This window comes from Rana temporaria, chromosome 8 (genome assembly GCF_905171775.1).
Source record: "Rana temporaria chromosome 8, aRanTem1.1, whole genome shotgun sequence".
In the NCBI taxonomy this organism is placed as follows: Eukaryota; Metazoa; Chordata; class Amphibia; order Anura; family Ranidae; genus Rana; species Rana temporaria.
The window spans coordinates 180418962-180985903 of NC_053496.1; the positions used below are offsets into that span (position 1 = coordinate 180418962).

Genomic DNA, 566942 nt, shown 5'->3' on the forward strand with positions numbered 1-566942 from the left:
CGTTGACCTCCAATCCCTTCTGAGGGGAAATACGTTGGGTAGAGACAGCGGTGACGTCAGGACGCATGGTCCATGCTGCAGGTGGCCACGCTGAAAGTAAAAAGTTGTTATTGGTAATTCACTATGAGTCCTCCAATATGATTTCTTAGCCCTGTGGACAGGGAGCCCCTGACCATGCAGAGCTGTTTGAAGTGGTGGTGCTTATCCCATCGGTGGTGTTCTCATGTGTGCACTTGATCCTTTTGGATCTGGTAAGAGGCCATACAAATGTTGAAATGGGATCATCTTAGGGTGATATGGGATGTTTTACAAACAATTCTCACTTTAGGTCATTGCTGATTTATGAGCCGATTGTCAAGGGCAACAGCAATAGTGAGAGTGAACCTGATGGCCAGTTTGAGTTGATAATAGGATATGACACGTGCCAGGAGGTGTTGGGGGGATAACATATTTAGTAAGAAGGGTATTGACCTAATAGTGACTTGAGAGATAGACAGCGTAGTGAGAGTGAGAGAAGGCCTCCTACAAGTTTGGAACGGTAGTTTGGGGAAAGATCTCCCACGGTGTAGGAAGTGCCAGGGAAGTCCTTACTGGCTGCCTTATCTGCACATAAAGGAGGAACTAGATCAATTAATAATGGGAATAAGTGCTTAGTGGAAAAACCAAAACCTTGAAGCTTGATGTGAAAGCCTGAAATTAGCTTTGGTAGGAGTTAAAGAGAACAAAGGCTTGAATAAAGAGTTGGAATCTTCGACAATCTCACATGAACCAAAATGTCAAGGTCTGCATTAGAACTCAAGAGGGCATGGGCGCGGCGCCGTGAACGTTCTAAATGAGCTCCATACATCTCGATCCCTAAAACAGCTGTAAATAGCATTAAGGACGATCGGACAACTAACTGCTTACCCGTGATTTGGGAACGGACCATGCAGCGGATGACCGCGGGGAATAAATACAATCAGAAAAAATACTCCCGTTCTACCGAATAACCCGCGCCTTAAAAGCTCAGCAGCAGTCTCCTCAGACAAAAATGGCGCCGGGTGGAAGTGACGCAGCTGACGACGTGTCTCAGAAGAAACAACAAATTCTGCAACCTATGAAGGTGGGGAGTAAGAGTAACTCTTACCGTGCCAGTTTAATGACACAGCCGCAACCACAATGGTCCTCACCGCTAATTAATCAGACAACAGAGAGAATAGACAGCTCCCAATTGCAGAAGCAGTTTCAGTCTCCCCAAACTAAGATGGAGCTGATAGAAAAAGGAGTGGCGCGTGAGGAAGAGAAAAATATTGTAGCTGGCCCACATACTCCTGCTAATGTGCTCTCAATACAAGCTATGATCCATAAGGATCCCTTTTCTTCCCAATCCCAGGGAGAATTCTCCTCCCCACGGAGTGATAATCCGCAATCATCTCCCTTATCGGAAACCTCAGATAGGGCCTTATTATTTACAATAACCCCAACCTCCTCCACGGACAAGCAGATAGCGGAACTTACTGAACTAGCCTTCTGCCAAAATGTTTCTCTAACTCCTCAGCCACCTGCCCCCGTTGCCTCTTATTCCAGAAATACAGTACTTCTGGCTAGATTTTCTACTCTCTTGCAACAAGAATTGTCCAAAAGTAGACATGTGCATTCATTTTTGTTCGAATGCATTTTCATCTGAATTTCAGGTATTTTCGTTATCGTTTTAACAAACGATAACAAAAGCACAGAAAACGAAAACCGAAAGATCCGACATAAACAAATGCTCTATTTTCGTTTTCGTTACGGTCGAATGTGCCTAACCTTAACTCTATTAGTCCAATATTATTCTACATAAAGAGAAAAGATTCGACATTATAGAGACATGAAGAAGAGTTGACATAGAGAGAAAAGATTTGACATAAAGAGACATTAAGAGACATGAAGAGTCAAATTTCAGGAGTAACTAAATAGATTTATTTTTCGGACAAAAACGAAATTACGAAACAAAATATTTCATTGTGCACATGTCTAGTCCAAAGCCTGTTCAATCATTACATCAGACATGAAAGAGGACTTCTACAATATTGGAGTAAGATTGGACAATATAGAGTTAAAAATGGACGGTACTGTGAAAAAAGTTAACCAAAACTCCAGAATGATCACATCCTTACAAAATCAACTTGATCAAGCAAACGCCAAAATCGAAGATCTGGAGAATAGATCCAGACGATTTAATATTCGCATGCGGGGTCTCCCGGAAACAGTGATGAATTTGGAAGACTCAATAGAAACCTTAATGAAACAACTGATACCAGATATCTCTCCCCATAAATTGGATAGGGTGCACCGTGCCCTGACGACTCCCAGACCTGATGGCCTTCTAAATGGAAAGACAAGAGTCTGCGATGTTGCTGCAGTTATATGAGAATGTTTGTTAATAGTAAAACTGTCAAAATGAAGTGTGAAAGGGAAATGGTGAGTTATTCAATTTAAGGTCATCACAAAGGACAAGGGGGCACTCTTTACGTCTAGAGGAAAAGAGATTTCATCTCCAAATACGGAAAGATTTCTTCGCAGGAGGAGCTGTGAAAATGTGGAATAGACTCCCTCCAGAGGTGGTTCTGGCCAGTTCAGTAGATTGCTTTAAAAAAAGGCCTGGATTCTTTCCTAAATGTACATAATATAACTGGGTACTGACACTTATAGGTAAAGTTGATCCAGGGAATATCTGATTGGCTCTCGGGGGGATCAGGAAGGAATTTTTTCCCCTGCCGTAGCAAATTGGATCATGCTTTGCTGGAGTTTTTTGCCTTCCTCTGGATCAACTGTGGGTATAGGATTGTGTATACGGGATTGTATGATTTTTTTTTTTTTTCCCCCTTTTATTGGTCAAACTGGATGGACGTGTCTTTTTTACAACCAGACTAACTATGTATTACAACAAGGTGTAGCAAAAGCTGAGAGCTAGTTTTGTGATTTTATTGAATTTGATCTATTATACATATATTTCTCACCCCAAAATCAAATTAGGTGATTTAATACTATAAATCACCGACCACCACCGCCAATAAGTCACCTGAACTATATGCTCCACCTGTTTGGCAGAAGTTCCACCAAACACCTGCAAGGCCTCACATATTCGTGGTCCAGACCCAGTCTCTGGGAAAATCTGTTCTGCAGTGGGCCCTGAGATAGGGGCTTTAACATTAAAAAGGGCAGACCAAAGGCATAAAGTCGCCCCTCCAACAGAACTTACATGACCGGCCACCACCGCCACTAAGTCTCCTGAACTGGCTGCACCTCCTGTTTGGCAGAAGTTCAACCAAACACCTGCAAGGCCTCACATTATCGTGGACCAGACCCAGTCCCTGGGAAGCTCCGTTCTGCAGTGTGCCCCGGGTAAGGGTCCTTACCACTGAGGAAAGCAGACCAAAGGCATGAAGTCACCCCTTCAACAGAACTTCTGTCACCGGTCACTAAGTCTCCTGAACTAGATGCTCCTCCTGTTTTGCAGAAGTTCCACCAAACACCTGCGAGGTCTCACATATTCATGGTTCAGACCCAGTCCCTGGGAAGCTCCATTCTAAGTAAGGGTCCTTACCACTGAGAAGGGCAGACCAAAGGCATGAAGTCACCTCTCCAACAGAACCTCCACCACCGGCCACCACCACCACTAAGTCTCCTGTACTTGTTGCTCCTCCTTCTGCTTTGTAGAAGTTCCACCAAACACCTGCGAGGCCTTACATATTCATGGTTCAGACCCAGTCCCTGGGAAGCTCCATTCTGCAGTGGGCCCTAAGTAAGGGTCCTTACCACTGAGAATGGCAGACCAAAGGCATGAAGTCACCTCTCCAACAGAACCTCCACCACCGGCCACCACCACCACTAAGTCTCCTGTACTTGTTGCTCCTCCTTCTGCTTTGTAGAAGTTCCACCAAACACCTGCGAGGCCTTACATATTCGTGGTCCAGACCCTGGGAAGCTCCATTCTGCAGTGGGCCCCAAGTAAGGGTTCTTACCACTGAGGAAGGCAGACCAAAGGCATGAAGTCACCCCTTCAACAGAACTTCTGTCACCGGCCACCACCGCCACTAAGTCTCCTGAACTAGGCCTTACATATTCATGGTTCAGACCCAGTCCCTGGGAAGCTCCGTTCGACAGTGGGCCCCGAATAAGGGCCCACTGACGCGTATCACACAGTACAATTGTGTTTAATTACATGATGAAGCACAATTGATTGTACTGTGTGATACGCGTCTACAAGACTGTGTATTGGTGTCTTTTGATGTAATTTTGGTGATCGATAAATGGCAATTGGATATTCATCAATATGCAGCCATTTCTTCTTCACTTCACCTGATCGCTGTGGTAGCCTCTGATCTGCTACCCCGACCAGTCACCGTGAAGCCCGCCCCCCGTGTTTTACCTTTTATGTGAATGGAGAGGAAAGATACATTGTATCTTTCTCTTTCCTGGCAAAAAGGAGAAAGAAAAAAAAGTGTTTGCAAAAAAAAAACCTAGATCAATGTTTAATTGTAAGGGTCAAAGGTAAGAAACAAGATAATCGCACACCGGAGCTGCAAAATTGCTTGATGATAATCTTTATTGTCAAAAGCCAGACAGGTTACAGCGATTGTAGTTGACGCGTTTCACAAGAGTGTAGCTTGCTTTGTTCACAACATCGATATACTCTCCAGGCAGGCTATTCAACCACTTGCCGACCGCCGTACACACATATATACGTAGGCAGAATGGCTCGTACAGGAAAATGGGCGTACCTGTACGTCTCTTTGTATTTGCCACCTTTCGGGTGCGTGCACGCCCCCCGACGGCACACGCCCGCTGCATGCCGGGGCAGCATGCCCGCAGGTCCCATGAACATGATGTTTGCCAGGACCCGTGAGATACAAGGCATTTCCCTGTTCTACCTAGTCACATGACAGGGATCTACTGCTCCCTATCATCGGGAGCAGTGATTGCTGTCATGTCAGTGGTAGCCTACCCCCCCCCACAGTTAGAATCACTCCCTAGGACACACTTAACCCCTTGATCGCCCCTAGTGTTTAACCCCCCCTTCCCTGCCAGTGTCATTTATACAGTAATCAGTGGCTATTTATAGCACTCACCACTGTATAAATGACAGTGGTCCTAACATAGTGTCAAAAGTGTCCGATGTGTCCGCCATAATGTCGCAGTCACGATAAAAAAAATCGCAGATCGCCGCCATTACGAGTAAAAAAAAAAAAAAAAATGCCATAAATCTATTCCCTATTTTGTAGACACTATAACTTTTGCGCAAACCTATAAATATACGCTTATTGCGATTTTTTTTTATACCAAAAATAGAAGAATACGTATCGGCCTAAACTGAGGAAACATTTTTTTTTATATATTTTTGGGGGAAATTATAGCAAAAAGATTACAATTTTTTTTGTTTATAGCGCAAAAAATAAAAACCGCAGAGGTGATCAAATACCACCAAAAGAAATCATCTCTATTTGTGGGGAGAAAAGGACGTCAAATTTTGTTTGGGAGCCACGTCGCACGACCGCGCAATTGTCAGTTAAAGCGACGCAGTGCCGAATCGCAAAAAATGCTCTGGTCAGGAAGGGGGGCAAATCCTTCCGTGGCTGAAGTGGTTAAGGTGATCACCTGAATCAGGCTACACCCAAAACCACCTGCTCTGGAGAAGCAGCTGCAAACATAAAAATCTCAACTGATACATATAAAAAAACATTTCATTAAAAAACAACCACAAAAAACAGCAACAAAACATAGATAAAAACAAAAGAAAACAAGAATTAACCCAAAAGAATCCACCTGATAAACACACACATGTATATAAATGGTAAATAAGTAGTGGATAAAAAAAAGGATAAAAGGTCAATGTCATTATATTTTGGCCAGGATTTATTTTATTTTTTTAAACTTAGTATCAGCGTCGGTGTGTTTTAGGTAGGACAAAAAAAAAGCATAACACCCACTATTGTTTCTGGGCTTTATTTTTTTTTCAAATATATGTTTTATTGAGAAAGCACATGCGGAGAAATTCCAACATTACAGCAGAAACGTACATGAACTCAAAAAACAAGTACAGAGGAGTCGCTATACATTCCAGCCAGTACCGTAACATGACCCTGTACAGAATCTCACGCGAAAAGGGGGCACAACGACATGTACATTGCATTCTATTCAGGTATGGATAGCATCAGTGGGCAGGAACCTCCCCGTGCTTAATTTTTATCTTAAATAGGAGTTAAAGTGAAATCAGGTGAAGCATAGAGAGATCGAAGAGGAGGGAAGGGGGGGGGGAAAGAAGGGTGGGGAAGAGGAGGGGAGAACGGGTCTGGGCTTTATTTTAAAGGGGCAATAAAGGTTTGATTTAAAAATAAAATTAAAAATAACAAACATGTCATACTTACCTCCGCTGTACAGCTCGTTTTGCACAGAGTTGCCCCAATTCTCGTCTTCTGGGTTCCCTCTGCGGCTGTCTCGGGCTCCTCCCCCCATCAGCTAACCCCCCTGGGAAGCATTTTCCCAAGGGGGTTACCTTCTGTGCGCTCCCGAGTCCAGCATTTGCGTCCATACACACGAATGCCGGACTCGACCCCGGCCAATGGCTGCACTGCCATCAATCTATCCAATGAAGAGCCAAGAAGACCGGGCCGAAATCAAACGCGTTCTCGACGCGGGACTTTCGAGGGCTCAGGTAAGTAAACTGGGGGGGCTGGGAAACATCGGATGTTTTTTCACCTTAATGCATAGGATGCATTAAGGTGAAAAAAAAACATGAACCTTTACAACCCCTTTATTGTAGAAAAATTTTAAATAATGCATTTGGGTGGGAAAAAATACGAATGCAATCTATACACTGGGGGGAGAACCTCTGGGGGAATCTAGGATGGAAAAGGACCCGGGGGTTCCTAGTAGATCAGGGCTCAGCAATGGCATGCAATGTAAAGCTGCTGCAAGCAAAGCAAACAGATTATTAGCATTAAAAAGGGGATCAACTCCAGAGATAAAACGATAATTCTCCCGCTCTACAAGACTCTGGTCCGGCCGCACCTGGAGTATGCCGTCCAGTTCTGGGCACCAGTCCTCAGGAAGGATGTACTGGAAATGGAGCGAGTCCAAAGAAGGGCAACAAAGCTAATAAAGGGTCTGGAGGATATCAGTTATGAGGAAAGGTTGCGAGCTCTGAACTTATTCTCCCTGGAGAAGAGACGCTTGAGAGGGGATATGATTTCAATGTACACATACCGTACTGGTGACCCCACAATAGGGAGAAAACTTTTTCACAGAAGGGAGTTTAACAAGACACGTGGCCACTCATTAAAATTAGAAGAAAAGGAGGTTTAACCTTAAACTACGTAGAGGGTTCTTTACTGTAAGAGCGGCAAGGATGTGGAATTCCCTTCCACAGGCGGTGGTCTCAGCGGGGGAGGAGCATCGATAGTGTCAAGAAACTATTAGATAAGCACCTAAACGACCACAACATACAGGGATATACAATGTAATACAGACCTATAATCACATACATAGGTTGGACTTGATGGACTTGTGTCTTTTTTCAACCTCACCTACTATGTAACTATGTTCAATGTTAGCTCGTTATCTAAACCATGGTGTGATGTTTTGGGTAATATTTGTTTTTTCATTGTCCATGTGGTGACTGCCCTACTTTTGAAGTGTATAGTAATCCCTACTTCTGTTCAATAAACAGTCAATCCTTTGGTTCTACCTCAACATCTTGTCTGTGTCCGATTAAGGTCTCTGCCAACTTCAAACTCAGTGAGCAGATGTATGGGAAAAGAAAGCTGGTTAATGAGATTTGGACAGCCCTGGGTTTTCTTGAATGCTGTTGCCGGACAGTCTGCAATCCCTGATTAATCAAAGCATTGTCTATGTGCGAAATCCCATTGTTAATTAAGTCACCTATTGTTTCTGTCTGTTGGATAATTTGGCTATCTCTAGGAGGTACTTATGATGGAATTAACCTTGTGTCAACTCCATCTCGTTATCTAAACCATGGTGTGATGTTTTTGGTAACATTTGGTTTTATTGTCCATGTGGTGACTGCCCTGCTTTTGAAGTGTATAAAAACCCGTACTTCTGTTCAATAAACGGTCATTCCTTTGGTTTTACCCCAACATCTTGTGTGTGTCCGACGTTTGGGGTAAAAGAGATGGTATTGGGTCCCGGTCAGCTGGAGTGGTTTGGAGGGCAGGAGGCACGGTTTGGTGGAAACACCCAAGAGGGGTGCCAAGGAGTTCCGTCACAAAATAGAAGAAGACTCGGTCCATCAAACTCCTCGTATAAATCCTCCAGCTGTTCCATGGACTCAACAGTTCCACCTGGAAAAGCCATCGTACATTTGTCAATCAATCAGCAAGTGGGTTCTCTCTGATGTCTCCGCCTTATTTTCTATGTAATCCATTTCCCGAACTCTGAATGCAATGAGACCGCTCTGCGGTGTGTCTTCTCTGGTGTCTCAGAAGGCTTCCCTTATGTTTGAAAGATTTCCCGCACTCTGAACATGAATAAGGACTTTCTCCCGTGTGAAATCTCTGGTGCTTAAGAAGGTTTCCTTTCATAGTGAAACTTTTCCCGCAATCTGAACATGGAAAGGGACGCTCACCTGTGTGAATTCTCTGATGTTTAACAAGAGCTCCTACCCAAGCAAAAGATTTCCCGCACTCTGAACATGAATAAGGGCGCTCGCCAGTGTGAGTTCTCTGGTGTACAATAAGTCTTGGTTTTGTCAAGAAACCTTTACCGCACTCCGAACAAGGGAAAGGACGCTCGCCAGTGTGAATTTTCTGATGTTCAACAAAAGTTCCTTCCCGAGCAAAAGATTTCCCGCAATCTGAACATGAATAGGGACGCTCGCCTGTGTGAATTCTCTGATGTTCAACAAGAGCTCCTTCCTGAGCAAAAGATTTCCCGCACTCTGAGCATGAATAAGGGCGCTCGCCAGTGTGAGTTCTCTGGTGTACAATAAGTCTTTGTTTTGTCAAGAAACCTTTACCGCACTCCGAACAAGGGAAAGGACGTTCACCGGTGTGAATTTTCAGATGTCTACGAAGGTCATTTCTTTCAATGAAACTTTTCCCACACTCTGAACATAAATAAGGACGTTCACCAGTGTGTATTTTCTGATGTTTAAAAAGTGCTCCTTTATTTAGGAAACTTTTCCCGCACTCTGAACAAGAGAAAGGACTCTCACCCATATGGGTTATTTGATGAGAAACCAGGGCTGATTTCAGAGCAAAACTTTTCTCGCACTCTGGACATGGAAAAGGACGCTCACCTGTGTGAATTCTCTGGTGTACAATAAGATGTTGTTTCTTAATGAAACATTTCCCGCACTCTGAACATGGATAGGGACGCTCACCTGTGTGAATTCTCTGGTGCCAAAGAAGGACGTTGTTTCTAGTGAAACATTTCCCGCACTCTGAACATGGAAAGGGATGCTCACCAGAATGAATTCTCTGATGTTCAACAAGATATGTTTTGTGAGCAAAAGATTTCCCACACTCTGAGCATGAATAAGGACGCTCGCCAGTGTGAGTTCTCTGGTGTACAATAAGATATGCTTTTGTAAAGAAACATTTACCGCACTCCAAACAAGGGAAAGGACGTTCACCGGTGTGCATTTTCAGGTGTTCAGTAAGGCTTACTTTGTTAAGGAAACATTTCCCGCACTCTGAACAAGAGAATGGACGCTCACCCGTATGAATTCTTAGATGGGAAACCAGGGCTGATTTCCGAACAAAACTTTTCCCGCACTCTGAACAAGAGAATGGACGCTCACCCGTATGAATTCTTCGATGGAAAACCAGGGTTGATCTCTGAACAAAACTTTTCTCGCACTCTGGACATGAAAACGGACGCTCACCTGTGTGAAGTCTCTGGTGTACAATAAGTTGATCTTTCTGAAAGAAACATTTCCCACACTCTGAACATGAATAGGGACGCTCACCAGTGTGAGTTCTCTGGTGCACAAGAAGGATTTTGTTTGTAAAGAAACTTTTCCCGCACTCTGAACATGGATGAGGACGCTCACCCATGTGAATTCTCTGGTGCGCAAGAAGGTTTTTGTTTGTAGTGAAAGATTTCCTGCACTCTGGACATGGATAGGGACGCTCACCAGTGTGAATTCTCTGGTGCACAAGAAGGATTTTGTTTGTAGTGAAAGATTTCCCGCACTCTGGACATGCATAGGGACGCTCACCAGTGTGAATTCTCTGGTGCACAAGGAGGATTTTGTTTGTAGTGAAACATTTCCCGCACTCTGAACATGGAAAGGGACGCTCACCAGTGTGAATTTTCTGGTGCCTACGAAGGTTTGTGTTTTTAGTGAAAGATTTCCCGCACTCTGAACATGACAATGAACGCTCTCCTGTGTGAACCTTCTTATGGCTTGAAGAAGATGTCTGGGGATTGGATGGATCTGGTGATCTGTCAGCACTGTGAGAACTTGGAAGGACCTCTGATGTCATAATATGGGATTTATCAGAAGGTTCCTCAGGATTGGAAGGATCTGATGATCTAACCAACCAATCAGAGGTGACTTTGGGAGAATATTGTGGAATGTCGGTATCTTCTGCCTTACAATCTGGAGATATAATAAGATGTCCCTCCGATGGATTTATATTCCAGAAACACCGTCCATCTGCTGGAAAGCAATATTTAATAGAAGTCATATCTGTTCTCATACATCTTGTATTCAGAAGTCATATGTATACACTGGGCAAGATGGTCAGAGAGAGAAAACATACTACAAGGGGGAAAGGAATGTGACATGGGGTATATTTCAATCCATGTAACTGCATGCTTTATGCTTAGATAAGTAGAATGTGAACTTTCTTCATTTAGTGTTTATGACTTACTTGTGTCCTTATGTAGAGAAGATTCCTCCGGTTCTCTTTTCATAATCATCTCCCCCTCCTCCATAGACTGCTGATCTCCACTCACCAACCTCTCTTCTTCTTCCTCTTTAATCTCAACTTTGATGTCTTTCAGTTCTTCATTCTAAATTCCAGAGATGATAAAATATAACATCTGGAAACACTGCTGCCAATAATAAGAGAGACATCGAAGAATGTCCGCTTATAGAATAATTTTTGAGTTTTTTGCCCTGTCCCATATACCTGATCATTCTCTGTATAGTGGTGATCTTCCCATGTAGAATTGTGGGAATCCAGAGGACAACCCTCCTCCATAGACTGCTGATGTCTGGTCACCAACCTCTCTTCTTCTTCCTCTTTAACCTCAACTTTGATGCCTTTTCGTTTTTCACCCTAAACCCCAAAGATAAAAGAATACATTTGTAAAAAAGGAGCAAGAGATGACATATAGGAATGTTACCCCATACCGCAAATATATTTTTAGGTCTACATGCTCAGTCCCACCTACCTGATGATGGCGGGGGATGGTGTGGTCTTCCTGTGTGGAGTCCCCGGAATACAGAGGACGGGGACATCTCTCTGGTGGGTTCCCATTACTGGATCCATCTGTAGGAAACACACACACTGACTGAATACATTGTTTCTATGTGTTTATCAGATGATGGGGGATCTAGGTGGACCCTCCATACTGCTCTCTCCTTTACAATAATGTGCACCACCCTACAGTTTGGGCCCCACTGTTAGCTGGGAATACAGAGGATGGGGACATCTCTCTGGTGGGTTCCCATTACTGGATCCATCTGTAGGAAACACACACACACTGACTGAATACATTGTTTCTATGTGTTTATCAGATGATGGGGGATCTAGGTGGAGCCTCCGTACTGCTCTCTCCTTTACAATAATGTGCACCACCCTACAGTTTGGGCCCCACTGTTAGCTGGGAATACAGAGGACGGGGACATCTCTCTGGTGGGTTCCCATTACTGGATCCATCTGTAGGAAACACACACACTGACTGAATACATTGGGGTAGATTCACAAAGACTTACGACGGGCGTATCAGTAGATACGCCGTCGTAAGTCCGAATCCCCGCCGTCGCAACTTTAAGCGTATGCTCAAACTGAGATGCGCTTAAATGTTGCTAAGATACGACCGGCGTAAGTCTCCTACGCCGTCGTATCTTAACTGCATATTTACGCTGGCCGCTAGGGGCGTGTACGCCGATTTATGCCTAGAATATGTAAATCAGCTAGATACGCCTATTCACGAACGTACGCCCGCCCCGTTGCAGTAAAGATACGCCGTTTACGCAAGGGGTTTTCAGGTGTAAAGATAAACCACCAAAAACATGGCGCAGCCAATGTTAAGTATGGACGTCGGAACCGCGTCAAATTTTACGTTGTTTGCGTAACTCGTCCGTGAATGGGGCTGGCCGTAATTTACGTTCATGTCGAAAGCATGACGATTTGCCAACGTCATTTGGAGCATGCGCACTGGGATACGTCCACGGACGGCGCATGCGCCGTTCGTTAAAAACGTCAAATATGTGGGGTCACTAGTATTTTACATAGAACACGCCCCCAACCAGCCTATTTTGAATTAGGCGGGCTTACGCCGGCCCAGTTACACTGCGCCGCTGTAAGTTACAGCGCAAGTTCTTTGTGAATACAGGACCTGCTGCTCAAACTTACGGCGGCGTAGTGTATCTGAGATACGCTACGCCAGCCAAAATCTATGTGAATCTACCCCATTGTTTCTATGTGTTTATCAGATGATGGGGGATCTAGGTTAGGGTTGCCACCTCATCCCTTTAAACCTGAACTCATATGAATTACACAGGTTCTGAGGCTAATTTAATGCGGATGTAATGAGCCACCTGTTTACATTTCATTCTGGTGGTTCTGGTTCATTTGGAGGACCAAAGATTTTTGAGTGGGGGGAGTGTGTAGCGGGGTATCACCCTTATTGATGTGATATAAAAGACTACCATTGCTGATCGTGAAGGATCTCAGCTCCCTCCTGTGGCTGAGTTGGGTTAGAGCCACCTGTTGTTTACATTTCATTCTGGTACCACAGAGAATGTTGGGGAATTGAGTTCAGAAGGAGAAGAGACTCCATTTGCAGGGCCTGTAACGAACTACATTACCCAGAGAGCAGCTGTACAACCCCAAGATGCTTTGCCTTCCGCACCGCCTGCTGAGGGAGGTCATTTAAGGGAGAGGACGTGTTTGGCGCGCTCTCTCGGGACCGCCTCTTCAACCCAGGAGGACACTGTCTCCCTACACTGACAAAAAGCAGAATGTAAGATGGCCGCCAGATCAGGTCTATTTATAAGGTAGGGGGTATGTCAATGTGCTGAAATGTCTCAATTGGCTGTCCTGCACCCCCTGATGGATGTGTCATGGGTCAAAGTTCTTCTCAATGTAAAATGGTGGACCGCCGTGAACATTGTCAGATGTCCGCCTGTTTGGCAGACCGCGAACGAGCAAAGTTCGCCGTGAAACGACCGCCGGGCAAACCGCCAGGCCATCTCTATTCAGAAGGAGAAGAGACTCCATTTGCCCTGGCCTGTAACAAACTACATTACCCAGAGAGCAGCTGTGCAACCCCAAGATGCTTTGCCTTCCACACCGCCTGCTGAGGGAGGTAATTTAAGGGAGAGAACGTATTTGGCTCGCTCTCTCTGGACCGCCTCTTCAACCCAGAAGGACACTGTCAGGAGTGTCTCCACGGGGAGTAGGCTGCAGTTGAGGCCTACATACGCCCAGGCGGAGCGGCTTGAGAAGGAGGGGCGGAGCTTTTCCCGGAGTCATCGGACGAGATCCCAGTAACCCTGCGACCTGTCTGAGGACTGGAGACTGCTCACCGACCGGACGGTGTGCCGTAGAAGGACAAGGCCTGAACCGGTTGGGTGAGACGGGCACTTGCCTGAAAGTACTGATTGTCTTGCGGAAGGGCGGATTGTTGATATCCATCTTTGCGGTTTGACTATTCAGGAAACTTTTAACAGTTTACTATTACCCTTTTGGATTATAAATTGCTCTTTGCACGCCAACGTACAAGTGCACGGACTGTTAGCAGGAGACTGTATTGAAGTTTGGCCTGGGACACCAGGCCATCCTGATTAGTTATAGCTATAGTACCTAAGGGTTATCTATTTAGAGTTGTATATTCACTATATTCATTGCATTGCTCGTTGACCGAGTAATTAGTTCTATTACTTTATATGATATTGTAGAGAGACAGAGAGCTGGGTGAGGTTTGGCAAGAGGGCGTTTCAATGCATATGTTTTGTTGAAGGGGTCCCTCTTGCTGTGTGCTCACACAGGTCTATATGACATTGTAGCCTAACTCACACTTAAGCCTTAAAGAGGAGGTTCACCCTAAAAACGAATTTTTAGCATTAGAGCCAGCATAGTAAGGCATATACTTTCAGCAGGTTTTTTTTTCTTTTTTTTCTCCGTATTTACCTTTATATTCTAATTTTGTCCAGGGCTTCCGCGTTCTGATGACTCCGGGACTGGGCGTTCCTATCCCTGCCTCAGGGTTCCGATGACTGCGAAACTGGGCGTTCCTATGCTTCGGTTCGATGATTGACGGCTTGTGAAACAGGTGACCTGTCGCACAACGCGCGTCACCACATTTCTGGAAATAGCCGGGCTGCGAGTCGGCAGTATACGGCGCCTGCCGTGTAGAGCTGACTGCGCAGGCGCATTTTTTTGAGTTACAGAGGAGGTCTAGGGCTAGAATTATTGCTCTCGCTCTAACGATCGCGGTGATACCTCACTTGTGTGGTTTGAACACCGTTTTCATATGCGGGAGCTACTCGCGTATGCGTTCGCTTCTGTGCGCGAGCTCATCGGGACGGGGCTCTTTAAAAAAAATGTGTTTGGTTTTCTTATTTATTTTTATTTAGTTAATAATTTAAGCGGCGGAGGGCGCGGGAGAGGGGGGCCCTCTCCCGCCACCGATAACAGCGTTCTTGCGGCGAATCCGCCGCGGAGACCGCCGTTATCGTGTACACCACCGCCCACTGAAGAGATGGATATCTCGGTTGTGGCAGCAGCTGCTGCCGTTACCGAGATATCCATCTTTAAAAAGAGGACGTCTTTTTGACATGGGGCGACACGCCATGGGGCGGTGGTCAAGAGGTTAAGGCTATTATCCGATAAATCCAATAATCGAAACAATAATCGGCCAACTAATCGATTATGAAATCGTTAGTTGGGGCCCTGGATGAGGTAACAACCCAAATCTAGGTGGAGCCTCCGTACTGCTTTCTCCTTTACAATAAAGTCTCCTCTTACCCGGTGATGTGAGGGGCGGCTGATTCTCCATCATGACGTCCTTGTAGAGATCCTTGTGTCCTTCTAAATACTCCCACTCCTCCATGGAGAAATAGACAGTGATATCCTGACACCTCAGAAAAATCAGGAGATATAATTAGGATATACCAGGTCTATAAACCAGAGGCTCTGGATGTACAGTTGGATAAATAGTTCTATATATGCAGAATGTGCCCTTACTATAATACATAACAGACATCACAGTGACTATGGAGGGAGAGGACGGACATGACGGGGTTACTGGGTGTAAATATAAAATAATATCTTATTACCTCCTCTGCTGCCAGTTCCAGCAATGTCTCCTCTCTCTTTCCCCGCCCACTCTTTTACCAGGAACTTCCTGTTTATTCTCCAAAAACACTTCCTGTCTGTAGCCTACATCACTTCCTATTTGTTCCAAGTGACATCACCACCTTGTGTTGAAGATAAATACTGCATCCTACATTAGGTTTCCTCATTTTTCCCGCTGCTTTTCAGAAAATGTGTTTTATGTTCAGCCAGATATCTTTTATTGATTTTGATATCGCTGTTATTTCATTTTTTATTTGTTCTAGCGTTTTTTTGGATTTTTGTTGATTTTTTTTTTTCAATTTTTTCTGCATTTTATTTTTCTGCAGTCATTTAGTCTTCCAATAAGATGATCTTTTGATAGTATTAAAGGGGTTGTAAAGGAAACATTTTTTTTTTCATAATAAGCATCCTTTACCTGCAGACATTCCTCTTTTCACTTCCTCATTGTTCGTTTTTGCTCAGAAGTTGCTCTATTTCTTCTCTGTTCTGTTCACTTCCTGTTTGTCCGATTTTACTGACCACCGTGAAGGGAGGCTTCACTGCGGTGGTCAGTAACGTGCTCACCCCCTCCCAGTGGCATCTTAAGAGCATTATAGGCCCCCGGGCAATACAGTGCACTGGGGCCCTGTCTACACAATCGTGCACGAGAATTTACTGACAAAAATCATGAAATTTACTGGCAGAACCACATTTTTTTTTACTGACACTGCAAAAAAAGTACCTAAAATTACTAATTTCTTCATTGACATGAAGGTTAGGTTACTATAACCCAGCCTGCTCAGAGTTTCCTCTTACATCAGAGTCTGCAGGATTCCCCCTTACAGTGAAAGGGAACTCTTATGTAAAGGGGAACGCTGCAGATCATGATGTAAGGGGGAACTCTGATGTGGAGGGGGGCTCTGTTGACCAGAGACCACCTTATATCAGAGTTCACTGCTTTCTCTTTACATCAGAGTTCCCACTTACATCAGGGTCCTTGCACTGTAAGGGGGAATACTGCAGACTCTGATGTAAAGGGGAACACCAGGAACTCTGATGTGTGGGGCACTCTGGTGACCAAAGACCACCTTCCGTAGAGTAAATACACTAAGGTAAGGGGGGTCACTAATATTTTTGTATTCACTCCCCCCTTACATCAGCAACCACCCGCCCATTAGACTGGCCTGGCGGTGCTATCACTGACCTCCTCTCAGGTGCACCATGCAAGGTTCAGTCAGATGGCTCCAGCTTGGCTGCTCTGGTTTTATCCTACAGTCTCCTCATGTCTGACTTCTCCCGTGACCCCCATCCTGGCAGCGCTCCCACTCTTGACTCCTCTCCAGACTCTTCCTCAGAGACTGTAGACACGATACAGTTCTACAGTTCTGACCCGCCGCTCTCCACCATTTTTTCTCCTTCCATATTGTTTCGGTAACTGCGTTAACCCACTCTCTCACTGATGGGGGATTCTCTGCTTGCCATCTTTGAGCAATTCATTTTCTTGCGTAAAAGGGGCACCTCAGCACTGCTTTTATTGTACCGGCTACTCCACTTATTTCTTCCCCTAAACCCAAAATGCACATTCTGGGGTCCATCTCCAACTTTGTTTTATATGTCTGTAGCGCCCCCTTGCTTTCAGCATGGGCGCTACGCTAAAGTTAGTGGGGATGGGAGAGTTACTTTGCTCCCATTCGTGTTTTGTCTAAATTTGGGACTTCTGTCATCCCAGAAATGTCCACTGGGTCAGTCTGTGGTCGGGGGGGTGCAATACCACCCATTGCCGGCAGTTGGCGCCAGAGGGGTTCTGACAGAGTAAGTTTTCCCCAGCAGCCAATTGGAGGAGTTTTCCCTTGCGGGGCATGCTGGGGGAGAGTATATCTGTGACAGGGGTCATGTGTTAAAAAATCTTCGTGGGGTCCCCATTCCAGGTGCGGTATCCTATCCACCTTCAGGGTACGTGCATCCATGGACCCCGCCAGTTACATCTGGATCTCCTTCAACTTGTCGCCCAGGTACCGACCGACAGGTGATCAATCCCTCACTGTCCTGTTATCTTGTATGTACCCTCCCTATACATATTTATATATGTACCCACATCACCGAAATGTGTTTTTGTTCCTACTTATAATTTGTTCCAATCACACCAGCCGCCTTCTCCCCTACACCCCATACACATGGCTTACCCTTTTTGAACCTTAGCATTATCTATAATAAAATTTCTCTATCCCTCAGTGTCATGGCCCCATGACCACAAAAAATCTATCGTTCACTATTCTTCTTTCCCCATGTCCTCTTGCCCAATCTACTACTATTCATGTTATAATTGCACCCATATATATTTTTTTTTTTCACACATACTTATCATCATTTTCTATCATTTTTTAACATTTTTTATCATTTTCATTCATCATTTTTCATCATTTTTTTATCATCATTTTTTTATCAATCGTTATTATTTATTTTTCTACTATTTCTATTTTTATTTTTATTATATTTTTTTCTTCCACTTCTGTTCCGATTTTTTATACATCCTTTCCATTTATATATACTTTTTTCATTAATTCATCATCTTGTTCATTTCTTCATTTTTTAATTTTTAATCTAATCTTTTCGTCCTGTTCCGAGATCAGCCCGCCCAGCTCTTAGTTTTAAACCTACTGCAGTCTGTTCCCGACTAGCTCCGCCCACTCCCCCGTCATACAAAGTTTAGCCCCATGCTCCGTATCAGCAGCTTGAGAAAGGAATGCGGCAGCCCTGTCATTCGCGGCCAGCATTCAGAAACGCGTCGCTTTCCTGGTGACGTCATCCCTGCTCGTCCATCGGCACACACGGCTCACAGCGCCAGCAGAGGAATTCCCCTGCCCACCGCCGAAAATCACTGATTCCACCAGCGGCAGAAGGACAGATCCCCTGCATCCCAGAGCGCTGTACCCGGGACAAAGGGAAAAGACACCGCCAGATGATACCTACCTACCCTCCTGGAAAATTGACTCCACACGTTTTCGATTGACCACCAAAATGTGAGTGGCTTCTTTTTACTTGTGGTTTTTTTAACTTTAATTTTAAATTCATTTTTTAAACTGTTTTAAGTACTGCACCCAGAGGCGCCTCTCTCCTTGTTTGTCTGTTATCTTGATCCCTGGTGGTTTGTCCAGGCCCTTTTGGACTGCCAGCCTCTCAATGGCGCTCTGCAGACTGACTCCCCACCGAACACAGTACAGCTTGGGATCTTCAAAGGTGGGAACCCAGTCACTCACTGGGTCCCCGTCCATGTTCAGATGCTCCGGGCCAGCATGGCTCCAGAACCAGGAATGCCGCGTGGCACGCACACCCCAGCCAGGTAGGCCATAACGCCGGGGCGCCGTGATGTGGCCACCCTTAAGGTGGGTGCCACACTGGAAAAACCCAGAATCAATGGCGTCTGCCTCATAAATACCCCTCCCCAGCATGCACTGCGAGGTCAAACCCTCCTGATTGGCTGCTGGGAAAGAGCACCCAAACTTTGACTGCAGCACCGGGGCTGGAAAACACCCCATCACAGCAGAATGGGCTCACAGCACAGCCAAGCTGAGACAGAGACCCTGTTTTGCAACTAACAATCTGGTTCAGAGTTTAACTACACTCTGATCTACCCTTAAATCTAACTAGCACCGGTACTATAAAGTACACAGGCGCTACACAATATTTTAATCCACCTAATAAATCTTGGGCCAAACCCAAAAACTTCTAGAACGTGCCAGATATACCCCTATTCCAAGCTATCAAAAGCTTTAACCACATCTAAGGACATTACTGCTCTTGTGCCCCTGTTCTCTGTTGGCATTTGTAAATTAAGGAATACCCTCCTAATATTCATGCTAGTTGATCTACTTGGAGTAAATCCAGTTTGATCCTGGTGTATGAGTCTCGCAACAATTTTATTTAACCTACCCGCCATTATTTTAGCATCTGCGCAAAGAAGGGAAATAGGTCTATATGTTGTAGTCTCTAATGGGTCCTTCCCTTCCTTGTGCAATACTATTATTAAAGCTTCGGTCATTGAGGTGGTCAACTTCCCCTCTTCCATCGCCCAATTCAATACTTTAAGGCAGTGGTTCTAGTGCCATGAGCCCTTGATAAAATTTCCTAAGTTGTGGGGACCCCTAACAGTAAAATTATTTTCATAGCGTGGGTTGTCAGCACCCAAGGCAAGACTAGTAATTTGCGCCCCTAACCTGCCCCCCAGCCATACCGTGAACTGAATCGGTGGCTACGAAGAGACTGAGTGGGCGGCCGTGTGCTTCATGAACAGCCCAGCTGGGCGGTCTTGAAAGGCCGCAGGCTTCAGGAACAGCCCAGGATTCGGTGACCCCTGGCAAATCATCATTCGACCCCCGAAGGTGTCCCGACCCCCAGGTTGAGAACCACTGCTTTAAGGAGTTCTGGGAGTAACACTTTCCCATAGTATTTATACGTTTCTACAGGGAGCCCATCTGGTCCAGGGGACTTCTGATTAGCCATCTCAGTGACTGCCAATTGTACCTCTTCAAGCGTTATTGGGGCCTCCATTTGCTCTTTCCGTTTCCCTGCACCTCGGGGGAGCCCACGTCATCTTCCAGGAAGTCCTGTCTGTATACCTATGCTGTTTGTTGGGAGTCTCTCTATTGCTATAGCTTCTGGTCTCCAAGCCTGACCCCTGACCATTACACAAAGACATCTGAATGGAAAGACAAGAGTCTGCGATGTTGCTGCAGTTATATGAGAATGTTAATGGTGAAACTGCCAAAATGAAGTGTGAAAGGGAAATGGTGAAACAAGAGAAGCCGAGATCAGACATTGTATTAAAGGGGTTGTAAAGGTAATTTTTTTCCCTAAATAGCTTCCTTTACCCTACTGCAGTCCTCCTTCACTTACCTCATCCTTCCATTTTGCTTTTAAATGTCCTTATTTCTTCTGAGAAATCCTCACTTCCTGTTCTTCTGTCTGTAACTCCACACAGTAATGCAAGGCTTTCTCCCTGGTGTGGAGTGTCGTGCTCGCCCCCTCCCTTGGACTACAGGAGAGTCAGGACGCCCACTAACACACAGCTCCTTTCTCTATCTGCAACGAAGAGAGCGTCCTGACTCTCCCGTAGTCCATGTACAGAATGTCCTACATATTAAACTGGTACCCCTCACTTTGTCACCTCTGGGGCAGCTCTCATCTACATGGGCACATTTATTACTCACCATACAGGATTTGATAAGAGGCATGGATGAGCTCAGCTATGAGGAAAGATTTGAGTGAATCAATGTATTCTCTCTTGAGAAGAGGAGATTAAGGGGGGATCTGATCTCCATGGACAAATACATAAGTGGTCCATATAGTGAAATTGGTGTTGAGTTATTCAATTTAAGGTCATCACTGAGGACAAGGGGGCACTCTTTACGTCTAGAGGAAAAGAGATTTCCTGACAGACTCCATGGCAGCCTACGTGTGGGTTAACCCCGCCTCCTCTCCAATGCTATCGGACCCCATACCCATAAAAGTCAACTCACCCTTCAGTACTGTGTTCCGTTTGCTGCTTTCAGTCATTTTTTCTCAGGGTCAGGTGATCCTTATTTTTTATGCTCGGCTCTAATCTTAAAAAAAAAAAAAAAAAAGAGCTACCTTAGGCCCCATGCACACGAGACGCTGGTAAACTCGAGTTCAGAGGCATTTGGGCATTTTTTTCAACTGCCCCTGAACACATTTAATGTTATCCTATGTGTCCATGCACACATTCACGTTTTTTGGCGTTTTAAAGCAGTTGGATTTAGGTTCGTTTTTTCAGACGCAAAATTTTGGGTTCAGACGCAAACGTTTTTGCGTTTCAAAGCTTTGGGAGGGTCTACAATGTCTTTGTTATGAACGCTGATAGCCGCAAACGCGGTAAAACGCTGCTAAACGCGGCAAAATTTGCGGCAAAAACTGGCGTTTTAAACGCCGGTTTTTGCCTTTGAAAACTTGAGTTTACATGTGTTTGCATTTGCTTCCAATTCTGGAAAGTATAACTGTAAGCCTTTTTCCTTTTTTACACGCTTTGGCTACCTGTTCGTCCTACACTCTGGCAGATTTCTAAGGGAATCGAACCTCGACCAGAACGATTGAGGCCTGGATTGTCCAGTCCATCCAACAGACATGTAGTGCTAAGGACTTAGCTCCCCTGTAGATGGTAACGGCACACTCCACCTGAGGCATAGTGGTTTTGGAGCAGCTGCCCCGGCATGTGGCTCCAGTTGTTACCTGCGAAGCGGCCTCATGGGCCTCCATTTCTATATTTAAGCCTGCTTCGCTATCTTCTGTGATTTTTGGTTTGTAAATCCTGTCGGTTGACGGGTCAAATTAAATCTGTTTCTATTTCAGCATTCCCACCCGTGTGAACTGTCTAGTTATTTCCCACACGTAAGCTGCCATGGAGTCTGTCAGGAAAATGGAAAATTTATTATCGAATACTTACCGTAATTTTCCGTTCCTGATGGACTCCATGGCAGACGGAGTTCCCACCCTAAAAGAAAATAAAGTGTCCAAGAGTCGGCTAGTTACGGAACACAGTACTAAAGGGTAAGTTGACTTTTATGGGTATGGGGTCCTATAGCATTGGAGAGGAGGCGGGGGTTAACCCACACGTAGGCTGCCATGGAGTCCATCAGGAAAGGAAAATTACGGTAAGTATTCGATAATACATTTTCCATTTTCATCTCCAAATACGGAAAGATTTCTTCGCAGTAAGAGCTGTGAAAATGTGGAATAGACTCCCTCCAGAGGTGGTCTGGCCAGCTCAGTAGATTGTTTTAAAAAAAGGCCTGGATTCTTTCCTAAATGTACATAATATAACTGGGTACTGACATTTATAGGTAAAGTTGATCCAGGGAATATCTGATTGGCTCTCGGGGGATCAGGAAGGAATTTTTTCCCCTGCTGCAGCAAATTGGATCATGCTCTGCTGGAGTTTTTGCCTTCCTCTGGATCAACTGTGGGTATAGGATTGTGTATACGGGATTGTATGATTTTTTTTCTAGTTTTTTCCGCTTTTATTGGTTAAACTAGACGGACTTGTGTCTTTTTTTTTAACCAGACTAATGATGTATTACAACAAGGTGTAGCAAAAGCTGAGAGATAGATTTGTGATTATTTTGAATTTTAGATCTATTATACTTATATTTCTCACCCTAAGATCCAATTATGCAATTTAGTACTATAAATCACCGGCCAGCACCGCCAATAAGTCGCCTGAACTGGCTGCTCCTCCTGTTTGGCAGAAGTTTCATCAAACACCTGCAAGGCCTCACATATTCGTGGTCCAGACCCAGTCCCTGAGAAGCTCCATTCTGCAGTGGGCCCTGAGTAAGGGTCCTTACCACTGAGAAGGGCATACAAAAGGCATAAAGTCGCCCCTCCAACAGAACCTTCGTCCCCGGCCACCACCGCCACTAAGTCTCCTGAACTAGATGATCCTCTTTCTGCTTTACAGAAGTTCCACCAAACACCTTGGTGGCCTTACATATACATATCAAAAATACCTACCGTATTTATCGGCGTATACCGCGCACTATTTTGCCCTGAAAATCAGGGCAAAATCGTGGGTGCGCGATATACGCCGATACCCGCTTTCCCGCCATGAGTTTGAATACTGCGCCCGCATATAGCGAGCGCAGTACACTCGTGAATCTTCGGCCAGTCTCCGCGCCTCTCGTCCTGACGTCCTGAGCGTACAGGACGTCAGTGCGAGAGGCGCCCGAGCCTGCCCGAAGATTCACGAGTGTACTGCGCTCGCTATATGTGGGCGCAGTATTCAAAGTCGTGGCGGGAAACGAGCGGGAGGACGCCGCCGAAGGACGCCGGACCCGCCGAAGATGGACACCGGACCCGCCGAAGATGGACACCGGACCCGCCGAAGATGGACGCCCGACCCGCCGAAGATGGACGCCGACCCGCCGAAGATGGACGCCCGACCCGCCGAAGACGGACCCGCCGAAGAGGACACCCGAAGCCGCAGAAGGACGCCGGACCCGACGAGGCCGCAGATGGACGCCGCGCAAGACATCAAAACTGTAAGTACAAAAAAACTAAAAATCTTTTTTTCCCACAGGATTGGGGGCCACTTTGGGGGTGCGCGGTATACGCCAGAGCGCGTTATACCGCGATAAATACGGTATATCAATGTTTAATCTGCCAGAGTTAGTGTTTGGGTCAAGTAAGGGTCAAGGGTCGAAGGTAAGAAACAAAACAGTCACACACCGGAGATGAAAATTTCCTTGATGGTAATCTTTATTGCCAAAAGCCAGACAGGTTACAGGGATTGTAGTTGACGCGTTTCACAAGGGTGTAGCTTGCTTTGTTCACAACATCGATATACTCTCCAGGCAGGCTTTTTAACCTCTTGCCGACCGCCGCACACCGATATACGTCGGCAGGGTGGCTCGTACAGGAAAATGGGCGTACCTGTACATACGTGTGCCCAGCCGTGCCATTCTGCCGACGTATATGTGCAGGAGGCGCTCCTTATGTGGTTAAAATTATCTGATGGATAAAAAACCTATAGTAAAAAACGATCGTCTGTGGGTACGACCATCGGTTAAAAATCCATGCATGCTCAGAATCTAGTCGACGCATGTTTGGAAGCATTGAACTTTTTTTCAGCACGTCGTGTTTTACGTCACCGCGTTCTGACACGATCGTTTTTTTAACTGATGGTGTGTAGGCGCGAAGGACCATCAGTCAGCTTCATCGGATAACTGATGTCAAAATCCATCAGACCGTTTTCATCAGACTAGCCTTTCGTGTGTATGGGGCATTATCCTCCAGATGTTCTATGGACTCAACAGTTCCACCTGGAAAAGCCATCATAGATTTGTCAAAGGAATCAGCAAGTGGGTTCTCTCTGATGTCCCCGATATATTTTTTATGTAATCCATTTCCCGAACTCTGAATGCAATGAGACCGCTCTGTGTGGTGTCTTCTCTGGTGTTTCAGAAGGCTTCCCTTAAGTTTGAAAGATTTCCCGCACTCTGAACATGAATAAGGAGTTTCTCCCGTGTGAATTATCTGGTGTTGCACAAGGCTTCTTTCCATAGTGAAAGATTTCCCGCACTCTGAACATGAATAGGGACGCCCACCTGTGTGAATTCTCTGATGTTTAGCAAGGTATCCTCTATGAATGAAGGATTTCCCGCACTCTGAACACGAATAAGGACGCTCACCTGTGTGAATTCTCTGATGTTCAACAAGAGGTCCTTTCTGAGAAAAAGATTTCCCGCACTCTGAGCATGAATAAGGACGCTCACCTGTGTGAGTTCTCTGGTGTCTAATAAGACCGTGTTTTTTAGCGAAACCTTTACCGCACTCTGAACAAGGGAAAGGATGTTCACCGGTGTGAATTCTCAGGTGTTCAGTAAGGTTTACTTTTTGAAGGAAACATTTCCCGCACTCTGAGCAAGGGAAAGGACGCTCACCTGTGTGAATTTTCTGGTGTGCAATAAGTTGTTGTTTCCGAGTGAAACTTTTCCCACACTCTGAACATGAAAAAGGACGCTCACCCGTGTGAATTCTCAGATGTCTACGAAGGTGTTTTCTTTCAATGAAACTTTTCTCGCACTCTGAACATGAATAAGGACGTTCACCCGTGTGTATTCTCTGATGTATAAAAAGTGCTTGTTCTGTAAGGAGTCTTTTCCCGCAATCTGAGCAAGAAAAATTACGCTCACCTGTGTGAGTTCTCTGGTGTACAATAAGGTTTCCTTTGTTAACAAAACATTTCCCGCACTCTGAACAAGAGAAAGGACGCTCACCCGTATGAATTCTTTGATGAGAAACCAGGACAGATTTCCGAATGAAACTTTTCTTGCAATCTGGACATGAAAAGGGACGCTCACCCATGTGAATTTTCTGGTGCCTGCGAAGGTCTTTGTTTGTAGTGAAAAATTTTCCGCACTCTGAACAAAGGAAAGGACGCTCACCAGTGTGACTTCTCTGGTGTACAATAAGATCTTTTTTGCGTTTGAAACATTTCCCGCACTCTGAACATGACAATGAACGCTCTCCTGTGTGAACCCTCTTATGGCTTGAAGAAGATGTCTGGGGATTGGATGGATCTGGTGATCTGTCAGCACTGTGAGAACTTGGAAGGACATCTGATGTCATAGTATGGGATTTATCAGAAGGTTCCTGAGGATTGTAAGGATCTGATGATCTAACCAACCAATCAGAGGTGACTTTGGGAGAATATTGTGGAATGCCAGTATCTTCTGCCTTACAATCTGGAGATATAATAAGATGTCCCTCCGATGGATTTATATTCCAGAAACACCGTCCATCTGCTGGAAAGCAATATTTAATAGAAGTCATATCTGTTCTCATACATCTTGTATTCAGAAGTCATATGTATACACTGGGCAAGATGGTCAGAGAGAGAAAACATACTACAAGGGGGAAAGAAAATGTGAAAAAAAATAAAAATAAACCATTTAACCAACAAATGGCAGTTGGATTGCCGGAGTAATCATCTAGGTAAGGAAAACTCCAACTACGGCGCCCATGTTTGAGAGCCTCACAATAAGTACAACAGGGTCACATGGAGCCCTCAAGTTCTACATTGTCTCTGATACATCAATTGGATAAAGATAAGGAATTGTAGATAAATCCTTTACATGGTGTACAGTATCTCCTCCTCATTTGTTGGGAACATGACGTTATATTGAGGAATGGAGATGGACCCTTTATATAAAACATTTAGCTGTGGAGTAGATACATCGACGATGTTGTTATCCTCTAAGTCTCCTCAATTTTTTTCCTTACTGAACGCATTTGTTGGGAACATGACGTTATATTGAGGAATGGAGATGGACCTTTCATATGGTGTACAGTATCTCCTCCTCATTTGTTGGGAACATGACGTTATATTGAGGAATGGAGATGGGCCTTTCATATGGTGTACAGTATCTCCTCCTCATTTGTTGGGAACATGACGTTATATTGAGGAATGGAGATGGGCCTTTCATATGGTGTACAGTATCTCCTCCTCATTTGTTGGGAACATGACGTTATATTGAGGAATGGAGATGGACCTTTCATATGGTGTACAGTATCTCCTCCTCATTTGTTGGGAACATGACATTATATTGAGGAATGGAGATGGATCTTTCATATGGTGTACAGTATCTCCTACTTATGTGTTGGGAACATGACATTATATTGAGGAATGGAGATGTACCTTTCATATGGCCTTCTCCATGTCTGTGTGTCCACCTGCAAGGTGATTAATGTGGCCAGTCTCTGGGTGGAGACCAAACCTGATTTAAGCCAGCCAAGCCTACAATCTCAGTATCTCCTCCTCATTTGTTGGGAACATGACATTATATTGAGGAATGGAGATGGACCTTTCATAGTCTTCCACGGGAATTTGTTCTAGGAGACTGGAAAAGCTTCTGATATTTGTAAGAATCATTGTAGAATGTTGATCTGGGAAATTATCTGCTGTTTGGAACACAGAAGGAAGTCTTTTAACGTAAAGGGGTTGTAAAGGTACAATTTGTTTTCCTAAATAGCTTCCTTTACCTTAGTGCAGTCCTCCTTCACTTACCTCATCCTTCCATTTTGCTTTTAAATGTCCTTATTTCTTCAGAGAAATCCTCACTTCCTGTTCTTCTGTCTGTAACTCCACACAGTAATGCAAGGCTTTCTCTGTGGTGTGGAGGGTCCTGCTCGCCCCCTCCCCTGGACTACAGCAGAGTCAGGACGCCCACTAACACACAGCTCTTTTCTCTATCTGCAACGAAGAGGGCGTCCTGACTCTCCTGTAGTCCAAGGGAGGGGGCGAGCATGACACTCTACACCAGGGAGAAAGCCTTGCATTACTGTGTGGAGTTACAGACAGAAGAACAGGAAGTGAGGATTTCTCTGAAGAAATAAGGACATTTAAAAGCAAAATGGAAGGATGAGGTAAGTGAAGGAGGACTGCACTAAGGTAAAGGAAGATATTTAGGAAACAAAAATTGTACCTTTACAACCCCTTTAATGAATAATGGACATGCTTTATGTGGCTTTTCTGTCCTCCCTGGATCAACTGCCACTTTGGATTTTTTTTACTCAGTATATTCAATCCATGTAACTACATGCCTTATGCTTAGATAAGTAGAATGTGAACTTTCTTCATTTAGTGTTTATGACTTACTTGTGTCCTTATGTAGAGAAGATTCCTCCGGTTTAACTCCGATAATCATCTCCTCCTCCTCCATAGACTGCTGATCTCCACTCACCAACCTCTCTTCTTCTTCCTCTTTATCCTCAACTTTGATGTCTTTCCGTTCTTCAGTCTAAATTCCAGAGATGATAAAATATAACATCTGGAAACACTGCTGCCAATAATAAGAGATGACATAGAAGAATGTTCTCTTATAGAATTATTTTTGAGTCTTTTACCCAGTCCCATCTACCTGATCATTCTCTGTATGGTGGTGATCTTCCCATGTAGAATTCTGAGGACAACCCTCCTCCATAGACTGCTGATCTCCACTCACCAACGTCTCTTCTTCTTCCTCTTTAACCTCAACTTTAATGCCTTTTAGTTTTTCACCCTAAACCCCAAAGATATAAGAACACATTTGTAAAAAAAAGGAGCAAGAGATGACATATAGGAATGTTACCTCATACCGCAAATATATTTTTAAGTCTACATGCTCAGTCCCACCTACCTGATGATGGTGAGGGATGGAGTGACCTTCCTGTGTGGAATCCCGGGAATACAGAGGACGGGGACATCTCTCTGGTGGGTTCCCATTACTGGACCCATCTGTAGGAAACACACACACTGACTGAATACATTGTTTCTATGTGTTTATCAGATGATGGGGGATCTAGGTGGAGCCTCCGTACTGCTCTCTCCTTTACAATAAAGTCTCCTCTTACCCGGTGATGTGAGGGGCGGCTGATTCTCCATCATGACGTCCTTGTAGAGATCCTTGTGTCCTTCTAAATACTCCCACTCCTCCATGGAGAAATAGACAGTGATATCCTGACACCTCAGAAAAATCAAGAGCTATAATTAGGATTTATCCGGTCTATAATCCAGAGGCTCTGGATGGACAGTTGGATAAATGGTTCTATATATGCAGAATGTGCCCTTACTATAATAAATAGCAGGCATCACAGTGACTATGGAGGCAGAGGACGGACATGACGGGGGGGGGGGGGGTTACTGGGTGTAAGTATAAAATAATATCTTATTACCTCTTTTACGACTAGTTCCAGCAATGTCTGCTCTCTCCTTCCCTCCCACTCTTTTACCAGGAACTTCCTGGCTATGCTCCTACATCACTTCCTATCTGTAGCCTACATCACTTCCTGTCTGTAGCTTACATCACTTCCTGTTTGTGCCAAGTAACATCACCACCTTGTGTTGGAGATAAATACTGCAGCCATTTTGCTCGCTGCTTTCAGAAAAAAAAAAATATGGTCACCCAGACACTTTTTATATACTTTGATATAGCTTTTATTTCATTTTTATTATGTTCTAGCGTTTTTCTGGATTTTTGTTGGATTTTTTTTTAATTTCTTCTGCATTTTCTTTTTCCGAAGTCATTTAGTCTTCTAATAAGATGATCTTTTGAAAGTATGGATGAATTTGAATATTAATTTCAGTTAAATTAGGTGGTTAGGTTGAAATACAGACACACAGGACGACACCAGATGGAAATAAGTGCCTTGAGGTGATTTAGTTCACATTTGTAGCGCTATACAAGGTACTCACTCACTCAAAGTGGTCCGTCTCCTCGATAAGGGGTTCATCTGCTAACCATTACCATTTCCTCTTTCTCCCCTATAAATGTTTTGGATGTGACACTGCGCGTTGACCTCCAATCCCTTCTGAGGGGAAATACGTTGGTTGGAGACAGCGGTGACGTCAGGACGCACAGTCCATGCTGCAGGCGGCCACGCTGACACTATCGTGTGTGCTTTTAACCAAGAGTTTTCTCTGTAAGTGCAATTCCCTTTTTTATTAAAAGTTGTTATTGGTAATTCGCTACGAGTCCTCCTTTCTGATTTCATTACCCCGTGGACCGGGACCATGTGGAACTGCTGAGAGGTGGCTGTGTGGAGTGGTGGTGCTTATCCTAGCGGTGGTGTTCTTATGTGTGCACTTGATCCTTTTGGATCTGGTAAGAGGCCATCAAGGGCAACAGCAATAGTGAGAGTTAATCTGATGGTCAGTTTTAGTTGATAATAGGATGTGACACGTGCCAGAAGGTGTTGGGGGATAAAATGTTTAGTAAGAAGGGTATTGACTTAATAGTTGTAACGGCACCCCAAATGGGACAGGGGTTAAAGCCATTTATGACATTCCATTCTCGAACACAAGGCAGCTACCGACACTCCACAATACGGCGAACACGACCCATACGAATTCCCCCATTAACGAGACACACTGCTCTGTTTGAGGTTCAACAGGCATAGACCCTTTATTGAGAAATCCCGCTCTTATATACACTTTAGGATACTGCAGTAACCAAATGAACAATGACCCAACCCCACCCACAACATCACACAATGGTTACCTAATGAGCCCCAATACACATCTTTTAACAGACATCCTGACTCCGGGTCCTGACCTAATTTACATGAGCTAATTAACTACAGCTGATGACTCATACACCTGACCTTTAGGCTGTCTGTTAACTTACAATGCACATTATCACAGTAGCAGACTTAATTACCACAATAGACATTAGAATGCAATCACACCCCATCTCATCACAACAAGCTTTATAGTACACTACAGCCAACATACAATATATACAATGTATACCGCATTACATCTGACTAGCACCGACCATAGTGGGGTTCTCATTCACCCTGTGCCCCTATTAGAGACACAGGGTGATCTACACATAAGAGGCATTGGGGAAGCTGAAACAGGAGTATCTCATACTTTCCAAGAGCTTCTGGGTCCACGGGCCCTTCCATTACAATAGTGAATTGAGAGATAGACAGCATAGTGAAATGAGAGTGAGAGGAGGCCTCCTACAAGTTCGGAACGGTAGATTGGGGAAAGATCTCCCACAGTGTAGGAAGTGCCAGGAAAATCCTTACTGACCGCCTTATCTGCACATAAAGAAGGAGCTAGATCAATTAATAATGGAAATAAGCGCTTAATGGAAAACCCAAAATCTTGAAGCTTGATGTGAAAGCCTGAAATTAGCTTTGGTAGGAGTTAAACAAGAGAACAAAGGCTTGAATGAAGAGTTGGAATCTTCGACAATATCACATGAGCCAAAATGTCAAGGTCTGTATCAGAACCCAAGACCTCTGCTTTGTCTGACAGGAACTCAACAAGTTCTGCCTTATGTCTTGTTTTGCTTGAACCCTTTGCTCCTTAAATTAACTTCCTATTTCAGCCATGCCTTTGCACTTTCTGTTTGCCAGATTATTGCGATCTCTCCAGACAATATCTCGCTCTTGTCACTCTTGCTGATGTCTGTATCTTCGTTGGCTTGTCCCTTGACTATGGTTCTTCATAATCCCAACCTCCAACACCTTGTTACCGACCTTTGGCTTTTTCCTCAACTATGCTTCCACTCAATCCCAGCCTGCAACTACTTGCTACCGAACTTTGGATTGTTTACTGACTACACTTCTGCTGAAGTCCTACCTACTATATCTGCAACTGGACCCCAGCATGCTCACCACCTGGTGGGGCGCTGCTGGGGACCACCACCTGGTACCAACATACAGCAAAACCCAACCCCACCATCAGCTCTGGCGAATACCGGTTAGTACTTGGAACCTGCACCTCGGGGGAGCCCAGGAAGTCCTGTCTGTATACCTATGTTGTTTGGTGGAAGTCTCTCTATTGCTATAGCGTCCCCACCCACCAAGTCTCCTGAACTAGATGCTCCTCCTGTTTTGCAGAAGTTCCACCAAACACCTGCGAGGCCATACATAGTCATGGTCCAGACCCAGTCCCTGGGAAGCTCCATTCTGCAGTGGGCCAAAAGTAAGGGTCCTTACCACTGAGAAGGGCAGACCAAAGGCATAAAGTCACCCCTTCAACAGAACTTCTGTCATCGGCCACCACCACAAAGTCTCCTGAACTAGATGATCCTCTTTCTGCTTTGCAGAAGTTCCACCAAACACCTGCGAAGCTTCACATATTCATGGTCCAGACCCAGTCCCTGGGAAGCTCCATTCTGCAGTGGGCCCCGAGTAAGGGTCCTTACCACTGAGAAGGGCAGACCAAAGGTATGAAGTCACCCCTCCAACAGAACCTCCATCCCCGGCCACCACCGCCACTAAGTCTCCTGAACTGGCTGCTCCTCCTGTTTTGCAGAAGTTCTTGTAGACGCGTATCACACAGTACAATTGTGTTTAATTACATGATGAAGCATGATTGTACTGTGTGACACGCGTCTACAAGACTGTGTATTGGTGTCTTTTGATGTAAATTTGCTGATCAATAAACGCCAATTGGATTTTCATCAATATGCAGCCATTTCTTCTTCACTTCACCTGATCGCTGTGGTAGCCTCGGATCTGCTACCCCGACCAGTCACTGTGAAGCCCGCCCCCCGTGTTTTTTCCTTTATGTGAATGGAGAGGAAATATACATCGTATCTTTCTCTTTCCTTGCAGAAAGGAAAAAGAAAAAAAAAAGTGTTTGTAAAAAAAAAAAAAAAAAATACATAGATCAATGTTTAATCTGCCAGAGTTAGTGTAAGGGTCAAAGGTAAGAAACGAAATAATCGCACACCGGAGCTGCAAAATTGCTTGATGATAATCTTTATTGTCAAAAGCCAGACAGGTTACATTGATTGCAGTCGACGCGTTTCACAAGAGTGTAGCTTGCTTTGTTAACAACATCGATATACTCTCCAGGCAGGCTATTTAACCACTTGCCGACCACCGCACACACATATACGTCGGCAGAATGGCTCGCACACACACCGTTGCAGCGTGCCTGCAGGTCCCGATGTTTGCTGGTGGCCTGCGATCGTGAGATGGAGAGATGCCTATGTAAACCTGTCATCGGGAGCAGTGATCGCTGTCATGTCAGTGGTAGCCCACAATTAGAATCACTCCCTAGGACACAAATAACCCCTTGATCGCCCCCTAGTGTTTAACCCCTTCCCTGCCAGTGTCATTTATACAGTAATCAGTGGCTATTTATAGTTATAATAGTAATAGTTATTATAATGACAATGGTCCTAAAATAGTGTCAAAAGTGTCAGTGTCGTGTCACATGTAGCCCAGCCCCCACACAGTTAGAATCACTCCCTAGGACACACTTAAACCCTTCCCCGTGCCCCTAGTGGTTAACCCCTTCCCTGCCAGTGTAATTTACACAGTAATCAGTGCACTCACCACTGTATAAATGACAATGGTCCTAAAATAGGGTCAAAGGTGTCCGATGTGTCCGCCATAATGTCGCAGTCACGATAAAGAGCGCAGATCGCCGCCATTACTAGTAAAAAAAATAATAATTATAATATAAATGCCATAAAACTATCCCCTATTTTGTAGACGCTATAACTTTTGCGCAAACAAATCAATATACACTTATTGCGATTTTTTTAACCAAAAATATGTTGAATATCGGCATAAACAGAGGAAAATCTATATATTTTTTGGGGATATTTATTATAGCAAAAAAAAAAAATATATAGAATTTTTTTCAAAATTTACATTTTTTTTTGGTTCTAGCGCAAACAATAAACCCACAGAGGTGATCAAATACCACCAAAAGAAAGCTCTATTTGTTTGGGTGCCACGTCACAGCGGGTGCCAATGGCTGCACTGCTATCAATCTATCCAATGAAGAGCCGAGAAGACCGGGCCGAAATCGAGCGTGTTCTCGACGCAGGACTTTCGAGGGCTCAACTGGGGGGCTGGTAAACATCAGATGTTTTTTCACCTTAATGCATTGGATGCATTAAGGTGTAAAAACATGAACCTTTACAACCCCTTTAGAAAAAGGGGTAGAAAAATGTAAAATAATGCACTTGGGTTGCAAAAATACAAATGCAATCTATACACTGGGGGGGAGAACCTCTGGGGGAATCTAGGATGGAAAAGGACCCGGGGGTCCTAGTAGATCAGGGCTCAAAATTTCCTGAGCTACTAGCCAGGCCTCAAGGCATACTCGCCACCAGTTGCCCCGCCCAACCCCTACCATGTCCCACCCCCTAATCCCGCCCCTAGACACGCCCTCATAAATCTCATGAAATTACACTTAAATGTTTTATGTAGAATTAAAGGAACACTAAAAGGTACAATTTTTTTTTTTTTTAAATAACATACATGTTATACTTACCTCCACTGTGCAGATCGTTTTGCACAGAGTGACCCGGATCCGTGTCTTCTGGGGTCCCTCGGCGGCTGTCTCGGCTCCTCCTCGCAAAAGCTTTCCACGTTCATGCGAGCTCCCTCGCATGGTGGAAAGCTTTTGCGAGCGCGCTCCCGTGATACAGCAGCGGCCATAGCCGCAGACTGTATCACTCGGCCCCGCCCCCCGGCGCGCCGCGTCATCCGCTGTGATTGACAGCAACGCCAGCCAATGGCTGCGCTGCTATCAATCCGCCCAGCCTAGCCAATCAACGGCCAGGCTGGGAACCGAGCAGGATGACAAGCACGCGCCCGGGACTTTGGAACGGTGAGGTAAGTAAAACGGGGGCTCGGGGGGGGGCGGTGCTGTCAGATGTTTTTTTACCTTAATGCATAGGATGCATTAAGGTAAAAAAACTTTTACCTTTACAAACCCTTTAAGTTATACAAATAAATATTAACAACAACTTTATCCGTGCCCAAAAATGCAGCCTTCCCATGTCCCCATTTTCCAGCCAGAGTCCCTCCCCACCATCGCAGCCAGAGTCCCCCCACCACCACAATTGTAGCCAGAGTCCCCCATCCTACCTGTGCTGGGTAGGAGAGGAGTCGCCGCCGAATGGTTCAAACCGCGGGGAACATTACAGCTTTCAATTCAAAAGCGGTGTTCCCCGCTGCACGCGTCATATACAGCCCCTCCCCTCCTGTCCAGGAAACTTTGATAGACAGATCACCCATCCAATCCTGGGATGGGTGGATATGTCTATCAAAGTGCCCGGACAAGGGGGAGGGGCTGTATAAGACGCGCGCTGCGGGGAACACAGCTATTGAATTGAAAGCTGTAATGTTCCTCGCAGTTTGAACGCCACGGCGGCTCTGCTCTCCTTACTCGCCCCCCTATGCTCCTCGCCAGCCCTCAAAATTTACTCGCAAAATGCGAGCAGGCGAGTTAAATTATGAGGGCTGTAGTAGATGATAGGCTCAGCAATGCCAAGCTGCTGCTAACAAAGCAAACAGAATGTTGGCATTAAAAAGGGAATTAACTCCATAGATAAAATGATAATTCTTCCGCTCCACAAGACTCTGGTCCGGCCGCACCTGGAGTATGCCGTCCAGTTCTGGGCACCAGTCCTCAGGAAGGATGTACTGGAAATGGCACGAGTGCAAAGAAGGGCAAAAAAGCGAATAAAGGGTCTGGAGGATATTAGTTATGAGGAAAGGTTGCGAGCACTGAACTTATTAGAGAGGGGATATGATTTCAATGTACAAATACCGTACTGGTGACCCCACAATAGGCATAAAACTTTTTCGCAGAAGGGAGTTTAACAAGACACATGGCCACTCATTAAAATTAGAAGAAAAGAGGTTTAACCTTAAACTACGTAGAGGGTTCTTTACTGTAAGAGCGGCAAGGATGTGAAATTCCCTTCTACAGGCGGTGGTCTCAGTGAGGAGCATCGAAGGTTTAAAAAAAATATTAGATAAGCACCTGAACGACCACAACATACAGGGATATACAATGTAATATTGACCTATAATCACATACATAGGTTGGACTTGATGGACTTATGTGTTTTTTCAACCTCACCTACTATGTAACGGTGTTCAACGTTAGCTCGTTATCTAAACCACTTTGTGATGTTTTGGGTAATATTTGTTTTTCATTGTCCATGTGGTGACTGCCCTACTTTTGAAGTGTATAGAAATCCGTACTTCTGTTCAATAAACAGTCAATCCTTTGGTTCTACCTCAACATCTTGTCTGTGTCCGATTAAGGTCTCTGCCAACTTCAAACTCAGTGAGCAGATGTATGGGAAAAGAAAGCTGGTTAATGAGATTTGGACAGCCCTGGGCTTTCTTGAATGCTGTTGCCGGACAGTCTGGGATCCCTGATTAATCAAAGCATTGTCTATGTGCGAAATCCCATTGTTAATTAAGTCACCTATTGTTTCTGTCTGTTGGATAATTTAGCTATCTCTAGGAGGTACTTATGATGGAATTAACCTTGTGTCAACTCCAGCTCGTTATCTAAACCATGGTGTGATGTTTTGGGTAATATTTGGTTTTATTGTCCATGGGGTGACTGCCCTACTTTTGAAGTGTATAAAAACCCGTACTTCTGTTCAATAAACGGTCATTCCTTTGGTGTTACTGCAAAATCTTGTCTGTGTCCGACGTTTGGGGTAAAAGGGCTGGTATTGGGTCCCGGTCTGCTGGAGTGGTTTGGAGGGCAGGAGGCACGGTTTGGTGGAAGCACCTAAGAGGGGTGCCAAGGAGTTCCGTCACAAAATAGAAGAAGACTCGGTCCATCAAACTCCTCCTACAAATGAAATATCACTTCTGCCGGGATGTACCCCTCTAAAAAACTATTTATCCTCCAGATGTTCTATGGACTCAACAGTTCCACCTGGAAAAGTTATTGTACATTTGTCAATCAATCAGCAAGTGGGTTCTCTCTGATGTCCCCGATATATTTTCTATGTGATCCATTTCCCGAACTCTGAATGCAATGAGGCCGCTCTGTGGTGTGTCTTCTGTGGTGTTTCAGAAGGCTTCCCTTATGTTTGAAAGATTTCCCGCACTCTGAACATGAATAAGGACTTTCTCCTGTGTGAAATCTCTGGTGTTGCACAAGGTTTCCTTGCTGAGTGAAAGATTTCCCGCACTCTAAACATGAATAGGGATGCTCACCTGTGTTAATTCTCTGATGCTTAACAAGGGCTGCTTTATAAGAGAAAGATTCCCCGCACTGTGGACAGGCATAAGGGCGCTCACCTGTGTGAATTCTCCGATGTTTGGCAAGGTATCCTCTATGAAGGAAGGATTTTCCGCACTCTGAACACGAATAAGGACGCTCACCTGTGTGAATTCTCTGATGTTCAACAAGAGGTCCTTTCTGAGAAAAAGATTTCCCGCACTCTGAGCATGTATAAGGACGCTCGCCAGTGTGAGTTCTCTGGTGTCTAATAAGATCGTGTTTTTTAGAGAAACATTTACCGCACTCTGAACAAGGGAAAGGATGTTCACCAGAGTGAATTCTCAGGTGTTCAGTAAGTTTTACTTTTTGAAGGAAACATTTCCCGCACTCTGAGCAAGGGAAAGGACGCTCACCTGTGTGAATATTCTGGTGTGCAATAAGTTGTTGTTTCCGAGTGAAACTTTTCCCACATTCTGAACATGAAAAAGAACGCTCAACCGTGTGAATTCTCAGATGTCTACGAAGGTGTTTTCTTTCAATGAAACTTTTCTCACACTCTGAACATGAATAAGGACGTTCACCCGTGTGTATTCTCTGATGTATAAAAAGTGCTTGTTTTGTAAGGAGTCTTTTCCCGCACTCTGAGCAAGAAAAATTACGCTCACCTGTGTGAGTTCTGTGGTGTACAATAAGGGTTCTTTTGTTAACAAAACATTTCCCGCACTCTGAACAGGAGAAAGGACGCTCACCCGTATGAATTCTTTGATGAGAAACCAGGACTGATTTCCGAACGAAACTTTTCTTGCAATCTGGACATGAAAAAGGACGCTCACCCGTGTGAATTTGCTGGTGCCTGTGAAGGATTTTGTTTGTAGTGAAAGATTTTCCGCACTCTGAACAAAGGAAAGGACGCTCACCGGTGTGACTTCTCTGGTGTACAATAAGATCTTTTTTGCATTTGAAACATTTCCCGCACTCTGAACATGACAATGAACGCTCTCCTGTGTGAACCTTCTTATGGCTTGAAGAAGATGTCTGGGGATTGGATGGATCTGGTGATCGGTCAGCACTGTGAGAACTTGGAAGGACATCTGATGTCATAGTATGGGATTTATCAGAAGGTTCCTCAGGATTGGAAGGATCTGATGATCTAACCAACCAATCAGAGGTGACTTTGGGAGAATATTGTGGAATGTCGGTATCTTCTGCCTTACAATCTGGAGATATAATAAGATGTCCCTCCGATGGATTTATATTCCAGAAACACAGTCCATCTGCTGGAAAGCAATATTTAATAGAAGTCATATCTGTTCTCATACATTTTGTATTCAGAAGTCATATGTATACACTGGGCAAGATGGTCAGAGAGAGAAAACATACTACGAGGGGGAAAGGAATGTGACATGGGGTATATTTCAATCCATGTAACTGCATGCCTTATGCTTAGACAAGTAGAATGTGAACTTTCTTCATTTATTGTCTATGACTTACTTGTGTCCTTATGTAGAGAAGATTCCTCCGGTTCTCTTTTCATAATCATCTCCCCCTCCTCCATAGACTTCTGATCTCCACTCACCAACCTCTCTTCTTCTTCCTCTTTATGCTCAACTTTGATATCTTTCCGTTCTTCATTCTAAATTCCAGAGATGATAAAATATAACATCTGGAAACACTGCTGCCAATAATAAGAGATGACATAGAAGAATGTCCACTCATAGAATTATTTCTTCGTTTTTTGCCCCGTCCCATATACCTGATCATTCTCTGTATATTGGTGACCTTCCCATGGAGAATTCTGGGAATACAGAGGACAACCCTCCTCCATAGACGGCTGATCTCCACTCACCAACCTCTCTTCTTCTTCCTCTTTAACCTCAACTTTAATGCCTTTTAGTTTTTCACCCTAAACCCCAAGGATAAAAAAAAGACATTTGTAAAAAAGGAGCAAGAGATTACATATAGGAATGTTACCCCATACCGCAAATATATTTTTAGGTCTACATGCTCAGTCCCACCTACCTGATGATGGTGGGGGATGGTGTGACCTTCCTGTGTGGAATCCCGGGAATACAGAGGATGGGGACATCTCTCTGGTGGGTTCCCATTACTGGATCCATCTGTAGGAAACACACACACTGACTGAATACATTGTTTCTATGTGTTTATCAGATGATGGGGGATCTAGGTGGAGCCTCCGTACTGCTCTCTCCTTTACAATAAAGTCTCCTCTTACCCGGTGATGTGAGGGGCGGCTGATTCTCCATCATGACGTCCTTGTAGAGATACTTGTGTCCTTCTAAATACTCCCACTCCTCCTTGGAGAAATAGACAGTGACATAATGACACCTTAGAAATATCAGGAGATATAATTAGGATATATCCGGTCTATAAACCAGAGGCTCTGGATGGACAGTTGGCTAAATGGCTCTATATATGCAGAATGTGCCCTTACTATAATGCATAGCAGACATCACAGTAACTATGGAGGAAGAGGACGGACATGATGGGGGGGTTACTAAGTTTAAAAATAAAAATAATATCGTATTACCTCCTCTACGACTAGCTCCAGCAATGTCTGCTCTCTCCTTCCCTCCCACTCTTTTACCAGGAACTTCCTGGTTATGCTCCTACATCACTTCCTATCTGTAGCCTACATCACTTCCTGTCTGAAGCTTACATCACTTCCTGTCTGTAGCTTACATCACTTCCTGTTTGTGCCAAGTAACATCACCACCGTGTGTTGGAGATAAATACTGCAGCCTACGTTCGGTTTCATCATTTTGCTTGCTGCTTTACAGAAAATGTTTTTTATGGTCACCCAGACACTTTTTATATACTTTGATATAGCTTTTATTTCATTTTTATTATGTTCTAGCGTTTTTCTGGATTTTTGTTGAATTTCTTTTCATTTTTTCTGCATTTTCTTTTTCCGCAGTCAGTTAGTCTTCTGAATAGCGCCAGCCAGGGGACAGGGTGGAAAATCGGCTGCAGCCGTCCAAACGAACCTGTGTTAAAGTTTCCAAAAAAAAAAAAACACCAAATCCCTGCAGTAATATATTAAGCAGCCTGTATAATGTATTATTCCTGGGATTTGTAGTCCTCTGTAACTTCTGGTATTCTGCATTGCATTTTATATAATGTATTATTGCTGGGATTTGTAATCCTCTGTAACTGCTGGTATTCTGCATTGCGTTTTATATAATGTATTATTGCTGGGATTTGTTGTTCCTCTATAGCTGCTGGTATTCTGCATTGCGTTTTATATAATGTATTGCTGGGATTTGTTGTTCCTCTATAGCTGCTGGTATTCTCCATTGTGCTGTATAATGTATTATTGCTGGGATTTGTAGTTCCTCTATAACTGGTCAGTGGTAATCTGCATTGCGCAGTATAATCATTATACAGCGTAATGGAGAATACCAACAGTTACAGAGGAACAACAAATCCCAGCAATAATACATTATACAGCGCAATGCAGAATAACGCCATCTATGCTATCTTTCTCTGTAAAAGATAAATACGTTAAATGATCACTTTAAGCATCATAACCATTAAAGCTTAATGGAGCAGAGATATAATCTATGGTGTGCGTGCGTCTGGGGGAGGGGGGGGGGGGGCGGAAAAATGCACCTTCGCCTTAGTTGGCAAAAATCCTTGCACCGGCCCTGCACTGCGCGTTGACCTCCAATACTTTCTGAGGGGAAATACGTTGGGTGGAGACAGCGGTGACGTCAGGATGCACAGTCCATGCTGCAGGCAGCCACCCTGACACTATCGTGTGTGCTTTTAACCAAGAGTTTTCTCTGTAAGTGCAATTCCCTTTTTAATTAAAAGTTCTTATTGGTAATTCGCTACGAGTCCTCCTTTCTGATTTCATAACCCCGTAGACCGGGACCATGTGGAACTGCTGAGTGGTGACTGTGTGGAGTGGTGGTGCTTACCCCAGCGGTGGTGTTCTCATGTGTGCACTTGATCCTTTTGGATCTGGTAAGAGGCTATACTGTATGTTGCAATGGGATCATCTTAGGCCTCGTACACACGATAGGTTAACCTGAGGACAACCTGTCTGAAGGACCGTTTTCATCGGTCAAAACCGATGATGTGTGGGCCCCATAGGTTATTTAACCAAAGGTTAAAAAAAAAGCCAACTTCCTTTAAAATTAACCTATGGATTGGTAACCGATAGGTCAAAACCAATCGTTAGTAGGCACGACCATCGGTTAAAAATCCACGCATGCTCAGAATCAAGTTGATGCATGCTTGGAAGCATTGAACTTCGTTTTTTTCAGCACGTCGTTGTGTTTTACGTCACCGCGTTCTGACACAATCGGTTATTTAACCTACGGTGTGTAGGCGTGACGGACCAACAGTCAGCTTCATCGGTTAACCTATGACAACAGTCCTTCAGACCGTTGTCCTCTGGTTAACCTATCGTGTGTACAGGGCTTTAGGGTGATATGAGATGTTTTACAAACAATTATCACTTTAGGTCATTGCTGATTTATGAGTTGATTGTCAAGGGCAACAGCAATAGTGAGCGATAACCTGATGGTCAGTTTGAATCGATAATAGGATGTGACACGTGCCAGAAGGTGTCGGGGGATAAAATGTTTAGTAAGAAGGTTATTGACTTAATAGTGAATTGAGAGATAGACAGCGTAGTGAGATGAAAGTAAGAGGAGGCCTCCTACAAGTTTGGAAGTTTTGGTAGATTGGGGAAAGATCTCCCACAGTGTTGGAAGTGCCAGGGAAGTCCTTACTGGCCGCCTTATCTGCACATAAAGGAGGAACTAATAATGGAAATAAGCGCTTAATGGAAAACCCAAAATCTTGAAGCTTGATGTGAAAGCCTGAAATTAGCTTTGGTAGGAGTTAAACAAGAGAACAAAGGCTTGAATGAAGAGTTGGAATCTTCGACAATATCACATGAACCAAAATGTCAAGGTCTGTATCAGAACCCGAGACCTCCGCTTCGTCTGGCAGGAACTCAACAAGTTCAGCCTTATGTCTTGTTTCTCTTGAACCCTTTTCTCCTCAAATGAACTTCCTATTTCAGCCATGCCTTTGCACTGTTTGCCAGATTATTGTGATCTCTCCAGTCAATATCTTGCTCTTGTCACTCCTGCTGATGTCTGTATCTTCGCTAAAACTTGTTGGCTTCTTCCTTGACTGTGGTTCATGATGCAAACCTCCAACCACTTGTTACCAGAATTTGGCTTATTCATCGACTACGGTTCTTCATGATTCCAACCTCCAACACATTGTTACCAACCTTTGGCTTTTTCCTCAACTATGCTTACACTTGATCCCAGCCTGTAACTACTTGCTGCCAAACTTTGGATTGTTTACCGACTACACTTCTGCTGGAGTCCTACCTACTATATCTATATATGAGCCCACGTCATGTTACAGGAAGTCCTGTCTGTATTAGACCTCCCTTCCCAAAAATCAGCTTGTGCTGTAACAAATCACAGCACAGTGATTGGACAGAAGAGGCGGGATTTATGATTTCTCCAATCACAAGCAGAGGGCGGGATTGTGCTCCTCAAGGCATTCCCGGCCAGGGAATCAAATTGGCCCGGGGGGGGGGGGGGTGGGGGGTGTCTGTGTCAGTTTCATTCCAGGACGCTGTATTGTCCTGGAATGAATGTGCCTGGGACAGACCTGCAAAATGCGGGACTGTCCCAGGCAATCCGGGACACGTGGTCATCCTAGTCTGTATACCTATGCTGTTCGGTGGGAGTCTCTCTATTGCTTTAGCTTCTGGTCTTCAAACCTGACCCCTGACCAATTCTCCTTTAAAATTATTGTAAAGAGCAATGACAGCCAGGAATGTGCCCATGTACATGAGAGCTGCCCCAGAGGTGACAAAGTGAGGGGTACCAGTTTATGTGTTTATGGATCAAAACAGAGGCAAAGGATACGGCTTGTGACTCTTCTATGCCTTGCCACAGTATAAAGAGCATTTGGTATTACCCAGGTTTCTCACTAATGCAGGTTGAGAGTCTCCAGGATGCGTACTTCATACAGAAGACACTGCGGCCCAGATTCTCAGAAGAGATACGACGGCGTATCTCCAGATACGCTGTCGTATCTCTGAGTTGCGCCGTTGTATCTATGTGCCTGATTCTTAGAATCAGTTACGCATAGATATCCATTAGATCCGACAGGCGTAAGTCTCTTACGCCGTCGGATCGTAACTGCATTTTTTTTTTTTGACCGCTATGTGGCACTTCTGTCGAATTCCGCGTTGAGTATGCAAATTAGCTAGATACGCAAGTTCCCGAACGTACGCGCGGCCGACACAGTAAAGTTACGACGTTTACGTTAGGCTTTTCCCAGCGTAAAGTTACCCCTGCTATATGGTGGCGCAGCCAATGTTAAGTACGGCCGTCGTTCCCGCGTCGAAATTTGAAAAAGTTGCGTCGTTTGCGTAACTCGTCCGTGAATGGGGCTGGACGTAATTTACGTCCACGTCGAAACCAATGACGTCCTTGCGACGTCATTTGGAGCAATGCACACTGGGATATTTTACGGACGGCGCATGCGCAGTTCCTTCGGCGCGGGGACGTGCTTGATTTAAATTATACACACCCCCTACCCGCCGAATTTGAATTTTGCCGGGTGATTTACGCTACGCCGCCGCAACTTACGGAGCAAGTGCTTTGAGAATACAGCACTTGCTCGTGTGAGTTGCGGCAGCGTAACGTAAATCGGATACGTTACGCCGCCGCATAGATACGCCGATATACAAGAATCTGGGCCTGCATTTCCAGTTTTCTCCAGGACTGGCAAGTCCTGGTCTCTGGGCGCAGGAGCTCAGACAGTGTTTTCCTGCCGAGAAACCCGAGAGTGTGTATAGTTACCTGTCGCCAAGGAAACCCATGCATGCTCTAAATTACTTTGACGCATGTGCGGTAGCTTCCTAGGCATAGGTAGGGTGCAGCAAGATGGCGGTGACGGCATTGAATGTGAAGAGCACATGCTCGTTGTAAGTGAAGAGCACATGCGCGATGACGTCACCGCTTTCTTGCCATTCAAAAGAACTGTGGTTCTTTTAAATGGAGTGTCTGTACACTCAGGCGGTAAGAGATTCTTGCCAAGAATCTCGTCAGGAAAAACTATGTTTTCCCTGATGAGATTCTGGCCCGTGTGTACAGGGCTTTAGTGTTTGGGTCAAGTAAGGGTCAAAGGTAAGAAAATAAATGGTCGCACACTGGAGCTGCAAAATTGCTTTATGATAATCTTTATTGTCAAAAGCCAGACAGGGGTTTCGGGGATTGAAGTTGACGCGTTTCACAAGAGTGGAGTTTGCATTGTTCACAACATCGATATACTATCCAGGCAGGCGATTTAACCACTTGGGATCCGCGCTATGGAGGAAAGACGTCCACAGCGCGGCTCTCAAGTGCCGAGTGGACGTCTTTGGACGTCCTGTTGTTGACATTCCCTGTGCGCGGCTGGGGAAGCTAAGCTAAGCAGGACAATACTAAGCTAAGCAGGGCAATTACTTCTCCGCAGGATTTGGAACCCTTGCAAGAAGATCTGAACAAATTAATGGGGTGGGCAAACAACATGGCAAATTAGGTTTCATGTAGAAAAATGTAAAAAAATGCATTTAGGTGGCAAAAATATGAATGCAATCTATACACTGGGGGGGAGAACCTCTGGGGGAATCTAGGATGGAAAAGGACCTGGGGGTCCTAGTAGATGATAGGCTCAGCAATGCCAAGCTGCTGCTAACAAAGCAAACAGATTATTGGCATTAAAAAGGGAATTAAATCCAGAGATAAAACGATAATTCTCCCGCTCTACAAGACACTGGTCCGGCCGCACCTGGAGTATGCTGTCCAGTTCTGGGCACCAGTCTTCAGGAGGGATGTACTGGAAATAGAGAGAGTACAAAGCTAATAAAGGGTCTGGAGGATATTGGTTATGAGGAAAGGTTGTGAGCACTGAACTTATTCTCTCTGGAGAAGAGACGCTTGAGAGGGGGATATGATTTAATTGTACAAATACCGTACTGGTGACCCCACAATAGGGAGAAAACGTTTTTGCGAAAGGGAGTTTGACAAGACACGTGGCCACTCATTAAAATTAGAAGAAAAGAGGGTTAACCTTAAAATACGTAGAGGGTTCTTTACTGTAAGAGCGGCAAGGATGTGGAATTCCCTTCCAAAGGTGGTGGTCTCAGCGGGGGAGGAGCATCGATCGTTTCAAGAAACTATTAGATAAGCACCTGAACGACCACAACATACAGGGATATACAATGTAATACAGACATATAATCACACACATAGGTTGGACTTAATGGACTTGTGTCTTTTTCAACCTCACCTATGTAACTATGTTCAATGTTAGCTCGTTATCTAAACCACTGTGTGATGTTTTGGGTAATATTTGGATTTATTGTCCATGGGGTGACTGCCCTACTTTTGAAGTGTATAAAAACCCGTACTTCTGTTCAATAAACTGTCAATCCTTTGGTTCTACCTCAGCATCTTGTCTGTGTCCGATGATGGTCTCTGCTAACTTCAAACTCAGTGAGCAGATGTATGGGAAAAGAAAGCTGGTTAATGAGATTTGGACAGCCCTGGGTTTTCTTGAATACTGTTGCCGGACAGTCTGGGATCCCTAAATAATCAAAGCATTGTCTCTGTGTGAATTCCCATTGTTAATAAAGTCACCTATTGTTTCTGTCTGTTGAATAATTTGGCTAACTCTTGAAAGTACTTATGATGGAATTAGCCTTGTGTCAACTTTACCTTGTTATCTAACCACTGTGTGATGTTTTGGGTAATATTTGGTTTAATTGTCCATGTGGTGACTGCCCTACTTTTGAAGTGTATAAAAACCCGTACTTCTGTTCAATAAACGGTCATTCCTTTGGTTTTACCCCAACATCTTGTATGTGTCCGACGTTTGGGGTAAAAGGGCTGGTATTAGGTCCCGGTCAGCTAGAATGGTTTGGAGGGCAGGAGGCACAGTTTGGCGGAAACACCCAAGAGGGGTGCCAAGGAGTTCCGTCACAAAATAGAAGAAGACTCGGTCCATCAAACTCCTCCTATAAATGAAATATCACTTCTGCCGGGATGTACCCCTCTAACAAACTATTTCTTATCCTCCAGCTGTTCTATGGACCCAACAGTTCCACCTGGAAAAGTTATCGTACATTTGTCAATCAATCAGCAGGTGGGTTCTCTCTGATGTCTCCGCCTTATTTTCTATGTAATCCATTTCCCGAACTCTGAATGCAATGAGACCGCTCTGCGGTGTGTCTTCTCTGGTGTTTCAGAAGGCTTCCCTTACGTTGGAAAGATTTCCCGCACTCTGAACATGAATAAGGACTTTCTCCTGTGTGAATTCTCTGGTGTTGCACAAGGTTTCCTTTCATAGTGAAACATTTCCCGCACTCTGAACATGTATAAGGACTTTCTCCCGTGTGAAGTCTCTGGTGCACAAGAAGGATTTTGTTTATAGTGAAACTTTTCCCACAATCTGAACATGAATAAGGACGCTCACCTGTGTGAATTCTCTGATGTTCAACAAGAGCTCCTTCCTGAGCAAAAGATTTCCCGCACTCTGAGCATGAATAAGGGCGCTCGCCAGTGTGAGTTCTCTGGTGTACAATAAGTTTTGGTTTTGTGAAGAAACCTTTACCGCACTCCGAACAAGGGAAAGGGCGTTCACCGGTGTGAATTCTCAGATGTTTACGAAGGTCATTTCTTTCAATGAAACTTTTCCCACACTCTGAACATAAATAAGGACGTTCACCAGTGTGTATTTTCTGATGTTTAAAAAGTGCTTCTTTTTTTAGGAAACTTTTCCCACACTCTGAGCAAGAGAAAAGGCACTCACCTGTGTGAGTTCTCTGGTGGATAATAAAGGTTTCTTTTCTAACAAAACATTTCCCGCACTCTGAACAAGAGAAAGAATTCTCACCCCTATGAATTCTTTGATGAGAAACCAGGACTGCTTTCCGAGCAAAACTTTTCTCGCAATCTGGACATGAAAAGGGACGCTCACCCGTGTGAATTCTTTGATGGGAAACCAGGGCTTCTTTCTGAGTGAAACTTTTCTCGCAATCTGGACATGAAAACGGACGCTCATCTGTGTGAATTCTTTGATGAGAAACCAGGGTTTCTTTCCGAGCAAAACTTTTCCCGCACTCTGAACAAGAGAAAGGACACTCACCCGTATGAATTATTCGATGGGAGACCAGGGCTGCTTTCCTAACAAAACTCTTCTCGCAATCTGGACATGAAAACGGTCGCTCACCTGTGTGAAGTCTCTGGTGTACAATAAGTTGTTGTTTCTGAGTGAAACATTTCCCGCACTCTGAACATAAATAGGGACGCTCACCCGTGTGAAGTCTCTGGTGTACAATAAGTTGTTGTTTCTGAGTGAAACATTTCCCGCACTCTGAACATGGAAAGGGACGCTCACCAGTGTGAATTTTCTGGTGCCTACGAAGGTATTTGTTTTTAGTAAAGGATTTCCCGCACTCTGAACATGACAATGAACGCTCTCCTGTGTGAACCCTATTATGGCTTGAAGAAGATGTCTGGGGATTGGATGGATCTGGTGATCTGTCAGCACTGTGAGAACTTGGAAGGACATCTGATGTCATAGTATGGGATTCCTCAGAAGGTTCCTCAGGATTGGAAGGATCTGTGGATCTAACCAACCAATCAGATGTGACTTTGGGAGAATATTGTGGAATGTCGGTATCTTCTGCCTTACAATCTGGAGATATAATAAGATGTCCCTCCGATGGATTTATATTCCAGAAACACCGTCCATCTGCTGGAAAGCAATATTTAATAGAAGTCATATCTGTTCTCATACATCTTGTATTCAGAAGTCATATGTATACACTGGGCAAGATGGTCAGAGAGAGAAAACATACTACAAGGGGGAAAGGAATGTGACATGGGGTATATTTCAATCCATGTAACTGCATGCTTTATGCTTAGATAAGTAGAATGTGAACTTTCTTCATTTAGTGTTTATGACTTACTTGTGTCCTTATGTAGAGAGAATTCCTCCGGTTCTCTTTTCATAATCATCTCCCCCTCCTCCATAGACTGCTGATCTCCACTCACCAACCTCTCTTCTTCTTCCTCTTTAATCTCAACTTTGATGTCTTTCCGTTCTTCATTCTAAATTCCAGAGATGATAAAATATAACATCTGGAAACACTGCTGCCAATAATAAGAGATGACACAGAAGAATGTCCACTCATAGAATTATTTTTGAGCATTTTGCCCCGTCCCATATACCTGATCATTATCTGTATAGTGGTGATCTTTCCATGGAGAATTCTGGGAATACAGAGGACAACCCTCCTCCATAGACGGCTGATCTCCACTCACCAACCTCTCTTCTTCTTCCTCTTTAACCTCAACTTTAATGCCTTTTAGTTTTTCACCCTAAACCCCAAAGATGAAAGAATACATTTGTAAAAAGGAGCAAGAGATGACATGTAGGAATGTTACCCCATACCGCAAATATATTTTGAGGTCTATATGCTCAGTTCCACCTACCTGATGATGGTGAGGGATGGTGTGACCTTCCTGTGTGGAATCTCGGGAATACAGAGGACGGGGACATCTCTCTGGTGGGTTCCCATTACTGGATCCATCTGTAGGAAACACACACACTGACTGAATACATTGTTTCTATGTGTTTATCAGATGATGGGGGATCTAGGTGGAGCCTCCGTACTGCTCTCTCCTTTACAATAAAGTCTCCTCTTACCCGGTGATGTGAGGGGCGGCTGATTCTCCATCATGACGTCCTTGTAGAGATCCTTGTGTCCTTCTAAATACTCCCACTCCTCCATGGAGAAATAGACAGTGACATCCTGACACCTCAGAAAAATCAAGAGCTATAATTAGGATATATCCGGTCTATAATCCAGAGGCTCTGGATGGACAGTTGGATAAAGGGTTCTATATATGCAGAATGGGCCCTTACTATAATACATAGCAGACATCACAGTGACTATGGAGGAAGAGGACGTACATGACAGGGGTTACTGGGTGTAAGTATAAAATAAGATCTTATTACCTCTTTTACGACTAGTTCCAGCAATGTCTGCTCTCTCCTTCCCTCCCACTCTTTTACCAGGAACTTCCTAGTTATGCTCCTACATCACTTCCTATCTGTAGCCTACATCACTTCCTGTCTGTAGCTTACATCACTTCCTGTTTGTGCCAAGTAACATCACCACCTTGTGTTGGAGATAAATACTGCAGCCTACGTTCGGTTTCATCATTTTGCTTGCTGCTTTTCAGAAAATGTTTTTTTATGGTCACCCAGACACTTTTTATATACTTTGATATAGCTTGTATTTCATTTTTATTATGTTCTAGCGTTTTTCTGGATTTTTGTTGATTTTTTTTTAATTTTTTCTGCATTTTCTTTTTCCGCAGTCATTTAGTCTTCTAATTAGATGATCTTTTGATAGTATTAAAGGTTTGAATATTAATTCCAGTTGAATTGGGTGGTTAGGTTGAAATACAGACAAATGGAAGTGGTCCGTTTCCTCAATAAGGGGTTCATCTGCTTACCATTACCAGTTCCTCTTTCTCCCTTATAAATGTTTTGTATGTGACACTGCGCGTTGACCTCCAATCCTTTCTGAGGGGAAATACATTGGTTGGAGACAGCGGTGACGTCAGGACGCACAGTCCATGCTCCAGGCGGCCACCCTGACACTATCGTGTGTGCTTTTAACCAAGAGTTTTCTCTGTAAGTGCAATTCCCTTTTTAATTAAAAGTTCTTATTGGTAATTCGCTACGAGTCCTCCTTTCTGATTTCATTACCCCGTGGACCGGGACCATGTGGAACTGCTGAGTGGTGACTGTGTGGGGTGGTGGTGCTTATCCCAGCGGTGGTGTTCTCATGTGTGCACTTGATCCTTTTGGATCTGGTAAGAGGCTATACTGTATGTTGCAATGGGATCATCTTAGGCCTCGTACACACGATAGGTTAACCAGAGGACAACGGTCTGAAGGACCGTTTTCATCGGTCAAAACCGATCGTGTGTGGGCCCCATAGGTTATTTAACCAAAGGTTAAAGGAACACTAAAGGTTCGGGTTTTTTTTGTTCAATTGATTGCTGTAAGCTGGAGCATTTAAATATCACTTGCCTCGTTTTTCCTTTTGACCTCCAAAATACAGTAATCCAGGTTTGAAAATGCCATTTCCTGTCACTCCTCTTCTTGCTTTCCACCAGCATCTGAGCCGTTTTGCAAGGTGGAAAGCAGAATGTGCTCACCCCCTCCCTAAGACTACAGCCCTGCGTGAAGATGCTCTCGTATCCCTCACAGGCATGGAGGCTAAGCCTAATGGGAACTGTAGTTCCCATTAGGCCATGATGTAGCAAGAATGAATGCGCACCGCAAACCAGGAAGTCAGTGAGAATAACGATTCAGGAGTGACGGAGGTGAATAAAACAGCTCGATTTCAACAGGTATCAAACTAGTTATAATGCAAAACATTACTTTTTACTTTATCAGCTACTGTCAGACTTTAATTTAAGAGGAAAATATTTTTGTCTTTACAACCCCTTTTAAAAAAAAGCCAACTTCCTTTAAAATTAACCTATGGATTGGTAAGCGATAGGTCAAAACCGATCGTTAGTAGGCACGACCATCGGTTAAAAATCCACACATGCTCAGAATCAAGTTGACGCATGCTTGGAAGCATTGAACTTCATTTTTTTCAGCACGTCGTGTTTTACGTCACCGCGTTCTGACACAATCGGTTATTTAACCTACGGTGTGTAGGCGTGACGGACCAACAGTCAGCTTCATCGGTTAACCTATGACAACGGTCCTTCAGAGCTGCAAAATTACTTTATGATAATATTTATTGTCAAAAGCCAGACAGGGGTTACAGGGATTGAAGTTCACGCGTTTCACAAGAGTGTAGCTTGCTTTGTTCACAACATCGATATACTCTCCAGGCAGGCAATTTAAGGTGATCACCTGAATCAGGCTACACCCTAAACACACTTCTATAGAGAAGCAGCTCATGCAAACACAAAAATCTCAACTGATACGTATAAAAACCTTTCTCTGATTAAAAAAAAAAAAAAACACAAAAAAAAAGATAAAAACAAAACAAAAAAGAAAACAAGAATTAACAAAAAAAATCCACCTGATAAACAAACACACACGGCCCAGATCCACAAAGAACTGCCTATCTTTAGGCAGGCGTAGCATATCTCAGATACACTACGCCGCCGTAACTTAGAGCGTAGTTTCCTTATCCAGAAACAATTTGCGCCGTAAGTTACGGCAGCGTAGCGTAAATTTGCCGGCGTAAGCGTGCCTAAATCAAATGAGGAACAGGGGGGCGTGTTTTATGTAAACTAAGCATGACCCCACGTAAATGACGCTTTTTTCGAATGGCGCATGCTCAGTATCACGTCGAATTTTCAAATTAAATTACGCTCGCTCAATGCATAGATGACGTGAACGTAACTTACGCAAAGCCCTATTCGCGAACGATTTACGCAAACGACGGAAAATTCGACGCTATCCCGACGTCCATACCTAACATTGCGTACACCTCATAGAGGCAGGGGTAACGTTACGCCGAAAAAAGCCTTACGTAAACGACGTAAAAAAATGCGCCAGGCGGACGTACGTTTGAGAATCGGTGTATCTAGCTAATTTGCATACTCTATGCGAAAATCAACGGAAGCGCCACCTAGCGGCCAGTGTAAATATGCACCTAGGATCCGACGGCGTACTAAGACGTACGGATCGAGCCCACATTCAGTCGTATCTTTGTTTTGTGGATACAAAACAAAGATACCACGGCGCATCGTAGAACTTACGCGGCGTATCAATAGATACGCCGGCGTAAGTTCTTTGTGGATCTGGCCCACACGTGTATAAATAAGTAGTGGATAAAAAAAGGGTCTGGAGATCAATGTCAGTATATTTTGGGAAGGATTTTTTTTTGTTTTTTAAATCTTTATTTAAGGAATGCGGATTATACAGAAAAGGCAAACATGTCAAACAACCATATCCAGTAATAGGCAATGATAATAACTCGTCAAACAGGTCTATGTACAAGGGGTAGCAATCAAAGTTCCATTACAATGTTATAGTAATACAGTAGACTGTGGTCTAAAGACTCCACAACAGTACTATCCTGCAGGTCAAACGTAACAGTAGAGGGAACCTCCTAGCCCGACTGACTGTGGGGCCCTGCCATTTGAGGGAGATACAGTGGAACCTTGGTTTACGAGCAACGCGGTTAACGAGCGTGTTGAAAAACAAGCAACTTTTTTTGTTCAATTCTGACTCGGTTTGCGAGTGTTGTCTGGCTATACGAGCAGAAATCAACATAATGGGGCGTGCATGACCGCATTTGGCCAGAGGTGGCACTGACACTCGGAACGGTTCTGAGCCGTTCGCAAATACTCCGTTCACGAGATCAGACGAGCTGTCCCCGAGTATTTCCGAGGCTCTCGGACGCCCCCACCCCACCTCTGGTCACATGCAGTATTGCATGCTATAGAAGTCAATGCGGAACAAATTGTCTTTGTTTCCATTGACTTCTATGGGAAAACTGGCTTTGATATGTGAGTGCTTTGGATTACAAGCATTCTCCTGGAACGGATTATGCTCTTAATCCAAGGTTTTGGGTAATATTTGGTTTTATTGTCCATGTGGTGACTGCCCTGCTTTTAAAGTGTATAAAAACCCGTACTTCTGTTCAATAAACTGTCAATCCTTTGGTTCTACCTCAGCACCTTGTCTGTGTCTGATGATGGTCTCTGCCAACTTCAAACTCAGTGAGCAGATATATGTGAAAAGAAAGCTGGTTAATGAGATTTGGACAGCCCTGGCTTGAATACTGTTGCTGGACAGTCTGGGATCCCTGATTAATCAAAGCATTGTCTGGGTGTGAATTCCCATTGTTAATTGAGTCACCTATTGTTTCTGTCTGTTGGCTAATTCTTGGAGGTTTTTATGATGGGTTTAGCCTTGTGTCAACGTTAGCTCGTTATCTAACCATGGTGTGATGTTTTGGGTAATATTGGGTTTTATTATTGTTCATGTGGTGACTGCCCTACTTTTGAAGTGTATAAAAAACCTTATTTCTGTTCTATATACAAGATTTTAGTAATGAGAACGGTATCATTAGCAGTAATCAGCATGGATTCATGAAGAATTGTTCTTGCCAAACCAATCTATAACCTTCTATGAGAAGGTGAGTTGCCATCTAGATAAAGGAAGGCCCGTAGACGTAGTGTATCTAGATCAGGGATCCTCAAACTATGGCCCTCCAGCTGTTGTGGAACTAAACATCCCATGAGGCATTGTAAAACTCTCATAGACACGACTAGGCATGATGGGAATTGTAGTTCCTGAACAACTGGAGGGCCATAGTTTGAAGACCCCTGATCTAGATAAAGGAAGGCCCATAGACGTGGTGTATCTAGATAAAGGAAGGCCCATAGACGTGGTGTATCTAGATAAAGGAAGGCCCGTAGACGTGGTGCATCTAGATAAAGGAGGCCCATAGACGTGGTGTATCTAGATAAAAGAAGGCCCGTAGACGTGGTGTATCTTGATAAAGGAAGGCCCGTAGACGTGGTGTATCTGGATAAAGGAAGGCCCGTAGACGTGGTGTATCTAGATAAAGGAAGGCCCGTAGACGTGGTGTATCTGGATAAAAAAAGGCCCGTAGACGTAGTGTATCTGGACTTTGCAAAAGCATTTGACACAGTTCCCCATAAAGGTTTACTGTACAAAGTAAGGTCTGTTGGCATGGACCATAGGGTGAGTACATGGATTGAAAACTGGCTACAAGGACGAGTTCAGAGGGTGGTGATAAATGGGGAGTACTCAAAATGGTCAGGGGTGGGTAGTGGGGTCCCCCAGGGTTCTGTGCTGGGACCAATCCTATATATTTTGTTTATAGATGACCTGGAGGATGGGGGTAAACAGTTCAATCTCTGTATTTATGGACGATACTAAGCTAAGCAGGGCAATTACTTCTCCGCAGGATGTGGAAAACTTGCAAGAAGATCTGAACAAATGAATGGGATGGGCAACTACATGGCAAATGAGGTTTAATGTAGAAAAATGTAAAATAATGCATTTGGGTGACAAATATATGAATGCAATTTATACACTGGGGGGATAACCTCCTGGGGGAATCTAGGATGAAAAAGGACCTGGGGGTCCTACTAGATGATAGGCTTAGCAATCCCATTGCTGAGCCTAAGAAAGCAAACAGAATATTGGCATTAAAAAGGGGATCAACTCCAGAGATAAAACAATAACTTTCCCGCTCTAGAAGACTCTGGTCCGGCCGCACCTGGAGTATGCCGTCCAGTTCTGGGCACCAGTCCTCAGGAAGGATTTACTGGAAATGGAGGGAGTACAAAGAAGGGCAACAAAGCTAATAAAGGGTCTGGAGGATATTGGTTATGAGGAAAGGTTGCGAGCTCTGAACTTATTCTCTCTGGATAAGAGACGCTTGAGAGGGGATATGATTTCAATGTACAAATACCGTACTGGTGACCCCACAATAGGGAGAAAACGTTTTTGCGAAAGGGAGTTTGACAAGACACATGGCCACTCATTAAAATTAGAAGAAAAGAGGGTTAACCTTAAAATACGTAGAGGGTTCTTTACTGTAAGAGCGGCAAGGATGTGGAATTCCCTTCCAAAGGCGGTGGTCTCAGCGGGGGAGGAGCACCTTAACGACCACAACATACAGGGATATACAATGTAATACAGACATATAATAACACACATAGGATGGACTTAATGGACTTGTGTCTTTTTTCAACCTCACCTACTATGTAACTATGTTCAATGTTAGCTCGTTATCTAAACCACTGTGTGATGTTTTGGGTAATATTTGGTTTTATTGTCCATGGGGTGACTGCCCTACTTTTGAAGTGTATAGAAATCCGTACTTCTGTTCAATAAACGGTCAATCCTTTGGTTCTACCTCAACATCTTGTCTGTGTCCGATGATGGTCTCTGCTAACTTCAAACTCAGTGAGCAGATGTATGTGAAAAGAAAGCTGGTTAATGAGATTTGGACAGCCCTGGGTTTTCTTGAATGCTGTTGCCGGACAGTCTGGGATCCCTGATTAATCAAAGCATTGTCTATGTGTGAAATCCCATTGTTAAATAAGTCATCTATTGTTTCTGTCTGTTGGATAATTTGGCTATCTCTAGGAGGTACTTATGATGGAATTAACCTTGTGTCAACTCCATCTCGTTATCTAAACCACTGTGTGATGTTTTGGGTAAAATTTGGTTTTATTGTCCATGTGGTGACTGCCCTACTTTTGAAGTGTATAAAACCCGTACTTCTGTTTAATAAACTGTCAATCCTTTGGTTCTACTGCAAAATCTTGTCTGTGTCCGACATTTGGGGTAAAAGGGCTGATATTGGGTCCCGGTCTGCTGGAACGGTTTGGAGGGCAGGAGGCACGGTTTGGTGGAAACACCCAAGAGGGATGCCAAGGAGTTCCGTCACAAAATAGAAGAAGACTCGGTCCATCAAACTCCTCCTATAAATGAAATATCACTTCTGCCGGGATGTACCCCTCTAACAAACTATTTCTTATCCTCCAGCTGTTCCATGGACTCAACAGTTCCACCTGGAAAAGTTATCGTACATTTGTCAATCAATCAGCAAGAGATTTCTCTGTGATGTCTCCGCCTTCTTTTCTATGTAATTCATTTCCCAAACTCTGAATGCAATGAGGCCGCTCTGTGGTGTGTTTTCTGTGGTGTTTCAGAAGGCTTCCCTTATGTTTGAAAGATTTCCCGCACTCTGAACATAAATAAGGACTTTCTCCTGTGTGAAATCTCTGGTGTTGCACAAGGTTTCCTTTCATAGTGAAAGATTTCCCGCACTCTGAACATGAATAGGGACGCTCACCTGTGTTAATTCTCTGATGCTTAACAAGGGCTGCTTTATAAGAGAAAGATTCCCCGCACTGTGGACAGGCATAAGGGCGTTCACCTGTGTGAATTCTCCGATGTTTAGCAAGGTATCCTCTATGAAGGAAGGTTTTTCCGCACTCTGAACACCAATAAGGACGCTCACCTGTGTGAAGTCTCTGATGTTCAACAAAAGTTCCTTCCTGAGCAAAAGATTTCCCGCACTCTGAGCATGAATAAGGACGCTCGCCAGTGTGAGTTCTCTGGTGTATAAGAAGTCTTCGTTTTATAAAGTAACGTTTTCCGCACTCCGAACAAGGGAAAGGACGTTCACCAGTGTGAATTCTCAGGTGTGCAGTAAGGTTTACTTTTTTAAGGTAACATTTCCCGCAATCTGAGCAAGAGAAAGGACGTTCACCCGTGTGAATTTTCTGGTGTGCAACAAGTTGTCCTTTAAGAGTGAAACTTTTCCCACACTCTGAACATGAATAAGGACGTTCACCCGTGTGAATTCTCAGATGTATAAAAAGTGCTTGTTTTGTAGGGAGACTTTTCCCGCAATCTGAGCAAGAAAAAGGGCGCTCACCTGTGTGAGTTCTTTGGTGTATAATAAGGGCTCTTTTGTTGACAAAACATTTCCCGCACTCTGAACAAGAGAAAGAACGCTCACCCGTATGAATTCTTCGATGAGAAACCAGGGCTGATTTCCGAACAAAACTTTTCTTGCAATCTGGACATGAAAAAGGACGCTCACCCGTGTGAATTTTCTGGTGCCTGCGAAGGTAATTGTTTGTAGTGAAAGATTTTCCGCACTCTGAACAAAGGAAAGGACGCTCACCAGTGTGACTTCTCTGGTGTACAATAAGATCTTTTTTGCATTTGAAACATTTCCCGCACTGTGAACAAGAGAAAGAACGCTCACCCCTATGAATTGTTTGATGAGAAACCAGGACTGATTTCCGACCGAAACTTTTCTTGCAATCTGGACATGAAAAAGGACGCTCACCGGTGTGAATTTTCTGGTGCCTGCGAAGGTTTTTGTTTGTAGGGAAAGATTTTCCGCACTCTGAACAAAGGAAAGGACGCTCACCTGTGTGACTTCTCTGGTGTACAATAAGATCTTTTTTGCATTTGAAACATTTCCTGCACTCTGAACAAGAGAAAGGACGCTCACCCCTGTGAATTTTCTGGTGCCTGCGAAGGTTTCTGTTTGTAGTGAAAGATTTTCCGCACTCTGAACAAAGAAAAGGACGCCCACCAGTGTGACTTCTCTGGTGTACAATAAGATCTTTTTTGCATTTGAAACATTTCCCGCACTCTGAACATGACAATGAACTCTCTCCTGTGTGAACCTTCTTATGGCTTGAAGACGATATCTGGGGATCTGGTGATCTGTCAGCACTGTGAGAACTTGGATGGACCTCTGATGTCATAGTATGGGATTCCTCAGAAGGTTCCTCAGGATTAGAAGGATCTGATGATCTAACCAACCAATCAGAGGTGACTTTGGGAGAATATTGTGGAATGTCGGTATCTTCTGCCTTACAATCTGGAGATATAATAAGATGTCCCTCCGATGTATTTATATTCCAGAAACACCGTCCATCTGCTGGAAAGCAATATTTAATAGAAGTCATATCTGTTCTCATACATCTTGTATTCAGAAGTCATATGTATACACTGGGCAAGATGGTCAGAGAGAGAAAACATACTACAAGGGGGAAAAGGAATGCGAAAAAAAAAAAAAGAAACCATTTAACCAACAAATGGCAGTTGGATTGCCGGAGTAATCATCTAGGTAAGGAAAACTCCAACTACGGCGCCCATGTTTGAGAGCCTCACAATAAGTACAAGGGTCACATGGAGCCCTCAAGTTCTTCATTGTCTCTGATACATCAGTTGGATAAAGATAAGGAATTGTAGATAAATCCTTTACATGGTGTAGCGTATCTCCTCCTCATTTGTTGGGAACATGACATTATATTGGGAAATGGAGATGGACCTTTCATATGGTGTACCGTATCTCCTCCTCATTTGTTGGGAACATGACATTATATTGAGGAATGGAGATGGACCTTTCATATGGTGTACAGTATCTCCTCCTCATTTGTTGGGAACATGACGTTATATTGAGGAATGGAGATGGACCTTTCATATGGCCTTCTCCATGTCTGTCTGTCCACCTGCAAGGTGATTAATGTGGCCAGTCTCTGGGTGGAGACCAAACCTGATTTAAGCCAGCCAAGCCTGCAATATCAGTATCTCCTCCTCAGTTGTTGGGAACATGACGTTATACTGAGCAATGGAGATGGACCTTTCATATGGTGTACAGTATCTCCTCCTCATTTGTTGGGAACATGACGTTATATTGAGGAATTGAGATGGACCTTTCATATGGTGTACAGTATCTCCTCCTTATTTGTTGGGAACATGACGTTATATTGAGGAATGGAGATGGACCTTTCATATGGCCTTCTCCATGTCTGTCTGTCCACCTGCAAGGTGATTAATGTGGCCAGTCTCTGGGTGGAGACCAAACCTGATTTAAAGCGGATCTCCACTCTAAAGTGGAGTCCCGCTGATCGGGACCCTCCCCCCCTCCGGTGTCACATTTGACACCTTTCAGGGGGGAGGGGGGTGCAGATACCTGTCTACAGACAGGTATCTGCACCCACTTCCGGCCCTACGATACGGGCAAAGGACGGGTTTTTTTTTCCCCTTCCCGTCCGTCCCCCGTTGTATGCTGGGAACACTCGGCTCCCAGCACACAGCGGGAGCCAATCGGCGGGCGCAGCGCGACTCGCGCATGCGCCGTAGGGAACCGGGCAGTGAAGCCGGAGCGCTTCACTTCCTGGTTCCCTCACCGTGGATGGAGGGGGGAGCAGCAGGGTGACGAGCGATCGGCTCGTCATCTGCTGCGATCACCGCTGGACTCCAGGACAGGTAAGTGTCCTTATATTAAAAGTCAGCAGCTGCAGTATTTGTAGCTGCTGGCTTTTAATATATTTGTTTAGTGGCACATCCGCTTTAAGCCAGCCAAGCCTGCAATATCAGTATCTCCTCCTCAGTTGTTGGGAACATGACGTTATACTGAGCAATGGAGATGGACCTTTCATATGGTGTACAGTATCTCCTCCTCATTTGTTGGGAACATGACGTTATATTGAGGAATGGAGATGGACCTTTCATATGGTGTACAGTATGTCCTCCTCATTTGTTGGGAACATGACGTTATATTGAGGAATGGAGATGGACCTTTCATATGATGTACAGTATCTCCTCCTCATTTGTTGGGAACATGACGTTATACTGAGCAATGGAGATGGACCTTTCATATGGTGTACAGTATTTCCTCCTCATTTGTTATTATCCGCTGTTTGGAACACAGAAGGAAGTCTTTTAACCAGTGGTGGCTGGTGCCGTTGTATCTCTGAGTCTGAGGCGTCGTATCTTGGCGCCTGATTCAAAGAATCAGATACGCCAGAATTTCTCTAAGATACGACTAGTGTTGAGCAGAATATGCCATATTCGATTTCGCGATATATCTCGAATATATATTCGAATATTCGAGATATATTCGCTAAATTCGAATATTCGTGATATTTTATCGAAATTAAATGATTGCGATTTTTCGCTATTGCGAATGCGAAAATAATTGCGATTTTTTGATAACTGCGGTAGGAGCACTCTGATTGGCTCAGAATATTCGTGATATTTTATCGAAATATCGCAACATGCGAATGCGATATTTATTGCGCAATTTCGAGAAATGCTGGAGGAGCGCTCTGATTGGCTCAGAATATTCGTGATATTTTATCGAAATATCGCAACATGCGAATGCGATATTTATTGCGCAATTTCGACAAATGCTGTAGGAGCACTCTGATTGGCTCAGAATATTCGTGATATTTTACAATACAAAATAATTGCGAATATTCGGCAAATGCGGAAGGAGCACTCTGATTGGTTCAGAATATTCTTGATATTTTACAATACAAAATAATTGCGAATATTCGGCAAATGCAGAAGGAGCACTCTGATTGGCTCAGAATATTCTTGATATTTTACAATACAAAATAATTGCGAATATTCGGCAAATGCAGAAGGAGCACTCTGATTGGCTCAGAATATTCGTGATATTTTACAATAGAAAATAAAAAGTGTTTTGCATTGGTGGTGATTCTTTACTCTATCCATCTGTCACAGCCGTTTGTCAATCAAACACCTTGAAGATTGAACACGTTCATGCTGCATGCTTTGGACTTTTTTTCACTTCACATATCAAAGACATTTTTATGAAAGATTATTTTTCTATTATTGGGACTATATTTCTTTATATATTTGTTTCACTGTGTATTTCACAAGTTATTTGCGCTTGCTTATTTTAAAATTTGCCCACATGTCTTGTCACTAGACATATTTTTTATTCTTGTAGAGCGACTCCATTTTCTGTCTTGTATTAAATTATGTTGTATAACATTTTTGAGTTGCTGCTGTATTCTCCCCTTTTTTTAAGGTATGCGCAATTTTTTCCTTCTTACAAAAAAAAATAATATCAAACATACAAATATTCATAACAGAAACATACACAAAGCCCCCCCCCTTTTGCATCAGAGACAATCAGAGTTCTCCTACCACAGTTATCGAAAATTCGCAATCATTTTCGCATTCGCAATAGCGAAAAATCGCAATGTTTTTTTTTATATATTCGGCAACATAAAAGGATCGCCTCAGCTTAGCTACTCGGCCCAGGGTCTCTAATCATACCAGCAATGCTTTTAGACGTCGATAGGATGTGATCTGTTTTAAAAATCAAATTGAAAAAATGCGAATATTCGGAATTGCGAATATTCACCGCGAAATTCGAAATATAGCGCGATTTCTCGAATATGCCATATTCGAGCCGAATATTCGCAATGCGAATATTCGTGAGCAACACTAGATACGACCAGCGTAAGTCTCTTACGCCGTCGTATCTTAACTGCATATTTACGCTGGCCGCTAGGGGCGTGTACGCTGATTTACGCCTAGAAATATGTAAATCAGCTAGATACGCCTATTCACGAACGTACGCCCGGCCGTCGCAGTAGAGATACGCCGTTTACGTAAGGCTTTTTCCGGCGTAAAGTTACCCCTGCTCTATGAGGCGTAGACGAGGCGTACCAATGCTAGGTATGGATGTCGGTACAGCGTAAAATTTTTCACGTTTTACGTCGTTTGCGTAAGGGCTGGGCGTCATTTACTTTCACGTCAAAAGCATTGGCTTCTTGCGGGTTAATTTGGAGCATGCGCACTGGAATACTTTCACGGACGGCGCATGCGCCGTTTGCAAAAAGCGTAATTTACGTGGGGTCACAATAAATTTACATAACACACGCCCACATCTTCCACATTTGAATCAGGCGTATTTACGCTACGCCGCCGCAACTTTGGTTTGTGAATACTGCACTTGCCTGTCAAAGTTGCGGAGGCGTAACGTAAATAGGATACGTTACGCCCGCACAAAGATACGCGGTTCTGAATGAATGAATGAAAAACTTATAAAGCGCGGCGCATGCGAACTGAATCGCTTCTGGGCGCTAGTTGTTCCTGTCTCATGACATCAAAAGAGCAGAGTTTTGATCCGTCTTCTGAAAGTCAGGTGGTTTTCCTCCAACCGAATGCTGGTTGGTAAAGCGTTCCATAGTCTAGGACCCTGAAAAGGTTCTACGTGAATCCGGGCCATAGTATATTTCAATCCATTTCATCCAATTCAAACTGCATGCCTTAGATAAGTAGAATGTGAACTTTCTTCATCAGGTGTTTATGACTTACTTGTGTCCATATGTAGAGAGGATTCCTCCGGTTTAATTTCCATAATCATCTCCCCCTCCTCCATAGACTGCTGATCTCCACTCACCAACGTCTCTTCTTCTTCCTCTTTATGCTCAACTTTGATGTCTTTCCGTTCTTTATTCTAAATTCCAGAGATTATAAAACATAACATTTGAGACAATGCTTCCAATAATAAAAGGTTACGTAGAAGAATATCCTCTCATAGAATTATTGTTCTAGTTTTACCCAGTCCCATCTACCTGATTATTTTCTGTATAGTTCGGATGTTCCTGGCTGGAATTCTGGGAATCCAGAGGAAAACCCTCCTCCATAGACTGCTGATCTCCACTCACCAACCTCTTTTCTTCTTCCTCTTTACCCTCAACTTTGATGTCTTTCCGTTCTTCACCCTAAACCCCAAAGATGATAAAATATAACATCTGGAAACACTGCTGCCAATAATAAGAGATGACATAGAAGAATGTACATTCGTAGAATAATTTTTTAGTTTTTTTTCCCAGTCCCACCTACCTGATTATTCTCTGTATAGTGGTGACCTTCCTGTGTAGAATTGTGGGAATACAGAGGACAACCCTCCTCCATAGACGGCTGATCTCCACTCACCAACCTCTCTTCTTCTTCCTCCTTAATCTCATCGTTGATGTCTTTTAGTTCTTCACCCTAAACCCCAAACATGATAAAATACTTGTATAAAAAAGGAACTAGTCACAAAGAAAAATGTCCTCTCACAACTTAGAATACATTTTTTAATCTAAATGCTCAGCCCCACCTACCTCATGATGGGGAGGGATGGTGTGACCTCCCTGTGTGGAATCCTGGGAATACAGAGGACAACCCTCCTCCATAGACTGCTGAGCTCCACTCATCAACATCTCTTCTTCTTCCTCTTTAACCTCAACTTTAATGCCTTTTAGCTTTTCACCCTAAACCCCAAAGATAAAAAAATACATTTGTAAAAAAGGAGCAAGAGATGACATATAGGCAGAGCATTTTTTCCCTCAGAAAATAGGTGCAGGAACTCAACCATGACCCTGTTCAGATTTCAAAAACAGTAGAAAGGTCTTAAAGGGACATTAAGGATTGCATTACATACAGAGTGCAGAGTTCAGGGGGGTTACACACAGAGTGCAGAGCTGTTACTTGTAAACACAGAAACCAGACTTCTGTGTTTACAACTGAATGTGGTGAGCAGGCACCAAAGGGTCTGAGCCAGAGGTGGTGGAACTGAGTTCCCCCTGAAAAAAAGCCCTGCATATAGGAATGTTACCCCATACCGCAAATATATTTTTAGGTCTACATGCTCAGTCCCACCTACCTGATGATGGTGAGGGATGGTGTGACCTTCCTGTGTGGAATCCCAGGAATACATAGGACGGGGACATCTATCTGGTGGGTTCCCATTACTGGATCCATCTGTAGGAAACACACACACACTGACTGAATACATTGTTTCTATGTGTTTATCAGATGATGGGGGATCTAGGTGGAGCCTCCGTACTGCTCTCTCCTTTACAATAAAGTCTCCTCTTACCCGGGGATGTGAGGGACGGCTGATTCTCCATCATGACATGAAAAGCCTCCTCGACTTTAACTGGCACTATAATGGTACCCTCTTTCGTGGACTGGTCGCCTTCTGCCTTAAACTCAACTTTTATATCTATCAGATCGTCACCCTAAACCAAGAGAATGTTTGGCAAATATAAGGTTCAATGATACTAGACCACAAATAAATAAATACAAATTGTAGGGTTCAAACTGTCTTGCATTGTTGAGTCACGTTTATGTATTAGATGCTCCAACCAACCTGATAACAGCGTGAATAGTTGTGATCTTCCTGTATGGAATACAGAGGACGGGGACATCTCTCTGGTGGGTTCCCATTACTGGATCCATCTGTAGGAAACACACACACTGACTGAATACATTTTTTCTATGTGTTTATCAGATGATGGGGGATCTAGGTGGAGCCTCCGTACTGCTCTCTCCTTTACAATAATGTGCACCACCCTACAGTTTGGGCCCCTACTGTTAGCTGGGAATATAGAGGACGGGGACATCTCTCTGGTGGGTTCCCATTAATGGATCCATCTGTAGGAAACACACACACTGACTGAATACATTGGCTCGGATTCACGTAAGAGATACGATGGCGTATCTCCAGATACGCCGTTATATCTCTGAGTCGGAGGCGTCGTATCTTGGCACCTGATTCAAAGAATCAGATACGCCAGAATTTGTATAAGATACGACCAGCGTAAGTCTCCAAAGCCGTCGTATCTTAACTGCATATTTACGCTGGCCGCTAGGGGCGTGTACGCTGATTTACGCCTAGAAATATGTAAATCAGCTAAATACACCTATTCACGAACGTACGCCTGGCCGTCGCAGTAGAGATACGTCGTTTACGTTAGGCTTTTTCCGGCGTAAAGTTACCCCTGCTCTATGAGGCGTACCAATGTTAGGTATGGACATCGGAACAGCGTCAAATTTTTCACGTTTTACGTTGTTTGCGTAAGTCGTTCGCAAATAGGGCTGGGCGTCATTTACGTTGACGTCACAAGCATTGGCTCTTTGCGGGTTAATTTGGAGCATGCGCACTGGGATACTTTCACGGACGGCGCATGCGCCGTTCGTAAACAGCGTCATTTATGTGGGGTCACAATAAATTTACATAACACACGCCCACATCTTCCACATTTGAATTAGGCGGGCTTACGCCGGCCTATTTATGCTACGCCGCAACTTTGCTTTGTGAATACTGCACTTGCCTGTCAAAGTTGCGGAGGCGTAACGTAAATAGGATACGTTACGCCCGCACAAAGATGCGCTCTCAATACGTGAATCTGGCCCATTGTTTATATGTGTTTATCAGATGATGGGGGATCTAGGTAGAGCCTCCGTACTGCTCTCTCCTTTACAATAAAGTCTCCTCTTACCCGGTGATGTGAGGGGCGGCTGATTCTCCATCATGACGTCCTTGTATCCTTCTAAATACTTCCACTCCTACATGGAGAAATAGACAGTGATATCCTGACACCTCACAAAAATCAGGAGACATAATTAGGATATATCAGATCTATAAACCAGAGGCTTTGGTTGAACAGTTGGAGAAATGGTTCTATATTTAGGATGTATGCGGTCACTATAAACCATAATAGACATCACAGTGACTATGGAGGAAGAGGATGGACATGATGGGGGAGTTACTGGGTGTAAATATAAAATAAGATCTTATTACCTCCTCTACGGCTAGTTCCAGCAATGTCTCCTCTCTACTTCCCTCCCACTCTTTTACCAGGAACTTCCTGGTTATGCTCCAAAACACTTCCTGTCTGTAGCCTACATCACTTCCTGTCTGTAGCCTACATCGCTTCCTGTCTGTAGCCTACATCGCTTCCTGTTTGTGTGTTCCAAGTGACATCACCACCTTGTGTTGAAGATAAATACTGCAGTCTAAGTTAGGTTTCATCATTTCGTCCCTGCTTTGTGGTCCATTCCTCTATTATGTTCCATCCATCAGAAGATGTGTTTTATGTTCAGCCAGATACTCTTTTATATACATTTGATATAGCTGTTATTTCATTTTTATTATGTTTTAGCTTCTTTTTTTTGAGGGGGGGGGGGGTATTTAAAAACAAAATTCCGGATTTTCTCTTTCTGCAGTAAGCTAGTCTTCCGATAAGATGATCTTTTGATCGCATTAAAGGTTTGGATGAATTTGAATATTAATTTCAGTTGAATTGGGTGGTTAGGTTGAAATACAGACACGTGGATCGGGAGCCCCTGACCACGTGGAACTGCTGAGAGGCGGCTGTGTGGAGTGGTGCTTATCCCAGCGGTCAGTGGTGGCTGGTGCTCAAACAGACTGAAAAAAAACCCCCATCAATTGCAGCCACTGTGCCCATCGATTGCCACCACTGTGCCCATCAAACGCAGCTACTGTGCCCATCAATTGCCACCAGTTTGCCCCATCAATTGCCACCAGTTTGCCCTCTCAAATGATGCCAGTTCCTCCATTGAATACAGCCAGTTTCCCCATCAAATGCAGCCAGTTTGCCCCCTCAAATGATGCCAGTTTCCCCATGAAGTGCAGCCAGTTTCCCCATCAAATGCAGCCAGTTTTCCCCTCAAATGCAGCCAGTTTGCCCCCTCAAATGATGCCAGTTTCCCTATCAAATGCAGCCAGTTTCCCCATCAAATGCAGCCAGTTTCCCCATCAAATGCAGCCAGTTTCTCCATCAAATGTAGCCAGTTTTCCCCTCAAATGCAGCCAGTTTCCCCCTCAAATGCAGCCAGTTTCCCCCTCAAATTCAGCCAGTTTGCCCCCTCAAATGATGCCAGTTTCCCAATCAAATGCAGCCAGTTTCCCCCTTAAATGCAACCAGTTTGCCTATCAAATGCAGCCAGTTTCCCCATCAAATGCAGCCAGTTTCCCTATCAAATGCAGCCAGTTTGCCCCCTCAAATGCAGCCAGTTTGCCCCCTCAAATGCAGCCAGTTTCTCCATCAAATGCAGCCAGATTGCCCCCTCAAATGCAGCCAGTTTTCCCCTCAAATGCAGCCAGTTTGCCCCCTCAAATGCAGCGAGTTTGCCCCCTCAAATGCAGCGAGTTTACCTATCAAATGCAGCCAGTTTCCCCCTCAAATGCAGCCAGTTTCCTGATCAAATGCAGCCAGTTTCACCCTCAAATGCAACCAGTTTCTCCATGAAATACAGCCAGTTTGTCCCCTCAAATGCAGCCAGTTTTCCCCTCAAATACAGCCAGTTTTCCCCTCAAATACAGCCAGTTTTCCCCTCAAATACAGCCAGTTTGCCCATCAAATGCAGCCAGTTTGCCCATCAAATGCAGCCAGTTTGCCCATCAAATGCAGCCAGTTTCCCCTCAAATGCAGCCAGTTTCCCTATCAAATGCAGCCAGTTTCTCCATCAAATGCAGCCAGTTTTCCCCTCAAATGCAGCCAGTTTCCCCATCAAATGCAGCCAGTTTCTCCATCAAATGATGCCAGTTTCCCCCTCAAATGCAGCCAGTTTGCCCCCTCAAATGCAGCCATATTTCCCCTCAAATACAGCCAGTTTTCCCCTCAAATACAGTCAGTTTTCCCCTCAAATACAGCCAGTTTGCCCATCAAATGGAGCCAGTTTGCCCATCAAATGCAGCCAGTTTCCCCTCAAATGCAGCCAGTTTCCCTATCAAATGCAGCCAGTTTCTCCAAATGCAGCCAGTTTCCCCATCAAATGCAGCCAGTTTCCCTATCAAATGCAGCCAGTTTCCCCATCAAATGCAGCCAGTTTTCCCCTCAAATGCAGCCAGTTTCCCCTCAAATGCAGCCAGTTTCTCCATCAAATGCAGCCAGTTTTCCCCTCAAATGCAGCCAGTTTCTCCATCAAATGATGCCAGTTTCCCCTTCAAATGCAGCCACTCCCTCAGAGTCCTTGATGTCTTCTCCCGTCCTCAATGTCATCTCTTCTATGATTGGACGCCTGATAGGCGTCCAATCACAGCGCCTGTCACTTCAGCCAATCAGGTGACCCATAACCAGACCCAGTGCACCCGATTGGCTGAGAGGCGGGTCAGTGTTAGGGAAGCGATTCCCTAACACAGCATTGTTTACACAGGGAATGCTCAGCAGTGTGCCCACTGTTTAACCATTTGGAAGCTGATTAGAGCCCACAGCCTATGGCTCTAATCAGGCACTTCCAAAACACACCCACCGCTGTCATTCAGATGGCCGGCACTCAACAGCGGGCTGGACACCTGAACAGTGGGCGGCAGCGGCGACAATAGGTAGATTTATGCAATGACGGGTGCAGGAGAGAGGGGACGGCGCTCCTGTGCCCACTATAGATGCACCGCCACTGCCAGCGGTGGTGTTCTTATATGTGCACTCGATCCATTTGGATCTGGTAAGAGGACATCTTTTACTCTTGGTGGTTCGCAGTCTCCGCTCTAATTCATCCCAACGTGACTGCTCACCAGTGCGCAAAGTAAGGTCCATAAAATACATGGATGAGCGAGTTTGTGGTGGAGGACTGGACTTGGACGAGAAGGTCTGGCTTGCAGACTTTGCTCGAATTCATCCCAAAGGTGTTCTATCGGGTTGAGGTTCAGGCCAGTCAAGTTCCTTCACCCCAAACTCGATAATTAATGTCTTTATGGACCTTGCTTTGTGGACTGGTAATCCTTTTGTGCCATGTGACTGGCCTATAATGTCCACCTCCTAGAGAACCACTTACTAGTTTTCCTAATTGGATATTTTATATGGATGCTGCACTACAAGAAGACTCCTCACCAGCCCTTTATTAATACTTACTTGTGATATAATTTCCAATATACAGTAACATGGCAGTAGAGGTACCTGTGTATTGTGCGCACTAAAAAATGTTGCTTTGTTTGATTTCGGAATGCAATAGTTACAGTAGGTTGATAATTTGTTTATTTTAGTTTTTGTTGTATCAGTCCGATTCGTTTTTTTGGGATTTGTTTCATTTCTTTCGGGATTCGTTTCTTATATTCGTTATACTGGGTGGATTTGAAACGTTTTCAAACCCACCTAGTAAAACTTCATATGGATCCAAATTCATTGTGAAAAGTTATGGTTGTTTAGGAGCGGGTGACCGCTGCGTCCTTAATAGGGATGGGAGAACGGTTCAGCCTGAGCATAAGTTCGAACGACCACACTGCACTGCTCCACCGCAGTGCATTGAAAGCCCTGATTGGCTAAAGCAAAGAAAGCTTTGCCCAATTAGCACACATAGCACTGTCAAAGCCATGATTGAAAAAAGCGGTCCGTCGGACTGTTTTCACCGTTCATGCCTGCCAGAGGGCTTCTGTACGATGGTTGTACTAACCATCGTACAGAAGTCCGCGCGTAAACAATACGCGGGGCGTGTCCGCGTCGTCGACGTGGGCGGGCCTGCCATTTAAAGGCTTCCACGCATGCGTCGAAGTCATTCGACGCATGCGAGGGACGGCGGGCGCTCGGACATGTACGGTAGGTCTGTACTGACGACCGTACATGTCCGATCGGGCAGGATTCCAGCAGACGGTTTTAAAACACGTCCAGGAATATTTGTCTGCTGGGAAAAGGCCCGGCGGGCAAATGTTTGCTGGAATTCGGCCCGCTCGCGCCTACACACGACCGAACATGTATGCTGAAACTGACCCGCGGACCAGTTTCAGCATACATGTTTGGTCGTGTGTACGGGGCCTTAAATAAATAGATAAATAGATAGATAATAGATAGATAAATCCGAGCAAATGGGTTTCAGCGGATAGATCCTATGGTGTGTACACGCCAGCGGATCTGTTTCCGCGGATATTTCTCCCCTGGGATGGATTCCAGCAGATCGAATATTCGCTGACATGCAGAACAAATCCATCTGCTGGAGTCCATCCCAACGGATGGATCCGCTGGTCTGTATAGACTCACCGGATCCATCCGTCCGAAGGGATCCCCCGCATGCGTCGTAATGATTCGACGCATGCGTGGAATTCCTTATATGACAGCGTCGCGCACGTCGCCGCGTCATAATCGCGGCGACGGCGTGACACGTCATCGCCAGAGGATTTCGGCGCGGATTTCAATGCGATGGTGTGTACACTCCATCGCATGAAAATCCGCCGAAATCCTCGAGAGGATTTATCTGCGGAAACGGTCCGCTGGATCGTATTCGCGGATAAATTCTATCGTGTGTATGGGGCCTTAGAGATGTTTTTCCATCCGCAGAACCCTTGAAAGTAGTACGTGGCTATAGATACTATAATCCTCAGTGACCCCCGAGGAGTATGCTTCTCATGCCTCCGCAAATTTGCAGTGCATGGGCTCCCTCATGCTTCAAAGCCTTGCGAAAAGACCCAAGAATATGTCCCGTAGAAGAAGGATCACTATTGGTTGGCAACCCTCCTTGACCACCGTTACAGATTTCATCCCATCCCCACAATGCAATATCTTGAGGAGACCTTAAAGATGAGCTTATCTAATGCTTTTCCTGACTCACTAAGTGATGGGTTTCACAATTTTTTTAGTCCTCACTGCCCAGGGCTGTTGGCTTCCACATCCCATCAGCAGTGTCTGCATCACACAGTAGATGGTCATTTAGGGGTGAAAACAGAGATGGAGAGCTTTTCAGTCAACGATCCACTGGCTTACTGGGTCATGAGAATAGACCACTGGTCAGAACTTACCCAGTATGCAATTGAGCTGCATCCAGCGTGATTTTTAATTGGGCATTCAGTGCTGCTAGAAGTTTGTTACTGATCATAAAACGCATCTGTCCAAAGACTCCGTGGACCATCTGACATTTATCAAATGAATCAGTCCTGGATTACCAGCAGCTATGCCTTGATGCCGATGTCGTTGATTAAGTATTTTTGGGATGTGGCACCTCTGCAGGACTTCTAGGCTGCCTAGGCTGTTGGTGCAGTTTTCATAGGCACAATTAACACCCAAAGAAAGACCAATTTTCTTGTTCCCAGTGTGGCCTCATCATACAGACTGGCTCTGCAAGCTGTTGCTTACAAAATAAAGAAAGCTTGCAGGGAAAATTTCATTTTTGTTGGCTTTATAAATGCAATTATTGCTGCAGCAGCTTCTATACACAGAACAGACGTGCCACTTTACAGGTAGACTAATGGGACCCCCCAGGCACTATATTGAAAGGAATTTTTCATTTTTATGCTTTCACTTTAGGCATCAATAAATCACTGCTCATTTGAAAATTACGTTTTTTTACAAACTTTTGTTTTATTGATACAGTACCTGGACCCCCATAACCAATTTATGCCCAATTACCTGCATATAAGCCTTCAAAATGGTCACTTTTGTTTTTTCACAATCGGGTCTCATAGACTTCAATTGGGGTTCATTCTTCGGTTCCGAAATTTCACGGTTTGAAAGTTCTGGTGCAAACTGAATTGGGGGTCGTTCAGCCCATCCCTAGTCTTTAACAATCATAACTCATCTGCTGACAGCATGATTCCCCACCCGGGAACACCCATGCTTACCTGGCATTCAGCGAGTGACGGGACATGGGACTGGTTGTGTTTTTCGTACGGGTCGGCGTTCATCGTGATTGATTTTGGAGGGACATTTCTTTTGTGGGGGTTTTTGAATAAAGGACTTGTCAATAACTGTTTTTTTTCACTTTGCACATTTTTTGCTCATACTCATTCACAAGGGGTGGCTTGTTAAAGGGGGCTTACATAGTCTGATAAGTAACCCCCACAACCACTGTGGCAGGGTTGTGGGGAAGAGGCCATTGTTCTCATTAACTTTGGGACAAGATGCTTTGGGGGGAAAGCCCCCCTTCCCCAAAGCACCTCCCCTTGTTGAGGGCAAGTGGCCTAGTATGGTTCAGGAGGGGGGCGCTTGCTCACCCCCCTTTTCTGGCCTGCATTCTTGAATAAAGGGTCTGGTATAGAATTTGGGGAGGACCCCAGTACCTTTTTTCATAAATGGGGGCTTGGGTTTCCCCTTAAAATACATACCAGGGCAAAGGGTCTGGGATTGAGTTGAGCCATTTTTTTCCACACATTTTGGTTTTAGGGTTCTTTTCAAAATCCATACCAAACCTGACGAGCCTGGTACCCCCCCACCCGCTGACAGAAAATGAGTCATGGTTGTAAAGGATGCGGCTGTTGTCTGCTCCTTAACAACCACAGTTATTCACAATAAATTCAGATCATTATCAAACATATTTGAAAATGGAATCATCCGAATGAAACAAATTCATTACAACTTATGTTGGATTCATTGCCATTTGGAAATTGAGACACGTTCGAATACCCCTTGAAATTTTCTAAATTTTGTTACAACCAAAAACGTAAATGTATTTTATTGGGATTTTATGTGATAGATCAACACAAAGTGGCACATAATTGTGAAGCGGATGCAAAATGATAAATGGTTTTCATCTTTTGTTACAAATAAATATGTGAAAAGTGTGGTGTGCATTTGTATTCAGCCCCCTCTGATACCTCTAACTAAAATCTAGTGGAACCAATTGCCTTCAGAAGTCACCTAATTTGTAAATAAATAGCATCCACATGTGTGTTATTTAATCTCAGTATTAATACAGCTGTTCTGCGAAGCCCTCAGAGATTTGTTAGAGAACCTTAGGCCCCGTACAGACGAGCGGACAGTCCGATGAAAACGGTCCGCTGGACCGTTTTCATCGGACATGTCCGCTGGGAGATTTCGGTCTGATGGCTGTACACACCATCAAACCGAAATCCGTGCGGACAGAGAACGCGGTGACGTATACGACACCGACGTTCTCTATCGTGCGAGTTCAATGCTTCCACGCATGCGTCGAATCAATTCGACGCATGTGCAGGATTTCTGTCCGCTGGTTAGACGTACTGTCCGCTGGAAATCTGTCCGCTAGCCTGTACACTCGATCGGATCTGTCCGCTGACACTGGTCAGCGGACCAGTTTCAGCAGACATGTCCGGTCGTGTGTACGAGGCCTTAGTGAACAAACAGCATCATGAAGGCCATGGACTGTATATGGCATCTGTAGTGGCTCCATGTATACTTCCGCTGACACCTGTGCAGAACTGTAACTTCTGGACTCCCCATCTCATTAATAAAACACCAATGGGTGAATCTCTATGAACTGATCACATTCCAATCATCTAAGAATTCTGATCATTTCGAAAAAAAAAAAAAATTAGACCGAGAACAAAATATTGTAAAGTACAAAGCTTTCTTGTTTATTTTAAAAACTCATGAGAAATTAATAACATACAATAAAATGAAGCTTTAGTGGCGGTTCACACTGGGGCAGCACAAATTGCCGCGCGACTCTGCACGGCGATCTGCACGAGACTTCAGAGGCGACTTGCAAAATGACTTCTGTATTGAAGTCAATGCAAGTCGCCCCAAAGGAACCTTTTTCTAAGTCGGAGTGACTTGAGTCGCTCCTATTAGAACGGTTCCATAGTGCAGAACGGAGCGCGACTTGTGACTGAACGGAGTGACTAAGTCGCCCCTATGTGAACCGGCACTTAAGGGGTCTATTTATAAATGTTTTCACACAACTTACACAAAACAAATTTGTAAACATAATTGAAGCAAAACTAAACCTCTTATCGTTTTCAGCCAAGGAAGCCGCCATCTTGGCCTTTGATCTTCAACCAACTATGGTGCTGCCTATGTGATCAGTTATGACACCAGTTATGCCTGAGCTCACAAATGTGCTTCTGGAAGAATGGTCAAACTTTCCCATAGATACCCTCCTAAACCTCGTGGACAGCCTTCCAAGAAGAGTTGAAGCTGGTATAGCTGCAAAGGTTGGGCCAACTCAATATTAAACCCTACAGACTAAGACTGCGATGCCATTAAAGTTCATGTGCGTGTAAAGGCAGGTGTCCCAATACTTTTGGCAATATAGGCCCAGATTCACAGAGAGCAAGGCGCACATTACACTGCCGTAGAGTAACTGCCGTACGCTACGCCAACGCAGAGCAGAGAGGCAAGCATTGAATTCAGCAAGCCAGTGCTCCCAACGCTGTGCCAGCGTGGGTTTCGTAGGCGTACGCCGGCGTAGGTGGAAGTGGGCGTGACCCATGCAAATGAGGCGTGACCCCATGCAAATGATGGGCCAAGCGCCAGACAGGTACGTATCACGAACTGCGCATGCGCACACCCCCTGCGCCTGCTCACAACCACGCTGGCACAACTGCCTAAGCCACTCCGGATCACTGCGTACGCTGTGAACATAACATACGCCCAGCCAGACACATGTCCAACGCACAATACGCCGGCTTGTGTTCCCAGGTGCAGACCTGAGCATGTCTGTTGCTGGGTTGCACCTCCTTTATGGGGAATAACTTTACGCCGGACGTACAACTTACGCGCATCATGCGCCGGGCACACGCACGTTCGTGAATCGCCGTATTTCCCTAATTTGCATGTTTGAATGGCTAATCAATGGGAGCCATGCTCCCAGCCTAAATGTGCGCCCACTCTACGCCGGCGTAAGAAAGATACGTCGGCGGGGTGTAGCCTGTTTTTAGGCGCATATTAGTTTGTGGGTCTGGCGCACATTTGCACTTACGTCGGCGTAACTTGTTATACGTCGGCGTAAGTGCTTTGTGAATCTGGGCCATAGTGTGTATTTCTATACCCCTTGGTGGGAGTGGAGATGAGAGCACAAAGCCGTGTTCTCAGTCTGAGATGTTTCTCAGGGCTGCAGTTTATCTGAGCTCCACAAGGTGGTGATCTCACTTATACCAAGACAGGAAGTCTCTATAGAAGACAGGAAGTGTCTATGGAGGACAGGAAGAGAAAGCAGGCATCCCAATACAATTGGTAATATTGTGTATGTGAGCTTTTCTCCAACTGACCACAAATGGGGCAATTTTCATGGTGCTGTCGGTGTAAATATTGGACTAGCTCAGTACTATTTCATATGAGATCCGTGTTCCTATCATTTATTCCTTCTGGGTTTATACCGATCACACCGCACCCCTAAAAACTAAAACATTCTTACTACACCCCCAATGTACTGTGATGTGCTTTGTACACCACTTGGGACTATCTGACCCACTCCGTAGGAGAATCTGAGGCTCGTAGGGTAACATTTGTTCTCTTGGTATGTCCCATCATCAGAGTCTCCAAGAAATAGAAGAAGACAAGGGAAGACTCGCTCCGTCAAACTCCACATGGAAATTAAATATCACTTCTTCCGGGATGTACCCCTTTGAAGAACAATTTCCTGTCCTCCAGATGTTCTATGGGCTCAACAGTTCCACCTGGAAAAGTCATTGTACATTTGTCATAAGAATCAGCAGGTGGGTTCTCTATAAACCATTTCCTGCACTCTGAATGCAATGAGGCCGCTCTGCGGTGTGTCTTCTCTGGTGTTTCAGAAGGTTTCCCTTACGACTGAAAGATTTCCCGCACTCTGAACACAAATAGGGACGCTCACCCCTGTGAATTCTCCAGTGTTTTACAGGGACTACTTTATAAGAGTTCTCTGTTCAACAAGTTCTCCTTCCTGAGCGAAAGATCGGGACCTGTGTGAATTTTCTGGTGTGCTACAAGGTTTCTTTTATAAATGTAGGATTTCCCGCACTCTGAACATAGATAAGGGCGCTCACTTGTGTGAATTCTCTGATGTTCAACAAGTGCTTCTTCCCGAGCAAAAGATTTCCCGCACTCTGAACATGAAAAAGGACGCTCACCAGTGTGACTTCTCTGGTGTCGAATAAATCTTTCTTTTCTAAAGAAACCTTTCCCACACACCAAACAAGGGAAAGGACGCTCACTGGTGTGAATTTTCTGGTGTTTAGTAAGTTTTCCTTTTTTAAGGAAACTTTTCCCGCACTCTGAACAAGAAAAGGGATGCTCACCTGTGTGATTTCTCTGGTGTATAATAAGGGTTTCTTTTTTATGAAAACCTTTCCCGCATTCTAAACAAGAGAAAGGATGCTCACCCGTGTGAATTACCTGATGTCTAAGAAGGTTTATTTTTTCAATGAAACACTTCCCGCACTCTGAACATACATAAGGACGCTCACCTGTGTGATTTCTCTGGTGTATAATAAGGGATTCTTTTTTAATGAAACCTTTCCCGCAATCTGAACAAGAGAAAGGACGCTCACCGGTGTGAATTCTTTGATGGGAAACCAGGACTGCTTTCCGAATGAAACTTTTCTCACACTCTGGACATGGAAAAGGACGCTCACCTGTGTGAATTTTCTGGTGTACAATAAGTTGTTGTTTCTGAATGAAACGTTTCCCGCACTCTGAACATGAATAGGGACGCTCACCCGTGTGAATTCTTTGATGAGAAACCAGGACTGCTTTACGAGTGAAAGTTTTCTCGCACTCTGGACATGGAAAAGGACGCTCACCTGTGTGAATTTTCTGGTGTACAATAAGTTGTTGTTTCCGAGTGAAACATTTCCCACACTCTGAACAATGATAGGGACGCTCACCAGTGTGAATTTTCTGGTGCGAAAGAAGGTTTTTGTTTGTAGTGAAAGATTTTCCGCACTCTGAACAAAGGAAAGGACGCTCATCGGTGTGACTTCTCTGGTGTACAATAAGATCTTTTTTGCGTTTTAAACATTTCCCGCACTCTGAACATGAATGAGGACGCTCACCCGTGTGAATTCTCAGGTGCGAAAGAAGGTTTTTGTTTTTAGTGAAACATTTCCCGCACTCTGAACATGAGAATGAACGCTCTCCTGTGTGAACCTTCTTATGGCTTGAAGAAGATGTCTGGGGATTGGATGGATCTGGTGATTTGTCAGCACTGTGAGAACTTGGAAGGACATCTGATGTCATAGTATGGGATTTATCAGAAGGTTCCTCAGGATTGGAAGGATCTGATGATCTAACCAACCAATCAGAGGTGACTTTGGGAGAATATTGTGGAATGTCGGTATCTTCTGCCTTACAATCTGGAGATATAATAAGATGTCCCTCCGATGGATTTATATTCCAGAAACACCGTCCATCTGCTGGAAAGCAATATTTAATAGAAGTCATATCTGTTCTCATACATCTTGTATTCAGAAGTCATATGTATACACTGGGCAAGATGGTCAGAGAGAGAAAACAGTCCTAGGTCTCCCTGGCCAATAGGGACTTCCTGATTGGCCGGGAGGAGAATGAGGCCGAATAGTGAGAATTTATTCGCTAGTATCACACAACAGGGTGTGATCAGGGTCCAATGCTCTGCATCCTGTTTTGAAGCCTATTAGAGCCTCCGGCTCTAATCACATGCTTCAAAAAAATACACTCCACTATTGGAATCCATAGTCCGACGTCCCTGCATGTAGATCAGGGGGCCGGACAATGGATAAGGGGGGAGGTGCCCCTCATGGAGCTGCCACCACTTGTGTACAGTATCTCCTCCTCATTCGTTGGGAACATGACATTATATTGAGGAATGGAGATGGACCTTTCAAATGGCCTTCTCTGTGTCTCTGTCCACCTGCAAGGTGATTAATGTGGCCAGTCTCTGGGTGGAGACCAAACCTGATTTAAGCCAGCCAAGCCTGCAATCTCAGTATCTTCTCCTCATTTGTTGGGAACATGACGTTATATTGAGGAATGGAGATGGACCTTTTATATGGAACATTTAGCTGCGGAGTAGATACATCGATGATGTTGTTATGGTCACCTTTGTGTCCACAATTTTTTTTCCTTACTGAACGCATTTGTTGGGAACATGACGTTATATTGAGGAATGGAGATGGACCTTTCATATGGTGTACAGTATCTCCTCCTCATTTGTTGGGAACATGACATTATATTGAGGAATGGAGATGGACCTTTCATATGGTGTACAGTATCTCCTCCTCATTGGTTGGGAACATGACGTTATATTGAGGAATGGAGATGGACCTTTCATATGGTGTACAGTATCTCCTCCTCATTTATTGGGAACATGACGTTATATTGAGGAATGGAGATGGACCTTTCATAGTCTTCAACAGGAACTTGTTCTAGCAAACTGGAGGAGCTTCTATAGTTTGTAAGAATCAGTGTTGGATGTTGATCTGGGGAATTATTCCTTTAACCACTCCAGCCCCGGAATATTTGGCTGCTCAATCATCAAACTATTTATTGCGATACGTGATCTCGTGCATCGCGACCGCCAGTTGCGCGCATCAGGACCCCCACAGTGCAGCGGGTGCGTGCGCACGTCTGCTATCCCGCATAAAAGACCCAACGTACAGCTACGACGGCTCGTGGGATCATGCCAACCTGCCGCAGTATAATGACGGCAGCTGGTCGGCAAGCGTCATTATACTATTATATTATATGGACACAGTTTATTTGGCTTTTCTGTCCCCCTCTTGATCAACTGCCACTTTGGAAAAAAAATTTATTCACATGACTTATAGTATATTTCAATCGATATACCTGCATGCCTTATGCTTAGATAAGTAGAATGTGAACTTTCTTCATTTAGTGTTTATGACTTACTTGTGTCCTTATGTAGAGAAGATTCCTCCTGTTTACTTTCCATAATCATCTCCCCCTCCTCCATAGACTGCTGATCTCCACTCACCAACCTCTCTTCTTCTTCTTCTTCTTTATCCTCAACTTTGATGTCTTTCCGTTCTTCATTCTAAATTCCAGAGATTATAAAAACATAACATTTTGAGACAATGCTTCCAATAATAAAAGGTTACGTAGAAGAATATCCTCTCATAGAATTATTTTTCAAATTTTGCCCAGTCCCATCTACCTGATTATTTTCTGTATAGTTCGGATGTTCCTGGCTGGAATTCTGGGAATGCAGAGGACCTCTCTCCTCCATAGACTGCTGATCTCCACTCACCAACGTCTCTTCTTCTTCCTCTTTAATCTCAGCTTTGATGTCTTTCAGTTCTTCATTCTAAATTGTAGAGATGATAAAATATAACATCTGGAAACACCGCTGCCAATAATAAAAAATGACATAGAAGAATGTCCACTCATAATTTTTTTTTTTTGTTTTTTTCCCAGTCTCATCTACAGTACCTGATCTTTCTCTGTATATTGGTGACCTTCCCATGTAGAATTCTGGGAATTCAGAGGACAACCCTCCTCCATAGACTGCTGATCTCCACTCACCAACCTCTCTTCTTCTTCCTCTTTAACCTCAACCTTAATGCCTTTTAGTTTTTCACCCTAAACCCCAAAGATGAAAGAATACATTTGTAAAAAGGAGCAAGAGATGACATGTAGGAATGTTACCCCATACCGCAAATATATTTTTAGGTCTACATGCTCAGTTCCACCTACCTGATGATGGTGGGGGATGATGTGACCCTCCTGTGTGGAATCCCGGGAATACAGAGGACGGGGACATCTCTCTGGTGGGTTCCCATTACTGGATCCATCTGTAGGAAACACACACACTGACTGAATACATTGTTTCTATGTGTTTATCAGATGATGGGGGATCTAGGTGGACCCTCCGTACTGCTCTCTCCTTTACAATAAAGTCTCCTCTTACCCGGTGATGTGAGGGGCGGCTGATTCTCCATCATGACGTCCTTGTAGAGATCCTTGTGTCCCTCTAAATACTCCCACTCCTCCATGGAGAAATAGACAGTGACATCCTGACACCTTAGAAATATCAGGAGATATATTTAGGATGTATCTGGTCTATAAACCAGAGGCTCTGGATGGACAGTTGGATAAATGGTTCTATATTTAGGATGTATCCGATCTATAAACCAGAGGCTCTGGATGGACAGTTGGATAAATAGTTCTATATTTAGGATGTATCTGGTCAATAAACCAGAGGCTCTGGATGGACAGTTGGATAAATGGTTCTATATTTAGGATGTATCTGGTCTATAAACCAGAGGCTCTGGATGGACAGTTGGATAAATGATCCATATTTAGGTTGGAGACGTACTATAAACAGACATCACGGTGACTATGGAGGAAGAGGACGGACATGACGGGGGTTCCCGGGTATAAATAGAAAATAATATCTTATTACCTCTTATTACCAGTTCTAACGTCTCCTCTCTTCCTTCTTCAGAATGACCTCTGACCCGGAACTTCCTGTCTGTAATGCTTCAATTCTGTTCTTTGTTTGGTATCCTCTCGCTGCTCAGCGTTCCATGAACAATACGTGAGATCACCACCTTGTGGAAATGTTTAGAACTGCAGCCTATATATATATAAATGTAGCGGCCATTTCAGAGTGATATTGGCGTGAGAGATAGTTCAGTGCCATTAGACAGTTAGTGTGCTATTCTGATTCTATTGTCAGTATAGTTTAGTGTGAATCTAGTGATAGTTCAGTGTGAGTGTAGTGCAACAATTCATCTTTACATTCGTGTGAATGTCAGGATAGTTCAGTCAGTGTGAGTGTAGTGACCGCTTAACAGTGCGTTACTGCAAGTTTAACGCTGTATATTTCAGTGTGTTATCTTCCGTTTAATGCTGTACAGTTCAGTGCATTACTGCACGTTTAACGCTGTATATTTCAGTGCGTTACGTGCCATTTAATGCAGTACATTTCTGTGCGTTACTGCAGGTTTAACGCTGTATATTTTTTAGTACGTTTAACACAGTATATTTCAGTGCGTTATGTGCCATTTAATGCAGTACATTTCTGTGCGTTAAGGCACTGAAATATACTTAGTTAAGCGTGCACTAACGCACAGAAATGTACTGAAATGTACGTAACGCACTGAAATATATACGGCGTTAAATTTGCAGCAATGCACTGAATTGTAAAGCGTTAAACGGATGACAACACACTGAAATATACGGCGTTAAGCGTGCACTATCTTCTGTTTAACGCTGTATAATTCATTGCATTACTGCAAGTTTAATGCCGTATATTTCAATGTGTTATGTGCGTCACTGCATGTTTGACGTAGTATATTGCAGTGCATCCAGTGCAGTTTTACTGCAGTATATTATAGTGTATCAGTGTGTCTGTGTAGTAGTGAATACTCAAGTTAAAATGCACCAAACACCACTTTCCATTGATTAAAGTGCATCCAGGTACACATTTCCACATCTGTATTACATTGTGTTAATAAGCATCCCCCCCCCCCCCCCCCCCCCATCGTGTCTGGGAGGGACAACAAGGAAAGGCAGACGTCCCAATGGCACTGTGAGGGGGTCTGCAGTGTATGTGTCCATATGCAAAGATGGATGTAGTCAGTTCTCAGGAAGGGCATAAGTTTAGTGATTTTGCCCGTGCTATCCAGCCACAGCATGTAGAGAAGGTGGTGGACTGGGTTACTAAACCATCCTCATCCTCCGTCACCCAAGCAGAGACTGGTGCACAGTCCACTGAAGCTGCCAGATTGGCCAAACCTGCCTCCTTGTCCACAGCAATTGCTGCCATAGCCCCAGCATCAGGCATGGAGGAGTCAGCTAAGTTATTTGAACACAGCATCAGCCACTTGCTCCTTGACAATGCACAGCCATTACTGGATTCAGATGTTGATTCTTTGGTTGAGGAAGGCAGGAACACGAGTCTATAGAGAGGGGAGAACACTGATACACAAATTGACAGTCATGTTCCTCCAGCCGCGGCGAATTGCCAAGTTGTCTCCAGTGGTAATGAGGATGGAGGAGATGATGATGATGATGATGATGATGAGGTCACTGATGCGATTTGGGTGTCAGAAAGAGCAGAGGAGGAAAGTGGGGGTGAGGCACAACACCAACGAGGCAACCATCATGGAAGAGCAGAGAGCAGCCACCCTATTCCATCACATTGTGGAGCTGTTACCTCCCGGCCCACTTCCCACAGCTCAGCTGTTTGGGCCTAGTACATGTGCAGCTGATCGCACTGTTGCAATTTCCAAAGTTTGTCTCACTCTCAAGCACATCAAGTGTGGAAAAAACACCAGCTATTTGGGTACCACACGCTTGATAAGGCATATAACTTCCCACCACTCAGCCTGTTGGAAAAAGCACCTGAAAGCCACACAAAAGGGCCGCAAATCTGTTTCTTCCTCCTTACTCACCTCAGTCTGTCCCTACTATACCTCATAACCTCTCTGTAGCCTCCACTGGCAGGTATGATGGTATAGCGCAGGGTGTCCCAGGTCCTTGCAGCACATCTGCCAGCAGCACACCACCAGCTGTAGACTATAGTCGGAAAATTACTCTGCCCCATCTGTTGCAGCGGAAAAAAAATACAGTCCTTGCCACCCACATACCCAGCGTATAAATGCAAGCTTGTCAAAGCTGCTGGCTCTACAACTTCTGCCTTTCTATCTGGTGGAGTCTGCCCCCTTGCATGAATTTGCAGAATGTGCTGTACCACAATGGCAGGTTCCCAGTCATTATTTATTTTCACGTAAGGCCATTCCAGCTCTGTACCATTACATGGAAGGCAATGTTGTGGCATTGTTGGGCAAAGCAGTGAGCCACAAAGTCCATGTTACTGCTGACACGTGGTCCAGCAAGCATGGTCCAGGACACTATATTTAATTGACAGCACACTGGGTAACTCTGCTTGCAACTCTGAAGGATGCAGGACCGGGCTCAGTGCTGCAGATTTTAGTGCCCCCACCTTTCCATACAGCTAGTGGTGATGATGCAAGATTTTTCAGCTATACCCCCTCCTCCTCCGCCTCCATGCTCTCCTCTGCTGAATTGTCCTATGAACCACAAGTAAGCATTCAAGGGCTATACATTGAGTCAGGCTTAAAGGTGCAATGCAGTACTTCAGCTGGTGTGTCTAGGGCACAGGAACCACACCGGAGCAAAGATTCTTGTAGCTCTGCAGGGACAGGTCCAGAGGTGGTTTACGCCACACCAGCTGGAGCCAGGAATGGTGGTGTGTAATAATGCCACAGACTTCCTGTCCGTCCTTAGACAGGGAACGTTGACACATGTGCCATGCCTGGCACATGTCCTCAATTTGGTGGTGCAGCGTTTCCTAAATAGGTACCCAGGGTTGGAAGATCTGCTAAAGCAGGCCAGAAGAGTCTGTAGCCATTTCAGGCAGTCATACACATCCAGTGCTTGGTTGGCTGAAATTCAGCGGGTATTCCACCTGCCTGTAAACTGTCTGATGTGTGATATGTCCCCCAGGTGGAACTCGACTTTGGCAATGCTGCAGCGACTGCACATGCAGCAGAGGGCCGTCAACGAGCACCTATGTGAGTATGGCACAAAGACAGGCTCAGACCAGCTCAGCTTTTTTTCCTACGCCAATGGCTGCTCATAAAGGATGCATGCACTGTACTGTCACCATTTGAGGAGGCCACAAGTATGGTGAGCCGTGACAATGCATGTTGTGTTCCTGCTGGAACAGACTCTGCATGGCATTATGAACAGGACACTCGAGGCAGAACAGCGGGAGGAATTGAAGCATATCCTTTCCTCTCAAGGCTCACTTTATGCAGACACCATTGTTCCTAAAGGAGGGAGGAGGAATCTGGCAGTTTTGGAGGCATTGAAGCAGAGGAAGACATATGTCAAACAGTAAGAGATGGTTTTCCATCCGCAAAACCCTTGGGAGCAGTATGTGGCTAGGAGGAGGCAGTTCCAGATACTATAATCCTCAGTGACGCAGAGGAGTCTGCTTCTCATGCCTCCGCAAATTTGCAGTGAATGGGCACCCTCAAGCTTCAAAGCCTGCGAAAGAACCAAAGAATACGTGCAGTAAAAGAGAAGAATCACTATTGGTTAGCCACCCTCCTTGACCACCATTACAAGGGGAAAGTCTCAGAATTCATCCCGCCCCACAGAGAGGCCAGAAGATGAGAACAACTTAAAGAGGAGTTTATCTAATGCTTTTCCTGACTCTGGTAGGTTACAGTGTCATGGAAAACATTGTTTTTAGGCTTCTGTTGGTCAAGAAAGGAGTGGTGGAGAAGTGATGCATTTCACAATCTTTTTAGTCCTCACCGCCCAGGGCTGTCAGCTTTCATATCCCATCGGCAGAATCTACATCACACGGTGGACGATTACAGAGATGGAGAGCTTTCCAGTCGACAATCCACTGGCTTAATGGGTCATGAGAATAGACCACTGGCCAGAACTTGCTCAGTATGCAATTGATCTGCTAGACTGCCTTGCATCCAGCGTGCTTTGCGATTGGGCATTCAGTGCTGCTGGAGGTTTTGTTACTGATAATAGAACACATCTGTCCACAGACTCCGTAGACCGACTGACATTTATCAAATGAATCAGTCCTGGATTACCAGCAGCTATGAAGCCCCTTATGCCGATGTCAGTGATTAGGCCTTTTTGGGATGTGGAACCTCTGCAGGACTTCTAGGCTGCCTAGCATTGGTGGTGTTGATTTCATCTGGAATAATTTTGTTGGTGTAGGTTTCATAGGCACAATAAACGCCCAAGGAAAGACCAATTTTTCTTCACCTGTTTAGTAGGTGCATATCATTAAAATACCCATGTTTACCTGACTTTTTTCGTACGGGTTGGCATTTATTGTGATTCACATTGGAGGGACATTTTTTTTTTTTTTTTTTTTAAATAAAGGACTTGTCAACCTTTTTTTTCCATTTTGCATATTTTTTGCTCATACTCATTCACTCACAGATTCACTTACACATTCTTATAAGTAACCCCCACAACCACTGGGGCAGGGTTGTAGGGAAGAAGCCCTTGTTCTCATCAACTTGGGGGCAAGGCGCTTTGGTGGGGAGCCCCCATTTCATAAAAACACCTCCCCTTGTTGAGAGCATGTGGAGTAGTATGGTTCAGGAGGGTGGTCACTTTGTTTGCACCCCCTTTTCTGGCTTGCAATCTTGAATAAATGGTCTGGTATGGAGTTTTGGGAGGACCCCAGTATCTTTTTTTTCAAAAATGGGGGCGTGGGTTTCCCCTTAAAATACATACCAGAGCAAAGGGTCTGGTATGGAGTTTGGGGAGGACAACGTGCCATTTTTTTCACACAGTTTGGTGTTGGGGTTCTTCTCAAAATCCATACCAAACCTGACGAGCCTGGTGCCTTAACGACCACAGTTATTGACAATAAAATCAGATCATTATCAAACGTATTTGAAAATGGCGTCATCTGAATCAAACAAATTCATTACAACTTTTGTCGGATTCATTGCCATTTGGAAATTGAGACACATTCGAATCCACGAAAAATACATCATCGTCCGAAAAATGAAGCTCAACAAACCGAATCACACATATCTACGGTGTATACAATTTATTCTTGGCCAAGATTTTTACAATGTATATGGTTTAATTTTTTATTATTTATAAAGTCTAATATGTTTTCTTTTACATTTTTATTCGAACATGTCATATATTTTATTAGTTTCTTGTTTCTTTTCTTGAAACAGGGTTGATAGTCAAAGTCTGCTTTTCCTTCTTTTCGGTTTATAACCACGGATAATGACTATAAAATGAAAGCGCCTATCAATGCAATCACGAGCAAGATAGCCAAGATGGCAGCAACGGGAGTATTATGCAGTGCCTTGAAAAAGTATTCATACCCCTTTAAATTTTCTACATTTTGTTACAACCAAAAACGTAAATGTATTTTATTGGGATTTTATGTGATAGATCAACACAAAGTGGCATATAATTGTGAAGTGGAAGGAAAATGATAAATGGTTTTCAACTTTTTTTTTTTTTTTTTTTTTTTTTTCTTTCTTTTTTTTTTTTCCGAGAACTATCAGGATACTCAATCACTTTAGCGTTCAATTTGCAGTCTCCTTTGTTCACATCATGGTTGGAAATTTCTTTCTCTTTTTTTTCTTTTTTCTTTTTTTTTTTCCTTCTTTCCTGAATATGTGTCGATAAATAACAAAAGGGGATAAAGGAAAAAAAAAAAAAAAAAAAAAAAAATTCTTAAGTACATAAATAAATACATTAGTGTCCCCTGGCCGAACAAACCCTCCTCCCACCCTCAAGCCACCCCCATCCCTTGAACCCGCCCTCCCACCCTCCCCTTTCTCCGGAGTTCTGTCTCCTATTAAATCGCTCTTTGCCCGTTGACCTTCCTACACTATATCATCCTATCACTATACCTTGGTGCAAGTTTAAAATTAGCCCAATCCTGCCATTTCCGTTTAAATCCACATTCTCCTTCCTCTCCCATGTACCTGAGCTGTTCCGCGTAATATATATCGTTAATCCTACGAAACCAGCTCTTTACTGTCGGGCTCATAGGGTCCTTCCATTGTTTGGGGATCAGACTCTTTGCTGCATCTAGAACGTGTGGCAGTAAGGTTCTCATATACTGTTTAGTTGACATTTCTGTCCCATGGAACAAACAGACCCATGGATCAGGAGGTATTTTAATTCCGGTAATCTCCTCAATTATTAATAGTACATCCTGCCAGTATGTTTTAATTTTTGGGCAGGTCCACCATATATGTGACATAGTGCCCACTTCAAGACAGCCCCTCCAACAATATTTGGAAGTGTCGTCTTGGTAACGGTGTGCTATGGCCGGGGTTATATACCATCGTGCTAAACACTTAAAGTTCATTTCGATCAATGCACAATTGAATGAAGTTGAATGCGTCTTTTTTAATATTTTCCTGACCACTGTCTCGGTTTTCCCCGTTCCCAATTCCTCTTCCCATTTATTAATATAAGGAGGGAAACCGGGGTCTTTCAATCCCATTAGTGTTTTATAAATTGCGGATATCGCGCCCCTTCCCCCCGGTGCCAAACACATACGCTCCAAAGGGAGCAAGCATCTATCCGACCTCAGGGGGGAGGGGAGGGAATCCACAAAATGCGTCAGCTGGAGGTATCGCCACCTGTTCAACTCAAACAATTCTTTTTTTTTACTTAATTCCTGATAGGTAAGAATTTTGCCATCTTTTAATATGTCTTTTAATTGAACATCTGATTTTTTAATCCATTTACCAAACAGGTGCGTTTTCCCTGGTGCAAAGAAATTTGTGTCAAATAGAGGGATTAATGGGGAGTTATAACCCCATCTATGTTTTTTATGTGCCCTATCCCAAATAGATATAGATGCCAGTGTGATTTTGTGCATGTGCGGATTTATTTGTCTAAAATGTGGCGGTATCCAAATTTCTTTTCCTAACCGTGAGTTATTTGAACAGCTTTCTAATCTCACCCATCTTTTCTCTCTTTTATCTCTGACCCAATCAACCACCCGTGCCATGTGAATAGCCATATAATATGTGTAAATATCAGGTACTCCCAAACCACCATGTTCCTTATCTCTAATTAACACCTCCATACTAATGCGCATTTTTTTGTTCCGCCATATAAACCTATTTAATAACTGTTTTAGTATTTTGAAGTAAGCACCCGGTAGTGCGATTGGTAACATTTGAATTATGTATAATATCTTGGGGAGAGTAAACATCTTAAAACAGTTTATTCTCCCTAATAGGGATCTTTGTCTCAATGCAATTCTCTTTAAATCTTTTTTAATGTCATTTAATAATGGTATATAATTCTGTAGATAGATTAGGTCGGGGGAAGATGTAATATTAACTCCCAAATATTTTATCTCGGTATCTTTCCAAATAAATGGAAACTCTTGCTTATATCTCTGTACGTCCTGTGCTTTCACATTTATATTGAGGATTTCTGATTTTAGAGGATTGATTTTAAAATTAGATACGTCCCCAAACAATTTGAGGGTTTTTAATAGATTCGGGAGTGTTATGGTTGGGTTCGTTATGAATAATAAAATATCGTCGGCGAACGCTGCGAGTTTATGTTCCCCATCATTTGTTTGAATCCCCCTAATATCAGGGTTATTTCTAATCCCGGCCAGCAATGGTTCCAGGGTTAAAATAAATAAAAGGGGCGACAGGGGGCACCCCTGTCTAGTCCCATTAAACATTTCAAATGTCCCTGACAATGTCCCATTTACCTTAACTCTTGCCGTTGGGTGTTTATACAAAGCGCTTATCCACCCCATCATTTTTGGGCCGATCCCGATAAACTCCAATGTGTTCAATAGAAATCCCCAGTCTACCCTGTCGAAAGCCTTTTCGCAATCTATCGACAGGAGTAGACCTGGGGATTTACTATCTTTTATTATCTGTGTCAACAAAAGTGTTCTGATGCTATTGTCCCTGCCTTCCCTCCCGGGGACAAAGCCTACTTGATCAGTATGTACTAAATCTTTCATGATTGTTTTCATTCTCCCTGCTAAGATTTTGACGAACAATTTTACATCTGCATTTAAAAGCGAGATGGGTCTAAAACTAGAACATAAGGAGGGATCTTTGCCTATCTTAGGGATTACTGTAATTGCAGCCTCTAATGCCTCTTGACGAAAATCCCAATTTAAACCGATACCGTTTATATAAGAACACATCCTGGGGATCAGAATGTCACTGAACTTTTGGTAATATGCAATAGTTAACCCGTCGGGGCCTGGACTTTTCCCCTTTGGTGACTCCTTTAAGTTATTACGAATTTCCAATTCCGTTATGGGTTCTTCTAAAAAACTAATTTTGTCGTCTGATATTTTATTTAGACATGTGTTATTTAAAATTTTTTTTATATTAACGCTTCTCCTTTTGGTTTTTTCGGGGGTATTCCCTTGTGATATAGAATATAACTTCCCATAGTATTCTTGAAATACTCTTGCAATTTCTGATGATGTATGTACTTTGCTCCCTTTGCCTGTTTGAATACTTTCTATAAAATTACCTTTAAATTTATTTTGAAACCCTTTTGCTAGGTATTTACCCGATAAGTCACCCCATTGATAATTCTCTTTCTTACGTCTGTAAGAAGCCGCTCTATTTTCATATTCAATAAGATCTCTTAATTCCTCTCTTTTTAAGATAGCGGTGCGGCCCGCTTCATGCTCTCCTGTTAGTTTATGAGTCTGTTCGAGGTCCAAGATGGTTTTATATAACTCATCATATTTCTTCTTAGTTTCTTTTTTTTTTGCTGATCCTATTGCAATCAGTATGCCCCTGATATAGGCCTTGTGAGCCTCCCAAACTATTGATTCCGACACGTGTTCGGAGCAATTAGTTTTGAAATACCATTCTAATTCCTGTTTTATCCTTTTTACAGCCTCTTCATCCTGTATTAAATCCTCGTTAAGTCTCCATTTGGTATTACTTTTGGGAGCTCCCTCAATTTTTAAATTGATTGAAACTGGCGCATGGTCCGACAGGGTAGTTACCCCAATTCCCGAACTTGTCACTGTGTCCAATGAGCTATGATCCACTAAAAAAAAATCGATCCTAGAGTACGTCCCGTGCACAGCGGAGTAGAATGAGTAATCTCGTATTTTCGGATGCTGTATTCTCCAAACATCTACCAATTGGAGTTGATGTAATTTTTTTTTAAGTAATTTTCTTTGTGCATCTCCAGTCCGCAGTGCACGGGACGTACAATCGAGATCCAGATCCAGACAGAGGTTCATATCACCCGCCACAACAACCCTGCCTGTCCTGAAATCCATAAACATCTCGATGACCCCCTTAAGAAATCTCATGGAGTTCTTGTTTGGACAATAAATATTTGCAATAGAATAATCCACCTCGTTTATTTTTCCTCTAAGTAAAAGATATCGCCCCTCGGGATCTGCTTTTCTCTCTACCAGAACAAATCTAACTTCCCTGGCAAACCCTATAGCCACCCCCTTTGCCAATTTAGTCGGTGAGTCTCCATAGTACCATAATGGATATTCCTGTGAGCTTATTTTAAGATTTGACTCCTGCGAGATATGTGTCTCTTGTATGAGTACTATATCTGCTTTAAGATGTCTAATTTCTCTTAAAATATTACCCCTTTTTAGCGGTGAGTTTAATCCCCTTACATTATATGAGAGTATTTTTAAGGTTCCCATAATATCTACCAGATAGTCGCTTTCCCCCCGACCACTCCCGTTGCATTGTTATTATTATATTCGGTCACGGAAAAAAGAGTCATAAAACTCAACGTCTTATATAGGCTGAATTTCCAGTATGCATCAGGGCAAACCCACGACAGGCAGCTTATTTCTGAGACCGATAACCGGAGAAACTCCCCCCCACACCCTCTCCCACACCCCCCCACCTTCCCCCATTTACTCTGTACTATGGCCCCTCCCATCACCCAACCCTTCCCCCCCACCCTCCCTTCCCCTACCAATAGGGGCATTACGGCCTTAAATAGGCCCCTGGATCCGTGGCCAACCTACTCCACCCGGCCCACGGTTCTCGCCCCAGAGGTTGAGCTCTGTGAGTGTGACTACGTCCCGAAGCGCCACCGCCCTCCCCCCACTCCGAAGGATGGGGGTGGGTGAGTGAGTAGCCCCAGGACCCCAGGGCTCCCCGGGCTCCCACCAGCCGGCCCCCCCCTCCCCCCCCCCCAACCCCCCCCCCCCGCCCCCCAGCCCCCCAACATCATCTTCTCCGCTTTTGCTATTTATTTGGTGTGAATGTTTTCTTAATTATTTTCCTCTTTTATTTCCTGGGATAAGGCTCCATGTCTGATGGCCCGTTGTAGGTGGTAACTTCTCTTGAGGTTCATTCCAACCCGGTATCTCTATCAATGGGATGTCCAGTCTCTTGCAGAACTTAGTCATCTCTTCGGGGAACCTTAAGGTCGCGGATCTACCCTCCTTCTTCCCAATTAAACACGCTGGATAACCCCATGAATATTGGATACCATGTATTTTTAAATGTTCAAGTAGCGGTTTTAGTAGTCTCCTTCTAGAAAGGGTCTCGGTGGCAAGGTCCGGAAAGATCTGTAATTCAGTCTCGTTGAATGTTACCGGCCTAATGGTTTTAAGACGCTGCCAAATCTGTTCTTTATCTTGAAAATTGTGGAATCTTGCGATCACGTCTCTGGGAATTCCCGCTGCCAATTCCGCCGGTTTTCTAATCCGATGAATTCTTTCGAATTAGATTTTTTCCGTTTCTATTTTACCCAAGATGTGGCCGAATAATTTATCGAGTTTTACTTGGAGGTCTTCTCCTTCCAGGTCAGGTAAACCACGAATCCTCAAGTTCTTCCTTCGGTTCCGATTTTCTTGATCTTCCATTCGGTACCTCAAGTTCCTTTGTTCTATTTGTAATTCCTTCATTTGTCTTTTTAACTCTAACACCTCAGCAGCTTGACTGTCCAGTTTTTCTTCAGTTTCTTCTACTCTTCTCAGTAAATGACTCATGTCTTCGTGTACAATCGTTATCTCATTTTTTAACGAGACCTCCATTCGTGAGATTGATAATTCTAGTCGCGAAAACATCTCTAATAACTCTGTTTTTGATGGGGGTAAATCTTTATTGGTGGCACCGTGTGGTTCCACAGCATCCTCCTCAGACTCTCTGGTTGTCACTGTTTCAGAGTACCTTCTCCGTCCATTTTTTTGTTGACCTATCGATAGTCTGCTTTTGGCCCCGGATGTTTCACTAGGGCAGTCTTTGGAAGTGTCTTGTGTCATGTATTTTTTTATATTTCCAGGGCTGGCACTTATTTTTGGGGCGTTGGCCACAGCACCCCTAACTGGGCGGCCTCTCATTTCTTATGCTCTGTTAGTCACAAAAAAAAAAAAAAAAAACAAAAAAACAATCAAGAGACCCCCCAAATACTCTTGACACGGCCGGTTTGATCGACTCTGGGGGCTTTCAGTTCAAAACGGTTGAGCCACTATTGACCCCTCAGGCAGCTCAACAGATAAAGAGCGGATAAGTAGTGGGGCTGTTAATTCCCCTCCGTTGGTCCCCACACGCCCTTCCCCCCTGTAATTACTTAAAGTGTCAGACCACAATCCGCTACAGATTTTGCTTCAACCTCGCTCACTATAGTGCGCTATGTCCTGACACGCTAGTCACAGCTTAATCCCCTGAATTTGTAATCATTTATAGTAATTTGTAGTTACTTATAGTTGTATGCAGTTGCTATACAATTAGCTTAAGATTCGCTGATAGTTAGTAATTGTTGAGCATTTTCGTTAGTGACAGTCTTCAATCAGCATTCCGCTTCATCGCTTGGCATCGCTCACTGAAATGCGATTTTATGATTGACTGGTGGTTAGCGTTTAGATAGCATTTAAATAGCATTGGATTGGTGACAGTCTTCTATCAATCCTCCTTTATCAACAATCCGCTACAGCCACAGCTACAGCCGCGTTCACTAAGGTGCCTTTAAATAGTTAGCTGATAATTTAGCACTCAGATAACATTTCATTACATTACATTCAGGTTTAATCATTGATAGTCACTCTCTTCCTATCGGTTCACAGTCGGTGATCAGCTGCAGCTTCCCTCACTGAAGTACGCTGCACACAAATCCATATAAGCAGTAGATTTATAAGAAAAAGTCATATATTTGAGGTTATATAAGGCTGCTGAGAAGATTGTCATTTGTTATCAAAAATAGTCTAAGCTAATCAGACCATCTTACCATCGATAACAAAATGTTTTCATACTGGATAACCATCGGCAAAGAAAAGCAAAAGCAAAAGTAACTCACAGTTTGTTGCAGTCAATTACCGGAACATTTACAGGAGCTGGTTTTAACTATAGTTACCCATTGATGAACCTTTGAAAGAAGACGTCTGTAGTCTATAGTCTGTAGGACCCCTCCTGTACACCACTATCAGGGGCTACTAATAGCTAATCTTCTTGTCTCCTATCTCCTGCCTCATACGTATCTAAACGTCTCCCAGCCTTGGTGTTTGGGGACAATCAGCGCTCTGTGTGAGCTAGGTGAGGTTAGGAGAGCTGCGGGGGGTAGGGGGGAGGAAGGAAGGAAGGAAAGCCGCCACTTTCCACACACTATTCCCCACACTACCTGCTGTTACTAACTGTCAGCTATCAGCTATCAGCCGTCGGCATCACTATTGTGCTGCACTGCACGCTGACATGCCGACACGCTGACCTGCCGACTCGCTGACGACTCCCACGCACACACCGCTCACAACGCTGGGACAGACTGGGACAGACTGAGCAGACTGAGCATCCACACAGCCCTCGTAGCTCATGGATCGGCGCCTCCCAGAATCGAATGCCGTGTGTCCAGGAAACAGCATGGCGAAACTCCACCGCTCCATAAAAAGGTAGAGCAGCGGGCGGGGGGGAGCGGGGGGGAGCGGGGTGGAGGGTGCGGGGAGGACCGGCCTAGCACACGCCCGCGGGATCCATGGAGCCCACGGAGCTCCTCAAACTAGCAGCGCCTCCCAACGAGCGCACTCATCAGGCCCCTCCCTTTTCAACTTTTGTTACAAATGAATATGTGAAAAGTGTGGTGTGCATTTGTATTCAGCCCCCTCTGATACCTCTAACTAAAATCTAGTGGAACCAATTGCCTTCAGAAGTCACCTAATTAGTAAATAAATAGAACCCACCTGTGTGTTATTTAATCTCAGTATAAACACAGCTGTTCTGCGAAGCCCTCAGAGATTTGTTAGAGAACCTTAGTGAACAAACAGCATCATGAAGGCCAAGGACTGTATATGGCATCTGTAGTGGCTCCATGTATACTTCCGCTGACACCTGTGCAGAACTGTAACTTCTGGACTCTCCATCTCATTAATAAAACACCAATGGGTGAATCTCTATGAACTGATCACATTCCAATCATCTAAGAATTCTGATCATTTCGAAAAAAAAAAAAATTGGACCAAGAACAAAATATTGTAAAGTACAAAGCTTTCTTGTTTATTTTAAAAACTCATGAGAAATTAATAACATACAATAAAATTAAGCTTTAGCGGCGGTTCACACTGGGGCGGCACGACTTGCCGCGCGACTCTGCACGGCGATCTGCACACGACTTCAGAGGCGACTTGCAAAATGACTTCTCTATTGAAGTCAATGCAAGTCGCCCCAAAGTCGTACAAGAAACTTTTTCTAAGTCGGAGCGACTTGAGTCGCTCCTATTAGAACGGTTCCATAGTACAGAACGGAGCGCGACTTGTCAGGCGCCTAAGTCGCCCCTATGTGAACCGGCACTTAGGGGGTCTATTTATAAATGTTTTCACCCAACTTACAAAAAACACATTTTTAAACATAATTGAAGCAAAACTAAACTCTTCTATCGTTTTCAGCCAAGGAAGCCGCCATCTTGGCCTTTGAACTACCATGTTGCTGCTCAATGTGATCAATTATGACACCAGACATTTGATGGTTTAACATATGGTTGAGAGAACAACCAATGTGCCAGTTAGCATTTAATATGAATTAATTTACAAAGTTATTTACAACTCACAAATATCACCCTAAACATCCTCTTTGCTTCTCCCAAGACCTCCTTCTCTCTAACTCCCTTGTCATCTCCTCCCATGTTCCTCTCTAGGACTTCTCCCATCCTCTGGAACACTTTACCCCCAATTTTTCCCCCGGGGACTGTGATGCCATAAGGGGCGGGGTCACCAGGTGACATCAGCCGGTGACCACGCCTCATGCCTATATAAATCGTTGCGCACACAGCATAACAGCGGGAGAGAGCGTTGTGTCAACATCGGAAGAAGAGAACGGGGGAAGAAGACGACGGAGAAGATCGGGCCATCGGGCTAGTAAAAGAGCTGAAAGAAGATAGCGGAGGAGTCCGGCAAAAGGACACCGGAGAGCAGGAAAAGAACCGGAGAGTAGGAGAAGAGGCTGGAGAGAGCGGCGGGAGACAGAAGAGACCTCCGAAGTCGGAAGAAGACCCACGGAACTGCCTAATAAATAACTTTCAAAACCTGTCTAGTATGTTTTCTTATTGACACTCCCCCCCCAGGTGAATGGGTAGCGGTACGATGTACCCCATACTCATTTACATAAGGGGGCCCCCAGATCCCGGCCCCCCATCCTATTAAAGGGGGCTCTCGATTCTGATAAGCCCCCTGCCTGCAGACCCCCCGACAACCAACGGCCAGGGTTGTCGAGAAGAGGCCCTTGTCCTCATCAACATGGGGACAAGGTGCTTTGGGGTGTGGGGCTGCAGGGCGCCCACCCCCTATGTCGAAGGCATGTGACCTGGTACGGTTTGGGGGGGCGCTCGCTCGTCCTCACCCCCTTTCCTGACCGGCCGGGCTGCGTGATCGCATAAGGGTCTGGTATGGATTTTGGGGGAACCCCCACGCAGTTTTTTTGGCGTAGGGGTTCCCCTTTAAATCCGTACCAGACCTAAGAGCCTGATATGCTCTTGGAGGGGAAACCCATGCTGTTTTTTTATTTAAAATTTGGAGTGGAGTTCCCCTCATCATGATTCACACCAAACACAGTGCTTGGTATTGGCGGGGATCCAAGTCGGATCCCCGTACATTGAAAGTCGGACGTATGTCGGCTTCAAGTCATGTCGCTCATTGGGAAAGGAAAAAAATAATTTTTCCTTTCACGATGAGCCAGCCAGCACGGCGCTGGCTCCAGCGACGGGGCTCACAGGTGTCAGTCTCACCGATAACAGCGGCGAGATTGACACAATATCACAGTCACCTACTGTACTCCCCCCCCTTGCAGTTGAATAAAGACGTCACACAGGGGAGCTTGGTTATGGCCCATGCGCGAGATTTCCTACAGGGAAACAGTAAGGGCGGAAATGACGTCAGAAACGACATCAGAAAACAGCAGTACAAATGGCGCTGTCAATACCCGGAAACACTGAGAAGAAAAACATCATAAAAAAGGTATTTGCAGGCACTCTGAACACGAATAGGGACCTTCACCCGTGTGAATTCTCCAGTGTTTTACAAGGGCTCCTTTATAAGAGTTCCCTCTTCAACAAGTGCTCCTTCCTGAGCGAAAGATCCGGACCTGTGTGAATTTTCTGGTGTGTGACAAGGCTTCTTTTATGAATGAAAGATTTCCCGCACTCTACACATGGATAAGGACGCTCACCTGTGTGAATTCTCTGGTGTTCAACAAGTACACCTTCCTGAGCAAAAGCTTTCCCGCACTCTGAACATGGATAAGGACGCTCGCCAGTGTGATTTCTCTGGTGTACAATAAGTCTTTCTTTTTTAAAGAAACCTTTCTCGCACTCCGAACAAGGGAAAGGACGCTCACCTGTGTGAATTTTCTGGTGTTCAGTAAGGTTTCCCTTTTTAAGGAAACGTTTCCCGCACTCTGAGCAAGAGAAAGGACGCTCACCAGTGTGAATTCTTTGATGGGAAACCAGGACTGATTTACGAATGAAACTTTTCTCGCACTCTGAACATTGATAGGGACGCTCACATGTGTGGATTTTCTGGTGTACAATAAGTTGTTGTTTCTGAGTGAAACATTTCCCGCACTCTGAACATGAATAGGGACGCTCACCAGTGTGAATTCTCTGGTGTTCAACAAGTTCTCTTTTACGAGTAAAACTTTTCCCACACTCTGAACATGAGAAAGGACGCTCACCAGTGTGCATTATCTGATGTCCAAGAAGGTTTTTCTTTTCAATGAAACATTTCCCGCACTCTGAACATAAATACGGATGCTCACCTGTGTGAGTTCTCTGGTGTATAATAAGGGTTGCTTTTTCAAGGAAATCTTTTCTGCACTCTGAGCAAGAGAAAGGACGCTCACCGGTGTGAATTCTATCATGTACATTAAGTGCCTCTTTTTTATGGAAGCTTTTCCCGCACTCTGAAGAAGAAAACGGACGCTCACCTGTGTGAGTTCTCTGGTGTATAATAAGGGTTTCTTTTTTAAGGAAACCTTTCCCGCACTCTGAACAAGAGAAAGGACGCTCACCAGTGTGAATTCTTTGATGGGAAAGCAGGACTGATTTCCGAATGAAACTTTTCCCGCACTCTGAACATTGATAGGGACGCTCACCTGTGTGAATTTTCTGGTGTACATTAAGTTGTTGTTTCTGAGTGAAACATTTCCCGCACTCTGAACATGAATAGGGACGCTCACCAGTGTGAATTCTCTGATGTTTAAGAAGGTTTTCTTTTTTAAGGAACCCTTTCCCACACTCTAAACATGAGAAAGGACGTTCACCGGTGTGAATTTTCTGGTGCCTGCGAAGGTTTTTGTTTGTAGTGAAAGATTTTCCGCACTCTGAACAAAGGAAAGGACGCTCACCAGTGTGACTTCTCTGGTGTCCAATAAGATCTTTTTCACGTTTGAAACATTTCTCGCACTCTGAACATGAGAATGAACGCTCTCCTGTGTGAACCTTCTTATGGCTTGAAGAAGATGTCTGTGGATTTGATGGATCTGGTGATCTGTCAGCACTGTGAGAACTTGGATGGACCTCTGATGTCATAGTATGGGATTTATCAGAAGGTTCCTCAGTATTGGAAGGATCTGATGATCTAACCAACCAATCAGAGGTGACTTTGGGAGAATATTGTGGAATGTCGGTATCTTCTGCCTTACAATCTGGAGATATAATAAGATGTCCCTCCAATGGATTTATATTCCAGAAACACCGTCCATCTGCTGGAAAGCAATATTTAATAGAAGTCATATCTGTTCTCATACATCTTGTATTCAGAAGTCATATGTATACATTGGGCAAGATGGTCAGAGAGAGAAAACATACTACAAGGGGGAAAAGAAATGTAAAAAAAACAACAACAAATGAAACCATTTAACCAACAAATGGCAGTTGGATTGCCGGAGTAATCATCTAGGTAAGGAAAACGCCAACTACGGCGCCCATGTTTGAGAGCCTCATAATAAGTACAACAGGGTCACATGGAGCCCTCAAGTTCTACATTGTCTCTGATACATCAGTTGGATAAAGATAAGAAATTGTAGATAAATCCTTTACATGGTGTACAGTATCTCCTCCCCATTTGTTGGGAACATGACGTTATATTGAGGAATGGAGATGGACCTTTCATATGGTATACAGTATCTCCTCCTCATTTGTTGGGAACATGACGTTATATTGAGGAATGGAGATGGACCTTTCATAGTCTTCTACGGGAACGTGTTCTAGCAGATTGGAAGAGCTTCTATAGTTTGTAAGAATCATTGTAGAATGTTGATCTGGGGAATTATCTGCCTTTTGGAACAAAGAAGGAACTCTTTTAACTTAATGAATTATGGACGCACTTTATGTGGATTTTCTGTCCTTCCCTGGGTCAACTTTGGATTTTTTTACTCAGTGAACACATACACACATATATTATTTATGGTCATGGCCCTATGATCGAGAGGGAAGTGAATCACATAAACACGCGACAAGACTTACAACATAAATAGACCTGGAGTGTGCCTTGATGGTCTGGTCGGAATGCCCAGAAAAAGGGGGCATACAGGAGATAGATAATGGTAGTTGTGTGGAAGGATGTGTTTGAGAACTGCCTTGAAAAGGGAAGGGTGGGAGGGTATCGTGCACTGGAACCGACAGTGAGTGTGGCTGAGTGCTCTGTTTAAATAGTCTCCGGGCTCCTCCCATAAACTCAGGCCACCATTTTGGCCTTCTAATATATATATTTCAATCCATGTAATTACATGCTTTATGCTTAGATAAGTAGAATGTGAACTTTCTTCATTTAATGTTTATGACTTACTTGTGTCCTTATGTAGAGAAGATTCCTCCTGTTTATTTTCCATAATCATCTCCCCCTCCTCCATAGACTGCTGATTTCCACTCACCAACCTCTCTTCTTCTTCCTCTTTACCCTCAACTTTGATGTCTTTCCGTTCTTCATTCTAAATTCCAGAGATGATAAAATATAACATCTGGAAACACTGCTGCCAATAATAAGAGATGACACAGAAGAATGTCCTCATATAGAATTATTGTTTTGTTTTTCCAGGTCCCATCTACCTGATCATTCTCTGTATAGTGGTGATCTTCCCATGTAGAATTCTGGGAATACAGAGGACAACTCTCCTCCATAGACTGCTGATGTCTGGTCACCAACGTCTCTTCTTCTTCCTCTTTAACCTCAACCTTAACGCCTTTTATTTTTTCACCCTAAACCCCAAAAATAAAATAATACATTTGTACAAAGGAGCAAGAGATGGCATATAGGAATGTTACCCAATATCGCAAATATATTTTTACATCTACATGCTCAGTCCCACCTACCTGATGATGGTGAGAGATGGTGTGACCTTCCTGTGTGGAATCCCGGGAATACAGAGGATGGGGACATCTCTCTGGTGGGTTCCCATTACTGGATCCATCTGTAGGAAACACACACACTGACTGAATACATTGTTTCTATGTATTTATCAGATGATGGGGGATCTAGGTGGAGCCTCCGTACTGCTCTCTCCTTTACAATAAAGTCTCCTCTTACCCGGTGATGTGAGGGGCGGCTGATTCTCCATCATGACGTCCTTGTAGAGATCCTTGTGTCCTTCTAAATACTCCCACTCCTCCATGGAGAAATAGACAGTGACATCCTGACACCTTAGAATAATCAGGAGATATAATTAGGATGTATCCGGTCTATAAACCAGAGGCTCTGGATGGACAGTTGGATAAATGGCTCTATATTTAGGATGTATCCGGTCTATAAACCAGAGGCTCTGGATGGACAGTTGGATAAATGGCTCTATATTTAGGATGTATCTGGTCTATAAACCATAACAGACATCACAGTGACTATGGAGGAAGAGGACGGGCATGACGGGGGTTACTGGGTGTAAATAGAAAATAATATCTTATTACCTCCTCTGCTGCCAGTTCCAGGCAGGAATGTCTCCTCTCTACTTCCCTCCAATTCCGTTTTACTGGGAACGTTCTCCTATTTACTCTTCAAAAACACTTCTTGTCCATATATTATGTAACTTCCTGTCCGTACCTCACATCACTTCCTGGTAGTAGATACCTCACTTCCTGTCTGTGTGTTCCAAGAGAGATCACCACCTTGTGTTGAATATAAATACTGCAGTCTACTTTATGTTTCATCACATTCCCCGCAGCCTCCTGATCCATTCCTCTATCATGCTCCCATGCTTAAAGGGGTGGTTCACCCTAAAAACGACTTTTTCTTATTACACTGGCCCCCCACATTACAATACGATTAAGGCTATTATTATTTTTTTGATGCTGTACATACCTTTGTACAGCATATTCACTCGTGGCATCCGGGTTGTGAGTCCCGCGGGAGTGGGCGTTCCTAACATGTCTGTGATTGACGTTTTTACCAAAAACGAGCTCCCCCCCGTCGCGTAAGCCGCGTCACGATTGGCGAAAGGAGCCGAACGGCGATGCGCATGCGCAGTATAGCGCCGACTCGCCGTTCGGCTCCTTTCGCCAACCGTGACGCGGCTTACGCGACGGGGGGAGCTCGTTTTTGGTAAAAACGTCAATCACAGACATGTTAGGAACGCCCACTCCCGCGGGACTCGCAACCCGGATGCCACGGGTGAATATGCTGTACAAAGGTATGTACAGCATAAAAAAAAAATAATAATAGCCTTAATCGTATTGTAATGTGGGGGGCCAGTGTAATAAAAAAAAGTAGTTTTTAGGGTGAACCACCCCTTTAATAAAGAGCCACAGGTTTGCAGAGAAGGAAATGTTCTGGTGTTCAGTGCAGAGCAACAGGATCACAGTAGAAAAGAATGTGCAACTCTGATGTCTATAGACGTAATATCAGAAAATGTGTTTAATTTTCAGCCAACAGATATTTAAATGTCTCCGGCGTCGGATGAGTTGGCACTGCGGAGCACCTCTGATCAGAGCACAGATTAAATAGATTTGGGATGGTTTGGCAAAACGTTTATTATCTGTAATGCCGGAGTTTTCTGTGTTCAAAAGTGGAACCCAATTGGGGTTGATTTACTAAAACTAGAGAGTGCAAAATCTGGTGCAGCTCTGAAGAGAAACCAATCAGCTTCCAGGTTTTATTGTCAAAGCCTAATGGAACAAGCTGAAGTTAGAGTGCTGAGTGTAGGCCAAAATTTACCCCAGCCATTAAGGTCAGGGGAGCAGATTACACCATTGGCAGTTTCCCAGTTGTGGGAAATTGCACAAATGAAGTCCTTGGACTGACCCTTCTCATCAGGAACCTTTCCCTGTGCTAGTCACTTTCCTTAAAGCGGACGTTCACCCTAAAAACATGTATATACCATTCCATCCAGCATACTGCCGACATGTACAGTATGCTGGGTTTTTTTCGCTGTACATACCGCCGTATAGCTATTTCCCCCCCGGCTTCTGGGTAGTGGCTCCCGCAGGACTATGCGTTTCTATTCAGAGACTAAGTGACTGACGTGATGACAAAAGCTTCCCCCCGGCGCATAAAGTGCGTCACCAGTTTCCGAAAGAAGCCGAACTGCGAGTCAGCTCTATACGGCGCCTGCGCACCGACGTTCGGCTTCTTTCGGAAACTGGTGACGCACATTATGCGCCGGGGGGAAGCTTTTGTCATCACGTCAGTCACTTAGTCTCTGAATAGGAACACCCAGTCCCGCGGGAGCCACTACCCGGAAGCTGGGGGGGGGGGGGGAATAGCTATACGGTGGTATGTACAGCGAAAAAAAAAAAATCCAGCATACTGTACATGTCGGCAGTATGCTGGATGGAATGGTATACAGCCCTCAAAATTTACACTCGCCTGCTCGCATTTTGCGAGTAAATTTTGAGGGCTGGCGAGTGTGGGCTGCCTGGGAGCAGGGGGGGGCGAGCAAGGAGAGGAGCCGCCGCCGGCGTTTGGTTGTTCAAAGTGCAGGGAACATAACGGCTTTCAATTCAATAGCTGTGTTCCCCACTGCGCTGTCATATACAGCCCCTCCCCCTTGTCCGGGCACTTCGATAGACAGATCACCCATCCCAGGATTGGACGGGTGATCTGTCTATCAAAGTTTCCTGGACAAGGGGGGAGGGCTGTATATGACGGCTTGCGGCGGGGAACACAGCTATTAAATTGAAAGCTGTTATGTTCCCCACGCTTTGAACAACCAGGCGGCGGCTCCGGCTCCTCTCCTCTCACCCAGCACAGGTAGGCTGCTATGGGGACATTTTACTGCAATTGGGACATTTTACTGCAATTGGGACAGTGGCTGCATTGGTAGACATGGGCAGGCTGCATTTTTGGGCACGGATAAAGTTGTTGTTAATATTTATTTTTATAACCTAATTCTGCATAAAACATTTAAGTGTAATTTCATGAGATAATTTATGAGGGCATGTCTAGGGGCGGCACATGGTAGGGGTTGGGTGGGGCAACTGGTGGCGAGTACGCCTTGAGGCCTGGCTAGTAGCTCAGGACTTGAAATTTTGAGCCCTGTGGTATATACATGTTTTTAGGGTGAACCTCCGCTTTAAGGACTCATTTACACTTGCTTTGGCTTCAACACACTTTAAAACGCCTACCGCTTCTACATGTGATGTGTTTTTGATGCTTCAGTGGAGCTTCGATGATGCTTTAGTGGTGCTTGAAGCAAGTATGATCATAAACATCTATGGAGGCTTTGAAAACGCTTTGAAGCTCCACTAAAGCAACATGGGGTATCATTTTTGAAGTGAACCCGAAGCAATGAAAAAGCAAGGTGTAAACAGGACCATTTTATTTAGTGACAGGAGCTTTGACTGATGTTCAGAGAGCTTTACCTAAAGCGTGTCTGAAGCCTTGTTTTGAACCAAGTGTAAACCAGCCGTAACAAGTGTGGTCTCTGTCCTTTACCATCACTTGCTCCAGGTGCACCCGAAAGGTGTAGGTCCCATATTTTATACAGTCCCACACCAAGATGGCTGCCAAAGGTGAACAGAAGTTGAGGTGTTCAATCAGACAGATGTCACTTGTGACTGAGACACCCTGGGAGTCAATGAGGAAACAGCTCTGCTCTGTCTGTATGATGGCACAATGGCCCGGATTCAGGTACGACTTGCGCATTATTTGCGGAGGCACAGGGCAACGATTTTGCCCTACCCCCCCGCAAATAATTTGCGCTGCACTCGATTCACGGAGCAGTAGCTCCGTAAATTGCGAGGGCGCGCCGGCAAAATTGCCCGGCGTAAGCGCGCGCAATGTAAATGATCCCGCCGGGGGCGGGAATCATTTAAATTAGGCGCGCTCCCGCGCCGAGCGTACAGCGCATGCTCCGTCGGGAAACTTTCACGACGTGCATTGCGGCAAATGACGTCGCAAGGACGTCATTTGCTTCAAAGTGAACGTGAATGGCGTCCAGCGCCATTCACGATTCACTTACGCAAACCACGTAAAATTCGAACGTCGCGACGCGGGAACGCAGGGTATCCTTTAGCATTGGCTGCCCCTGCTTTTAGCATGGGCAGCCTTACGCTAAAGACGCCGTACGCAACCGACGTAACTTGCGTACGCAGGGGGCGCGCAACATTGTGAATCGGCGTAAGTATGCAATTTGCATACTATACGCTGACCACAATGGGAGCGCCCCCTAGCGGTCAACGCAAGAATGCAGCCTAAATTCTGCGTGGCATAAGAGCCTTATGCCACGCAGATTTTAGGCTGCAGTCGGCGTAACAAGTTCTCTGAATCAGGAGAACTCGTTACGCCGGCGCAAGTCAGCAATTGCGCTGCGTAACTATGGTTACGCAGGCGCAATTGCTTACTGAATCTGGGCCAATGACATCTACTGGACACGAAGGAAAACATAAACCTGCCTACACGTTTGCCAATACCAATTGGGCCTGCACCCTTAAAAAAAATAGTTTTACATTATTACAAGCAAGGAAACAATTAAAGGCCGTCTGCAGCCATACGCTCTCATCTCCTCCCTGACAACTTCTGTGTGAGGAGAGGAGAGCCGATCGCCTAGCAACCGGCTCTCTATTTACGTCACATGATTGGACACAGCCATCATGTGATCAGGAGGGCCAATCACAGTGCCCTCCCGCCGAGGGTTGCCACCTGTCCGGGATTCACCCTGGACAGTCCGGTTTTTACATCCTCTGCCCGGGTTTCTGACTGCCTGTCACCCGGACACCAGCCACCAGGGCACCCATCAAAAATTCGTATAACACCCCCATAAAAGTGTAATCAGAAATTAGGATCCATGACATGTATCAGAATGTCACCTATATTTACATATATGTAACTGTCTGGGTGGAAACAGCCCTAATTACAAGGGACTTGTTTCTCTCTGTGGAGGGATACAGAACCTCCTGGCCGCATAACCGATGCTCTGCTTCTAGTCCCGGCTACTGGAGCCCTGCCAGGACTGTTCACTGTTTACAGAGAGTGCTGTGAGGGAGTTTGGGCGGGAAGAGGAAGGAGCTGCACGGTGTGTGAGGGGACAGAGAGGGGAGGAGAGAAGATGGCTGCCCATTACCAAACTATTCATGTAAGTATTCCTCTCACAGTATGTTGTGTCAAGTGTATTTATGCACGTGTGTTGTGTATCTGAGTGCATGTATGTATCTCAGTGTGTGTGTGTATATACTGTATGTGTGTGTATGCATGTATATACCTCAGTGTGTGTGTGTGTATATACTGTATGTGTGTGTATGTATATAATTGAGCATATGTACTGTATATATGTGAGTGTGTGTATATATCTGAGTGTATACAGATGTGTGTGCGAGTGTATATATCTGAGTGTGTATATACTGTAGGTATGTATGTATGTTTCTTAGTGTATATATATATACACTATCTCAGTGTTTCTTTACAGTATGTGTGTATGCATGTATCGTATCTCAGTATATATTTAATATGTGCATGTACTGTATGTAATTACCGTATTTATCGCGGTATAACGCTCTCCCGCGTATAGTGGCCCCCAATCCTGTGGAAAAAAAGTTTTTTTGTACTTACAGTTTTGGTGTCTTGCGCGGCGTCCATCGGCGGCCTCGTTGGGTCCGGCGTCCTTCTGCGGCTTCGGGTGTCCTCTTCGGCGGGTCCGGCGTCCGTCTTCGGCGGGTCTGGTGTCCTCTTCGGCGGGTCGGGTGTCCTCTTCGGCGGGTCTGGCGTCCTTCTGCGGCGTCCTCCCCGCTCGTTTCCCGCCACGAGTTTGAATACTGCGCCGGCATATACCGAGCGCAGTACACTCGTGTATCTTCGTGCAGGCTCGGCAACTGTGGCGCTGACGTCCTGTACGCTCAGGACGTCAGTGCGAGAGGCGCAGAGACTGCCCGAAGATACACGAGTGTACTGCGCTCGGTATATGCCGGCGCAGTATTCAAACTCGTGGCGGGAAAGCGGGTATCGGCGTATATCGCGCACCCACGATTTTGCCCTGATTTTGAGGGCAAAATAGTGCGCGGTATACGTTGATAAATACGGTAAGCATATGTATATATCTCAGTATCTGTATACATTTGAGTATGTATGCATGTTATTAAAGCTGCTTTCACACTGGGGGCAGGGGCGGCGGTAAAGTCGTTTTTGCAGAGGTAGCTGCCAAAAAAGGGTTAAAACCTTGGCGGTTTAGTTTGAGCTGCCCATTCATTTCAATGGGCAGGAGCGGTGTACACACCGCTCCAAAGATGCCGCTTGCAGGAGTTTTTATAACGTCCCGCCAGCGCATTGCCTCGGGCTTTCACACTGAGACTGCAGGGGAGACGTTTTTCAGGTGCTATTTTTTTTTAGACCAAAAGCGCCTGAAAAACACCAGTGTGAAAGGGGTCTAACTGAACATATTTCTATATCTGACGTATGTAATTTACTATATATACAATATATATGGAATAGTGTGTTAATTGTTTTTAAGTGTATGTATATATGGGAAGAATTGTTAATTAACCACTTCCCTACCGCCTCATTGTGAAATGACGGCGGCAGGGACCCCTTCTCGATCCGGGTGGACGTCATATGACATCCTGCGTTCCCGGCGATCTAGGGCCGACGCCGACGCTCGTGGCCCGGCGCGGGTGCCCGGCGGCCGCGATTGCCGCCGGGTGCCCGCGATTGTCGGTAATCACGGCAGGAGTGTGGATGTGTGTGTGTAAACACACAGATCCACCTCCTGTCAGTGGTGAGGAGACCAATGTGTGTTCCCAGTACAGAGGAACACACATCGGTCTCCTCCCCTTGAGAGTCCCCTCCCCCCTACAGTTATAACACACCTTAGGGACACATATTAACCCCTTCAACGCCCCCTAGTGGTTAACCCCTTCCCTGCCAGTCACATTTACACAGTAATCAATGCATATTTATAGCACTAATCGCTGTATAAATGTGAATGGTCCCAAAAACGTGTCAAAAGTGTCCGATATGTTCGCCGCAATGTCACGGTGACAGTAAAAAAAAACGCGAATCGCCGCCAATACTAGTAAAAAAATTAATTAAATAAAAATGCCATAAATCTATCACCTATTTTGTAGACGCTATAACTTTTGCGCAAACCAATCAATATATGATTATTGCGATTTTTTTTACCAAAAATATGTAGAAGAATACGTATCGGCCTAAACTGAGGGAAGAAAAAGTTTTTTTTTTAAAAATTGTGACATTTATTAAATAAAAAAGTAAAAAATATTGTGTTTTTTTTTTTAAATTGTCGCTCTTCTTTTGTTTATAGCGCAAAAAATAAAAACCGCAGAGGTAGTCAAATACCACCAAAAGAAAGCTCTATTTGTGGGAACAAAATGATAAAAAAATTGTTTGGGTACAGTGTAGCACGACCGCGCAATTGTCATTCAAACTGCGACAGTGCTGAAAGCTGAAAATTGGCTTGGGCAGGAAGGTGCGTAAGTGCCTGGTATGGAAGTGGTTAAAGTTTAAGTTCAACTTCTGGAGAAAAAATTCCCATTTTATTGCAGGTAAAAAATGTGCAAATATATATATTTTTTTATAAGTAACCTCTGAATAAATGACGCAGCCTTGTGGGCACACACTGTCATTGGGGGAGATGCTGAACATGTTACATGCTACGGGTATAACATGTAACTTGTTCAGAAGGGTGAACTCAGCCATTTATTTTAGTGGCCAAGGGGTAGTAAAACCCGTGCTCAGGGAAGAGGGCTGTGCTGGGAGATGGAATTTGGTGGGGGAAGGATTTGTGCTAGAAGGAGGAATTCGGGCTTAGAGGAAGGAGAGGATTTTTTTTTAGAAGCCTTGTCCATCTCACTACCCCCCTGTCCACTCCCACTCCAAGGTCTTTAACAATCCTATTGTCTATATAGTGTATACTAAAAACAAATGTTGTGCGCCAGTAAAGTGTTCGGGTTTGGCTTGAAGAAAAGGTGGCAACCAGGGCTCAAGTCCTGCGGGAACGCGTGGGAACGGAGTCCCTGCACTTTTTTCACAGCAGGAACTCGGTTCCCTTTGCAGGACTAGAGCAGCCGAGCCGCCCGAGCCAATCCTTCAGTAAGCGGCGATGCCCAGCTCGAGTCACTGTCAGGGGCAGGCGAACCTTAGTAATCCTTTATGTTACTGGCCGCTTCCTGTATATGGATTAATCGGGTAGTGTGCGGGTATTCTGTCACTTCCTCGATGCCGCAATGTCTCCTGGGAGCTTTTGTCATTGTTCCCAGAAGACTTTGCGGAGATCTACCGCAAGTTATCGCGGGATTTAGAAAGAACTTGCTTAAAAAAAAAACATGCGTTTTAGTAATTATGCATATGAGGGTATAATTTTTTTTTTTTTGGTGGGGGAGTGGATCTTGGGTGGGAGTTCCCACACTTTTTTCCCCAGGACTTGACCCCTGGTGGCAACCCTAGATGCGCCGTGTCCGGGTGACACGAGCGCATCGGGATCGCGCCGCTGCACGGGCAGGGGTGCCCAATCTTTTGTGGAACGAGGGCCACTTTAGCGACTTGGTAACTGGTTGTGGGTCACAATGAGCTTAGCGGAGAGATGACAGGTCTGTGTCCACTCTGCATATGCAGAGCAGACACAGCCCACTCTACTCTATGGGCCCTCCGATATGAAATCGTCCAGACAGAAGAGGACAGATCCCCTAGGTGGGGAGCCCGTTTACATCTCCCGCAAATGGACGGTTCAATTGGGTTTACCTGAAAAACAGACAGGCAGACCCGATCTTATGAAAGGGGCCTAAGGCGTGTCACAATGATGCACTGCGGTTTTCCTGCACCTCAACTCAATCTTCACTTCTGAGGCCGGGTTCACACTTGTCCGACAAACGCTCCGACATTGGGAGATCATGTCGCATGACGTGTGAAAATCAATGTTTCCCTATGAGAGCCGTCTTAACTGGTCCGACACAAGTCGGTCCGACTTTGAAAACGCTCCCTGTACTACTTTGGTCTGACATTGATCCTACTTCAGCCCATTGAATATCATTGAAGTCGGACCAAAGTAGGATCCTTGGGCCAGATCCTCAAAAGGGTTACGCCGTCGTATCCCTGTTTCTAACTATGGAACTGATCCACAGAATCAGTTTTCCATAGTTAGGCAGAAGATCCGGCATGTGTAAGGGACTAACACTGCCGGATCTTAGTATGCAGTACCGCATCCGCCGCTAGGGGCATTTCGTGTCGAAATGCCGCCTCGGGTATGCAAATTAGCACTTACGGAGATCCACAAAGCTTTTCAGCTTCATTTTTTCTCCGTAAGTTTTAGTTTGCAAACGCAAAATTAGGGCTGCTTTTACAAAGTGTAAACTGTTTACACCATGTAAAAGCAGACCCTTCTGTCCAGCGACGCGTTTTTTTTTTTGTTTTGAATTTTTTTTTTCCCGCCGTATCTTTTTTTTTTTTCGACGCAACTTTATTGACCCGTCGCGATCCACAAAGCTCGGCGTGACGTAATTTCGCGCTATGCACGTCGGGAAAACGACGTCACGAGCAAGCGCAGTATGGCCGGCGCGGGAGCGCGCCTAATTTAAATGGGAATCGCCCCCAGTTGAAGAGGAACGCCTTGCGCCGGAAGGATTTAAGTTACACCGCTCAAAATTTCTAGGTAAGTGCTTTGTGGATCGGGCACTTAGGTAGAGATTTTGCGGCGGTGTAACTTAAATGCCAAAAATTACGTTGCGCCGGGTTTTTGAGGATCTGGCCCTTGTCCTTACCATCCGACTTTTGACATCCGACATGGTGATTACAGCAGCAGTAAAAATAATTTATCTCAGTCTGGGATTGTTTTGATTGGTCAAAGAACAAGTCAGACTATCACAAAGTCGGATCAAAGTAGTATGCTGTTCATGAAAGTCGGATGGATGTATGACCAATGTAGGACCAATGTCGCAGAGCAAAGTAGGATGAAAGTTGTACTGCTGTCGTGTAGTATAGTGTGAACCCAGCCTGACTCAGGATTCCTGCATGTAACACTGGCTGCTGTCTGTCCTCCAGGGCTGGTACTGCAGGTGGGACCTGCTGGCTGGTACTGCTAGTGGGTCCTGTTGACTGGTACTGCTGGCTGGTAATGCCAGTGCATACTGCTGGTGGGTCCTGCTGGCTGGTACTGCAAGTGGGTCCTGCTGGCAATGCCAGTGGGTACTGCAGGTGGGACCTACTGACTGGTACTGCTAGCGGTTCTTGCTGGCTGGTACTGCTGGTGGGTCTTGCTGACTGGTATTGCTGGTGGGTCTTGCTGACTGGTACTGCTGGTGGGTCCTGCTGACTGGTACGGCAGGTGGGTCTTGCTGGCTGGTACTGCCAGTGGGTACTGCAGGTGGGTCCTACTGACTGGTACTGCTAGTGGGTCTTGCTGGCTGGTACTGCTGGTGGGTCCTGCTGACTGGTACGGCAGGTGGGTCTTGCTGACTGGTACTGCTGGTGGGTCCTGCTGACTGGTACGGCAGGTGGGTCTTGCTGGATGGTACTGCCAGTGGGTACTGCAGGTGGGTCCTACTGACTGGTACTGCTAGTGGGTCTTGCTGGCTGGTACTGCTGGTGGGTCCTGCTGACTGGTATTGCTGGTGGGTCCTGCTGACTGGTACGGCAGGTGGGTCTTGCTGGCTGGTACTGCTGGTGGGTCCTGCTGACTTGTATTGCTGGCTGGTTTCCAACCAACCATTCCTAAGCATCATTGTGACATGAGCCAGCACTGGAAGAAGCATTCAGCTGCAGTAGAGAGCAGAGCCGATGCTTCCTATATCGCTCCAGTCACAGGCGGAGTACATTTGGTATTATTCCACCTATACAGGAAGCATCGGTTTTGCTCCCTCTAGTGCCAGCTCAGTTTGTTACACTGATGCTCGGGGATGGCGGGTCGGGACTTGCGATCTGTACTTGCCGACTCACCATCCCAAAGCAGGAAGTGGCGGGCCAAATCAGAGGGCGCTGTGGGCCAGCGGTTGAACACCCCTGCCGTAGGGTCTCTGCTGAAAAATATTTATTTAATGTTTGGGGGGTTATAGGTAATTTTATAGCAAAAAATACGGATTTAAACACAAAAAGTGCCAAAAAGGCCTGGTCTTCAAGTTGCTAATACATATTCAGGGGATGTAATAATACAGTATGTATGCAAAACTGAAACTACTCCATTTTACGTTCTATATGTTTATTTTAGGATTAATATTTTTTATTTACAAAGAACTAATTTTCTTTATTATCACACGCTAATTATATTTCATGTACAATACAAAAGATGAAAAAAATATAACGAAAAACAGCAACACATTGACAGCGTTTTAAAATGTAAATTTTTCACAAAAGTATGAAAGACAAACTGAAAATTGATGCATAAAATAATAAAGTAAATATGGTAACTCTTTAAATATACATTTGGATCTGCTTTAAAATGCATTAGCAATATATACACAGGACCCATTAATTAAATATCCGTCATGTTGTGTCGGTGTTATGAGGAACACCAAGGAACATGTCCCATTCTAGTAAATTTACACATCGGACGTCATCGTAAATTATTCTTGCTAGAAAATCCATGAGATAAAGAAACCAATCTCTCGATTAGTATCGTTAGGGATCGAAACTTCCTCTTCTCACCGGGGATTCCGCACTTGTGCCCGGTAAGTGCTCAGTGTATAGAGTAGAGCCCAGATCTGAGACCTCAGCCCTGACCAGCTGATCACAGCTTGGGCCCCGTACACACGACCAAGTTTCTCGTCAGAATTCAGCCAGAAACTCGATCGGAGCTGAATTCTGCCGAGAAACTCGGTCGTGTGTACACTTTCGGCCGAGGAAGCCAAATAGAGAACATGTTCTCTATTTCCTCGTTGTTCAATGAGGAAAGTTGGCTCGCCGAGATCCTCGGCGGCTTTACACAGAACTCGACGAGCAAAACGATGAGTTTTGCCCGTCGAGTTCCTCGGACGTGTGTACGGGGCCTCAGATTTATACCACAGATTGGAACTTTCACTGCCGAAGGATTCTACCACCAGGAATGATTGTACTAGGAGAGGACCTTCAGAACTCATCGGTTCCAATCTCTTTCGAAGTTTTACACTGCAATGCTGAAAAGTCCCCACCACACATTGTTCACTCAATAATAACCACATCCTGGATGAGACGTTCTTCTATGATCAGGGTCTACGTCCCTGTGACAGGAGTCACTTTGGGTGGGGGGTTTGTGCAACTCAGCTTACCTTGGAGAGCTCTGGAAACTTTGGCCCGGATTCAGAAAGGACATACGACGGCGTATCTCCAAATACGCCGTCGTAAGTCCGAATGTGAGGCGTTGTATCTATGCGCCTGATTCAAAGAATCAGATACGCCAGAATTTGTCCAAGATACGACTGACGTAAGTCTCTTACGCTGTCGTATCTTGGGCGCATATTTACGCTGGCCGCAAGGGGCGCTTCCATTGATCTACGTGTCGAATATGCAAATGACCGAGATACGCCGATTCGCGAACAAACTTGCGCCCGTCGCTGTAATCTACGCCGTTTACGTAAGGCGTACGTCCGGCATAAAGTTAAACCACCATACAGGAGGCGCAGCCCATGCAAAGGTATGGACGTCGGAACAGCCGTCGTATTTTACGTCGTTTACGTAAGTCGTATGTGAATGGGGCTGGGCGTAGGTTACGTTCACGTTGTTGCCATTGAGCCGTCGTATCTTAGGGCGTAAATTCAACGTGATTCTGAGCATGCGCGCATGCGCCGTTCATTCGGGAATTCATTTACACGGGGTCACAGGTAATTTTAATACAACACGCCCACTACCTTCCCAATTTGAATTAGGCGGGCTTACGCCGGCCCATTTACGTTACGCCACCGTAACTTAGGGAGCAAGTGCTTTGTGAATACTGTACTTGCCTCTCTATGTTACGTCGGCGTAGCGTATATGAAATGCGCTACGCCCGCACAGAGATACGCCGCTATCTGTGAATCTGGGCCTATGTGTCCAGCTTCCCCGGACCCTCTTATGTGTAATTCACCCTGTGTCTCTAATAGGGGCACAGGGTGACCGAGAAATACAGTGTGGTCTGTACTAATCGGACTCACGGTATAGCCACATTGGAATGTTGTGTGTGTATATATATATATATTGTATATTGTCTAATTTTGCAGATCCTCAAAGAAATTACGCCGGCGTATCTGTTGATACGCTGCGTAATTTAAAATTTTGCGCGTTGTATCTTTGTTTTGGTATTCACAAAATAAGATACGACGACATCTGTGTTAGATCCGACAGGCGTACGCCTTAGTACGCCGTCGGATCTTAGATGCAATTTTTCTGCACCCGCTAGGTGGCGTTCCCGTCGTATTCCGCGTCGAGTATGCAAATTAGCTATTTCCAACGATCCACGAACGTACGAGCGGCCGTCGCATTTTTTGACGCCGTTTCCGTTTGGCTTTTTCTGGCGTATAGTTAAAGCTGGTGGCATACTCAATGTTAAGTATGGCCGTCGTTCCCGCGTCTAATTTTGAAAATTTTACGTCGTTTGCGTAAGTCGTCCGTGAATGGGGCTGGACACCATTTATGTAAACGTCGAAAACAATGACGTCCTTGCGACGTCACTTGGAGCAATGCACCCTGGGAGTTTTTATGGATGGCGCATGCGCAGTTCGTTCGGCGCGGGGACGCGCTTCATTTAAATGAAACACGCCCCCTACTCGCCGCATTTGAATTCCGCGCCCTTACGCCGCGATATATACGCTACGCCGCCGTAACTTATGGCGCGGATTCGTTGAGGATTCAAACAAAATCAAAGTAAGTTACAGCGGCGTAGCGTATCTTACATACGCTGCGGCCGCCGCAAATGTATGAGGATCTGCCCCTCTCTCCCTTGTGTGTAGACGGGTGCAGTCTACTTTCTCCAATGCAAGCGGTGCTCACCTGCCTTGCAGCTAGAGAGAGAGTCAAAAGAAACATACGCTATATTACCAAAAGTATTGGGACGTCCTGCCTTTGCATACACATGAACTTTAATGGCGTCCCAGTCTTAGTCCGTAGGGTTCAATATTGAGTTGGCCCTGCCCTTCGCAGCTATAACAGCTTCAACTCTTCTGGGAAGGCCGTCCACAAGGTTTTGGGGTGTGTCTAAACTAAAACATTCCTCCTATACCCCCAATGTACTGTGATGTGCTTTGTACACCACTTGGGACTATCTGACCCCCTCCCTAGGAGAATCCGAGGCTCGTAGGGTAACATTTGTTCTCTTGGTATGTCCCATCATCAGAGTCTCCAAGAAATAGAAGAAGACAAGGGAAGACTCGCTCCGTCAAACCTAGAAATTAAATATCACTTCTCCTGGGATGTACCTCTTTGAAGGACAATTTCCTGTCCTTCAGATGTTCTATAGACTCAGTTCCACCTGAAAAAGTCATTGTACATTTGTCATAGGAATCAGCAGGTGGGTTCTCTCTGATGTCTCAGATTTTTTCTTTTTTATTGTAAACCATTTCCCGCACTCTGAATGCAATGAGGCCGCTCGGCGGTGTGTTTTCTCTGGTGTTTCGGGTTTCCAATAAGTTGTTGTTTATGATTGAAAAATTTCCCACGTTCTGAACATGACAAAAGACGCTCACCCTTGTGAATTCTCTGGTGTTGCACAAGGTGTCCTTTTCACAATGAAACATTTCCCGCACTCTGAACATGAACAGGGATGCTCACCAATGTGAATTCTCCGGTGTTTAACAAGGCCTCCTGTATAAGAGAAAGGTTTCCCGCACTCTGGACATGCATAAGGGCGTTCACCTGTGTGACTTCTCTGATGTTCAACGAGTGCTCCCCCCTGAGCAAAAGATCCGGACCCGAGTGAAGTCTCTGGTGTTGCACAAGGTGTTCTTTCGCATTGAAACATTTCCCGCACTCTGAACAGGAATTAGGACGCTCACCTGTGTGAATTTTCAGGTGTTTAACAAGGTCTCTTTTATGAATGTAGAATTTCTCGCACTCTGAACATGGATAAGGACGCTCACCTGTGTGAATTTTCTGATGTTTAACAAGTGCTCCTTCCTGAGTGAAAGATTTCCCGCACTCTGAACATGAATAAGGGAGCTCGCCAGTGTGATTTCTCTGGTGTACAATAAGTCTTTCTTTTTTAAAGAAACCTTTACCGCACTCCAAACAAGGGAAAGGACGCTCACCGTTGTGAATTTTCTGGTGTTCGGTAAGATTTCCTTTTTTAAGGAAACGTTTCCCGCACTCTGAGCAAGAGAAAGGACGTTCACCCGTGTGAATTTTCAGGTGTACAACAAGCTCTCCTTTACGGGTAAAACTTTTCCCACACTCTGAACATGAAAAAGGACGCTCACCCGTGTGAATTATCTGATGTCGAAGAAGGTTTTTTTTTTCAATGAAACACTTCCCGCACTCTGAACATACATAAGGATGCTCACCTGTGTGGGTTCTGTGGTGTATAATAAGGGTTGCTTTTTTAAGGAAACCTTTCCCGCACTCTGAACAAGAGAAAGGACGCTCACCGGTGTGAATTCTTTGATGGGAAATCAGGACTGATTTTCGAATGAAACTTTTCCCGCACTCTGAACATTGATAGGGACGCTCACCTGTGTGAATTTTCTGGTGTACAATAAGTTGCTGTTTCTGAGTGAAACATTTCCCGCACTCGGAACATGGATAGGGACGTTCACCCGTGTGAATTCTCTGGTGCCTAAGAAGGTTATTGTTTGCAGTGAAACATTTCCCGCACTCGGAACATGGATAGGGACGCTCACCCGTGTGAATTCTCTGGTGCATAAGAAGGTTTTTGTTTGCAGTGAAAGATTTCCCGCACTTTGAACATGAAAATGAACGCTCTCCTGTGTGAACCTTCTTATGGCTTGAAGAAGATGTCTGGGGATTGGATGGATCTGGTGATCTGTCAGCACTGTGAGAACTTGGATGGACCTCTGAAGTCATAGTATGGGATTTATCAGAAGGTTCCTCAGGATTGGAAGGATCTGATGATCTAACCAACCAATCAGAGGTGACTTTGGGAGAATATTGTGGAATGTCGGTATCTTCTGCCTTACAATCTGGAGATATAATAAGATGTCCCTCCGATGGATTTATATTCCAGAAACACCGTCCATCTGCTGGAAAGAAATATTTAATAGAAGTCATATCTGTTCTCATACATCTTGTATTCAGAAGTCATATGTATACACTGGGCAAGATGGTCAGAGAGCGAAAACATACTACAAGGGGAAAAGAAAATGTGAAAAACAATAAAAATAAACCATTTAACCAACAAATGGCAGTTGGATTGCCGGAGTAATCATCTAGGTAAGGAAAACTCCAACTACGGCGGCCCATGTTTGAGAGCCTCACAATAAGTACAACAGGGTCACATGGAGCCCTCAAGTCCAACATTGTCTCTGATACATCAGTTGGATAAAGATAAGGAATTGTAGATACATCCTTTAGATGGTGTACCGTATCTCCTCCTCATTTGTTGGGAACATGACGTTATATTGAGGAATGGAGATGGGCCTTTCATATGGTGTACAGTATCTCCTCCCCATTTGTTGGGAACATGACATTATATTGAGGAATGGAGATGGACCTTTCATATGGTGTACAGTATCTCCTCCTCATTGGTTGGGAACATGACATTATATTGAGGAATGGAGATGGACCTTTCATATGGTGTACAGTATATCCTCCTCATTGGTTGGGAACATGACGTTATATTGAGGAATGGAGATGGACCTTTCATATGGTGTACAGTATATCCTCCTCATTTGTTGGGAACATGATGTTATATTGAGGAATGGAGATGGACCCTTTATATGGAACATTTAGCTGTGGAGTAGATACATTGATGATGTAGTTATGGTCATCCTCTAAGTCTCTTCAATTTTTTTCCTTACTCAACACATTTGTTGGGAACATGACATTATATTGAGGAATGGAGATGGACCTTTGATATGGTGTACAGTATCTCCTTCTCATTTGTTGGGAACATGACATTATATTGAGGAATGGAGATGGACCTTTCATATGGTGTACAGTATCTCCTCCTCATTTGTTGGGAACATGACGTTATATTGAGGAATGGAGATGGACCTTTCATATGGTGTACAGTATCTCCTCCTCATTTGTTGGAAACATGACGTTATATTGAGGAATAGAGATGGACCTTTCATATGGCCTTCTCCATTTCTGTCTGTCCACCTGCAAGGTGATTTATGTGGCCAGTCTCTGAGTGGAGACCAAACCTGATTTAAGCCAGCCAAGCCTGAAATCTCAGTATCTCCTCCTCATTTGTTGGGAACATGACGTTATATTGAGGAATGGAGATGGTCCTTTCATACGGTGTACAGTATCTCCTCCTCATTTGTTGGGAACATGACGTTATATTGGGGAATGGACCTTTCATAGTCTTCTACGGGAACTTGTTCTAGCAAACCGAAAGAGCTTCTAATATTTGTAAGAATCATTGTAAAATGTTGATCTGGGAAATTATCTGCCTTTTAAAACAAAGAAGGAACTCTTTTAACTGAATGAATTATGGACAAACTTTAAGTGGCTTTTTTGTTCTCCCCTGGATCAACTATCACTTTATATATATATATATATATATATATATATATATATTATATATAACTATCACATATATTTCAATCCATGTAACTACATGCTTTATTCTTAGGTAAGTAGAATGTGGACCCTTTAGAAATAATGTCCGAATTTAGGGACTTCTTTGCTGACCTTTATTCCCCTATTCGAGCTATGTCCCTGCTGCGTTGGATGTCCTTTTGGCCGGCCCCCTCCCGAGGATATCGAACGCAGAACAGAAAGCTTTGGATGATAAGATCACCAATAAGGAAATAGCTGCAGTTATTTTTGACTCCCCTCCCCCCCCATAAGGCTCCGGGGCTGGATGGTTTCCCAGCTGACTTTTACAAAAGTTATGCCGAAGAGTTAGCCCCTAGACTTAATGCACTTTTGGACCAATGTTTGGAACTGAATAGGCTTCCAGCCTCTATGCTGGATGCGTACATGGTCTTACTGCTAAAACCAGGTAAAGACCCTCTAGACTGTTCATTTTACAGGCCTATTTATTTATTAAAATGCTTATTTGGAGCGCAGTCATTACCCGAAGGCCTCGATGCGCTGCTAAACATGGATCTGAAGATTTTGACGAAGGTCTTGGCCAATAGGCTTGTCGGGGTGATTTCTTCCCTGGTCAGTATTGATCAGATGGGATTCATGCCCAGAAAGTCTACGGATACCAATTTAAGAAGGTTATTTACTCATCTCCAACTTTCAGGGCCTGGTGCTGGTACCAGAATCGTTGTGTCGATCGACATTGAAAAGGCGTTCGACTCAATTGATTGGAAGTACATGCTCCGAGTGCTGGAAGAAATGGCGTTTGGCCGGGTCTTCAGGCAGTGGATAACATTGTTATATAGCAATCCCAGGGTGGCAATTTGGCTGGGCCAGTCTACCTCTCCCTTCTTTTCAGTGGGTAGGGGTACTAGGCAGGGATGCCCTTTATCCCCTTTTATCTTCGCACTTATGATGGAACCTTTAGCAGTGGCACTCAGATTGTCTGGTGAAGTCAAGGCCATTAGAGTGGGAACCATTAAGGAATGCCTGGCATTATATGTTTCTTGAAGACCCCGGTTCTTCGCTAGGGGAGGCTCTGAAAATTCTGAATGACTTTACCACTTTTTCGTGCCTGAAGGTGAATTGGAGTAAGTACTCCATTCTGCCTTTGGATGAGGGGGCTGGGGAGAAGGCTGACCACAGTCTGCCGTTAAAGTCGGTTTCCTCCATCACTTATTTAAGCCCGGCCCCCGCACACACGATCCGAAAATCGTACGAAAAATGCCGCTTTCGAAACGATCGTATGATAATCGGATTGTTAGTACAGAGCTTTCGAGAGCCGATCAGGACAGTTCATCTGATATTATTCTATCGGACCTGCACGGAATTTTTTTTTTCGTACGATGCCAGATCGTACGATTTTCGGTTAATCAGTATAGCTGTCGTTCGTAAATGCAGTCAACTGGTGTTTGCCCATAGATGGTTGACATCTGATGATGGGGATTCCGCCACAGTTGTGGATGCAGCTCACTTAGGATCATACGAGACCCTTCGCTTGGCCATTCATAGGGGTGCAAAATCAGACCTACCCCTCACACTGTCCATGAAGGCTACTATCAAAGCATGGGATAAGGCTGTTGAGTTAGCATGCCCGAGTTATTTGGGCTTCTCGCCACAGACACCGCTGTGGGGGAACCCTAAATGACCTCACTTCTACTCCTTCTCGGATCCCATGGTGTGGGTGGTCAAGGGAATAAAGCTACTAAAGGACATCACAAGGGATGGGGTACTACTGACTTTTGCTCAATTCAAGGCCAGACACGATCTCCCTAACTCATATTTTTTTAGGTTCATACAACTTCGCCATGCCTTCCAGGCTCAATTCCGGGAGCGGACGGTAGAGTCCATCCCGTTGGCTCTAGAAGATATGCTTATGGTGGAAGACCTTCCCAAAACAGAACTGTTTAAGAGGAGCCCTGTGGCGCTGACTAAATGTAGGAAGCGCTAGGATGGGGAAGTCCCTGACATAGAGGGGGGGAAGAATGGGATGAAATGTGGGATCACCCCTTCAAACACTTGGTTTCTGCAAGGGATAGACGAATACACTTCAGGCTTTCAGTTATCGATCCATCTGTCTCCTCGGAGTGCTGGAGATGCTTCTTTACACCGGCTGATGCTAAACACATCTTCTGGGGATGCCCTCAGATCAAGACCTTCTGGGAGGGGGTGGCCTCCTGCATAGAAGACATACTGAAGGTGCCTATCCCTGTATCAATTAGGGTATGTCTATTGGGCCTGGTAGAGGAGGTGGTTCCCTCCAGAGCTCTTAGAACGTTACTGAACATCCCTTTCTTCTATGGGAGGAAGGCTATCTTAAAGCGGGGGGTTCACCCAAAAAACAAGTATATAACATTACATTCAGTATACCTCAAACATGTACAGTATGCCGTTTTTTTTTTTTTTTTTGGGGGTGTACATACAGTATTATCGATATTTTCCTCCCGGCTTCTGGGTACTCGCTCCCGCGGGAGTGGGCGTTCTTGTGCAGTGCCGCAATGTCATCTGGGACTTCGCCCATATGATTGACGTGCCTGAGAAAAACTCCCCCCGGCTGATAAGGCACGTCACGACTTTCCGAAAGTAGCCAAACCGTGAGTCGGCTCTATACGGCGCCTGCGCAGTCAGCTCTACACGGCTCCTAGTCGGTGTGAAGGCGCCGTATAGAGGCGCACTGGCGCTGTGTCAGGGTCACTCTTTTTCAATGTTTGTATGTCTGTTTTAAAAATAGTTTAATAAAAATAATTTTGCAAAAAAAAAAAAAAAAAAAGATAAGTAGAATGTGAACTTTCTTAATTTAGTGTTTATGACTTACTTGTGTCGATATGTAGAGAGAATTCCTCCGGCTTACATTTCATAATCATCTCCCCCTCCTCCATAGACTGCTGATCTCCACTCACCAACCTCTCTTCTTCTTCTTCTTTATGCTCAACTTTGATGTCTTTCCGTTCTTCATTCTAAATTGTAGAGATAATGAAATTTAACACCTGGAAACACTGCTGCCAATAATAAGAGATGACACAGAAGAATGTCTTCTTATAGAATTATTTTTACGTTTTTCGCCCCGTCCCATCTACCTGATCATTCTCTGTATAGTGGTGATCTTCCCGTGTAGAATCCTGGGAATACAGAGGACCTCCCTCCTCCGTAGACTGCTGATCTCCACTCACCAACCTCTCTTCTTCTTCCTCTTTAACCTCAACTTTAATGCCTTTTAGTTTTGCACCCTAAACCCCAAAGATAAAAAAAACACATTTGTAAAAAGGAGCAAGAGATGACATATAGGAATGTTACCCCATTCCGCAAAATATATATTTAGGTCTACATGCTCAGTCCCACCTACCTGATGATGGTGAGGGATGGTGTGGCCTTCCTGTGTGGAATCCCGTAAATACAGAGGACGGGGACATCTCTCTGGTGGGTTCCCATTACTGGATCCATCTGTAGGAAACACACACACTGACTGAATACATTGTTTCTATGTGTTTATCAGATGATGGGGGATCTAGGTGGACCCTCCGTACTGCTCTCTCCTTTACAATAATGTGCACCACCCTACAGTTTGGGCCCCACTGTTAGCTGGGAATACAGAGGACGGGACATCTCTCTGGTGGGTTCCCATTACTGGACCCCTCTGTAGGAAACACACACACTGACTGAATACATTGTTTCTATGTGTTTATCAGATGATGGGGGATCTAGGTGGAGCCTCCGTACTGCTCTCTCCTTTACAATAAAGTCTCCTCTTACCCGGTGATGTGAGGGGCGGCTGATTCTCCATCATGACGTCCTTGTAGAGATCCTTGTGTCCTTCTAGATACTCCTACATGAAGAAATAGACAGTGACATCCTAACACCTCAGAAAAATCAGGACATATAATTAGGATATATCAGTTCTATAAACCAGAGGCTCTGGATGGGCAGTTGGATAAATCAGTGAGTGAGAAACTTATATAGCGCAGCCAATGCGAAATGAATCGCCTTAGGGCGCTTAGTATCCATTCCTTAAATGGTTAAATGGTTCTATATTTAGGATGTATCTGGTCTATAAACCAGAGGCTCTGGATGGACAGTTGGATAAATGGCTCTATATTTAGGATGTATCTGGTCTATAAACCAGAGGCTCTGGATGGACAGTTGAATAAATGGCTCTATATTTAGGTTAGAGACATACAGTAAACAGACATCACAGTGACTATGGAGGAAGAGGACGGACATGACGGGGGGGTTCCCGGGTATAAATAGAACATAAAATCTTATTACCTCCTCTGCCAGCTCTAACGTCTCCTCTCCTCCTCCTCCAGACTGACCTCTGACCCGGAACTTCCTGTCTGTTCTTTGTTTGGTATCCTCTCGCTGCTCGGCGTTCCTCGAACAATAAGTGAGATCACCACCTTGTGGAAATTTTTAAAACTGCAGCCTATATATTGTTTTTTATATAAATCGACAGCTTCTTTTTGGTGCATTCTTATTTGTTTGCATATTTTAATTATGAGTGAATACTTGACAAATGGAAAGTTATAATATAAAATATATATTAATGAATATGCGGCACTGAAATATATATATTTTTCTTACCCCCCCCCCCCTACCTAAATAATAAATATGTCTGTTCCTAGGGCTTAGGGTTGAGTTAGGATTAGCATAGCATTAGACCGCGTACACACGATCGGTCAAAACCAGTGAAAACTGACTGAAGGACCGTTTCATCGGTTAACCGATAAAGCTGAAGGATGGTCTGATGTGCCTACACACCATCGGTTAATAAAACAATCTTTTCAGAACGCGGTGACGTAAAACACACGACGTGCTGAAAAAAAACCGAAGTTCAATGCTTCCAAGCATGCGTCGACTTGATTCTGCGCATGCGTGGCTTTTTGACCGATGCTTGTGCATACTAGGGGTGTTGAATATAATCGATGCATCGCGATTCGGGGGCCCCCGATTCGGCATCGATGCATGTGGCCCCAATAATCGATGTCGGGTGACGTCATCCCGACTTGCCCCGCCCCTCTTTTGGGAGATCGCTCCGAGCGCGTCTAATAAAATACCCATTTTGCATTAAATGCCGCTATAATACACTATATGGCCACTGCTGCATGTACTTTTTAAAATACACAGTGTTTCATACTTATATTGCTGTCTGTATATTCCGGAATCCTCTCATGTTAGCTCCGGCCCGCCTCTCACCTCCTACGTCTCAGCCCCGCCCGCCTCTCTTCTCATCTGATAGCTATAGTACAGTTGGTGGGCGGGGCTGAGAACTCCCACTGAAGTCGGGAAAGAGGAGAACGAGTGGTGAGAGGCGGGCCGGACAGGACAGAGTCACATGTGCGGAAATACAGAGAGCAGCACACACAGAAACGAAGGTATGAGAAGCTGACTGTATATATTTTAAACAGCACATGCAGCAGTGGCCATTAAATGGTTTAGAACGGCATGTATTGCAAATAGGGGATTCTTAATTACAGCAGTATTCTTTCTCCTCCTCCATGTGCTCTATGTTGACATTTCTCTGGTGTCCTAAGTTCGCACATTCCATTGTGTTAACTCCTAGTGTGCTGGAATGTGCGAACTTGGGAAGCCAGGGAAATTTCAACACAGACAGTACAGGGAACTTGCTGTGAATTATAATCCCTCCAGACCTCCCAGCAGCCACATTTGTATATTCCTGTACCCTGTAGTGCACTAATCACTTTTTATAGTGGAGTTCCACCGCTTTTTAGTTTAGTAAAAGTCAGCAGCTACCAAAAGTGTAGCTGGTGACTTTTATTAAACCGACACTTGTGCCACGGTCCACCGATGCGACCGCACAGAGCCCCATACCTTTCCCCGCTCCTCTCCTCAATGCCATCATATCTACTGTGGGCACCTGGCCATGATAGCTTACGGCTTCATGGCCAGGCGCGCACTGTGATCTGCCATTGGCCAGCCAAACTTCTGGGACCTGTGTCCCAGAAGATCGCTGGCATGGAGGGGCCACCTAGGGCGACAGAAGGAGTCACCTAGGCAGCCAGGACAGGAAGTCCCACTAAAAAGAGGACCCCCCCCCCAAAAAAAATGATATGCCAAATATGGCATGTCAGGGGGCGAGGAGTGCTTAAAGGAGAAGTTCCACTTTTGGGTGGAACTCCACTTTAAGGGAGTGAGGTTATTTTTATTTAAAAGCAGAGTTCAGTAAAAAAAAACATATTAAAAGTCAGCAGCTACAAAAAAAAGTATCTTCTGACTTTTAATAAAAAGACACTCACCTGTCCCACAATCCAGCGATGTTGCCACCCGAACACTCCATTCTGTCCACGGCGCTGGCAATACTTCTGTGGGCATCCGGCTGTGACAGCTTGCAGCTTCACAGCCAGGTGTACATGTCTCACTGCGCTGTCCTGCATAGCTGGGCAATCTTCTGGAACCTGTGATTTGTCTCAGAAGATTGCGGGGAGGAAGTGCCACCTAGGCGGCCCAAGCGGAAGTGAGAGCTCGTCGGTAATCGTGATGCATCGCCGAATCGAATCGAATCGTTGACCAGATAATCGTAATCGAATCGAATCGTGAGACTGGTGAAGATGCGCACCCCTAGTGCATACTAACGATCGGTTTTGACCTATCGGTTAGGCGTCCATCGGTTCAATTTTAAAGCAAGTTCTCTTTTTTTTGACCGAAGGATAACTGACCGATGGGGCCCTTCAGTCCGTTTTCATCGGTTTTGACCGATCGTGTGTACGCGGCCTTAGGGGTTTGGGTTAGCATAGGCTGAGTTAGGATTAGCATAGGGTTAGGGGTTTGGGTTAGCATATTTGTTAGGGTTAGCATAGGCTGAGTTAGGATTAGCATAGGGTTAGGGGTTTGGGTTAGCATAGGTGTTAGGGTAAGCATAGGCTGAGTTAGGATTAGCATAGGGTTAGGGGTTTGGGTTAGCATAGGTGTTAGCGTTAGCATAGGCTGAGTTAGGATTAGCATAGGGTTTACGGTAAGCATAGGCGAGTTGAGTTAGGATTAGCATAGGCTTATGGTTGAGTTAGGATTAGTATAGGGTTATTGGTAGGATTAGCACAGGGCTAGGGTAGAGTTATGGTTAGCAGAGGGTTGGGTTTAGCATACTGTATGTTCATGGTTATGTAGGGTTAACAATTTACCTATTTCCTTCACTAGATTTGACTTTCTCCTCAAAATTTGGACACCTGCCTTGTTGAGGCAGGATACGAATTGTAGGGTTGCAGTATCACCATATGAACATTTACGCATACCGCTAAAGTAAATGTAGCGCCTGGTTACTTTCCAGAACCGGTGCTAGGTTAAATTTAGAGGGGGTCAGAGAGTTAGGTAACTCTGACCATGTTAATTTGTTCAAATTTAGCTCTTACCCAGCAGCCTATCAGGGGGAGTTTGCCTCGCTGTGCATGCTGGGGGAGGGTATTTATGGGACAGACGCCATTGATCTGGGTCTTCTTCGAGTGTGGCGCCCACCTTCAGGGTAGCCATACCATGGCACCCTGGCGAAATGGCCTTCCAGGCCGGGACCACGTTGGTCTGCAGCATCTGAGCTGTGGCTGGGCCCCAGTGAACGACTGGGTCCCCAAATCCAAAGAGCTCCCAAGCGTTAGTCCTGATAGAGGAAGCCGTTCTAGGGAAAGTCTGCCTGAGGAGTGCCAAGAGAGGCTGGCGATCCAAAAGGGTTTTGACCATCCACCGGGGATCGAGGTAACCGGGTACTGAGAGGCTGGACGTCAGTCGCCTATCAGTCGGTAACCTACCAAACTACCTGATCCAGGTGAGAAGTCGGCTAAGGAGGATTATCTCCGCTGTTTCAACCATAGGGAGGGTCTGTGGCAGAGACTTTTCCCCAAATTCCGAGTGACATTCTGGCTGCCAGGCTGGTGAGAGAGGCCTGTCCAGGTGTGGACATTCCATTACTTTCACCAAATACTCCTAGACGGCGGAGTAACACGAGGTAACATGCCACCCAAAACAAACCAGCAGCTCTTCCGGGGGTAGTGCTATATAAATGTATATGAAGAATTGATATGTGCACATGTAAACACGTAATACAAACGCAAGAACAATAGTTTGCAAAATGCATACATTTATTAATGCATATATATATCATAAAAAGACTACACAACAAGTGCATCTTACAAACATAATTGCAATGTGCATTATATAAAATAGAGTTTATTTTATAAACAAATGGTAAACTTAAAAAAAAAAAAACTGGAACATAAAGATCATGATATGAAGGAGGAGGAGGATGGTGTGACTCCTCTAGAGGGAGGGGGGGGGGGTTGGGCGTGTGGACGATATGATGGCATCTCATATGCCCCTCCCTGAAAACGGGGACGATTGAAACGTTGCGACTTGGCATGATATGAGTGGGTATGGGTTCGATCAATGGTCATATGAGGTTCCAGGTAACACGGTGTCGTCATACCTCCCAGAAAATTGATTGGGAATGGGGACCTCATGTGGTGGTTCTCTATTGGGTGCAGAACGTTGTTGGTAACAATTGATTACAGGCATGAGTTCCATGCGCATCTCACACTAGTACTTAGACATGTGCACAACAAAATTCGTAAAGATTCGTAATTTCTTAAGACGCAAGTTTTCATATTCGGACTCGTTCATATTTTCGTAACAGTTTTATTTTTGTTGATACTGAATGATTTTGCAATTCTGTCTAATTTATTTTCTTTGATTCTAAATTTGTAATTTTGTTAGATAATAATTTCCGTTTATTCGGTACACTACTTAATTTAGTAATTGTTACTTTTGTGAGATTGCCTTTTCCGTTGATTCATAGCATTGTTTTGTTTTAGTTGATTCGTGTCTACTACCGAGATTCGTACTTTCGTAAATTCATTTGCAAGCTCGTATTTTAGTTTTGTTTTCAACACGCGGCTATAGTCTCCTACCGTGCTTCGAATGCATTCGTACTTTCGTCAATACATTGCGGTCATTCGTAATGTATTTTAGTTTCGTCTTCAACGCGCGGCTATAACCTCCGCCCCTGTTCGCCATTTTGAGAGGGTGTATCTTGCTTAATTTCTAAAAAGTCCTGTACTTACTCCCAGTCCAATCCCTCACGAGACCTGTCTCCTCCTCAACTGAATCTAAAAAGATTCCGGAATGCATTGTGACTCAGGCACAAAAGAGATAAGCTGATTGGCTAAGATATTAAGTAAGATATGTGATGGAAGTACTAAAAAAATGTTGTGTTATGATTACTTTCCTCCTGAGCTACTCAAATGTTACATATGTATGTGTGAAAATATGATACAATGCTGTTAGTTTCCTTAAAAGACATTACCTGGGTTAAAATCTTGGCCAGGATTTAAGAGTGAAAAACAGTCTTCAAACCCCTCCTAAACAGCTGTCATCCCTCCTCCCTCTTCACTCCAAAGCCCCCTCCACTGAAGAAACAAAGATGGCCCCCAAAGACTTTGAAACATGTGCCACGATGCCAAGAACAGACATCACAGGGGCGTGTAATAAGGGACTATATATGGACTAAGCCAATGAAATGTGTTAACGTGTATGATGACATTCTGTTTGTAAAAGACCAATTGAAAAGTCCAGCCCCTTCTCTGTGGCTGAACGTTGGAAAGGTGAAGATGTAGACTGTTTCTCTCTAGGTCTGCATGTTTCACTATTATGATTTGGGTCAACGGCAGAATGGGTTTATTCTCTGGAATTGGGCCAGAGTACCACTACATCAGATACATCACTTACTACACTGCCATTCCGAACACACAAAGAAACAAATTTACGAACGAATGAAAATACGAACATACGAAATTACGAACATACATTTTAAGATACACTTTCTTATACTGTCCATTCAAAAGAACGATTCGAGAACACGAACAAACAAAATTACGAACATACAAAGAAACGAAATTACGAACACCTGAATGAAATACGAACATACGAAATTACCAACAGACAAAGGATTGAAAATACGGAATGCAAATCATTCGTTATAGATGTAATTTTCGTTCTTTTACTGTTTTGGTGTTTCGTATTTTCGTAAGTTTGTCCATTTGTGACTGTACACCCGGACTACATATCCCAGGGATCGATTGTGGGATTGGTATGGTATGGTCCTCAGAATGGCAATTGCTCCGCATGACTATTCACCTGGACTACATATCCCAGGGATCTTTGCTACCATCAGGAAGATTGCTGGGAAGAGCTATAAAAAAGCCCAGAGATCGATTGTGGGATTGGTATGGTATGGTCCTCAGAATGGCAATTGCTCCGCATGACTATTCACCTGGACTACATATCCCAGGGATCTTTGCTACCATCAGGAAGATTGCTGGGAAGAGCTATAAAAAAGCCCAGAGACCCGCCCCACGCTCTCTTCCTCCTGGGCCTTGTGTGTGACGGACCTCTGTACAGGGAGCAGTGGCGGCTGGTGCTCCAAATTTTTGGGGGAGCGCAAAAAAAAAAAAAACAATTGCAGCCTTATTGTGCCCATCAAATGCAGCCACTGTGCCATGCCATCAATTGTTGCCACTGTGCCATCAATTGTTGCCACTGTGCCATGCCTTCAAATGCAGCCACTGTGCCATGCAACGCAACCACTGTGCCATCATTTATCGCCACTGTGCCCATCAATTGTCACCACTGTGCCATGCCATCAAACGCAGCCACTGTGCCATCAATTGTCGCCACTGTGCCCATCAATTGTCACCACTGTGCCATGCCATCAAACGCAGCCACTGTGCCATCAATTGTCGCCACTGTGCCCATTAATTGTCACCACTGTGCCATGCCATCAAACGCAGCCACTGTGCCATCAATTGTCACCACTGTGCCATGCCAAACGCAGCCACTGTGCCATGCCAAACGCAGGCACTGTGCCATCAGAGTCTGCAGAGTTCCCCCCTTATGCCACATACATTAAAAACGGTCGTGTGTAGGCTCCAGAGCTCCAGAGCATTTTTCTCGACGAAAAATTTAGAACATGCTCTATTATTTCTCAACCTTTTTCATGTTGTGAAAAACGTCCGTGTGTAGGCTTTAACAACGGGGGGGGGGGGGGAACGCGCATGCTCAGAAGCAAGTTGTGAGAAGGGAAATGTGTATAATCAGCCCAAAGGGTGGCGCCATTCGAATGGAACTTCCCCTTAAACCACTAGCCAACCAGCCGCCGCAGTTTTACAGAGGCAGGTCGGCTCGGCTGCGCAAAATCACGTAATATAACATAATTACGCATTGCAGCCACTAGGGGCGCACGCGCCCCCTGCTCGCCCCTGGTACCGACGCGCGTGTCCGGCGGGCGCGATCACCACCGGCACCCGCGATTGCTCATAACAGAGCGAGAACTGGGAGCTGTGTGTGTAAACACAGGGGGAGAAATGACTGATCGTCTGTTCATACAGTGATCTGTCATTTCCCCAAGTCAGTCCACCCCCCTTCAGTTAGAACACACCTAGGGAACACAATTAACCCCTTCCTCGCCCCATAGTGTTAACCCCTTCACTGCCAGTGACATGTTTACAGTAATCAGTGCATTTTTTTTAGCACTGATTGCTATAAAAATGCCAATGGTCCCAAAAAATGTGTCAAAAGTGTCCGAAGTGTCCGCCATAAGGTCGCAGTACCGATAAAAATCGCAGATCGCCAGCATTACTAGTAAAAAAAAAATATTAATAAAAATGCCATAAAACTATCCCATATTTTGCAGACGCTATAACTTTTGCGCAAACCAATCAATAAACGCTTATTGCGATTTTTGTTTACGAAAAATACGCAGAAGAATACGTATCGGCCTAAACTGAGGGAAAAAACATTTTTTATATATATTTTTGGGGGATATTTATTATAGCAAAAAGTAAAAAATATTCATTTTTTTTTCAAAATTGTCGCTCTATTTTTGTTTATAGCGCAAAAAATAAAAACCGCAGAGGTGATCAAATACCACCAAAAGAAAGCTCTATTTGTGGGAAAAAAATGGGACGCCAATTTTGTTTGGGAGCCACGTCGCACGACCGCGCAATTGTCAGTTAAAGCGACGCAGTGCTGAATCGGAAAAAAGCGATCTGGTCTTTGGGAAGCCAAACAGTCCGGGGCAGAAGTGGTTAAGATCCGCCCATTGTGAAATGTGGCCACACCCACTATTTGATGGAGCATGTGTGTGTGAGGGAGGAGGGGATTTTGGCGGTCGTGGTTGAGTTCTTTCACCTATTTTCAGAGAAAAAAAAAGGCCCGATAAGAGCTTTTCTCCAACTGACCACCTATGGGGCAATTTTCATGGTGCTGTCGGTGTAAATATTGGACTAGCTCAGTACTATTTCATACGAGATCCGTGTTCCTATCATTTATTCCTTCTGGGTTTATACCCATCACACCGCAACCTTAAAAACTAAAACATTCTTACTACACCCCCAATGTACTGTGATGTGCTTTGTACACCACTTGGGACTATCTGACCCCCTCCCTAGGAGAATCTGAAGCCTCGTGACGAGAAAATCGTTCGTGTGTAGGGTTTTTCATCAAGAAAACTGGCAGGAATCTCAACGAGCAAAATAGAGAACCTGCTCTCTATTTTCTCGTCGGGATTCTCGGCAGTGTTTTCCCGACGAGAAACCCAAGCATGTGTATGCTTACCTGCCTCCATGGAAACCCGCGCATGCTCGATGAGACTTCGACGCATGCGCGGTAGCTTCCAAGGCATAGGTAGGGTGAAGCAAGATGGCGGCGACGTCACCGAATGTGACGAGCGCACGCTCGTCGTGGTCGATGAAGTCACCGCGTTCTTGCCATTCAAAAGAATGGCGGTTCTTTTGAATGGAGTGTGTGTACACTCGGCCGGCAAGAGATTCTTGCCAAGAATCTCGTCAGGAAAAACAATGGCCCGGATTCAGGTATGACTTGCGCATTATTTGCGGAGGCACAGGGCAACGATTTTGCCCTACGCCCCCGCAAATAATTTGCGCTGCCCTCGATTCACGGAGCAGTAGCTCCGTAAATTGCGAGGGCGCGCCGGCAAAATTGCCCGGCGTAAGTGCGCGCAATGTAAATGATCCTGCCGGGGGCGGAAATCATTTAAATTAGGCGCGCTCCCGCGCCGAGCGTACAGCGCATGCTCCGTCGGGAAACTTTCCCGACGTGCATTGCAGCAAATGACGTCATTTGCTTCAAAGTGAACGTGAATGGCGTCCAGCGCCATTCACGATTCACTTACGCAAACAAACGTAAAATTCGAACGTCGCGACGCGGGAACGCCGGGTATCCTATAGCATTGGCTGCGCCTGCTATTAGGATGTGTAACCTTACGCGAAACCCGACGTACGCAAACTACGTAATTTGCGTACGCAGGGCTCGCGCAACGTTGTGAATCGGTGTTAGTATGCAATTTGCATACTATACACAGATCACAACGGGAGCGCCCCCTAGTGGTCATCGCTAGAATGCAGCCTAAAATCTGCGTGGCATAAGAGCCTTATGCCATGCAGATTTTAGGCTGCAGTCGGCGTAACGAGTTCTCTGAATCAGAACTCGTTACGCCGGTGCAAGTCAGCAATTGCGCTGCGTAACTATGGTTACGCAGGCGCAATTTCTACCTGAATCTGGGCCAATGTTTTTTTTTTTCCAGACGAGATTCTGGGCCGTGTGTACAGGGCTTCATTCTGAGATGTGTCTCAAGGCTGCAGTTCTTCTGAGCTCCACAAGGTGGTGATCTCACTCATACCAAGACAGGAAGTCTTTATGGAAGATAGGAAGTCTCTATGGAAGACAGAAAATGTGAGCTTTTCTTCAACTGACCACCAATGGGGCAATTTTCATGGTGCTGTCGGTGTAAATATTGGACTAGCTCAGTACTATTTCATATGAGATCCGTGTTCCTATCATTTATTCCTTCTGGGTTTATACCGATCACACTGCACCCCAAAAAACTAAAACATTCTTACTACACCCCCAATGTACTGTGATGTGCTTTGTACACCACTTGGGACTATCTGACCCCCTCCCTAGGAGAATCCGAGGCTCGTAGGGTAACATTTGTTCTCTTGGTATGTCCCATCATCAGAGTCTCCAAGAAATAGAAGAAGACAAGGGAAGACTCGCTCCGTCAAACTCCACCTAGAAATGGAATATTCGTTTTGCCGGGATGTACCCCTTTGAAAAACAATTTTTTCTTTTTTGAATTTCTTTATTTTTATTTTAACAAAAGGAAAATGAACAGCCTCTTCCATAATTAACATACATCACCTTTATATAAGCGACCAACAACATATCATCAAATTCAATATCGTTTAACCTTGACGTTGAATCTGGGGGAAAATCAAGACAGGAAATATCTCCAGATGTTCCATGGACTCAACAGTCCCACCTGGAAAAGTCATCGTACATTTGTCATAAGAATCAGCAGGTGAGTTCTCTCTGATGTCTCCGATTTTTTTTTTGATCTGTAAACCATTTCCCGCACTCTGAATGCAATGAGCCTACTCTGCGGTGTGTCTTCTCTGGTGTTTCAGAAGGTTTCCTTTATGATTGAAAAATTTCCCGCACGCTGAACATGAAGAAGAAGGACGACGCTCGCCCGTGTGAATTTTCTGGTGTTGCACAAGGTGTCCTTTCACAATGAAAGATTTCCCGCACTCTGAACACGAAGAAGGACGACGCTCGCCCGTGTGAATTTTCTGGTCTTGCACAAGGTGTCCTTTCACAATGAAATATTTCCCGCACTCTGAACATGAACAGGGATGCTCATCAGTGTGAATTCTCCGGTGTTTAACAAAGTCTCCTGTATAAGAGAAAGATTTCCCGCACTCTGGACATGCATAAGGGCGTTTACTGGTGTGACTTCTCTGATGTTCAACGAGTGCTCCCCCCTGAGCGAAAGATCCGGACCTGAGTGAAGTCTCTGGTGTTTAACAAGGTTTTCTTTCGTAGTGAAACATTTCCCGCACTCTGAACATGGATAAGGACGCTCACCTGTGTGAAACCTGTGGTGTTTAACAAGGTTTTCTTTCGCAGTGAAACATTTCCCGCACTCTGAACATGAATAAGGACGCTCACCCGTGTGAAGTCTCTGGTGTTTAACAAGGCTTCTTTTATGAATGAAGGATTGCCCGCACTCTGAACACGGATAAGGACGCACACCTGTGTGAATTCTCTGATGTTCAATAAGTACTCCTTCCTCAGCGAAAGATTTCCCGCACTCTGAACATGAATAAGGACGCTCGCCTGTGTGATGTCTCTGGTGTACAATCAGTCTTTCTTTTTTAAAGAAACCTTTCTCGCACTCCGAACAAGGGAAAGGACGCTCACCTGTGTGAATTTTTTGGTGTTCGGTAAGATTTCCTTTTTTAAGGAAACGTTTCCCGCACACTGAGCAAGGGAAAGGACGCTCACCCGTGTGAATTTTAAGGTGTTCAACAAGCTCTCCTTTACGGGTAAAACTTTTCCCGCACTCTGAACATGAAAAAGGACGCTCACCCGTGTGAATAACCTGATGTCTAAGAAGGTTTTTTTTTTCAATGAAACATTTCCCGCACTCTAAACATAAATAAGGACGCTCACCTGTGTGAGTTCTGTGGTGTATAATAAGGGTTGCTTTTTTAGGGAAACCTTTCCCGCACTCTGAGCAAGAGAAAGGACGCTTACCTGTGTGAATGCTAAGATGTACTTTAAGTGCTTCTTTTTTAGGGAAACTTTTCCCGCACTCTGAACATGAGAAAGGGCGCTCACCCGTGTGAATTCTCTGGTGTACAATTAGGGTTCCTCTTTTAAGGAAACCTTTCCCGCACTCTGAACAAGAGAATGGACGCTCACCGGTGTGAATTCTCTGATGGGAAACCAGGGCTGCTTTCCGAATGAAACGTTTCTTGCACTCTGGACATGAAAAGGGACGCTCACCTGTGTGAATTCTCTGGTGTACAACAAGTTGTTGTTTCTGAGAGAAACATTTCCCGCACTCTGAACATGGATAGGGACGCTCACCCGTGTGAATTCTCTGGTGTCTAAGAAGGTTTTCTTTTTTAAGGAAACCTTTCCCGCACTCCGAACAAGAGAAAGGACGTTCACCCATGTGAATTTTCTGGTGCATACGGAGGTTTTTGTTTTCAGTGAAAGATTTCCCGCACTCTGAACATGAAAATGAACGCTCCCCTGTGTGAACCCTCTTATGGCTTGAAGAAGATGTCTGGGGATTGGATGGATCTGGTGATCTGTCAGCACTGTGAGAACTTGGAAGGACATCTGATGTCATAGTATGGGATTTCTCAGAAGGTTCCTCAGGATTGGAAGGATCTGATGATCTAACCAACCAATCCGAGGTGACTTTGGGAGAATATTGTGGAATGTCGGTATCTTCTGCCTTACAATCTGGAGATATAATAAGATGTCCCTCCGATGGATTTATATTCCAGAAACACCGTCCATCTGCTGGAAAGCAATATTTAATAGAAGTCATATCTGTTCTCATACATCTTGTATTCAGAAGTCATATGTATACACTGGGCAAGATGGTCAGAGAGCGAAAACATACTACAAGGGGGAAAGAAAATGCGAAAAACAAAAAATTAAACCATTTAACCAACAAATGGTAGTTGGATTTCCGGAGTAATCATCTAGGTAAGGAAAACTCCAACTATGGTGTTGAACTTTAGATGACCTCTCTGCTTCGTGACAAGTTTACTGGGTGAAAGTGTATCAGGATAGTTCATCTTAAAGCGGAGGTTCACCCGTACATGACTCTTTTTCCCCTTAGCTTCATGCTCGTTTTGTCTAGGGGAATCGGCTAGTTGTTTTAAAATAAGAGCTGTACTTACCGTTTACGAGATGCATCTTCTCTGCCGCTTCCGGGTATGGGCTGCGGGACTGGGCGTTCCTATTTTGATTGACAGTCTTCCGAGAGGCTTCCGATGGTCGCATCCATCGCGTCACGTTTCTCCGAAAGAAGCCGAACGACGGTGAGCAGGCGCAGTATAGAGCCGCACCGACGTTCGGCTTCTTTCGGCTACTAGTGACGCGATGGATGCGACCGTCGGAAGCCTCTCGGAAGACTGTCAATCAAGAAGGAACGCCCGCTCCCGAAGACCCATACCCGGAAGCGACGGAGAAGATGCATCTCGAAAACAACTAGCCGATTCCCCTAGACAAAACGAGCATTAATCTAAGGGGATTGTTTAAAAAAATTGTTTAATGGGTGAACTCCCGCTTTAAGTTCACTAATTGGAAAAGGAACATTTTGAAATATATCCTAAGATAAGAAAATCTTTGAGGACAAGTGATGAAACTTCTTACAACGGGTGGTTTAAAATAATTATGTGGAATATGGGAAAGTTATGTACAGTACATTAATTAAGTTTGACTGGGTCTACTTGTGCCCTCATTAAAACTGTTAAAATACATTGGATAAGAAGAACACTGATGTGTATGTATGTAATAATAATTAGTCGTGTGCATTCGTTTTCGTCTGAATGCGTTTTTGTCCGAATTTCGGGTATTTTCGTTATCGTTTTAACAGACGAATGCGCAGAATCCAAAATATCCGACAAAAAAATTAGGGCTGGTACTGATTCCAATTTCCGTGTTTGATTAATCGACTAATTTTGAATATAACGCACATACATTTTTCGGATCACCACCATATGTAGTCCCCACTGTAATATCCACAGACATCCCCCCCCCACTGTAATATCCACAGACATCTCCCCCCACTGTAATATCCACAGACATCTCCCCACTGTAATATCCACAGACATCCCCCCCCCCCACTGTAATATCCACAGACATCTCCCCCACTGTAATATCCACAGACATCTCCCTCCCACTGTAATATCCACAGACATCTCCCTCCCACTGTAATATCCACAGACACCCCCCCCCCCACTGTAATATCCACAGACATCTCCCCCCCCCCACTGTAATATCCACAGACATCTCCCCCTCACTGTAATATCCACAGACATCTCCCCCCACTGTAATATCCACAGACATCTCTCCCACTGTAATATCCACAGACATCTCCCTCCCACTGTAATATCCAGACATCTCCCCCCCCCCCCCACTGTAATATCCACAGACATCTCCCCCCCACTGTAATATCCACAGACATCTCCCCCCCACTGTAATATCCACAGACATCTCTCCCCTCTGTAATATCCACAGACATCTCCCCCCACTGTAATATCCACAGACATCTCCCCCCACTGTAATATCCACAGACATCTCCCCCCACTGTAATATCCACAGACATCTCCCCCCACTGTAATATCCACAGACATCTCCCCCCCACTGTAATATCCACAGACATCTCCCCCCCACTGTAATATCCACAGACATCTCCCCCCCACTGTAATATCCACAGACATCTCCCCCCACTATAATATCCACAGACATCTCCCCACTGTAATATCCACAGACATCTCCCCCCACTGTAATATCCACAGACATCTCCCCACTGTAATATCAACAGACACCTCGCCCACTGTAATATCCATAGACATCTCCCCCACTGTAATTTGCACATCTCCCCTACTGTAATATCCACAGACACCTCCCCCACTGTAATATCCACACCTCCCCCACTGTAATATCCACAGACATCTCCCCACTGTAATATCCACAATCTTCCCCCACTGTAATATCCACAGACATCTCCCCCACTGTAATATCCACAGACATCTCCCCCACTGTAATTTCCACATCTCCCCTACTGTAATATCCACAGACACCTCCCCCACTGTAATATCCACATCTCCCCCACTGTAATATCCACAGACATCTCCCCCACTGTAATATCCACAGACATCTCCCCCACTGTAATATGGTCCACATCTCCCCCACTGTATAGGAAGATTAGTGCTTGCTTAGTCTTCCCAGAGAAGCCGGCCGAACACGAGCATTAGAGGCTGGGTGATGACATCAGCGCGCTGCTCTAGGCTCACCTAGGCTGCCATCGGGTGGATCAAGATGGCCGCCGCTCCGGGAGCTAGGCCGAAGCCGCGGCCTTTCCTATAGCTGAGGCAGTAGCGGAGCTCCGTGGATCACATGGTGTGCCGATCCGCATATGTTGACCCGCTCGGATCACGGATCATTTACGATCCGTTGCCCCACTAGTACCGATCAAAAGAAGTTTGATCGATCAAAAAATATTTACGATTAATCGAGGAATTAATCTTTAATTTCCAGAGCACTAAATAAAATTGTTTATTTTAATTTTCGTTGCTACAACAGTTCGATATAGATAGGAGATTCGACATGACGCTGACAATAGCGATCTGTGTCTATCGAATCTGCGGTCGAATGTGCCTAACCTTAACTCTATTAGTCCAAGATTATTCTACATAGAGAGAAAAGATTCAACATAGAAACAGTGTTGGGGTAGACCATTCGACATGAACGGCGAAGATTCAAGGAATCAGCGAAAAACATACAAATGTTGAATCTGTCATTGAAGGCTTATGGTGTCTGTCGAAAGTTCTAAGAAGATTCGATAAGCAGCTTAAACTGTACGACGCCGCAACCGTACATTTCCGGTCAAATACTCGGCCCATAAGCTATAGAAGAATTCAAATGTTGGTTGAATTAGTAGTAATAATAATTTATAAATATAATTATTACTAGTCATACAACATTAGAATTCTTCTATAGCTTGTAGGGGGATCATTTGACTGGAAATGTACGATTGCGGCGTCGTACAGTTTAGCTGCTCCGTCGAATCTTCTTAGAACATTCGACAGACACCATAAGCCTTCAATGACAGATTCCACCTTAATTAATTCGGATTTTCGGACAAATGCATTTTTTAACGAAATAAAATAAATAAAAATTAATTTCAGAAACAAAATATTTCAGTGTGCACATGTCTAAAAATAATTAGACAGAATTGTATAATATAATACAGTACCTTTTAATGGAACCTATATATACATATATATATATACACATATAGGATTATATAGTAAGACATAACGCATAAGGTGGAGTTATTGAAAGTTCATTCTCCCAAAGACTTTTACGTGGTGTACAGTATCTCCTCCTCATTTGTTGGGAACATGACGTTATATAGAGGAATGGAAATGGACCTTTCATATGGTGTACAGTATCTCCTCCTCATTTGTTGGGAACATGACGTTATATTGAGGAATGGAGATGGACCTTTTATATGGTGTACAGTATCTCCTCCTCATTTGTTGGGAACATGACGTTATATAGAGGAATGGAAATGGACCTTTCATATGGTGTACAGTATCTCCTCCTCATTTGTTGGGAACATGACGTTATATTGGGGAATGGAGATGGACCTTTCATATGGTGTACAGTATCTCTTCCTCATTTGTTGGGAACATGACGTTATATTGAGGAATGGAGATGTGTGTTTTCAATAAACAGTTCAAGTTAAAGCTGTGTAACTAAGCTAGTCTCGTCTGGTTCTTAGTTACAATATATGTGCTGTATCATCTGATATCTGAAGGTCCAAACTGGAGGAATCGATATATGGTGAAAGAACTCAAGCGGAGTTTGGGAAGTTTTGTTACAGTGAACTTTCTTCATTTAGTGTTTATGACTTACTTGTGTCGATATGTAGAGAGAATTCCTCCTGTTTACTTTCCATAATCATCTCCCCCTCCTCCATAGACTGCTGATCTCCACTCACCAACCTCTCTTCTTCTTCCTCTTTATGCTCAACTTTGATGTCTTTCCGTTCTTCATCCTAAATTCCAGAAATGATAAAATATAACATCTGGAAACACTGCTGCCAATAATAAGAGATGACACAGAAGAATGTCCACTCATAGAATTATTTTTGAGTTTTTCGCCCAGTCCCATCTACAGTACCTGATCATTCTCTGTATAGTGGTGATCTTTCCATGTAGAATTCTGGGAATACAGAGGACAACCCTCCTCCATAGACTGCTGATCTCCACTCACCAACCTCTCTTCTTCTTCCTCTTTAACCTCAACTTTAATGCCTTTTAGTTTTGCACCCTAAACCCCAAAGATGAAAGAATACATTTGTAAAAAGGAGCAAGAGATGACATATAGGAATGTTAGCCCATACCGCAAATATATTTTTAGGTCTACATGCTCAGTCCCACCTACCTGATCATGCTGGGGGATGGTGTGATCTTCTTGTGTGGGGTCCCGGGAATACAAAGGATGGGGACATCTCTCTGGTGGGTTCCCATTACTGGATACATCTGTAGGAAACACACACACTGACTGAATACATTGTTTCTATGTGTTTATCAGATGATGGGGGATCTAGGTGGAGCCTTCGTACTGCTCTCTCCTTTACAATAAAGTCCCCTCTTACCCGGTGATGTGAGGGGCGGCTGATTCTCCATCATGACGTCCTTGTAGAGATCCTTGTGTCCTTCTAAATACTCCCACTCCTCCTTGCAGAAATAGACCGTGACCTCCTGGCACCCTACAAAAATCAGGAGATATATTTAGGATGTATCCGGTCTATAAATCAGAGGCTCTGGATGAACAGTTGGATAAATGGTTCTATATTTAGAATGTATCGGGACTATAAACCAGAGGCTCTGGATGGACAGTTGGATACATGGCTCTATATTTAGGATGTATCAGGTCTAGGGTTGCCACCTCATCCCTTTAAACCCAAACACATAAATGTTCTGAGGCTAATTTAATACAAATAAGGCACCAAGTAAGTTTAATTACCACCGTAATCAGCCACAGAACCTGTGTAATTAATACGTGTTTGAGGAGGTGGCAACCCTAATCCGGTCTATAAACCAAAGGGTCTGGGTGGACAGTTGGGTAAATGGTTCTATATTTAGGTTGGAGATGTACTATAAATAGACATCACAGTGACTATGGTGGAAGAGGACGGACATGACGGGGATAACTGGGTGTAAATATAAAATAATATGTTATTACCTCCTCTGCCAGCTCTAACATCTCCTCTCTCTCCTCCTTCTCCAAACTGACCTTTGACCTGGAACTTCCTGTCTGTAGTGTTTGGTATCATCTCGCTGCTCGGTGTACCCCGAACAATAAGTGAGATCACCACCTTGTGGAAGTTTTTGGAACTGCATCCTATATATTTTATTTTGTATAAAGCGACAGTCTCTTTTTGGTGCATTCTTAATTTTTTGCATATTTTGAGTCACCATCGTTGCTAAGAAGCAACGGCGCGCAAAGACCACTTCACCCGCAAGGTAGTACTTATGCCAATCTGGCTAGGCCAACCCCTCTTGGCCCCAAGATTCCTGAAGCACCCTGAGACTCACACGAGGGGGTGAGGGGGACCTAAGGAAAGTACCAGGCTGTTTATTTTCTTAAAATAGGATTTAGGGACCCGCGCTGGTGCATGCCGTAAAAAGTAAACGATAACCGGAAGTATCTTAATTTTAATGAGGTTAATTTTCCCTATCAAGGACAGGGGAAGATTTTTCCAGGCCAGGATTCTCTGCCTCAATATGGGATCAGCGGTGTCAGGTTTAGAGCTATCTAATCTTTCACATATGCTGTAATCTGGACTCCAAGATATGTTAACTTGGACTCCCATTTTAAGGGGAGGGAAGGATCTGCCGCCGCCCTTGCCCCAACATCCAACAACAAAATGGAGGACTTAGTCCAATTTACTCTCAAACTGAAGTAGGTCATAAATGTATCAAATATAGCAAATGCAGCCCGTAGGGCGCAAGACATTCCTTGATTGTTCAGACCTGAATCAGCTGTACCTCCGAAGAGGATCGTAGTGCTATTGCTAGGGGTTCCATCACAATGGCAAAGAGGATTGGTGACAACGGGCAGCCCTGTCGGGTGCCTCTATCTATGTGAAAAAAGGGAGAAACTTAGAATCCAAGTCTGTTTGCTGCCTGGGGAGAACTATATAACAGTGCCACCCATTTACAAAATCGTGGACATAAGCCCATTTTTCCCAGGACTGAATGTCAGTCGACACTAGAACCCTTGTGGACTGGTCAGCACACGGTAGTCGAAGGTGCATGAAAAGCCTATGGAGGTTTGTGTCTGTGGATTTTTCAGGCACAAATCCAGTCTGATCTACATTTATTAGGGAGGGAAGGATCTTGGCTAGTCTTGTGGCTTGAATTTTAGTAAGAATTTTAAGGTCAGCATTTAAAGTGCAATCTGTCTACACCAGGAGCAGACATTGGGGTCTTTGGCACTAATACCATATGGCCTCCAACATGGAGGGAGGGAGAACCTGATGGTCCAGACTGTATGCAAAAAGCGTACATAGTATGGGAGTTACCTGTTTCCTAAAGGTCCGATACAACTCTATCAGGGAGCCCCTCCGGTCCCGGCACCTTTTGAGGGAGAAAGGAGCTAATAGCAGCCTCAGTTTCCAGCAGAGTAATCGTGGCTACTTATTGTAAGTGCGATTTTAAACCCTTTTTTATATTAAATTGTTTTACTGGATTACGCTATGTCAGCCTTCTTTCCTTCCTCACCTTGGTTATAATCACTATTGATCATCTGTAAACGGTGGGAGATCTATCGGATACCGGATATCTTGCTGCATAGACCCCTAGGCTGGGTAGAAAGCCACACGCCAACAGAAGATCTCTGGTTAGGATCTTCCCTTTTGGTAAGAGGCAGTTTGTTTGGAAGGTGGAGGATTTTCTTTCTATCTCTTCACTGTTCTATGGTTCCTTTTGGTTTGATGTCACTATTGTATCTGAAGGAGAACAGTATTTTCAGCCACCAGACCACCATCTGATGGGTCCTTTGTTTGAATATAAGACATTGATCGATTTTCTTCATCTTTTTTAACTGGGACTCATTGAAATATATTGCGAATAGGGCAACCTATTCGTTTCAAGTAATTTCAATCTAAACAATAGCACAATGTTTTCAAACTTGCCATTTTTGTCACTCTGCATGAAGAGAGACTCAGCCTTGTGTCTATATTCAGTATGGGCCAGGTCCGAGAAGTGTACTGATAGAAGTCGCCTGGCCTCCAAGAGCGAGGCAAAGGTTTCATCTGTTGAAGATGCAGCGTGTTCCTCCGCACACTTCTCATACCCCATTCTGAATTTCTGCCACCAAGCTATTATGATCCTTATGAGCCGTCTTGATGGCTGAAATACAGTCCCCCCTAAGCACTACTTTAGAAGCATCCAAGACCGTCGGAGACCCGGTAGAATCCCCGTTAACAGGCCAGTAAGCAGAAATAGCCTCCCTCAATTGTGTGGAGACCTGTTCTACCTGTAGCCATCCGCCAAGTGCCCCTACCAGCTTCACTAGGAACAGCCAGATCTACCGACAGTAGGGTATGATCAGAAACCCCCTCAGCCAAATAGGAAACATCCCCCACCATTGTCAGGAAAGCCAAGTTGACAAAAGCCAGATCTATTCTGGCTGAGGATGTATGGGTTCTGGAAAGGTGGGAGTAGCATTTACTCAAGGGGTTTTTCATATCTCCTGATCTCCGAGCCAAGTGGTCAATCCTGACCATTAATTACACCTTACTGGCAGTGATAGCCTTCAGTATGGGCTTGATGATTGCCCCTGCACCAACCTCAGGGGTAGAAGGAGGTTTAGCACTCACCAAGGGGCCCCCCGCCGGAGCTCTGTGTGGCTGCAGGAGAATCCATCCTTGTGAGATTTACAGTCAGCTCTACACGGCGTGCGCAGGCGCCGTATAGCGCCAACTCGCAGCTGGGCTATTTCCGGAAATCTGGTGACGCGCGTTGTGCGACAGGGGAACTGTTTCACAAGCCGTCAATCATCTAACCCAGGGATAGGAACGCCCAGTCCCGCAGTCATCAGAACCCTGAGGCAGGGATAGGGACGCCCAGTCCCGGAGTCATCAGAACCCTGAGGCAAGGATAGGAACGCCCAGTCCCGCAGTCATCAGAACCCTGAGGCAGGGATAGAATGCCCAGTCCCGCAGTCATCAGAACCCTGAGGCAGGGATAGGAACGTCCAGTCCCGCAGTCATCAGAACCCTGAGGCAAGGATTGGAACGCCCAGTCCCGCAGTCATCAGAACCCTGAGGCAGGGATAGGAACACCCAGTCCCGCAGTCATCAGAACCCTGAGGCAGGGATAGGAACACCCAGTCCCGCAGTCATCAGAACCCTGAGGCAGGGATAGGAACGGCCAGTCCCGCAGTCATCAGAACCCTGAGGCAGGGATAGGAACGCCTAGTCCCGCAGTCATCAGAACCCTGAGGCAGGGATAGGAACACCCAGTCCCGCAGTTATCAGAACCCTGAGGCAGGGATAGGAACGCCCAGTCCCGCAGTTATCAGAACCCTGAGGCAGGGATAGGAACGCCGAGTCCCGCAGTCATCAGAACCCTGAGGCAGGGATAGGAACGACGAGTCCCGCAGTCATCAGAACCCTGAGGCAGGGATAGGAACGCCCAGTCCCGGAGTCATCAGAACCCTGAGGCAGGGATAGGAACGCCCAGTCCCGCAGTCATCAGAACCCTGAGGCAGGGATAGGAACGCCCAGTCCGGCAGTCATCAGAACCCTGAGGCAGGGATAGGAACGCCCATTCCCGCAGTCATCAGAACCCTGAGGCAGGGATAGGAACGCCCAGTCCGGCAGTCATCAGAACCCTGAGGCAGGGATAGGAACGCCCAGTCCCGCAGTTATCAGAACCCTGAGGCAGGGATAGGAACGCCCAGTCCCGCAGTTATCAGAACCCTGAGGCAGGGATAGGAACGCCCAGTCCCGCAGTTATCAGAACCCTGAGGCAAAGATAGGAACGCCCAGTCCCGCAGTTATCAGAACCCTGAGGCAGGGATAGGAACGCCCAGTCCCGCAGTTATCAGAACCCTGAGGCATAGATAGGAACGCCCAGTCCCGCAGTTATCAGAACCCTGAGGCACGGATAGGAATGCCCAGTCCCGCAGTCATCAGAACCCTGAGGCAGGGATAGGAACACCCAGTCCCGCAGTCATCAGAACCCTGAGGCAGGGATAGGAACGCCCAGTCCCGCAGTCATCAGAACCCTGAGGCAGGGATAGGAACGCCCAGTCCCGCAGTCATCAGAACCCTGAGGCAGGGATAGGAACGCCTAGTCCCGGAGTCATCGGAACCCTGAGGCAGGGATAGAACGCCCAGTCCCGCAGTTATCAGAACCCTGAGGCAGGGATAGGAACGCCCAGTCCCGCCGTTATCAGAACCCTGAGGCAGGGATAGGAACGCCCAGTCCCGCAGTCATCAGAACCCTGAGGCAGGGATAGGAACGCCCAGTCCCGCAGTCATCAGGACCCTGAGGCAGGGATAGGAACGCCCAGTCCGGCAGTCATCAGAACCCTGAGGCAGGGATAGGAACGCCCAGTCCCGCAGTCATCAGGACCCTGAGGCAGGGATAGGAACGCCCAGTCCCACAGTCATCAGAACCCGGAAGCCCTGGACAAAATTTGAATATAACGGTATGTACAGAGAGAAAAAAAAAAAAAACCTGCATACTGTAAATGTCCTTAGTATGCTGGCTCTAATGTTAGAAATTTGTTTTTAGGGTGAACCCCCGCTTTAGAGTTTACAGAAATCTGAGATTGCAGGGAGATCCTCCTGCTTCAGACCAGCAGACTGGGATTATCCAAAGCAATAGCAAGGTGAGAAGAAAGAGAAAGAATCACACAGATCTAGTGCAATTTAAAAACTTTACATTTAATTATAAGTATAAAATCATTGGTCGCACTCAAAAAGGGCTTGAAAGTTGCAATTTTTTTATGGCTCTCAGCAACAGTCTTCTAACCCAAAGTCCACCAGGTCCTGGTTATGTGTTGTTCTGAACCAACATAAGCAGATTTCTCACCTTCCATTGTTGTTTTTTTTTTGTTTTTTTTAAAGAATATTAAAAAAAAAAGTCACAGTTACTTTGCTGAGTAACTAATTACTTTTTCAATGTAGTAACTGAGTCACTAACACAATTACTTTTTCGGAGAAGTAATTTGTAACTGTAACTAATTACTTTTTTTAAAGTAAGATGAGCAACACTGCTCAAATCCAGTACCACCAAGTACCCGGCCACCTAGTGGTAGAGGAGAAATTCACCATTGTGAATTCTCCGGTGTTTAACAAGGTCTTCTTTATAAATGAAAGATTTCCCACACTCTGGAATATGCATAAGGGTGCTCAGCTGTGTGACTTCTCTGATCAACGAGTGCTCCTTCCTGAGTGAAAGATCCTAACCTGTATGAATTCTCAGGTGTTGAACAAGGCCTTTTTTATGAATGAAGGATTTCCCGCACTCTGAACATAGATAAGGACGCTCACCTGTGTGAATTCTCTGATGTTCAGCAAGTGCTTCTTCCTGATTGAAACCTTTCCCGCACTCTGAACAAGAGAAAGGAGGATTGCCAGTGTGATTTCTCTGGTGTACAATAAATCTTTTTTTTTTTAAAGAAACCTTTCCCGCACTCCAAACAAGAGAAAGGACGCTCTCTGGTGTGAATTCTCTGGTGTTCAGTAAGATGTCCCTTTTCAATTAAAGATTTCCCGCACTCTGAACATGAATAAGGACGCTCACCTGTGTGAGTTCTGTGGTGTACAATAAGTCTTTCTTTTTTAAGGAAACATTTCCTGCACTCTGAACAAGAGAAAGGACACTCACCCGTGTGAATTCTTTGATGGGAAACCAGGGCTGCTTTCCGAAAGAAACCTTTCTCGCACGCTGGACATGAAAATGGACGCCCACCTGTGTGGATACTCTGGTGTGCAATAAGTTGGCGTTTCTGATAGAAACATTTCCCGCACTCCTAACACAGATGGGGATGCTCACCCGTGTGAATTCTCTGGTGCCTAAGAAGGTTTTTGTTTGCAGTGTAACATTTCCCGCACTCTGAACATGGATAGGAACGTTCACCGGTGTGAATTCTCTGGTGCATAAGAAGGCTTTTGTTTGTAGTGAAAGATTTCCCGCACTCTGGACATGGATAGGGACGCTCACCAGTGTGAATTATCTGGTGCATAAGGAGGATTTTGTTTGTAGTGAAAGATTTCCTGCACTCTAAACATAGATAGGGACGCGCAACAGTGTGAATTTTCTGGTGCCTAAGAAGGTTTTTGTTTTTAGTGAAAGATTTCCCGCACTCTGAACATGAGAATGAACGCTCTCCTGTGTGAACCTTCTTATGGCTTGAACAAGATGTCTGGGGATTGGATGGATCTGGTGATCTGTCAGCACTGTGAGAACTTGGATGGACATCTGAAGTCATAGTATGGGATTTATCAGAAGATTCCTCAGGATTGGAAGGATCTGATGATCTAACCAACCAATCAGAGGTGACTTTGGGAGAATATTGTGGAATGTCGGTGTCTTCTGCCTTACAATCTGGAGATATAATAAGATGTCCCTCCGATGGATTTATATTCCAGAAACACCGTCCATCTGCTGGAAAGCAATATTTAATAGAAGTCATATCTGTTCTCATACATCTTGTATTCAGAAGTCAGTAGGCTTAAAAGCCCATACATACAATCGGACTTTTCGACAACAACGGTCCGAAGGACGTGTTTTATGGGACAATCCGAGCGTCTGTACGCTCCATCGGACAATTGTTTTCGGTTTTTCAACGGACAAATGTTCACTGTGCATGCTCTCAAAACTTTCCGACAAAACAAATGTCAGATGGAGGATCATCCGATCGTGTGTACACAAGTCCATCGGACTAAAATCCAAAAGTACAAACACGCATGCTCAGAACCAATGCTAAACATCAGACAACGGTGCCGAGGCATCATTTTCTATGCTCGCATTGTTCTTACTTCTCAGTTGTATTGAATGCTGCTCTTTTGAGTGGGATCTGTAATTTGAACTCTGTAAATTATTTTGTTGGCACAATAAATCTTTTTTCTGATTAAAAAAAAAAAAACATCAGACAACAATAGCAGAAGTTGCCCATAGGGTGGCGGTAAAGAGCTGAAAAACCACGTGATTTGGTCAATGTTGGCCGAAAAAGTTCTGCCGTGTGTATGCAGAACAAGTTCACGGCCAACGCCCCTTCGGACAAAAATCCACGGAAACGTCCGATGGAAGTCCGATCGTGTGTATGAGGCTTAACATTCCATAGTTATATACACATGCATATATACATATTCGTAAATACATACCTATATGGACCTTTCATAGTCTTCCACAGGAACTTGTTCAAGCAGACTAAATGAGCTTCTATAGTTTGTAAGAATTATTGTAGAATGTTGACCTGGGGAACTATATGTCTTTTGGAACAAATAACTTACCGTATATACTCAAGTATAAGCTGACCCGAATATAAGCCGAGGCACCTAATTTTACCACAAAAAACTGGGAAAACGTATTGACTCGAGTATAAGCCTAGGGTGTCCATCTGCATGCCTCACTGTGTCCATGTGCATGTTTCACTGCGCCTCACTGTGTCCATGACTAGACTGACGTTTAACATGGGAGTCTATGGAAGGGGTGCCCAGGTTTGAAAAATCCGTACTCCCCAGCCGTAGGTCCCCCAGGCAACACATTTTGCACATTGTAGATGAGAAATGGGGCTACATGTGTGCCAAGTTCCGGGTCCAGGGAACCTACGACCGACCGCTACCGGGTCCCCAAAATGACCGGATAAATGACCGTTTAACATGGGAGTGTATGGAAGGGGTGCCCGGCTTTGGTACTCTACGGCCGTAGGTCCCCCGGACAACACACTTTGCACACTTGTAGAGGAAAAGTGGGGCTACATTAATGCCAGGGGTCCAGGGGAGCTATGGCCGGCCGGTACCGGATCCCCAAAATCCAGAAGATCAGGCGCAAAAAGGTGACTTGAGTATAAGCCAAGGGGGGCATTTTCAGCACAAAAAAATTGTGCTGAAAAACTCGGCTTATACTCGAGTATATACAGTATCTTTTTGTGGCTTTTCTGTCCTCCCCTGGATCAACTGTTATTTTGTTTTTTACTCAGTGGACATATGGTTTATTTCAGTCCATGTAACTACATTAAATAAAAAATGAGCTGCGCTCTTAAAGTAACATGTTAGCCGGATAAGCAAACATGAACCAAAATATGTGAATAAAAAGTGTGAAGATTATCACTGAACTTTTGCCTGCTTGGTCCGCTCCCCGTTGGAAGAATCCTTAAAGCTTTCAATGTCTATTGGAGGACTTTACATAAGTTATATGTTTTCCCTGTTTGGGACGGTTTTATTCATATATTTTGGTTTATGTTTGCTTATCCGGCTAACATGTTACTTTAAGAGCGCAGCTAATTTTTTATTTATTGTTTTCTGTGTGTATTTCACTTTGAGTTGCTGCCATCATTATTAGGTTTGTTTCCAGCGAAGTCTTCTTCTTACAGGCAACTACATGCCTTATGCTTAGATAAGTAGAATGTGAACTTTCTGCATTCAGTGTTTTATGACTTACTTGTGTCCTTATGTAGAGAAGATTCCTCCTGTTTACTTTCCATAATCATCTCCCCCTCCTCCATAGACTGCTGATCTCCACTCACCAACCTCTCTTCTTCTTCCTCTTTATCCTCAACCTTGATGTCTTTCCGTTCTTCACTCTAAATTCCAGAGATGATAAAATATAACATCTGGAAACACTGCTGCCAATAATAAGAGCTGACACAGAAGAATGTCCACTCATATAATTATTTTTTAGTTTTTCACTCTGTCCCATCTACCTGATCATTCTCTGTATAGTGGTGACCTTCCCATGTAGAATTCTGGGAATACAGAGGACAACCCACCTCCATAGACTGCTGATCTCCACTCACCAACCTCTCTTCTTCTTCCTCTTTAACCTCAACTTTGATGCCTTTTAGTTTTTCACCCTAAACCCCAAAGATGAAAGAATACATTTGTAAAAAGGAGCAAGAGATGACATATAGGAATGTTACCCCATACCGCAAATATATATTTAGGTCTACATGCTCAGTCCGACCTACCTGATGATGGTGAGGGATGGTGTGATCTTCCTGTGTGGAATCCCGGGAATACACAGGACAGGGACATCTCTCTGGTGGGTTCCCATTACTGGATCCATCTGTAGGAAACACACACACTGACTGAATACATTGTTTCTATGTGTTTATCAGATGATGGGGGATCTAGGTGGAGCCTCCGTACTGCTCTCTCCTTTACAATAAAGTCTCCTCTTACCCGGTGATGTGAGGGGCGGCTGATTCTCCATCATGACGTCCTTGTAGAGATCCTTATGTCCTTCTAAATACTCCCACTCCTCCATGGAGAAATAGACAATGGCAACCCGATACCTAAGAAAAATCAGGAGATATAATTAGGATGTATCTGGTGTATAAACCAGAGGCTCTGGATGGACAGTTGGATAAATGGCTCTATATTTAGGATGTATCCGGTCTATAAACCAGAGGCTCTGGATGGACAGTTGGATAAATGGCTCTATATTTAGGATGTATCCGGTCTATAAACCAGAGGCTCTGGATGGACAGTTGGATAAATGGTTCTATATTTAGGATGTATCTGGTCTATAAACCAGAGGCTCTGGATGGACAGTTGGATAAATGGTTCTATATTTAGGATGTATCTGGTCAATAAACCAGAGGCTCTGGATGCACAGTTGGATAAATGGTTCTATATTTAGGATGTATCCGGTCTATAAACCAGAGGCTCTGGATGGACAGTTGGATAAATGGTTCTATATTTAGGATGTATCTGGTCTATAAACCAGAGGCTCTGGATGGACAGTTGGATAAATGGTTCTATATAGGGTTGTCCCGATTCCACTTTATTAAGACCGAGTATAAGTACCGATACCTTTTTTTCAAGTACTCGTCGATACCGATTACCGATACTTTTTTTTAAATGTCATGTGACAGTTTCTCAAAGCACAATAAAGATTAGGTGGCACTGATAGGATTAGGTGGCACTGATCTGCAGAACTGATAGACGGCTGGGGGGCACTGGCAGGTGGCAATGACGGCTGGGGGGCACTGATAGGTGACATTTATGGGCACTGATGGGGAAGGCTGCCTGCAACGCCCATCCTGGTACTCCTTGCACTCGGCCGCATAACAGCGGTAGCGGCCATCTTGTTATACCCAGATCAAACTATATGAGCTGGGTGTAACAAGATGTCCGCTGCTGGCATACTGTGGCCGAGTGCAGGTGTACCAAGATGGGCGTCTCTGACGGCAACACGGAGTGTCACTTCCGCAACCGAATGCGACGGCTCCGGTCGCCTGGAACTCTGCACTCCCTGCCAGCTCGACGCGCCGTCCGCCACTCTGCCAGGTATCGGCTAAGGCATCGGGAGCATTTGTGCGAGTACAAGTACTCGCACAAATGCTCGGTATCGGTCCCGATACCGATACTAGTATCAGGGCAACCCTAGTTCTATATTTAGGATGTATCTGGTCTACAAACCAGAGGTTCTGGATGGACAGTTGGATAAATGGTTCTATATTTAGGATGTATCTGGTCTACAAACCAGAAGTCCTGAAAGACTGTTGTATAAATGGCACTATATGTGCATAATGTATCTGGACTATAAACCATAACAGACATCACAGTGACTATGGAGGGAGAGGACGGACATGACAGGGGGGGGGGGTTTACTGGTGTAAATATAACATATAATATTATTACCTTCTCTGCTGCCAGTTCCAGCAATGTCTCCTCTCTACCTCCTTCCCACTCTTTTACCTGGAACTTCCTATTTTTGCTCCAAAAAATACTTCCTGTCTGTAGCCATATCACTTCCTGTCTGCAGCTTACATCACTTCCTGTCTGCAGTTTACATCACTTCCTGTTTATTCCAAGTGACATCACCACCTTGTGTTGAAGATAAATACTGCAGTCTACATTGGGATTCATCCATTTGCCCTCAGCTTTGTGATCCTTTCCTCTTTTATGTTAAATCAATCAGAAAATATGTTTCATGTTTAGCCAACAGATACTTAGACGTCTTCACCATCAGATGAGTTGGTACTACAGAGTACCTTTAACCAAAGCACAGATAAAATACATTTGGGAAGGTTTGACAAAACTTTTATTATCTGCAATGCCGGAGTTTTCTGTGTACAACAGTGGGACCGAAACTATGGCCCAGATTCACAGAGAACGGGCGCACATTACGCTGCCGTAGCGCAAATCAATGTATGCTACGCCGACGCAGCGCAGAGAGGCAAGCATGGAATTCAGGAAGCCAGTGCTCCCAACGCTGCGTCGGCGTGGCGTAGGTTTCGAAGGAGCAGGCCGGCATAGGTGGAAGTGGGCTTGCCCCATGCAAACCCATGCAAATGAGGCGTGACACCATGCAAATGATGGTTTGAGAGCCAGGCAAGTACGTTTAACGAACTGCGCATGCGTCGTGACTTGGACGCATCCCCGTGCGCATGCTCACAACCACGTCGGAACAATTGCCTAAGATACGCCGGATCACTTTATACGCCATGAACGTAACCTACACACGTCCAACATTAAATACGCCGGCTTGTGTTCCCTGATGCAGACCTTTACATGTCTGCTGCTGAGTTACACCTCCTTTATGGGGCTTAACTTTACGCCGGACGTACAACTTACGTGCACCTCTCGTAGCCTGCGTCAGGCGCGTGCAGGTTCGTGAATCGCCGTATTTTCCTCATTTGCATATTTGAATGGCTAATCAATGGCAGCGCCACCATGCGTCCAGCGTAAATGTGCGCCCACCCTACGCCGGTGTAGGCAAGTTACGTCGGCGGGATGAAGCCTGTTTTTAGGCATATCTTACTTTGTGGGTCCGGCGCACAGATACGACGGCGCACATTTGCACTTACGTCGGCGTAACTTGATATACGTCGGCGTAAGTGCTTTGTGAATCCGGGCCTATATCTGCTGCTCCAGACCAAGAGGATGCTAACCAGATATTAAATAGCAAATATCCCTCAGGAGACAGAAGGCCCAAGACAGGATGAAAAGCCAACAGAAATATGATCATTGCATTAAATAACCACGTCTCACCAAACGGTGCATGGAAAAACAAATTGGTATTGGTTGAGCTTCCAAATGTCACCGGTGTGTTTGAACTGAATGTTCATTTTGTTGACAATGAAGAAAACCTTTCATATAACAAATATCGAGGATCAGGACAGTTGGTGGTGGGGTGTCAAGTGCCAGAGAAGATGGTGTGCAGTGAGATTGCCGCAGAAGATGCCTACTCCGATGTGTGGATTTCCTCTGCAGCCACGGCCCTGCCAAACCCTAACAACCAGTATGAGCATTGCTGACTTTGTTGGAAAATGTAGGTCACGGATTGTCATTGGTAACAGCAATGGTGAGGGTTTAGCTGACGGTCAGTTTGAGTTAATAGGATGTGGAACATGCCAGAAGGTGTCGGAGGGATAAAATGTTTAGTAAGAAGGGTATTGACTTAATAGTGAATTCAGAGATAGACAGCGTAGTGAGCAGTGGCAGTGCATCTCTCCAGCCACCCCCTATGAGAATAATGGATAGATTCATGCATTGCATGAATCTATCCATGGCCGCCGCCTTCTATTCAGGCATCTGTGTTTTTGAAGCACCTGAATAGAGCCATAGGCTCTAATAGGCTTCAACAAAGGTAAACTGCGAGCACCAAGCATTGTGCTCACAGTTCACCCACGTGTGTTAGAACAGCGAATTAATATTCTCTGTTTTAACACTGAACCGCCTCTCCACCGATCAGGAAGCATGGGTGTGTTACCCGTCACCTGATAGGCGTTCAATCACAGCGCCTGTCGTTTCAGCCAATCAGAAGGAGACGCATGGAGGACACAGCTCGCCGCCATCATCCGCTGCCCCACCAAAACCAAAATAGCGTAAGTGCCAGGCAGATGTCAAGTGGGCGGGGGGGGGGGGGGGGGGTCACAGTGTTAACTTTTGATGGAAACAGTGGTGGTATTTGAAGGGCACAGTGGCGGCATTTGATGGGCACAGTGGCGGCATTTGATGGGCACAGTGGCAGCATTTGATGGGCACAGTGGCAGCGTTTGATGGGCACAGTGGCTGTGTTTGATGGGCACAGTGGCTGCGATTTATGGGCACAGTGGCTGCATTTGATGGCACAGTGGCTGCGATTTATGGGCACAGTGGCTGCGTTTGATAGGCACAGTGGCAGCATTTGATGGGCACAGTGGCAGCATTTGATAGGCACAGTGGCAGCATTTCATGTGGCCTTGTTCTCTTGATCTTCCTGTCCTGGGGGAGTAAGCCAGATTTGCCCTGTGTTACACTGTGCCTCCTCCTTAAAAATCCCGAGGTTTGTGACCACCTCCCTTTCCCCTTTTTTTTCTAATGTTCCAGCAATCCTCCAAAAAAAATAGATACCATATTTTAACTTTATGTATTTTTAGATGATTCACCACCACTATACACGTTTATGGTTATTTCAACCAAACATGTGAAGTCTGGGCTCCTTACAAATGTCTCACTGTAAATGTTAATGGTGTACTTTAATATGTAGAATAAGGTGAACCAGCATATGACACTTATTACTGACCATACAGGATTTGAGAAACATGGAGGAGCTTTGCTACACCTCTAATCTCTCCTCATAGCTAAGTCATGGTGGCCCCTGAAGCCCAATGATGACCTCCAGAGTTAAGGACAACTGAGCTGACATCCTTCAGGGTAGAGTGGGTTACCAGGCATGGTGGGTGTAATGCAAGATGAGTCCAGGGTTGCAACCTCATCCCTTTAAACCCTAACACATATAAATTACACAGTTTCTGAGGTTAATTTAATGCAGATAAGGCACCAAGTGAGTTTAATTACCACCTTAATCAGCCACAGAACCTGTGTAATTCATATGTGTTCGGGTTTAAAGGGATGAGGTGGCAACACTAACAGGTGGGCGCTGTACACTTTCCACCCGGCCACTGCATATGTACAGCCGGGTGGGCACTCTCTCCTTCTGAGTGGACGTTCAGGAACGTCCCTCAAAAGGAGGGGGATCGCGCGCGCCCATGCAGCGGCGCGATCCTGATGCGCTTGTGTCACCCGGACATAAGGTGACCACATTTCCATAATACTATTCAGGGACACCCCCCTTCCCAAAAATCAGCTTGTGCTGTAACGAATCGAATCACAGCACAGTAATTGGACACAAGAGGCGGGATTTATGATTTCTCCAATCACAAGCAGGGGGCAGGGATTGTGCTCCTCCAGGGATTCCCGTCCAGGACAAGTACTGTCAGTGAGTAAAGCTGTGATGTGGCAGCCTTTTTTGCGGGCATAAGATTGGCCGGGGGGGGGGGTTGGCTGCGTCAGTTTCATTCCGGGACACTGTATTCTCCTGGAATGAAGGATGAAGGTGCCTGGGACAGACCTGCAAAATGCGGGACTGTCCCAAGGGCAATCCGGGACACGTGGTCACCCTACCCGGACACGGCGCATCTCAGATCGGCAGGAGGGCTTTGTGATTACATCACATGACGGTTGTGGATGGCCAAACAGAGAGTCGGTTGCTAGGCGATCGGCACTCCTCTCCTTACACATAAGTTGTCGGTGAGGAGAGCGGATCGCTGCAGCCGGCAGGGATCAGTGTGTATGACCTGATTTTTACACACTGATCACCAACCTAGTAACACACAATGTCCCCACACAGTAAAAACACCTGTCCCCCACACATATGTAACAGTAAAATCACATGTCCCAATGATCATCTGCACACATATGTCCGCGATCACCTGCGCACATCTGTACATGATCATTTGCGTACATCTGTCCGTGATCACAAACCAATTATTATACACTTAACAGGATTTTTTTTTTTTACCAAAGACATGTAGCAGAATACGTTTTGGCTTAAATTTATGACAAAACTCGATTTTATTAGATTTCTTTTAAAATAGAAAGAAGAAAATATATTTTTTTTCCAAATTTCCGCTCTTTTTTGCTTATGTCCCAAAAAATTTAAAACAGAGTCGGTAGCAAGATGGACGGTCCCTTAGTGGCGACAGCTTTCCTTCTACCTCCGACCACGACAGGTTCCCCGGTCCGCGGAATTGTTACTTCTAGTTGGACTACAAGCCCACAGTCCCAACCCTGCACTACTTCTGAATAGGCTCTCAGTCTAGCAGCCAAATGTCCTTAGGATAAGACCTTAGGTTTCTAGACTAGCAGCTCGGGGCAATACGACACACATCCCACCCAGACAGCCATCCAGGTGGCACAGAACCCCCGTCACCTGACTCCACCAAAATAAATAGGTTCTCCCAGCAGGCCAAGGGGCCCAAGAAAACCCCTGCCCATTGGCTGAAATACCCCATATACCCATAACCTGACCTTAGTTTGCCCTTCTCATATCCAGTACCACCAAGTACCCGGCCACCTAGTGGTAGAGGAGAAATTCACCAGTGTGAATTCTCCGGTGTTTAACAAGGTCTTCTTTATAAATGAAAGATTTCCCACACTCTGGACATGCATAAGGGCGCTCAGCTGTGTGACTTCTCTGATCAACGAGTGCTCCTTCCTGAGCGAAAGATCCTAACCTGTATGAATTTTCAGGTGTTGAACAAGGCCTTTTTTATGAATGAAGGATTTCCCACACTCTGAACATGGATAAGGACGCTCACCTGTGTGAATTCTCTGATGTTCAGCAAGTGCTCCTTCCTGAGTGAAACCTTTCCCGCACTCTGAGCATGAATAGGGAGGCTCGCCAGTGTGATTTCTCTGGTGTACAATAAGTCTTTCTTTTTTAAAGAAACCTTTCTCGCACTCCGAACAAGGTAAAGGACGCTCTCTGGTATGAATTCTCTGGTGTTCAGTAAGATTTCCTTTTTTAAGGAAACGTTTCCCGCACTCTGAGCAAGGGAAAGGACGCTCACCTGTGTGAATTTTCAGGTGTACAACAAGTTCTCCTTTACGAGAAAAACTTTTCCCACACTCTGAACATGAAAAAGGACGCTCACCCGTGTGAATTATCTGATGTCTAAGAAGGTCTTTTTTTTCAATGAAACTTTTCCCGCACTCTGAACATAAATAAGGACGCTCACCTGTGTGAGTTCTTTGGTGTACAATAAGGGTTTCTTTTTTAAGGAAACCTTTCCCGCACTCTGAACAAGAGAAAGGACGCTCACCCGTGTGAATTCTTTGATGGGAAACCAGGACTGCTTTCCGAATGAAACTTTTCTCGCACTCTGGACATGAAAATGGACGCTCACCTGTGTGAATTCTCTGGTGTGCAATAAGTTGTTGTTTCTGAGAGAAAAATTTCCCGCACTCTGAACAGAGATAGGGACGTTCACCCGTATGAATTCTCTGGTGCCTAAGAAGGTTTTTGTTTGCAGTGAAACATTTCCCGCACTCTGAACATGAATAGGGGCGCTCACCAGTGTGAATTCTCTGGTGCATAAGAAGGTTTTTGTTTGCAGTGAAAGATTTCCCGCACTCTGAACATGAATAGGGACGCTCACCAGAATGAATTCTCTGGTGCATAAGAAGGATTTTGTTTGTAGTGAAACATTTCCCGCACTCGGAACATGGAAAGGGACGCTCACCAGTGTGAATTTTCTGGTGCCTACGAAGGTTTTTGTTTTCAGTGAAACATTTCCCGCACTCTGAACATGACAATGAACGCTCTCCTGTGTGAACCTTCTTATGGCTTGAAGAAGATATCTGGGGATTGGATGGATCTGGTGATCTGTCAGCACTGTGAGAACTTGGAAGGACATCTGATGTCATAGTATGGGATTTATCAGAAGGTTCCTCAGGATTGGAAGGATCCGATGATCTAACCAACCAATCAGAGGTGACTTTGGGAGAATATTGTGGAATGTCGGTATCTTCTGCCTTACAATCTGGAGATATAATAAGATGTCCCTCCGATGTATTTATATTCCAGAAACACCGTCCATCTGCTGGAAAGAAATATTTAATAGAAGTCATATCTGTTCTCATACATCTTGTATTCAGAAGTCATATGTATACACTGGGCAAGATGGTCAGAGAGAGAAAACATACTACAAGGGGGAAAGAAAATGTGAAAAAAACTAATTAAACCATTTACCGCATATACTCGAGTATAAGCCGACCCGAATATAAGCCGAAGGCACCTTATTTTACTACAAAAAAACTGGGAAAACGTATTGACTTGAGTATAATGCCGCGTACACACGACTGTTATTCATGTCATGGAAAAAAACGAAGATTTTCTCGACGTGATTCCTCTCAAGCCTGCCTTGCCTACACACGATCGTGATAAAAAATGCTCGAGCAAAGCGCGGTGACGTACAACACGTACGACGGCACTATAAAGGGAAGTTCCATTCGAATGGCGCCACCCTTTAGGCCGATTATGAAAATTTCCCTTCTCATAACTTGCTTCTGAGCATGCACGTTTTTTTCCCCCGTCGTTAAAGTCTACACACGACCGTTTTTCACGATGAGAAAAGCAAAGAGAAAAAAAAATAGAGCAGGTTCTAAATTTTTACCAGGCATTTTTCTCGTCGTGAAAAATGCTCTGAAGCCTACACACAACCGTTTTTCACGACCAATTAAATTTTTTTTATTTTTCCCGTCGTGAAAACCGGTCGTGTGTACGCGGCATATGCCTAGGGTGAGAATGCAGCAGCTCCTGTAAGTGGAAAAGAGGGTCAACAATGCCCATTTGCAGCCTCACTGTGACCCGTTGCAGCTTCACTATGCCCGTTGCAGCCTCACTGTGCCCCCGTTGCAGCCTCACTGTGCCCCCATTGCAGCAAGTGACAATAAGTCACCAGTGCTAAAAACATGGAAAAAAAATGTGTGGAAGCAATTGGGGATCGTTATCAGCAATGTGGAAATAACGCCCAGTGCAGCTGCACATAAACCATAACTGGAGAGTATGGATGAAACAGTAAAAAAACAAACAAGATAGTCCAGCGCTCAATGGGTTATAAAAGCAGACAGCTTGCAACAGGACATGAAATATGCTGACAGTTTATTAGCTATAGATCATAAAACACCACTCCTGTGAGCAAGCAAATAAGCAATGGGGAAGGAATGAAATTTAATTGGTGACACGTAAGATTTTTAACCACTTAAGGACCGCCGCACGACGATCTACGTCGGCAGAATGGCACGGCTGGGCACATGGACATATATATGTCCCCTTTAAGAGCCCAGCCGTGAGTTGCGCGACCCGGTCCGAAGCTCCGTGACCGCGGCTCCAAACGCCGCCGGTGTCCTGCGATCGGTCACAGGAGCTGAAAAACGGGGAGAGGTGAGGGTAAACATACCTTCCCCATTCTTCACTGTGGCAATGTCAGTGATCGTCTGTTCCCTGATATAGGAAACGAGGATCACGGACGTCACACGTCCAGCCCCATCCCCCTACAGTTAGAAACACACATTAGGTCACACTTAACCCCTACAGCGCCCCCTAGTGGTTAACTCCTTCACTGCCATTGTCATTTTCAGTAAACATTGCATTTTTATAGTACTTTTCGCTGTGAAAATGATAATGGTCCCAAAAATGTGTCAAAATCGTCCGATGTGTCCACGATAATGTCGCAGTCACGAAAAAAATCGCTGATCGCCGCCATTAGTAGTAGAAAAATTAATTATTAATAAAAATGCCATAAAGCTATCCCCTATTTTGTAAACGCTATAAATTTTGCGCAAACCAATCGATAAACGCTTACGTATCGGCCTAAACTGAGAAAAAAAATATGTGTTTTTTTTTTAGATCATTTATAGCGCAAAAAATAAAAACCGCAGAGGTGATCAAATACCACCAAAAGAAAGCTCTATTTGTGGGGAAAAAGGACGCCAATTTTGTTTGGGAGCCACGTTGCACGACCGCGCAATTGTTAGTTAAAGCAACGCAGTGCCGAATCGCAAAAAGGGGCAAGGTCCTTAACCTGCTTAATGGTCCGGGTCTTAAGCGGTTAATTTATTCCTTCTCCATTCCTTATTTGCTTGCTCACCGGAGTGGTGTTTTATATTTATAGCTTATAAACTGTCAGGATATTTCCTGTTGCGAGCTGTCTGCTTTTATAACCCACTGAGTGCTGGACTGGGGATCTTGTCTTTTACTGTGCCCATTGTAGCCTCGCTGTGCCATACCTGATGAGCCTGTTATGCATTCAAGTCAGACGGCGGCCATCCATTCCAGTCAGTGTACAAAAGCCGCGCATCCTCCTCGTTCTCGTCCCTGATAGACGGAACACTCAGTTTCCCAGCAGTGAGTCAGTGTTCAGTCTTCCACCTATCATGGACATCCTCTTGTCTTCGTCCGTGGGACGAGGACGAGAGGACATCGGTGATAGGCGGAAAACTTAACACAGTTTCTGCTGGGAAACTGAGTGTTCCCCTATCATTGACGAGAACTAGGAAGAGGCACGGCTTTTGTACACTGACTGGAATGGATGGCCGCCGTCTGACTGCAATGCATAACAGGCTCATCAGGTATGGAGACAGACTCGAGTATAAGCCGAGGGGGACATTTTCAGCTCAATAAAAATGTGCTGAAAAACTCGGCTTATACTCGAGTATATACGGTAACCAACAAATGGCAGTTGGATTGCCAGAGTAATCATCTAGGTAAGGAAAACTCCAACTACAGCGGCCCATGTTTGAGAGCCTCACAATAAGTACAACAGGGTCACATGGAGCCCTCAAGTTCTACATTGTCTCTGATACATCAGTTGGATAAAGATAAAAAATTGTAGATAAAGTCTTTACATGGTGTACAGTATCTCCTCCTCATTTGTAGGGAACATGACGTTATATTGAGGAATGGAGATGACCTTTCATATGGTTTACAGTATCTCCTCCTCATTTGTTGGGAACATGACGTTATATTGAGGAATGGAGATGGACCTTTCATATGGTGTACAGTATCTCCTCCTCATTTGTTGGGCACATGACGTTATATTGAGGAATGGAGATGGACCTTTTTTATGGTTTACTATTGGAACTTGTTCTAGCAGACTGAAAGAGCTTCTATAGTTTGTAAGAATCATTGTAGAATGTTAATCTGGGGAATTATCTGTCTTTTGGAACAAAGAACTTAACTTTATGTGGCTTTTCTGTCCTCCCCTGGACCAACTGTCACTTTGGATTTTTTTTTTACTCAGTGGACATATGGTATATTTCAATCCATGTACCTACATGCCTTATGCTTAGATAAGTAGAATGCAAACTTTCTTCATTTAGTGTTTACGACTTACTTGTGTCCTTATGTAAAGAAGATTCCTCCGGTTTACTTTCCATAATCTTCTCCCCCTCCACCATAGACTGCTGATCTCCACTCACCAACCTCTCTTCTTCTTCCAATTTATGCTCAACTTTGATGTCTTTCAGTTTTTCATTCTAAATTTCAGAGATGATAAAATATAACATCTGGAAACACTGCTGGCAATAATAAGAGATGACATAGAAGAATGTCCTCTAATAGAATTATTTTTGAGTTTTTCACCCGGTCCCATCTACCTGATCATTCTCTGTATAGTGGTGACCTTCCCATGTAGGCTTCTGGGAATGGTTAGGACAACCCTCCTCCATAGACTGCTGATCTCCACTCACCAACCTCTCTTCTTCTTCCTCTTTAACCTCAACTTTAATGCCTTTTCGTTTTTCACCCTAAACCCCAAAGATGAAAGAATAAATTGGTAAAACAGAGCAAGAGATAACATATAGGAATGTTACCCCATACTGCAAATATATTTTTAGGTCCATGTGCTCAATCCCACCTACCTGATCATGTTGGGGGATGATTTGATCTTCCTGTATGGAATCCTGGGAATACAGAGGACGGGGACATCTCTCTGGTGGGTTCCCATTACTGGATCCATCTGTAGGAAACACACACACTGACTGAATACATTGGGGTAGATTCAGGTAGGGGCGCGCACTGCTATGGTGGCGCAGCGTACCGTTTTTACGCTACGCCTCCGTAAATTACTGGAGCTACGCTTCATTCACAAAGCATTTGCTCCGTAATTTGCGGCGGAGTTTCGTAAAAGGGGCCGGCGTAAGCGTGCGTAATTTAAATGATCCCGTAGGGGGCGTGGATCATTTAAATTAGGCGCGTTCCCGCGCCGAACGTACTGCGCATGCTCCGTCGGGAAAATTTCCCGACGTGCATTGCGGTAAATGACGTCGCAAGGACGTCATTTGCTTCGACGTGAACATAAATGGCGTCCAGCGCCATTCACGATCAACTTACGCACACAACGTAAATTTCGAAAATCGCGACGCGGGAACGACGTCTAAACTTACCATTGGCTGCGCCTCCTAATAGCAGGAGCAGCCTTACGACGAAAGCGACAAACGCAAACGACGTAAAACACGACCGCCGGGCGTGCGTACGTTTGTGAATCGGTGTGAGTATGCAATTTGCATACTCTACGCTGACAACTACGGAAACGCCACCTAGCGGCCAGCATCAGAATGCAGCCTAAGATACGACGGCATAAGAGCCTTATGCCAGTCGTATCTTAGGCTACAGTCGGCGTATCGAGCTTTCTGAATACAGAAAGTTGATACGCCGGCGCTACTTAGCAATTACGCTGCGTATCTATGGATACGCAGGCGTTATTGCTTGCTGAATCTATACCTCTGTTTCTATGTGTTTATCAGATGATGGGGGATCTAGGTGGAGCCTCCGTACTGCTCTCTCCTTTACAATAAAGTCTCCTCTTACCCAGTGATGTGAGGGGCGGCTGATTGTCCATCATGACGTTCTTGTAGAGAGGCTTGTGTCCTTCTAAATACTCCCACTCCTCCATGGAGAAATAGACAGTGACATCCTGACACCTCAAAAAAAAAAATCAGGAGATATAATTAGGATGTATCTGGTCTATGAACCAGAGGCTCTGGATGGACAGTTGGATAAATGGCTCTATATTTATGATGTATCTGGTCTACAAACCAGAGGCTCTGGATGGACAGTTGGATAAATGGCTCTATATTTAGGATGTATCTGGTCTTATAGGGATGCCACCTGTTTGGGATTCACCCGGTCCGCCTGGGTTTTGAATCAGTCCACCTGAAACACAGACACCTTATTCAGACAGGAATGTGGCTTGAAAACAGGGCCTGACAGGAGGGCAAGAGGGCACTATGTGTGTCACATTCCGATTATATTTGAAGTGCCCAAAGTTGTCCCATGTCTATTACAATCCTATAGTGGATACTAAAAAGTAAAAACAAAAAAATACTGTGCGCCGCTAATATGTTAGGGTTTGGCCGAAAGAAAAGTGGCAACCCTATCTAAAAACCAGAGGCTCTGGATGGACATTTGGATAAATGGCTCTATATGTGCATAATGTATCTGGACTATAAACCATAACAGACATCACAGCGACTATGGAGGAAGAGGACGGACATGATGGGGGGGGGGGGGTACTGGGTGTAAATAGAAAATAATATCTTATTACCTCCTCTGCTGCCAGTTCCAGCAATGTCTCCTCTCTACTTCCCGTCCACTCTTTTACCTGGAACTTCCTGTTTATGCTCCAAAAACACTTCCTGTTTGTAGGTTACATCACTTCCTGTCTGTAGCCTAGATCACTTCCTGTCTGCAGCCTACATCACTTGTTTATTCCAAGTGACATCACCACCTTGTGTTGAAGATAAATACTGCAGTCTACATTGGAATTCATCAATTTGCCCGCAGGTTTGTGATTCTTTCCTCTATTAGTCTATTATGTTCCATCAATCAATCAGAAAATGTTTCATGTCCAGCCAACAGATACTTAGACGTCTTCGCTGTCAGATGAGTTGGTACTACAGAGTACCTTTGATCAGAGCACAGATAAAAATACATTGGACATTGATCGTTTAAAAAGCATGTAAACAAATGCTTTTTACATGCTTTTTAAACAATCCATGTTTGTAAGTACAACTTTATTTGATTTTATTACATTTTTATACAGAATTATGCTATGGTCCGTTTCTTCTCTATATCTATGAACCGGGACTACATTACTTACGAGCATATAAGCTTTACCATCGGAAGTATATTCTCTAGGGTCCTTGCAATCCAGTGTTCCAACCTTCGGATGGAGTTTACTGTGCTTAATGCTGTATTTTCTGCTGTTCTGCTGTTTTTCTGGTAAGCGGCTTTCCATATGGTGGTGGTTGTCTCACGGAAGTCCAGTTCACATCGGTGCTGTTCGTCCTGTTTGTGGGCTCTGATGTCATTCATTCTGCACATTTGGGACTCTCTTTCATTTTAAAAAATTCAAACTATTCATTTAGAATTTGAAGTTATAGACTTTGGCCCAGAGAGCAGGGCGCACATTACGCCGCCGTAGATCACACAATGTACGCTACGCCAACGCAGCGTAGAGAGGCAAGCATTGCATTCAGCAAGCCAGTGCTCCCAACGCTGCGCCAGCGTGGCGTGGGTTTAGAAGGCGCACGTCGGCGTAGGTGGAAGTGGGCGTGAACCCATGCAAATGAGGCGTGACCCCATGCAAATGATGGGCCGAGCGCCAGACAGGTACGTATCACGAACTGGGCATGTGATGTGACGTGGACGCACCCCTATGCGCCTGCTCACAACCACGCCAGCAAAACTGCCTAAGCTACGCCGGATCAATGCGTACGCCGTGAACATAACGTACACCCAGCCAGACACACGTCCAACGCACAATACGCCGGCTTGTGTTCCCTGGTGCAGACCTGTGCATGTCTGTTGCCGGGTTGCACCTCCTTTATGGGGAATAACTTTACGCCGGACGTACAACTTACGCGCATCTCGCGTAGCATGCGCCGGGCACACACACGTTCGTGAATCGCCGTATTTCCCTCATTTGCATGTTTGAATGGCTAATCAATGGGAGCGGCAATATGCTCCCAGCCTAAATGTGCGCCCACTCTACGCCGGCATAAGCAAGATACGTCGGCGGGGTGTAGCCTGTTTTTAGGCGCATATTAGTTTGTGGGTCTGGCGCACATTTGCACTTATGTCGGCGTAACTTGTTATACGTCGGTGTAAGTGCTTTGTGAATCTGGGCCTTTATTCTTTACACACAACTAGCATTCGGTTGCCAGTCTTTTTTGTTGGCGCAGTTTTTATTTGTATATTGTTGTTTGTGTTTATCCCATTAAATTGCAGCCTCTGGTCTTTATTGACATATTTTTTCATATTTTGATAAGTTGTCTAGTGCAGTTTTCCTTTTTTGCATTATAAGGTGTTCAGTAAGCTGTTCTAAATGACTTTCCACTGCTCGGATGATGGTGGAAAGCTTACTGAGGAGAAACAGGAAGTGAGAAATTCAAACAAAGAAAAACATTTTTTTGAAGGGAAATCGAAGGAAAATGTAAGTGAACCAACAATGTACTAGCTTAAAGTGGATGTAAACCCACTCTCTGAAGAGGTAAGGAGGATTCTGGGAGGTCACATGACATCACTCTTATCTCTATTAATAAACTACTGAGTGCTGATCTATAAGGATATATATGCCTCCTGCATGTATCCTTACCTGTCAAATGTCTCCCCTCTGTCTATTATAAGAACTGAAAAACTGCAGATTCTGTGGGTGGATCTGTTGTCTGAAGCTCTGTGGGTGGAGTTGTGATGTCAGTAGACTCCCCGCCCTCCTCTACACTCCCCTTGCCAACATGCATTTTTTTCCTGTTTATTCCTTACACTAAATTCTACTGTGATCACTAACATCCAGTCAAAATCCAGAAAAGTAACCACATGACTTCAGAAAAGGAGTGCGGGTGGGAATTAAAAAATAATGCCCGTCTCCAGGCTAGTGTATGAGATATGTACATAACCTGTCACTCACAGCAAAGGGATGGAACGGACTAAGGTTTTTCTCTGTAAGTCCGTTTTATTTCACTGAACAATAGAAGAGGATTGCTCAGAGCTGGATTAACTCTGTGTGGGAAGACTGGGCACAGATGGTAGGAAATCTTATACTGTACATTGTGACATCAAAAAAATAACTACACATTTTCGGGTTTACAAAAAGACAAACCTTTACAACCCCTTTAAGGATGTAGCTGGTCAGAAAACAAGAGGCTCAGTAAAACTGTAAAAATTTCTCTATAGTTAGGATGAATCTGTCCTAAAACCAGCAGCTCTCAATAAAACATAGATAAATGGCTCTATATTTATGATGCATCCAGTCTATAAACCAGAGGTTCTGGATGGGCAGTTGGCTAATTGGCTCTATATTTAGGATGTATCTAGTCGATAAACCAGAGGTTCTGGATGGACAGTTGACTAATTGGCTCTATATTTAGGATGTATCTGGTCTATAAACCAGAGGCTCAGGTTTGCAAGATAAATGAAATACATCACAGGTGATATAATGCTCTCCCCAAGGTAATACATAAAACCTGGCCTGTTAGTGGGTCCTGAGGACAGGGTTGATGACCACTGATATACAGTGTTTGGTCTATAAACTAGAGGCTCTGGAGTAAAACTTAGATAAATGGCTCTATATTTATGATATTGTTTATTTTATGTCACCATTACCCTTTAGAACCCTCCTGAAGAAGCGGCATTGCCGCGAAACCGGTCGAGGTTTTCGACTCCACTCAATTGTCATAGTTGGTTGTATACCCAATCTTGAATTGTGGGGTCTGTCCCTAATTGTTTTTAATTTGTAACCTGTTTTATGTAAATACATTTTGTTTTTTACACCTACCTGGTTTCCTATCAGTGCCGTGAAAGTCCCAATCCCTCTCCCTCCCCCTTTTTTTGACCTATGCTTAAAGAATTGCCTGGGCCCCAAGCAGCCTATGGCTCTTTAAGCTATTAGGTCATACAATTTACATTTATGATATACTAATCTTGAGGCTCTGGAGTAAAACTTTAATAAATGGCTCTATATTAATGACATACAGTATCTGGTCTATAAACCAGAGGCTCTGGAGTAAAACTTTGATAACTGGCTCTATATGTATGATTTACTAAACTGTAGGCTCTGGAGTAAAACTTAGATAAAGGGCTCTATATTTATGATATACAGTGTCTGGTCTATAAACTAGAGGCTCTGAAGTAAAACTTTAATAAATGGCTCTATATTAGTGACATACAGTATATTTATGATATACAGTATATAGTCTATAAACTTGCGGCTCTGGAGTAAAACTTAGATAACTATCTCTATATTTATGATATACAGTATCTGGTCTATAAATTAGAGGCACTGGAGTAAAACGTTAGATAAATGACTATATATTTATGATATACAGCAGTAGTCATCAACCCTGTCCTCAGGGCCTACTAACAGACCAGGTTTGCAAGATAACTGAAATACATCACAGGTGATATAATCTGCTGCTCAATGATTGCAGTATTCTAGCCTGCATTTACCCAAGGTAATACATAACACATGGCCTGTTAGTGGGTCCTGAGGACATGGTTGATAACCACTGATAAACAGTATCTGGTCTATAAACTAGAGGCTCTGGAGTAAAACTTTAATAAATGGCTCCATATTTATGATATACAGTGTCTGGTCTATAAACTAGAGTCTCTGGAATAAAACTTAGATAAATGGCTCTATATTTATGATTTAGTAAACTAGAGGCTCTGGAGTAAAACTTTAATAAATGGCTCTATATTAATGACATACAGTATGTAGTCTATAAACTAGAGGCTCTGAAGTGAAACTCAGATAAATGGCTTCATATTTATGATATACTAATCTTGAGGCTCTGGAGTAAAACTAATAAATGTCTCTATATTTATGATTTACTAAACTATAGGCTCTGGAGTAAAACGTAGATAAATGGCTCTATATTTATGATTTACTAAACTATAGGCTCTGGAGTAAAACGTAGATAAATGGCTCTTTATTTATGACATACAGTATATTTATGATATACAGTATCTGGTCTATAAACTAGAGGCTCTGGAGTAAAACTTAGATGAATGGCTCCATATTTATGATATACTAATCTTGAGGCTCTGGAGTAAAACTTTAATAAATGGCTCTATATTAATGATTTACTAAACTATAGTCTCTGGAGTAAAACGTAGATAAATGGCTATATATTTATGATATGCAGTATCTGGTCTATAAACTAGAGGCTGTTGAGTAAAACTTTGATAACTGGCTCTATATTTATGATTTACTAAACTATAGTCTCTGGAGAAAAACCTAGATAAATGGCTCTATATTTATGATATGCAGTATCTGGTCTATAAACTAGAGGCTCTGGAGTAAAACTTAGATAAATGGCTCCATATTCATAATATACTAAACTAGAGGCTCTGGAGTAAAACTTTAATAAATGGCTCTATATTTATGATTTACTAAACTAGAGACTCTAGAGTAAAACTTAGATAAATGGCTCTATATTTATGATATACCGTATCTGGTCTATAAACTAGAGGATCTAGAGTAAAACTTAGATACATGGCTTTATATTTATGATATACAGTATCTGGTCTATAAACTAGAGGCTCTAACGTAAAACTTAGATAAATGGCTCTATATTTATGACTTACTAAACTAGAGGCTCTGGAGTAAAACTTTAATAAATGGCTCTATATTTATAATATACACAGTGTCTGGTCTATAAACTAGATGCTCTGGAGTAAAACTTAGATAACTGGCTCTATATTTATGATTTACTAAACTATAGGCTCTGAACTAAAACGTAGATAAATGGCTATTTATGACATACAGTAGCTGGTCTATAAACTACAGGCTCTGGAGAAAAACTTTAATAAATGGCTTTATATTAATGACATAGGGTATATTTATGAAATACAGTATCTGGTCTATAAACTAGAGGCTCTGGAGTAAAACTTAGATAAATGACTATATATTTATGATATACAGCAGTGGTCATCAACCCTGTCCTTAGGGCCTACTAACAGACCAGGTTTGCAAGATAACTGAAATATGTCACAGGTGATATAATCTGCTGCTCAATGATTGCAGTATTCTAGCCTGCATCTCCCCAAGGTAATACATAAAGCCTGGCCTGTTAGTGGGTCCTGAGGACAGGGTTGATGACCACTGATATACAGTGTCTGGTCTATAAACTAGAGGCTCTGGAGTAAAACTTAGATAAAGAGCTCTATATTTATGATATACTAATCTTGAGGCTCTGGAGTAAAACTTTAACAAATGGCTCTATATTAATGACATATAGTATTTGGTCTATAAACTAGAGGCTCTGGAGTAAAACTTTGATAACTGGCTCTATATTTATGATTTACTAAACTGTAGGTTTTGGAGTAAAACTTAGACAAAGGGCTCTATATTTATGTTATACAGTGTCTGGTCTATAAACTAGAGGCTCTGGAGTAAAACTTAGATAAATGGCTCCATATTTATGATATACTAAACTAGAGGCTCTGGAGTAAAACTTTAATAAATGGCTCTATATTAATGACATACAGTATATTTATGATATACAGTATATAGTCTATAAACTTGCGGCTCTGGAGTAAAACTTAGATAACTATCTCCATATTTATGATATACAGTATCTGGTCTATAAATTAGAGGCACTGGAGTAAAACATCAATTGTTTTATTAGCGATTATTAGTTCCTGCATTGTTCCCTAGATATATTTATGCTTAGTATTATGCCTAAAATGGTCCCTACTGCCCTGTGGGGACTATACAAAATACTCATATATCTATGCTTACTCGGTTTATACATATTTCGGTATATATAATTATTATCGAAACCTTATTTGACATATTCTCTCTGCGATTTTTATTTTTATTTTATGTAGTGTTATTTGTAATTTTACTCCACTACACAGTGATTTCTCCAACCTTATGTTTTTAGGAATTTTTAAAATTAAATTTTTAACTTTTTCTAATATTGATATTTTATATCAATTTTATATTGCATGAACCTGATTGCAATGTTAAGACGCTTTGAGGTTTATCCTCTCTATACATATTTAAATATTCATTCCTTTTTCCTCTTCCTATATATACTGAATTATTTATCAGTGTGTTTTATATATATTTGGTTTTATGCATTTTTTGCATTTGCTGTATTCTAACACACAGTCCTATATGCTAGGACCATGTCTTGACCTGCAAGAGTGAATGTGCACATAGTGACCATATTCAATAGTGAATGGCATCTGAAGGGTTAATGGAGTCTATGTTATGTCTCCGATTCCTTTACCTACCATCTATCACTTTGATTAACCTTCTTCCTGTCACTCATGGGTTAAAGCATATGCAGACTATTTATAATTTAAAGATATTGAATTGTTATTTTTACTATGACCTTTTGTATATGAATGCCTGCTAGTTTGCTTAATTGCTGAATTTGTGGTCCAGTGTCATGTACTTTCGATCACGCTGCAGCATTGTTGCGATCGTACGTGCAGGGTCCTTTATTAAGTGTTACGTGTCTATTATTGTTTCCCCATTATTTCGACTCGGCTGACGTCTGCTCCACCTTCCGTCCCTTGATACACCAATGGGAACGGAGGTGTGTGCGCACCGTATCCAATAGTCGTTGATCGGGAACTACATAGATACGTAATCTGCGCCGAGTAGCCACGCCCTCTGTTGAAGTACGGAAGTGACGAAACGCGTCAGGGCGTGGCTACGACGGCGTATCAAGGAAGTTGTGAAGAGTGCGTTCCACCGCTGTACCATCCCTATCAGACCAGGTGTCCTCGGCAGCGTGCATTCAGCACAAGCGCGACCCCCTGTGTGTGGAGGAGAGCGGTGAAGTTGACTCTTTATTCTTATGCTCATTTACAAGTTTATACATTGTACGTAGATAGGAAGCGGGGTGTGTTATTATACGGGATTTTATTTATTAAAGCGATATTACACTATTTTGGTGCCATTTGTTTTTTCTATAAACCCCTGGTTGGAGTTTTTTTTTTAAAAAATCCCTTGCTGCTTCTGGAATGAGGTTGGAGGTCCGATCAGGATGATTTATTTCAAGGCTCTTTTATATTGATCTTCTGGTGAGTGTAAACCCCAGAGGGGAAGTGTGTCTCACGTTCTGGTGAAGATTGGAAATCGGTGGAGGGTGTACTACCATTCCTTGAAAAACATTTCCGTTATTATCTTGAACTTTACCTGACTCACTGATCTATGGACTTTTTTCCAACATCTTATATCTATATGTTTATGCATAGCGCTGTTTTATCATTATATAACCTTTATCTATTGGTTTTATTTGATTGATTCTTTTTTAATACATAAAACCTGGCCTGTTAGTGGGTCCTAAGGACATGGTTGATGACCACTGATAAACAGTATCTGGTCTATAAACTAGAGGCTCTGGAGTAAAACTTTAATAAATGGCTCCATATTTATGATATACAGTGTCTGGTCTATAAACTAGAGTCTCTGGAATAAAACGTAGATAAATGGCTCTATATTTATGATTTAGTAAACTAGAGGCTCTGGAGTAAAACTTTATTAAATAGCTCTATATTACCACTTCATTACTGGGCACTTAAAGCCCCTTTCGTGCCCAGACCAATTTTCAGCTTTCAGCGCTGACGCATTTTGAATGACAATTGCGTGGTCATACAACACTGTACCCAAATTATATTTTTATAATTTTTTTCCCACAAATAGAGCTTTCTTTTGGTGGTATTTGATCATCTCTGCGATTTTTATTTTTTGCGCTATAAACAAAAAAAGACAGAAAATTTGGAAAAAAAACACAATATTTTTAACTTTTTGTTATAATAATATCCCATTTTTTTTTTAAATATTTTTTTCCTTGATTTAGGCCGATACATATTCTTCTACATATTTTTGTTAAAAAAATCGCAATAAGCGTATTTGATCGGTTTGCACAAAAGTTATAGCACCTACAAAATAGGGGATAAATTTAAGATTTATTTTTTATTTTTTTATCGAACACTTTTGACACAAATTTGGGACCATTCAAATTTATACAGCGATCAGTGCTATAAAAATGCACTAATTACTGTATAAATGTGACTGCAGGGAAGGGGTTAACACTAGGGGGTGAGGAAGGGGTTAAATGTATTCCCTGGGTGTGTTCTAACTGTGTGGGGGGAGGGGACTGACTGGGGGAGGTGACCGATGCTGTGTCCCTATGTACCAGAGACACAAATCGGTCTCCTCTCTCCCTGACAGGAAGTGGAGCTCTGTGTTTACACACAGAGCTTCACGTCCCTGCTGTCACCGCCGATCGCGTGTACTCGGCGGACATCGCGGCCGCCAGGTACACGCATTGGCTTCCCAGCGATGCGCCGGCACAGTGTTTACCCGCTGCGCGCCCCCCAGCGGCACGCGCGGGTAATGCACAGAAAAAGACGTCCACTTGAGAGCCGCGCTGTGGACGTCTTTTGTCTATAGCGCGGATCTCAAGTGGTTAATGACATACAGTATGTAGTCTATAAACTAGAGGCTCTGGAGTACAACTTAGATAAATGGCTCCATATTTATGATATTCTAATCTTGAGGCTCTGGAGTAAAACGAATAAATGGCTCTATATTTATGATTCACTAAACTATAGGCTCTGGGGTAAAACGTAGATACATGGCTCTTTATTTATGACATACAGTATATTTATGATATACAGTATCTGGTTTATAAACTAGAGGCTCTGAAGTAAAACTTTAATAAATGGCTCTATATTTATGATTCACTGAACTATAGGCTCTGGAGTAAAACTTAGATAAATGGCTCTATATTTATGATATACAGTATCTGGACTATAAACTAGAGGATCTGAAGTGAAACTTTAATAAATGGCTCTATATTTATTCTATACAGTATGTAGTCTATAAACTAGAGGCTCTGGAGTAAAACTTGGATAAGTGGCTCTGTATTAATAATATGCAGTGTCTGGTCTATAAACTAGAGGCTCTGGAGTAAAACTTAGATAAATGGCTCTATATTTATGATATACTAATCTTGAGGCTCTGAATTAAAACTTTAATAAATGGCTTTATATTAATGGCATACAGTGTCTGGTCTATAAACTAGAGGCTCTGGAGTAAAACTTTGATAACTGGCTCTATATTTATGATTTACTAAACTGTAGGCTCTGGAGTAAAACTTAGATAAAGGGCTCTATATTTATGATATACAGTGTCTGGTCTATAAACTAGAGGCTCTGGAGTAAAACTTAGATAAATGGCTCCATATTTATGATATACTAAACTAGAGGCTCTAAAGGAAAACTTTAATAAATGGCTCTATATTAATGACATACAGTATATTTATGATATACAGTATATAGTCTATAAACTTGCGGCTCTGAGGTAAAACTTAGATAACTATCTCTATATTTATGATATACAGTATCTGGTCTATAAATTAGAGGCACTGGAGTAAAACTTTAGATAAATGACTATATATTTATGATATACAGCAGTAGTCATCAACCCTGTCCTCAGGGCCCACTAACAGACCAGGTTTGCAAGATAACTGAAATACATCACAGGTGATATAATCTGCTGCTCAATGATTGCAGTATTCTAGCCCGCATTTACCCAAGGTAATAACACCTGGCATGTTAGTGGGTCCTGAGGACATGGTTGATGACCACTGATAAACAGTATCTGGTCTATAAACTAGAGGCTCTGGAGTAAAACTTTAATAAATGGCTCCATATTTATGATATACAGTGTCTGGTCTATAAACTAGAGTCTCTGGAATAAAACTTAGATAAATGGCTCCATATTTATGATATACTAATCTTGAGGCTCTGGAGTAAAACTAATAAATGGCTCTATATTTATGATTTACTAAACTATAGGCTCTGGAGTAAAACGTAGATAAATGACTCTTTATTTATGCCATACAGTATATTTATGATATGCAGTATCTGGTCTATAAACTAGAGGCTCTAGAGTAAAACTTAGATAACTGGCTCTATATTTATGATTGACTAAACTAGAGGCTCTGGAGTAAAACTTTAATAAATGGCTCTATAATTATTATATACACTACAGTGTCTAGTCAATAAACTAGAGGCTCTGGAGTAAAACTTAGATAAATGGCTCTATATTTATTCTATACAGTATGTAGTCTATAAACTAGAGGCTCTCGAGTAAAACTTAGATAAATGGCTCCATATTTATGATATACTAATCTTGAGTCTCTGGAGTAAAACTTTAATAAATGGTTCTATATTTATGATTTACTAAACTAGAGACTCTAGAGCAGTGTTTTTCAACTCCAGTCCTCGGGGGCACACCAACAGGTCATGTTTTCAGGATTTCCCTCAGATGAAACGGCTGTGGTAATTACTAAGGCAGTAAAACTGATCAAATCACCTGTGCAAAATAATGGAAAGCCTGAAAACATGACCTGTTGGTGTGCCTTGAGGACTGGAGTTGGGAAACACTGCTCTAGAGTAAAACTTAGATAAATGGCTCTATATTTATGATATACAGTATCTGGTCTATAAACTTGAGGATCTAGAGTAAAATGTAGATACATGGCTCTATATTTATGATATACAGTGTCTGGTCTATAAACTAGAGGCTCTAACGTAAAACTTAGATAAATGGCTCTATATTTATGACTTACTAAACTAGAGGCTCTGGAGTAAACTTTAATACATGGCTCTATATTTATAATATACAGCATTGGTCATCAACCCTGTCCCCAAGGCCCACTAACAGACCAGGTTTGCAAGATAACTGAAATACATCACAGGTGATATAATTTGCTGCTCAGTGATTGCAGTATTCTAGTCTGCATCTCCCCAAGGCTATACATAAAACCTGCCCTGTTAGTGGGTCCTGAGGACAGGGTTGATGACTACTGATATACAGGGTCTGGTCTATAAACTAGATGCTCTGGAGTAAAACTTAGATAACTGGCTCTATATTTATGATTTACTAAACTATAGGCTCTGGAGTAAAACGTAGATAAATGCCTCTTTATTTATGACATACAGTAGCTGGTCTATAAACTACAGTCTCTGGAGTAAAACTTTAATAAATGGCTCTTTTATATATACAGGATAAATGGCTCTATGCGTAAGAAGTACCCTGTCTATAAACCAGAGTTTTGGATAAATGGCTCTATATTTAGGATGTAGCTGATCTTTAAACCAATAGCTCTGGATGTACAGTTGGATAAATGGTTCTATATGTAGGATGTTTTTGGTCTGCAAACCAGAAGCTCTGGATGTACAGTTGTATAAATGGCTGTATGTTTAGGATGTACCTGGACTACTATTATTATTCAGGATCTATTTAGCATTAACAGTTGATGCAGCGCTTTACAACATGGGGCAAGACAGTACAGTTACAATAAAAATCAATACAGGAGGAATCGATAGAGCCTACAGTCTTGAAGGGAGGGTCAAGTAGAACAATAGTTGTTAGGTGTGTAGCGCCGGGTTACTTCCAAGGTAACCGGTGCTATTGAAATTTAGAGTATAATCAGAGTGTAAGTGACTCTGATTCCAATTGCAATCATTTAATTAGGGTCTCTGTTTCAGCTTGGCTGCGCTGTGGGCTCATTCTGTCATGCCAAGGTGTTTTCCCACCCTGGTGCGGTAGGTGGTAGCAGTGGAGTTGAGGTTTCGGTGTTCTCTCCCAGCGGCCAATCAGGAGGCTTGGGCCTCACTGGGCATGCTGGGAGAGGGTACTTATGGAGCAGACGTCATTTGGTAAGGGTCTTCTTCCGGTGTGGCACCCACCTTCAGGGTGGCCACATCGCGGCACTCCGGCGTTATGGCCTACCTGGCCGGAGTGTGCGTGCGATGCAGTGTTCCTGGTTTCGGGCCTAAGTTGGTCCGGAACATTTGAGCAGGACGGGGACCCAGTAGTTGACTGGGTTCCCACTTTTGAAGATCCCAAGCGAGTGTAGCTGTTCGGTGGGGAGTCCATCTGAGGAGCGCCAATGAGAGGCTGGCAGTCCAATAGGATTCCGACGAACCACCGGGGATCAAGGTGACCGGACACTGAAGGATTGACTCCTCTTTCAGTCGGTACCTGGGCGACGTTAAGAAGAAGATCCAGGCATAACTTTACCTAGGGGGGTTACCTCCGTATCTGCAATCAGAGAGGGCCTGTGGCAGAGGCGTCTCCCTGACATTCATCCAGGAGGGTCTGTGGCAGAGACTTCGTCCTGAAGAGGTTCGAGCGATACTTCGGCTGCTAGGTCAGTGGGAGAGGCCTATCTGGGTACTCTAAACCCATTTAGATAGGAGTGGTAAGAAAAGTGTTACGCATAGAAGCAGGACTGTTCCAAATACTACGCCTGAATCTGCTGTTCTCCATCTCTATCCCTTTCATCACCTGTTCACTGTTCGGGGGTGAGCGCTACAGGTGTGTGTAGGATAGGCTTCTCTGCAGAGAAATGTTTTCAGGGAATAGAGTAGGAGATAATCAGACAGATTCTGGAAAGATGTTCCATAGGACTGGAAAAGTGGAGCATGGGAAGAGGTGACAAGGGAGCTAGAGAGCAGGAGGTCTTTAGAGGAATGAAGAGAACGAATACAGTTGTATTCAAAATTATTCAACCCCCACTGAAATTGATTGTTTTGCCCAGTTTGACATTGCTTTTGATCATCCTGTCATCCTGCTTACAATTAAATCAAAGAGGCACGTGTAGGTCAGACAAATATAACATAACATTTATAATGAAATAACCACAAATGTCTTTTCTGTGCTCACATCATTATCAGTTTTATTCAACCCCCAATTGACATTCAATCTTAGTACTTAGTACAACATCCTTTTACAGTTATAACAGCTTTTAAACTTGAAGCATAGCTTGACACAAGTGTCTTGCAGCGATCTACGGGTATCTTTGCCCATTCGTCATGGGCAAAAGCCTCCAGTTCAGTCACATTCTTAGGCTTGCGCACTGCAACTGCTTTCTTTAAGTCCCACCAGAGGTTCTCAATCGGATTTAAGTCTGGTGACTGCGATGGCCACTCCAAAATGTTCCAGCCTTTAATCTGCAACCATGCTCTAGTGGACTTGGAGGTATGCTTGGGATCATTGTCCTGTTGAAAGGTCCAACGTCTCCCAAGCCTCAGGTTTGTGACAGACTGCATCACATTGTTATCCACTATCTCCTGGTACTGAAGAGAATTCATGGTACCTTGCACACGCTGAAGCTTCCCTGTACCTGCAGAAGCAAAACAGCCCCAAAGCATGATTGACCCCCCGCCATGCTTCACAGTAGGCAAGGTGTTCTTTTCATCATAGGCCTTGTTCTTCCTCCTCCAAACATAGCGTTGATCCATGGGCCCAAACACTTCTAATTTTGTTTCATCAGTCCACAGAACACAATCCCAAAACTTATGTGGTTTGTCCACATGATTTTTGCATACTGCAGTCGACTCTTCTTATTCTTTAGGGACAGCAAGGGGGTGCGCCTGGGAGTTCTGGCATGGAGGCCTTCATTACGCAGTGTGCACCGTATTGTCTGAGCAGAAACTTCAGTACCCACATCTGACAAATCTTTTGTCAGTTCCTCAGCAGTCACAAGGGGACTTTTCTCCACTCTACGCTTCAGGTAGCGCTCAGCAGTCGAAGTCAGCATCTTCTTTCTGCCACGACCAGGTAGCGTTTCAACAGTGCCCTTTGGCTTGAATTTGCGAATGATGCTTCCTATGGTGTCTCTTGGTATGTTTAACATCTTTGCAATCTTCTTATAGCCATTGCCCTTCCTGTGAAGAGTAATCACCTCTTCTCTTGTCTTCCCGGACCATTCTCTTGACTTCACCATGTTTGTAACCACACCAGTAAATGTCTAGAAGGAGCTGAGTATCACAGTCATTTTAAAGCTGCCTGATTGGTGCTTATTAGGCTTTATTGCTGCTCCCTGACATCCACAGGTGTTTTCAATACCTGATTGAAAACACTTCAATGAACCTCTGTTCTTCAGAGTGGTAGTCTTTAAGGGGTTGAATAATTGTGTAAATGAAGAATTCACAAAATAAACATTTACGACTGTATTACAAAACCAATTGATGTCATTTTAGTTGCATATGGTTCTTTAAGAAGTCCTTGTAGGATTTCATTCTGAATACAATTACAAATGTACACTAAATTCCCTAAAACCCTTTACAGCATTGGGGGGTTGAATAATTTTGAACACAACTGTAGGTTGTTATTTAGAGACTAGGCTAGTGATAAAGCTGGGGGCTAAGTTGTGAATGGCTTTGTAAGTAGTTGTTAGTATTTTGAATTTAATTTGTTGGGTGAGCGGAAACCAGTGGAGGGATTGACAGAGAGGAGTAGCAGACACTGAGCGATTGGTAAGGTGAATGAGTCTGGCAGCAGCTAGACATGTGCAGGATGAAAAAATTTGTTTTGTTTCGATTCGTTATTTAACTACATTTTTTTAGTTAAGTTCATTGCATTCATTACATTCGTTTTCGAAGCCAAAGCAAAAGCAACGTGTAAACAGGAGTGTTCATTAACCATTTTATTTAGTGACAGGAGCTTTGACTGGCGTTCAGAGAGCTTTAACAAAGCACCCGAATGAAGTTGGTCCCATGTTTATACATTCCCACACCAAGATGGCTGCTAAAGGTGACCAGAAGTTGCAGTGTTCAACCAGACAGACGTCACTTTTGAGACACCCTCAGAGTCAATCCCCCCCCCCCCCCACCGCTCGCCAGTGTTTCTCAGGCTTACCGTTTTTACCGGTAAAAAACGGTACGACTGGCTGGTCACAGAGGGGAACAGAGACCAAATCAGCTCCGATCACTTCTATGGCCTTGGAGGACCGGAAGCAACATCATGACGCCACTTCCGGTCAAGGGTGTAAGTAAATGTTTGATTTTTTAAGGCAAAAGATCAAAATATATATTTTTTTGATCTTTTGCTTTTAAAGGCAAAGGAGAGGTTTGGGGTCTTTTTGACACCAGATCTTTCTATAAAGAGGACCTGTCACCCTTATTTCTATTTCAAGGGATGATTACATTATTTGTAATGGGAATAAAAGTGATTAACCACTTCTGGACTGCCCACTGTATATATATATATGTCATTACTTTGATGTTATATACTGTGGTTATGGCAGCAGCTAGCTACCATAACTTTGGTATTTTTTTAAACAGTGCACGGTCCTCTTTCACATAAAAGTGAATTCGCCATGGGATCAGTTTTATGGGCAGCAGGAGAGATGCCCCCTCCTCCCACGGCTTCCTGGTCCTTTCCCCCGCTTCCCAGAGATGTCGGTAAAGGGTTTAACGATCCGATCCCCTGGAGCGATAGGTAGGAAGTCGCATTAGGGCAAGATGGCCCCCACTTGACTCTATGCCCTTGGAGGACCGGAGAGATGTCTGACATCACTCCCGAATAATGGCCTTAAAAAAGGACCAAACTTTTTTAGGACCTGTCATGCTTTTTCTATTACAAGGGATGTTGTAAGGGACACTCCTTGTAATAGGAATAAAAGTGATCAAAACTTTTTTTTTAATGGATCGTGTAAAAAAATATATAAGAAGTAAAATAAATAAGAAAACAAAAAAATTGTAAAGCTCCCTGTCCCGACGAGCTTGCATGCAGAAGCAAATGCAGAAGCAAGTCGCGCCCACATATGTAAACAGTGTTCAAACCACACGTGAGGTATCGCTGCGATTGTTAGAGTGAGAGCAATAATTCTAGCACTAGAACTCCTTTGTAGCTCTAAATAGGTAAGCTGAAAAAGTGTGGCCTATGGAGATTTTTAAGTACAGTAGTTTGTCGCCATTCTACAAGTGTGCGCAATTTTATAGCCCCCCAAAAAAATGTGTTTCAAAAACAGCTACACAAATACTGTGTGACATAAAATATTGCAATGATTGCCATTTTATTCCCTATGGTCTCTGCTAAAAAAATATATATATATATATATTTTATTTAATGTTTGGGGGTTATAGGTAATTTTCGAGAAAAAACTGATTTAAACACAAAAAGTACCAGAAAAGGCCTGGTCTTCAAGTGGCTAATACACGTTCTGGGGATGTAATAATACAGTATGTATGCGAAACTGAAACTACTTCATTTTACATTCTATATTTTTATTTTAGGATTAATATTTTTTATTTACAAAAGACTAATTTTCTTTATTATCGCACGCTAATTATATTTCATGTACAATACAAAAGATGATCAAATATAATGAAAAACAGCAACATGTTGACAGTGTTTTAAAATGTATATTTTTCATGAAAGTATGTCGGTGTTATGAGGCACACCAAGGAACATGTCCCATTCTAGTAAATTTACACATCTGACGTCATCGTAAATTATTCTTGCTAGAAAATCCATGAAATAAAGTAACCAATCTCCCGATTTGTATCATTAGGGATCAAAACTTCCTCTTCTCACCAGGGATTCCGCACTTGTGCCAGGTAAGTGCTCAGTGTATAGAGTAGAGCACAGATCTGAGTCTTCAGCCCTGACCAGCTAATCACAGCTCAGATTTATACCACAGATTGGAACTTTCACTTTCACTGCCAAAGGATTCTACCACCAGGAATGTTTGTACTAGGAGAGGACCTTTCAGAACTCATCAGATCCAATCTCTTTTGGAGTTTTACACTGCAATGCTGAAAAGTCCCCACCACACATTGTTCACTCAATAATAACCACATCCTGGATGAGACATTCTTCTATGATCAGGGTCTACGTCCCCACCACACATTGTTCACTCAGAATAATATCTCATCCAGGATGTGGTTATTATTATGATCAGGGTCTACGTGTGCTTTTCTCCAACTGACCACCAATCGGGCAATTTTCATGGTGCTGTCGGTGTAAATATTGGACAAGCTCAGTACTATTTCATATGAGATCCGTGTACCGTATTTTCCGGCGTATAATATGACCTTTTGTACTTCAAATTTTCCCTTTAAAAGTCTGGGGTCGTCTTATACGCCGGTACCTGTATGCCTGGCGGGCGTCCATTGTTCAAAAGCCGCGCCTCCTCCTGGTGCTGTTCCGTGATAGGCGGAACACTGTTTCACAGCAACGCCTCTGTTCAGTGTTCCGCCTATCACGGCGGTCTTCTCATCTTCGGCCTTGGACAAGAGGACATCCGTGATAGGCGGAACACTGAACACAGGCGCTGCTGGGAAAGTGAATGTTCCGCCTATCACGGAACAGCACGAGGAGAAGGCACGGATTTTAAACAATGTACACCCACAATCTGACTGAGACTGCATGTCAGGGATAAGGTAAGGGATCGTTCAGGTGGGGGATGTAATGGCACGGGAACAGTGAGGCATGTATTGGCACGGGAGCAGTGAGGCATGTAATGGCACAGTGAAGCAAGGGGGTCGTCTTATATGGCGAGTATATCCCAAAACCAAGCTTTTAGCTGGAAAATTAGGGGGTCGTCTTATACGCCGGCAAATACGGTACCTATAATTTATTCCTTATGGGTTTATACCGATCACACCGCACCCCTAAAAACTAAAACATTCATACTTATCCCCCAATGTACTGTGATGTGCTTTGTACACCACTTGGGACTATCTGACCCCCTCCCTAGGAGAATCCGAGGCTCGTAGGGTAACATCTGTTCTCTTGGTATGTCCCATCATCAGAGTCTCCAAGAAATAACGGAAAAAAAAGGGAAGACTCGCTCCATCAAACTCCACCTAGAAATGGAATATTCGTTTTGCCGGGGTTGTACCCCTTTGAAAAACAATTTTCTTATCCTCCAACATCTGGACTCAACAGTTCCACCTGGAAAAGCCATTGTACGTTTGTCAAAGGAATCAGCAGGTGGCTTCTCTCTGATGTCTCAGATTTTTTCGATCTGTAAACCTTTTCCCGCACTCTGAATGCAATCAGGACACTCTGTGATGTGCATTATCTGGTGTTTCAGAAGGTTTCCTTTATGATTGAAAAATTTCCCCCACTCTGAACATGAAGGACGCTCACCCGTGTGAATTCTCTGGTGTTGCACAAGGTGTCCTTTTACACTGAAACATTTCCCGCACTCTGAACATGAATAGGGACGCTCACCAGTGTGAATTCTCCTGTGTTTAACAAGGCCTCCTGTATAAGAGAAAGATTTCCCGCACTCTGGACATGCATAAGGGCGTTCACCTGTGTGAGTTCTCTGATGTTCAGAAAGTGCTCCTTCCTGAGCGTCAGATTCGGACCTGCGTGAAGTCTCTGGTGTTGCACAAGGTGTTCTTTCGCATTAAAACATTTCCCGCACTCTGAACATGAATTAGGACGCTCACCCGTGTGAATTTTCTGGTGATTAACAAGGTCTCTTTTATGAATGTAGGATTTCCCGCACTCTGAACATGGATAAGGACGCTCACCTGTGTGAATTTTCTGGTGTTTAACAAGGTCTCTTTTATGAATGTAGGATTTCCCGCACTCAGAACATGGATGAGGACGCTCACCTGTGTGAATTTTCTGATGTGCAAAAAGTGCTCCTTCCTGAGCAAAAGATTTCCCGCACTCTGAACATGAATAAGGACGCTCACCCGTGTGAATTCTCAGGTGTTCAGTAAGATTTCCTTTTCTAATGAAACATTTCCCACACTCTGAGCAAGAGAAAGGACGCTCACCTGTGTGAATTTTCAGATGTACAACAAGTTCCCCTTTAGAAGTAAAACTTTTCCCACACTTTGAACATGAAAAAGGACGCTCACCCGTGTGAGTTATCTGATGTCTAAGAAGGTGCTTTTTTTCAATGAAACATTTCCCGCACTCTGGACATAAATAAGGACGCTCACCTGTGTGATTTCTCTGGTGTATAATAAGGGTTGCTTTTTTAAGGAAACCTTTCCCGCACTCTGAACAAGAGAAAGGACGCTCACCGGTGTGAATTCTTTGATGGGAAACCAGAACTGCTTTCCGAATGAAACTTTTCTCGCACTCTGAACATTGATAGGGACGCTCACCTGTGTGAATTCTCTGGTGTACAATAAGCTGTTGTTTCTGAGTGAAACATTTCCCGCACTCTGAACATGAATAGGGACGCTCACCAGTGTGAATTCTCTGGTGTCTAAGAAGGTTTTTGTTTGTAGCGAAAGATTTCCCGCACTCATGACAATGACCATGACATGACAATGAACGCTCTTCTGTGTGAACCTTCTTATGGCTTAAACAAGATTTCTGGGGATTGGATGGATCTGGTGATCTGTCAGCACTGTGAGAACTTGGAAGGACATCTGAAGTCATAGTATGGGATTTATCAGAAGGTTCCTCAGGATTAGAAGGATCTGATGATATAACCAACCAATCAGAGGTGACTTTGGGAGAATATTGTGGAATGTCGGTATCTTCTGCCTTACAATCTGGAGATATAATAAGATGTCCCTCCGATGGATTTATATTCCAGAAACACCGTCCATCTGCTGGAAAGCAATATTTAATAGAAGTCATATCTGTTCTCATACATTTTGTATTCAAAAGTCATATGTATACACTGGGCAAGATGGTCAGAGAGAGAAAACATACTACAAGGGGGAAAAGAAATGTGAAAAAAAATGAATGAAACCATTTAACCAACAAATGGCAGTTGGATTGCTGGAGTAATCATCTAGGTAAGGAAAACTCTAACTACGGCGGCCCATGTTTGAGAGCCTCACAATCAGGGACGGATTTCCCACAAGGCCACCGAGGCCAGGCCTCGGGGCGGCAGTGGGTGAAGGGATGGCGTCGCTCCTGCGGCAACTTCTCGGCTTTCGCGGCGGCCCCCCCCACACTAACATAGCCCCCCCACGGGCGGCGGCAAAGTGTAATGTACTATTTTTCGCCGCCGCTGGAGGTCCACGGCCGGCGGAGACAATGTCTCCGCCGGCAGCCATTTTCCAGAAGACCACAGACTAGTTATAATCAAGAAGGGAGCCTGCCGAGTGGCTACAATAGAAATGGAGCTGCGGCACCACCCACCAGGTCACTGTCTGTCATCTGTGACCTGTTGTGGAAAGGGGTGGCGGGTGGGCGGTGCCGTCGCTCAATTCCTATTGTAGCCACTCGGCAGGCTTCCTTCTTGTTTATAACTCATCTGTGGTCTTCTGGAAAATGTTTGCCTCTAATTTGTTCCCCCCTCAGCCTTCAGTAATGGCGGCAGAGACACTGCTGCTGCCTGCTGGGATATAGGGCTCTAATGGGGGGGGGGGGGCACACCTGAGATGTAAGGAAGCACTCCGCTGGCTGGGGACAGTGACACCTGAGATGTAAGTAAGCACTCCACTGGGGACAGTGACACCTGAAATGTAAGGAAGCACTCCGCTGGGGACAGTGACACCTGAGATGTAAGGAAGCACTCCGCTGGGGACAGTGACACCTGAGATGTAAGGAAGCACTCCGCTGGGGACAGTGACACCTGAGATGTAAGGAGCACTCCGCTGGCTGAGGACAGTGACATCAGGGCTCCCACTCATTCTGCATTATGGTGAGTTGAACTATTTAATTTTATATTACATTGTAATAATAGATGAGTCTGTGATAGGGGATCTTTTATGGGGGGCTTTGTGATGGATGACCTTATATGGCGGCTTTTTGATGAGGGGAATCTGTGATGGGGGATCGGCGGCTGTCTCGGCTCCTCCTCGCAAGAACTAACCCCCTTCATGTGAGCTCTCTTGCATATGGGTTAGTTCTTGGGAGCGCGCTCCTGTGATACAGTCGGCAGCTATTGGCCCCTGTGTGTGTGTGTGGGGGGGGGGGGGATATCGGCATTGAAGGACCCGGCCTTGGGGTGGCACAGGGAGTAAATCCGGGCCTGCTCACAATAAGTACAACAGGGTCACATGGAGCCCTCAAGTTCTAGATTGTCTCTGATACATCAGTTGGATAAAAATAAGGAATTGTAGATAAAGCCTTTACATGGTGTACAGTATCTCCTCCTCATTTGTTGGGAACATGACGTTATATTGAGGAATGGAGATGGACCTTTCATATGGTGTACAGTATCTCCTCCTCATTTGTTGGGAACATGACGTTATATTGAGGGATGGAGATGGACCTTTCATATGGTGTACAGTATCTCCTCCTCATTTGTCGGGAACAGACAGGGCATGAAACATTACTGCAGATTTATAACGTTATATTGAGGAATGGAGATGGACCTTTCGTAGTCTTCCATGGGAACTTGTTCTAGCAGATTGAAAGAGCTTCTATAGTTTGAATAGTTGTAGAATATTGATCTGGGGAATTATCCGTCTTTTGGAACAAAGAAGGAAGTCTTTTAAGGACACACTTTATGTGGCTTTTCTGTCCTCCCCTGGATCAACTGCCACTTTGGATTTTTTTACTCAGTGGACATATGGTATATTTCAATCCATGTAACTACATGCTTTATGCTTAGATAAGTAGAATGTGAACTTTCTTCATTTAGTGTTTATGACTTACTTGTGTCCATATGTAGAGAGGATTCCTCCAGTTTACTTTCCATAATCTTCTCCCCCTCCTCCATAGACTGCTGATCTCCACTCACCAACCTCTCTTCTTCTTCCTCTTTACCCTCAACTTTGATGTCTTTCCGTTCTTCATTCTAAATTCCAGAGATGATAAAATATAACATCTGGAAACACTGCTGCCAATAATAAAATGTCCTCTTATAGAATTATTTTTGACTTTTTCGCCCAGTCCCATCTACAGTACCTGATCATTCTCTGTATAGTGGTGACCTTCCCATGTAGAATTCTGATAATACAGAGGACAACCCTCCTCCATAGACTGCTGATCTCCACTCACCAACCTCTCTTCTTCCTCTTCTTCTTTAACTTCAACTTTAAAGTCTTTTAGTTTTTCACCCTAAACCTCAAAAATTAAAGAATACATTTGTAAAAAGGAGCAAGAGATGACATATAGGAATGTTACCCCATACCGCTAATATATTTTTAGGTCTACATGCTCAGTACCACCTACCTGATGATGGTGGTCTTCCTGTGTGGAATTCTGGGAATACAGAGGACGAGGACATCTCTCTGGTGGGTTCCCATTACTGGATCCATCTGTAGGAAACACACACACTGACTGAATACATTGTTTCTATGTGTTTATCAGATAATGGGGGATCGAGGTGGAGCCTTCCGAAACTGCTATCTCTAAGGATAAGCTCTGGCGTGTTCGCACAGTTCACGTGCAGAGCCCGCCAGGAAGTCGGCACCCGCGCTGCGCTAATCACAGCCAGGCAGACATTTCCCGATCTCTGCAGCCGAGCATTGGACAATGTCTCCCTGGCTGTGATTAGCGCAGCGCGGGTGCCGACTTCCTGGTGGGCTCTGCACGTGTACTGTGCGAACATGCCAGAGCTCATCCTTAGCTATCTCCTTTATAATAAAGTCTCCTCTTACCCGGTGATGTGAGGGGCAGCTGATTGTCCATCATGACGTCCTTGTAGAGATCCTTGTGTCCTTCTAAATACTCCCACTCCTCCTTGGAGAAATAGACAGTGACATCCTGACAACCCAGAAAAATCAGGAGATATAATTAGGATGTATCCGGTCTATAAACTAGAGGCTCTGGATGGACAGTTGGATAAATGGTTCTATATTTAGGATGTATCCGGTCTATAAACCAGAGGCTCTGGATGGACAGTTGGATAAATGGCTCTATATTTATGTTGGAGATGTACTATAAACAGACATCACAGTGACTATGGAGGAAGAGGACGGACATGACGGGGGGGGGGGGGGTTCCCGGGTATAAATAGAATATAATATCTTATTACCTCTGCCAGCTCTAACGTCTCCTTTCCTCCTTCTCCAGACTGACCTCTGATCTGGAACTTCCTGTCTGTAGTTCTTTGTTTGGTATCATCTCGCTGCTCGGCGTTCCCCCGAAAAATAAGTGAGATCACCACCTTGTGAAAATGTTTAGTACTGCAGCCTGTTTTTGTTATAAATTGACAGCTTCTTTTTGGTGCATTCTTATTTTTTTGGGATATTTTACTCCTGAGTGTATACTTGACAAATGAGAAGTTATAATAAAAAATATAGATAAAATTATAAAATATATGTAAATGAATACTGAAATGGATAGTTTTTTTTTTTTATTTCCCTCCTAATTATATAATACATATGTCTGATCCTCTAATGGGTTATTCTGTTCATATTAATTGTGATATTAGGAATAATATTAGCTATAATAATATGGAGAGGCAAACCCCCAAAAAAAAGGCTTAAATGTATACATATGTTATTGTAGCACAGGGCGATCCGCCCTATAGGCTCACTATGCAAGCTGCTTACGGCCCCGCAAAGTTGCGGAGGGCCCCCCAACCAAAATTACTAGAGACCCCGCCTGGTGAGAAGTAATTTTCGGCCCCTCACCCCGGCTCTCAACTCGCTGGCTGCATGGCAGAAGAGGTAAGAAGTCAGCACCCCCCGTTTCACAATTTATTGTAAGATGTCATCTCCAATAGCAGAACACCCCCTCCCCCCACTTCTCAACTTTAATCTTTAATGTGACATGTCATTTTAAGCAGCCCCCCCCCCCGCTTCTCAACTTTAATGTGACATGTCATTTTCAGCAGCCCCCCCCCCCTCGCTTCTCAACTTTAATGTGACATGTCATTTTGCTTAGGGCCCCAGGGAGGTCAGGATCGGCACTGTTGTAGCACTACCCCCGGAGGAGCTGCTGGTTGTTTTGGGTGGCACATTTACCTCGTTGCTCTTTCCGAATTCCTAGGGGTGAATGGTGCATATAGCAGTAGTAAAGAAATGTCCGCAACAAGTGTTATTTCTGTGCTCTTTATTACCCAGCCGGGTAAAAGCAATGAACCGGTGATGAAAGGATAGAGTTTGAAAGAAAAAGGAGAACAGCAGATTCAGGCGTAGTATTTGGAACAGTCCTGCTCCCATATGTAACACTTTCTGTACCACTCCTGCCTGAGTGGGCTTAGCGTACCCGGACAGGCCTCTCTACCTGACCTGGCAGTCAGAGTATCACTCAAACCTTTTTAGGATAAAGTCTCTGCCACAGACCCTCCTGAGATGAACTTGGACTTGAGGAAAAGTCTCTGCCACAGACCCTCCTGTAATGGACTTCAGGGAGACACCTCTGCCACAGGCCCTCACTGATTGCAGATACGGAGGCGATCCTTCTTAGGTGAATTATGCCTGGATCTCCTTCTTAACATGGCCCAGGTACCGACTGACAGGTGATTAATCCTTCAGTGTCCGGCTACCTTGATCCCTGTTGGTTTGTCTCAATCCTTTTGGACCGCCAGCCTCTCAATGGCACTCCTCAGACAGACTCCCCACCTAACAGCTATACCGCTTGGGATCCTCAAAAGTGGGAACCCAGTCGATCACTAGGTCCCCGTCGCTGCTCAAATGTTCCGGAACAGGTAGGCCATAGCGCCGGGGCACCGTGATGTGGCCACCCTGAAGGTGGGTGCCACAATGGATGAAGAAGACCCCGACTCAATGGCGTCTGTCCCATAAGTACCCTCTCCCAGCATGCCCAGCGAGGACACTCCCTCCTAATTGGCTGCTGGTAAAGGACACCCAAGCCTTAACTCCACTGCTGTCACCTGTCGTCTTGGGGTGAGACAACACCCCAGCAACAACAGAATGAGCCCACAATACAGCTAAGCTGAAACGGAGACCCTACTTGAACAATGTAATTGGAATCAGAGTCATTAGCACTCTGATCACCCTCTAAATTTTAATAGCACCGGTACTTGGAAGTAACCAGGCGCTACATTTATTATCACTCACAGATTATATTTTTAGCGAAAGAATAAAAAACAAAACAAATGAAAAACAGCATTTTAATATTTATAATCATGAAAAATAGACTGAGGCACAAAGTAATAAGCTTCGTAATTGTTTATTTTAACTGTTCAGTGTACAGAGTGGAGCCCAGATCTGAGTCCTCAGCCCTGACCAGCTGATCACAGCTTATGGAACTTTCACTTTCACTGCCGGAAGTTTCTATGACCAGAAATTAATGTTCTAGGAGAGAATATGTAGAACTTATCAGATCCAGTCTCTTCTGGAGCTTCCCAACTCATTTACACAACATTCTCTCCGGCAGAACTTGTACCCTTCTCCGACAGCTCTCCTCCCACCATCCACAATACATTCTCCGACAGCTCTCCTCCACCATCCACACTACATTCTCCGACAGCTCTCCTCCACCATCCACACTACATTCTCCGACAGCTCTCCTCCACCATCCACACTACATTCTCCGACAGCTCCCCTCCACCATCCACACTACATTCTCCGGCAGCTCCCCTCCACCATCCACACTACATTTTCCGACAGCTCTCCTCCACCATCCACGATAAAATTCTCTGACAGATCTCCTCCACCATCCACACTACATTCTCCGACAGCTCTCCTCCACCATCCACACTACATTCTCCGACAGCTCTCCTCCCACCTGATTGGAAAACTATTAAAATTTTGTCTAAAAAATTATTATTATTATTATTATTATTATTTCGAATTTGTTACGATTGGAATTCCGAAATTCGGATGAATTGAAAAATCATCCAAATTTATATTCAGAACAAAATGAACCGCACATGTCTAAGCCATCGTGCATTTGTCAAAAGAAGCAGCAGGCTGGTTATCTCTGATGTCTCTGACTTTTTTATTTATAAAACATTTCCTGCATCCTGAATGCAGTGAGGTCGCTCCACAGTGTGAATTCTCTGGTGTTTAACAAGGCCTCTTATCTGAGTGAAAAATTTCCCGCACTCTCAACATGAATAAGGACATGTATCAATTCTTTGGTGTCTAAGAAGGTTCTCGTTTTTGGTGAAAGTTTTTTCACACTCGGAGCATGAACAGGGACGCTCACCCGTGTGAATTTTCTGGTGTTTAACAAGTCCTTCTTTGTGAATAAAACATTTCCCGCACTTAGAACATGAGTAAAGACACTCACCTGGGTGAGTTCTCTGGTGTATAATAAGGTCTCTTTTACGAATTAAGAATTTCCCACACTCTAAAACATGGATAAGGACGCTCACCTGTGTGAATTCTCTTAAGTTCAAAAAGTAATCCTTCAAAAGCAAAAGATTTCCCGCACCCTGAACATAACTAAGGATGTTCACCCGTGTGACTTTTCTGGTGATTAAGGAGATTGTATTTTCTAGTAAAACATTTCCCACACTCTGAACATGAATAAGGGCGTTCCCCCGTGTGTATTCTCTGATGTCTAATAAGTTTTCCTTTTTCAAGGAAACATTTCCCGCACTCTGAACAAGGGAAAGGACGCTCACCTGTGTGAATTTTCTGGTGTACAATAAGTATTCCTTTTTCATGGAAGCTTTGGCCACACTCTGTACAAGGGAAAGGACGCTCACCTGTGTGAGTTCTCTTGTGTAAAGTAAGTTGCCTTTTGCGAATGAAAGATTTCCCGCACTCTAAACATAAATGAGGACGATCACCCGTGTGAATTCTCCGATGTCTACGAAGGTCATTATTTGCACTGAAAGATTTCCCACACTCTGAACATGAATAAGGACGTTCACCTGTGTGAGTTCTCTGGTGTAAAGTAAGTTGCCTTTTGAGAATGAAACATTTCCCGCACTCTAAACATAAATGAGGATTTTGACCTGTATGACTTCTCTGATGTCTACGAAGGTCATTCTTTGCAATGAAAGATTTTCCGCACTCTGAACACGAACAAGTGCGCACACCTGTGTGAATTCTCTGGTGATTATCAAGGCTTGATTTCTCAGTAAAACATTTCCCGCACTCTGAACATAAATAAGGGCGCTCACCTGTGTGTTTTTTATGGTGTCTAAGAAGTACGCTTTTCTTAATGAAAGATTTCTCGCACTCTGAACATGAGTAAGGACGATCACCCGTGTGTATTCGCTGGTGTGTAATAAGATTGTCTTTTCTAGTGAAATATTTGCCACACTCTAAACATAGATAAGGACGTTCACCTGTGTGAATTCTCTGATGTCTAAGAAGATCTTTGTTTACAGTGAAAGATTTCCCGCACTCTGAACATGACAATGAACGCTTTCCTGTGTGAAACCTCTTATGGCTTAAAGAAGATTTCTGAGGATTGGATGGATCTGTTGATCTGTCAGCACTGTGAGAACTTGGATGGACATCTGAAGTCAAAGTATGGGATTCATCAGAAGGTTCCTCAGGATTAGAAGGACCCAATGAGCTTAGATGGACATCTGAAGTCATAGTATGGGATTTATCAGAAGATTCCTCAAGATTAGAAGGACCCAATGAGCTTAGATGGACATCTGATGTCATAGTATGGGATTTATTAGAATGTTCCTCAGGATTAGAAGGACCCAATGAGCTTAGATGGACATCTGAAGTCATAGTATGGGATTTATCAGAAGGTTCCTCATGATTAGAAGGATCTGATGATCTAACCAACCAATCAGAGGTGACTTTGGGAGAATCTGCTGGAAAGCAATATTTAATAGAAGTCATATCTGTTCTCATACATCTTGTATTCAGAGGTCATAGATATGTGTGTAGCTTTCAAAACATTCCCAGAGATCTGGCATTGATTTAGGTGCAATTATAACAGAGAATTACAAAACACCCAAATCATACTAAGCATCGGTATTTATGCATTGATGACAAGGTTATGGTGAAGAATGGGACTTTCCACCTTCTAGTCTTCAAAAGCATAACAAGAATATACCATTCATATAGTAAATATATCAATCAATCAACTAGACCTGTGCATAAGGAATCATGACATAAAAAAATCACAATATTTCATACGCAAACAAAAATTGATCAGTGGTGGACTTTCCCCAGGGTCAGATGTCTATGTCTGTATGTGCTTTCAAAGTTTTAATGAAACATACTGCACTATTGCCTTGTCTTGTTTGCCCCATATATGAGACTTGCAGCGCGGTTACTCCCAATGTGCAATCGTTCTGCAGGTTACAAGAGAGGATGGAGAAAAGTAGCTGAGATTCTGCACTAGAGGCCCCTGAGGATGTCTTATTGGAAGAAACACGTAGGATGGAGTCTTAGCACTGATGTCACACCACTGTATCGGGTTTCGTGCAGCGACTGTTCATGTAAGTTACAAATGCTATCTATGGATGTTCTTATTCTCTTTTAAAGTTTTAATAAAGCATGCTGCGCTATAGTTTTGTCTTGTTTGCCACATATGTAAAACTTACGGCATGGTTGTTGCCATTATGCAATCCTTCTGCGGGCTACAAGAGAAGATGGAGAAACATGGCAGAAATTTAGAGCTAGAGGGCCCTGAGGAAGTCCTATTGGTCAAAAGCTGTAGGGTAGAGTCTTAGTGCAGATGTCAGACGGCTGTATCAGGTTTCACGCAGTGTCTTTTCATGTGAGTTACCAATAATGTTTATGAATGTTCGTATGCTCCTTTAAAGTTTTAATAAAACATACTGCACCATGTTCCTGTCTTGTTGGGGAATTATCTGCCCTTTGGAAGAAGGAATTTTTAGCCTAATGCATTTTGAAAAAACAAAATGTGTTTTTTTTCTACTCCTCTGGATCTACTTCCGCTTTGGATCCAATGTGCAATCGTTCTGCATGTTGCAAGAGAGGATGGAGAAACGTGGCAGAGATTCAGCACTAGAGGCCCCTAAGGACGTCCTATTGGACGAAACATGTAGGATAGAGTCTTAGTGCAGATGTCACACTGCTGTATCTGGTCCCATTCAGTGCGCTTTTAAAGTTTTAATGAAACATGTCTTGTCTTGTTGGGGAATTATCTGCCTTTTGGTATAAAGAAGGAATTCTTTTAACCTAATGAGTTATTTACAAACATTATGTGGCGTTTTGTTTCTCTTCTCCTTCTCTGCATCTACTTCCGCTTTGGATTTCTTTTTTTACTCAATGGATATATGGTATATTTCAAAAAAAGGGGGGGTTTTGGGACTTTAAATGAGATGCGTTTTCAAACAAACAGTAGTATAAGTAAAATAGTCAACGTTTATAACCAGGCTCAAACATACCACCCAAACAGCGAGCCAAATTCAACTGTCTAACTGTATATGTTAAAAGCAGAGATTGGTTGCACGCATTTGCAAGTACATGAGTAAGCTGCAGAGCCCGCGCCAAGGCTCTCTGCGATCTGCAGTCCTAACTAAACTTTTGAAGTCTCCTCAATGGAGGCATGTAAAGACTAATGGGTAGATGGAGGACAGGTGACTAGGGGTGTGTCCCCGCCTCCAGCTATGCTTGGTATTGTGGTGAAGAGCACTGGAAAAAAAACGCATAATAGTATAAGGGTATCAGCAAAACGCATCTCCATCCCTATATGGTACAAAGAAAACTAGGGTTGGGACTTTAAATGAGGCGTATGAAAAACACACGCCTCCATCCCTATTGGATACAAAAAAAGGGGGGTTTTTGGGACTTTAAATGAGATGCGTTTTCAAACAAACAGTAGTATAAGTAAAATAGTCAACGTTTATAACCAGGCTCATACATACCACCCAAACAGCGAGCCAAATTCAACTGTCTAACTGTATGGTATATTTCAATCCATGTAACATTTTAAATACATGCTTTATTCTTAGAGAGTGAAAAAAGGGGGAGATAATTGCGCTAAACTCTATTGTGCACTTGTGTCAAATTGTGACCAAATGTGTGCAATTAACGAGCAAATCTACACTGGAGGTGTAGAATTGTCCTATAGGACCAGGGGATCCAGTCACCTGTTCCCACTGGACACTGATAAATGTGAACCCAGTAGTCAATGATGCTGGGATGTGTCAATCTTAACTGCAATTTGACAAAATCAAGGGGCTGTGACTACCAGACCCTCTCAGGCAGTGACTATTTTAAGCCCAAAACAGTGCAGTGATGTACCATATATCTTAAATATTAATATTATAGAAATAATATACACAAAAATTCCAAAAGCCGTATTGGCAATGTTGGCTGAGATTAATCACAAAATTAATATTCTGTAGAAAAGTCCATACAGTCCAAATTTGGAAATTAGATAATTAATAAGTCCATATGGTTGTAAACACCCGTGAAATTCCAGAAACTGAAAACCAATTGTGAATCCACCACCAGTTGTGCAGGCTGCTTACCAGAACTTCAGGTCCTGCCGGACCACTATCAACTTATGTCTTAACCCAGGTTATTTATGGCAGTAGTGTATCCTCCACTTGCACCGAAGCCAAGCCGTATCCAGCGAAGGGTATAGAAAACAAGACAGAGCTCCACATGGCATAAAATCCGGGTGATTTATTTTAAAATAACATAATATGAATAACAACTCACATTTTGTAGATAAAAAAACAGCAATTGGCCTGTAACGCCGGCCGGACGTATGCAGGAACAACAGCCACTCGCTTGGAGAGATGAGGGGGATGGCGTCCACACGTCACTCACTCCACCCGGGTGGAGTGAGTGACGTGTGGACGCCATCCCCCTCATCTCTCCAAGCGAGTGGCTGTTGTTCCTGCATACGTCCGGCCGGCGTTACAGGCCAATTGCTGTTTTTTTATCTACAAAATGTGAGTTGTTATTCATATTATGTTATTTTAAAATAAATCACCCGGATTTTATGCCATGTGGAGCTCTGTCTTGTTTTCTATACCCTTCGCTGGATACGGCTTGGCTTCGGTGCAAGTGGAGGATACACTACTGCCATAAATAACCTGGGTTAAGACATAAGTTGATAGTGGTCCGGCAGGACCTGAAGTTCTGGTAAGCAGCCTGCACAACTGGTGGTGGATTCACAATTGGTTTTCAGTTTCTGGAATTTCACGGGTGTTTACAACCATATGGACTTATTAATTATCTAATTTCCAAATTTGGACTGTATGGACTTTTCTACAGAATATTAATTTTGTGATTAATCTCAGCCAACATTGCCAATACGGCTTTTGGAATTTTTGTGTATATTATTTCTATAATATTAATATTTAAGATATATGGTACATCACTGCACTGTTTTGGGCTTAAAATAGTCACTGCCTGAGAGGGTCTGGTAGTCACAGCCCCTTGATTTTGTCAAATTGCAGTTAAGATTGACACATCCCAGCATCATTGACTACTGGGTTCACATTTATCAGTGTCCAGTGGGAACAGGTGACTGGATCCCCTGGTCCTATAGGACAATTCTACACCTCCAGTGTAGATTTGCTCGTTAATTGCACACATTTGGTCACAATTTGACACAAGTGCACAATAGAGTTTAGCGCAATTATCTCCCCCTTTTTTCACTTGTTCATAATTTGCTTATACACAATTTAATTGCTGCTTATCAATCTCAACCTTTCATCTTAGCGCAGTTGTTCCCAAAAAAAATGTTTTCCTTTATTCTTAGAGAGGTGGAATTAAATAGCGAACTGTTTTTGCATTTATTGTTTTTGACTTACTTACTGTCCATATGTAGAGAAGATTCCTCCTGTTTACTTTTCAGAATCATCTCCTCCTCCTCCATAGACTGCTGATCTCCACTCACCAACCTCTCTTCTTCTTCTTTAATCTCAACTTTTATGCCTTTCAGTTCTTCGGTCTAAATTTAAAAGGTGATAAAATATAACGTCTGGAAACACTGCTGCCAATAATAAGAGATTACACAGAAGAATGTCCTCTTATAGATTTATTTTTGAGTTATTTTTCTCCAGTCCCATTTACCCGATCATTCTCTGTATAGTGGTGATCATCCTGTGTAGAAATCTGGGAATACAGAGGACAACCCTCCTCCATAGACTGCTGATCTCCACTCACCAACGTCTCTTCTTCTTCCTGTTTAATCTCAACTTTGATGTCTTTCAATTCATCACCCTAAACCCCGAAGATGATAGAATACATGAAAAAGGAACACGAGATTACATAGAAGAATGTCATCTCATACTGTAGCTTAGAATTCTGTTCTGGTTGCTCAGTCCCACCTACCTGATGATGGTGGGGGATGGTTTGACCTTTCTGTGTTGAATCCCGGGAATACAGAGGACGGGGACATCTCTCTGGTGGGAGAAATCGGTATACAGTGAAAGAACTCAAGCAGAGTTTGGGAAGTTTTGTTACAGTGAACTTTCTTCATTTAGTGTTTATGACTTACTTGTGTCGATATGTAGAGAGAATTCCTCCTGTTTACTTTTCATAATCATCTCCCTCTCCTCCATAGACTGCTGATCTCCACTCACCAACCTCTCTTCTTCTTCCTCTTTATGCTCAACTTTGATGTCTTTCCGTTCTTCATTCTAAATTCCAGAGGTGATTAAATATAACATCTGGAAACACTGCTGCCAATAATAAGAGATTACATAGAAGAATGTCCTCTTATAGAATTTGTTTTGAGTTTTTCACCCAGTCCCGTCTACCTGATCATTCTCTGTATAGTGGTGATCTTCCCATGTAGAATTCTGGGAATACAGAGGACAACCCTCCTTCATAGACGGCTGATCTCCATTCACCAACGTCTCTTCTTCTTCCTCTTTAACCTCAACCTTAATGCCTTTTAGTTTTGCACCCTAAACCCCAAAAGATGAAGGAAAACATTTGTAAAAAGGAGCAAGCGATTACATATAGGAATGTTACCCCATACCGCAAATATATTTTTAGGTCTACATGCTCAGTCCCACCTACCTGATCATGCTGGGGGATGGTGTGATCTTCTTGTGTAGGGTCCCGGTAATACAGAGGATGGGGACATCTCTCTGGTGGGTTCCCATTACTGGATCTATCTGTAGGAAACACACACACTGACTGAATAAATTGTTTCTATGTGTTTATCAGATGATGGGGGATCTAGGTGGAGCCTCCGTACTGCTCTCTCCTTTACGATAAAGTCTCCTCTTACCCGGTGATGTGAGGGGCGGCTGATTCTCCATCATGACGTCCTTGTAGAGATCCTTGTGTCCTTCTAAATACTCCCACTCCTCCATGGAGAAATTGACAGTGACATCCTGACACCTTATAGGAACCTGACACACACAATGATACAGTCACCATCCAGACACATTCCTTGTCTGTTACTTAATAATGTACCAGAATTCCCGGCACACGCTCACCTCTCCTGTCAGCGGATCAACAAACTCGTTGGCGACTTCTAGAACCTTCTTGCAACTGGTTACCTTTGTTGTCCGGCAGTGAGGAGGAGGCACTGTGATAGGTGATAATCTGAGAAGACAGCTGCTGGTTGTTAGGAATTATATGGACTGTACTGGGATGAATAATGTCTGCACAGAGTTTTTCCAGAGCTGACTCCTCAGACAGCTATTCATACTATTTTGAAGGCCTTGTTAAACTCTTATACATTCCTTGAAGTAAAGAAAGGCAACATACATGTCATTACCACAGGAGTTTTTATAGCCTTAGCTGAATGACAGCAGTTTTTCCAATGGTTTACAGCTTCAGTCTTGAACTAGTTAACCCTCCATTCCCTTCACTTATACAAGTGTCGCTAGTCCTGCAAAAAACATATTTACTTAATCCCTTATCAGTGAGAGGCTAGGTTACCCATGGGCGCTGCGTTCCCTGTAACAGCAGAACACAACACTATGGAAAGTATAGGTATTGCCGCTCCTAATTGTGCGTTGCGTGCCATATAGTGAAGCACATGAAAAGCATGCTTCTTCACGGTCACTTAACGTGTTCGTTTTACGGTTACGTGAGGCACTGCATACATTGGTCTTTATTCTTACAGTAGAGAAGTCATTAATTATAACTTTTTGTGAATTGGGACATTTAAACTTGCTTTTTTAATTCCAATCTAAATTTAGTAGGAGTCGGAGTCGGTGCATTGTTTGCCGACTCCGACTCCAGGTACCCCAAATCTCCTCCGACTCCACAGCACTGCAATATAGGCCTGGGGGCATCTGTGCTGTGATTGGTGTTTAGGATCACATGACAGAGACAGGACAACTGGTTATGATGAGAAACCATAGAGAACCAACAATCTTAAACTAACATTCTGTGAGGTACAGAACTGCAGCATCACTTCCATCAAATCACAAAAATCATCCCTTATTCAATGTAGTGTAGTTTCATTCCCTCTGTTGCTTTCATTAGAACTTGTACTGCAGTTCAGTCTTCTTCCTCCCCATATCCTGATCCAGAGACATGGGCCCAGATTCTCAAAGGGCTTACGACGGCGCAACGCCATGTACGCCGTCGTAAGTCCTAATCTGTGCCGTCGTATCTATGCGACTGATTCTTAGAATCAGTTACGCATATATATCCATTAGAGCCGACAGGCTGTAAGGCTCTTACGCCGTCGGATCTTAAATGCAAATTTTTTTTTGTCCGATAGGTGTTGCCTCCGTCGTTTTCCCCGTCGAGTATGCAAATTAGCTAGATACGCAAATTCCCGAACGTACGCGCGGCCGACGCAGTAAAGTTACGACGTTTACGTTAGGCTTGTCCCGGCGTAAAGTTGCCCCTGCTATATGAGGCGCAACCAATGTTAAGTATGGCCGTCGTTCCCGCTTTGAAATTTATAAATTTACGTCGTTTGCGTAAGTCATCCGTGAATGGGGCGTCGAAACCAATGACGTCCTTACGACGTCATTTGGAGCAATGCACCCTGGGATATTTTACGGACGGCGCATGCACAGTACGTTCGGCGCGGGAACGCGCTTAATTTAAATGCTACACACCCCCTACCCGCCTAATTTGAATTAGGCGGGCTTGCGCCGGGTGATTTACGCTACGCCGCCGCAACTTTACAGGCAAGTTCTTTGTGAATAAAGCACTTGCCTGAAAAACTTGCGGCGGTGTAACGTAAATGAGATACGTTACGCCCGCCCTAAGTTACGCCATTCTACGAGAATCTGGGCCATGGTGTCCATTATCTCACAGTGATAAGAGCCAACAACCCCAGAGACAGCTTTATGGAGGATGGATAAATGGCTCTATATTTAGGATGTATCTGGTCTATAAACCAGAGGCTCTGGATGGACAGTTGGATAAATGGTTCTATATTTAGGATGTATCTGGTCTATAAACCAGAGGCTCTGGATGGACAGTTGGATAAATGGCTCTATATTTAGGATGTATCTGGTCTATAAACCAGAGGCTCTGGATGGACAGTTGGATAAATGGCTCTATATTTAGGATGTAACAGGTCTATAAACCAGAGGCTCTGGATGGACAGTTGGATAAGTGACTCTATATTTAGGATGTATCTGGTATATAAACCAGAGGCTCTGGATGGACAGTTGGATAAGTGACTCTATATTTAGGATGTATCTGGTATATAAACCAGAGGCTCTGGATGGACAGTTGGATAAGTGACTCTATATTTAGGATGTATCTGGTATATAAACCAGAGGCTCTGGATGTACAGTTGGATACATGGTTCTATATTTAGGATGTATCTGGTCTATAAACCAGAGGCTCTGTACAGTTAGCTAAATAGTTCTATACATTCTGAATTATCTGTTTTATAAACCATAAAAGATGTCACAGTGACTATGGAGGAAGAGGACGGACATGACGGGGGGGGGGGGTTTACTGGGAGTAAATATAAAATAATATCTTATTACCTCCTCTGCAGCCAGTTCCAGCAATGTCTTCTCTCTACTTCCTTTCAACTATTTCTTCCCAGGAACTCCCTATTTATACTCCTATATAACTTCCTGTCTGTATCTTACATCACTTCCTGTGTTTATCCTACATCACTTCCTGTCTGTGTGTTCCAAGTTAGATCGCCACCTTGTTGTGAATATAAATACTGCAGTCTACGATACATTTAATCATTTTCTGTGGCTTGAGCTCCATTCTTCTATTATTCATGATTATACGTAGATTATATCACAGATAAAATCCAGCCAATTAAAAAAAAAAAATTACAACGATTTTTGCTTAGGCTTTAATATTTATAAATGTAAAACTAAATCATGAAAACCAAAGTGAAAATTGAAATAAAGTATATAAAGCTCAATTCCAACCGTTTTAATACATGTGGAGGGATCTTTATTTTAGCCATGTGACTGGCATTTTCAATGGGGGCAGCTGTCCTTAAAGTAAGCCAGCTCTGGGTAGGAAACAAGAAGGGGGAAGAGAAGGAAGCGTCAGCTCAGTGCAGAGTTTTAGCAATCCATTTATTAGTAGGTTAAAAATGCACTTGCACAATGCAAGTGAGTATCCAGCTGGATGGAGGGTCAGTCCATCGATGTGGCACCATCCGCTCCATAGACGTCCTGTGGCCACCAGGATTTGAAACCAGCGTGGAACGGATGTGAAAGTGACGTCATCGGATGTACAGGATCAAATAGATAATACACGCAATAGAGGCTACGCCTTTGGAGTTACTGCTCCTTCATCCATGTCTTTGGTGATCTCTGATCTCCTTATAAACTGTTTCTTACATGATGAAGATCAGCGATGGAGTATATCTGAGGTGTATATCAGGGTGTGCTTCTTCCCCACATGTCCAGCAACATTCATATACAAGACATTTCCCACACTCAAGGGACTAATACACTTCGAAGGGTTGTGTGGGCCCCCTGATGTATAGGAAGACAGGACTTCAGTGAGGAACATTTCCCTCACTCAGGACAGGGAAGTGGGTTCTCCCCCGTGTGCAATCTCTGATGTCTGTAAAGATTGGACTTTACTGAAAAACATTTCCTGCATTCAGAACAGGAAAACGGTTTCTCCCTCAGGTGAGTACTTTGATGGTTGACAAGATCTAATTTCTTTTCAAAACATTTCCCGCACTCAAAACAGCAAAGTGGCTCCTCCCCTGTGTGAGATCTCTGATGTCTGTAAAGATGGGACTTCACTGAATAACGTTTCCCGCACTCAGAACAGCAATGCGGCTTGTCACCTGTGTGCAACCTCTGATGTCTGTAAAGAGAGGACTTGTCAGAAAAACATTTCCCGCACTCAGGACAGGAATAGGGCTTTTCCCCTGTGTGAGACCTCAGATGTGCGACAAGATGTGATTTTACTACAAAACATTTCCCACACTCAGAACAGGAATACGGTTTCTCTCCTGTGTGAGACCTTTGATGTTTGCCAAGATTTGATATATTTACGAAACATTTCCCGCACTCAGAACAAAAATACGGCTTCTCCCCTGTGTGACACCGTTGATGTTTGACAAGTTCTGATTTATTTACAAAACATTTTACGCATTCAGGGCAGGAATGTGGCTTGACTCCTGTGTGCAATCTCTGATGGCTGTTGAGATGAAATTTCTTTGAAAAACATTTCCCGCACTCAGGACAGGAAAACGGCTTCTCACCCGTGTGAGATATTTGATGTATGGAAAGTATAGACTTGCTTGAAAAACATTTCCCGCACTCAGTACAGGAAAACCTCTTATCTGTTGAAAGGATGACACCGTCCCTCACAGTCTGAGGTTCCTCAGGATAAGAGGAATACGATGGTCCGGCACCGTCCCTCACAGTGTGAGGTTCCTCAGGATAAGAGGAATACGATGGTCTGGCACCGTCCCGCACAGTCTGAGTTTTCTGAGGATAAGAGGAATACGATGGTCTGGCACCGTCCCTCACAGTATGAGGTTCCTCAGGATAAGAGGAATACGATGGTCCGGCACCGTCCCGCACAGTCTGAGGTTCCTCAGGATAAGAGGAATACGATGGTCCGGCACCGTCCCTCACAGTCTGAGGTTCCTCAGGATAAGAGGAATATGATGGTCCGGCACTGTCCCGCACAGTCTGAGGTTCCTCAGGATAAGAGGAATACAATGGTCCATCTACACTGTGTGGTGCCGGATGGACATTTAAGGTAGTCAGGTTTTCTCCTGGACTATACTGTGTGATGTTCTCATCTTCTACTTTACAGTCTGGAGACAAAGTGAGACAATCCTCTGAGGTTTTCCTCATCTCCCGTCCATCTACCAAAATAGAAATACAAAGATTATTACTAGACATGAGCAGATTGGTTCCCCTAAACCAGGGCTCCACCCACATCAGGCAGCTTTGTTTCTGAGGGTCTTACAATTCCCCCCTCAGGGTATCTATATCCTGGTGTGCTACCCTTGTGAATTGTGAGAATTGTATTTGTAATTGTCTGCATTTGTATGTTCCAGCTCCAGAATTGAGGACTGACCTGCTGTCAGGGTCTTCACCTCACATTCGAGGGACCAGAGTCATTAGGGAGGAGCTAAGAGGACCTGTCGCTGTGCCTGTTCCCCCACAACAGAGAGAGGGGATAGACTAGCTCCCAAGCCTGGTAGAGTTGCCTTCATAGACTGGGTTGAGAGAGAGAATTGCTGCATCTTCAGGGTCGGAGCTCAGAGACTGCATCCTGTATAAATATCTGAACAGAAGATTGCAGCGCACACATACAAAAATTTAATTTAGATCCTACAATGCTATTTAAAACACCTGAACATATTCAGCAAATAAGCAAAAATACGGGGATTTGGTCACACCATATGACCATATGGTGCTAAATCCCACTATTACGTCAAAGTACTCCATTATCAGTGGGTCCTACACTATTCATAGAATTAAAGATCCTGCTTCTCAACCATGGGAGAAATACACTTCTCTTTATGTGAGGACTAAAAGAACCTATTACACAGGTGGATACTAAATTAGGGGTAATGGCGGGGGATTGGGTGCTCCAGCCCAAGGGATCTGGTCAGGACCCATACAATAGACAAACAAAGACTTGGGGGGCACACTCTAAAAAAGGTACTTTGAAGCAGAAGTGGGCTTAAGCACCATATGGCCATATGGTGTGACTAAATCCCCATATTTTTGCTTATTTACTGAATATGTTCAGGTGGTTTAAATAGCCTTGAAGGATTTAAATGCAATTTTTGTATGTGTGCGTTGTAATCTTCTGTTCTGTTTGTATGGTCTTGTAGCTGCACCATCTTTAATGTAATGCATTTTTAGGGTGTGCCCCCCCCCCCCCCCCAAGTCTTTGTTTGTCTACTTTATAAATATCTGGGACCTCATTTCTGGGAGCTGCTGACCACCAAGACATTGGGACCTGATTAGTCCATTTAAGAGCTATGGGCTGAAGAGACATTTTGATGTTGCTTCCGCCCTGCAATGGTATGGAGCCGGGTAGGGGCCATCTTCCCTTCACTCTGCTCCATGCCAACCAAGGGAGCACACGCGATCTCCTCCAGCAGCTCCGGTAAGAGGCGGGAGGGGAAGGCCTTCTCCCGCTAACCGGTAAAAGTGATCTTATGGCGAATCCGCCGCTGAAACCACTTTTATCTGAAAGCGGAGCGCCCCCTTAAAAAGTGGATACCGGGGTTATGGCAGCTAGCTGCTGCCATGCCAACTATATTCCACTTCAAAGTGCCACCGTATAATGACGGCAGGCGGTCCGTAAGTGGTTAAAGTACACACCACAAACTTTACTCAGACAATTAAAGGTAATGACTCCAATTTTATTTTTCTTACTTGCGCCTCATATAGCAGGGGTAACTTTACGCCGGAAAAACGCCTTACGTAAACGGAGTAGCTTACTGCGACGGGCGCAAGTACGTTCGTGAATCGGCGTATCTAGCTCATTTACATATTCGACGCGGAAATCAACGGAAGCGCCCCTAGCAGCCAGCGTAAATATGCACCCAAGATACGACGGCGTAGGAGACTTACATCGGTCGTATCTTGGCAAAATTCAGGCGTATCTTGTTTCCTGAATACAGCGCATAGATACGAAGGCGCATCCTTGAACTTACGCCGCGTATCAACAGATACGTCGGCGTAAGTTGTCTGTGAATCTGGCCCAATGACTCTACGCACAAGAGGAGGTCAACACATGTTCGGTTTATTCAAGGTAAATCCCAAGCTTATTCACAATTGAAAACAATAGGAGGTAGACCGTTTGAAACTGGTCTGAACAAGAGTGAAAATCACACGATGCCAGTAGTGTTTACAAGTTTCTGCTGATAAGGTATGTATGTGCAAACACAATCGTATGACTAGGAGTCATGCATAGTTAGATGGGAAATAGAGAAACATACAGCATAAAAACATCATTAACCCTTCAGTCACCTGTGTGCAACTTCTGATGTCTGTAAAAAGAGGACTTGTCTGAAAAACATTTCCCGCACTCAGGACAGGAATAGGGCTTTTCCCCTGTGTGAGACCTCAGATGTGTGACAAGATGTGATTTTACTACAAAACATTTCCCACACTCAGGACAGCAATGCGGCTTCTCACCTGTGTGCAACCTCTGATGTCTGTAAAGAGAGGACTTGTCTGGAAAATATTTCTCACACTCAGGACAGGAATACGGCTTTTCCCCCGTGTGAGACCTCAGATGTGCGACAAGATGTGATTTTACTACAAAACATTTCCCACACTCAGAACAGGAATATGGTTTCTCTCCTGTGTGAGACCTTTGATGTTTTCCAAGATTTGATACATGTACAAAACATTTTCCGCACTCAGCACAGGAATACGGCTTCTCCCCTGTGTGACACCGTTGATGTTTGACAAGTTCTGATTTATTTACAAAACATTTTCCGCATTCAGTGCAGGAATGCAGCTTGACTCCCGTGTGCAATCTCTGATGGCCGTTGAGATGAAATTTCTTTGAAAAACATTTCCCACATTCAAGACAGTAAAAGGGCTTCTCACCTGTGTGAGATATCTGATGTATGGAAAGTATAGACTTGCTTGAAAAACATTTCCCACACTCAGTACAGGAAAACCTCTTATCTGTTGGAAGGACGACACCGTCCCTCACAGTCTGAGGTTCCTCAGGAAAAGAGGAATACGATGGTCCGGCACCGTCCCGCACAGTCTGAGGTTCCTCAGGAAAAGAGGAATACGATGGTCCGGCACCGTCCCGCACAGTCTGAGGTTCCTCAGCATAAGAGGAATACGATGGTCCGGCACCGTCCCGCACAGTCTGATGTTCCTCAGGATAAGAGGAATACGATGGTCCGGCACCGTCCCTCACAATCTGAGGTTCCTCAGGATAAGAGGAATACGATGGTCCATCTACACTGTGTGGTGTCGGATGGACATTTGAGGTAGTCGGGTTTTCTCCTGGACTATACTGTGTGATGTCCTCATCTTCTACTTTACAGTCTGGAGACAAAGTGAGACAATCCTCTGAGGTTTTCCTCATCTCCCGTCCATCTACTAAAATAAAAATACAAAGATTATTACTAGACATGAGCAGATTGGTTCCCCTAAACCAGGACTCCGCCCACATCAGGCAGCTTTGTTTCTGAGGATCTTACAATTCCCCCTCAAGGTAACTAGTATATGGGTCCTCTGATCTCCTACCAATTCAATCCTTTCCTATATTTTTTTGGGTAGAGCTACACTGCCTTATCCCGTTTGCATCATTAGGTAGATGGGGTGGAATTTAGGTTATTAACCAATGAGAAATCTCCTCTATAGGAGTGACAGTGAGGGGATTATAGGAGGAGTGTCCCGTCCGACTCTATCACTCATTGCCATCTTGCCAACACAAGAAGTCCTGCACTTCCTTATTTAGTCATGAATAACAACGGGTCTGAGCCCCACCAGAGGTCAGAGAGTGAGGAGGGGGAGAACAACCAAGACGAAGATTGGACTGATCCCGAAGACCACCATCATTGGGTTATTGATTCCTCCATCATTATCACTTTCTGTTTAAGTTTCCAAAGTTTGAGAATGTTATCACCATGTAAAAGTCTGTGCGCCAATCAAATCCTCAGATATAAGATGTCCAGCTGATAGAAAATGGGTGTAACAAAAAAAATATATTATGTTTATATATAGCAGTGTGTAGAGAGGAGAGAGAAAAGAAGTCAGGACTATGTAATGTATACCATATTGTATAAGATACAACAGTTAGGACTATATAGTATCAGGAGTATGTAATGTACAACATAGAGTATATAGTTGATGTGTCAGGATTATGTACTTTACAACATGGAGTATATAGTGAAGGCATTAGGACTACGTAAAGTGCAATATAAATTATATAGTGAATGTATTTACTATTAATGACCCACCTGTGCTGATCTCTGTAGGAGTGTCCTCCTCTATAAATATCCCCGTTATTCCATCCTCCTCCATAGACTGCTGATCATCCCTCACATACGTCTCTTCTTCTGCTTTCACCTCAACTTTTATATCTATCAGATCTTCACCCTAAACCAAGAGAAGGATAGAAACTTAAAATGTTATATTATGACATCACATATAAAAAAGATCCACACATCGTCTCACAATCCATGTCCCAGATGTTCCGTTCAACCAACCTTGTAATGGTGGGGGATGGTGTGATCTTCCTGTGTGGAATCCCAGGAATACAGAGGACCTCCCCCTCCCATAGACTGCTGATCTCCACTCATCGATATCTCTTCTTCTTCTTCTTTGATCTCAGCTTTGATGTCTTTCAGTTCCTCATTCTAAAGCCCCAAAGATGACAGAATATATGTGTAAAAAGGAACAAGAGCTTACATAAAGGAACGTCCTATTAGAATTATGTTCTAGTTGCTCAGTCCCACCTACCTGATGATGGTGAGGGACGGTGTGACCTTCCTGTGTGGAATCCCGGGAATACAGAGGACGGGGACATCTCTCTGGTGGGTTCCCATTACTGGATCCATCTGTAGGAAACACACACACTGACTGAATACATTGTTTCTATGTGTTTATCAGATGATGGGGGATGTAGGTGGACCCTCCGTACTGCTCTCCCCTTTACAATAAAGTCTCCTCTTACCCGGTGATGTGAGGGGCGGCTGATTCTCCATCATGACGTCCTTGTAGAGATCCTTGTGTCCTTCTAAATACTCCCACTCCTCCATGGAGAAATAGACAGTATCATCGTGACACCTTATAGGAACCTGACACACACACAATGATAAGTCACCATCCAGACACACCCCTTGTCTGTTACTGGCTAATGTCCCAGAATGGAGGAAACGGACGGGGGAGGGGGGGGTTGGTTACTGGGTGTAAATATAAAATACTATCTTATTACCTTCTCTGCTGCCAGTTCCAGCAATGTCTCCTCTTTACTTCCCTTCAATTTCTCTTTTTCCGAGAACTCATAATTGATATTCTTATATCACTTCCTGTCTGTAACCTACATCACTTCCTGTCTATGTGTTCCATGAGAGATCGCCACCTTGTGGTGAATATAAATACTGCAGTCTACGATACATTTAATTGCTGCTGCTGCCTTGGGCTCCATTACTCTAATATAATACATCCAAGGATACACATGTAGGGGTTGTCTAAGCTAAAATCCAGACAATTTTTTGCTTAGGTTTTAATATTTACAAATGTAAAACTAAATCATCAAAACCAAAATGAAAATTGAAATTCAATTCTTCAAGCTCAATTGCAACAGTTTTAATACATGTTGAAAGATCTTTATTTTAGTCATATGACTGGAATTGTCAAATCTCAGGCTTAAATGAAAATAACTGTCACTTTTTTTTTTTTTTTTTAATAAAAGGTCTATATCCTGGCGTTCTAGCCTTGTGAATTGAGCCCATTTTATTGTATATAAAAAATGTAGCAGAGGCTGTGAGATACTCCATCGGCTGGGTGTGTCCTGTTGCTCCCCCCCCCCCCCCCGGGTGTGCAGCTAAACTAAGTGCGGAGTGAGGACTATGCATCTGCTTGTGCCGGTGTCTTGTCGAGCTGGTTCCTCCATCAGATAGGTTACTGCCTCCACTGCGCAGGAAACCTCCGAGCCTCAACAGCCGATTGTCAGCTTAGACGAGCTTGCTCTCAATGCCTGATTATAAACTGCGCTCTATAGTATACACCGCTCTACAAAGCAAGGGGCGGATGTGATATTGAGCAGTGCTTTTTTGATTGGTTATCCACGCCGCTCTATACAGCAAGGGGCAGATGCGAGCGAGCGCCCGGATTTTGTCGAGCCCTGCCTTATAGGAACCTGACACACACAATGATACAGTCACCATCCAGACACATCCCTTGTCTGAAACTGGATAATGTCCCAGAATTCCCGGCACCGCTCACCTCTCCTGTCACCAGATCAAAGATCTCATTGCTGATTTCTAGAATCTTCTTGGCACTGGTTACCTCTGTTGTCAGGCAGTGGGTTGGAGGCACTGTGATTGGTGATGATGTAAGTAGTCATAATATTTTAAAGCCCTCCTTAATCTTGCTGAAAGAAATCCAAAGGTTCCCCTTAACCACCTCCATACCGGGCACTTTCACCCCCTTCCTGCCCAAGCCATTTTTCAGCTTTCAGCGCTGTCACAATTTGAATGACAATTGCGCGGTCATGCTACACTTTACCCAAATAAATTGTAATAAATTTTTTCCCAGAAATAGAGCTTTCTTTTGGTGGTATTTGATCACCTCTGCGATTTTTATTTTTTTCGCTATAAACAAAAGAAGAGTTACAATTTAAAAAAAAAAAATTTACATTTTTACTTTTTGCTATAATAAATATCCCCAAAAATATATAAAAAAACTTTTTTTCCTCAGTTTTGGCCGATACGTATTGTTCTACATGTTTTTGGTAAAAAAAAAAAATTTAAATAACGCAATAAGCGTATATTGATTGGTTTGCGCAAAAGTTATAGCGGCTACAAAATATTGGATAGATTTATAGCATTTTTATTTTTTGTATTCTTTTCACTAGTAATGGTGGCGATCAGCATTTTTTATCGCGACTGCGATATTGCGGTGGACACACCGGACACTTTTGACACTATTTTGGGACCATTCACATTTATACAGCGAACAGTGCTATAAATATGCACTGATTACTGTGTAAATGTGACTGTCAGGGAAGGGGTTAACACTAGGGGGCGATCAAGGGGTTAAATGTGTACCCTAATGAGTGATTCTAACTGTAGGGGGAGGGGACTGACTGGGGGAGGTGACTGATCTGTGTCCCTATGTACAAGGGACACAGCATCGGTCTCCTCTCCATGACAGGACGTGGATCTCTGTGTTTACACACAGAGATCCACAGTCCTGCTCAGTGACTGGGCAATCGCGGCCGCCAGGCACGCGCATCGGGCTCCCAGTAACGCAGCGGGTGCGTGCCCCCTAGTGGCTCTGCAAGACGAGGACGTCATATGACGTCCTCTCAGAACAACAGAGCTATCGTGCCAGCGTCAATTGATAGTAAAGTGGTTAAAGTATAACTGTAACCAAAACCTCCTTTCACACGCGCGGACTAATCTGTTTTTTAGACACACCCGATTAGACACTCTATTCTGCTCTATGGAGTGGTGCATGTAAATGGACATGTGTCTGTTTATGGCCGAATACATCCGATCCGATCTGCTATAAACAAATTGATGCCTTCTTCTAATACCAGCCAGACACTATAGTGTGGGCCTCCAGGCTAGATCCTCATTTGCATCCCCTTGAATTATTTCTAGCTCCTTTTCAAAGCAGGCCATCCAGCTTACCCTGAGCTGGGACCTTGTGGATTTCAGCTGACTTGCTTAAAAGGGAAAGCAGCCCTTCCAAGCTGGGATCTGCTCCTGCTGGGCAAGAACCTAATTGTTCTTAAATTCCGGAAATATTTATGCACCTTTCAGCCACCTACTGGGCATCCTCTCCCCAGGGATTGGGGGGGGGGAATTCAGGCCCAGGGTATATCTTATTACCTCCTCTGCTGCCAGTTCCAGCAATGTCTCCTCTCTACTTCTCTCTTTCTGGGAACTCCTTATTTATACTTCTATATCACTTCCTGTCTGTAATCTACATCACTTCCTGTCTGTAATCTACATCACTTACTGTCTGAAGTGACATCACTTCCTTTTAGCTTGTTCTAAGCAAGATCACCACCTTGTGTTGAATATAAATACTGCAGTCTACGTTACACTTCATCATTGTCTCCGCTGCCTCCTGGTCCATTTCTCCATTATGTTACACCCATGATTACACATGTAGATTATATCTCAGATAAAATACAGACATAAAAAGAATGAAAATCATTTTTTGCTTATTTTTTATTATTTTTTATTATACCCCCGATGTACTGTGATGAGCATTATACTACACCACTTGTTTCTAAATGAATTTTTTTGGTGTCTAACAAGTTCCACTGTGTGCTTTTTCTGGTTTCTCACAAGTTCCCTTTTCTCAAAGATTTCCCGCACTCTGAACATGAATAAAGACCCTCCCCTGTGTGAATTCTCTGGTGTATAACAAGGTCTCTTTTACGAACGAAGGATTTGACGCACTGTAAACATGGATAAGGACGCTCACCCGTGTGAATCCTCGAGCCATTCAAAAAGTGAAACATTTCCCGCACTCACCTGTGAGAATTTTCTGTTGTATAAGGAGATGTTCTTTCCTAACTAAACATTTCCCACACATTGAACATGAATAAGGACGCTCACCTGTGTGTATTCTCTGGTGTGTAATACATTTTTCTTTTTGAAGGAAACATTTGCCACACTCTCTCAACAAGGGAAATGACGCTCAGTAGTATGACGTTTTTCTGGTGTACAACAAGTTATTTATTTTGCGATTGAAACATTTCCCACACGCTGAACATAAAATGAGGATGCTCACTAGTGTAAATTCTCTGAATTCAGCGACGGTCTCTCTTTTCATTAAAAGGTTTCCCTTACTCTGAACATGAATACGGACGTTCACCCGTGTGAACTCTCTGGTGTTTAACAAGGTGTTCTTTTCGAGTGAAAGATTTCCCGCACTCTGAACAAGAATACGGACGCTCACCTGTGTGGAGCCTTTGGTGTTTAAAAAGTGAACCTTTTGTGATGAAAAATTTCCCGCACTCTGAACATGAATAAGGGCGCTCTCCTGTGTGAACTCTATGGTGTTGATCAAGGTTTATTTTATGAGTGAAAGATTTCCCGCACTCTGAACATGAATAAGGACGCTCACCAGTGTGAATTCTCTGGTGTTTCAAAAGTGATCCTTTTCTGGCGAAAGATTTCCCGCACTCTGAGCATGAATGAGGACGAATATCCGTGTGACTTTTCTGATGGGAAACTAGGGCTGATTTCTGAATGAAACTTTTCTCGCACTCTGAACATGAAAATGGACGCTCACCTGTGTGAATTCTCCGGTGTACAATAAGTTGTTCTTTATCACGAAAACATTTCCCACACTCTGAACACGAATAAAGATGCACACCTGTGTGGATGCTCTGGTGTCTTACAAGGTGTGCTGTCCGAGAGAAAGATTTCCCGCACTCTGAACACGAAAAAGGGCGCTCACCTGTGTGAATTCTCTGGTGTTCATTACGGTCTCGTTTCTGAGAGAAAGATTTCCCGCACTCTGAACACGAATAAGGACGCTCCCCCGTGTGAATTCTCTGGTGTACAGTAAACTGGAATTTTTTAGAGAAACATTTCCCGCACTCTAAACAAGGGAAAGGACGCACACCAGTGTGAATTTTCTGATGTGTAAGTAGGGCGATCCTTTCGTGGAAAGTTTTTCCGCACTCTGGACATGAAAAAGGACGTTCATCTGTGTGAATTCTCTGGTGTCTAACAAGGTGTTCTTTGCGAGTGAAAGATTTCCCGCACTCTGTACATGAATAAGGACGCTCCCGCGTGTGAAGTTTCTGGTGTTTAAAAAGTGATCCCATTGTGGTGAAAGATTTCCCGCACTCTGAACAACGGAAAGGACGCTCACCGGTGTGACTTCTCTGGTGTACAATAAAATCTTTTTTGCGATTGAAAGATTTCCCGCACTCTGAACATGACAATGAACGCTCTCCTGTGTGAACCTTCTTATGGCTTGAAGAAGATGTCTGGGGATTGGATGGATCTGGTGATCTGTCAGCACTGTGAGAACTTGGAAGGACATCTGAGGTCATAGTTTGTGATTTATCAGAAGGTTCCTCAGGATTGGAAGGATCTGATGATCTAACCAACCAATCAGAGGTGACTTTGGGAGAATATTGTGGAATGTCGGTATCTTCTGCCTTACAATCTGGAGATATAATAAGATGTCCCTCCGATGTATTTATATTCCAGAAACACCGTCCATCTGCTGGAAAGCAATATTTAATAGAAGTCATATCTGTTCTCATACATCTTGTATTCAGAAGTCATAGATCTGTGTGTAGCTTTCAAAACGTTCCCAGAGATCTGGCATTGGATTGGGTGCAATTATAACAGAGAACTACAAATACAAACCAGATCAATGATACAAAACACCCAAATCATACTAAGCAATAGTATTTATGTATTGATGACAAGGTTATGGTGAAGAATGGGACTTGTTCCCAACAAATGAGGAGATACTATACACTGTACACCATATGAAAGGTCCATCTCCATTCCTCAATATAACGTCATGTTCCCAACAAATGAGGGGGAGATACTGTACACCATATGAAAAGGTCCATGAGATGGACCTTTCATATGGTGTACAGCAGGGGTCTTGAATTAAAATTCAAGGAGGTCCGGTCACTAACATTTTCTTTGGGCCGAGGTCCAAATCTCAAGTCCCCATCACAGTGATCCTTTACATCGGGTGTCCCCCATCACAGCGCCCCTTTACATTAGGTGTCCCCATCACAGTGCCCCTTTACATCAGGAGTCCCCATCATAGCGCTCCTTTAAATCAGGTGTCCCCATCACAATGCTAATTTACATCAGGTGTCCCCATCACAGCGCTAATTTACATCAGGCATTCCTGTCAGAGTGCCTCCTTACATCAGCTGTCCCCATCAGAGTCCCCCTTAACATAAAATAAGGGTCACGCTGATGGGCACATTTTATGTTAAGGGGCAACCTAATGGGCACAACAAAACATGCCCCTTAACGTAAAATCTGCCTATGAGATTGCCCCTTAATTTAAAATGTGCCCATCAGTGTTTCTCTTAAAATAAAATATGCCCATCAGCATGCCCCTTAACATAAAAAAAGGGTCACGCTGATGGGCACATTTTATTTTAAGGAGTAGTCTGATGGGCACATTTTATTTTAAGGGGCACGCTAAGGGGCACATTTTTAATGTGCTCACTGATGCGCACATTTTATGTTAAGGGGCACTCTGTGTGTCCAGTGTGCCCCTTAACAAAATATGCCCATCAATGTGCACATTAAAAATATACCCAGGAGAGCCAGGACCCGAGAACCGCGAGTAGCAGTGGGGCGGGGCGCTCATGTGTCATCACACCCCTACTCGCAAATAGAGTCAGGACCAGGTGTTATCTCGCCAGAACACCGGGAACCGCGAGCAGCAGGGGAGGCGGGGCACGCACGTGACGTTGTACCCCTACGCGCGGCTGTGCAAGCTTTTCAACTCCGAGACCTGCGGTGAGGAGCAGGGGGTGGGCGCACACAGCGTCAATGGTTGCTGCGGAAACCCACGGTCCCAGCAAACAAACGGTTGCAGACATTTATGATTATACTGACAGTCCCGGAAGAAGCGTCACTCGGTCCGGACTCGGACCACAGGCCGCCATTTAGTGATGGCTGGTGTACAGTATCCCCTCCTCGTTTTTTGGGAACATGACGTTATATTGAGGGAATGGAGATGGACCTTTCATATGGTGTACAGTATCTCCCCCTCATTTGTTGGGAACATGACGTTATATTGAGGAATGGAGATGGACCTTTCATATGGTGTACAGTATCTCCTCCTCATTTGTTGGGAACATGACATTATATTGAGGAATGGAGATGGACCTTTCATATGATGTACAGTATCTCCTCCTCATTTGTTGGGAACATGACGTTATATTGAGGAATGGAGATGGACCTTTCATATGGTGTACAGTATCTCCTCCTCATATGTTGGGAACATGACATTATATTGAGGAATGGAGAGGGACCTTTCATATGGTGTACAGTATCTCCTCCTCATTTGTTGGGAACATGACGTTATATTGAGGAATGGGGATGGACCTTTCATATGGTGTACAGTATCTCCTCCTCATATGTTGGGAACATGACATTATATTGAGGAATGGAGAGGGACCTTTCATATGGTGTACAGTATCTCCTCCTCATTTGTTGGGAACATGACGTTATATTGAGGAATGGAGATGGACCTTTCATATGGTGTACAGTATCTCCTCCTCATTTGTTGGGAACATGACGTTATATTGAGGAATGGAGATGGACCTTTCATATGGTGTACAGTATCTCCTCCTCATTTGTTGGGAACATGACGTTATATTGAGGAATGGGGATGGACCTTTCATATGGTGTACAGTATCTCCTCCTCAGTTGTTGGGAACATGACGTTTGTTGGGAACACTTGGTAGTGTGAGAAATATATAGTTACATTTATCTGGCAAGGACTTTTAACCTAATGGACATGTGATATATTTCAATCCATATAACAATGTAAATACATAATTTATACTTAGAGAAATAAAATTAAAATGTGATCCGTTTCTGAATTTATCGTTTATGACTTACTTGTGTTCATATGTAGAGAAGATTTCTCCTGTTTACTTTTAATATTCTTCTCCCCCTCCTCCATAGACTGCTGATCTCCATTCACCAACCTCTCTTCTTCTTCCTCTTTATGCTCAGCTTTGGTGTCTTTCCGTTCTTCACCCTAAATTGTAGAGATGATAAAATATAACATCTGGAAACACTGCTGCCAATAAGAGATGACACAGAAGAATGTCCTCATATAGAATTATTTTTGCCCCGTCCCACCTACCTGATCATTCTCTGTATAGTTCTGATCTTCCCGTGTAGAATCCCGGGAATACAGAGGACAACCCTCCTCCATAGACTGCTGATGTCTGGTCACCAACGTCTCTTCTTCTTCCTCTTTAATCTCAGCTTTGATGTCTTTCACTTCTTCATCCTAAACCCCAAAGATGATAGAATACATTTATACAAAAAGATGATCAGATTACATAGAATATCATCTAATAGCTTACAATACATTTTAGGTCTACATGCTCAGTTCCACCTACCTGATGATGGTGGGGGATGGTGTGACCTTCCTGTGTGGAATCCCGGGAATACAGAGGACCTCCCCCTCCCATAGACTGCTGATCTCCACTCATCGACATCTCTTCTTCTTCCTCTTTATTCTCAGCTTTGATGTCTTTCCGTTCTTAATTCTAAATTCCAGAGATGATAAAATATAACATCTGGAAACACTGCTGTCAATAATAAGAAATTATGAATGTCCACTTGTAGAATTATTTTTGAGTTATTATTGCCCAGTCCCATCTACCTGATTATTATCTGTATAGTTGGTATCTTCCTGTGTAGAATTCTGGGAATGCAGAGGACAACCCTCCTCCATAGACTGCTGATCTCCACTCACCAACGTCTCTTCTTTCTCTTTAACCTCAACTTTGATGTCTTTCACTTCTTCACCCTAAACCCCAAAGATGATAGAATATATTTATTAAAAAAAAAGAAGACCAAGAGATTACATAGAATGTTCCATCATAGCTTAGAATTTTTTTTTATGGTCTACATGCTCAGTCCCATCTATCTGATCATGATGACGGATGGTGGAATACATAGGATGGGGACATCTCTCTGGGGGGTTCCCCATTACTGGATCCTTCCGTAGGAAACACACACACACACACTGACTGAATACTATGGCCCGCATTCACAGTCACTGGCGCATATTTATGCCGCCGTAGCGTATCTCCTTTACGCTATGCCGACGCAGCGCAGAGAGGCAAGCACTGAATTCACAAAGCACTCCCTCCCAAATCTGCGCTGGGTTTCCAAGGCGTAAGTCGGCATAAGTGGAAGTGGGCAATGCAAATGATGGGCCGAGCGCCAGACAAATACGAATCGCCAACTGCGCATGCGCCGTCCCGTGGACGCATCCCTGTGCGCATTCTCACAAATACGTCGGAACAACTGCCTAAGATACGTCGGATCACTGCCTGCGGTGTGAACGTAACCTACGCCTAGTCATATCCACGTCCTACGTAAACTACGTAAAATACGTCAGTTTGTGTTCCCTGGTGCAGCCCTTTGAGTGGATGCTGCTGAGTTACACCTCCTTTATGGGGCATAACTTTACGCCGGACGTATGACTTTACGCGCACTGCGTCAGACGGACGTTCGTGAATCGCCGTATCTCCCTCATTTGCATATGTGAATAGAAAATCAATGGGAGCGACAAATACGTCCAGCGTAAATATGCGCCCACTCTACGCTGGCGTAGGCAAGTTACGTCGGTCGGATGAAGCCTATTTTCAGGCGTATCTTGTTTTGTGGGTACGGCGGACAGATACGACGGCACATATTTGCACTTACGCGGCGTATCTCGAGATACGTCGGCGCAAGTGCTTTGTGAATCCTGGCCAGTGTTTCTATGTGTTTATCAGATGATGGGGGATCTAAGTGGACCCTCCGTACTGCTCTCTCCTTTACAATAAAGTCTCCTCTTACCCGGTGATGTGAGGGGCGGCTGATTCTCCATCATGACATCCTTGTAGAGATCCTTGTGTCCTTCTAAATACTCCCACTCCTCCATGGAGAAATAGACAGTGACATCCTGACGCCTTATAGGAACCTGACACACACAATGATACAGTCACCATCCAGACACATCCCTTGTCTGTTACTGGATAATGTCCCAGAATTCCCGGCACCTCTCACCTCTCCTGTGAGCACTACCCCAAGACAGCTTTATGAAAGTTGGATAAATGGTTCTATATTTAGGATGTATCCGGTCTATAAACCAGAGGCTCTGGATGGACAGTTGGGTAAATAGCTCTATATTTAGGATGGTCTATAAACCATAAAAGACATCACAGTGACTATGGAGGAAAAGGTCAGACATGACGGGGGGGGTTACTGGGTGGAAATAGAAAATAATATCTTATTACCTCCTCTCCAGCCAGTTCCAGCAATGTCTCCTCTCTACTTCCCTTCAACGTCTCTTTTTTCTGGGAACTCCCAATTTATACTCCTATATCACTTCCTGTCTGTGTACCTTACATCATTTCCTGTCTGTACCTAACATCACTTCCTGTCTGTGTGTTCCAAGTGAGATCGCCACCTTGTGTTAAATATAAATACTGCAGTTTACGTTATGTATCATCATTGTCCCCGCTGCCTCCTGCCTCCTCTCTTATGTTACATCCATGATTACAAATGTAGAATATATTTGAGTTACAATCCAGACCATAAAAAAAATTAAAAAATTGTTTTTGCCTATGTTTTGATATTTATAAATGTAAAACTAACTAATAAAAAACAACACCACATTCTCCGACAGCTCTCCTCCACCATCCACTCTACATTCTCAGACAGCTCTCCTCCACCATCCACACTACATTCTCCGATAGCTCTCCTCCACCATCCACACTACATTCTCCGACAGCTCTCCTCCAACCATCCACACTACATTCTCCGACAGATCTCCTCCACCATCCACACTACATTCTCCGACAGCTCTACTCCCACCATCCACTCTACATTCTCAGACAGCTCTCCTCCACCATCCACACTACATTCTCCGATAGCTCTCCTCCACCATCCACACTACATTCTCCGACAGATCTCCTCCACCATCCACACTACATTCTCCGACAGCTCTCCTCCACCATCCACACTACATTCTCCGACAGCTCTCCTCCACCATCCACACTACATTCTCCGACAGCTCTCCTCCACCATCCACACTACATTCTCCGATAGCTCTCCTCCACCATCCAAACTACATTCTTGAACAGCTCTCCTCCACCATCCACACTACATTCTCCGACAGCTCTCCTCCACCATCCACACTACATTCTCCGACAGCTCTCCTCCACCATCCACACTACAATCTCCGACAGCTCTCCTCCCACCATCCACACTACATTCTCCGACAGCTCTCCTCCCACCATCCACACTACATTCTCCGACAGCTCTCCTCCCACCATCCACACTACATTCTCCGACAGCTCTCCTCCACCATCCACACTACATTCTCCGACAGCTCTCCTCCCACCATCCACACTACATTCTCCGACATCTCTCCCCTCCATCCACACTACATTCTCCGACAGCTCTCCTCCACTATCCACACTACATTCTGCGACAGCTCTCCCTCTGCCATCCACACTACATTCTCCGACAGCTCTCCTCCACCATCCACACTACATTCTCCGACAGCTCTCCTCCACCATCCACACTACATTCTCCGACAGATCTCCTCTCCACCATCCACACTACATTCTCCGACAGCTCTCCTCCACTATCCACACTACATTCTGCGACAGCTCTCCCTGTGCCATCCACACTACATTCTCCGACAGCTCTCCTCCACCATCCACACTACATTCTCCGACAGCTCTCCTCCACCATCCACACTACATTCTCCGACAGCTCTCCCCCACCATCTACACTACATTCTCCAACTGCTCTCCTCCACCATCCATACTACATTCTCCGATAGCTCTCCTCCACCATCCACACTACATAATCCGACAGCTCTCCTCCCATCATCCACAATACATTCTCTGACAGCTCTCCTCCACAATTCACTCTACATTCTCTGACAGCTCTCCCCCGCCATCCACACTACATTCTCTGACAGCTCTCCTCCACCATCCACACTACATTCTCTGACAGCTCTCCTCCCATCATCCACACTACATTCTCCGACAGCTCTCCTCCACCATCCACACTACATTCTCCAACGGCTCTTCTCCCACCATCCACACTACATTCTCTGACAGCTCTCCTCCCACCATCCACACTACATTCTCCGACAGCTCTCCTCCACCATCCACACTACATTCTCCAACAGCTCTCCTCCATCATCCACACTACATTCTCCGACAGATCTCCCCCCACCATCCATACTTCATTCTCCGACAGCTCTCCTCCCATCATCCACACTACATTCTCCGACAGCTCTCCTATGCCTATGTTTTAATATTTATAAATGTAAAACTAAATAATAAAAAACAAAATAAAAAATAAAGAGATTGACAGTAATACTGTCTGTGATGAGGTGGAAGGACCCAGTTGGGGGACCCACTGTGGTCTATGTAGAGATAGACTTACCTCTATGCAGTGTGCTGTATAGTGGGGTGGGAGAGGTAATAATATCATGTCTACTATCTCTGTGCATGCACCAGTGTCATATAAACCAAATGCCGAGTTACGTAGATGTGGCAGAACAAGATGTTTTATCTGTACTGGCAACAGTGTCTTTTTAAGCAAAGGTGTCTCTGAAAACCTCCATAAATCTCTGGGGGCCAGAGCCAGAGGTTACCTAGGACAACTATAGCGCCGCCCTGGTGGGCAAGATTGTCTCTGCATTGAGTTTTAAAAATGCACTTGTGAGCAGGGCCAATTCGCCCATGCACACGGGGCCTCCTCCTCCAGTCTTTGCGTTGACTGCTTGGGACAAGGAGGAGCCACGTTCATGTGAATTTAACATTAAGGCAGTGCCCCCGAATTAGAAGTGAGCAGTACACCTGGTGTAACTGTATCGCCACTTGACGCTCTGTACTGTGAACCACATCCCATGATGCAGCACACCTTGTCCCTTGGAATGTGACATTTGAAGGGGACACCCCTATCACCAACATCTCAGTGATGAACTACAGGTTCCGCCACATAACAGTGCAACCCTCTTGCGCGTGCGTTTTGATTTGGTTATGTTTATTGTCTCTAATGCAAGAGTTTTTTGTGTACAACAGCGGAACAGAGACTATGAGTGCAGTTCCAGAACAAAGGGATGCTGGCCAGATTGTAGTTATGCAGAAGGAAGGCCTAAGACACGATTAAGAACCAGGAGAAACCTTATTCATGAAACTCACCTGCCTCTAGAGCTTAGGGAGAGAAAATTCAAATAACCAGCCTTGATATTTTTATCCAGCCTCAATATTTATCACTCTCCATCAAATCCTGGAAAGGAGTGACCATGGCATAAATAGTCTGAAGCCCTGGAGAACTGGGTTCTCTCTCCATAGGAGGGGGTTCCAAAACCTGAGGAACTTCTGCCCTAAGCCAGCCCATGGACTATGCAGCTGTTCTAGAGGCATCAGCGGTGCCAGGGCTTAGGGCCTGGATGGACCTTGTTAGAAGCTCATTGTAGTACCTCACCACAAGGGTTCAGGACTGTCTCAATCACTAGATTGTGTGCGGCGGAAGCTAAAAGGTGGCAGCTGTCCTACGGACTTGAGTAATGACTCTAAAATAATCCTTGTGTAGTGTTCTGGAGATTGCACTGGTTAACATCAGTTGTGCCTTATCATAAGGCACCCATATACCAAAGGAACCTGACTTATGGGGCTAGATTCAGAGAGAATTTACGCCGGCGTATCTATTGATACGCCGCGTAAATGCAAATCTGCGCCGGCGTATCTTCTTTCTGTATTCAGAAAGCAAAATACGCCAAAATTTGCCTAAGATCTGACTGGCGTAAGTCTCTAGCGCCGTCGTATCTTAGTTGCATATTTACGCTGGCCGCTAGGTGGCGCTTACGTCAATTTCAGCGTAGAATATGCAAATGAGCTGGATACGCCGATTCAGAAATGTACGTGCGCCCGGCGGAATTTTTTACGTCGTTTGCGAAAGGCTTTTTCCGGCGTAACGTTGCTCCTGCTATATGAGGAGCAACCAATGTTAAGTATGGACGTCGGACCAGCGTCGAATTTTGCATCGTTTACGTAAGTCGTTCTCGCGAATAGGGCTTTGCGTAAATTACGTCCACGTCTAAAGCATTGACGATTTGCGCCGTAATTTCGAGCATGCGCACTGGGATTCTTTCACGAACGGCGCATGCTAGAATACAGCAAGTCTGACCTGAAAGGTCAGACATCTGAGCCACCTAGGCTGGATAAATGACTAGTTAATTAGTTCATGTTAATTTATGTTTCTGGTTATAGTTTGTATTGTTAGGGTAATATGATCAGAAGGGGAGAACCTCTTTTTCAAGTGTATAAAATCCTGTATTCTTGTTCAAATAAACCTTTCCAGTTTTTCAGCCAAACAAGTCCTGCCTAGTCCATTACAGTCCCCAGCTGTATGGCCTTACAGTGCTCAGAAAGTTGCCTCATGGTCCACAGCTGTAAGGCCTTAGACTGCTCAGAAACCTGCATCATGGTCCCCAGCTGTAAGGTCTTAAACAGCTCAGAGACTTGCCTCATGTTCTTCAGCTGTGAGGCCTTACACTGCCTTACTGCTCAGACTTGCCTCATGGTCCCAAGCGTTGAGGCCTTAGGCCTCGTACACACGACCGAACATGTCTGCTGAAACTGGTCCGTCCGACCAGTTTCCGCGGACATGTTCGGTCGTGTGTACGGCCGACCGGACAATTTTCCGGTGGATCGGACAGGTTTCCAACGGACAAATGTTTCTTAGCATGCTAAGAAACACGTCCGCTGGAAGCCTGTCGGTCGGACATGTTCGGTCGTCTGTACGACTCACCGGACATGTCCGCTCGGCCGAAAGCCCTCGCATGCGTCAAAGTGATTCGACGCATGCGTGGAAGCATTGACCTTTCAGGGTCGCGCACGTCGCCGCGTCATCGTCGCGGCGATGGCGCGGCCACGTCACCGCGTTCGCTGTCCGCGGGAAATTTGGTCTGATGGTGTGTACAGCCATCAGACCAAAATCCGCCAGCGGACATGTTCAGTCGTGTGTACGGCCGACCAGACAATTTTCCGGCAGATCGGACAGTTTTCCAGCGGACAAATGTTTCTTAGCATGCTAAGAAACATGTCCGCTGGAAGCCTGACATGTTCGGTCGTCTGTACGTCTCACCGGACATGTCCGCTCGGCCGAAAGCCCTCGCATGCGTCGAAGTGATTCGACGCATGCGTGGAAGCATTGACCTTCCAGGGTCGCCCACGTCGCCGCGTCATCGTCGCGGCGATGGCGCGGCCACGTCACCGCGTTCGCTGTCCGCGGGAAATTTGGTCTGATGGTGTGTACAGCCATCAGACCAAAATCCGCCAGCGGACATGTCCGCTGAAAACGGTCCGTTTTCATCGGACATGTCCCGTCGTGTGTACGAGGCCTTAGACTGATAAGAAACCTGCCTTATGATCCCCAGCTTTGAGGTTTTAGACTGCTCAGAAATCTGCCTCATAGTCCCCAGCTGTGAGGTCTTGGGCCCCGTACACACGACCGAACATGTCTGCTGAAACTGGTCCGCGGACCAGTTTCAGCAGACATGTTCGGTCGTGTGTAGGGCCGAGCGGACAGGATTCCAGCGTACATTTGCCCGCCGGGCCTTTTTCGAGCGGGCAAATGTTTCTAAACATGTTTAGAAACATGCCCGCCGGAATCCTGTCCGTCGGACATGTTCGGTCGTCTGTACAGACCTACCGTACATGTCCGAGCGGCCGCCATCCCTCGCATGCGTCGAATGACTTTGACGCATGCGTGGAAGCATTGAACTGCCAGGGCCGCGCACGTCGCCGCGGCGTGGCCTCGTCGCCGCGTATCGAGTACGCGCGGATTTCTGTATGATGGTGTGTACAGCCATCATACAGAAATCTCCGGGCAGACATGTACGCTGAAAACGGTCCAGCGGACCGTTTTCATCGTACATGTTTGCCCGTGTGTACGGGGCCTTAGGCAGACCATACTTGGGTCAAATTTCAAAAGAATTCTCTTTCAAAAATCTTATTTCAGAATTTTCGTTCGTATTTCGCACCATTAGTGGGCAGCAGCAACAGCCGATATTCGTGCGGCCATCGAATTTGAGTAATCGGACATGTTGTAAATTTTTGGAAAATTTTCTAATCAATGATGGGAGAATCGTGTGAGAAATGTAATCGAAAAAGCAATGCGCACGTGCAACAAAAGAAAATTCACGGAAAGAAAAGAAGATTCCCAGCCACGAAAATTATTTTCTGTAGCATTATGAGGTGAAATTGAAGGCTTGGTTGGTCGAGTTCTGAAATTAATGGTGGCACCATCGGATCACAAAACGCACACATTTTCTGATTTTCAAAAGAAAATTATTTCGAAATTAGACCCTGTATGGCCAGCCTTAGACTGCTCAGAGAGTTGTCTCATGGTCCCCAGCTGTGAGGCCTTAGACTGCTCAGACCCTTGCCTGATGGTCCCCAGCAGTGAGCCCTTAGACTGCTCAGAACGTTGCCTCGGACCTTCTCTATCTAAACTCCGATGCAATTCATCGGAATTTACGATGGAATTACTCCAATGGGGTCACACGGTCGGGATTTCCGATGGAAAAGTCCTTCTGACTTTTTCCATCGGAAATTCCGATCAGGTGTATGGGGCATTAGACTGCTTAGAGACTTGCCTCATGATCTTCAGCTGTAAGGTCCATGACTGATCAGAAAACTATTGCTTGGGTGACTGGCGTCGTCGGTACTAAAAGGGAAGAACCAGTGAACACCAGTAGCTCGTACGAGATTAGCACCATAAGTACATGTACCAGATTGTTTTGGGGATGTAATATATACAGTATGTGAAACTGAAACTACTGGGGCAACGGACCTCCATTTTACTTTCTGAATTTTGCTTTCATAGGATTATAGGAATAATATTATTATAATCAATACACAACGGACCCATTTCTCTATAATCACACACCGATTTTATTTTTGTTAAAATATTTACAAAAAATAAAAATTTGAAAAAACATCAGTTTGACAGCATGTTAATGTTTATAATTGTGGAAAAAACATGAGAATAAAAAACAAACTGAAACTGACAGCTCTCCCCCATCATCCACACTACATTCTCCGACAGCTCCCCTCCACCATCCACACTACATTCTCAGACATCTCTCCTCCACCATCCACACTACATTCTCCGACATCTCTCCTCCCACCATCCACACTACATTCTCCGACAGCTCTCCCCCACCATCCACACTACATTCTCCGACAGCTCTCCTCCCACCATCCACACTACATTCTCCGACAGCTCTCCCCCACCATCCACACTACATTCTCCGACAGCTCTCCTCCACCATCCACACTACATTCTTCGACAGCTCTCCTCCACCATCCACACTACATTCTCCGACAGCTCTCCTCCACCATCCACACTACATTCTCCGACAGCTCTCCTCCACCATCCACACTACATTCTCCGACAGCTCTCCTCCCACCATCCACACTACATTCTCCGACAGATCTCCTCCCACCATCCACACTACATTCTCCGACAGCTCTCTTCCACCATCCACACTACATTCTCTGACAGATCTCCTCCACCATCCACACTACATTTTCCGACAGTTCTCCACCACCATCCACCCTACATTCTCCGACAGCTCTCCTCCACCATCCACACTACATTCTCCGACAGCTCTCCTCCACCATCCACACTACATTCTCTGACAGCTCTCCTCCACCATCCACACTACATTCTCCGATATCTCTCCTCCACCATCCACACTACATTCTCCGACAGATCTCCTCCACCATCCACACTACATCCTCCGACAGCTCTCCTCCCACCATCCACACTACATTCTCCGACAGCTCTCCTCCACCATCCACACTACATTCTCCGACAGATCTCCTCCACCATCCACACTACATTCTCCGACAGCTCTCCTCCCACCATCCACACTACATTCTCCGACAGCTCTCCTCCACCATCCACACTACATTCTCCGACAACTCTCCTCCCACCATCCACACTACATTGTCCGATAAATCTCCCCCACCATCCACACTACATTCTCCAACAGATCTCCTCTCACATCCACACTACATTATCTGACAGCTCTCCTCCACCATCCACACTATATTCTCTGACAGCTCTCCTCCACCATCCACACTACATTCTCCGACAGCTCTCCTCCATCCACACTACATTCTCCGACAACTCTCCTCCATCATCCACACTACATTCTCTGACAGCTCTCTTCCCACCATACACACTACATTCTCTGACAGCTCTCCTCCATCCACACTACATTCTCCGACAGATCTCCTTCCACCATCCACAGTACATTCTCCGACAGCCCTCGTCCATCCACACTACAATCTCCGACAGCTCTCCTCTACTATCCACACTACATTCTCCGACAGATCTCCTCCACCATCCACACTACATTCTCCGACAGCTCTCCTCCACCATCCACACTACATTCTCCGACAGCTCTCTTCCACCATCCACACTACATTCTCCGACAGCTCTCCTCCACCATCCACACTACATTCTCCGAAAGCTTTTCAAGGAAACCTTTGCCTCATGCTCAACAAGGGAAAGGATGCTCAAGTTTCTGGGGTTCAAAAAGTTGTTTATTGCACATGAAACATTTCCCACACTCTGATGTCAAAAGTAACCAAAAAAAAATAAAAAAAAAATAACGATTATATATTCAAAAACAGTGAATCAAACATAGTACATATGCTCCAATGGAAAAAAATCCAATGTTGGTCCACCAAACCGATGTTGAGATTTCAGCAGGACTTATAACGGGGAATATAAAAAGAAAAAGAAAGAAAAAGGCTTTCACATAGTGTATTACTGGAAAAACTGGCAAAATGTATTTAAAATTACGGCCAAAAAATAAAAACTATAAGATGAGCCAAAAACAAATGATGACATATAAAGATGTGCAAAATGGCAAGGATTAAAAAAATAGCAAAAATTTCAAACTCACATGAAATTTATTTGCAAACAAATAAAATGAATAAAGGGAAGCAGAGAGGGTAGTAGTGTGACAGGGCAGCTGGTGCTGGCGTACAAACCCGACGCGTTTCGTCTAATAAGACATCACCCCAGTTGATGTCTTATTAGACGAAGCGCGTCAGATTTGTACGCCAGCACCAGCTGCTCTGTCATGCTACTACCCTCTCTGCTTCCTTTTATTTGTTTGCAAACATTTTTCATGTGAGTTTGAAATTTTTGCTATTTTTGTAATCCTTGCCATTTTGCACATCTTTATACGTCATCATTTGTGGACTTTTTTGCTGTTTTTGGCTTGTCTTATAGTTTTTATTATTTAGCAGTATTTTTAAATACATTTTGCCAGTTTTTCCAGTAATACACTATGTGGAAGCCTTTTTCTTTTTATATGCCCCATTATAAGTCCTGCTGAAATCTTAACATCGGTTTGGTGGACCAACATTGGATTTTTTCCGTTGGAGCATTCACTAGCCTGTTGGCCAAAGAAGGAGACGTCTCACGGTTCCAGTTCGTGTTGCCTTATGGTGTGATTAAGCGTTGCCGATCCACCGCCGTATGGTGATCTGGATCCACCCGTGATGGTAAGAGTATTCAATTCTCCCCCTGCCCATTGGTGAAGGCACTCCCGGGTGACATCTTATCATCACACCACATCTATTGGGACTTCATACTAAGCCTTTTCTATATTGGGAACCAGACCCCTCTATTGGGCTATCCACCTGAGCATTTGTTCTGTATTCTCCAGCTTTGGATTTCAAATACAAAAGGACTCATTTGCCATCAGTGCTGGCTGTCCTAGGTCAATTCACACATTTTCTATGTTCACAGCATATGTACTATGTTTGATTCACTGTTTTTGAATATATAATCTTTTTTTTTTTTGGTTACTTTTGACATCACTGTCATAGGTATTGTGGGCCAGATCCACAAAAGGGATACGACGGCGTATCTGCTGATACGCCGTCGTATCCCTGTTTCTATCTATGCGACTGATCCACAGAATCAGTTCCACATAGATAGGCAGAAGATCCGACAGGTGTAATAGTTTTACACTGTCGGATCTTAAGGATGCAATTCTAGGCCGGCCGCTAGGTAGCGAGGCCGACGTAGAATATGCAAATGAAGACTTACGGCAATCCCCGAACGTCCCGTCGATCTAAATCTACGTAGTTTCCGTCGAGTTGCGTCGCGTAAAACTAGGGCTGAGTCCTATTTGACTAAGCCATGGTAAGTATGGCCGTCGTTCCTGCGTCGAAATTTAAACCTCAACGTCGTTTGCGTAAGACGTCCGTGAATGGCGCTGGACGCCATTTACATTAACGTCTAAGCAAATGACGTCGGTGCGACGTCTGTTAGCGCAATGCACGTCGGGTAATTTACCCGACGGAGCATGCGCAGTACGTCCGGCGCGGGAGCACGCCTAATTTAAATGGGACTCGCCCCATTCGATTGGGCCCGCCTTGCGCCGGACGGATTTAAGTTACACCGCTGAAAATTTCCAGGTAAGTGGATCGGGCACTAACTTGGGAATTTTGCGGCGGTGTAACTTAAATGGGAAAAGTTAAGTTACGCCCGGTTTTTGTGGATCTGGCCCTGTGTTCACCACATGCAACCTTTATATAGGTTATTCCTTCACCCATATTAGCGCTACACTTTATTTCTCTCACTTTGTTCTCAATTTTGTCTAATTGTAGTGTATAGCTGCTTTCTTATAGGTTCTCTCACTTGGCGCAATTTTTTGTACATTTTTTCTTTTTTTTCCCACACTCTGACCATAAAAAAATGACTCTCACTGCTAAATTCTCTGACATCTACGAAGGTCTCTCTTTTTATTGAAAGGCTTCCTTCACTGTGAAGATGAATAAGGACGTTCCCTCGTGTGAACTCTCTGGTGTCTAGCAAGGTCTCCTTTCTGAGTGAAAGATTTCCCGCACTCTGAGCATGAATGAGGACGTATATCCGTGTGACTTTTCTGATGGGAATCTAGGTTTGATTTCCGAATGAAACTTTTTTCACACTCTGAACATGAAAATGGACGCTCACCCGTGTGATTTCTCTGGTGTATATTAAGTTGTCCTTTATCACGAAAACATTTCCCACACTCTGAACATGAATAATGATACACATCTGTGTGGACGCTCTGGTGTCTTACAAGGTGTGCTGTCCGAGTGAAAGATTTCCCGCACACTGAACATGAATAAGGGCGTTCACCTGTGTGATTTCTCTGGTGTATATCACAGTCTTTTTTGTGACAGAAAGATTTCCCGCACTCTGAACACGAATAAGGACGCTCGCCTGTGTGAACTCTCTGGTGTATCAAAAGTGTTCCTTGGCCGGTGAAAGATTTCCCGCACTCTGAACACGAATAAGGGCGCTCACCTGTGTGAACTCTCTGGTGTATCAAAAGTGATCCTTGTCTGGTGTAAGATTTCCCGCACTCTGAACACGAATATGGGCGCTCACCTGTGTGAATTCTCTGATGTCTACAAAGATCTGTCTTTCCTTTGAAAGATTTCCCGCACTCTGAACATAAATGAGAACGTATATCTGTATGATATTTCTGATGGGAAACTAGGGCTGATTTCTGAATGAAAGTTTTCCCGCACTCTAAACATGAGAATGAACGCTCTCCTGCGGAAGATTTCTGGGGATTGGATGGATCTGGTGATCTACCAGCACTGTGAGAACTTGGATGGACATCTGAGGTCATAGTATGGGATTTATAAGAAGATTCTTCAGGATTGGAAGGATCTGATGATCTAACCAACCAACCACAGGTGACTTTGGGAGAATATTGTGGAATGTCGGTATCTTCTGCCTTACAATCTGGAGATATAATAAGATGTCCTTCCGAAGTATTTATATACCAGAAACACCGTCCATCTGCTGGAAAGCAATATTTAATAGAAGTCATATCTGTTCTTATACATCTTGTATTCAGAAGTCATAGATCTGTGTGTAGCTTTCAAAACGTTCCCAGAGATCTGGCATTGGATTGGGTGCAATAATAACAGAGAACTACAAATACAAACAATACAATACAAATACAAATGATACAAAACACCCAAATCATACTAAGCAATAGTATTTATGTATTGATGACAAGGTTATGGTGAAGAATGGGACTTTCCTCCACTTATTCTTTATAACATATCAAAGATATACTATTCATATGGTGTAGAGCAGTTGTGGGAAACTATACAATGTGCACAGCAGAGCCTGATGCCGCGTACAGACGGTCGTTTTTTGTGATAGAAAAAAACAACGTTTTATGTGATGAAAAAAAACCGACGTTTTTGAAACTTCATTTTAAAAAACGACGTAGCATACACACCATCGTTTTTTCAAAATGCTCTAGCAAAGCGCGGTTACGTTTAGCACGTACGACGGCACTCTGTTCCATTCAAGCTCGCTTCATAACTTGCTTCTGAGCATGCGTGGGTTTTAAATGTCGTTTTGCCCACACACTATCATTTTAAATGACACAAAAAAACGACGTTTTGAAAAACGACACAAAAAAATTGAAGCATGTTCGAATTTTTTTTTTGTCGTTTTTCAGAAGATGTAAACGACGTTTTCCCCACACACGGTCATTTTAAATGACGTTTTCAAAAAATGTCGTTTTTTTTTCATCACAAAAAACGACCGTGTGTACGCGGCATAAAACATTTTTAAAGTGAATCTATCAAACTTCCACCAGACCTGTGCAAGAGAAATCATGAAATATAAAAAAATCCCATACACCGAAAACAATGATCAATGGCAGACTTGCCCCAAGGTCAGGTTTTTTTGGGCGAGGGTACATGCTTTAATATACTCAGTAACTCTGTTAATCCATATAACAATGTAAATATATGATTTATACTTGGAGAAGTAAAATTAAAATGTGGACGGTTTTCATTTAATATTTATGACTTACTTGTGTCCTTATGTAGAGAAGATTCCTCCTGTTTACTTTCCATAATCATCTCCCCCTCCTCCATAGACTGCTGATCTCCACTCACCAACCTCTCTTCTTCTTCTTCTTTAACCTGAACTTTGATGTCTTTCCGTTCTTCACCCTAAACCCCAAATATTTATAAATAGGGAGATTACAATGATAAATGTCCTCTCATAAAAAGTTTTTTTTATTTTTTTCCCCAGTCCCATCTACCTGATCAGTCTCTTTATAACTGGGGGTTTTCTTGGGAAATTCCTGGGAATACAGAGGACCTCTCTCCTCCATAGACTGCTGATCTCCACTCACCAACCTCTCCTCTTCTTCTTCCTCTTTATGCTCGGCTTTGATGTCTTTCCGTTTTTCATTCTAAATTGTAGCGATGATAAAATATAACATCTGGAAACACTGCTGTCAATAATAAGAAATTACATAGAAGAATGTTCTCTTATAGAATTATTTTTGCCCCGTCCCATCTACCTGATTATTCTCTGTATAGTTGGCATTTTTCTGTGTAGAATCCCGGGAATACAGAGGACAACCCTCCTCCATAGGCTGCTGATCTCCACTCACCAACGTCTCTTCTTCTTCCTCCTTAACCTCAACTTTAATGTCTTTCACTTCTTCACCCTAAACCCCAAAGATGATAAAATACATTTATAAAAACAAAATTAAAAAAAGAACTAAGAGATTACATAGAATGTCCTCTCATAGCTCAGAATACATTTTTAGGTCTACATGCTAAGTCCCACCTACCTGATGATGGTAAGGGATGGTGTGACCTTCCTGTGTGGAATCCCGGGAATACAGAGGACGGGGACATCTCTCTGGTGGGTTCCCATTACTGGATCCATCTGTAGGAAACACACACACTGACTGAATACATTGTTTCTATGTGTTTAGCAGATGATGGGGGATCTAGGTGGACCCTCCGTACTGCTCTCTCCTTTACAATAAAGTCTCCTCTTACCCGGTGATGTGAGGGGCGGCTGATTCTCCATCATGACGTCCTTGTAGAGATCCTGGTGTTTCTCCCACTCCTCCATGGAGAAATAGACAGTGATATCCTGACACCTTATAGGAACCTGACACACACAATGATACAGTCACCATCCAGACACATCCCTTGTCTGTTACAGGATAATGTCCCAGAATTCCCGGCACCGCTCACCTCTCCTGTCAGCACTACCCCAAGATAGCTTTATGACAGTTAAATGGCTCTATATTTAGGATGTATCTGGTCTATAAACCAGAGGCTCTGGATGGACAGTTGGATAAATGGCTCTATATTTAGGATGTATCTGGTCTATAAACCAGAGGCTCTGGAATAAAACTTAGATTATGGCTCTTTAAATTTAGGCTAACTCTAAGCACATATTAACAATAGAGAATTTTGAGTTTATATACTGTATATTCTTTGCAGTAGCATTTGCTGGAGATAAAATACATCACAGTGACTGTGGAGGAAGAGGACGGACATGACGGGGGGGATTACTGGGTGTAAATATAAAATAAGATCTTATTACCTTCTCTGCTGCCAATCCCAGCAATGTCTCCTCTCTGCCTAAAACCGGGAACACCCTATTTATAAGTCTATATCACTTCCTGTCTTTACCTCCATCACTTCCTGTCTTTAACTGACATCACTTCCTGTCTCTATCTTACATCACTTCCTGTCTGTGTGATCCAAGTGAGATTGCCACCTTGTGTTGAATATAAATACTGCAGTATACGTTATGTTTCATCAGTGTCTCCGCTGCCTCCTGGTCCATTCCTCTATTATGTTACATCCATGATTACACATGTAGATTATATCTCAGATACAATCCAGACAATAATAAAATGAAAACTTTTTTTGCTCATGTTTGATTGTTAATAAATATTAAACGAAATAATGAAAACCAAACGAAAAAATTGAAATAAAATATACTGGAAACAAAAACAAAAAAATTCTACGCTGTCTTAGATGGTAAGCAGCTACAAACCCAATCGACAAGTGGAAAAAACAAACAGAACATATAAATGTAGCGCTAGAAATAATACCAAGTGATATGAACACTGTGTATAAATTAAATAAACATGTATCTGTGAATACATATGACAAATGAATATGAAGAAAACAATCTTTATATTGACGAAAAAATGTGGAGATAGTCCAATGAAGGTAAAAGTGGTGATGATCCCCTAGTCCAAACGTGACAATAAATGTGTAGAGAAGAGGAAGAAGCTGCCACCATCTGGAGAGAGGCTTACCGGAAGTGTTGAACCCTGAAGAACATACGTTCAAAAGGGTCAATCAAGCGTGATAAAAAATCCTGTAAGACCAATCATCAGCTGCAACTCTTATGCGACATCCAGCACTTCAAGGCGTGACGCCCAAGGTGAGTAGATGATAGATGCTTGTGAGGAATAACCCACCTCCTCTGCCGACAGATCCAGCAACGTCTTCTCTCTACATCTTATGGAATGTCCTGAGCACCTGCCATCACTGTAAAATAAAATGTACTGGGCTCAAATCTAACAGTTTTAACACATGTTGAAGAATATTTATTTTAGCCTTGTATTGATTTGTTGATTTTGTTGCTGGGACCACAAGACAGGGAATAAAGAGATTGACAGTAAGACTGTCTGTGGTGACGTGGGAAGAACCAGTTGGGGGACCCACTGTGGTCTATGTAGAGATAGACTTCCATGATTACACATGTAGATTACTGTATTTTTCGCTCCATAAGATGCACCTCCCCCCCCAAAAAAATGGGGGGGGGATATCTGGATGTCTTATGGAGTGAATACTGACCAGGTCTATCCCCCCCCCTAAATGCCAAGTTAAGTAGATGTGGTTGGGGTGACCACAGAGTAAGATGTGTTATCTCTACTAGCAACAGTGTCTTTTTAAGCAAAGGTCTCTCTGGAAACCTCCATAGATCTCAGTGTGCCAGAGCTTACCCAGGACCAGGGCCGGTGCTACCATTAGGCAAACTAGGCAGCCGCCTAGGGCACACTGTTGCCTAGGGGGCCCACCCACTGCTGTTCCTACTCTCTTCTCCCTGCAGCAAGCAACTAAGTCTCAGCAGGCAGCCGCCACTCCGTTTGCACATAGTGTCAGAGGCGCAGTGGCGGCAGAGGACTGTGTCTGTGTCCCGAATTCCCGAATGGTTGGAAGCAAACATTCATTGATGGGCATTGGTGAGGCTGCATTTGATGGGTGCTTGTGAGGCTGCATTGATGGGTGCTGGTGAGGCTGCATTTTATTGGTGCTGGTGAGGCTGCATTGATGGGTGCTGGTGAGGCTGCATTTGATGGGTGCTGGTGAGGCTGCATTTGATGGGCGCTTTATTAAAAAGGTGGGGTATACATAGGTAGGGCAAAGGAGGTGGAGTCAGGGGTGGAGCTGGGGGGGGGGCAGCAAAATGAGGTTTCACCTAGGGTGTCCAAAATCCTTGCACCAGCCCTGCCCAGGACAACTATCGCCCCGCCCTGGTGGGCAAGAGTGCCTCTGCAAGGAGTATTAACAATGCGCTTGTGGGCAGGGCCACAGGCTGTCCTCTCTCCTCCAGTGTATGCGCTGACTCGTGCCCGGGACAAGGTGGAGCAACGTTCATGTGAGTTCAACATTAAGGCGGTGCCCCAAATTAGAAGTGAGCTGTACATCTGGTGTAACTATATCACCACTTGACGCTTGGAGTGTGACATTTTAAAGGGGACACCACTGACCGTGTTTCATGTTCCACCAGTCCAGACCTCCTATCACCTAAATCTCAGTGATGCAGTACAGGTTCCACCACATAACAGCATGAACCTCCTGCATGAAGAGTTAATCTTGACTTGGCTAGGTCCCTGAGGTCTCCATCAGGTAGCTGGGGCACCGACTGCTCAGGAGGGAAACATTGTGCCGCTCCACTCACTATGCACAGGACTTGTCACCCTTGCCCAGTACCAAGGCAGGTTCTTCCAGAGCCTAGGCCAAAAATGCAGAACTGAGCCCCCCCCTCCTCTGCTCCTATTGCATGGTATAAAATGAGTGTATTGAGACTGGGCATGTTGGAGTACAGAATGGCAGCAGTAGCTGTCAGAGCAGACATGAAGCTGTGGCCCACTGGTTGCTAGCCACTGATCTGAAGCTTTACACACGGAGGGGGTGCCACACCATTGCTGTGCCCTGGGCATATTTCCCGGCTGCCCATCCCTTCTTCTGGCTCTGCCCTTGCCGGAACTGTTCTCTGGCTGCCATAGCATTCCCCTTTCATTTGTTGCCGTTAGCAATGGCATGTTCTCCACTTCACCACATGTGTGCATAGGAGGCCCTGTTCTTTGCTATATGCCATGTACCATAATGCACCACTTTGTAGTAACCTCAGAACTGATGTTTGAACATTTACCAACTTTACTGGACACACGTCAACATTACAGTCCAACGTGCAACAACAGTTCCACTAACTAGTCCCAGGTTACACAGAGCATACCTTCCCAGGTAATAGTCCATTGTCTGGAAGAATCGTAAACTGGTGGATTCCCTTAGCGGGTGCTACTCTAACTCAGGTTGCTCACAGTTACATCTTTACGGTGGGCCTCTTGAGCGGCCATGGTGTACAGAGGCCCATATTCTCTCTAAATGTCCGCGGGCGGCGCGTAAGTCATTTACACTCCGCCGCCCCAAACTACAGGAGCAAGTGCTGTATTCCCCAAACACTTGCTCCGTAGTTTGGGGCGGTGGAGTGTAAATGGCCCGGCGTAGCCACGCGTATCTTCAAGGGGGCGGCTTCTATTCAAATTAAGCACGCCCCCGATTCTAAGTAACTGCGCATGCGCCGGGCTTAAAAAAGCCCAGTGCGCATGCTCCAGTTCTAGGCGGAAAACGTCAATGACGCCGACGTGTGCGTCATTGACGTAAAGTCGTATTCAAGAACGACTTAGGGAAACGACGTAGCCGACGGAAAAACACAACGCGGACCCGACGCTATCCGTAACATGGCCTACGTGGGACATGCGGAACCTTACTCCTCATATAGCAGGAGTAAGTTTCCGCTTACGCAAACGACGTTTGCGACGGGTACGCGACACGAAATCGTTCGGGAATCGGCGTAGCAGGCTCATTTGCATAAACAAATGAGACCTTCACGTAAATGCCATCTAGCGGCGGGCGGCGTAATTACATTTAAGATCCGACAGTGTAAGTGACTTATACATGGCGGATCTTAAGTGTATCTATGCGAAAATGATTCTAAGAATCACTCGCATAGATACACGGGCCAAAAAAGAGAGATACGATGGAGTATCCTGAGATACTCCATCGTTACTTCTCTCAGAATATGGCCCAGAGTCTCCCCCCTTTTTATCAGGAGAAGAGGGTGGAGGGCGGCGGCCCAGAAAAAGCCTGGGTAAAATGCAGAACTTGAATTAACCCCTTCTCACCTGGACAGCCTGCAATTTCTAACAGCAGCAAATGTAAGCACCTGCTTACACACAAAAGCAATCTCCCATAATGAAAAAGATTGATGACCTTATGTTTAATGAAGAGCCACACTGAAGAGTTTTTTTGAATGAAGAGGTACAGGCTCACAGAGAAGGACATGTGCATGTGTTTAATGCAGTGTGACAGGCTTACTGTAATGCTGCGTACAAACAGTCGGAATTTCCGACAACATGGGAGCTTTTTGTTGGAAATTCCAACCCTGTGTAGGCTCCATGAGACATTTGCTGTCGGAATTTCCGACAACAAAAATTTGAGAGCTGGTTCTCAAATTTTCCGACAACAAAGTCTGTTCTCGAAAATTACGATCGTGTGTGGATGATTTCAATGCACAAAATTCCACACATGTTCTGAATGAAGTACGAGACGAAAGCGCTTGGTCTGGTAAAACTAGCGTTCACGCTGTGACGGACTGAAAAGCACGGGGATGAAAAGCGCAAATCTTCTTTCACCAAACTTCTACTAACACGACTGGTATTGAACTTCCCTTTAATAGTGCCGTCGTACGTCACCGCGTTCTTGACTACAACATTTGTGCGACCGTGGGTATGCAAGACAAGTTTGAGCCAACATCAGTCAGAAAAAAATCCATGGTTTTGTTGTCGGACATTTCATATCGTCTGTACGCTGCATAATAGGAATATGGAAATACAACTATGATGAGATATCAGAAAATGTTCATCCATCAGAAACTTCTGTGTCTCTTCTGTCCGATGAGTTGGTACTGCAGAGAAGCATTATTTGGAGTAAAGCTAAAATAGTTTTAAATGGTCTGGAAAGAAGTTACTTATCTCTAATGCAAGGGTTTTCTGTGTACAACAGCAGGACTGAGACTATGGGCCAGATTCTCATACATTAACGTTGCTCCTGGGCAGCGTAATGTATGTGCTGTACGCTACACCGCCGCAGGTTTACAGGTTTACATCCTGATTCTCAGAACACTTACCTGTAAACTTGCGGCGGTGTATCGTTAATTCGCTCGGCGCAAGCCCGCCCAATTCAAATGGGGCGGGCACCATTTCAATTAGGCGCGCTCCCGCGCCGAGCGTACTGCGCATGCTCCGTCGGGTAAATTACCCGACGTGCATTGCGCTAAATGACGTCGCCCCGACGTCATTTGCTTAGACGTTTACGTAAATGGCGTCCAGCGCCATTCACGGACGTCTTACGCAAACAACGTATTTTTTTTAAACTTCGACGCGGGAACGACGGCCATAGTTAACATTGGTTGCCCCTGCTAATAGCAGGGGCAACCTTACGCGTCGCGTACGCTACGAAAACAACGTAAATTCTCAGCGTCGGACGCGCGTAGGTTCGGGAATCTTGCGTACTTACCTCATTTGCATAGACGACGGGGAAAACGACGATGCGACACCTAGCGGCGGGAAAAAAAATTACTTTTAAGATCTGACAGCGTAACAGCCTTACGCATGTCAGATCTAATGGGTATCTATGCGCAACTGATTCTAAGAATCAGTCGCATAGATACCCGGGGCCAGATGAGGAGTTACGACGGCACTAATGGTGTTGCGCCGTCGTAACGCCTTTGAGAATCTGGCCCTATATGTGCAGTTCCAAACCAAAGGGATGCTGGCCAGATTATAGACGTGGGCATACTTGCTGCAGAAGCAAATATCCCGCTTGAGACAGAAGGCCTTAAGAACCAGCAGAAACCATATTCATGAAACCTCCCTTCCTCTAGAAGAAGCCTCTAGAGCCTAGGTAGGCAAAATTCAAATAACCAGCCTCAATATTTATCACTTTCCAGCCAATCCTTGAGAGGAGTGTCCAGTAGGGGGCTGGAGAGGGGATAAATAATCTGAAGCCCTGGAGAACTGGGTTCTCTCTCCATTGGAGGGTTCCAAAGCTTAAAGGAGTTCTCTGACCTAAAACTTTTAACCCCCGCTGTGCCCGGGCTGTAAAACTATACAAAATAAACTTTCACTTACCTGCCTACGATCCCCCGTTGTTCCGATATCGCCGTCCCGTTCTCCTGGTCCCGGTCTCTTCCGCTTCCTGTGTGTCGGTGACTCATAGTGCGCTCAGCCTATCAGCGGCCGCGACGGGACATTGCTGCGGCCGCTGATAGGCTGAGCGCACTATGAGTCACCGACACACAGGAAGCGGAAGAGACCGGGACCGGAGAACGGGACGGCGATATCGGAACAACGGGGATCGTAGGCAGGTAAGTGAAAGTTTATTTTGTATAGTTTTACAGCCCGGGCACAGCGGGGGTTAAAAGTTTTAGGTCAGAGAACTCCTTTAAGGGACTGCTGCCCTTAGGTAGCCCATGGACAATGCAGCTGTTCTAGAGGCCTCAACGGTGACAGGGCTTGGGCCTAGATGGACCTTGTCAGAAGCTGATCTTACTACAAGGGATCAGGACTGCCTCACTCACTAGACTGTGTCTGGAGGAAGCTGGAAGCTGGCAGCTGTCCTGGAGACTTGTGAGTAATGACCCTAAATTAATCCCTGTGTAATGTTCTGGAGATTGTACTGGTTACCAGCAGTTTTGCATTGTCGTAAGGCAACCAGATGCCAAAAGGGCTTGTCGCATTGTCTTTAGCTGTGAGGTGCTAGACTAGTCAGAGGCTTATTTCATGTCCTGCAGTTGTGAGGTCTTTAGACTGGTCAGAAACCTGCCTCATGGTCCCCAGCTGTGAGGCTTAATGCCGCGTACACACGATCAGAAATTCCGACAAGAAAAGTTTGATGTGAGCTTTTGGTCGGAAATTCCGACCGAGTGTATGCTCCATCGGATATTTTCTTTTGGAATTTCCGACAACAAAAATTTGAGAACTGGTTCTCAAATTATCCGACAAGAAAAGTTCTGCTTGAAAATTCTGATTGTCTGTATGCAATTCCGACCCGCAAAAAAAAACACGCATGCTCTGAATCAATGCGACGCATGCTCGGAATCATTGAACTTCATTTTTCTCGGCTCGATGTAGTGTTGTACATCACCGCATTCTTGACTGTCGGAATTTGGTGTGACTGTGTGTATGCAAGACAAGTTTGAGCCATAATTCCGTCGGAAAAAAAACATGCTTTACTTGTCGGATTTTTTCATCATCCACACTACATTAGACTGCTCGGAGACTTGACTCATGGTAACCAGCGGTAAGGTCTTAGACTGCTCAGAATGTTGCCCCATGGCCCAGCAGTGAGGCTTTAGACTGCTAAGAAACCTGCCTCATGGTCCCCAGCTGTGAGGTTTTAGACTGCTCAGAGACTTGCCTCATGATTTTCATCTGTGAGGCCTTACACTGCTCAGAATGTTACTTCATGTTCCCAAGCTGTGAGGTCTAATGCTGCGTACACATGACCGTTTTTCAGGTTGTAAAAAATTACGTTTTTTTTTAATGTCATTAAAAACTATCGTGTGTGGGCTCCAGAGCATTTTTTCACAATGTAAAAAATGGCCATTAAAAATTTCGAACATGCTCTAATTTTTCACAAAGTTTTTAACGTTGTCGTTTTTAACGTCGTAAAAAATGGTCGTGTGTGGGCTTTAACGACGTAAAAAAAATGCGGATGCTCAGAAGCAAGTTATGAGACGGGAGCGCTCGTTCTGGTAAAACTAGCGCTCGTAATGGAGTAAGCACATTCATCACGCTGTAACAGACATAAAAGCGCAAATCATCTTTTACTAACACAAAATCAGCTAAAGCAGCCCCAAGGGTGGCGCCATCCGCATGGAACTTCCCCTTTATAGTGCCGTCGTACGTGTTGTACGTTACCGCGCTTTGCTAGAGCATTTTTTTTTCACGATTGTGTGTAGGCAAGGCCGTTTTAACGATCGGGTTGAAAAGAACGTCGTTTTTTCTAAACCATTAAAAAAGTAATTTTTTATAACCCGAAAAACGGTTGTGTGTACGCGGCATTAGACTGCTCAGAAACCTGTCCCATGGTCCCCAGCTGTGAGGTCCAAGACTGCAGACCCGTTTCTCTATAATCAACGCAATGAATTATCGGATTATTTCATTAATAAAATTGAAAAAATCCGTACAAGCTTCGAGCAAAATGGAATCTGCATGAGTCCCGCCCCTAAGCCCAACCCAAATACCATTATATACCCGGATCAAGCACCTAAATTCACCTTTAAACCCATCATAGCCACAAAAAACATCATTCGGTCTCTGCGCAACAGCACAGCACCCAATGACATCATTCCCACTAAACTGCTGAAAGAAAGTGCCGATATATTGGCACCAGCTATCACGCAGCTTATAAATCAATCATTCAAGGAGGGCATGGTGCCATCCTTGTTGAAACAAGGCACAATAAAACCGATCTTAAAAAAACCCACCCTCGACCCTAAAGACCCAAACAATAGGAGGCCCATAATGGGTCTAAATGTTTTCTCCAAAATAATAGAGAAAGAAGTTGTACAACAGTTACAACTGCATTTAGAAACCCAAAAATTACTTGATACGTTTCAATCAGGCTTCTGGCCAGGCCACGGAACTGAAACTGCTCTGGTAAAAATATGGGATGACATCCTAGAGGCCGCAGATGAAGGAGAATCTTCTCTCCTGATCCTGTTGGACCTTAGTGCGGCCTTTGACACGGTAGACCATGGACTACTACTCACTAGGCTAACTCAAGTAGCCAAAGTCGCAGAAGCTGATTTACCATGGTTCTCCTCCTTTTTGGAAAACCGATCACAAACAGTGAAATTGGGATCTTTCACATCAGGAAAGCATACGGTATCATGCGGAGTCCCTCCGGGATCTCCATTATCACCGTTACTGTTCAATATCTATCTCCGTCCCCTCTTTGAAATCATCAGGAACCAGAAGCTACTTTACCATTCCTATGCAGACGACACTCAACTATATCTCCGCGTCAGCAACGAAAAGGATCATTCTCTTGGATTAGAGAGATCCCTTACTCTAATAGATAACTGGATCACATCCAGTTATCTTAAACTTAATGGTTCAAAAACACAGCTTCTCCTGTTTCACGCAAACCGGAAAAGTCACTCCACCCCAACTTGGACCCCACCGCCCATTCTGGGTAAACATATCTCCCCTAGCACCAAAGTCAAAAGTCTCGGAGTCATCTTCGACTCCTACATGACAATGGATGCACAAATAGGGTCAGTAGTCAGCGGATCCCACCATCTGCTGCGCCTACTACGCCGACTAACCCCCTTTATCCCTAAAGAGGACATTGCAGTCGTGGTGGGAACAATCATCAATTCCAGACTGGACTACACTAATGCCCTTTATTTAGGACTTCCCAAATACCAAATCACTCGTCTGCAAGTCGTTCAAAATACGGCCGCTCGATTAGTGACTGGAAAAAAAACATGGGAGTCGATCTCCTTTTCGCTTAGATCTCTTCACTGGCTACCAGTGAAAGACAGAATCACTTTTAAGGCACTTTGCCTAACGCACAAGTGTATTCAAGGAAACGCTCCCCAATATCTATGCGAAAAAATAAAAATTTATAACCCAAATCGCATTCTGCGATCAACAAATCAAAACCTACTGGAAATACCCAAGGCAAGATACAAATCCAAAGGAGATCGGAGATTTGCTGTCCAAGGACCTCGACTGTGGAATGCACCACCAACCACCATCCGACTGGAGTCGGACCACTTGGCCTTCAGGAGAAAGATTAAAACTCATCTCTTCTGAGGAAAAGTGTTTCCTTACAGAAGGAATGGAAACAGCGCCCAGAGGCGATTCAGTTCGCATGTGTTGCGCTCTATAAGTTTTTCACTCACTCACTCAATCACACACCGATATTATTTTAGATAAAGAATATAAAAAAATGTAATTAAAATACAACAGTTTGACAGCATTTTAATATTTATAATTATGGAAAAAATGAAAAAAATATACTGAAAATCTTCCAAATTATATTACAAGGGATTGAAACTTCATGTTCTCACTGGGGATTCCACTGTACATGCTCAGTGAATAGAGTAGAGCCCAGATCTGAATAATCAGGCCTGACCAGCTGATCACAGCACAGATTTATATCCCAGATTCTAACTTTCACTTTCACAGGATTCTACCACCAGGAATGAATGTACTGGGAATTGATATGCAGAACCTATGAAATCCCATCTCTTCTGGAACTCCCCACCTCATTTATACAGCCACACTACATTCACCGACAGCTCTCCTCCACCATCCACACTACATTCTCCGACAGCTCTCCTCCACCATCCACACTACATTCTCCAACAGCTCTCCTCCACCATCCACACTACATTCTCCTCCCCCCATCCACACTACATTCTCCGACAGATCTCCTCCACCATCCACACTACATTCTCCGACAGCTCCCCTCCACCATCCACACTACATTCTCCGACAGCTCTCCTCCACCATCCACACTACGTTCTCCGACAGCTCCCCTCCACCATCCACACTACATTCTCCGACAGCTCTCCTCCACCATCCACACTACATTCTCCGACAGCTCTCCTCCACCATCCACACTACATTCTCCGACAGCTCTCCTCCACCATCCACACTACATTCTCTGACAGCTCTCCTCCACCATCTACACTACATTCTCTGACAGCTCTCCTCCATCATCCACACTACATTCTCCGACAGCTCTCCTCCCTTCATCCACACTACATTCTCCGACAGCTCTCCTCTCCACCATCCACACTACATTCTCCTACAGCTCTCCTCCACCATCCACACTACATTCTCCGACAGATCTCCTCCATCATCCACACTACATTCTCCGACAGCTCTCCTCCACCATCCACACTACATTCTCCGACAGCTCTCCTCCACCATCCACACTACATTCTCTGACAGCTCTCCTCCACCATCTACACTACATTCTCTGACAGCTCTCCTCCATCATCCACACTACATTCTCCGACAGCTCTCCTCCCTTCATCCACACTACATTCTCCGACAGCTCTCCTCTCCACCATCCACACTACATTCTCCTACAGCTCTCCTCCACCATCCACACTACATTCTCCGACAGATCTCCTCCATCATCCACACTACATTCTCCAACAGCTCTCCTCCACCATCCACACTACATTCTCCGACAGCTCTCCTCCACCATCCACACTACATTTTCCGACAGCTCTACACTATCCACACTACATTCTCCGACAGATCTCCTCCACCATCCACACTACATTCCCCAACAGCTCTCCTCCCACCATCCACACTACATTCTCCGACAGCTCTCCTCCACCATCCACACTACATTCTCCGACAGCTCTCCTCCACCATCCACACTACATTCTCCGACAGCTCTCCTCCACTATCCACACTACATTCTCCGACAGCTCTCCCCCACCATCCACACTACATTCTCCGACAGCTCTCCTCCACCATCCACACTACATTCTCCTCCCCCCATCCACACTACATTCTCCGACAGCTCTCCTCCACCATCCACACTACATTCTCCTCCCACCATCCACACTACATTCTCTGACAACTCTCCTCCATCATCCACACTACATTCTCCGAAAGCTCTCCTCCCTTCATCCACACTACATTCTCCGACAGCTCTCCTCTCCACCATCCACACTACATTCTCCGACAGCTCTCCTCCACCATCCACACTACATTTTCCGACAGATCTCCTCCACCATCCACACTACATTTTCCGACAGATCTCCTCCACCATCCACACTACATTCTCCGACAGATCTCCTCCGCCATCTACACTACATTCTCCGACAGCTCTCCTCCACCATCCACACTACATTCTCCGACAGATCTCCCCCCACCCTCCATTCTCCGACAGCTCTCCTCCACCATCCACACTACATTCTCCGACAGCTCTCCTCCACCATCCACACTACATTCTCTGACAGCTCTCCTCCACCATCCACACTACATTCTCCGACAGCTCTCCTCCACCATCCACACTACATTCTCCGACAGCTCTCCTCCCACCATCCACACTACATTTTTAGGCAACTCTTCCATCTTCATGGACTGTCGGTGTAAATATTGGACTTACTTAGTACTGGAAGAACAAAAACATACAGCGCACAAGGGTTAAGTGAATGTCACTTTATAGTCTGTAAAATAATATGAAAAAACATATATGCATGAAAAATTGAAAAATTGAAATAGCCACAAATAGCACACAGGAAAATAGAACATTAAAATTCTAAAAAATCTAATAAAAATAGTCCGCATAACATAGGCAGAAGTTCATGTGGAGATGGTAGAGTAAAAACACATACACTTCGGGGGAGATGTTAGGAATAAATCCAAATGGTGTGCATATACTTGTATGCAGAGGTGATCCGATACCTCAACAAAAGCAGCCGCTTGTACGTCTCTATGCGGGGAGATGGAATCCGTTGGTGGGAAGATGACAGCCACGCTGGGAGCAGATGTAAATGCTGTTACCATGCAGAGAAGATACTGCCGTTTTGACCTCACTAGCTCAGGGGCTGATGGAAAAGGAAAACTTCCTCGCAAACAGGGATCTCAAGCGGCAGGGGAAGTCCTGAAGGGGAACCACCAAGCCGGTTCAGTGACGCAACCGCGTCACACGGAAGCGAGGAGAGGGGGACGGAAGCCTAATTGAGTCACACAGAAAGAGAGAAGGAGGTGTCCGGACACCATCGATCAAGCGTCAGGTGACTCCAGGCACCAATCGTTGTGGGCAAAATTCAAGCAGTACGGGTACTGGCGCTAGCGTCACTGGAAGGATTTCCCGAGTGTCAGCACAACACATCAGCTACAATGTGCTTACTGCAAACATATGGGGGCATCAAAGATAGTTAAGGTGAGCCGTGACTGTTTTATATGAGAACCACGTTCCTTTCATTTATTCTTTATGTCTATATATCTGACAAACCACACCCCTAAAAACTCAAATATTTTTATTATACCCCCCGATGTACTGTGATGAGCATTATACATCATACAGCATTATACACCCCTTGTCTCTATCTGACCCCCTCCCTAGGAGAATCTGAGGCTCGTGGGGGTAACATGTATTCCCTTGTTATGTCCCGTCATCAGAGTATTCACCTGTATGAATTTTCTGGTGTCCAACAAGGTCCTTTTTGTGAATGAAACATTTCCCGCACCCTGAACATGAATAAGGGTGCTTTTTCTGGTTTCTCACAAGTTCCTTTTTCTCAAAGATTTCCCGCACTCTGAACATGAATAAAGACCCTCCCCTGTGTGAATTCTCTGGTGTATAACAAGGTCTCTTTTACGAATGAAGGATTTGCCGCACTGTAAACATGGATAAGGACGCTCACCCGTGTAAATTCTCAGATATTCAAAAAGCAAAACATTTCCCGCACTCACCTGTGAGAATTTTCTGTTGTATAAGAAGATGTTCTTTCCTAATTACACATTTCCCACACATTGAACAAGAATAAGAGTGTTCACCCGTGTGTATCCTCTGGTGTATAATACTTTTTTCTTTTTGAAGGGAACATTTGCCGCACTCTCTCAACAAGAGAAAGGACACTCAGTAGTATGAAGATTTTCTGGTGTTCAACAAGTTGTTTATTTTGCGATTGAAACATTTCCCACACGCTGAACATAAATGAGGACGCTGACTACTGTGAATTCTATGACATCTACGAAGGTCATTCTTTGCATTGAAAGGTTTCCCTCACTGTGAAGATGAAGAAGGACGTTCACCTGTGTGAACTCTCTGGTGTTTAACAAGGTGTTCTTTTCCAGTGAAAGATTTCCCGCACTCTGTACATGAATAAGGGCGCTCTCCTGTGTGACGTTTCTGGTGTTTAAAAAGTGCTCCTTTTTGGGTGAAAGATTTTTCGCACTCTGAACATGAATAAGGGCGCTCTCCTGTGTGAACTCTATTGTGTTGTTCAAGGTCTCGTTTCCAAATAAAAGATTTCCCGCACTCTGTACATGAATAAGGGCGCTCTCCTGTGTGAAGTTTCTGGTGTTTAAAAAGTGCTCTATTTGCGGTGAAAGATTTCCCGCACTCTGAACATGAATAAGGGCACTCTCCTGTGTGAACTCTATTGTGTTGTTCAAGGTCTCGTTTCCAAATGAAAGATTTCCCGCACTCTGTACATGAATAAGGGCGCTCTCCTGTGTGAAGTTTCTGGTGTGTAAAAAGTGCTCCTTTTTGGGTGAAAGATTTCCCGCACTCTGAACATAAATAAGGGCGTTCCCCTGTGTGAACTCTATTGTGTCGATCAAGGTCTCCTTTCCCAGTGAAAGATTTCCCACACTCTGAGCATGAATGAGGAGGACATATATCCGTGTGACTTTTCTGATGCAAAACTAGGGCTGTTTTGTAAATGAAACTTTTTTCGCACTCTGAACACGAATGACGATCACCTGTGTGAATTCTCTGGTGTTCCAAAAGTGTTCCTTGTCTGGTGAAAGATTTCCCGCACTCTGAACACGAAAAAGGACGCACGCCCGTGTGAATTCTCTGGTGTCTTAAAAGTGTTAATTGTCTGCTGAAAGATTTCCCGCACTCTGAACACGAATAAGGGATCTCACCTGTGTGAATTCTCTGATGTTCAACAAGGCCTTTTTTGTGGGAGAAATTTTTCCCGCACTCTGAACATGAATAAGGACGCTCACCTGTGTGAGTTCTCTGGTGTTCCGTAAGCTGAGCTTTGTGAGAGAAATTTTTCCCACACTCTGCACATGAAAATGGATGCTCACCTGTGTGATCTCTCTGGTGTACATTAAGTTGTCCTTTGTCACTAAAACGTTTCCCGCACTCTGAACATGAATAAGGACGCTCACCTGTGTGAATTCTCTGGTGAATAATAAGTCGTCCTTTATCACGAAAACATTTACCACACTCTGAACATGAATTAAGATGCACACCTGTGTGGACGAGCTTGTGTCGTACAAGGTGTGATGCCCGAGTGAAAGATTTCCCACACTCTGAACACAAATAAGGGCGCTCACCTGTGTGAATTCTCTGGTGTCTAACAAGTTCTTGTTTTTGAGAGAAAGATTTCTCGCACTCTGAGCATGAATAAGGATATTCACCCGTGTGAGGGTTCTGGTGTTTAAAAAGTGATATTTTTGAAACAAACGTTTTCCCACACTCTGAACAAGGGAAAGGACGCTCACCCGTGTGGCTTCTCTGGTGTGAAATGAGGTGTTCTTTTCTAAGGAAACATTTACCACACTCTAAACAACGGAAAGGACGTTCACCTGAATGAATTGTCTGATGTCTCAAAAGCGCTTTGTTTTCAGTGAAAGATTTCCCGCACTCTGTACATGAATATGGACGCTCCCCCGTGTGAATTCTCTGGTGCGCAAGAAGATGCCCTTTCCTACTGAAACATTTCCCGCACTCTGAACATGAATGAGGATGTTCAACCGTGTGAATTCTCTGGTGCGCAAGAAGGTTTTTGTTTTTAGTGAAAGATTTCCCGCACTCTGAACATGACAATGAACGCTCTCCTGTGTGAACCTTCTTATGGCTTGAAGAAGATTTCTGGGGATTGGATGGATCTGGTGATCTGTCAGCACTGTGAGAACTTGGAAGGACATCTGAAGTCATAGTATGGGATTTATCAGAAGGTTCCTCAGGATTAGAAGGATCCATTGATCTTAGATGGACATCTGAAGTCATAGTATGGGATTTATCAGAAGGTTCCTCAGGATTGGAAGGATCCATTGATCTTAGATGGACATCTGAAGTCATAGTATGGGATTTATCAGAAGGTTCCTCAGGATTAGAAGGATCCATTGATCTTGGATGGACATCTGAAGTCATAGTATGGGATTTATCAGAAGGTTCCTCAGGATTGGAAGGATCTGATGATCTTAGATGGACATCTGAAGTCATAGTATGGGATTTATCAGAAGGTTCCTCAGGATTAGAAGGATCCATTGATCTTGGATGGACATCTGAAGTCATAGTATGGGATTTATCAGAAGGTTCCTCAGGATTGGAAGGATCTGATGATCTAACCAACCAATCAGAGGTGACTTTGGGAGAATATTGTGGAATGTCGGTATCCTCTGCCTTACAATCTGGAGATATAATAAGATGTCCCTCCGATGGATTTATATTCCAGAAACACCGTCCATCTGCTGGAAAGCAATATTTAATAGAAGTCATATCTGTTCTCATACATCTTGTATTCAGAAGTCATAGATCTGTGTGTAGCTTTCAAAACGTTCCCAGAGATCTGGCATTGAATTGGGTGCAATTATAACAGAGAACTACAAATACAAACCAGATCAATGATACAAAACACCCAAATCATACTAAGCAATAGTATTTATGTATTGATGACAAGGTTATGGTGAAGAATGGGACTTTCCTCCACCTATTTTTTATAACATATCAAAGATATACTATTCATATAGTGTAGAGCAGTGGTGGGAAACTATACAATGTGCACAGCAGAGCCTAAGGCCCCGTACACACCATAGAATCCATCCGCAGATAAATCCCAGCAAATGGGTTTCAGCGGATAGATCCTATGGTGTGTACACGCCAGCGGATCTTTTTCCGCGGATATATCTCCCCTGGGATGGATTCCAGCAGATCGAATATTTGCTGACATGCCAAGCAAATCCATCTGCTGGAGTCCATCCCAACGGATGGATCCGCTGGTCTGTATAGACTCACCGAATCCATCCGTCCGAAGGGATCCCCCGCATGCGTCGCAATGATTAGACGCAAGCGTGGAATTCCTTATATGACAGCGTCGCGCCGAAATCCTCTGGCGATGACGTGTCGCGCCGTCGCCGCGATTATGACGCGGCGACGGCGCGACACGTCATCGCCAGAGGATTTCGGCGTGGATTTCAATGCGATGGTGAGTACACTCCATCGCATTAAAATCTGCTGAAATCCTCGAGAGGATTTATCCGTGGAAACGGTCCGCTGGACCGTATCCGCGGATAAATCCTCCCGTGTGTATGGGGCCTAAAACATTTTTAAAGTGAATTTATCAAACTTCCACCAGATCTGTGCAAGAGAAATCACCAATTATCAAACAATCCCAATATTTCATACACCGAAAACAATGATCAATGGCAGACTTGCCTCAAGGACAGGTTGTTTTGGGTGAGGGTACATGCTTTAATATACTCTGTAACTATGATCAACATTCCTAAAAAAAACACAAGTGGCTCTTTTAAATGGACCTGTTGATGAGATTCCCAAGCAACTGCAAACTCTTATGCAGGCTACAAGACAAGGTGGAGATGTCCTGTTGGACGAAACACGTAGGGTCTGAGTCTCCCTTTCTATTCCTTAAAGGGGTTGTAAAGGAAAAAAATGTTTTCATAATAAGCATCCTTTACCTGCAGACATTCCTCTTTTCACTTCCTCATTGTTCGTTTTTGCTCAGAAGTTGCACTATTTCTTCTCTGTTCTGTTCACTTCCTGCTTGTCTGATTGTTACTCACCACCGTGAAGGTAGGCTTTACTGCGGTGGTCAGTGACGTGTTCGCTGGGAACTACATCTGTGCGGCAGGACGCTCTCTATGTGTTAGAGACTTCAAGGAGGTGTGAATTACTGGGCGTGCCACAATGCATACTGGGAAATGTAGTTCTTACATAAACGAGCGCCGCAAACCAGGAAGTGAATGAGAGAACAGAAACTAGAACGCCGGAGGTGATATAGATGAAGGAATTTAATAGGTATTTACTAGTTTTTTTAACAGAATCATTACACAATTCTGTCTGTCTACCTTGCAGACATTCATTTTAGGCAAAAAAAAATATTCCTTTACAACTCCTTTAATATAACGTCATGTTCCCAAAAAATGAGGAGGAGATACTGCACACCAGGGATATGCAATTAGCGGACCTCCAGCTGTTGCAAAACTACAAGTCCCATCATGCTTCTGACTCTGGTGTCATGCTTGTGGCTGTCAAAGTCTTGCTATGCCTCATGGGAATTGTAGTTCTGCAACAGCTGGAGGTCCGCTAATTGCATATCCCCGCTGTACACCATATGAAAGGTCCATCTCCATTCCTCAATATAATGTCATGTTCCCAACAAATGAGGAGGAGATACTGTACACCATATGAAAGGTCCATCTCTATTCCACAATAACGTCATGTTCCCAACAAATGAGGAGGAGATACTGTACACCATATGAAAGGTCCATCTCCATTCCTCAATATAACATCATGTTCCCAACAAATGAGGAGGAGATACTGTACACCATATGAAAGGTCCATCTCTATTCCTCAATATAATGTCATGTTCCCGACCAATGAGGAGGAGATACTGTACACCATATGAAAGGTCCATCTCTATTCCTCAATATAATGTCATGTTCTCAACAAATGAGGAGGAGATACTGTACACCATATACTGAGGAATAGAAATTGACCTTTCATATGGTGTACAGTATCTCCTCCTCATTTGTTGGGAACATGATATTATATTGAGGAATGGAGATGGACCTTTCATATGGTGTACAGTATCTCCTCCTCATTTGTTGGGAACATGACGTTATATTGGAGGAATGGAGATGGACCTTTCATATGGTGTACAGTATCTCCTCCTCATTTGTTGGGAACATGACGTTATATTGAGGAATGGAGATAGACCTTTCATATGGCGAACAGTTGCTCCAACTCATTTGTTGGGAATATAACTGTAGCACCCTCTAGTAGTGCAGGGAAAAGCATAGCCTGGCTCTAGGATTAAACCTAGAGTTAACTAATTTGGTCAGGGTTATTAGAGGCCAGGGCTGGATGGCTCATCCTAGTTGCTCACTGGTGCCTCCCCCTGTTTCTGGGACATTGGAGAATGTTCTAGAACTAGTGGGCAGAGGCTAGGAGGGGCTGCTATGAACATTTATGGGAACTCAGCCAATCCACAGGAGTGGGCTGGCAGGGGACTGACAAATTACCATACATAGACACGGACCATGCCAGGACGGGAGTCGAGTGGAAAAAAGAGATGGACCTTTCATATGGTGTACAGTATCTCCTCCTCATTTGTTGGGAACATGACGTTATATTGAGGAATGGAGATGATGTACATTATATTGGGAACACTTTGTAGTGTGAGAAATACATAATTACATTTACCTGGCAAGGACTTTGAACTTAATTGGCATGTGATACATTTCAATCCATATAACAAGCTAAATACATGATTTATACTTAGAGAAATAACATTAAAATGTGAACTGTTTCTGAATTTAGTGTTTATGACTTACTTGTGTCCTTATGTAGAGAAGATTCCTCCTGTTTACTTTCCATAATCATCTCCCCCTCCTCCATAGACTGCTGATCTCCACTCACCAACCTCTCTTCTTCTTCCTCTTTATCCTCAACTTTGATGTCTTTCCGTTCTTCACCCTAAACCCCAAAGATTTATAAATAGGAACAAGAGATTACATAGAAGAATGTTCTCTCATAGAATTATTATTATTAATTTTTTTCCCCAGTCCCATCTACCTGATCAGTCTCTTTATAACTGGGGGTTTTCTTGGGAAAATCCTGGGAATACAGAGGACCTCTCTCCTCCATAGACTGCTGATCTCCACTCACCAACCTCTCTTCTTCTTCCTCTTTATACTCAGCTTCGATGTCTTTCCGTTCTTCATTCTAAATTGTAGAGATGATAAAATATAACATCTGGAAACACTGCTGCCAATAATAAGAGATGACACAGAAGAATGTCCTCATATAGAATTATTTTTTAATTATTTTTGCCCCGTCCCACCTACCTGATCATTCTCTGTATAGTTCTGATCTTCCCGTGTAGAATCCTGGGAATACAGAGGACAACCCTCCTCCATAGACTGCTGATGTCTGGTCACCAACGTCTCTTCTTCTTCCTCTTTAATCTCAACTTTGATGTCTTTCACTTCTTCACCCTAAACCCCAAAGGTGAATTTATAAAAAAAGATGATCAGATTACATAGAATATCGTCTAATAGCTTTGAATACATTTTAGGTCTACATGCTCAGTTCCATCTACCTGATGATGGTGAGGGATGGTGTGACCTTCCTGTGTGGAATCCCGGGAATACAGAGGACCTCCCCCTCCCATAGACTGCTGAGCTCCACTCATCGACATCTCTTCTTCCTCTTTAAGCTCAGCCTTGATGTCTTTCCGTTCATTCTAATTTCCAGAGATAAAATATAACATCTTGAAACACTGTTGTCAATATTAAAAAATTACATAGAAGAATGTCCTCTTATAGAATTATTTTTTAGTTCTTTTTGCCCAGTCCCATCTACCTGATTATTATCTGTATAGTTGTCATCTTCCCGTGTAGAATTCTGGGAATACAGAGGACCTCCCCCTCCCATAAACTGCTGAGCTCCACTCATCGACATCTCTTCTTCTTCCTCTTTAAGCTCAGCCTTGATGTCTTTCCGTTCTTCATTCTAAATTCCAGAGATGATAAAATATAACCTCTGGAAACTCTGCTGCCAATAATAAGAGATGACACAGAAGATTGATGCTCTTATCAGCCAATGACGGCATGCGATGGCCTCTGCCCACAGCTTAGCTGTTCAGACGCGCTACTTCCGCCTATTTCAATGGGTGGGAGGATGCGCACTGCTCAGCCAGGATAGGTTGATTGATTTTGCAGGATAGGACATAAGGAGATCACTTGTGACTGTGTGGCCAATCCCATGAATAAGTTGTAATAACGAAACATGTCAGGGCGTGGCCACACAGTCTATCTCTGCAAGTGAACGTGACATGTTTGGGTGCTGAGTGTTTTTTAAAGTTTAAACAAAATTTGGATTTGCGGCTCTATCTGACAGTGTTCCACGGCACCGTGAGTAGGAGGATATCTTTTTTCTTGCTGATTGGGGGTCCGCCGTGACCACTTCTCACCAGTTGAGCTTTTGGAGGAGTTATTTGATGTGATACATTGCTGGTTTTACAAGATTTGTTTGTGAGTGCAACTTTTGAAGTTTTATTTTGGTGTGTTATTAAACCTTTTTTTGCGGTATCACACTATTTGCACTTCTTTGTTTCTTCCTATAATCTATGTGGAGCTTTTTGAAAGTTACATCGATAACTCATCTTCACCAACTGGAAACATCTGCATTTAATAGCCTATTTGCCAAAACACGAGAGTGTGAGGCATATTTGTCTGGTGAGTGTCCATTTTGATGGGGAAGGAATCACAGATCACTGTCGGGTGTGGTGAAAGTTCTTGAAGATCGCAGGATTCTTAATCACATGAACTCTTTACTTTATGACCCATTTTTGATTTTCTATAGACTTTTTTTGCACTTTTAGTGCTCCTAATTCACGTTTCTTTATTATCACGGGTGTTCTTATGAATACAGTCACAGTATTGTGAATAATTTCCACTGCATTATATATGGTTTTGACACTATTATATATGGTTTGTGACACTGTTTATGTTTAGTAGAATATGCACATATATTTGGTTAGCGCTGTTTTAATTTGCTGACACTCTTGAGGGAGTGTTATCATTTTATACATTGTTTCACTAAATTCCAGAGATGATAAAATATAACATCTGGAAACACTTCTGCCAATAATAAGAGATTACATAGAAGAATGTCCTCTCATAGAATTATTTTTGAGTTCTTTTTGCCCAGTCCCGTCTACCTGATTATTATCTGTACAGTTGGCATCGTCCCGTGTAGAGTTCTGGGAATACAGAGGACAACCCTCCTCCATAGACTGCTGATCTCCACCCACCAACCTCTCTTCTTCTTTCTCTTTAACCTCAACTTTGATGTCTTTCACTTCTTCACCCTAAACCCCAAAGATGATAGAATACATTTATAAAAAAAAAAAAAGACCAAGAGATTACATAAAATGGCCATTCATAGCTTAGAATATATTTTTTAAGGTCTAAATGCTCAGTCCCGTCTACCTGATGATGGTGAGGGATGGTGTGACCTTCCTGTGTGGAATCCCGGGAATACAGAGGACGGGGACATCTCTCTGGTGGGTTCCCATTACTGGATCCATCTGTAGGAAACACACACACACTGACTGAATACATTGTTTCTATGTGTTTATCAGATGATGGGGGATCTAGGTGGACCCTCCGTACTGCTCTCTCCTTTACAATAAAGTCTCCTCTTACCCGGTGATGTGAGGGGCGGCTGATTCTCCATCATGACGTCCTTGTAGAGATCCTTGTGTCCTTCTAAATACTCCCACTTCTCCGTGGAGAAATAAACAGTGATATCCTGACACCTTATAGGAACCTGACACACACAATGATACAGCCTTGTATCTGGTCTATAAACCATAACAGACATCATAGTGACTATGGAGGAAGAGGACAGACATGACGGGAGTTACTGGGTGTAAATATAAAATAATATCTTATTACCTCCTGTACGGCTAGTTCCAGCAATGTCTCCTCTCTACTTCCCTTCAACGCCTCTTTTTCCGGGAACTCCCAATTTATACTCCTATATTACTTCCTGTCTTTACCTGACATCACTTCCTGTCTTCATCCTACATCACTTCCTGTCTGTGTGTTCCAAGTGAGATCACCACCGTGTGTTGAATATAAATACTGCAGTATACGTTATGTTTCATCATTGTCCCCTCTGCCTCCTGGTCCATTCCTCTATTATGTTACATCCATGATTACACATGTAGATTATATCTCAGATACAATCCAGACCTTGTGGCCCAAAAACGCTGAGTCATTTGGAATCTGGAAATCTGTAAATTTATGAGATAAAGTGCGGATCAATGTCCAGAAGGCAGTCAATTTAGGACACATCCAAAATATATGCAGAATCGTCCCTCTGTCCATACCGCATTTCCAGCAGTGCTCTGGCGTGTCAGGGAAGATAGTATGAAGTCGGCTGCCTTGTGCCCATTCTCTGCCTCCTTGCTATGACTTTGCATAGTAGGCATTGAGTGTGTATTGCATATGTGTGGTCAATTGTTTGCTTTCTAGCAACTAGAAGGTGATTGCACATGCATGGTGTGCTTTTATGTCAGCAAAAGGAGGACGGGGTGGAGAGTGGGCATGTTGGAGCACAGAGACAGTAGCTTAGGGTGACCAGACATCCCCAGTTTCAGGGGACAGTCCCCTGATTGAGGACACTCTCCCCGGACCAAGTCTGTCCCTGGTTTTGTCTCCAGATTGGATTTAATAGGGGGCAGGGGCAATTTCAAAGACAGTCAGTGCAGAATTAAAATAAAAAAAATTGAATTACACACCCCTGCTCCGTCGTGCCTACTAGCATAGGGGGGGTTGTATTTTTTCCATTATCTGTGCCCCTTTCTGATGATCATGTGCTGGTCGGAGCGGAGGAAATATTTCTTCAGTTTCGGGCGCATGCCAATTCAGCTCCTCTCACATGTTATTCTGCCTTGGCTCAAATCCCGGCCAGCCACCTGCCTATCTCCTTGCCTTCCCTGGCGGAGTGATCTTCCTCCGCTCCTCATCCAGTAGTAGCCGGGGCCCGGAGAGTGAGACTTGACAGGCTGTGAGGCGGGCGGCGACGGGCAGAGAGTCGCTGATTGTTGCCATTACTAGTAAAGAAAAAATGTGTCCCCGGATTTAATTTTAAAAATCTGGTCACCTTACAGTAGCTGTCAGAGAAGACATGAAGTTGTGGTCCACTGGTTGCTAGCCACTGATCTAAAGCTTGGTGCAGTGAGGGAGTGCCACCCCCATTGTTGCGCCCTGGATGGCTACCCCTACTTCTCACCCCTTCTTCCGGAGCTGCCCTTGCCGGTACTGTTATCCCGCTGTCTTTCTGCCATATAATTTCCTTTTCACTTGTTCTTAGCAATAGCATGTTCTCCACTTCACCCTATGTATGCATAACAGGCCCTGTTCTTTGCTATAAGCCACGTACCACCATGCACCCCTTTGTGGTAACTTCAGACCTGATGTTTGAACAGTTAACAACTTAACTGGACACACTTCAACATTACAGTCCAAGCTGTAACAACAGTCCCACTCTAACTAACTAGTCCCAGGCTACCCAGAGCATACCTTCCCAGGTAATAGTCCATGGTCTGGAAGTATCCTAAAAAGAAAATGTGTTTCCTGTTCATTCACCGGATAATTCTATGTCTCTTCTGTCAGATGAGTACTGCAGAGAAACTTTATTTGAAGTAAAGCTAAAATAGATTGGGATGGTCTAGAAAGTTTATTGTCTCTAATGCAAGAGTTTTTTGTGTACAACAGCGGAACTCAGACTATATGTGCAGTTCCAGAGCAAAGGGATCCTGGCCAGATTGTAGTTATAACGGGAGGGCCCCTGGAACCCAGAAGCTCTTGGAAAGTATTAGCCAGAAAATAATGGACATTCAGAATATGTCTTGGATTGCTTTAAAATGGGTCTGTAATGCTCATCATCAATATCTCCCAGGAGTGACTCATTCTAGTTTGACTGCTCTGCATCTAATTGTGGCTTGTGCTAATGGACCCTGTAATTGTGTGAAGATGTATTTATGATAATGTGTATTGTAAGTTAGCAGACAGCCAGTCTGGGAAACGTAAAGGTCATGTGTATGAGGCATCAGCTGTAGTTAATTAGCTCATGTAAATTAAGTCAGGTCTCTGAGTCATTTTGTCTGCTAATGGATATATTGAGAATAATGTGTATTGGGGGCTCGTTAGGTAACCATTGTTCAGTATTCTCAAGTGTATAAAAAAGGAACTGTTTCCTTCTAATAAGGTCATTCCTGCTTGAACCCCAAACAGAGCTGTGTCTCGTTAATGGGGGGAATTATTCTTATGGGTCTCGTTCCCTGACTGTGGAGTGTAGGTAGCTGCCTTGTGTTCGGAAAGAGAATATCCTAAATTGCGTTAACCCCTTTCATATTTGGGGTGCCGTTACAGTAGTTATGGGCAGGCTTCCTGCAGACAGAAATATCCCTTGTGAGACAGAAGGCCTAAGACAGGATGAAGAACCAGGAGAAACCTTATTCATGAAACTCTCCTGCCTCTAGAGCTTAGAGAGAGAACATTCAAATAACCAGCCTCAATACCTATAACTCTCTAGCCAATCATGGAAAGGAGTGTCCAGAGGATAAATGATCTGAAGCCTTGGAGAACTGGGTTCTCTCTCCATGGGAGGTCGTTTTTTGTGGTGAAATAAAACAACGTTTTTCATCATGAAAAAAACGAAGTTTTTCTAACTTCATCATAAAAAACGACGTTGCCCACACACCATCGTTTTCTGAAAATGCTCTAGCAAAGCGCGGTTACGTACAACACGTACTACGGCACTCTTTTCCATTCAAGCTCCCGTCTCATAACTTGCTTCTGAGCATGCGCGGCTTTAAAACATCGTTTTAGCCCACACACGATGATTTTTTATGACACTAAAAACGACATTTTGAAAAACGACATAAAAAAATGAAGCATGTTCGAATTTTTTTTTTCTCGTTTTTTAGAAGCCAAAAAACGATGTGAAGCCCACACACGATCATTTTAAATGACGTTTTTAAAAACGTTGTTTTATTTCATCACAAAAAACGACCATGTGTACGCGGCATGAGGGACTTTAGCCCTAAGCCAGCCCATGGACAATGCAGCTGTTCTAGAGGCATCAGCGGTGGACCTGAATGGACCTTGTTAGAAGCTGATTGCAGGACCTCAACACAAGGGATCATGACTGTCTCACTCACTAGACTGTGTCCAGAAAAGCTGAACGGTGGCAGCTGTCTTTGGGACTTGTGTTCTAGAGATTGCACTGCATACCAGCAGTTTTGCCTTGATGTAAGGCAACCAGATTCCAAAGGGACTTACCTCATGGTCTTCAGTTGTGAGGTCTAAAGTCTCGTACACGATCAGTCCATCCGATGAGAACGGTCTGAAGTTGTCATGGGTTAACCGATGAAGCTCACTGTCGTGTCTACACACCATCAGTTAAAAAAACGATTGTCAGAACGCGGTGATGTAAAACACAACGACGTGCTGAAAAAAACGAAGTTCAATGCTTCCAAGCATGCGTCGACTTGATTCTAAGCATGCATGGATTTTTAACCGATGGTCGTGCCTACTAACGATCGGTTTTGACCTATCGGTTAGGCGTCCATCGGTTACATTTTAAAGCAAGTTAAATAACCTATGGGGCCTACACACGATCGATTTTGACCGATGAAAACGGTCCATCAGACCGTTGTCCTCTGGCTATCCTATCGTGTGTACGAGGCCTTAGGCCCCGTACACACGGTCGGTTTGGTCCGATGAGAATGAGAATGAGGTCTGGTTTCTTCGGTCCAAAATTTCTAAACATGCTTCAAAACCGAACCGATGGACCGCTGCCCCATCGGACCAAACCGATGGTTAGTACAGAGCATCGGTTCAAAACCTGCGCATGCTCAGAATCAAGTCGACGCATGCTTGGAAGCATTGAACTTCGTTTTATTCAGCATGTCGTGTGTTTGACGTCACCGCGTTCTGACCCGATCGGATTTTGGACTGATGGTGTGTACACATATCAGGCCGTACGGCCACTTTAGAGGTGAACTGCTGAAAATGGACCGACGGGCCAGTCTCATCGGTTTGGTCCGACCGTGTGTACAAGGCCTTAGACTGCTCAGAGACTTGACTCATGGCCCCAGTGGTGAGGTCTTATGCCTCGTACACACGTTCCGATTATTGGATAAGAAAAATCGCTTTCGGACTGATCGTTCGATAATCTGGTCGTTAGTACACAGATTTCGACAGCCGATCACGACAGTCCGTCCAACAAAATCTGAAGGGACAAACGCGAAAACTTTGCTCGGACGACAGCCCATCGTACCACAATCGTTTAATCAGCACAGTATGCGTCCGCTAAAAATCGATAGACAAACACCACGCATGATCATAAACACGAAAATAAACCCGAAGGACACAGGGGTCACACGTATTTGACATCATTTCAGATACGTAGCTACGCACACCATAACGTTTTTTTCAGAATCGTACGTAACAAATCGTGCTTGCACTGCTCAGAATCCTGCCTCATGGTCCCCAGCTGTAAGGCATTGGACTGTCCAACACTCACAGATGTTTATGGAGAAGACTGTCCTCTGATTGCGAAGTACTAATCGTTTTTGGAGAATCCCTTTCCCTAACCCGTCTCCTGTTAAAATAAGTCATCCCGTAGACTGTGTAAAGCTGTGTACACATGATCGGTTTGTCTGATGAAAAAAGACAGATGGACTGTTTTCATCTGACAAACCGATCGTGTGTGGGCCCCATCAGTTTTTTTTCCATTAGTGTAAAAAAGTAGAAACATTTTTCCTATGGATAAAAAAGCGATAGGAAATTCTGATCGTCTGTGTGGAACTCCATCGGAGAAAAATCCACGCATGCTCAGAATCAAGTCGACGCATGCTCGGAAGCACTGAACTTTTTTTTCAGCTCGTCGTAGTGTTTTACGTCACCGCGTTTTTGGCACGGTGGGAATTTAGTCTGATAGTGTGTATGCAAGACTGATGAAAGTCGGCTTCATCGGATATCCGACTAAAAAATCCATCGGATTTGATTCCACCAGAAATCCGATCGTGTGTACACGGCTTTATTGGAGCTGGTGTGAATGAACTGGTGCTTGGGTGACTGGGGCATCTGTACTAAAAGAGAAGAACCAGTTAACACCAGAAGCCCCTACGGGGGTAGCGCCACAAGTACAGAACATGTACAGAACTGTTTTGGGGACGTAATATGTACAGTATGTGAAACTGCAACTACCGGGGCAACTGACCTCCATTTTACTTTCTGTTTTTCTTTTTCATAGAATTATAAGAATAATATTATTATCAATACACAATGAACCCATTTCTTTATTATCACACAAATTTTATTTTAGTTAAAGAAACAAAATGAAAAAACAACAGTTTGACAACATTTTAATATTTATAATCCTGGAAGAAACAAAAGAATGAAAAACAAACTGAAAATTGATGCAAAAAATAAACAATTACTAAGTTTATTAAATATATGGCCTCCTTTACATGGGCCTACTTAAGGGTATACTCATAAATTCTCTGACATCTCTCCTCCCACCATCCACACTACATTCTCCTACAGCTCTCCTCCACCATCCACACTACATTCTCCGACAGCTCTCCTCCACCATCCACACTACATTCTCCGACAGCAATCCCCCACCATCCACATTACATTCTCCGACAGGTCTCCTCCCACCATCCACACTACATTCTCCGACAGCTCTCCTCCCACCATCCACACTACATTCTCCGACAGCTCTCCTCCACCATCCACACTACATTCTCCGACAGCTCTCCTCCACCATCCACACTACATTCTCCGACAGCTCTCCTCCACCATCCACACTACATTCTCCGACAGCTTTCCTCCCACCATCCACACTACATTCTCCGACAGCTCTCCTCCACCATCCACACTACATTCTCCGACAGCTCTCCTCCACACTACATTCTCCGACAGCTTTCCTCCCACCATCCACACTACATTCTCCGACAGCTCTCCTCCACCATCCACACTACATTCTCCGACAGATCTCCTCCACCATCCACACTACATTCTCCGACATCTCTCCTCCGCCATCCACACTACATTCTCCGACAGCTCTCCTCCACACTACATTCTCCAACAGTTCTCCTACCACCATCCACACTACATTCTCCGGCAGCTCTCCTCCATACTACATTCTCCGACAACTCCCCTCCCCACCATCCACACTACATTCTCCAACAGCTCTCCTCCACCATCCACACTATATTCTCAGACAGCTCTCCTCCCACCATCCACACTACATTCTCCGACAGCTCTCCTCCCACCATCCACACTATATTCTCCGACAGCTCTCCCCCACCATCCACACTACATTCTCCGACAGCTCTCCCCCACCATCCACACTACATTCTCCGACAGATCTCCTCCACCATCCACACTACTTTCTCCGACAGATCTCCCCCACCATCCACACTACATTCTCCGACAGCTCTCCCCCACCATCCACACTACATTCTCCGACAGCTCTCCTTCCACCATCCACACTACATTCTCCGACAGCTCTCCTCCCACCGTCCACACTACATTCTCCAAAAGCTCACCTCCACCATCCACACTACATTCTCCAACAGCTCACCTCCACCATCCACACTACATTCTCCAACAGCTCTCCTCCACCATCCACACTACATTCTCCGACAGATCTCCTCCATCATCCACACTACATTCTCCGACAGATCTCCACCATCCACACTACATTCTCCGACACCTCCCCTCCACCATTCATACTACTTTCTCCGACAGCTCTCCTCCCACCATCCACACTACATTCTCCGACAGCTCTCCTCCACCATCTACACTACATTCTCCGACAGATCTCCCCCACCATCCACACTACAGTCTCCGACAGCTCTCCTCCACCATCCACACTACATTCTCCGAAAGCTTTTCAAGGAAACCTTTGCCTCATGCTCAACAAGGGAAATGATGCTCAATGGTGTGAAGTTTCTGGGGTTCAAAAAGTTGTTTATTGCACATGAAACATTTCCCACACTCTGACCATAAAAAATGACTCTCACTGCTAAATTCTCTGACATCTACGAAGGTCTCTCTTTTTATTGAAAGTTTTTCCTCACTGTGAAGATGAATAAGGACGTTCACTCGTGTGAACTCTCTGGTGTCTAACAAGATGTCCTTTCCGAGTGAAAGATTTCTCGCATTCTGAACAGGAAAACGGACACTCACTCGTGTGAATTCTCTGGTGTACAATAAGTTGTCCTTTATCACAAAAACATTTCCCACACTCTGAACATGAATAAGGACGCTCACCCGTGTGAACTCTCTGGTGTCTAGCAAGGTCTCTTTTCTGAGTGAAAGATTTCCCACACTCTGAGCATGAATGAGGACGTATATCCGTGTGACTTTTTTGATGGGAAACTAGATTTGATTTCCGAATGAAACTTTTCTCACACTCTGAACATGAAAATGGACGCTCACCCGTGTGATTTCTCTGGTGTACATTAAGTTGTCCTTTATCACGAAAACATTTCCCACACTCTGAACATGAGTAACGATACACATCTGTGTGGACGCTCTGGTGTCTTACAAGGTGTGCTGTCCGAGTGAAAGATTTCCCGCACTCTGAACATGAATAAGGGCGGTCACCTGTGTGATTTCTCTGGTGTACATCACAGTCTTTTTTGTGACAGAAAGATTTCCCGCACTCTGAACACGAATAAGGACGCTCGCCCGTGTGAATTCTCTGGTGTATAAAAAGTGTTCCTTGGCTGGTGAAAGATTTCCTGCACTCTGAACACGAATAAGGGCGCTCACCTGTGTGAACTCTCTGGTGTATCAAAAGTGATCCTTGTCTGGTGAAAGATTTCCCGCACTCTGAACACGAATAAGGACGCTCACCTGTGTGAATTCTCTGATGTCTACAAAGATCTATTTTTTCTTTGAAAGATTTCCCGCACTCTGAACATGAATGAGGACGTATATCTGTGTGACTTTTCTGATGGGAAACTAGGGCTGATTTCCGAATGAAAGATTTTCCGCACTCTGAACATGAAAATGAACGCTCAGCTGTGTGATATCTCTGGTGTACATTAAGTTGTCCTTTATCACGAAAACATTTCCCACACTCTGAACATGAGTAACGATACACATCTGTGTGGACGCTCTGGTGTCTTACAAGGTGTGCTGTCCGAGTGAAAGATTTCCCGCACTCTGAACATGAATAAGGGCGCTCACCTGTGTGATTTCTCTGGTGTGCATCACAGTCTTTTTTGTGACAGAAAGATTTCCCGCACTCTGAACATGAATAAGGACGTTCACCCGTGTGAATTCTCTGGTGTATAAAAAGTGTTCCTTGGCTGGTGAAAGATTTCCTGCACTCTAAACACGAATAAGGGCGCTCACCTGTGTGAACTCTCTGGTGTCTCAAAAGTGATCCTTGTCTGGTGAAAGATTTCCCGCACTCTGAACACGAATGAGGAAGTATATCCGTGTGACTTTTCTGATGGGAAACTAGGGCTGATTTCCGAATGAAAGATTTCCCGCACTCTGAACATGAGAATGAACGCTCTACTGAGTGAACCCTCTTATGGCTTGAAGAAGATTTATGGGGATTGGATGGATCTGGTGATCTGTCAGCACTGTGAGAACTTGGAAGGACATCTGAAGTCATAGTATGGGATTTATCAGAAGGTTCCTCAGGATTAGAAGGATCCATTGATCTTAGATGGACCTCTGATGTCATAGTATGGGATTTATCAGAAGGTTCCTCAGGATTGGAAGGATCCATTGATCTTAGATGGACATCTGAAGTCATAGTATGGGATTTATCAGAAGGTTCCTCAGGATTGGAAGGATCTGATGATCTAACCAACCAATCAGAGGTGACTTTGGGAGAATATTGTGGAATGTCGGTATCTTCTGCCTTACAATCTGGAGATATAATAAGATGTCCCTCCGATGTATTTATATTCCAGAAACACTGTCCATCTGCTGGAAAAAAATATTTAATAGAAGTCATATCTGTTCTCATACATCTTGTATTCAGAAGTCATAGATCTGTGTGTAGCTTTCAAAACGTTCCGAGAGATCCGGTATTGGATTGGGTGCAATTATAACAGAGAACTACACTTACAAACCAGATCAATGATACAAAACACCCAAATCATACTTGTAACGGGAGGGCCCGTGGGACTCAGAAGCTCTTACAAAGTATGAGCCAGGAAATAATGGACATATGTTGGATTGCTTTAACATGGGTCTGTAATCCACAATATATTCAAGAATGTCTGTAAGAACTATTTACAGGTTGTTGATTCTGAACTCTACAGGTTAATTGAGAGAGTGACTCATTCCATGTGGGAACACATACTGGTAGGTGTTAATATCGTCTGCTACTGTGATGTAAATTAATCTTAGTAGGGCTCCTAAGAACCTTTCATTGTGTTGTGCTAATGGACACTGTATTGTGTGAAGTCCTATTGATGATAAATGTGTATTGTGAGTTAACACAGTCTAAAGGTCAGATGTCTGACTTATCCGCTGTAGTTAATTAGCTCATGTAAATGATGTCTACTAAAGGAATGTGTATTGTATAGCAGGTGTCTATCTTGAAAGGTCATATCTCGGAGTCACCTTGTCTGGGTAAATGATTAGTTAATTAGCTCATGTAAATTAGATCAAGCGCTGGTGCCAGAAGGTCTACCAAAAAGATGTGTATTGAGCTCCTTGTGTCATGTTGTGGGTGGAGTTGAGTCATTGTTCATTTTTGGTTACTGACTGTATATAAAAAGCCTGATTTTCTCATTAAAGAGTCTATTCGTTTTGAGCCAGAGAACAGAGCTGTGTGTCTCGTTTCTGGGGGAATCCATATGGGTCGTGTTCGCCGGATTGTGGAGTGTCGATAAGCTGTCTTGGGTTCGTAATGGAATATCTTAAACGGCGTTAACCCCTGTCCCATTTGGGGTTCCGTTACAACACTAAGCAATAGTATTTATGTATTGATAACAAGGTTATGGTGAAGAATGGGACTTTCCTCCACCTATTCTTTATAACATATCAAAGATATACTATTCATATAGTGTAGAGCAGTGGTGGGAAACTATACAATGTGCACAGCAGAGCCTAAAACATACATTTTAAAAAGTAAATCCATCAAACTTCCACCAGACCTGTGCAAGAGAAATCACGAAATATCACAAAATCACAATTTCTTGTTCATACATCACGGGACACAGAGCCTTATATAATTACTTAGTGGGATAGATAGTCACCATCAGGTGATTGGACACTGGCAACCCTAATTACAAGGCGATTTCCTCCCCTATATAACCCCTCCTATATGGAGAGCACCTCAGTTTTTTTCGCCAGTGTCTAAGTTGGTTGGTCACGTTGAAGATGCGCTTAGAAGAAAGCTCTGTTTGATGGTCTCTGTGGAGGCCTAGGAGCTATCCATACCTCAGGCCAATACTAAACGCCTAAGATGGATGATCCTCGGGCCTTGTGGAATGAAGAAACAAGGTTTTGCCTGTAATGTCTAGTGTTGCTCACGAATATTCGTATTGCGAATATTCGGCTCGAATATGGCATATTCGAGTATTCGCGAATATCTCGAATTTCGCGGCCAATATTCGCTATTCCGAATATAAAAAAAAAAAAATGCGAAATTTCGCTAATGCGAATTTATTGCGAACATTTTGCGAATTTTTTTTTTTTTTTTTCTGATTGGCTCTGATGCAAAAGAAGGGCGGAGAAAGTATTCTCGAATATTCGGAAATCGAATATTCGGAATATTTTATCAAAAAAAAAATGTTGTGAAATATTTTGACAACTGTGGTAGGAGAACTCTGATTGGCTCTGATGCAAAAGAAGGGCGGAGAAAGTATTCGCGAATATTCGGAAATCGAATATTGGTGATATTTTATCGAAATTTCGCTAATGCGAATGCGAAATTGATTGCGAGATTTTGACAACTCTGATTGGCTCTGATGCAAAAAAAGGGTGGAGAAAGTATTCGCGAATATTCGATTTCCGAATATTCGCAAATACTTTCTCTACCCTTCTTTTGCATCAGAGGCAATCAGAGTTCTCCTACCACAGTTGTCAAAATATTTCACAACATTTTTTTTTTTGATAAAATATTCCGAATATTCGATTTCCGAATATTCAAGAATACTTTCTCCGCCCTTCTTTTGCATCAGAGCCAACCAGAAAAAAAAAAAATTTGCAAAATGTTCGCAATAAATTCGCATTAGCGAAATTTCGCAATTTTTATTTTTTTTTTAAATATCACGAATATTCGATTTTAGCGAATATTTCACGAATATTCGGCTATATATTCGTGATATATCGCGAAATCGAATATGGCGTATTCCGCTCAACACTAGTAATGTCTCTCTTTGGAGGTTTGGGCTCAGGTATCCAGTCTTTGGTGTACTAATCTAAGTGTCACGAAAAGCTCCTGGCAGAGTCTTCTACAGGTCAAGGGAAGAGGATCCTGCAAGTAGGGACCCAGAACCCTGAAGGTTGGCACAACATTACCCGCCGTGATGGGTGAAGGCTGGATCTGTTGTTCTTAGCAGTTTCCTGCGCGGTGGGGATATGGTAAGTGAAGATAATTTTTGAATATTATCTTCTGTGTGTAGTTGCATGTCTTACCTGGTTTCCGCCACTAGAAGGAGTAAGTAATATACCTGGTGTTTACTTACATGCAGCCCAGGGTACATACTCAGTGAAGTTGGTCTGATAAACCGCTCACCTCCTCCACTGCAGGCTCTGCCACAATAAGTATAAAGAGGGGATCCCACGCAGTCTAGGTGTCCCACAAAGTCTTCCAGCAGTCTTCTATCTCCCCCCTGGCCGCCGCCATGACAGTCCGCGCACGCAAAGGACACGCTTTTTACTGTACAGGTAACAGGGAGAGAAGGGGGAGGCGTGGTTGCGCCGCTGTGTGTGCGCACGCCTCATCAGTGCGCAGGCGCCAAAGCGGCATGATTTTAAAGCCCAGTACGCCAGAGCCTTCTGTAAAGCGGTGAGACACAGAGCAGTGGGCTGTAAGCATCTCAGTGGAGCGGATCCAGGCATACCTAAGACACCTACTCGCCATCAGGTTGTGCAGTGAGCTAATATATATATATATATGTATTGTAAGGCCTTTGTTCAGGGAGCACTGAGTTTGGATCTGCCGGTTAAGCCTCCCGTGTGCCCATGGGACTTAAATTTGGTATTGTCTGTTTTACAGAAACAACCATTGCACCATGCTTCTTTAGTTCTTTTGACAAAGAAACCGTTTTTTCTTGTAGCCATATCCTCAGCAAGGAGGGTATCAGAATTGCCAGCTCTTTCATGTAAAGAGCCATATTTAATTATTCATGAAGACAGGGTCGTGTTGTGTCCTCACCCAGATTTTTTACCTAAAGTGGTTTCAGGATTCCATGTAAATCAAGATGTAGTCCTACCGTCCTTTTTTCCAGATCCGCAGTCCGCGGATGAAGAGAAGCTACATTCTTTAGATGTTGCAAGAGCTGTAAAAATCTATCTGCAGGCAGTGGCTCAGATATAAAAGACTGATTGTCTATTTATTGTGCCAGGGGCCCAAGGAAGGGCCAGGCAGTGTCAAAGTCCACTATTTCGAGTTGGAATCGAAAAGTCATTATTCAGGCTTATGGTTTAGAAAAAGAGATTCCTCCTTTTCAGGTTAAAGCGCACTCGACTAGAGCAGTTAGTGCTTCATGGGCAGTGCATCACCAGGCCTCCATGGCTCAGATCTGCAAGGCTGCTACTTGGTCTTCGGTCCATACGTTTACCAGATTTTACCAAGTGGATGTGAGAGGTCATGAGGATGCCGTCCTTCGGGCGCAGTGTGCTGCAGGCAGCAGTCTTGGTCCTCACGTCCGATAGCAGTCTGTGTTTTTTTTCTGATCTGTGTCTCCCTCCCATCAATTTAGGCATTGCTATGGGACATCCCACTAAGTAATTATCAAAGGCTCGGTGTCCCGTGATGGTATGAACAAGAAAATAGGATTTTTAAAACAGCTTACCTGTAAAATCCTTTTCTTGGGAGTACATCACGGGACACAGAGCTCCCGCCCCTCTTCGGGATTATACGATGGGACACTTATTGCTTGGCTACAAAACTGAGGCGCTCTCCATATGTGAGGGGTTATATAGGGGAGGAACTTGCCTTGTAATTAGGGTTGCCAGTGTCCAATCCCCTGATTGTGACTATCTAACCCACTAAGTAATTATCTAAGCCTCTGTGTCCCGTGATGTACTCCCAAGAAAAGGATTTTACAGGTAAGCTGTTTTAAAAATCCTATTATTTCATACACCGAAAAAAATGATCAATGACAGACTTGCCACAAGGTCAGGTGCTTTTGGGTGAGGGTACATGCTTTAATATACTCAGTAACTCTGTAAATCCATATGTAGCATTACCCCCGGAGGAGCTGCTTGTTTGTTTTGGGTGGCATGTTACCTCGTGGCTCCTCCGCCATCTAAGGGTGCGTGATGAATGCAGCAGTAACGGAATGTCCATGACAGGTGTCTTTTCTGTGCTCTTTATTACCCAGCCGGGTAAAAACAGTAAACTTGTGGTGAAAGGTAGAGTTGAAAGGAGAACAGCAGATTCAGGCGTAGCAATATTGAAACAGTCCTGCTCCCATGTGTAACACTTCTTGCGCCACTCCTGCCTGAGTGGACTTAGTGTACCTGGACAGGCCTCTCTCACTGACCTTGCAGCCAGAGTATCACTCGGAACTTGAAGGAAAACTCTCTGCCACAGACCCTCCTGGAATGGACTCAGGGAGAATCCTCTGCCACAGGACCTCCCCGTGATTGTGGTTACGGAGCTGATCCTCCTCAATAGAATTGCGCCTGGATCTCCTTCAGATCGTTTTCAGGTACCGACTGAGAGGTGACCAGCCTCTCAGTGTCCGGCTACCTTGATCCCCGATGGTTTGTCGAGACCCTATTTGATTGCCAGCCTCTCATTGGCTCTCCTCAGATGGACTCCCCACCGAACAGCTATCGTGCTTGGGATCTTCAGGATTGGGAACCCAGTCGACTACTGGGCTCCCTGCCACAGCTCAAATGTCCTGGACCAACATGGTCCCGAAACCAAGAACACTGGGTGGCACGCGCACCACTGCCATTACGCGGGGGCGCCGTGATACAGTCACCCTAAAGGTGGGTGCCGCACTCGAAGAAGAACACAGACCAAATTGTGTCTGTCCCATAAAAACCCTCCCCCAGCATGCACAGCGAGGAAACTCCCTCCTGATTGGCTGCTAGGAAAGAGAACCCAAACCTCGACTTCGCTGCTGCCACCTATTGTCCTGGGGTGGGAACAGCACCCCAGAAGAAACAGAATGAGCCCACAGCACAGCCAAGCTGAGACAGAGACCTACATTTAAACATATTAACTGGATCAGAGTCAGTTAACACTCTGATCCCTCTCTAAATTTAACTAGCACCGGTACTTTGTAGTAACCAGGCACTACACATATAACAATGTAAATACATGATTTATACTTAGAGAAGTCAAATTAAAATGTGGACGGTTTCTGCATTTAGTGTTTATGACTTACTTGTGTCCTTATGTAGAGAAGATTCCTCCTGTTTACTTTCCATAATCATCTCCCCCTCCTCCATAGACTGCTGATCTCCACTCACCAACCTCTCTTCTTCTTCTTCTTCTTCTTCTTCTTCTTCTTCTTCTTCTTCTTCTTCTTCTTCTTCCTCTTTACCCTCAACTTTGATGTCTTTCCGTTCTTCACCCTAAACCCCAAAGATTTATAAATAGGAACACGAGATTACATAGAAGAATGTTCTCTCATAGAATTATTATTATTTTTTTTTTACAGAGTCCCATCTACCTGATCAGTCTCTTTATAACTGGGGGTTTTCTTGGGAAAATCCCGGGAATACAGAGGACCTCTCTCCTCCATAGACTGCTGATCTCCACTCACCAACCTCTCTTCTTCTTCCTCTTTATGCTCAGCTTTGATGTCTTTCCGTTCTTCACCCTAAACCCCAAAGATTTATAAATAGGAACAAGAGATTACATAGAAGAATGTTCTCTCATAGAATTTTATTTTTATTTTTTTCCCGAGGCCCATCTACCTGATCGGTCTCTTTATAACTGGGGGTTTTCTTGGGAAAATCCTGGGAATACAAAGGACAACCCTCCTTCATAGACTGCTGATGTCTGGTCACCAACGTCTCTTCTTCTTCCTCTTTAATCTCAGCTTTGATGTCTTTCACTTCTTCATCCTAAACCCCAAAGATGATAGAATACATTTATAAAAAAGATGATCAGATTACATAGAATATCATCTAATAGCTTACAAATACATTTTAGGTCTACATGCTCAGTTCCACCTACCTGATGATGGTGGGGGATGGTGTGACCTTCCTGTGTGGAATCCCGGGAATACAGAGGACCTCCCCCTCCCATAGACTGCTGAGCTCCACTCATCGAAATCTCTTCTTCTTCCTCTTTAATCCCAGCTTTGATGTCTTTCCGTTTTTCATTCTAAATTCCAGAGATGATAAAATATAACATCTGGAAACACTGCTGCCAATAATAAGAAATTACATAGAAGAATGTCCACTCATAGAATTATTTTTGAGTTATTTTTGCCCAGTCCCATTTACCTGATTATTATCTGTATAGTTGGCATCTTCCCGTGTAGAATTCTGGGAATGCAGAGGACAACCCTCCTCCATAGACTGCTGATCTCCACTCACCAACATCTCTTCTTCTTTCTCTTTAACCTCAACTTTGATGTCTTTCACTTCTTCACCCTAAACCCCAAAGATGATAGAATATATTTATAAAAAATAAAAAAAAAGACCAAGAGATTACATAGAATGGCCACTCATAGCTTATAATACATTTTTTAAGGTCTACATGCTCAGTCCCATCTACCTGATGATGGTGGGGAATGGTGTGATCTTCCTGTGTGGAATCCCGGGAATACAGAGGACGGGGACATCTCTCTGGTGGGTTCCTATTACTGGATCCATCTGTAGGAAACACACACACTGACTGAATACAATGTTTCTATGTGTTTATCAGATGATGGGGGATCTAGGTGGACCCTCCGTACTGCTCTCTCCTTTACAATAAAGTCTCCTCTTACCCGGTGATGTGAGGGGCGGCTGATTCTCTATCATGACGTCCTTGTAGAGATCCTTGTGTCCTTTTAAATACTCCCACTCCTCCATGGAGAAATAGACAGTGATATCCTGACACCTTATAGGAACCTGACACACACAATGATACAGTCTTGTATCTGGTCTATAAACATAACAGACATCACAGTGACTATGGAGGAAGAGGACGGACATGACGGGAGTTACTGGGTGAAAATATAAAATAATATCTTATTACCTCCTCTACGGCTAGTTCCAGCAATGTCTCCTCTCTACTTCCCTTCAACTCCGTCTTTTACCGGGGACTCCCAATTTATACTCCTATATTACTTCCTGTCTTACCTGACATCACTTCCTGTCTTCATCCTACATCGCTTCCTGTCTGTGTGTTCCAAGTGAGATCACCACCTTGTGTTGAATATAAATACTGCAGTATACGTTATGTTTCATCATTGTCCCCGCTGCCTCCTGGTCCATTCCTCTATTATGTTACATCCATGATTACACATGTAGATTATATCTCAGATACAATCCAGACAATAATAAAATTAAAACTATTTTTTTTTTTCAAATATAAATCTTTATTAATTTTTTTTTAGGAATGAACAGGGTCAGCATACTATAGCAGTATTACTGAATATGTGGTCATAGCCTCCTAAAAATAATAAACATGCATTTACAAAAGGTATATAGCATAGGTTAGACTGTACATATAACAACTCAAAGCAAAAGTATCCCCCTGTCTCACTGCTACAGTAGCCTGGATTTCCTACTTCTCATCATCTTATATAACAAAACACCCCTGCTTCATTACTTGTATTTTAACAAAAAATAAAAAAATAGGAAAAAATAAAAAAAGAAGAGGAAAAAAAAAATTATTAACGCTAAAAGGGATTTGGAGAGGGGGAGGGAAAGAGGTTTGAAGATGGCGCCTGTATATATATATATATATATATACTAATGCCGTCTACACCACACATCCACTGCGTCCCATAGCCTAAATTCATATCAGTGCTTTATGGCCCTAAGAGGGATTGGCCCTCTTCAGAGTTAATAAACAGATTCCAGAGGGTCCATGTCTTTTTATATACCTCCTGTCTGTCCGTCGCCGTCATATCAAGTCCTCCATCCTTCTGATATCTTCCACCTTCCTCAGCCACAATGCTGTGGTCGGTGGATTCAACAGATAAGACATGAAGTTGTGGTCCACTGGTTGCTAGCCACTGATCTAAAGCTTGGTGCAGTGAGGGAGTGCCCCCCCATTGTTGCGCCCTGGCAGGCTGCCCCTACTTTTCACCCCTTATTCTGGGTCTGCCCTTTCCGGTACTGTTCTCCTGCTATCTGGCTGCCATATCATTTGCTTTTCACTTGTTCTTAGCAATAGCATGTTCTCCACTTAAACCTATGCGTGCATAACCAGCCCTGTTCTTTGCTATAAGCCACGTACCACCATGCACCCCTTTGTGGTAACTTCAGACCAGATGTTTGAACAGTTAACAACTTTACTGGACACACTTCAACATTACAGTCCAAGCTGTAACAACAGTCCCACTCTAACTAACTAGTCCCAGGCTACCCAGAGCATACCTTCCCAGGTAATAGTCCATGGTCTGGAAGTATCCTAAAAAGAAAATGTGTTTCCTGTTCATCCACCGGATAATTCTATGTCTCTTCTGTCGGATGAGTTGGTACTGCAGAGAAACTTTATTTGAAGTAAAGCTAAAATAGATTGGGATGGTCTAGAAAGATGTTTATTGTCTCTAATGCAAGAGTTTTTTGTGTACAACAGCGGGACTCAGACTATATGTGCAGTTCCAGACCAAAGGGATCCTGGCCAGATTGTAGTTGTAACGGGAGGGCCCGTGGATCCCAGAAGCTCTTGGAAAGTTTGAGCCAGAAAAAAATGGACATTCAGAATGTGTCTTGGATTGCTTTAAAATGGGTCTGTAATGCTTATCCTCAATATCTCCCAGGAGTGACTAATTCTAGTGTGACTGCTCTGCATCTAATTGTGGCTTGTGCTAATTGACCCTGTAATTGTGTGAAGGTGTATTTATGATAATGTGTATTGTAAGTTAGCAGACAGCCAGTCTGGGAAACGTAAAGGTCATGTGTATGAGTCGTCAGCTGTAGTTAATTAGCTCATGTAAATTAGGTCAGGTCTCTGAGTCATTTTGTCATTTTGTCTGCTATGGGAGGCATTGAGAATGATGTGCATTGGAGGCTCGTTAGGTAACCATTATGTGATGTTGTGGGTGGATCCGGGTCATTGTTCAGTATTCTCAAGTGTATAAAAAAGGGACTGTTTCCTTCTAATAAAGTCATTCATGCTTGGACCTCAAACAGAGCTGTGTCTCGTTAATGGGGGGAATTATTCTTATGGGTCTCGTTCGCCTGACTGTGGAGTGTCTGTAGCTGCCTTGTGTTCGGAAAGGGAATATCCTAAACGGCTGTCCTGGGGACTTGTGTTCTAGAGATAGCACTGCATTCCAGCAGTTTTGCCTTGATGTAAGGCAACCAGATGCCAAAGGGACTTACCTCATGGTCTTCAGTTGTGAGGTCTTAGACTGCTCAGAGACTTGCCTCATGGCCCTCCGTGGTGAGGTCTTATGCCTCGTACACACGTTTCGATTATTGGATAAGAAAAATTGCTTTTGGATTGACCGTTTGATAATCTGGTCGTTACAGTACACACAACAGTCCGTTAAACAAAATCTGAAGGCACAAACACGAAAACGTTGCTCGAACGACAGCCCATCGTATGACAATCGTTTAATCAGCACAGTATGCGTCTGCTAAAAATCGATAGACAAACACCACGCATTATCATAAACACGTAAAATAAACCAGGACACAGGGGTCACACGTATTTGACATTATTTCAGATACGTAGCTACGCACACCATAACGTTTTTTTCCAGAATCGTACGAAAAAAATCGTGCTTTTCGTAGAGCACATTTTGCACTGTTGTATTTAATATTAGTTTTATACAACAAAATGTAAACGATACGTCGAACGATAATCGGAACGTGTGTACGAGGCATTAGACTGCTCAGAGACTTGGCTTAAAGGCCCCCAGCTGTGAGGACTTGCACTGCTCAGAATCCTGCCTCATGGTCCCCAGCTGTAAGGCATTGGACTGTCCAACACTCACAGATGTTTATGGAGAAGACTGTCCTCTGATTGCGAAGTACTAATCGTTTTTCGAGAATCCCATCTCCTGTTAAAATAAGTCATCCCTTAGACTGTGTAAAGCCGTGTACACATGATCGGTTTGTCTGATGAAAAAAGACCGATGGACTGTTTTCATCTGACAAACCGATCGTGTGTGGGCCTCATCAGTCTTTTTTCCATCGGTGTAAAAAAATAGAACATGTTTTAAATTTTTCCTATGGATAAAAAAACGATAGGAAATTCCGATCGTCTGTGTGGAACTCCATCGGAGAAAAATCCACGCATGTTTAGAATCAAGTCGACGCATGCTCGGAAGCACTGAACTTCATTTTTTTCGGCTCGTCGTAGAATTTTACGTCACCGCGTTTTGGCACGGTCAGAATTTAGTCTGATAGTGTGTATGCAAGACTGATGAAAGTCAGCTTCATTGAATATCCGACTAAAAAATCCATATGATTTGATTCAATCAAAAATACGATCGTGTGTACACGGCTTTATTGGAGCTGGTGTGAATGAACTGGTGCTTGGGTGACTGGGGCATCTGTACTAAAAGAGAAGAACCAGTTAACACCAGAAGCCCCTACGGGGGTAGCGCCACAAGTACAGAACATGTACAGAACTGTTTTGGGGACGTAATATGTACAGTATGTGAAACTGCAACTACCGGGGCAACTGACCTCCATTTTACTTTCTGTTTTTCTCTTTCATAGAATTATAAGAATAATATTATTATCAATACACAATGAACCCATTTCTTTATTATCACACAGATTTTATTTTAGTTAAAGAAACAAATGAAAAAACAACAGTTTGACAACATTTTAATATTTATAATCCTAGAAGAAACAAAAGAATGAAAAACAAACTGAAAATTGATGCACAAAATAAACAATTACTAAGTTTATTAAATATATGGCCTCCTTTACATGGGCCTACTTAAGGGTATACTAGTATGTTCTCCGACAGCTCTCCTCCCCCATCCACACTACATTCTCCGACAGATCTCCTCCCACCATCCACACTACATTCTCCGACAGCTCTCCTCCCACCATCCACACTACATTCTCCACAGCTCTCCTCCCACCCTCCACACTACATTCTCCGACAGATCTCCTCCACCATCCACACTACATTCTCCGACAGCTCTCCTCCCACCATCCACACTACATTCTCCGAAAGATCTCCTCCACCATCCACACTACATTCTCCGACACCTCTCCTCCCACCATCCACACTACATTCTCCGACAGATCTCCTCCACCATCCACACTACATTCTCCGACAGATCTCCTCCCACCATCCACACTACATTCTCCGACAGCTCTCCTCCACCATCCACACTACATTCCTCCGACATCTCTTCCACCATCCACACTACATTCTCCACAGCTCTCCTCCCACTCTCCACACTACATTCTCCACAGCTCTCCTCCCACCATCCACACTACATTCTCCGACAGATCTCCTCCACCATCCACACTACATTCTCCGACAGATCTCCTCCACCATCCACACTACATTCTCTGACAGATCTCCTCCACCATCCACACTACATTCTCCGACAGCTCTCCTCCACCATCCACACTACATTCTCCGACAACTCTCCTCCATCCACACTACATTCTCCGACACCTCTCCTCCCACTATCCACACTACATTCTCCGACAGATCTCCTCCCACCATCCACACTACATTCTCCGACAGCTCTCCTCCACCATCCACACTACATTCTCCGACAGCTCTCCTCCACCATCCACACTACATTCTCCGACAGATCTCCTCCCACCATCCACACTACATTCTCCGACATATCTCCTTCCACCATCCACACTACATTCTCCGACATCTCTCCTCCCACCATCCACACTACATTCTCCGACAGCTCTCCTCCACCATCCACACTACATTCTCCGACAGATCTCCTCCCACCATCCACACTACATTCTCCGACAGCTCTCTTCCACCATCCAAACTACATTCTCCGACAGATCTCCTCCCACCATCCACACTACATTCTCCGACAGCTCTCCTCCACCATCCACACTACATTCTCCGACAGCTCTCCTCGACCATCCACACTACATTCTCCGACAGCTCTCCTCCACCATCCACACTACATTCTCCGACAGATCTCCTCCCACCATCCACACTACATTCTCCGACAGCTCTCCTCCACCATCCACACTACATTCTCCGACAGCTCTCCTCGACCATCCACACTACATTCTCCGACAGCTCTCCTCCACCATCCACACTACATTCTCCGACATCTCTTCCACCATCCACGCTACATTCTCCGACAGCTCTCCTCCACCATCCACACTATATTCTCCGACAGATCTCCTCCACCATCCACACTACATTCTCCGACAGCTCTCCTTCCACCATTCACACTACATTCTCCGACAGATCTCCTCCACCATCCACACTACATTCTCCGACAGCTCTCCTCCACCATCCACACTACATTCTCCGACAGCTCTCCTCCACCATCCACACTACATTCTCCGACAGATCTCCTCCACCATCCACACTACATTCTCCGACAGCTCTTCTCCACCATCCACACTACATTCTCCTCCACCGTTCACTTTATATTTTTAGGCAACTTTTCCAACTTTTTGAAGTAGCTATTCCTGCCGACTCCTCTCAATGTGTTTATGAAACCAATAATCTTTGTAATTTCCCCATTTTAATGGACTGTCGGTGTAAATATTGGACTTACTCAGTAATGTTTTATATGAGAACCACGTTCCTTTCATTTATTCTTTATGTCTATATATCTGTCAAACCACACCCCTATAAACTCAAATATTTTTATTATACCCCCGATGTACTGTGATGAGCATTATACACCCCTTGTCTCTATCTGACCCCCTCCCTAGGAGAATCTGAGGCTTGTGGGGGTAACATGTATTCCCTTGTTATGTCCCATCATCAGAGTATTCACCTGTATGAATTTTCTGGGGTCTAACAAGTTCCTCTTTGTGAATGAAACATTTCCCGCACCCTGTACATGAGTAAGGGTGCTCATCTGTGGGCTTTTTCTGTTTTCTCACAAGTTCCATTTATTCAAAGATTTCCCGCACTCTGAACATGAATAAAGACCCTCCCCCATGTGAATTCTCTGGTGTATAACAAGGTCTCTTTTACGAATGAAGGAATTGCCGCACTGTAAATATGGATAAGGACGCTCACCCGTGTAAATTCTCGGATATTCAAAAAGTGAAGCATTTCCCGCACTAACCTGTGAGAATTTTATGTTGTATAAGGAGATGTTCTTTTCTAATTAAACATTTCCCACACTTTGAACATGAATAAAAGTGTTCACCCGTGTGTATTCTCTGGTGTATAATAAGTCTTTCTTTTTGAAGGAAATATTTGCCGCACTCTCTCAACAAGGGAAAGGACACTCAGTAGTATGAAGTTTTTCTGGTGTTCAACAAGTTGTTTATTTTCCAATTGAAACATTTCCCACACTCTGAACATAAATGAGAACGCTGACTAGTGTGAATTCTAGGACATCTACAAAGGTCATTCTTTGCATTGAAAGGTTTCCCTCACTCTGAAGATGAATAAGGGCGCTCTCCTGTGTGAAGTTTCTGGTGTCTCAAAAGTGCTCCTTTTTGCGTGAAAGATTTCCCGCACTCTGAACATGAATAAGGGCGCTCTCCTGTGTGAACTCTATTGTGTTGATCAAAGTTTCTTTTGTGAGTGAAAGATTTCCCACACTCTGAACATGAATAAGGGCATTCTCCTGTGTGAAGTTTCTGGTGTGTAAAAAGTGCTCCTTTTGTGGTGAAAGATTTCCCGCACTCTAAGCATGAATGAGGACCTATATCCGTGTGACTTTTCTGATGGAAATCTAGGGCTGTTTTGTAAATGAAACTTTTCTCGCACTCTGAACACGAATAAGGACGCTCACCTGTGTGAAGTTTCTGGTGTTGCAAAAGTGTTCCTTGTGTGGTGAAAGATTTCCCGCACTCTGAACACGAATAATGACGCACGCCCGTGTGAATTCTCTGGTGTCTCAAAAGTTTTCCTTGTCTGGTGAAAGATTTCCCGCACTCTGAACACGAATAAGGGCGCTCACCTGTGTGAATTCTTTGGTGTTCAACAAGTTCTTTTTGGCGAAAGTAACTTTTCCGGCACTCTGCACATGAAAATGGACGCTCACCTGTGTGATTTCTCTGGTGTACATCAAGTTGTCTTTTCTCACCAAAACTTTTCCCGCACTCTGAACATGAAAATGGACGCTCTCCTGTGTGATCTCTCTGGTGTACATCAAGTTGTCTTTTCTCAATAAAACTTTTCCCACACTCTGAACATGAATAAGGACGCTCACCTGTGTGAATTCTCTGGTGTACAATAAGTCGTCCTTTATCACGAAAACATTTCCCACACTCTGAACATGAATTAAGATGCACACCTGTGTGGACGTGCTTGTGTCGTGCAAGCTGTGCTGCCGATGAGAAAGATTTCCCGCACTCTGAACACAAATAAGGGAGCTCACCTGTGTGAATTCTCTGGTGTTCAACAAGGCCTTTTTTGTAAGAAAAACTTTTCCCGCACTCTGAACATGAATAAGGACGCTCACCTGTGTGATTTTTCTGGTGTACAATAAGTTGTCCTTTATCACGAAAACATTTCCCACACTCTGAACATGAATTAAGATGCACACCTGTGTGGACGTGCTTGTGTCGTGCAAGCTGTGCTGCCTGAGTGAAAGATTTCCCGCACTCTGAACACGAATAAGGACGCTCACCTGTGTGTATTCTCTGGTGTCCAACAAGGCCTTTTTTGTGAGAGAAACTTTTCCCGCACTCTGAACATGAATAAGGACGCTCACCTGTGTGAGTTCTCTGGTGTTCCGTAAGCTGAGCTTTGTGAGAGAAAATTTTCCCGCACTCTGCACATAAATGCCTACCTGTGTGGACGCGCTTGTGTCGTACAAGGTGTGATGCCCGAGAGAAAGATTTCCCGCACTCTGAACATGAATAGGTACGTTCACCCGTGTGAATTTTCTGGTGCCTACGAAGGTTTGTGTTTTTAGTGAAAGATTTCCCGCACTCTGAACATGACAATGAACGCTCTCCTGTGTGAACCTTCTTATGGCTTGAAGAAGATTTCTGGGGATTGGATGGATCTGGTGATCTGTCAGCACTGTGAGAACTTGGATGGACCTCTGATGTCATAGTATGGGATTCCTCAGAAGGTTCCTCAGGATTGGAAGGATCTGTGGATCTAACCAACCAATCAGAGGTGACTTTGGGAGAATATTGTGGAATGTCGGTATCTTCTGCCTTACAATCTGGAGATATAATAAGATGTCCCTCCGATGGATTTATATTCCAGAAACACCGTCCATCTGCTGGAAAGCAATATTTAATAGAAGTCATACATGTTCTCATACATCTTGTATTCAGAAGTCATAGATCTGTGTGTAGCTTTCAAAACGTTCCCAGAGATCTGGCATTGGATTGGGTGCAATTATAACAGAGAACTACAAATACAAACCAGATCAATCATACAAAACACCCAAATCATACTAAGCAATAGTATTTATGTATTGATGACAAGGTTATGGTGAAGAACGGGGATGAGCTTCGCGTTCGAGTCGAAGATCGTATGTTCGACCGTTCCTCGAATAACGAACGTTACGGGCCGTTCGCGCCACATTCGAGGGGCGTGTCACGGCCCATAATTCACTGCGGCGTTGCAGTGCATTGCTGGCTGATGATTGGCCAAGCATGCACTATGACCCACATGCTTGGCCAATCACAGCTTGCAAAAAACGGAGAGCCATAATTGGCCAAAGCCAGGGTGGCTTTGGCCAATTATGGCTCAGGGGGTTTAGTACACGCCTCCCTGGCAGTCTTGTGTAGTGTGTTGCGTTGGTTTACAGAGACGAGAGAGACAGAGTGTCATTTATTGCAGGTAGATAGAGCAGGCAGGCTACTCCGTTAGAGTTACAGGCCCTGATTCACAAAGGAGATACGACGCCGTATCTCCAGATATGCCGTCGTATCTCTGAGTTGTGCCGTCTTATCTATGCGCCTGATTCTTAGAATCAGTTACGCATAGATTTCTATTAGAAACTGCATATTTACGCTGGCCGCTAGGGGCGTGTACGCTGATTTACGCCTAGAAATACGCAAATCAGCTAGATATGCGAATTCACGAACGTACGCCCGGCCGACGCAGTACAGATACGCCGTTTACGTTAGGCTTTTCCCGGCGTAAAGTTACCCCTGCTATATGGTGGCGTACATGCGGCGTACCAATGTTAAATATGGACGTCGTTCCCGCGTCGAATTTTGAATATTTTACATCGTTTGCGAACAGAAGGAGACAACAGGAAGTGAGAGGAAATCTACCCCTAGGAAGGGAAATTCTCATCTGTAAGAGGTGTCTCCTGTCCACTGATGCTTTATCACCAATCCTTGTTTCACTAAAAAACCCAAATTTTCCAAAAAATCATTTGTCTTTGGGACAGAATGTGAGGTGCAATCTTCTGAACAGATGCACACAGACAGCAAAACAAATGTTACAGGGGTGATAACCCTTCTCTATGTTTTCAGAAAAGCTAAAAAATAGATTTTTTGGGTTGGAGCTACACTTTAAAAAAAGTACCAGTTCAAAATTACAAACAGATTCTACTTAACAACAAACGTGCAGTGAGTGCCTGTCTTGTTTGCACTGCCTGTATACTGCTGTTCAAAGTATATAGGGCCAAAAGGGGCTGGTAATGACCTGGGGGGAGGGGGGGAAAGCCATGCTATTTTTCTCAATGATTTTCATCCATATTGCAGGGACCAGACATTACATTAAAGCCGCAAGCAGTTTTAAATGACTTTTTTCTTATAGTAATCTCATTTTGTGCAGGGACAGTTTTAAACACGTGCCACTTCACAGGCATACTAAAAAGACACACACCAGGTACAATATTTAAAGAAATGTATTTATTTATTTTTTACTTTAAGCGTCATTAAAATCACTGCTCCCGAAAAAACTTCAGTTTTTAATACTTTATTTTACATTGATACATGTCCCATGGGGCAAGACCCGGGTTCCCAGACCCGTTTTAGGACAATAATTTGCATATTAGCCTTTAAAATGAGCACTTTTGATTTTGAACGTTTGAGTCCCATAGACTTCAATAAGGGTTCTAAAGTTCGTGCGAACGTTTGGTCCGTTCGAAGGTTCTGGTGCAAACCGAACGGGGGGGGGGGGGGGGGGGGGGGTGGTTTGTGCGGCTCATCCCTGGTGAAGAATGGGATTTTCCTCCACTTATTCTTTATAACATATAAAAGATATACTATTCATATAGTGTAGAGCAGTGGTGGGAAACTATACAATGTGCACAGCAGAGACTAAAACATTTTGAAAGTGAATGTATCAAACTTCCACCAGATCTGTGCAAGAGAAATCTCGAAATATCAAAAAATCCCAATATTTCATACACCGAAAACAATGATCAATGGCAGACTTGCCCCAAGGTCAGGTTGTTTTGGGTGAGGGCACATGCTTTTGTATACTCTGTAACTATATCAACATTCCTAAAAAAAATCACAAGTGGCTCTTTTAAATGGACCTGTTGATGAGATTCCCAAGCAACTGCAAACTCTTATGCAGGCTACAAGACAAGGTGGAGAAACATGGTGAAGCTTCTGCATTAGAAACCCCGGAGGATGTCCTGTTGGACGAAACACGTAGGGTCTTAGCGCTGAAAGCTCCATTTTTATTCCTCAATATAACACCATGTTACCACCAAAAGAGAAGAAGATACTGTACACCATATGAAAGATCCATCTCCATTCCTCAATATAACGTCATGTTCCCAACAAATGAGGAGGAGATACTGTACACCATATGAAAGGTCCATCTCCATTCCTTAATGTAACGTCATGTTCCCAATAAATGAGGAGAAGATACTGTACACCATATATTGGGGGAATGGAGATGGACCTTTCATATGGTGTACAGTATCTCCTCCTCATTTGTTGAGAACATGACGTTATATTGAGGAATGGAGATGGACCTTTCATATGGTGTACAGTATCTCCTCCTCATTTGTTGGGAACATGACGTTATATTGAGGAATGGAGATGGACCTTTCATATGGTGTACAATATCTCCTCCTCATTTGTTGAGAACATGACGTTAAATTGAGGAATGGAGATGGACCTTTCATATGGTGTACAGTATCTCCTCCTCATTTGTTGGGAACATGACGTTATATTGAGGAATGGAGATGGACCTTTCATATGGTGTACAGAATCTCCTCCTCATTTGTTGGGAACATGACGTTATATTGAGGAATGGAGATGATGTACATTATATTGGGAACACTTGGTAGTGTGAGAAATACATAATTACATTTATCTGGCAAGGACTTTGAACTTAATTGGCATGTGATACATTTCAATCCATGTAACAAGCTAAATACATGATTAATGCCGCGTACACACACGACCATTTTTTACGACGTTAAAAACTACATGAAAAATTAGAGCATGTTCTAAATTTTTAATGGCCATTTTTAACGTCGTGAAAAATGCTCTGGAGCCCACACACGATCGTTTTTAATGACATAAAAAAAAAAAGTCATTTTTTACAACCCGAAAAACGGTCGTGTGTACGCGGCATTATACTTAGAGAAATAACATTAAAATGTGAACTGTTTCTGAATTTAGTGTTTATGACTTACTTGTGTCCTTATGTAGAGAAGATTCCTCCTGTTTATTTTCCATAATCATCTCCCCCTCCTCCATAGACTGCTGATCTCCATTCACCAACCTCTCTTCTTCTTCCTCTTTATACTCAGCTTTGATGTCTTTCCGTTCTTCATTCTAAATTGTAGAGATGATACAATATAACATCTGGAAACACTGCTGCCAATAATAAGAGATGACACAGAGGTATGTCCTCATATAGAATTATTTTTCAATTATTTTTGCCCCGTCCCACCTACCTGATCATTCTCTGTATAGTTCTGATCTTCCCGTGTAGAATCCTGGGAATACAGAGGACAACCCTCCTTCATAGACTGCTGATGTCTGGTCACCAACGTCTCTTCTTCTTCCTCTTTAATCTCAGCTTTGATGTCTTTCACTTCTTCATCCTAAACCCCAAAGATGATAGAATACATTTATAAAAAAAGATGATCAGATTACATAGAATATCATCTAATAGCTTACAATACATTTTAGGTCTACATGCTCAGTTCCACCTACCTGATGATGGTGGGGGATGGTGTGACTTTCCTGTGTGGAATCCCGGGAATACAGAGGACCTCCCCCTCCCATAGACTGCTGAGCTCCACTCATCGACATCTCTTCTTCTTCCTCTTTAATCTCAGCTTTGATGTCTTTCCGTTCTTCATTCTAAATTCCAGAGATAAAATATAACATCTGGAAACACTGCACTAAGAAATTACATAGAAGAATGTCCACTCATAGAATTATTTTTGAGTTCTTTTTGCCCAGTCCCATCTACCTGATTATTATCTGTATAGTTCTGATCTTCCCGTGTAGAATTCTGGGAATACAGAGGACAACCCTCCTCCATAGAATGCTGATCTCCACTCACCAACCTCTCTTCTTTCTCTTTAATCTCAGCTTTGATGTCTTTCACGTCTTCACCCTAAACCCCAAAGATAATAGAATACATTTATAAAAAATAAAATAAGAAAACAACAAGAGATTACATAGAATGTCAACTCATAGCTTAGAATACATTTTTTAAGGTCTACATGCTCAGTCCCACCTACCTGATGATGGTGGGGGATGGTGTGATCTTCCTGTGTGGAATACAGAGGACGGGGACATCTGTCTGGTGGGTTCCCATTACTGGATCCATCTGTAGGAAACACACACACTGACTGAATACGTTGGGCCAGATTCAGGTACATTGGCGTAATTCAAAGTAGGCAGGTAGTGGGCGTGTTGTATTAAAATGCATCGTGACCCCATGTAAATGCATGGCCGTACGAACGGCGCATGCGCACGCATGCTCAGAATCACGTCACATATACTCCCTATGATACAACGGCTCAATACGTACGACGTGAACGTAACCTACGCCCAGCCCCATTCACGTAGGACTTACGTAAACGACGTAAAATACGATGGCTGTTCCGACGTTTATACCTTAACATGACTTACCCCTGGCTTTTGAGGGGTAAACTTACGCTGGACGTACACCTTACGTAAACGGCGTAGCTTATTGCGACGGGCGCAAGTACGTTCGTGAATCGGCGTATCTAGGTCATTTACATATTCGACACGTAAATCAACGGAAGCGCCCCTAGCGGCCAGCGTAAATATGCACCCAAGATACGACGGAGTAGGCGACTTACGTCGGTCGTATTAAGCCAAAATTCAGACGTATCTTGTTTCCTGAATACGGCGCATAGATACGACGGCGCATCCTAGAACTTACGCGGCGTATCAATAGATACGTCGGCGTAAGCTGTTTGTGAATCTGGGCCATAGTTTCTATGTGTTTATCAGATGATGGGGGATCTAGGTGGAGCCTCCGTACTGCTCTCTCCTTTACAATAAAGTCTCCTCTTACCCGGTGATGTGAGGGGCGGCTGATTCTCCATCATGACGTCCTTGTAGAGATCCTTGTGTCCTTCTAAATACTCCCACTCCTCCATGGAGAAATAGACAGTGATATCCTGACACCTTATAGGAACCTGACACACACAATGATACAGCCTTGTATCTGGACTATAAACCATAACAGACATCACAGTGACTATGGAGGAAGAGGACGGACATGACAGGAGTTACTGGGTGTAAATATAAAATAATATCTTATTACCTCCTCTACAGCTAGTTCCAGCAATGTCTCCTCTCTACTTCCCTTCAACTCGTCTTTGACCAGGAACTCCCAATTTATGCTGCTAAATCACTTCCTGTCTTTATCCTACATCACTTCCTGTCTTGATCCTACATCACTTCCTGTCTTGATCCTACATCACTTCCTGTCTGTGTGTTCCAAGTAAGATCACCACCGTGTGTTGAATATAAATACTGCAGTATACGTTATGTTTCATCAGGTTCCCCGCTGCCTCCTGGTCCATTCCTCTATTATGTTACATCCATGATTACACAAGTAGATTATATCTCAGATACAATCCAGACAATAATACAATAAAAACGATTATTTTTTTTCAAATATAAATCTTTATTAAGTTATTTTCAGGAATGAACAGGGTCAGCATACTATAGCAGTATTACTGAATATGTGGTCATAGCCTCCTAAAAATAATAAACATGTATTTACAAAAGATATATAGCATAGGTTAGACTGTACATATAACAACTCAAAGCAAAAGTATCCCCCTGTCTCACTGCTACAGTAGCCTGGATTTCCTACTTCTCGTCATCTTATTGTAGCGCCCTGCTCCTGATGAACAGGCGCTGCTTTAAATTTAGTGGGGGTCTGAGCTGTTATTTGGCTCAGACCAGATTGATAAAGGGGAATTTATCCTCTGTTCTAGCCATGGCTATGCTGGGAGTATCCACCATTGATCGCCTTGGGGTGTTATTACCACCCCAGGCCAAAGGTGGCAGCAGCTAAATCATGGTCCATTGAGTGTCCCCCCTTGGCAGCGAATCAGTGGGAGTGGTTGCCCACTGTGCATGCTGGGGAAGGGTACTTAAGGGACAGATGCCATTGGTGCGGGGATCGTCCGTTCGCGCCTCGTGGCCCACCTGGCCGGAGGGGCGCGTTGTGGATCCTAGTTTTGGTACCACGTTGGCCCGGGGCTGCGGCTTCTTCTGGTGGGTCCAGTAGTCAGACTGGGGCCCATACTGCTGAAGAGATCCTGTGCTGCCCGTCCTGCGGGAGGAAGCCACTTGATGAAGGCAACCAGGGGACGACCTATCCCGGTAAGGACCATGCAAGAGGCTGGTACATTAGGAGAAGGCCTGGAAGCTTCATCGAAGGATGCACAGTACACCGAGCTGCCTGACAGTGTCACCTGTTGGGTCTAAAAGTTCTATTAAGAAAACCTAAAGAGATCCGGGTGCTGAATCCTGTGGCAGAGGATTCCGGACCAAAGTGTCTCGTCAAGAAAGGAAGGTCTGTGGCAGAGACTGTACTTTGTTTTGTGTGCCATCCCGGCTGCTAGGCCAGTGAGAGGCACCTATCCGGCTGAGCAATACCCACTCTGGCTAGAATGGCGACGAGAACTGTTTGCTGGAAACAAGTCTTATGCCTCGTACACACGTTCCGATTATTGGATAAGAAAAATCTTTTGGATTGATCGTTCGATAATCTGGTCGTTAGTACACAGCTTTCGACAGCCGATCACGACAGTCCGTCCAACAAAATCTGAAGGGACAAACACGAAAACTTTGCTAACTGTCCAACACTCACAAATGTTTATGGAGAAGACTGTCCTCTAATTGCGAAGTCGTTTTTCGAGAATCCCACGCCCTAACCCGTCTCCTGTTAAAATAAGTCATCCTGTAGACTGTGAAAAGTCGTGTACACATGATCCGTATATCTGATGAAAAAAGACAGATGGACTGTTTTCATTGGACAACCCGATCGTGTGTGGGCCCCATCAGTCTTTTTTCCATTTGTGTAAAAAAATAGAACATGTTTTAAATTTTTCCTATGGATAAAAAACCAGTAGGTAATCCCGATCGTCTGTGTGGAACTCCATCGGAGAAAAATCCACACATGCTCAGAATAAAGTCGACGCATGCTCGGAAGCATTGAACTTCATTTTTTTCGGCTCGTCGTAGTGTTTTACATCACCGCGTTTTGGCACGGTCGGAATTTAGTCTGATAGTGTGTATGCAAGACTGATGAAAATCAGCTTCATCTGATATCTGACTAAAAAATCCATCGGGTTTGATTCCATCAGAAATCCGATCGTGTGTACACGGCTTTATTGGAGCTGGTGTGAATGAACTGGTGCTTGGGTGACTGGCGCATCTGTACTAAAAGAGAAGAACCAGTTAACACCAGAAGCCCCTACGGGGGTAGCGCCACAAGTACAGAACAGTTTTGGGGACGTAATATGTACAGTATGTGAAACTGCAACTACCGGGGCAACTGACCTCCATTTTACTTTCTGTTTTTCTCTTTCATAAGTAGCGCTACCCCCTCAGGAGCCAATGGTTGATTTGGGATTGGCGTATTTAAGTATCTCTATGTGTTGTGTAGGGGTGAATCTAGTGAGTAGAGCAATAAGTGAATGTCCAATCAGCAGTTGAAGTTTTCTGAATGCTTTATTTCCTTGATCCAACACGACCAACATCAACTTGAGGTAGACAGGAAAGGTTGATGAAATAAAGGAAACTTTGGCTTGGATAAGGAAAAGCAGTCCTGCTTTTCTGCTGTTGTATCAATACGTCGCCACTCCCGCCAGAGTGCGTGAAGTGCCCCCGGACAGACCCCTGCCACGACCCTGGCAGCCGAAGTGTCACTTTAAGGTTGCTGGGAAGGACAAGTCACTGCCACTGACTTGGCTCTGATTAGATTTAAGATGCCAGATGAGGCCTCTGCCACAGGCTCAATGCTGACAATGTGAACAGCAGAGCGATTCCTCCCAGAATTTCTCTTTGGGGTCATCGACTGACAGTTCTAAGGTTATCGGTCAGTGTCCGGTCACCCAGATTCCCGATGGTTCGTTCAAGCCCTTTTGGATTATTTGCCTCCGGGTTCTCCTCAAGCCGATCCCCCAATCGAACGGCATACAGCCTGGGACCTTCTCTGTAGAATTGGGGGACCCAGTAAGTCACTGGGGCCCCTTAGTGGCATCAGTTGCTCCAGGCCAGGAGGGCCCAGAGTCAGGAACTCTGTGTTGCGCGCGACCCCAGGCCAGTTTGGCCATAGCGGTGGGGCCCACGCACACCCCAAAGGTGGATGCCGCACCTGGAACCCGCGAAGAACCCAGAACAACGGCCTCCGCCACAGAAATACTCCTCCCCAGCAAGCCCCGCGAGGCGCATGCCGAGGAGGAGTATTTCTGTGGCAGAGGCCGTTGTTCTGGGTTCTTCGCGGGTTCCAGGTGCGGCACCCACCTTTAGGGTGTGCGCACATCGCGGGCCCCACCACTATGGCCAAACTGGCCTGGGGTCGCGCGCAACACAGAGTTCCTGACTCCTCCAATTGGCTGCTGAGAAGAAGCGGCTCCGCCTAGATCTTCCTGGCGCCACCTGCCGCCCAGAGATGGTACTACATCCCTAGAACGCAGACTGACCCAGAGAACAATCCAAATTTACCAAATTAAGAATGAGAGCCACTTATCTCTCTCATTCTCCCACTAACTTTAGCGTAGTGCCTTTACTGAAAGTAAGGGGGCGCTACACATAGAAACATAATAATATTATTACTATCAATACACAATGAACCCATTTCTTTATTATCACAAAGATTTTATTTTAGTTAAAGAAAAAAATGAAAAAACAACAGTTTGACAACATTTTAATATTTATAATCCTGGAAGAAACAAAAGAATGAAAAACAAACTGAAAATTGATGCACAAAATAAACAATTACTGGGGTAGATTCAGGTACATCTTGCCCCTTTCTTACGGCGGCGCAGTGTATCGTTTTAACACTGCGCCTCCGTAAATTTATTGCGCTACGCGCGATTCACGGAGCAGTAGCTCCGTAAATTGCGTGGGCGCTCCGGCAAAATGCCCGGCGTAAGCGCGCGCAATTTAAATGATCCCGTAGGGTGCGTGGATCATTTAAATTAGGCACGTTCCCGCGCCGAGCGTAGTGTGCATGCTCCGTCGGGAAACTTTCCCGACGTGCATTGCGGTAAATGACGTCGCAAGGATGTTATTTGCTTCAAAGTGAACGTGAATGGCGTCCAGCACCATTCACGATTCACTTACGCAAACGACGTAAATTTCAAATTTTGCGACGCGGGAACGACGTGTATACTTTACCATTGGCTGCCCCTGCTATAGAAGGGGCAGCCTTACGCAAAAAAACGACGTACGCAAACGACGTAAACTGCGTACGCAGGGCTCGCGTAGGGTAGTGAATCGGCGTTAGTATGCAATTTGCATACTATATGCTGACCACTACCAGAACGCCACCTAGCGGCCTGCGTAAGAATGCAGCCTAAGATATGACGGCATAAGAGACTTATGCCACGCATATCTTAGGCTTCAGTCGGCGTATCGAGGTTCCTGAATCAGGAGCATTCGATACGCCGGAGCAAGTAAGCAATTGCGCTGCGTAACTATGGTTACGCAGATGCAATTGCTTCTTGAATCTAGGCCACTAAGTTTATTAAATATATGGCCTCCTTTACATGGGCCTACTTAAGGGTATACTCGTACATTCTCCGACAGATCTCCTCCACCATCCACACTACATTCTCCGACAGATCTCCTCCACCATCCACACTACATTCTCCGACAGCTCTCCTCCACCATCCACACTACATTCTCCGACAGTTCTCCTCCACCATCCACACTACATTCTCCGACAGTTCTCCTCCACCATCCACACTACATTCTCCGACAGTTCTCCTCCAACCATCCACACCACATTCTCCGACAGTTCTCCTCCACCATCCACAGTACATTCTCCGACAGTTCTCCTCCACCATCCACACTACATTCTCCGACATCTTTTCCACCATCCACGCTACATTCTCCGACAGCTCTCCTCCACCATCCACACTATATTCTCCGACAGATCTCCTCCACCATCCACACTACATTCTCCGACAGCTCTCCTTCCACCATTCACACTACATTCTCCGACAGATCTCCTCCACCGTCTACACTACATTCTCCGACAGCTCTCCTCCACCATCCCCACTACATTCTCCGACAGCTCTCTCCCACCATCTACACTACTTTTTCTGACAGCTCTCCTCCACCATCCACACTACATTCTCCGACAGCTCTTCTCCACCATCCACACTACATTCTCCGACAGCTCTTCTCCACCATCCACACTACATTCTCCGACAGCTCTCCCCCCACCATCCACACTACATTCTCCGACAGCTCTCCCCCCACCATCCACACTACATTCTCCGACAGCTCTCCTCCACCATCCACACTACATTCTCCGACAGCTCTCCTCCACCATCCACACTACATTCTCCGACAGCTCTCCTCCACCATCCACACTACATTCTCCGACAGATCTCCTCCCACCATCCACACTACATTCTCCGACAGCTCTCCCCCACCATCCACACTACATTCTCCGACAGCTCTCCTCCACCATCCACACTACATTCTCCGACATCTTTTCCACCATCCACGCTACATTCTCCGACAGCTCTCCTCCACCATCCACACTATATTCTCCGACAGATCTCCTCCACCATCCACACTACATTCTCCGACAGCTCTCCTTCCACCATTCACACTACATTCTCCGACAGATCTCCTCCCACCGTCCACACTACATTCTCCGACAGCTCTCCTCCACCATCCCCACTACATTCTCCGACAGCTCTCTCCCACCATCTACACTACTTTTTCTGACAGCTCTCCTCCACCATCCACACTACATTCTCCGACAGATCTCCTCCCCACCATCCACACTACATTCTCCGACAGCTCTCCTCCCACCATCCACACTACATTCTCCGACAGATCTCCTCCCACCATCCACACTACATTCTCCGACAGCTCACCTTCCACACTACATTCTCCGACAGATCTCCTCCACCATCCACACTACATTCTCCGACAGCTCTCCTCCACCATCCACACTACATTCTCCGACAGCTCTTCTCCACCATCCACACTACATTCTCCGACAGCTCTTCTCCACCATCCACACTACATTCTCCGACAGCTCTCCTCCACCATCCACACTACATTCTCCGACAGATCTCCCCCACCGTCCACACTACATTCTCCGACAGCTCTCCTCCGCCATCCACACTACATTCTCCGACAGCTCTCCTCCACCATCCACACTACATTCTCCGACAGCTCTCCACCACCATCCACACTACATTCTCCGACAGCTCTCCTCCACCATCCACACTACATTCTCCGACAGATCTCCTCCCACCATCCACACTACATTCTCCTCCACCGTTCACTTTATATTTTTAGGCAACTTTTCCAACTTTTTGAAGTAGCTATTCCTGCCGACTCCTCTCAATGTGTTTATGAAACCAATAATCTTTGTAATTTCCCCATTTTAATGGACTGTCGGTGTAAATATTGGACTTACTTAGTAATGTTTTATATGAGAACCACGTTCCTTGCATTTATTCTTTATGTCTATATATCTGTCAAACCACACCCCTAAAAACTCAAATATTTTTATTATACCCCCGATGTACTGTGATGGGCATTATACACCCCTTGTCTCTATCTGACCCCCTCCCTAGGAGAATCTGAGGCTCGTGGGGGTAACATGTATTCCCTTGTTATGTCCCATCATCAGAGTATTCACCTGTATGAATTTTCTGGTGTTTAACAAGTTCCTCTTTGTGAATGAAACATTTCCCGCACCCTGAACATGAGTAAGGGTGCTCATCTGTGTGCTTTTTCTGGTTTCTCACAAGTTCCATTTTCTCAAAGATTTCCCGCCTTCTGAACATGAATAAAGACCCTCCCCCGTGCGAATTCTCTGGTGTATAACAAGGTCTCTTTTACAAATTAAGGATTTTGCGCCCTGTAAACATGGATAAGGACCCTCACATGTGTAAATTCTCGGATATTCAAAAAACAAAACATTTCCCGCACTCCCCTGTGAGAATTTTCTGCTGTATAAGGAGATGTTCTTTCCCAATTAAAAATTTCCCACACATTGAACAAGAATAAGGGTGTTCACCCGTGTGTATTCTCTGGTGTATAATACGTCTTTCTTTTTGAAGGAAACATTTGCCGCACTCTCTCAACAAGGGAAAGGACACTCAGTAGTATGAAGTTTTTCTGCTGTTCAACAAGTTGTTTATTTTGCAATAGAAACATTTTCCACACGCTGAACATAAATGAGGCGCTCACTAGTGTGAATTCTAGAACATCTAAAAAGGTCTCTCTTTGCATTGAAAGGTTTCCCTTACTTTGAAGATGAATAAGGGCGCTCTGCTGTGTGAAGTTTCTGGTGTGTAAAAAGTGATCCGTTTGTGGTGAAAGATTTCCCGCACTCTGAACATGAATAAGGGCGCTCTCCTGTGTGAACTCTATTGTGTTGATTAAGGTTTCCTTTCCCAGTGAAAGATTTCCCACACTCTGTACATGTATAAGGGCGCTCTCCTGTGTGAATTTTCTGGTGTGTAAAAAGTGCTCCTTTTGTGGTGAAAGATTTCCCGCACTCTGAACATGAATAAGGGCGCTCTCCTGTGTGAACTCTAATGTGTTGTTCAAGGTCTCGTTTCTGAGTGAAAGATTTCCCACACTCTGAACATGAATAAGGGCACTCTCCTGTGTGAATTTTCTGGTGTGTAAAAAGTGCTCCTTTTGTGATGAAAGTTTTCCCGCACTCTGAACATGAATAAGGGCGCTCTCCTGTGTGAACTCTAATGTGTTGTTCAAGGTCTCGTTTCTGAGTGAAAGATTTCCCACACTCTGAGCATGAATGAGGAGGACGTATTTCCGTGTGACTTTTCTGATGGAAAACTAGGGCATATTTCTGAATGAAACTTTTCTTGCACTCTGAACACGAATAAGGACGCTCACCTGTGTGAAGTTTCTGGTGTTCCAATAGTATTCCTTGTCTGGTGAAAGATTTCCCGCACTCTGAACACGAATAAGGACGCACGCCCGTGTGAATTCTCTGGTGTCTCAAAAGTGTTCTGTGTCTGGTGAAAGATTTCCCGCACTCTGAACACGAATACGGGCGCACACCTGTGTGAATTCTCTGGTGTTCAACAAAGTCTTTTTGGTGAGAGAAAGCTTTCCCGCACTCTGAACATGAATAAGGATGCTCACCTCTGTGAGTTCTCTGGTGTACAGTTAGCTGAGCTTTTTGAGAGAAACATTTCTTGCACTCTGAACATGAAAATGGACGCTCACCTGTGTGATCTCTCTGGTGAACATCAAGTTTTCGTTTCTCACTAAAACGTTTCCCGCACTCTGAACATGAAAATGGACGCTCGCCTGTGTGATCTCTCTGGTGAACATCAAGTTTTCCTTTCTCACTAAAACGTTTCCCGCACTCTGAACATGAAAATGGACGCTCGCCTGTGTGAATTCTCTGGTGTACAATAAGTCGTGCTTTATCACGAAAACATTTCCCACACTCTGAACATGAATTAAGATGCACACCTGTGTGGACGCTCTTGTGTTGTAAAAGGTGTGATGCCCGAGTGAAAGATTTCCCGCACTCTGAACACAAATAAGGGCGCTCACCTGTGTGAATTCTCTGGTGTACAATAAGTTGTCCTTTATCTCTAAAACATTTCCCACACTCTGAACATGCATGAAGATGCCCACCAATGTGACCTTTCTGGTGTCTAACAAGGTTTTCTTTGCGAATGAAAGATTTGCCACACTCTGAGCATGAATAAGAAAACTCACCCGTGTGAAGGTTCTGGTGTTTAAAAAGTGATGTTTTTGAAACAAAAGATTTCCCGCACTCTGAACAAGGGAAAGGACGCTCTCCTGTATGAACCTTCTTATGGCTTAAAGAAGATTTCTGGGGTTTGGATGGATCTGGAGATCTCTCAGCACCGTGAGAACTTGGATGGACATCTGATGTCATAGTATGGGATTTATCAGAAGGTTCCTCAGGATTGGAAGGATCCATTGATCTGAGATGGACCTCTGATGTCATAGTATGTGATTCCTCAGAAGGTTCCTCAGGATTGGAAGGATCTGATGATCTAACCAACCAATCAGAGGTGACTTTGGGAGAATATTGTGGAATGTCGATATCTTCTGCCTTACAATCTGGAGATATAATAAGATGTCCCTCCGATGTATTTATATTCCAGAAACACCGTCCATCTGCTGGAAAGCAATATTTAATAGAAGTCATATCTGTTCTCATACATCTTGTATTCAGAAGTCATAGATCTGTGTGTAGCTTTCAAAACGTTCCCAGAGATCTGGCATTGGATTGGGTGCAATTATAACAGAGAACTACAAATACAAACCAGATCAATGATACAAAACACCCAAATCATACTAAGCAATAGTATTTATGTATTGATGACAAGGTTATGGTGAAGAATGGGACTTGCCTCCACCTATTCTTTATAACATATCAAAGATATACTATTCATATAGTGGAGAGCAGTGGTGGGAAACTAAACAATGTGCACAGCAGAGCTTAAAACATTTTTAATGTGAATCTATCAAACTTACACCAAATCTGTGCTAGAGAAATCATGAAATATCAAAAAAATCCCAATATTTCATACACCGAAAACAATGATCAATGGCAGACTTGCCCCAAGGTCAGGTTGTTTTGGGTGAGGGTACATTTTTAATATACTCGATAACTATGATCAACATTCCTAAAAAAAAGCACAAGTGGCTTATTTAAAAATGGACCTGTTGATGATGAGATTCCCAAGCAACTGCAAACTCTTATGCAGGCTACAAGACAAGGTGGAGAAACATGGTGAAGCTTCTGCACTAGAGGATGTCCTGTTGGACGAAACACGTAGGGTGGGAGTCTTAGCGCTGAAAGCTCCATTTCTATTTCTCAATATAACACCAAAAGAGAAGGAGATACTGTACACCATATGAAAGGTCCATCTCCATTCCTCAATATAATGTCATGTTCCCAACAAATGAGGAGATACTGTTCACCATATACTGATGAATAAAGATGGACCTTTCATATGTTGGGAACATGACGTTATATTGAGGAATGGAGATGGACCTTTCATATGGTGTACAGTATCTCCTCCTAATTTGTTGGGAACATGACGTTATATAGAGGAACGGAGATGGACCTTTCATATGGTGTACAGTATATCCTCCTCATTTGTTGGGAACATGACATTTTATTGAGGAATGGAGATGGATCTTCCATATGGTGTACAGTATCTCCTCCTCATTTGCTGGGAACATGACGTTATATTGAGGAATGGAGATGATGTACATTATATTGGGAACACTTGGTAGTGTGAGAAATACATAATTACATTTATCTGGCAAGGACTTTGAACTTAATGGACATGTGATATATTTCAATCCATATAACAATGTAAATACAATGTGAACTGTTTCTTCATTTAGTGTTTATGACTTACTTGTGTCCTTATGTAGAGAAGATTCCTCCTGTTTCCTTTCCATAATCATCTCCCCCTCCTCCATAGACTGCTGATCTCCACTCACCAACCTCTCTTCTTCTTCCTCTTTATACTCAGCTTCGATGTCTTTACATTCTTCATTCTAAATTGTAGAGATGATAAAATATAACATCTGGAAACACTGCTGCCAATAATAAGAGATGACACAGAAGAATGTCCTCATATAGAATTATTTTTTAATTATTTTTGCCCCGTCCCACCTACCTGATCATTCTCTGTATAGTTCTGATCTTCCCGTGTAGAATCCTGGGAATGCAGAGGACAACCCTCCTCCATAGACTGCTGATGTCTGGTCACCAACGTCTCTTCTTCTTTCTCTTTAATCTCAGCTTTGATGTCTTTCACTTCTTCATCCTAAACCCCAAAGATGATAGAATACATTTATAAAAAAAAAGATGATCAGATTACATAGAATATCATCTAATGAATGAATGAATGAAAAACTTATATAGCGCGGCACATGCAAACTGAATCGCCTCTGGGCGCTTGATGTTTCGTGTCTCATGACATCAAAAGAGCAGAGTTTTAATCTGTCTTCTGAAAGTCAGGTGGTTTTTCCTCCAACCGAACGCTGGTTGGTAAAGCGTTCCATAGTCTCGGACCTTGAAAAGCAAACCTTCTTTCTCCTTTGGACTTGTATTTGGTTTTTGGCACCTTGACCAGATTTTGGTCAGTGGATCGCAGAACGCGATTAGAATTGTGAGGTTCTATCTTGTCGCAAAGATATTGCGGCGCCTTCCCATGGATGCACTTATGTGTCAGGCAGAGTGCTTTAAATACAATTCTGTCTTTTACTGGCAGCCAGTGAAGGATTCTCAGCGAAGGTGAGATTGATTCCCATGTCCTTTTCCCAGTCACCAGTCTGGCGGCCGTATTCTGTACGACTTGCAGACGGGAGATTTGGTACTTTGGGAGTCCGAGGTAAAGGGCGTTAGCATAGTCCAGTCTGGAATTCACGATTGTTCCCACAACGACTGCTACGTCTTCTTTGGGGATAAATGGAATAAGTCTGCGTAGTAGGCGCAACAAATGGTGCGATCCGCTGACTACTGACCCTATTTGTGCGTCCATTGTCATGAAGGTGTCAAAAATGACTCCTAGGCCCCATACACACGAGAGGATTTATCCGCAGATACGGTCCAGCGGACCGTTTCCACGGATAAATCCTCTCAAAGAGATCCGCTGATTTCGATGGGATGGAGTGTACACACCATCCCATTGAAATCCGCGCGGAAATCCTCTGCCGATGACGTGTCGCGCCGTCGCCGCGATTATGACGCGGCGACGGGCGCGACGCTGTCATATAAGGAATTCCACGCATGCGTCAAATCATTACGACGCGTGCGGGGAATCCCTTTGGACGGATGGATCCGGTAAGTCTGTACAGACGAGCGGATCCATCCGTTGGAATGGATTCCAGCAGATGGATTTGTTGTGCAGCACAGCAAATATTCGATCTGCTGAAATCCATCCCAGAGGAGATTTCTCCGCGGAAACAGATCCGCTGGCGTGTACACACCATAGAATCTATCCGCAGAAACCCATCTGCTGGGATTTATCTGCGGATGGATTCTATCGTGTGTATGGGGCCCTAGACTTTTGACTTTGGAGCTAGGGGTGATGATTTGGCCCAGAATGGGCGACGGTGTCCAGGTTGTTGCCAGTTGACTCTTTCGGCTGGCGTGAAACATAAGAAGTTCTGTTTTGGAACTGTTGAGTTTAAGATAACTCTTAGTCATCCAGTTTTCTATCGAAGAGAGACATTTCTCTAAACTGATAGCTTACAATACATTTTAGGTCTGCATTCTCAGTTCCACCTACCTGATGATGGTGAGGGATGGTGTGACCTTCCTGTGTGGAATCCCTGGAATTCAGAAGACCTCCCCCTCCCATAGACTGCTGAGCTCCACTCATCGAAATCTCTTCTTCTTCCTCTTTAATCTCAGCTTTGATGTCTTTCCGTTCTTCATTCTAAATTCCAGAGATAAAATATAATATCTGGAAACACTGCACTAAGAAATTACACAAAAGAATGTCCACTCATAGAATTATTTTTGAGTTCATTTTGCCCAGTCCCATGGAAAGTAGCAAAAGACGGATGGACGGTCGCACACCAAAGAACTCTTGAGTTCATGGCCATTAATAAGCACTAACCAAGTGTGAAACGCTTCAGCTGTTTATGATTCCTGCTGTGTATTTGCAGTGTTTGCTTATGTTCCTTCAATAAAGACAACTCAAGAGTTCTTTGGTGTGCGGCCGTCCATCCGTCTTTTGCTACTTTCCATTGCCTAGTGCATTGCCAGCACCCACATCCACCTGGACTTATCCACAATTGCACTTGGGATTTCCCTGGTGCGGTGAACCCCACTTTGCCCAGTCCCATCTACCTGATTATTATCTGTATAGTTGGCATCTTCCCGTGTAGAGTTCTGGGAATACAGAGGACAACCCTCCTCCATAGACTGCTGATCTCCACTCACCAACGTCTCTTCTTCTTTCTCTTTAACCTCAACTTTGACGTCTTTCACTTCTTCACCCTAAACCCCGAAGATGATAGAAGGCATTTATAAAAAAAAAAAGACCAAGAGATTACGTAGAATGTCCTCTCATAGCTTAGAAGAAATGTTTGAGGTCTACATGCTCAGTCCCACCTACCTGATGATGGTGAGGGATGGTGTGACCTTCCTGTGTGGAATACAGAGGACGGGGACATCTCTCTGGTGGGTTCCCATTACTGGATCCATCTGTAGGAAACACACACACACTGACTGAATACATTGTTTCTATGTGTTTATCAGATGATGGGGGATCTAGGTGGGGCCTCCGTACTGCTCTCTCCTTTACAATAAAGTCTCCTCTTACCCGGTGATGTGAGGGGCGGCTGATTCTCCATCATGACGTCCTTGTAGAGATCCTTGTGTCCTTCTAAATACTCCCACTCCTCTATGGAGAAATAGACAGCGATATCCTGACACCTTATAGGAACCTGACACACACAATGATACAGTCACCATCCAGACACATCCCTTGTCTGTTACTGGATAATGTCCCAGAATTCCCGGCACCTGTCAGCACTACCCCAAGACAGCTTTATGAAAGTTGGATAAATGGTTCTATATTCAGGATGTATCCGGTCTATAAACTAGAGGCTCTGGATGGACAGTTAGATAAATGGCTCTTTAAATTTAGGCTAACTCTAAGCACATATTTCAATAAAGAATTTTAAGTTTATATACTGTATATTTTTTGCAGTAGTATTTCCTGGAGATAAAAGACATCACAGCATCTAGGGTTGCCACCTGTACGGGATTCACCCGTACATACGGGTTCTGAATCACATGTCCGGTTTTCAGACTGCCTCAAACCCGGACAAGACCATTCTGGCAGAGGGGGAGCTTTATTAGCATACTTGCCACTGTGGAGACAGTCACAGCAGCAATATAATTTCACACACACACTGTGGTGATGTGTGGGTTACGTATCTGAAGCTTGGCTCCTTTCTGTCCCCCCCACCCATGCTCCTGCAGTCTCTCTTATCTCTCCCCCCCCCCCCCCCTCTCCAATCACTAGTGCCGTGTTCTGAGAGAAGGGGGAGGCGGAGCTGAGGAGATCACTGTAGCTGCTGTGTCGGGCTGCCCGCTGCTCACTAGGAGGTGAGCTGACTTTTTTACTAAGGAAAGTTTTCTAGATTGCAAAGTTCCAGGAAGATTTATTTTGCATTGAAGCATTAAGATAAGCAGAATCAGCAAGCCAGTGTGTGTGTGTGTGTGTGTGTGTGTGGGGGGGGGGGGGGGGGAGTCTGCTGCCCGATGTTCACAGCCCAGCCAACTCACAGTATCTCCCAAGCAGCACTAAGGACCCTTTCACATTGAGGCGTTTTTCATGCGGTACAGCGCTAAAAATATCGCTGCTATACCGCATGAAAACATCATGCCCTGCAGGCTTCAATGTGAAAGCCCGAAGGCTTTCACACTGAAGCGGTGCGGTAGCAGGACCGCTCCAAAAGCCATGCTAGCCGCATCTTTGGAGCGGTATAGGAGCGGGGTGTTTACCTCTCCTATACCGCGCCTTCCCATTGAAATCTGCAGAGGCGCATTGCGGTATTAACCCTTTTTTGGCCGCTAGCGGGGGTTAATACCGCACCGCTAGCGCCCAAATATCGCGGTAAATACGACGGTATAGCAGCGCTACAAATAGCGCGGCTATACCGTCACCGCGTCTCCACTGCCCAATGTGAAAGCAGCCTTATCTATGTCTACAAACTTCCCCCATCCTCTGTCCAGATTATGTGAAGTCATTTATAACCATTTACCTACCCCTGTGTGTATGTGGTGAGTTCACACCTCTGATTGTCCAGACTCAGACCCTGGATAACACAGGGTTACATGAATGGTCATCAATTACCTTCACATCATCTGGACATACAGAGTGCTGGCATCTTAAAGCGGGAGTTCACCCATTTATTAAAAAAAAAAAAAATTCCCTTTTTTCCCCCTTAGATGGATGCTCGTTTTGTCTAGGGGAATCGGCCATTTGTTTTAAAATATGAGCAGTACTTACCGTTTTCGAGATGCATCTTCTTCCGCCGCTTCCGGGTATGGGTCTTCGGGAGCGGGCGTTCCTTCTTGATTGACAGTCTTCCGAGAGGCTTCCGACGGTCGCATCCATCGCGTCACTCGTAGCCGAAAGAAGCCGAACGTCGGTGCGGCTCTATTCTGCGCCTGCGCACCGACGTTCTTTTGAAAAATCGTGACGCGATGGATGCGACCGTCGGAAGCCTCTCGGAAGACTGTCAATCAAGAAGGAACGCCCATTCCCGCAGCCCATACCCGGAAGCGACGGAGAGGATGCATCTCGTAAACGGGTAAGTACTGCTCATATTTTAAAACAAATAGCCGATTCCCCTAGACAAAACGAGCAGGAAGCTAAGGGGAAAAAGTGCCCTCTAAGGTAGGGTGACCAGATTTTTTAAATTAAAACCAGGGACATATTTTTTCTTTACTAGTAATGGCAACAATCAGCGACTCTATGCCCGTCGCCGCCCGCCTCACAGCCTCTCAAGTCTTACTCTCTGGGCCCCGGCTACTACTGGATGGGGAGTGGAGGAAAATCACTCTGCCAGGGAAGGAAAGGAGATAGGCAGGTGGCTGGCCAGGATTTGAGCCAAGGCAGAAGAACATGCGAGCTGAGCTGAATTGGCATGCGCCCGAAACTGAAGAAATATTCCCTCCGCTCCGACCAGCACATGATCATCAGAAAGGGGCACAGATAATGGGAAAAATGTAACCCCCCTATGGTAGTAGGCACGGCGGAGCCGGGGGGTGTAATTCTAATTTTTTTATTTTAATTCTGCACTGATTGTCTTTGAAATTGCCCCTGCCCCCTATTAAATTCAATCTGGGGACAAAACCAGGGACAGACTTGGTTCGGGGACAGTGTCCTCAATCAGGGGACTGTCCCCTGAAACTGGGGATGTCTGGTCACCCTACTCTAAGGGTGAACCACCGCTTTAACAGATTATTTTCATGGAGTTGTATTGTTGTATATTTTAGAGGATGACCAAAATTGTTTTTTTTTTTATTAGAGACATTACTACCAGACCACTTCTCAGCCCACCACTTCCCACCACCCCAGACCACTTCATACAGACATCACTCAGCTGCTTCCTATCCCCCCCCCCCCCAGTTGGCATCATTCCATGGTCGCTTTCCTTCCCTTATCTTCCCAACATCACTCCCTGGCCACCCCACAGACACTGCAAGTAATCTCTCCCTATGCTGCCCCCCATCATACCCTCCGCACTCCACTCCCGTACACACTACCCCCATCATAACCTCCGCACTCCTCTCCCGTACACACTACCCCCCATCATATCCTCTCCTGTACACACTACCCCCATCATACCCTCTGCACTTCTCTCCCGTACACACTACCCCCATCATACCCTCTGCACTCCTCTGCCGTACATACTGCCCCCATCATATCCTCCGCACTCCTCTCCTGTACACACTACCCCCATCATACCCTCCGCACTCCTCTCCCGTACACACTACCCCCATCATACCCTCTGCACTTCTCTCCCGTACACACTACCCCCATCATACCCTCTGCACTTCTCTCCCGTACACACTACCCCCATCATACCCTCTGCACTTCTCTCCCGTACACACTACCCCCATCATACCCTCTGCACTTCTCTCCCGTACACACTACCCCCATCATACCCTCTGCACTCCTCTGCCGTACATACTACCCCCATCATACCCTCCGCACCCCTCTCCTGTACATACTGCTCCCATCATACCCTCCAGAAATTGTATTTAGTCACAAAGCTATATGCATAGTGCATACCTCCCAACTTTCTGAGATGGGAATGAGGGACACCTATCAGCAAAAGCATGCAGGCATAGGACACACCCCTTGCCACGCCCCCTTAAAGGAGAATTGTACAAAAAAATAAGATTGGTTAAACCCACAAGTGCTTTTTTTTACCACTACCATTTCTTTATATTGGCTTTTGGAATTTACAAATGCAGCAATTTAGAAATCAGATGAAAGTTTAGTGCTGGGAAACACTTTTTGATAGATAAAAAGTGCATTTTATATACATCTATATAGATCAGACCAAAATGAGGGACAAATGTGGAAGAATGAGGGACAAAGGGACATTGCTCCAAATCAGGGACAGTCCCTCGAAATCAGGGACAGTTGGGAGGTATGATAGTGTATACGACATAAAAAATTGCCGTTCATTGCATTGTACAGAGGTAATGAATTTAACGTACTACAAAATAAAAAATGTTGCCATGTGCTGCTAAAGTGTTCGGGTTTGGCTTGAAGAAAAGGTGGCAACCCTATGACTATGGAGGAAGAGGACGGACAGGACGGGGGGGGGGGGGGGTTACTGGGTGTAAATATAAAATAATATCTTATTACCTCCTCTGCTGCCAGTCCCAGCAATGTCTCCTCTCTGCCTAAAACCGGAACGCCTTATTTATACTCCTATATCACTTCCTGCCATTACCCTACATCACTTCCTGTCTTTACCTGACATCACTTCCTGTCTTTACCTGACATCACTTCCTGTCTTTATCTTTTATCACTTCCTGTCTGTGTGATCCAAGTGAGATCGCCACCTTGTGTTGAATATAAATACTGCAGTCTACGTTATGTTTCATTATTGTCCCCACTGCCTCCTGGTCCATTCCTCTATTATGTTACATCCATGATTACACATGTAGATTTCTGTATTTTTCACTGTTTAAGGCACACTTTTTCCTCCATAAAAAATGGGGGGAAATATCTGGACGTTTTATGGAGTGAATTCTAATCCCGGCCACCTCACACGAGCGCAGGACGATCTCCTGGCTGAGCCTGTCACAGATAGAAAACAGAGCAGCCAGAGCGGCCGAATGGAGTATGGCTGCGGCGGCCGCTTGGGCAGATTTGTCTTCTGTGACAGGCGGATGTAATGATGTCCTCGCCAAACACAGGTCAGGCAGCATTTCATGGCACAGGTCAGGCTGCATTTCATGGCACAGGTCAGGCTGCATGTCATGGGACTGGTAAGGCTGCATTTCATGCCACTGGCAAGGCAGCATTTCATGGCACAGGTCAGGCTGCATTTCATGGGACTGGTAAGGCTGCATTTCATGAGACTGGTAAGGCTGCATTTTACTGGCACGGATCAGGCTGCATTTCATGGGACTGTTAAGGCTGCATTTAATGGGCGCTGGTGAGGCTGCATTGATGAGCGCTGCTATGGCAGCATTAATAGGCACTGGTAGGCTGCATTTCAAGGGCGCTGGTAGGCTGCTTTTATGGGCGCTGGTTAGGCTGCATTTGATGGGTGCTTCATTAAAAAGGTGGTGTATACATGGGTAGGGCAAAGGAGGTGGAGTCAGGGGTGGAGCTAGGGGTGCAGCAAAATGAGGTTTCACCTAGGGTGTCAAAAATCCTTGCACCAGCCCTGCCCAGGACAACTATCACGCCACCTGGTGGGCAAGAGTGCCTCTGCAAGAAGTATTAACAATGTTCTTGTGGGCAATAGGCCCTCCTCTCTCCTCCAGTGTATGCGCTGACTCGTGCCCAGGACTAGGTGGAGCCACATTCTTGTGAGTTCAACAGTAAGGTGGCACCCCGAATTAGAAGTGAGATGTACACCTGGTGTAACTATATCACCACTTGACGCTCTGTACTGCGAAGCACTTGGTCCCATGATGCAGCACACTTTGTCCCTTGGAATGTGACATTTTAAAGGGGACACCGCTGAGAATATATCCAGTTCCACCAGTAAATCTCAGTGATGCAGTACATGTTCCGCCACATAATGGCACGACCCTCCTACTTGTACGTCTTGACTTGATTAACTCTTCCATACTTACGGCTAGGTCACTGAGGTGTCCCAGCTCCGTCAGGTAGCTGGGGCACCGACAGCTCAGGAGGGAAACAGCGTGCCGCTCCACTCACTATGTGGAGGACTTGTCACCCTTGCCCAATACTAAGGCAGGTTCTTCCAGAGCCTAGACCAAGGATGCAGAACTGTGACCCCCCTCCTCTGCTCTTATTGCATGGTATAAAATGAGTGTATTGAGAGTGGGCATGTTGGAGTACAGAATGGCAGCAGTAGCTGTCAGAGCAGACATAACGCTGTGGCCCACTGGTTGCTAGCCACTGATTTGAAGCTTTGTGCAGTGCCCACCCCTTCTTCTGGCTCTGCCCTTGCCGGTACTGTTCTCTCGTTCTCGGCTGCCATATCATTCCCTATTCATCTGTTGTCTTTAGCAATGGCATGTTCTCCACTTCACCCTATGTGTACATAGAAGGCCCTGTTCTTTGCTATATGCCATGTACCACCATGCACCCCTATGTGGTAACTTCAGACCTGCTGTTTGAACATTTACCAACTTTACTGGACACACTTCAACATTACAGTCCAAGCTGTAACAACAGTTCCACTAACTAGTCCCAGGTTACACAGAGCATGGTATGAATATAGTCGTACAGAGAATTTTTCTCTAAAATTGAATTTATTAAACACAAAAATATAATTCACATATTAAAAACGGATGTTCCTGAAAGGAACTAGTTGGCAAACCAAGTACACATTGCTAAGTTTCTCTCTGATGTCTGAATTCTCTGGTGTTTTTGTAAATGAAACATTTCCTGGGCCGCTAACCTGTGTGCTTTTTCTGGTGTCTAATGAGATCTTTTTTATAAATGAAGGATTTCTCGCACTCTAAACATGGATACGGACGTTCAGCTGTGTGAATTCTCTGGTGTTCAATAAGGCCCCCTACCTGAGTGAAAGATTTCCCGCACTCTAAACATAGGTAAGGACGGTCATCGGTGTGCATTTTCTGGTGTTTAAGGAGATGTTCATTCCTACCGAAACATTTCCCACACACTGAACACGAATAAGGGCGTTCACCGGTATGAATTCTCTGGTGTCTAACGTGGTCTTTTTTATGAATGAAGGATTTCCCACACTCTAAACACAGATAAGGGCTTTCATCTGTGTGTATTCTTTGATGTTTACGAAGGTCGTTCTTTCCTATGAAAGATTTCCCACACTCTGAACATAAATAAGGGCGTTCGCCTGTGTGAGTTCTCTGGTGTAGATTCAGCGTTTCTTTTTGAAGGAAACATTTCCCGCACTCTGAACAAGGGAAAGGGCGTTCATCTGTGTGAATTCTCTGGTGTCTAACATGGTCTTTTTTACGAACAAAGGATTTCCCACACTCCAAACATGAAAAAGGAGTCTCCCCTGTGTGAATTCTCTGATGTTCAATAAGGCTTGCTTCCCAAGTGAAAGATTTCCCGCACTCTAAGCATTTGTAAGGACGCTCACCTGTGTGAATTTTCTGGTGATTAAGGAGATGTTCATTCCTACTGAAACATTTCCCACACTCTGAACATGAATAAGGGCGTTCCCCTGTGTGTATTCTCTGGTGTCTAATTCGTTTTCCTTTCGCAAGGAAACATTTCCAACACTCTGAACAGGAGAAAGGACGCTCACCAGTGTGAACTTCCTGGTGCGCTAGAAGTTGTTGTTTTTGGCTGAAACATTGTCCGCACTCTGAACAAGGGAATGGATGCTCACCGGTGTGAATTCTCTGGTGCGCATCAAGTTGTCCTTTGTGAATGAAACATTTCCCACACTCCGAACATGAATAAGGGCGCTCACCCGTGTGAACGATACGATGTCTACGAAGGTCATTCTTTTTAATGAAAGGTTTCCCGCACTCTGAACATGAATAAGGTAGTTCACCTGTGTGAGTTCTCTGGTGTACAATAAGTTGATCTTTCTGAGTGAAACATTTCCCGCACTCTGAACATGAATAGGGACGCTCACCAGTGTGAATTCTCTGGTGTCTAAAAAGGTTTTCTTTTTTAAGGAACCCTTTCCCGCACTCCGAACAAGAAAAAGGACGCTTATCCACGTGAATTCTTTGATGGGAAACCATTGCTGATTTCCGAATGAAGCATTTCTTGCAGTCTGGACACGAATAGGGACGTTCACCTGTGTGAGTTCTCTGGTGTACAATAAGTTGTCCTTTCTCACTGAAACATTTCCCGCACTCGGAACATGAATAAAGATACTCACCCGTGTGGACTCTCTGGTGTCTTACAAGATGTGCTTTCTGAGCAAAAGATTTCCCGCACTCTGTACATGAATAAGGACGCTCACCTGTGTGAATTCTCAGGTGTTTAGAAAGTGATACGTTTGTGGTGAAAGATTTCCTGCACTCTGAACATGACAATGAACGCTCTCCTGTGTGAACCTTCTTATGGCTTGAAGAAGATGTCTGGTGATTGGATGGATCTGGTGATCTGTCAGCACTGTGAGAACTTGGAAGGACATCTGAAGTCATAGTATGGGATTTATCAGAAGGTTCCTCAGGATTGGAAGGATCCATTGATCTTAGATGGACATCTGATGTCATAGTATGGGATTCCTCAGCAGGTTCCTCAGGATTGGAAGGATCTGATGATCTAACCAACCAATCAGAGGTGACTTTGGGAGAATATTGTGGAATGTCGGTATCTTCTGCCTTACAAACTGGAGATATAATAAGATGTCCCTCCGATGGATTTATATTCCAGAAACACCGTCCATCTGCTGGAAAGCAATATTTAATAGAAGTCATATCTGTTTTCACACATCTTGTATTCAGAAGTCATAGATCTGTGTGTAGCTTTCAAAACGTTCCCAGAGATCTGGCATTGGATTGGGTGCAATTATAACAGAGAACTACAAATACAAACCAGATCAATGAAACAAAACACCCAAATCATACTAAGCAATAGTATTTATGTATTGATGACAAGGTTATGGTGAAGAATGGGACTTTCCTCCACCTTTTCTTTATAACATATCAAAGATATACTATTCATATAGTGTAGAGCAGTGGTGGGAAACTATACAATGTGCACAGCAGAGCCTAAAACATTTTTATTGTGAATCTATCAAACTTCCACCAGATCTGTGCTAGAGAAATCTCGAAATATCAAAAAATCCCAATATTTCATACACCGAAAACAATGATCAATGGCAGACTTGCCCCAAGGTCAGGTTGTTTTGGGTGAGGGTACATGCTTTAATATACTTGGTAACTATGATCAACATTCCTAAAAGAGGACAAGTGGCTCTTTTTAATGGACCCGTTGAGATTCCCAAGCAACTGCAAACGTTTATCCAGGCTACAAGACAAGGTGGAAAACATGGTTCAGATTCAGCGCTAGAGACTCCTGAGCATGTCTTATTGGACGAAACGCATATAGTGGAGTCTTAGCACTAAAAGATCCATTTCTATTCCTCAATATAACGTCATGTTCCCAACAAATGAGGAGGAGATACTGTACATCATATGAAAGGTCCATCTCCATTCCTCAATATAATGTCATGTTCCCAACAAATGAAGTGGAGTTACTGTACACCATATATTTAGGAATGAAGATGGACCTTTCATATGGTGTACAGTATCTCCTCCTCATTTGTTGGGAACATGACGTTATATTGAGGAATGGAGATGGACCTTTCATATGGTGTACAGTATCTCCTCCTCATTTGTTGGGAACATGACGTTATATTGAGGAACAGAGATGGACCTTTCATATGGTGTACAGTATCTCCTCCTCATTTGTTGGGAACATGACGTTATATTGAGGAACGGAGATGGACCTTTCATATGGTGTACAGTATCTCCTCCTCATTTGTTGTGAACATGACGTTATATTGGGGAATGGGGATGGACCCTTTATATGGAACATTTAGCTGTGGAGTAGATACATTGACAATGTTGTTATGGTCATTCTCTAATCCCCTCAATTTTTACATCCCTCTGGTAAGGGCTGGAAATTTCCTATATCATGTGGAAGGATTCTTTACTACACCAGCTTTAAAAATGAGGAATAGTCTTCCACAGAAACTTTTCCTAGCTGACTGGAAGTGTTTCTATTATTTGTAATAAGAATCATTACAGAAGGTTGACCTTGGAAATGATCTGCCTTTGGGATAAAGAATTAATTAATTTAACCTAAAGAATTATGGACATACTGTATGCTGCTTTTCTCTGGATCAACTCTAACTTTGGATTTGAATTTTTTAACTTAACGAACATTTGGAATATTTCACTCCACGTAACAATGAAAATACATGCTTTATACTTGTAGCATTAAAATGTGAACTGTTTCTGCATTTATTGTTTATGACTTACTTGTGTTGATATGTAGAGAAGATTCCTCCGGTTTATTTTTCATAATCATCTCCCCCTCCTCCATAGACTGCTGATCTCCACTCACCAGCCTCTCTTCTTCTTCTTTATGCTTGGCTTTGATGTCTCTTAGTTCTTCATCCTAAACCCCATAGATTTATAAATAGGAACAAAAGATTACAATGAAGAATATTCTCTCATATAATTACCGTATTTTCTGGTGTATAAGACAAACTTTTGGGCTTAAAAACTTGCCTCAAAACTCGGGGGTTGTCTTATACGACTGTACCTGTTTAGGGCATCCATTATTCAAAAGCCCTGCCTCCTCCTTGTGCTGTTCCGTGACAGGCGGAATACTTGGTTTTCCATTTTTGTTTCTGCATTTTCGGGGTGCGCAGCACAAAGACTCCACATATGCGTTTTCCCTGTTTTATAAAAATACATGGACCCTCTGGAATCTTTTTATTAACTCCGAAGAGGGCCAATCCCTCCTAGGGCCATAAAGCACTGATATGAATTTAGGCTACGGGACGCAGTGGATGTGTGGTGTAGATGGCATTAGTGTATATATATATATACAGGCTCCATCTTCGAACCTCTCCTCCTCTCCAAATCCCTTTTAGCTTTAATATTTTTTTTTCCTCTTTTTTTTTTTTGTTATTTGTTTTTTTTTTGTTAGTTAAAGTACAAGGAATGAAGCAGGGGTGTTTTGTTATATAATGTAGCACTACCCCCGCAGGAGCTGCAGGTTATATTTTGGGTGACACGTTACCTCTTTTCTCTCTGTCCAGGGTGAAAGAGTCCGAAGAATTTCAATGTCCACACAATGCACCTCTTTTCTCTTGGATTTATTTGGGAGAACTTTAGTAGAAAAAAAAGAGGAGTGAGGGGTGGAAGGTAGGGAGGTTCAGGTGCACAGTCACAAGTAAGGAAACACTCCTGTTTCCAGCAAACAGTTCTCGTCGCCTCTCTAGCCAGAGTGGGTATAGCTCACCCGGATAGGTCCCTCGCACTGGCCTAGCAGCCGGGATGGCATACGAAACCAAGTACAGTCTCTGCCACAGACCTTCCTTTCTTGATGAGACAATTTGGTCCGAAATCCTCTGTCACAGGTTTCAGCACCCGGATCTCTTTAGGTTTTCTAAATAGAACTTTTAGACTCAACAGGCGACATTGTCAGGCCCCTCGGTGTACGGTACATTCTTCGATGAAGCTTCCAGGCCTTCTCCCAAGGTACCAGCCTCTTGCATGGTCCTTACCGGGATAGGTCCTCCCCTGGTTGCCTTCATCAAGTGGCTTCCTCCCACAGGACGGACAGCACAGGATCACCTCAGCAGTATGGGCCCCAGTCTGACTACTGGACCCACCAGACGAAGCCGCAGCCCCAGGCCAACGTGGTACCGAAACTAGGATTCACAATGCATGCCCCCCGGCCAGGTGGGCCACGAGACGCGAACGGACGAACCCCGCACTAGTGGCGTCTGTCCCTTAAGTACCCCTCCCCAGCATGCACAGTGGGAAACCACTCCCACTGATTCGCTGCTGAGGGGGGACACTCAATGGACCATGAACTAGCTGCTGCCACCCTTGGCCTGGGGTGGTAATAACACCCCCAGGCGATCAATGGTTGATACTCCCAGCATAGCCATGGCTAGAACAGAGGCTAAATTGCCCTTAATCAATCTGGTCTGAGCCAAATAACAGCTCAGACCCCCACTAAATTTAAAGCAGCGCCTGTTCATCAGGATCAGGGTGCTGCAATAGGATGATGAGAAGTAGGAAATCCAGGCTACTGTAGCAGTGACACAGGGGAATACTTTTGTTTTGAGTTGTTATATGTACAGTCTAACCTATGCTATATACCTTTTGTAAATACATGTTTATTATTTTTAGGAGGCTATGACCACGTATTCAGTAATACTGCTATAGTATGCTGACCCTGTTCATTCCTTAAAAAAAAAAATAAAGATTTATATTTGAAAAAAAAAATTGTTTATATTTTATTATTGTCTGGATTGTATCTGAGATATAATCTACATGTGTGTAATCATGGATGTAACATAATAGAGGAATGGACCAGGAGGCAGAGGGGACACTGATGAAACATAACGTTTACTGCAGTATTTATATTCAACACACGGTGGTGATCTCACTTGGAACACACAGACAGGAAGTAATGTAGGATGAAGACAGGAAGTGATGTCAGGTAAAGACAGGAAGTGATATAGGAGTATAAATTGGGAGTTCCCGGTAAAAGACGAGTTCAAGGGAAGTAGAGAGGAGACATTGCTGGAACTAGCCGTAGACGAGGTAATTAGATATTATTTTATAGTTACACCCAGTAACTCCTGTCATGTCCGTCCTCTTCCTCCATAGTCACTGTGATGTCTGTTATGGTTTATAGACCAGATACAAGGCTGTATCATTGTGTGTGTCAGGTTCCTATAAGGTGTCAGGATATCACTGTCTATTTCTCCAAGGAGGAGTGGGAGTATTTAGAAGGACACAAGGCATACCTCCCAACCGTCCCGGATTCCGCGTGAATTTCCCCCGATTTGAAGTAAGTCCCGCTGTCCCGCGATCAGGGCTAAATTCCCACAGCCCAGTGCCAGAACATTATTCAGTGGCGGACTGAGCGCGGTAGCGCTGGCTCCAGCATGCAGAACCACCTCCATCTGACTTTAATTCTGTCGGACTGGTTGCTAGAGCCGCTTCAAGGGTCTCACCAAGGGCCCCTGCTTCCCTGCACAAACTGGTTGCTAGCCACGGGCCGCTTTGTGTCTAGCATCCAGTGACGTCAAGAGAGGAGAGAGTGGCTCCATAATTCAATGCGGAGGAGGATTTAACTTCCAACTCCTCCCTAGCTCCACCCACTTCCTCCCTGTAATGTTAGGAGTGATGTGACATGTCCGGTCCGAGGATCAGAAACTGTGCTGCCTGCCTCCTCTCCCTCGAGGTGCCTCAGATTCAGAAGAGGTAGGTAGTTTCCATACTTTGTAGGCAGCAGCAGAACAGCCTGAGATTGTTCGGAGCAGCCCCCCTCTCCCCTCCCTCTCTTCCTCATGCTGCTCTTCCCAGAACAGCCACCCTTAGGAGAAGCCGGAGTGGTGTGTAGATGACAACTTCAATGCGGCTAACACCCCCCCCCGGCTCAACAACTTATTCGGCTTAGCACCCACCGCCACCCCCCCCCTCAACAACTGTCCCATAGTGGACTTTAAAAATGTTGGGAGGTATGCACAAGGATCTCTACAAGGACGTCATAATGGAGAATCAGCCGCCCCTCACATCACCGGGTAAGAGGAGCCTTTATTGTAAAGGAGAGAGCAGTATGGAGGCTCCACCTAGATCCCCCATCATCTGATAAACACATAGAAACAATGGGGTGCCCAACCATTGGCCTGGGGGCCACATGTGGCCCGCGGAGCCCTCTGATGTGGCCCGCAACCTCTTGCTTTGGGATGGTATAGAATAGAATACTGTTATTAAAGGTCATTTTATTACTAAAATCACAGTGTATATATGGGCATACCTCTTCTGCAGTGGTTAATGGGCTGCTTTTAAACTGATCTGCAGGTTACCTGCTCTGAGCCATAGACTTCTGTTATTACCTGCAATTTTGGTGAGCTTTCTGAAAGTGCACCAAACCTGCAGAATATAATAGAAGTCTATTGCAAAGTGCAGGAAAGCCAAAGGTACTCTGTGTTGCACCCACGGTGCAGAAAAAAACGCAGCGCATCAGTGCGAAAGCAGCCTCGGGGCCCCTTTCACATGGTCAGTCTGACCCAATTCGACCCTCCATGCACTGCTAAGAAGTGGCAGATGTAAACCGACTTGTGTCCTACCTAAAATCCGATCCGCTAAAAAAAAAAAAGGGTATAGTGGGCTATGTCCGTGTGGACATCCCGTCCACCCGCTCTGCTCATTGTGGCCCGCGACCGGTAGATCCCCCATCATCTGATAAACACATAGAAACAATGTATTCAGTCAGTGTGTGTGTTTCCTACAGATGGATCCAGTAATGGGAGAGATGTCCCCGTCCTCTGTATTCCCGAGATTCCACACAGGAAAAAATGTATTCTAAGCTATGAGTGGACATTCTATTTAATCTCTTGGTCTTTTTTTTTTATATAAATGCCTTCTATCATCTTTGGGGTTTAGGGTGAAGAAGTGAAAGACATCACAGTTGAGGATAAAGAAGAAGAGATGTTGGTGAGTGGAGATCAGCAGTCTATGGAGGAGGGTTGTCCTCTGCATTCCCAGAATTCTACACGGGAAGATGCCAACTATACAGATAATAATCAGGTAGATGGGACCGGGCAAAAAGAACTCAAAAATAATTCTATGAGTGGACATTCTTCTATGTAATTTCTTATTATCGATAGCAGTGTTTCCAGATGTTATATTTGATCATCTCTGGAATTTAGAATGAAGAACGAAAAGACATCAAAGCTGAGAATAAAGAGGAAGAAGAAGAGATTTCGATGAGTGGAGATCAGCAGTCTATGGGAGGGGGAGGTCCTCTGTATTCCTGGGATTCCACACAGGAAGGTCACACCATCCCCCACCATCATCAGGTAGGTGGAACTGAGCATGTAGACCTAAAATGTATTGTAAGCTATTAGATGATATTCTATGTAATCTGATCTTCTTTTTTTATAAATGTATTCTATCATCTTTGGGGTTTAGGATGAAGAAGTGAAAGACATCAAAGCTGAGATTAAAGAGGAAGAAGAAGAGACGTTGGTGACCAGACATCAGCAGTCTATGGAGGAGGGTTGTCCTCTGCATTCCCAGGATTCTACACAGGAAGATCAGAACTATACAGAGAATGATCAGGTAGGTGGGACGGGGCAAAAATAATTAAAAAATAATTCTATATGAGGACATTCTTCTGTGTCATCTCTTATTATTGGCAGCAGTGTTTCCAGATGTTATATTTTATCATCTCTACAATTTAGAATGAAGAACGGAAATACATCGAAGCTGAGTATAAAGAGGAAGAAGAAGAGAGGTTGGTGAGTGGAGATCAGCAGTCTATGGAGGAGGGGGAGATGATTATGGAAAGTAAACAGGAGGAATCTTCTCTACATAAGGACACAGGTAAGTCATAAACACTAAATTCAGAAACAGTTCACATTTTAATGTTATTTCTCTAAGTATAAATCATGTATTTACATTGTTATATGGATTGAAATATATCACATGCCAATTAAGTTCAAAGTCCTTGCCAGATAAATGTAATTATGTATTTCTCACACTACCAAGTGTTCCCAATATAATGTACATCATCTCCATTCCCCAATATAACGTTATGTTCCCAACAAATGAGGAGGAGATACTGTACACCATATGAAAGGTCCATCTCCATTCCTCAATATAACATCATGTTCCCAACAAATGAGGAGGAGATACTGTACACCATATGAAAGGTCCATCTCCATTCCTCAATATATGGTGTACAGTATCTCCTCCTCATTTGTTGGTAACATAACATTATATTGAGGAATGGAGATGGACCTTTCATATGGTGTACAGTATCTTCTTCTATTTTGGTGGTAACGTGGTGTTATATTGAGGAATAGAAATGGAGCTTTCAGCTTTCTCCACCTTGTCTTGTAGCCTGCATAAGAGTTTGCAGTTGCTTGGGAATCTCATCAACAGGTCCATTTAAATGAGCCGCTTGTGCTTTTTTTAGGAATGTTGATATAGTTACCGAGTATACTAAAGCATGTACCCTTACCCAAAACAACCTGACCTTGGGGCAAGTCTGCCATTGATCATTGTTTTCGGTGTATGAAATATTGGGATTTTTTGATATTTTCGAGATTTCTCTTGCACAGATCTGGTGGAAGTTTGATAATTTCACTTTCAAAATGTTTTAGCTCTGCTGTGCACATTGTATAGTTTCCCACCACTGCTCTACACTATATGAACAGTATATCTTTGATATGTTATAAAGAATAGGTGGAGGAAAGTCCCATTCTTCACTAGGGATGAGCCGAACACCCCCCTCATTCGGTTTGCACCAGAACCTTCGAACGGACCGAACGTTCGCGCAAACTTTAGAACCCCATTGAAGCCTATGGGACTCAAATGTTCGAAATCAAAAGTGTTAATTTTAAAGGCTAATATGCAAGTTATTTTTCCTAAATCGGGTCTGGGGACCCGGGTCTTGCCCCAGGGGATGTGTATCAATGCAAAAAAAAGTATTAATAACTAAAATAACTTGCATATTCGCCTTTAAAATTAGCACTTTTGATTTTGAACGTTTGAGTAGCATTTTGGAGGCGTGGTGGCGGAACAACCTCCAACACTACTGTACCTTGTCCTGCATCCTTCCCAGCTGCCAGCAGAGTCACCCAAAGTGCCGTGAAAGATAGGTAACATCCCTGTCCATACCTGCTGGACCATGAGTCAGTGGTAATATGCACCTTACCACTGACCGCCCTGTCCAGCGAGGCATGGACATTGCCTTCCACATGCCGGAAGAGAGCCGGAATCGCCTTCCATGAGAAAAAGTGGCGTTTGGGAACTTGGCACTGAGGTACCGCACATTCCACAAACTCACGGAAGGGGGCAGAATCTACCAACTGAAAAGGCAGCAGTTGAAGTGCTAGCAATTTAGCTAAGCTAGCATTCAACCGCCGGGCATGTGGATTGCTGGGGGAGAACTTCTTTCGGCGCTGCATCAGCTGGGGCAGCGACATTTTCCTGGTACAATCTGACGTTGGTGTACCGATAGTAGACTGCCCGCAAGTACTTGGCTGTGAAACACCTAATTCTACACCTTCAGTCCTATCAGTGCAGGCTTCAGAGAGGACTGAGGGTATAGTGGGGTTAGAGATCCCAGCTGATGAGGAGCAAGGAGAGGTCCGCTTTGTTCTTTGGTGTGGGTCCTTGAGGTACGCTTGCCAACGAACTGCATGGCAGGTTGACAAATGTCTGGTCAAGCATGTGGTGCCCAAGCAGGTGATGTTTTGGTCACGCGAGGTACGATTGAGACATATGTTGCAAATAGCAGCGGTGCGATCTGATGCACCTGTCTCAAAAAAGGCCAAAACCAAAGAACTTTTGGAATAACACTGAGAGACAGTAGCGCCCTGCACATGCGGAGCTCTGCGTTGTGATGCAGTCGGTGTGCTGCCCTTAAGCTAGCCCCTGGAGGGAATCCTGCCTCTTCGGAGATGTGCCTCCTCCTCTCTCCTATCAGGCACCCACGTGGAGTCAGTAACCTCATCATTTCCTCCCTCCTCATCACTGTAGAAAACCTGGCAGTATGCTGCAGCTGGGGGAACATGACTGCCAGATTGCTGTCCTTCTTGGGCACCCCCTCTCTCTGGGCTCACGTTACTCCCTTCCTCTAGCTGTGTACCATCATTGGAGCCTTCAAAACGCTGCACATCCTCCTGCAGCATGTACCCAACACTGTGGTCAAACAGTTCAGGGGACTCCTCAGGAGGACATGGTAGGCTAGGGAAGGAGTGACTGATGCCATTGAACAGAGGGAAGAGGCCACGTTGGCAGCTGCTTTGCCAGACAAAGTACCCTGAGCCTGGGTGAGAGAGGATGAGGGGAGAGGATGAGGAGGATGAGGACGGCTTGGTCATCCACTCCACCAAGTCTTCGGCATGTTGCCGCTCAATGCGGCCAGCTCCCGAAAATAAGGACGAGCGTGTCCCACGGCCACTTGCTGATGAGGATGCACCGTGTCCACGACCAGCACTGTTGCCACTAGACGCAGAGTCTGCTTGCCCTCTTTTATCGGCTCGTGACTCTCTGCCTCTCCTTGTAGTCCTTCCAGACATACTAATGGCCTGACAATACCTGCTGATCCCTGCCTGTGTTATTAATATGAGCAGATCCCTGCCTCTAATATGAGAAACACCAGCTTTACGTAGCTTTAGGTGCACACTGTGCAGAGGACACAGACAGTACATCACTTGAAAATACTGCAGCTAGCACAATCACCTGCCTGCCTGTCAGTATATTAGGAAGAGTGGATCTAGCTAAACTCAATACAGTGTATAAATATATATACAACACCTGGGATGCATATATATCCTCTACACACTGTAACTCTAACTGATTAGCCTGCCTGCTCTATCTAACTGCAGAAATTACACTCTCTCTCTCTCTCTCTCTCTCTCTCTGTCTCTCGTCTCTGTAAACCACCGCAATACACTACACAAGGCTGTCAGGGAGGCGTGTACTAAACCCCCTGAGCCATAATTGGCCAAAGCCACCCTGGCTTTGGCCAATTATGGTTCTCCGTTTTTTGCAAGATGCGATTGGCCAAGCATGCGGGTCATAGTGCATGCTTGGCCAATCATCAGCCAGCAATGCACTGCGACGCCGCAGTGAATTATGGGCCGTGACACGCCACTCGAATTTGGCACGAACGGCCCATAACGTTCGTTATTCGAGGAATGGTCGAACATACGATCTTCGACACGAACACGAAGCTCATCCCCGTTCTTCACCATAACCTTGTCATCAATACATAAATACTATTGCTTAGTATGATTTGGGTGTTTTGTATCATTGGTCTGGTTTGTATTTGTAGTTCTCTGTTATAATTGCACCCAATCCAATGCCAGATCTCTGGGAACGTTTTGAAAGCTACACACAGATCTATGACTTCTGAATACAAGATGTATGAGAACAGATATGACTTCTATTAAATATTGCTTTCCAGCAGATGGACGGTGTTTCTGGAATATAAATCCATCGGAGGGACATCTTATTATATCTCCAGATTGTAAGGCAGAAGATACCGACATTCCACAATATTCTCCCAAAGTCACCTCTGATTGGTTGGTTAGATCCACAGATCCTTCTAATCCTGAGGAACCTTCTGATAAATCCCACACTATGACATCAGATGTCCTTCCAAGTTCTCACAGTGCTGACAGATCACCAGATCCATCCAATCCCCAGACATCTTCTTCAAGCCATAAGAAGGTTCACACAGGAGAGCGTTCATTGTCATGTTCAGAGTGCGGGAAATCTTTCACTAAAAACAAAAACCTTCGTAGGCACCAGGAAATACACACGGGTCAACGTACCTATTCATGTTCAGAGTGCGGGAAATCTTTCTCTCGGGCATCACACCTTGTACAACACAAGCGCGTCCACAAAGTTGGGCATCTTAAATCATGTGCAGAGAGCGGGAAAAATTTCTCTCACAAAGCTCAGCTTACGGAACACCAGAGAACTCACATAGGTGAGCGTCCTTATTCATGTTCAGAGTGCGGGAAACGTTTTTCTCACAAAAAAGGCCTTGTTATACACCAGAGAACTCACACAGGTGAGCGTCCTTATTCATGTTCAGAGTGTGGGAAATCTTTCACTCAGGCATCACACCTTGTACGACACAAGAGTGTCCACACAGGTGTGTATCGTTATTCATGTTCAGAGTGTGGGAAATGTTTTTGTGATAAAGGACGACTTATTGTACACCAGAGAATTCACACAGGTGAGCGTCCATTTTCATGTTCAGAGTGCGGGAAAAGTTTCTCTCACAAAAACGGCCTTGTTGAACACCAGAAACTTCACACAGGTGAGCGTCCTTATTCATGTTCAGAGTGCGGGAAACGTTTTTCTCACAAAAAAGGCCTCATTGAACACCATAGAATTCACACAGGTGAGCGCCCTTATTTGTGTTCAGAGTGCGGGAAATCTTTCACTCAGGCAGCACAGCTTGTACGACACAAGCGCGTCCACACAGGTGTGCATCTTAATTCATGTGCAGAGTGCGGGAAAAATTTCTCTCACAAAAAAGGCCTCGTTGAACACCAGAGAATTCACACAGGTGAGCGCCCTTATTTGTGTTCAGAGTGCGGGAAATCTTTCACTCAGGCAGCACAGCTTGTACGACACAAGCGCGTCCACACAGGTGTGCATCTTAATTCATGTTCAGAGTGTGGGAAATGTTTTCGTGATAAAGGACAACTTATTGTACACCAGAGAAGTCACACGGGTGAGCGTCCTTTTTCATGTTCAGAGTGCGGGAAATCTTTTTTTCAAAAACAAGTACTTGTTGAACACCAGAGAATTCACACAGGAGAGCGTCCATTTTCATGTTCAGAGTGTGGGAAAAGTTTTCGTGATAAAGGAAGACTTATTGTACACCAGAGAATTCACACAGGAGAGCGTCCATTTTCATGTTCAGAGTGCGGGAAAAGTTTTAGTGACAAAGGACAACTTGCTGTACACCAGAGAGATCACACAGGTGAGCATCCATTTTCATGTGCAGAGTGCGGGAAAAATTTCTCTCACAAAGCTCAGTTTACTGAACACCAGAGAACTCACACAGGTGATCGTCCTTATTCATGTTCAGAGTGCGGGAAAAGTTTCTCCCACAAAAAAAGCCTTGTTGAACACCAGAGAATTCACACAGGTGAGCTCCCTTTTTCGTGTTCAGAGTGCGGGAAATCTTTCACCAGACAACAAACACTTTTGTTACACCAGAAACTTCACACAGGTGAGCGTCCTTATTCGTGTTCAGAGTGCGAGAAAAGTTTCATTTACAAAACATCCCTAGTTTTCCATCAGAAAGTTCACACGGATATAGGTCCTCATTCATGCTCAGAGTGCGGGAAATCTTTCACCACAAAAGGAGCACTTTTTACACACCAGAAACTTCACACAGGTGAGCGCCCTTATTCATGTACAGAGTGCGGGAAATCTTTCACTGTGAAAGGAGACCTTGATCGACACAATAGAGTTCACACAGGAGAGCGCCCTTATTCATGTACAGAGTGCGGGAAATCTTTCACTGGGAAAGGAGACCTTAATCATCACAATAGAGTTCACACAGGAGAGCGCCCTTATTCATGTACAGAGTGCGGGAAATCTTTCACTAGGAAAGGAAAGCTTGATCAACACAATAGAGTTCACACAGGAGAGCGCCCTTTTTCATGTTCAGAGTGCGGGAAATCTTTCACCACAAAAGGAGCACTTTTTACACACCAGAAACTTCACACAGGAGAGCGCCCTTATTCATGTACAGAGTGCGGGAAATCTTTCACTGGAAAAGAACACCTTGTTAAACACCAGAGAGTTCACACGGGTGAACGTCCTTCTTCATCTTCACAGTGAGGGAAACCTTTCAATGCAAAGAATGACCTTCGTAGATGTCCTAGAATTCAGATTACTGAACGTCCTCATTTATGTTTAGCGTGTGGAAAATGTTTCAATTGCAAAACAATCAACTTGTTGAACACCAGAAAAACTTCATACTACTGAGTGTCCTTTCCCTTGTTGAGAGAGTGCGGCAAATGTTTCCTTCAAAGAGAAAAACTTATTACACACCAGAGAATACACACGGGTGAACACCCTTATTTATGTTCAATGTGTTGGAAATGTTTAATTAGGAAAGAACATCTTCTTATACAACAGAAAATTCTTACAGGTGAGTGCGGGAAATTTTTCACTTTTTGAATATCCGAGAATCTACGCGGGTGAGCGTCCTTATTCATGTTTACAGTGCGGCAAATCCTTCATTCGTAAAAGAGACCTTGTTATACACCAGAGAATTCACACAGGGGAGGGTCTTTATTCATGTTCAGAGTGCGGGAAATCTGTGAGAAACCAAAAAAAGCACACAGATGAGCACCCTTACTCATGTTCAGGGTGCGGTAAATGTTTCATTCACAAAAAAGACCTTGCTGGACACCAGAAAATTCATACAGGTGAATACTCTGATGATGGGACATAACAAGGGAATACATGTTACCCCCACGAGCCTCAGATTCTCCTAGGGAGGGGGTCAGATAGAGACAAGGGGTGTATAATGCTCATCACAGTACATCGGGGGTATAAGAAAAATATTTGAGTTTTTAGGGGTGTGGTTTGACAGATATATAGACATAAAGAATAAATGAAAGGAACGTGGTTCTCATATAAAACAGTACTGAGTAAGTCCAATATTTACACCGACAGTCCATGAGAATTGGCCACCGGTGGTCAGCACACTTATAGAAAATTACAAAGATTATTGGTTTCATAAACACATTGAGAGAAGCCGGCAGGAGAAGCTACTGCAAAAAGATGGAAAAGTTGCCTGAAAATGTAGTGTGGATGGTGGGAGGAGATCTGTCGGAGAATGTAGTGTGGATGGTGGAGGAGATATGTCGGAGAATGTAGTGTGGATGGTGGAGGAGAGCTGTCGGAGAATGTTGTGTGGATGGTGGAGGAGATCTGTCGGAGAATGTAGTGTGGATGATAGAGGAGAGCTGTCGGAGAATGTAGTGTAGATGGTGGAGGAGATCTGTTGGAGAATGTAGTGTGGATGGTGGAGGAGAGCTGACGGAGAATGTAGTGTGGATGGTGGAGGAGATCTGTCGGAGAATGTAGTGTGGATGGTGGAGGAGATCTGTCGGAGAATGTAGTGTGGATGGGGGGGGGAGATCTGTTGGAGAATGTAGTGTGGATGGTGGAGGAGAGCTGTCGGAGAATGTAGTGTGGATGGTGGAGGAGAGCTGTCGGAGAATGTAGTGTGGATGGTGGAGGAGATCTGTCGGAGAATGTAGTGTGGATGGTGGAGGAGATCTGTCGGAGAATGTAGTGTGGATGGGAGGAGGAGAATGTAGTGTGGATGGTGGAGGAGAGCTGTTGGAGAATGTAGTGTGGATGGTAGAGGAGATCTGTCAGAGAATGTAGTGTGGATGGTGGAGGAGAGCTGTCGGAGAATGTAGTGTGGATGGTGGAGGAGAGCTGTCGGAGAATGTAGTGTGGATGGTGGAGGAGATCTGTCGGAGAATGTAGTGTGGATGGTGGAGGAGAGCTGTCGGAGAATGTAGTGTGGATGGTGGGAGGAGAGCTGTCGGAGAATGTAGTGTGGATGGTGGAGGAGAGATGTCGGAGAATGTAGTGTGGATGGTGGAGGAGATCTGTCGGAGAATGTAGTGTGGTGGTGGGGGAGATCTGTCGGAGAATGTAGTGTGGATGGTGGAGGAGATCTGTCGGAGAATGTAGTGTGGATGGTGGAGGAGAGCTGTCGGAGAATGTAGTGTGGATGGTGGGAGGAGAGCTGTCGGAGAATGTAGTGTGGATGGTGGAGGAGAGCTGTCGGAGAATGTAGTGTGGATGGTGGGAGGAGATCTGTCGGAGAATGTAGTGTGGATGGTGGAGGAGAGCTGTCGGAGAATGTAGTGTGGATGGTGGGAGGAGAGCTGTCGGAGAATGTAGTGTGGATGGTGGAGGAGAGATGTCAGAGAATGTAGTGTGGATGGTGGGAGGAGATCTGTCGGAGAATGTAGTGTGGAGAGTGGGAGGAGAACTGTCGGAGAACATACGAGTATACCCTTAAGTAGGCCCATGCAAAGGAGGCCATATATTTAATAAACTTAGTAATTGTTTATTTTGTGCATCAATTTTCAGTTTGTTTTTCATTCTTTTGTTTCTTCCAGAATTATAAATATTAAAATGTTGTCAAACTGTTGTTTTTTTCATTTTGTTTCTTTAACTAAAATAAAATCTGTGTGATAATAAAGAAATGGGTTCATTGTGTATTGATAATAATATTATTCTTATAATTCTATGAAAGAGAAAAACAGAAAGTAAAATGGAGGTCAGTTGCCCCGGTAGTTGCAGTTTCACATACTGTACATATTACGTCCCCAAAACAGTTCTGTACATGTTCTGTACTTGTGGCGCTACCCCCGTAGGGGATTCTGGTGTTAACTGGTTCTTCACTTTTAGTACAGATGCCCCAGTCACCCAAGCACCAGTTCATTCACACCAGCTCCAATATAGCCGTGTACACACGATCGGATTTCTGATGGAATCAAATCCGATGGATTTTTTAGTCGGATATCCGATGAAGCTGATTTTCATCAGTCTTGCATACACACTATCAGACTAAATTCCGACCGTGCCAAAACGCGGTAACGTAAAACACTACGATGAGCCGAAAAAAAAAGTTCAATGCTTCCGAGCATGCGTTGACTTCATTCTGAGCATGCGTAGATTTTTTTCCGATGGAGTACCACACAGACGAGCGGAATTACCTATCGTTTTTTTATCCATAGGAAAAATTTAAAACATGTTCTATTTTTTTACACCGATGGAAAAAAGACTGATGGGGCCCACACACGATCGGTTTGTCCGATGAAAACAGTCCATCGGTCTTTTTTCATCAGACAAACCGATCATGTGTACACGACTTTGCACAGTCTACGGGATGACTTATTTTAACAGGAGATGGGATTCTCGAAAAACGATTAGTACTTCGCAATCAGAGGACAGTCTTCTCCATAAACATCTGTGAGTGTTGGACAGTCCAATGCCTTACAGCTGGGGACCATGAGGCAGGATTCTGAGCAGAGCAAGTCCCCACAGCTGGGGGCCTTTAAGCCAAGTCTCTGAGCAGTCTAATGCCTCGTACACACGTTCCGACTATCGTACGACGTATCGTTCGCATTTTGTAGGAATAAAACTAATATTAAATACAACTACGAAAAGCACAATTTTTTTCGTACGATTCTGGAAAAAACTTTATGGTGTGCGTAGCTACGTATCTGAAATGATGTCAAATACGTGTGACCCCTGTGTCCTTCGGGTTTATTTTTGTGTTTCTGATCATGCGTGGTGTTTGTCTATTGATTTTTAGCGGACGCATACTATGCTGATTAAACGATTGTCGTACGATGGGCTGTCGTCCAAGCAAAGTTTTCATGTTTGTCCCTTCAGATTTTGTTGGACCCATAAGAATAATTCCGTCCATTAACGAGACACAGCTCTGTTTGAGGTTCAAGCAGGAATGACTTTATTAGAAGGAAACAGTCCCTTGTTTATACACTTGAGAATACTGAACAATGACTCGGATCCACCCACAACATCACATAATGGTTACCCAACGAGCCCCCAATACAAATTGTTCATAATACATCTCTTAGCAGACAAAATGACTCAGAGACCTGACCTAATTTACATGAGCTAATTAACTACAGCTGATGACTCATACACATGACCTTTACGTTTCCCAGACTGGCTGTCTGCTAACTTACAATACACATTATCATAAATACACCTTCACACAATTACAGGGTCCATTAGCACAAGCCACAATTAGATGCAGAGCAGTCACACTAGAATGAGTCACTCCTGGGAGATATTGAGGATAAGCATTACAGACCCATTTTAAAGCAATCCAAGACATATTCTGAATGTCCATTATTTTCTGGCTCATACTTTCCAAGAGCTTCTGGGTTCCAGGGGCCCTCCCGTTACAACTACAATCTGGCCAGGATTCCTTTGGTCTGGAACTGCACATATAGTCTGAGTCCCGCTGTTGTACACAAAAAACTCTTGCATTAGAGACAATAGATGTCTTTCTAGACCATCCCAATCTATTTTAGCTTTACTTCAAATAAAGTTTCTCTGCGGTACCAACTCATCCGACAGAAGAGACATAGAATTATCCGGTGGATGAACAGGAAACACATTTTCTTTTTAGGATACTTCCAGACCATGGACTATTACCTGGGAAGGTATGCTCTGGGTAGCCTGGGACGAGTTAGTTAGAGTGGGACTGTTGTTACAGCTTGGACTGTAATGTTGAAGTGTGTCCAGTAAAGTTGTTAACTGTTCAAACATCAGGTCTGAAGTTACCACAAAGGGGTGCATGGTGGTACGTGGCTTATAGCAAGTAACAGGGCTGGTTATGCACACATAGGGTGAAGGGGAGAACATGCTATTGCTAAGAACAAGTGAAAAGGGAATGATATGGCAGCCAGACAGTGGGAGAACAGAACCGGCAAGGGCAGACCCGGAAGAAGGGGTGAGAAGTAGGGGAAGCCGTCCAGGGCGCAACAATGGGGGTGGCACTCCCTCACTACACCAAGCTTTATATCAGTGGCTAGCAACCAGTGGACCACAACTTCATGTCTTCTCTGAGAGCTACTGTCTCTGTGCTCCAACATGCCCACTGTTGAATCCACCGACCACAGCATTGTGGCTGAGGAAGGTGAAAGGTATCAGAAGGATGGAGGACTTGATATTGACGGCGACGGACAGACAGGAGGTATATAAAAAGACATGGACCCTCTGGAATCTGTTTATTAACTCCGAAGAGGGCCAATCCCTCTTAGGGCCATAAAGCACTGATATGAATTTAGGCTACGGGACGCAGTGGATGTGTGGTGTAGACGGAATTAATATATATATATATACAGGCGCCATCTTCGAACCTCTCCCCCTCTTTCCCTTCCCCCTCTCCAAATCCCTTTTAGCTTTAATAATTTTTGTTTTTTTGTTATTTGTTTTTGTTTTTTAGTTAAAGTACAAGGAATGAAGCAGGGGTGTTTTGTTATATAATGTAGCACTACCCCCGCAGGAGCTGCAGGTTATATTTTGGGTGACACGTTACCTCTATTCTCACTGTCCAGGGTGAAAGAGTCCGAAGAATTTCAATGTCCACACAATGCACCTCTTTTCTCTTGGATTTATTTGGGAGAACTTTAGTAGACAAAAAAAAGAAGAGTGAGGGATGGAAGGGTAGGTAGGTTCAGGTGCACAGTCACAAGAAGGGAAACAGTTCTCGTCGCCTCTCTAGCCAGAGTGGGTATTGCTCACCCGGATAGGTCCCTCTCACTGGCCTAGCAGCCGGGATGGCACACGAAACAATGTACAGTCTCTGCCACAGACCTTCCTTTCTTGACCCGGAATCCTCTGCCACAGGATTCAGCACCCGGATCTCTTTAGGTTTTCCCCTCGGTGTACGATGCGTCCTTCGATGAAGCTTCCAGGGCCTTCTCCTAAGGTACCAGCCTCTTGCATAGTCCTTACCGAGATACCTCCTCCCCTTGTTAGCCTTCATCAAGTGGCTTCCTCCCGCAGGACGGCCAGGGCAGAATCACCTCAGCAGTATGGGCCCCAGTCTGACTACTGGGCCCACCAGACAAAGCCCCAGCCCGCCGGTCCGACGTGGCCCCTAAACTAGGATTCACAATGCGCCAGGCGGGCCACGAGGCGCGAACGGACGAATCCTGCACACCAATGGCGTCTGTCCCTTAAGTACCCCTCCCCAGCATGCACAGCGGGCAACCACTCCCACTGATTCGCTGCCGAGGGGGACACTCAATGGCCCATGAACTAGCTGCTGCCACCCTTGGCCTGGCGTGGTAATAACATCCCCAGGCGATCAATGGTGGATACTCCCAGCATAGCCATGGCTAGAACAGAGGCTAAATTGCCCTTTATCAATCTGGTCTGAGCCAAATAACAGCTCAGACCCCCACTAAATTTAAAGCAGCGCCTGTTAATCAGGAGCAGGGCGCTACAATAAGATGATGAGAAGTAGGAAATCCAGGCTACTGTAGCAGTGAGACAGGGGGATACTTTTGTTTTGAGTTGTTATATGTACAGTCTAACCTATTCTATATATCTTTTGTAAATACATGTTTATTATTTTTAGGAGGCTATGACCACGTATTCAGTAATACTGCTATAGTATGCTGACCCTGTTCATTCCTAAAAAAAAATTAATAAAGATTTATATTTGAAAAAAAAAAATAGTTTTAATTTTATTATTGTCTGGATTGTATCTGAGATATAATCTACATGTGTAATCATGGATGTAACATAATAGAGGAATGGACCAGGAGGCAGCGGGGACAATGATGAAACATAACGTATACTGCAGTATTTATATTCAACACACGGTGGTGATCTTACTTGGAACACACAAACAGGAAGTGATGTAGGATCAAGACAGGAAGTGATGTCAGGTAAAGACAGGAAGTGATGTCAGGTGAAGACAGGAAGTGATATAGGAGTATAAATTGGGAGTTCCCGGTAAAAGACGAGTTGAAGGGAAGTAGAGAGGAGACATTGCTGGAACTAGCCGTAGAGGAGGTAATAAGATATTATTTTATATTTACACCCAGTAACTCCCGTCATGTCCGTCCTCTTCCTCCATAGTCACTGTGATGTCTGTTATGGTTTATAGACCAGATACAAGGCTGTATCATTGTGTGTGTGTCAGGTTCCTATAAGGTGTCAGGATATCACTATGTAAAAGCAGAAAAATAAAACCAGCCCGTACAGAGCTATTAGTCCTGCAAACCCCTGGTTTGATGTATAAGCTGTGTGGGATGACCAGATCAGAAGTATCAACAGTAGGGCCGAAACAACTAATCGATTAATCAGCAACTAATCGATTATGAAATTAATCGATTATCATTTCATAATCGATTAATCGGCCAGTAACATAAATTAAAATTAGCCCTTTATAGTACAAAAAGAGCAAATCTCTACTGTAAATATTACTTTCACTGTCCCACAGTAAAAAATGAACCCCTAAGGCCGCATACACACGGTCGTACAAAAACCGATCAGAATGGGCCGAGGTTCAGTTTCATCGGTCCAAACCGACGGTGTGTATAGCCCATCGGTCCGTTGTCCTTCGGTCCAAAATGTTAAAACATGCTTCAAAATCGAACCGATGGACCCGCTGACCGATCGGTCCAAACCGATGGTTAGTACACAAAAGCATCGGTTCAAAACCCGCGCATGCTCAGAATCAAGTCGACGCATGCTTGGAAGCATGGAACTTCGTTTTATTCAGCACGTCGTGTGTTTGACGTCACCGCGTTCTGACCCGATCGGTTTTCGGAACGATGGTGTGTACGCACATCAGACCATCAGGCCACTTCAGCGGTGAAGCGATGGAAATGGCCCGTCGGACCATTCTTATCGGTTTGGAACGACCGTGTGTACGCGGCCTTACAGTAGCGATTATTTGGTCTTTTTGTACTCATTTTAGTTTTTTTAACTCCATTATGTTACTAAACATCTCAGGCCGGGGTCACACCTCTGTGCTTTTTGCCGAAACACACTACAGTTCATTTACATGGTTTCACATCCGTGGGGTAGATTCAGGTACATCTTGCCCCTTTCTTACGGAGGCGCAGTGGACCGTTTTAACACTGCGCCTCCGTAAATTTCTTGCGAGTCACGGAGCAGTAGCTCCGTAAATTGTGTGGGCGCTCCAGCAAAATGCCCGGCGTAAGCGCGCGCAATTTAAATAATCCCGTAGGGGGCGTGGGCGTTCCCGCGCCGAGCGTAGTGCGCATGCTCCGTCGGAAACTTTCCCGACGTGCATTGCGGTAAATGACGTCGCAAGGACGTCATTTGCTTCAAAGTGAACGTGAATGGCGTACAGCGCCATTCACGATTCACTTACGCAAACAACGTAAATTTCAAATTTCGCGACGCTGGAACGACAGGTATACTTTAGCATTGGCTGCCCCTGCTATAGGAGGGGCAGCCTTACGCAAAAAACCGACGTACGCAAACGACGTAAACTGCGTACGCAGGGCTCGCGTAGGGTAGTGAATCGGCGTTAGTATGCAATTTGCATACTATACGCTGACCACTACCGGAACGCCACCTAGCGGCCTGCGTCAGAATACAGCCTAAGATATGACGGCATAAGAGCCTTATGCCACGCATATCTTAGGCTGCAGTCGGCGTTACGAGGTTCCTGAATCAGGAGCATTTGTAACGCCGGCGCAAGTAAGCAATTGCGCTGCGTAACTATGGTTACGCAGACGCAATTGCTACCTGAATCTACCCCCATGATTTTTTCAGCTGCTGTGTATTTGGAAAGGGCAAAGACTTTTTTTTTTTTTTCTTTTCTTTTTTTTTTACAAAAAACTGCTATTTTTTTTTTTTTTTGTTGTTCAATACACTTCAATGGAGAAGCTGCAGAAAAACATTTTTTTTGGCAATTTGTGTTTTCTAATCTGCCCAACAATAAATTGGCCCAAAAAAATAAAAAATGCAAGTCGCAGCAAAATTTTTATATTTTTAAGGTTGTTAACCGATTATTCGATTAAGCGAAACAATAATCGGCCAACTAATCGATTATGAAAATAATCATTAGTTGCAGCCCTAATCAACAGTATGTGCTCCAATCACCAACCAGGAATTCACCCCGTGGGGGGATATGGGGTCCCCTTCGGGGAAAACACTCACCAGATGGTTACTTTAACCACTTAAGGACCGGACCAATATGCTGCTACATGACCCAAGGGGTTTTTACAATTCGGCACTGCGTCGCTTTAACAGACAATTGCGCGGTCGTGCGACGTGGCTCCCAAACAGAATTGGCGTCCTTTTTTCCCCACAAATAGAGCTTTCTTTTGGTGGTATTTGATCACCTTTGCGGTTTTTATTTTTTGCGCTATAAACAAAAATAGTGCGACAATTTTGAAAAAAATTCAATATTTTTTACTTTTTGCTATAATAAATATCCCCCAAAAACATATATAACATTTTTTTTTTTCCCTCAGTTTAGGCCGATACGTATTCTTCTACCTATTTTTGGTAAAAAAAATCGCAATAAGCGTTTATCGGTTGGTTTGCGCAAAATTTATAGCGTTTACAAAATAGGGCATAGTTTTATTGCATTTTATTAATTATTTTTTTTTTACTACTAATGGCGGCGATCAGCGATTTTTTTTCGTGACTGCGACATTATGGCGGACACATGGGACAATTTTGACACATTTTTGGGACCACACCAAAAAATGCATTTAAATTGCATTGTTTATTGTGAAAATGACAGTTGCAGTTTGGGAGTTAACCACAGGGGGCGCTGTAGGATTTAGTGTTCACTTAGTGTGTGTTTACAACTGTAGGGGGGTGTGGCTGTAGGAATGACGTCATCGATCGAGTCTCCCTATATTAGGGATCACTCGATCGATGCAGCGCCATAGTGAAGCACGGGGAAGCCGTGTTTACATACGGCTCTCCCCGTTCTTCAGCTCCGGGGAGCGATCGCGACGGATCGGCTATAAACAAATAGCCGCGCCGTCGTCCTGGATCGCTCCCCGAGGGAACCCGACTGCCGCATGTAGCGCGGGGGGGGGGTCCCGATCGGACCCCCGACCCACGTCTAGGCAGGGACGTACAGGTACGCCAATGTGCCTGTACGTGCCATTCTGCCGACGTATATGTACATGCGGTGGTCGGGAAGTGGTTAAAACAGCATTTCAGTGTAACTCGTCACTGTCAGATGGTAGATTGAATCAGCATACCACTCTATCTCCTTGATCACCGTATAGATTTTCACTCTCCAGATATTTGCAGTTATATAAGGGAAGGAAAAATCCACATAGCGCAATATTGTTTCGATAATTTTAATGTCACCCAAAAACATATATACAGGCCCCCTTATAAAAACATGCGTACCAGATAAATGAAATAGTCAGGCAAATATATAATTTGTGTGGGTTTTTGTGTCACTCTCACTGTTAGTTGGACCCCTGAAGACCGCTTTGGAATCCTTCCTGCAGCTTACTTCCTGGTTCCCTCAACGTGTGGAGCGCAAAACGTCAGGATATCACTGTCTATTTCTCCACGGAGGAGTGGGAGTATTTAGAAGGACACAAGGCATACCTCCCAACCGTCCCGGATTCCGCTGGAATTTCCACCGATTTTAAGTAAGTCCCGCTGTCCTGCGATCAGGGCTAAATTCCCGCAGCCCAGTGCCAGAACATTATTCAGTGGCGGACTGAGCGCGGTAGCGCTGGCTCCAGCACGCAGAACCACCTCCACCTGACTTTAATTCTGTCGGACTGGTTGCTAGAGCCGCTTCAAGGGTCTCACCAAGGGCCCCTGCTTCCCTGCACAAACTGGTTGCTAGCCACGGGCCGCTTTGTGTCTAGCATCCAGTGACGTCAGGAGAGGAGAGAGTGGCTCCATAATTCAATGCGGAGGAGGATTTAACTTCCAACTCCTCCCTAGCTCCACCCACTTCCTCCCTGTAATGTTAGGAGTGATGTGACATGTCCGGTCCGAGGATCAGAAACTGTGCTGCCTGCCTCCTCTCCCTCGAGGTGCCTCAGATTCAGAAGAGGTAGGTAGTTTCCATACTTTGTAGGCAGCAGCAGAACAGCTGAGATTGTTCGGAGCAGCTGTGTGTGTGTGTAAAGAGAGCAGCTTCGGGCTCCCCCCCCCCCCTCAACAACTGTCCCGCAGTGGACTTTTAAAATGTTGGGAAGTATGCACAAAGATCTCTACAAGGACGTCATGATGGAGAATCAGCCGCCTCTCACATCACCGGGTAAGAGGAGACTTTATTGTAAAGGAGAGAGCAGTACAGAGGGTCCACCTAGATCCCCCATCATCTGATAAACACATAGAAACAATGTATTCAGTCAGTGTGTGTGTTTCCTACAGATGGATCCAGTAATGGGAACCCACCAGAGAGATGTCCCCGTCCTCTGTATTCCGAGCTAACAGTGGGGCCCAATCTGTAGGGTGGTGCACATTATTGTAAAGGAGAGAGCAGTTTGGAGGCTCCACCTAGATCCCCCATCATCTGATAAACACATAGAAACAATGTATTCAGTCAGTGTGTGTGTTTCCTACAGATGGATCCAGTAATGGGAACCCACCAGAGAGATGTCCCCGTCCTCTGTATTCCCGGGATTCCATACAGGAAAAAATGTATTCTAAGATGAGTGGACATTCTATTTAATCTCTTGGTCTATTTTTTTTTTTATAAATGTATTCTATCATCTTTGGGGTTTAGGGTGAAGAAGTGAAAGACATCACAGCTGAGGTTAAAGAGGAAGAAGAAGAGATGTCGATGAGTGGAGATCAGCAGTCTATGGAGGAGAGAGGTCCTCTGTATTCCCGGGATTCCACACAGGAAGGTCACACCATCCCCCACCATCATCAGGTAGATGGAACTGAGCATGTAGACCTAAAATGTATTGTAAACTATTAGATGATATTATATGTAATCTGATCATCTTTTTTTATAAATGTATTCTATCATCTTTGGGGTTTAGGATGAAGAATGGAAAGACATCAAAGCTGAGATTAAAGAGGAAGAAGAAGAGACGTTGGTGACCAGACATCAGCAGTCTATGGAGGAGGGTTGTCCTCTGTATTCCCAGGATTCTACACGGGAAGGTCACCACTATATAGAGAATGATCAGGTAGGTGGGACGGGGCAAAAATAATTCAAAAATAATTCTATATGAGGACATTCTTCTGTGTCATCTCTTATTATTGGCAGCAGTGTTTCCAGATGTTATATTTTATCATCTCTGGAATTTAGAATGAAGAACGGAAAGACATCGAAGCTGAGCATAAAGAGGAAGAAGAAGAGAGGTTGGTGAGTGGAGATCAGCAGTCTATGGAGGAGGGGGAGAAGATTATGGAAAGTAAACAGGAGGAATCTTCTCTACATAAGGACACAAGTAAGTCATAAACACTAAATTCAGAAACAGTTCACATTTTAATGTTATTTCTCTAAGTATAAATCATGTAATTACATTGTTATATGGATTGAAATATATCACATGCCAATTAATAGGGTTGTCCAGATACCGATACCAGTATCGGTATCGGGACCGATACCGAGTATTTGCGGGAGTACTCGTACTCGCGCAAATACCCCCGATACCTAAATAGAATACTTTCCCCCCCCTTTCCCCCCCGCCGCTGCCGCCGCATCGCACCGCCACATCAAGGGACATGGCTAGAGGGACATTGCTGCATATGTGAGGGACATGGCTAGAGGGACATTGCTGCATATGTGAGGGACATGGCTGCATATGTGAGGGACATGGCTAGAGGGACATGGCTGCATATGTGAGGGACATGGCTAGAGGGACATTGCTGCATATGTGAGGGACATGGCTAGAGGGACATTGCTGCATATGTGAGGGACATGGCTAGAGGGACATGGCTAGAGGGACATGGCTGCATATGTGAGGGACATGGCTGCATATGTGAGGGACATGGCTAGAGGGACATGGCTAGAGGGACATGGCTGCATATGTGGGGGACATGACTGCATATGGGGGGGACATGGCTGCATTTGGGGACACATTTAAAAAAAGTATCGGTATTCGGTATCGGCGACTACTTGAAAAAAAGTATCGGTACTTGTACTCGGTCCTAAAAAAGTGGTATCGGGACAACCCTACCAATTAAGTTCAAAGTCCTTGCCAGATAAATGTAATTATGTATTTCTCACACTACCAAGTGTTCCCAATATAATGTACATCATCTCCATTCCTCAATATAACGTCATGTTCCAAACAAATGAGGAGGAGATACTGTACACCATATGAAAGGTCCATCTCTATTCATCAGTATATGGTGTACAGTATCTCCTCCTCATTTGTTGGGAACATGACATTATATTGAGGAATGGAGATGGACCTTTCATATGGTGTACAGTATCTCCTCCTCATTTGTTGGGAACATGACATTATATTGAGGAATGGAGATGGACCTTTCATATGGTGTACAGTATCTCCTCCTCATTTGTTGGGAACATGACGTTATATTGAGGAATGGAGATGGACCTTTCATATGGTGTACAGTATCTCCTCCTCATTTGTTGGGTACATGACGTTATATTGAGGAATGGAGATGGACCTTTCATATGGTGTACAGTAGGGTTGTCCCGATACCGATACTAGTATCGGTATCGGGACCGATACCGAGTATTTGCGGGAGTACTCGTACTCCCGCAAATACCGCCGATGCCTAAATAGAATTCTCAGCCCCCCCACCCCCCGCCGCTGCCGTCGCTACACCGCATGCCGCCAGCCGCGTGGTTAATACGGGCGGGGAACATTACAGCTTTCATTTGAATAGCTGTAATGTTCCCGCCGCGCTGCGTATAGACACTCCCCCTTGCTCGGGTGATCTGTCCAATCCCGAGCAAGGGGGAGTGTCTATACGCAACGCGGCGTGAATCATTACAGCTATTCAAATGAAAGCGTATTGTTCCCCGCTCGTATTAGGGGCGCGGCAGCATGCAGGTAAGGGGGGGGGGGACATGGCTGCTTATGGGGGGGGGACATGGCTGCTTATATGGGGGGACATGGCTGCTTATATGGGGGGACATGGCTGCTTATGGGGGGGGACATGGCTGCTTATATGGGGGACGTGGGGGGACATGGCTGCATGTGTGGGGGGACATGGCTGCATCTGTGGGGGGACATGGCGGCATCTGTGGGGGGACATGGCGGCATATGTGTGGGGACATGGCGGCATATAGGGGGGACATGGCTGCATATGGGGGGGACATGGCTGCATATGAGGGGGACATGGCTGCATATGTGGGGACGACATGGCTGCATATGTGGGGACGACATGGCTGCATATGTGTGGGGACATGGCTGCATATGTGTGGGGACATGGCTGCATATGTGTGGGGACATGGCTGCATATGTGTGGGGACATGGCTGCATATGTGTGGGGACATGGCTGCATATGTGTGGGGACATGGCTGCATATGGGGGGGACATGGCTGCATATGTGTGGGGACATGGCTGCATATGGGGGGACATGGCTGCATCTGTGGGGGGACATGGCTGCATTTGGGGACACATTTAAAAAAAAGTATCGGTATTCGGTATCGGCAAGTACTTGAAAAAAAGTATCGATACTTGTACTTGGTCCTAAAAAAGTGGTATCGGGACAACCCTAGTGTACAGTATCTTCTTCTCTTTTGGTGGTAACGTGGTGTTATATTGAGGAATAGAAATTGAGCTTTCAGCGCTAAGACTCTGTCCCTACGTGTTTCGTCCAACAGGACATCCTCCGGGATTTTTAGTGCAGAAGCTTCACCATTTTTCTCCACCTTGTCTTGTAGCCTGCATAAGAGTTTGCAGTTGCTTGGGAATCTCATCAACAGGTCCATTTAAAAGAGCCGCTTGTGCTTTTTTTAGGAATGTTGATATAGTTACCGAGTATACTAAAGCATGTACCCTCACCCAAAACAACCTGACCTTGGGGCAAGTCTGCCATTGATCATTGTTTTCGGTGTATGAAATATTTGGATTTTTTGATGTTTCGAGATTTCTCTTGCACAGATCTGGTGGAAGTTTGATACATTCACTTTCAAAATGTTTTAGTCTCTGCTGTGCACATTGTATAGTTTCCCACCACTGCTCTACACTATATGAATAGTATATCTTTGATATGTTATAAAGAATAGGAGGAGGAAAGTCCCATTCTTCACTAGGGATGAGCCGAACACCCCCCCCGTTCGGTTTGCACCAGAACCTTCGAACGGACCGAACGTTCGCGCAAACTTTAGAACCCCATTGAAGTCTATGGGACTCAAACGTTCTAAATCAAAAGTGCTAATTTTAAAGGCTAATATTCAAGTTATTTTTCCTAAATCGGGTCTGGGAACCCGGGTCTTGCCCCAGGGGATGTGTATCAATGCAAAAAAAAGTATTAATAACTAAAATAACTTGCATATTCGCCTTTAAAATTAGCACTTTTGATTTCGAACGTTTGAGTAGCATTTTGGAGGCGTGGTGGTGGAACAACCTCCACCACTACTGTACCTTGTCCTGCGTCCTTCCCAGCTGCCAGCAGAGTCACCCAAAGTGCCGTGAAAGATAGGTAACATCCCTGTTCATGCCTGCTGGACCATGAGTCAGCGGTAATATGCACCTTACCACTGACCGCCCTGTCCAGCGAGGCATGGACATTGCCTTCCACATGCCGGAAGAGAGCCGTGAGAAAAAGTGGCATTTGGGAACTTGGCACTGAGGTACCGCACATTCCACAAACTCACGGAAGGGGGCAGAATCTACCAACTGAAAAGGCAGCAGTTTAAGTGCCAGCAATTTAGCTAAGCTAGCATTCAACCGCTGGGCATGTGGATTTCTGGGGGAGAACTTATTTTGGCGCTGCAGCAGCTGGGGCAGCGAAATTTTCCTGGTACAATCTGACGTCGGTGTACCGATAGTAGACTGCCCGCAAGTACTTGACTGTGACACACCTAATTCTACACCTTCAGTCCTATCAGTGCAGGCTTCAGAGAGGACTGAGGGTATAGTGGGGTTGGAGATCCCAGCTAATGAGGAGCAAGGAGAGGTCCGCTTTGTTCTTTGGTGTGGGTCTTTGAGGTACGCTTGCCAACGAACTGCATGGCAGGTCGACCTATGTCTGGTCAAGCATGTGGTGCCCAAGCGAGTGATGTTTTGGACATGCGAAGTAAACGCTTGAGACATATGTTGCAAATAGCAGCGGTGCGATCTGATGCACCTGTCTCAAAAAAGGCCCAAACCAAAGAACTTTTTGAATAACACTGAGAGACAGTAGCGCCCTGCACATGCGGAGCTCTGCGTTGTTATGCAGTCAGTGTGATGCCCTTAAGCTGGCCCCTGGAGGGCATCCTGCCTCGTTGGAGATGTGCCTCCTCCTCCTCTCTCCTATCAGGCACCCACGTGGAGTCAGTGACCTCATCATTCCCTTCCCCCACATCACTGTAGAAAACCTGGCAGTATGCTGCAGCTGGGGGAACATGACTGCCAGATTGCTGTCCTTCTTGGGCACCCCCTCTCTCTGGGCTCACGTTACTGCCTTCCTCTAGCTGTGTACCATCATCGGATCCTTCAAAACGCTGCGCATCCTCCTGCAGCATGTACCCAACACTGTGGTCAAACAGTTCAGGGGACTCCTCAGGCAGGACATGGTCGGACTAGGGAAGGAGTGACTGATGCCATTAAGCAGAGGGAAGAGGCCACGTTGGCAGCTGCTTTGCCAGACAAAGTACCCTGAGCCTGGGTGAGAGAGGATGAGGGGAGAGGATGAGGAGGATGAGGACGGCTTGGTCATCCACTCCACCAAGTCTTCAGCATGTTGCCGCTCAACGCGGCCAGCTGCCGAAAATAAGGACGAGCATGTCCCACGGCCACGTGCTGATGAGGATGCACCGTGTCCACGACCAGCACTGTTGCCACTAGACGTAGAGCCTGCTTACCCTCTTTTATCGGCTCGTGACTCTCTGCCTCTCCTTGTAGTCCTTCCAGACATACTAATGACCTGCAGGGAGATGTAGCTGCACAAATACTGACAATACCTGCTGATCCCTGCCTGTGTTATTAATATTAGCAGATCCCTGCCTCTAATATGAGAAACACCAGCTTTACGTAGCTTTAGGAGCACACTGTGCAGAGGACACAGACAGTACACCACTTGAAAATACTGCAGCTAGCACAATCACATGCCTGTCTGTCAGTATAGTAGGAAGAGCGGATCTAGCTAAACTCAATACAGTGAATAAATATATATACAACACCTGGGATGCATATATATCCTCTACACACTGTAACTCTAACTGACTAGCCTGCCTGCTCTATCTAACTGCAGAAATTACACTCTCTCTCTCTCTGTCTCTCGTCTCTGGAAACCACCGCAATACACTACACAAGGATGTCAGGGAGGCGTGTACTAAACCCCCTGAGCCATAATTGGCCAAAGCCACCCTGGCTTTGGCCAATTATGGCTCTCCGTTTTTTGCAAGATGCGATTGGCCAAGCATGCGGGTCATAGTGCATGCTTGGCCAATCATCAGCCAGCAATCCACTGCGACGCCGCAGTGAATTATGGGCCATGACACGCCACTCAAATTTGGCGCGAACGGCCCGTTACGTTCGTTATTCGGCGAACAGTCAAACACGAAGCTCATCCTCATTCTTCACCATAACCTTGTCATCAATACATAAATACTATTGCTTAGTATGATTTGGGTGTTTTGTATCATTGGTCTGGTTTGTATTTGTAGTTCTCTGTTATAATTGCACCCAATCCAATGCCAGATCTCTGGGAACGTTTTGAAAGCTACACACAGATCTATGACTTCTGAATACAAGATGTATGAGAACAGATATGACTTCTATTAAATATTGCTTTCCAGCAGATGGACGGTGTTTCGGGAATATAAATACATCGGAGGGACATCTTATTATATCTCCAGATTGTAAGGCAGAAGATACCGACATTCCACAATATTCTCCCAAAGTCACCTCTGATTGCTTGGTTAGATCATCAGATCCTTCTAATCCTGAGGAACCTTCTGATAAATCCCAAACTATGACTTCAGATGTCCATCAATCACATACTATGACATCAGATGTCCATCTAAGATCAATAGATCCTTCTAATCCTGAGGAACCTTCTGAGGAATCCCATACTATGACCTCAGATGTCCATCTAAGATCAATAGATCCTTCTAATCCTGAGGAACCTTCTGAGGAATCCCATACTATGACCTCAGATGTCCATCTAAGATCAATGGATCCTTCCAATCCTGAGGAACCTTCTGAGGAATCCCATACTTTGACATCAGATGTCCATCTAAGATCAATGGATCCTTCTAATCCTGAGGAACCTTCTGATAAATCCCATACTATGACATCAGATGTCCATCTAAGATCAATAGATCCTTCTAATCCTGAGGAACCTTCTGAGGAATCCCATACTATGACATCAGATGTCCATCTAAGATCAATGGATCCTTCTAATCCTGAGGAACCTTCTGATAAATCCCATACTATGACTTCAGATGTCCATCCAAGTTCTCACAGTGCTGAGAGATCACCAGATCCATCCAATCCCCAGACATCTTCTTCAAGCCATAAGAAGGTTCACACAGGAGAGCGTTCATTGTCATGTTCAGAGTGCGGGAAATCTTTCACTAAAAACAAAAACCTTCGTAGGCACCAGAAAATTCACACGGCTGAGCGTCCCTTCCATTGTTCCGAGTGCGGGAAATCTTTCATTACAAAAACATTACTTTTTAAACACCATAACGTTCACACGGGTGAGTTTTCTTATTCCTGCTCAGAGTGCGGGAAATCTTTCGCTTACAAACAACACCTTGTTACACACCAGAAAAGTCACATTGGTGGGTTTCTTCATGCATGTTCAGAGTGTGGGAAATGTTTTCTTGATAAAAGACGACTTATTGTACACCAGAGAATTCACACAGGCGAGCGTCCTTTTTCATGTTCAGAGTGCGGGAAATCTTTTTTTCGAAAAGATGTACTTGTTAACCACCAGAGAATTCACACAGGTGAGCGCCCTTATTTGTGTTCAGAGTGCGGGAAATCTTTCTCTCGGGCATCACACCTTGTACAACACAAGCGCGTCCACACAGGTGGGCATCTTAAATCATGTGCAGAGTGCGGGAAAAATTTCTCTCACAAAGCTCAGCTTACGGAACACCAGAGAACTCACATAGGTGAGCGTCCTTATTCATGTTCAGAGTGCGGGAAACGTTTTTCTCACAAAAAAGGCCTCATTGAACACCAGAGAATTCACACAGGTGAGCGCCCTTATTTGTGTTCAGAGTGCGGGAAATCTTTCACTCAGGCAGCACAGCTTGTACGACACAAGCGCGTCCACACAGGTGTGCATCTTAATTCATGTTCAGAGTGTGGGAAATGTTTTCGTGATAAAGGACAACTTATTGTACACCAGAGAATTCACACAGGTGAGCGTCCTTATTCATGTTCAGAGTGTGGGAAATGTTTTCGTGATAAAGGACAACTTATTGTACACCAGAGAAGTCACACGGGTGAGCATCCTTTTTCATGTTCAGAGTGCGGGAAAGGTTTTAGTGATAAAGGACAACTTATTGTACACCAGAGAAGTCACACGGGTGAGCGTCCTTTTTCATGTTCAGAGTGCGGGAAATCTTTTTTTCAAAAACAAGTACTTGTTGAACACCAGAGAATTCACACAGGAGAGCGTCCATTTTCATGTTCAGAGTGCGGGAAAAGTTTTCGTGATAAAGGAAGACTTATTGTACACCAGAGAATTCACACAGGAGAGCGTCCATTTTCATGTTCAGAGTGCGGGAAAAGGTTTAGTGACAAAGGACAACTTGCTGTACACCAGAGAGATCACACAGGTGAGCATCCATTTTCATGTGCAGAGTGCGGGAAAAATTTCTCTCACAAAGCTCAGTTTACTGAACACCAGAGAACTCACACAGGTGAGCGTCCTTATTCATGTTCAGAGTGCGGGAAAAGTTTCTCCCACAAAAAAAGCCTTGTTGGACACCAGAGAATTCACACAGGTGAGATCCCTTTTTCGTGTTCAGAGTGCGGGAAATCTTTCACCAGACAAGGAACACTTTTGAGACACCAGAGAATTCACACAGGTGAGCGTCCTTATTCGTGTTCAGAGTGCGGGAAATCTTTCACCAGACAAGCAACACTTTTGTTACACCAGAAACTTCACACAGGTGAGCGTCCTTATTCGTGTTCAGAGTGCGAGAAAAGTTTCATTTACAAAACATCCCTAGTTTTCCATCAGAAAGTTCACACGGATATAGGTCCTCATTCATGCTCAGAGTGCGGGAAATCTTTCACCACAAAAGGAGCACTTTTTACACACCAGAAACTTCACACAGGTGAGCGCCCTTATTCATGTACAGAGTGCGGGAAATCTTTCACTGGGAAAGGACACCTTGATCGACACAATAGAGTTCACACAGGAGAGCGCCCTTATTCATGTACAGAGTGCGGGAAATCTTTCACTGGGAAAGGAGACCTTAATCATCACAATAGAGTTCACACAGGAGAGCGCCCTTATTCATGTACAGAGTGCGGGAAATCTTTCACTAGGAAAGGAAACCTTGATCAACACAATAGAGTTCACACAGGAGAGCGCCCTTATTCATGTTCAGAGTGCGGGAAATCTTTCACCACAAAAGGAGCACTTTTTACACACCAGAAACTTCACACAGGAGAGCGCCCTTATTCATGTACAGAGTGCGGGAAATCTTTCACTGGAAAAGAACACCTTGTTAAACACCAGAGAGTTCACACGGGTGAACGTCCTTCTTCATCTTTACAGTGAGGGAAACCTTTCAATGCAAAGAATGACCTTCGTAGATGTCATAGAATTCACACTAGTGAACGTCCTCATTTATGTTCAGCGTGTGGAAAATGTTTCAATTGCAAAACAATCAACTTGTTGAACACCAGAAAAACTTCATACTACTGAGCGTCCTTTCCCTTGTTGAGAGAGTGCGGCAAATGTTTCCTTCAAAGAGAAAAACTTATTACACACCAGAGAATACACACGGGTGAACACCCTTATTTATGTTCAATGTGTGGGAAATGTTTAATTAGGAAAGAACATCTCCTTATACAACAGAAAATTCTTACAGGTGAGTGCGGGAAATTTTTCACTTTTTGAATATCCGAGAATCTACACGGTGGGCGTCCTTATCCATGTTTACATTGCGGCAAATCCTTCATTCGTAAAAGAGACCTTGTTATACACCAGAGAACTCACACAGGGGAGGGTCTTTATTCATGTTCAGAGTGCGGGAAATCTGTGAGAAACCAAAAAAAGCCCACAGATGAGCACCCTTACTCATGTTCAGGGTGCGGTAAATGTTTCATTCACAAAAAAGACCTTGCTGGACACCAGAAAATTCATACAGGTGAATACTCTGATGATGGGACATAACAAGGGAATACATGTTACCCCCACGAGCCTCAGATTCTCCTAGGGAGGGGGTCAGATAGAGACAAGGGGTGTATAATGCTCATCACAGTACATCGGGGGGTATATGAAAAATATTTGCGTTTTTAGGGGTGTGGTTTGACAGATATATAGACATAAAGAATAAATGAAAGAAACGTGGTTCTCGTATAAAACAGTACTGAGTAAGTCCAATATTTACACCGACAGTCCATGAGAATTGGCCACCGGTGGTCAATGGGGAAACAGCACACTTATAGAAAATTACAAAGATTATTGGTTTCATAAACACATTGAGAGGAGCCGGCAGGAGAAGCTACTGCAAAAAGATGGAAAAGTTGCCTGAAAATGTAGTGTGGATGGTGGAGGAGAGATGACGGTGAATGTAGTGTGGATGGTGGAGGAGAGCTGTCGGAGAATGTAGTGTGGATGGTGGAGGAGAGCTGTCGGAGAATGTAGTGTGGATGGTGGAGGAGATCTGTCGGAGAATGTAGTGTGGATGGTGGGAGGAGATCTGTCGGAGAATGTAGTGTGGATGGTGGAGGAGATCTGTCTGAGAATGTAGTGTGGATGGTGGAGGAGAGCTGTCGGAGAATGTAGTGTGGATGGTGGGAGGAGATCTGTCGGAGAATGTAGTGTGGATGGTGGGAGGAGATCTGTCGGAGAATGTAGTGTGGATGGTGGAGGAGATCTGTCGGAGAATGTAGTGTGGATGGTGGGAGGAGATCTGTCGGAGAATGTAGTGTGGATGGTGGAGGAGATCTGTCTGAGAATGTAGTGTGGATGGTGGAGGAGAGCTGTCGGAGAATGTAGTGTGGATGGTGGAGGAGAGCTGTCGGAGAATGTAGTGTGGATGGTGGGAGGAGATCTGTCGGAGAATGTAGTGTGGATGGGGGAGGAGAGCTGTGGAGAATGTAGTGTGGATGGTGGAGGAGATCTGTCGGAGAATGTAGTGTGGATGGTGGAGGAGATCTGTCGGAGAATGTAGTGTGGATGGGGGAGGAGAGCTGTCGGAGAATGTAGTATGGATGGTGGAGGAGATCTGTCGGAGAATGTAGTGTGGATGGGGGAGGAGAGCTGTGGAGAATGTAGTGTGGATGGTGGAGGAGAGATGTCAGAGAATGTAGTGTGGATGGTGGGAGGAGATCTGTCGGAGAATGTAGTGTGGAGAGTGGGAGGAGAGCTGTCGGAGAATTTACGAGTATACCCCTGAGTAGGCCCATGTAAAGGAGGCCATATATTTAATAAACTTAGTAATTGTATATTTTGTGCATCAATTTTCAGTTTGTTTTTCATTCTTTTGTTTCTTCCAGAATTATAAATATTAAAATGTTGTCAAGCTGTTGTTTTTTTCATTTTGTTTCTTTAACTAAAATAAAATCTGTGTGATAATAAAGAAATGGGTTCATTGTTTATTGATAATAATATTATTCTTATAATTCTATGAAAGAGAAAAACAGAAAGTAAAATGGAGGTCAGTTGCCCCGGTAGTTGCAGTTTCACATACTGTACATATTAAGTCCCCAAAACAGTTCTGTACATGTTCTGTACTTGTGGCGCTACCCCCGTAGGGGCTTCTGGTGTTAACTGGTTCTTCTCTTTTAGTACAGATGCCCCAGTCACCCAAGCACCAGTTCATTCACACCAGCTCCAATAAAGCCGTGTACACAGGATCGGATTTCTGATGGAATCAAATCCGATGGATTTTTTAGTCGGATACCCGATGAAGCTGACTTTCATCAGTCTTGCATACACACTATCAGACTAAATTCCGACCGTGCCAAAACGCGGTAACGTAAAACACTACGATGAGCCGAAAAAAAAGTTCAATGCTTCCGAGCATGCGTTGACTTCATTCTGAGCATGCGTAGATTTTTTTCCGATGGAGTTCCACACAGACGATCGGAATTTCCTATCGGTTTTTTATCCATAGGAAAAATTTAAAACATGTTCTATTTTTTTACACCGATGGAAAAAAGACTGATGGGGCCCACACACGATCGGTTTGTCAGATGAAAACAGTCCATCTGTCTTTTTTCATCAGACAAACCGATCATGTGTATACGGCTTTACACAGTCTACGGGATGACTTATTTTAACAGGAGATGGGTTAGGGCATGGGATTCTCGAAAAACGATTAGTACTTCGCAATCAGAGGACAGTCTTCTCCATAAACATCTGTGAGTGTTGGACAGTCCAATGCCTTACAGCTGAGGCAGGATTCTGAGCAGTGCAAGTCCTCACAGCTGGGGGCCTTTAAGCCAAGTCTCTGAGCAGTCTAATGCCTCGTACACACGTTCCGATTATCGTACTACGTATCGTTCGCATTTTGTTGTATAAAACTAATATTAAATACAACTACGAAAAGCACGATTTTTTTCGTACGATTCTGGAAAAAACTTTATGGTGTGCGTAGCTACGTATCTGAAATTATGTCAAATACGTGTGACCCCTGTGTCCATCGGGTTTATTTTCGTGTTTCTGATCATGCGTGGTGTTTGTCTATTGATTTTTAGCGGACGCATACTATGCTGATTAAACGATTGTCGTACGATGGGCTGTCGTCCGAGCAAAGTTTTCATGTTTGTCCCTTCAGATTTTGTTGGACCCATAAGAATAATTCCGCCCATTAATAAGACACAGCTCTGTTTGAGGTTCAAGCAGGAATGACTTTATTAGAAGGAAACAGTCCCTTGTTTATACACTTGAGAATACTGAACAATGACTCGGATCCACCCACAACATCACATAATCGTTACCCAACGAGCCCCCAATACACATTGTTCATAATACATCTCTAAGCAGACAAAATGACTCAGAGACCTGACCTAATTTACATGAGCTAATTAACTACAGCTGATGACTCATACACATGACCTTTACGTTTCCCAGACTGGCTGTCTGCTAACTTACAATACACATTATCATAAATACACCTTCACACAATTACAGAGTCCATTAGCACAAGCCACAATTAGATGCAGAGCAGTCACTCTAGAATGAGTCACTCCTGGGAGATATTGAGGATAAGCATTACAGACCCATTTTAAAGCAATCCAAGACATATTCTGAATGTCCATTATTTTCTGGCTCATACTTTCCAAGAGCTTCTGGTTTCCAGGGACCCTCCCGTTATAACTTCAATCTGGCCAGGATCCCTTTGGTCTGGAACTGCACATATAGTCTGAGTCCCGCTGTTGTACACAAAAAACTCTTGCATTAGAGACAATAGATGTCTTTCTAGACCATCCCAATCTATTTTAGCTTCACTTCAAATAAAGTTTCTCTGCAGTACCAACTCATCCGACAGAAGAGACATAGAAGTATCCGGTGGATGAACAGAAAACACATTTTGTTTTTAGGATACTTCCAGACCATGGACTATTACCTGGGAAGGTATGCTCTGGGTAGCCTGGGACTAGTTAGTTAGAGTGGGACTGTTGTTACAGCTTGGACTGTAATGTTGAAGTGTGTCCAGTAAAGTTGTTAACTGTTCAAACATCTGGTCTGAAGTTACCACAAAGGGGTGCATGGTGGTACGTGGCTAATAGCAAAGAACAGGGCCGGTTATGCACACATAGGGTGAAGGGGAGAACATGCTATTGCTAAGAACAAGTGAAAAGGGAACGATATGGCAGCCAGACAGTGGGAGAACAGAACCGGCAAGGGCAGACCCGGAAGAAGGGGTGAGAAGTAGGGGAAGCCGTCCAGGGCGCAACAATGGGGGGGGGGCACTCCCTCACTACACCAAGCTTTAGATCAGTGGCTAGCAACCAGTGGACCACAACTTCATGTCTAATCTGAGAGCTACTGTCTCTGTGCTCCAACATGCCCACTGTTGAATCCACCGACCACAGCATTGTGGCTGAGGAAGGTGAAAGGTATCAGAAGGATGGAGGACTTGATATTGACGGCGACGGACAGACAGGAGGTATATAAAAAGACATGGACCCTCTGGAATCTGTTTATTAACTCCGAAGAGGGCCAATCCCTCCTAGGGCCATAAAGCACTGATATGAATTTAGGCTACGGGACGCAGTGGATATGTGGTGTAGACGGCATTAGTATATACAGTATATACAGGCGCCATCTTCGAACCTCTCCCCCTCTTTCCCTTCCCCCTCTCCAAATCCGTTTTAGCTTTAATAATTTTTGTTTTTTTGTTATTTGTTTTTAGTTAAAGTACAAGGAATGAAGCAGGGGTGTTTTGTTATATAATGTAGCACTACCCCCGCAGGAGCTGCAGGTTATATTTTGGGTGGCATGTTGCCTCTATTCTCGCTGTCCAGGGTGAAAGAGTCCGAAGAATTTCAATGTCCACACAATGCACCTCTTTTCTCTTGGATTTATTTGGGAGAACTTTAGTAGAAAAAAAAAGAGGAGTGAGGGATGGAAGGGTAGGTAGGTTCAGGTGCACAGTCACAAGAAGGAAAACAGTTCTCGTCGCCACTCTAGCCAGAGTGGGTATTGCTCACCCGGATAGGTCACTCTCACTGGCCTAGCAGCCGGGATGGCACACGAAACAATGTACAGTCTCTGCCACAGACCTTCCTTTCTTGACCCGGAATCCTCTGCCACAGGATTCAGCACCCGGATCTCTTTAGGTTTTCCCCTCGGTGTACGATGCGTCCTTCGATGAATCTTCCAGGGCCTTCTCCTAAGGTACCAGCCTCTTGCATAGTCCTTACCGGGATACCTCCTCCCCTTGTTAGCCTTCATCAAGTGGCTTCCTCCCGCAGGACGGCCAGGGCAGAATCACCTCAGCAGTATGGGCCCCAGTCTGACTACTGGGCCCACCAGACAAAGCCCCAGCCCGCCGGTCCGATGTGGCCCCTAAACTAGGATTCACAATGCGCCAGGCGGGCCACGAGGCGCGAACGGACGAATCCTGCACACCAATGGCGTCTGTCCCTTAAGTACCCCTCCCCAGCATGCACAGCGGGCAACCCCTCCCACTGATTCGCTGCCGAGGGGGACACTTAATGGACAATGAACTAGCTGCTGCCACCCTTGGCCTGGGGTGGTAATAACACCCCCAGGCGATCAATGGTGGATACTCCCAGCATAGCCACAGCTAGAACAGAGGATAAATTCCCCTTTATCAATCTGGTCTGAGCCAAATAACAGCTCAGACCCCCACTAAATTTAAAGCAGCGCCTGTTCATCAGGAGCAGGGCGCTACAATAAGATGATGAGAATTAGGAAATCCAGGCTACTGTAGCAGTGAGACAGGGGGATACTTTTGTTTTGAGTTGTTATATGTACAGTCTAACCTATGCTATATACCTTTTGTAAATACATGTTTATTATTTTTAGGAGGCTATGACCACGTATTCAGTAATACTGCTATAGTATGCTGGCCCTGTTCATTCCTGAAAAGAATTAATAAGGATTTATATTTGGAAAAAAAAATAGTTTATATTTTATTATTGTCTGGATTGTATCTGAGATATAATCTACATGTGTAATCATGGATGTAACATAATAGAGGAATGGACCAGGAGGCAGCGGGGACAATGATGAAACATAACGTATACTGCAGTATTTATATTCAACACAAGGTGGCGATCTCACTTGGAACACACAGACAGGAAGTGATGTAGGATCAAGACAGGAAGTGATGTAGGATCAAGACAGGAAGTGATATAGGAGTATAAATTGGGAGTTCCCGGTAAAAGACGAGTTGAAGGGAAGTAGAGAGGAGACATTGCTGGAACTAGCCGTAGACGAGGTAATAAGATATTATTTTATATTTACACCCAGTAACTCCCGTCATGTCCGTCCTCTTCCTCCATAGTCACTGTGATGTCTGTTATGGTTTATAGACCAGATACAAGGCTGTTTCATTATGTGTGTCAGGTTCCTATAAGGTGTCACTGTCTATTTCTCCATGGAGGAGTGGGAATATTTAGAAGGACACAAGGATCTCTACAAGGACGTCATGATGGAGAATCAGCCGCCCCTCACATCCCCGGGTAAGAGGAGACTTTATTGTAAAGGAGAGAGCAGTACGGAGGCTCCACCTAGATCCCCCATCATCTGATAAACACATAGAAACAATGTATTCAGTCAGTGTGTGTGTTTCCTATAGATGGATCCAGTAATGGGAAGAACCCAACAGAGAGATGTCCCCGTCCTTTGTATTCCCGGGATTCCACACAGGAAGATCACACCATCCCCCACCATCATCAGGTAGGTGGGACTGAGCATGTAGACCTTAAAAAATGTATTCTAAGCTATGAGTTGACATTCTATGTAATCTCTTGTTTTTTTTTATTTTTTTTATAAATGTATTCTATCATCTTTGGGGTTTAGGGTGAAGAAGTGAAAGACATCAAAGTTGAGGTTAAAGAGAAAGAAGAGATGTTGGTGAGTGGAGATCAGCAGTCTATGGAGGAGGGTTGTCCTCTGCATTCCCAGAATTCTACACGGGAAGATGCCAACTATACAGATAATAATCAGGTAGATGGGACTGGGCAAAAAGAACTCAAAAATAATTCTGGACATTATTCTATGTAATGTAGCGCTCACCCCTGAAGGAGTCGCTGGATAGAATAGGAATGGCGTGTTACCTTTGTGAGCGTCTAGGGGTAATGATGAGAGCAATGACGAAATGTCCAAACAGCAGGGTGTCGTTTTCTGTGCTTTTATTCTTGCCCAACACGGCAACAATGAACTTGAGGTAGATAGAGAAAGATGGGTGAAAAGGAGAATTTCAGATTCAGGCCTGAACAACACAGAAGCAGTCCTGCTTCCAGCGGCACTTTTACTTCGTCGCCACTCCAGTCGGAGTGGGTATAGTGTACCTGGACAGGCCTCTCACACCGACCTGGCAGCCAGGGTATCACTCGGAAACCTTGAGAAGGAACAATTTTCTGCCACAGACTTGATAGAAATGAAGATAGGAGTAGAACCTCTGCCACAGGCCCTTTGCTCTAGAACGCAGTTAGTGAAGTGAGTCCTTCTCAATAATAATGGTGCCTGAATCTCCCTCAGGTAGCTTTTAGTTTGCAGGTCACCGACTGACAGGTTGCCAAAAGACAAACTCCCAATGTCCGGTCACCTTGATCCCCGATGGATTGTCTAGGCCCTGTTGGATTGCCTGCCTCCGGGCTCTCCTCAGACTGACTCCCCACCGAACAGCACAACTCGCTTGGGATCTTCCGCAGAAATTTGGGAACACAGTAGATCACTGGGGCCCCGCCATAGCTTCAGTTGCTCCGGGCCAACATGGTCCCGGAACCAAGGACATATCGTAGCACGTGCGCCCCGGCCTGGTAGGCCATATCGCCGGGGTCCGTGATGTGCACACACCCTAAAGGTGGGTGCCGCACCCAGAACCAGGAAAAGATAGAGACCCTACAAAATGGCGTCTGCTCAAGATCTACCCTCCCCCAGCATGCCCCGCGAGGGAAAAACCCCTCTGATTGGCTGCTGGTAAGAAGGCGCTCTGGCCTGGACCCCTCCGGCGCCATCTGTCACCCCAAGGTGGAAAAGCACCTCTGGAACACAGAATGAAACCACAGGACAGCCCAGCCTGGCAGAGACCCAATTTACATAAATTAACCGGATAAGAGCAAAGTAACTCTCTCATCCCCCTCTAAATTTAACATAGCACCTGGACTGAAAGTACACAGGCGCTACAGTAATTTCTTAGTGCAGTGTTTCCAGATGTTATATTTTATCATCTCTGGCATTTAGAATGAAGAACGGAAAGACATCAAAGTTGAGATTAAAGAGGAAGAAGAAGAGATGTCGATGAGTGGAGATCAGCAGTCTATGGAGGAGAGAGGTCCTCTGTATTCCCGGGATTCCACACAGGAAGGTCACACCATCCCCCACCATCATCAGGTAGATGGAACTGAGCATGTAGACCTAAAATGTATTGTAAGCTATTAGACGATATTCTATGTAATCTGATCATCTTTTTGTATAAATGTATTCTATCATCTTTGGGGTTTAGGATGAAGAAGTGAAAGACATCAAAGCTGAGATTAAAGAGGAAGAAGAAGAGACGTTGGTGACCAGACATCAGCAGTCTATGGAGGAGGGTTGTCCTCTGTATTCCCAGGATTCTACACGGGAAGATCAGAACTATACAGAGAATGATCAGGTAGATGGGACTGGGCAAAAATAATTCAAAAATTATTCTATAAGAGGACATTCTTCTGTGTCATCTCTTATTATTGGCAGCAGTGTTTCCAGATCTTATATTTTATCATCTCTGGAATTTAGAATGAAGAACGGAAAGACATCAAAGTTGAGCATAAAGAGGAAGAAGAAAAAGAGAGGTTGGTGAGTGGAGATCAGCAGTCTATGGAGGAGAGAGGTCCTCTGTATTCCCGGGATTCCACCCAGGAAGGTCACAACTATAAAGAGAATGATCAGGTAGATGGGACTGCGGATAAGAACTTGAAAATAATTCTCTGAGTGGACATTCTTCTATGTAATTTCTTGTTCCTTTTTCTAAATGTATTCTATCATCTTCGGGGTTTAGGGTGAAGGACTGAGAGACATCAAAGTTGAGGTTAAAGAAGAAGAGAGGTTGGTGAGTGGAGATCAGCAGTCTATGGAGGAGGGGGAGATGATTATGGAAAGTAAACAGGAGGAATCTTCTCTACATAAGGACACAAGTAAGTCATAAACACTAAATTCAGGAACAGTTCACATTTTAATGTTATTTCTCTAAGTATAATGTATATATACACACGACCGTTTTTCGGGTTGTAAAAGATTACGTTTTTTTTTATGTTATTAAAAACTATAGTTTGTGGGCTCCAGAGCATTTTTCACTACGTTAAAAATGGGCATTAAAAATTTAGAACATGCTCTAATTTTTCATGTCGTTTCTAAAGTTGTCGTTTTTAACGTGGTAAAAAATGGTCGTTTGTGGGCTTTAACGACGTGAAAAAAACGAGCATGCTCAGAAGCAAGTTATGAGACGGGAGCGCTCATATATATGGTGTACAGTATCTTCACCTCATTTGTTGGGAACATGATGTTATATTGAGGAATGGAGATGGACCTTTCATATGGTTTACAGTATCTTCTTCTCTTTTGGTGGTAACATGGTGTTATATCGAGGAATAGAAATGGAGCTTTCAGCGCTAAGACTGACCCTACGTGTTTCGTCCAACAGGACATCCTCCAGGGGGTCCAAGTGCAAAAGCTTCACCATTTTTCTCCACCTTGTCTTGTAGCCTGCATAAGAGTTTGCAGTTGCTTGGGAATCTCATCAACAGGTCCATTTAAAAGAGCCACTTGTGCTTTTTTTAGGAATGTTGATATAGTTACTGAGTATATTAAAGCATGTACCCTTACCCAAAACAACCTGATCTTAGGGCAAGTCTGCCATTGATCATTGTTTTCAGTGTATGAAATATTGGGATTTTTTGATATTTCGAGATTTCTCTTGCACAGATCTGGTGTAAGTTTAATAAATTCACTTTCAAAATGTTTTAGGCTCTGCTGTGCACATTGTATAGTTTCCCACCACTGCTCTACACTATATGAATAGAATATCTTAGATAAGTTATAAACAATAGGTGTAGGAAAGTCCCATTCTTCACTAGGGATGAGCCGAACACCCCCCCCCCCCCCCCGTTTGGTTTGCACCACAAACTTTGAACGGACCTAACGTTCGCGCAAACTTAGAACCCCATTGAAGTCTATGGGACTCAAACGTTCGAAATCAAAAATGCTAATTTTAAAGGCTAATATGCAAGTTATTGTCCTAAAACGGGTCTGGGGGCCCGGGTCTTACCCCATGGGACATGTATCAATGCAAAAAAAAAGTATTAAAAACTGACGTTTTTTCGGGAGCAGTGATTTTAATGACGCTTAAAGTGAAAAATAAATAAATACATTTCTTTAAATATTGTACCTGGTGGGTGTCTTTAGTATGCCTGTGAAGTGGCACGTGTTTAAAACTGTCCCTGCACAAAATGACATTACTATAAGAAAAAAGTCATTTAAAACTGCTTGCGGCTTTAATGTAATGTCTGGTCCCTGCAATATGGATGAAAATCATTGAGAAAAATAGCATGGGTTTCCCCCCCTCCCCCCAGGTCATTACCAGCCCCTTTGGCCCTATATACTTTGAACAGCAGTATACAGGCAGTGCAAACAAGACAGGGACTGTAGGTTTGTTGTTAAGTAGAATCTGTTTGTAATTTTGAACTGGTACTTTTTTTAAAGTGTAGCTCCACCCCAAAAAATCTATTTTTTAGCTTTTCTGAAAACATAGAGAAGGGTTATCACCCCTGTAACATTTGTTTTGCAGTGTGTGTGCATCTGTTCAAAAGATTGCACCTCACTTTCTGTCCCAATGACAAATGTTTTTTTGGAAAAAAAATTTTTTTTAGTGAAACAAGGATTGGTGATAAAGCATCAGTGGACAGGAGACACCTCTTACAGATGAGAATTTCCCTTCCTAGGGGGTAGATTTTCTCTCACTTCCTGTTGTCGCCTTCCGTTTGCAAGCAGGAGTCGTTTGTAAGTTGGATGTTTGAAAGTAGGGGCCTGCCATATATAATGCAGAAATTTGGGCCCTGGGTGTTGGTGTTGCCACAACACTGTAAGCCCTCACAGTTAGTCTTGGTGGGCGCTGGAACGCCCTGCTGTGAAATATTAGATCAAGAATTGTAATTACACGCCCCAGGGGCCTTAGGCACTGGTGGTGGTGCCACAACACTGCAACCCCTCACAGATACTCTAGTTGGAGTGCAGGAATGAGCCTGTTGCAAAGTATTGTATTGCATCAAAAATTGTAATTACACGCCCCTGTTAAACCAGGGCAGAAAAATTTGGCCTTAGCCACTGGTGGCGGTGCCCAGAACCAAAAATGTTCTTACAAACTATCAGCATGATCATTGAGGAGGAAAAGGATAGTCAAGCAGCATAACAGGATAGCCACTCAGAATCAGCATAGGCAGTCTTAAAGGGATATAACATTTAAAAAAAAAATATTCAGTTACATCAGCATCAGGTGCTTGGTAGCTGGTGGTGATCCAAGCCTGTTTCATTTTTATGAAGGTCATAAGATCAACAGAGTCGGTTGAGAGGCGCACCCTGTGATCGGTTACAAAGCCTCCAGCAGCACTGAATGTGCGTTCCGAAAGAACGCTGGATGCAGGACAGGCCAGTAGCTAAATTGCATACTGTGCAAGCTCTGGCCAGTGATCCATCTTCAAGACCCAGTAAGCCAGAGGATTTTCGTTGGGAAAGGTGTTCAAGTCTGATCTTGCCCCTAGGTATTCCCGCAACATGTAAAACAGACGCTGGCGATGGTTGCTGGAACCCGTCATACCTTGGGGCTGCGGACTAAAATATTGTCTGAACACATCAGTCAGACGGCCACCTTCTCCACCGCTCCTTCTGTGACTGACCAAAGCCTCAGCAACACGTTGTCCAGAACCAGGACCAGGATTTTGTAACCTCCCAGTCTCTGGGAACGCGTTGCACAGACCTTTCTGCAAGGCCTCCCGAAGATGTTTCATCTACTGCTTACTCTGCGCCGGCAAGATAAGGTCCGCAACCTTACTCTTGTAACGTGGATCAAGGAGGGTTGCCGGCCAGTAATGATCCTTCTCCTTGATAGCACAAATACGAGGATCCTTCCGCAGGCTTTGCAGGATCAGTCAAGGCCATACAGCGTAGGTTTGCTGAGGCATTTGGTGCGGAGTCCTCTGGGTCACTGAGGACGACAGGATCTGCAGCCACCTCGTCCCAGCCACGTACAAGTCCATGGGTTTCTTGGGACTGTAATTGGTCCCTTGAAGACTGCTGCTGATGCTGAGTGCTAGGCTCCACCTCCATGCTGACACAGTCCTCCTCCTCCGCATCCTCCACCTCGCCCTCTTCCTGTGTGATAGGCAGGCAGGAACACTGTCTGGATAAAGGGAGCCTTGAGAGGTAAGGAAGTCCTCCTCTTCCTCCCTCTGTTCTTTCTCAAGGGCCCTGCCCATTATTCCACGCAGTGTGTGCTCCAACAGGTGGATAAGAGGGACAGTGTCACTGATGCATGCACTGTCACTGCTCACCATCCTCGTGGCCTCCTCAAATGGTGACAGGACAGTGCATGCATCCCTGATCAAGGCCCACCGGTGTGGGGGAAAAAACCCAAGCTCCCCTGACCCTGTCCTGGTGCCATATTGGCACAGATACTCATTGATGGCCCTCTGCTGTGTGTGCAGCCACTGCAGCATGGCCAACGTAGAGTACCACCTGGTAGGCATGTCACAGATTAGGCGGTTCTTGGGCCGGTTGTATTCCTTTTGGAGGTCTGCCAGCCGAGCACTGGCATTATATGACCGTCGGAAATGCACACAGAGTTTCCTGGCCTGCTTCAGGACATCCTGTAATCCCGGGTACCTGCCCAAGAACCACTGCACCACCAAGTTAATTACATGAGCAAAACAGTCAGTTGTCCCTGTAGCAGGGCGGCGAGGAGGTTGGTACCATTGTTGCAAACCACCATTCCTGGCTTAAGCTGGCGTGGCATCAACCACCTCTGAGCCTGCCCCTGCAGAGCTGACAGAACCTCTGCCCCAGTGTGGCATCTGTCCCCCAAGCCCACCAGCTCAAGCACCGCATGGCATCTCTTTGCCTGCGTACCTGCATAGCCCCTTGAACGCCTACGGAGCACCGCTGGTTCCGAGAGACACATCAGCACAGAAAGAGGCCACAGAGGAAGAAGAAGAGGGGGTGGAGGAGAGAGATGTGTCACAATCACCAGTAGTAGCATTTTGGAGGCGTGGTGGCTGAACAACCTCCAACACTACTGTACCTTGTCCTGCATCCTTCCCAGCTGCCAGCAGAGTCACCCAATGCGCCGTGAAAGATAGGTAAAGTCCCTGTCCATGCCTGCTGGACCATGAGTCAGCGGTAATATGCACCTTACCACTGACCGCCCTGTCCAGCGAGGCATGGACATTGCCTTCCACTTGCCGGTAGAGAGCCGGAATCGCCTTCCATGAGAAAAGTGCCACTTGGGAACTTGCCACTGAGGTACCGCACATTCCACAAACTCACGGAAAGGGGCAGAATCTACCAACTGAAAAGGCAGCAGTTGAAGTGCTAGCAATTTAGCTAAGCTAGCATTCATCCGCTGGGCATGTGGATGGTTGGGAGAGAACTTCTTTCGGCGCTGCAGTAGCTGGGGCAGGGAAATTTGCCTGGTACAATCTGACGTCGGTGTACCGATAGTAGATTGCCCGCAAGTACTTGACTGTGATACACCTAATTCTACATCTTCAGTCTTATCAGTGCAGGCTTCAGAGAGGACTGAGAGTATAGTGGGGTTGGAGATCCCAATTGATGAGGAGCAAGGAGAGGTCCGTTTTGTTCTTTGGTGTGGGTCTTTGAGGTACGCTTGCCAACGAACTGCATGGCAGGTTGACATATGTCTGGTCAAGCATGTGGTGCCCAAGCGGGTGATGTTTTAGTCACGCGAGGTACGATTGAGACAAATGTTGCAAATTGCAGCGGTGCGATCTGATGCACTTGTCTCAAAAAAGGCCCACACCAAAGAAATTTTGGAATAACACTGAGAGACAGTAGCGCCCTGCACATGCGGAGCTTTGCGTTGTGATGCAGTCGGTGTGCTGCCATTAAGAATGCCCCTGGAGGGAATCCTGCCTCGTTGGAGATGTGCCTCCTCCTCCTCTCTCCTATCAGGCACCCACGTGGAGTCAGTGACCTCATCATCCCCTCCCTCCTCATCACTGTAGAAAACCTGGCAGTATGCTGCAGCTGGGGGAACATGACTGCCAGCTTGCTGTTCTTGGGCACCCCCTCTCTCTGGGCTCACGTTACTGCCTTCCTCTAGCTGTGTACCATCAATGGAGCCTTCAAAACGCTGCACATCCTCCTGCAGCATGTACCCAACACTGTGGTCAAACAGTTCGGGGGACTCCTCAGGAGGACATGGTCAGACTAGGGAAGGAGTGACTGATGCCATTAAGCAGAGGGAAGAGGCCACGTTGGCAGCTGCTTTGCCAGACAAAGTACCCTGAGCCTGGGTGAGAGAGGATGAGGGGAGAGGATGAGGACGGCTTGGTCATCCACTCTACCAAGTCTTCAGCATGTTGCGGCTTAACACGGCCAGCTGCCGGAAAAAATTTCGAGCATGTCCCACGGCCACGTGCTTGATGAGGATGCACCGTGTCCACGACCAGCACTGTTGCCTCTAGACGCAGAGCCTGCTTGCCCTCTTTTATTGGCTCATGACTCTCTGCCTCTCCTTCCAGACATACTAATAGCTGCACAAATACTGACAATACCTGCTGATCCCTGCCTGTGTTATTATTATGAGCATATCCCTGTCTCCAATACGAGAAACACCAGCTTTACGTAGCTTTAGGTGCACACTGTGCAGAGGACACAGACAGTACACCATGTGAAAGTGCTTGCGGAATGATCCCCTGCCTGTGGTATTAATATGAGCAGATCCCGGCCTCCAATATGAGAAACACCAGCTTTACGTAGCTTTAGGAGCACACTGTGCAGAGGACACAGACAGTACACCACTTGAAAATACTGCAGCTAGCACAATCACCTGCTTGCCTGTCAGTATAGTAGGAAGAGCGGATCTAGCTAAACTCAATACAGTGTATAAATATATATACAACACCTGGGATGTATATATATCCTCTACACACTGTAACTCTAACTGAGTAGCCTGCCTGCTCTATCTACCTGCAATAAATGACACTCTCTCTCTCTCTCTCTCTCTCTCTCTCTCTCTCTCTCTCTGTCTCTATTGTCTCTGTAAACCACTGCAACACACTACACAAGGCTGCCAGGGAGGCGTGTACTAAACCCCCTGAGCCATAATTGGGCAAAGCCACCCTGGCTTTGGCCAATTATGGCTCTCCGTTTTTTGCAAGCTGTGATTGGCCAAGCATGCGGGTCATAGTGCAGTTGCTTGGCCAATCATCAGCCAGCAATGCACTGCGATGCCGCAGTGAATTATGGGCCGTGACACGCCACTCGAATTTTGCGCGAACGGTCCATAACGTTTGTTATTCGTCGAACATACGATGTTCGACTCGAACACAAAGCTCATCCCCGTTCTTCACCATAACCTTGTCATCAATACATAAATACTATTGCTTAGTATGATTTGGGTGTTTTGTATCATTGATCTGGTTTGTATTTGTAGTTCTCTGTTATAATTGCACCCAATCCAATGCCAGATCTCTGGGAACGTTTTGAAAGCTACACACAGATCTATGACTTCTGAATACAAGATGTATGAGAACAGATATGACTTCTATTAAATATTGCTTTCCAGCAGATGGACGGTGTTTCGGGAATATAAATACATCGGAGGGACATCTTATTATATCTCCAGATTGTAAGGCAGAAGATACCGACATTCCACAATATTCTCCCAAAGTCACCTCTGATTGGTTGGTTAGATCATCAGATCCTTCCAATCCTGAGGAACCTTCTGAGGAATCCCATACTATGACATCAGAGGTCCATCCAAGTTCTCACAGTGCTGACAGATCACCAGATCCATCCAATCCCCAGACATCTTCTTCAAGCCATAAGAAGGTTCACACAGGAGAGCGTTCATTGTCATGTTCAGAGTGCGGGAAATCTTTCACTAAAAACAAATACCTTCTTAGGCACCAGAGCATTCACACGGCTGAGCGTCCTTTCCATTGTTCGGAGTGCGGGAAATCTTTCATTACAAAAAAATCACTTTTTAAACACTATAACGTTCACACGGGTGAGTTTTCTCATTCCTGCTCAGAGTGCGGGAAATCTTTCGCTCACAAAGAAAACCTTGTTAAACACCAGAAAGTTCACAGAGGTGGGTTTCTTCATGCATGTTCAGAGTGTGGGAAATGTTTTCGTGATAAAAGACAACTTATTGTACATCAGAGAAATCACACAGGCGAGCGTCCATTTTCATGTTCAGAGTGCGGGAAATCTTTTTTTCAAAAACAAGGACTTGTTGAACACCAGAGAATTCACACAGGTGAGCGCCCTTATTCGTGTTCAGAGTGCGGGAAATCTTTCATCAGACAAGGAAAACTTTTGAGACACCAAAGAATTCACACGGGCGTGCGTCCTTATTCGTGTTCAGAGTGCGGGAAATCTTTCACCACACAAGGAACACTTTTGCAACACCAGAAACTTCACACAGGTGAGCGTCCTTATTCGTGTTCAGAGTGCGAGAAAAGTTTCATTTACAAAACAGCCCTAGTTTTCCATCAGAAAAGTCACACGGATATACGTCCTCATTCATGCTCAGAGTGCGGGAAATCTTTCACCACAAAAGTAGCACTTTTTACACACCAGAAACTTCACACAGGAGAATGCCCTTATTCATGTTCAGAGTGTGGGAAATCTTTCACTCACAAAAGAAACTTTGATCAACACAATAGAGTTCACACAGGAGAGCGCCCTTATTCATGTTCAGAGTGCGGGAAATCTTTCACTCGGAAAGGAGACCTTAATCAACACAATAGAGTTCACACAGGAGAGCGCCCTTATTCATGTTCAGAGTGTGGGAAATCTTTCACCCAAAAAGGAGCACTTTTGAGACACCAGAAACTTCACACAGGAGAGCGCCCTTATTCATGTACAGAGTGTGGAAAATCTTTCACCATAAAAAGAGCACTTAATAAACACCAGAAACTTCACACAGGAGACCGCCCTTATTCATCTTCAAAGTGAGGGAAACCTTTCAATGAAAAGAATGACCTTCGTAGATGTCCTAGAATTCACACTAGTGAGCGTCCTCATTTATGTTCAGCGTGTGGGAAATGTTTCAATCGCAAATTAAACAACTTGTTGAACACCAGAAAAACTTCATACTACTGAGCGTCCTTTCTCTTGTTGAGAGAGTGCGGCAAATATTTCCTTCAAAAATAAAAACGTATTACACACCAGGGAATTTACACAGGTGAACACCCTTATTCATGTTCAATGTGTGGATGGTGGGAGGAGAGCTGTCGGAGAATGTAGTGTGGATGGTGGGGGAGAGCTGTCAGAGAATGTAGTGTGGATGGTGGAGGAGAGCTGTCGGAGAATGTAGTGTGGATGGTGGAGGAGATCTGTCGGAGAATGTAGTGTGGATGGTGGAGGAGATCTGTCGGAGAATGTAGTGTGGATGGTGGAGGAGAGCTGTCGGAGAATGTAGTGTGGATGGTGGAGGAGATCTGTCGGAGAATGTAGTGTGGATGGTGGAGGAGAGCGGTCGGAGAATGTAGTGTGGATGGTGGAGGAGATCTGTCGGAGAATGTAGTGTGGATGGTGGAGGAGAGCTGTCGGAGAATGTAGTGTGGATGGTGGAGGAGAGCTGTCGGAGAATGTAGTGTGGATGGTGGGAGGAGAGCTGTCGGAGAATGTAGTGTGGATGGTGGAGGAGATCTGTCGGAGAATGTAGTGTGGATGGTGGAGGAGAGCTGTCGCAGAATGTAGTGTGGATGGTGGAGGAGAGCTGTCGGAGATTGTAGTGTGGATGGTGGAGGAGATCTGTCGGAGAATGTAGTGTGGATGGTGGGGGGAGATCTGTTGGAGAATGTAGTGTGGATGGTGGGAGGAGAGCTGTCGGAGAATGTAGCGTGGATGGTGGGAGGAGAGCTGTCGGAGAATGTAGTGTGGATGGTGGGGGAGAGCTGTCAGAGAATGTAGTGTGGATGGTGGAGGAGAGCTGTCGGAGAATGTAGTGTGGATGGTGGAGGAGATCTGTCGGAGAATGTAGTGTGGATGGTGGAGGAGATCTGTCGGAGAATGTAGTGTGGATGGTGGAGGAGAGCTGTCGGAGAATGTAGTGTGGATGGTGGAGGAGATCTGTCGGAGAATGTAGTGTGGATGGTGGAGGAGAGCGGTCGGAGAATGTAGTGTGGATGGTGGAGGAGATCTGTCGGAGAATGTAGTGTGGATGGTGGAGGAGAGCTGTCGGAGAATGTAGTGTGGATGGTGGAGGAGAGCTGTCGGAGAATGTAGTGTGGATGGTGGGAGGAGAGCTGTCGGAGAATGTAGTGTGGATGGTGGAGGAGATCTGTCGGAGAATGTAGTGTGGATGGTGGAGGAGAGCTGTCGCAGAATGTAGTGTGGATGGTGGAGGAGAGCTGTCGGAGATTGTAGTGTGGATGGTGGAGGAGATCTGTCGGAGAATGTAGTGTGGATGGTGGGGGGAGATCTGTTGGAGAATGTAGTGTGGATGGTGGGAGGAGAGCTGTCGGAGAATGTAGCGTGGATGGTGGAGGAGAGCTGTCGGAGAATGTAGTGTGGATGGTGGAGGAGAGCTGTCGGAGAATGTAGTGTGGATGGTGGGGGGAGATCTGTCGGAGAATGTAGTGTGGATGGTGGAGGAGAGCTGTCGGAGAATGTAGTGTGGATGGTGGAGGAGAGCTGTCGGAGAATGTAGTGTGGATGGTGGAGGAGAGCTGTCGGAGAATGTAGTGTGGATGGTGGGAGGAGAGCTGTCGGAGAATGTAGTGTGGATGGTGGGAGGAGAGCTGTCGGAGAATGTAGTGTGGATGGTGGAGGAGAGCTGTCGGAGAATGTAGTGTGGATGGTGGAGGAGAGCTGTCGGAGAATGTAGTGTGGATGGTGGGAGGAGAGCTGTCGGAGAATGTAGTGTGGATGGTGGAGGAGATCTGTTGGAGAATGTAGTGTGGATGGTGGAGGAGATCTGTCGGAGAATGTAGTGTGGATGGTGGAGATCTGTCGGAGAATGTAGTGTGGATGGTGGAGGAGAGCTGTCGGAGAATGTAGTGTGGATGGTGGGAGGAGAGCTGTCGTAGAATGTAGTGTGGATGGTGGAGGAGATCTGTCGGAGAATGTAGTGTGGATGGTGGGAGGAGATCTGTCGGAGAATGTAGTGTGGATGGTGGGAGGAGAGCTGTCGGAGAATGTAGTGTGGATGGTGGGGGAGAGCTGTCGGAGAATGTACTGTGGATGGTGGAGGAGAGCTGTCGGAGAATGTAGTGTGGAAGGTGGAGGAGAGCTGTTGGGGGAATGTAGTGTGGATGGTGGGAGGAGATCTGTCGGAGAATGTAGTGTGGATGGTGGAGGAGAGCTGTCTGAGAATGTAGTGTGGATGGTGGGAGGAGAGCTGTCGGAGAATGTAGTGTGGATTGTGGAGGAGATCTGTCGGAGAATGTAGTGTGGATGGTGGGAGGAGAGCTGTCGGAGAATGTAGTGCGGATGGTGGGGGAGAGCTGTCGGAGAATGTAGTGTGGATGGTGGAGGAGAGCTGTCGGAGAATGTAGTGTGGATGGTGGAGGAGATCTGTCGGAGAATGTAGTGTGGATGGTTGGAGGAGAGCTGTCGGAGAATGTAGTGTGGATGGTGGTGGAGAGCTGTCGGAGAATGTAGTGTGGATGGTGGGAAGAGAGCTGTCGGAGAATGTAGTGTGGATGGTGGAGGAGAGCTGTTGGAGAATGTAGTGTGGACGGTGGAGGAGAGCTGTCGGAGAATGTAGTGTGGATGGTGGAGGAGAGCTGTTGGAGAATGTAGTGTGGATGGTGGGAGGAGATCTGTCGGAGAATGTAGTGTGGATGGTGGAGGAGAGATGTCGGAGAATGTAGTGTGGATGGTGGAGGGGAGCTGTCGGAGAATGTAGTGTGGATGGTGGGAGGAGAGCTGTCGGAGAATGTAGTGTGGATGGTAGGAGGAGATCTGTCGGAGAATGTAGTGTGGAAGGTGGAGGAGAGCTGTTGGGGGAATGTAGTGTGGATGGTGGAGGAGAGCTGTCGGAGAATGTAGTGTGGATGGTGGGAGGAGATCTGTCGGAGAATGTAATGTGGATGGTGGAGGAGAGCTGTCTGAGAATGTAGTGTGGATGGTGGAGGAGAGCTGTCGGAGAATGTAGTGTGGATGGTGGAGGAGATCTGTCGGAGAATGTAGTGTGGATGGTGGGAGGAGATCTGTCGGAGAATGTAGTGTGGATGGTGGGAGGAGAGCTGTTGGAGAATGTAGTGTGGATGGTGGAGGAGAGCTGTCGGAGAATGTAGTGTGGATGGTGGAGGAGAGATGTTGGAGAATGTAGTGTGGATGGTGGAGGAGAGCTGTCGGAGAATGTAGTGGGGATGGTGGAGGAGAGCTGTCGGAGAATGTAGTGTGGATGATGGAGGAGAGCTGTCGGAGAATGTAGTGTGGATGGTGGAGGAGATCTGGCAGAGAATGTAGTGTGGATGGTGGAGGAGATCTGTCGGAGAATGTACGAGTATACCCTTAAGTAGGCCCATGTAAAGGAGGCCATATATTTAATAAACTTAGTGGCCTAGATTCAAGAAGAAATTGCGTCTGCGTAACCATAGTTACGCAGCGCAATTGCTTACTTGCTCCGGCGTATCGAATGCTCCTGATTCAGGAACCTCGATACGCCGACTGCAGCCTAAGATATGCGTGGCATAAGGCTCTTATGCCGTCATATCTTAGGCTGCATTCTTACGCAGGCCGCTAGGTGGCGTTCCGGTAGTGGTCAGCATATAGTATGCAAATTGCATACTAACGCCGATTCACTACCCTATGCGAGCCCTGCGTACGCAATTTGCGTACGTCGTTTTTTTGCGTAAGGCTGCCCCTTCTATAGCAGGGGCAGCCAATGGTAAAGTATACACGTCGTTCCCGCGTCGCAAAATTTGAAATTTACGTTGTTTGCGTAAGTGAATCGTGAATGGTGCTGGACGCCATTCACGTTCACTTTGAAGCAAATAACATCCTTGCGACGTCATTTACTGCAATGCACGTCGGGAAAGTTTCCCGACGGAGCATGCACACTACGCTCGGCGCGGGAACGTGGCTAATTTAAATGATCCACGCACCCTACGGGATCATTTAAATTGCGCGCGCTTACGCCGGGCATTTTGCCGGAGCGCCCACGTAATTTACGGAGCTACTGCTCCGTGAATCGCGCGTAGCGCAATAAATTTACGGAGGCGCAGTGTTAAAACGGTACACTGCGCCTCCGTAAGAAAGGGGCAAGATGTACCTGAATCTACCCCAGTAATTGTTTATTTTGTGCATAAATTTTCAGTTTGTTTTTCATTCTTTTGTTTCTTCCAGGATTATAAATATTAAAATGTTGTCAAACTGTTGTTTTTTCATTTTTTTCTTTAACTAAAATAAAATCTTTGTGATAATAAAGAAATGGGTTCATTGTGTATTGATAGTAATAATATTTTTATATTTCTATGGGTAGCGCCCCCTTACTTTCAGTAAAGGCACTACGCTAAAGTTAGTGGGAGAATGAGAGAGATAAGTGGCTCTCATTCTTAATTTGGTAAATTTGGATTGTTCTCTGGGTCAGTCTGCGTTCTAGGGATGTAGTACCATCTCTGGGCGGCAGGTGGCGCCAGGAAGATCCAGGCGGAGCCGCTTCTTCTCAGCAGCCAATTGGAGGAGTCAGGAACTCTGTGTTGCGCGCGACCCCAGGCCAGTTTGGCCATAGTGGTGGGGCCCGCGATGTGCGCACACCCTAAAGGTGGGTGCCGCACCTGGAACCCGCGAAGAACCCAGAACAACGGCCTCCGCCACAGAAATACTCCTCCTCGGCATGCGCCTCGCGGGGCTTGCTGGGGAGGAGTATTTCTGTGGCGGAGGCCGTTGTTCTGGGTTCTTCGCGGGTTCCAGGTGCGGCATCCACCTTTGGGGTGTGCGTGGGCCCCACCACTATGGCCAAACTGGCCTGGGGTCGCGCGCAACACAGAGTTCCTGACTCTGGGCCCTCCTGGCCTGGAGCAACTGATGCCACTAAGGGGCCCCAGTGACTTACTGGGTCCCCCAATTCTACTAAGAAGGTCCCAGGCTGTATGCCGTTCGATTGGGGGATCGGCTTGAGGAGAACCCGGAGGCAAATAATCCAAAAGGGCTTGAACGAACCATCGGGAATCTGGGTGACCGGACACTGACCGATAACCTTAGAACTGTCAGTCGATGACCCCAAAGAGAAATTCTGGGAGGAATCGCTCTGCTGTTCACATTGTCAGCATTGAGCCTGTGGCAGAGGCCTCATCTGGCATCTTAAATCTAATCAGAGCCAAGTCAGTGGCAGTGACTTGTCCTTCCCAGCCACCTTAAAGTGACACTTCGGCTGCCAGGGTCGTGGCAGGGGTCTGTCCGGGGGCACTTCACCCACTCTGGCGGGAGTGGCGACGTATTGATACAACAGCAGAAAATCAGGACTGCTTTTCCTTATCCAAGCCAAAGTTTCCTTTATTTCATCAACCTTTCCTGTCTACCTCAAGTTGATGTTGGTCGTGTTGGATCAAGGAAATAAAGCATTCAGAAAACTTCAACTGCTGATTGGACATTCACTTATTGCTCTCCTCACTAGATTCACCCCTACACAACACATAGAGATACTTAAATACACCGATCCCAAATCAACCAGTGGCTCCTGAGGGGGTAGCGCTACTTATGAAAGAGAAAAACAGAAAGTAAAATGGAGGTCAGTTGCCCCGGTAGTTGCAGTTTCACATACTGTACATATTACGTCCCCAAAACTGTTCTGTACATGTTCTGTACTTGTGGCGCTACCCCTGTAGGGGCTTCTGGTGTTAACTGGTTCTATTCTTTTAGTACAGATGCGCCAGTCACCCAAGCACCAGTTCATTCACACCAGGTCCAATAAAGCCGTGTACGCACGATCGGATTTCTGATGGAATCAAATCCGATGGATTTTTTAGTCAGATATCAGATGAAGCTGATTTTCATCAGTCTTGCATACACACTATCAGACTAAATTCCGACCGTGCCAAAACGCGGTGATGTAAAACACTACGACGAGACGAAAAAAATGAAGTTCAATGCTTCCGAGCATGCGTCGACTTTATTCTGAGCATGTGTGGATTTTTCTCCGATGGAGTTCCACACAGACGATCGGAATTACCTACTGGTTTTTTATCCATAGGAAAAATTTAAAACATGTTCTATTTTTTTACACAAATGGAAAAAAGACTGATGGGGCCCACACACGATCGGGTTGTCCAATGAAAACAGTCCATCTGTCTTTTTTCATCAGATATACGGATCATGTGTACACGACTTTTCACAGTCTACAGGATGACTTATTTTAACAGGAGACGGGTTAGGGCGTGGGATTCTCGAAAAACGACTTCGCAATTAGAGGACAGTCTTCTCCATAAACATCTGTGAGTGTTGGACAGTTAGCAAAGTTTTCGTGTTTGTCCCTTCAGATTTTGTTGGACGGACTGTCGTGATCGGCTGTCGAAAGCTGTGTACTAATGACCAGATTATCGAACGATCAATCCAAAAGATTTTTCTTATCCAATAATCGGACGAGGCATAAGACTTGTTTCCAGCAAACAGTTCTCGTCGCCATTCTAGCCAGAGTGGGTATTGCTCACCCGGATAGGTCCCTCGCACTGGCCTAGCAGCCGGGATGGCACACAAACTAATCTGCAGTCTCTGCCACAGACCTTCCTTTCTTGACCAGACACTTTGGTCCGGAATCCTCTGCCACAGGATTCAGCACCCGGATCTCTTTAGGTTTTCTTAATAGAACTTTTAGACCCAACAGGTGACACTGCCAGGCCCCTCGGTGTACGGTGCATCCTTCGATGAAGCTTCCAGGCCTTCTCCTAAGGTACCAGCCTCTTGCATGCTCCTTACCGGGATAGGTCGTCCCCTGGTTGCCTTCATCAAGTGGCTTCCTCCCGCAGGACGGGCAGCACAGGATCTCTTCAGCAGTATGGGCCCCAGTCTGACTACTGGACCCACCAGAAGAAGCCGCAGCCCCGGGCCAACGTGGTACCAAAACTAGGATCCACAACGCGCCCCTCCGGCCAGGTGGGCCACGAGGCGCGAACGGACGATCCCCGCACCAATGGCATCTGTCCCTTAAGTACCCCTCCCCAGCATGCACAGTGGGCAACCACTCCCACTGATTCGCTGCCGAGGGGGACACTCAATGGACCATGATTTAGCTGCTGCCACCTTTGGCCTGGGGTGGTAATAACACCCCCAGGCGATCAATGGTGGATACTCCCAGCATAGCCATGGCTAGAACAGAGGCTAAATTGCCCTTAATCAATCTGGTCTGAGCCAAATAACAGCTCAGACCCCCACTAAATTTAAAGCAGCGCCTGTTCATCAGGAGCAGGGCGCTACAATAGGATGATGAGAATTAGGAAATCCAGGCTACTGTAGCAGTGAGACAGGGGGATACTTTTGTTTTGAGTTGTTATATGTACAGTCTAACCTATGCTATATACCTTTTGTAAATACATGTTTATTATTTTTAGGAGGCTATGACCACGTATTCAGTAATACTGCTATAGTATGCTGACCCTGTTCATTCCTGGAAAAAAAAGTAATAAAGATTTATATTTGAAGAAAAAAATTGTTTTCATTTTATTATTGTCTGGATTGAATCTGAGATATAATCTACATGTGTAATCATGGATGTAACATAATAGAGGAATGGTCCAGGAGGCAGCGGGGACAATGATGAAACATAACGTATACTGCAGTATTTATATTCAACACACGGTGTGATCTCACTTGGAACACACAGACAGGAAGTGATGTAGGATCAAGACAGGAAGTGATGTAGGATCAAGACAGGAAGTGATGTAGGATAAAGACAGGAAGTGATGTAGGATCAAGACAGGAAGTGATTTAGCAGTATAAATTGGGAGTTCCTGGTCAAAGACGAGTTGAAGGGAAGTAGAGAGGAGACATTGCTGGAACTAGCTGTAGAGGAGGTAATAAGATATTATTTTATATTTACACCCAGTAACTCCTGTCATGTCCATCCTCTTCCTCCATAGTCACTGTGATGTCTGTTATGGTTTATAGTCCAGATACAAGACTGTATCATTGTGTGTGTCAGGTTCCTATAAGGTGTCAGGATATCACTGTCTTTTTCTCCATGGAGGAGTGGGAGTATTTAGAAGGACACAAGGATCTCTACAAGGACATCATGATGGAGAATCAGCCGCCCCTCACATCACCGGGTAAGAGGAGACTTTATTGTAAAGGAGAGAGCAGTACGGACGCTCCACCTAGATCCCCCATCATCTGATAAACACATAGAAACTATGGCCCGGATTCACAAACAGCTTACGCCGACGTATCTATTGATACGCCGCGTAAGTTCTAGGATGCGCCGTCGTATCTATGCGCCGTATTCAGGAAACAAGATACGTCTGAATTTTGGCTTAATACGACCGACGTAAGTCTCCTACGCCCGTCGTATCTTGGGTGCATATTTACGCTGGCCGCTAGGGGCGCTTCCGTTGATTTACGCGTCGAATATGTAAATGACCTAGATACGCCGATTCACGAACGTACTTGCGCCCGTCGCAATAAGCTACGCCGTTTACGTAAGGTGTACGTCCAGCGTAAGTTTACCCCTCAAAAGCCAGGGGTAAGTCATGTTAAGGTATAAACGTCGGAACAGCCATCGTATTTTACGTCGTTTACGTAAGTCCTACGTGAATGGGGCTGGGCGTAGGTTACGTTCACGTCGTACGCATTGAGCCGTTGTATCATAGGGAGTATATGTGACGTGATTCTGAGCATGCGTGCGCATGCGCCGTTCGTACGGCCATGCATTTACATGGGGTCACGATGCATTTTAATACAACACGCCCACTACCTGCCTACTTTGAATTACGCCAATGTACCTGAATCTGGCCCAACGTATTCAGTCAGTGTGTGTGTTTCCTACAGATGGATCCAGTAATGGGAACCCACCAGACAGATGTCCCCGTCCTCTGTATTCCACACAGGAAGATCACACCATCCCCCACCATCATCAGGTAGGTGGGACTGAGCATGTAGACCTTAAAAAATGTATTCTAAGCTATGAGTTGACATTCTATGTAATCTCTTGTTGTTTTCTTATTTTATTTTTTATAAATGTATTCTATTATCTTTGGGGTTTAGGATGAAGACGTGAAAGACATCAAAGCTGAGATTAAAGAGAAAGAAGAGATGTTGGTGAGTGGAGATCAGCAGTCTATGGAGGAGGGTTGTCCTCTGTATTCCCAGGATTCTACACCGGAAGATCAGAACTATACAGATAATAATCGGGTAGATGGGACTGGGCAAAAAGAACTCAGAAATAATTCTATGAGTGGACATTCTTCTATGTAATTTCTTAGTGCAGTGTTTCCAGATGTTATATTTTATCTCTGGAATTTAGAATGAAGAACGGAAAGACATCAAAGCTGAGATTAAAGAGGAAGAAGAAGAGATGTCGATGAGTGGAGCTCAGCAATCTATGGGAGGGGGAGGTCCTCTGTATTCCCGGGATTCCACACAGGAAGGTCACACCATCCCCCACCATCATCAGGTAGATGGGACTGAGCATGTAGACCTAAAATGTATTGTAAGCTATTAGATGATATTCTACTTAATCTGATCATCTTTTTTTATAAATTCACCTTTGGGGTTTAGGATGAAGAAGTGAAAGACATCAAAGCTGAGATTAAAGAGGAAGAAGAAGAGACGTTGGTGACCAGACATCAGCAGTCTATGGAGGAGGGTTGTCCTCTGTATTCCCAGGATTCTACACGGGAAGATCAGAACTATACAGAGAATGATCAGGTAGGTGGGACGGGGCAAAAATAATTGAAAAATAATTCTATATGAGGACATTCTTCTGTGTCATCTCTTATTATTGGCAGCAGTGTTTCCAGATGTTATATTTTATCATCTCTACAATTTAGAATGAAGAACGGAAAGACATCAAAGTTGAGGATAAAGAGGAAGAAGAAGAGAGGTTGGTGAGTGGAGATCAGCAGTCTATGGAGGAGGGGGAGATGATTATGGAAAGTAAACAGGAGGAATCTTCTCTACATAAGGACACAAGTAAGTCATAAACACTAAATTCAGAAACAGTTCACATTTTAATGTTATTTCTCTAAGTATAATGCCGCGTACACACGACCGTTTTTCGGGTTGTAAAAAATGACTTTTTTTTTTTTATGTCATTAAAAACGATCGTGTGTGGGCTCCAGAGCATTTTTCACGACGTTAAAAATGGCCATTAAAAATTTAGAACATGCTCTAATTTTCATGTCGTTTTTAACGTTGTAGTTTTTAACGTCGTAAAAAATGGTCGTGTGTACGCGGCATTAATCATGTATTTAGCTTGTTACATGGATTGAAATGTATCACATGCCAATTAAGTTCAAAGTCCTTGCCAGATAAATGTAATTATGTATTTCTCACACTACCAAGTGTTCCCAATATAATGTACATCATCTCCATTCCTCAATATAACGTCATGTTCCCAACAAATGAGGAGGAGATACTGTACACCATATGAAAGGTCCATCTCCATTCCTCAATATAATGTCATGTTCCCAACAAATGAGGAGATACTGTACACCATATACTGATGAATAAAGGTGGACCTTTCATATGGTGTACAGTATCTCCTCCTCATTTGTTGGGAACATGACATTATATTGAGGAATGGAGATGGACCTTTCATATGGTGTACAGTATCTCCTCCTCATTTGTTGGGAACATGACGTTATATTGAGGAATGGAGATGGACCTTTCATATGGTGTACAGTATCTCCTCCTCATTTGTTGGGAACATGACGTTATATTGAGGAATGGAGATGGACCTTTCATATGGTGTACAGTATCTCCTCCACATTTGTTGGGAACATGACGTTATATTGAGGAATGGAGACGGACCTTTCATATGGTGTACAGTATCTCCTCCTCATTTGTTGGGAACATGACGTTATATTGAGGAATGGAGATGGACCTTTCATAGGGTGTACAGTATCTCCTCCACATTTGTTGGGAACATGACGTTATATTGAGGAATGGAGATGGACCTTTCATATGATGTACAGTATCTCCTCCTCATTTGTTGGGAACATGACGTTATATTGAGGAATGGAGATGGACCTTTCATATGGTGTACAGTATCTCCTCCACATTTGTTGGGAACATGACGTTATATTGAGGAATGGAGACGGACCTTTCATATGGTGTACAGTATCTCCTCCTCATTTGTTGGGAACATGACGTTATATTGAGGAATGGAGATGGACCTTTCATATGGTGTACAGTATCTCCTCCACATTTGTTGGGAACATGACGTTATATTGAGGAATGGAGACGGACCTTTCATATGGTGTACAGTATCTCCTCCTCATTTGTTGGGAACATGACGTTATATTGAGGAATGGAGATGGACCTTTCATATGGTGTACAGTATCTCCTCCTCATTTGTTGGGAACATGACGTTATATTGAGGAATGGAGATGGATCTTTCATATGGTGTACAGTATCTTTTTCTCTTTTGGTGGTAACATGGTGTTATATTGAGGAATAAAAATGGAGCTTTCAGCGCTAAGACCCTACGTGTTTCGTCCAACAGGACATCCTCCGGGGTTTCTAATGCAGAAGCTTCACCATTTTTCTCCACCTTGTCTTGTAGCCTGCATAAGAGTTTGCAGTTGCTTGGGAATCTCATCAACAGGTCCATTTAAAAGAGCCACTTGTGATTTTTTTAGGAATGTTGATATAGTTACAGAGTATACAAAAGCATGTGCCCTCACCCAAAACAACCTGACCTTGGGGCAATTCTGCCATAGATCATTGTTTTCGGTGTATGAAATATTGGGATTTTTTGATATTTCGAGATTTCTCTTGCACAGATCTGGTGTAAGTTTGATAAATTCACTTTCAAAATGTTTTAGGCTCTGCTGTGCACATTGTATAGTTTCCCACCACTGCTCTACACTATATGAATAGTATATCTTTGATATGTTATAAAGAATAAGTGGAGGAAAGTCCTATTCTTCACTAGGGATGAGCCGAACACCCCCCCCCCCCCGTTCGGTTTGCACCAGAACCTTCGAACGGACTGAACGTTCGCATGAACTTTAGAACCCCATTGAAGTGAGTGAGTGAGTGAGTGAGTGAGTGAGTGACTTATATAGCGCAGCAAATGCGAACTTAATCGCCTCAAGGCGCTTGACATCCAGAGTCGTACCGGTCCTTCAGAAGAGGTGGGTCTTTAGTTTTTTCCTAAAGGCCCGATGGTTTTCCTCCAGGCGGATGGTAGTGGGTAGAGCATTCCAGAGCCGAGGTCCTTGGACCGAAAATCTGCGTTCTCCCTTCGATTTGTAGCGGGATTTAGGAATTTGGAGAAGGTTTTGGTTGGTTGATCGGAGCACGCGCTTGGTGACGTAGGGTTTTATTTTCTCGCTTAAGTATTGTGGAGCGTTCCCATGTATACATTTGTGGGTGAGGCAGAGTGTCTTGAATGTCACCCTGTCCTGTACGGGCAGCCAGTGGAGGGATCTCAAGGCCGGGGAGACTGATTCCCACGGCTTTTTACCTGTTACCAGTCTGGCTGCCGTGTTCTGGACGACTTGTAGACGTGACATCTGGTATTTCGGTAGTCCTAAATAGAGCGAATTTGCGTAGTCGAGTCGTGAATTGATGATAGTTCCAACCACTACAGCTCTGTCTTCTTCCGGGATGAAGGGGATGAGTCTACGTAGCATGCGGAGCAGATGATGAGAACTGCTGACAACTGATCCTATTTGTGCATCCATCGTCATGTCTGCGTCAAAGATGACTCCGAGGCTTTTGACTTTGTTGCTTGGCGCAATGGTTTGTCCGAGGATGGTGGGTGGTATCCATGTGGTCCTAGAAATGGATTTCCTATTTGCGTGTAGGGTGAGTAGCTCTGTTTTGGATCCGTTGAGTTTGAGGGAGCTTTCAGTCATCCAATTGTCGATCAGTGTGAGGCATTTTCCAAGTTCATGAAATTGTTCTTTTTTGTTGGTGATTCGAAGGTAAAGCTGCGTGTCGTCAGCATAGGAGTGGTAGCGCAGGTCCTGTTTGCTGATGATTTTGAGGAGCGGGCGGATGTAGATGTTGAAGAGTACGGGTGAGAGGGGCGATCCTTGCGGGACTCCGCATGTAACGGTCCGTGTTTCTGATGTAAAACCTCCAAGTTTCACGGTCTGAGTGCGATTTCCTAGGAAAGATGCGAACCACGGTAGGGCCGCGTCTGAGACTCCTGCTACTTCCTTGAGTCGTGTGAGCAATATGTTGTGGTCTACCGTGTCGAAGGCTGCGCTAAGGTCCAGCAGCACTAGGAGACAGGATTCTCCATCATCTGCTGCTTCGAGGGCGTCATCCCATATCTTGAGAAGAGCCGTTTCTGTGCCGTGGCCTGGGCGAAAACCTGATTGTAGAGGATCTAGGAGTTTGTGATCGTCCAGGTGTGGCTGAAGCTGTTGTACTACTGCTTTCTCCATGATCTTGGAGATCGTGTTGAGGCTTGTTACCGGTCTGCGCTGGTTTGGGTCTTTCGGGTCGAGGTTGGGTTTCTTTAAGAGGGGTTTTATTATGCCTTGCTTGAGGTTGTTAGGGACTATCCCTTCCCTGAATGATTGGTTTATGATGTGCGTTATGGTGGGTGCCAAAATGTCCGTGCATTCTTTCAAAAGTTTTGTAGGAACGATGTCATTGGGTGATGTGTTGTCTCGGAGGCTTCCGATGATGTTTTTTGTGGTGTCGATTGTAATTGGGACCAGCTCAAAAATCGTCGATCGTGGGTTATTTATGTTGATTTCTTCTTCTAGCTGTATCTGAATGTGGTTGGTGTGCTTTTTCTGTTGAACTGTTGCCCGAATCATTTCGATTTTGTCAGATAGCTCATTGCAGAATTCCTGTGTTTCACTTGCAGGGGGGTCCAAGCAGGAGGGGTTCATAGTCTTAGCGACTAGTTTAAAAAGTTCCCGTGGACGGTTTAGGGCTTTGGAGATGGTGTGTGCGAAATGGTCTTTTTTAGCTTTAAAAATCGCTTTGTGGTAGTTCTTGGTGAGGATTTTGTACTTTGTGAGGTTTTCTTTTGATGGGTTCCTCCTCCAGGCTCCTTCAGCTCTTCTGCGATCCTGTTTCAGTAGAGTGAGAGTGTCGTTGAACCAGCCCGAGTTGTTTTTCCGGCTGAGAGCTCTGCGTTTCGGAGCGACTGTGTCTGCTGTTTGTAGTAACGCTTTGTTTAAAGCGTTGAGTGTTTGTTCCGTTGAGTGGTTCCGATTTAGTACTTCTATTTTTGTCGCTAGGGTGGTTTTGAAGAGCTCAGAGTGTAGTTTCTTCTGCGATCTTGCCCAGTGTATAGTTGTAGGGGGTTTGGGTTTTTGAAAGATGGTATCGGTGGTTAATATGAATTTGATGGCGTGGTGGTCCGTCCAAGGTAAAGGTCTGTTGTCCAATTTTCTGATAATCACGTTTTGTTTGAAGATGAGGTCCAAAGTGTGACCTGACGTATGTGTTGAAGTCTTTATCAGTTGCTGCAGACCGCGTTCTTCGAGTTGGTCGATGCAGGCGGTAGCGATGGGATCCTGAGTTGAGTTAGCCCAGAGGTTGAAGTCCCCAAGTAGCAGCAGGTTTTTAGTTTTCAAGGTGTATGTCGAGAAGAATTCGGTGAAGGGAGTGAGGAGATGCGTCTTTGGACCAGGCGGTCTGTAGCATAGTAGTATGTGGACGGTTTCCTCGGGTGTTGTTTGAAGTTGCAGGGTGAGTGTTTCCATAAAGGGCAGTGAGTTCTGTAGAGTAGTTTTGGTGAGAGCGAGGTGGGATTTGTAGATCACTGCAAGGCCTCCTCCTCTTTGTCCTGTTCTATGCTCGGTTAGGATGCTATAATTTTCGGGTACCAATTCTGCTAGGACGGGGTTACAGTCGGGTGTTAGCCAACTTTCCGTGATAAAGAGGCAATCTGTGTTGTGTTGGACGACGAAGTCGTGGATTTCCTTTCTGTGCTTGACTGCAGATCTTGTGTTGATCAGGGCGCATTCTAAGTGTTGTAGTCGCTGCGGTGGCTTCTCGTTTTTTGGGTTTGGTTGGCGGTGGATTCTTAGAAGTTGTTCTTTCCGTAGTGTTTTTTGAATGGAGGTTGGTAGCGTTGCGGCCGCCTTCCTTAAGTTGCGGAGGGTGTCCGCTGCGTACTTGAAGAAGAGCATGGTGGGAGATGACTTGTTGGAGATGTGCTGATACTGTGGTCCTGTTGATCCAACGATGATGAGGATGGTGGTCGGGAGGGGGGGATTGATGATGTTCCCGGAAGGTCCCGTTGACTTCGCTCGGTGCCAGTGATGTGGATCGGCGAGATTGCTGCAAAAAAAGAAGATGGTGGCCCGGCCTAACCCGCCCCCCTCAGTTGATCCAGAGGAAGGCAAAAAAACCCTAACCTAGCGGCCAATTGCTGCGGCGAGGGAAAAAAATTCCTTCCTGACCCCAGAGGCGATCGGAGAACCCTGGATCAAGCTGCTAGGTGGACCCCGGGATGGGACTTACCTGGCTGGTGCGGTCTGCGCTGTGATGGGTGAGCTGGGGAAGGAAGTGCAGGGGGGGGTGAAAAGAATGGAGAGAGGGGCCAAGAATGGCCCTTACTTACCGGGTTTTGTAGCCTGGGTGTACCAAGATGGCCGCCGGAACCGTAGCTAGGCCCAAGCCGCGGCCTCTCCTAGCTCTCCAGCCGAGATGTGGCAAGGTTAACGTCAGAATCAGCCTCCTGATGCTTCTGGGTCTGGAAGAACCCTGCTGGATGGAGGTGATGCTACGGAGGAAAGAGGCAGGAAAGAGGTGGGATGGCCAGAGGCGGGGTTTGGTCACAGCCGCGGTCTTTCCTGTGGCTCTGCGCCCGAGGACGCCAGGGAGCCACAGGCGGAGGTCAGCGGCTGCGGAGGGGGCAGAGAGGTCTGATCGAGGGGGGCGTCGGTGCTGTGATCCCGAGAGAGGGTGCTCAGCGGCGGATGTCTCCTCAGGTGATCCGAGGGCGGAGGTCCACAGAAGGGGGGGGCGGGAGCTGGACGGGGAGACGCCGGTCCTGGATCCCACGGAGCTCTGCAATAGAAGGGGGCTCGGCGGCGGGTGAGGCCTGGGCGAACCCCGGAGGGGGCTAGAGGATAGATGGGTGTCGCTGCGGAGGGGGGTGTCCCGGAGCGGGGGGAGAACCGAGGTTCGGCACGGATGTGACTCTGTGCAACGCTGACAGTCTATGGGACTCAAATGTTCAAAATCAAAAGTGCTCATTTTAAAGGCTAATATGCAAGTTATTGTCCTAAAACGGGTCTGGGAACCCGGGTCTTGCCCCAGTGAACATGTATCAATGTAAAATAAAGTATTAAAAACTGAAGTTTTTTTGGGAACAGTGATTTTAATGACGCTTAAAGTAAAAAATAAATAAATACATTTCTTTAAATATTGTACCTGGTGGTTGTCTATAGTATGCCTGTGAAGTGGCACGTGTTTAGAACTGTCCCTGCACAAAATGAGATTACTATAAGAAAAAAGTCATTTAAAACTGCTTGCGGCTTTAATGTAATGTCTGGTCCCTGCAATATGGATGAAAATCATTGAGAAAAATAGCATGGCTTTCCCCCCCCTCCCCCCAGGTCATTACCAGCCCCTTTTGGCCCTATATACTTTGAACAGCAGTATACAGGCAGTGCAAAAGACAGGCACTCACTGTAGGTTTGTTGTTAAGTAGAATCTGTTTGTAATTTTGAACTGGTACTTTTTTTAAAGTGTAGCTCCAGCCCAAAAAATAATTTTTTTAGCTTTTTAGCTGTAACATTTGTTTTGCTGTCTGTGTGCATCTGTTCAGAAGATTGCACCTCACTTTCTGTCCCAATGACAAATGTTTTTTTGGAAAATTTGGGTTTTTTAGTGAAACAAGGATTGGTGATAAAGCATCAGTGGACAGGAGACACCTCTTACAGAAGAGAATTTCCCTTCCTAGGGGTAGATTTCCTCTCACTTCCTGTTGTCTCCTTCTGTTCGCAAACAACGTAAAATATTCAAAATTCGACGCGGGAACGACGTCCATATTTAACATTGGTACGCCGCCATATAGCAGGGGTAACTTTACGCTGGGAAAAGCCTAACGTAAACGGCGTATCTGTACTGCGTCGGCCGGGCGTACGTTCGTGAATTCGCGTATCTAGCTGATTTGCGTATTTCTAGGCGTAAATCAGCGTACACGCCCCTAGCGTAAATATGCAGTTACGATCCGACGGCGTAAGAGACTTACGCCGGTCGGATCTAATAGAAATCTATGCGAAACTGATTCTAAGAATCAGGCGCATAGATAAGACGGCACAACTCAGAGATACGACGGCGTATCTGGAGATATGCCGTCGTATCTCCTTTGTGAATCTGGGCCTGTAAGGCCCTGTACACACTAGAGGATCTATCCGCTGGGATTGTGTAGTCATGGTCATGTGTAGGCCCGAGCGGACATTTCCCGGCGGATAAAAATCCAGCCGATGGATTCCCAGCGGATAAAAATTTTGTAGCATGCTACAAAATCTACAAAATCTATCCGCTGGGATCTAGTCCAGCGGACTGATCCGGTCGTCTGTACAGACTCACCGTCCGCTCCCCTCCCTCGCATGCGTCGTAATGATTCGACGCATGCGTGGAAGTAGTTACCTTCCAGCGTCGCGTGACGTCACCGCGGATGTATTCCGTGCGGATTTCGATCTGATGGTGTGTACACACCATCAGATCCAAATCCGCCAGAGGATTTATCCGCTGGAAACGGTCCGGCAGACCGTTTCCAGCGGATATCCTCTTGTGTGTACGGGGCCTAACTCTAACTGAGTAGCCTGCCTGCTCTATCTACCTGCAATAAATGACACTCTGTCTCTCTCTCTGTCTCTCTCGTCTCTGTAAACCAACGCAACACACTACACAAGACTGCCAGGGAGGCGGCCTTATATAGTGTGGGGCGTGTACTAAACCCCCTAAACCATAATTGGCCAAAGCCACCCTGGCTTTGGCCAATTATGGCTCTCCGTTTTTTGCAAGCTGTGATTGGCCAAGCAAGCGGGTCATAGTGCATGCTTGGCCAATCATCAGCCAGCAATGCACTGCAATGCCGCAGTGAATTATGGGCCGTGACACGCCACTCGAATTTGGCGCGAACGGCCCGTAACGTTCGTTATTCGAGGAATGGTCGAACATACGATCTTCGACTCGAACACGAAGCTCATCCCCGTTCTTCACCATAACCTTGTCATCAATACATAAATACTATTGCTTAGTATGATTTGGGTGTTTTGTATCATTGATCTGGTTTGTATTTGTAGTTCTCTGTTATTATTGCACCCAATCCAATGCCAGATCTCTGGGAACGTTTTGAAAGCTACACACAGATCTATGACTTCTGAATACAAGATGTATGAGAACAGATATGACTTCTATTAAATATTGCTTTCCAGCAGACGGACGGTGTTTCTGGAATATAAATCCATCGGAGGGACATCTTATTATATCTCCAGATTGTAAGGCAGAAGATACCGACATTCCACAATATTCTCCCAAAGTCACCTCTGATTGGTTGGTTAGATCATCAGATCCTTCCAATCCTGAGGAACCTTCTGAGGAATCCCACACTATGACTTCAGATGTCCTTCCAAGTTCTCACAGTGCTGACAGATCACCAGATCCATCCAATCCCCAGACATCTTCTTCAAGCCATAAGAGGGTTCACACAGGAGAGCGTTCATTGTCATGTTCAGAGTGCGGGAAATCTTTCACTAAAAACAAACACCTTCGTAGGCACCAGAAAATTCACACTGGTGAGCGTCCCTATCCATGTTCAGAGTGCGGGAAATCTTTCTCTCGGGCATCACACCTTGTACGACACAAGCGCGTCCACACAGGTGGGCATTTATGTGCAGAGTGCGGGAAAATTTTCTCTCGCAAAGCTCAGCTTACGGAACACCAGAGAACTCACACAGGTGAGCGTCCTTATTCATGTTCAGAGTGCCGGAAAAGTTTCTCTCACAAAAAAGGCCTTGTTGGACACCAGAGAATACACACAGGTGAGCGTCCTTATTCGTGTTCAGAGTGTGGGAAATCTTTCACTCAGGCAGCACAGCTTGCACGACACAAGCACGTCCACACAGGTGTGCATCTTAATTCATGTTCAGAGTGTGGGAAATGTTTTCGTGATAAAGGACAACTTATTGTACACCAGAAAAATCACACAGGTGAGCGTCCTTATTCATGTTCAGAGTGCTGGAAAAGTTTTTCTCACAAAAAAGGCCTTGTTGAACACCAGAGAATTCACACAGGTGAGCGCCCTTATTTGTGTTCAGAGTGCGGGAAATCTTTCTCATCGGCAGCACAGCTTGCACGACACAAGCACGTCCACACAGGTGTGCATCTTAATTCATGTTCAGAGTGTGGGAAATGTTTTCGTGATAAAGGACGACTTATTGTACACCAGAGAATTCACACAGGTGAGCGTCCTTATTCATGTTCAGAGTGCGGGAAAAGTTTTAATGAGAAAAGACAACTTGATGTACACCAGAGAAATCACACAGGTGAGCGTCCATTTTCATGTGCAGAGTGCGGGAAAAATTACTTTCGCCAAAATGAACTTGTTGAACACCAAAGAATTCACACAGGTGAGCGCCCTTATTCGTGTTCAGAGTGCGGGAAATCTTTCACCAGTCAAGGAAAACTTTTGAGACACCAGAGAATTCACACAGGAGAGCGCCCTTATTCGTGTTCAGAGTGCGGGAAATCTTACACCACAAAAGAAGCACTTAATAAACACCAGAAACTTCACACAGGAGAGCGCCCTTATTCATTTTCAGAGTGAGGGAAACCTTTTAATGCAAAGAATGACCTTTGTAGATGTCCTAGAATTCACACTAGTCAGCGTTCTCATTTATGTTCAGAGTGTGGGAAATGTTTCAATTGGAAAATAAACAACTTGTTGAACACCAGAAAAACGTCATACTACTGAGTGTCCTTTCCCTTGTTGAGAGAGTGCGGCAAATGTTTCCTTCAAAAAGAAAAACTTATTATACACCAGAGAATACACACAGGTGAACACTTATAATCATGTTCAAAGTGTGGGAAATGTTTAATTAGGAAAGAACATCTCCTTATACAACAGAAAATTCTCACAGGTGAGTGCGGGAAATGCTTCACTTTTTGAATATCCAAGAATTTACACGGTGAGCGTCCTTATCCATGTTTACAGTGCGGCAAATCCTTCATTCGTAAAAGAGACCTTGTTATACACCAGAGAATTCACACGGTGGAGGGTCTTTATTCATGTTCAGAGTGCGGGAAATCTTTGAATAAATGGAACTTGTGAGAAAACAGAAAAAGCCCACAGATGAGCACCCTTACTCATGTACAGGGTGCGGGAAATGTTTCATTCACAAAAAGGACCTTGTTAGACCCCAGAAAATTCATACAGGTGAATACTCTGATGATGGGACATAACAAGGGAATACATGTTACCCCCACGAGCTTCATATTCTCCTAGGGAGGGGGTCAGATAGAGACAAGGGGTGTATAATGCTCATCACAGTACATCGGGGGTATAATAAAAATATTTGAGTTTTTAGGGGTGTGGTTTGACAGGTATATAGACATAAAGAATAAATGAAAGGAACGTGGTTCTCATATAAAACAGTACTGAGTAAGTCCAATATTTACACCGACAGTCCATGGAAATGGGGAAACAGCACACTTATAGAAAATTACAAAGATTATTGGTTTCATAAACACATTGAGAGGAGCCGGCAGGAGAAGCTACTGCAAAAAGATGGAAAAGTCGTCTGAGAATGTAGTGTGGATGGTGGAGGAGAGCTGTCGGAGAATGTAGTGTGGATGGTGGAGGAGATCTGTCGGAGAATGTAGTGTGGATGGAGGAGGAGATCTGTCGGAGAATGTAGTGTGGATGGTGGGAGGATAGCTGTCGGAGAATGTAGTGTGGATGGTGGAGGAGATCTGTCGGAGAATGTAGTGTGGATGAGATCTGTTGGAGAATGTAGTGTGGATGGTGGGAGGAGATCTGTCAGAGAATGTAGTGTGGATGGTGGAGGAGATCTGTCGGAGAATGTAGTGTGGATGGTGGAGGAGAGCTGTCGGAGAATGTAGTGTGGATGGTGGAGGAGAGCTGTCGGAGAATGTGGTGTGGATGGTGGAGGAGAGCTGTCCGAGAATGTAGTGTGGATGGTGGAGGAGAGATGTCGGAGAATGTAGTGTGGATGGTGGAGGAGAGCTGTCGGAGAATGTAGTGTGGATGGTGGAGGAGAGCTGTCGGAGAATGTAGTGTGGATGGTGGAGGAGAGCTGTCGGAGAATGTAGTGTGGATGGTGGAGGAGAGCTGTCGGAGAATGTAGTGTGGATGGTGGGAGGAGAGCTGTCGGAGAATGTAGTGTGGATGGTGGAGGAGAGATGTCGGAGAATGTAGTGTGGATGGTGGAGGAGAGCTGTCGGAGAATGTAGTGTGGAGGGTGGGAGGAGATCTGTCGGAGAATGTAGTGTGGATGGTGGGAGGAGAGCTGTCGGAGAATGTAGTGTGGATGGTGGAGGAGATCTGTCGGAGAATGTAGTGTGGATGGTGGAGGAGAGCTGTCGGAGAATGTAGTGTGGATGGTGGAGGAGATCTGTCGGAGAATGTAGTGTGGATGGTGGGAGGAGAGCTGTCGGAGAATTTATGAGTATACCCTTAAGTAGGCCCATGTAAAGGAGGCCATATATTTAATAAACTTAGTAATTGTAGATTTTGTGCATCAATTTTCAGTTTGTTTTTCATTCTTTTGTTTCTTCCAGGATTATAAATTTTAAAATGTTGTTTTTTCATTTTTTTCTTTAACTAAAATAAAATCGTTGTGAAAATAAAGAAATGGGTTCATTGTATATTGATAATTAGAGATGTATAGAACAGTTCGCCGGCGAATAGTTTGCGGCGATTTTCGCTTGTTCGCATTCGCCGTCGCTGGCGAACATATGCGATGTTCGACCCGCCTCCTATTAATTAACATTGAGCAAACTTTGACCCTCTACCTCACAGTCAGCAGACACATTCCAGCCAATCAGCAGCATACCCTCCCTATGAAATGATGTCAAATACGTGTGACCCCTGTGTCCTTCTGGTTTATTTTCGTGTTTCTGATCATGTGTGGTGTTTGTCTATCGATTTTTAGCAGACGCATACTGTACCAACGACCAGATTATCGAACAATCAATTCGAAAGCGATTTTTCTCATCCAATAATCGGAACGTGTGTACGAGGCATAAGACCTCACCACTGGGGGCTATGAGGCAAGTCTCTGAGCAGTCTAAGACCTCACAACTGAAGACCATAAGGGAAGTCCCTTTGGCATCTGGTTGCCTTACATCAAGGCAAAACTGCTGGTATCCCGTGCAAGCTACCGACACTCCACAGTCAGGCGAACAAGACCCATAAGAATTATTCCCCCATTATCGAGACACAGCTCTGTTTGAGGTCCAAGCAGGAATGACTTTATTAGAAGGAAACAGTCCCTTTTTTATACACTTGAGAATACTGAACAATGACCCGGATCCACCCACAACATCACATAATGGTTCCACCTAACGAGCCCCCAATGCACATTATTCTCAATACATCCCCTAGCAGACAAAATGACTCAGAGACCTGACCTAATTTACATGAGCTAATTAACTACAGCAGATGACTCACACACATGACCTTTACGTTTCCCAGACTGGCTGTCTGCTAACTTACAATACACATTATCATAAATACACATTCACACAATTACAGGGTCAATTAGCACAAGCCACAATTAGATGCAGAGCAGTCACACTAGAATGAGTCACTCCTGGGAGATATTGAGGATAAGCATTGCAGACCCATTTTAAAGCAATCCAAGACATATTCTGAATGTCCATTATTTTCTGGCTCATACTTTCCAAGAGCTTCTGAGTTCCAGGGCCCTCCCGTTATAACTACAATCTATCCAAGATCCCTGGTCTGGAACTGCACATATAGTCTGAGTCCCGCTGTTGTACACAAAAAAACTCTTGCATTAGAGACAATAGATGTCTTTCTAGACCATCCCAATCTATTTTAGCTTTACTTCAAATAAAGTTTCTCTGCAGTACCAACTCATCCGACAGAAGAGACATAGAATTATCCGGTGGATGAACAGGAAACACATTTTCTTTTTAGGATACTTCCAGACCATGGACTATTACCTGGGAAGGTATGCTCTGGGTAGCCTGGGACTAGGTAGTTAGAGTGGGACTGTTGTTACAGCTTAGACTGTAATGTTGAAATGTGTCCAGTAAAGTTGTTAACTGTTCAAACATCTTGTCTGAAGTTACCACAAAGGGGTGCATGGTGGTACGTGGCTTATAGCAAGGAACAGGGCCGGTTATGCACACATAGGGTGAAGTGGAGAACATGTTATTGCTAAGAACAAGTGAAAAGGGAACGATATGGCAGCCAGACAGTGGGAGAACAGAACCGGCAAGGGCATCCCCGGAAGAAGGGGGTGGCACTCTCTCACTGCACCAAGCTATGACTAAGCGCTGATACCCCAGTGCGAAACGCGTCAGCTATCCACCCCACTGTCTGCTGTGACTTGTAGTGCTGTTTCCATTTTTTACAATTAAAAGCAACTTTTTAAGAATTTCGTGGAAGTGCGGCTGTCCGGTCTTTTCTCCGGTCTTCGCTTTGTGCATTGCCAGCACCCACGCTTCTGAGAGGACACTGATTGCTGAGTGCCCTCACCTAGAGCGGCAGTTCCCCTTTCTCTAACTGCTATAGTATGCTGACCCTGTTCATTCCTGAAAAATCTTAATAAAGATTTATATTTGAAAAAAAATAATGTTTTTTATTTTATTATTGTCTGGATTGTATCTGAGATATAATCTACATGTGTAATCATGGGTGTAACATAATAGAGGAATGGACCAGGAGGCAGCGGGGACAATGATGAAACATAACGTATACTGCAGTATTTATATTCAACACATGGTGGTGATCTCACTTGGAACACACAGACAGGAAGTGATGTAGGATCAATACAGGAAGTGATGTCAGGTAAAGACAGGAAGTGATATAGGAGTATAAATTGGGAGTTCCCGGTAAAAGACGAGTTGAAGGGAAGTTGAGAGGAGACATTGCTGGAACTAGCCGTAGAGGAGGTAATAAGATATTATTTTATATTTACACCCAGTAATTCCTGTCATGTCCGTCCTCTTCCTCCATAGTCACTGTGATGTTTGTTATGGTTTATAGACCAGATACAAGACTTGTCTAGTGTAGTTCCAATAGTGCAACCTTACCTTTGACCACCCCCATTGTAACCTTCTCCTTTTTTCACCCCTATTTACAACCTCTCTTGACCCAGTAACGAGACAGACACAGTAAATTGGAGTTAAATTGGCCACAACAGCCATTTTTATTTTTATAACCAAAATTAAATATTTTAACCAAATTTTAGATAATAGGAATTTCCAACAATTCCAACTTTATTATTAACAATACTTTACCAAACACTTTATTATTAACACCAGTCCCAATTGGTCTTTGACAGTAAACCCCCATTAACCTTTTCCTTCACCACCACACTGCGGTACCATTACTATACCAGGCCTCCAGCCGACTCCAGCTCGGAGACACCCCTTTTTAACCCGCAGTGCACCGTAACCGTATTACAGCGGACACCGTTCCACTGCAATAACCCCATAAGGGGCCCATCCCACCGATGAGCCCCCCAACCATTTCCATTCCATCAGTTAACTGTCACCATCAAAGATGAAGGACACCACCACTGCTGTCGTGACAACCCTTCCATCGACCTGAAAGAAAAGAAAACAAACGCACAACACCTAACATCAAACGAAACAAGGGAGGGTGGGTGGGCAAACCTGTGTCTGATCCTCCCGGACTGTGCACGTGTGCCGCCCCGCCTCCCTATTTATACCGCTCCTCCCCCTTCAAAGAACTAGTCCTACAGCCACTCCGCTGAGAGCACCTCCTTCACCTTAACCCCTTGTTGCCTTACTCCACACAAGTCATGCCCAGCCCTCCGTTATTCCTCCTTTTGTCCCTGTCACTCCGGGCCTCACTGTATCATTGTGTGTGTCAGGTTCCTATAAGGTGTCAGGATGTCACTGTCTATTTCTCCATGGAGGAGTGGGAGTATTTAGAAGGACACAAGGATCTCTACAAGGACGTCATGATGGAGAATCAGCCGCCCCTCACATCACCGGGTAAGAGGAGACTTTATTGTAAAGGAGAGAGCAGTACGGAGGATCCACCTAGATCCCCCATCATCTGATAAACACATAGAAACTATGGCCCGGATTCACAGACAGCTTACGCCGACGTATCTATTGATACGCCGCGTAAGTTCTAGGATGCGCCGTTGTATCTATTCGCCGTATTCAGGAAACAAGATACGTCTGAATTTTGGCTTAATACGACGTCGCCGTCGTATCTTGGGTGCATATTTACGCTGGCCGCTAGGGGCGCTTCCGTTGATTTACGCGTCGAATATATAAATGACAAGATACGCCGATTCACGAACGTACTTGCGCCCGTCGCAGTAAGCTACGCCGTTTATGTAAGGCGTACGTCCGGCGTAAGTTTACCCCTCATAAACCAGGGGTAAGTCATGTTAAGGTATGGACGTCGAAAACGTCGGAACAGCCGTTCTATTTTACGTCATTTACGTAAGTCGTACGTGAATGGGGCTGGGCGTAGGTTACGTTTACGTCGTACGCATTGAGCCATCGTATCTTAAGGAGTATATGTGACGTGATTCTGAGCATGCATGCGCTGTTAGTGCGGCCATGCATTTACATGGGGTCACGATTCATTTTAATACAACACGCCCACTACCTGCCTACTTTGAATTAGGCGGGCTTACGCCGGCCCATTTACGTTAAGCCGGCGTAAATATGGGAGCAAATGCTTTGTGAATACAAAGCTTGCCTCTCAATGTTACGTCGGTGTAGCGCATATGAGATGCGCTACGCGGGCACAAAGATACACCAATGTACCTGAATCTGGCCCAATGTATTCAGTCAGTGTGTGTGTTTCCTACAGATGGATCCAGTAATGGGAACCCACCAGAGAGATGTCCCCGTCCTCTGTATTCCCGGGATTCCACACAGGAAGATCACACCATCCCTCATCATCATCAGGTAGGTGGGACTGAGCATGTAGACCTTAAAAAATGTATTCTAAGCTATGAGTTGACATTCTATGTAATCTCTTGTTGTTTTCTTATTTTATTTTTTATAAATGTATTCTATCATCTTTGGGGTTTAGGATGAAGACGTGAAAGACATCAAAGTTGAGATTAAAGAGAAAGAAGAGAGATTGGTGAGTGGAGATCAGCAGTCTATGGAGGAGGGTTGTCCTCTGTATTCCCGGGATTCTACACGGGAAGATCAGAACTATACAGATAATAATCAGGTAGATGGGACGGGGCAAAAAGAACTCAAAAATAATTCTATGAGTGGACATTCTTCTATGTAATTTCTTAGTGCAGTGTTTCCAGATGTTATATTTTATCATCTCTGGCATTTAGAATGAAGAACGGAAAGACATCAAAGCTGAGATTAAAGAGGAAGAAGAAGAGATGTCGATGAGTGGAGATCAGCAGTCTATGGGAGGGGGAGGTCCTCTGTATTCCCGGGATTCCACCCAGGAAGGTCACACCATCCCCCACCATCATCAGGTAGATGGAACTGAGCATGTAGACCTAAAATGTATTGTAAGCTATTAGATGATATTCTATGTAATCTGATCATCTTTTTTTTATAAATGTATTCTATCATCTTTGGGGTTTAGGGTGAAGAAGTGAAAGACATCAAAGCTGAGGATAAAGAGGAAGAAGAAGAGAGGTTGGTGAGTGGAGATCAGCAGTCTATGGAGGAGGGGGAGATGATTATGGAAAGTAAACAGGAGGAATCTTCTCTACATAAGGACACAAGTAAGTCATAAACACTAAATTCAGGAACAGTTCACATTTTAATGTTATTTCTCTAAGTATAATGCCGCGTACACACGACCGTTTTTCGGGTTGTAAAAAATGACTTTTTTTTTAATGTCATTAAAAACGATCGTGTGTGGGCTCCAGAGCATTTTTCACGACGTTAAAAATGGCCATTAAAAATTTAGAACATGCTCTAATTTTTCATGTCGTTTTTAACGTTGTAGTTTTTAACGTCGTAAAAAATGGTCGTGTGTACTTTTCGGAAAACATAGAGAAGGGTTATCACCCCTGTAACATTTGTTTTGCTGTCTGTGTGCATCTGTTCAGAAGATTGCACCTCACTTTCTGTCCCAATGACAAATGTTTTTTTGGAAAATTTGGGTTTTTTAGAGGATTGGTGATAAAGCATCAGTGGACAGGAGACACCTCTTACAGATGAGAATTTCCCTTCCTAGGGGTAGATTTCCTCTCACTTCCTGTTGTCTCCTTCTGTTCGCAAACAACGTAAAATATTCAAAATTCGACGCGGGAACGACGTCCATATTTAACATTGGTACGCCGCATGTACGCCACCATATAGCAGGGGTAACTTTACGCTGGGAAAAGCCTAACGTAAACGGCGTATCTGTACTGCGTCGGCCGGGCGTACGTTCGTGAATTCGCGTATCTAGCTGATTTGCGTATTTCTAGGCGTAAATCAGCGTACACGCCCCTAGCGTAAATATGCAGTTACGATCCGACGGCGTAAGAGACTTACGCCGGTCGGATCTAATAGAAATCTATGTGAAACTGATTCTAAGAATCAGGCGCATAGATAAGACGGCACAACTCAGAGATACGACGGCATATCTGGAGATATGCCGTCGTATCTCCTTTGTGAATCTGGGCCTGTAAGGCCCTGTACACACTAGAGGATCTATCCGCTGGGATTGATCCGCGGATCAGTTCCAGCGGATAGATCCGGTCATGTGTAGGCCCGAGCGGACATTTCCCGGCGGATAAAAATCCAGCCGATGGATTCCCAGCGGATAAAAATTTTGTAGCATGCTACAAAATCTATCCGCTGGGATCTAGTCCAGCGGACTGATCCGGTCGTCTGTACAGACTCACCGGATCAGTCCGTCCGCTCCCCTCCCTCGCATGCGTCGTAATGATTCGACGCATGCGTGGAAGTAGTTACCTTCCAGCGTCGCGTCACGTCACCGCGGATGTATTCCGCGCGGATTTCGATCTGATGGTGTGTACAGCCATCAGATCCAAATCCGCCAGAGGATTTATCCGCTGGAAACGGTCCGGCAGACCGGTTCCAGCGGATATCCTCTTGTGTGTACGGGGCCTAACTCTAACTGAGTAGCCTGCCTGCCTGCTCTATCTAACTGCAATAAATGACACTCTGTCTCTCTCTCTGTCTCTCTCGTCTCTGTAAACCAACGCAACACACTACACAAGACTGCCAGGGAGGCGGCCTTATATAGTGTGGGGCGTGTACTAAACCCCCTAAACCAGTGGTTCTCAACCTGGGGGTCGGGACCCCCTTGGGGGTCGAATGACAATTTGCCAGGGGTCACCGAATCCTGGGCTGTTTCTGAAGCCCACACCACTCTCCCAGCCTTTTTGCGGCTGCCCAGCTGGGCTGTTCCTGGAGCCTCTGGCCACCCACTCAGCCTCTTTTCAGCCGTCCACATCATGGGTGGGGGGCAGAGACTAGTGGTCAGCTGACTGGTGAGGAATGTGAAGTAGGAGGGGCTGGAGGAGACCCTATCTCCTGATTTTGGCATTGGTGTCACTTTTACAGGACACCACAAAGTCGGAGACACAGTGAGTAACACTAATCGTGATTAAAGTTGCCATTAAAAGTCCCCACTACAGCTCTCAGATCAGCAGACAACCTTAATCAAGAGCAACTAAGTTGGCTGATCAGAACTCCCCCCAGCACTGCCACTCATCCCAACTCTGTTCCAGCAATGCTACTAATTCTGCCCCCCCACCAAGGAGTAAAAAAAAACAAAAAAACAATAGAGAATACATGGAAAGGAGAGGAAAACAGGGGGAGGAACAAAGAAAAAGGGGGAGAAAGAATAAGGCCTCGTACACAAGACCGAGTTTCTCTGCAAAAACCAGCAAGAAACTTGCTGAGAATTTTTTTTTGCAGAGGAAACCGATCGTGTGTACATTTTCGTCTAGGAAACTGTTGAGAAACTCGACGAGCCAAAAAGAGAGCAAGTTCTCTATTTCCTTGACGGGAATGGAGAAAATTGGCTTGTCGAGTTCCTCGACAGCCTAACAAGGAACTCGACGAGGAAAACGATGTGTTTCACCCATCGAGTTCCTCGGTCGTGTGTACGAGGCTTTAGAGATAAGAGACAGAACAAGAAAGACGGCTAGAGCGAGGGATATGGGGAAAAAGAGGTTTGAATACTGTATGAGTGGAAGAGACTCGGGGATCGCTAAATGTCCGTGGGCTGGGGGAGCGCAAATTACTTGTCTTGCCTTGGGTGCTGACAACCCATGCTCCGAATTTTTTTTTACTGTTAGGGGTCCCCACAACTTGGGAAATTTTATCAAGGGGTCACGGCACTAGAAAGGTTCTGAACCACTGCCCTAAACCATAATTTGCCAAAGCCACCCTGGCTTTGGCCAATTATGGCTCTCCGTTTTTTGCAAGCTGTGATTGGCCAAGCAAGCGGGTCATAGTGCATGCTTGGCCAATCATCAGCCAGCAATGCACTGCAATGCCGCAGTGAATTATGGGCCGTGACACGCCACTCGAATTTGGCGCGAACGGCCCGTAACGTTCGTTATTCGAGGAATGGTCAAACATACGATCTTCGACTCGAACGCGAAGCTCATCCCCGTTCTTCACCATAACCTTGTCAATCATAACCAGGCCAATCACATAAACAGGAAGTAGGATTTCGGAGGACACTCAGTGTACAGAGGACCTCCAAGCTGCCATCTTGCAAGGAAAATATCTTTATTTATTTTTTCTGACGGTTTTGAAAAATGACAGGAGCTGCCGTTCCAATTAAAAAGCTTTATATGGCAAATTGAAATGATTATATTGACTGTGGAGGATGGCTGGAAAGTGAAGTCCGAATAAAATAAAGGTGACCTTTAATAACGGATGACCATCTCCTGCATTCCCTGAGCGAGAGACCTTCCAGTTCTCCCTAGGTCATTGTATTAAGATCATTCGCTGACCCCTTCCTGAAGCAACTCCACACCGTGGTTTCCAGTCTATACCAATCCTGATCGACTCTGGAAATATACATTTCGCAGAGTCCACACGTTCCGGTAAGCCTGCATCCACACTGGTGACGGGATATTTCTTCATTTGGAAATTCACTTATATTCACTTATTTATTTTTGGAAGATTTCATCTCACCCTTCAATTTTGAACTTTGTATTCACTCATCACTTGGTTCATTTTGGACATTTACATATATGGTTATGACATTTGTGTTTTCATATACATGTGCATTTCATATTGTTGCATATTGACCACGCAACAATGGTTTTGATTTTATTGTCATACCTTTTTTGTATCAGAGCGCTACACTTTTTTGTCCACATTTTGTCATCAATACATAAATACTATTGCTTAGTATGATTTGGGTGTTTTGTAACATTGATCTGGTTTGTATTTGTAGTTCTCTGTTATAATTGCACCCAATCCAATGCCAGATCTCTGGGAACGTTTTGAAAGCTACACACAGATCTATGACTTCTGAATACAAGATGTATGAGAACAGATATGACTTCTATTAAATATTGCTTTCCAGCAGATGGACGGTGTTTCTGGAATAATAATACATCGGAGGGACATCTTATTATATCTCCAGATTGTAAGGCAGAAGATACCGACATTCCACAATATTCTCCCAAAGTCACCTCTGATTGGTTGGTTAGATCATCAGATCCTTCCAATCCTGAGGAACCTTCTGAGGAATCCCATATTATGACATCAGAGGTCCTTCCAAGTTCTCACAGTGCTGACAGATCACCAGATCCATCCAATCCCCAGATATCTTCTTTAAGCCATAAGAAGGTTCACACAGGAGAGCGTTCATTGTCATGTTCAGAGTGCGGGAAATCTTTCACTAAAAACACAAACCTTCGTAGGCACCAGAAAATTCACACGGCTGAACGTACCTATTCATGTTCAGAGTGCGGGAAATCTTTCTCTCGGGCACCACACCTTGTACGACACAAGCGAGTCCACAAAGGTGGGCATCTTAATTCATGTGCAGAGTGCGGGAAAAATTTCTCTCACAAAGCTCAGCTTACGGAACACCAGAGAACTCACATAGGTGAGCGTCCTTATTCATGTTCAGAGTGCGGGAAACGTTTTTCTCACAAAAAAGGCCTTGTTATACACCAGAGAACTCACACAGGTGAGCGTCCTTATTCATGTTCAGAGTGCGGGAAATATTTCACTCAGGCATCACACCTTGTACGACACAAGAGTGTCCACACAGGTGTGTATCGTTATTCATGTTCAGAGTGTGGGAAATGTTTTTGTGATAAAGGACGACTTATTGTACACCAGAGAATTCACACAGGTGAGCGTCCATTTTCATGTTCAGAGTGCGGGAAAAGTTTCTCTCACAAAAACGGCCTTGTTGAACACCAGAAACTTCACACAGGTGAGCTCCCTTGTTCAGAGTGCGGGAAATCTTTCACCAGACAAAGAACACTTTTGATACACCAGAGAATTCACACGGGCGTGCATCCTTATTCATGTTCAGAGTGCGGGAAACGTTTTTCTCACAAAAAAGACCTTGTTAAACACCAGAGAATTCACACAGGTGAGCGTCCTTATTCATGTTCAGAGTGCGGGAAATCTTTCACTCAGGCATCACACCTTGTACGACACAAGAGTGTCCACACAGGTGTGTATCGTTATTCATGTTCAGAGTGTGGGAAATGTTTTTGTGATAAAGGACGACTTATTGTACACCAGAAAATTCACACAGGTGAGCGTCCATTTTCATGTTCAGAGTGCAGGGAAAGTTTCCCTCACAAAAACGGCCTTGTTGAACACCAGAAACTTCACACAGGTGAGCTCCCTTGTTCAGAGTGCGGGAAATCTTTCACCAGACAAGGAACACTTTTGAGACACCAGAGAATTCACACGGGCATGCATCCTTATTCGTGTTCAGAGTGCGGGAAATCTTTCACCAGACAAGAAACACTTTTGTTACACCAGAAACTTCACACAGGTGAGCGCCCTTATTCGTGTTCAGAGTGCGAGAAAAGTTTCATTCGGAAATCAGCCCTAGTTTACCATCAGAAAAGTCACACGGATATACGTCCTTATTCATGTTCAGAGTGCGGGAAATCTTTCACTCACAAAAGAAACTTTGATCAACACAATAGAGTTCACACAGGAGAGCGCCCTTATTTATGTTCAGAGTGCGGGAAATCTTTCACCCAAAAAGGATCACTTTTGACACACCAGAAACTTCACACAGGAGAGCGCCCTTATTCATGTACAGAGTGCGGGAAATCTTTCACCACAAACGGATCACTTTTTAAACACCAGAAACTTCACACAGGAGAGCGCCCTTATTTATGTTCAGAGTGCGGGAAATCTTTCATCCAAAAAGGATCACTTTTTAAACACCAGAAACTTCACACAGGAGAGCGCCCTTATTCATCTTCAAAGTGAGGGAAACCTTTCAATGCAAAGAATGACCTTCGTAGATGTCCTAGAATTCACACTAGTGAGCGTCCTCATTTATGTTCAGGGTGTGGGAAATGTTCCAATCGCAAAATAAACAACTTGTTGAACACCAGAAAAACTTCATACTACTGAGTGTCCTTTCCCTTGTTAAGAGAGTGCGGCAAATGTTTCCTTCAAAAAGAAAGACATATTATACGCCAGATAATACACACAGGTGAACACTCTTATTCATGTTCAATGTGTGGGAAATGTTTAATTAGGAAAGAACATCTCCTTATACAACAGAAAATTCTCACAGGTGAGTGCGGGAAATGCTTCACTTTTTGAATATCCGAGAATCTACACGGGTGAGCGTCCTTATTCATGTTTACAGTGCGGCAAATCCTTCATTCGTAAAAGAGACCTTGTTATACACCAGAGAATTCACACAGGGGAGGGTCTTTATTCATGTTCAGAGTGCGGGAAATCTGTGAGAAACCAGAAAAAGCACACAGATGAGCACCCTTACTCATGTTCAGGGTGCGGTAAATGTTTCATTCACAAAAAAGACCTTGCTGGACACCAGAAAATTCATACAGGTGAATACTCATGATGATGGGACATAACAAGGGAATACATGTTACCCCCACGAGCCTCAGATTCTCCTAGGGAGGGGGTCAGATAGAGACAAGGGGTGTATAATTCTCATCACAGTACATCGGGGGTATAAGAAAAATATTTGCGTTTTTAGGGGTGTGGTTTGACAGATATATAGACATAAAGAATAAATGAAAGGAACGTGGTTCTCATATAAAACAGTACTGAGTAAGTCCAATATTTACACCGACAGTCCATGAGAATTGGCCACCGGTGGTCAGCACACTTATAGAAAATTACAAAGATTATTGGTTTCATAAACACATTGAGAGGAGCCGGCAGGAGAAGCTACTGCAAAAAGATGGAAAAGTTGCCTGAAAATGTAATGTGAATGGTGGGAGGAGAGCTGTCGGAGAATGTAGTGTAGATGGTGGAGGAGAGCTGTGGGAGAATGTAGTGTAGATGGTGGAGGAGAGCTGTCGGAGAATGTAGTGTGGATGGAGGAGGAGAGCTGTCGGAGAGTGTAGTGTGGATGGTGGAGGAGATCTGTTGGAGAATGTAGTGTGGATGGTGGGAGGAGATCTGTCGGAGAATGTAGTGTGGATGGTGGAGGAGAGCTGTCGGAGAATGTAGTGTGGATGGTGGGAGGAGATCTGTCGGAGAATGTAGTGTGGATGGTGGAGGAGAGCTGTCGGAGAATGTAGTGTGGATGGTGGAGGAGAGCTGTCGGAGAATGGAGTGTGGATAGTGGAGGAGAGCTGTCGGAGAATGTAGTGTGGATGGTGGAGGAGAGCTGTTGGAGAATGTAGTGTGGATGGTGGAGGAGAGCTGTTGGAGAATGTAGTGTGGAGGGTGAGAGGAGATCTGTCGGAGAATGTGGTGTGGATGGTGGAGGAGATCTGTCGGAGAATGTAGTGTGGATGGTGGGGGGAGATCTGTCGGAGAATGTAGTGTGGATGGTGGAAGAGAGCTGTCGGAGAATGTAGTGTGTATGGTGGAGGAGAGCTGTCGGAGAATGTAGTGTGGATGGTGGAGGAGAGCTGTCGGAGAATGTAGTGTGGATGGTGGAGAGCTGTCGGAGAATGTAGTGTGGATGGTGGAGGAGATCTGTCGGAGAATGTAGTGTGGATGGTGGAGATCTGTTGGAGAATGTAGTGTGGATGGTGGAGGAGATCTGTCGGAGAATGTAGTGTGGATGGTGGGAGGAGAGCTGTCGGAGAATGTAGTGTGGATGGTGGAGGAGATCTGTCGGAGAATGTAGTGTGGATGGTGGAGATCTGTTAGAAAATGTAGTGTGGATGGTGGAGGAGATCTGTCGGAGAATGTAGTGTGGATGGTGGGAGGAGAGCTGTCGGAGAATGTAGTGTGGATGGTGGAGGAGATCTTTCGGAGAATGTAGTGTGGATGGTGGGAGGAGAGCTGTCGGAGAATGTAGTGTGGATGGTGGGAGGAGAGCTGTCGGAGAATGTAGTGTGGATGGTGGAGATCTGTCGGAGAATGTAGTGTGGATGGTGGGAGGAGAGCTGTCGGAGAATGTAGTGTGGATGGTGGAGATCTGTTGGAGAATGTAGTGTGGATGGTGGAGGAGATCTGTCGGAGAATGTAGTGTGGATGGTGGGAGGAGAGCTGTCGGAGAATGTAGTGTGGATGGTGGAGGAGATCTGTCGGAGAATGTAGTGTGGATGGTGGAGATCTGTTGGAGAATGTAGTGTGGATGGTGGAGGAGATCTGTCGGAGAATGTAGTGTGGATGGTGGGAGGAGAGCTGTCGGAGAATGTAGTGTGGATGGTGGAGGAGAGCTGTCGGAGAATGTAGTGTGGATGGTGGAGGAGATCTGTCGGAGAATGTAGTGTGGATGGTGGAGATCTGTTGGAGAATGTAGTGTGGATGGTGGAGGAGATCTGTCGGAGAATGTAGTGTGGATGGTGGGAGGAGAGCTGTCGGAGAATGTAGTGTGGATGGTGGGAGGAGAGCTGTCGGAGAATGTAGTGTGGATGGTGGAGGAGAGCTGTCGGAGAATGTAGTGTGGATGGTGGGAGGAGAGCTGTCGGAGAATGTAGTGTGGATGGTGGGAGGAGATCTGTCGGAGAATGTAGTGTGGATGGTGGAGGAGATCTGTCGGAGAATGTAGTGTGGATGGTGGAGGAGAGCTGTCGGAGAACATACGAGTATACCCTTAAGTAGGCCCATGTAAAGGAGACCATATATTTAATAAACTTAGTAATTGTTTATTTTGTGCATCAATTTTCAGTTTGTTTTTCATTCTTTTGTTTCTTCCAGGATTATAAATATTAAAATGTTGTCAAACTGTTGTTTTTTTCATTTTGTTTCTTTAACTAAAATAAAATCTGTGTGATAATAAAGAAATGGGTTCATTGTGTATTGATAAAAATATTATTCTTATAATTCTATGAAAGAGAAAAACAGAAAGTAAAATGGAGGTCAGTTGCCCCGGTAGTTGCAGTTTCACATACTGTACATATTACGTCCCCAAAACAGTTCTGTACATGTTCTGTACTTGTGGCGCTACCCCCGTAGGGGCTTCTGGTGTTAACTGGTTCTTCTCTTTTAGTACAGATGCGCCAGTCACCCAAGCACCAGTTCATTCACACCAGCTCCAATATAGCCGTGTACACACGATCGGATTTCTGATGGAATCAAACCCGATGGATTTTTTAGTCGGATTTCCGATGAAGCTGATTTTCATCAGTCTTGCATACACACTATCAGACTAAATTCCGACCGTCCCAAAACGCGGTGATGTAAAACACTGCGACAAGCCGAAAAAAATGAAGTTCAATGCTTCCGAGCATGCGTCGACTTGATTCTGAGCATGCATGGATTTTTCTCCGATGGAGTTCCACACAGACAATTGGATTTACCTATCGGTTTTTTATCCATAGGAAACATTTAAAACATGTTCTATTTTTATGTTCTATTTCTATTTAAAGACTGATGGGGCCCACACACGATCGGTTTGTCCGATGAAAACAGTCCATCTGTCTTTTTTCATCAGGCAAACCGATCATGTGTACACGGCTTTACACAGTCTACGGGATTACTTATTTTAACAGGAGATGGGTTAGGGTATAGGATTCTCGGAAAACGATTAGTACTTCGCAATTAGAAGACAGTCTTCTCCATAAACATCTGTGAGTGTTGGACAGTCCAATGCCTTACAGCTGGGGACCATGAGGTAAGTCCCTTTGGAATCTGGTTGCCTTACATCAAGGCAAAACTGCTGGTATCCAGTGCAATCTCTAGAACACAAGTCCCCAGGACAGCTGCCACCTTTCAGCTTTTCTGGACACAGTCTAGTGAGTGAGACAGTCATGATCCCTTGTGTTGAGGTCCTGCAATCAGCTTCTAACAAGGTCCATTCAGGTCCACCGATGATGCCTCTAGAACAGCTGCATTGTCCATGGGCTGGCTTAGGGCTGAAGTCCCTCAGGCTTTTGAACCCTCCTATGGAGAGAGAATCCAGTTCTCCAGGCCTTCAGATTATTTATCCCCTGGACACTCCTTTCCAGGATTGGCTGGAGAGTTATAGGTATTGAGGCTGGTTATTTGAATATTCTCTCTCTAAGCTCTAGAGGCAGGAGAGTTTCATGAATAAGGTTTCTCCTGGTTCTTCATCCTGTCTTAGGCCTTCTGTCTCACGAGGGATATTTCCGTTTGCAGGAAGCCTGCCCATAACTACTGTAACGGCACCCCAAATACGAAAGGGGTTAACGCCGTTTAGGATATTCCCTTTCCGAACACAAGGCAGCTACTGACACCCCACAGTCAGGCGAACAAGACCCATAAGAATAATTCCCCCCATTAACGAGACACAGCTCTGTTTGGGGTTCAAGCAGGAATGACTTTATTAGAAGGAAACAGTCCCTTTTTTATACACTTGAGAATACTGAACTATGACCCGGATCCACCCACAACATCACATAATGGTTACCTAACAATACATCCCTTAGCACAGAGGTCTCCAACCTGTGGTCCGCGGCCCAACGCCGGGCCGTATCGCCTCTGCTGCCGGGCCGCGGAGGAGACAAGTAAATTGTCAGCGGTGCGGTGACTGGGCAGAGAGATTACGTCATCTCTCATTGCCCGCACCGCTGTTCAGTCTTTACTTACAGTTCCGCAAAGGCTGCTCTACACGGGGGTGCAGCCGCGACCCAGAAGAGAGAACCATAGAGGTGACACCATAATAAACTTGGTGCTGGGATGATTGAAGCACTAACACCAGCCATTGCCCTGACAAATTGCCCACGAAAAAACCTGCGCCGACCCCCCACGCCTTGGCACAATTTACTTGCACGGAGCCGGTCCCCGGTGCCAAAAAGGTTGGGGACCACTGCCTTAGCAAACAAAATGACTCTGAGACCTGACCTAATTTACATGAGCTAATTAACTAGAGCTGATGATTTATACACATGAGCTTTACGTTTCCCAGACTGGCTGTCTGCTAACTTACAAAACACATTATCATAAATACACCTTCACAGAATTACAGGGTCAATTAGTACAAGCCACAATTAGATGCAGAGCAGTCACTCTAGAATGAGTCACTCCTGGGAGATATTGAGGATAAGCATTACAGACCCATTTTAAAGTAATCCAAGACATATTCTGAATGTCCATATTTTTCTGGCTCAAACTTTCCAAGAGCTTCTGGGTTCCATGGGCCCTCCCGTTACAACTACAATCTGGCCAGGATCCCTTTGCTCTGGAACTGCACATATAGTCTGAGTCCCGCTGTTGTACACAAAAAACTCTTGCATTAGAGACAATAGATGTCTTTCTAGACCATCCCAATCTATTTTAGCTTTACTTCAAATAAAGTTTCTCTGCAGGACCAACTCATCCGACAGAAGAGACATAGAATTATCCGGTGGATGGACAGGAAACACATTTTCTTTTTAGGATACTTCCAGACCATGGACTATTACCTGGGAAGGTATGCTCTGGGTAGCCTGGGACTAGTTAGTTAGAGTGGGACTGTTGTTACAGCTTGGACTGTAATGTTGAAGTGTGTCCAGTAAAGTTGTTAATTGTTCAAACATCTGGTCTGAAGTTACCACAAAGGGGTGCAAGGTGGTACGTGGCTTATAGCAAAGAACAGGGCCGGTTATGCACACATAGGGTGAAGTGGAGAACATGTTATTGCTAAGAACAAGTGAAAAGGGAATAATACGGCAGCCAGACAGTGGGAGAACAGAACCGGTAAGGGCAGACCCGGAAGAAGGGGTGAGAAGTAGGGGCAGCCGTCAAGGGCGCAACAATGGGGTGGCACTCCCTCACTACACCAAGCTTTAGATCAGTGGCTAGCAACCAGTGGACCACAACTTCATGTCTAATTTGACAGCTACTGTCTCTGTTCTCCAACATGCCCACTGTTGAATCCACCGACCACAGCATTGTGGCTGAGGAAGGTGGAAGATATCAGAAGGATGGAGGACTTGATATTAACGGCGACGGACAGACAGGAGGTATATAAAACGACATGGACCCTCTTAGGGCCATAAAGCACTGATATTAATTTAGGCTACGGGACGCAGTGGATGTGTGGTGTAGACGGAATTAGTATATATATATATATATATATATATATATATATATACAGGCGCCATCTTTGAACCTCTACCTCTCTTCCCTTTTTTTGTTATTTTTTTTTATTTTTTTTGTTAAAGTACAAGGAATGAAGCAGGGGTGTTTTGTTATATAATGTAGCACTACCCTCGCAGGAGCTGCAGGTTATATTTTGGGTGACACGTTACCTCTATTCTCGCTGTCCAGGGTGAAAGAGTCCGAAGAATTTCAATGTCCACACAATGCACCTCTTTTCTCTTGGATTTATTTGGGAGAACTTTAGTAGAAAAAAAAGAGGAGTGAGGGGTGGAAGGGTAGGTAGGTTCAGGTGCACAGTCACAAGTAAGGAAACACTCCTGTTTCCAGCAAACAGTTCTCGTCGCCATTCTAGCCAGAGTGGGTATTGCTCACCCGGATAGGTCCCTCTCACTGGCCTAGCAGCCGGGATGGCACACAAACTAATCTACAGTCTCTGCCACAGACCTTCCTTTCTTGACCAGACACTTTGGTCCGGAATCCTCTGCCACAGGATTCAGCACCCGGATCTCTTTAGGTTTTCTTAATAGAACTTTTAGACCCAACAGATGACACTGTCAGGCAGCTCGGTGTATGGTGCATCCTTCAATGAAGCTTCCAGGCCTTCTCCTAAGGTACCAGCCTCTTGCATGGTCCTTACCGGGATAGGTCCTCCCCTGGTTGCCTTCATCAAGTGGCTTCCTCCCGCAGGACGGACAGCACAGGATCACCTCAGCAGTATGGGCCCCAGTCTGACTACTGGACCCACCAGACGAAGCCGCAGCCCCGGGCCAACGTGGTACCAAAACTAGGATTCACTACGCGCGCCCCCGGCCAGGTGGGCCACGAGGCACGAACGGACGATCCCCGCACCAATGGCGTCTGTCCCTTAAGTACCCCTCCCCAGCATGCACAGTGGGCAACCACTCCCACTGATTCGCTGCTGAGGGGGACACTCAATGGACCATGAACTAGCTGCTGCCATCCTTGGCCTGGGATGGTAATAACACCCCCAGGCGATCAATAGTGGATACTCCCAGCATAGCCATGGCTAGAACATAGGCTAAATTGTCCTTAATGAATCTGGTCTGAGCCAAATAACAGCTCAGACCCCCACTAATTTTAAAGCAGCGCCTGTTCATCAGGAGCAGGGCGCTACAATAAGATGATGAGAAGTAGGAAATCCAGGCTACTGTAGCAGTGAGACAGGGGGATACTTTTGCTTTGAGTTGTTATATGTACAGTCTAACCTATGCTATATACCTTTTTGTAAATACATGTTTATTATTTTTAGGACCACGTATTCAGTAATACTGCTATAGTATGCTGACCTTGTTCATTCCTGAAAAAAACATAATAAAGATTTATATTTGAAAAAAAAGAATAGTTTTTATTTTATTATTGTCTGGATTGTATCTGAGATATAATCTACATGTGTAATCATGGATGTAACATAATAGAGGAATGGACCAGGAGGCAGAGGGGACACTGATGAAACATAACGTATACTGCAGTATTTATATTCAACACAAGGTGGCGATCTCACTTGGAACACACAGAAAGGAAGTGATGTAGGATCAAGACAGGAAGTGATGTCAGACAAAGACAGGAAGTGATATAGGAGTATAAATTGGGAGTTCCCGGTAAAAGACGAGTTGAAGGGAAGTCGAGAGGAGACATTGCTGGAACTAGCCATAGAGGAGGTAATAAGATATTATTTTATATTTACACCCAGTAACTCCCGTAATTTCCGTCCTCTTCTTCCATTATCACTGTGATGTCTGTTGTGGTTTATAGACCAGATACAAGACTGTATCATTGTGTGTGTGTCAGGTTCCTATAAGGTGTCAGGATATCACTGTCTATTTCTCCATAGAGGAGTGCGAGTATTTAGAAGGACGCAAGGATCTCTACAAGGACGTCATGATAGAGAATCAGCCGCCCCTCACATCACCGGGTAAGAGGAGACTTTATTGTAAAGGAGAGAGCAGTACGGAGGGTCCACCTAGATCCCCCATCATCTGATAAACACATAGAAACAATGTATTCAGTCAGTGTGTGTGTTTCCTACAGATGGATTCAGTAATGGGAAGAACCCAACAGAGAGATGTCCCTGTCCTCTGTATTCCCGGGATTCCACACAGGAAGGTCACTCCATCCCTCACCATTATCAGGTAGATGGGACTGAGCACGTAGACCTTAAAAAATTTATTCTAAGCTATGAGTTGACATTCTATGTAATCTCTTGTTTTTTTTTTGTTTTTTTTTATAAATGTATTCTATCATCTTTGGGGTTTAGGGTGAAGAAGTGAAAGACATCAAAGTTGAGGTTAAAGAGAAAGAAGAGATGTTGGTGAGTGGAGATCAGCAGTCTATGGAGGAGGGTTGTCCTCTGCATTCCCAGAATTCTACACGGGAAGATGCCAACTATACAGATAATAATCAGGTAGATGGGACTGGGCAATAAGAACTCAAAAATAATTCTATGAGTGGACATTATTCTATGTAATGTAGCGCTCACCCCTGAAGGAGTCGCTGGATAGAATAGGAATGGCGTGTTACCTTTGTGAGCGTCAAGGGGTAATGATGATGATGAGAGCAATGACGAAATGTCCAAACAGCAGGGTGTCGTTTTCTGTGCTTTTATTCTTGCCCAACACGGCAACAATGAACTTGAGGTAGATAGAGAAAGATGGGTGAAAAGGAGAATTGCAAATTCAGGCCTGAAAAACACAGAAGCAGTCCTGCTTCCAGCGGCACTTTTACTTCGTCGCCACTCCAGTCGGAGTGGGTATAGTGTACCTGGACAGGCCTCTCACACCGACCTGGCAGCCAGGGTACAACCTTGAGAAGGAACAAGTCTCTGCCACAGACTTGGTAGAAATAAAGATAGGAGTAGAACCTCTACCACAGGCCCTTTGCTCTAGAACGCAGTTAGTGAAGTGAGTCCTTCTCAATAATAATGGTGCCTGAATCTCCCTCAGGTAGCTTTTAGTTTGCAGGTCACCGACTGACAGGTTGCCAAAAGACAAACTCCCAATGTCCGGTCACCTTGATCCCCGATGGATTGTCTAGGCCCTGTTGGATTGCCTGCCTCCGGGCTCTCCTCAGACTGACTCCCCACCGAACAGCACAACTCGCTTGGGATCTTCCGCAGAAATTTGGGAACACAGTAGATCACTGGGGCCCCGCCATAGCTTCAGTTGCTCCAGGCTAACATGGTCCCGGAACCAAGGACATCTCGTAGCACGTGCGCCCCGGCCTGGTAGGCCATATCGCCGGGGCCCGTGATGTGCGCACACCCTAAAGGTGGGTGCCGCACCCAGAACCAGGAAAAGATAGAGACCCTACAAAATGGCGTCTTCTCAAGATCTACCCTCCCCCAGCATGCCCCGCGAGGGAAAACCCCCTCTGATTGGCTGCTGGTAAGAAGGCGCTCTGGCCTGGACCCCTCCGGCGCCATCTGTCACCCCAAGGTGGAAAAGCACCTCTGGAACACAGAATGAAACCACAGGACAGCCCAGCCTGGCAGAGACCCAATTTACATAAACTAACCGGATAAGAGCAAAGAAACTCTCTCATCCCCCTCTAAATTTAACATAGCACCTGGACTGAAAGTACACAGGCGCTACAGTAATTTCTTAGTGCAGTGTTTCCAGATGTTATATTTTATCATCTCTGGCATTTAGAATGAAGAACGGAAAGACATCAAAGCTGAGATTAAAGAGGAGTTTTATTCCAGAGCCTCAGGTTTATAGACCAGATACATCCTAAATATAGAGCCATTTATCCAACTGTCCATCCAGAGCCTCTGGTTTATAGACCGGATACATCCTAAATATAGAACCATTTATCCAACTGTCCATCCAGAGCCTCTGGTTTATAGACCGGATACATCCTAAATATAGAACCATTTATCCAACTGTCCATCCAGAGCCTCTGGTTTATAGACCGGATACATCCTAAATATAGAACCATTTATCCAACTGTCCATCCAGAGCCTCTGGTTTATAGACCAGATACATCCTAAATATAGAGCCATTTATCCAACTGTCCATCCAGAGCCTCTGGTTTATAGACCGGATACATCCTCAATATAGAGCCATTTATCCAACTGTCCATCCAGAGCCTCTGCTTTATAGACCGGATACATCCTAAATATAGAACCATTTATCCAACTGTCCATCCAGAGCCTCTGGTTTATAGACCAGATACATCCTAAATATAGAGCCATTTATCCAACTGTCCATCCAGAGCCTCTGGTTTATAGACCAGATACATCCTAAATATAGAGCCATTTATCCAACTGTCCATCCAGAGCCTCTGGTTTATAGATCGGATACATCATAAATATAGAACCATTTATCCAACTGTCCATCCAGAGCCTCTGGTTTATAGACCAGATACATCCTAAATATAGAACCATTTATCCAACTGTCCATCCAGAGCCTCTGGTTTATAGACCAGATACATCCTAAATATAGAGCCATTTATCCAACTGTCCATCCAGAGCCTCTGGTTTATAGATCAGATATATCCTAAATAAGGAGCCATTTATCCAACTGTCCATCCAGAGCCTCTGGTTTATAGACCGGATACATCCTCAATATAGAGCCATTTATCCAACTGTCCATCCAGAGCCTCTGCTTTATAGACCGGATACATCCTAAATAAGGAGCCATTTATCCAACTGTCCATCCAGAGCCTCTGGTTTATAGACCAGATACATCCTAAATATAGAGCCATTTATCCAACTGTCCATCCAGAGCCTCTGGTTTATAGTCCAGATACATCCTAAATATAGAGCCATTTATCCAACTGTGCATCCAGAGCCTCTGGTTTCTAGATCAGATACATCCTAAATATAGAGCCATGTATCCAACTGTCATAAAGCTGTCTTGGGGTAGTGCTGACAGGAGAGTTGAGCAGTGCCGGGAATTCTGGGACATTATCCAGTAACAGACAAGGGGTGTGTCTGGATGGTGACTGTATCATTGTGTGTGTCAGGTTCCTATAAGGTGTCAGGATGTCACTGTCTATTTCTCCATCCCTCACCATGATCAGGTAGATGGGACTGAGCATGTAGACCTTAAAAATGTATCCTAAGCTATGAGTGGACATTCTATGTAATCTCTTGGTCTTTTTTTTTATTTTTATGTATTCTATCATCTTTGGGGTTTAGGGTGAAGAATTGAAAGACATCAAAGTTGAGGATAAAGAAGAAGAAGAAGAAGAGATGTTGGTGAGTGGAGATCAGCAGTCTATGGAGGAGGGTTGTCCTCTGCATTCCCAGAATTCTACACGGGAAGATGCCAACTATACAGATAATAATCAGGTAGATGGGACTGGACAAAAATAACTCAAAAATAATTCTATGAGTGGACATTCTTCTATGTAATTTCTTATTATTGACAGCAGTGTTTCCAGATATTATATTTTATCATCTCTGGAATTTAGAATGAAGAACGGAAAAACATCAAAGCTGAGATTAAAGAGGAAGAAGAAGAAATGTCGATGAGTGGAGCCCAGCAGTCTATGGGAGGGGGAGGTCCTCTGTATTCCCGGGATTCCACACAGGAAGATCACACCATCCCCCACCATCATCAGGTAGATGGAACTGAGCATGTAGACCTAAAAATGTATTGTAAGCTATTAGATGATATTATATGTAATCTGATCATCTTGTTTTATAAATGTATTCTATCATCTTTGGGGTTTAGGATGAAGAAGTGAAAGACATCAAAGCTGAGATTAAAGAGGAAGAAGAAGAGAGGTTGGTGACCAGACATCAGCAGTCTATGGAGGAGGGTTGTCCTCTGTATTCCCAGGATTCTACACGGGAAGATCAGAACTATACAGAGAATGATCAGGTAGATGGGACGGGGCAAAAATAATTCTATATGAGGACATTCTTCTGTGTCATCTCTTATTATTGGCAGCGGTGTTTCCAGATGTTATATTGTATCATCTCTACAATTTAGAATGAAGAACGGAAAGACATCAAAGCTGAGCATAAAGAGGAAGAAGAAGAGAGGTTGGTGAGTGGAGATCGGCAGTCTATGGAGGAGAAGGAGATGATTATGGAAAGTAAACAGGAGGAATCTTCTCTACGTAAGGACACAAGTAAGTCATAAACACTAAATTCAGAAACAGTTCACATTTTAATGTTATTTCTCTAAGTATAATGCCGCGTACACATGACCGTTTTTCGGGTTGTAAAAAATTACGTGTTTTTTTTTTTATGTCATTAAAACCGATCGTGTGTGGGCTCCAGAGCATTTTTTTACGATGTGTCATGTCGTTTTTAACGTCGTAAAAAATGGTCGTGTGTGGGCTTTAACGACGTGAAGCAAGTTATGAGACGGGAGCGCTCGTTATGGAGATAGCACATTCACCACTGACTGAAAGGCGCGAATCGTCTTTTACTACCACAAAATCAGCAAAAGCAGCTCCAAGGGTGGCGCCATCCGCTTTATATTACCGTCGTACGTGTTATACGTCACCGCACTTTGCTAGAGCATTTTTTTTTTTTTTTAACGATCGTGTGTAGGCAAGGCCAGTTTAACAATAATCGGGTTGAAAAAAACTTCGTTTTTTATAGACCATTAAAAACTTAAATTTTTATAACCCGCAAAACGGTCGTGTGTACGCGGCATTAACCACTTAATGACCTGCTCATATATATATATATATACGTCCTGTTTTTAAAGATGGATATCTCGGTAACGGCAGCAGCTGCTGCCACAACCAAAGTATTCATCTTTAGCATGAGCAGTCGTGTTTACGATAACGGCGGTCTCCGCGGCGGATTCGCCACGAGATCGCCGTTATAGGTGGCGGGAGAGGGGCCCCCGCCTCCAGCCGCTCTCCCGCGCCCTCCGCCGCTTACCGGAGCCGTCGGTAGCGGCAGAGGCGATTGGGTCCTGCTGCCTGCTGTGTGGGGATGCGAGTGAGGGCAAGATGCCCTCACTCGCATCTTAAAGAGACCATGCATCTTAAAGAGACATTTTTTTGTTTTCATTTTTTCAAATGACAAAATTTCCTTTTTTTTTTTTTTTTCATTTAAGTCGAAATATGAGATCTGAGGTCTTTTTGACCCCAGATCTCATATTTAAGAGGATCTGTCATGCTTTTTTCTATTACAAGGGATGTGTACACCACACAAGTGAGGTATCGCCGCGATCGTTAGAGCGAGAGCAATAATTCTAGCCCTAGACCTCCTCTGTAGCTCGTTACAAGGGATGTTCAAACCACACAAGTGAGGTATCGCCGCGATCGTTAGAGCGAGAGCAATAATTCTAGCCCTAGACCTACACAACACCTGGGATGCATATATATCCTCTACACACTGTAACTCTAACTGACTAGCCTGCCTGCTCTATCTACCTGCAATAAATGACACTCTCTCTCTCTGTCGTCTCTGTAAACCACCGCAACACACTACAGAAGGCTGCCAGGGAGGCGGCCTTATATAGTGTGGGGCGAGTACTAAACCTCCTGAGCCATAAGTGGCCAAAGCCACCCTGGCTTTGGCCAATTATGGCTCTCCGTTTTTTGCAAGCTGTGATTGGCCAAGCATGTGGGTCATAGTGCATGCTTGGCCAATCATCAGCCAGCAATGCACTGCGATGCCGCAGTGAATTATAGGCCGCGACACGCCACTCGAATTTGGCGCGAACGGCCCGTAACGTTCGTTATTCGAGGAACGGTCGAACATACGATGTTCGACACGAACACGAAGCTCATCCCCGTTCTTCACCATAAACTTGTCATCAATACATAAATACTATTGCTTAGTATGATTTGGGTGTTTTGTATCATTGATCTGGTTTGTATTTGTAGTTCTCTGTTATAATTGCACCCAATCCAATGCCAGATCTCTGGGAACGTTTTGAAAGCTACACACAGATCTATGACTTCTGAATACAAGATGTATGAGAACAGATATGACTTCTATTAAATATTGCTTTCCAGCAGATGGACGGTGTTTCGGGAATATAAATCCATCGGAGGGACATCTTATTATATCTCCAGATTGTAAGGCAGAAGATACCGACATTCCACAATATTCTCCCAAAGTCACCTCTGATTGGTTGGTTAGATCATCAGATCCTTCCAATCCTGAGGAACCTTCTGAGGAATCCCATACTATGACCTCAGATGTCTATCAATCCCATACTATGAGTTCAGATGTCCATCTAAGATCAATAGATCCTTCTAATCCTGAGGAACCTTCTGATAAATCCCATACTATGACTTCAGATGTCCTTCCAAGTTCTCACAGTGCTGACAGATCACCAGATCCATCCAATCCCCAGATATCTTCTTCAAGCCATAAGAAGGTTCACACAGGAGAGCGTTCATTGTCATGTTCAGAGTGCGGGAAATCTTTCACTAAAAACAAATACCTTCGTAGGCACCAGAAAATTCACACGGGTGAGCGTCCTCATTCATGTTCAGAGTGCGGGAAATCTTTCTCATCGGCATCACACCTTGTAAGACACAAGGGCGTCCACACAGGTGTGCGTCTTAATTCATGTTCAGAGTGTGGGAAAAGTTTTAGTCATAAAAGTCAACTTGTTGTACACCAGAGAATTCACACAGGTGAGTGTCCATTTTCATGTTCAGAGTGCGGGAAAAGTTTTAGTGAGAAAAGAAAACTTGATGTACACCAGAGAATTCACACAGGTGAGCGTCCATTTTCATGTTCAGAGTGCGGGAAAGGTTTTAGTGAGAAAAGACAACTTGTTGAACACCAGAGAATTCACACAGGTGAGCGCCCTTATTTGTGTTCAGAGTGCGGGAAATCTTTCTCATGGTCATCACTCCTTGTACGACACAAGCGCATCCACACAGGTGTGCGTCTTAATTCATGTTTAGAGTGTGGGAAAAGTTTTAGTGATAAAAGACAACTTGTTGTACACCAGAGAATTCACACAGGTGAGCGTCCATTTTCATGTTCAGAGTGCGGGAAAAGTTTTAGTGAGAAAAGAAAACTTGATGTACACCAGAGAATTCACACAGGTGAGCGTCCATTTTCATGTTCAGAGTGCGGGAAAAGTTTTAGTGAGAAAAGACACCTTGATGTACACCAGAGAAATCACACAGGTGAGCGTCCATTTTCATGTGCAGAGTGCGGGAAAAGTTTTAGTGAGAAAAAACAACTTGTTGATCACCAGAAAATTCACACAGGTCAGCGCCCTTATTCGTGTTCAGAGTGCGGCAAATCTTTCACCAGACATGCAACACTTTTAAGGCACCAGAGAGTTCACACGGGCGTGCGTCCTTTTTCGTGTTCAGAGTGCGGGAAATCTTTCACCAGACAAGGAACACTTTTGGAACACCAGAAACTTCACACAGGTGAGCGTCCTTATTCGTGTTCAGAGTGCGAGAAAAGTTTCATTTACAAAACAGCCCTATTTTTCCATCAGAAAAGTCACACGGATATAGGTCCTCATTCATGCTCAGAGTGCGGAAAATCTTTCACCACAAAAGGAGCACTTTTTACACACCAGAAACTTCACACAGGAGAGCGCCCTTATACATGTTCAGAGTGCGGGAAATCTTTCACCACAAAAAGAGCACTTTTTACACACCAGAAACTTCACACAGGAGAGAGCCCTTATTCATGTTCAGAGTGTGGGAAATCTTTCATTTGGAAAGGAGACCTCAATCATCACAAAAGAGTTCACACAGGAGAGCGCCCTTATTCATGTTCAGAGTGCGGGAAATCTTTCACCACAAAAGGATCACTTTTTAAACATCAGAAACTTCACACAGGAGAGCGCCCTTATACATGTACAGAGTGCGGGAAATCTTTCACTGGAAAAGAACACCTTGTTAAACACCAGAGAGTTCACATGGGTGAACGTCCTTCTTCATCTTCACAGTGAGGGAAACCTTTCAATGCAAAGAATGACCTTCGTAGATGTCATAGAATTCACACTAGTCAGCGTCCTCATTTATGTTCAGCGTGTGGGAAATGTTTTAATTGCAAAATAAACAACTTGTTGAACACCAGAAAAACTTCATACTACTGAGTGTCCTTTCGCTTGTTGAAAGAGTGCGGGAAATCTTTGAGAAAAAGGAACTTGTGAGAAACCAAAAAAAGCACACAGATGAGCACCCTTATTCATGTTCAGGGTGCGGGAAATGTTTCATTCACAAAAAGGACCTTGTTGGACCCCATAAAATTCATACAGGTGAATAGTCTGATGATGGGACATAACAAGGGAATACATGTTACCCCCACAAGCCTCATATTCTCCTAGGGAGGGGGTCAGATAGAGACAAGTGGTGTATAATTCTCATCACAGTACATCGGGGGTATAAGAAAAATATTTGAGTTTTTAGGGGTGTGGTTTGACAGATATATAGACATAAAGAATAAATGAAAGGAACGTGGTTCTCATATAAAACAGTACTGAGTAAGTCCAATATTTACATCGACAGTCCATGAGAATTGGCCACTGATGGTCAATGGGGAAACAGCACACTTATAGAAAATTACAAAGATTATTGGTTTCATAAACACATTGAGAGGAGCCGGCAGGAGAAGCTACTGCAAAAAGATGGAATAGTTGCCTGAGAATGTAGTGTGGATGGTGGAGGAGATCTGTCGGAGAATGTAGTGTGGATGGTGGGAGGAGAGCTGTCGGAGAATGTAGTGTGGATGGTGGAGGAGAGCTGTCGGAGAATGTAGTGTGGATGGTGGGGGAGAGCTGTCGGAGAATGTAGTGTGGATGGTGGAGGAGATCTGTCGGAGAATGTAGTGTGGATGGTGGAGGAGAGATGTCGGAGAATGTAGTGTGGATGGTGGAGGAGAGCTGTCGGAGAATGTAGTGTGGATGGTGGAGGAGAGCTGTCGGAGAATGTAGTGTGGATGGTGGAGGAGAGCTGTCGGAGAATGTAGTGTGGATGGTGGAGGAGAGTTGTCGGAGAATGTAGTGTGGATGGTGGAGGAGAGCTGTCGGAGAATGTAGTGTGGATGGTGGAGGAGATCTGTCAGAGAATGTAGTGTGGATGGTGGAGATCTGTCGGAATATGTAGTGTGGATGGTGGAGGAGAGCTGTCGGAGAATGTAGTGTGGATGGTGGAGGAGAGCTGTCGGAGAATGTAGTGTGGATGGTGGAGGAGAGCTGTCGGAGAATGTAGTGTGGATGGTGGAGGAGAGCTGTCGGAGAATGTAGTGTGAATGGTGGGAGGAGAGATGTCGGAGAATGTAGTGTGGATGGTGGAGGAGAGCTGTCGGAGAATGTAGTGTGGATGGTGGAGAGCTGTCGGAGAATGTAGTGTGGATGGTGGAGGAGATCTGTCGGAGAATGTAGTGTGGATGGTGGGAGGAGAGATGTCGGAGAATGTAGTGTGGATGGTGGAGGAGAGCTGTCGGAGAATGTAGGGTGGAGGAGAGATGTCGGAGAATGTAGTGTGGAGAGTGGGAGGAGAGATGTCGGAAAATGTAGTGTAAATGGTGGAGGAGATCTGTCGGAGAATATAGTGTGGATGGTGGGAGGAGAGCAGTCGGAGAATGTAGTGTGGATGGTGGAGGAGATCTGTCGGAGAATGTAGTGTGGATGGTGGGAGGAGAGCTGTCGGAGAATGTAGTGTGGATGGTGGAGGAGAGATGTCGGAGAATGTAGTGTGGATGGTGGGAGGAGAGCTGTCGGAGAATGTAGTGTGGATGGTGGAGGAGAGATGTCGGAGAATGTAGTGTGGATGGTGGGAGGAGAGCTGTCGGAGAATGTAGTGTGGATGGTGGAGGAGAGCTGTCGGAGAATGTAGTGTGGATGGTGGAGGAGAGATGTCGGAGAATGTAGTGTGGATGGTGGAGGAGAGCTGTCGGAGAATGTAGTGTGGATGGTGGGAGGAGAGCTGTCGGAGAATGTAGTGTGGATGGTGGAGGAGATCTGTCGGAGAATGTAGTGTGGATGGTGGAGGAGAGCTGTCGGAGAATGTAGTGTGGATGGTGGAGGAGAGCTGTCGGAGAATGTAGTGTGGATGGTGGAGGAGATCTGTCGGAGAATGTAGTGTGGATGGTGGAGGAGAGCTGTCGGAGAATGTAGTGTGGATGGTGGAGGAGATCTGTCGGAGAATGTAGTGTGGATGGTGGAGGAGAGATGTCGGAGAATGTAGTGTGGATGGTGAGAGGAGATCTGTCGGAGAATGTAGTGTGGATGGTGGAGGAGAGCTGTCGGAGAATGTAGTGTGGATGGTGGAGGAGAGCTGTAGGAGAATGTAGTGTGGATGGTGGAGGAGATCTGTCGGAGAATGTAGTGTGGATGGTAGGAGGAGAGCTGTCAGAGAATGTAGTGTGGATGGTGGGAGGAGAGCTGTCGGAGAATGTAGTGTGGATGGTGGAGGAGATCTGTCGGAGAATGTAGTGTGGATGGTGGAGGAGAGCTGTCGGAGAATGTAGTGTGGATGGTGGAGGAGATCTGTCGGAGAATGTAGTGTGGATGGTGGAGGAGAGATGTCGGAGAATGTAGTGTGGATGGTGAGAGGAGATCTGTCGGAGAATGTAGTGTGGATGGTGGAGGAGAGCTGTTGGAGAATGTAGTGTGGATGGTGGAGGAGAGCTGTAGGAGAATGTAGTGTGGACGGTGGAGGAGAGCTGTCGGAGAATGTAGTGTGGATGGTGGAGGAGAGCTGTCGGAGAACATACGAGTATACCCTTAAGTAGGCCCATGTAAAGGAGGCCATATATTTAATAAACTTAGTAATTGTTTATTTTGTGCATCAATTTTCAGTTTGTTTTTCATTCTTTTGTTTCTTCCAGGATTATAAATATTAAAATGTTGTCAAACTGTTGTTTTTTCATTTGTTTCTTTAACTAAAATAAAATCTGTGTGATAATAAAGAAATGGGTTCATTGTGTATTGATAATAATATTATTCTTATAATTCTATGAAAGAGAAAAACAGAAAGTAAAATGGAGGTCAGTTGCCCCGGTAGTTGCAGTTTCACATACTGTACATATTACGTCTCCAAAACTGTTCTGTACATGTTCTGTGCTTGTGGCGCTACCCCCGTAGGGGCTTCTGGTGTTAACTGGTTCTATTCTTTTAGTACAGATGCGCCAGTCACCCAAGCACCAGTTCATTCACACCAGATGCAATAAAGCCGTGTACACACGATCAGATTTCTGATGGAATCAAATCCGATGGATTTTTAGTCAGATATCCGATGAAGCTGACTTTCATCAGTCTTGCATACACACTATCAGACTAAATTCCGACCGTGCCAAAACGTAAAACACTACGACATGCCAAAAAAATTAAGTTCAATGCTTCCGAGCATGCGTCGACTTGATTCTGAGCATGCGTGGATTTTTCTCCGATGGAGTTCCACACAGACAATCGGAATTTCCTATCGGTTTTTTATACATAGGAAAAATTTAAAACATGTTCTATTTTTTTACACCGATGGAAGAAAGACTGATGGAGCCCACACACGATCGGTTTGTCCGATGAAAACAGTCCATCGGTCTTTTTAATCAGACAAACCGATCATTTCTACACAGCTTTACACAGTCTACGGGATGACTTATTTTAACAGGAGAAGGGTTAGGGCATGGGATTCTTGGAAAACGATTAGTACTTCGCAATCAGAGGACAGTCTTCTCCATAAACATCTGTGAGTGTTGGACAGTCCAATGCCTTACAGCTGGGGACCATGAGGCAGGATTCTGAGCAGAGCAAGTCCTCACAGCTGGGGGCCTTTAAGCCAAGTCTCTGAACAGTCTAATGCCTCGTACACACGTTCCGATCATCGTACGACGTATCGTTCGCATTTTGTTGTATAAAACTAATATTAAATACAACAGTGCAAAATGTGCTCTACGAAAAAGCACGATTTTTTTCGTACGATTCTGGAAAAAAACGTTATGGTATGCGTAGCTACGTATCTGAAATGATGTCAAATACGCGTGACCCCTGTGTCCTTCTGTTTTTTTTTCGTGTTTCTTCAGATTTTGTTGGACGGACTGTCGTGATCGGCTGTCGAAAGCTGTGTACTAATGACCAGATTACCGAACGATCATTTCAAAAGGATTTTTCTTATCCAATAATCGGAACGTGTGTACGAGGCATAAGACCTCACCACTAGTGTTGCTCACGAATATTCGTATTGCGAATATTCGGCTCGAATATGGCATATTCGAGTATTCGCGATATATTTCGAATTTCGCGGTGAATATTCGCAATTCCGAATATTCGCATTTTTTCAATTTTATTTTTAAAACGGATCACATCCTATCGACGTCTAAAAGCATTGCTGGTATGATTAGAGACCCTGGGCCGAGTAGCTAAGCTGAGGCGATCCTTTTATGTTGCCAAATATAAAAAAAAAAAATTGCGAATTTTCGTTAATGCGAATGCGAAAATGATTGCGAATTTTCGATAACTGTGGTAGGAGAACTCTGATTGTCTCTGATGCAAAAGGGGGGGGCTTTGTGTATGTTTCTGTTATGAATATTTGTATGTTTGATATTATTTTTTTTTGTAAGAAGGAAAAAATTGCGCATACCTTAAAAAAAGGGGAGAATACAGCAGCAACTCAAAAATGTTATACAACATAAATTAATACAAGACAGAAAATGGAGTCGCTCTACAAGAATAAAAAATATGTCTAGTGACAAGACATGTGGGCAAATTATAAAATAAGCAAGCGCAAATAACTTGTGAAATACACAGTGAAACAAATATATAAAGAAATATAGTCCCAATAATAGAAAAATAATCTTTCATAAAAATGTCTTTGATATGTGAAGTGAAAAAAAGTCCAAAGCATGCAGCATGAACGTGTTCAATCTTCAAGGTGTTTGATTGACAAACGGCTGTGACAGATAGATAGAGTAAAGAATCACCACCAATGCAAAACACTTTTTATTTTCTATTGTAAAATATCACAAATATTCTGAGCCAATCAGAGTGCTCCTTCCGCATTTGCCGAATATTCGCAATTATTTTGTATTGTAAAATATCAAGAATATTCTGAGCCAATCAGAGTGCTCCTTCCGCATTTGCCGAATATTCGCAATTATTTTGTATTGTAAAATATCACGAATATTCTGAGCCAATCAGAGTGCTCCTACAGCATTTGTCGAAATTGCGCAATAAATATTGCATTCGCATTTTGCGAAATTTCGAAAAAATATCAAGAATATTCTGAGCTCCTACCGCAGTTATCGAAAATTCGCAATTATTTTCGCATTCGCAATAGCGAAAATTCGCAATCATTTAATTTCGATAAAATATCACGAATATTCTAATTTAGCGAATATATCTCGAATATTCGACTATATATTCGAGATATATCGCGAAATCGAATATGGCATATTCTGCTCAACACTACTCACCACTGGGGGCCATGAGTCAAGTCTCTGAGCAGTCTAAGACCTCACAACTGAAGACCATGAGGTAAGTCCCTTTGGCATCTGGTTGCCTTACATCAAGGCAAAACTGCTGGTATCCAGTGCAATCTCTAGAACACAAGTCCCCAGGACAGCTGCCACCGTTCAGCTTTTCTGGACACAGTCTAGTGAATGAGATAGTCATGATCCCTTGTGTTGAGGTCCTGCAATCAGCTTCTAACAAGGTCCATTCAAGTCCACCGCTGATGCCTCTAGAACAGCTGCATTGTCCATGGGCTGGCTTAGGGCTGAAGTCCCTCAGGCTTTGGAACCCTCCTATGGAGAGAGAACCCAGTTCTCCAGGGCTTCAGATTATTTATCCCCTGGACACTCCTTTCCAGGATTGGCTGGAGAGTTATAGGTATTGAGGCTGGTTATTTAAATGTTCTCTCTCTAAGCTCTAGAGGCAGGAGAGTTTCATGAATAAGGTTTCTCCTGTTCTTCATCCTATTTTAGGCCGTGTACACACGATCGGTCAAAACCCGATGCAAACGGACTGAAGGACTGTTTCATCGGTTAACCGATGAAGCTGACTGATGGTCTGATGTGCCTACACACCATCGGTTAAAAAACTGATCGTGTCAGAACGCGGTGACGTAAAACACACGACGTGCTGAAAAAAACGAAGTTCAATGCTTCCAAGCATGCGTCGACTTGATTCTGAGCATGTGCGGCCTTTTGACCGATGCCTTTGCATACTAACGATCGGTTTTGACCCATCGTTTAGGCGTCCATCGGTTCAATTTTAAAGCAAGTTCTCTTTTTTTGGACCGAAGGATAACTGACCGATGTGGCCCACACGATCGGTTTGGACCGATTAAAAAGGGACCTTCAGTCCGTTTTCATCGGTTTTGACCGATCGTGTGTACACGGCCTTAGGCCTTCTGTCTCACAAGGGATATTTCCGTCTGCAGGAAGCCTGCCCACAACTGCTGTAACAGCACCCCAAATACGAAAGGGGTTAACGCTGTTTAGGGTATTCCCTTTCCGAACACAAGGCAGCTACCGAAACTCCACAGTCAGGCGAACGAGACACATAAGTTTAATTCCCCCCATTAACGAGACACAGCTCTGTTTGGGGCTCAAGCAGGAATGACTTTATTAGATGGAAACAGTCCATTTTTTATACACTTGAGAATACTGAACAATGACTCGGATCCACCCACAACATCACATAATGGTTACCTAACAAGCCCCCAATACACATTATTCTCAATACATTCCTTAGCAGACAAAATGACTCAGAGACCTGACCTAATTTACATGAGCTAATTAACTACAGCTGATGACTCATACACATGACCTTTACGTTTCCCAGACTGGCTGTCTGCTAACTTACAATACACATTATCATAAATACACCTTCACACAATTACAGGGTCCATTAGCACAAGCCACAATTAGATGCAGAGCAGTCACACTAGAATGAGTCACTCCTGGGAGATATTGAGGATAAGCATTACAGACCCATTTTAAAGCAATCCAAGACATATTCTGAATGTCTATTATTTTCTGGCTCATACTTTCCAAGAGCTTCTGTGTTCCAGGGGCCCTCCCGTTACAACTACATTCTGGCCAGGATCCCTTTGGTCTGGAACTGCACATATAGTCTGAGTCCCGCTGTTGTACACAAAAAACTCTTGCATTAGAGACAATAAACGTCTTTCTAGACCATCCCAATCTATTTTAGCTTTACTTCAAATAAAGTTTCTCTGCAGGACCAACTCATCCGACAGAAGAGACATAGAAGTATGCGGTGGATGAACAGGAAACACATTTTCTTTTTAGGATACTTCCAGACCATGGACTATTACCTGGGAAGGTATGCTCTGGGTAGCCTGGGACTAGTTAGTTAGAGTGGGACTGTTGTTACAGCTTGGACTGTAATGTTGAAGTGTGTCCAGTAAAGTTGTTAACTGTTCAAACATCTGGTCTGAAGTTACCACAAAAGGGAGCATGGTGGTACGTGGCTTATAGCAAGGAACAGGGCCGGTTATGCACACATAGGGTGAAGGGGATAACATGCTATTGCTAAGAACAAGTGAAAAGGGAATGATATGGCAGCCAGACAGTGGGAGAACAGAACCGGCAAGGGAAGACCCAGAAGAAGGGGTGAGAAGTAGGGGCAGACGTCCAGGGTGCAACAATGGGGTGGCACTCCCTCACTGCACCAAGCTTTAGATCAGTGGCTAGCAACCAGTGGACCACAACTTCATGTCTTATCTGACAGCTACTGTCTCTGTGCTCCAACATGCCCACTGTTGAATTCACTGACCACAGCATTGTGGCTGAGGAAGGTGGAAGAAATCAGAAGGATGGAGGACTTGATATGACGGCGACAGACAGACAGAAGGTATATAAAAAGACATGGACCCTCTAGAATCTGTTTATTAACTCTGAAGAGGGCCAATCCCTCTTAGGACCATAAAGCACTCATATGAATTTAGGCTACGGGACGCAGTGGATGTGTGGTGTAGACGGCTTTAGTATATATATACAGGCGCCATCTTCGACCTTCTCCCCCTATTTCCCTTCCCCCTCTCCAAATCCGTTTTAGCTTTAATAAAAACATTTTCCTCTTTTTTTTTTTAGTTACAAGTACAAGGAATGAAGCAGGGGTGTTTTGTTATCTAATGTAGCACTACCCCCGCCGGAGCTGCAGGTTATATTTTGGGTGACACGTTACCTCTATTCTCGCTGTCTAGGGTGAAAGAGTCCGAAGAATTTCAATGTCCACACAATGCACCTCTTTTCTCTAGAAATCCCGCTACTCGGGCCCCGTCGGGCCCCCCCGCCAAGCGCCGCAACGCTCCCGCTGGGGGGGTTACCGGACGGAATCCCCAGCATCCGCGTGGCTCCACGGGCGGCCGCTCCAGGAGCTCTGGGTCGGCCGATTCGCCCGTTCGCCGTTTGGATCCGGAGCGCGCGGGCCCCTCTCACCATGCGGCCTGTCGCGGGGAGGGGCCTCGGCAGGATGAATCCAGGGCCGCGGACCACGGGCCTAGCACCTCGGCGGCCGGGTCTCCTAGCCGGATGGAAGGGACGTCCAGAGGATCGGCGTCCAGGAGTGAGGTCAGCAGGGCTGGAGGAAGCCCCCCCCCCAGCGGGAAAGTCGGCGGCGAAATCGTTCGGCGGGTCCGCCGCGAGGAGGAGGGGTCAAGATGCGGCAGGACCTTACCCCTCCAGGGATCCTTCCCCTGGGGGGTTTTCATCTGTGGAGGTCGATCCGGGTGCTGACAGGTCGGAAGGGGAACTTTCCGGATCTGAGGAGGAAGGTTTCAACGCGGCGATCGCAGCGGCGGTGGAGTCTGGAAGTTCGGCTGGGGCGCCACCCCCCAGGCAACCCGGTAAGTCTTCTTTCATTTCCCATGCTACTGCTGTGGTCAGAGAAGGGGGGGTCAGTGGTAGCCAGACAGCGACCGGACAGGGCCGTAGGGGGGAGGAGGCTGGATTTAGGGGTTTCTTAGAGGGGATCAAGGAGCTGGTGTCCCGTTTCGAACAGGGGGGGGGGTGAAGTTAACCCCGTGGGTGCGTGGGGGGCCCCGCAGACTGGTGGTAGTTCGGCTGGCACGGGGACGGCGGACACTGGGGGGGTTCAGCTCGCGGCGTCCGTAGTGTCACCCCCCGCCCCCGCGGCCGCGGCGGCGGAAGGGGAAAAGAAGAAGGGGGAAGAGGCCGACAAGGCCCCGGTTGAAAGGCAGGACTTGGTCAGGCTGGACGACGCGGCCAAGTGCGAAATGTACATATGTTTTGAGGGGCCGCTGGGGACACACTTGAAGACGGAGGTACGCGAGAAAATATGGAAGGGTGAGTATGTCGAGATTTTTTCACTTTTGCCCCTGGAGAAGTTTAACCTGGACAGGGTGAAACCGGACGACTACAAGAAAGGGGACGAAGAAAAACGTAGGTATCGTCTCATCCCGCGTACTTTCTCAAATTGGCTGCAGGCTTTCGGCATTCTAGCTAGTGTGATTAGCACTAAGAAGCCGGAATGCGGGGCGGCGCTTTTTGGGTACCAAGACTCTATTGGGGAGGCCTACAGGGTTTATGGGGGCACAGCTTGGCTGCGCTACGATGAACAATTTAGGCAGAGGATGGCGATGCGGCCGGATTTAAGGTGGGACCACAAGGACATTAACTTGTGGGTCCGCCTTATGACGGCTGCGCGGGCGCCGAACCAGTTTTTTCGAGACGGGGCCGGCGGGTCGTCTTCCTCTGGACAGCCGGCCAGCAAAACGAAAGGGGTTTGTTGGCAATACAACGCCGGCAACTGCAAGTTTGGATCTTCCTGCAGGTTCAAACACGAATGTTCGGGCTGCGGGGGATCCCACACCCAGGCGAGATGCTTTAAACAAGGCAAAGGGCGATCAGGTGAGTTTGGCAACAAGAGGGACGACGCCGGTGAAGGTGGAAAAGATGCGGCCGTTTCTAAGTAGGTATCCGGATAGACAGGCCGCCCGCTTGCTGGAGGAGGGTTTTGGGGAGGGATTTAGAATTCCATGCTCGTTGCGGGACATTCCGCCGGTTCCTCGGAACTTGAGGTCGGCTTTGCGCCATCCCGACGTGGTTTCTGAGAAACTACGGAAGGAAGTGGCGCTAGGGCGCATGGCGGGCCCGTTCGCGGAGTCTCCCTTGCCCGAGTTGGTGGTGTCGCCGTTGGGGGTAGTTCCAAAAAAGGAGCCTAACAAATTTCGGTTGATTCACCACCTCTCTTTTCCCAAAGGGGGGTCGGTGAATGATGCCATAGACCCTGACACCTGTGCAGTTAAGTATACTTCATTTGATGCGGCGGTGGCTTGGGTGCGGCATTACGGTCAAGGGGCACTGTTGGCTAAGGCCGACGTGGAGGCCGCCTTTCGGCTGCTACCAGTGCACCCGGACAGCTTCCGCCTGTTGGGGTGCACTTGGAAAGACGAGTTCTTCATTGACCGTTGCCTGCCCATGGGATGTTCGATATCCTGCGCCTTCTTCGAGCAGTTTAGTTCATTTCTGGAATGGGTGGTCAGGGAAGTTTCAGGGGTGAGTTCCATAATTCACTACCTAGATGACTTCCTGTGCGTCGGACCGACCGGAACCAGGACGTGTGCGGTACTGTTAGGGACATTGGAGCACATGGCGGATTGCTTTGGGGTCCCGTTGGCCCCGGACAAGACAGAGGGGCCGAGGACAGTGATTACCTTTTTGGGGATCACGATCGACTCGGTTGCCATGGAGTGCCGGCTGCCGGATGGCAAAGTGGAAGCGCTGCAGGACGAAGTCAGGGGTATGTTGGCGTCTCAGAAAGTGACATTGCGAGCTCTCCAATCATTGCTGGGCAAGCTCAATTTTGCCTGTCGCATTATACCCATGGGTAGGGCCTTTTGTCGACGGCTGTCGGCCAGCACGGCAGGGGTGCGTTCACCGCACCATTTTATCCGTTTGGGCAGAACGCACAGGCAGGATTTACGGGTGTGGCTTAGCTTTCTGGAGTCTTTTAACGGGAGGGCCATGTGGATGGCGGGGCCGGTTAGCAATTATGACATGGAGTTATTTACCGATGCAGCGGGTTCTACGGGATTCGGATCCTTTTTCCAAGGACAATGGTGTGCGGGCGCTTGGCCACAGAGTTGGGTACAGGCAGGTTTCACGAAAAACCTGGTGCTACTGGAATTGTTTCCGGTGGTGCTGGCGGTGGAACTGTGGGGGGAGTCCTTTCGGGATCGAAAGGTTCGTTTCCACGTAGACAACATGGGAGTGGTCCAGGTGCTTAATAAAATGTCTGCGTCATCCCCGCCGGTGGTGAGGATGCTCCAAAGGCTGACTTTACGTTGCATGCAATTGAATATATTCATTTATGCAGTGCACATCCCCGGGGTTGAAAACGTCATCGCTGATGCGTTGTCTCGTTTTCAGTGGGACAGGTTTCGGGAGTTGGCGCCGGAAGCGGAGAAAGAAGGACTCACCTGTCCCGACGGTCTGTGGAAAATTGCCTTGGAGTAGCGCAGGGGTGGATTCGCAGGTCGCTGAGTGAGACGACGTGGGCCGCCTACAGCAAGGTTTGGCAGGAGTGGGAGGATGTTGTCCGCGATACTGGGGTCGAAGTTAAGGGTCCGGATGGAAGGTTACTGGTGTTGTACTTTGTGACGAGGTTAATGGAGGGAGGGGTCTCAGTTTCAGGGCTGAACAAGAAAGTGGCGGCATTGGCTTTTCTATTGAAATGGCAAGGCCTACCGGATCTCACAAAAGAATTTTGGGTGAGACAGGCATTAAAAGGCTATAGACGGGGAAAACCCAACAGAGATGCCAGACGGCCAGTGTCGTTTGGGGTGCTGAAGGGTTTATTCGAATGTTTGCCGGAGGTCTGCGCCTCGGCTTATGAAGTCGCATTATTCCGTGCGGCATTTGCGTTAGCCTTCTTTGGAGCTTTTCGGATAGGGGAATTGGTTAGCCCTTCCAAGAAGATACAGGGGGGGATTTGGAAGACCGAGGTAAGTTGCGAGACGGATAGAGTGACACTTTGGCTGAGAAGGTCCAAGACAGACCAAATGGGGAAAGGTAAAAGGGTCGTGGTCTTTGGGGTGCCTGGGTCGCCGGTTTGTCCGGTGGGGGTGATACGTAGTTTTCTGGAAAATCGCCCAGAGGTTGGACAGTCCTTCCTGATTCACGCAGATGGGTCCCCTTTATCCAAGTTTCAATTCACGGCGGTATTTCGCTCTGGTTTGAGGGTCTTGGGCCTGGCGGACAAAGAATATTCAGCCCACTCGTTTAGGATCGGAGCAGCTACAGAGGCAGCTAGGAATGGTTTAGATGACGAGTCAGTGAAAAAAATAGGGAGATGGGAGTCTAATAGGTTTCGTATCTATGTTCGCCCTCATTTGTTAGTCTAATTGGGAGAGGAAGGGTAACTATGGGGGAGGCGGGAATAGATAACTGTGTGGTTGCAAGGCCTATTAGTGGGGCGGCTAGGTTACGCTGGAGAATTTCTTTTGTTTTACAGGTTCGGAGCCGGCATTGATATGGATCATGGGTCACTCCTACGTCTATTGGGGGGCAAAGAGGGCTGAGGCCAGACCTGGAGGTAGACAGCTGGGTTTTCCTAGGGAGGAGGCTAGGATTCGCTGGATAGGGGTTCGGGGGATGCTTTGGAGCAGGCTCGTGCCCGAGGTGCATAAATATGCGCGGTTGGACAGACCGCCCGACGTCTTAGTTTTGCACGTGGGCGGGAACGACCTCGGCCTGAAGTCCATGTTAGACCTGACTAAGGACATAAAGTTTGATGTCCTCAGGCTGCGCATGGCTTTTCCAGAGATGGTAGTTGTATGGTCTGACATGGTGTCTCGCACGTCGTGGCGCCTTGCCAGATCATGGGGGGGCATCAACAGGGCCAGGAGAAAGGTGAACAGGGACATTGGGAGGTTCATGGAGAGGAATGGGGGGTTGGTCGTTCGTCATCTGGAGCTAGAGGAGGGGACGTGGCGGTATCTGCGCAGGGATGGGGTACATTTGACAGACGTAGGAATAGATATGTGGGTGCTAGGACTGCAGGAGGGGATTCAGAGGGCCCTTAGGGTGTGGAGGGTCGCCCAACTGTAAAGGTGTTTACAGTGGGGCGCTGTGGCGGGTGTCGGTCGTGTTGAGGAGGAGGAAATACCAGGAAAACATGGTCAGGACTTGTCGTTGGTATGGGTCCTGAGGTTTGGGAATTACAGCAAGCGGAGGCTTAGCTGAAAGTAATGGAAATGGGGCACTGCGGTCAAGTTGTCTTTGAGTCAGGAAGTCGGCTTGAGGCCTGTTACCGGAAGAAGAAGCCCGTAGTGCAGGAATGGTACAAAAGTTCTATTAAAGTTTTCCTCCATCATTGATCACACCCTGGGTTAGGAAATCTGGTTTTTAAGTTATGTTAAAACGTTTATAATTTTAATAAAGGAGGCTGCTACGGCCATGTTTACTCCACACCCTCGGTCTGGTCTAAGTTACTTGTTAAGGTATAGCAATGTGGGTAAGGGTATAGATCTGAGATGACATAGATTATACAACAGTCAAGAAAAGCCCGGAGCCAAAGAAAAAAGAATGCCATAGGCGGAGGGCGGGCATGACGGGGGTTAAACTGGGAAGGAAAGAGAGACGGCAGGGGACTGGCCAGGATAACAGGGGAGGGGCAGGGAGGGCGATATAAAAAGAAAGAGCCCGCCCATTGCTGTAACACTTCCCCTAGTGATTTTCCCACCCACCCGTCCCTAAGTTGGATATAAGTTGGTCTTGTTGTTTTGGGGGTGTTGTTTTTGTGTCTTCCCTTTCTATGCAGATTATGACGTTTGCCTGAGTCGTGGCAGTGGCGGGTGTCGGTCGTGTTGAGGAGGAGGAAATACCAGGAAAACATGGTCAGGACTTGTCGTTGGTATGGGTCCTGAGGTTTGGGAATTACAGCAAGCGGAGGCTTAGCTGAAAGTAATGGAAATGGGGCACTGCGGTCAAGTTGTCTTTGAGTCAGGAAGTCGGCTTGAGGCCTGTTACCGGAAGAAGAAGGCCGTAGTGCAGGAATGGTACAAAAGTTCTATTAAAGTTTTCCTCCATCATTGATCACACCCTGGGTTAGGAAATCTGGTTTTTAAGTTATGTTAAAACGTTTATAATTTTAATAAAGGAGGCTGCTACGGCCATGTTTACTCCACACCCTCGGTCTGGTCTAAGTTACTTGTTAAGGTATAGCAATGTGGGTAAGGGTATAGATCTGAGATGACATAGATTATACAACAGTCATGGATTTATTTGGGAGAACTTTAGTAGAAAAAAAAGAGGAGTGAGGGGTGGAAGGGTAGGTAGGTTCAGGTGCACAGTCACAAGTAAGGAAATACTCCTGTTTCCAGCAAACAGTTCTCGTCGCCTCTCTAGCCAGAGTGGGTATTGCTCACCCGGATAGGTTCCTCGCACTGGCCTAGCAGCCGGGATGGCACACGAAACAAAGTACAGTCTCTGCCACAGACCTTCCTTTCTTGACGAGACACTTTGGTCCAGAATCCTCTGCCACAGGATTCAGCACCCGGAGCTCTTTAGGTTTTCTTAAAATAACTTTTAGATCCAACATTTGACACTGTCAGGCCCCTCGGTGTACGGTGCATCCTTCGATGAAGCTTCCAGGCCTTCTCCTAAGGTACCAGCCTCTTGCATGGTCCTTACCGGGATAGGTCCTCCCCTGGTTGCCTTCATCAAGTGGCTTCCTCCCGCAGGACAGACAGCACAGGATCACCTCAGCAGTATGGGACCCAGTCTGACTACTGGACCCACCAGACAAAGCCGCAGCCCCGGGCCAACGTGGTACCGAAACTAGGATTCACAACGTGCACCCCCGTCCAGGCGGGCCACGCGGCGCGAACGGACGAACCCCGCACCGCACCAATGGCGTCTGTTCCTTAAGTACCCCTCCCAGCATGCACAGTGGGCAACCACTCCCACTGATTCGCTGCCGAGGGGGACACTCAATGGACCATGAACTAGCTGCTGCCACCCTTGGCCTGGGGTGGTAATAACACCCCCAGGCGATCAATGGTGGATACTCCCAGCATAGCCATGGCTAGAACAGAGGCTAAATTGCCCTTAATCAATCTGGTCTGAGCCAAATAACAGCTCAGACCCCCACTAAATTTAATGCAGCGCCTGTTCATCAGGAGCAGGGTGCTACAATAGAATGACGAGAAGTAGGAAATCCAGGCTACTGTAGAAATGAGACAGGGGGATACTTTTGTTTTGAGTTGTTATATGTACAGTCTAACCTATGCTATATACCTTTTGAAAATACATGTTTATTATTTTTAGGAGGCTATGACCACGTATTTAGTAATACTGCTATAGTATGCTGACCCTGTTCATTCCTGAAAAAAAATTAATAAAGATTTATATTTGAAAAAAAAGAATAGTTTATATTTTATTATTGTCTGGATTGTATCTGAGATATAATCTACATGTGTAATCATGGATGTAACATAATAGAGGAATGGACCAGGAGGCAGAGGGGACACTGATGAAACATAACGTATACTGCAGTATTTATATTCAACACAAGGTGGCGATCTCACTTGGAACACACAGACAGGAAGTGATGTAGGATCAAGACAGGAAGTTTTGTCAGATAAAGACAGGAAGTGATATAGGAGTATAAATTGGGAGTTCCCGGTAAAAGACGAGTTGAAGGGAAGTAGAGAGGAGACATTGCTGGAACTAGCCGTAGAGGAGGTAATAAGATATTATTTTATATTTACACCCAGTAACTCCCGTCATGTCCGTCCTCTTCCTCCATAGTCACTGTGATGTCTGTTATGGTTTATAGACCAGATACAAGACTGTATCATTGTGTGTGTGTCAGGTTCCTATAAGGTGTCAGGATATCACTGTCTATTTCTCCATAGAGGAGTGGGAGTATTTAGAAGGACACAAGGATCTCTACAAGGACGTCATGATGGAGAATCAGCCGCCCCTCACATCACCGGGTAAGAGGAGACTTTATTGTAAAGGAGAGAGCAGTATGGAGGGTCCACCTAGATCCCCCATCATCTGATAAACACATAGAAACAATGTATTCAGTCAGTGTGTGTGTTTCCTACAGATGGATCCAGTAATGGGAACCCACCAGAGAGATGTCCCCGTTCTCTGTATTCCCGGGATTCCACACAGGAAGGTCACTCCATCCCTCACCATCATCAGGTAGATGGGGCGAAACATGTAGACCTTAAAAAATGTATTCTAAGCTATGAGTTGACTTTCTATGTAATCTCTTGTTTGTTTGTTTTTTATAAATGTATTCTATCATCTTTGGGGTTTAGGGTGAAGAAGTTAAAGACATCAAAGTTGAGGTTAAAGAGAAGGAAGAGATGTTGGTGAGTGGAGATCAGCAGTCTATGGAGGAGAGTTGTCCTCTGCATTCCCAGAATTCTACATGGGAATATGCCAACTGTACAGATAATAACCAGGTAGATGGGACTGGGCAAAAAGAACTCAAAAATAATTCTATGAGTGGACATTCTTCTATGTAATCTCTTATTATTGTCAGAAGTGTTTCTAGATGTTATATTTTATCATTTCTGGCATTTAGAATGAAGAACGGAAAGACATCAAAGCTGAGATTAAAGAGGAGTTTTATTCCAGAGCCTCTGGTTTATTGATCAGATACATCCTAAATATAGAACCATTTATCCAACTGTCCATCCAGAGCCTCTGGTTTATAGACCAGATACATCCTAAATATAGAGCCATTTATCCAACTGTCCATCCGGGGTCTCTGGTTTATAGATCAGATACATCCTAAATATAGAACCATTTATCCAACTGTCCATCCGGGGTCTCTGGTTTATAGATCAGATACATCCTAAATATAGAACCATTTATCCAACTGTCCACCCAGAGCCTCTGGTTTATAGATCAGATACATCCTAAATATAGAACCATTTATCCAACTGTCCACCCAGAGCCTCTGGTTTATAGATCAGATACATCCTAAATATAGAACCATTTATCCAACTGTCCATCCGGGGTCTCTGGTTTATAGACCAGATACATCCTAAATATAGAACCATTTATCCAACTGTCCATCCAGAGCCTCTGGTTTATAGACCAGATACATCCTAAATATAGAACCATTTATCCAACTGTCATAAAGCTGTCTTGGGGTAGTGCTGACAGGAGAGGTGAGCGGTGCCGGGAATTCTGGGACATTATCCCGTAACAGACAAGGGATGTGTCTGGATGGTGACTGTATCATTGTGTGTGTCAGGTTCCTATAAGGTGTCAGGATGTCACGGTCTATTTCTCCATCCCTCACCATAATCAGGTAGATGGGACTGAGCATGTAGACCTTAAAAATGTATTCTAAGCTATGAGTGGACATTCTATGCAATCTCTTGTTTTTTTTGTTTTTTTTATGTATTCTATCATCTTTGGGGTTTAGGGTGAAGAAGTGAAAGACATCAAAGTTGAGGTTAAAGAGAAAGAAGAGAGGTTGGTGAGTGGAGATCAGCAGATTATGGAGGAGGGTTGTCCTTTGCATTCCCCGAACTCTACACGGGAAGATGTTAACTATACAGATAATAATCAGGTAGATGGGACTGGGCAAAAGGAACTCAAAAATAATTCTATGAAAGGACATTCTTCTATGTAATCTCTTATTATTGACAGCAGTGTTTCCAGATGTTGTTATATTTTATCATCTCTGGAATTTAGAATGAAGAACGGAAAGACATCCAAGCTGAGAATAAAGAGGAAGAAGAGATGTCGATAAGTGGAGGTCCTCTGTATTCCCGGGATTCCACACAGGAAGGTCACACCATCCCCCACCATCATCAGGTAGGTGGAACTGAGCATGTAGACCTAATATGTATTGTAAGCTATTAGATGATATTCTATGTAATCTGATCATCTTTTTTTATAAATGTATTCTATCATCTTTGGGGTTTAGGATGAAGAAGTGAAAGATATCAAAGCTGAGATTAAAGAGGAAGAAGAAGAGAGGTTGGTGAGTGGAGATCAGCAGTCTATGGAGGAGGGGGAGATGATTATGGAAAGTAAACAGGAGGAATCTTCTCTACATATCGACACAAGTAAGTCATAAACACCAGGGCTTTTTTTCAGGTGGAACTTGGGGGAACTCAGTTCCACCACCTCTGGCTCAGGCCCTTTGGTACCTGCTCACCACAATCACTTGTAAACACAGAAGTCCGGTTTCTGTGTTTACAAGTGACAGCTCTGCACTCTGTGTGTAACCCCCTGAACTCTTGCACTCTGTATGTAATACAATCCTGGTATTTAATGCCCCTTTAAGACTCTCCTAGTGTTTGTGAAATCTGACCACACCCACTATTTGGTGTGATTTGGAGGGTGTGTGTGGGAGAGGGGTTTTGGGGAGTTGAGTTCCAGCACCTATTGTTTGAGAAAAAAAGCCCTGATAAACACTAAATTCAGAAACAGATCACATTTTAATGTTATTTCTCTAAGTATAATGCCGCGTACACACAACGTTTTTCGGGTTGTAAAAAATGACGTTTTTTTTTTTATGTCATTAAAACCGATCATGTGTGGGCTCCAGAGCATTTTTCACAACGTTAAAAATGGGCATTAAAAAATGTTCATGTCGTTTTTTAATGTTGTCGTTTTTAACGTCGTAAAAAATGGTCGTGTGTGGGCTTTAACGACGTGAAGCAAGTTATGAGACGGGAGCGCTCGTTCTGGTAAAACTAGCGCTCGTAATGGAGATAGCACATTCATCACGCTGTAACTGACTGAAAGGCGCGAATCGTCTTTTACTACCACAAAATCAGCAAAAGCAGCTCCAAGGGTGGCGCCATCCGCTTTATAGTGCCGTTGTATGTGTTGTACGTCACCGCGCTTTGCTAGAGCATTTTTTTTTTTTTTAAACGATCGTGTGTAGGCAAGGCCGGTTTAACAATAATCGGGTTGAAAAAAACTTCGTTTTTTATAGACCATTAAAAACGTCATTTTTTACGACCCGCAAAACGGTCGTGTGTACGCGTCATTAACCACTTAACGACCTGCTCAAATATATATATATATATATATATATATATATATATATATATATATACATCCTGTTTTTAAAGATAGATATCTCGGTAACGGCAGCAGCTGCTGCCACAACCAAGGTATCCATCTTTAGCATGAGCGGTCGTGTTTACGATAACGGCGGTCTCCGCGGCGGATTCACCGCGAGATCGCCCTTATCGGTGGCGGGAGAGGGCCCCCCCCGCCGCTCTCCCGCGCCCTCTGCCGCTTACCGAAGCCGTCGGTAGCGGCGGAGGCGATCGGGTCCTGCTGCCTGCTGTGTGGGGATGCGAGTGAGGGCAAGATGGCCCCCACCCATCCCCATAGCATTGCTGGGCGGAAGTGACGTCAAAACGTCAGTCCCACCCATTAAAGAGACTTTTTTTGTTTTCATTTTTTCAAATAACAAAATTTTCTTTTTGACCCCAGATCTCATATTTAAGAGGACCTGTTATGCTTTTTTCTATTACAAGGCATGTTTACATTCCTTGTAATAGGAATAAAAGTGATACATTTTTTTTTATTTCAGTGTAAAAAATGATAAAATAAATAAGAAAACAAAAATAATTTTTTTTTTAAAGCGCCCCGTCCAGACGAGCTTGCACGCAGAAGCGAACGCATACGCGAGTAGCGCCCGCATATGAAAACGGTATGAAAAGGCAGCAGTTGAAGTGCTAGCAAATTAGCTAAGCTATAATTCAACCGCTGGGCATGTGGATGGCTGGGAGAGAACTTCTTTCGGTGCTGCAGCAGGTGGGGCAGGGAAATTTGCCTGGTACAATCACCGATAGTAGACTGCCCGCAAGTACTTGGCTGTGACACACCTAATTCTACACCTTCAGTCCTATCATTGCAGGCTTCAGAGAGGACTGAAGGTATAGTGGGGTTGGAGAACCCAGATGATGAGGAGCAAGGAGAGGTCCGCTTTGTTCTTTGGTGTGGGTCTTTGAGGTACGCTTGCCAACAAACTGCATGGCAGGTCGACATATGTCTGATCAAGCATGTGGTGCCCAAGCGGGTGATGTTTTGGCCACGCGAGATACGCTTGAGACATATGTTGCAAATAGCAGCGGTGCGATCTGATGCACCTGTCTCAAAAAAGGCCCACACCAAAGAACTTTTGGAATAACGCTGAGAGACAGCAGCGCCTTGCACATGCGGAGCTCTGCGTTGTGATGCAGTCGGTGTACTTCCCTTAAGCTGGCCCCTGGAGGGCACCTGCCTCGTTGGAGATGTGCCTCCTCCTCTCTCCTATCAGACACCCACGTGGAGTCAGTGACCTCATCATCCCCTCCCTCCTCATCACTGTAGAAAACCTGGCAGTATGCTGCAGCTGGGGGAACATGACTGCCAGCTTGCTGTCCTTCTTGGGTACCCCCTCTCTCTGGGCTCACGTTACTCCCTTCCTCTAGCTGTGTACCATCATCGGAGCCTTCAAAATGCTGAGCATCCTCCTGCAGCATGTACTCAACACTGTGGTCAAACAGTTCGGGGGACTCCTCAGGAGGACATGGTAGGGCTAGGGAAGGAGTGACTGATGCCATTGAGCAGAGGGAAGAGGCTGTGTTGGCAGCTGCTTTGCCAGACAAAGTACCCTGAGCCTGGGTGAGAGAGGATGAGGGCGGCTTGGTCATCCACTCTACCAAGTCTTCGGCATGTTGCCGCTCAACGCGGCCAGCTGCCGAAAACAAGGACGAGCGTGTCCCACGGCCACTTGCTGATGAGGATGCACCGTGTCCACGACCAGCACTGTTACCTCTAGATGCAGAGCCTGCTTGCCCTCTTTTATCGGCTCGTGACTCTCTGCCTCTCCTTGTAGTCCTTCCAGACATACTAATGGCCTGACAATACCTGCTGATCTCTGCCTGTGGCATTAATATGAGCAGATCCCTGCCTCCAATATGAGAAACACCAGCTTTATGTAGCTTTAGGTGCACACTGTGCAAAGGACACAGACAGTACACCACGTGAAAGTACCTGCAGAATGATCCCCTGCCTGTGGTATTAATATGAGCAGATCCCTGCCTCTAATATGAGAAACACCAGTTTTACGTAGCTTTAGGAGCACACTGTGCAGAGGACACAGACAGTACACCACGTGAAAATACTGCAGCTAGCACAATCACCTGCCTGCCTGTCAGTATATTAGGAAGAGCGGATCTAGCTAAACTCAATACAGTGTATAAATATATATACAACACCTGGGATGCATATATATCCTCTACACACTGTAACTCTAACTGAGTAGCCTGCCTGCCTGCTCTATCTACCTGCAATAAATGACACTCTCTCTCTGTCTCTCTCTCTCTCGTCTCTGTAAACCACCGCAACACACTACACAAGGCTGCCAGGGAGGCGGCCTTATATAGTGTGGGGCGTGTACTAAACCCCCTGAGCCATAATTGGCCAAAGCCACCCTGGCTTTGGCCAATTATGGCTCTCCATTTTTTGCAAGCTGTGATTGGCCAAGCATGCAGGCCATAGTGCATGCTTGGCCAATCATCAGTCAGGAATGCACTGCGATGCCGCAGTGAATTATGGGCCGTGACACGCCGTAACGTTTGTTATTCGAGGAACGGTCGAACATACGATGTTTGAGTCGAACACGAAGCTCATCCCCGTTCTTCACCATATTATTGCTTAGTATGATTTGGGTGTTTTGTATCATTGATCTGGTTTGTATTTGTAGTTCTCTGTTATAATTGCACCCAATCCAATGCCAGATCTCTGGGAACGTTTTGAAAGCTACACACAGATCTATGACTTCTGAATACAAGATGTATGAGAACAGATATGACTTCTATTAAATATTGCTTTCCAGCAGATGGACGGTGTTTCTGGAATATAAATACATCGGAGGGACATCTTATTATATCTCCAGATTGTAAGGCAGAAGATACCGACATTCCACAATATTCTCCCAAAGTCACCTCTGATTGGTTGGTTAGATCATCAGATCCTTCCAATCCTGAGGAACCTTCTGATAAATCCCATACTATGACATCAGATGTCCTTCCAAGTTCTCACAGTGCTGAAAGATCACCAGATCCATCCAATCCCCAGACATCTTCTTCAAGCCATAAGAAGTTTCACACAGGAGAGCGTTCATTGTCATGTTCAGAGTGCGGGAAATCTTTCACTAAAAACAAAAACCTTCTTGCGCACCAGAGAATTCACACAGGTGAGCGGCCCCATTCATGTTCAGAGTGCGGGAAAAGTTTTAGTGAGAAAAGACAACTTGATGTACACCAGAGAGATCACACAGGTGAGCATCCATTTTCATGTGCAGAGTGCGGGAAAAATTTCTCTCACAAAGCTCAGTTTAAGGAACACCAGAGAACTCACACAGGTGAGCGTCCTTATTCATGTTCAGAGTGCGGGAAAAGTTTCTCTCACAAAAATGCCCTTGTTGAACACCAGAGAATTCACACAGGTGAGCGCCCTTATTCGTGTTCAGAGTGCGGGAATTCTTTCAGCAGACAATTAACACTTTTGAGACACCAGAGTGTTCACACGGGCGTGCGTCCTTATTCGTGTTCAGAGTGCGGGAAATCTTTCACCAGACAAAGAACACTTTTGGAACACCAGAATCTTCACACAGGTGAGCGTCCTTATTCGTGTTCAGAGTGCGAGACAAGTTTCATTTACAAATCAGCCCTAGTTTACCATCAGAAAAGTCACACGGATATACGTCCTCATTCATGCTCAGAGTGCGGGAAATCTTTCGCCACAAAAGGAGTACTTTTTACACACCAGAAACTTCACACAGGAGAATGCCCTTATTCATGTTCGGAGTGCAGGAAATCTTTCATCACAAAAGGAGCACTTTTTACACACCAGAAACTTCACACAGGAGAGCGCCCTTATTCATGCTCAGAGTGCGGGAAATCTTTCACTCGGAAAGGAGACCTTGATCAACACAATAAAGTTCACACAGGAGAGCGCCCTTATTCATGCTCAGAGTGCGGGAAATCTTTCACTCGGAAAGGAGACCTTGATCAACACAATAGAGTTCACACAGGAGAGCGCCCTTATTCATGTTCAGAGTGCGGGAAATCTTTCACCCAAAAAGGATCACTTTTTCAACACCAGAAACTTCACACAGGAGAACGCCTTTATTCATGTACAGAGTGCGGGAAATCTTTCACCACAAAAGGAGCACTTTTTACACACCAGAAACTTCACACAGGAGAGCGCCCTTATTCATGCTCAGAGTGCGGGAAATCTTTCACTTGGAAAGGACACTTTAATCAACACAATAGAGTTCACACAGGAGAGCGCCCTTATTTGTGCTCAGAGTGCGGGAAATCTTTCACTCGGAAAGGAGACCTTGATGATCACAATAGAGTTCACACAGGAGAGCGCCCTTATTCATGTTCAGAGTGCGGGAAATCTTTCACCCAAAAAGGATCACTTTTTATACACCAGAAACTTCACACAGGAGAACGCCTTTATTCATGTACAGAGTGTGGGAAATCTTTCACCACAAAAGGAGCACTTTTTATACACCAGAAACTTCACACAGGAGAGCGCCCTTATTCATGCTCAGAGTGCGGGAAATCTTTCACTCGGAAAAGAGACCTTGATCAACACAATAGAGTTCACACAGGAGAGCGCCCTTATTCATGTTCAGAGTGCGGGAAATCTTTCACCCAAAAAGGATCACTTTTTCAACACCAGAAACTTCACACAGGAGAACGCCCTTATTCATGTACAGAGTGCAGGAAATCTTACACCACAAAAGGAGCACTTAATAAACACCAGAAACTTCACACAGGAGAGCGCCCTTATTCATCTTCAAAGTGAGGGAAACCTTTCAATGCAGAGAATGACCTTCGTAGATGTCCTAGAATTCACACCAGTCAGCGTCCTCATTTATGTTCAGCGTGTGGGAAATGTTTCAATCGCAAAATAAACAACTTGTTGAACACCAGAAAAACTTCATACTACTGAGTGTCCCTTTCCTTGTTGAGAGAGTGCGGCAAATGTTTCCTTCAAAAAGAAAGACTTATTATACACCAGATAATACACACAGGTGAACACTCTTATTCATGTTCAATGTGTGGGAAATGTTTAATTAGGAAAGAACATCTCCTTATACAACAGAAAATTATCACAGGTGAGTGCGGGAAATGCTTCACTTTTTGAATATCCGAGAATTTACACGGGTGAGCATCCTTATCCATGTTTACAGTGCGGCAAATCCTTCATTCTTAAAAGAGACCTTGTTATACACCAGAGAATTCACACGGGGGAGGGTCTTTATTCATGTTCAGAGTGCGGGAAATCTTTGAGAAAATGGAACTTGTGAGAAAACAGAGAAAGCACACAGATGAGCACCCTTACTCATGTTTAGCGTGCGGTAAATGTTTCATTCACAAAGAGGAACTTGTTAGACAACAGAAAATTCATACAGGTGAATACTCTGATGATGGGACATAACAAGGGAATACATGTTACCCCCACGAGCCTCAGATTCTCCTAGGGAGGGGGTCAGATAGAGACAAGGGGTGTATAATGCCCATCACAGTACATCGGGGGTATAATACAAATATTTGAGTTTTTAGGGGTGTGGTTTGACAGATATATAGACATAAAGAATAAATGAAAGGAACGTGGTTCTCATATAAAACATTACTAAGTAAGTCCAATATTTACACCGACAGTCCATGAAAATTGTCCACCGGTTGCCAATGGGGAAACAGCACACTTATAGAAAATTACAAAGATTATTGGTTTCATAAACACATTGAGAGGAGCCGGCAGGAGAAGCTACTGCAAAAAGATGGAAGAGTTGCCTGAGAATGTAGTGTGGATGGTGGAGGAGATCTGTCGGAGAATGTAGTGTGGATGATGGGAGGAGAGCTGTCGGAGAATGTAGTGTGGAGGAGATCTGTCGGAGAATGTAGTGTGGATGGTGGAGGAGAGCTGTCGGAGAATGTAGTGTGGATGGTGGGAGGAGAGCTGTCGGAGAATGTAGTGTGGATGGTGGAGGAGAGATGTCGGAGAATGTAGTGTGGATGGTGGAGGAGAGCTGTCAGAGAATGTAGTGTGGATGGTGGAGGAGAGCTGTCGGAGAATGTAGTGTGGATGGTGGAGGAGAGCTGTCGGAGAATGTAGTGTGGATGGTGGGGGAGATCTGTCGTAGAATGTAGTGTGGATGGTAGGGGAGAGATGTCGGAGAATGTAGTGTGGATAGTGGAGGAGAGCTGTCGGAGAATGGAGTGTGGATGGTGGAGGAGAGCTGTCGGAGAATGTAGTGTGGATGATGGAGAAATCTGTCGGAGAATGTAGAGTGGATGGTGGAGGAGATCTGTCGGAGAATGTAGTGTGGATGATGGAGGAGATCTGTCGGAGAATGTAGTGTGGATGGTGGGAGGAGAGTTGTCTGGGAATGTAGTGTGGAGGGTGGGAGGAGAATTTTCGAGCATATCCTTAAGTAGGCCCATGTAAAGGAGGCCATATATTTAAACAATTACTAAGTTTATTATTTTGTGCATCAATTTTCAGTTTGTTTTTCATTGTTTTGTTTCTTCCAGGATTATAAATATTAAAATGTTGTCAAACTGTTGTTTTTTCATATTTTTTTTTAACTAAAATAAAATCTTTGTCATAATAAAGAAATGGGTTCATTGTGTATTGATAATAATGTAGCGGGGTATCACCCTTTTTGATGTGATATAAAAGACTACCATTGCTGATCGTGAAGAATCTCAGCTCCCTCCTGTGGCTGAGTTGGGTTAAAGCCACCTGTTGTTTACATTTCATTCTGGTACCACAGAGAATGTTGGGGAATTGAGTTCAGAAGGAGAAGAGACTCCATTTGTCCTGTTCTGTAATAAACTACATTACCCAGAGAGCAGCTGTACAACCCCAAGATGCTTTGCCTTCCGTGCCGCCTGTTAGGGGAGGTAATTTAAGGGAGAGGACGTGTTTGGCACGCTCTCTCGGGACTTCCTCTTCAACCCAGGAGGACACTGACAGTAGTGTCTCCACGGGGAGTAGGCCGCAGCTGAAGCCTACATACGCCCGGGCGGAGCAGCATTGAGAAGAAGAGACGGAGCCTCTGCTGGAGTCATGGGAAGAGTTCCCAGTAACCCTGCGACCTGTCTGAGGACCGGAGACTGCTGGCTAACCGGACTGTGACTGCCGATCGGAGACGGAGTGTCGTGGAAGGTCAAGGCCTGAACCGGTTGGGTGAGACGGGCACTTGCCTGAAAATACTGTTTGTCTTGCGGGAGGGTGGATTGTTGATATCCATCTTTGCGGTTTGACTATTCAGGAAACTTTCAACATTTCATTAATACCCCTTTGGATTATCAATTGCTCTTTGCGTGCCACCGCATGCCAACGCATAAGTGCACAAACTATTAGCAGGGGACTGTGTTGAAGTTTGGCCTGGGACGCCAGGTCGTACTGATTAGCTATAGTTATAGTACTCAAGGGTTATCTATTTAGGGGCAGATCCACATAGATCTGCACCCGCGCAGCGTATCTGAGATACGCTACGCCGTCGTAACTTACCCGGCTTTGGTTTGAATCCAGAAAGAATTTGCGCCGTAAGTTACGGCGGCGTAGTGTATCTGGCGGCGTAACGGCGCGGAATTCAAATGCGGCGAGTAGGGGGCGTGTTTCATTTAAATGAAGCGCGTCCCCGCGCCGAACGAACTGCGCATGCGCCGTCCCTAAATTTCCCGCCGTGCATTGCGCTAAATGACGTCGCAAGGACGTCATTGGTTTTGACGTGGACGTAAATTACGTCCAGCTCCATTCACGGACGACTTACGCAAACAGCCGTGACTGCGACATTATGGCGGACACATCGGACAATTTTGACACATTTTTGGGACCATTGTCATTTTCACAGTAAAAAATGCTATAAAAATGCACTGTTTACTGTGAAAATGACAATTGCAGTTTGGGAGTTAACCACTAGGGGGCGCTGAAGGGGTTAAGTGTGACCTCATATGTGTTTCTAACTGTAGGGGGCGGGGCTGGACGCGTGACATCATTGATCGCCTTTCCCTATATTAGGGAACAGACGATCAATGACAGCGCCACTGTGAAGAACGGGGAAGGTGTGTTTACACACACCTCTCCCCGTTCTTCAGCTCCTGTGACCGATCGCGGGACTCCGGCGGCGATCGGGTCTGCGGATCCCGTGGCTGCGGAGCTTCGGACCCACGGCTGGGTATTTAACAATCACGTACAGGTACGTGATTGTTAATCGCTGATCGCCGCCTTTAGTAGTAAAAAAATAAATATTAATAAAAATGCCATAAAACCAGGGCTCAAGTCCTAAGGGAACGCGTGGGAACGAAGTTCCTGCACTTTTTTCACAGCAGGAACTCAGTTCCCTTTGCAGGACTAGAGCAGCCGAGCCGCCCGAGCCAATCCTTCACTAAGCGGCGATGCCCAGCTCGAGTCACTGTCAGGGGCAGGCGAACCTTAGTAATCCTTTATGTTACTGGCCGCTTCCTGTATATGGATTCATTAGGTAGTGTGCGGGTATTCCGTCACTTCCTCGATGCCGCAATGTCTCCCGGGAGTTTTTGTCATTGTTCCCAGGAGACATTGCAGAGATCTGCCGCGAGTTATCGCGGGATTTAGAAAGAACTTTTTTCTAAAGCGGCCAGTAACATAAAGGATTACTATGGTACAGTGGATCGAAAAGAAAAAAAAACATGCGGTTTAGTAATTATGCATATGAGCGTATCATTTTTATTTTTTTTGGTGGGGGAGTGGATCTCGGGTGGGAGTTCCCACACTTTTTTCCCCAGGACTTGACCCCTGCATAAAACTATCCCCTATTTTGTAAACGCTATAAATTTTGCGCAAACCATTTGTTAAACGCTTATTGCCAAAAATAGGTAGAAGAGTACGTATCGGCCTAAACTGAGGAAAAATTTAGTTTTTTTATATCTTTTTTGGAGATATTTATTATAGCAAAAAGTTAAAAATATTGTTTTTTTTTTCAAAAATGTCGCTCTATTTTTGTTTATAGCGCAAAAAATTAAAACCGCAGAGGTGATCAAATACCACCAAAAGAAAGCTCTATTTGTGGGAAAAAAAGGACGCCAATTTTGTTTGGGAGCCACATCGCACGACCGCGCAATTGTCAGTTAAAGCGACGCAGTGCCGAATCCCAAAAAGGGGCCTGGTCCTTTACCTGCATATTGGTCCGGGTCTTAAGTGGTTATGGTAACCCCTTTTATTTGCATAATCTGTTGTAGTGTATCAGAATATTGTGTTTCCCCACAAGTTACCGGGGTCCACAACTCCTATATTACCAGGTGTGTCAAGGGAGGGTTTTGACCCACTTTAAGGGGTTGATCACAGAGCGTAGAGCCAAAACAAACCAGCAGCTCCTCCGGGGGTAGTGCTACACGTGGGGGCTCATCCGGGATTTCTACGGCTTTGGCGGTTAACCTCCCCCTAAGAAAAACCCTATCAGGCACCCACATGGAGTCAGTGACCTCATCCTCCTCATCACCGTAGAAAACCTGGCAGTATGCTGCAGCTAGGGGAACATGACTGCCAGATTTCTGTCCTTCTTGGGCACCCCCTCTCTCTGGGCTCACGTTACTGCCTTCCTGTAGCTGTGTACCATCATCAGAGCCTTCAAAACGCTGCGCATCCTCCTGCAGCATGTACCCAACACTGTGGTCAAACAGTATGGTGGGGCTAGGGAAAGAGTGACTAATGCCATTGAGCAGAGGGAAGAGGCCGCGTTGGCAGCTGCTTTGCCAGACAAAGTACCCTGAGCCTGGGTGAGAGAGGATGAGGAGGATGAGGACGGCTTGGTCATTCACTCTACCAAGTCTTCGGCATGTTATGGCTCAACACGGCCAGCTGCCAAAAAATAGGAGCATGTCCCACGGCCACGTGCTGATGAGGATGCACCGTGTCCACGACTAGCACTGTTGCCTCTAGACGCAGAGCCTGCTTACCCTCTTTTATCGGCTCGTGACTCTCTGCCTCTCCTTGTTGTCCTTCCAGACATACTAATGGCCTGCATGGAGATGTAGCTGCACAAATACTGACAATACTTACTGATCCCTGCCTGTGGTATTAATATGAGAACAGCAGCAAATCTATTGACATAGCTTTAGGTGCACACTGTGCAGAGGACACAGTACACCATGTGAAAAAACTTGCAGATCCCCTGCCTGTGGTATTAATATGAGCAGATCCCTGCCTGTAGGGATTAATATGAGAACAGCAGGAAATCTATTGACGTAGCTTTAGGTGCACACTGTGCAGAGGACACAGTACACCATGTGAAAAAACTTGCAGATCCCCTGCCTGTGGTATTAATATGAGCAGATCCCTGCTTGTGGTATTAATATGCGAACAGCAGCAAATCTATTGACGTAGCTTTAGGTGCACACTGTGCAGAGGACACAGTACACCACGTGAAAATACTTGCAGATCCCCTGCCTGTGGTATTAATATGAGCAGATCCCTGCCTGTAGGAATTAATATGAGAACAGCAGCAAATCTATTGACATAGCTTTAGGTGCACACTGTGCAGAGGACACAGTACACCACATGAAAATACTTGCAGATCCCTTGCCTGTGGTATTAATATGAGCAGATCCCTGCCTGTAGGAATTAATATGAGAACAGCAGCAAATCTATTGACGTAGCTTTAGGTGCACACTGTGCAGAGGACACAGTACACCACGTGAAAATACTGCAGCTAGCACAATTACCTGCCTGCCTGTCAGTATATTAGGGAGCGGATCTAGCTAAACTATACAGCGTATAAATATATATACAACACCTGGGATGCATATATATTGTCTACACACTGTAACTCTAACTGACTAGCCTGCCTGCTCTATCCAACTCAAAAAAATGACACTCTCTCTCTCTGTGTAACCACCGCAACACACTACACAAGGCCGACTTCCAGGCGGCCTTATATAGTTTGGGGCGTGTACTAAACCCCCTGAGCCATAATAGGCCAAAGCCACCCTGGTTTTGGCCAATTATGGCTCTCCGTTTTTTGCAAGCTGTGACTGGCCAAGCTTTCGGGTCATAGTGCATGCTTGGCCAATCATCAGCCAGCAATGCACTGCGATGCTGCAGTGAATTATAGGCCGCGACACGGCACTCGAATTTGGCGCGAACGGCCCGTAACGTTCGTAATTCGACGAACGGTCGAACATACGATGTTCGAGTCAAACATGAGTTTGACTCGAACACGAAGCTCATCCCTACTGATCACCAATGTAAGGAACATTCTTCCCACTGATCACCAATGTAAGGAACATTCTTCTCACTGATCACCAATGTAAGGAACATTCTTCCCACTGATCACCAATGTAAGGAACATTCTTCTCACTGATCACCAATGTAAGGAACATTCTTCTCACTGATCACCAATGTAAGGGACATTCTTCTCACTGATCACCAATGTAAGGGACATTCTTCTCACTGATCACCAATGTAAGGAACATTCTTCTCACTGATCACCAATGTAAGGGACATTCTTCCCACTGATCACCAATGTAAGGAACATTCTTCCCACTGATCACCAATGTAAGGAACATTCTTTGTTGTAAACATGAATGTGAAGGACTATCTTCCCATGACCCATCAGTGTAAGGGACATTCCTTCAACTGACCACCAATGCAACGCGCCACTCTCCACACATCACAAATATAAAGGGAAAAATTCTTCTTTATTTTAGAAAATCAGCATAACAAATGAACATACAATAAAATGGAGCTTTGAAATCAAATCTGGTGCAATTAAGTTAAAAAATATTTTACATTTATTATTCATTATACATTATCTAGACCAATGAAAAGCCAGCTTCTAGAAATGACATGCAACAGCCAATAGCAACTTACAAGAGGTCCATTGAGGAAAGATTAATATGGGTTGGACTGGATGCTTCTGTACATGTCATAGATACGTTTTGCCATGCCTTTGTTTGATGTCTGTGTATTTATATGCTTGTCCTTGTATTGTTATAATTGCCCACTTGTTGCCCCAAGTACTATGGGTGCTCATTTGTTGCCTTATGCATTGTTATGGTTTCCCATTTGTTGCCACAAGTATTGTTATGGTTGCCCATTTGTTACCACAAGTATTGTTATGGTCGCCCATTTGTTACCACAAGTATTGTTATGGTCGCCCATTTGTTGCCCTATGTATTGTTATGGTTACCCATTTGTTGCCCCAAGAATTGTTACTGTATGGTTGCCCAGTTGTTGCCCCAAGTATGGTTATGGTTGCTTATTTGTTACCACAAGTATGGTTGTCCATTTGTTGCCACAAGTACTGTTATGGTTGCCCATTTGTTTCCCCATGTATTGTTATGGTTGCCCATTTGTTGCCCCAAGTATTGTTACTGTATGATTGCCTATTTGTTGCCCATATATTGTTATGGTTGCTCATTTGTTGCCCCATGTATTGTTCTGGTTGCCTATTTGTTGCCACACGTATTTTTATCCATTTTTTGCAACAAGTACTGTTATGCCTGCCTCAAATATTGTTATGGTTGCCCATTTGTTGCCCCAAGTAGTTATGGTTGCCCATTTGTTTCCCCATGTAATGTTATGGCTGCCCATTTGTTGCCCCAAGTACTGTTATGGTTGCCCATTTGTTTTCCCATATATTGTTATGGTTGCCCATTTGTTGCCCCAAGTATTATTGTGGTTGCCCATTTGTTACCCCATGTACTGATATGGTTGCCCAATTCTTGCCCCATGTATTGTTATGGTTTCGCATTTGTTGCCCCAGGTAGTTATGGTTGCCCATTTGTTTCCCCATGTATTGTTATGGCTGCCCATTTGTTGCCCCAAGTACTGTTATGGTTGCACATTTGTTTCCCCATGTATTGTTATGGTTTCCCATTTGTTGCCCCAAGTAGTTATGGTTGCCCATGTGTTTCTCCATGTATTGTTATGGTTGCCCATTAGTTGACCCGTGTATTGTTATGGTTTGACATTTGTTGCCCCAAGTAGTTATCGTTGCCCATTTGTTTCCCCATGTATTGTTATGTTGCCCATTTGTTGCCCCATGTATTGTTATGGTTGCCCATTTGTTGCCCCATGTATTATTATGGTTGCCCCAAGTAGTTATGGTTGCCCATTTTTTGCCCTGTGTATATTGTTATGGTTCCCCATTTGTTGCCCCAAGTAGTTATGGTTGCCCATTTGTTGTCCTAAGCATTGTTATGGTTACCTATTTGTGTCCCCATGTATTGTTATGGTTTCCCATTTGTTGCCCCAAGTAGTTTTGGTTGCCCATTTGTTTCTCCATGTATTGTTATGGTTGCCCATTTGTTGACCCATGTATTGTTATGTTGCCCCATGTATTGTTATGGTTGCCTATTTGTTGCCCCATGTATTGTTAAGGCTGCTTGTTTTTTTGCTCCATGCATTGTTTTGGTTGCCAATTTGTTGCCCCATGTATTATTATGGTTGCCCATTTGTTGCCCCAAGTAGTTATGGTTGCCCATTTTTTTCCTCGTGTATTGTTATGGTTCCCCATTTGTTGCCCCAAGTAGTTATGGTTGCCCATGTGTTGCCCCGTGTATTGCTATGGTTCCCCATTTGTTGCCCCAAGTAGTTATGGTTGCCTATTTGTTGTCCTAAGCATTGTTATGGTTGCCCATTTTTTTCCCTGTGTATTGTTATGGTTCCCCATTTGTTGCCCTATGTAGTTATGGTTGCCCATGTATTGCCCCGTGTATTGTTATGGTTCCCCATTTGTTGCCCCAAGTAGTTATGGTTGCCTATTTGTTGTCCTAAGCATTGCTATGGTTGCCCATTTTTTTTCCTGTGTATTGTTATGGTTCCCCATTTGTTGCCCCAAGTAGTTATGGTTGCCCATGTGTTGCCCCGTGTATTGTTATGGTTCCCCATTTGTTGCCCCAAGTAGTTATGGTTGCCTATTTGTTGTCCTAAGCATTGTTATGGTTGCCTATTTGTTTCCCCATGTATTGTTATGGTTACCCATTTGTTGCCCCATAACTTTAGAATTTGTGCCACACCTCTGGTGCTTTATGACATACTTGAGTCCATCCTTCCAGATAATGTGAGTCTCATGGGGTTACAAAATGTATCCATACCTATGTCTCCAGTGTTCCAGGGAGGACATACCTACCATGCCTGTTAGGAAGGGTTTGCGTTCTCCTTGCCCTGTTAGCCTGTGTGTATTCTCTGGTGTTTCAGAAGTCTGGCTCTTTCAATGAAACATTTCCCGCACTGTGAACATCATTAGGGACGTTCACCTGTGTGAGTTCTCTGGTGTCTAACAAGGCTTATTTTCTCAGTGAAACATTTCCCGCACTCCAAACATGGATAGGGACGTTCGCCTGTGTGATATCTCCGATGTCTAAGAAGGCTCGCTTTCTGACTGAAACAATTCCCGCACTCCGAACACGAATAGGGACGCTCACCCGTGTGAATTCTCTGGTGTGTTTGAAGGTTTCCTTTGAGAGAGAAACATTTTCCACACTCGGAACATGAATAAGGACCCTCACCAGTATGACTTCGCTGATGTTTAATAAGTTCTCCTTTCTCGTGGAAACATTTTCCGCACTCTGGACAAGAATAGGGATGTTCACCAGTGTGGATTTTCTGATGCTTTAGAAGCTCTGCTTTAATCTTGAAACCTTTCCCACACTCTAAACATGAATAGGGATGTTCACCCGTGTGAATTCTCTCGTGTCTAAGAAGGCTTCCTCTCTCGGTGAAACATTTCCCGCACTGTGAACATGAGAAAGGGCGTACACCGGTGTGATATCTCTGGTGCGTAAGAAGGCTTGCTTTCTGAATGAAACATTTCCCGCACTCGGGGCAGGAAAAGGGACGCTCACCCGTGTGAATTTTCTGGTGTGTAAGAAGGTTTTTTTTGAGAGTGAAAGTTTTCCCACACTCTGAACATAAATGAGGACCCTTACTAGTGTGACTTTTCTGATGTCTAAGAAAGTCTCCTTTCTGAATGTAACATTTCCCACACTCTGGACATGAATAGGGATGCTCCCCGGAGTGAATTTTCCTGTGTGTGACAAGGCTTCTTTTCCGAGTAAAACATTTCCCGCACTCTGGACACGAAAAAGGACGTTCACCTGTGTGAATTCTCTGGTGTCTAAGAAGGTCCCCTTTCTCAGTGAAGCATTTTCCGCACTCTGAACACGAATAGGGACGCTCCCCTGTGTGACTTCTTCTGTGTCGAATTAGCCGTGGTTTGTCTATGAAACATTTCCCGCACTCTGAACATGAATGGGGACGCTCGCCCGTGTGAACTCTCTGATGTCTAAGAAGGTTTCTGTTTTTAGTGAAAGATTTCCCGCACACCGAACATAACAATAAGCGCTCTCCTGTGTGAACTCCTTCTTGGCTTCGGAAAGATTCCTTGGGGTTTGATGGATGGATATCTGGAGTCACATCATGTGATACATCAGAGGACTCCTGAGGATTAGAGGGATCCATCGATCTCCGTGTATTCTGAGGAATGACAATTTCTCCTGGAAAGTGTTGAGTGACATCATTCGATTTTGAGTTATAGTCTGGAGATGACATCAGACGTTCCTCAGAGATGTTCCGGACACAGAGACCACCTGCTTGAAAACACATTTTAGATACATTTATAAAGTACTCTTTATATCCTTCATCATACAATATATCCCCTGAAGAAGCCCATCGGGCGAAACATGTTAGGATTCTGTCATCATAACACTGCCTTGAAAAACAGGAACTACTGTACACTAAATTACCAAAAAGTATTGGGACGCCTGCCTTTACACACCCATGAACTTTAATGGCATCCCAGTCTTAGTCTGTAGGGTTCAATATTGAGTTGAGCTACCCTTGACCAGTAGCAAACAAAATAACCCCTGAAGCAGCACAGTGGGCGAAACATGTTAGGATTCTGTCATCATAACACCGCCTTGAAAAACAGGAACTACTGTACACTAAATTACTAAAAGTATTGGGACGCCTGCCTTTACACGCACATGAACTTTAATGGCTTCCCAGTCTTAGTCTGTAGGGTTCAATATTGAGTTGGCCCACCCTTGACCAGTAGCAAACAATACATCCCCTGAAGAAGCCCAGCGGGCGAAACATGTTAGGATTCTGTCATCATAACACTGCCTTGAAAAACAGGAACTACTGTACACTAAATTACCAAAAAGTATTAGGACGCCTGCCTTTACACACACATGAACTTTAATGGCTTCCCAGTCTTAGTCTGTAGGGTTCAAAGTTGAGTTGAGCGGTATCTTGATATAGCACGAAGGGTTCGGAAGCGCTTGACTAGGGACAATTTAGATAAGAGCCAATTAACTTACCAGTATCTCTTTGGAGTGTGGGAAGAAAACCAGAGTACCTGGAGGAAACCCACGCAGGCATCGGGAGAACATGCAAACTCCAGGCAGATGGTGTCGTGTTCGGAATTTGAACCAGTGACCCTTTTGCTGCTATTGAGTTGGCCCACCCTTGACCAGTAGAAAACAATATATACCCTGAAGAAGCCCAGCAGGCGAAACACGTTGGGATTCTGTCATCATAACACTACCTTGAAAAACGGGAACTACTATACACCTAAATTACCAAAAGTATTAGGACGCCTGCTTTTACACTCACACAAACTTTAATGGCACCCCAGTCTTAGTCCGTAGGGTTCAATATTTAGTTGGCCCCGCCCTTTGCAGCTATAACAGCTTCAACTCTTCTGGGAAGGCCGTCCACAAGGATTAGGAGTGTGTCTATGGGAATGTTTGACCATTCTTCCAGAAGTGCAATTGTGAGATCACAAGAAGGCCTGGCTTGCAGTCTCCGCTCTAATTCATCTGAAAGGTGTTCTACTGGGTTGAGGTCAGGACTCTGTCCAGGCCAGTCAAGTTCCTCCACCCCAAACTTACTCATCCATGTCTTTATGGACCTTGCTTTGTGCACTGGTGCGCAGTCATGTTGGAACAGAAAGGGGCCATCCCCAAACTGTTCCCACAAAGTTGGGAGCATGAAATTGTCCAAAACTTCTTGGTATGCCGACGCCTTAATGCCGCGTACAGATCGGACATTCCAACAAAAAAAAATGTGGATTTTTTTCCCCAACGGATGTCGTCTCAAACTTGTCTTGCATACACACGGTCGCACAAATGTTGTGGGAAATTCCGAACGCCAAGAACGCCATGACATACAACAGGTACAACGGCACAATAAAACGGAAGTTTAACGCCAAGTGCGCCACCCTTCGGGCTCCTTCTGCTAATCTCGTGTTAGTAGAAGTTTGGTGAGAGACGATTCGTGCTTTTCAGTCCCTTACAGCGTGACGAATGTGCCATCTCCATTACGAACGCTGGTTTTACCAGACAGAGCGCCTCCGTCTCGTACTTGATTCAGAGCATGCGTGGAATTTTGTGCGTCGGAATTGTCCCCTTTACGAGAACGGATTTTGTTGTCGGAAAATTTGAGAAACAGCTCTCAAATTTTTGTTGTTGGAAATTCTCCGATGGGGCCTACACACGGTCGGAAATTACGACAACAAGCTCACATTGAACATTTGTTGTCGGAAATTCTGATTGTGTGTACGCGGCGTTAGAGTTCCTTTCAGTGGAACTAAGGGGCCAAGCCCAACCCCTGAAAAACAACCCCACACCACCAAATGATTTGGACCAGTGCACAAAAGCAAGGTCCATAAAGACATGGATGAGCGAGTTTGGGGGTGGAGGAACTTAATTGGCCTGCACAGAGTCCTGACCTTAACTGATAGATCACCTTTGGGAGGAATTAGAGCGGACACTGCAAGCCAGGCCTTCTCATCCAACCTCACAAATGCGCTTCCGGAAGAATGGTCAAACATTCCCATAGACACCCTCCTAAACCTTGTGGACGGCCTTCCCAGAAGAGTTAAGGCTGTTATAGCTGCAAAGGGTGGGGCCAACTAAATATTGAACCCTACGGACTAAGACTGGGATGCCATTAAAATTCATGTGCGTGTAAAGGCAGGCGTCCCAATACTTTTGGTAATATAGTGTATGTGTTGGATTTTTTTTTTAGGTGAACTCAACAGATATACAGTATTTCAGCAATATACAGCAAGTCTATACTTTATACTCATCGAAGTTTAATGAAATTGTGAGCATTTAGTGTTTATGACTTACTTGTGTCCTTATGTAGAGAAGATTCCTCCTGTTTACTTTCCATAATCATCTCCCCCTCCTCCATAGACTGCTGATCTCCACTCACCAACCTCTCTTCTTCTTCTTCTTCTTCTTCTTCTTCTTCTTCTTCTTCTTCTTCTTCTTCCTCTTTAACTTCGACTTTGATGTCTTTCAGTTCTTCACCCTAAACCCCCGAAAATGATAGAATATATTTATAAAAAGAAACAAGAGATTACGTAGAATATCATCTCATAGCTTAGAATACATTTTAGATATTCATGCTCAATCTCATCTACCTGGTGATGGTAGGGGATGGTGTGACCTTCCTGTGTGGAATCCCGGGAATACAGAGGACGGGGATATCTCTCTGGTGGGTTCCCATTACTGGATCCATCTGTAGGAAACACACACACTGACTGAATACATTGTTTCTATGTGTTTATCAGATGATGGGGGATCTAGGTGGAGCCTCCGTACTGCTCTCTCCTTTACAATTATGTGCACCACCCTACAGTTTGGGCCCCACTGTTAGCTGTGAATACAGAGGACGGGGACATCTCTCTGGTGGGTTCCCATTACTGGATCCATCTGTAGGAAACACACACACTGACTGAATACATTATTTCTATGTGTTTATCAGATGATGGGGGATCTAGGTGGGGCCTCCGTACTGCTCTCTCCTTTACAATAAAGTCTCCTCTTACCCGGTGATGTGAGGGGCGGCTGATTCTCCATCATGGCGTCCTTGTAGAGATCCTCGTGTCCTTCTAAATACTCCCACTCCTCCATGGAGAAATAGACAGTGACATCCTGACACCTTATAGGAACCTGACACACACAATGATACAGTCACCATCCAGACACATCCCTTGTCTGTTACTGGATAATGTCCCAGAATTCCCAGAATCCTCCTCACCTCTCCTGTCAGCAGCTCCATCATCTTCTTGGTGACTTCTAGAATCTTCTCCATGTTGTGTCTCCCGGGTTTTAGGGAGTCACATGGAGGCACTGTGATGGTCATATGATCACCTGACTTCACAAGAGGAAATCTCTGTATTGGAGAACCAATAGGAATATCATGTTAGAATCCCAGAATCCTCCTCACCTCTCCGGTCAGGTCTGTGTTTTATTAATAGAGATAAGAGTGATGTCATGTGACCTCCCAGAATCCTCCTCACCTCTCCGGTCAGGTCTGTGTTTTATTAATAGAGATTAGAGTGATGTCATGTGACCTCCCAGAATCCTCCTCACCTCTCCAGTCAGCAGGTGGATGATTTCCAGGGTGAGGTCTAATACCCTCTCAGTCACTTGGCTTTGGTCGTTGTCCATGCTGAATTGTTTGGTCACGTGACCCAAATGGGGCACTCCTCTCTGTTATTGAATAATAAACAGATAATTATTGCATTATACTGGAATGAAGAATGTCTCAAAATTCATGATGATGGCAATCTCAGCCTCATTGTGCACAAAGACTTTTCAGCTTGCGGGGCCACAACCTAGGTGCTAACAGATTGAAGGATGGACACTGAGGGCCAGATTCTCAAAGGGCTTACGACGGCGCAACGCCATTTGCGCCGTCGTAAGTCCTAATCTGGCCCGGCGTATCTATGCGACTGATTCTTAGAATCAGTTACGCATAGATATCCATTAGATCTGACAGGCGTAAGGCTCTTACGCTGTCAGATCTTAGATGCAATCGCTGCCTGTCGCCGACGTCGTTTTCCCCGTCGTCTATGCAAATTAGCTATTTACGCGAGATTCCCGAACGTACGCGCGGTCTACGCAGTGAATTTACGATGTTTCCGTAGCTTTTGCGACGCGCAAAGTTGTCCCTGCTATATGAGGGGCAACCAATGTTAAGTATGGCCGTCGTTCCCGCGTCGAAATTTAAAAAAGTACGTCGTTTGCGTAAGTCGTCCGTGAATGGCGCTGGACGCCATTTACGTTAACGTCGAAACCAATGACGTCCTTGCGACGTCATTTAGCGCAATGCACGTCAGGAAATTTTAGGGACGGCGCATGCGCAGTACGATCGGCGCGGGAACGCGCCTAATTTAAATGATCCACGCCCCCTACCTGGATCATTTGAATTAGGCGGGCTTGCGCCGGAGAATTTACGCTACGCCGCCGCAACTTTACAGGCAAGTGCTTTGTGAATCAAGCACTTGCCCGTAAAACTTGCGGCCGCGTAACTTAAACGAGATACGTTACGCCGCCGGAGTTTTACTCCATTCTACGAGAATCTGGCCCTGAGTTTAGTTAACTATGTAGTTAACCTGGTACACCCAATACAGCTGCCACCAGATTTACGTATCGGAAATACCAACCATTCACAATATCCGCAAAAACAGTTATGACTTCTAATAAAAGTGTTTGTAATACTTGCTGTCACGACAGACAGGAATGTTTCAGAGAATTACAATATAGTAGCTCTGTACAGGGGTTCTTCATTTGATGGTAAAGGAGAGCTCCAGGCTGCTGACAGAGTCTCCTTTTCTGGTCCCTGGAGGAGGGTGTGGAAAGAAGTGATCTGACCAATCATTAAGTTTGAGGAGTGGCCAATGGGAAATCAAAATGCAGCTCAGATACAGTTTTCTACATGCATTAATATCTTCAAATACCTACAATACCTACAATGCTCGAGCAAAGCGCGGTGACGTACAACACGTACGACGGCACTATAAAGGGGAAGTTCCATTCTGATGGCGCCACCCTTTGGGCTGCTTTTGCTGATTTTGTGTTAGTAAAAGTTTGGTGAGAGACGATTCACGCTTTTAATGCCGCGTACACAAGACCGTTTTTCGGGTACTAAAAAAATTATGTTTTTAGGGGTCTAGAAAAAACGATTTTTTTTAACCCGATCGTTAAAACGTCCTTGCCTACACAGTATCGTGAAAAAATGCTCTAGCAAAGCGCGGTGACGTACAACACGTACGACGGCACTATAAAAGGGAAGTTCCATTCAGATGGCGCCACCCTTTGGGCTGCTTTAGCTGATTTCGTGTTAGTAAAACAAGATTCGCGCTTTTCAGTCTGTTACAGCGTGATGAATGTGCTATCTCCATTACGAACGCTAGTTTTACCAGAACGAGCACTCCCGTCTCATAACTTGCTTCTGAGCATGCACATTTTTTTCACGTCGTTAAAGCCCACACACGACCATTTTTTACAACCTTAAAAACAACAATGTTAAAAACGTTGTGAAAAAATAGAGCATGTTCGAAATTTTTAATGCCCATTTTTTAGATCGTGAAAAAATTGAGTCCACACACGATTGTTTTTAATGACATAAAAAAAAAACTTAATTTTTTTAGAACCCGAAAAACGGTCGTGTCTGCACAGCATCAGGCTTCGTGCTTTTCAGTCTGTTACAGCGTGACGAATGTGCCATCTCCATTCCAAACACTAGTTTTACCAAAACGAGTGCTCCCGTCTCATGACTTGCACGTTTTTTTTTCCGTCGTCAAAGCGTACACACGACCAGAAAAATCAGAGCATGTTCGAAATTTTTGATGTCGAGAAAAATGCTCTGGAGTCTACACATAATCGATTTTAACCACTTCCATACCGGGCACTTACGCCCCTTCCTGCCCAAGCCAATTTTCAGCTTTCAGCACTGTCGCACTTTGAATGACAATTGCGCGGTCGTGCTACACTGTACCCAAACAATTTTTTTATCATTTTGTTCCCACAAATAGAGCTTTCTTTTGGTGGTATTTGATCACCTCTGCGGTTTTTATTTTTTGCGCTATAAACAAAAGAAGAGTGACAATTTAAAAAAAAAACACTATTTTTTACTTTTTTATTTAATAAATATCACAATTTTTTTTTTAAAAAAACGTTTTTTTCCCTCAGTTTAGGCCGATATGTATTCTTCTACATATTTTTGGTAAAAAAAATCGCAATGATCATATATTGATTGGTTTGCGCAAAAGTTATAGCGTTTACAAAATAGCTGATAGATTTATGGCATTTTTATTTTATTAATTTTTTTACTAGTATTGGCGGCGATTTGCGATTTTTTTACTGTCACTGTGACATTGCGGCGAACACATCGGACACTTTTGACACGTTTTTGGCGCCATTCACATTTATACAGCGATTAATGCAATAAATATGCACTAATTACTGTATAAATGTGACTGGCATTCAAGGGGTTAACACTAGGGGGTGAGGGAGGGGTTAATATGTATACCTAAATTGTGTTCTAACTGTGGGGGAAGGGGGGTGACTGGGGGAGGTGACCGATCTATGTCCCTATGTACAAGGGACACAGATCGGTCTCCTCTCTCCCCTGACAGGACGTGGAGCTCTGTGTTTACACACAGAGCTCCACGTCTTGTCCCTGTAGCCGCCGATTCCAAATGCCTGGCGGACATCGCGACCGCCAGGCACGCGCATCGGCATCTTGGGGACGCGCCGGGCGCGCGCGCGCGCCCCCCAGTGGCCGCAAGAATACAGGACGTCAATTGACGTCCTGTTGAATTTTCAGAGTCACCGTGGAGCCGTCATTTGACGATGGCCCGGTGCTCTAGTGGTTAATGACCAATTTAAAAAATTGCATTTTTCTCGCCATGAAAACCGGTCGTGTGTACGCGGCATAAGAGATAAAATGTGTCTAACCCGCCTCCAGTTCTTCCTAATATAGTTGAGTTTGATCTTGGACTTAGGATACTGGTTCTATATTTAGGATGTATCTGGTCTATAAACCAGAGGCTCTGGATGGACAGTTGGATAAATAGCTCTATATTTAGGATGTATCTGGTCTATAAACCAGAGGCTCTGGATGGACAGTTGGATAAATGGTTCTATATTTAGGATGCATCCAGTCTATAAACCAGAGGCTCTGGATGAACAGTTAGATAAATGGTTCTATATTTAGGATGCATCCACTCTATAAACCAGAAGCTCTGGATGGACAGTTGGATAAATGGTTCTATATTTAGGATGCATCTGATCTATAAACCAGAGACTCTGGATGGACAGTTGGATAAATGGTTCTATATTTAGGATGTATCCGGTCTATAAACCAGAGGCTCTGGATGGACAGTTGGATAAATGGGTCTATATTTAGGATGCATCCACTCTATAAACCAGAAGCTCTGGATGGACAGTTGGATAAATGGTTCTATATTTAGGATGCATCTGATCTATAAACCAGAGACTCTGGATGGACAGTTGGATAAATGGTTCTATATTTAGGATGTATCCGGTCTATAAACCAGAAGCTCTGGATGGACAGTTGGATAAATGGTTCTATATTTAGGATGCATCTGATCTATAAACCAGAGACTCTGGATGGACAGTTGGATAAATGGTTCTATATTTAGGATGTATCTGGTCTATAAACCAGAGGCTCTGGATGGACAGTTGGATAAATGGTTCTAGATTTAAGATGTATCAGGTCTATAAACCAGAGGCTCTGTATAAATAGTACGATAAATGGTTCTATATTTAGGATGTATCGGGGCATACAGTACAAAATACGTAGTATTGGACGTTGGTGATAGAAGGCGTCACAGTGACTATGGAGGACGAGGACGGACTTGCTGGGCGGGTTACTGGTTGTAAATACAAAATATCATATTACCTCTTTTGTGTAGTCCAGTGACGGCTCCCCCCCACTTCCTTCCCCCCTTAGCTGGAACATCCTGTTTTTTCCTTATAACTTCCTGTCTCTATCTTACATCACTTCCTGCCTGAGCGTTCTACGAACATAAAGTGATAGCACCCTCTTGTGGTGATTTAAGTAATTGCATTACTTAATTCCTAATTCATGTATTTTGCCCCCTGCCTTGTAGCTAATGTTTCTATTATATTACTTAGGTCATGACACATTAGTTTTTCATGAAACCGGTAACACAATCCGACAATCTCATTCTACTGAAGAAGTATGAATTCTTCGTTATTAGCAGAAACCTGTTTCTTGTTTTTTTTATTGAATATCTCGAGGTGGGCAGTACATATGTAGCACTACCCCCCGCAGGAGCTGCTGGTTATATTTTGGGTGGCACGGTACCTCTATGTTCTCGCTGTCCAGGGTGAAAGGAGAGTCTGAAGAATGTCAATATCCACACAATGCACTTCTTTTTCTCTTGGATTTATTTGGGAGAACTTTAGTAAAAAAAAGAGGAGTGAGGGGTGGAAGGGTAGGTAGGTTCAGGTGCACAGTCACAAGTACGGAAACACTCCTGTTTCCAGCAAACAGTTCTCGTTGCCACTCTAGCCAGAGTGGGTATTGCTCACCCGGATAGGTGCCTCTCACTGGCCCAGCAGCCGGGATGGCACACAAAGTAAAGTTCAGTCTCTGCCACAGACCTTCCTTTCTTGATGAGACACTTTGGTCCGGAATCCTCTGCCACAGGATTCAGCACCCGGATCTCTTCAGCTTTGTTTCCTTAGAAATTTTAGACCCAACAGGCGACACTGTCAAGCTTCTCTGTGTGCGGTGCATCCTTCAATGAAGTTTCCAGGCCTTCTCCCAAGGTACCAGCCTCTTGCATGGCCCTCTCCAGGATAGGTCCTCACCTGGCTTCCTTCATCAAGTGGCTTCCTCCCGCAGGACAGACAGCACAGGATCACTTTTGCGGTACAAGCCCCAGCCAGACACCTGGGCCCATAAGACGAACCCCCTGAGCCAACGTGGTCCTGGAAATAGGATTCAGAGCACGCACCTCCGGCCAGGTGGGCCACGAGGCGCAAGTGGATGGACCCCGCTCCAATGGCGTCTGTCCCTTAACTACAGCGTGCAACCACTCCCACTGATTCGCTGCCGAGGGGGACAATTCACCTTGACCTTGCTGCTGCCACCCTTGGCCTGGGATGGTAATGACACCCCCAGGTGAGCAATGGTGGATACTCTCAGCACAGCCATGCTGGAACAGAGGCTAAATTGCCCTTAATTACTCTAATCTGAGCCAAATAACAGCCCAGACCCCAATTAAATTTAAAGCAGCGCCTGTTCAACAGGAGCAGGGCGTTACACATATATTAAAAAAATAAATATGAATATGTAAAAAGTTAACATTTTAAAAATTCAAGAACGACAAAGGAAATACAGAAATACAAAAAAAACATATACATTTACCATTGGTATGTAAAAACACACGAGACGGTGTGAACGCCCAGTGCATTACCAACATCACTTTTACTAAATCCATAAGTCAAAAACACATTCACAAACATGAGATACAACAAGCGTAATAAATGTCAGATCCAGCCGTGGGTGATGTCATCTGACCACACAAATGTAGGTTTGTAGGTGTCAGGTTCCAATGGTAGTGAGCCCTTGTAGAGCGCTAACTCAGGGTTCCCCAGGGCACAGATTCTAAGCCCCAGCCTGCTTCTTCACCAGAGCTCCTAATGGTGGCGATGGACTTGCAGCAAGCTGGAACCAGGTCGCAACCCCCAGCTGAGAATGTGGAGACCACCCGTGTGCAATCCAAGGAATCCCAGGGAACCCAAGACACCAGCTGATGTCAGAGTAAGCGATAGACAAGCACACACAGTAGACAAGCCGGGGTCAGTACACAGGCACAGAATGCTCATTCTTCAACAGCTCTCCGCCACCATCCACACTACATTCTCCGACAGATCTCCTCCACCATCCACACTACATTCTCCGACAGATCTCCTCCCACCATCCACACTACATTCTCCGACAGCTCTCCTCCACCATCCACACTACATTCTCCGACAGCTCTCCTCCACCATCCACACTACATTCTCCGACAGATCTCCTCCCACCATCCACACTACATTCTCCGACAGCTCTCCCCCACCATCCACAAACTACATTCTCCGACAGATCTCCCCCACCATCCACACACTACATTCTCCGACAGATCTCCTCCACCATCCACACTACATTCTCCGACAGATCTCCTCCCACCATCCACACTACATTCTCCGACAGCTCTCCCCCACCATCCACACACTACATTCTCCGACAGCTCTCCCCCACCATCCACACACTACATTCTCCGACAGCTCCCCTCCACCATCCACACTACATTCTCCTACAGATCTCCTCCACCATCCACACTACATTCTCCGACAGCTCTCCCCCCACCATCCACACTACATTCTCCGACAGATCTCCTTCACCATCCACACTACATTCTCCGACAGATCTCCCCCACCATCCACACTATATTCTCCGACAGATCTCCTGCACCACCTGCACTACATTCTCCGACAGATCTCCTCCACCATCCACACTACATTCTCCGACAGCTCTCCTCCACCATCCACACTACATTCTCCGACAGCTCTCCTCCACCATCCATACTACATTCTCCGACAGATCTCCTCCACCATCCACACTACATTCTCCGACAGCTCTCCTCCACCATCCACACTACATTCTCCGACAGCTCTCCTCCACCATCCACACTACATTCTCCGACAGCTCTCCTCCACCATCCACACTACATTCTCCAACAGATCTCCTCCCACCATCCACACTACATTCTCCGACAGCTCTCCTCCACCATCCACACTACATTCTCCGACAGATCTCCTCCACCATCCACACTACATTCTCCGACAGCTCTCCTCCACCATCCACACTACATTTTCCGACAGCTCTCTTCCACCATCCACACTACATTTTCCGACAGCTCTCCTCCCACCATCCACACTACATTCTCCGACAGCTCTCCTCCACCATCCACACTACATTCTCCGACAGATCTCCTCCATCATCCACACTACATTCTCCGACAGATCTCCTCCCACCATCCACACTCCATTCTCCTACAGCTCTCCTCCACCATCCACACTACATTCTCCGACAGCTCTCCTCCCACCATCCACACTCCATTCTCCGAGTTTTACTTTTTTATTTTATTTATTCTGCTGCATAATGTTACATGATTTGGTATACACAGGTTTCTATACTTTTGTACAACTACTTGAGATCGGTATACAGATTAAAAAATACAAAAATTATATTGGCATAAAATCTATTTCTGCTATCTGACTGTGCCCACAAAAAAATAAGAGACATCATTTTGGGACCTTGACTTGTTTCTCAGGTGTCAGAATATCTGTATATGTGCCAAGGCAGTTTGAAACAAAGGGACAGGTTACCCACTACATACTACATCACTAGAGAGAGGATCCAGTTACCAAAGGATTTTTAAAGTTTAAAATCAATCTGTATCATTATTTGCAAAAATAGAGATTCTAAAAATGTGCTCTCAAGGCCAATATTTTCGAGGTCACGTGGCAAATCTGACCAAAAGTGATGTTCAGTGTTAGGCGAATGCTGGAGAGTTAAATCACCTAATAATTTCCTATATCTCAACAGTGGTGAAGCTTGGGCTTAAGCTTCTGGGTCTTCACACCAGACACCCAGAGGAAACACTAAAGAAAAAACATGCAAACTCCATGCGGATAGAATTTGAACTAAAGACCCCAGTGCTGCCAGGCACTAACCAAGCCACGGTGCTAGTCCGTGTTTATCTATTACTGAAATATCCCTGGTGGGGAACATAGCCCATTAGGAAACCATTTTTTTTATGCCATATAGCTCTTCTATAGGGGAAAAGTTAGATGCCACCATTCCTTTATCAATAATATCAAGAAGCATGTGTTTTCTCATGTCTTGCTAGATTTCCTTTATGTATAAAGGATTTCCCGCACTTTGAACACGCGAGAGCGCTCTCTCGAGTGTGACTCCTCTGGTGTTTATCAAGGCTGCTTTTATGGGGAAAACATTTCCCGCACTCCGAACATATACAAGGGCCCACCCGAACGTGAGTCTTCTCGTGTTTCAGGAGGCTGATTTTTTGGGAAAAACTTTTCCCGCACTCCGAGCATGAATAAGGACGCTCGCCCGTGTGAATTCTCTGGTGCGTAAGAAGGCTGCTTATCTGGGAAAAACATTTCCCGCACTCCACACAGGAATAAGGACGCTCCCCTGTGTGACTTCTCAGATGTTTATCGAGATCCGTTTTCTGATTGAAAGACTTTTCGCATTCGGGACAGGGAAAAAGACGCTCGCCTGTGTGAAATCTCTGGTGTATAATAAGCTTTCTTTTTACAGAAAAAGATTTCCCGCACTCTGAACATAAAAACGGGCACTCGCCCGTGTGAATTCTCTGGTGCGACAGAAGGTTTGTTCTAAATATGAAGCATTTCCCACACTCTAGACAGGAAAAGGGGCGATTAGACGTGTGAACTCTCTGGTGCTTAAGAAGGTTTACTTTCTTAGGAAATCCTTTCCCGCACTCCGAACACGAAAAAGGAGATTTGTTTTTGTGGATTTTCTGGTGTGCGAGAAGGTTTGCTCTCTGAGTGAAATGTTTCCCGCACTCGGAACACGGGAAAGACCTGTGGATTATCTGGTGTTCGGAAAGTGCTCTTTTGTCAGTGAAGCTCTTCCCGCACTTCGAACATGGGATATTGCGCTCCCCCGTGTGTATTTTTTGGTGTCTAAGAAGGCTTCCCTTTTGAGTAAAAGATTTCTCGCACTCTGAACAGGAGAAACGTTTCCGATGTCTGTTTTGGTCAACGGAATTTACTTTTTCAGAAGACTGTGCAGTGCTGAGATTTCTCCTTGAGGTCTTCTGAGGGTGATTTCCACCTGGAAAAAGCAATTGTTTTATAATAACCGTAAAGAATTTATCACATTTAGCTGGCAAGAGTCATGTTGGTTAGTCTAATGCCTCGTACACACGATCAGGCTTTTTCCCGACCAAACTCACATCGGAATTCCTACTGAATTCCATCGAGAACATTTTCTCTATGTAAACTACGGAAGTGCCCCTAGCGGCCAGCGTAAATATGCACCCAAGATACGACGGCGTAAGAGACGTATCTTGGCCAAATTCATGCGTATCTGATTTAAAGAAGCAAGCGCATAGATACGTTGGCGTAAGTCCTTTGTGAATCTGGGCCTTAGTGTTTATGACTTACTTGTGTTGATATGTAGAGAAGATTCCTCCTGTTTACTTTCCATAATCTTCTCCCCCTCCTCCATAGACTCCAACCTCTCTTCTTCTTCCTCGTTATCCTCAACTTTGATATCTTTTCCTTCTTCATTCTAAATTCCAGAGATGATAAAATATAACATCTGGAAACACTGCTGCCAATAATAAGAGATGACATAGAAGAATGTCCACTCATAGAATAATTTTTGAGTTGTTCCCCCCCGTCCCACCTACCTGATCATTCTCTGTATAGTGTTGACCTTCCCGTGTAGAATTCTGGGAATACAGAGGACAACCCTCCTCCATAGACTGATGAACTCCACTCACCAACCTCTCTTCTTCTTCCTCTTTAACCTCAACTTTGATGTCTTTCCGTTCTTCACCCTAAACCCCGAAAATGATAGAATACATTTATAAAAAGAAACAAGAGATTATGAAGAATATCATCTCATAGCTTAGAATACATTTTAGATATTCATGCTCAATCTCACCTACCTGATGATGGTGGGGGATGGTGTGACATTCCTGTGTGGAATCCCGGGAATACAGAGGAGGGGGACATCTCTCTGGTGGGTTCCCATTACTGGATCCATCTGTAGGAAACACACACACACTGACTGAATACATTGTTTCTATGTGTTTATCAGATGATGGGGGATCTAGGTGGACCCTCTGTACTGCTCTCTCCTTTACAATTATGTGCACCACCCACCCTACAGTTTGGGCCCCACTGTTAGCTGGGAATACAGAGGACAGGGACATCTCTCTGGTGGGTTCCCATTACTGGATCCATCTGTAGGAAACACACACACTGACTGAATACATTGTTTCTATGTGTTTATCAGATGATGGGGGATCTAGGTGGAGCCTCCGTACTGCTCTCTCCTTTACAATAAAGTGTAGCGCTACCCCATTCAGGAGCCGCTGGTTGTTTTTGGGACCGGCGTATTAAGTTACCTTGTAGTATGTTTAGGGGTAGTAGCAGTGAGCAAATGTCCAGTCATCCAATGGGTTTTTCAAATGCTTTATTCCAAGGCCCAACACGGCCAACATCAACATGTATTAGGATAGGAAAGGTTGATGAAGCAGAAGTACGAGTGCGATATCAGGCCCTGGATTATGAAGAAAGCAAGCCTGCTTTCAGTAGCAATGTACTAAAGGTCGCCACTCTAGCCAGAGTGGGTGAAGTGCCTCCGGACAGACTTCTGCCACAAGCCTGGCAGCCGAAATGTCACTTTAGGTTGCTGGGAGGAACAGACCTCTGTCCCAGACCTGGCTCGGGCCTCTGCCACAGGCCCAGTACTTCAGTACTCAAATCAACAAGACGGATTGAGTAAATCCTCCCAGTAAATGCAATGAAAGGGTCACTGGTTGACAGCTGCCATGTACCTGTCAAGGCCTTGGTGACTGGATCCCCGATGTTTCGTTCAAGTCTCCTGGACAACCTGCTTTTGGGTTCTCCCTGAGCCGATCCCCCACCGTTCAGCCCTCAGCTTAGGATCCTCTCAATAAAGTTGGGGACCCAGTAAGTCACTGGAGTCCCTCTCAACATCAGGATGAGACTCCGCGCAGCATGCGATTCCAGCCGGATGGGCCATGCCGGCGGGGTCTGTGGATGCGCGCACCCTGAAGGTGGATGCGCGCACCCCGAGCCTGGACCCCGCGAAGAAGAGAGCCCACCACCCCGAATCATGGCGTTCGTCACAAATATACCCCTCCCCAGCATGCCCCGCGAGGTTCCAACTCCCCTAATTGGCTGCTGGGGAAAAGTAGCTCTGCCAGAACCCCTCTAGCGCCACCTGCCGCCCAGGGATGGGATCGCATCCCTGGAATGCAGTCTGACCCACAGGATAGTTCTGGAAGACAGCAGCCTGAAATTTGACAAATTATGAATGGGAGCCAAATAACTCTCCCATTCCCCCACTAACTTTAGCGTAGTGCCCGTACTGAAAGTAAGGGGGCGCTACAAAAGTCTCCTCTTACCCGGTGATGTGAGGGGCGGCTGATTCTCCATCATGACGTCCTTGTAGAGATCCTTGTGTCCTTCTAAATACTCCCACTCCTCCATGGAGAAATAGACAGTGACATCCTGACACCTTATAGGAACCTGACACACACAATGATACAGTCACCATCCAGACACACCCCTTGTCTGTTACTAGATAATGTCCCAAAATCCTCCTCACCTCTCCTGTCAGCAGCTCCATCATCTTCTTGGTGACTTCTAGAATCTTCTCCATGTTGTGTCTCTCAGGTTTAAGGGAGTCACATGGAGGCACTGTGATGGTCATATGATCACCTGACTTCACAAGAGGAAATCTCTGTTGAGGAACCAGTAGGAATATCAAATTAGAATCCCAGAACCCTCCTCACCTCTTCGGTCAGGTCTGTGTTTTATTAATAGAGATAAGAGTGACGTCATGTGACCTCCCAGAATCCTCCTCACCTCTCCGGTCAGATCTGTGTTTTAATAATAGAGATAAGAGCGATGTCATGCAGGGCTGTCTTTTCCATTGGGCACGCTGGGCAGTTGCCCGGGGGCCCCACTTGCCTGGGGGGCCCCCCATCGGCTGCCCAGCAACACCAGTAAACAATGATGGAGAGCAGCGGGTCAGAACTGTAGAACTGTATCTTGTCTACAGTCTCTGAGGAAGAGGAGTCAAGAGTAGGAGCGCCTCCGGGATGGGGGTCACGGGAGAAGTCAGACATGAGGAGACAGGATAAAACCAGAGCAGCCATCTGACTGAGCCGTGCATGTTGCACCTGAGAGAAGGTCAGTGATAGCGCCGCCAGGCCAGTCTAAGGGACGGGTGGTTGCTGATGTAAGGGGGGAGTGAATACAAAAATATTAGTGACCCCCCCTTACCTTAGTGTATTTACTCTACGGAAGGTGGTCTCTGGTCACCAGAGTGCCCCACACATCAGAGTTCCTGGTGTTCCCCTTTACATCAGAGTCTGCAGGATTCCCCCTTACAGTGCAAGGATCCTGATGTAAAGAGAAAGCAGTGAACTCGGATATAAGGTAGTCTCTGGTCACCAGAGTCCCCCTCCACATCAGAGTTCCCCCTTACATCATGATCTGCAGCGTTCCCCTTTACATAAGAGTTCCCTTTCACTGTAAGGGGGAATCCTGCAGAATCTGATGTAAGAGGAAACTCTGAGAAGGCTGGGTTATAGTAACCCAACCTTCATGTCAATGAAGAAATTTGTAAAACTGTAATTTTAGGTACTTTTTTTGCAGCGCCAGTAAAAAAAATGTGGTTCTGCCAGTAAATTTCATGATTTTTGTCAGTAAATTCTCGTGCACGATTGTGTAGACATGGCCCCAATGCACTGTATTGCCCGGGGGCCTATAATGCTCTTAAGATGCCACTGATGTCATGTGACCTCCCAGAATCCTTCTCACCTCTCCGGTCAGGTCTGTATTATTAATAGAGATAAGAGTGATGTCATGTGACCTCCCAGAATCCTCCTCACCTCTCCGGTCAGGTCTGTGTTTTATTAATAGAGATTAGAGTGATGTCATGTGACCTCCCAGAATCCTCCTCACCTCTCCGGTCAGGTCTGTGTTTTATTAATAGAGATAAGAGTGATGTCATGTGACCTCCCAGAATCCTCCTCACCTCTCCGGTCAGGTCTGTGTTTTATTAATAGAGATTAGAGTGATGTCATGTGACCTCCCAGAATCCTTCTCACCTCTCCGGTCAGGTCTGTGTTTTATTAATAGAGATTAGAGTGATGTCATGTGACCTCCCAGAATCCTCCTCACCTCTCCAGTCAGCAGGTGGATGATTTCCAGGGTGAGGTCTAATATCCTCTCAGTCACTTGGCTTTGGTCGTTGTCCATGCTGAATTGTTTGGTCACGTGACCCAAATGGGGCACTCCTCTCTCTGTTATTGAATAATAAACAGATAATTATTGCATTATACTGGAATGAAGAATGTCTCAAAATTCATGATGATGGCAATCTCAGCCTCATTGTGCACAAAGACTTTTCAGCTTGCGGGGCCACAACCTAGGTGCTAACAGATTGAAGGATGGACACTGAGTTTAGTTAACTATGTAGTTAACCTGGTACACCCAATACAGCTGCCACCAGATTTACGTATCGGAAATACCAACCATTCACAATATCCGCAAAAACAGTTATGACTTCTAATAAAAGTGTTTGTAATACTTGCTGTCACGACAGACAGGAATGTTTCAGAGAATTACAATATAGTAGCTCTGTACAGGGGTTCTTCATTTGATGGTAAAGGAGAGCTCCAGGCTGCTGACGGAGTCTCCATTTCTGGTCCCTGGAGGAGGGTGTGGAAAGAAGTGATCTGACCAATCATTAGGTTTGAGGAGTGGCCAATGGGAAATCAAAATGCAGCTCAGATACAGTTTTCTACATGTATTAATATCTTCAAATACCTACAATCTGGTATCCAGTATATTATTATCCAGAATGGAATTACCTTTTGAATGAAGACATTCAATTGGGTATCAGATGCCTATTTCACCTAATGCCGCGTACACACCTGACCGTTTTTAATGTCATGGAAAAAAACAAAGTTTTTCTCGATGCGATTCTTGTCAAGCCTGCCTTGCATACACACTATCATGAAAAAAAATTGCTCTAGCAAAGCGCGGTGGCGTACAACACGTATGACGGCACTATAAATGGGAAGTTCCATTCGGATGGCGCCACCCTTTGGGCTGCTTTAGCTGATTTCCTGTTAGTAAAAGATGTGCTTTTCAGTCTGTTACCGCCCAGATGAATGTGCTTACTCCATTACGAACGCTAGTTTTACCAGAACGAGCGCTCCCGTCTCATAACTTGCTTCTGAGCATGCACGTTTTTTAACGTCGTTAAAACCCACACACGACCATTTTTTACAACCCTAAAAACGTCAATGTTAAAAACGTCGTGAAAAAATAGAGCATGTTCGAAATTTTTAATGCCCATTCTTTAGATCGTGAAAAATGCTCTGGAGTCCACACACGTTTTTAATGACAAATTTTTAGAACCCGAAAAACGGTCGTGTGTACGCGGCATCAGTCTTCCTGCTTTTCATTCTGTTACAGCGTGACGAATGTGCCATCTCCATTACAAACGCTAGTTTAACCAGAACGAGTGCTCCCATCTCATAACTTGTGAACATGGGCGTTTTTTTTTTGCCGTCGATAAATCGTAGACACACGACCAGAAAAATTAGAGCATGTTCTAAATTTTTAATGCCCATTTTTCACATCGAGAAAAATGCTCTGGAGCCTACACATGATCGTTTTCAATGACCAATTTAAAAAATGGCATTTTTCTCGTCATGAAAACCGGTCGTGTGTATGCGGCATAAGAGATAAAATGTGTCTAACCCGCCTCCAGTTCTTCCTAATGTAGTTGAGTTTGATCTTGGACTTGGGATACTAGTTCTATATTTAGGATGTATCTGGTCTTTAAACCAGTGGTTTTGGATGGAAAGTTGGATAAATGGTTCTATATTTTAGGATGTACAGTGGAAACTCAGATTACGAGCATAATCTGTTCCAGGAGAATGCTTGTAATTCAAAAAGTACTTGCATATCAAAGCGAGTTTCCCCATTGAAGTCAATGGAAATGAAAATAATTTGTTCAGCATTGACTTCAATGTCATGCAATACTGTATGCGGCCAGAGGCGAGAGCGGTGCCGGAAAGCCTCGGAAACGGCCGAGGACACTTCAGCTGACCTCGGCAAACCTCGGAAAGACTTCCTACCCGAGATTTGCCGAGGTCAGCCGTGCTGTCCTCGGGTCTTTTTATGCATTTCCGAATGGCGCCGATCTGCGACATTCGGCTCGGCTCCAGCGGGGGGGTCAAAGTTGTTGAGCGGGGGGGGGGCGGGGTTGCCGCGGATCGCAGTTGTTGAACGGGGGGGTGATTGCCGCGATCAAAGTTGTTCAGCAGGGGGCCGGGGTTGCCGCGGTTCACAGTTGTTAAGCAGGGGGGTTGCTGTTGTCTCCTACCTGTGCACACAGCCTGTCGGGTTCTCCTCTTCTCTTTAGCTGCCGCAGACCACACAGCGCTCCGGTAAGAGCATGTCTCCCCTCTGACCTTCTTCTTCCTGTGCGGGAAAATTAACCCCTGCTTGGGACTGCGGGAAGATGCAGTCTGTGCGGGAAGTTCCCGCAGAATCCAGGCAAAATACGTAGTAGTGGATGTTGGAGATAAAAGACGTCACAGTGACTATGGAGGACGAGGACGGACTTGCTGGGCGGGTTACTGGTTGTAAATACAAAATATCATATTACCTCTTTTGTGTAGTCCAGTGACGGCTCCCCCCTACTTCCTTCCCCCTTCGCTGGAACTTCCTGTTTTTTCCTTATAACTTCCTGTCTCTATCTTACATCACTTCCTGCCTGAGCGTTCTACGCACATAAAGTGATATCACCCTCTTGTGGTGATTTTAGTAATTGCATTACTTAATTCCTAATTAATGTATTTTGCCCCCTGCCTTGTAGCTAATGTTTCTATTATATTACTTAGGTCATGACACATTCGTTTTTCATGAAACCGGTAACACAATCCAACAATCTCATTCTACAGGAGTATGAATTCTTTGTTGGTAGCGGAAACCTGTTTCTTGTTTGTATTTGCTTTTATTGAATATCTCGAGGTGGGCAGTACATATAATAAATAAAATAAATAAATATGAATATGTAAAAAGGTAACATTTACAAAAATACAAGAAAGACAAAGGAAATACAAGAATAAAAATATAAATACAAAAACATATATAAACTTTACCATTGGAGCAATGTAAAAACACACAAGACGGTGTGAACCTTTGCATTACCAACATCACTTTTACTAAATCCATAAGTCAAAACACATTCACAAACATGAGATACAACAAGCAAAATAAATGTCAGATCCATCCGTGGGTGATGTCATCTGACCACACAAATGTAGGTTAGCAGGTGTCAGGTTCCAATGGTAGTGAGCCCTTGTAGAGCGCTAACTCAGGGTTCCCCAGGGCACAGCCTGCTTCTTCACCAGAGCTCCTAATGGTGGTGATGGAACCAGGTCGTAACCCCCCGCTGAGAATGTGGAGACCACCTGTGTGCAGAGTACAAACAGCAGGAGGAGAGAGAAGGGAATCCAAGACAACAGTCGAGGTCTGGGCAGGCGGTAAACAAGCACAGACAGTAGACAAGCAGGTCAGCACACAGGCACAGAATGCTCATTCTTTGACAGCTCTCCTCCCACCATCCACACTAATTCTCCAACAGCTCTCCCCCACCATCCACACTACATTCTCCGACAGCTCTCCTCCACCATCCACACTACATTCTCCGACAGCTCTCCTCCACCATCCACACTACATTCTCCGATGGCTCTCCTCCCACCATCCACACTACATTCCCCGACAGCTCTCCTGCACCATCCACACTACATTCTCAGACAGCTCTCATCCCACCATCCACACTACATTCTCCGACAGCTCTCATCCCACCATCCACACTACATTCTCCGACAGCTCTCATCCCACCATCCACACTACATTCTCTGACAGCTCTCCTCCACCATCCACACTACATTCTCCGACAGCTCTCATCCCACCATCCACACTACATTCTCCGACAGCTCTCATCCCACCATCCACACTACATTCTCCGACAGATCTCCTCCACCATCCACACTACGTTCTCCGACAGATCTCCTCCACCATCCACACTACATTCTCCGACAGCTCTCCTCCACCATCCACACTACATTCTCCGACAGCTCTCCTCCACCATCCACACTACATTCTCCGACAGCTCTCCTCCACCATCCACACTACATTCTCCGATGGCTCTCCTCCCACCATCCACACTACATTCCCCGACAGCTCTCCTGCACCATCCACACTACATTCTCCGACAGCTCTCCACCATCCACACTACATTCTCCGACAGCTCTCCTCCACCATCCACACTACATTCTCCGACAGCTCTCCCCCCACCCTCCACACTACATTCTCCGACAGCTCTCCTCCACCATCCACACTACATTCTCCGACAGCTCTCCTCCCACCATCCACACTACATTCTCCGACAGCTCTCCTCCACCATCTACACTACATTCTCCGACAGATCTCCTCCCATCATCCACACTACATTCTTCGACAGCTTTAATAACATACTCAAGACAGTCGAAGTTTTACTTTTTTTTTTTATTCTGCTGCTTAAGGACCGAGCCTCTTTTTTCAGAGTCAGTGTTTAAAAACTGTTTGTTTTTTTTTTGCTAGAAAATTACTTAGAACCCCTAAACATTATAAAAAAAATGATAACACCCTAGAGAATAAAATGGCGGTAATTGCAATACTTTTTGTCACACCGTATTTGCGCAGCGGTCTTACAAGCCCACTTTTTTAGAAAAAAATACACTTTTTTGAATTAAAAAATAAGACAACAGTAACCCTTTTTTTTTTTTATTGTGAAAGATATGCAGAGTAAATTGATACCCAACATGTTACGCTTCAAAATTGCGCCTGCTTGTGGAATGCCGACATACTTTTACCCTTAAAAATCTCCATTGGCGATGTTTAAAAAATTCTACAGGTTGCACGTTTTGAGTTACAGAGGAGGTCTAGGGCTAGAATTATTGCTCTCACTCTAATGATCGTGGCGATACCTCACATGTGTGGTTTGAACACCGTTTTCATATGCAGGCACTGCTCACGTATGCGTTCGGTTACGCACGTGAGCTCATCGGCACGGGCGCTTTAAAACATTTTTTTTCTTATTTATTTGACTTTATTTTGACACCGTTTAAAAAAAGAAATTGGGTCACTTGTAACATCCCTTGTAATAGAACAAAAGCATGACAGGTCCTCTTAAATATGAGAGCTGGGATCAAAGAGACCTCACATCTCATATTTGGACTAAAATGCAATAAAAAAAAAAATTGTCATGTGAAAAAATTACCAAAAAAAATGTCCCTTTAAGAGCTATGAGCGGAAGTGACGTTTTGACGTTACTTCCGCCCTGCTATGGTATGGAGTCAGGTGGAGGCCATCTTAGCATCACTCGTCTCCATACCCAACATGAGAGAGGACCCGATCGCCTCTGCCGCTACCGACGGCTCCGGTAAGCGGCGGAGGGCGCGGGAGATCGGCGGGAAGGGGGGCCTCACAGTGATCTTGCGGAGAATCCGCCGCAGAGACCACCATTATCGTAAACCAGACCGCTCACTGAAGAGATGGATGCCGAGGTTATGGCAGCTAGCTGCTGCCATAACAGAGATATCCATCTTTAAAGTGCCAACATATATTTTATATATATATATATATATATATATACAGTGGGTGGTCCGGAAGTGGTTAAGGAGGGGAGAAAAAGGGGGAAGTGGAGGGTGGTTGCATGCAGAGGTCAGAGCTGAAGAGAGATGAAAGCGAGATGTGGAAGAAGGCTGAACTCTTCTATGCAGCGCACCCCCCAACTTTGCAGTTGGTACCTAATACACTTGTATTGGTATTTAGTGCCCCTTTAAGATCCTCCCACTGTTTGTGAAATTTGACCACACCCACTATTTGATGCGGTTTGGATGGTGTGTGTGATTGGGGGGGGGGGGGAGTTGGGGAAATCATGGTTGAGTTCCTGCACCTATTTTCTGAGAAAAAAAGCCCCGAGAATACATAGGGAAGCAAACAGGGAGGTAATCTAGGAAGTAAAAGAAGGGAAAAGGATATGAACCCACAGTGGAGCAGGCGACGCCCATGGGTGAACAGAAAAGCCAAACACCACATGTGAAATGGAGTCACAGGTCTAGCTAAACATTAGAGCAGGGAGGTATGAATTTCACAAACAGAACTCTGCAGGCTAGACTGTGACAGTAGGCTGACGTGTTTTGGGAGACATGCCCCCTTCCTCAGAGCATAGAGCTTTGGGTAAGCTCTGAGGAAGGGGTAACATCCCCCGAAACCTGATCCGATATTTATTATGCTTGCACTATGTTTGTGAGTATGTTTTTGACTTAGGCCGAGTACACACGAGAGGATTTATCCGCGGAAACGGTCCGGAGGTCCGTTTCCGCGGATAAATCCTCTGGCGGATTTTGATCTCATGGTTGTACTAACCATGAGATCAAAATCCCCGCGGAATTCCGTCCGCGGTGACGTGTCGCGCCGTCGCCGCGATGATGACGCGGCGACGTGCGCGACGCTGTGATATAAGGACTTCCACGCATGCGTCGAATCATTACGACGCATGCGAGGGATGGATTCGGACGGATTGATCCGGTGAGTCTGTACAGACCAGCGGATCAATCCATTGGACTGGATTCCAGCGGATCGATTTCTTAGTATGTTAAGAAATTTTGATCCGCTGGAAATCCATCCCCGGGGAAAAAAATCCGCGGAAAAATATCCGCTGGATCGTACACACCAGGGGATCTATCCGCTGAAACCGGTCCGCGGATCAATTCCAGCGGATCGATCCTCTCGTGTGTACGGGGCCTTATAGTTTTAATAGTGTTGGTGATGCACTAGGAGGTTGTGCCCTCCTGTTTGTGTTTACTGTAACTCTGCTGAGATCCCCCAGTCTAAAGAGGGCCACATCGGTGAAGCATTATGAACAGTGATACCTCTGGATGTGTCACCGTCTAGGGGCTGGAGTGTCTACACTTACAGTATGCATTGAGGCAGTACGGTTTGTTCTGTCGATAGGAAAGTTCTGTAACCGTTGTGCTCTAAACTCCCACATAAATTACAGTGTTTTTTTTTTTCTGCTGCTTAATTTATTAAGGTATGGATGTGGGTTGTACTCTACCCCTTGGCATATTACCTCTGGGGGTGTCATCTCACAGGCTGGGAGTAGATGTTCTGGCCTTCTAAAATTACCATGGCTGGTTCCAATGGTTGGGTCAAGCAGAGGATTTCCGACATCAGCGCCTCAACCCGATAGAACACCTTTGGGATGAATTCAAGCGGAGACTGTGAACCAGGCCTTCTCGTCCAACATCAGTGCCTTATCTCACAAATGCACTTCTGGAAGAATGGTCAAACATTCCCATAGACACACTCCTAATCCTCGTGGACGGCCTTCCCAGAAGAGCTGAAGCTGTTATAGCTGCAAAGGGTGGGCCAACTCAATATTGAACCCTACAGACTAAGACTGGGATGCCATTAAAGTTCATGTGCGTGTAAAGACAGGTGTCCCAATACTTTTGGTAATTTAGTGTACATTAGTTTCTATTTTCAAGGCGGTGTTATGTTTACAGAATCCCGACTTTTTTCGCCCGCTGGGCTTCTTCAGGGGATATATTGTTTGCTACTGGTCAAGGGTGGGCCAGCTCAATATTGAACCCTACGGACTAAGACTGGGATGCCATTAAAGTTCATGTGTGTGTAAAGGCAGGCATCCCAATACTTTTGGTAATTTAGTGTACAGTAGCTCCTGTTTTTCAAGGCGGTGTTATGATGACAGAATCCCGACATGTTTCACCCGTTGGGCTTCTTCAGGTGATATATTGTTTGCAAGAAAAGAAAAAGGCGCACCAGCATAGTGTATTACCGTTATAGCAAATTTATTGAAATAAAATATACAAGACCTACTCACAACTGTGGTAGAAAGAATCGCAGTAAGAGGCTTATTCCACACAGGCTGCAGCTTGTAGACTTTGAACCACACTCCAACCGGTCATAGAGGAAATGAAGAGGGTCACTGCCGGCTGACGCGTTTCAAAGCACAAAGCTTCTTCATCAAAGCCCAGCCCATGATGACAGAATCCTGACATGTTTCATCCGCTAGGCTTCTTCAGGGGATATATTGTTTGCTACTGGTCAAGGGTGGGCCAACTCAATATTGAACCCTACGGACTAGGACTTGGATGCCATTAAAGTTCATGTGCGTGTAAAGGCAGGTGTCCCAATACTTTTGGCAAAATGTTATAACAGAAAGAAAAACATTTTTTTTCCCCAAAAAATATGCTCTTTTTTTTGTTGTTTAGCAAAAAAATTTAAAATAGCGATGATTAAATTCCACCAAAAAAAACAAACAAACAAAAAAAGCTTTATTTGTGTGAAAAAAATTAATAAAAAAGTCATACGTGGACAGTGTTACATGACCGCTCAATTGTCATTCAGAGTGTAACAACGCTGAAAGCAGAAAATTGGCCTGGGCAGGAAAAGGGGGGGGGGGGAATGTGACCGGTATTAAAGTGGTTAAGGCATGGCATTTTCATAGCTATAGTTATAAAGAGTCCTGAAAAGTCAATGGATACTCAGAAAACCTGTCTGCATCTAAGACTGGAATATTACTTTTCGATGGAAAGTATCTTTCCTATACAGTTTTCCTGTGAAAAAAAAAAACGATTTAACGTATGCCGTTGCACCAAGCACATGCCGGTATCAGTGTATGTTGCAATCTCCGATGTTTACTTAGATGTCCTTGATGTTTAAAGGATTTCCCACACTCCGAACAGGTCCACGTTCTGCCACTCGTGTGGACACGCTGGTGTTTAACGAGTGCGCTTCTCTGCCTGAAACTTTTCCCACACTCTGAGCAGGCGTGCGGCTTCTCATCCGTGTGGATTTGCTGGTGATCAACAAGCATGGACTTATACGTAAAACTCTTCCCGCACGCCGCAAAAGGACATGTGGCTTCTCAGGTGCGTGACGAGTCTTCCGTTCTCGGTGAAACGCTTCCCGCACTCGGGACAGGGAAACGCTTCTCGCCCGTGTGGGATTTCAAATGAGGCTTGTGTCATGCGCAAAACGTTTGTCAGACTCGGAGCAGGAAAAGGGCCTCTCCCCGCTGTGGATTCTCTGGTGTGTAGTGAGGCTCTGCTTCTTTTTGAACGTTTTTTCGCATTGCGGACATGGAAGCCTCTGGAATAAAATAGGTTGGGATTTTTTAATGAGTTTCCCGGACTCACCAGAAGATTACTCTTCAACGTGAAGCATTTCCCGCACTCAGAACATGAGAACGGAGACTCAGATGTACGCGTTCTCCGTTTTACCGCATGAGAAGATTTTGGCGTCAAACCTTCATTGAAGTCAGAGCATGGAAGTAATTGGTCCTCCCGCTTAACTGCTTTTGAACTAGCATAACTTTCCTCAAGATTGAAGGACTCTTTGTATTTGTCTCTATAGCGCATTCTTGGTATGATTTTTTTGTCAGCAGGATGCGACTTCTCACGGGATTGCACAAGATTAGAGGGAGTTATTGATCTCTTTACACAATTAGGTCCAGGATTTATTCTTCGGGTTACGGAGCTTCTTGGTGAAGAATACTGTACAATGCCGATATCTTCTGCCAGATGATCTGCAGATAAAATAGGACTTCCCTCCAAGGAATGACAGACCTCACAATCATATCCTAAAAATATGTTAATACAAATAAAAAAATTTTCTGTTAGTCAAGATTCATGTCTGTAGGTCTAAAGCCTTGTACACTCGCTCGGTTTACTCGGCAACAACCAGCAAGAAAACTGCTGGCAGAGCTTTCTTGCCGAGTAAACCGAGCGTGTGTACGAGGCTTTCAGGTTTCTCAACAAGAAAACTGCCTAAAATCTTGTCATGTTCTCTATTTTCTCGTCGTGAGATTCTCGGCAGCTTTCCTGTCGAGAAACCCGAGAGTGTGTTTACTTACCTGGTCGCCGTGAAACCCACGCATGCTCGAAATGACTGACGCATGCGCGGTAGATGGACCTAGTGAGTACCTCAGTCCCCGTCTGGAGCCTAATGCCCTGGGGGATCGCGGTAAGGTCCTTCCTAGGGAAGACCGTGTAACACCCATTGCACACTTTGTACCACTTATTATGTGTGTGTGTGCACTTTTTTTGGCACCAGGTGGAGTTTTTGGGTGTGTTTCACACGCCACCGGCTTTTCCAAAAAATAAACCAAAACAACCAGTCATAGCCTTTAACCACTTAAGACCCGGATCAATATGCAGGTTAAGGACCTTGCCCCTTTTTGCGATTCGGCACTGCGTCGCTTTAACTGACAATTGTGCGGTCATGCGACGTGGCTCCCAAACAAAATTGGCGTCCTTTTTCCCACAAATTGAGCTTTCTTTTGGTGGTATTTGATCACCTCTGCGGTTTTTATTTTTTGGCCTATAAACAAAAAAAGAGCGGCAATTTTGAAAAAAAAACAATATTTTTTACTGTTTGCTATAATAAATATTTTTCGTGACTGCAACATTATGGCGGACACATCGGACACTTTTGACAAATTTTTGGGACCATTGTCATTTTCACAGCGAAAAGTGCTATAAAAATGCACTGATTACTGTGAAAATGACAATGGCAGGGAAGGGGTTAACCACTAGGGGGCGCTAAGGGGTTAAGGCAGTGATTCTTACTGTAGGGGGGCGTGGCTGTAGGCGTGACATCACTGATCGTCGTTCCCTATATCAGGGAACAGACGATCAGTGTCACTGCCACACAGAAGAATGGGGAAGGTGTGTTTACACACACACACACCTCTCCCCGTTCTTCAGCTCCTGTGACCAATAGCGGGACACTGGCGGCGATTGGGTCCACGGGTCCCACTGGCGCGGTCACGGAGCTTCGGAACGGGTCCCGAGCGCGACCCATCGGCTGGGCTCTTAAAGGCAATGTACAGGTACGTGCCTGTGCCCAGCCGTGCCCTTCTGCCGACGTATATCGGCGTGAAGAGGTCCTTAAGTGGTTAATGTACCTTCTCTCTCTCACTAAGCAGATTACCGTCACCAATAATGTAGGAACAGATGGCCCCATAACTGCTTGTAATGTAATATTCATATCTATATAATGTTGTACTGAATATGTTGGGGCCAAAAAAAACGAAAGAAGTGGCCCTCATGAGATTGCAAACCCCCCTTGCACCTTTCTACTTCTAAATTGAGTATCACATGTCTGTTGCTAGGTGGTTTTATGCTGAGCAGTTTCTGGCTCTCCCTTTATGTCTGTTTCGGGCTCCCCTCTCTAGCTGTCTCTAGGCAGGAAGACACTCAGCAGCTGTTACTGGGCAGAACTCTAAACTACTTGTCCAAGAAGATTGGTCCTGAACTTTTCGGCTGGAAACCTGGCCACCAATCATGGTCCAAACCAACCTTTAAAGGCCCCTTTCACACTTGTACGACTTGAAGCAATGCCTGTGTAATCTGGAGGTCTATGGAGCTTAAATCACATCAAAGTCGGACCAAAGTTGTGCAGGGAATACTTTAAAGTCGCACAGATATGAACGGTAACAGATGGCCCCATAACTGTTTGTAATGTAATATTCATATCTATATAATGTTGTACTGAATATGTTGGGGCCAAAAAAAACGAAAGAAGTGTCCCTCATGAGATTGCAAACCCCCCTTGCACCTTTCTACTTCTAAATTGAATATCACATGTCTGTTGCTAGGTGGTTTTATGCTGAGCAGTTTCTGGCTCTCCCTTTATGTCTGTTTCGGGCTCCCCTCTCTAGCTGTCACTAGGCAGGAAGACACTCAGCAGCTGTTACTGGGCAGAACTCTAAACTACTTGTCCAAGAAGATTGGTCCTGAACTTTTTGGCTGGAAACCTGGCCACCAATCATGGTCCAAACCAACCTTTAAAGGCCCCTTTCACACTTGTACGACTTGAAGCAATGCCTGTGTAATCTGGAGGTCTATGGAGCTCAAATCACATCAAAGTCGGACCAAAGTTGTGCAGGGAATACTTTGAAGTCGCACAGATATGAACGGTACTCATTAGCAAAATAAAAGGGGGGGTACGACTTGTCATGCGACTTTGCACTCCCAAGCGTGAAAGGGGCCTAAATATTTTCCCCTAGGATTCCTGTCAGCGGGTAGATATTCAATGTGGTAGGGCTTTCCCAACATCCCAACTATCTATTATTGGGGATATCTTCGCTCCACGTTTGTGGGTGGGCAGTGCGGATAAGTGCATTCACCAGGCTAGTTCCGTTGTACTTGAGTCTTGGTTACAGTGCTTTTGGTTATTGGTAATCTTGTTGTAAAGATTGGTTTATGGTTAAAGAGTTTTGGTAAATATATTTGTTGTATTTAAATTGATTTAAACTCCCTTTTACTGTTTATTGTTTCAGGTCTGCGATCCTATGGAGGAAGAGGAGGTAACATGGCGGGGGCGTTACTTGGTGTAAATATAAAAGAAAATACCGTACTGTATCTTACCAACTCTGCTGCCAGTTTCAGTAATGTCTTCTCTCTATTTCCGCCCGACTCAACTCTCACCTAGAACTTCCTGTCTATACCTTAGATCACTTCCTGTCTGCACCCAAGATCACTTCCTGTCTGTGCTTCTTATCTTTTTATGTGCGTTTCACAGAGGTTGCATTAACAGCTGATTTTTATTTTTATTTTTTATGTAGTCTTAAAATCAAAATATTGAAAAATGAAACGATAATAAATTGATTCCGGTTTAAGAGAGCCCTTTCACACTGAGGCACTGCAAAATGTCCTAAAACGCCTTTAGCACTATTACTGTGTTTTTAGGGCACTAGCGGTAAATATAACGCAACGCTACAGGCGTTTTAACAGCGTTTTTCAAGCGTTATTGAAGCATGGGCAATTTCAGTCCTGCTGTTGTAGATGCTCTTTTTTTTTTTTTTTTTGCTTGCATGTTTACATATTTGGGAGATCATGTGACTTTTCTACAGCTCAGAGCGGATTATAGGCGCTATTCAGGCGTTTTTACAGCGCTTTCAATTCATTTCAATGGAGAGGGGCGTTTTTTTTTTCAGCGCCCAAATGCTGCTCCAAAGATGCTGCTTGCAGGACTTTTCTCAACGCCCCGCTAGCGCAACGCCTTAGTGTGAAAGGGTCCATTGAGAGCGTTTTACCTGCTCTGTGTAATGGTTTTGTACAGAGTAGCCCCGATCCTCCTGTTCCTGGGTCCCTCGCGGGCACTCTTGGCCCCTCCCCCCTCCTGAGTGCCCCCACAGCTAGCATCTGGCTATGGGGGCACCCAAGCCAAGCCGCGGCTCTGTGTGTCCAGTCAGACACAGAGCCGCGGCTTGGCCCCGCCCCCATCTCTGGACATTGGCTCACTGAATTTGATTGATGGCAGTGGGAGCCAATGGCACCCCTCTGCTGTCTCAGCTAATAAGGAGACAGCCATGACTCTCGGGCACATCGCTGGATCAAGATGAGGCTCAGCTAAGTATTAAGGGGGCTTCTGCACATAGATGCATAGAATGCATTAAGATAGCAAACCTTGCAACCCCTTAAAGGAGTTCTCTGACCTAAAACTTTTAACCCCCGCTGTGCCCGGGCTGTAAAAATATACAAAATAAACTGTCACTTACCTGCCTACGATCCCCCGTTGTTCCGATATCGCCGTCCCGTTCTCCGGTCCCGGGCCCCTTCCGATTCCTGTGTGTCGGTGACTCATAGTGCGCTCAGCCTATCAGCGGCCGCAGCAATGTCCCGTCGCGGCCGCTGATAGGCTGAGCGCACTATGAGTCACCGACACACAGGAAGCGGAAGAGACCGGGACCGGAGAACGGGACGGCGATATCGGAACAACGGGGGATCGTAGGCAGGTAAGTGACAGTTTATTTTGTATATTTTTACAGCCCGGGCACAGCGGGGGTTAAAAGTTTTAGGTCAGAGAACTCCTTTAAAGATTGAGAAATATTAATTGAAAATTTAAGTACGGCATTGTTTTATTAAAGTGTGTGATTATAAATTCTTAAAGCGGTAGTTCACCCACAATCCCATGATGTTACCATCGAGACAGGCATTGTAGCGCGAGCTACAGTATGCCTGTCCCGATTTTTTTAACCCCGTACTCACCTCGTAGTCGTCCATCGTAGATTCCGGCTCCCGCGGGGAATGGGCGTGCCTCTGGAGACGGAGGATGATTGACGGCCGGCCCTGGCACGTCACTCTCCCCGAAGACAGCCGGAGTAGGTCTCGGCTCTTCACGGCGCGTGCGCACAGGCTATGCGCACGCGTCGTGAAGACCAAGCCTATTTCGGCTATTTCCGGAGAAGCGTGACGCGCCAGAGCCGGCCGTCAATCATCCTCCGTCTCCAGAGGCACGCCCATTCCCCGGTATCTTCGATGGACGACTACAAGGTGAGTATGGGGGGAAAAAATTCGGGACAGGCATACTGTAGCTCGCGCTACAATGCCTGATTTAAAGGTAAAAGAATTTTTTTTTTTTTTTTTCCCGTCGATAGGGTGAACCCCCGCTTTAAGAAGGATTGAAACCCCTATTGGTGTAATTATTGCCTTCTTGTTACAGTGATCAAACACTACTTCCTGTCCCACAGATGGAACAGGAAGTGAGGGTAATTCTCTCCAAGGTAAGGGAAGTTTCCCTCTTGTGTTGTCCCCCCAAAAAAAGGCTCATTGGAAGGTTTACCATGACCTCTTTCTCTGGTGACAGAGACACTGAAACTGGACAAATAATCGAACCCTTTCCCACTTTATCCAAAACTAACACTTACAAGACCAGGGCGATGGGCTGACAGAGAGATGGGGGAAAGGGATATCTTACAGCAGTATAGTTCTGGGTTTACAGGCACAAAGGGGTAATGTATGAGGAACACAGGGGTGCACGGGGGCCTCCGAGACTATAGGTACACAGGATACATGAGGAGTCTAGGACAAGAATACCAGTTGGTAATGAGGGAGAACCTCGCCTGCCCACATATACAATAAAGGTGAGGGCCCTTGGAAGGGTTGAGATGTAGAATCTAAGCACCTGCCTTGTCTTCTCAAGAGCTCCTGAAGGTGGAAATGGGTTGCACTGCAGATGGTTACCAGGTTGTGGCCCTCTGACTCAACTGAGTGGGCAGTTACTAGGAGCTAAAAGAGGTTCTTGCTGCACTGGGGCACTGGAATCACAGTCCAGTAGGTAGTACATTCTGAGCTCTCCATCATCCACACTACATTCTCCGACATATCTCCCCACCACCATCCACACTACATTCTCCAAAAGCAGCCTTCCACCATCCACACTACATTCTCCGACAGCTCTCCTTCACCATCCACACTACATTCTCCGACAGCTCTCCTTCACCATCCACACTACATTCTCCGACAGCTCTCCTCCACTATCCACACTACATTCTCCGACAGCTCTCCTCCCACCATCCACACTACATTCTCCGACAGATCTCCTCCACCATCCACACTACATTCTCCGACATCTCTCCTCCCACCATCCACACTACATTCTCCGACAGCTCTCCTCCACTATCCACACTACATTTTCCGACAGATCTCCTCCACCATCCACACTACATTCTCCGACACATCTCCTCCACCATCCACATTACATTCTCCGACAGCTCTCCTCCACCATCCACACTACATTCTCCGACAGCTCTCTTCCACCATCCACACTACATCCTCCGACAGGTCTCCTCCACCATCCACACTACATTCTCCGACAGCTCTCCTCCACCATCCACACTACATTCTCCGACATCTCTCCTCCACCATCCACACTACATTCTCCGACAGATCTCCTCCACCATTCACAGTACATTCTCCGACATCTCTCCTCCCCCATCCAAACTACATTCTCCGACAGCTCTCCTCCCACCATCCACACTACATTCTCCGACAGCTCTCCTCCATCATCCACACTACATTCTCCGACAGCTCTCCTCCACTATACACACTACATTCTCCGACAGCTCTCCTCCACAATCCACACTACATTCTCCGACAGCTCTCCTCCACCATCCACACTACATTCTCCGACAGCTCTCCCCCCACCATCCACACTACATTCTCCGACAGCTCTCCCCCACCATCCACACTACATTCTCCGACAGCTCTCCTCCACCATCCACACTACATTCTCCGACAGCTCTCCCCCCACCATCCACACTACATTCTCCGACAGATCTCCTCCCACCATCCACACTACATTCTCCGACAGATCTCCTCCACCATCCACACTACATTCTCCGACAGATCTCCTCCACCATCCACACTACATTCTCCGACAGATCTCCTCCACCATCCACACTACATTCTCCGACAGATCTCCTCCACCATCCACACTACATTCTCCGACAGATCTCCTCCACCATCCACACTACATTCTCCGACAGATCTCCTCCACCATCCACACTACATTCTCCGACAGATCTCCTCCACCATCCACACTACATTCTCCGACAGATCTCCTCCACCATCCACACTACATTCTCCGACAGCTCTCCTCCACCATCCACACTACATTCTCCGACAGCTCTCCTCCACCATCCACACTACATTCTCCGACAGCTCTCCTCCACCATCCACACTACATTCTCCGACAGCTATCCTGTTTAATAACATACTCAAGACAGTCAAAGTTTTACTTTTTTATTTTATTTATTCTGCTGCATAATGTTACATGATTTGGTATACACAGGTTTCTATACTTTTGTACAACTACTTGAGATCGGTATACAGATTAAAAAATACAAAAATTATAATGGCATAAAATCTATTTCTGCTATCTGACACTATCCAAGGTCCCTATTTCACATATATACACTATATTGTCAAAAGTATTGGGACACCTGCCTTTATAAGCACATGAACTTTAATGGAGTCCGAGTCTTAAGCCTTGTACACACGACCGGTTTTCCCGGCAAGAAAACTGCCATGAGAGTGTTTGGCAGGGAAAACCGTCAGTGTGTATGCTCTGTTGCAGTTTTCCCAACAGGAAAACTGGCAAAAAAATTATAGAGAACCTGGGGCCAGATTCACGTAGGAGGGAGTATCTTTGTGCGGGCGTAGCGTATCCTATATACGCTGCGCCGCCGTAACTTAGAGAGGCGAGTACCGTATTCACAAAGAACTTGCACCCTAAGTTACAGCGGCGTAGCGTAAATGGGCCGTCGTAAGCCCGCCTAATTCAAACTAGGCTGGTAGGGGGCGTGTTGTATGGTAATGAATCGTGACTACACGTAAATGACGCACCTAACGAACGGCGCATGCGCGCGCATGCTCAGTATCCCGTCGAATTTTCTCCGTAAATTACGCCGGCTCAATGCTTAGTCGACGTGAACGTAACCTACGCCCATCCCCATTCACGTACGACTTACGCAAACGACGTAAAATACGACGCTGTTCCGACGATTCCGACGTCCATACCTAACATGACTTACCCCTGCTTTATGAGGGGTAAAGTTACGCCGGTCGTACGCCTTATGTAAACAGCGTACTTTAATACGCCATTTAATACGCCGGGCGCAAGTACGTTCCTGAATCGGCGTATCTAGCTCATTTGCATATTCGACTCGGAAACATACGGAAGCGCCCCTAGCGGCCAGCGTACATATGCACCCCCCATACGGCGGCGTAGGAGACTTACGCCGCTCCTTTCTTGGCAACCGTGAGGCGTATCTGATTCTATGAATCAGGCGCAAAGATACGACGGCGCACATTTGGACTTACGACGGCGTACGTGGAGATACGCCGTCGTAAGTCCTTTGTGACTCCGGGCCCTGCTCTCTATTTTCTCTTCTGGATTCCCGGAGGACTTTTTCCCGTTGTGAAAACCGGTCATGTGTATGCTTTTCCAAAGGCAAAAAAATGCGCATGCTCAAAATCAAGTATGAGACGGGAGCGCTCGTTCTGGTAAAACTAGCGTTCGTTCTGGAGATAGCACTTTCATCAGCATTCTGAACAGCAGAAAACGATCTGAAGGCACAAAGACTGAAAAGCGCGAATCGTCTCCCACTAAACTTTTACTAAGGCGCAATTACACGAGATCAGCAAAAGTGTGGCGCTATTGGAATTGAACTTCCCCTTTATAGTGCCGTCGTACGTGTTGTATGTCACCGCGCTTTGGACCGGCGGGGTTTTGTATGACAGTCTGTATGCAAGACAAATGGAATGTTGGCTTAAACTTGTCTTGCATACACACGGTCGCACAAATGTTGTCGGAAAACTACGAACGTCAAGAACGCCGTGACGTACAACACTACGACGAGCCGAGAAAAATTAGGTTCACTGAATCCGAGCATGCGTAGGATTTTTGTGCGTCGGAATTGGCTACAGACGATCAGAATTTCCGACAAGAACTTTTGTTGTCGGAAAATCTAAGAACCAGCTCTCAAATTTTTGTTGTCGGAGATTCCGACAGCAAGTGTCAGATGGAGCCTACACACGGTTGGAATTTCTGACAAAAAGCTCACATTGAACATTTGTTGTCGGAATTTCCGATCGTGTGTACGCGGCATAATTCATCTCAAAGGTGTTCTATCGGGTTAAGGTCAGGACTCTGTGCAGGCCAGTCAAGTTCATCCACCCCAAACTAACTCATCCATGTCTTTATGGAGCTTGCTTTGTGTACGTTCTCCACCATCCACACTACATTCTCCGACAGCTCTACTCCCACTATCGACACTACAGTGTCTGACAGCTCTCCTCCACCATCCACACTATATTCATTGGTGGGGGGGGGGGTGGATTATCTATGGTGGAGGGGGGATTATGGTGTGGGGTTGTTTTACAGGGGTTGGGCTTGGCTCCTTAGTTCCAGTGAAGGGACCTCTTAAGACATCAGCATACCAAGACATTTTGGACAATTTCATGCTCCCAACTTTGTGAGTTCTAACACGACTTGCGCACCAGTGCACAAAGCAAGGTCCATAAAGACATGGATGAGCGAGTTTGGGGTGGAGAAATTTGACTGGCCTGCACAGAGTCCTGACCTCAACCCGATAGAAGGATAAATTAGCGGAGACTGTGAGCCAGGCCTTCTCTTCCAACATCAGTGCCTGTCCTCACAAATGCGCTTCTGAAAGAATGGTCAAACATTCCCATAGACACCCTCCTAAACCTTGTGGACGGCCTTCCCAGAAGAGTTGAAGCTGCTATAGGTGCAAAGGGTGGGCCAACTCAATACTGAACCCTGCAAACTAAGACTGGGATGCCATTAAGATTCATGTGCGTGTAAAGGCAGACGTCCCAATACTTTTGTTAATAAGTGTACAAGAGGGGAAATTTAGCCCAGAGCTAACTAACCTACCAGCACGTCTTTTGTGTGTAGGAGGAAACCGGAGCACCCAGAGGAAACCCAAAAGGGAAAACATGCAAACTTCATGCAGATAGAATTTGAACTAAAGACCTCTGTGTTGCCAGGCACTAACCACTAAGCCACGGTGCTACCCCGTGTTTACCTATTACTGAAATATCCCTGGTGGGGGAACATAGCCCATTAGGAAACCATTTTTTTTATGCCATATAGCTCTTCTATAGGGGAAAAGTTAGATGCCACCATTCCTTTATCAATAATATCAAGAAGCATGTGTTTTCTCATGTCTCGCTAGATTTCCTTTATGTATAAAGGATTTCTTGCACTTTGAACACGAGAGAGCGCTCTCCCGAGTGTGACTCCTCTGGTGTTTATCAAGGCTGCTTTTATGGGGAAAACATTTCCCGCACTCCGAACATATACAAGGGCCCGCCCGAGCGTGAGTCTTCTGGTGTTTAAGAAGGCTGCATTTTTGGGAAAAACTTTTCCCGCACTCCGAGCATGAATAAGGACGCTCGCCCGTGTGAATTCTTTGATGCGTAAGAAGGCTGCTTATCTGGGAAAAACATTTCCCGCACTCTACACAGGAATAAGGACGCTCCCCTGTGTGACTTCTCAGATGTTTATCAAGATCCGTTTTCTGTGTGAAAGACTTTTCGCATTCGGGACAGGGAAAAAGACGCTCGCCTGTGTGAAATCTCTGGTGTGTAATGAGCTTTCCTTTAACAGAAAAAGATTTCCCACACTCTAAACATAAAAACGGGCGCTCGCCCGTGTGAATTCTCTGGTGCAACAGAAGGTTTGTTCTAAATATGAAGCATTTCCCACACTCTAGACAGGAAAAGGGGCGATTAGACGTGTGAACTCTCTGGTGCCTAAGAAGGTTTACTTTTTGAGGAAATCCTTTTCCGCACTCCGAACACGAAAAAGGAGATTTGTTTTTGTGGATTTTCTGGTGTGCGAGAAGGTCTGCTGTCTGAGTGAAATGTTTCCCGCACTCGGAACACGGGAAAGACTTGTGGATTATCTGGTGTTCGGAAAGTGCTCTTTTGTCAGTGAAGCTCTTCCCGCACTTCGAACATGGGATATTGCGCTCCCCCGTGTGTATTTTTTGGTGTCTAAGAAGGCTTCCCTTTTGAGTAAAAGATTTCTCGCACTCTGAACATGAGAAACGTTTCTGATGTCTGTTTTGGTCAACGGAATTTACTTTTTCAGAAGACTGTGCAGTGCTGAGATTTCTCCTTGAGGTCTTCTGAGGGCGATTTCCACCTGGAAAAAGCAATTGTTTTATAATAATCGTAAAGAATTTATCACATTTAGCTGGCAAGAGTCATGTTGGTTGGTCTAATGCCTCGTACACACGATCAGGCTTTTGTCCGACTGAATTCCATTGGAGGAAAAGAGAACATGTTCTCTATGTAAACTTTGATGGAATTCCTCTGAATATCCGATGGAAAAACTCAGATGGCCATACACATGGTCGGAATTTCCGATGGAAAAAGTCTGTCACTTTTGTCATCGGAAATTCCGATCGTGTGTACGAGACATTACAGTCTACAGATTTAGAGAGTTGATGCATTAAATTGGGTTCAATTCTAAAACCAAAATTATGAATACAAAGCAAATAAAGCATACAATACACACAATCCCAAAACTGGCCGACTAGGTTATAGCTTTTGTCCCGATGAGTGTGTTATATTGAGGAATGGAGATGGACCTTTCATATGGTGTACAGTATCTCCTCCTCATTTGTTGGGAACATGACGTTTTATTGAGGAATGGAGATGGACCTTTCATATGGAGCATTTAGATGTGGAGTAGATACATCAATGATGTTGTTATGGTCATCCTCTAAGTCTCCTCAATTTTTTTCCTTACTGAACGCATTTTTGGGAACATGACATTATATTGAGGAATGGAGATGGACCTTTCATATGGTGTACAGTATCTCCTCCTCATTTGTTGGGAACATGACCTCATATTGAGTAATGGAGATGGACCCTCTATATAAGGAACATTTAGCTGTGGAGTAGATACATTGATGATGTTGTTATGGTCACCCTCTAAGTCTCCAAGAAAAAATCCTTACTGAACGCATTTATTGGGAACATGACGTTATATTGAGGAATGGAGATGGACCCTTTATATGGAACATTTAGTTGTGGAGTAGATACATCGATGACGTTGTTATGGCCATCCTCTAAGTCTCTTCAATTTTTTTCCTTACTGAACGCATTTGTTGGGAACATGACATTATATTGAGGAATGGAGATGGACCTTTCATATGGTGTACAGTATCTCCTCCTCATTTGTTGGGAACATGACGTTATATTGAGGAATGGAGAAGGACCTTTCATATGGTGTACAGTATCTCCTCCTCATTTGTTGGGAACATGACGTTATATTGAGGAATGGAGAAGGACCTTTCATATGGTGTACAGTATCTCCTCCTCATTTGTTGGGAACATGACGTTATATTGAGGAATGGAGAGGGACCTTTCATATGGTGTACAGTATCTCCTATTTATTTGTTGGGAACATGACGTTATATTGAGGAATGGAGATGGACCCTCTATATAAGGAACATTTAGCTGTGGAGTAGATACATTGATGATGTTGTTATGGTCATCCTCTAAGTCTCCTAAAAAAAAAATCCTTACTGAACGCATTTGTTGGGAACATGACGTTATATTGAGGAATGGAGATGGACCCTTTATATGGAACATTTAGCTGTGGAATAGATACATCGATGACGTTGTTATGGTCATCCTCTAAGTCTCTTAAATTTTTTTCCTTACTAAACGCATTTGTTGGGAACATGACGTTGTATTGAGGAATGGAGATGGACCTTTCATATGGTGTACAGTATCTCCTCCTCATTTGTTGGGAACATGACATGATGTGAAGTTGTTTATGGTGGTTATAGATTAAACTTTTATTCTATTTTATCGTCTTGTAAATATTACTCTATGAAAGCAGCAAAAAAACTGTGTTTGAAAGACAAGCTGTTCATAAGTTATTACTGTAAATCTAGAAATGGCAAATTAACTTTCTAGCTTTGCCATTCTGCTATTTATAATTCTGTCATATTTTAGCTGATGATACTGTGATGGATCAGGTAAAATTCTGTTTACATCTATGGGGGTGCTTGCTTGTTCCCTGCTGGGAGCTGGACGCTGGCAGCTTTTCTGACTGCCCGTGTGAGGTATCATGTTTCAGTATAGCAGCAGACTCTTGTCATTGACTTTTATACATCCCTGGCTCAGCTTGCATATCAGCCAGATTTCTTCTCCGTCTTTTTTTCCACAGCAACAGGTGATTTCAGCGTCATAGCCCCTCCAGCACCACCCCCTCCCATCGAATGAGGAATGTGAAACAAACATGGCGCCTCCACCCAGAAATAAGCCTGACTTGGTGACGCCCAGATCATGGAGGATGTTCACCTTACATGGACAGAACCAATCAGAAACTATTAATACCTAGATAACATTGTGCTAATGATACACATGCTCACCGCCTTAGTAGCTTATCTATAAAACCCCCATGTATCCGGAACCAATAAGGAGAGTATCATCAATCTGAGGACAGTCTCGGTGTGATCCTTTCTCGTGCATGCACTTACGCCGCGTACACACGATCTGGCTTTTGCCCGGCCAAATCACATCGGAATTCCATCAGAAAAATATAGAACATGTTCTATATCTAAACTCTGATGGAATTCATCGAAATTTACGATACAAAAACTCAGATGGGGCTACACACGACTGGAAAATCTGATGGAAAAGGTCCATCAGACTTTTTCAATCGGAAAATCCGATCGTGTGTACGAGGCATAAGTCATATAGGTTTAATCAGGACGGGGCGTATACTCATCAGATGATTGGTCTGTACCAAAACAATACAAAGGACCTTCTCCAGTTTTAGGACATTTTGGTTAAACTATACATACGTTTTCAAGGCCGCGTACACACGATCGGTTAAACCGATGAGAACGGTCTGATGGACCGTTTTCATCGGTCCAAACCGATCGTGTGTGGGCGCCATCGGTTATTTATCCATCGGTTAAAAAAAAGCCAACTTGTTTTAAATTTAACCGATGGATTCCTAACCGATAAAAAAAAAAACGATCGTTAGTAGGCACAACCATCGGTTAAAAATCCACGCATGCTCAGAATCAAGTCGACGCATGCTTGGAAGCATTGAACTTCGTTTTGTTCAGCACGTCGTCGTGTTTTACGTCACCGCGTTCTGACACGATCGTTTTTTAACCGATGGTGTGTAGGCACGACTGACCATCAGTCAGCTTCATCAGTTAACCAATGAAAATGGTCCCATCGGATGGACCGATCGTGTGTACAGGGCTTCAGAGGTTAATAGAACATTTGAACAGTTTTTTCTGTTTTTGCACATAATGTTTTTTTTACTTACCTTTGCTGTTATCTAAAGATGATTCTTCCTGTTCAGTTGTCCCCACCATTCCAGCCCCTTGCTCAGACTGCTGATCGCCCAACACATATGTCTCATCTTCTTCTTCTTCTTCCCCTTTAACCACAACTTTTATACCTATACGTTCCTCATCCTGAACCCCAAAAATGATGGGAAAAAAAAAACACCCGTAAATGTAAGCACTGATAACAACAGACCATACAGAAGAATTATTTAATCTCATAAATCCTATTTGAGTTCTGAACTCTCCTTTCTATCTACCTGATGATGGTGGGGGATGGTGTGACCTTCCTGTGTGGAATCCCGGGGATTCAGAGGACGGGGACATCTCTCTGGTGGCTCCATCAATTGATCCTTATGACCTTCGGAAAGTTCCTTCATCAAACCGTACTCCTCATCCTCCACTTCTAACTCTTCCTTAACGACAATGTTATAATCCCCAAGGTTTCCGCCCTGCAGATATAACGAGACGTTCATTGTAACAAACAGGCTTGTGTATAAATGATAATTGCCAGTTAATTTTATTAGTCTACCTGATCATGGTGGGGGATGGTGTGACCTTCCTGAGTGGAATTCCGAGTACGAGGACCTCTCTTTGTTGAGTTTCTTTTTCTGGATCCATCTGTAGGAAACACACACACTGAATGAATAAATTTAGCCGGATTCAGAAATCACTTATGCCGACGTATCTTCTGATATGCCGCGTAAGTGCACGGATGCGCCGTCGTATCTCTGCGCCTGATTCTTGAAATAACATACGCCTGAATTTTGGCTCCGACTGACGTAAGTCTCCTACGCCGTCGTATCTTGGGCGCATATTTACGCTGGCCGCAAGGGGCGCTTCCATTGATTTACACGTTGAATATGTAAATGAGCTAGATACGCCGATTCACGAACGTACTTACGCCCGTCGCAGTAATCTACGCTGTTTACGTAAGGCGTACGTCCGGCGTAAAGTTATTCCAAATAAAGCAGGTGTAAGTCATGTTAGTGTATGGACCAGGGAACAGCCGTCGTATTTTACGTTGTTTACGTAAGTTGTACGTGAATGGGGCTGGGCGTAGGTTACGTTCACGTCGTAGGCATTGAGCGTCGTATCTTAGGGAGTATATGCAACGTGATTCTGAGCATGCGTGCGCATGCGCCGTTCGTTCGGCCCTTCATTTGCATGGGGTCACGCTTCATTTTAATAGATCACGCCCACTTCCTTCCTACTTTGAATTAGGCGGGCTTACGCTGACCAATTTACGCTACGCCGGCGCAACGTTGGGAGCCGAGTGCTTTGTGAATACTGTTCTTGCCTCTATATGTTACGTCAGCGTAGCGCATATGAGATGCGCTACGCCGGCCAAAAGATGCGCCGCACTACGAGAATCCGGCTATTTGTTTCTATGTGTCTATCAGATGATAGGGGATCTAGGTGGACTCTCTGTACTGCTCTCTCCTTTACAATAATGTGCACCACCCTACAGTTTGGGCCCCACTGTTAGCAGGGAATACAGAGGACGGGGACATCTCTCTGGTGGGTTCCCATTACTGGATCCATCTGTAAGAAACACCTTACAGATGAATACTCCGTACTGCTCTCTCCTTTACAATAAAGTCTCCTCTTACCCGGTGATGTGAGGGGCGGCTGATTCTCCATCATGACGTCCTTGTAGAGATCCTTGTGTCCTTTCTGAAATCTGCTCCTTCACACCAATCTAATTCTCCTCCTCTTTTATTTTGTCCGTCACAATAAAACTATTCTTGATTCCACTCTAAATATCCAAAAATGTTATTAAATCATTAACCATGTGACAAATGGTTAATGTGAAAAAATAGACAGTGGCATTTCAGCACTCAATACTACGTCTTATGCTACAACGTATATTACAGACCCCATTTAACCTTATAAAATAAAAAATAAATAAAAAACATAACAACATTACAAATACAACATTGAAATATATATATTCCTGCCCTCTCAACCGTTTTGCCACTATAGAACCCATGAAAAAAAGTGGAACCCCACTAATAAGTATGATGTCATCGATAGCTCACTATACATCAGCGTGATCAGCAGGTTGTTGAGAGATTTCAATAGAAGAATAATTAATAAGGTGTGCTACCACCCTACCCATTATGAAATAATTAAAAAAATAAAATGGATGATGCACTTAGTTTTGCACTCCTGTGACCCAGATTCAGACAACAGTGAGCTAAAGTCCGTTGCCGATGCAGGCTCTGCAGTGATCCCAACAATAATGTTGGGATCTACCCAGATGCCTGATCAGCAGCTGGCTAAGTCTCTCAGAGTGCTGCTGACAGCCGGAGCTGCCTCCCTACACAGTCTGGTTCTCCAGTGAGTTGGATAAATGGCTCTATATTTAGGATGTATCCGGTCTATAAACCAGAGGCTCTGGATGGACAGTTGGATAAATGGTTCTATATTTAGGATGTATCTGGTCTATAAACAAGAGGCTCTGGATGGACAGTTGGATAAATGGTTCTATATTTAGGATGTATCGGGTTTAGGGTTGACACCTAATCCCTTAAACCCAAACACATATGAATAACGCAGGTTCTGATGTTAAATTATTGCAGATAAGGCACCAAGTGAGTTTAATTAACACCTTAATCATCCACAGACCATGTGTAATTAATATGTTTTCGGGTTTAAAGGGATGAGGTGGCAACCCTAATCCGGTCTATAAACCAGAGGCTTTGGATGGACAGTTGGATAAATGGCTCTATATTTAGAATGCATCAGGTCTTCAGAAGTATACGTACATGAATGATATAAATACAGAATGTATAAAATATTGTCTTATTACCTCCTTCCAGTTCCAGCAACGTCTGCTTTTTACTTACTCCCACCTCACCTCTCACCTCAGAACTTCCTGTCTGCACCAGACATCACTTCCTGTGACCTCAAATCACTTCCTGTGACCTCAAATCACTTCCTGTTTGTATCGTTTACTGACAATACTTCAGCTCACCATCTCGTAGACATAGAGGATTTAAAAACAGTCTACGTTGTTTTTTAATACTTTGACAAACTGCATCTTAGAGCATTTTAAAACAGGTCTGTGTATATTATACCTGAGTTCAAGCCAACACAATGAAGAAATATAATGAAAATAATTAGATTGTGTTTTATATGTTTGTAGGGATGGGGTATCCCTCTAAATTCTTTGATCTGGGAGGCTGGGTTCACATATGTGTGAAATGGATGCAGATTTCCCCACATCCAATTCGCAGGATGTGATTGTGACCAGGTCTCAATGAAGCTGGTTCACACAGATCCCGGGTAGGGTTGCCACTAGGGTTGTCCCGATACCGGGACAACCCTAGTTGCCACCTCATCCCTTTGTGAATTTCACAGGTTCTGAAGCTAATTTAATGCAGATAAGGCACCAAGTGAGTTGAATTACCACCTTACTCAGCCACAGAACCTGTGTAATTAATGTGTGTTCGGGTATAAAGGGATGAGGTGGCAACCCTAATCCGGGGCGGCCACGGTCCTTATTGCAGAAGGGTCCTCCTGTGTGTGTTTGGGTCCAGTTCAGGTGTGAATTCAGGCAAAGATTCTGACCAGATTTGCACCTGAATCGGTGAACACCTGACCCCAGGCACAAACCCACAGCCTCACGTATGTGAATCTGGCCTTAGTGAGCTTTTTTTCTTTTAGCTAGACAAAGCCGACTGCAGAGGTCCACCACATGGAAGTGGACCTCTGGTGAGAGTAGGGTTGCCAATTCATCCCTTTAAAACCAAACGCATATTAATTACACAGGTTCTGTGGCTGATTAAGGTGGTAATTAAACTCACTTGGTGCCTTGTCGGCATTAAATTAGCCTCGGAACCTGTGTAATTCATATGTGTTCGGGTTTATAGGGATGAGGTGGCAACTCTAGGTGAGAGACTTGAGTAGGTAAGGAACCTTCCCAGTCATGTTCTGCATAGAACCTTAAAAAATCACCATAAGCACCTAAAGGTCGATGTCCAGCTAATAAAGCTCTGTAAAGGAGGGACCCAGACCTTTTTTTTTAATTTATCATATTTATTTATTTTGCTCGTGCTCTCCAAGTGTGTGCCACTGAACTTATGTTTTGCATTCCCTTTTTCACTTAGGATGGAAGGTGTAGGTCCTTGGGCCTGAAGTTTCGGTCCTCACCAGCCTTGGGGGGCATCTCTCTTCAGGAGAGCCCCCATCAAGTACTTATTGGTCAGCTTCAGCTGATCATGAGGAGAGGGGTCTGCCGGGCCTTTTGGCTAAGTGGACCTGAGTGTCCCACATGACCCAAGCAGCCATCTTGCGTCAGGCAGAGCCTTTTTAAAGGCCGTGGCTCCCGGGTTTTGGCAAGTGGACAGAGGAAGGAGAGGGAGAGAAATAGCGCTAGGGAAAGGTTCCTGACGAGGAGGGTAAGCATAGGGTGTGATCTCTTCTGGACATTCTCCTGGTTGGGACCTGATGGTCTTTCCCTATTCGGGTCCCCTCTCAACAAGCACTGTCATTCCAGGCCTGTATCTGAGTGGCCTTCAATACAAGTTTATTGCACCTGCCTTTGTGGATTATTGTCTCTGCATCATGCTGCACCCCACCTACACACTTATCTGTTGTATTGAACGGCATGAGGTTTCTTTTGACGTTTGCTGATATCAAGTGGTGGTTCTGTGCCCCTACAACGTGTTACTGATGTGATTTGGTATGGAGGAAGAAAGTACTGGGCCTCAACATCCTGGTGTAGGACCAGAAGGGGCACTTCACAGTACAAGAGGTGATAGCAACCTTGTGAGTAAAGCCTCGTACTCACGGCCGGTTTTCCAGACGGGAAAACTGCGAGGAGAGCTTTTGGCCGAGAATCCCGGCCGTGTGTATACTCCCTCGCAGTTTTTCTGATGGGAAAACCGCCATACAAAAAAAAAAGAACCAGCTCTCTTTTTTTTCCCTTCGGAAAAACCGGCGGACTTTTTCACGTCGGTTTTTGGCAGTTTTCCTATGGGGAAAAACTGCAATGGAGCATACACACGGTCGGGATTCCCGATCAAAGCTCTCATCTGAGTTTTCCTGACGGGTAAGGGGAAAAGTTAACGAGCAGGTTCTCGGCTTTCCCCTCGGGCCTTCCAACAGGAACTTTTCCCGTCGGAAATCTTGCACGTGCATAAGAGTGGAAAGAGTCATCAGGGAGTGTACAGGGGAAGCCACATGAGAAACTCCTTGCATTGTCATCTTAACCAAGGAATGGGAAGATATCGGCCTTTGGAATAAGGTCACCAGCACCGAAATCTGGCCTTTGATGATACTCTGGGCAAATTGTTCATCCAGGCTCAACAGCAGAAAGGCCAGAATTCATCATTGAGAATTTTCTTGGATGAAAGGTTTTCTGCCTGCACCAAAGAAAGTATGCCTCCCCGTCAGGAGACTAATACAGCTAATTTTCATTCCTATGCAACTGATGTTCACTTTCAGGCAGCTAATATTTGCTAATCGCTGGATGTTCTTCAGCTTTCCCGTGATCTGTGGTCCTGCTTTTGCTGACTGACACATCCTTTCCCTAAAGAAAAAGATCTGGGTCCCTCCCTCACTGAGCAACACTTCAGCTCCTGGAGGGCAGGGACTGATGTGCATGTACAATATACATGCCATATTACCAAAAGTATTGGGACACCTGCCTTTTTCAGGGGTTGGACCCAGCCCAACCCCTGAAAAACAACCCTACATCATAATCCCCCCTCCACCAAATTATTTGGACCAGCGCACAAAGCAAGCTCCATAAAGACATGGTTGAGCGAGTTTAGGGTGGAGAAACTTGACTAGCCTGCACAGAGTCCTGACCGCAACCCAAAATAACACCTTTGGGATGAATTAGAGCAGAGATTGTGAGCCAGGCCTTCTCGTCCAACATCAGTGCCTGACCTCACAAATGCGCTTCTGGAAGAATGGTCAAACATTCCCATAGACACCCTCCTAAACCTTGTGGACAGCCTTCCCAGAAGAGTTGAAGCTGTTATAGCTGCAGAGGGCGGGCCAACTCAATATTGAACCCTACGGACTAAGACTGAAATGCCATTAATGGCGGCAGGTCATCTCTCCTGCGTGAATTGCCATAACTGTATGGCGACTCGTGCAGTTGCGTGGCGCTCTTTCGCTCCCACGTCCGCTGCGGGATCATGCCCACGGGTTAGACGGACTTGATGTCCGCTGGCGACCCTACGATTGTCTAGTACAGAGGCAGAATGGGGATCTGCCAGTGTAAACAAGCGGATCCCCGTTCTGACAGGAGACTTGACAGAGATCTTCTGTTCCCTGTGATATCTGTCATCTCCCAGTAAGCCCATCCCCCCTACAGTTAGAACACGCCCAGGGAACACAGTTAAAGTGGTTGTATCTTTCGGATTCTGCACGTTCGTTTTTGTTTGTTAAAACGATAACGAAAATTCCTGAAATTCGGACAAAAATGCACTCGGACGAAAACGAATGCACATGTCTACTGATCAGGCCCCCCACCAAAAAAGGCTGCTGCATCGCCATTTTACTCACTGAAGGTATTTCTCCTAATCAGCCGAGGCCTGTTTTACCTTGTTCTAACGCTGGCTCTACAAGAGGCAGGAATTATGATTTCTTAATCACGGCCAGGACAAGTACTGTCAGTGAGTAAAGGGGCAATGTGGCGGCCTTTTTTGGGGGCATCAGATCAGCTCTGGGGGGTGGCTGTGACAGTTTTATAACGGGACACAGTATTGTCCTGGTATGAAGGTGCCCGGGACAGACCTGCAAAATGTGGGACTGTCCCGGCCAATCCGGGACACTTGGTCACCCTAAGCCTTTTCAATTAAAATGACTGAATCTGAAAAAGTTGAGACTTAATATTTATTTACATAAACCAGAAGGAAAATTGAGAGATCATCATCAACAAAGTTTTAAATAAAGCACATTGAGAATACATTAGATATATTATTAAGGAATTTTCCACCTCTGGGACCAGCAACAAGCTGTCTTCTTCAATAAAGGAGAGCCAATTTTCTTACAGACAGATTTCTTTACCACTCCCTTTTGGTGAGATCCCTGGGCTGAGTTCCAGGGTCTGCACACCTGCTGCGCCCATATTAAGGGGTTCCCACCATCCCTGTGGTGAGTTTATGGGCCTGTACACCTGCTGTGCCCATTATGAGGGATTCCTACGATCCCTGCGCTGAGTTTCTGGGTCTGTACACCTGATTAATCCATTATGAGGTGTTCCCACCATTCCCTTGCTGAGTTCCCAGGTCTGTACACCTGCTGTGCCCATTACGAGGGGTTCCTACCATCTCTAAGCTGAGTTTCCAGGTCTGTAAACCTGCTGTGCCCACTATGAGGTGTTCCCACCATCCCTGTGCTGAGTTCCCAGGTCTGTACACCTGCTGTGCCCATTACAAGGGGTTCCCATCATCCCTGTGCTGAGTTCTTGGGTCTGTACACCTTATGTGCCCATTATGAGGGGTTCCCGCCATCCCTGTGCTAAGTTCCCGGGTCTGTACACCTTATGTGCCCTTTATGAGGGGTTCCCACCATCCCTGTGCTGAGTTCTTGGGTCTGTACACCTTATGTGCCCATTATGAGGGGTTCCCGCCATCCCTGTGCTAAGTTCCCGGGTCTGTACACCTTATGTGCCCATTATGAGGGGTTCCCACCATCCCTGTGCTGAGTTCCTGGGTCTGTACACCCGACATGCCTATTATGAGAGGTTCCCACCATCCCTGTGGTGAGTTCCAAGTTCCAAACATCTGTTGTTCCCATTTATGGGGGATTCCCACTACCACTGCGCTGAGTTCCCAGGTCTGTACACCTACTGTCATCATTTTGAGGGGTTCCCACAGTCTTTGCTGGATAAAGACTATGAAATAGACATGTGCAATTCATTTAGTCCTGAATTAGTTTTTTAATGAATTTTGACAAATTCGTTAATTCTGAAATCTCCAAATTTCCAAATTTTTCAATTTCTGAATTCTATGATTTCCGAATTCGAATTTTTGAAATTTCGCATTTGCAAAATTTTGGATATTCTAAATTTCGGAAATTGGAATGTCCGAATATTACACATTTTGGAAATTTGGAAATTCGAAAAATTCAAATTTAGGAATTTCTAAAATTCGAACATTAGAAAATCGAAGATTGGAAAATCAGAAATTTGAAAAATCAAAAATTCGGAATTCCGAAAAATGTAAAAAAAAAAAGGAATATAACGAAAACAAACAAATTTTTCGGCAGTGCACATGTCTATTATGAAATACCCCCATGGCCACCAGAAACTTTGATTGGAGGAGCTCAATGGAGTCCCCAAGAGACAAAGAAAGCCAGTAGGGAACGCAGATCCATCTATAACTAAAATATAACTTTCAGGTGGACTGACGCTTTAAAAATTCTTTACTACACAGTTCTTCCATGGGTCAAAGGAGTCATTTATATTTAATACCCCCAGAAGTTCGGTAATGTCCTCAAAGCATATGCTTCTTCCGATGTCGAATTAGATTGTCTTTTCTAGTGAAACATTTGCCACAATCTGGACACGAAAATGAACTCTGGTCTACATGAAGCTTCTGGTGTTGGACAAGGTTGAATTTCCGGGTGAAACACTTTCCGCACTCCAGACAGGGAAATGGCCGCAAGCCCGTATGCGTTTGCTGATGTCGTGCAAGAGCGCCTTTCTTTATGAAACATTTGCCACACTCTGAGCAGGAAAATGGCTTCTCACCAGTGTGGACTCTGACATGAGTGTCGAGGTTCCCCTTCTGCGAGAACCGTTTTCCACAATCGGGACACGAGTAGGGCTTCTCCCCAGAGTGCCCTCTCTGGTGTCTGAGAAGCTTCGATCTCTTTAGAAATGTTTTGCCGCACTCCTGGCATGAAAAGATCTGGCCAGTGTGAGCCCTGTGATGTAAAAGGAGATCAGCCTGCGTTTTGAATGACTTCTCGCACTCAGAGCATGAGTAAGGGCGTTCGGCTACGTGCGTTCCTTGGTGTCTAAGGAGTTCTCGTTTCTGTATGAAACACTTCCCGCACTCTTGGCAGGAGAACGGCCTCTCGCCGGTGTGGAGTTTGATGTGCGTGTTGAGGCTCCCTTTCACCGAGAAACTCCTCCCGCACTCGAAACAAGAAAAGGGCTTCTCGCCGGTGTGAACCCTCTGGTGTATCTGAAGATCCGATTTGGCCAAAAACGATTTCTCGCATTCCGAACACGTGAAGATCTCCTCGCCCGCCTCAATCCTCTGATGGACGTGGAGCTCATACTTGGTTTTAAACGTTTTCCCGCAATTCGAACACGACAAAGACTCCTCAAACTCATGAAGCTTCTGATGTCGGACAAGACACAGTTTCTGTTTAAACCGTTTGCCGCACTCCAGGCAGGAAAACGGCCTCTCTCTCGTGTGAGTTCGCTGGTGTATGATGAGAGTTCCTTTCCGTACAAAACCCTTCCCGCAATCCGTGCACTTAAACGGCATCTCACCGGTGTGCAGGCGCTGGTGCTCGATGAGTATATATTTGGCTGTAAAAGTTTTCCCGCACACGGTACACACAAAAGGTCTTTCGCCAGTATGGATTTTCAAATGCTTGAGAAGGTCCGATTTTTGTTTGAAGGATTTCTGGCACTCACGACAAGTGTAGAGACGCTCTCCGTTGTGATGTCGCTGATGTCTAACAAGGTGTGATCTCAAGATGAAAGATTTCTCGCACTCTGAACAGGAAAACAAGCTTTGGCCCGTGTGCAGTCTCTTATGTCTAAGAAGATCGGCGTTCTTTCTAAAACTCTTATCACATTCGGAACATTGAAATGTCTTATCACTGCGATGTCCACCAATATCTGAAGAGTATTCCTCGGGCTTGGAGGTACCCAGTGATCCATCTATACAGTAAAACGCAGGTTGTATGTTTTCGACAGCGGGGTTTACTTCTACAGAATATCTGGCAATTCCATTTTCTTCCGTGTTATATTCTGGAGATAAAAAAACAGGTCCCTCCGGGGAATTCCACACATCGTATCCAGCTGTTGGGAAACATTTTTATCATGGAGAACATTTTAATATTTTGCATTCAGAAGGTGTGTCAACTAGTGTAGAGCAGTAGATTTTTGGTAGTTTTATACATTTTATATTATTTCTAAACTTACGCTGATGTTACAACTACGACCAATTCCATGTCAAACTTTTGGCTCTGATAGTCACATCTCTTATGTATTGGAAACATGACGTTATATTGAGGAATGGAGATGGGCCCTTCATATGGTGTACAGTATCTCCTCCTCATTTGTTGGGAAACATAAAACTGTTTGTGTATATATTTATTCTTACCTGTGCTGAGATCTACAGATGATTCCTCATCTTTAATTGTCACCATAATTTCACCCTCTTCTGTTGATTGCTGATCACCTCCTATATCATCCTCCTCTTCTTCCTCTTTAACTTCTATTTTAATATCAATCAATTCTTCATCCTAAACCCACAACATGTTATTAACATCTGAAACTACAGAAGAAAATTATATGGATTCATACAATTTCAGGTAGATGATCAGACTCATCTACCTGATCATAGTGAGGGATGGTCTTATCTTCCTGTGTGGAATCCAGAGGACGGGGACATCTCTCTGGTAGGTTCCCATTACTGGATCCATCTGTAGGAAACACACACACTGACTGAATACATTGTTTCTATGTGTTTATCAGATGATGGGGGATCTAGGTGGAGCCTCCGTACTGCTCTCTCCTTTACAATAAAGTCTCCTCTTACCCGGTGATGTGAGGGGCGGCTGATTGTCCATCATGACGTCCTTGTAGAGATCTTTGTGTCCTTCTAAATACTCCCACTCCTCCATGGAGAAATAGACAGTGACATCCTGACACCTTATAGGAACCTGACACACATAATGATACAGTCACCATCCAGACACATCCCTTGTCTGTTACTGGATAATGTCCCAGAATTCCCAGCACTGCTCACCTCTCCTGTCAGAAGCTCAGTGATCCTCTTGGTGACTTCTAGAATCTTATTCTTCTTGTTTCTCTCAGGGATGAATGAGGGAGATGGAGAAACTGTAATGGAGGATAGCACATGGGAGCTACTGTTGCATGTCAGCCGCTCTCCAGATATCTTCTTTACTACTTCATAACCCTGTGTAAGAATAGAAAATAGCAAGTATTCCTCAATAGATTCTAAAAATCCTCCTCACCTCTCCAGTCAGTTGTTTGTTCTATTAATAGAGATAAGAGTGATGTCATGTGACCTCCCAGAATCCTCCTCACCTCTCCGGTCAGGTCTGTGTTTTATTAATAGAGATAAGTGTGATGTCATGTGACCTCCCAGAATCCTCCTTACCTCTCCGGTCAGGTCTGTGTTTTATTAATAGAGATAAGAGTGATGTCATGTGACCTCCCAGAATCCTCCTCACCTCTCCGGTCAGGTCTGTGTTTTATTAATAGAGATAAGAGTGATGTCATGTGATCTCCCAGAATCCTCCTCACCTCTCCGGTCAGGTCTGTGTTTTATTAATAGAGATAAGAGTGATGTCATGTGACCTCCCAGAATCCTCCTCACCTCTCCGGTCAGGTCTGTGTTTTATTAATAGAGATAAGAGTGATGTCATGTGACCTCCCAGAATCCTCCTCACCTCTCCGGTCAGGTCTGTGTTTTATTAATAGAGATAAGAGTGATGTCATGTGACCTCCCAGAATCCTCCTCACCTCTCCGGTCAGGTCTGTGTTTTATTAATAGAGATAAGAGTGATGTCATGTGATCTCCCAGAATCCTCCTCACCTCTCCGGTCAGGTCTGTGTTTTATTAATAGAGATAAGAGTGATGTCATGTGACCTCCCAGAATCCTCCTCACCTCTCCGGTCAGGTCTGTGTTTTATTAATAGAGATAAGAGTGATGTCATGTGACCTCCCAGAATCCTCCTCACCTCTCCGGTCAGGTCTGTGTTTTATTAATAGAGATAAGAGTGATGTCATGTGACCTCCCAGAATCCTCCTCACCTCTCTGGTCAGGTCTGTGTTTTATTAATAGAGATAAGAGTGATGTCATGTGATCTCCCAGAATCCTCCTTACCTCTCCGGTTAGCAGGTGGATAATCTCCAGGGTGAGGTCCAATATCCTGTCGGTCATGTGACTTTGGTCCTCATCCATCCTCCCTTGAGGTGGTTCTGAAATCTATACAAAACACTCCTCTCTGCAGAGACAATAAACTGAAAATTATCTGGATTGTAGACCCCTTGATGGGAATATACTTTACGGTGGAGACCAACTCTTCTAGTTCTACTGCCAGCATTACCAAGTTGCATTCAGTTGCTTCAGACTTCTCATTAATGCTAGATATGGCTTTACTGGCGCTGTGTTGAAGGACTTGTGAGTTCTAGGGGAACAGTACAATTTTATTTATTTTCTTCACTTCTTTTTTTTGGTGTGTGTCAAATAATAAAAAAGACCTCTTAATTTGTAAACCAGGTATCTGAGAAAAGGGTCGGGTGCTGAAGATAGCTTTGAAAGAGAACGAAGGTCGGAATTTTTTTGTTTTTTGTCCATTTGACAGCCTATAAAAGGGACCTGAACAAGATATTTATTAAAACTTTGTACCAAATTAAAGCCTTAAAAAAAAAAAAAAAACTATCAATGATTTAGAATGACCTCTGGTCAGCAAATGGTCATTAGAACTACAGAACATACTACAAGTCCTCGTAGCTCAATTTTGTTATTTAAATAACTATATATATATATATATATATATATATATATATATATATATATATATATATATATATATATATTTATATATATATATTGAACGTGAGCAGCACTGTGGTATATGTCAAAGCTATAGAGATGACTCTTATTATATATGTTTGCAGTGGTGCCTTCTGGAGATAAAAGACATCACAGTGACTATGGAGGAAGAAGACGGACATGATGGGGGTTACTGGGTGTAAATATAAAATAATATCGTATTACCTCCTCTGCTGTCAGTTCCAGCAATGTCTCCTCTCTACTTCCTCCCGATTCACCTCTCACCTGGAACTTCCTGTCTGTACCTGACATCGCTTCCTGTCTGTATATTACTAACTTCCTGTCTTCTCTTCACACGACTTTGCCCTCAAGACTTTGCCTGTACGCCTGCACTCGAGTCCATAGGAACTCGAACATCTGTTGCCTTCCCCATAGAGTTCCTGGTCAGATAAACTCCTCATTGTGGTTTATGACCCTAATTTGGTATCTAGTATACCAGCTCACCACGTCCTTAACTAGTTCCAGTCCCGGGTAACTGAAATGTATTTTATACATGTAAAAATTAGATTTTTTTGCTAGAAAATGACTTGGAACCCCCAAACATTATATATACACACTCTTCACACCTGCCTCCAGCGCCGTGCCTTTTGGCTGGAACCAGGGGAATTTTTGTTTCCTGGCCGGAGGGCCTGCCATCGTATTGCACGATGGTCACTTTCTACTCACTCTCCTACCTTCCTTTTCCCCCACTTTCTTTTTTTTTTTTACCCCTGTGTTGTCACTTTATGTCTTTTTTTGTTGGTGCACGTTTGTACACCTTGTCTGTGATGATTAGGGTGCCGGTACTCGGTCCAGCCCTGAAAGTCTTGGGAGTGGGTGGACATGGCCTTCTGGCTTAGTTCGCCTGCTCTCATGGGGTCTCCCTTCGGGGGAGCCCCACCAAGGAGGGTTCTGTTTCGGCAGACCCTCCAAGGAAGTTGGGTCCGTGTCGGTTTCGGCTGCACGGACCACTGTTTGCTCTAGTCCCCGTCTGGAGCCTAATGCCCCGGGGGATCAGAACCAGGTCCTTCGTGAGGAGGACCGTTTGACGCAGCACCCGTTGCACGTTTTTGTGATTACACTCTTTATGTGTGTGCACATTTTTTCTGCACCGGGTGGAGTTTTTGAGCTTGTGTTTTGCACGCCACAGGCTTTTCAATAGAAAAAAAAAACATTATATATATTTTTAAGCAGATACCCTAGGGCAGTGATGGCAAACCTTGGCACCCCAGATGTTTTGGAACTACATTTCCCATGATGCTCATGAACTCTGTAGTGTAGTTGAGCATTATGGGAAATGTAGTTCCAAAACATCTGGGGTGCCAAGGTTCGCCATCACTGCCCTAAGGAATAAAATGGTGGTTGTTGCAAATTTTTGTGCCACACAATATTTGCCTTTCTTGCTATTTTTAAATCACCAATTTTCTTAAAAAAAATACACTTTATTGAGTTTTAGTGCACACAAACCCAATATAATACCCAATATTTTGGCAAAACATGAATGATGATGTTATGCCGAGTAAATTGATACCTACAGTGCATTTGGAAAAACCCTTCACTTTTTCCACATTTTGTTATGTTACAGCCTTATTCCAAAATGGATTCAACTCATTATTTTGTTCAAAATTCTACAAACATAATGACAACGTGAAAGAAGTTTGTTTGAAATCTTTGCAAATTTATTAAAAATAAAAAAATCTCGCGTACATATAGTCAGTATTCACAGCCTTTGCCATGACACTCAAAAATGAGGTGCATCCTGTTTCCACTGGTCATCCTTGAGATGTTTCTACAACTTGATTGGAGTCCACCTGTGGTAAATTCAGTTGATTGGACATGATTTGGAAAGGCACACACCTGTCTATATAAGGTTCCACAGATAACAGTGCATGTCAGAGCACAAACCAAACCATGAAGTCCAAGGAATTGTCTGTAGACCTCCGAGACAGGGTTGTATGGAGGCAAAGATCTGGGGAAGGGTACAGAAAAATTTCTGCAGCATTGAAGGTCCTAATGAGCACAGTGGCCTCCATTATCCATAAATGGAAGAAGTTTGGAACCACCGGGACTCTTCTTAGAGCAGGCTGCCCAGACAAACTGAGCTATCGGGGGAGAAGGGCTTTAGTCAAGGAGGTGACCAAGAACCCGATGGTCACTCTGACAGAGCTCCAGCAATTCTCTGTGGAGAGAGAAAAACCTTCCAGAAGAACAACCATCTCTGCAGCACTCCACCAATCAGGCCTGTATGGTAGAGTGGCCAGACGGAAACCACTCCTCAGTAAAAGGCACATGACAGCCCGACTGGAGTTTGCCAAAAGGCACCTGATGGAGTCTCAGACCATGAGAAACAAAGTTCTCTGGTCTGATGAAACAAGTGTAACACCCGTTGCACGTTTTTGTGTTTTACTCTTTATGTGTGTACACATTTTTTTGGCACCGGGTGGAGTTTTTGGGTGTGTTTCACACGCCATGAGCTTTTTAAAAAAAAATGGTGGAGAGATTAGAATCTCCACCCCAAACTCGCTCATCCATGTCGTTATGGACCTTGCTTTGTGCACTGGTCCAAATCATTTGGTGGAGGGGAGATAATGGCGTGGGGTTGTTTTTCAGGGATTGGGCTTGATCCCTTAGTTACAGTGACGGGAACAATTAAGACCTCATCATACCAAGACATTTTGGACAATTTCATGCTCCCAACGTTTTGGGGACAGCCACTTCCTGTTTCAACATGACTGCGCACCAGTGCACAAAACAAGGTCCATAAAGACATGGATCAGCAAGTTTGGGGTGGCGGAGCTTGACTGGGTTGAGGTCAGGACGCTGTGCAGGCTCCATAAAACTGTTCTATGAAAATTAAAGAGATAAGTTCATGAGGCAGCATGCACCTCGTTGGTCTCAACTCATTGTATGCCTTCGGATTTTTCAAAGTGGCTGAATTCCTGGAGTTCAGCTAGAAAGGCTTAAACAAGATAAGTTCATGAGGTAAGCATGAAGTCCTGGAGTCTAGCGATAGCTGAATTTATTTTCCAGTAATCAGCAGGCATGTAATCTCAGATGTCCAATTAGGTGTTCTTTCCGAGTGTAACATTTCCCGCACTCTGAACAAGAAAAAGGACGCTCACCTATGTGACATCTCTGGTGTCTAATAAGCTTTGCTTTCTCTATAAAACATTTCCCGCACTCAGCACATGAAAACGGCTTCTCGCCAGAGTGGAGCTTTAGGTGCATGGTGAGGTGTCCTTTTTGTGCAAAACATTTTCCGCACTCGGAACACAAAAAGGGCCTCTCCCCGGTGTGACTTCTTTGGTGGATAATGAGTTTCGGTTTGCTAATGAAGGACTTCTCACACTCGGAACATGAGAATGGAAGCTCACCGCCCGTGTGTCTTCTCTGGTGTCTAAGAAGCTGTCCCTTCTCTATGAAACATCTGCCGCAGTCTGAACAGGAAAACGGTCTTGTACTAGTGTGGAGCTTCAAATGCTTATTGAGATTCCTTTTATGTGGAAAACATCTGCCGCAATAGCAACATGAAAAGGGCTTTTCCTCGTTGTGAACCTTCTGATGTATAATAAGTTCCTCTTCCTGTATGAAGGATCTACCACACTCTAAGCAAGAAAAGATCTTCTCACATGAAGATTCTTGGAGATCAGAGGAATCCGTTGATCTGTCTATGTGGTGTAACCTTTGGATAATAGGGTGTACTTCTGGAGAATATTGTAAAATACCACTATCTTCTGCATTATAATTAGGACATTTAAGATGTGCCTTTGAGGTATTCGGGGCATCAGCTGCATCTATTGAAAAGAATAATGTCTATCAATATCAAAGGCATATTTGTGTTTTCAGAGGTCATCTATATTGGTCTACTAGAACCTTCATACGGCGTACAGTATCTCCTCATTTGTTGGGAACATGACGTTATATTGAGGAATAGAGATGGACCTTTCATATGGTGTACAGTATCTCCTCCTCATTTGTTGGGAACATGACGTTATATTGAGGAATGGAGATGGACCTTTCATATGGTGTGCAGTATGTCCTCCTCATTTGTTGGGAACATGACGTTATATTGAGGAATGGAGATGGACCTTTCATATGGTGTACAGTATCTCCTCCTCATTTTTCGGGAACATGACATTATATTGAGGAATGGAGATGGACCCTTTATATGGAACATTTAGCTGTGGAGTAGATACATTGACGATGTTGTTATAGTCATCCCCTAGGTCTCATCAATTTTTTTCCTTACTGAACGCATTTGTTGGGAACATGACATTATATTGAGGAAAGGAGGTGGACCTTTCATATGGTGTACAGTATCTCCTCCTCATTTGTTGAAAAGATGACATTATATTAAGGAAAGGAGATGGACTTTTCAGATGGTGTACAGTATCTCTTGCTCATTTGTCAGGAACATGACATTATATTGAGGAATGGAGGTGGACCTTTCATATGGTGTGCAGTATCTCCTCCTCATTTGTTGGGAACATGACGTTATATTGAGGAATGGAGATGGACCTTTTTTATGGTGTGCAGTATCTCCTCCTCATTTGTTGGGAACATGACGTTATATTGAGGAATGGAGATGGACCTTTTATATGGTGTATAGTATCTCCTCCTCATTTGTTGGGAACATGACGTTATATTGAGGAATGGAGATGGACCTTTCATATGGTGTACAGTATCTCCTCCTCATTTGTTGGGAACATGACGTTATATTGAGGAATGGAGATGGACCTTTTTTATGGTGTACAGTATCTCCTCCTCATTTGTCGGGAACACAACGTTATATTGAGGAATGGAGATGGACCTTTCATATTATTGCCTTACTGTTCAGGTGACATTACCATCCCACATTTCTTATACTGGGGTCACAAGGACAGGACATGAAGGAACATTTCTGCCCTTTGATCACAAAAAAGCCAGAAAGGAATCTTTCAAAAGAAAAAATGTCTGGAATTAATTTTTAATTTGTCAAGTGAAATTGATATACTCTTACCCATCGATATAAGGGACTGCTGATTCTCCAAAATGACGTCCTTGTAGAGATCCTTGTGTCCTTCTAAACACTGCCACATTTCTGTCACATCATCCTCATGCATTTCATCATCATCTTCTTCTTTAACAATAACATTAAAATCAGTCAGGCTTCCACTCTGAATGTATAAGAAAAAAAAATAGTAACAAGGTAGAAGTTGTACGGGCTGAAACACAAATTTCATTGATGGTTAAGGTTCTACCTGACAGTGCTGTGGTATATGGTGGTCCTCCATCATGACGTCCTTGTAGAGATCCTTGTGTCCTTCTAAATACTCCCACTCCTCCATGGAGAAATAGACAGTGACATCCTGACACCTTATAGGAACCTGACACACACAATGATACAGTCACCATCCAGACACACCCCTTGTCTGTTACTGGATAATGTCCCAGAATTCCCGGCACCGCTCACCTCTCCTGTCAGCAGCTCCATCATCTTCTTGGTGACTTCTAGAATTTTATTGCAATTTATTTTAGGTGTGAGTGACTGAGGTGGGGACACTGCAATAGAGGACGGCTCATGGGGAAGACTATTGGGTGCCAGTTGCTCATCAGATTTCTTCTTTACTAGTTCATAATCCTGTATAAGAAAGGGCAGTAAGATTATCACTAGAGTTGAGCGAACTTTGGGCACCCCAAAGCACCCTCCCAATGTTGAGGGCATGTGGCCTGGTGCGGTTCAGGAGAGGGGGGGCCGCACTCTGTCCCCCCCTCTTTTCTGCGGCCGGCCAGGTCAACGTGCTCGGATAAGGGGTCTGGTGTGCATTTTAGGGGGAACTCCACGCCATTTTTTTTTAAATTTGGGGTGGAGTTCCCCTTAAAATCCACACCAGACCTGAAGGGTCTGGTTATGGATATTTTGGGGGAACCCCACGTCATTTTGTTTTTGAATTGATGGCGGGGTTCCCCTTAATATCCATACCAGACCTAAAGGGTCTGGTTATTGAATTTGGGGGGACCTCCGCATTTTTTTTTTTTACTAAAAGTCCGTGTCCCATTGACTTCAATGGGGTTCGGGTTCCCGAACCAGAACTTTTTTTTAAAGTTCGGGTTCGGGTCCGAATCCGAACATCCAGGTGTCCGCTCAACTCTAATTATCACTAAATATATTACCACAACTCCTCACCTCTCCAGGCAGGTCTGTGTTTTATTAATAGAGATAAGTGATGTCATGTGACCTCCCAGAATCCTCCCCGCCTCTCAGGTCAGGTCTGTGTTTTATTAATAGAGATAAGAGTGATGTCATGTGACCTCTCAGAATCCTTCTCACCTTTCCGGTCAGCAGGTAGATGATCTCCAGGTTGAGCGCTATTATCTTCTCGGACAAGTTCCTCTGCTCTACGTCTATCATTCCGATGGTCATGTGATCTGTATAGGGCGCTCCTCTCTGCAGGTGGATAATACATTGAGAATTATCTCCACTGTGGGGCTCTGGATGGGGATATATGAAGTGATGGAGAGGTCTTTCTATAGTACTACAGTATATACTAGTGTCTACCAGTAGATGCATTTAGTGTTTTGTTCTTATTTCCCCAATATGTGTATGTAGTGTATAAATGTGTGTTAGAGACCTTAGATTGTAAGCTCCTGGAGGGCAGGGACTGTTGTGAATGTACAATATATATATGCAAAACGCTGAGTAAATTGATGGTGCTCTATAAGTACCTGTAATCAATAAATATATGATATTGTCAGCCTTGTTTATTAATGGAAACTAAGAAGTTAAGAAATGTCTGTGTAGCCATCAACAACCAATCATAGCCTTAAATTTCTGATACTGCTTGTAATTTGGCTGTTAGGAAAATGCAGATGTACTGACTGCAGCATTACTATCACGGCTAATATGACAATGGTACTTTCTGCATTGTGTTATCTACCGGAAAGTTCTGTCTTGTTTGTTGGCCAATCCCCAATGTGTTTGTCATCAGTGGGTTGGACCAAGATCAAACGAAACACTGAGCCCTGTTCTGGACATCCTTGTTAGCCTTCACTCTTTTGGAGAAAGGTTCTTCTACTGGGGAGAGGTCCTTCTACTGAAGTGAGTGAGTGAGTGAGAAACTTGTATAGCGCAACAAATGCGAACTTAATCGCCTCAAGGCGCTGGCATCCAGAGTTGTACAGGTCTTTCAGAAGAGGTGGGTCTTCAGTTTTTTCCTAAAAACCCAATGGTTTTCTTCCAAGCGGATGGTCGTGGGTAGAGCATTCCAGAGCCGTGGTCCTTGGACCGAGAATCTACGTTCTCCCTTAGATTTGTAGCGAGATTTGGGGATTTGTAGAAGGTTTTGGTTGGTTGACCGGAGCATGCGCTTGGTGACGTAGGGTTTTATTTTCTCGCTTAAGTATTGAGGAGCTTTACCCTGTGTACATTTGTGGGTGAGGCAGAGAGTCTTGAATGTCACCCGGTCCTGTACGAGCAGCCAGTGGTGGGAACTCAAGGCCGGGGAGATTGGTTCCCACAGCTTTTTACCAGTTACCAGTCTGGCTGCCGTGTTCTGGACGACTTGTAGGCGTGAAATCAGGTATTTCGGTAGTCCTAAGTAGAGGGAATTTGCGTAGTCGAGTCGTGAGTTGATGATTGTTCCAACCACTACTGCTGTGTCCTCTTCTGGGATGAGTCTACGTAGCATGCGGAGCAGATAATGAGAACCGCTGACGACTGATCCTATTTGTGCTGGAGAGAGGTCCTTCTACTGGACAAAGGTTCTTCTACTGGAGAGAGGTCCTTCTAGTGAAGGAAGTGGTCCTTCAACCGAAGAGAGGTCCTTCTACCGAAGAGAGGTCCTTCTACTGGAGAGAGGTCCTTCTACTGCAAAGAGAGGTCCTTCTATTGGAGAAAGATCCTTCTACTGGGGAGAGTTCTTTCTACAGGAGATGGGTCCTTCTACTGGAGAGAGGTCCTTCTACTGAACAGAGAGGTCCTTATATTGAAGAAAGATCCTTCTACTGGGGAGAGCTCCTTCGACTGGAGAGAGGTCCTCCTACTGGATAAAGGCCCTTCTATTGGAGAAGGGTCCTTCTACTGCAGAGAGAGGTCCTTCTATTGGAGGGGTCCTCTGGTCAATCTATGTGCCTGTTGAGTGTCCCACTTCAGCTCAGATCACCTGGCTCAGTGATCTCTGTACAGCACTGCGGTATATGTCAGAGCTATATAAATGTATAATAATAATAGTGTGTGACTGTGGGGGGGACATTAGATTGTAAGCTCCTCTGATACAGAGACTGATGTGACTGGATCAGTGATCTCTGTACAGCACTGCGGTATGTCAGAGATATATAAATGTATAATAATAGCTCAAACCCCTCTGCCCCCTTATCACATCCCCTTCCATAAATCCCTCCCGACATCAGCCCAGACCCCCCTAGCTCACCTCCACACACAGACCTCCTAGTATCGTAAATATTTCTTCCACTTCTGCCCTGTGGTCCCCCCACTTCCGCTCTGTGCGTTCCATGACCCCCCACAGCTTCCTGGTTGCCATAGTGATGCCCAGAGTATATTCCAGCGTGAAGCCAGTACTGCCACTAGAGGGAGAGTGTTTTTCCGTGCAAGAGGAAGAAGTGTCCTCGGTGCGGCCATTTTGTTGTAGCTCAGAAGTAATGTAGCTGAATTTTATTCCCCACAGGGACTACAGCTCAAATTGATTCGGTTTTATTACCAATCAGGACCTTAGATCTTTTTTTTTTTTCCTGAGTGGGAGGTTTAGGTCTCTCGAATTCTAAATCTGCCCATAGGCGGTGCATTTTGTTCATTCATAGTGCAGGCTGAGCAAAAAAAAATGGATTTTTCTTTCCACACTTTTCCTTCCTTCCCCGTCAGGACTTTGTATCGAGACCCACTGAGGAAAGTTTTTCAACATTCAACCAAATTTCTTCTGTCAAATGGGGATAACTATAAACTGATTAAAATTAGTCTGGTCCCACACTAGCCTAGGAGCTAGAAGTCTCTTGGAAACCTCCTGAGAGTTTTCCAGTCAGGCTTCAGAAGGTACATAAATGGCCTACAACTATAACAAGGGCATTATTCAACTTTGGTCAGAGGTGCACAGTTTGGTTTAATCTACAGCCACCCCTTACCTGTACAGTATATGCAGTTTTTTTTGTCTTTTTTTTATTTTTTTTGGTAATGAACTAACCTTTTAAGAGTTTATGTATGTTTTTGTTCTCATTCATACAACCTAAATTTCTATGTACTGCAGATACTTTACCGTTAGGGAACAACAACTGTCTAACTCTGGGTGAAGTATGGCCAAAGCTCTTGTGGGTCACAGGAATGCGCTTAGTCCTGCTCTCCTGTGACCCAGATTCAGCTGACCACAGGCTAAATCTGCTGGTGGTTGATGTCACGGAGCTGGTCGAGGCTCCTTAGGGATCCCGACAATAATGCCATGCCACCCCTGTTGTCACCCTCACACTAGCACCCCCGAAAACCAACATACAACCGAAAAACCCCATCCAGTGCTTAATCTCAGGACTTCTCCAAACAACAGGACTGAGATAGGCAATGGTTTCAGGGATGCAGCCCTCCTCAGACTAGGCGGTCCTTCCAAGCACTGAAAAAATATACACACTGGGCCGGATTCAGATACGACGGCGTATCTCCGGCTACGCCGTCGTATCTCTGAGTGCGGGCCGTCGTATCTATGCGACTGATTCAGAGAATCAGTTACGCATAGATTTCCCTAAGATCCGACCGGTGTAAGTGTCCTTCACCGTCGTATCTTAGGCTGCATATTTACGCTGGCCGCTAGGTGGCGCTTCCGTATATTTACGCGAGGAATATGCTAATTAGGTATATACGCCGATTCAGAAACGTACGACCTGCTGGCGCATTTTTTTTACGTCGTTTATGTTAGGCTTTTTTCGGCGTATAGTTACCCCTGCTATATGAGGCGTAGCTAATGTTAAGTATGGACGTCGTTCCCGCGCCGTGTTTTGAAAATTTTACGTCGTTTGCGTAAGTCGTTTGCGAATAGGGCTTTGCGTAAGTTACGTTCATGTCGAAACCAATGAGGCTTTGCGGCGTAATTTCGAGCATGCGCCGTTCGTAAAAAAACTTCAAATATGTGGGGTCACAGTGTATTTACATAAAACACGCCCACATCATCCCCATTTGAATTAGGCGGGCTTACGCCGACACACATACGTTACGCCACCGTAACTAAGGGCGCAAGTTCTTTCTGCATACAGAACTTGCGCCCTAAGTTACGGCGGCGTACCATATGTGAGCTACGTTACGCCGCGCCGGCAGATACTGCAATGTATCTGAATCCGGCCCACTGTTTTTAATAAAAAAATAATTTTTTATGTGGTAATGCACTAGGCATTGGAGCCCTCTTGTGTATATTTTTCAGTGCCCAAAACCAACATGCCTGCAGGCCCTTCTCTCCCCAACTGACTGTGATCCTCCAATCTACCCTCACCTTCTCAACACCACACCTACACCTTCTCCGTGCCCTCTCTCCATGCCTGCACAAAGCACAGCACCCAGGGGCATACGTACATGGGTCGCGATTGAGACTTGACTCCCTGTACACATGCATAGGTGGGGCATTGGGGGCGGCATATAGAGGAACAGATCCCCTTCATTTTCCTGTAGCTGGTAAAAATGGAGGGGATTGGTTAATCTACATGCTGCTTCGCTGCCCCTTCTATCCACCTCCTGCTGCCCTGGGGGGTCCTGTGTACTCCCTTGCTCACCTCCCCTCCCTTCCCTCTCCCACCAGCTGCTGCGGGGGATCTGTCAGGATGGGGAAGGGGCCAGTAAATGTGTCATGAACAGAGTCAGTAACCCGTACTGACCAACAACTTGTGAGTACCATTGTGAGTACAATTTTTGGATCATGAGAATTGTGAGTACTACTTTGGATCGTAAGATCTTTGGATCGGGAGATGTGCGAGTACCACTTTTGATTGTGAGAATTGTGAGGACCACTTTGGATCGTGAGAACTGTGAGTACTACTTTGGATTGGAGGAACTGTGAGTACCACTTTGGATCATGAGATCTTTGGATTGTGAGAACTAAGAGTACGACTTTGAATGGTGAAAACTGTGAGTACTACTTTGGGTCATGAAATCTTTTGGAGCGTGAATACTACTTTGGATTGTGAGAACTGTGAGTACCACTTTGGATCGTGAGATCTTTGGACGTGAGAACTGTGAGTACTAATTTGGGTCATGAAATCTTTTTTTTCTCATGAATACTACTTTGGATCTTGAGAACTGTGAGTACTACTTTGGATCGTAAGAATTGTGAGTATTACTTTAGATCGGGGGAACTGTGAGTACCACTTTGGATCATGAGATCTTTGGATTGTGAAAACTGTGAGCACTACTTTGGATAGTGAGAACTGAGAGTACCACTTTGGATCGTGAGAACTGTGAGTACTACTTTCGGTCATGAGATCTTTTGGAGCGTGAATACTACTTTGGATTGTGAGAACTGCGAGTACTACTTTGGATCGTGAGATCTTTGGATTGTGAGAACTGTGAGTACTACTTTGGATAGTGAGAACTGAGAGTACCACTTTGGATTGTGAGAACTGTGAGTACTACTTTCGGTCATGAGATCTTTTGGAGCGTGAATACTACTTTGGATTGTAAGAACTGTGAGTACTACTTTGGATCGTAAGATCTTTGGACATGAGAACTGTGAGTACTACTTTAGATTGTGAGAACTACTTTGGATTGTGAGAATTGTGAGTACCATTTTGGATCATGAGATCTTTGGATGGTGAGAACTGTGAGTACCGGTTTGGATCATGAGATCTTTGGATCGTGAGAACCTTGAGTACCACTTAAGATCGTGAGATTTTTGGATCGTGAGAACTATGAGTACTACTTTGGATTGTGAGATCTTTGTATCATGGGAATTGTGAGTACCTCTTTGGATTATGAGCTGGGCATGGACCCCATTGCCGGTCCAGAGCAATGATGTAAAAAAAAGATAAAATGTGAGAACAGTATTTAAATTAAGAATACATGACAATTTTTTATTATACAAATTGCAGAGAACAGACTAAAATGTCATAGTTATTGTTTATGTCAACTTTAAGTTTCCCACCACTCACATGAGTAAGCTAAAAACTCATTCATTATTTTTTTATTACACAGTCTCTGCCTTGAACAATCCATGCTTGCCTCCATACATGTGTATCTGTTATCAGTGCCCCTGTGTCTTCTGACGCTTAACTAGATTGTCTTTGCGATTGTAACTCTTTCCGCACTCTGAACATGAAAAAGGACACTCGCCTGTGTGAGTACTCTGGTGTGTAAGGAAGCGCAGGTGCTTTATGAAACCTTTCCCACACACTTCACAGGTGAATGGCTTCACACTGCTGTGCACTTTTAGATGGTCATCAAGGCCTCGTTTAATCTGCCACATTGAGAACGGCTTCTCACCTTGGGTAACAAGGTCTTCCTTCCGTTTGAAGGATTTTTCACACTCCAAACATGGATACCTCTTCTCTTCGGTGTGTCCTTTTTGTTGTACAATGAGCTCAGATTTTGAAATCTTGCACTCTGAACTTGACAGACCATTACCCGTACAGTTTTTCTGGTGTCTGAGAAGTTGTTGTTGTAATATGAAACCTTTACCGCACTTTTCACAAGAAAACGGCATCTCGCCGGTGTGGCTTTTCATGTGGTAGTCGAGGCTTCCTTTCGCTGTGTAACATTTACCACATTCGGAACACGAAAACGGCTTCTCGTCGGTGTGGCATTTCATATGCTTTCTGAGGCCTCCTTTCTGAGTGAAACATTTCCCGCACTCTGTACAGGAAAACGGCCTCTCACCGGTGTGGACTTTTATATGGTCCTCCAGGATGGTTTTAGAGGAGAAACGTTTGTCACATAGAGAACAAGGGAAGGGCTTCTCACCGGTGTGAACTCTCCGGTGGTTAACAAGGTCCGCATTCCATAAGAAGGATTTCTCACAGTCCAGACATTGGAAGACCTTCTTTCCCGTGTGGCATCTCGCATGAACATGAAGTTTGTATTTGGTTGTAAAAGATTTCCCGCACTCCGAGCAGGACAAAGAATTATCTTGTGCATGAAGTTGTGTCGGCTAAGGCTGATGCTATATTTAAAGCGATTTCCGCATTGCGCACAGGAATATGGCTGCCCGCTCGTGTGCGATTGCCGATGTAGGTTTAGAACGCCTCTGGTTCTAAATTCCTTCCCGCAATCGGAACACTTAAAAAGCGTTTCACCGGTGTGCAGTCGCTCGTGTTCGACCAGCCACTTTTTTCCTCTAAAGCTCTCCCCGCAGACCGTACAGGAAAACGGTTTCTCACCGGTGTGCAGTCGCTCGTGTTCGATAAGCCGCCTTTTCTCTCGAAAACCTTTCCCGCACGCCGTACAGGAAAAAGGTCTTTCACCGGTGTGCAGTCGCTCGTGTTCAACGAGGCGCTTTTTCTCTCCTAAAACTCTTCCCGCAGACTGTACACAAAAATGGCCTCTCGCCGGTGTGCATTCGTTTGTGTTCTGTAAGTCGCTTTTTTTCTATGAATCGCTTCCCGCACGCCGTACATGAAAAGGGCCTCTCGCCGGTGTGAATTTTGGCATGGGTGAGAAGGTCCAGTTTCCTTGCATAAGATTTCCCGCAGTCTGAACATATATAGGGCCGCTCTCCGGTGTGCACCATGAGATGTCTTACAAGTCTGTGCTTAAAGCCAAAACATTTGTCACATTGGGGACACGGAAATATCTTCTCACCGGTGCTTGTAACAGAAGGTGATATTCCAGGAGAACGTGGTTTGCTACTAGAAGGATCCATTGATCTGGATTGATTTTCAGTAACAGGATTTACTCCTGGAGGATTTGGGGCAAAGTCATTATCTTCTGTATTACAGTCTGGAGATAAAGTACACTGATGCTCCGAGTTATTCAGGATACAACGTCCATCTGTCAGAGATAATGTTATATTAATTTTCCAAATTTTGTAAATTTTTCAGGTTTAACAATCAGAGTTACGCATGTTGGTATAGAAATTGATGGCTTCTATAGAAACCATCTACCGTTTAAGCCCTGTACACACGATCAGAAATTCCGACAGCAAAAGTCCGATGTGAGCTTTCGAACGGGAATTCCGACCGTCTGTAGGCTCCATCGGACTTTTGCTGTCGGAATTTCCGGCAACAAAATATTGAGAGCCGGTTCTCAAATTTTCCGGCGGAAAAAATTCCTATCGTCTGTAGCAATTCCAATGCGCAAAATTCCGACGAATGGTCAGAAACAATTCGACGCATTCTCGGAAGCATTGAACTTAATTTTCTCGGCTCGTTGTAGTGTTATACGTCACCACGTTCTTGATGGTCGAAAGTTCAGAGAACTTTTGTGTGACCGTGTGTATGCAAGCCATGCTCAAGCGGAATTCCGTCGGAAAAACCATCCACGTTTTTTCCGACAGAAAATCTGATTGTGTGTACGCGGCATTACTGGTCTGCCATTTATAGTCTAGTCTCCGTTTACTTGTCTGTCAGTTATAGTCCAGTCTGCTCTTTCTGGTCTACCATTTATGGTCCAGTCTCATCTTCCTGGTCTACTTTTTATAGTCCAATTTGCTCTTTCTGGTATACAGTTTATGGTCCAGTCTCCTCTTTATGGTCTAACATTTATAGTCCAGTCTCTTCTTTATGGTCTACCATTTATAGTCCAGTCATATCTTGGTCCACCATTTATAGTTCAGACTTCTCCTACATGTCTACCATTTATAGTTTAGGCTACTTTCCCTGGTACGCTATTGTAGTCCAGTTTCCTCTTACTGGTGTATCATTTATACGTTGGGCTGCTCTTCCTGGTCTACCATTTATAGTCCAGTCATATCATGGTCCACCATTTATAGTTCAGACTTCTCCTACATGTCTACCATTTATAGTTTAGGCTACTTTCCCCGGTACGCTATTATAGTGCAGTTTCCTCTTACTGGTGTATCATTTAGACGTTGGGCTGTTCTTCCTGGTCTACCATTTATAGTCCAGTCCCCTCTTTCTGGTCTACCATTTAAAGTCCAGTCCCCTCTTTCTGGTCTTACATTTATAGTCCAGTCTCCTATTTCTGGTCTACCATTTATAGTCCAGTCATATCTTCCAGGTCTACCATTTTTAGTCCAGGCTCCACTTGCCAGTCTACTAATTATAATCCAGTCTCTTCTTACTGGTGTACCATTTATAAGTCAATCCGCTCTTCCTGGTCTACCATTTGTAGTATAATCTCCTTTTTCTGGTCTACCATTTATAGTCTAATCTCTTTCTGGTCTACCATTTATAGTCCAGTTTCCTTTTCATGGTATGCCATTATAGTCCAGTCTCTTCTTAATGGTGTGTCATTTATAAGGTGGCCTGCTCTTCCTGGTCTTCCATTTATAGTCCAGTCATACCTTCCAGGTCTACCATTTTTAGTCCAGTCTCCTTCTAGTGGTCTAGCAATTATAGTCCAGTCCCTTCTTACTGTTCTACCATTTATAATCAATTTCCCCTTAATGGTCTACCATTTATAATCCAGTCTCCTCTTATTGGTCTACTATTTATAGTCCAGTTTCCTTGTCCTGGAATACCATTATAGTCCAGTCTCCTCTTACTGGTGTATCATTTATAAATTGGGCTGGTCTACCATTTATAGTCCAGTCTCCTCTTCCTGGTCTAACATTTATAGTCCAGTTATTTCCTCTAGGTCTACCCTTTAGTCCAGTCTTCTTTTGCTGGTCTACCATTTATAGTCCAATCTACAACAGATTAGGGCAGCCTATTCATTTAAATGGGCTGCCCGATTTGCCAAAGTAGCTTTTTTTTTATATTCTAACCTCCATTTACTGGTCTAACATTTATGTCCAAATCACCTCTTTCTAGTCTACCATTTATAGTACAGTCTCCTCTTCCTGGTTGACAATTTACACTTCAGCATCCTCTTACTGGTCTACCATTTATAGTTCAGTCTCCTTTTCTTGGTCTACCATTTGTAATCCAGTCTCCCCTTTCTGGTGTCCCATTTCTAATCCAGTCTCCTCCTCCTGGTCTACCATTTATAGACCAGGAGGAGGAGACTGGTTTGCCAATTTTAGTCCAGTCCTCTCTTACATTTCTACAATTTTTAGTCCAATCTCCTCTTCCTGGTCTACCATTTAAACTTCAAGCTTTTCCTCTTGGTGTTCCATCCTCTCCCTGGGGTACTATTAGTCTCCTCCTACTGGCCTACTATTTATATAGTCCAGTTACCTCTCTTACCCGACACTATGATGATCCTGATTCTCAATCACTTTCCATCTGAAAATCTTTATCCAATAGAAGTCAAATGAAAATACGACCCCTTTCTGCACTCTATGTTTATTACATACCTGTGCTGATATTTAGAGAAGATTCCTCCTTGTCTACCATATTTTTTTTTCATGGTAGGCAGTTGATTACCCACCATATACTTCTGTTCTTCAAACTCAACTTTCATATCCATCTGTTTTTTATCCCAAATATAAAAAAATATAACAAAACATAAAATGCTGAAGAGTAAGTAATGTGGTATAGTTCTAGATACAAATCACCCACCTGATGATGATGAGGGATGGTGTGATCTTCCTCTGTGGAATCCCGGGAATACAGAGGACTGGGACATCTCTCTGGTGGGTTCCCATTACTGGATCCATCTGTAGGAAACACACACACTGACTGAATACATTGTTCCTATATGTTTATCAGATGATGGGGGATTTTGGTGGACCCTCCGTACTGCTCTCTCCTTTACAATAAAGTCTCCTCTTCCCCGGTGATGTGAGGGGCGGCTGGTTCTCCATCATGACGTCCTTGTAGAGATTCATGTGTCCTTCTGAAATCTCCTCCTTCACACCAATTTCATCATCCTCCTCTTATTTCTTCCTTCACAATAAAACTTCTACTGTTTCCACTCTAAATATCCCAAAATTAAATGAAATCATTAACCATTTAACACACACACACACATTGATAGTCATCTTGTCCCATACTTCCCAGCACCGCTTACCTCCTCCATGATACTATCTTCTCTTGATGACTTCTAGAATCTTCTCGTTTGTCTCAGATGTCAAAGAGTGTGGTGAAGGCTCTGTTATGGAGGGGGGGGGGGGCAGATGTGATGTAAAGATGGACAGTAAAGCGAGAGTTCTGGAGAAGAATAAGAAGGGTGTACCCACTGAGGTCATCAGTGGTGGAGACAGCCATGATTAACTGACTTTCTTTGTCTGGATGACAAAACGGACGTCCTGCCACCTCTAGCAAGTAGTGATGGGCCGAACAACCCCAGGTTCGGTTGACACCAGAACTCCCCAACAGGGAAAAAGTTTGGACCCTATTAAAATCTATGGGACCCGAATTAAAAAAATTAAAAGTCCCCATTTTTAAGGCTTATATGCAAGTTATTGGCCATAAAAATGGTATAGGGGCCTGGTACTGCCCTGGGAGACATGTATGAATGCAAAAGTAAATATTGTTTTTAAATGAGCAATGATTTTATTAATGCTTAATGTCAAACAATAAAAATGAAAAATTCCTTTAACTATAGTGCCTGGGGGGTCTTCTTAGTCTGCCTGTGAAGTGGCACATCTGTACCATGTATAGAACCTGCTGCAGCAAAACTGACATAAATAAAGAAAATTTAAATTTAAATTGATTTTCCCTGCAAGCTTTCTTTATTTAGTAAACAACGGCTTGGGGAGCCAGTCTGTATGATGAGGCCCCATTTTAATGCACTCGGAACAAGATTAGAATATTTGGGGATAAATTCTGGTGTCTCTTTGGCAGATTTTGGATGGAAATACATTGTGTACCACAGTGAGCAAGCCTTATGTGTAGATGTTAAATTATAGTACACTTAGGCCAAGATTAACATTTTTTTTTTAAATAAAGTCTGGTCTCTATTTCACAGACTTTGGCCCGGATTCACGTAGCACTTACGCCGATGTATCTCGAGATACGCTGCGTAAGTGCACATATACGCCGTCGTATCTATGCGCCTGTCTTTGAAAGCAAGATACGCCTGTAAATAGGCTTCATCCGACCAACGTAAGTTTCCTACGCCGTCGTATCGTGGGCGCATATTTACGCTGCCCTCAAGGGGCGCTCCCATTGATTTACGATTTGAATATGCAAATGAGTGAGATACGCCGATTCACGAACGTACTTGCGCCCGGTGCATTAATATACGTGGTTTACGTAAGTCGTACGTCCGGCGTAAAGTTAAGCCTCATAAAGCAGGTGTAAGTCATATTAAGGTATGGACCACGGAACAGCCGTCGTATTTTACGTTGTTTGCGTAGTAGTACGTGAATAGGGCTGGGCGTAGGTTACCTTCACGTCGTAGGCAGTGATTCAACGTATCTTAGGGAGTATTTCCGACGTGATTCTGAGCATGCGCACTGGGATGCATCCACGGGACAGCGCATGCGCCGTTCATTCGGGCCATCATTTGCATGGGGTCACGCTTCATTTAAATGGATCACGCCCAGTTCCACCCACTTTGAATTAGGCCGGCTTACGCCTACGAATTTACGTTACGCGGGCGCAACGTTGGGAGCATTTGCTTTGTGAATACTGTGATACGTCGGCGTAGCGTATATTCGATACGCTACGCCGGCATAACTATGCGCCGCTCAGGCATTTGTATATAAGTAGCAGGTGCGGAATAGTTGGGCCTTGGGGGTTGGTGGTGTCTTCACACCATAACCCTTCACAGTTATCTTTGGCAAACACAGGATTGGACTCTGCTCTTAATAATTATGTCACACAGGTGCGGAGAAATTGGGCCTTGGGTGTTGGTAGTGCCTGCACCCTGTAACTTCTAACAGTTATGTTTGAAGGGCGCAGGAATGGACCCTGTAAAAATGTTTAATTATATGCATCTGTCAAACAGGTGCAGAAAAATTGGGCCTTAAATGTTGCGGTGCCTGCACATTGTAACCCCTCACAGGTACTTTTGAGGAGCGCAGGACTGGACCCTAATGTAAAGAAATTAAAATGATATGCACTTGTCACACAAGTGAAAAAATATTTGGCCTCGGGTCTTAATTGTGCCCATGAAACCTACGCAAAAATATTACTTAAAAGGGGTTGTAAAGGTTCATGTTTTTTCATCTCAATTCATCCTATGCATTAGGGTGAAAAAACATCTTAGGTTCACTGGCCCCCCCGGCCTGAGCCCTGGAAAGTCTTGTGTCGCAAACGCTTTCTTCCTTTGCTTGGTCTTCTCGGCTCTTCATTGGATAGATTGATAGCAGCGTAGCCATTGGCTTGCGCTGCTGTCAATCAACTAAAATGACGCGAGGGCGGGGCTGAGTCCTGTAGTCAGCGGCTATGGACGCCGAGTACAGGGCTCGGGAGCGTGCCCTCAAGGTACCCCCCTGGTAGAGCGCTTCCCACAGGGGGTTATCAGAAGCAAGAAGGAGCCGAGACAGATGCCGAGGGACCCCCAGAAGACGAGGATCAGGGCCACTCGGTGCAAAACGAGCTGCACAGTGGAAGTAAGTATGACAGTAAGTATGATGTTTGGAATTTAAAAAAATATATATTCAAACCTTTAGTGTAACTTTAAAGATAAAATGAACACCCACAAAGCTAGGCAACCTAGACAGTCTTGCAGAGATTTCAGATCCTCAGCAAATTTAATTAGTAACATCAGCATCAGGGGCTAGAAAGCTGCTGTTAATCCAGGACTGATTCATTTTGAGAAATGTCAGCTGGTCAGCAGAGTCTGTGGTCAGGTGTACTCTTTTATTTATTACAAAACCTCCAGCAGCACTGAATGCCCATTCAGAAAGCCTGCTGGATGCAGGGCAGCCCAGAAGCTCAATTGCATACTGGGCAAGTTCTGGCCAGTGGTCTATTCTCATGACCCAGTAACCCAGTGGATCGTCTACTGTAAAACTCTCCATGTCTGTTTTCGTCCCTAGATAATCTTCCACCATATGATGCAGACGCTGCCGATGGGATCTTGAAGCTGGCAGCCCTGGGAGCTGAGGACTAAAAAATGTTTTAAAAGCATCACTTAGGCGGCCCCCTTCTCCACCACTCCTCATTTGACCAACAGACGCCTCAGAAATACCTTTTCCATTAGGCTGTAACCTACAAGAGTCTGGAAAGGTGTTACATAAACTCCTCTTTAAGGCATCCTCAAGATATTTTATCCTGTGCTCCCTCTGCGAGGGCAGGATGAGTTCCGAGACTTTCCCCTTGTAACGGTGGTCAAGGAGGGTTGCCATCCAATAATGATCCTTCTCCTTAATGCCACAAATTCTCGGGTCTTTTCTCAAGCTTTGAAGAATGAGGGAGCCCATGCGCCGCAAGTTTGCGGAGGAATTAGAATCAGAGGCCTCGGGGTCACTGAGGATTACACTATCTGGAACTGCCTCCTCCCAGCCACGTACTACGCCTAAGGTTTCTTGGGACTGAAAACCATCTGTTAATGATTGACATATGTCATCCTCTGCTTCAAAGCCTCCACAACTGCCAGAATCCTCCCCCTCTTGTGTGTTCTGTGGCATTGCAAGAATGGTGTCTGCAAAAAGCGGGCCTTGAGAGGAAAGGAAGTCCTCCTCTTCCTCCCGCTGCTCTGCCTCGAGTGCCCTCTCCATAATGCCATGCAGAGTACGCTCCAGCAGGAACACAACAGGGATTGTGTCACTGATGCATGCATTGTCACGGCTCACCATCTTTGTGGCCTCCTCAAATGGTGACAGTACAGTGCATGCATCCTTTATTAGCAGCCATTGGTGTGGGGAAAAAAGGCTGAGCTGGCCTGAGCCAGTCCTTGTGCCATACTCACATAGGTACTCGTTGATGGCCCTCTGCTGCATGTGCAGCTGCTGCAGCATTGCCAAAGTTGAGTTCCACCTGGTGGGCATGTCACAATTCAGGCTGTTTACAGGCAGGTGGAATTCATGCTGAATTTCAGCCAACCGAGCACTGGCTGTGTATGACCGCCTGAAATGGCTACAGACTCTTCTGGCCTGCCTTAGAAGATCTTGCAACCCTGGGTACCTGTTTAAGAAACGCTGCACCACCAAATTAAGGACATGTGCTAGGCATGGCACATGTGTCAACTCTCCCTGTTGAAGGGCGGACAGAAGGTCAGTGCCATTATCGCACACCACCATTCCTGGCTCAAGCTGCCGTGGCGTTAACCATCTCTGGGCCTGCACCTGCAAAGCTGAAAGAATATCTGCTGCAGTGTGGCTTCTGTCCCCTAGACAGACCACCTGAAGCACTGCATGGCATCTTGCAGCCTGACTCGTTGTATAGCCCCTTGAGCGCTTAGTGGGTACTGGTGGTTCAAAGGACAATTCAGCAGAAGAAAGCATGGAGGAGGAGGAGGAAGAGGAGGGGGTAGAGCTGACAGATCTCCCATCATCACCACTAGCTGTATGGAGACGTGGCGGCAAAAGAAGCTCCAGCACTGAGCCCTGTCCTGCATCCTTCCCAGTTGCAAGCAGAGTTACCCAGTGTGCTGTGAATGAAATATATCGTCCCTGACCAAGCTTGCTGGACCACGTGTCAGCAGTAATGTGGACCTTGCTGCTGACTGCCTTGCCCAACGATGCCAAAACATTGCCTTCCACATGATGGTAGAGAGCTGGAATGGCCTTACGCGCAAAGAAATAGCGACTGGGAACCTGCCATTGTGGCACGGCACATTCTGCAAATTCACGGAAGGGGGCAGAATCCACCAGATGCAAAGGCAGGAGTTCTGAAGCCAGCAATTTGGTCAAGCTGGAATTGAGACGCTGGGCATGTGGGTGGCAGGGTGTGTATTTTTTTTTCCGCTGCAGCAGCTGAGGCAGAAAAATTTGCCTGCTGTACTCTTGAGCTGGTGGTGTGCTGCTGGCAGACGTGTTGCAAGGACCTGCGACACCCTTTGCTAGATCATCATCCTTGTCAGTGGAGGCTGCTAAGAGGTCATCGTGATATATAGCGGGGGTGGAGATGAAAGAATTATGTCTCTTTTGTGTGGCTTTCAGGTGCTGTTGCCAACGGGCCGAGTGGTGGGAGGTTAAATGCCTTGTCAAGCATGTGGTACCCAAATGGCTGGTGTTTTTGCCACGCTTGATCTGCTTGCGGCAGAGATTGCAAATGGCAACGCTACGATCGGCTGCACATATGCTAAAAAAGGCCCAGGCAGCTGAGATCTGGGAAGTGGGCCAGGGCATTATAGGGTGACCACTCTCTACTCTTCCATGGTGGCTGCCTCGTGAGGCCATCCTTCCTTGTTGGGGTTGTGCCTCCCCCTCACTTTCCTCTTCTGCTCTATCAGGCACCCAAGTAGACTCAGTGACCTCGTCATCAGCATCCCCTCTATCCTCATCACTGGAACCCACTTGGCAACTTGCCGGACCATATCCACCTTTGCCTGTGGACACAGATGCTGCTGGCCCCCTCGTAGTGGCATGGGAACGTCTGCTTCTCCTTGTTGGCTTTCCAGACATGATGGGGAGGGGGGGGGTTTAGTACACAAATTTATTAGATAATAGTAAATTAGTGATTGGATGCACTTCTTTTAATGAGATGTTGGGTGGACTATAAACTATGTACAATTGAGGGCTGCCGATGACACAAATTGAAAAACGGGGGGAAAAAAAAGGAACGCCGGCGTCGCAGTAAGACAAACTGTGGCTGAAAATTTATAAAAAAGGGGCAGGGGAGCAACAACAATAACAAAAAAGGACGCGGCGGCAAAAATAAAGTGAGTATACAGCACTAAATGTAATGCTGTTAAACACTGCAATACACTGACACTACACTACACTGTACTCACACTACACTACACTACACTACGCTGTACTCACACTACACTACACTGCACTACACTGTACTCACACTACACTGACACTACACTACACTACACTACACTGTACTCACACTACACTACACTGCACTACACTGTACTCACACTACACTGACACTACACTACACTACACTGTACTCACACTACACTGTACTCACACTACACTACACTGTACTCACACTACTATACATTATACCATAGTTGCCAACATTCACAAAAAATTTATAGGGACACGTTTTTGTCTGTAGGTGGAGTCTTATTATAATCAGGAGGCGGGGCATTCATTTGTGGGCATGGTGTAGCGGGCGGGAAGGGGGCGTGGTCTAAACTAAATATTGGGCATGACTTAAAAGGGGGTGTGGTTAGAGTCTGAGATGAAAGAGGGATGGGGGAGAAGGACGAGAGGGATGGAGGGAGGGAGAAAAAGAGAGAGAGAGAGAGAGAGAGGGAGGGATGGAAGAAAGAGAGAGAAGGAAAAAAATAAAAATAAAGCAGATAAAGATACTCCAAACACCTGGTGCTGGCGCTTCAATCATCACGGCACCATGGTTGGTATGGTGTCAGGATGATTGAAGCACATTATTTCTTATATTACATTGGTATATAAAATGAAATAGTGCAACTCACCATAATGCACTTCCCACTTAGTGGAAGCCCCGAGTGTGTCACTTGTCACCACAGATACTATACTATAACTCCCCCCTCTGTATACTATAACTCCCCCCTCTGTATACTATAACTCCCCCCTCTGTATACTATAACCCCCCCCCCCCTCTGTATACTATAACCCCCCCTCTGTATACTATAACCCCCCCCTCTCCCCCTCTGTATACTATAACTCCCCCCTCTGTATACTATAACTCCCCCCTCTGTATACTATAACTCCCCCCTCTGTATACTATAACCCCCCCCCCTCTGTATACTATAACCCCCCCTCTGTATACTATAACCCCCCCCTCTCCCCCTCTGTATACTATAACTCCCCCCTCTGTATACTATAACTCCCCCCTCTGTATACTATAACCCCCCCCCTCTGTATACTATAACTCCCCCCCTCTGTATACTATAACTCCCCCCCTCTGTATACTATAACCCCCCCCTCTCCCCCTCTGTATACTATAACTCCCCCCCCCCCCTGTATACTATAACTCCCCCCCCCTCTGTATTCTTTAACTCCCCCCCCCCTCTGTATACTATAACTCCCCCCTCTGTATACTATAACTCCCCCCCTCTGTATACTATAACCCCCCCCCTCTGTATACTATAACTCCCCCCCTCTGTATACTATAACCCCCCCCCTCTGTATACTATAACTCCCCCCCTCTGTATACTATAACTCCCCCCCTCTGTATACTATAACTCCCCCCTCCTTCTCTCTCTGTACCTCAATAATGTGGCTCTTCATCACGTGTAAATCTCTCTGCACTTTGCAGACAACAGTCGGGTGTAGCTGCAGTGAGCTCTCTGAACGCTCCTCCACGAGTCTCAGGCTGGGACCCGCCTCCTCCTCCCCTCTCCTTCCTTCCATTCATTCAACAGAGCGGCCAGCAGCACAGCTACGTGTGTCTGTGTGCAATCAGCTGTGCGCCGCTCGGGGGGGACAAAAGCGGGGACCGGGAATCATGTTATCAATCCGGGGACTGTCCCCGGAGATCGGGGATGTCTGGTCATCGTATAAACTAGAAGGCAACTGAATAGGATGTGTGATGTGTGGCGGGGGAGTGAAGAGATGAAATAAGACACATACTCACCAACAACTTCTTCCTCGTCTGTGGGCAGACATTAGTTTACCCTAGAAATGGCCCGCCCACTTCCACCATGTGATTTTAGTGTGATGCCAGTATCCAACATGGCCACCAGGGGAGCAGTTAGAGAGTGTCATGTGATCTCACCCTGGCAGCGGCCATTTTGTTGTAGCCAGTTTGTGATTAGCCCCTACCATTCTCTGTACATTAACACTTCACTGTGCAAGGGTTTCTCACACACGAGGGCTTTTTTGGACCACTGAATGGAATCTACCACAGTTATATATATCCGTTCTTTTAACGTTGTACACCGCTTTTTTTCTGTTACGTATAATAAAAGTTGATATTTTTTATAAGCTGTGATTGTTTAGGCCTCATTCACACTTGGCGGGAGATCAGTCCGCAGATCTCCGCTGAGCCGACGGATGACAAGCTCCTCTCTGCTCACTGAGCGGGGAGGGGCTTGTCGAGCACCGCTGTCCCCCTATGGAGCGATCTGATGAAAACGGACAGCATGTCCGTTTTCATCAGCTCTTACCCGATCCCATCCGCCCCCATACGTCTGTTTTTAGCGGGTCGGATGTCAGCGGACATGTCTCCGCTGACATCCGACGCTCCATAGCGATGCATGGAGCGGCCGTTCAGGTCTGTGACAGACGGACCCGAACGGCCCGAAGTGTGAATGAGGCCTTCGATATAGATATAAAATAAAAAGTACCCCACCCGGTACTATTGTGACTTTTAAGTCCCAATAGTACCGGGTGGGGGGGGGGGGTACTTTTTGTTTTATATCTATACCAGCGATGTTGGTAACACCATATGGCTTGCATGGGTGATCATTTTTTTTTTTCCACACAACACGGGTATTCTCCTCCCGTAAATTCAGAGTTTAATTGATTTACTACTATTACTACTACTACATGTCCTGCAGTTGGTGTATTTCTGTTTTTAACAAGAAACAGATTAACCAGTCAAGCAGAACGGGCGGCTCCGCAGGCGGATGAGAGAGTGGGCGGCTCCCCGGGCAGACCGGACGGCTCAGTTTGTGGTCGGAGCGGGCGTGTGGCTCAGTGTGTGGGCGGGTGGGAGCAGGCTAGGCGTGAGCGGGCGGCTGGCCAATCAGCAAGCCAGCGGGCAGGGAAGCAGAAAGATGACATCATCTCTCACCGCCCCTGCATCCCTGCAGTAACTTCCGCCCTCACTCACTGTGCAGGCAGCGTACGCAGCAGAGAGATTACATTATCTCTCTGCTGCCTGACTCTGGGACAAAGAAGCAAGAGACAATCAAAACACCACCTTAGCAGGCACGTGACAATCTGCAAGGTGTGGCAGGTGACGTGGCAAGTGACGATCCGCAAGGTGTGGCAGGCGACATGGCAAGTGACAATCCGCAACATGTGGCAGGTGACAATCTGCATCTGGTGGTAGGCAAGTGACAATCCGCAAGGTGTGGCAGGTGACGTGGCAAGTGACGATCCGCAAGGTGTGGCAGGTGACGTGGCAAGTGACGATCCACAAGGTGTGGCAGGCGACGTGGCAAGTGACAATCCCCATCAGGTGACGTGGGAAGAGACAATCCGCAACGTGTGGCAGGTGACAATCAGTATCTGGTGGCAGGCAAGTGACGATCCGCAAGGTGTGGCAGGTGACATGGCAAGTGACGATCCGCAAGGTGTGGCAGGCGACGTGGCAAGTGGCGGTGCGTCCATAGGAACGCAGGAGCGTAACCTGATTGGCTGAAGCGTCATCGAGGGCGGGACGAGGGACATCGAGGGACGTAGAAGCCATAAAGGTAAGTGCCAGGGGGGGGTACTGGGCGCGGTGGCTACAAGTGGGGGCACAGTGGCTACAAGTGGGGGCACAGTGGTGACAATTGGGGGCACAGTGGCGACAATTGGGGGCACAGTGGCGACAATTGGGGGCACAGTGGCGACAATTGGGGGCACAGTGGCGACAATTGGGGGCACAGTGGCTGTGTTTGATAGCATAGTGGTGACAATTGATGGCGCAGTGGCTGTGTTTTGATGGCATGGCACAGTGGCTGTGTTTTGATGGCATGGTACGGTGGCTGCGTGTTGATGGCATGGCACAGTGGCTGCGTTTTGATGGCACGGTGGCTGCGTTTTGATGGCACAGCACAGTGGTGACAATTGATAGGTACAGTGAGGCTGCAATTGTTTTTTTTTTTTTTTCGTTTGCGCCCCCCCAAAAATTTTGAGCACCAGCCGCCACTGGTTTTCTGTAGCATTATATGTAATAAATAAGATATGTGGCCCTTTGGAGACATTGGGGGTCGTATTTTAGGCCTCCTTTACTTTTTCAAGTTGACAGCCACTGGTGTGGTGTATACAATGAGTAGGTACAGGTTCCATTTAACCATGCCACTCCTACTGTCAAGGCAATGTGGCCAACCTCGCCATTTGCCAATTGCTCCCCTTGGGTTATTGCAGGTCTGGCAATGCCCATCACAAGCAGTGACTACAAGTGGCCATGCCAATACACATTGAACAAGCATGGGTCACTGTCGCCATTATTAGGCAGCCCATTCAGAGCAGTGAGGTGCAGCCAACGATGGAGATGCTGAAAAAATGTATGAAATGTGAAAATATTACTTTCCAAGTCAGAATTTCTCAACCAGGGTTCCATGGAACGCTAGGGATCTTCCAGAGATTGCTAGGGGTTCCTTGAGCAAATCAGAAATTTCTGCCTCTTAGATGCCGTATACAGTGGAAGCTTGGATTACGAGCATAATCCGTTCCAGGAGAATGCTCGTAATTCAAAGTACTCGCATATCAAAGCCAGTTTCCTGCACACCGCTTTGGCCTCAATTCTGCTAGTTTTACGAGACAACACTCGCAAAAGCAAGTTAGGATTTTTTCAAATACAGTGCTCGTATTGCGAAACATTTGTTAACCGCGTTACTCGCAATCCGAGGTTCCACTGTATACTAGAGTATAAGCCGACTTTTTCAGCACATTTTTTTATGCTGAACAACCCCCTCTTGGCTTATATACTCGAGTCTCCCGCTGTGTCATGCATTCTTAAACTGCAGTCGGTGGCCGTCCACCGTAACAAAGCTCTGCTTCCTCCTTGTCCGTGATAGACGGAACACTGAACCACTGCTGGGAAACTGAATCAGTGTTTTCCGTCTATCACGGGCGAACTCCCTCCTCTTTTACTGTATATAAGACTTGTATTCTTGTTCTAATAAACAGTCCATGTTCAGCAGACAAACAAGTAGCGTCTCGTTGTGTGTTTGTGAGCAGTTGGAATATCTGATATCTATTAGGGGTGCAACAGATCAAAAAACTCACGGTTCGGATCGTTCCTCAGATCAGAGTCACGGATCAGTTCCTTTTTTGGATCACCATATATAGTCCCCACTGTAATGTCCACATCTCCCCCCACTGCAATATCCACTTCATCTCCCTCACAGTAATATCCACTTCATCTCCCCCACTGTAATGTCCACGCCCTCTCCCCCACTGCAATGTCTACGTCATCTCCCCCACTGTAATGTCCACTTCATCTCCCCCACTGTAATGTCCACTTCATCTCCCCCACTGCAATGTCCACTTCATCTCCCCCACTGTAATGTCTACGTCATCTCCCCCACTGTAATATCCACTTCATCTCCCCCACTGCAATGTCTACGTCATCTCCCCCACTGTAATATCCACTTCATCTCCCCCACTGTAATGTCCACTTCATCTCCCCCACTGTAATGTCCACTTCATCTCCCCCACTGCAATGTCTACGTCATCTCCCCCACTGTAATATCCACTTCATCTCCCCCACTGTAATGTCCACTTCATCTCCCCCACTGTAATGTCCACGTCCTCTCCCCCACTGTAATGTCCACATCACCCCCACTGTAATGTCCACATCACCCCCACTGTAATGTCCACATCTCCCCCCTGTAATGTTGACATCTCCCCACATCTCACCTAGACCACCGCTGCCGGGTGTACCAAGATGACCGCCACTCCGGAGCTAGGCCGAAGCCACGGCCTTTCCTATGGCCGCAATCTATGGATCGTGTGGTGTGCCGATCCGAACGCCGCGACCCGTTCGGATAAATGATGATCTGTTGCACCCCCAATATCTATACAGTGGGTCCCCGACTTACAAACTACTCCTACTTAAGAACGGGACGCTGCAGGGACCATATGCAGTTCTGCGCATGCGCTTCCAGACAGAGCCTCGAAAACATTGGAAAATGGGGGAAATGGTCTGTAATTGCCGTTCTGCCTATGTGCGGCCCGGACTGGGAGGAAGTGGTATATGAAGAAAGCACTCAAGCAGAGTGTGGGATGTTTCGTTACAAGGCCGAGGCGGGGGCTTTGTTACAGTGGACGGCCGCCGACTGCAGTTAAGACTGCACGACACAGTGGGAAGACTATGCATGACATAGCAGGAGATCAGGTACATGAGGCAAGCAAATGGGCACAGTGAGGCTGCAAATGGGCATTGTTGACCCTCTTTTCCACTTAGGCCCTGTACACACGATCAGTCCAAACCGATGAAAACGGACTGAAGTTCATTTTCATCGGTCCAAACCGACCATGTGTACGCCCCATCAGTCTGTTATCCTTCAGTCCAAAATTTAAGAACTTGCTTTAAAATCGGACCGATGGACGCCTAACCGATCGGTCAAAACCGATGGTTAGTACGCAAAAGCATCGGTTCCAAACCCGGGCATGCTCAGAATCAAGTCGACGCATGCTTGGAAGCATTGAACTTAATTTTTCTCTGCACGTCGTTGTGTTTTACGTCACCGCGTTGGACTCGATCGGTTTTTGAACTGATGGTGTGTAGGCACATCAGACCATCAGTCTGCTTCATCGGTGAACCGATGAAACTGAACTTCAGTCCGTTTTCATCAGTTTGGACTGATCGTGTTTACGCGGCCTTACAGTAGCTGCTGCATTTCCCACCCTAGGCTTATACTCGAGTCAATAAGTTTTCCCTTTTTTTTTATTTTTTTTTGTGGTAAAATTAGGTGCCTCGGCTTATATTCGGGTCGGCTTATACTCGAGTATATACGGCAAGTTCCCACCGACATCATTGATCTTTTTAGCTCCGTAAAGGGGTAATTCTTCCCAATAACCACAAGTGTAAGGAACGTTATTCCCAATGACCATCACACTAATGTACCACGAGTTTTGGATATAGAAATTTTTAGCAGGGGGTTCCCTGAGACTGGAAAGTTATTTCAAAAGGTTCCTCTGTGTTGAAAAGGTTGAGAAAGACTGCTCCAAGTGATTAAACATGACAATTGTTTATTACACAAGGTCAAGGTGGGGGGGGGGGAGAACGAAACAAAGAACTACCGTAGAACAGATTATATCAAGATTAGAAAAATAGATATAGTAAACTAAAAAAAATCCCTAATTTTCAAGATACAATTTCTGGAACAATCCTCGCTCCGTAATGGTTTATCTACTGTCAGTGACCCTCTGTCTTCTGATGTTTGACTAGAATGTCTTTTCGACTGTAACTCTTCCCGCACTCTGAACATGAAAATGGCTTCTCGCCTGTGTGGCTTGTCATGTGTGTAAGAAGGTGCCGGTGCTGTATGAACCCTTTCCCGCACACTTCACAGGCAAAGGGCTTCACGCTGCTGTGCACTTTTACATGGTCATCCAGGTTTCTTTTAAAGGCGAAACATCTGCCGCACTCAGGACAAGAAAAGGGCTTCTCTCCGGTGTGAACTCTCTGGTGGGTAACAAGAATGTTTTTCCATTTGAACGATTTCTCGCATGTTAGGCATTGATACCTCTTCTCTTCCGTCTGACCTTTTTGTTGTACAACAATCCTAAAATTTGACGTCTCGCACTCTGAAGTTGGAGTCGGACACTCGCCCGTACAGTTTTTCTGGTGTCTGAGACTTTGATGTTGTAATATGAAACCTTTACCGCACCTTTCACAAGAAAACGGCTTCTCGCCGGTGTGGCTTTTCATGTGGTAGTCGAGGCTTCCTTTCGCTGTGTAACATTTACCACATTCGGAACACGAAAACGGCTTCTCGTCGGTGTGGCATTTCATATGCTTTCTGAGGCCTCCTTTCTGAGTGAAACATTTCCCGCACTCTGTACAGGAAAACGGCCTCTCACCAGTGTGGACTTTTATATGGTCCTCCAGGATGGCTTTATAGGAGAAACGTTTATCACATAGAGAACAAGGGAAGGGCTTCTCACCGGTGTGAACTCTCTGGTGGTTAACAAGGTCCGCATTCCATAAGAAGGATTTCTCACATTCCGAACATTGGAAGACCTTCTTTCCCGTGTGGCATCTCGCATGAACACGAAGTTCGTATTTGGTTGTAAAAGATTTCCCGCACTCCGAGCAGGATAAGGAATTATCTTGTGCATGGAGTTTCTTGTGTCGGCTAAGGCTGATGCTATATTTAAAGCGTTTCCCGCATTGCGCACAGGAATACGGCTGCCCACGCGCATGCGATTGCCGATGTAGGTTTAGAACGCCTCTGGTTCTAAATTCCTTCCCGCATTCGGAACACTTAAAAGGCGTTTCACCGGTGTGCAGTCGCTCGTGTTCGACCAGCCTCTTTTTTCCTCTGAAGCCCTCCCCGCAGACCGTACAGGAAAACGGTTTCTCACCGGTGTGCAGCCGCTCGTGTTCGATAAGCCCCCCTTTCGCGGTAAAACCTTTCCTGCACACCGTACAGGAAAACGGCCATTCACCGGTGTGCAGCCGCTCGTGTTCGATAAGCCCCCTTTTCGTGGTAAAATCTTTCCTGCACACCGTACAGGAAAACGGCATTTTACCGGTGTGCATTTGCTCGTGTTCAATGAGACGCTTTTTTAATCCAAAACCCCTCCCACAGACTGTACATAAAAATGGTTTCACGCCGGTGTGCACTTGCTCGTGATCGCTAAGTTGTCTTTTCGTTACAAAACCTTTCCCGCACACCGTACAGGTAAAAGGCCTCTCACCGCTGTGAACCTTGACATGTGTGAGAAGGTCCAATTTCCGTGCATACGTTTTCCCGCAGTCTGAACATATGTAGGGCCGCTCTCCGGTGTGCACCATGAGATGTCTTACAAGTCTGTGCCTAAAGCCAAAACATTTGTCACATTGGGGACACGGAAATATCTTTTCACCGGTGCTTGTAACAGTAGGTGATATTCTAGGAGCACAAGGTTTGGTGTTAGAGGGATCCATTGATCTGTTCTCCTGGTTATGTCTTGGATGTATATTTTCAATATTAGGATCTACTCCTGGAGGATGTTGGCCAAAGTTATTGTCTTCTGCATTACAGTCTGAAGATAAAGTAAGGTGATTCTCCAAGTTGTTCGGGACACTTTGTTCATCTGTTGAAGGTAAAGGTTTTATTGATAATCAGATTTAACTGCGTTATGCATGCTAGTCTAGAAATCAATCAATGGTTTCACAGAGATCTTTGGGGAATTAGGTACAATTATAACACCATTATAAGAAAAGATATCACAAACCCAACTATGGGTCATGGTTTACATACACTGATGGCATTTTTTTGAGTAATGGAGATGGACCCTTTATAGGGAACATTTAGCTGTGGAGTAGATACATCGATGATGTTGTTATGGTCATCCTCTAAGTCTCAATTTTTTTCCTTACTGAACGCATTTGTTGGGAACAGGACGTTATATTGAGGAATGTAGATGGACCTTTCATATGGTGTACAGTATCTTCTCCTCATTTGTTGGGAACATGACGTTATACTGAGGAATGGAGATGGACCTTTCATATGGTGTACAGTATCTCCTCCTCATTGGTTGGGAACATGACGTTATATTGAGGAATGGAGATGGACCTTTCATATGGTGTACAGTATCTTCTCCTCATTTGTTGGGAACAGGACGTTATATTGAGGAATGGAGATGGACCTTTCATATGGTGTACAGTATCTCCTCCTCATTTGTTGGGAACATGACGTTATATTGAGGAACGGAGATGGACCTTTCATATGGTGTACAGTATCTCCTCCTCATTTGTTGGGAACATGACGTTATATTGAGGAATGGAGATGGACCTTTCATATGGTGTACAGTATCTCCTCCTCATTTGTTGGGAACATGACGTTATATTGAGGAATCGAGGTGGAGTTTTCTAATGGCAAGATGTCATTCATCCCTGTTTCTCAGGGACATTCCCCATGAAAACAAGTATCCCTGGCACGTCCCAAGCCGCAAAGCACTGTAGCCTAAACATTACACGAAGCAAGCGCCTTGGCCAACCCAAAATGGTGCTGCTGGCCTTTCTAGCCAATTTTGCATGTGCAGAATGTTGGATTTCTTTTTCTGGCTTTTAGTTGCAGAGTCCAGCAGTGCCATTTTGGAGTGGCCGAAGATCTTGCACAGTGTAAAGTTTACCCTATATCGACTCCCAGCTGGGGACGTACCAGGGACTAGGACCATGAGGGGTGATCCCTACTTTTGAGTTTTACCTACTCTTGACCAGTCTCTCCTCCTGGTCTACCGCTTATAGTCCAGTCTCTCCTCCTGGTCTACCGCTTATAGTCCAGTCTCTCCTCCTGGTCTACCGCTTATAGTCCAGTCTCTCCTCCTGGTCTACCGCTTATAGTCCAGTCTCTCCTCCTGGTCTACCGCTTATAGCCCAGTCTCTCCTCCTGGTCTACCGCTTATAGCCCAGTCTCTCCTCCTGGTCTACCGCTTATAGCCCAGTCTCTCCTCCTGGTCTACCGCTTATAGTCCAGTCTCTCCTCCTGGTCTACCGCTTATAGTCCAGTCTCTCCTCCTGGTCTACCGCTTCTAGCCCAGTTTCCTCTTCCTGCTCTACCGTTTCTAATCCAGTCTCCTCTTCCTGCTCTACCATTTCTAATCCAGTTTCCTCTTCCTGCTCTACCATTTCTAGTCCAGTCTCCCTTTCCTGCTCTACCATTATTAGTTTAGTCGCCTCTCTTACCGGATGCTTTAATGGTCTCCCTATTCTCCATCACTTTCCATCTGAAAATATGTCCTGTTTCTGTACTCCGAGTACCTGTGCTGACATGTGAAGAAGATTGCTCCTTTTCTACCATCACTTTTGCTTCCGTAGATGACTGATCACCCATCACATTTGTTTCTTCTTTAAACTCAACTTTCATATGCATCTGTTTTTCACCCTAAATAAGAAAAAAAAGTTGACAAAACCTAAAATACAGAAGAACTAAGAATATTGAACGTTTCTAGATTTCAATTGCCTACCTGATGATGGTGGGGGATGGTGTGATCTTCTTGTGTTGAATCCCGGGAATACAGAGGACGGGGACATCTCTCTGGTGGGTTCCCATTACTGGATCCATCTGTAGGAAACGCACACACTGACTGAATACACTGTTTCTATGTGTTTATCAGATGATGGGGGATCTAGGTGGACCCTCCGTACTGCTCTCTCCTTTACAATAATGTGCACCACCCTACAGTTTGGGCCCCACTGTTAGCTGGGAATACAGAGGACAGGGACATCTCTCTGGTGGGTTCCCATTACTGGATCCATCTGTAGGAAACACACACACTGACTGAATACATTGGGGTAGATTCAGGTAGGGAGCGCGTATTTGTGTGCGGGCGTAACGTATCCTATTTACGTTACGCCTCCGCAACTTTGACAGGCAAGTGCAGTATTCACAAAGCAAAGTTGCGGCGGCGTAGCGTAAATAGGCCGGCATAAGCCAGCCTAATTCAAATGTGGAACATGTGGGCGTGTTTTATGTTAATTTATTGTGACCCCACGTAAATGACGCTTTTTATGAACGGCGCATGCGCCGTCCGTGAAAGTATCCCAGTGCGCATGCTCCAAATTAACCCGCAAAAAGCCAATGCTTTCGACGTGAACGTAAATGACACACAGCCCTATTTGCGAACGACTTACGCAAATTACGTAATCGACGGAAAATTTGACGCTGGCCCGACGTCCATACTTAACATTAGCTGCGCCTCATATAGCAGGGGTAACTTTACGCCGGAAAAAGCCTAATGTAAACGGCGTATCTGTACTGCGAAGGCCGGGCGTACGTTCGTGAATAGGCGTATCTAGCTGATTTACATATTCTAGGCGTAAATCAGCGTACACGCCCCTAGCGGGCAGCGTAAATATGCAGTTAAGATACGACGGCGTAGGAGACTTACGCTGGTCGTATCTTAGACAAATTCTGGCGTATCTGATTCTTTGAATCAGGCGCCAAGATACGACGCCTCACACTCAGAGATACGACGGCGTATCTCCTACCTGAATCTGGCCCATTGTTTCTATGTGTTTATCAGATGATGGGGGATCTAGGTGGAACCTCCGTACTGCTCTCTCCTTTACAATAAAGTCTCCTCTTACCCGGTGATGTGAGGGACGGTTGATTCTCCATCATGACGTCCTTGTAGAGATCCTTGCGTCCTTCTGAAAACTCCTCCTTCACGCCAAACTCTTCATCCTCCTCTTTTACAATAAAATCACTCCCGTCTCTAATCTGAATATACAATAATGAAATCAGGAGTTAATCATGAGACCTTCCAACACACACACATTCATACAGTCGTCTTGTTCCTTTCTTCTCGGCACTGCTCACCTCTTCCATGATTAGTCCTATTATCTTTTTGATGACCTCTGGAATCTTCTTTTGTTGCTTCTCTCAGATGTCAGAGAGCGGGGCGAAGGCTCCGTTTTGGAGACTGATGGATGTGATCTAAAAAAGGACGGTAAAGTGAGAAGTGTGCAGCTACCAGGATAACCAATATTGGAGATGAATAGCCACGTTGGCCATAATTAGCTGAATTTCCTGCCTCTGGGCGATGCCATGGCTGTCCTGCCCGGTGCCTAAGTTCTAGCAAGACCTTTGACAGAGTATGTCAGAGTAACATCATCAGTGCGGGGTAGAGTGATATCCCACCTGCATTGCTCCACACCAGATTACTCAGCAGACACCGGCCAGGAGGACCTCTGCAGCATGCGTAAAAGGGGCACACAACTGGACCCCAAGGTATGATGGGGGGATCACAAACTACTAAACATAAACATTTAAGGGGGTACCTACTCCTTATCATTGCACTCTGAAGTGATCTCTGGCCCCGGCTGCAACATCTAGAGTGGCACCGTGCATTCCGTGCCCGCTACAGTATCAGGGCATACAGTGCCGGTGCAGTCTGAGCCCAGCGGGTGCCCTGTGATTGGCTGAACGGGTCATGACATGAAGGTCTGCGATTGGCCCGGCGGAGTAACATGCTGGTAACATGTGGAGGCGGGGCTGGACTGTGGATAATCGCGCCTGCTCCCGCCTGCTGTGTGTCTCCCTAAGGTCGCTCTCATCTGCTCTGTCAGCCCCCTTCCTGTAAATCACCCCCCTCTTCTCTCTCTGTCACCCCCCCTCCTCTCTCTCTCTGTCACTACCCCTCCTCACTCAGTCACCCCCCTCCTCTCTCTCTGTCCCTCTCTCACCCCCCTCTCTGTCCCTCTCTCACCCCCCTCTCTGTCCCTCTCTCACCCCCTCTTCTGCCTCCTCCACCCTTTATCTCACCTCCCTCCTCAGGTGATGGGGGCCCCACGAGGTAGGCTGTATGGGGCCCCAATTATTGCTGACAGTAATGGGGTGCTGTGAGGGGGAAGCTGAGGACAGTAATGGGACGCTGTGAGGGAGAAGCTGAGGACAGTATTGGGGTGCTGTGAGGGGGAAGCTGAGGACAGTAATGGGACGCTGTGAGGAGAAAGCTGAGGACAGTAATGGGACGCTGTGAGGGGGAAGCTGAGGACAGTAATGGGACGCTGTGAGGGGGAAGCTGAGGACAGTAATGGGGCGCTGTGAGGAGAAAGCTGAGGACAGTAATGGGACGCTGTGAGGGGGAAGCTGAGGACAGTAATGGGACGCTGTGAGGGGGGAAGCTGAGGACAGTAATGGGACGCTGTGAGGGGGAAGCTGAGGACAGTAATGGGACGCTGTGAGGGGGAAGCTGAGGACAGTAATGGGGTGCTGTGAGGGGGAAGCTGAGGACAGTAATGCTGTGAGGAGAAAGCTGAGGACAGTAATGGGGTGCTGTGAGGGGGAAGCTGAGGACAGTAATGGGACGCTGTGAGGGGGAGAGCTGAGGACAGTAATGGGATTCTGTGAGGGAGAAGCTGAGGACAGTAATGGGACGCTGTGAGGGGGAAGCTGAGGACAGTAATGGGACGCTGTGAGGGGGAATCTGAGGACAGTAATGGGGTGCTGTGAGGGGAAGCTGAGGACAGTAATGGGGTGCACTGGGGGTGGGAGGGAGCAGAGAACAGTAGCGGGACGCTGTGAGGGGGAAGCTGAGGACAGTAATGGGATGCTGTGAGGGGGAAGCTGAGGACAGTAATGGGGTTCTGTGAGGGGGAAGCTGAGGACAGTAATGGGACGCTGTGAGGGGGAAGCTGAGGACAGTAATGGGATGCTGTGAGGGGGAAGCTGAGGACAGTAATGGGGTTCTGTGAGGGGGAAGCTGAGGACAGTAATGGGACGCTGTGAGGGGAAAGCTGAGGACAGTAATGGGGTTCTGTGAGGGGGAAGCTGAGGACAGTAATGGGACGCTGTGAGGGGAAAGCTGAGGACAGTAATGGGGTGCTGTGAGGGAGAAGCTGAGGACAGTAATGGGGTGCTGTGAGGGGGAAGCTGAGGACAGTAATGGGGCGCTGTGAGGGGGAAGCTGAGGACAGTAATGGGATTCTGTGAGGGGGAAGCTGAGGACAGTAATGGGACGCTGTGAGGGGGAAGCTGAGGACAGTAATGGGATTCTGTGAGGGGGAAGCTGAGGACAGTAATGGGACGCTGTGAGGGGGAAGCTGAGGACAGTAATGGGACGCTGTGAGGGGGGAAGCTGAGGACAGTAATGGGACGCTGTGAGGGGGAAGCTGAGGACAGTAATGGGACGCTGTGAGGGGGAAGCTGAGGACAGTAATGGGGTGCTGTGAGGGGGAAGCTGAGGACAGTAATGCTGTGAGGAGAAAGCTGAGGACAGTAATGGGGTGCTGTGAGGGGGAAGCTGAGGACAGTAATGGGGTGCTGTGAGGGGGAAGCTGAGGACAGTAATGGGACGCTGTGAGGGGGAGAGCTGAGGACAGTAATGGGATTCTGTGAGGGAGAAGCTGAGGACAGTAATGGGACGCTGTGAGGGGGAAGCTGAGGACAGTAATGGGACGCTGTGAGGGGGAATCTGAGGACAGTAATGGGGTGCTGTGAGGGGAAGCTGAGGACAGTAATGGGGTGCACTGGGGGTGGGAGGGAGCAGAGAACAGTAGCGGGACGCTGTGAGGGGGAAGCTGAGGACAGTAATGGGATGCTGTGAGGGGGAAGCTGAGGACAGTAATGGGGTTCTGTGAGGGGGAAGCTGAGGACAGTAATGGGACGCTGTGAGGGGGAAGCTGAGGACAGTAATGGGATGCTGTGAGGGGGAAGCTGAGGACAGTAATGGGGTTCTGTGAGGGGGAAGCTGAGGACAGTAATGGGACGCTGTGAGGGGAAAGCTGAGGACAGTAATGGGGTTCTGTGAGGGGGAAGCTGAGGACAGTAATGGGACGCTGTGAGGGGAAAGCTGAGGACAGTAATGGGGTGCACTGGGGGTGGGAGGGAGCAGAGGACAGTAGCGGGACGCTGTGAGGGGGAAGCTGAGGACAGTAATGGGTAACTGTGAGGGGGAACACACCATGGTTTACCACACAGGGTGACACCAACCCTAGTGATGTCACTGAGTTTAGAGTAGGTAGCAGGGAAGACAAAATGAGAGACGTACTCACCAACTTCTTCCTTCTTCCTTCATTAATCTGCTCCAGAAATACCCCACCCACTTCCTTCATGTGACTTCAGTGTGGTGCCAGCATCCAAAATGGCCACTGGGGGATCAGGTTGTTAATGCTCTATAGTGTCATGTGATCCCACCTGGCAGCAGCCATTTTCTTGTAGCCACTTTGTGATGAGCTCCTTCTCTTCCCTGGTCAAGCCCTTTTCAGCTGTCAAGGACTCAAATCTATAGTGACTAGCTATCTGAGGTGAGGAAATGAGGACATGCTTAAAGTGGTTGTAAGCCCTTCACAACCACTTTAGCCTACAGATAAGCCTAGATTAAAGGGGTTGTAAAAAAAAAAAATCCCATTAAATAGCTTCCTTTCCCTTAGTGCAGTTTTCCTTCACTTACCTCATTCTTCTATTTTGCTTTTAAATGTTCTTATTTCTTCTGAAAAATCCTCACTTCCCGTTCTTCTGTCTGTATTTTTACACAGTAATGTTGTGAGGAGAAAGCTGAGGACAGTAATGGGACGCTGTGAGGGGGGAAGCTGAGGACAGTAATGGGACGCTGTGAGGGGGAAGCTGAGGACAGTAATGGGACGCTGTGAGGGGGGAAGCTGAGGACAGTAATGGGGCGCTGTGAGGGGGGAAGCTGAGGACAGTAATGGTATGCTGTGAGGGGGAAGCTGAGGATAGTAATGGGGCGCTGTGAGGGGGAAGCTGAGGACAGTAATGGGACGCTGTGAGGGGGAAGCTGAGGATAGTAATGGGGCGCTGTGAGGGGGAAGCTGAGGACAGTAATGGGACGCTGTGAGGGGGAAGCTGAGGACAGTAATGGGATGCTGTGAGGGGGAAGCTGAGGATAGTAATGGGGCGCTGTGAGGGGGAAGCTGAGGACAGTAATGGGACGCTGTGAGGGGGAAGCTGAGGATAGTAATGGGGCGCTGTGAGGGGGAAGCTGAGGACAGTAATGGGACGCTGTGAGGGGGAAGCTGAGGACAGTAATGGGATGCTGTGAGGGGGAAGCTGAGGACAGTAATGGGACGCTGTGAGGGGGAAGCTGAGGACAGTAATGGGATGCTGTGAGGGGGAAGCTGAGGACAGTAATGGGATGCTGTGAGGGGGAAGCTGAGGACAGTAATGGGGCGCTGTGAGGGGGAAGCTGAGGACAGTAATGGGATGCTGTGAGGGGGAAGCTGAGGACAGTAATGGGATGCTGTGAGGGGGAAGCTGAGGACAGTAATGGGACGCTGTGAGGGGGGAAGCTGAGGACAGTAATGGGACGCTGTGTGGGGGGAGCTGAGGACAGTAATGGGGCGCTGTGAGGGGGAAGCTGAGGACAGTAATGGGACGCTGTGAGGGGGAAGCTGAGGACAGTAATGGGACGCTGTGAGGGGGAAGCTGAGGACAGTAATGGAACGCTGTGAGGGGGAAGCTGAGGACAGTAATGGGGTGCACTGTGGGGGGAGCAGAGGACAGTAATGGGGTGCTGTGAGGGGGGAAGCTGAGGACAGTAATGAGGTGCACTAGGGGTGGGAGCTGAGGACAGTAATGGGACGCTGTGAGGGGGAAGCTGAGGACAGTAATGGGACGCTGTGAGGGGGAAGCTGAGGACAGTAATGGGACGCTGTGTGGGGGGAGCTGAGGACAGTAATGGGACGCTGTGAGGGGGAAGCTGAGGACAGTAATGGGGCGCTGTGAGGGGGAAGCTGAGGACAGTAATGGGATTCTGTGAGGGGGAAGCTGAGGACAGTAATGGGACGCTGTGAGGGGGGAAGCTGAGGACAGTAATGGGGCGCTGTGAGGGGGGAAGCTGAGGACAGTAAAGGTATGCTGTGAGGGGGAAGCTGAGGACAGTAATGGGGCGCTGTGAGGGGGGAAGCTGAGGACAGTAATGGTATGCTGTGAGGGGGAAGCTGAGGATAGTAATGGGGCGCTGTGAGGGGGAAGCTGAGGACAGTAATGGGACGCTGTGAGGGGGAAGCTGAGGATAGTAATGGGGCGCTGTGAGGGGGAAGCTGAGGACAGTAATGGGACGCTGTGAGGGGGAAGCTGAGGACAGTAATGGGATGCTGTGAGGGGGAAGCTGAGGATAGTAATGGGGCGCTGTGAGGGGGAAGCTGAGGACAGTAATGGGACGCTGTGAGGGGGAAGCTGAGGATAGTAATGGGGCGCTGTGAGGGGGAAGCTGAGGACAGTAATGGGACGCTGTGAGGGGGAAGCTGAGGACAGTAATGGGATGCTGTGAGGGGGAAGCTGAGGACAGTAATGGGGCGCTGTGAGGGGGAAGCTGAGGACAGTAATGGGACGCTGTGAGGGGGAAGCTGAGGACAGTAATGGGATGCTGTGAGGGGGAAGCTGAGGATAGTAATGGGGCGCTGTGAGGGGGAAGCTGAGGACAGTAATGGGGTGCTGTGAGGGGGAAGCTGAGGACAGTAATGGGACGCTGTGAGGGGGAAGCTGAGGACAGTAATGGGACGCTGTGAGGGGGAAGCTGAGGACAGTAATGGGGCGCTGTGAGGGGGAAGCTGAGGACAGTAATGGGATGCTGTGAGGGGGAAGCTGAGGACAGTAATGGGATGCTGTGAGGGGGAAGCTGAGGACAGTAATGGGACGCTGTGAGGGGGGAAGCTGAGGACAGTAATGGGACGCTGTGTGGGGGGAGCTGAGGACAGTAATGGGGCGCTGTGAGGGGGAAGCTGAGGACAGTAATGGGACGCTGTGAGGGGGAAGCTGAGGACAGTAATGGGACGCTGTGAGGGGGAAGCTGAGGACAGTAATGGAACGCTGTGAGGGGGAAGCTGAGGACAGTAATGGGACGCTGTGAGGGGGAAGCTGAGGACAGTAATGGGACGCTGTGAGGGGGAAGCTGAGGACAGTAATGGGACGCTGTGAGGGGGAAGCTGAGGACAGTAATGGGACGCTGTGTGGGGGGAGCTGAGGACAGTAATGGGGCGCTGTGAGGGGGAAGCTGAGGACAGTAATGGGATGCTGTGAGGGGGAAGCTGAGGACAGTAGTGGGACGCTGTGAGGGGGAAGCTGAGGACAGTAATGGGACGCTGTGAGGGGGAAGCTGAGGACAGTAATGGAACGCTGTGAGGGGGAAGCTGAGGACAGTAATGGGACGCTGTGAGGGGGAAGCTGAGGACAGTAATGGGACGCTGTGAGGGGGAAGCTGAGGACAGTAATGGGGCGCTGTGAGGGGGAAGCTGAGGACAGTAATGGGATTCTGTGAGGGGGAAGCTGAGGACAGTAATGGGACGCTGTGAGGGGGAAGCTGAGGACAGTAATGGGGTGCTGTGAGGGGGAAGCTGAGGACAGTAATGGGATGCTGTGAGGGGGAAGCTGAGGACAGTAATGGGACGCTGTGAGGAGGGAGCTGAGGACAGTAATGGGTGCTGTGTGGGGGGAGCTGAGGACAGTAATGGGGTGCTGTGAGGGGGAAGCTGAGGACAGTAATGGGGTGCTGTGTGGGGGGAGCTGAGGACAGTAATGGGACGCTGTGAGGGGGAAGCTGAGGACAGCAATGGGACGCTGTGAGGGGGGAAGCTGAGGACAGTAATGGGGCGCTGTGAGGGGGAAGTTGAGGACAGTAATGGGGCGCTGTGAGGGGGGAGCTGAGGACAGTAATGGGACGCTGTGAGGGGGAAGCTGAGGACAGTAATGGGATGCTGTGAGGGGGAAGCTGAGGACAGTAATGGGACGCTGTGAGGGGGAAGCTGAGGACAGTAATGGGACGCTGTGAGGGGGAAGCTGAGGACAGTAATGGGGCGCTGTGAGGGGGAAGCTGAGGACAGTAATGGGGCGCTGTGAGGGGGAAGCTGAGGACATTAATGGGGCGCTGTGAGGGGGAAGCTGAGGACAGTAATGGGACGCTGTGAGGGGGGAAGCTGAGGACAGTAATGGGCGCTGTGAGGAGAAAGCTGAGGACAGTAATGGGGCGCTGTGAGGGGGAAGCTGAGGAAAGTAATGGGGCGCTGTGAGGGGGAAGCTGAGGACAGTAATGGGGCGCTGTGAGGGGGAAGCTGAGGACAGTAATGGGGCGCTGTGAGGGGGGAAGCTGAGGACAGTAAAGGTATGCTGTGAGGGGGAAGCTGAGGACAGTAATGGGGCGCTGTGAGGGGGGAAGCTGAGGACAGTAATGGGACGCTGTGAGGGGGAAGCTGAGGACAGTAATGGGGCGCTGTGAGGGGGAAGCTGAGGACAGTAATGGGATGCTGTGAGGGGGAAGCTGAGGACAGTAATGGGACGCTGTGAGGGGGAAGCTGAGGACAGTAATGGGATGCTGTGAGGGGGAAGCTGAGGACAGTAATGGGACGCTGTGAGGGGGAAGCTGAGGACAGTAATGGGACGCTGTGAAGGGGAAAGCTGAGGACAGTAATGGGGTGCTGTGAGGGGAAAGCTGAGGACAGTAATGGGACGCTGTGAGGGGGAAGCTGAGGACAGTAATGGGACGCTGTGTGGGGGGAGCTGAGGACAGTAATGGGACGCTGTGAGGGGGAAGCTGAGGACAGTAATGGGATGCTGTAAGGGGGAAGCTGAGGACAGTAATGGGGCGCTGTGAGGGGGAAGCTGAGGACAGTAATGGGACGCTGTGAGGGGGAAGCTGAGGACAGTAATGGGACGCTGTGTGGGGGGAGCTGAGGACAGTAATGGGACGCTGTGAGGGGGAAGCTGAGGACAGTAATGGGGCGCTGTGAGGGGGAAGCTGAGGACAGTAATGGGACGCTGTGAGGGGGAAGCTGAGGACAGTAATGGGACGCTGTGAGGGGGAAGCTGAGGACAGTAATGGGACGCTGTGAGGGGGAAGCTGAGGACAGTAATGGGGTGCTGTGAGGGGGAAGCTGAGGACAGTAATGGGATGCTGTGTGGGAGGAGCTGAGGACAGTAATAGGATTCTGTGAGGGGGGAGCTGAGGACAGTAATGGGGCACTGTGAGGGGGAAGCTGAGGACAGTAATGGGGTGCTGTGAGTGGGAAGCTGAGGACAGTAATGGGACGCTGTGAGGGGGAAGCTGAGGACAGCAATGGGGCGCTGTGAGTGGGAAGCTGAGGACAGTAATGGGGTGCTGTGTGGGGGGAGCTGAGGACAGTAATGGGATTCTGTGAGGAGAAAGCTGAGGATAGTAATGGGATGCTGTGAGGGGGGAAGCTGAGGACAGTAATGGGACGCTGTGAGGAGAAAGCTGAGGATAGTAATGGGATGCTGTGAGGGGGAAGCTGAGGACAGTAATGGGATACTGTGAGGGGGAAGCTGAGGACAGTAATGGGGCGCTGTGAGGAGAAAGCTGAGGACAGTAATGGGACGCTGTGAGGGGGGAAGCTGAGGACAGTAATGGGATTCTGTGAGGGGGAAGCTGAGGACAGTAATGGGATGCTGTGAGGGGGAAGCTGAGGACAGTAATGGGACGCTGTGAGGGGGAAGCTGAGGACAGTAATGGGACGCTGTGAGGGGGAAGCTGAGGACAGTAATGGGGCGCTGTGAGGGGGAAGCTGAGGACAGTAATGGGGCGCTGTGAGGGGGAAGCTGAGGACAGTAATGGGGCGCTGTGAGGGGGAAGCTGAGGACAGTAATGGGACGCTGTGAGGGGGGAAGCTGAGGACAGTAATGGGATGCTGTGAGGGGGGAAGCTGAGGACAGTAATGGGGTGCTGTGAGGGGGAAGCTGAGGACAGTAATGGGGTGCTGTGAGGGGGAAGATGAGGACAGTAATGGGGTGCACTGTGGGGGGTGGGGGGAGCAGAGGACAGTAATGGGGTGCACTGTGGGGGGCGGGGTGAGCAGAGGACAGTAATGGGGTGCTGTGAGGGGGAAGCTGAGGACAGTAATGGGGTGCTGTGAGGGGGGAGCTGAGGACAGTAATGGGACGCTGTGTGGGGGGAGCTGAGGACAGTAATGGGACGCTGTGAGGGAGAAGCTGAGGACAGTAATGGGATGCTGTGAGGGAGAAGCTGAGGACAGTAATGGGATGCTGTGAGGGAGAAGCTGAGGACAGTAATGGGGTGCTGTGACTGGGAAGCTGAGGACAGTAATGGGACGCTGTGACCACCAACACCAGGGTGTTCCTCTTGCCAATGACTACTGATAGTGGGGCATGTTTTCTCACACTGACTATTGGCACTGGGCCAATATTTCGTACCACTGGCAACTAATGCTGGGGTACTTTTTTCCTTCTCTCTTGAAGTGGTGCTTGGACATTTTGTTTTTCCACTGAAGAGCCTTCTGATCATCGCCTTTTTTGCCTTATTTCCTGAACTACGAGTCCTGGATTCTGTACACTGTGCTGCATAGTACATGTAGCGCCTGTGTACTTTATGGTACCGGTGCTAGTTAAATTTAGAAGTAGATCAGAGTGTAGTTAGACTCTGATCCAAATTGTTAAGTGCAAAACAGGGTCTCTGCCTCAGCTTGGCTGTGGGCTTATTCTGCTGTACTGGGGTGTTCTTCCAGCCCTGGTGCTGCAAGTGGCAGCAGTGGAGTCATGGTTTGGGTGCTCTTTCCCAGCAGGCAATCAGGAGGGTTGGACTTTGCTGTGCATGCTGGGGAGGGGTATTTATGAGGCAGATGCCATTAGTTCTGGGTCTTTTTCGTCAAGTGTGGCACCCATCTTTAAGGTCACCACATCACCTTTATGGCCTACCTGGCCGGGGCGTGCGTGCCACGCGGTGTTCCTGGTTCCGGGGCCACAATGGCCCGGGGTATTCGAAACAGTGACGGGGACCCAGTGAGTGACTGGGTTTCCACCTTTGAGGATCCCAAGCTGTACTGCTGTGCGGTGGGGAGTCAGGCTGAGGAGCGCCATTGAGAGGCTGGTGATCCAAAAGGGCCTGGACAAACCACCGGGGATCGAGGTAGCCGGACACTGAGGGATTGAACACCTGCCAGTCGGTACCTGGGCGACAAGTTGAAGGAGATCCAAGCGTAACTCATCTAAGGAGGGATAGCTCCGAGAATTTCATCCAGAGAGGGTCTGTGGCAGAGGTATCTTTCTGAGGCTCACAGAGGAGGTTCTGTGGCAGAGACTTTTCCTCAAGTTCAAGTTCACCAAGGAGGGTCTGTGGCAGAGACTTTATCCTATAATTGTCCGAGTGATACTCCGGCTGCCAAGTCAGTGAGAGAGGCCTGTCCAGGTTCACTAAACCCACTCGGGCAGGAGTGGCGCAGAGAAGTGTTACGCTTGGGAGCAGGACTGTTTCCTTACCATCACGCCTGAATCTGCTATTCTTCCTTCTTCAACTTTACTTTCCTCACCACAAGTTTATTGTTTTTACCCGGCTGGGTAATAAAGAGCACCTGTTCCGGACATTCCTTTACTTCTACCATATGCAATATGCATCATTCACTCCTAGGAATTCGGAGGAGCCATGAGGTAAATGTGCTGCCCAAAAATCCAGCAGCTCCTCCGGGGGGTAATGCTACATACATAATCTGGAAGGACTGCAGCATACGTATGCAACATATACAGAAAGAAGACCAAAAACACTAATTAAATTGATGCTTCTCAAATGCCCCAATCTGTTATCCCAGTCAACTGGCCTCAATGTTGGGTTGAATACTGGACTGTCAGACACATCAAGGACTATTATAAAATGGCACCCATCCGCACAATGCTTCAGCATATAATGAGCTCCCCTTTAGAAAAAATGGGTTCAGCTTGGGCTCCTACCCATGGGAGAACTCCTCGAACATGTTTCAACCAGTAAAGGCTTAATTGTAGACATTAGCCCAGATTCACAGAGACCAAGGCGCACATTACGCCGCCGTAGAGCACACACCGTACGGCACGCCAACGTAGCGCAGAGAGGCAAGCATTGCATTCGGCAAGCCAGTGCTCCCATTGCTGAGCCAGCGTGGCGTGGGTTTCGAAGGCGCACGTCGGTGTAGGTGGAAGTGGGCGTGAACCCATGCAAATGAGGCGTGACCCCATGCAAATGATGGGCCGAGCGCCAGACAGGTACGTATCACGAACTGCGCCGTGATGTGGACGCAACCCTATGCGCCTGCTCACAACCACGCCAGCAAAACTGCCTAAGCTACGACGGATCAATGCGTACGCCGTGAACATAACGTACGCCCAGCCAGACACACGTCCAACGCACAATACGCCGGCTTGTGTTCCCTGGTGCAGACCTTTGCATGTCTGTTGCCGGGTTGCACCTCCTTTATGGGGAATAACTTTACGCCGGACGTACAACTTACGCGCATCTCGCGTAGCATGCGCCGGGCACACGCACGTTTGTGAATCGCCGTATTTCCCTCATTTGCATGTTTGAACGGCTAATCAATGGGAGCGGCACCATGCGCCCAGCCTAAAAGTGCGCCCACCCTACGCCGGCGTGAGCAAGCTACGTCGGCGGGGTGTAGCCTGGTTTTAAGAGCATGTCTGTTTGTGGGTCTGGTGCACAGATACGACGGCGCACATTTGCACTTACGTCGGCGTAACTTGTTATACGTCGGCGTAAGTGCTTTGTGAATCTGGGCCATAGTGTGTGGACAGGTGCCATTTTGTTGTATACAGTAAGTAGCCATAGATTCTATTCTATTCTACGCTCCCACTGTCATTATAAAGGTGGTATACCTCAAAGGGGTTAAGATGGAATTCTACTGCTGTTCCGAATTGTAAAGTGTAGATAACATGCGTGCACGCTGGGAGTAAGACACTGATGCATCTGTTCAGTTCAATTACTTCCTTATCTAATGTTTATTACAGGCAGTACCAAGCTCTTTACACACAGCACGATACGTCACTATTATGTTAATGTGAGTCCAAAGAGCACATCTGATTGGCTGAAGCTTGCTCATCACTTGTCCAGTCTACTATTTCCTCATTCTTCTGATGCGTGGGAGTAGGGAGCAAACGCCATCTTTAGCTTCTCCAGTCACCTCAATGGGAGGGGGTGTTACTAGAGACCCTCTTGAGTAAGGACTTTATTAAAGCAGTTTACATATACAGTATATACAAAAGTAGAATATAGACTTTATAGTATAGAAAAGATGCATAGAAACATGTATACACATAAGAAAATAGGCATTTTCAAGATTATCACATTCCTTCACATCATTACATTGTGGCCACTTCCGCCATTTGCCACTTGCTCCCCTCAGGGTATTCCAGGTCTAGCAAAACCCTGACTTTTCACATGCATGATTGGTGGTGACTACAAGCGGCACTGCCGACACACATTGCACAGGCATGGTCCACCATTGTCACCAACAGGAAGCTGGTCCAGAGTAATGACGAGCAGAAAAATAAAATAAAATAATAAAATGTGAAAATATTTTTTATTCCAAGTAATAAAACTTGACAAGTGTTCATTATACAAACTGCACAGTGCAAATTAAATATAGGTCGGTTAGTGTTTATATCTACTTTGACCTCATAGTGTTCCATATCTCTCAGATGCCCACTGGTGAGATTTGTTCTTCAATTCCTAGATCTGCTAGTTTTATTTATTTTTTTGTAGCTTAAATTTACTTTATTTAATGAATATTAGCCAGGAAGAGTAAGAACACCCTAGGGTGGGGGAGAATGGATCCAAGGTGGGCTTAGATAGTAAGCCCACCACCCATTTGAGGTGGGGGAGAATGGATCTAAGGTGGGCTTAGATAGTAGGCCCGCCACTCATTTGAGGTGGGGTAGAATGGATCCAGGTTGGGCTTAGATAGTAGGCCCACCACCCATTTGAGGTGGGGGAAAATGGATCAAGGTGGGCTTAGATAGTAGGCCCGCCGCTCATTTGAGGTGGGGGAGAATGGATCCAGGTTGGGCTTAGATAGTAGGCCCACCACCCATTTGAGGTGCTGGAGAATGGAACTAAGATGGGCTTAGATAGTAGGCAAACCACTCATTTGAGGTGGGGGAGAATGGATCTAAGTGAGCTTACATAGTAGGCCCGCCACTCATTTAAGGTGGGGGAGAATGGATCTAAGGTGGGCTTAGATAATAGGCCCACCACTCATTTGAGGTGGGGGAGAATGGATCCAGGTTGAGCTTAGATAGTAGGCCCACCACCCATTTGAGGTGGGGGAGAATGGATCTAAGATGGGCTTAGATAGTAGGCACACCACTCATTTGAGGTGGGGGAGAATGGATCCAAGGTGGGATTTGATAGTAGGCCCATCACTTATTTGAGGTGGGGGAGAATGGATCCAAGGTGGGCTTAGATAATAGGCCTACCACTCATTTGAGGTGGAGGAGAATGGATCTAAGGTGGGATTAGATAGTAGGCCCACCACTCATTTGAGGTGGGGAATAATGGATCTAAGGTGGGATTAGATAGTAGGCCCACCACTCATTTGAGGTGGGGGAGAATGGATCTAAGGTGGGATTAGATAGTAGGCCCACCACTCATTTGAGTCAACTATAAGCTCCCCTCAGTTTCATTTTCCTGTTCCTGGACAGAAAAAGATTTGCTTCCATAATTGTTTATCTGCCATTGGTGACCCTCTGTCTTCTGATGCTTAACTAGACGGTCTTTTCGGTTGTAACTCTTCCCGCACTCTGAACATGAAAATGGCCTCTCGCCTGTGTGGCTTGTCATGTGTGTAAGAAGGTGCCGGTGTTGTATGTACCCTTTCCCACACACTTCACAGGCAAACGGCTTCACGCTGCTGTGCACTTTTATATGGTCATCCAGGTTTCTTTTAATGGAGAAACATCTGCCGCACTCAGGACAAGAAAAGGGCTTCTCTCCGGTGTGAACTCTCTGGTGGGTAACAAGGTGGTTTTTCCATTTGAACGATTTCTCGCATATTAGGCATGGATACCTCTTCTCTTCCGTCCGACCTTTTTTCTGTTCAGATTTTACCTTCTCCTGACCTTTTTGTTGTACAGCAATCTCAGAATTTGACGTCTCGCACTCTGAAGTTGGAGTCGGACCCTCGCCCGTACAGTTTTTCTGGTGTCTGAGACGTTGTTGTTGTAATATGAAACCTTTACCGCACCTTTCGCAAGAAAACGGCTTCTCACCGGTGTGGCATTTCATGTGGTAGTCGAGGCTTCCTTTCTGCAAGTAGGACTTGCCACACTCGGAACACGAAAACGGCTTCTCGCCGGTGTGGCTTTTCATATGCTGGTTGAGGGCTCCTTTCTGAGTGAAACGTTTCCCGCATGCTGTGCAGCAAAACGGCCTCTCACCGGTGTGGACTTTTATATGGTCCTCAAGGATGCTTTTAGATGAGAAACATTTTTTACATAGAGAACAAGGGAAGGGCTTCTCACCGGTGTGAACTCTCTGGTGGTTAACAAGGTCCGCATTCCATAAGAAGGATTTCTCACAGTCCGGACATTGGAAGACCTTCTTTCCCGTGTGGCATCTCGCATGAACACGAAGTTCGTATTTGGTTGTAAAAGATTTCCCGCACTCAGAGCAGGACAAGGAATTATCTTGTGCATGAAGTTTCTTGTGTCGGCTAAGGCTGATGCTATATTTAAAGCGTTTTCCGCATTGCGCACAGGAATACGGCTGCCCATGCGCATGCGATTGCCGATGTAGGTTTAGAACGCCTCTGGTTCTAAATTCCTTCCCGCATTCGGAACACTTAAAAGGCGTTTCACCGGTGTGCAGTCGCTCGTGTTCGACCAGCCACTTTTTCCCTCTAAAGCCCTCCCCGCAGACCGTACAGGAAAATGGTTTCTCACCGGTGTGCAGTCGCTCGTGTTCGATAAGCCGCCTTTTCTCTCCAAACCCTTTCCCACACACCGTACAGGAAAACGGCCTTTCACCGGTGTGCAGCCGCTCGTGTTCAATGAGGCGCTTTTTTTCTCCAAAACCCCTTCCACAGACTGTACATAAGAATGGTTTCTCACCGGTGTGCACTCTCTCGTGTTCGCTAAGTCGTCTTTTCTCTACAAAACCTTTCCCACACACCGTACAGGTAAAAGGCCTCTCACCGGTGTGAATTTTGGCATGTATGAGAAGGTCCAATTTCCGTGCATAAGATTTCCCGCAGTCTGAACATATATAGGGTCGCTCTCCGGTGTGCACCATGAGATGTCTTACAAGTCTGTGCTTAAAGCCAAAACATTTGTCACATTGGGGACACTGAAATATCTTCTCACCGGTGCTTGTAACAGTAGGTGATATTCCAGGAGAACGTGGTTTGGTGTTTGAGGGATCCATTGATCTGTTCTCCTGGTTGTGTTTTGGATGTATATTTTCAATATTAGGATCTACTCCTGGAGGATGTTGGGCAAAGTTATTGTCTTCTGCATTACAGTCGGAAGATAAAGTAAGGTGATTCTCCAAGTTGTTCGGGACACTTTGTTCATCTGTTGAAGGTAAAGGTTTTATTAATAATCAGATTTAACTGCGTTATGCATGCTAGTCTAGAAATCAATCAATGGTTTCACAGAGATCTTTGGGGAATTAGGTACAATTATAAACACCATTATAAGAAAAGATATCACAAACCCGACTATGGGTCATGGTTTACATACACTGATGACATTATATTGAGGAATGGAGATGGACCTTTCATATGGTGTACAGTATCTCCTCCTCATTTGTTGGGAACATGACGTTATATTGAGGAATGGAGATGGACCTTTCATATGGTGTACAGTATCTCCTCCTCATTTGTTGGGAACATGACCTCATATTGAGTAATGGAGATGGACCCTTTATATGGAACATTTAGCTGTGGAGTAGATACGTCGATGATGTTGTTATGGTCATCCTCTAAGTCTCTTCAATTAATTTCCTTACTGAACGCATTTGTTGGAAACATGACGGTGTACAGTATCTCCTCCTCATTTGTTGGGAACATGACGTTATATTGAGGAATGGAGATGGACCTTTCATATGGTGTACAGTATCTCCTCCTCATTTGTTGGGAACATGACGTTATATTGAGGAATCGAGGTGGAGTTTTCTAATTGTAAGCTGTCATTCATCCCTGTTTCTCAGCCTAAACATTACACTGAGCAAGCGCTTGGCTACCCCCAAAATGGTGCTGCTGCCCTTCTGTAGCTAATTGCGCATGTATGGAATGTCAGCTTTCTTTTTCTGGCTTTAAGTTGTGGAGTCCAGCAGCACCATTTTGAGGTGGCCGGAGATCTTGCACAGTGTAAAGTTTACCCTATATCGAATCCCAGCTGGAGATGTACCAGGGACTAGGACCATGAGGGGCGATCCCTACTTTTAAGTTTTACCTACCCTTGACCTTTTCTTTCTCTGCGTTACTTCTGACCTCTGTACATTACATACTACTTTCCCCTTTAGCCTGTGTGTTACTTACTCCTGATCTCTGCACTCTGTATTTCATTTAATGCTGCCCTCTGCACCCTGTGGGAGTAAAGGAGTATAGTTAAACCTGAGGCTACTTTGCTATAGGTCAAGAGTGCATAATGCATGAAGTGCAGGGGTCAGGAGTGCGTAATGCACATATTGCTGATGAAGCAATCAGTGTTCTTCTCTGATGATTTAGCACACTCAGTAGAATTGTATGAAGGGCACAGATCTAGATATATCATCAATAAAAATAAAAATGTACACATATAATTGTGGTTTTTACAATTAGGGTCAACTTTTGCAAATGCTGTGACAATATTGCCAATAAATGAGAATTCATTTAAATCAATGGAACGCAAATTGACAAAAATATTCAACATTCAAATATACAACTAATCATGTGTTGAAGGCCTCTTCAGCTTCATCTTACAATAGGTTTAGCATCTCTGCTCTACCTGCCTATCCTCCTGGTCTACCATTTCTAGTCCAATCTCTCCTCCTGGTCTACCATTTCTAGTCCAAACTCTCCTCCTGGTCTACCATTTCTAGTCCAATCTCTCCTCCTGCTCTACCATTTATAGTCCAATCTCTCCTCCTGGTCTACCATTTCTAGTCCAGTCTCTCCTCCCAGTCTAGTCTAGTCCAGTTCCTCCTCGTGGTCCACCATTTCTAGTCCGGTTCCTCCACCTGATCCACCATTTCTAGTCCGGTTCCTCCCAGTCTACCATTTCTAGTCCAGTCTATCCTCCTGGTCTACCGTTTCTAGTCCAGTCTCTCCTCCTGGTCTACCGTTTCTAGTCCAGTCTCTCCTCCTGGTCTACCGTTTCTAGTCCAGTCTCTCCTCCTGGTCTACCGCTTCTAGTCCAGTCTCTCCTCCTGGTCTACCGTTTCTAGTCCAGTCTCTCCTCCTGGTCTACCATCTCTAGTCCAGTTCCTCCTCCTGGTCCACCATTTCTAGTCCAGTCTCTCCTCCTGGTCCACCATTTCTAGTCCAGTCTCTCCTCCCAATCTACCATTTCTAGTCCAGTCTCCTCTCCCTGCTCTACCATTTACAGCCCAGTCTCCTTTTCCTGCTCTACCATTATTAGTTAATTTGCCTCTCTTACCGGATGCTTTAATGGTCTCCCGATTCTCCATCACTTTCCATCTGAAAATATGTTCCGTTTCTGTACTCGGAGTACCTGTGCTGACATGTAAACAAGATTGCTCCTTTTCTACAATAATTGTTGCCTCCGTAGATGACTGATCACCCCTCACATTTGTTTCTTCTTTAAACTCAACTTTTATATCCATGTTTTTTTCACCCTAAATAAAAATAAAAAAAAGTGGACAAACCTAAAATACAGAAGAACTAATAATATTGAACGTTTCTTGATTCCAACTACCTACCTGATGATGGTGAGGGATGGTGTGACCTTCCTGTGTGGAATCCCGGGAATACAGAGGACGGGGACATCTCTCTGGTGGGTTCCCATTACTGGATCCATCTGTAGGAAACACACACACTGACTGAATACATTGTTTCTATGTGTTTATCAGATGATGGGGGATCTAGGTGGAGCCTCCGTACTGCTCTCTCCTTTACAATAATGTGCACCACCCTACAGTTTGGGCCCCATTGTTAGCTGGGAATACAGAAGACAGAGACATCTCTCTGGTGGGTTCCCATTACTGGATCCATCTGTAGGAAACACACACTCTGACTGAATCCATTGTTTCTATGTGTTTATCAGATGATGGGGGATCTAGGTGGACCCTCCGTACTGCTCTCTCCTTTACAATAAAGTCTCCTCTTACCCGGTGATGTGAGGGGCGGCTGATTCTCCATCATGACGTCCTTGTAGAGATCCTTGTGTTCTTCTGAAAACTCCTCCTTCACGCCAAACTCTTCATCCTCCTCTTTTATCTCTTCTTTAACAATAAAACCACTCCCGTTTCCAATCTGAATATACAATAATGAAATCAGGAGTTAATCATGAGACCTTCCCACACACACACACATTCATACAGTCGTCTTGTTCCTTTCTTCTCGGCACTGCTCACCTCTTCCATGATTACTCCTATTATCTTGTTGATGACCTCTGGAATCTTCTTTTGTTGCTTCTCTCAGATGTCAGAGAGTGGGGCGAAGGCTCCGTTTTGGAGACTGATGGATGTGATCTAAAGATGGACGGTAAAGTGAGAATTTACTGATCTGTAGAAGTCTGAAGGTGGATAAGAAGTGTGCAGCAGCCAGTTTTTATTTTTTTCTGTTAATTTTTTTTGTAAATAATTACGTTTTCTTCTTCAATTACGGGCACTGATATGGCTGCACTGATAAGGCGGCACTGATGGTCACCGATGAGGTGGCACCAAAGATGGGCATTGATAGGTGGCACAGATGGGCACTGGTGGGCACGGATTATACTGATGGTGGCATTGCTGGGCCCATGTTGCCAGTCAGTGCCCATTTGTGGGCACTGATTGGCATCCATTGCGAATATTTTTTTAACATGTGGATGGCCATGGAGTACATACCTGGCCATCCACATGTTGCCACCTTCCCTGGTGGTCCTGGTGGCTTCCCTGGTGGTCCAGTGTGGACATCCGCGGTGGGGCTTCGCTGATAAACAATCAGCGTATACCCCCCCTGTCAGGAGAGCCACTGATCGGCTCTCCTCTACTAGCGTCTGACAGACGCGAGTGAGGAAGAGGCGATCAACGGCTCTTCCTGTTTACATCGTGATCAGCTGTGATTGGACACAGGTGATCACGTGGTAAAGAGCCTCCGCCGGAGGCTCTTTACCGAGATCAGAGACGCAGGGTGTCAGACTGACACCCCGCATCACCGCGCTGCGCGCCCCCACGCCGGCATGTTATCCTGCTGGACGTCAATAGACGTCCAGTCAGGGTAACAGAACCACTTCCCGGACATCAATTGTCTATTGACCGGGCGGGAAGTGGTTAAATAGCCCTGTCCAATGCTCTGTATACAATATGTTGTACATTACATAGGGCAAATATAGTGCAGCAGTCAGGACTATGTAATGTACAACATACTCCTGTCTACTGCTCTGCAAAAAATATGTAAGGACAGCATAGCGAATACAGAGTAGCCATAAGGTCTGTGTAATGTACAACATATTGTTAGTAGAACAGTGGACAAAAGTATGTAGCGTACAACCTAGGAAAAATATGGTTCAGCAGTCAGGACTATGTTGTACGTTGCATACTTCTGCCCACTGTTCTACCAACAATATGTTGTACATTACATAGTCCTGACTGCTGTCCTGTATATCCAGCATGGTGTATGTTACATACTCCTGACCAATATGTTGTACATTACATTGGGGCACTGTGAGGATAGGGGGCTAAAGACAGTATTGGTGTGCACTGGGGGGGCAGGAGGGGCATCTGAAGACAGTAACTTGTAGCACTGTGAGGACGGGGCTAAAGACAGTAAAAATGTGCGCTGGGGGGGCAGGGGGAGCGGAGGACAGTAATGGGATGCTGTGGGGGGGAAGCTGAGGACAGTAATGGGGTGCACTGGGGGGTGGGGGGTAGCTGAGGACAGTAATGGGGTGCTGTGAGGGGGAAGCTGAGGACAGTAATGGGGCGCTGTGGGGGGGAAGCTGAGTACAGTAATGAGGTGCATTGGGGGGTGGGGGAGCGGAGGACAGTAATGGGGTGCTGTGAGGGGGAAGCTGGTGACAGTAATGGGGTGCACTGGAGGGTGGGAGCTGAGGACAGTAATGGGGCGCTGTGAGGGGAAAGCTGAGGACAGTAATGGGGCGCTGTGAGGGGGAAGCGGAGGACAGTAATGGGGCACTGTGAGGGGGAAGCTGAGGACAGTAATAGGGTGCACTGGGGGGGCTGAGGACAGTAATGGGACGCTGTGAGGGAGAAGCTGAAAACAGTAATGGGGTGCAATGGGGGGGGAGCGGAGGAAGTAATGGGGCACTGTGAGGGGGGAGCTGAGGACAGTAATGGGGCGCTGTGAGGGGAAAGATGAGGACAGTAATGGGGCACTGTGAGGCGGGAGCGGAGGAAGTAATGGGGCACTGTGAGGGGGGAGCTGAGGACAGTAATGGGGCGCTGTGAGGGGAAAGATGAGGACAGTAATGGAGCGCTGTGAGGGGAAAGATGAGGACAGTAATGGAGCGCTGTGAGGGGAAAGCTGAGGACAGTAATGGGGTTCAGCGGGGGGGGGCTGGGGGTAGCGGATGACAGTAATGGGGCACCTTGAGGGGGAAGCTGAGGACAGTAATGGGGTGCAGCGGGGGGGGGGATGACAGTAATGGGGGAGGGAATCTGAGGACAGTAATAGGGTGCAGCGGGGGGGGGGGGGAGTCTGAGAACAATAATAGGGTGCTGCGGGGGAACCTGAGGATAGTAATGGGGAAATGTGAAGGGGGGAGCTGAGGACAGCAATGGGGTGCTGGGGAGGCTGCAGATCGTAATGGGGTCACGGAGGACAATAATGGGGAGTGAGCCTCACCAATGAGCCTGCGCAGTGCCCAATCGGGGGGGGGGGGGGGGGGGTGAAACCGTGGTTTACCACACAGGGTGACACCAACCATAATGACATCACTGGGTTTAGAGTAAGTAGCGGGGAGGATGAAATAGGAGATATACTCACCAACTTCTTCCCTCTCTGCGTACAGCCATTACTCTGTCCCAGAAATACCCCGCCCACTTCCTCCATGTGACCTCAGTGTGATTCCAGTATCCAACATGGCCACTGGGGGATCAGGTTGCTCATGCTCTATAGTGTCATGTGATCCCACCTGGCAGCAGCCATTTTGTTGTAGCCAGTTTGTGATGAGCTCCTCCTCTTCCCTTGTCGAGCCCTTTTCATGCTACACCAGGAGTCTTCTCCTCCCGTTATTACAGGTTTTAGTAGATTTAGTGCTACGGGGCGAAATAAATTCACCTATGTCCCTCTGTTGGTGTTCTCATCATCAAGGCGCTACGTGAATCTAGGCCTTTGTTTCTCCACTGAAGGGTCTTCTTCTGATCATTGCCTTTTTTGCCTTATCTCTTGAACTATGGGTCCTGGATTCTGTACACTGTGCTGCATAGTACATAATCTGGAAGGACTGCAAAATATGTGTACAATATATACAGAAAGTGAAGTGGAAACTTGGATTAAGAGCATAATCCATAATCTAAAGCACTCGCATATCAAAGCGAGTTTCCCTATAGAAGTCAATGGAAACAAAGATAATTTGTTCCGCATTGACTTCTATGGCATGCAATACCGCATGCAGCCAGAGGTAGACTGGTGCCGGAGAGCCTCGGAAATACTCAGGGACAGCTCGGCTGATCTTGGAAAGGTTTCGAAACACTATTCCCGAAAGGCTTAGAATGGCTTCCGAACCGTTCCGAGTGTCACCAGCCCCCCCCCCCCCCCCCCCCCCCCCCCCCCCCCCCGCACCTCTGGCCAAATGCGGTACTGCACACCCCATTAGCTTGAATTCTGCGCACATTGCGAGACAACACTCGCAAACCGAGTCAGATTTTTTTTTTTAAAGTTGCTCGTTATTCGAAATGCTCGTTAGCCGTGTAACTCGTAAAGCAAGGTTCCACTATAGACCAAAAACCTCCCAAAAAAATGATGCTTCTTAACCCCTTCCCGACCGCCGCATGTACATATACGTTGGCAGAATGGCACGTACAGGCACATTGGCGTACCTGTACGTCCCTGCCTAGACGTGGGTGGGGGGTCCGATCGGGACCCCCCCCCGCGACTTGCGGCGGTCGGGTCCCCTCGGGGAGCGATCCGGGACGACGGCGCGGCTATTTGTTTTTAGCCGCTCCGTCGCGATCGCTCCCCGGAGCTGAAGAACGGGGAGAGCCGTGTGTAAACACGGCTTCCCCGTGCTTCACTGTGGCGGCGCATCATCGGGTGATTCCCTTTATAGGGAACACCCGATCGATGATGTCATTCCTACAGCCACACCCCCCTACACTAGTAAACACACACTAGGTGATCCCTAAATGTTACAGCGCCCCCTGTGTTTAACTCCCAAACTGCAACTGTCATTTTCACAATAAAGAATGCAATTTAAATGCATTTTTTGCTGTGAAAATGACAATGGTCCCAAAAATGTGTCAAAATTGTCCGAAGTGTCCGCCATAATGTCGCAGTCACGAAAAAAAATCGCTGATCGCCGCCATTAGTAGTAAAAAAAATAAAAAAAATAAAAATGCAAAAAAACTATCCCCTATTTTGTAAACGCTATAAATTTTGCGCAAACCAACCGATAAACGATTATTGCGATTTTTTTTACCAAAAATAGGTAGAAGAATACGTATCGGCCTAAACTGAGGAAAAAAAAATTTTTTTTTATGTTTTTGGGGGATATTTATTACAGCAAAAAGTAAAAAATATTGCATTTTTTTCAAAATTGTCGCTCTATTTTTGTTTATAGCGCAAAAAATAAAAACCGCCGAGGTGATCAAATACCACCAAAATAAAGCTCTATTTGTGGGGAAAAAAGGACGCCAATTTTGTTTGGGAGCCACGTCGCACGACCGCGCAATTGTCTGTTAAAGCGACGCAGTCCTGAACTGTAAAAACCCCTTGGGTCTTTGGGCAGCAATATGGTCCGGGGCTTAAGTGGTTAAATGCCCCAATCTGATATCCCAACCAACTGGCCTCAATGTTTGCAGGTGCTGGTCGGGTTAAATACTGGACTGTCAGACACATCAAGGACTATTGTAAAATGGCACCCACCTGCACAATGCTTCAGCATATAATGAGCTCCCCTTTAGAAAAAAAGGGTTCAGCTTGGGCTCCTACCCATGGGAGAACCCCTCTAACCTGTTTCACTAAGTACGGGCTTAATTGTAGACATAGTGTGTGGACGGGTGCCATTTTGTTATATACAGTAAGTAGCCATAGATTCTATTTAACCACGCCACTCCCACTGTCATTACATTGTGGCCACTTCCACCAATCGCCACTTGCTCCCCTCAGGGTATTCCAGGTCTAGCAAAACCCTTACTTATCACATGCATGATTGGTGGGGACTACAAGCAGCACTGCCGACACACATTGCACAGGCATGGTCCACCATTGTTACCAACAGCAAGCTGGTCCAGAGTAATGAGGTGCAGCTAATGCTAGAGAGAAAAAAAGATGAAATGTGAAAATATCTTTTATTATAAGTAATAAAACTTGACAAGTGTTCATTATACAAAGTTCACAGTGCAAACGAAATATAGGTCGGTTAGTGTTTACATTTACTCTGACCTCATAGTGTTCCATATCTCTCAGATGCCCACTGGTGAGATTTTTTCTTCAATTCCTAGATCTGCTAGTTTTATTTTTTTTGTAGCTTTAATTTATTTTATTCAATGAATATTAACCAGGAAGAGTAAGAATACCCTAGGGTGGGGGAGAATGGATCTAAGGTGGGCTTAGATGATATGCCCTCCACTCATTTGAGGTGGGGGAGAATGGAGTTAAGGTGGGCTTAGATAGTAGGCCCACCACACATTTGAGATGGTGATGAATGGATCTAAGGTGGGCGTAGATAGTAGGCCCACCACTCATTTAAGGTGGGGGAGAATGGATCTCAGGTGGGCTTAGATAATAGGCCCACAACTCATTTGAGGTGGGGGAGAATGGAGTTAAGGTGGGCTTAGATAATAGGCCCACCACTCATTTAAGGTGGGGGAGAATGGATCTAAGATGGGCTTAGATAATAGGCCCACAACTCATTTGAGGTGGGGTAGAATGAATCTAAGGTGGGCTTAGATAGTAGGCCTGCCACTCATTCGAGGTGGGGGAGAATGGATCTAAGGTGGGATTTGATAGTAGGCCGACCGCTCATTTGAGGTGGGGGGGAATGGATCTAAGGTGGGCTTAGATAGTAGGCCCACCATTTAATTGAGGTGGGGGAGAATGGATCTAAGGTGGGCTTAGATAATAGGCCCACAACTCATTTAAGGCGGGCTTCGATAGTAGGCCCACCACTCATTTGAGTCAACTAAAAACTCTCGTCAGTTTCATGATACTGTTTCTAGACAGAAAAATATTCGCTTCCATATTTGTGTATCTGCCATTGGTGACCCTCTGTCTTCTGATGCTTGACTAGCCGGTCTTTTCGGTTGTAACTCTTCCCGCACTCTGAACATGAAAATGGCCTCTCGTCTGTGTGGCTTGTCATGTGTGTAAGAAGGTGCCGGTGCTGTATGTACCCTTTCCCACACACTTCGCAGGTAAACGGCTTCACGCTGCTGTGCATTTTTATATGGTCATCCAGGTTTCTTTTAATGGAGAAACATCTGCCGCACTCAGGACAAGAAAAGGGCTTCTCTCCGGTGTGAACTCTCTGGTGGGTAACAAGGCGGTCTCTCCGTTTAAAGGATTTCTCACATAATAAACATGGAAACCTCTTCTCTTTGATGTGACCTTTTTGCTCTCCAAGGAGTCCAGGTTTTGACTTCTCACACTTACCTTCACAACTCTGGTGTTTGAGAAGTTGCTGTTGCACCATAAAAAGTTTTCCGCACTTTTCGCAGCAAAACGGCTTCTCGCCGGTGTGGCATTTCATGTGGTAGTCAAGGCTTCCTTTCTGTGAGTAACATTTACCACATTCGGAACACGAAAACGGCTTCTCGCCGGTGTGGCTTTTCATATGCTGGTTGAGGGCTCTTTTCTGAATGAAACGTTTCCCGCACTCTGTACAGAAAATGGCCTCTCACCGGTGTGGACTTTTATATGGTCCTCTAGGATGGCTTTATAGGAGAAACGTTTGTCACATAGAGAACAAGGGAAGGGCTTCTCACCGGTGTGAACTCTCTGGTGGTTAACAAGGTCCGCATTCCATAAGAAGGATTTCTCACAGTCCGGACATTGGAAGACCTTCTTTCCCGTGTGGCATCTCGCATGAACACGAAGTTCGTATTTGGTTGTAAAAGATTTCCCGCACTCCGAGCAGGACAAGGAATTATCTTGTGCATGAAGTTTCTTGTGTCGGCTAAGGCTGATGCTATATTTAAAGCGTTTTCCGCATTGCGCACAGGAATACGGCTGCCCGCTCGCATGCGATTGCCGATGTAGGTTTAGAACGCCTCTGGTTCTAAATTCCTTCCCGCAATCGGAACACTTAAAAGGCGTTTCACCGGTGTGCAGTCGCCCGTGTTCAATCAGCCTCTTTTTTCCTCTAAAGCCCTCCCCGCAGACCGTACAGGAAAACGGTTTCTCACCGGTGTGCAGCCGCTCGTGTTCGACAAGCCGCCTTTTCTCTCCAAAACCTTTTCCGCACACCGCACAGGAAAAAGGTCTTTCACCGGTGTGAAGTCGCTCGTGTTCAATCAGCCACTTTTGTCCTCTAAAACTCTTCCCGCAGACTGTACACAAAAATGGCCTCTCGTCAGTGTGCACTCGCTCGTGTTCAATAAGCCGCTTTTTATCTATAAAGCCTTTTCCACAGACCGTACATGAAAAGGGCCTCTCGTCGGTGTGAATTTTGGCATGGGTGAGAAGGTCCAATTTCCGTGCATAAGATTTCCCGCAGTCTGAACATATATAGGGCCGCTCTCCGGTGTGCACCATGAGATGTCTTACAAGTCTGTGCTTAAAGCCAAAACATTTGTCACATTGGGGACACGGAAATATCTCCTCACCGGTGCTTGTGACAGTAGGTGATATTCCAGGAGGTTTGCACTTAACGGGATCCATTGAACCAGTTTCATGGTGAAGTCTAGGGCCCCGTACTCACGACCAAACATGTCTGCTGAAACTGGTCCGCAGGCCAGTTTCAGCAGACATGTTTGGTCGTGTGTGGGCGCGAGCGGGCCGAATTCCAACAAACATTTGCCTGCCGGGCCTTTTCCCAGCGGACAAATATTCCTGGACTTGTTTTAAAACAGTCCGCTGGAATCCTGCCCGCTCGGACATGTACGGTCGTCAGTACAGACCTACTGTACATGTCCAGGCGCCCGCCGTCCCTCGCATGCGTCGAATGACTTCGACGCATGCGTGGAAGCATTTTAAAGGCGGGCCGCCCACGTCGCTGCGTCATTGTCGCGGCGACACCGCGTCATCGACGCGGCGACACCGCGGACACGCCCCGCGTATTGTTTACGCGCGGACTTCTGTACGATGGTGTGTACAACCATCGTACAGAAGCCCTCTGGCAGACATGTATGGTGAAAACGGTCCGACGGACCGCTTTCACCATACATGTTTGTCCGTGTGTACCCGGCCTAGGATGTATATTTTTAATAACAGGATTTACTCCTGGAGGAAACTGGGCAAAGTCATCATCTTCTGTAATACAGTCTGGAGATAAAGTACGCTGATGCCCTAAGTCATTCGGGAGATAGTGTCCATCTGTTGGAGATAATGTTTTAATAATATTCAAAGTATGTTCACTTTTAAGGTTTTACAGTCAAGGTCATGCAAGTTACGCCGCGTACACACGATCGGAATTTCCAAAAACAAAAATTATTGAACCTATTGAACTTCATTTCTCTTAGCTCGTCGTACGTCAGCGCGTTCTTGACCTTTGGAATTTCTGACAACATTTGTGTGACCGTGTGTATGCAAGACAAGTTTGATCCACAGTTTTGTTGCCAGAATGTCCGATCGTGTGTACGCAGCATAAGTCTGAAAATCAATGGTTTCATAGAGATACAAACAAACCCAACTATGGACCGGGCAGTGTACACTGAGGACTCTAAGGTGAGGAATGGCAATGGCCCTACCTTCACCTTGTAGAAAACATAATGCTATATTGAAGATTAGAGAACAATGTTTCAAGTGTACAGTATCCTAACCTCAAATGTTGGGAACATGACGTTATATTGAGGAATGGAGATGGACCTTTCATATGGTGTACAGTATCTCCTCCTCATTTGTTGGGAACATGACGTTATATTGAGGAATGGAGATGGACCTTTCATATGGTGTACAGTATCTCCTCCTCATTTGTTGGGAACATGACATTTTTTACAACCCGAAAAATGCTCTGAAGCCCACACACACGTTTTTAATGACATTAGAAAAAAAACTTAATTTTTTTAGAACAAATTCAGTGTCCCTGCGCCCTCTGATGTCTAACTAGAAACTCTTTCCGCTTGAACCGCATCCCGCACTCCGAACACGAAAAAGGACGCTCGCTCATGTGACTCTTCTGGTGCCTAACAAGTTCCGAGTTCTGTTTAAAACCTTTCCCACACTCTGAACATAAAAACGGCTTCTCTCCAACGTGGAGCTTATGATGGGTATCGAGGTTCCCTTTTTGCTTAAAGCCTTTGCCGCACACGGAGCACAAGAAGGGCCTTTCATCGCTGTGAGTCTTCTTGTGCGTCATAAGATGCGATTTCGTCAAGAAGGATTTCTCGCACTCCGAACAAGTGAACTTCCTCTCTCCGATGTGTATCTTTTTGTGTAGAGTGAGGTGGAACTTGGCCTTGAAGGACTTGTCGCACTCGGGGCACGAAAAAGGACGCTCGCCCGTGTGAATTCTCTGGTGGATGAGAAGAAATTTCCTCCCGCACACTTTTTTCCCGCACTCCGGACAGGAAAGTAACGTCTCGCCAGTGTGGATCTTCAAATGGGATCTGAGGGGGGCTTTGTACGCAAAGCCTTTGCCGCACTCGGGACAAACAAACGGCTTCTCGCCGGTATGGTGTCTCTGGTGAATAACAAGCTGCGATTTACGGAGGAACGATTGGTCGCACTCGGAGCACGAATAGGTCTTTGCCCCGGTGTGAGCCGTCTGATGTAGTGCGAATTCAGATTTGGAATCAAACGACTTCTTGCACTTTGGACACGAGTAGGGAGGCTCGCCAATGTGAGTGCTCTGGTGGACAAGAAGAGATTTTCGAAACAGGAAACATTTCCCACACTCCGGACAGGAAAACTGCTTCTCGTGAGTGTGGATCTTCATGTGTTTCTTGAGGCTTGCTTTACAGAAGAAACACTTGCTGCACTCGGTACACGAAAAGGGCTTCTCGCCGGTGTGAACGATTTGGTGTTTATCGAGTTGTAATTTCGTTATGAAGGTTCTATCACATTCTGAGCAAGACCAGTTCTTCATGTGGACCTTCTGATGTGCATTAAGTCCGTATTTGTTTCCAAAACACTTCCCGCACTGAGAACAGGAAAAGTTCTCACCGGTGTGAGTTCTCTGGTGTATCACAAGTTCCCTTTTTGTTATGAAGGATTTCTCGCATTCGGAGCAGGACCACTTTTCCGTGTGAGATTTTTGATGCGTATGAAGGTCGCATTTTCTTCCAAAAGATTTTCCGCATTCGGAACACGAATAGGGCCGCTCGCCGCCGTGAACTAAGGCCTGTTTTCCTTCGTGGCATTGTTCGTGTCTAAAAAGTCGATATTTCAACATGAAACGTTTGCCACACTCAGAGCATGGAAAGGTCTCCCCACCGGTGTGAACTCTCTGGTGTCGAAAGAGTTGCTTTTTGGTGAAGAAGGTTTTCTCACATTCTGAGCAAGACCTCTTTTTCCTGTGAGCTCTTAGATGTGAACGAAGCTCGCAATGTCTTCTAAAAGATTTCCGGCACTCTGAACATGAATAGGGAAGCTCTCCACTGTCAACCATCTGTTCTTTGCTGTGGCATATTTGATGTTCCACTAGGTCCTTTCTTGACTTAAAACATTTCCTGCACTTGGAACAGGAAAATACAAACTCCACTGTGTTCTCCCTTTCATATACATCCAGATTTTGTTCATTAATAAGGGATGATGGGTTGGGATGGAACTCGGAAATGTTCTGGACATCATGTTCATCTGAAGGAAAAAAAAATGTTATAACTGTTTACGGCATGTTTATTATATTATGTTGTGCACTTTGAGTAACGTTTGTTAGTTCAAAAAAGGAAGGACATTAACATAGACCATTCATTTGTTGGGAACATGGCGTTATATTGAGGAATGGAGATGGACCTTTCATATGGTGTACAGTATCTCCTCCTCATTTGTTGGGAACATGACGTTATATTGAGGAAAGGAGATGGACCTTTCATATGATGTACAGTATCTCCTCCTCATTGGTTGGGAACATGACGTTATATTGAGGAATGGAGATGGACCTTTCATATGGTGTACAGTATCTCCTCCTCATTTGTTGGGAACATGACGTCATATTGAGGAAAGGAGATGGACCTTTCATATGATGTACAGTATCTCCTCCTCATTGGTTGGGAACATGACGTTATATTGAGGAATGGAGATGGACCTTTCATATGGTGTACAGTATCCCCTCCTCATTTGTTGGGAACATGACGTTATATCGAGGAATGGAGATGGACCTTTCATATGGTGTACAGTATCTCCTCCTCATTTGTTGGTATCATGACCTCATATTGAGGAATGGAGATGGACCTTTCATATGGTGTACAGTATCTTCTCCTCATTTGTTGGGAACATGACCTCATATTGAGGAATGGAGATGGACCCTTTATAGGGAACATTTAGCTGTGGAGTAGATACATTGATGATGTTGTTATGGTCATCCTCTAAGTCTCTTCATTTTTTTTCCTTACTGAACGCATTTGTTGGGAACATGATATTATTTTGAGAAACGGAGATAGACCTTTCATGCAAAGGAGATTTCTAAATCTTATTTGTTTTAAGGATGTTATTTGTGCTGATGAAACTGCCAAAAGTACTTTATGCCCCATTTGCAGAAACCATTACTATATAATAAGATATGCCAGTTGTAAGTGTATCTATAGGCTTTTTGTGCCCAATGGAGAATCAGCAGACTTTCACTATATCTTATATTGACTATAAACATAATTTACAGTAGTAGAAAAAAAAGTTAAGTTTCTTCCTGTAGTGTCTATCACTCACCGGTGCCAATACCTAGGGAAGATTCCTCTTCTTTAATCACAACCATCTCAATATCTTTGGTAAACTGTTGATCACCCTTTACATATGTCTCTTCTTCCTTTTTAACCTCAACGTTCATGTCACTCTAAAACCACAAAACATCTGTCAATACAGGAAAACTGATTTATTAAAAATCAAGATGTGTCAAGTTCTTCATGCCCAATCCCACCTACCTGATGATGGTGAGGGATGGTGTGACCTTCCTGTGTGGAATCCTGGGAATACAGAGGACGGGGACATCTCTCTGGTGGGTTCCCATTACTGGATCCATCTGTAGGAAACACACACACTGACTGAATACATTGTTTCTATGTGTTTATCAGATGATGGGGGATCTAGGTGGACCCTCCGTACTGCTCTCTCCTTTACAATAAAGTCTCCTCTTACCCGGTGATGTGAGGGGCGGCTGATTCTCCATCACGACATGAAAAGATTTGTCGTCTTTAATTGGCACCTTCATTTCATCATCCTCTATGTACTGATCACCCCTCACATACGTCTCTTCTTCTGCTTTAATCTCAACTTTTATATCAATCGGGTCTTCACCCTGTTCCCTCAATATGACAAAAATACCACCAATCACTACAAAAATAATCTAGTTTCAGAAAATGTTAAGGTTACTTTTCTATTTCATCTACCTGATGATGGTGGGGGATGGTGAGACCTTCCTGTGTGGAATCCCGGGAATACAGAGGACGGGGGCATCTCTCTGGTGGGTTTCTATTATCGGGTGGCTCCATCTTAACATGTTTATCTCCCTCTGTAAACTCCTCTGTTGCACTATCTTCATCATACTCCTCTTTTATTTCTTCTTTAACAAGAATATTTACATTCTGTAGGTCCTCAATCTGACGATAATAGCAAAAGAGAACATTGTGCCTGACACACAGACCCGAATGTATCAATTGTTTACCAAATGTTAATCATGTACCTGATGATGGTGGGGGATGGTGTGATCTTCCTGTGTGGAATCCCGGGAATACAGTGGACGGGGACATCTCTCTGGTGGGTTCCCATTACTGGATCCATCTGTAGGAAACACACACACTGACTGAATACATTGTTTCTATGTGTTTATCAGATGATGGGGGATCTAGGTGGAGCCTCCGTACTGCTCTCTCCTTTACAATAAAGTCTCCTCTTACCCGGTGATGTGAGGGGCGGCTGATTGTCCATCATGACGTCCTTGTAGAGATCCTTGTGTCCTTCTAAATACTCCCACTCCTCCATGGAGAAATAGACAGGGACCTCCTGACACCTTATAGGAACCTGACACACACAATGATACAGTCACCATCCCAGAATCCTCCTCACCTTTCCGGTCAGGTCTGTGTTTTATTAATAGAGATAAGAGTGATGTCATGTGACCTCCCAGAATCCTCCTCACCTCTCCGGTCAGGTCTGTGTTTTATTAATAGAGATAAGAGTGATGTCATGTGACCTCCCAGAATCCTCCTCACCTCTGCAGTCAGGTCTGTGTTTTATTAATAGAGATAAGAGTGATGTCATGTGACCTCCCAGAATCCTCCTCACCTCTCCGGTCAGCAGACCGATGATCTCCAAGGAGAACCTTGTTGTCAGGACCATTGCACCTGTCTGCCCACTAACAACCAGCCTGAGCGGGAAACGTTCATCTTTAGCAGGAATAGTGACAATTCTACAGCTGAAGGTTCAGCTTGGTCGACTGCCCATTTGGTTTAGCTGTTCACTGAAACAAGCTAAATTCAGACTGAACCCGTAATTCATCCCAAACTGTTCTAAATATTCAGATACATCAACTGTAGTAATGTCACTACTAAAGGTTACTACAGATTTAGACTGTGGGGGAGGGGACATTAGAGTGTAAGCTCCTCTGGTATAGAGACTGATGTGACTGGCTCCGTGTTCTCTGTACAGCACTGCGGTATATGTTAGATATAATTTATACATTATTATGCGTGTTCATATTATATGTGTTCATCGCCTGCTAGAGATAAAAGACATCACAGTGACTATGGAGGAAGAGGACGGACATGACTGGAGGGTTACTGGGTGTAAATATAATATAATATCTTATTACCTCCTCTGCTGCCAGTTCCAGCAATGTCTCCTCTCTACTTCCTCCCGAATCGCTCACACCCGGAACTTCCTGTTTATACTTGACATCACTTCCTGTCTGTAGCTGACTTCACTTCCTGTCTGAGAGCACTCCCTGTGGTGAATGAAGGAACTCCATGTGTGATTTCTCCTCAGCTTAGGTTTAACATCTGGAGGCATTTTTCTGTACAGATAAAGAAAATTAGGACCAAAGTAAACAAAATGATTAAATTACAACTTGTGACCGCATTTTCCATAGTTTCAAGTGTAGTCGTGTAAGGAGCGCAAACTAGCAATTGATCTTCAGTATAAAAAGTTTAGTGAATAAAGGCTTTAACCACTTAAGGACCGCCTAACGCCGATTTACGTCGGCAGAATGGCACGGCTGGGCACAGGCACGTACATGTACGTCGCCTTTAAGAGCCCAGCCGTGGGTCGCGCACGCACGCGACCCGGTCCGTAGCTCCGTGACCGCGGCCCCGATCCCCGCCGGTGTCCCGCGATCGGTCACAGGAGCTGAAGAACGGGGAGAAGTGTGTGTAAACACACCTTCCCCATTCTTCACAGTGGCAGTGTCATTGATTGTCTGTTCCCTGATATAGGGAAAGACGATCAATGACATCAAACGTCCAGCCCCGCCCCCCTACAGTTAGAAACACATATGAGGTCACACTTAACCCCTACAGCGCCCCCTAGTGTTTAACTCCTAAACGGCAATTGTCATTTTCACAGTAACCAGTGCATTTTTATAGCACTTTTTGCTGTGAAAATGACAATGGTCCCAAAAATGTGTCAAAATTGTCTGATGTGTCCGCCATTATGTCGCAGTCACGAAAAAAAAATCGCGGATCGCCGCCATTAGTAGTAAAAAAAAAATTATTAATAAAAATGCCATAAAAACTATATATTTTGTAAACGTTATACATTTTGCACAAACCAATCGTTAAACGCTTTATTGCGTTTTTTTTTTTACCAAAAATAGGTAGAAGAATACGTATCGGCCTAAACTGAAGGAAACATTTTTTTATATCTTTTTTGGGGATATTTATTATAGCAAAAAGTAAAAAATATTGCATTTTTTTCAAAATTGTCGCTCTATTTTTGTTTATAGCGCAAAAAATAAAAACCGCAGAGGTGATCAAATACCACCAAAAGAAAGCTCTATTTGTGGGAATAAAAAGGACGCCAATTTTGTTTGGGAGCCACGTCGCACGACCGCACAATTGTCAGTTAAAGCGACGCAGTGCCGAATCGCAAAAAGGGGCAAGGTCCCTAACCTGCATATTGGTCCGGGTCTTAAGTGGTTAAATATAACTAAAAGCAAAACTTTTTTTTTTGTATCTTTGGATGGAGTGGAGAGGGATTAGAACCCTTGTCAGGTTTTTTATTGTTGTCTGTGCCCCCCCCCTTAAGGAGATTTAGCCTCTATATAACATTATCATTGAAAGTGAAAGAACGTCTCAAATGTTTGGTTGTCACCAGATCAGGAATGGAGGGGAAATCTTCCAATGGTGACAATATGTCAGGTACCTTTTCCGAGGCCGAGATGCTGAGAGAGGCCCCAGTAAGCGCAGTATACCCCTGAAGGTGGTACAGGGGGTATAGGGCTTAAAGAAGCACGGGTTGCCAGCAGGATAAGAAGGCTTGAGCTGATGATCATTTGGAGACTTTGAGAAGATGACAAGGAGTATTCTGGACACTTAGTAAAAGCCTGGCAGAGGGTGGAAGACTGGAGAGCAGATTGGAGGCCGTGGTGAGGCCAGCCGAGGGTTAATCACAGGTAAGTGATAAGAAAAGTCTGTGAGCCAAGCCGGGGGTCAAACACTGGAGAGGGGATCAGAGCAGGTCAGGAGGCCAGCCGAGGTCACAACAGGAATCACTTGAAAGTATAACACAGGAGCTAAAGACAATCCAGCAATGTGGGTCAGACAGAGGCAGCCTTATATAGGCCAGCAGGGGGAACTATCTGTCACATGATGCAACTATGGTGCCCATTTCTTCTACTGGCAAGGTATTTTTCAGACTTGCGCAAATATTTTTTTTTTTAGACCCTCAAGTGCAGTTCTTACTAATTGAGTTGCTATAAGTAAGGCTCCTGTCGAAACGCGTTAGTGGTTCTTTCTGTATGCTACCCTATAGCTAATAAAGAATCATTACATTGTATGAAACACGAGTAGTTGCCTTCATTGTATTGGTTGATTATCGCCGATTTAATATCTAATACGTCCCCTATATGGGAACCATGTATTAAATGTATTTTTAGAACAAGGGTATGGAAGTAGAGCTTGCTTTGTCCACTCCACATATCAACTTGGTATTGCAGGTCCCCCAAAACTGGTTAAAACATTTTTTTAAATGGACTTGGTGCACATTACCAGCTAAGGTGTTATGAGGACATAGTCAAGTCAAAGTCATCTGATAACGTTCATGTGATGGTAGGTTCAGATATGGATGGTGGTAAAGTCAAAGTCATCTGATAACATTTATGTGGTGGGGGGTTCTGCCATATATGGTGGTCAAGTCAAAGTCATCTGATAACATTTATGTGGTGAGAGCTGAGAGGTTCAGCCATGGATGGTTTTCAAGTCAAAGTCATCTGATGACATTTATGTGGTGAGAGGTTCAGCCATAGTTGGTGGTCAAGTCAAAGTCATCTGATAACATTTATGTGGTGGGAGGTTCTGCTATATATGGTGGTCAAGTCAAAGTTATCTAATAACATTTATGTGGTGAGAAGTTCAGCCATGGATGGTGGTTAATTCAAAGTCATCTGATAACGTTTATGCTATGGGAGGTTTAGCCATGGATGGTGGTCAAATCAAAGTAATCTGATAACGTTTATGTGATGGGAGGTTCTGCCATAGTTGGTGGTCAAGCCAAAGTCATCGGATACCATTTATGTGGTAGGAGGTTCTGCTATATATGGCGGTCAAGTCAAAGTCATCTAATAACATTTATGTGATGGCAGGATCAGCTAAGGATGTTGGTCAAGTCAAAGTCATCTGATAACATTTATGTGGTGGGAGGTTCTGCTATATATGGCGGTCAAGTCAAAGTCATCTAATAACATTTATGTGATGGCAGGATCAGCTATGGATGGTGGTTAATTCAAAGTCATCTGTTAACATTTATGTGGTGGGAGGTTCAGCCATGGATGTTGGTCAAGTCAAAGTCATCTGATAACATTTATGTGGTGGGAGGTTCAGCCATAGTTGGTGGCCAAGTCAAAGTCATCTGATAACATTTATGTGATGGGAGGTTCAGCCATGGATGTTGGTCACTCTGCTGATGGGGTAGAGCTGGATTCTTCAAAAACAACTAAAACTAGAATGTATAACAATAGCGACTTTATTAATATCCTGTTTATACAGTAAAACAATAAAGACTCTTCCAATGGTTGTAGAATCTTCTATTACATAGCCATGTTTTGTATGGTTACGGAGATTTGAAGTCAAGCTGTGGTTTTTATAGGTTTCTGGTACTCCGAAACACACATATTGCCCATCACCAGGTCAGTTCCTTGGCATATGGCTGGACATGATAGAAATAGATAATACCGCACTTATGTCGCGTACACACACAACCATTTTTCGGGTTGTAAAAAAATTTTTTTTTATGTCATTAAAAACGATTGTGTGTGGGCTTCAGAGCATTTTTCGGGTTCTAAAAAATATCCCAAAAAAAATTCGAACATGCTCTATTTTTTAACGACGTTTTTAACGTTGTCGTTTTTCGGGTTGTAAAAAATAGTCGTGTGTGGGCTTTAACGACGTGAAAAATCAGCGCATGCTCAGAAGCAAGTTATGAGACGGGAGCGCTCATTCTGGTAAAACTAGCGTTTGTAATGGAGTAAGCACCTTCATCACGCTGTAATAGACAGAAAAGCGCGAATCGTCCTTTACTAACACAAAATCAGCGGTGCTCAGAGGTGGGAAGTGGCTGGAACCAAAGGACCGTGCTCAGAGGTGGGAAGGGGGTAGAACCAAGGGCTGGTGCTCAGAGGTGGGAAGGTGTATGAACCAAGGGCCGGTGCTCAGGGGTGGGAAGGGGTTGGAACCAAGGGCCGGTGCTCAGAGATGGGAAGATGGTGGAACCAAGGGCCGGTGCTCAGAGATGGGAAGATGGTGGAACCAAGGGATGGTGCTCAGAGGTGGGTAGGGGGCAAAGACAAGGGGTAACTCAAAAAGGGGGAGTACCTGCACCAATTGCCTGAGGAAAAAAAAAAACTGCTGATGAAGGGAGTGTGGCCCCCAAAACACGTTTGAGGCTATATGACTATTGTATGAAAAACTAAAGCATTTTTTGGACTCTTCCATCATTGGTCTGGTGCTTGTAGCATTTGGGCATGCTTTGGGTCCTCCTCATCTATATCACGCAAGGCTCCAATATATTTTATGAACAAACATTTTCAGTTTCTTTCCACCTTCAGTGTCCTTGTTCCTTCTGATGTTTAACTAAAACCTCTTTTTGCATGAAACGTGTCCCGCACTTTGAAAAAGGAGGCTCACCCATGTGACTTTTCCGGTGCCTAACATTTTCCAATTTTTTTAAAAACCTTTCCCGCATTCGGATCATAAAATTGGCTTCTCTCCAGGGTGGAGCTTATAATGGGTTTGGAGGCTCCATTTTAGAGTAAAACTTTTCCCACACACGGAACACAAGAACGGCCTCTCGCCGGTGTGTTTCCTCTCGTGCGATACAAGTTGCGATTTTTTCAGGAAGGATTTCCCGCACTCCGAACAAGAAAACGTCTTCTCTCCGATATGGAGTTTAAAATGGGAATCGAGGGTCCCTTTTTGAGCGAAGCTTTTGCCGCACACGGAACACGGGAACGGCCTCTCACCGGTGTGGGTCCGCTGGTGCGTTATAAGCTGCAGTTTTCTCAAGAAGGATTTCCCGCACTCTGAACAATTAAACCTCCTCTCTCCTAGGTGTATCTTTTTGTGGGCGGTGAGCGTAAACTTGGCCTTGAAGGACTTGCCGCACTCGAGGCAGGGGAAAGGACGCTCGCCCGTGTGAATTCTCTGGTGGACGACGAGACTTTTTTTCCCCCGTATTTTCTTCCCGCAGTCTGGGCAGGAAAGTAAAGGCTCGCCGGTGTGGGTCTTCAAATGGGATCTGAGGAGGGCTTTGTAGGTGAAGCCTCTGCCGCACTCGGGACAAGCAAACGGCTTCTCGCCGGTGTGGTTCCTTTGGTGTATAACGAGTTGAGGCTTCCGAAGAAACGATTTGTCGCACTCCGAGCACGGGAACGTCGCGCCGTCGTGGACCGCCTGGTGTAGGGTGAATTCGGACTTCGAATCAAATGACTTCTCGCACTTGGGACAGGCGTAAGGAGGGTCGCCCATGTGAGTGGCTTGGTGGTCAAGAAGAGACTTTCGGTAAGGGAAACATCTCCCGCACTCCGGACAGGAAAACTGCTTCTCGTGAGTGATCAGCATGTGATTCCTGAGGCTCTGTTTACAGAAGAAACTTTTGCTGCACTCGGAACAGGAGAAGGGCTTCTCTCCGGTGTGAACGATCTGGTGTTTGATGAGTTGTAATTGCGTTACGAAGGTTTTCTCACACTCCGAGCAAGACCAGTTGCTCATGTGAGCCTTTCGATGTGCGGTAAGTCCGTGCTTGCTTCCAAAACTTTTTCCGCACTGAGAACAGGAAAAGTCCTCACCGGTGTGAGTTCTCTGGTGGCTGACGAGGTCCCTTTTCGTCGTGAAGGGTTTCTCGCATTCCGAGCAGGTCCACTTCACGACGTGAGATTTCCGATGTGTACAAAGGTCGCTGTTCCTTCCAAAACATCTCCCGCATTCGGAACACGAATAGCCCAACGTCTGTTTCTCGCGGTGGCACTGTTTATCGTGCGTATAGAGTCGGGATTTTGACTTGAAATATTTCCCGCACTCGGAACACGAGAAGGTCTCCCCGCCGGTGTGAACTCTCTGGTGGTTACTGAGTTCGAGTTTCGTAAAGAAGGTTTTCTCACATTCGGAGCAAGGCCACTTTTTCACGTGAGCTCTTTGGTGTTTACGAAGTTCGCAATGTCTTTTAAAGGATTTCCGGCACTCTGGACACGAATAGAGGATCTCGCTGCTGTCGACTATCTGTTCTTCGCTGTGGCATCTTCGATGTTCCACTAGGTCTTTCCTTGACCTAAAACATTTCCTGCACTCGGAACAGGAAAACAGACACTCTGCGGTGTGTTCTTTGTGATGTAGATCCAGATTCTGTTCACATTTTATGGATAATTGGTTGGGATGGACATCATGTTCATCTGAGGAAACAAAAATATGATTTTATAGTTAACCACTTCAATACAGGGCACTTACGCACCTTCCTGCCCAGGCCAATTTTCAGCTTTCAGTGCTGTCGCACTTTGAATGACAATTGCGCCCGTCATGCTACACTGTACCCAAATAATTTTTTTATAATTTTGTTCCCACAAATAGAGCTTTCTTTTGGTGGTATTTGATCACCTCTGCGATTTTAATTTTTTGGGCAACAACTAAAAAAAAGACAGAAAATTTTGGAAAAAATTGAGTTTTTATTTTTTTCTGTTAATTATTTTTGTAAATAAGTTTTCTTCTTCAATTACGGGCACTGATATGGCGGCACTGATGGGCACCGATGGGGTGGCACTGATGGTCACTGATAGGCGGCACTGATGGGTACTTATGGGTGGCACTGATGGGTACTTATGGGTGGCACAGATGGACACTGATAGGTGGGCACTGGGCATGAATGGGCACTGAGAGGTGGCACTGATGAACACTGAGGGGTGGCACTGATGGCATTGCTGGACATCACTTGTTTATTTACACATTTTTGCCAGTCAGTGCCCATGTTGCCAGTCAGTGCCCAGTTGTAAAGTATCTACAGTGCTGGTGTACCATATTATAATCCAGACTTATCGTAACTGATGGAGAATCATTTTTTTTGACTATGAAAGTATTTACAGAAATTAAATTCCTGTAGTGTTTATCACTCACCTGAACCTATTTCTAGGGAAGATTCCTCCTCTTTAATAGTCACCATTATCCCAACCTCCTCCGCTAGATGTTGATCACCAATCACGCATGTCTCTTCTTCTTCTTTTTTAACTTCATTTTTTAGTTCTTCACACTAAAACCACAAAACATCTGTCAATACATGAAAAACAGATTTAATAAAAAATAAGATGTGTCAAGTTCTTCATGCCCAACTCCACCTACCTGATGATGGTGGGGGATGGTGTGACCTTCCTGTGTGGAATCCCGGGAATACAGAGGACGGGGACATTTCTCTGGTGGGTTCCCATTACTGGATCCATCTGTAGGAAACACACACACTGACTGAATACATTGTTTCTATGTGTTTATCAGATGATGGGGGATCTAGGTGGACCCTCCGTACTGCTCTCTCCTTTACAATAAAGTCTCCTCTTACCCGGTGATGTGAGGGGCGGCTGATCCCTTATTATGGCATTAAAAGATTTCTCCTCCTTATTTGGCACCATCAAGTCACCCTCTTCCATGGACTGATCACCCATCTCATATGTCTCTTCTTCTTCTTCTTCTGCTTTAACTTTAATATCAATCAGGTCTTCCCCCTAATATCGCACAAAATAACATCAATGACCGCATAAAAAAAAGAAAAACAAATTTCATAAAATGTTAAGGTTTCTCTTTATCTTTCTACCTGATGATGGTGGGGGATGGTGTGACCTTCCTGTGTGGAATTCCGGGAACACAGAGGACGGGAACATCTCTCTGGTGGGTTTGTATTATTGGGTGGCTCCATCGGGTCACCTTTGTCTACCTTTCCAAACTCCTCCATCGCCCCACCCTCATCATCCTCCTCTTTTATCTCTTCTTTAACAAGAATATTTAAATTCTGCAGGTCTCCAGTCTGAAAATAACAGTAAAAGAACAAAAATTAATTTTCACAAACCAGCTAGCACACAGACCCCAATGTAACAACTGTTTCATCTACCTGATGATGGTGGGGGATGGTGTGACCTTCCTGTGTGGAATCCCGGGAATACAGAGGACGGGGACATCTCTCTGGTGGGTTCCCATTACTGGATCCATCTGTAGGAAACACACACACTGACTGAATACATTGTTTCTATGTGTTTATCAGATGATGGGGGATCTAGGTGGAGCCTCCGTACTGCTCTCTCCTTTACAATAAAGTCTCCTCTTACCCGGTGATGTGAGGGGCGGCTGATTCTCCATCATGACGTCCTTGTAGAGATCCTTGTGTCCTTCTAAATACTCCCACTCTTCAGCAGTTCAGTGATCTTGTTGGTGACTGTAGAATCTTTTGGTAATTTTTTGTCTCCAGTGTAAGAAAGTAATGTGGGGGCAATGAGATGTTGGGTAGACTAAAGGATGGCTGCTTACCAGATATTTTCTTCACCACTTAATAATCCTGTGTAAAATAAATCATTATAATCAATTTATATATTCCCAGAATCCTCCTCACCTCTCCGGTCAGGTCTGTGTTTTATTAATAGAGATAAGAGTGATGTCATGTGACCTCCCAGAATCCTCCTCACCTCTCCGGTCAGGTCTGTGTATTATTAATAGAGATAAGAGTGATGTCATGTGACCTCCCAGAATCCTCCTCACCTCTCCGGTCAGGTCTGTGTTTTATTAATAGAGATAAGAGTGATGTCATGTGACCTCCCATAATCCTCCTCACCTCTCCGGTCAGGTCTGTGTTTTATTAATAGAGATAAGAGTGATGTCATGTGACCTCCCAGAATCCTCCTCACCTCTCCGGTCAGGTCTGTGTTTTATTAATAGAGATAAGAGTGATGTCATGTGACCTCCCAGAATCCTCCTCACCTCTCCGGTCAGGTCTGTGTTTTATTAATAGAGATAAGAGTGATGTCATGTGACCTCCCAGAATCCTCCTTACCTCTCCATTCAGCAAGTAGATGATCTCCAGGGAGAATCTCTCTTTCCGTTGACTCCATTAATCTGTTCCGCCCTTATAAATTTGTTTTTCAGCTCATTTTCCCTCACACCATGGTGATTGGTTGTTATTGAAGAGCCAAACATACCTGGGTTCAGTTTGAAGCGAATAATACAGAACGTTCAGATGATGAATCTGAACTCAGTGTTCTCTGTACAGCACTGCAGTATATGTCAGAGCTATATAAATGTATAATAATAATAGTGTGTGACTGTGGGGGAGGGGACATTAGAGTATAAGCTCCTCTGGTACAGAGACTGATATGACTGGCTCAGTGTTCTCTGTACAGCACTGCGGTATATGTCAGCTCTAGAACATTATAGCCTACATCCATATACTATAAACGTGTGTAGCAGCACTTGCTGGAGATAAAAGACATCACAGTGACTATGGAGGAAGAGGACGGACATGACGGGGGTTACTGGGTGTAAATATAAAATAAGATCTTATTACCTTCTCTGCTGCCAGTTCCAGCAATGTCTCCTCTCTACTCCCTCCCGACTCACCTCTAACCCGGAACTTCCTGTTTATACCCGACATCACTTCCTGTCTGCGCTTTACATTGCTTCCTGTCTGAGAGAGCACTCCCTGTGGAAAATGGAGGAACTGCGGGCTTTGCTCATCCGTAATAGTGTGATCTCCTCTCACGTTACGATCTCAGCTCAGTTTTAATCTATGCACCAATTGCTGTAAACAAGTAATGGATGTGTTTATTTTTATTCGGATTTCGCAAATTAGGATGAAGTGAAATAAAGCATTCTATTACAACCATATTTCAAGTGAAGCTAGGGTTGCCACCTTTTCTTCAAGCCAAACCCGAAAACTTTAGTGGCCCGGGTATACCTTTGGTTCCCCAAGGAGTGTAGTAATGCGGTGCGCAAAGCGTGCCTGGAGCGAACAGTGGTTGTGGTCAAATTGCTCTTGATGACATCATCACCCTGCCCCCCAGTGATGCCAAACCTGCGCCCAGACAGCCGCCCGCAGCTCCCAGACGGCAACAGATTTGTGTGTGACTATCTTGGTTACTTGGGAAGCCATAGCCCGGTCTAAATAATGTGTTCGGGTTTCCGTCCTCATGAAACCCGGACACGTGATTTAAAACACGGACACGTGGCAACCCTAAGTGGAGCCGGGAAAAGAGCATGATCTAATAATTCCTATTCAGTATAAAGAGTTTAGTGAATAAAGGTAACAATATAAATTATTGTTAAAAAACTCAGATTTCTGAGTAGGTTCACTGTGCACCCAATGGCATCCTCGCCTGTAGGAGCCAACAACTCCTCTAATCATATGAGGTGTTGTTCATAAAGTTTAAATAGATTTTATTGTAGTATCTATTTAGTGTACTATCTTATTCTGTCCACTCCACGCATTGACCTGGTGGACATGGTGTCGTGAAGACATGATCAGGTCAAAGTCATCCAACACCATTTATGAGGTGGGAGGTTCGGCCATGAATGAAGGCCAGTCGGCAGATGAGGACGGCCACGACAAGGGTGTAAATAGAAACTAAGGGCCATATTCTCAAACAAGTTACACCGGCGTATATGGAGATGCGCGGCGTAAGTGTAAAGATGCGCCGTCCTATCTATGCGCCGTAGTCACAGAACCAGATCCGCCAGAAATCAGGCTACTCCTGTCCGTCTTAACTAGTTTAAGTTTACGCAGCGTACGCGTATATTTCAGCTGATGGCATCCTAGGCTGCCATAGAATTAGTATTCAAATATGCAAATGATGTAGATGCGCTGATTCCCGAACCTACGCGCGATCGGCTTAGGCTACGCGCTGTGCGCGTAAGACGATTGTCCGGCTGAAAGTTACCCCTTATAAAGCTCGGTTAACTTTGCTCCAGACCTGAGTAAGTTAGCTTGAAAAAAGCAAATACAGCAGCACCATCCCGGACGAGCTGAGCAACCAAATTTTTCGAACAACACATTCGTATGCCAACATGCCAGGGGCAGGCGTGGTCTTAGCACTGCTAGTGTGTGAGGAGGAAGAGGCACTTAGAAGGAGGAGGGCACGGAGGAGGGCACGTGAGAGGATCTACCCACAGCGCATTAGCCTCTTTGGCATGGCTGATGTGGATGTGTATCACCGT

General features: G+C 45.1%; 34 protein-coding genes and 4 long non-coding RNA genes across 43 annotated transcripts; 6 read left to right on the forward strand and 32 right to left on the reverse strand.

The window, feature by feature from the left end:
• Positions 1-8286: 8286 nt before the first annotated feature.
• Positions 8287-137297, reverse strand: LOC120910566 (zinc finger protein 268-like). Its single transcript, XM_040322324.1, has 10 exons — positions 137191-137297; positions 136601-136714; positions 136387-136484; positions 77772-77921; positions 77497-77646; positions 37999-38140; positions 24261-25813; positions 11121-11270; positions 10860-11001; positions 8287-10645 (listed from the first exon to the last, which is right to left on the reverse strand). The coding sequence occupies exons 1-10, from the start codon at positions 137279-137281 to the stop codon at positions 8385-8387; spliced, it is 4851 nt and encodes a 1616-aa protein (XP_040178258.1). The 5' UTR covers positions 137282-137297; the 3' UTR covers positions 8287-8384.
• Positions 35337-37891, reverse strand: LOC120910075 (gastrula zinc finger protein XlCGF26.1-like). Its single transcript, XM_040321931.1, has one exon. The coding sequence runs from the start codon at positions 37822-37824 to the stop codon at positions 36244-36246; it is 1581 nt and encodes a 526-aa protein (XP_040177865.1). The 5' UTR covers positions 37825-37891; the 3' UTR covers positions 35337-36243.
• LOC120910015 (gastrula zinc finger protein XlCGF26.1-like) lies at positions 44916-62091 on the reverse strand. Its single transcript, XM_040321848.1, has 5 exons — positions 62058-62091; positions 61795-61944; positions 61524-61673; positions 61264-61405; positions 44916-47313 (listed from the first exon to the last, which is right to left on the reverse strand). The coding sequence occupies exons 2-5, from the start codon at positions 61864-61866 to the stop codon at positions 45725-45727; spliced, it is 1953 nt and encodes a 650-aa protein (XP_040177782.1). The 5' UTR covers positions 61867-61944; positions 62058-62091; the 3' UTR covers positions 44916-45724.
• LOC120909804 (gastrula zinc finger protein XlCGF26.1-like) lies at positions 54212-57086 on the reverse strand. Its single transcript, XM_040321535.1, has one exon. The coding sequence runs from the start codon at positions 57084-57086 to the stop codon at positions 55191-55193; it is 1896 nt and encodes a 631-aa protein (XP_040177469.1). The 3' UTR covers positions 54212-55190.
• On the reverse strand, positions 93928-97467 carry LOC120910023 (gastrula zinc finger protein XlCGF26.1-like). 2 transcript variants are annotated; one of them, XM_040321861.1, is made up of 4 exons: positions 97356-97467; positions 97096-97237; positions 95998-96013; positions 93928-95934 (listed from the first exon to the last, which is right to left on the reverse strand). In XM_040321861.1, exons 1-4 carry the CDS (start codon positions 97425-97427, stop codon positions 94341-94343), a joined length of 1824 nt encoding a protein of 607 aa, XP_040177795.1. In that variant the 5' UTR covers positions 97428-97467; the 3' UTR covers positions 93928-94340. The 2 variants fall into 2 exon arrangements, with proteins under 2 accessions (XP_040177795.1, XP_040177794.1); XM_040321860.1 differs by having other exon boundaries at positions 93928-96013.
• On the reverse strand, positions 111753-118511 carry LOC120910154 (zinc finger protein OZF-like). The gene is made up of 3 exons (XM_040322035.1): positions 118407-118511; positions 118145-118286; positions 111753-113813 (listed from the first exon to the last, which is right to left on the reverse strand). Exons 2-3 carry the CDS (start codon positions 118206-118208, stop codon positions 112342-112344), a joined length of 1536 nt encoding a protein of 511 aa, XP_040177969.1. The 5' UTR covers positions 118209-118286; positions 118407-118511; the 3' UTR covers positions 111753-112341.
• LOC120910041 (gastrula zinc finger protein XlCGF26.1-like) lies at positions 129739-132011 on the reverse strand. Its single transcript, XM_040321891.1, has one exon. The coding sequence runs from the start codon at positions 131759-131761 to the stop codon at positions 129998-130000; it is 1764 nt and encodes a 587-aa protein (XP_040177825.1). The 5' UTR covers positions 131762-132011; the 3' UTR covers positions 129739-129997.
• A 5325-nt stretch (positions 137298-142622) lies between the features above and the next one.
• LOC120910176 (zinc finger protein 2 homolog) lies at positions 142623-146012 on the reverse strand. The gene is made up of 4 exons (XM_040322059.1): positions 145894-146012; positions 145632-145773; positions 143618-143633; positions 142623-143554 (listed from the first exon to the last, which is right to left on the reverse strand). Exons 1-4 carry the CDS (start codon positions 145963-145965, stop codon positions 142999-143001), a joined length of 786 nt encoding a protein of 261 aa, XP_040177993.1. The 5' UTR covers positions 145966-146012; the 3' UTR covers positions 142623-142998.
• Positions 146013-152474: 6462 nt separating this feature from the next.
• LOC120910567 (zinc finger protein 850-like) lies at positions 152475-197245 on the reverse strand (the record flags this gene model as incomplete). The annotated part of the gene is made up of 9 exons (XM_040322325.1): positions 152475-154065; positions 157360-157501; positions 157622-157771; positions 157886-157978; positions 160143-160341; positions 177986-179381; positions 181384-181525; positions 192257-192406; positions 196439-197245. Coding segments are annotated over 9 exons (4452 nt in total), but the record flags the coding sequence as incomplete, so codon positions are not given.
• LOC120910118 (zinc finger protein 585B-like) lies at positions 185395-188867 on the reverse strand. Its single transcript, XM_040321990.1, has one exon. It carries the CDS (start codon positions 187410-187412, stop codon positions 186033-186035), a length of 1380 nt encoding a protein of 459 aa, XP_040177924.1. The 5' UTR covers positions 187413-188867; the 3' UTR covers positions 185395-186032.
• LOC120910306 lies at positions 192822-196266 on the reverse strand. The gene is made up of 3 exons (XR_005741513.1): positions 195422-196266; positions 192947-193055; positions 192822-192859 (listed from the first exon to the last, which is right to left on the reverse strand). It is a non-coding gene; the product is annotated as an uncharacterized LOC120910306 (long non-coding RNA).
• Positions 197246-199622: 2377 nt separating the features above from the next.
• Positions 199623-200573, reverse strand: LOC120910192 (gastrula zinc finger protein XlCGF71.1-like; the record flags this gene model as incomplete). Its single annotated transcript, XM_040322076.1, has 1 exon — positions 199623-200573. A coding segment is annotated over one exon (711 nt), but the record flags the coding sequence as incomplete, so codon positions are not given.
• Positions 200574-205792: 5219 nt separating this feature from the next.
• LOC120910000 (zinc finger protein 436-like) lies at positions 205793-264898 on the reverse strand. 2 transcript variants are annotated; one of them, XM_040321821.1, is made up of 6 exons: positions 264740-264898; positions 246894-247043; positions 246631-246774; positions 210434-210583; positions 210184-210325; positions 205793-207796 (listed from the first exon to the last, which is right to left on the reverse strand). In XM_040321821.1, exons 1-6 carry the CDS (start codon positions 264836-264838, stop codon positions 206403-206405), a joined length of 2079 nt encoding a protein of 692 aa, XP_040177755.1. In that variant the 5' UTR covers positions 264839-264898; the 3' UTR covers positions 205793-206402. The 2 variants fall into 2 exon arrangements, with proteins under 2 accessions (XP_040177755.1, XP_040177754.1); XM_040321820.1 differs by having other exon boundaries at positions 205793-207799.
• On the reverse strand, positions 239502-292340 carry LOC120909983 (zinc finger protein 271-like). Its single transcript, XM_040321789.1, has 10 exons — positions 292306-292340; positions 289855-290004; positions 277652-277801; positions 277390-277539; positions 264206-264355; positions 264056-264108; positions 263671-263759; positions 257950-258076; positions 242432-242490; positions 239502-242215 (listed from the first exon to the last, which is right to left on the reverse strand). The coding sequence occupies exons 2-10, from the start codon at positions 289924-289926 to the stop codon at positions 240333-240335; spliced, it is 2733 nt and encodes a 910-aa protein (XP_040177723.1). The 5' UTR covers positions 289927-290004; positions 292306-292340; the 3' UTR covers positions 239502-240332.
• On the reverse strand, positions 256112-257830 carry LOC120910066 (zinc finger protein 420-like). Its single transcript, XM_040321919.1, has one exon. The coding sequence runs from the start codon at positions 257826-257828 to the stop codon at positions 256200-256202; it is 1629 nt and encodes a 542-aa protein (XP_040177853.1). The 5' UTR covers positions 257829-257830; the 3' UTR covers positions 256112-256199.
• A 6483-nt stretch (positions 292341-298823) lies between the features above and the next one.
• On the reverse strand, positions 298824-302520 carry LOC120910568 (gastrula zinc finger protein XlCGF26.1-like). Its single transcript, XM_040322326.1, has 2 exons — positions 302370-302520; positions 298824-300772 (listed from the first exon to the last, which is right to left on the reverse strand). The coding sequence occupies exons 1-2, from the start codon at positions 302431-302433 to the stop codon at positions 298824-298826; spliced, it is 2013 nt and encodes a 670-aa protein (XP_040178260.1). The 5' UTR covers positions 302434-302520.
• A 2047-nt stretch (positions 302521-304567) lies between these two features.
• On the forward strand, positions 304568-314513 carry LOC120910097 (gastrula zinc finger protein XlCGF57.1-like). Its single transcript, XM_040321959.1, has 5 exons — positions 304568-304676; positions 306528-306671; positions 307328-307469; positions 311065-311928; positions 313105-314513. The coding sequence occupies exons 2-5, from the start codon at positions 306573-306575 to the stop codon at positions 313467-313469; spliced, it is 1470 nt and encodes a 489-aa protein (XP_040177893.1). The 5' UTR covers positions 304568-304676; positions 306528-306572; the 3' UTR covers positions 313470-314513.
• Positions 314514-331634: 17121 nt separating this feature from the next.
• LOC120909988 (zinc finger protein 850-like) lies at positions 331635-335050 on the forward strand. 3 transcript variants are annotated; one of them, XM_040321804.1, is made up of 2 exons: positions 331635-333570; positions 333655-335050. In XM_040321804.1, exons 1-2 carry the CDS (start codon positions 331635-331637, stop codon positions 334017-334019), a joined length of 2301 nt encoding a protein of 766 aa, XP_040177738.1. In that variant the 3' UTR covers positions 334020-335050. The 3 variants fall into 3 exon arrangements, with proteins under 3 accessions (XP_040177738.1, XP_040177739.1, XP_040177737.1); XM_040321805.1 differs by having other exon boundaries at positions 331635-333402; XM_040321803.1 differs by having other exon boundaries at positions 331635-335050.
• Positions 335051-340976: 5926 nt separating this feature from the next.
• LOC120910030 (zinc finger protein 436-like) lies at positions 340977-371389 on the forward strand. Its single transcript, XM_040321878.1, has 7 exons — positions 340977-341114; positions 342616-342765; positions 360796-360945; positions 361050-361199; positions 361322-361463; positions 369866-370309; positions 370556-371389. The coding sequence occupies exons 1-7, from the start codon at positions 341016-341018 to the stop codon at positions 371254-371256; spliced, it is 1836 nt and encodes a 611-aa protein (XP_040177812.1). The 5' UTR covers positions 340977-341015; the 3' UTR covers positions 371257-371389.
• A 6883-nt stretch (positions 371390-378272) lies between these two features.
• On the forward strand, positions 378273-385125 carry LOC120910021 (gastrula zinc finger protein XlCGF26.1-like). The gene is made up of 3 exons (XM_040321857.1): positions 378273-378394; positions 382180-382195; positions 382259-385125. The coding sequence occupies exons 1-3, from the start codon at positions 378331-378333 to the stop codon at positions 384066-384068; spliced, it is 1890 nt and encodes a 629-aa protein (XP_040177791.1). The 5' UTR covers positions 378273-378330; the 3' UTR covers positions 384069-385125.
• Positions 385126-392304: 7179 nt separating this feature from the next.
• On the forward strand, positions 392305-400775 carry LOC120910044 (zinc finger protein 883-like). Its single transcript, XM_040321896.1, has 4 exons — positions 392305-392434; positions 395981-396130; positions 396242-396383; positions 398235-400775. Exons 2-4 carry the CDS (start codon positions 396059-396061, stop codon positions 400151-400153), a joined length of 2133 nt encoding a protein of 710 aa, XP_040177830.1. The 5' UTR covers positions 392305-392434; positions 395981-396058; the 3' UTR covers positions 400154-400775.
• On the forward strand, positions 392569-424739 carry LOC120909985 (zinc finger protein 345-like). Its single transcript, XM_040321791.1, has 6 exons — positions 392569-392706; positions 395443-395595; positions 417587-417733; positions 417859-417981; positions 418094-418235; positions 422015-424739. Exons 1-6 carry the CDS (start codon positions 392608-392610, stop codon positions 423997-423999), a joined length of 2649 nt encoding a protein of 882 aa, XP_040177725.1. The 5' UTR covers positions 392569-392607; the 3' UTR covers positions 424000-424739.
• Positions 424740-430864: 6125 nt separating this feature from the next.
• On the reverse strand, positions 430865-437439 carry LOC120910110 (gastrula zinc finger protein XlCGF26.1-like). Its single transcript, XM_040321980.1, has 2 exons — positions 437325-437439; positions 430865-434777 (listed from the first exon to the last, which is right to left on the reverse strand). Exons 1-2 carry the CDS (start codon positions 437386-437388, stop codon positions 433432-433434), a joined length of 1410 nt encoding a protein of 469 aa, XP_040177914.1. The 5' UTR covers positions 437389-437439; the 3' UTR covers positions 430865-433431.
• Positions 437440-446315: 8876 nt separating this feature from the next.
• LOC120910141 (gastrula zinc finger protein XlCGF52.1-like) lies at positions 446316-448586 on the reverse strand. The gene is made up of 3 exons (XM_040322019.1): positions 448496-448586; positions 448248-448374; positions 446316-447915 (listed from the first exon to the last, which is right to left on the reverse strand). The coding sequence occupies exons 1-3, from the start codon at positions 448565-448567 to the stop codon at positions 446909-446911; spliced, it is 1206 nt and encodes a 401-aa protein (XP_040177953.1). The 5' UTR covers positions 448568-448586; the 3' UTR covers positions 446316-446908.
• A 1956-nt stretch (positions 448587-450542) lies between these two features.
• Positions 450543-454739, reverse strand: LOC120910209. Its single transcript, XR_005741412.1, has 3 exons — positions 454249-454739; positions 452031-452152; positions 450543-450582 (listed from the first exon to the last, which is right to left on the reverse strand). It is a non-coding gene; the product is annotated as an uncharacterized LOC120910209 (long non-coding RNA).
• A 16338-nt stretch (positions 454740-471077) lies between these two features.
• LOC120910093 (zinc finger protein OZF-like) lies at positions 471078-478587 on the reverse strand. Its single transcript, XM_040321956.1, has 6 exons — positions 478463-478587; positions 477261-477406; positions 476180-476268; positions 475908-476099; positions 475629-475779; positions 471078-472469 (listed from the first exon to the last, which is right to left on the reverse strand). Exons 2-6 carry the CDS (start codon positions 477292-477294, stop codon positions 471463-471465), a joined length of 1473 nt encoding a protein of 490 aa, XP_040177890.1. The 5' UTR covers positions 477295-477406; positions 478463-478587; the 3' UTR covers positions 471078-471462.
• A 5260-nt stretch (positions 478588-483847) lies between these two features.
• LOC120910074 (gastrula zinc finger protein XlCGF57.1-like) lies at positions 483848-486404 on the reverse strand. The gene is made up of 4 exons (XM_040321929.1): positions 486396-486404; positions 486191-486279; positions 485958-486099; positions 483848-485653 (listed from the first exon to the last, which is right to left on the reverse strand). The coding sequence occupies exons 3-4, from the start codon at positions 486001-486003 to the stop codon at positions 484107-484109; spliced, it is 1593 nt and encodes a 530-aa protein (XP_040177863.1). The 5' UTR covers positions 486004-486099; positions 486191-486279; positions 486396-486404; the 3' UTR covers positions 483848-484106.
• A 19-nt stretch (positions 486405-486423) lies between these two features.
• Positions 486424-488648, reverse strand: LOC120910189 (gastrula zinc finger protein XlCGF66.1-like; the record flags this gene model as incomplete). The annotated part of the gene is made up of 4 exons (XM_040322074.1): positions 488608-488648; positions 487711-487831; positions 486606-486776; positions 486424-486519 (listed from the first exon to the last, which is right to left on the reverse strand). Coding segments are annotated over exons 2-4 (345 nt in total), but the record flags the coding sequence as incomplete, so codon positions are not given.
• A 2544-nt stretch (positions 488649-491192) lies between these two features.
• LOC120910161 (gastrula zinc finger protein XlCGF17.1-like) lies at positions 491193-493765 on the reverse strand. The gene is made up of 3 exons (XM_040322042.1): positions 493662-493765; positions 493421-493577; positions 491193-492215 (listed from the first exon to the last, which is right to left on the reverse strand). The coding sequence occupies exons 1-3, from the start codon at positions 493746-493748 to the stop codon at positions 491455-491457; spliced, it is 1005 nt and encodes a 334-aa protein (XP_040177976.1). The 5' UTR covers positions 493749-493765; the 3' UTR covers positions 491193-491454.
• A 6856-nt stretch (positions 493766-500621) lies between these two features.
• On the reverse strand, positions 500622-503853 carry LOC120910569 (gastrula zinc finger protein XlCGF57.1-like). The gene is made up of 3 exons (XM_040322327.1): positions 503838-503853; positions 502175-502363; positions 500622-501502 (listed from the first exon to the last, which is right to left on the reverse strand). The coding sequence occupies exons 1-3, from the start codon at positions 503851-503853 to the stop codon at positions 500622-500624; spliced, it is 1086 nt and encodes a 361-aa protein (XP_040178261.1).
• Positions 503854-518341: 14488 nt separating this feature from the next.
• Positions 518342-522245, reverse strand: LOC120910003 (oocyte zinc finger protein XlCOF6-like). Its single transcript, XM_040321826.1, has 3 exons — positions 522210-522245; positions 521929-522127; positions 518342-520334 (listed from the first exon to the last, which is right to left on the reverse strand). Exons 2-3 carry the CDS (start codon positions 522113-522115, stop codon positions 518449-518451), a joined length of 2073 nt encoding a protein of 690 aa, XP_040177760.1. The 5' UTR covers positions 522116-522127; positions 522210-522245; the 3' UTR covers positions 518342-518448.
• A 1125-nt stretch (positions 522246-523370) lies between these two features.
• Positions 523371-526830, reverse strand: LOC120910219. Its single transcript, XR_005741421.1, has 3 exons — positions 526741-526830; positions 523565-523681; positions 523371-523465 (listed from the first exon to the last, which is right to left on the reverse strand). It is a non-coding gene; the product is annotated as an uncharacterized LOC120910219 (long non-coding RNA).
• Positions 526831-535374: 8544 nt separating this feature from the next.
• LOC120910009 (zinc finger protein 260-like) lies at positions 535375-541382 on the reverse strand. The gene is made up of 4 exons (XM_040321841.1): positions 541350-541382; positions 541067-541265; positions 538112-538999; positions 535375-538051 (listed from the first exon to the last, which is right to left on the reverse strand). The coding sequence occupies exons 2-4, from the start codon at positions 541251-541253 to the stop codon at positions 537090-537092; spliced, it is 2037 nt and encodes a 678-aa protein (XP_040177775.1). The 5' UTR covers positions 541254-541265; positions 541350-541382; the 3' UTR covers positions 535375-537089.
• Positions 541383-541802: 420 nt separating this feature from the next.
• On the reverse strand, positions 541803-544673 carry LOC120910211. The gene is made up of 3 exons (XR_005741414.1): positions 544579-544673; positions 542004-542120; positions 541803-541902 (listed from the first exon to the last, which is right to left on the reverse strand). It is a non-coding gene; the product is annotated as an uncharacterized LOC120910211 (long non-coding RNA).
• Positions 544674-547084: 2411 nt separating this feature from the next.
• Positions 547085-550400, reverse strand: LOC120910158 (gastrula zinc finger protein XlCGF8.2DB-like). Of its 2 annotated transcripts, XM_040322040.1 has the most exons (3): positions 550161-550400; positions 548901-549655; positions 547085-548840 (listed from the first exon to the last, which is right to left on the reverse strand). In XM_040322040.1, the coding sequence occupies exons 2-3, from the start codon at positions 549631-549633 to the stop codon at positions 548584-548586; spliced, it is 990 nt and encodes a 329-aa protein (XP_040177974.1). In that variant the 5' UTR covers positions 549634-549655; positions 550161-550400; the 3' UTR covers positions 547085-548583. The 2 variants fall into 2 exon arrangements, with proteins under 2 accessions (XP_040177974.1, XP_040177973.1); XM_040322039.1 differs by having other exon boundaries at positions 547085-549655; positions 550161-550393.
• LOC120910570 (oocyte zinc finger protein XlCOF22-like) lies at positions 547970-548503 on the reverse strand. The gene has a single exon (XM_040322328.1). It carries the CDS (start codon positions 548501-548503, stop codon positions 547970-547972), a length of 534 nt encoding a protein of 177 aa, XP_040178262.1.
• Positions 550401-550916: 516 nt separating the features above from the next.
• Positions 550917-554779, reverse strand: LOC120910029 (oocyte zinc finger protein XlCOF6-like). Its single transcript, XM_040321876.1, has 3 exons — positions 554744-554779; positions 553774-553897; positions 550917-552708 (listed from the first exon to the last, which is right to left on the reverse strand). Exons 2-3 carry the CDS (start codon positions 553889-553891, stop codon positions 550988-550990), a joined length of 1839 nt encoding a protein of 612 aa, XP_040177810.1. The 5' UTR covers positions 553892-553897; positions 554744-554779; the 3' UTR covers positions 550917-550987.
• Positions 554780-559748: 4969 nt separating this feature from the next.
• Positions 559749-563142, reverse strand: LOC120910043 (gastrula zinc finger protein XlCGF26.1-like). Its single transcript, XM_040321895.1, has 2 exons — positions 562872-563142; positions 559749-562156 (listed from the first exon to the last, which is right to left on the reverse strand). Exons 1-2 carry the CDS (start codon positions 562915-562917, stop codon positions 560460-560462), a joined length of 1743 nt encoding a protein of 580 aa, XP_040177829.1. The 5' UTR covers positions 562918-563142; the 3' UTR covers positions 559749-560459.
• Between the last annotated feature and the right edge of the window lie 3800 nt (positions 563143-566942).

Bases quoted from the DNA above. Each gene is read 5' to 3' on its own strand.
- LOC120910075 (XM_040321931.1), bottom strand. From the start codon at position 37,824: ATGAGAACAGATATGACTTCTATTAAATATTGCTTTCCAGCAGATGGA.
- LOC120909804 (XM_040321535.1), bottom strand. From the start codon at position 57,086: ATGACTTCTATTAAATATTGCTTTCCAGCAGATGGACGGTGTTTCTGG.
- LOC120910015 (XM_040321848.1), bottom strand. From the start codon at position 61,866: ATGGAGGAGGGTTGTCCTCTGTATTCCCACAATTCTACACAGGAAGGT. The intron at 61,674-61,794 runs GTAGGTGGGACT...TTTGGGGTTTAG, and splicing joins ACTATACAGAGAATAATCAG to GGTGAAGAACGGAAAGACAT. The intron at 47,314-61,263 runs GTAAGTCATAAA...ATTGCTTTCCAG, and splicing joins CTCTCTACATATGGACACAA to CAGATGGACGGTGTTTCTGG.
- LOC120910023 (XM_040321860.1), bottom strand. From the start codon at position 97,427: ATGGAGGAGAGTTGTCCTCTGTATTCCCAGAATTCTACATGGGAAGAT. The intron at 97,238-97,355 runs GTAGATGGGACC...TCTGGAATTTAG, and splicing joins ACTATACAGAGAATGATCAG to AATGAAGAACGGAAAGACAT. The intron at 96,014-97,095 runs GTAAGTCATAAA...ATTGCTTTCCAG, and splicing joins TTCTCTACATAAGGACACAA to CAGATGGACGGTGTTTCTGG.
- LOC120910154 (XM_040322035.1), bottom strand. From the start codon at position 118,208: ATGGAGGAGGGGGAGATGATTATGAAATGTAAGCCGGAGGAATTCTCT. The intron at 113,814-118,144 runs GTAAGTCATAAA...ATTTCTTTCCAG, and splicing joins CTCTCTACATATCGACACAA to CAGATGGACGGTGTTTCTGG.
- LOC120910041 (XM_040321891.1), bottom strand. From the start codon at position 131,761: ATGAGAACAGATATGACTTCTATTAAATATTGCTTTCCAGCAGATGGA.
- LOC120910566 (XM_040322324.1), bottom strand. From the start codon at position 137,281: ATGATACCAAACACTACAGACAGGAAGTTCCAGGTCAAAGGTCAGTTT. The intron at 25,814-37,998 runs GTAAGTCATAGA...ATTGCTTTCCAG, and splicing joins TTCTCTACATAAGGACACAA to CAGATGGACGGTGTTTCTGG. The intron at 11,271-24,260 runs AAAACGGTCTGA...TTTGGGGTTTAG, and splicing joins CACGAAAGGCTAGTCTGATG to GGTGAAAAACGAAAAGGCAT.
- LOC120910176 (XM_040322059.1), bottom strand. From the start codon at position 145,965: ATGGAGGTGGGTTGTCCTCTGTATTCCCAGAATTCTACATGGGAAGGT. The intron at 145,774-145,893 runs GTAGATGGGACA...TCTGGAATTTAG, and splicing joins ACTATACAGAGAATGATCAG to AGTGAAGAACGGAAAGACAT.
- LOC120910118 (XM_040321990.1), bottom strand. From the start codon at position 187,412: ATGAGAACAGATATGACTTCTATTAAATATTGCTTTCCAGCAGATTCT.
- LOC120910066 (XM_040321919.1), bottom strand. From the start codon at position 257,828: ATGACATCAGAGGTCCATCTAAGATCAATGGATCCTTCTAATCCTGAG.
- LOC120910000 (XM_040321820.1), bottom strand. From the start codon at position 264,838: ATGTTGGTGAGTGGAGATCAGCAGTCTATGGAGGAGGGTTGTCCTCTG. The intron at 247,044-264,739 runs GTAAATGGGACT...TCTGGAATTTAG, and splicing joins ACTATACAGATAATAATCAG to AATGAAGAACGGAAAGACAT. The intron at 246,775-246,893 runs GTAGATGGGACT...TCTGGAAATTAG, and splicing joins ACTATACAGATAATAATCAG to AATGAACGGAAAGACATCAA.
- LOC120909983 (XM_040321789.1), bottom strand. From the start codon at position 289,926: ATGGAGGAGGGTTGTCCTCTGCATTCCCAGGATTCTACACGGGAAGAT. The intron at 264,109-264,205 runs GTAGATGGGCCT...TTTGGGGTTTAG, and splicing joins GTTATAAAGAGACCGATCAG to GGTGAAGAACGGAAAGACAT. The intron at 263,760-264,055 runs GTTGGTGAGTGG...AGAAGAAGAGAG, and splicing joins AAAGAGGAAGAAGAAGAGAG to GTTGGTGAGTGGAGATCAGC.
- LOC120910568 (XM_040322326.1), bottom strand. From the start codon at position 302,433: ATGGAGGAGGGGGAGATGATTATGAAAAATAAACCGGAGGAATCTTCT. The intron at 300,773-302,369 runs GTAAGTCATAAA...ATTGCTTTCCAG, and splicing joins TTCTCTACATATCAACACAA to CAGATGGACGGTGTTTCTGG.
- LOC120910097 (XM_040321959.1), top strand. From the start codon at position 306,573: ATGTTGGTGAGTGGAGATCAGCAGTCTATGGAGGAGGGTTGTCCTCTG. The intron at 307,470-311,064 runs GTAAGTCATAAA...ATTGCTTTCCAG, and splicing joins TTCTCTACATAAGGACACAG to CAGATGGACGGTGTTTCTGG. The intron at 311,929-313,104 runs GTGAGCGTCCTT...GAGTTCACACAG, and splicing joins ACACCAGAAACTTCACACAG to GAGAGCGCCCTTATTCATGT.
- LOC120909988 (XM_040321803.1), top strand. From the start codon at position 331,635: ATGACATCAGATGTCCATCTAAGATCAATGGATCCTTCTAATCCTGAG.
- LOC120910030 (XM_040321878.1), top strand. From the start codon at position 341,016: ATGTTGGTGAGTGGAGATCAGCAGTCTATGGAGGAGGGTTGTCCTCTG. The intron at 361,200-361,321 runs GTAGGTGGGACG...TCTACAATTTAG, and splicing joins ACTATACAGAGAATGATCAG to AATGAAGAACGGAAAGACAT. The intron at 370,310-370,555 runs GTGGGCATTTAT...ACGTCCACACAG, and splicing joins ACACAAGCGCGTCCACACAG to GTGTGCATCTTAATTCATGT.
- LOC120910021 (XM_040321857.1), top strand. From the start codon at position 378,331: ATGGAGGAGGGGGAGATGATTATGGAAAGTAAACAGGAGGAATCTTCT.
- LOC120909985 (XM_040321791.1), top strand. From the start codon at position 392,608: ATGTTGGTGAGTGGAGATCAGCAGTCTATGGAGGAGGGTTGTCCTCTG. The intron at 392,707-395,442 runs GTAGATGGGACT...TTTGGGGTTTAG, and splicing joins ACTATACAGATAATAATCAG to GGTGAAGAATTGAAAGACAT. The intron at 418,236-422,014 runs GTAAGTCATAAA...ATTGCTTTCCAG, and splicing joins TTCTCTACATATCGACACAA to CAGATGGACGGTGTTTCTGG.
- LOC120910044 (XM_040321896.1), top strand. From the start codon at position 396,059: ATGGAGGAGGGTTGTCCTCTGTATTCCCAGGATTCTACACGGGAAGAT. The intron at 396,131-396,241 runs GTAGATGGGACG...TCTACAATTTAG, and splicing joins ACTATACAGAGAATGATCAG to AATGAAGAACGGAAAGACAT. The intron at 396,384-398,234 runs GTAAGTCATAAA...ATTGCTTTCCAG, and splicing joins TTCTCTACGTAAGGACACAA to CAGATGGACGGTGTTTCGGG.
- LOC120910110 (XM_040321980.1), bottom strand. From the start codon at position 437,388: ATGGAGGAGGGGGAGATGATTATGGAAAGTAAACAGGAGGAATCTTCT. The intron at 434,778-437,324 runs GTAAGTCATAAA...GTTTTCAAGCAG, and splicing joins TTCTCTACATAAGGACACAA to GTGGTCTCTGTGTCCGGAAC.
- LOC120910141 (XM_040322019.1), bottom strand. From the start codon at position 448,567: ATGGAGGAGGGTTGTCCTCTGTATTCCCAGAATTCTACACGGGAAGGT. The intron at 448,375-448,495 runs GTAGGTGGGACG...TCTGGAATTTAG, and splicing joins ACTATACAGAGAATGATCAG to AATGAAGAAGGAAAAGATAT. The intron at 447,916-448,247 runs GTAAGTCATAAA...TGCTTTTTCCAG, and splicing joins TTCTCTACATATCAACACAA to GTGGAAATCACCCTCAGAAG.
- LOC120910093 (XM_040321956.1), bottom strand. From the start codon at position 477,294: ATGATGGAGAATCAGCCGCCCCTCACATCACCGG. The intron at 476,100-476,179 runs GTAGACTAATAA...TTATATCTGCAG, and splicing joins CCATCCCCCACCATGATCAG to GGCGGAAACCTTGGGGATTA. The intron at 475,780-475,907 runs GTAGATAGAAAG...TTTGGGGTTCAG, and splicing joins CCATCCCCCACCATCATCAG to GATGAGGAACGTATAGGTAT.
- LOC120910074 (XM_040321929.1), bottom strand. From the start codon at position 486,003: ATGGTGACAATTAAAGATGAGGAATCATCTGTAGATCTCAGCACAG. The intron at 485,654-485,957 runs GTAAGAATAAAT...GTTTCCCAACAG, and splicing joins ATCTGTAGATCTCAGCACAG to CTGGATACGATGTGTGGAAT.
- LOC120910161 (XM_040322042.1), bottom strand. From the start codon at position 493,748: ATGGAGGAGTGGGAGTATTTAGAAGGACACAAGGATCTCTACAAGGAC. The intron at 493,578-493,661 runs GTAGAACCTTAA...TTATACATTCAG, and splicing joins ATATACCACAGCACTGTCAG to AGTGGAAGCCTGACTGATTT. The intron at 492,216-493,420 runs GTAAGAGTATAT...TCTTTTCAATAG, and splicing joins GCAGTCCCTTATATCGATGG to ATGCAGCTGATGCCCCGAAT.
- LOC120910569 (XM_040322327.1), bottom strand. The intron at 501,503-502,174 runs GTGAGAAGATAT...TTCATGCACAAG, and splicing joins ACCTTCTGTTACAAGCACCG to ATAATTCTTTGTCCTGCTCG.
- LOC120910003 (XM_040321826.1), bottom strand. From the start codon at position 522,115: ATGCATATGAAAGTTGAGTTTAAAGAAGAAACAAATGTGATGGGTGAT. The intron at 520,335-521,928 runs GTAAGAGAGGCG...TACCTTCAACAG, and splicing joins GGAGACCATTAAAGCATCCG to ATGAACAAAGTGTCCCGAAC.
- LOC120910009 (XM_040321841.1), bottom strand. From the start codon at position 541,253: ATGGATATAAAAGTTGAGTTTAAAGAAGAAACAAATGTGAGGGGTGAT. The intron at 539,000-541,066 runs GTAAGAGAGGCA...TACCTTCAACAG, and splicing joins GGAGACCATTAAAGCATCCG to ATGAACAAAGTGTCCCGAAC. The intron at 538,052-538,111 runs ATTCCTTGTCCT...AACTTCGTGTTC, and splicing joins GAAACTTCATGCACAAGATA to ATGCGAGATGCCACACGGGA.
- LOC120910570 (XM_040322328.1), bottom strand. From the start codon at position 548,503: ATGAAATGCCACACCGGCGAGAAGCCGTTTTGCTGCGAAAAGTGCGGA.
- LOC120910158 (XM_040322039.1), bottom strand. From the start codon at position 549,633: ATGGATCCCGTTAAGTGCAAACCTCCTGGAATATCACCTACTGTCACA.
- LOC120910029 (XM_040321876.1), bottom strand. From the start codon at position 553,891: ATGAACGTTGAGGTTAAAAAGGAAGAAGAGACATATGTAAAGGGTGAT. The intron at 552,709-553,773 runs GTGAGTGATAGA...TTTTTCCTTCAG, and splicing joins TTCCCTAGGTATTGGCACCG to ATGAACATGATGTCCAGAAC.
- LOC120910043 (XM_040321895.1), bottom strand. From the start codon at position 562,917: ATGGTGACTATTAAAGAGGAGGAATCTTCCCTAGAAATAGGTTCAG. The intron at 562,157-562,871 runs GTGAGTGATAAA...TTGTTTCCTCAG, and splicing joins TTCCCTAGAAATAGGTTCAG to ATGAACATGATGTCCATCCC.